We start from the raw sequence: 492,268 nt of genomic DNA, 5'->3' as shown, positions 1-492,268 counted from the left end.
AGAATTCTCTTGAGTACTTCCCCCAGTGCTGATGTGGTGGTCATGAATTTCTTTAGATTCTCTTCATCATGAAAAGTTTGATTTTTCAATTAATTTTTAAGGATAATTTTGCAGTATATAGTAATCTGATTTGGCAATTGTTTTCTTTTTTTTTTTTTTTGGTTCTTTTATTGGTACATTTTAGTTACACAATACGTTTACATTTATCGTTGGGTGTTTGTACCTGTACATGATATATCTTGGTTCTTATTATTTTCCCCATTACCTGTCTGCCCTTCACCCCCTCCACCCTTCCCTAGTTACATAGATTTCATTTCCATTTTTTTTCTTTTCTCATAGTTTTTCCTTTCCCTCTTTTCCTTTCCCCTTCCCCTCCCTTCACTCCTTCGTCTTTGGACCTTTTTTCCTATTTCAGATTATCAATTATTCATTTTAATTGTTTTAACCCTTGTTTACACTATCAGTTTCTCACACTAGAGAAACTATTCAGTATTTATACATGTGTGTCCTATTTATTTCACTTAAGAGTATGGCCTCGATATGCATCCATTTAGCTATTATAAATGACTCTAGTTTTTTGTTCTTTATGGCTGAGTAGTACTCCATTTTATAAAAAAAACCCACATTTTCTTTATCCAGCTTCCAGTTGATGGGCACTTGGGCTGCTTCCAAGCTTTAGCTATTACAAACTGTGCCACTATGAACATGGGTGCACATATATCACTGTGGTATGATTCTTTTAATTCTTTGGGGAAGATACCCAGCAGGGGAATACCTGGGTCAAATGAGACCTCTAGTCCTAGTTCTTTGAGATACCTCCATACTGACTTCCACAGTGGTTGCACCAGTCTGCACTCCCACCAACAATGGAGAAGGGTTCCTTTCTCTCCACAACCCCACCAGCATTTGTTATTTGTTGATTTCTTGATAGCAGCCATTCTTTGTGGGGTGAGGTGGAATCTCAGTGTTGTTTTCATCTGCATCTCTCAAATGACCAGTGATGTTGAACATTTTTTCATATATTTATTTGCTGCTTTTACTTCTTTGTCTGAGAAATGTCTGTTCATTTCAGATGCCCGTTTTTGAATTGGGTCTTTGAATTTGGGGGGTCTAATTTTTTTCAATTCTTTATATATTCTAGGTAGTAGACCTTTGTCTGAGGTACAGCTGCTAAATTTTTTTTCCCATATTGTAGGTTGTCTGTTAGCTCTGTTGGTGGTTTCTTTTGCAGTGCAGAAGCTTTTTAATAAGATGAGATCCCAGTTGTTGATTCTTTCTGCTAGTTCCTGTGCTGCTGAGGTTTTGTTCATGAAGTCTTTTCCTATGCGAATCTCTTCAAGAGTTCTACCTAATTTATCTTCCAGCAAGTTTAGTGTTTCTGTCTTAATATCTATATCTTTAATCCACTTCGATCTTAGTTTAGTGTATGGTGATAGGTATGGGTCTAGTTTTAATCTTTGGCAGGTTGAAATCCAGTTTTTCCAACACCATTTATTAAATAGGCTATCTTTCCTCCAATGATGGTGGTTGCCTCCTTCGTCAAAGATGAGGTGGGTGAGCATGTCTGGAGTTGTTTCTGCATCTTCTAATCTATTCCACTGATCCTCAGGTCTGTTCTGTTGCTAGTACCATGCTGATTTTATCACAGTAGCTTTGTAGTATAGTTGCAGGTTGGGGATTGTGATACCCCTAGCCATATCTCTGTTGCTTAGAATTGCTTTAGCTATTCTAGGTTTTTTATGGTTTCAAATGAATTTTTGGATTGTTTTCTCTAGTTCTGTGAAGTATATTGTTGGAGTTTCACTGGGCATTGCATTGACTCTATATAGTAGTTTTGGAACTATGGCCATTTTCACTATATTGGTTCTTCCTACCCAGGAGCAAGGGACATCTTTCCATTTTCTTGTATCTTCTTTGATCTCTTTTTTCATAGTGCTGTTGTTTTCAGTGTAGAGGTCTTTTGCTTCCTTTGTTAGATTGATTCCTAGATATTTCATTTTTTTGGATGCTATTGTAAAAGGAATTGTTTCCCTAATTTCTCTCTCAGTGAGTCTGTTATTTGTGTACAAGAAGGCTATTGTTTCTTTGGGTTTTTTTGGTACCGGTGATCAAACTCAGGTCCTTGCACCTGCTCAGCAGGTAGTGAAACCACGAAGCTAAATCCCCGGCCTGGCTATTGTTTTTTGAGTGTTGACCTTGTATCCAGCTACTCTACTGAATCTGTCAGTTAAGTCTAGAAGTCTTCTGGCAGAGTTTTTTGGGTCTTCTATGTAAAGTATCATATCATCAGCAAATAATGACAGTTTAACTTCTTCCTTTCCTATCTTTATTCCTTTTATTTCTTTCTCTTTTCTAATTGCTGTGGCTAATGTTTCCAGAACTATATTGAACAGGAATGGTGATAGTGGGCATCCTTGTCTTGTTCCTGATTTTAGAGTGAAAGTTTTCAGTTTTTGACCATTTAGTATGATGTTGGCTGTTGGTTTTTCATAGATAGCCTTAATCAGGTTAAGATAGAGACCTTCTATTCCAATTTTCTGTAGCGTTTTTATCATGAATAGGTGCTGGATTTTGTCAAATGCTTTTTCTGCATCTAATGAGATGATCATATGGTTATTGTCCTTGACTCTGTTAATATGGTGTATTACATTTATTGATTTACAAATGTTGAACCATCCTTGCATCCCTGGGATAAATCCAACTTGGTCAGGGTGTATGATCTTCTTGATGACCCTCTGTATTCTGTTTGCCAGTATCTTGTTGAGGATTTTTGCATCTATGTTCATTAGGGAGATTGGCCTGTAGTTCTCTTTTTGGGTGGGGTCTTTCCCTGGTTTTGGAATCAAAGTAACACTTGCTTCCAGGAATGAATTTGGAAGTATTGCTTCCCTTTCAATTTCCTTGATGAGTTTGAAGAGTAATGGCGTTAGTTCTTCTTTAAATGTCTTGTAAAATTCAGCAGTGAAGCCATCTGAACCTGGGCTTTTCTTTGTTGGTAAATATTTTATTACATTTTCAATTTCACTCATTGTAATTGGGGTGTTTAGAATTTCTATATCTTCTTCATTTAACTTTGGCAATTCGTGTGTATCTAGGAATCTGCCCATTTCTTCTGTGTTTTCCATTTTATTAGAGTAGAGGTTCTCAAAGTAGGTATTGATGATCCTCTGGATTTCTGTTGGATGTGTTGTGACTTCACCTTTTTCATTCTTAATTGCATGTATTTGTGCTTTTTCTTTCCTTTTTTTGATAAGGTTGGATAAAGGTTTATCGATTTTATTTATTCTTTCAAAAAACCAACTCTTTGATTCATTGATTTTTTGTATTGTTCTCTTAGTCTCCATTGCATCGATTTCTGCCCTGATCTTTATAATTTCCTCTCTTGTATGACTTTTGGATTCATTATGCTCTTCTTTTTCTAGGAGCTTGAGGTTCTGCATTAGGTTATTTATCTGAGTTTTCTCTGTTTTCCTAATATGGGCATTCACTGCTATGAATTTCCTGCGTAGAACTGCTTTCATTGTGTCCCATAGATTCCTGTATGTTGTACTGGCATTTTCATTTACTTGTAGAAACTGTTTAATTTCTTCTTTAATTACTTCTGTGACCCATTGGTTGTTCAAGAGGGTGTTATTCAGTTTCCATGTGTTTGTTGGGGTTTTGTGGTTTCTTATGTTATTGATCTCCAATTTTATTGCACTATGGTCTGATAATATACAGGGGGTAACTTCAATTCTTTTACATTTACTTAGACATGTCCTATGAGCTAGCATGTGGTCTATTCTGGAGAATGACCCATGTGCAGCCGAAAAGAATGTGTATTCCAATTTTGTGGGAACACTCTATAAACATCTCTTAAGTCCATTTGTTCAATAGCTTGGTTCAGTTCTAGAATTTCCTTGTTAACTTTTTGTCTAGATGATCTGTCTATTTGTGATAGTGGGGTATTGAGGTCCCCCACTACAATTGTGTTAGTGTTTATTTGGTTTTTCATGTCCATAAATATTTTTTGTATAGATGGGGGCATTCGTTTTTGGTGCATAAATATTTAGGATTGTCATCTCTTCCTCTTGGATTGTTCCCTTCACAAGGATGTAGTGACTATCTTTGTCTCTCTTAATTAGTTTTGGTTTGAAATCTACTTTGTCTGCAAATAAGATTGCTACCCCTGCTTTCTTCTGGGTTCCTGTGGCATGGAGAACTGTTTTCCATCCTTTTACTTTCAGTCTATTAGTTTCTTTTTGAGTTAGGTGTGTTTCTTGTATATAGCATATTGTTGCATTTTCCTTTTTAATCCATTCTGTCAGTCTATTTCTTTTGATTGGTGAATTGAGGCCATTAACATTGATGGTTATAATTGATAGATATTGATTTATCCTTGTCATGATGTTTTACTTTTGTTGGCTCTTTTATTTCTCATTTTTTTCCCCCTTTCCCTTTAGTGTGTTACCTTGCCTGGTGGCTTCCCTCTGTTGGGCCTCATGGAGTTGTGGCCTTCATTGCTTTTAATAGGATATTGTTTGGTATTGCTTGTAGTGCTGGTTTGGTGTTCATGAAATTTCTCAGGTGTTTTTTGTTGTGAAAGTATCTAATTTCCCCATTGATTTTGAAAGATAATTTTGCAGGATACAACAGTCTAGGTTGGAAGTTATTTTCTTTTAGGGCTTGAAATACTTCACTCCAGGCTCTCCTTGATTTGAAGGTTTGTGTTGAGAAGTCTGCTGTGATTCTGATGGACTTTCCTTTGTAGGTGATTTGTTTCTTTTCTCTAACTGCTTGTAGGATTTTGTTTTTCTGTTGAGTTTCTGGGATCTTGACTATTATATGTCTAGATGTAGATTTTTTTTGATCATGACTAGTTGGAGTTCTATATGCCTCACTTATCTGTATGTCCATTTCTCTACCTCTGTCTGGGAAGTTTTCCACTATTACTTCTGTGAGCAGTTTTTTTATGTCAATTGTGCTTTCTCCTGTTTTTTCATGGACTCCTATCAGTCTTATGTTATTCTTCTTTGCATCATCTAGCAGTTGTTGGATTGATTTCTCATGGTCCCTTACTATTTTTAAGAAATCTCTATATTCATGCTCTCTAACCGTGATCCTGTCTTCTATATCTGATATTCTATCTTCAGATTCCCTTAATCTGCTGTGGATACTGTCAATGGAGTTTTTGATCTCCTGAATATCTGTTTGAATCTGTTCCATGGATTCCATTTCTTTCTTATGTTGGGCGATCATGGTTTCCACTTCTTTCTTATGCTGGGTATTCATGGCTTCCAGCATATTTCTGAGTTCATCTATTTTTTTTATCTGTTTCTGTTCTAGATCCTCTAATCATGTCTTTCACTCTGCTCACCATCTCTGTAGATATCTGGGAGATTATTTCTTTTTTTTTTTTTTCATACCAGGGATGGAACTCGGGTCCTTGCGATTGTGCAGCAGGCGGTGAAACCACTGAGCTAAATCCCCAGCCCTCTGGGAAATTATTTCTGCTTTGAATTTTTCTAGAGCCTCATTCATCTGTTTTGTTACTTCCTGTGCTATCAGTTCAGGGTATCCAGGTGGTCGGTTATGGGAATTTTCCATCTCATTTCCCCCAGGATTTACCCTTGGTGAGATGGAAGTCTGAGTTTGTGCTTTGTTTAAATGTCTTCTCATTTTTGTTTTTGGTACTGTTCTTGGTTTAACTCCTGGGTTGACAGTTTGAAATTGCTTATTGTAGGTATCTTTGTTGCTTGTAATTAGAACCCTTATGGAATGATTGCTTCTCAGAGATGTCTTCCAGATATAGCTGGTCTTTAAGTTTTGAGTCTCTAATGACTCTAAGGCTATCTCATTTTCCTTATACTAGGAAGGTTCATTGACTAGATCAATAACAACACCTTAGCCCAAGTGATACAATCAGCAAAACCATTGCATAAAGTACATCTTTGAAAATGACATTTTGTGGTAGTTATTAATCTATCACCTTTAGCTGTGTGAATTAAATCAAGATTGAGGACCAACCCAACATATAGTGAATAAACTCTTCAAAATAACAACTTTACCCTTTGGGATGGGGAGTTAGAAGGGCTTGGGGAGGGAGGGACAGATGGGAAGAAGGATAGGGGAGGGTTAGCAGTGTGGCCAAAGGACACAGGTGAGAAGGAAAAAGAGAATAATAGGAAAATAAAGAAGAACTCTGAATGAGGACCAAAATGGAGAAAAAGGGAAGATGAACAATGGAGGAGAGCAAGAGAGTGAGTGTAAGAGAGAAAAGAAATAAGAAAAGAATAGAAAAAAAAAAGGAGAGAAAAACAAATATTTGCAAAGAGTAGGAAAAACATAAAGATAAGAGGAGCAAAGGAAAAGAAAAGAGAAAAAAAAACAAACTAATAATACTAATTTTGGGAATAAAAAATAATGAAGATGAAGGGCCTCTTTCAGGGTATGTCTCTGCTGTCACAATAGACAATGTGGGTAGCAGTGTGGAGATATATGTCAATGAGTCTCAGCAAGCTAGTCACAGACCCATGAGATTCAGGCAGATTTCTGGCTGCAAGTCCCAAGTTGAGCTCCCTGTCCTCCTGTAGGGTTGAACTCTGCAGAGTTGTATTGCAGGTCCCAGCTGCCCTTCCTCTGAAGATAGTCCCGGTCCTGATGGGAGGTGAAGATGACTCCAACGTACCCAGTACAGTGGTCTGGTGGTCCAGTGTCCTCTGTGTCTTTGTAGTGTGGAATCAAGTGGCAGTACAGAGAAGAGGCCAGAGGAGCAGGGCGGTGCGGGGGGGTGTCCAGTGGATTGCTGCCGGGGCACAGGCTGATTCAGCGTGCTCCTTGTGACTCATGACCCCGCCACAGAGTCCGAAGACCTGCCTGTCTGCATCCGGCTGATCAGCAATTGTTTTCTTTTAGAACATGAGAAATTTTGTTTCAAGATTTCCTGGCCTTTTAGATTTGTGTTGAGAAATCTGCTATTATTCTGTGATGTTTGCCTTTATAAGTTACTTGAACATTATTTAGGGTAGACAACTGTCACTATTGTGGAGCTCTCTTTAGTTTTGTGGAGCTCTCTTTAGTTTCTTTATGTCTCCCTGTGATGTCCTCTTGGTTTTGGTGTTTCTGTATGTATTCAACCTATTCAATGTATTAACATCAGTCCTGATACTTCACTGCAAGGAGAAAACTACCAGTTGTACCAGCACCTACAGAACCAGCCTTATACACATCATATAATTTAAAATTTTTAAAAATATTTCACTTTTTTCAGTAACCCAAGGAAACAAAAAAATAGTACTGGTGATGAGTAGCCTGGGATGTAGAGGAGGAGGAAAGAAAAAAAGAATTTTTAAAAAAGTTTAGAATAGAAAGAAAAAGCAACAATAGCAAATGAAAGAAAGGAAATATACTTTTGATGATTTTACTTTTATACTTGGAATGGAAGTAATAGGAGAGATGGTTTGAGAGGTTATTTGTGGGGATAGATAAAGGAAGAAGAGGGAGAGAAGTATAACTGATGATCGAGGGAAGTTGTAAGAAAGTTAGAACCAATTAATATGCTGGTTGAAAGCTTGTATTTGAATTCTCTTTTTTTTTTTTTTTTTCTGGTACTGGGGGATCGAACTTGGAACCTTGTGCTTGCCAGGCAGGCACCAGAACCCCTGAGCTAAATCCCCAGCCCCGTATTTGAATTCTGTATACACAAGTTTTGGTGAGGGTTATCCTAATGTGACAATGCATGATACTAAGTAAACTAAAGCAAAATTAACTCTTATTGAGTTAATCTTTTTATTGAGTTAATTTTCACATATATAAGCACCTCACATATATTTTCTAAGTCAGGAAGAAAGGAAAGTTAAAAATAGAAAAGAATAAAATAATATTTAAAAATTTTTAAATATATTGTGTAGATAGTATTTGTGTCGTGCAAATGCAGGGAAGAGAAAAGGAGTACTTTAGAGGTTATGAGAGGGTAAGTAAATTTTTAAAAAGGGAGTTTAAATGGAATGTTTAGGGCATCCTGGAAGAGTGACACAAATTTATGATATAACCAGATAGCTAATTTAGTTGACCTTATGAAACAGTCTTCAGGATGAGAATATCTAGCACAGTTTGATAAGAGCAGTAGCTCAACATCCTGTGCTCTTACACAAAACACAAAGCACAGAACAGCACACCCCCCACCCCCATTCCAGCTCTTTCTAAAAATAGAGCTATGCTGCTTTGCTGGGCTCATTGGGTAACCTGGCAGATTCCCTCCAGGAGTTTCACCTCTTTTCCAAATGGCATGTTTGTTTGAGGGATAAGCAGTGGCAGGACTGAGATTCGATCTTGCTCCTATTCCTAACCACTCTGTCTTAGTTTCTTTCCTTGTCATTGAGACATAATACCCAACACCCACAACCTAAAGGAGGAAAAGTTTACTTTGGCTCACATTTTTAGCCCACAGTCAGCTGGCTCCAAGGCAGGAAGTCATGGTGGAAGGGCCTGGTGGAGGAAGTCACTTGTGGCTTGGGGATTAGGAAGCAGAAAGAACAAAGGAGGACCCAGGGAGGGATGTGAACCCTTCTAGGCTACACTCCTAGTGACCCACTACTTCTGAGCAGACCTTGCCTCCCAATGGCAAGTTAGCTATAAGCCCCCATAATCCTAATGTCCTCCAATACCCCACCCTTGAGCACATGAAGCTTTTGTGAGACATCTGCATATATATCATAACATTTCCACCTCTGGCTCCCAAAATACTCATGCATCCCTTTATGCAAAATGCATTTAGTCCATCTCTGAGAGTCACCAAAGTACTACCAGTTTCATCACTGCTAAAAGTCTAAGTTCAATATCTCTTGAGATTTAAGGCAAACTCAAAAAGAAAGGGAAACACTGCTGACATACAATGGCACAGGATAAACATTTCCATTTCAAATTCTCATTTTAAAAGGGAGGAATAGAGGGATAGAAATCAATGGGGCCAAAGCAAGCCAAAATCCATCAGGGCAAACATTAAATCCCATAGTTTCACATAGAGCACCCAGGGCAAGTTTTGGCACTGAGATGTGAACTCCAAAAGGCTTAGGTGGCCCAGCTTATAAGGCATTGTCAGTAATTACAGCCCTCTTGGCATCTCTCTTCAGCTGGCTTTGCTCACTCTCTGTGGTTTTCCTCAGATATTCCATGTTTCTGGCTCCTCTAAATTTCTCAGGCCTCCACTGCACTTTTGGCTTCACTCACAGCTTCTTGCAGGGTACACTATCTGGCTTCTTAGGTTTTCTTCTGAAATCAGGGTGGAAGTCTTCCTGATGCCACAACTCTTGCATTATTCATGCTTGTAAAATCAGCACCTTGTGGACAACACCATGGTCTGGTGCTATTGTAGACATCTAAGTTAGAAAATATAAGGCAGTTAATCAGATCTGGGCCCTCAGCACAGAAGACAAGTGTGGTTGGAGGCTCATTCATTGAAGGCCAGGCTTCAAGAAAAAGAGGAATGACTACACCCACCCATGTATTTCCCCTTGAGATGAACAGCAGTGATTGATATTCTAAATAGGCATCAATCACCTTGGGGAGGGGACCAAAACCTCCCTAGCCCATTCCTTCCCAGAAAATCCTTATTCATTTTATGTGCACTTGCTATGGGACTTGGTTCCCTATTTGATCCTCATTTAATCAATATTACCTAAGCGACTATACTTGCTATAATCTTATTGGTTGATCATAGTTTTTTCCCACCTCATACCCACCTTGGATCAATATTACCTAATCAACTATATTTATAATCTTATTAGTTCACTATAGTTTTGTCCCACCATGAACCTGCGTCACTTAGTGGCTTTGGTCAATAAAGCACCTTTGAGAAGTGGGGTTGGTGGGCAACCCACTTTCTGGGCCCCTCTCTTAGACAGAAGCTATCTTTCTCTTAATAAATCCTTCCTACTCTTAACCTCTATTGTTCCTAGAATTCATTCTTCAGTGTTAGAGAACACAAACTCAGCATTTCAGGCATCTAGCAGGTTGGGAGTTAATGATATTTCCCTTCTATTTTTTGGAGGTCCATATATTTTACACCCTATATCATTTGGAGGTCCCACCAAGATAACTGGATGGAGGTAAGAGTTTGCTTTTGTTTCATAGATTCTGGACTGTAGCCTGTGTGGCTCACTTAGGTAATCCAATTATCTTAAATTTTTATGCCTTATGTCTTGAAGTTTTGTCAATTGCATATGCATTGAAGTTTTTATGCTTTATTTTTCCTTTATGCATTGTCTATGGTTAAAATTACATTTTATTCCTGTTTTATATATGTTGCATTTGGACCTAGTTGCTGAATTTACTAACATTACTTATTTGATCTGTTTTGATTTGGTAGACAACAGTGTGAGGGGAAAGGTAGTGTTAGCGTGGAGGCAATCTTAGCTCTTAAGATTTGCCATTCTCGCTTCCCCAGCCTGAGATTGATGACTGAGGAGCAAGTTGTCTCAATAACTCACGGTGAGCATGAGAAGACCTCCTCTCCTCGTCTTATTTCTGATCTTTCCCTGCCACTCTACACTTTCCTTACAGAGGCATGTAAAATTAGAGAACAGAAGCATCTCTAAAACTGCCCCAACCCTTTCCAACTAAGGACCTTTGAGTTGAGCCCACAGAAAATGAGTATTTGTTAATGCTGAAGACAGGGAAGTCACCCTAGATGAGGAACACATTAAGTTTAAGGGAGAACCACAACAGTCATATGCTTTCTCTCTCTCTCTCTCTCTCCCTCTCTCTCTCTCCTCACCTAAGTGTGGTTTTCATTATTTATGTGTGCAGGGAAGGAAAAATACTTCTGCTAATAAGTTGTGGTCTTTAAAACTTACTGTAAATTTGTAAAATGCTATGTAATGATTTGGGGGGCGGTTAGATGGCTTAGGATTTTATTTGGACTTTTTTTCTCTGCGAGTTAGAATCTCCCCCCCTAAGCTTTGGGAGTTAACTTTAGAACCACCTTGTAGTAAGACCACTTCTCCCTCCAGGAAGTCAGGCTTTGGCAACTTAGAATAACTGTTTGCCTTTCACGGAGAATAGTAATCAATAGCAACCTACACTTGTGCTTAAGTGTACAAAGAAATCTTAGTCAGCCTCTCTCTTCTTTCCTGTGTGCATAAGAACCTGATAGATGTGCTTTTACTAACACATGACTTGTGGTTGCTAGGTGTTGAGTATAAGTTTCACCTGTGAAGCTTCAGAGACACAGAAATTTTAGATTAAACCTTGAATAAAGCTTAGCCTTGTCTTACTGCTAGGGAGGGTTGCCTAGGTGATTAGGTAAATAACACAGGTCCTTGGAGTCTTCTTCCTGAGTGCAATTCCTCTGAGCCATTTGTTTGCTTCTAGAGGTGATCTCCTTTGCAGGATAGAAAGTGCTGCCCTTTGATCTATCTGCCACAATCTCTCTCAAAGAATTAGAAAACAGTGGTTTAGATCTCTTGATTATTTGTTTTGGTAATGCTTCCTTCTTTATACATGATCCTTATAGCTGAAATCAGTTGTAACTTGTGCTTTTAGAAACACCTATAGGAGTAAGCTCATGAGTTTCCTGGGAAGATAAGATCACACTGGTAAATGCGTGGATAGTCCAGTTCAATTTATCTTCTTGGTCTCTATCCAGATGGCAGCCACCTGCCCTGGAGTAGAATCTACTCAAGGGATCCCTTGAGGATAAGAAATAAATTAGAATTTAAAGGGACACCAGTTCTTTCTTTTTGCATTTCATCATGGGAGACTCAGGATCAAAACCTCTTACTCCTTTGGAACACATTCTTAAACACTGTCAAAGGTTTGACCCTCACATACTGAGGAGAAGCAGCTTAATCATGGCCTTCCTATCCTCTAGAGCCAAAATGGAATACAGAGGAAAGTACTGGTTATGATGCTATTTCACAATTAAAATTGTACTGTAAGAGAAAAAAATGGTGTACAGATCTTTTCTGCATTGAGAGCTAATCCTTATCTGTGTTCCAAATGTAAGTGTAAGCCACAGGAAAACCAGACACCTGCCCCTTAAGTCATTCACTACCACTGAGCCTGAGGCTATTCTTCCTCTGGAATCTGAGGAAGAGTTTTCCAAGGCAACCCTAATCAAATCCTGGCCCACTATTTGAGTCTGAGGCTTCCCTTACTCTACCCATTGCAAACTGAGGGTGGAGATTCTAGGCCAGGTGTAATTGAAGCCTCTCTGGAACTATATCCATCCTTAGCTAATTTTATTCAAGCCCCTCAAGGACAATATCCATTACAGGAAGTAAATGGCAAATATGGAAATCCTTGTGTTCATGTATCTCTTTTTCTCAGTGACCTAAAACAGGTGAAACACAACCTAGGAAAGTTTTCAGAGAACCCTACAAGTACAGTGAGGTCTTTAGAAGACTATTTAGACCTATGAACTGGATTGGAAAGATGTAATGTTAAACATTGGCTTCTAAGGAGAGACAATAGGTACAAGCCTTAATCTGTAGATACATATTTTCCAAGTGGGTTTAAGTAGAGCCTAGCCAGCACTGCTATGGAGAGAAGTTACTAGGTAACTAGATAGAAAACCCAGAGTCCCAAAGACCTCTTTGTCCTAGGGCCAAGATTTCTTCTGGACTATCATCTGTCTCTGTCTGTCCCTAGGGGTGACAGATCTCTTTTACAGGCTGGAATTTTAGAACCTTTTGATTCAGTCATTTAGTAGAAAGTAAGCCCTAAACAATATAGCTAGAACATTTTCATTTTCTCTCACTCTTTCAAGAGGCACCCCCCCCCCCGCCAAAAAAAAAAACCTCCAGCCATTCAGGTTCTTTGATTATTAGTTTAATTTTCTGCTTGGTAACATAGCTTTTCTATCATAGCTTTTGTCTATGGAGACAAGTTTTGCTAAGGATTAAAGATTCACTCTGAGGAAGCTCTTGATACTGTCTTTTGGCACCTGAGATGGTTAGGATTTAGTTTTTGTGCCATACTTAGAGTCACTCTTCTGTCCATTCTCCACTCCCCTGACCCTGAGAAACAACAGTTTTCAACAGTGTTTGGTTCAAGGCAATTCTCTCTTTTGTGGCTGCTGGATTTCAGGACCAAGTTTCTAGAATGGTGAGTTACCTGTCCTTGGGACTGAGCCTTCCAGAGTAAAGCTACCTTCACTTATCTCTTGGCCATATTCAAAACTGGTCTAGATTTAATCCTGAAACTCTCAAGGAATAAATGCAAAAATTTTAGTCCAAATTTATCTGCCTTTGATTCTTAGGCAGAACTGGAGATTAACTCCTCTTCCTCCTCCCCTCAAGAATGATGCTGATTGGTTTTTATAGCACAGGATAGACTGATTTTTATAACACAGATAAGTTCATTGATAGAACAAAATATTTCTAGAAAACTTTGAGTTTAGTAAGTTTTAAACAAAAATAGCTGTCTTCAGAGTACTACCTCTTATTATTTCTCTCCAGGACATCTTACCAGGCCAGCCACTATTCTCAGAGATATGCTGAGGCTCTGAAAAAGATAGTCTATAGCTAGATATGAGCCAAGGGTAACAGGCAAAATGGGAAAAACTGTCATAGGTAGATATCAACAGCAGGACAGATTAGAGCCTTAGCAGGCATTCTTTCCCCACTGTTTAGAATACTTATCTTTAAAGAGTGTCACCTATTCTATTTCTACACCAAGACCTAAGCTATGCACTCACCTCTGGAAAAAGTTAAAATTATGTTTTGACAGTCTGCTCCTCTACAGAAAACAACAGTTGTGGCTCTCAGCTGTGATTATCCAACATCTATGGCTATCAAAGCAACAAGGAGCTTATATATTCCAATTAGATAAAACAAACTAGGGCCAATCTTTTAAACTGTCTTTGCTTTCACAGGTGTAGGTTTTTATTCCTTCACACAGTTTTTCTAACAGGCTAAAATCTTTTCAAATGTTTACGTGCATTTCCTACTCCTTAAATTGATTTTTGGCATCTCTTAATCATATCTTTGTTGACAATTTTTCCTGTTAACCTATGAGTGCTTTCTGTATTAAAAATGTCATATTTTTTTCTAACGTGAAAGTTGTCTTTTTCTATATAAATTTTATGTCAAAGACTACCTTTTGTGATTTAGTTTCTTGACTGAGATGATGTCCTTTATGTTTTCAAAAACATTAATATTTCTTCTTTGTCAGGATTTAAAAATTCCATAATTTATTTTTACATAAAATGTGATGAAAGGGCCAGTTTTCTTACATAATTATAGCCAATTAAACATTTCAATTATTATATTTAATAATTTTAAATCACTAAATTTATTTCTGCATTTGCTGGAATACACTTGCTATACTGCTTGTTATTGTGGCAGAGTGCATGCTTTGCACACGGAAAGTCCTGCATTCAATTCCAAGCACTGCCCTCCCAAAGTATTCAATCTAATTGTAATACTGTACTGCTTTAATATCTATACTTTTAATTACATTAATAATAGCATAGTTCAAGTACTACCCTCACACTTCATCAAAAATGGCTTCGTCTTTTTTCAGAAATATTGCTCCATATGAGCTTCAAAATCATTTGTTAATTTCAAAAAAATGGAATGGGTGCTTTAAAAATATTAATTTTTACCATTCTAGAAGATGGACCTTCTATTTAAGCCAGATTTTAGGTCCTTCCATAAGATACTGAATTTCTCTTCAGTTAGGTCCTATAACTTTCTTGAAATATTTATTCTTACACATTTTGTACAATTTTTTTTGCTTTCACAAATTGCACTGTCCTTCACTTATAATAGATTATGGTCAGTAAAGAAAAATACATTTTAGCCGGGGATTTAGCTCAGTGGTTTCACCGCCTGCTGGGCAAGCGCAAGGACCCGAGTTCAGTCCCCAGTACCAAAAAAACAACAACAACAACAACAAAATTTTAATTAAACATTTAATTTTAGAATTGTTTTAATTTATAGAAAAAGCACAATGATAGTAGAGTTCTCATATACTCCACAATCTTTACCTTTATTATTACTTAGTATTTACATTAATTAATAATGCACCTTTGTCATAATCCATTTATGCCAAAGATTGCAATTTTTTGAATTTCTGCATTAAATTCATGTATGTTACCTAGAAAAATTCAAGGAACAAGAATTTGAAGAGAAAAAATTTATTATGTTCTGTTGTTATGGGTGTTCCAAAAATGGAATGCTACACATAAGATTAATACACTATACATTTTTATGGGTCTTACCTTTTCTTTTCCCACTACATGTGTATTCAAGGAAGATATCTTTTCTTAGAGGATATTCCATCTTTTCCACCCATACTGGGAATTGAATCTAGAGCCTTGTGCATACCTGGCAAGTGCTTTGTCATTGAACTACATCCTCAGCCCCTATATCTTTTCCAGACAGACTTTTCAAGACCAAGCACATGGGAAGTTGCCCTCCCTTCATATGTACAAAATGGGTAGTCAGAGCCTAGGGTTCTGATGAAACATGTTGATGTGGCCTTCAGTTCCCTAATCAATACAATCAGTTTGGGGGAAGCTGGCCATTTCCAAATCTTGCTTGGAAAAGCCTAATGTTCCACAGGGATGCCACAGAGGCCATGGGTCTGGATAAGGGAAAAGAAGGCAAACTCTAACACACATGTAGGTACACACATATGTACTAGCAGATTGGCTTAGACTTAATATATTGGATGCCAAATAACATTTATTTGAGGAAATGATTCTGCTCCAGTTGCTTCAAAAATATGTTTGAAAGATACTTGAACTGGATAATTGATAAGCCAATTTATGACTCATTTATATATTTTTAAAAATCTGCTATTTATATATAGGTGATTTTCAAAATAGCAAAACATATTATGATGATTGGGAGATATATGTTATGATGTTTCTCACCCTAGCGCAGCCTGACCCAAAGAATTTTTTTCAGTAGACTTGCTCCTGGCAATCTGGAAAGGTGGAATATTTCAGGTAACATTTCTGTCAATAAATAAACTGTTAGCTGCCATACTTGGCTCATTTACCCAAAACATTCAGAAATGACATTTGCAAGCATGTCAACCCAGTGTTTGGGGGATTTGTGTTCCCAATGGTATCCTATTCAAAAAGGTTTCAAATGTTCTCTTTCTTTTTTCGCCCTGAATAGCAGTAACTGTTGTGTTAGAAACCTGGAAAGGATTATGAGTTCTCACTTTTTGGCTGTACAAAGCAACACAAGCTGTTTGACTCAAGAAGTTCAACTTTAACATTGCTTAACTTCTCAAATTCGTAATTATTCTGTGCTTACAAAATTGAGCTCTTGAACATTACCCCAACTCATCCAGTGCAATCAACCTAGGTCTAGCAGTGGTAAAAGCAAATCGACATCTAACTTTTGCACTTAATAACATTCATATGTACAAATACATTTGCTCCATCAGTATGAAAATAACTTGAGTAGAACTGTCCATTCATGGGATAGTACAGAGTGATTTCTACTATTCTTGTTCAAGGTGACAGAGACAAAGATAACACAAGCCCATAGACACAATCTCTAAAGTCTAAAATTGCTTACAGTGTTAATGAATTCATTGATTTAATAAAAGGGGCTTTCCCTACTGTATACTCAGTTCTGTCTTAGTGCCTGGGACAGAGTGATAAACAGGAGCCACACCTTGCACACATAGATTACAATTTAATGAGGAAACAAGTGAAAGTATTTAAGTCTTGAATAAGCCAAAGTATTCGCTTTGAATTTAAAAAACTATATAAGAACACCCAATGAATTACTAAACATTAGGCTTTACTTGAACATCATCAGTTTTCCCATTGTCTTTTTTCTCTTCCGGAAGCAAATTCAGTGTTCCACATTGTCTTCAGATGTCCTGTTTCCTGTAGCTCCTCTGATTTGTGACAACTTCTCAGTATTTCCTTATTTTGCATAACCTTAATAAACTTGAGGAGTACTGGGCTCACAAATATCCTGTAGAATGTCTTCCATCTGGGTGTGTCTGATGTTTTCCTCATGACTATGTTGGAGTTATGGGTTTGCAGAAGCACCAGTGCTCTTTATATATCAGGATGCAAGTTAATGACAGAGTGATAAGGTGGTAACTTTCATCACAGGGTTACAACAGGCCATTACCTTTCTTAGCTGTAGAGTTATGACAGTTTTCCATACTCAATTATTTCCATACTCAATTATATTTAGTGTAGCCCATCCATAAGCAGTGCAAGTTTAAACTCTACCTCCTGGAGGTAAGAAGAACTAACATTTCTAATTATTATCTGGAATATTTATCTAAAAAAAATTTTCTTTTGTACCCCATTTATTTTACCTAAGTGAAATTTATTATTATTAATATAAATGAGTGGGAATTCATGTGTATATCTTACACTTAGTATTATAATTTACATATCCAATACTACATTTCTTATTTTGTTGCTCAAGTTATTTCAGATTTGACCATTATGACCTAGTTTATTATTTTACAAGAGGTACTTTTTGTTTGTTTGTTTGTTTTTTTGGTACCGGGGATTGAACTCGGGTCCTTGCACTTGCGCAGCAGGTGGCAAAACCACTGAGCTAAATCCTTGGCCCTTATAAGAGGTTCTATCGGGTCAATTTCTTCTAACGTAATAGTTTTAAACAATAGCTCAACCACAATGATCTTTAATACCTAAACTAAGCCACTTCTCCTTTAATCATACTGGAGTTAATTAAACATTTTAACTTGTTTTGTGCATGAATTTATTGCCTCTCTTTTGAGATTGATGAAAAATGTGATCCATTGGGTCAAACCAGGTTGAATGCCCAGTGGTCAACCTGTCAGCCTTAGTCTTGGCAAGGTCATTTGGTGTACTCTAATAATCACATTTTCAACATAAAATACACAATTCTCTTTCTTGTATATGAGGAAAGCAAAATTTCAGCTGGATGTCAAATAGTAACCAGGAGGGTCATACAACTAATAGGACTCTGAGGGAATATTTATGTACTGATACTCTTCCTATTGCACATTTTAAACTTGCAAACATTTCAGATAAGCCTACATAATATCAACAGTATAGCTGATATTATTTACACCCCATTTACTGTTCTCCTCTTTAGGACTTGCATTGCTAATACCATCATTAATATTTTCCTAATCTCTCATAATACCAACTTGTCATAAAAAGGTCATCAAATTATGCTATGATTTTCTTCTTAGCCAAACCCCAAATGATCATTCACATTACCACAAACCTTGATTTTTCTAAAAATGAAGCCAAGACAGCACCCTTCCAAGACATTGGGTCTTCAAGTACAAAGACCAAATTAAACCATGTTTATATAGTTTATTTTTAAAGTAACTTATAACAATGTAAATACACATTAAAGATATTTTAAATTTAGATTAGGAAAAATATGAAGTTATTTACATGTTGGCATATGCATGTGTGTATACACACATGCACATAAAGTGCAGATAAATACAAAACACTACAATATAAACAAAAAATTCAATATAATTTACTGACAATTTTTATCATATTTATTAATTTGCCATGTTAATAGTTGCTAAGAAGCTCGTACTACTGAAATATAATATGTAAATATTCAACTTTTATATAAACTATAATACCTCATATTTTAACAGAGTGTAAATAGGACTCTGAATTAAAAACTAAGGCATCCATGGAGGGTGAGGATTTAGCTCAGTGGTTCCACCGCCTGCCTTGCAAGCACAAGGTCCCGAGTTCAATCCCCTGTACCAAACAAACAAACAAACAAACAAAAAACTAAGGCATCTTCCCTGCCAAGCTATTTGTAAAGATTTTGGCTCAAAGTTCACAAAAGACTCTTGAAGTTCCAGCCTTTAATAATGTGGAGACACCTTGGATTTTAAGTATAAATCATGTACAGGCAGTATTCTTAGATCAGTTCTAGCAGGTGTCATTCTTTGCAGAAAAGGTGGTTGAGGATACATTGGTGGGTATAAAACCTCTAATATGCTTCCACATAGAGAAGTATGCACACTTTTTATCTTAAAGATGGAAAAGCTTTAAGGCACAGTAGGGTTCCTCTCAACCCTTGAAGGATACAGACCCTGGAAACAATGATGAGAGATGGCTGATGATAAAAACAACTGGAGAGAGTGATCATCTAATTGAGGTGGTCTTGGCACCTTCAGCCTCACAAGAGCATATTGAATAGTGGAAAATTTCTATGTTGGTATAGCTGAAAATGGCCTCTATTTTGGCTCCTCAGTAAGCACATGAACTCCATATGGCAACAAGAAATATTCACCCTTGACCTTGGCCTCTCTCTAATGCATGTCAAGAGGTGAAGGGATGACCTTATAGGCTCCCTAACCCATAAAAACATTTCTCCAGACAGTATTCTAGGTCATACAGTATTCTAGGTCTAGATAAGTTTTCTGCCAATGACGTCTTGTGAGTGCTGTTAAAACTGTGAATCTGATTCAATCCCTGGTACCAAAACACAAAAAACAAAAAAAACTGCTAATCTGAGATTATTTAAAATAATGGATGTGACTGCCCTAAAATTACCTAAAATCTTATTCATAGATTAGATCATATAAAAAGTCCACATCATGCATAAGCCTCAGTTTCTTCAAAATTATTACCCATAGAACCAGCACCTGAAACAAGAAGGCAACGGTAACAATGAATGGATACAGTCAGTGTGTTCAGGAAATTGAGACTAGCTGATTAATACTTGTTATTAAGTCTGAATCAATAAGAGATAGTTTGGACATAGACTGTCCAGAAAGGCAGAACCATTTAAAATTTGTTTTGATTTTAGAAGGTAACAAAAGCAAAGGATACAAAATTACATAGAAATTTCTACCATAAGGGACTATCCTTTGCTCAAAAGGAAAATAACTTCTGGACAAGAGTCAGACTTCTGCTTTCTATCTTTACCAGGAGATAGGACTGCAGAGTGCTCTTCAGTAATGTGAGGTCATGGTAAGAAGAGCAAGTTTCACATGTACTGTAGAACCAAAGAAGAAAGTCTGCTCCTAAGTCGGTCTGCCTTTGACTTCTGTGAAAAAGTGTTAAGTCAGACTTGCGTTTTAAACACTAACTGATACACCCTCAATATAGCCTGAGCACCCTCAATCCCAAAAATCCAAAATTGAAAACTTTTTGACATGTATATGACGCCACAATTGGAAAGTTTCATACCATGTCTTCAGGCTTTGTGTATAAGGTGTATATGAAACAAATGAATTTCATATTTCATAATAGTCCCCATAATATTTGCAAATTTTGGAATTATGGCATATACATGGAGAAATGGCATATACAATAATGGGATGTCTTATGTATATGCTGTTATTCCAAAATATGAAAAAAATTCCCAAATTCAAAACTTCTAGTCTTAAATATTTCAGGAAAAGGATGTGTTACTAGTGGAAGATGTCTGGCATAAGCTTTGAGGAACATTCCAAACTAATGTTAATGTGAATGACAGCCATTTTGACATAGACACAGATCTGAAAAACGAGGCTGGGGGTGAGGTTAGTAAGGTGTCATCTTCACAGGATTGCAGCAATTATGAGACTGTTTTCACAATACAATGGATTTTTAGAAGGCATATGTAAAGCTAATTACAGAATAAGACCCAGGTATCTTTATTTTTCCTATTTTGGAACCTGGACATTTTGGTAATATGGAAAATGTAAAGTATGTTTTCTGTTTTCTCCACCATACCTCACAAAGCCAGCAAAGGAGCCATTGTTGAAAATCTGTTATATTCATATACATTACAAAGCACAGAGAACCAATGCAAGGAGCAAAACCATTCACATCAGACAAGGAAAAACGACACCTCTTCACACTTCATGGACAGTATAGGAAATAAAGATTATTTTACTTTTCAGATATTCACACATTACAAAACAGAAAAATCCTTCAGTTGAATGACTAGTTTCTATAACTAACCTTGGTGAAGTAATGACATAATAGAAAAGTCACCCGTGAAAAACATAAATGTTTTGTACTCAGGGATATTTTCACATAACACACAGATAATTAACTTAAGATCCTTAATCTCATCCTCATATTGATTATACTGTAAGCAGTGATTTAGGTGCTCACGTACATTTCAAATGTGTCAATGTGGCAATTCTAACATATCTTTACATGGTCTCTGAAAAGGGAAAGTTCCCGTTACTGCAATGCTATTAAATTTCTGAATGTGATTGTCTTCTAATGACTGACTGGCATTCCCTCCTTTGTGTAATTAATATTCTACCTGTTTTGGAGAACATGTGTTGATTATCTTGGTGCTCATAAATGTCTTGGAGTAGGAAATGTACTTGAAGGGAAAAATAGCTTTAGCCTGTCTCCAGTATTAGGCCATGACTTGCTTACACATGTAATCAATATAAAGATAAACCATCTTCACAAATCTATAAGGTTAAAACTTCTAACAAAAGTACAACATGAAGGTTAGGGATACAGATCAGTGGTACAGCACTTGCCAAACATGCAAGAGGCCCTGGGTTCAATCCTCAGACCCACAAATAAAACAAAAACTTCAAACAAAATTACAACATGAACCAGCATGTTTGTAGCTTGTATCTAGGGAGAGACAACAAGAAGTAATGCCACAAAATATGCCTCACCATTAGAAAGGAGAGGTGGACTTCATATCCATGTTCTACACAGTGAAAGAGTTACTTCCTCACTGACCATCAGTGGAATTAGCTCACAGACAGTTGAGAATCAGAGACACTCTTGTCTGTGTTAAAATCAAATGAAAGTTGAGATTTCTTTATGCAGCAAGTGAAGTAAGATTATAAATCTCTTTTTGAAATCAAGTTGCCCTTTGTAAGAAAACCAAATTTGCTTTAAGTGATTATAATCTATCAGAATTCTGGGTGACAACCAGGGTGCTTAAACTGAGGGTGGCATGTAGATGAGGGGCTGGTGATTTGGAAGGACTACTTTCTGTTCCAGCAGAGGGAAATCAGAGTGCTAGCAATGTTCTTATTACTACTGAGGCCTGCCAAGCACCCTGACCAAGAAGCTCCAACAGTACCTCACTGGAATGTATGGAGACCAACAGCAAGAAAAGAAAGTAAAAGAAACTTACCAGATTTTACCACTCATTCAGGATATTTTCAGAGCCAGAATATTTTTTTAAAATTTATTTCAATTCACTGACATTCATTTCTTGTTGTGACTGTCTACTATTACTCTCTTTACTTGGTAAGTCTAATCCATTAATTTTATATTTAAAAGCATAAATGTTCTGAGGCATAGTTTTGTGTGTATATTGAACATACTATTGCTAGAAATATTAATTTAAAGTAGAAGTAGAGATCGTAGATTTTTAATATGTAAAAAGTTTTGCACAGTAAATACCTGAGTGTCTATAAAGTGGGCAAAGACTCTGAAGTAACCATTAAGACATCAAGGCCAAGTAGGGAAGGGCTGTGATAGTCAACTGGCAGTCAACCAGCTTTTTGGAATCTTGAGAAGAAAGACTCTTTACCAAATATAGATATTATAGAAATAATATATTAGAATTATTGAAATAGAAATAATAGAAAAATGCTTAACCAGTTGATGATATATATAGATATATAAATGGGTAGTAAATATCTATTTCTATGAACTATAAATTCAGTGAAATTCTGAATAAATGTCATAAACCAAATGGCTTAAAGGAAATCAGATTCTACTCCAGTTAAAGATGATGACACAATTTCAAACTTTGTGGTTCAATGTGGTTTAAGATTCCTGTACTTTTGGGTTCATTTTCTGTTTTAAATAAGCACAGACTTTAGAAGGCATAGCTTTTATCATTTTTAGAAGAATATCTCAGTAGCCAAAATTGGATACTATTAAAATATTTTGACACATCACAGTGTTTTGAGTAGAATTTAAGTTGTATGCCTTTATACTGCACTTTTATAATCTCATTAGAGTAATTATACTCTTGTGATGCCACTATCATTCTACTAGAAGATAATAGCATATGATTTGTAAGTGCTTACATTTTTTATTCCAAAGTTAAGAAAATAGTTTATAAATCCTCTAAAGTCAAGGTCAGTAAACCTTGAACCCACAGGTGAAATCTAGCCTGCCACAAAATATTTACCATTAGTCCTTGATAGGAATAGTTTGCTGATCCCTGCTCTAAACCTATGGAAGTTGTCTGGAAGTCTGGGGAGAGTGTTTACAATGGAATCAGTGTATGACTTAATTTGACTTTCTTTACAGACATCATATACAATTATTGCTTCCGAATAGTATCATCTACTTGGAAAACAAAAAAAAATAAAATTATGTTAAAGACTTATTTCCTTGAAATGTTTAGAACCAACAAAACAATCATATAAAAGCAGAATATTTTAAAGAAAAAACAATAAATGAACAATTTACATTGTAGTTGTAAGTAATGATTTCAAAGTTCCTCAGAGAATGCAAGGCAGTAAGATAGATCTCAAAATCCATATAGCAGATTTCTGGTTTTCAAACCTTTGAATTATAGTATTTAGCACAGTATTTAAGATTTTGCTGTTTCTATGGAAGAGATATTATAGAGAATCACAGTACTTAATACCAAAAGAAAAAAATTAAAAAAACAGTAAAAAAAGAATGAATACAATTTAAACATGTTTTTCCTTTTTCCATTACTAGGGAACTATGTAGTCTGCTGGTGAAGAACTTGGTAGAAATTGATTGTTTTCATTTAGTGGGCTGATTGACATATCTGTGTCAGATAAAATCATTGCACTTATCATTTGTTACCATGGATACCATGAAGATACTGCCATCCGCTAAACAGTATTAGAGGAAGACAACATAATTTTCTGGAACTAGTCCTGTTTTGCCTTCATAAGTTGCCTTTAACCATCCTGGTTCCACTGATGGGTACACTGGGAAATAAAGAAATAAAAGTCAATCAACATTTGCTTCAAATAACTATATAACCTAAATAAATGGGTAAAAATTCATCTCAAATTCTATGCATACATTCACACTATCAAAACCAAAACAATATAACAGCCTCTTTCCCTTTAAAGATAAAATATTCTCTGCATTCACATAATCGATTTGTGTGTGTATGCGTGTTTATGTTGTAAGTTTGTGTGTGTTTCCCCTTCAAATAGAAATAAGCACAGAAACCAGTGCACACATACGTGCTCCTACAAGGGAAGAACCTAGGATCTAAGGAGATCTGATGTGTTCACTTATATAGGTTATGTGACACGGGGTCTGGATTAGAATCTGAGGCTCATGGTTTCTATTTTAGAACTCTTACTATCATACCATTCCTTCATTCCTCCCTGTAATACACTTATGTGAAGTACATGGATGTACTTACCATTAGAAAATACTGCCCCCTGGGGGAAGGACAGCTCATGGCTGTGCTCTGCTTTACAGGAATACATGGCTTTGGCTTGTCTAAACGATAAAGACAATTTGTAAAAATCAGAACACTCAACTTAAGTATATCTATACTCAAAGCTTTTCTTAAAGAATGCTATTGATTGTTAATAACTGGAATACAATATACATAAAGTGCACTTATAAGTTGACATCAGTGTATTTTTCACACATTGAACCAGACTAGGAAGCTGAACATTACTGGTACACAAAAAGCACTTATGTTTGTATCCAAGCAATGTTTCTAAGGGAAGCACCTAGTTTATAACCAACAGCATAGACTGGTATTAAAGATTGCTATTATTTAATTGTTAGAAAGCTGCTAAACAGGTTGTTTTAAAAGCAATATAGGAACCAAGGTTCATAATTACCCCAAAGCTTGTTTGTTTTTCCCATTTTAATTTTTATACTACCTGATATGAGATCTAAAAATTAAAAGGTCTACAAGATAGGGTACATATGTTGGTTAGTCATCAAGTAAGAAAAACAGTAGGATGAGATAAATGGCAGCCAGCCTCATATCAGGGAGACAAACAGGGACACATGGAGGCTCTGTAAGCCAGAGAGATGCCCACCTGCTAAAAAAGAAAGGCAGCATTTGGTTCCCAACAGTTGTTGCCATTTGTGAATTCATGCACAATGCAGCCAGATTGTCTGGTTTTTAAGAAAATGCCAGGATTTTTAGAGTTTTCTGTGAGACCTGATTTTAAAATATTTGAGGTAATAGTAAAAAGCTGTCATCAGAGGTTGCTAATCAAGTCACAGGCAAATTCCTTTCACTCTGCAACATTCAGTTACCCTGGTAAGACTTGCAGCTTTCCTACTCTACCCATTTATTTCTTCCACAACCAGACTCCAAGCCAAGTCATTTAGAGGCTCTCCTAACGTCCTAAAATTTCTAGACTTCCTCTTCTGTTCATTTACAATCCATTATCTACAGAGTAACCACAGAGCAGTTTTGAAAACAGTCCATCAGGTGATTTTACTTCCTGGTACCAACCCTTCAATGGTTTCCTCATCTAGTTACAAATCATATACCACCAGGTGTCTGTCTCTCCTGCTTGTTTTTATACCTGCCTCTGATCCCTTACTATTCTCCAGTCACACTGGCCCTTTTCCTCTTCCTCTCTAAGGCCAAACACACTCAGGGCAGCCCTGTCATCTCTGTAAGATGTTTTCCTCTTAATCTTTACTTAGATAAGCACTTAAATTCATCAGAAATTTCATGAGTTTTGCTAGAGGGTCAAGCCTTCCCTGGCCATGGACTCTAAAATACCTGCCCAGAGTACTATTATCTTCTCCTGGTTCAAATCTATGTGATGTTAACATTTGGTAATTTGTTGTTATTAATGATGTTTTTGTTGTTTTTTTTGTTGTTATTTTTTACTAGAATGTAGCCTCTGTCTTAGTTACTTTTCTCTCATTACTGAGAAATACCCACCAACACCCAAAGTTAGAGGGGAAAGGGGTTTATTTGGCTTACAGTTCATAGAGGTTTCAGTCAATAATCAGCTGGCTACAAGGCAGGGTGGCAGAGGTGCAACATTTCATGGCAGCAAAAGACAGCAAAAGCAGCAAAGGACCTTAACAGTGTCTTTCTGCTGCTCTTGTCCCACCTAGACAACCAGGATTAGGGTGGTGCCACACCAATCACTTATGTGCAGTGCTTTAGTAATCACATGCCCTTAATTCCAGCATCACACATTCCAGATTCAGCAACCTCTGAAAAAGCCCCATCTCATCTACATGAGGCTTTGGTTGGGGGACATCTAAACACAAGCCCGAACAACCTCCGAGGAAGAGGCCTGATGCTTAGTAGTAACTAAATATTTGGAGTAACACAGTAAATATTTGGTAAATGATTAAGTGAAAAAAGGAAAGATGCTCTGGACTCTTTTTCTGTATGACAGGCCCACTTACAGACTCAACATGCTTTGTTTGTACTCCCTAATATCCCAGTACTGCACCTGCAAAGAAGCATCAGCAATGCTTGTCATCTCCTCCAAAGATACAGTATTCCCTCATGAATTCATTTCCCTATTAGAATTAGATCTTAGGTCTTGACAATTTTAGAATGAGGGTTGGTCAATTAAATTGGGGTTTCCAAACATCTGAAGCTTACAGAAGAGAGTTCTGTCTATGTCCTAAGAGGGGAGTCTTACACTCTCAGAGAGCTTACTAAGGGAACAGGTTTAGGAACAACCAGCAGCCCAGACTGTACAGCCTCACAGTGAAGCATGCTCTAAGGCAGAAGTGAAGAAGTGGAGGTCCCCTGGGAAGAACAGCTCTTTACATTAAAGAAAGAAAAACAAATCTGCAGTGTGTGTGTCATATGAACACATATGCATGGGTGTTGAGTATACAGATAGGTGAGGGGTGGGGATAGAGGAAAAGGATGCTACCAAATTCTGAAAACCTTTAAGAATCAGACTATGGTAACCTTGAATATTAGTTTCTCATATGAACTAGCCAAGTATAACCACTTGATATGATAAGGATATAATTGAGATTCTGAGTGCCACTACTTTAATAATACATAATTATTTTTCAAAAAAATCAAGTTTTCTTATAGCAACTATGTCATATTTCTTTGAGTTATGAAGAAGCAACTTATCAAATCTACAGGGAAACAATTTCCAAAACTATAGAAATCATTGTGCTTTAATATTCTTTGCAATGATGCAATTTTTTAAAGTATACTTTGAAATTCAATCAAATTCTGATTAATATTTCAGGCATGAATGCTCTCCTTTTAGTATTTTATGGCCTGGGTGAGGTTGGGAAGAAGAAAACAGAACAAGTGTACCATTAAAAAACATTAAATGTGTCAAAAACACAAAGCATAAAATACTGTCATGACTTTTCAATTATTTGTGCAGTGACTAGACAGACTTTCCTTCTGCTGAGCTCTGTATCTACAGACTGTTAACTCAAAAGTGAGCTTTGATTATTTAATGTAGACTGTGACAGTGAAGTTTCCTCTCCAGGTGCTAATGCTTCCTCTTTTACTGTCTTGTGTATTGAAGAGGATGTGAAAATAACACTGTCACCTATTGTATCTCTCTCTTCAGAAGATTCTAATAGCCCTTTGAAAAGGATTTTGAAAAACCTGCTTTTTACTACAAGGAAGAATAAGTTCATGACATTCACAGTCCTAAAAGCCATTTCTTGCCTTATCAGTGGGAAAATGATCTGCTCACAGCCTCCTTCCTAATTCTCAATGCCTTATAATGTTGATGAGTAAATTTACAAATGTATTATAAGGTAATTGTGCACAATTTCCCAATCTCATCTTAAATATAAGAGAAATAAAAAACTCACCAAAATCAAAACAATGTTTCCTAGAGATGTTTAACAATCTCTCTCTCTTTCTGTGTATTATTGAGAGTTTCACTTCTGAAGGGAATAGTAGTGCATACTGATAGAAAGATGCCTAAGCAGTACTACATACAAAATTTTAAAAACTCATAACAATCTAAGTGTTCATCAGCAAAGTACTTAATAAATTAGAGTATACCATTCAATTAGGTATTACATGGCAACTGCAAATAATACTGTGAAAGAATGAACACCTGCCATGAAACAATGTTAGCATGAAAGGCAAAAATTGAACACATTTGTTCTTGGTACACTGTACACTGCACATGCTTAAAGTTAGTTACATGTCCTTTCTGTAAGTTTTTTTTCCCAACAAATACTAGCTTCATCAGGCTTAGATATCTGGGCAAGTGTTGGATGTCTCAATGCTAAAAAACTTCCATGTGAGAGTGCAGAGGTAAAGGTGCTATCATCTAACATAAGTAAATGATTCTTCTGATGAAAATGAAGCAAAAAAGTGAGTAAAACATTATTTTTAGGTTAAAAATGGGTAATTTATAACTTTATGGAGCATCTATTCTGTGTTGAGTACTTTGGTAGGAGCGACACAGTAACCAACACCTTCATGGATCTTTTTCTGTACGTTTATCACTGAGTAGTTCTCAAAGTATGGTCGGGGGAATCTGAGGCAGGAAGAGAGGCAGGTGGGAGCCTAAGACATCACTGTTCTGAGAACAATGGAAGGCATGAGGATTTATTTATTTTGGATTGTATCAGATATTAAAAACATCTGTAAAATGTAAAATAATGCAACTTTTAATCTTGAAAATATCATAAAAATTACAGTATTTATGTTAATATATACTGGGTTGGTTATTTTAAAGATTTTTACATTTTCCTCAGTTTAAATATTTTTAAAATGTCAGCTTAAATTTGTAAGACAGTAATCAAAGACCTCTTCTCTGAAAACTATAGCACTCTGAAAAGAGAGACTGAAGATATCAGAAAATGGAAAGACAGCCCATGCTCCTAGGTAGGAAGGATCAATATAGTGAAAATGGCCATATTTCCAAAACTGCTATATAGATTCAGTGCAATTCCAATTGAGATCCCAGCAGCATACTTCTTGGACCTTGAGAAAACAATCCAAAAATTCATTTGGAACAAGAAGAGTCCCAGAATATCAAAAGCAATTCTAGGTAACAGAGACATGGCAGGGGGTATCACAATCCCCAACCTGCAACTATGATACAAAGCTACTGTGATAAAAACTGCATGGTACTGGCAAAGAAATACACCTGAGGACCAGGGGAACAGACTAGAAGATGCAGAAACAACGCCAAACACACTCAGCCATCTCATCTTCGACAAAGGAGCCAAACACCCTCACTGGAGGAAAGACAGCCTCTTTAATCAATGGTGCTGGAAAAATTGGGCTTGAACTTGCCAAAGATTAAAACTAGACCTATACCTCTCGCCATGCACTAAACTAAAATCGAAATGGATTAAAAATCTACGTATTAAAATAGAAATGCTGAACCGGCTGGAACAGAGGTTAGGTAGAACTCTTGAAGACATTGGTGGAGGAAAAGATTTTATGAATAAAACCTCAGTTGCCCGTAAACTAGCACAAACAATCAACAAGTGAGATCTCTTCTTATTAAAAAGCTTCCGCACAGCAAGAGAAACCACCAGCAGTGTGAAGAAACAACCCACAATGTGGGAAAAAAATCTTCACCTGATCTTCCTCAGACAAAGGTCTACTATCTCGAATCTAGAAAGAACTTAAAAAGATCAGGACCTCCCAAATTTAAAGACCCAATCCGAAAATGGGCATCTGAAATGAACAGATACTTCTCAGACAAGGAAGTAGAAAGAGCAAATAAATACATGAAAAAATGTTCAACATCACCGGTCATTCGAGAGATGCAAATGAAAACAATACTGAGATTCCACCTCACTCCAGAAAGAATGGCTGCTATCATGAAATCAACCAATAACAAATGCTGGTGGGGCTGTGGGGAAAGAGGAACCCTGCTCCACTGCTGGTGGGAGTGTAGACTGTTGCAAGCACTGTGGAAATCAGTATGGAGATACCTCAAAGAACTAGGACTGGAAGTCCCATTTGACCCTGCTATTCCACTGCTGGGGATCTTCCCCAAAGAATTAAAACAATCCTACCACAGTGATATATGTGCACCCATGTTCATAGCAGCACAATTTGTAATAGCTAAAACTTGGAAACAGCCCAAATGCCCATCAAATGGAGACCGGATAAAGAAAATGTGGTTTTTTTAATAAAATGGAGTACTGCTCAGCCATAAAAAATGAGAAATTAGAGACATTTATAGCTAAGTGGATGCACATTGAGGCGATACTCTTAAGTGAAATAAATAGGACACACATGTATAAATACCGAATAGTTTCTCTAGTGTGAGAAACTGAAAGTGTAAATAAGGACTAAAATGTATAATAGGTACTGTGAAATAGGAAGAAAAGGGGCAAAGGGGAAGGAAGTGGGAGGGGTAGGGGAAAGGAAAGAAGGGAATGGAATTAATATGATAAAATGAAAAAATGGAAACGAAGTCTTTGTAAATAGGGAGGGATGGAGGGGTTGAAGGGAGGGCCAGGAATGGGGAAAAAAAATTTGTAAGACAGTAAATAGAAATAGATACGACCCACATAAATAAAAGCTCTTTGGGGATCCTTAATGATTTAGGTTTATGAAGTGGTTCTGAGACCAAAAAGTTTAAAAAGCATTGTCATAGATGAGATTGACCTTGTACCAAAATTTAATAGTAATTAGCTTCATGAAGGTGATGAAATTAGAAGTAGCTTTTATTGACTTCTTTAGTCTATTAGTATTCTCCATATTTTCTATAAGAAAACAAAATTAAATCACTTTTAAAAATCATGATTTATTTTGTTTTCACATGTACTATGGCGTTTTCTATATCTTATGTGTGTCTTACATGTGTTATCGTGATCTACAATGACTTACATGCTTCTTAAAATTCAAACTCACTGGACAAGACTTTGTTGAACTTCTGTTTTTCTTTATAAATGTATTCAAAATACTGGTCTTTTAGATTATGGCAACTAAAACTTTTGATGGTTTATAAGATGCCAGACACTTGAATCTCTTAACTCTCAAGTGCTTTATCTTTAGTTAGAAGATATTTGGACAGACTTCCTACATGATAGGACCTTAAGAAGGATCTTCCCTCTAATTGAGCATAACAGATTGAAATGGGGTTCGAGAGCTTTGGGGGGTTTTCTCTACACTGGTTGTAATGGTGATCCTAGAGATATTTGGCTGTTGAAGGTATTTTATAGGTTAAAGAAAGAACAACTGTAAATAACCAGTGCCTGCTTGCTTAATACTAGGTGTAGAAGGGCACTTTTCTCCATTCCACTGGTTCTCATGTGTTTGCATACATGTAAGAATCATTTGAGGTGGTTAGCCAAAATGCAGATTATCCAGGCCTCAGTCTCAGACATTCTGGGTCTGTGGCAAAATCTTCATTTTAACCAAACTTGTAGGATGGCCCCTCCAGTTCTGCTGAACTTATTCTCTTGATGATTTCCAATAATGGGACTAACACTAGCATCCTCTCCTGATTGCCTTGACTTGTTTTGCGGCTTCTATTACTCTTAGCCATGCCTTCTCCTGATCAATCTTATCATTCTTCTTTGCTAGATCCTTAAATAAAAACATTTCCCAAATACCATTCTTGTCTCTTACTTACAACATCAAAGGAGTTGCCCACAAAAAATCCCTTAGAGCTTTTTATGTTTGCTACTTTTCTAATTAAGTCCTTCTAAATTTCACCAATTTCACTGAAAATAGTTGACTATTCTTTCTCTTCTAGAAGCTCCTAAAAAAGTCACCTGAATGATCTGTTCAGGGGCTTCCCTGACTAGGTCACCTGTCTGGTCAATGTCACACAGAGCCTACAGTGGCTCCCAGAGGTGTCGCATTTCTGTTGCTCACGCCATCCACTAAAATCACCACACAGCTCTCTCCCAAATACTACTTATGCTGGTTCTGTCATTCTTCAAGGTCCAATGAGTCACTAGACTGAACACAAGGTAGGTATTAGAAGACATTAATCAGGACATGTACTCAACTAGTATGTGTTACTTGTTATTTAAGAGCACAGTATCCGGTGACTCTCATGGATTTTCATTTAAATACCATTAATGCATTAATCAAGAGGTTTGAATGTCTTCCGGAAGCAGTTTCAAAACAATGACGATGACAACAATAATATTCATTAATATAGCAACCACACACACAACACCTATCATGTATTTCAAATACATTATTTGTGCATGTTCATAACCATTTGGCAAGCTCAGAATAACCCTAAAGGAATGGGTGAGTACCAACTTTATGCTAACATTTATTATAAGCTGATTTAGAATATTTACAATGTACAAGCATATTAAAATGAATAAGTTGACTGCTGAACATCTGAATATATTTATTATATGACAGGTTTCTAATTTACTTTCTTAATAGCTTACTTTCCTAAGGATCTGCCTGATGAACTTTCTGATTACAGCACATTTGGCACTCTATCTGTTGATGCCCCATCTAGACTCAATCAACCAGACTGAAATAGTCAGGGAAAATATACATCTGTACTGAAAATGTACAAATTTTTCTCTTATCATTACTCCCTAAAGAAAACAGCTACAACTATTTACATAGTATTTATATTGGGTGTTAGACATAATCTATAGATGATTAAATACAAAGGAGGATATAAACAGGTTATATGCCATTTTATAGAAGTGACTTCAGAGTGTGGATTTTTTTTTTTTGTACCAGGGATCGAACTCGGGTCCTTACTCTTGCAAAGCAGGTGGCGGAACCACTGAGCTAAATCTCCCGCTGATGTGTGGATTTTTTTATCTTGGTGATAGGTGGTCTTGGAACCACTTTCCCACAAATACCAAGAGAGGACTGTTCTTGAGTTTTTACTTGTAGATTCTAGCAGTGGTGGGGAACCTATGGCACGCATGCCACAGATGAGTGTTTGTTATCACTGAAAGCTCTAAAAGGTTCGCAGTCACTGGTCTAGAGCTTCCTAATAAAAGGGCTCCATCTAGTGGAATAATTTACCACATAACAGGACAGTGCAGCAAAGTTAAACCCCTTACAGTAAGGCCTAACAGCAATGACAATCTCAGAAGAATGAAGTTTGCTCTGATATACAAGGGCCTCGTTTTCATCATGCCTTGATAAAAAGAAAGAGGATGAAAATGCTGTGGACAGAGGTAAGGACGGGGATGAAGGTGTTTTAGGATTGATTATAGAAATGCAAGGTAATCACCATTGTCCTAGTGATACTATCGTGATTCTACTCTGTGGAATTAAACAAACAAACAAACAAACAAACAAAATCAGAACAACCACTGACAACAATAAACCAAAATTTAAAGGACCTCATCAGGCTTTGAACTAAGCTAAAAAAGAGTTTGAAGGTCACTGTTACCCCTAATAACTAGCATATGTCCAGTATTACTTAAGAAATGCTTACTAGGAAAGTGTAAATATTTTTATAAGGTTGATAGAAATTTGTTGGATGAATAATTTCAGAAGGAATATGCAGCAAAAACTCAATTATCCATGATTTCTTTATTTCCTAGTCTTAATTATCCAGACATAGGAAACAAGTACAGCCAAAGGAAAAATCAAGGTTTGTATTCCCAGTTCTTTCACTTATATGCTCCTTCAACAAGCATCTATTTTATTTTTATTTTTTTGGTACTAGGGATCGAACTTGGGTCCTTGCGCTTGCGCAGCAGGCGGCAAAACCACTGAGCTAAATTCCCGGCCCCAAGCATCTATTGAGTGCCTTCTCTAAAAGAAAATATTAAAAAAGTATCACCCTTATGACATCCCATTATTCAAACTAAAAACAAAAGCCCACTGTAGATTAGAAGAATCAATTAGAAAGGAAGAAGAGCGCAGTAAGATGTAGCAACTCATATCCTTTTAAGGATGAATGTAAAGTCTGAAACCCTGAGTGAAGTTCTGTACTCAAAAACAGGAACCTGGGTCAATTAGCTCTATCATACCTCAGAGGTCCTTCAGAATAACCACATTTTTCAATGGATGTCCATGAAAATTCTTCCAGAGAAACTTAATGTAACTTTTAGAAGTCAAGAATATTCTTTTGATAATTGTTCCCAAACAATGACCATCATTAAAGATGTACAAAGAGTTATGGCAACTTCTGTCTTTTTAAAAATCTGTTTAGAATTGTCCTTTTGCAAAAGATTTTAGCAAAGCAGGATCACTGTAACAATCTGAGGTGCTAAATGCTGTTACAGATATGACCATCTGCAAAGCTGAGGGCACAGCTGTCACAAATATTGTTATTTCAACACAAGACACTGTCACCATTGTTATTTTTTTTTAATACTTCTGAAGCTTTTGAGGACTTACCGCCCAGAAGAAACTGGCTTAAGTGAACCAACATTTTCAAATAGTTGGGCCTTTGCTGCCACTCTGAAAAATAATTTTAAAAGATATGTTTCATGAAGTCAATCAGAAAATCATTCTGTTCAATGTGAAATTCAAGATTATCATTTCAACAAAACAAAAAGATTAGTTAAAGGGTCACACCAAAATTGGAGCCAAATTTTAATTGTTTCAAGCTTTAATGTGAGGAGGTTTTTAACTCTAGCCTCTAGCTCAATGGTTATTAGACTGTAATCACCTTAGAGCTACCTCTTGTGGGAACTGTTAACTATCCTCATCCTTTTTACTTCAGAAAATTGAGGGAACAGTAAAAAGAACATTTTCTACCCACTCTGCTCCCAGCAGGCAGCATGTTATTGACTCCTGTGGATCCACAAGGCAAGAATCAAGGAATAAAATCAACATGACACAAGAGGAACCACTGTTCATTCCAATGGCTTAAAAACCCCGAATATTAGCATGATTTCACATGGTTTTTGTTTGTTTGTTTTTTGGGGTTTTTTTGGTACTGGAGATCGAACTCAGGACCTTGCACTTGCAAAGGAGGCAGCTGAACAACTGAGCTAAATCCCCGGCCTGATTTCACGTGGTTTTTAAATGTGAACATATTTTCTGTAACACGAAAAGTATAAACCCTAAAAATATGTCCAATAAATTAACTTCTGGATTCAATTTTTATTTAAAATCATGGAGTACATGTGTGGGGTGAGGAAATGTTTCATTGGAAAAGGTAAGGCTATTGAATAGAATATGATAACCACAAAGGATAGGCACCTTCAGTGATTAGACGGATTTCAATGTTTACCAGAAGAGAAAATCAAGTTGAATGCCATTCAACTTAAACTCAACTTTAAAATAACCTGTTATTCTTTAATTCACAAACTCTTCTCACAGGGACAAGCCACTTGATAATGATAATATCAAATTATATTTTATACCTAATATAGAACATACTCCCCCATTTTAATTTCTACTTTAACTGTCAGTACAACCACAAGATAGAAGCTCTTCTCTGTCCACCACAAATGGAGTTTATATTGTCACATCTTCCCTAACATACCGGCTTAAAATTTAATTTCCTGTAATGGCTAAAACTATGCCTCCTGGGGAGTAGATAGTTTATAAATATATCTATCTATACCACTGTAACTGGTTTTCTGACCTAGAGAGATAATGGATGTTGAACTCTATAACTAAAAGGGTTTTTTTTATAGAAGAGGATGGATAAATGTATTTAAGACTTTGTTCCTATGAAAATAGGCTTAGTAAAATGTTGTACCTGACTTTTCATAAATAATAAAAATGTCAGGAACACTACTGTATTAAAAATGGGTATGACATACAGGACTGAAATTAGAGAACCCTGGGTTGGAATTCCAGCTCTGCCACTGAGAGTGTGTGGATTAATAGGTGAGAGTACGTGAATTAATTTGTTAGCTTTTTTTAAAGATCACTTATCAGAAAAGGGATTTAAATTCTCACTTATGCAGAAAGGGATTTAAATTCTCTATTTCAGGATACTGTGGACCTTTGAAGGGATAATATATGTAAAGACACCCGATGATAGCTCATATAGCATTAGGAAATGTTTGGCAATTGTCAGGAACACAACCTGAAAGGGAGAGAAACGTTTCCTTTCCGTATTTGCCTGACTTATTTATCCTGGTTCCTATTTGTTCCTCTTTATGTCTTTCTGATCATGTCTATGTGCCCATGACCTATCAGTCTTTAAACCTGCGGTCATTTCTTTGATCAGAAGTACTCTTTCTTCTTTGCTTTTCATGTTCCTTGTACTCTATGAGCTTATTTAAATCATGGAACACTAAGGGAGGGCAGAAACAGGATAGAGAAAAGAAAAAAAAACACCTCTCATGGGCTGGGGATTTAGCTCAGGGGTTCCACCGCCTGCCTCTCAAGTGCAAGATCCTGAGTTCGATCCCCAGTTCCAAAAATGGAGAGCAGCTGTATTGATAACAGAGAGGAGGGAACTGAGAAATGGAAGTGTAGCTTCTACAGGAAAGCCTCTAGTTCCCAAGCCTGCAGCTACTGTATTACACATCTGTTCTCTTGGCCATCGTTCTGTTCTAGGGAAAGTGCTTGAAGTACTGCCTGATGAGATTGTTTACATATCATAAGCCTACAATAACTTACATATCTTTTCTAGAAGAGGAAAGAGTCCTACAGAAGTTGACTTTACCCACTCTACAGAGGAAGCATTTAAGTATGAAATTCCCGAGGTGCTGTTCAACACTCAACTCCTGTGCATCCCTGGGAGACACAACAAATACAAACTCATTTTTACTTACACTGAACCAGGTCGCTGATAGCCATTGCTTGAGGCAATGTCCAGCCTTAACCTCCTACACATTTTTGGAGGAAGTTCTGGGTTTGGTGTGGCTTTGGATGTCTCCTTGGAACCTACAGAAGTTAAGCTTTGAATAGATCCACTATAGCTCTTGTTTCCTAAAAAGCAAGCCCAAGAAAATAGATAAGGTGCTATTAGATAAAATAATAGCAGTAACACAGTACATGTGCCTAACAAAAGGAGTATTTTTCTCTGAGACTAAATGGGAAGGTACAGAATGTTCTTTGGGCACAGCAGCCCTCACTCAGGGAGATAAAAATCTGCAGTAATTACAAAGACATCACCTTACAGAGATGGAAAGATTTAGGAAATGTCATGGTGCACAAAAATTTTAAAATTCAAGCTCAGGAACAAAGTAGATAAGCATCCTTAGTTTCTCCCATTAACTTTATCCCTGCCTAATCATGCTGAAAAATTCAGCAAATGACATTAAGACAATGACATCTTCTATAAGCTTCATTCTGGTTTACCTTCAGATGCAGAGATGGATTTGAGGGAGGAAGCAGAGGTTCTTTTCAGTCCTGAAAGCCCATAGGGCCCTTTCTTGACCAGATCTATAGGAGGGGAAACATCCCCTGGGCTGGTGACTGAGGCAACACTCTGGCAATCAGACTCTGCATCTGTTTTGGTTGCATCTTCTCGAGAACTTGATTCAGGACTAGTTGTCCAGAGACCAAGGCTTTTCTGTCCATTAGAAGATGATGGGGTTGCAATCCAAGGAATCCCTCCAGATTTCTCCCTGGGCTGGCAGGAAGCTGACTTTGTAGTGCTATTTTGTTCAGAGGAGTGAGAGGAGAGTGACTCAATACTACCCATGGGAGTGCTGTCTGGGCTGCTGCTATAGGAGTCACCTGAGGAGAAACAAAAGGGAGAGAGAAAAAAGCAACAGTAGCTATCTGTTGGTAACAGTATCACACACACCCCTTTTCTCAGCTCTCTATGTGCTCCCTGGCCACTTGAGCACACTTACAAGGTGGTGGGGTGGTGGGTGGTCTTTACCTGCTGTGGAGAGCTGTCCTCAGAGCTCAAGAAGGGCTTTAAACTATGCATTTCCACTTGGTGAATGCTATTTCAATACTATTCTAGCAGGGTGTTACACACGCCTATGAATTAACTGTCCTTATGTAACAATTTTACTCCTTGAAGCACTGGTGGGCTGATTTGAGTTCAGACAAAACCTGTCTCGTGAAACAAGAATCAAAAGAGAAAAAAGATTCCCTCATGATGTTACAAGAAATCAGTGGAAGAGGGTATATTAAAACCTGTTTTTGCTTTGTTTTACTTTTCTGATCATAGCTAATTTTGAGTTATAATGTACTTAAGTCCTTCTTCATTCAAACGCACCATCAAATGTTAGCCACAAATTATAAGCTGTCCACAATTTTAAAGACAGTTTTTTCTTTTCCTGCTAAGAGTATGGTACCTAAGAAATTGGCTGCTTTTATTAGGTTTACTTTTTAATGTTCCTCAAAGAAAAATGTAAAGGAAACAATCACAGAAACCATATTAAAGCATTCAGACATACCTGAATTAAAAATTACTAGATGGTTTTATAGTCAATGTTGTTGTATTAATGTTGTGTTGTATTAAATGTTTTGTATTAAATGTAAAAGAATTGAGTGTATACAATGAGAATGACCACAGTTTAATGTATGCTATGGGCCCAAGCTACACCAGGCTGGGGCTTGGCTAAGGATAAGTGGCTAATGATACTATATGGTATTGATTTTCTTTTTTATTTCTTTTCTCTCTTTCAGACACTTTGACATCAAGAGCTGATGCTTTAAAAACATAAAGTGAAAGAAAGAGACTATTTCAGTCTGACTTATCTCTTGTTTTCTCATCTACCACTTTGACAACAGGATAAAACCTGCTACTAAGTAGCACCCAATGTACTTAATCATAGCTTCAGAAGAAAGAGTAATGAATAAACATGTATTTCTTTGTGGCAATAATGAATTTGCTTGCCCAGGGAACCTCACAACTATACTGAAACAATACATCAATTTTGGGAGAAGGGTCCTGGGGAAATAGCATCAGTGAGAACATTTTCTATTTCTACCTAATTACTAATGACATGAGGTCAGGCTCAATTGAAGAATGAAGAAAGCATCTCCCTAAGACCAGGCACACTTACTATCCGGCTCTGCCAGGCATGGAGTGTACCGCCCTCTGGGTTTCCGGGAGCCTGTTGAGAGGCAGATTGCTCGGGTCCTTCGGGATCCAGATCGAGACTGAGGTTGAGGGAGGGGAATGTTTGGGTCTGGTGCAGTATGAAAAATCTACATTGAAGAAAAATAGACCAAGATCAATAAAAGGGTGAAATTGTCATATGCGTCATAAAATGTTTTCAGAGTTCTTAAAATATTTTAGAACTGCAAGGGATGCTTGATACAAACAAATAGAAGTCCTGCAGCCATTATAACTTTCTTTTCCGTTTACTGGGTAATGTCTTATCATAAGCTTTTCTTTATTTTCTCTCATCCCCATCGATGAAATCCAGAAGATCTTCCAGTAACTTCAAGAAACCTTTCACATAAGCACAAATGTCTATGCCAAGATACACTGACTTTTTTTATTGCAATATTCTCATTCTGCTTTTATCTTGAAAGAACATAAGTATATCTGTATCATTTCTCTAGTGACACGGTTCCATGTTTCCAGGAGAAGGTACAATAATAATGTTGGCTCTGAACTGTCATGAAATGTGACCAGCTGCAGGCAGAGGAATGAGAACAACCACTGGATGCAGCCAGGTGACTGTGAGGAAGCTTGCAACATTTGTCATGAAAGACATCTTCTGTGGGCACAAGGAAGGGACTCTGGGAAGGCCAGAGGTATAGTCATTCTCTCACAAAGAGTAAATCACACATAAGTGGGATTTTGTATAGTTAGGTCCCAAATGGCTGAATTTATAATCAAAATAATGTGGCTTTCAATTAATTTCCCATTTCCATAGTTACTCCAAGGTCTCACTCTTTTAAGGAAAACTTCCTTAGGGGTTAGAGAGGACTTCAAGACTCTGATCTCTTAATTTTTTTCATTAATTAGAAATATTAGTTTTACTATATAAATCAAGTGTAATTCCAGAGGAATACAGAGAGGATAAAAAAGAGTTAACCATAAAGTGATTTTAAAGTGCTTTCTGAATGAGTAATAACTGTACAAATGCTAAAGAAAATAAATGATATAAAAAGTAAATGATATAGAAGGAAAGGAAACAAGCTATCTGAAGAATTTTGAGAAGCACTTAACTAAATTGTAACAAAAATATATCAGTCTTCAGGAAGAAGTAATTTTTACAAAACTGATAGACATTTTATAGGAATCTGATATAACAATGTAAAGCTCACTAACAATAAATGTAAAATTCCTTTTTAAAAGGCAAGATACAAAATGTGATGTTTGCACATGAAAATCCAGCCTACCTTTTCATAATGCTCTATGAGAATTTCAACCACTATATTCTGAAATTTAATATTCATCATGGCAGCCACAGTTTCTTCCTGTGCTCGCATCAGAGTTGGGCCAAATATGACACCAAGATTTGAGACAGTCATGAGGTTTTGTTGGCTGTGCAGTGATACTCTGTAAATAAAGAACAAAAAAATTTCTTAAATTAAATATTTAATAATTATGAAATATGCTTTTATATCAAACTTATACCATAAAAATGTAAAATACATATGTCACTATTGGCTAATTTTCTCAATCAGTTTCAGTTATTCCTGTTGTCATGAGGGGTAAAAGTCCAAAAGATGTAACATGTTCTTTGAAAAAAAAATAATAAATTGCTATAAAATATACTCAGTTCATTATGTTATAGAGCACTATCTAATTGTATCCTTTTACTCCTTATTTATCCTCCCACTATCCCCTCTTCCACCCTAGGTTCCTAACACAAAGAAATGAAAAAGGTTTAAGGAGGTGGAAATGCTAGTTACAAGACATGCACCTAACCACAGGGCACTCAAATATATGAAGCAAAATCATGTGCTTCTGAGAAGGCTTTCCAAACACGGAACCAAGAATTTTGTTTAGTTTATGCTTGGACTGAGTTAAAGATCTTTGGTCAACTAAATATTATGGAATTTAAAACATCTGAAGCATAATTATAAGTTTAACATCATTAGAAAACATTCATGTATAAAATGTGAAGTTTTCATTCAGGAGAAAACTACTTTCAGTTTTACTTGGAATTAGAAAGAAATTCCCTAACAATTTTTTTAGAAAACATCAGAGTGTTAGTTTGACCTAGGGGAACTTGTTGCCTTTAGCAGTATATTATTCTAGTCTTCAAACTCACTGCTTAGAACACACCAAAAAGAACTGAGGAAAAACTACATGCTCCACATATTTTTAAGTTGATATGGAAGCATTTTGTTTTTAGTTTAACAGGAAAGGATATACTTATTTGCACACTGAAAACACAGGTACACACAAATATATACAGATATACTCTAAAAATAGATCATTTTTAAAGTTCTCGCAATAAATTGATTATAATAGCAATGATAGTTTCAACATATACTTTAAAAAGATATGAACAAGTTTTAACTTAACAGATAAATATATAGTTAAATGAATAAGTTAAGAGAATTACTTGACCAGATGCTTTATTAAGATGTCCAGCATCTCTCTGTTTTTCTCTGGCAATTTGTGCACCAATGCATGTACAGCCTCCACCCTGTAGTTCTGATCATCTGATTCTATTATGTAAAAAAAGTTGTAAATGCTCAAGTTTTAACTGTATTCAAATGAGTATGTAAGTATTAGTACATATAAACATCTTAGCCACTTCTATCTTTCATGCCTTACAAGCACTGCTTCATGTAACACAATTATCATAATCCCTAAGGCATAGAGAGCTTAAGTAACCTGTCCATACACATGAAGTTAGGAAGTAGAAAAGCCAAACACAGGCTGGGGATTTAGCTCAGTGGCACCACACTATGCATGCCTGGCAAGCACAAGGTCCTAAGTTCGAATCCTGATACCAAAATAAAAAAAAAAGAAAGAAAGAAAAGCCAAACATATTCAGTTCTATGGATTCTACACATGTGCTTTTTTTTTTTTTTTTTTTTTTTTCGGTACTGAGGATTGAACTCGGGTCCTTGCGGTTGCACAGCAGGCGGCGAAACCACTGAGCTAAATCCCTGGCCCCACATGTGCTTTTAAGCACTGAACTATATGCTTCCATACAACCATAACTCATTACCTGCTTGGATTTTGAAGCCAAGGATAGAATAGAACCAACAGAAACGTGAATTTTAGCAAATGGTGCAGGCTGTCCAATGAGTTGGGCACTGTATCAAATACAGTGATATTCACATTGTCATACAGAAACTTCCTTGAGATCCAACCCAGGCAGCCAGAGTAAGCCAGTATTCCTCTCCCTAATTTATAGGCTTTTCTAAGGTAAACATGGGCCCAGTAGATTGTAAATCCATAATGACAATGGTAAATCTGAAATGTGAGAAATCACCTAGGCAAATCCTGGCAGCCAAAAGCTAAGGTGCTGACATATATGCTAGAGAAACATCTAACACTGCAGAAGAAGAAATCTAACATTCTCTTATTGTGGGTGTCCACTTTGCCAAGCCCTTTCTCCAGAAACAACCCCAACTGAGAGATCTATACTATGAGGACACCATCTCTTCTGGGTCCAGCTGTTTAGACATACAGTGAGGAAAGATTTGGTTCAGGCTAAATAAAAAGTCGAAGAGTTAGAATGGAGCTCTCCGAAGAGCAGGAATGGAGACATCAAAACTCTGACCTATCTGCTCAGTAAGTGGAAAGGCAGATCATGTAAAAACAGGGTGGGGGTGACCAAATGTATCCCAAGAAACTTTGACTGGAAAAGGAGATGAGAATGAGAAAGAAATACAACAAAGAACAGAGATGAGAGATCCTCCAGAAAGTGTAAGAAGCATGTTGTGCATATCCTGGCTACAGGCTCATAGAGGATCTGGCCCCTTCTCTGCACAAGAATTCTGTGAGACACTTCTTGGTCTTGGAATAACTTGTCCTTTTTTACTGAGATGATTTCTCTTGCTAGATACCAAATAACCTAATTTTATTAAATAACTTAATTTAGGCTTTAACAAGACCATCCTTGACTCAGATAAAAGGTAAATTCTCATATATAAGAACATATTTTAAATATCATAGTCCTGAATAACATGATCACCATTTGTCACAGAAACAAATGGAGAAATAAACCTGTGCCAAAAGCTTGTAGCAAAATAACCAGTTAATTTTAGCTATTTAATTCAGGTGATTCAAATGCCACTTATATAACAAAATCTCAGTATGAAAAGTTCTGTATTAAGAGTGAGAAAATAAAATCAAACAAACCAAACTACTAGCAATGTAGCCCTGTTTGCCGTAAATTTACTAGTGCCCTTAAATGAGTTCCTTGTCTATTCTGGGTCCTAATTTCTTAGTCAATAATCCGAGGGGTTAGATTATGTATTTTCCCAGGTCCTGTTCACCTTACCATGATAGGTTTCTATGAAGAGAATATAGAAAGAAAAGCTTTTAGAGGCAGCTAACTAATATAGGTGTTTAACAGATCATGTGATTGGCCATGAACACTGAATTGAAAAGCAAGGTCACTCAACTTTATCAGATATGTTCATCAGCAGACATTTCCTGTGATATTACAATGTGTGGAAGTAAAACTAATGCAACTGATTTCTTTCTTGGACTGTGAAAATACTCTTAATTACAGTCACACCCCATACAACTTAACAATGAAACGCACCTCCTAATTGTTACATGTTGTAGAGATGTGCTCTGATGGCAGTCTGGCATTTGAGTCTCAATGCTTGAAAACTGCATATTACTAATTTCTCATGTTACATGTTTCTCATTGTATCCCCCTTGATTTTCAATTAAATCTATCTAATTATATAATACCAATGCAGTCATAGACCTACACATAAATATATGATTAGCACAAGTAAATAAAATATAAGGTAAAGGGATTGATGGAAGTATCTGGTCAAAAATATTTTACTCATCTTTCTAGCTTTAGGAACACAACATGTGAGCATGAGCAGCAGCATAACTATCTGTATGCATTCGTAACTGTTTGGTATTAATTGGTCAGGTAAAATGAAGTCAGAATTTCTCATACCTCTTTCTAATCACACAGGACTGCCATCCCAATAAGGTCATATTAAGTGACAAGATATTTAGCTCAATTTATAATTTGTATTGGCTTAAAAACCACAGTGTAAACTATTAAATAGCATATTATATATAAATGGCAATATATAAAAAAGAAACTATATTAAAACTTATATGCCTACATCTTATAGCATAAAACCATATCAAATACATGCATCAGGTGGAAGTGTACTTACTAACAGCAACAATAAAATCTTTGTGCAACTTGTAAGTCATCAGTGGTTCTGCAAGGCACCTACGATAGAGAAGTGAAGGGCATTTAGAATGGCAGTATTCTCCCCCCCACCTACACAAACTGTCACTGGTTCTTAAAGAACTTGGTGATTACTTTTTATCATTAAAAATTAAAAAATAAGTAAAATAATTGAATGATTATACAGTATAAGGCCCTGTAGAGGAGCTCCAGGTAATCCTAAAATGCAGACTTCTAAGATACAAATGCACTTTAGCACTTGTTGCCACGACTACATTAGGGAGTTTGAGACAACAACAAAACCAATGTCAGATAAAGGGACAATAGTTTCTTAAAAAAAAAAAAACCAACAAAACTTACTTCAATTTATTTTCAAAGATATGCAATAACCTAACATACAAATTTAATATGAAACAAAAAATACTAATTCTTACTCATAAAAAGTTGCAGTCTTTTATGTTATTATTGCAAGAGCAAGTTCCAGAATGCTCAATGTAAAACTTAGCACCTTGTGCACTGTCACCTTACGTGAAGGCCGGGAGTTAAGGAGTTTGTGTATGGGCTCTATGTAATCAAATAGTTAGTGCCCACAGAGGGCAAGTAAGAGATCACATCCAGATACCAGGAGTTAAACCCGCCTCACCTGAGGTAGTTTTTCAGCCCACTTGTTATCGTCTTATTGTCCCACAGTTCAATATCAATGTCAATATCAGGAGGGGATTTGGCGGCTGGAAAGAATAAAAGCAAGATGTACAAACTACAATTCAAAATATTCCCTGTGCCATTATGAAAATGGATACCAACATAAGTAGGTCAAAGAGAGACGCATTCATTTTTTCAGATGCCAGTAAAGTTAACTTTTGGACTGTTTTTCGGATGAGCTGATAAGAAGGTCATTTTAACAGTGAACTTCAAAGATATCTGATGGAATAATAGTCTCCCAAATCAACTTACCACTATTTATTAACATGATAGAGATTAACATGTACCTGGCATGCTTTTAAGGCTTTTGCATAGATTAACAGATGTTATTATTACCTCTCTACAGAAAGGTTGAGCAAATTACTAAAGGTCATAAAACTTTTAAGTAGACAAACTGGGATTCCAAGCTAGGCCGTCTCTAACATTCATGTATCTTATTCTATCTTAAGCTAACTGAAGGACATTTGAGGAAAAAACTCCAAAATTATAAAAATTGTTTATCTAGTACAGTTGAACATTCATAATTGAATAGAGGATGAGTGTGTGGTTCTGTGGTAGAGCTCATGCTTGGCATGTGCAAGGACCAGGGTTCAATCCCAGCAGTAACCCCTTACCATACCATCTAAAAACCTGAATGCAAACATTATTGTTAAACATTATTTGAAAATACTCAAAGACAAGCAATTATTTATATTTCAAATAAATCTACAGTTTGGATTACCAATAACAATATAAAAATTAAATTATTTCATGTAAAACTTACAAAATGTGGTGGTCATGAGTTTCTGAACCTTGGAGTTCACTCCCCCTATTCGGTAGAGCCCTAAAATGGTGATACCTAATGGGAAAGAAAAAAATCACAGGAAAATGGCTTGAGACACAGCTTTCCAAGTATTGAATGTTAAAAACTCAGACATATGCGTATGCGGAATTTGAGAGCTACTTATCCAATTTTACAGTCTAACCTTAGCAAACCTGTCCTGGAAAATACCTATCAGACACATTTCTCAGAGCAGACACTGAATAGTCATTTGAAAGTCTTTGAAGATCTTCAAAGTAGCAAAATATACCTGCCCTATCCACCATTTTTGAATATAAAAAAGCATCAATAGCAGAAAGAGATTTTCAGTGGTCTTCATTTGCTTCCGAGCCACTGAGTCCTGCATGTTGAACAGTCCTATGGCATTTATATTTTCATTTTGAATGCAAGGAAATAGATTCAGAGAATTCAAGGAACCTACTTAACCCCTCAAAACTTCTAAATGGCAACACCAGAATTTGAGTATGTTCACAGAACTCCAAAGCCCAATATGAATTTTGTTTTAGATAGGTTTTAGTAGAAGTGAATGTGTCTAACATCTCACTGGGGTGAGCTTCCAGAGAGGTCATTATTAGAGCAAAAAATAAGCAGTGACTGAAATCACTAAGCGAGAGAAAATAGGGCAGGAAGGTGGCTGAAGATAAGCTCCTTAAGTCTCATCTTCAATGCTTGACAAATTAGAGAAAAACTGATGAAAAAGATAGTATAATTTTTAGTAAACTGAAGTTAAAACATAGCTATTGGTATATTTATATAATTTATACATTTATATCATTCTTAAAATTAATCTCATGTCAATGACAAAAAATACATTTTCTTTTTTTTTAAAATCATTTTTTTTTTTGACACAGGGTCTCATTATGTTGTTCAGGCTGGGCTTGAACTCACTATGTAGCCCAGGCTGGCCCTGAACTCATGGTGATCCTCCTGCATCAGCCTCCCGAGTGCTGGGATTACAGGCGTGTGCCACCACACACAGCTGCATCTTCATTTTCTACTTTGAGAGGTTTCCATGTAAGAATGGGACACACCACAGGAACAGTGGACCTGTTAGGCAACACTCACCTCTTGTTTCCACAGCTTGAATACATTTTCTCACAAAGTTGAATCCTGCTTCATTTAAGTACACTGAAAATAAAAGAAAGTCAAATTAAGTGTTGATGTGAAACATAAATTTCCCCTTCAGTTGGTTCCGTTCACTGTGCCTTTACCACGTAACAGCACAGTGCTTATTACTGAATTTATCAAATACTTTGCCTAGAATCTGACTTTTTAATTGTGGGGTAAAATTAGAAGAGGAGGTTCATACTCCTATTATTATACCTATTAACAAAGGTGTAACAACACAATTATTACGCTTATTATCAAACAGATTCTTCAAATAAAGTATGTTCTTTTGATCCTATCTATTTCCCTAAAACTAGCATTACCCTTTACTGAGTATTTTTGAAGGTGACTAAAGTCAATGCTAGAAAAATAAATATGTTGTATGGAAAGTTGTATTAAAACTTTCAACTTAGGGCCGGGGATTTGGCTCAGTGATTTTGCCACCTGCTGCACAAGCACAAGGACCCAAGTTCGATCCCCAGTACAAAAAAAAAAACAACAAAAAAGCTTTCAACTTATTCTTTCCTATGGGATTCTAAAAACAACATTGTAAGGGTCTTTAGTTGCTAAAAGTCCACTTTTCTCTGTTCTAAACTCTAGAGTTAGACTTTAATCCAGGTCTCCTGTTCTAAGCCCAATGCTCTTTGTATGACATTCTGTTTCACATTCAGAGGAACCTAAAACACGCTTATTCAGTGTACTAAGAACCCCCCCAAAATTCTACATTATAAAATAGCAAATTATTTTCAGTTTTTTCTGTTTCTTTAAATCCATTTTCACTTTTTAAGGTTGTAGGGCCAGAACCAAATTAGATTACTTATACAGAGAAAAAGCATTTAAGAATACAAAGTGACACCTAGAGGAAAAACTTGAACTATACAGAAAATTGTACTATACAGAAAATTTGTACTATATAGCAAATTTTCATCACATGTTGTGGTGACATTGTTAATATTCTTAAATAACAATAAATGAAGATAATTCAAATTTACAAAAATTTAAAACTGGCTTCCCCTGAAAAATTGTGAATTAGGCTCACTCATGCAGCTCAATACAGATCCACAGAGAAAAAGTACACACCAAAACACAATAAAAATGAAGGAAAAGTACTAGCAACAGACTAAAAACTTTGAAGCAATCTTAGACATAGGACACCAATAAAGGTGAACTAATTAACAAAAAAGAAGAGTTAGTAACACAGAAGGATATTTGTTATGTGTTGTTAGGTAAAATAAGTAATCAACAAGACCATAAGGTCTATATTCTTAAAATGTAGAAATTTGAGGGTATGACTATTTCACTCATTCTAGGAAAACATCCATAAAGATAAATGCAAACTGTTGATAAGATGAAGGCTGAAGGTAGAAGCTATCATTTTTATTCACTTGACTCTGGAATCATTAGATATTTTAAAATATATATTACATACTTTAAATGTAACATTAGTACTCTAGACATAAAAATGTCCAAATTAAAATATGTATGGCTATCAATATGAGGTAGCTGATGTATTTCTTAGCCTCCAGTGTCCTACATCAAGAGAACAGAGCTCAGTAGAGTGTGTTCACTCCAAGTGAACACAATGCACATGAGGAAATAAATAGAGAAGGTGCTGTGCTGGCATGTGCTTAGGATCTGCATGGGAATGGAACTCCTTTGACACCAAGAAGGGATAGCTCATTTCCAATAATTCAAAATATCAAGCATAATACACATTCAGATATTTAGAAATATCTATTAAATACAGGAAACAGGTATGATGGAAAGGCAAAAAATCATTAATTTTTTTGTTTTTACCAATGAAAAAAAATTGAGACAGGAAGTGCAACCCTAGATAAAAACACTAGCATTTTTATATCAATTAGCACTGCAAGTTCCTGCCATTTGAAATGTTTGGTACTGAAGGTCATAATGTTCAGCTTTCAATAAAAAAAGATTAAGAGGAAGAGAAGACCATTTAAAAAAATTTTAATGAAAGTAGACTTTGGGAAAATGAAGATACTATGATACACAAAAATGGAATTTTTTCAATATTCATTTTTAGAAAAATAGGCAATAACCAGACTATATCTCAAGGGTATACTGAGATATTGGCAGCAATACCCCAGTTTATGCTAATAAATCGATAGCACAGGCTCATTCCGCGGAATAAAACCTTACAGGATGTCAGTCTGGCTGCAGGGTCATTATAAGGGTGCTGTCGTCCTGATGGATTCCATGGATACTGCTGACAGCTCTCTTCACAGGAGCAAATGTAATGTTATCAATCAATTCAGAGATGTGGGAAATACGTGTTAGCAAAAATATCCATGTTTTTTGTTGCCTTCAACCATCCTTTGCTTTGTGAGAAAGACCACGGCTGTGTGGTTCAGAGAGAGGTCCACCTTTGTCTAGAGCCAGGCAAACCTGGAGTTAGGTCCTAGCTCCAATAAGATTGCTGGATGAAGGACAGTGTGCCTGTTCACTTTTTAGGAAATGAGAGAACTGGCAGGAACATATGTTAAAGAGTCAGAGTAAGGTGGAAATAAAATCGTACGAAGCACCAATGTGTGCCTAACTACTGGAAAAAAAAAAGAAAAATGGTAAGTTGTCTTCGTCCTCTGCTCCTGTCTGTACCTCATGGCTACAGAAAAGAAAACAGAAAAAATGATAAATGAAACCGGCCATCAGTTCTAATCAGATGAGAGAGACAATAGTCACTCTCCCAGTCAAAAGCTGTATTTTGAGCATAATTTTAATCTGTGTGCCTCACTGCTACAAAATAAGGGTAATAGTAGTTTCTTCCTTATAGGGCTATTTGAAGATGAAATAACATTTGCAAGACTCCAAGAATGGTACTTCACACACAGTAAGGGCTATAGTGTTGACTATCAGCAATTACCACCATGGTTAATAACTAAGGTGAACATAAACATCTGCATAATGAACATTTCATGTCAAAGGATTCTTTTTCCTTTGGGTGTGGCTGAAATAATGAGATCTCAAGGGATAGTAAATAAACATGAGCACTATTTTTCAAAGAAAGATATTACGTTCTTTTTTTTAAAATTTGAGGACATAGCACAATGATTTGTTTCTTTCATCAGACATAGATAAAACATTTAATGGGGAGGCCTTGTACACCAAGCTGGCCACTGAAAAGGTAAGCTGTATATTAAGAAATGTTCTTATGTGTTCATTACATGTCCATAAAACACAATGCACAAACACATCCTCTCACTAGAACCAGACAGACTGTAGCAGGCTAGCAGTACTGTTCTCCCATATTTGTTGCCTATTTCTGCAAGAAAATTATTCTTCTCAGCATCTGTGAAGATAGGGTCAGTTACGTGGTATGTATTATGCAATGAAATAAGAAGGGAAGTGACATATGTTACTATCCAGGGGAAATGAGAGCCAGTACTAAGTAGCTTTTATTTGCTTTTTTCTCTGGTACAAGATAAGCAAAGATAAAGAGGAAGTTTCTCTACCAACTTGAGTTTCAGCATGAAAAGTATAAGAGAGTCACTGTGGACCTACAGACATGTATTATGAACAAGAAATGAACCTCTACTGTGCCAAGCCACTGAGAGCTTAGGCCTCATCTGGCCAGTTCTAATTTAATTATGCATAACTTAAACAGTTTGCTGTGGCAATGAGGATTCATGAAAATAAAGCCAATCCTACACACTGAGTTCTTCCTTTCCTTCTTAAACTGGAAAATATCCTTTTAACTACTTTCTTGTTGATTCACATAACAAAGGCAGCACAGAGTTACAGGGGGAGCACCCAATCATAGTTGCTTTGAAAAGTGCATGTCAACAGGACCTCCACTTGAGCACCCAGCATTTTCTGCTGAGGTCTAAGAAGAAGACAAAGTGGCTCAGTTTGTCTCCCAATGATTTGATATAAGATATAGCCACAGGAATGTTATTTCTTAGGGCAAACACATTTTGCAATGGAAAACTAGCAATTTTCAAAAGCCATGAAGGGGTTGCTACACTTATTATATCAGTCTAATGAAGATTCAACTAAAATAGGTTTACTGTAGCCTAAAAGAAAGAAATTGGTCACTCCTTATGTTCAGATGAGATGTCAGTAGAAAAGGTTATTACTACATCAAACTGTACCATTAAAAATGTGACATTTTATAATAATTCTCCTTCAGTGGAAGACAAACTGCTCCTGTTACGGCAGTGGAGAGAAGGGGAGGTATGTATGGGTACAAAGCAGAAATACTGATTGCTGAGTCAGGGTTCAATACCTTGTGGAGAACAGTCAATGAAAAAATGCTTACAGATTGATAGTTTGCTAGCTATTGGTCTGTACCAAGCTTGCTCAGATACATTCTCTGATGGCTACTACAAGGGTTAGGTTCTCCCAGCTAACAACTTTTATGAATACCTCCCTAGGTCTAGTGTGTCTCTCAGTTCTGTATTTCCCTGTTTGAGAGAAGGATACCCAGAATCCAAAAATTACCAAATTCCCAAGAACAAACATTCTATAATATTAGTGGGTTTTGGCTTTCATGGGTAGAAGCAGAAGACAGACTAACTTAATGAATTCAATTTATTCATTCAAAAGTTAAATTTAAACATTTACCCCCTACTCTGGAAACTGTTCAAGGCTAAAGCTTTTATTAAAACCCAAATAAAGTTTAAGGCAGTTTAGCAGCACAAAAGCTATTAATTTCAAGAGAATTCAAGCAGCCAAGAGGACAATAAAAGGAGCTAGCAAAGCAAAAGACCTTGTATCTTCATCAATTTCCTGCTAATGCAAAACTTAGCATGCCCTCACAGACGTAATATATGTGGCCTTACAGTACATTCTCAGGGTTAACAACACAAAGCAACACTTGTCTTTAATTTAAATTTCACTTTATAATCTGCCATTTCAAATCTAATATCATATTATACATGGTTTGAAAGAAACAGAAAAAAAGAAATGAATAATTTATTAGTGTTCATGATACTCATTGGTCCTTTTCTTCCTAAAGGATGAATAGTTAACACTCCACAGTGTTGGCCTAAATTGTCCTTTCATCCTGCTCTGCACATAAAAAGTGCTTGAGCTATGTCCCTCCTTGATGACAACAAAACTGTATTTGATCAAAGGTCTGGGGTAGAATGAGGTAAAGGGTGGTGTTACAGAGGATGTCTGAGAGCTCCCAGAATGAAACTATCTAAACAGCAGTATGAAGCTCAAGAAGAGGCATGACAAATGGCAACTGCCTGCCTAGAACAAGAAAAATAAGCTTAATTTTTCTGTTTACATTGGGAAGAATATATCTGCTAGTCACTTACAGGAAAGGTCACTGAAACAGTGGCCAAAATTGAAAATTGATTGGAAACTTTATAGTTATTTTCTCCAATCCCTTTGATTTTGTATGAGGTCCTTTAGGTCATTTTGTCTTTACCTGATGAAATAGTGGCTTTTATGAGTAAAAATGTCATTGAAAAAGACTTCTTTTATTCATAAAGCCTGGAATAAAGTGGATGCACAATGGAATACTGTTGACTTAATTGCATACAAGAATAAGATCTAAATATCTTTTCTTTCACAATTTTCACTTTGTCCAAATCCAAGGTGAAGGACTAGTTCAAACACCATCACACACAAGTTGTATTTGAGTGGACAAGACCCAAGGCATCAACAGAGAATGCCAAAGAAAGAAAATCTAGAAGAAATATTAATTGCATTCACTCTTGTGAAAGTTCAGTCCCAAAATGGAGATCTTGGGACAGGAAATGTATGTCAAAAAAGATAGTAATTTGTGTCCCTTGATAAATGAATTCAAATAGTAGAATTATGGAGAACTATTAATAAGCTACTTTTAAATAAAATATTAGCAATGGGACAGCTTGAGGACCAGTTTAGTTCTAGTCTTAATCAGATAGCATCTGTTTAATACTGAAGATAGATATTACTAACCTCAAAATGAATTAATGACCCCAAAGCTTACAATTTCAGGGAAAGGACATTATGCCATATCTTATAACCCAAAGGTATTTTGGGATTCAATACTCTGTAACTGATCAATACTTTAGATTTTTTTTTACTTGACACTTTATCATAAAGAAGACGCAAGCTTTCTTTTTTATTGAATTATTCAAATTACATTCACAAGATTTGTATACTGAAAAATGGTAAATTCAGAGTAATCGCAAAGTAAGGGTTTTTTTTAATGTGAGGTTTGTAAAGAGACACATTACTGTACAGTTATAGCATAGTTTTAGTTTTCATTTCATGCCACATGCTCTCTGTATACTCATGGCATGGCACTAATGTAGATAGTTCTAGGATTTCTTAGTGAAAAGCACAGGCATTAAGACTACTTCTAGTGGCTGTCATTTGAAACAAGTTTTAACCTGAGCTTTATATTTTAGTGTCTTAAATTTTATTATCCTTAGCAGTTCAAAAACACACGCACATATGAAAAATTGAGTTTTGAAAAGATAAGAATATTTAATATGAACAGAATCCATTTGAATTACAGAGGCTATAAACAAGCACTCTCAAGCTGGCATATGAATTGAGACAAGTATTTCCTTCAAATATCAATTATGAGAGAAATTACATACTGAAATTGACATAATGACACTTTCGGGGGAGCCAAGGGCCAAATAAAAAGAGACATGAGATCTTAAAAACAAGATGATGCATAGAAACATGATAGCAGGGTTGTAAAAAGAGAGAAATTTCTCTAAATCTAAATGTAAAGAACTCAAATGACTTTTAAGAAGTCAAAGAGACATGCCAAATCAGCCTGCTGCAGACAGGCAGGTCAGCCCATGCCCTACCAAGGTCCCCAGTCACGCGGAAGACACTGAATCACCCCACTGCAGACAGGCAGCCACCTGGTTCCACACTACAGACGCAGAGGACACCAGACCACCAGACCAAGGCACTGAGTCCTGCTGTTCCCAGCCCAGAGGTAGGGGCTTCTGAGCCATCGTCCCACTGCTCCTGGTCCAGAGGAAGGGGCTTCCCAGTCACCATCCCACCTGCTGCTCTCAGCCCAGAGGAAAGGACATTTGGGCCACCTTCTGTCCCGCTGCTCCAGGCCCAGAGGAAGGGGCTTCCAGGCCAACATCCCTCCAGCTGCTCCCAGCACCCAGGAAAGGGCTTTTGGGTCACCATCCCTACCACTGCCCCCAGCCCCTGTCCCACCTCACCCAGCTCAGAGCAGGTAATCCGCATGGGCTCTAACAGCCCCCTCCCCACCCCAGTCAAAATGAGAAGACACATAAATAAGTCTCAAAACCACACTTCCAGATCACCTACAGCAACCCCAAAGGGAAAAGAGATGGAACACTCTGATACTCAACCACCTGGACCCACTGAACTGGCAACAAAAGGGGACCTGGAAAAAGTGAAATCAGAAATAATTTCTAAGATAACAGGAGAAATTGTGCCCCTAGTGCAAAACATGATTAATAAATCTAGAGAGGAGCTGAGGAACATGATGGAATCTCAACATAAGAAACAAATGGAATCCATAAAACAGATGCAAATAGATTTCCAGGAGATTAAAAACTCCATGGAAAGTCTACACAGCAGAATGAGCCAATGTGAGGACAGAATTTCAGATATAAAAGATAAGATTGCAATTAGTGACCAGGAAAAGAAAAATTGCTTCAAAATTATAAGGGAACATGAGAAATCAATCCAGCAGCTGCTAGATGATGCAAAGAAGAATAACATAAGACTGATTGGGCTCAATGAAGAAATAGTAGAGAGGGAAGATGACATAAAAAAATCTCTTCACAGAAATAATGGCAGAAAACTTCCCAAGCAGGGCAAAAGAGCTTGACATACAGATAAGTGAGGCATATAGGACTCCAAATACCCTTGATCAAAAAAAATCTACACATAGGCATATAATTGTTAACATTCCAGAAACACAACAGAAGAACAAAGTTCTCCAAGCAGTCAGAGAAAAGAAACAAATCACATACAAAGGAAAGCCCATCAGAATCACAGCAGACTTCTCAGCACAAATCATCAAGGCAAGAAGAGCTTGGAGTGACATATTCCAAGCCCTAAAAGAAAACAGCCTCCAACCCAGATTGATGTACCCTGCAAAGCTATCTTTCAAAATGGATGGAGAAATAAGATACTTTCATGACAAAGAGCACCTTAGGAACTTCGTGAATACCAAACCAGCACTCCAAAGAATTTTACACAATAGCCTAGGAACAGACACTGAGGATCACAACCCCAAGAAGCAAAGTAGAATGAACCCATCTGGCATGACAAGAAATTAAATGGAAAGGGGGAGAACCCAACATAAAGAAAAAGTCATGGCAATGACAAGTCAATACGTTTCAGTTATAACCATCAACGTTAATGGTCTCAATTCACCAATCAAAAGAAATAGATTGGCAGAATGGGTCAAGAAGCAAAATCCAACAATATGCTGCATACAAGAAACACACTTAATTCAAAAGGAAACTTATAGACTGAATGTTAAAGGGTGGGAAACAATACTCCATGCAACAGGAACCCAAAAAACAGCAGGAGTAGCTATCCTCTTGGCAGATCAAGTAGATTTCAAACCAACATTGATTAAGAGAGATAAAGAAGGACACTACATCCTTGTAAAGGGAAGAATCCAAGAGGAAGAGATGACAATCATAAATATCTATGCACCAAACACTAGTGCACCCAACTATATAAAACAAATACTAATGGACATGAAAAGTCATATATGCACTAATACAATTGTAGTGGGGGCACTCAATACCCCACTGTCACAAATAGATAAATCAACTAGACTAAAAATAAGTAATGAAATACTAGAACTCAATTGAACTCTTGAACAAATGAACTTAACAGATGTTTACAGAGTCGCCCACCCCATAAAATCAGAATACACATTCTTCTCAGCTGCACATGGGTCATTCTCCAAAATAGACCACATAATCACACATAGAACATGTTTAAGTAAGTGCAAAGGAATTGAAGTTATCCTCTGTATATTATCAGACCATAGTGAGATGAAATTGGAGATCCATAGCAAAAGAAGCTCAAAAAATTTCATAAACACGTGGAAATTGAACAACATACTTCTGAATAACCAATGGGTCACAGAGGAAATTAAAGAAGAAATCAGACATTTCCTTCAATTAAATGACAATGACAATACAACATATCGGAATCTATGGGACACAATGAAAGCAGTCTTATGAGGGAAATTCATAGCAGTGAATATGCATATTAGGAAAACAGAATGAGCCCAATTAAACAACCTGATGCTGAACCTCAAGCTTCTAGAAAAAGAAGAGCAGGACAACCCCAAAACTCACACAAGGGAGGAAATTATAAAGATCAGAGGAGAAATCAATGCAATGGAGACTAAGAGAATGATACAAAAAAATCAATGAAGCCGAGAGTTGGTTCTTTGAAAGAATCAATAAAATTGACAAACCTTTAGCCAACCTTGTCAGAAAAAGGAAAGAAATGGCCCAAATCCATGCAATTAGGCATGAAAAGGGTGAAATGACAACAGACCCAGCAGAAATCCAGAGGATCATCAATACCTACTTCCAGAACCTATATGCCAATAAGATGGACAACACAGAAGAAATGGACAGATTCCTAGATACATATGAATTACCAAAGTTGAACGAAGAAGACCTAAAAATTCTGAACAACCCAATATCAACTAATGAAATTGAAAACGTAATTAAAAACTTATCAACTAAGAAAAGCCCGGGCCGAGATGGCTTCACTGCTGAATTCTACAAGACATTTAGAGAGGAACTGCTGCCTCTACTGTTTAAACTCTTCAATGAAATTGAAAGGGAAGCAATATTCCCAAATTCATTCCTGGAAGCAAGCATCACCTTGATCCCCAAAGCAGAGAAAGACCCAACTGAAAAAGACAACTATAGGACAATCTCACTAATGAACATAGATGCAAAAATCCTTAATAAGATAATGGCAAACAGAATGCAGAAGATCATCAAGAAGATCATACACCCTGATCAAGTGGGATTCATCCCAGGGATGCAGGGATGGTTCAATATACGCAAATCAATCAATGTAATACACTATATCAATAGAGCCAAGGACAAAAACCATATGATTATCTCCATAGACCCAGAAAAAGCATTTGACAAAATCCAACATGCATTTATGATAAAAACCCTACAAAGAATTGGAATAGATGGTCTCTACCTCAATCTGATAAAAGCCATCTATGAAAAACCAACAGCCAATATCATACTAAATGGTCAAAAACTGAAATCCTTCACACTAAAATCAGGAACAAGACAAGGATGTCCACTATCACCACTCTTGTTCAATATAGTTCTGGAAACATTAGCCACGGCAATTAGACAAGAGAAAGAAATAAAAGGAATAAAGATAGGAAATGAAGAAGTCAAACTGTCATTATTTGAAGATGACATGATTCTCTATATAGAAGACCCCAAGAACTCCACCAAAAGTCTTCTAGACTTAATAACCAAATTGAGTCAAGTAGCTGGTTACAAGGTCAACACACAAAAATCAATAGCTTTCCTCTACACAAATGACAGACTCACTGAGAGAGAAATAGTGCAAATAATTCCTTTCACAATAGCATCCAAAACACTGAAATACCTAGGAATCATCCTAACAAAAGAAATCAAAGACCTCTTCTCTGAAAACTATGGCATTATGAAAAGAGAGATTGAAGATGATATCAGAAAATGGACAGACATCCCCTGCTCCTGGGTAGGAAGGATTAATATAGTGAAAATGGCCATACTTCCAAAACTGCTATATAGATTTAATGCAATTCCAATTGAGATCCCAGCAGCATACTTCTTAGACCTCGAGAAAACAATCCAAAAATTCATTTGGAACAAGAAGAGACCCAGAATAACAAAAGCAATTCTAGGTAACAGAGACATGGCAGGGGGCATCACAATCCCCAATCTGCAACTCCACTACAAAGCTACTGAGATAAAAACAGCATGGTACTGGCAAAGAAACAGACTTGAGGACTAGTGGAACAGACTAGAAGATGCAGAAACAATGCCAGACACACTCAGCCATCTCATCTTCGACAAAGGAGCCAAACACCCTCACTGGAGGAAAGATAGCCTCTTTAATAAATGGTGCTGGAAAAATTGGGCTTCAACTTGCCAAAGATTAAAACTAGACCTGTATCTCTCACCATGCACTAAACTAAAATCAAAATGGATTAAAGATCTAAATATTAAAATAGAAACTCTGAACCAGTTGGAACAGAGGTTAGGTAGAACCCTTGAAGACATCGGTGTAGGAAAAGATTTTATGAACGAAACCTCAGTTGCCTGTGAACTAGCACAAACAATCAACAAATGGGATCTCTTCTTATTAAAAGGCTTCTGCCCAGCAAGATAAACCACCAGTAGTGTGAAGAGACAACCCACAATGTGGGAAAAAATCTTCTCCTGCTCTTCCTCAGACAAAGGTCTACTACCTCGAATCTATAAAGAACTTAAAAATTTAAAGACCCAATCCAAAAATGGGCATCTGAAATGAACAGACATTTCTCACACAAAGAAGTAGAAATAGCAAATAAATACATGAAAAAATGTTCAACATCACTGGTCATTCAAGAGATGCAAATGAAAACAACGCTGAGATTCCACTTCACTCCAGAAAGAATGGCTGCTATCATGAAATCAACCAATAACAAATGCTGGCAGGGCTGTAAGAAAAGAGGAACCCTGCTCCACTGCTGATGGGAGTGTAGACTGGTGCAAGCACTGTGGAAATCAGTATGGAGATACCTCAAAGAACTAGGACTGGAAGTCCCATTTGACCCCGCTATTCCACTGCTGGGGATCTTCCTCAAAGAATTAAAAGAATCCTACCACAGTGATATATGTCCGCCCATGTTCATAGCAGCGCAGTTTGTAATAGCTAAAACTTGGAAACAGCCCAAATGCCCATCAACTGGAGACTGGATAAAGAAAATGTGTTTTTTTTATAAAATGGAGTACTACTCAGACATAAAAAATGAGAAATTAGAGACATTTATAGCTAAGTGGATGCACATTGAGGTGATACTCTTAAGTGAAATAAATAGGACACACATGTATAAATACCGAATAGTTTCTCTGGTGTGAGAAACTGAAAGTGTAAATAAGGACTAAAATATATAATAGGTAATGTGAAATAGGAAGAAAAGGGGCAAAGGGGAAGGAACTGGGAGGGATAGGGGAAAGGATAGAAGGGAATGGGATTAATATGAGAAAATGGAAAAATAGGAACAAAATCTTTGTAAATAGGGAGGAATGGAGGGGTTGAAGCGAGGGCTGGGCAAGGGTGAAAAATAAGAACCAAGAGAGACTATGTAAAGGTGCAAATTTCCAATGATGAATGTCATTATATTGTATACCTGAAATGTACCAATGATTAGAATGAATAATCGATAATGCAAAATAGGAAGAAAAGGTCCAAAGGGGTAGGGGTAGTGGGAGGGGTGGGGAAAGGAAAGAAGGGAAAGAAAAAATGCTGAGAAATGGAAAAAATGGAAATAAAGTCTTTGTAAATAGGGAAGGGTGGAGGGTGTGAAGGGAGGGCTAGGAATGGGGAAGAAATAAGAACCAAGATGCATTATGTAAAGGTACAATTCCCAATGAGGAATGTAATTGTGTTGTATACCTACAATGTACCAATAAAAGAATTTAACACACAAAAAAAGAAGTCAAAGAATATCAGAATCAATGGAATATACTTTTGAAATGAAACAAAACTTTTGAAAATGCATATGGTGTAAAATACTCTAAACCAATCAAGGATAAAAGGTAGCAAATGGTGGTAGATGATTACAGGGGACTTAGAAGATGACGAAAAACACATGAACTATGTTTATAAAGAATGATTTTATAATAATGATTCAGGAATGATACGGCAAGACCTTTTCCTACATATACTAAAACCCCCAGAATGATCTTGTACTTCGGAGAATTTTGGGGCAAGGAAATTAAGATAAATAAGCCCTCTATCGCCATAAAAAAATCAAACAGTGTATGAACTGCTTCAAATCTCTATCAAGGATGAGACAACACTGTACACATACAAAAGGTGAACAAAAGCCAAAGAAGTAAAAAGTACTTTGTTGATTGTTATTGGGAGTAGTTTGTGGTTTTACCATGAAAACCTTCATCAATTCAAGATTTCAAGTTAGCTGTACCATCTGATCAATGCTATAGTGCTATTTCCCTAGAGTGAATACTTAATATCACATACTTCTGTGGTACAAATAACTATATGTAGGGGGTAGGGATTTAGCTCAGTGGTGCTGCCCCCTGCCTCACAAGCACAAGGTCCTGAGTTTGGTCCCCTGTACCCTCCCCCAAAAAACCAAACCAAACCAAACAAAAAAATCCTATATGTAGGGCTGGGGATTTAGCTCAGTGGTTTTGCCGCCTGCTGCACAAGCGTAAGGACCCAAGTTCAATCCCTGGTACCAAAACAAAACAAAACCAAACTCTGTATGTAATACAATTTCAAATAATTTTAAAATAACTTGCTTGGGCACAAAATAGAAAGGCAGAACCTCAGCCATTCCCAATACCCTAAGGAGTTTGAGGCTTTAAGCTTAGAGCACTGGTGGTTGAACTAGAGGTGGCCAGCTCATTCTCTGCCAGCTCTGGTGATCTGATGCCTACTATAGATTGCGTAGTAAAAGCAGGTTATTAATGGAGACCCAGCCTTGTCTCAGATCTTAGGAATAGCAGCCCCTCTGCATCTAATCAACGTTAAAAAGAATTTTCCCTAATAAAGATGCAGAAGGAAACATGCCCAATCCTACTTTTTTTCTACAGCCTGCAAAGTGCTCACTGAGAATTAGGTGTTAGCGTTCATTCAGCTTTATTTAGGAGAAGCTGAAGGTATACTTCACTGGTAAGAGTTAATTCTAGAATTCAGCATGTTCCTTCTATTGTTTTATCATTTATCTGTCAGGAAATGTAACTTTAGTTTTACTTTTGGCTTGCTCCAAGAGGTAAACCAAAAAGTAGAAAGACTATTGACGGTATTTCCTACTCAAATATATAAGGTCTTAAATTCAAGAGTCAGGAACTGTTCACACAAATAAGAGTTTTTAAAGGGAAAATAAATGACTTACTTTCTTCCTTCTTGCTAATAATGGCAGGCAGCGTGTAAATCTAAAAAACAAAGGATGTCTATCAGTTATTTTCAGTTAATGACCTAGCACATAAAACTGGCAAGGTGCTGTTTGTACAGTAAACACAAAGGGACTGCTTTGATTTCAAGTTCTCACAACCACTGTGTCTAAAGTGCCATCTGTCTACCCTGCCTGACAACTTTTTGTGGTGAAGCCCACCTTGCCTCCCACTCCTTCCAATCCCTGGCAGTCCTCCCCTGGGCAATTTTTCCCCTGCCCATTTGATTTATGCATCTTATTCTATTCCCCAACATGAAACATAATATACCTTCTTTAGGAAGTGTTCCACAATGGATTTTACATGATCGTTCCTTCCTCAAATTATCTACTTCATGCTTTGTTTTCAACATGCATAATCCTAACTTGTACATCGCTGAGCTAAAAAATTGTCCTTAAAATTTGCTCTAGGTCAAGACTTCTCAATTATTTGTAGTGAAGAGCCAAGGGTTTGTTTCATTTTTGAAAAATCTGTCATTAATTGGCATTTTGTAAAATATAGTAAGATTGAAATAGAAAATGATAAAAAGATGCAGAGCTCCGATGTTTTATTCCTAAATCTATCAGACTTAACTCCTTCATATGTTCAGAAAATGTTCTAAAGGCTTAATCATAATTGGTGTACATGACTTATTGTGGGCTGATGCTGAAGTATGAGGGAGGGCCTCAAAGTCTGATGGCTATGGGTCACACTGCTGTCACATGGGTGTTGTGCTTGAGGTTGTTCACAGGTTATTGTGATCTAAGACAGATTCTAAGCAAGAAGCATCACATTCTGTTCACTATGTGTGCTCCGCCCTCTCTGATCTAGTAATAGTGCTAAGAAAATAAAGTGATGAACTATTTCTCCTTGGTATTAGTAAGTAAATTACCATTCCAACATCAAAATAACTATAAGCAAACGAGGGGGGAAAAATGTCACTCCAGAGAATTTTATCAAATTAGGCTGGCTTACAAATGGCCCAGACTGGTCGGTTCATACCTTGAACTGTGTTCATTACTCTTCACAATCTCTAGCACCGGTCTTGCAGAAATTGGACATGTACTAATCATTAACTGAACAAAATTACATAAACAGTGTAATCAGATAATGATTATAAGATTTTAAAAAATAATTTTAGAGATTTAAATTAGTCCTAGAAAACCAAATTAGATGGGCTGGGGATTTAGCTCAGTGGTTCCACCGCCTGCCTCAAAAGCGCAAGGGCCCAAGTTCGATCCCCGATACCAAAAAAAAAAAAAAAACCAAATCAGAAAATTGAAATCATGTGGCAGGGACGAAGACAACACTAGGAAAACAGTACATATCTCTACTCCTCTGATTCAGTATTTTAGTATTTTCAATTATACTACAGACACAAGACAGAAATTTCAGATGTACTTTGGAATTTTTAGAATAATAAGATGTACATTGTAGAATGTGTCACATGCTTACCGGCTCCTTTCCATCCATGGCTTCAAGCCAGAGTTTCCTATTAGCTTCAGAGAAGGCTTGTAATGTGATGATTCCATGTCTACCAAAACCAAACATTTTACATATTAAATGTATTCCTGTTCTGTCTTCAAACATTTACTAATTTTTAAATTAACTACTTTTGTTAACTACAAAGATAAAATTTGAAGAAAAAAGTGGAAATTTGGAAAACTGATCTATAAGTACCTTTCAGAAAAATCGCTGTGACACACACATAAATGTTTATAATTCTAATGATCATGGATAATAAGATCATTATGTGCTTTAGGTGCAAGATTATTTGAAGGGGCTAGCTTCAAACTATGTCTTCTGAAATGACCAAAAAGGATGACAAAAATACATTCACCAAATTCAAAGCTTCCTAAATATTCCACAGTATAAGAATGATTGTTTTGATTCTGATTTGGTACAATCTAGTCAACTAAATACAATAATGATGAGTACATAGCAATGTGGGAAGCCTCATACCACAAGTAATAATTAAATACAAAGCAAATAATAAACAACAGTTCACAATAAAAATGGCACTAAACCCAAAGCATTTCTTTATATCATCACAATGTCAAAATTAATTTATTTAAAATAATTTTCTTCCATGAGGCCACTGTGAAATAGTTACTTAAGAATATACTTTGAAAAAAAATAAATAAAAATTTAAAAAAGAATATACTTTGAAAGAGAAAGTGCACAGGGAAGGAAGGAATCAATATAAGAAAGAAAAAGATTTGAAATCTTAGAAAGGAATTAATCTCATTAAATAGGAAAGTAGAGGAAACTGTGAAGGGAATGTCGAGAGGAAAATTTTGTTATAAAGGTTGTATGATTAAAAACTTGGAGTGATTTAAAGACAATAATCTACCTCTCTTCTGTAAATAAGGAAATAATTGGGATGTGTTATGTACAAGTATCAATTCTATATAAAAAACTAAACATTATATACTGCAAACATATACCAGAAAAGGGGGAGTCAAGTGATGGAGGAAGGGAGAGGAAGGGAAGGCAAAGGAGATAAAAATGGAATTAAGGTATGCTATATAAATGTACCAACTTTCCACAAGGAATGTAAACATTTGTATTACACACATGTACCAATAAACCAAAATAAAAATTAAAAAATAAAATATTTCCTTAGAATGATAGGAAAACAAAAATGTATATAAACAAGAAGATAATTTGATGTTGGAGAATTTAAGCCAGTCTAATAGCATCCATAATATAATTATAATGACAGACAGTATTTGCTGGTTGTTTACATTTTTTTGTGCGTGTCTCAGGCACAGGTTAATTACTAATGTTTCCTTTACTATCTCATTTAATCCTCATGATAAGTCTTGGAGGTGGGTATTGTCTTTGTAGATGATATAACTAAAGCACAGAATTTATCAATGTGTCCTAAGGATATAATTACAATATGCTAAAATAAAACAAGAGAAAGTATCCTGTTTTTATATATATATATATATATATATATATATATACACACACACAAAGTTTAGAGTTTCTACCATAAAACTATTAAAACTAGTAAGAATTCCGGAAAGTATGTTGGATATGAAATTGAGGTATAAAATAAACTAACTGCCTTTCTATACTTCAGTCTCAACTATTTAAGGAAAAAATGTAATTATGATGAGAATCTGATTCAAAACTGCAGTAAAAAGAAGGAAACCAAGAATATATAAAAAACAGATATGTGAAATCTTTAAGAAGTCAACTCATCAATTCATTAATAACTTTAATGTCATACCAGCCAAATCCTAAAGGGTTTATTTTTTTTTAAACAAAAGAGGGGAAACTTACTATGTGGCTCTCCAAAAGTATAAAAAAGAAAGGTCAAAATAGCTAACATAATTTTAAGGAAACATAAGAATGGAATCCTTACCTTATAGTTATAAGCTATGCATATTACATATAATGCCATAGTATAGATAGTGCACACACACATATACACACACAATATGCTAGAGCATTCAGAACAGTATGATAACACAATAGAAGAAGAATAGATTGGAGTTCACAAAGCAGAGAGCAAGAAGTAGTACCCCTGGTATTTTCAGTTCTACTTGTATGGTACAATAAAGGAGTAGAGCTAAATAGTTCCACTAGATTATGAACTCAGATGCTGTCATTTATCAGTCTTCTAATAACCTATGACTCAGAATCTCCTGCAGGCACTGAACTTAGCTGGCTGAGGGAAGCTTACGGCATTCCCTCCTATGCCTTCTTATTCCTGGGAAGCAAGGCTGTTAACAGACTCCAAAAGCCTACAAAATCTTGGCCCTAGAACCAAAAAAAGCTTCAGATTCCTTCCTTATAATAATTTTACCTAATATACTCATTTATATGGATTTTTCTGATTCTTCTTCGAGCTTATGTTTGCTAGCTTTCCGTGTCACATTTTTTAAAAAAGACCATACAATAAAATATGTGAAATGAAGTACACATATATAGTATTTTCAGAAAGTGTAAAAATACTTGTGTTATGTTATACTTATATCTAGATATAGAAACAGAAACAATTTAACTTGTAAAAATATAAAGTGAGAAGAAAAGCTCAAACCTTTCAACTACTTCTATGTCAAAGCAGAATCGTTTGTCGATTGAATCTGTCTTTCGCCGGATACAAGATTTTAACTTAAACATTTCCGGTGAGCTAGTAACAAGGCCATTCTGTATGTAACAAGGGGGAATCATATTATTAACATGACAAGGTGAACTGAAATATACTAAGTAAATGATTTAAAGCTGCCAAATTAAAAGGTTAAAAATGTAAATTATACACAAAGATCGTAATCACATTCTTTTAAAATTTCCTTAACATTAGCTGTTCCATTATAATACATCAAATCATTAATTAATAAAATATACATGTTTTATTTAAAAGAATTCTGTGACATGCCTAATACTTTTCAACACATTTACTTATAATGTTAAGTTACAATACACAAGGCCTTACAACTTAAGATTTTGAGAAGGTATGAAATTATAGAATTGCTGTAACATCACAATTAGATACAGAATACTTGTTAGGACACAACACTGTTGCTGTTAATCAAAATTTCATAGATTGCTAAGAGATTATTATCATGTTAGTGTGTCTTTGTATTAGTACTTTATAGTATCAAATGATAGTTACCTCAAAGTCACAAAAGAGCTACCAAAATAATAAGTTCTAGTACATACCTACTATACTGCTATGCTTAACACACCATGAGACTGTTTCGGTGCTAACCAACTGCTACTATACAATTAAAACTAAATCTCTTTGGACAAAATGGAACCTAGGTTCAATTTACAGGACTTCTGTTCTATATCTGAAATGCTAGTCTATTTTAAGGGGAAATTTACCCAATGTCTGGTTAATTTTTTGTTTGGTTACAAATCTCATAGATTTATTTATTTATTTATTTATTTATTTGGTACCGGGGATCGAACTCAGGTCCTTGTGCTTGAGCAGCAGGCGGTGAAACCACTGAGCTAAATCCCCGGCCCTCTCATAGATTTATTAACAGAACTTTGGCTCGATCTATTTATATGATTAATTCCCTGTCATGTAAGTTGGCTTTCTGACAGTTACTACTCTAAAAAAGTGAAACTAGCTGTGTTGACAGCACTTACTAACTTCTCACAATGGTAACAATCTGTGGTTTCACTATTTTCTTGTATGTTCTCCTTTATTTTATGTCTTTTGGTTTGAATTATTAGACTCTGATGAATGCCCAAGCACAATAAGTTTCATCTGGCATGTTTGAGTAGGTGTCTAACTTCGATCAACCTTTACATCTGCCATCATCTATACTAGTTATTAGTTGTGTGAGTCACTTACTATTAGAAACTTGCTTCTGGACCTGTTAAAATTAGGTTAGAATAATTATCTCTAAGATAACTCCTAGCTCCAGGATTCTTAGATCAAGCTCTAACAATCTAATTCACAAGTACAACTATTTGCCATACTCGTATCTTGACTTGAAAAAAAGGTACATTGCATTCACTAAAGCTCTCAGTAGTTTTCCTCAAATAGTGTACACTATGTCCTATACTGTTGACTAGCCATGCAAAACACTCGGCGTCCAATTTACTTTTGGGGCAAGTGAGCATTGATTCGTTTCTTATGAAGAACTTGCTGGCCAGCATTTTGATAAACAATACAGTGCAGAAGAGGCAAAGGCATGCAAGGGCAACTGCAGTATCGACAGAAGCCACTGGGGAAGGATACAGAATCCCTGAGCCCCATCCAGCCACTGACAGTCCACCCTGGCTGCTAGTCAAACCCCAGTGAAGACCAGTAACTCTGTGGCCAGGGCTGGGGGATGACATGTCAGTAATGTTTTGAAGGACCCTACATTTAACTCAACTGCTTAAAACATGGCCAGTTTAAAAAAAAACCCTGACCAGTCTTTTTAAGTTAGTGAGGTCACTAAAATGAGAAAACTTTTTGACATTTCAATTTTTAATAACTCATTCATGTTATTAGAAAACAAAGTACATGTGATAGTCTGTTTTACTTCTATTACTTATTAACAACCTTAATATTTGTTTTAAAAATGAACAATCAGAACTAACTTACCATTTTCCCACTGGATTTCATTTCCGAAACACTCATTGTAAATGTTTTACTTCCCTTATCATATGTACAGTAATGTTTAATCCATGTGAAACCAAGTGGTCCTAATAAGGAAACAAAACTATTTCAGATGTCAATAAATGATTCGTATCTAAGATTGTACATCGTCACCCAAATGAGTACTCCCATATATCATTTAGCTTGGAACATTTACTGTGAAAAAGGCCAGATGAGGGACAGTAGCAGATGATACAATATCTTAGACTCAAAAAACTTGACTTTATTTGTGAGTACCCACTGACTCTGTAAGCTCATGGAGTGGTTAGATCTGAACTCCAGCTGTTCACTGGAAAAGTGGTATATAGTTGGTCTTCCACATCTGGAGGTTCTGGATCCACATACTCAACTAACCATGGACTGATAGTATTTGAAAGATAACTTGTACCCGTACTGACTTTTTTTTTCATTATTTCCTATGCAATACAATATAATCATTATTTATATCACATTTACACTGTATCAGGTATTATAAGCAATTGAGAAATGATTTAAAGTATATCAGAGGATGCTCAAAGGTTATATCAAATATTGTGATATTTATTTGAAACTTCAGCACTACAGACTTTGGTATCCACAGGGGACCCCGGAACTGGTGCCCTGTAGATGCTGAGACAAGTATTTGTACTCCACAGAGGTAGGATGAAAAAGAGTATCAGTTATTAAAAATGGTACCCTTACACCTATTATTGTTCCTCACTTTCAAAACTACTGAAATATCCTGCTGAAAATCTACCAGTGTATTTCACTCCTTTGTTCAAAACCCTACAGTGGCTTCCTACTTTAGCCCAGTAAAAACCAAAGCGCTTTGTAGATGATCATTTCATCTACATATAAAGATTTTGTTTCTACCTTGCCAACCCTATCCTAATTGTTTCTTTTTATTGCCAGACTATTTTGGTTTGGGCCTATGTTTCAAAGTTTGATGGACAGATGAAGAGTAGGCATATCTGCCCTTGTTCTCCACCTTAGGGAGAAAGCATTGTATCTTTTCCATTCACATAAGGCGTTTTTGCTGGAAGTAGGGAGTACATGGCTTATCTGTTGAGAAGATTCTGTTCTACTTCTAGTCTCCTGATAGCTTTTACCACGAACAGCTGTAGAATTTAGTCCAATACTTTTTCTCCAACTAGTGACTTGATCATATGGCTTTTTCCTTTCCTCTGTTAAAATGATGACTTATGGGGGTGGATCTTCCAATGCTGAACCAACATTGCCATCCCTATAATAAAACTGCTTTCCACATACTGCCAGATCTGACTTCTAACAGTTTGTTTTGTTAAACAAATTTTTATCTATGGTCATACATTTTTCTTCTATTATCTTTATCCAGTTTTAGGATTAGCACAATGTTGAGTTCTTAAAATGAGGAGAGAAGTGTTCCTTCTTTTTTCTGCTTTAAATGTTTGGTATAATTTATCAGTTAAAATGTATGCAAGCCTGTTGTTGTCATATAGGTAGGTTTTCAAGCTAGGAATATACTTTCTTTAATAGGTGCTATTCAAATTTTATATTTCCTCCAGAGTCAATTTCATTGATTTGTCTTCCAAGGTACTTCTTAGAAGTTGTCAAATTTATTTCAAAAAAGTTTTTGTAATATGCTTTCTATATCCTTTTAAATTCTGTAAAATCTGTGGTAATGTCTTCTAAATTTTGATATTGTAATTTTTAAAATGTATAATTGATACTGTGTAATAGGAAGAATAGGTCTAAAGGAGCAGGGGAAGTGGGAAGGGTAGGGGGAAAGGAAAGAAGGGAAAAATGTGAGAAAAGGAAAAAAAAATGGAAACAAAGTCTTTGCAAATAGGGAAGGGTGGAGGGGGTAAAGAGAGGGCAGGGGAAGGGAAAAAAAAAAAAAGAACTAAGATACTCATGTAATGGTAGAAGATCCCAAAGATGAATGTAACTGTATTGTTTACCTAAAATGGACCAATAAACTTAATGGGAAAACAACAACAGCAACAACAACAACAACAAAAGAAACCCAAAGCACAAGCTGGGCATGGGGTGCACGCCTATAATCCCAGCACTTACTTAGTGAGATTAAAGCAAAAGGACCTCAAGTTCGAGCCCAGCCTGGGTAACTTAGTGACTTAGTGAGACTCTGTTTGAAAATACTCCTACCATTACTAACAACAACAACAACAATAAAGTGAAGGGCTGGAGATGCAGCTCAGTGTGAAGTCCCTGGGTTCAATCCCCAGTACTATTAGAAAAGTGTATTATTCACTAGGCACTGCATGAGCAGATCTTTGCTGTCTTTCTCTTGCCTCACATCCCATCACCTTTTGCATTATACATTCTGCTCCAACCACATTGACACCTTTGCTGGTCCCTGACCACAGTGACTGCATTTCTATCCTAGGAGCCTTGTACTCACTGTTCCTTCAGTCAGAACTACTTTTGTTTCAGATATCTGTATAACTTGCACCATCACCTCTTTCCGGTCTTTTACTGTATGCCACCTTCATAATACAGCCTTTCCTGGGGAGACGTCTAGCATCCCAACACCCTCACCTTGATATTTTTTATTTGTTTCTTCGGAGCAGTTATAACTGTCTAAACATGATAAATTTTATTAATTTATCTTATGTATTATCTGTCTTTGCCATTAGGCTCTATGGCTCTATGACAATAGTATTGCAGATAGGTAATTTAATTAGATATCTTGTGTGCAGTTAGATGGAACCAGCCCTCCAGGAGCCAACACAGCAAGGAGCCAACATGGAGAACAATTGAGGCACATTCACTGGATAGCATTATAAAAAGGAAAAGAAGTACTGCTTCCCCTAGAGATAGATAGCAGTGATTGATATTCTAAATGGGAAATTCCTTGTATGTGATTTGTCTTCTCATTTGATCCCCACTTAATTAATATTACCTGGGTGACTGTACTTGTAATCTTACTGGTTGGTCATGGTTCTGTCCTACCTCATGCCCACCTTGTAAATTTCCATGGGGTCATATAGTTTTGTTCCACTTTGTATCCGCCTCACCACATGGCTTTGCTGTATAAAACATCTTTGAAAAGTGGGGTGAGTGGGCAACCTGCTTTCCGGTCCCCCTTCTGTTTCTCTTAGGCAGAAGCTTTCTTTCTCCCAATAAATTTTTCCTACTCTGAACCTCTGTTTTTCCTAGAATTCATTCTTCAATTTTAGAGAACACTAACTAGTGTTTTAGATATCTAGCAAGTTTGGGAATTACATCTTTCCCCTCTATATCAGTAGGAACATAGGCTACTTAGCTGACTAGAATATTCTTAATCCTTAGAATATGGTCAGCCATACAGCTCATTCTCAATAAATATTTGACAAATATATGAAGGAATGAATCATTCAACTTGCTCTATGACTTTACTGACCTTGCAATTATATCCTTTTACCACTAATCTGAAAGAAACAAATTCAAATTATTCCTTAAAGATGAAAATAAGATTGGCTATTTTTTTTTAAAAAAAACCTTGCATACATCTACTTTCTTCTTCCGCAGAAATACTGTTTAACCTTCCATAGCATGCCATGCTATCACCTAGTATTCTCTTTAAGGAACTGGACGCTGCTGCTTTACTAGTAGTCTGCGCCCTTAGTTCAGTTTTTCCATGACCAAACTACAAGACCTGCAGTTTTCCCACAGGAAAGCGAAGTGTCCTGAGCTCAACTGCCAGAGTGGGCTGAGTCAGCCAAAATTTGAGCTCGTTTTCTATAAAGCTTCTTCACCTAGGGACCCATCCTGCTTAACACCTGGGTTTCTCTAGCATGTACTGTGCACAATGTTATTGCTGGCTTGATTTCAAAACCATATATTTAAAAGCAAGAAACTGAAATATAAAGAAGCACCTCTTGAGAAAAGCGTTTCATGAGCCATTTGAATTATTTTTCTTTAATAATGGTGCCCTTGGTGTCAAATTTAACTTTAGTACTAAGCCATTCCAGATTTTAAAATTACGAGGTATAGCCATATACTTTATAATCACAAAGGATTATTGTAATTAACTTCAGTTCTGTTTGGGGACCATTTCACACTATAATACTTAACAATACTTGTTGATAATTCTGTTACATGCGATGTAAAAATACTTAACGGTTTAGAGCTGAGTAGTGGAAAACAGCAGGATGGAAATCACAGTGACCTTAGGACTTAGCTAACGATTTATGAAACATTATTAGTTATAGTTTTAAAATAAAGCTACTGCAATGTCTGGAATATATATTAGACCTAAGATGTGCTTTCCTGCCTCCGCCTCAAGTTCAAAACAACCTGCACTGAATAACCAAGTTTACTGAACACACATGCTGCTTCTTTAAAGTTGCCCAGCAGTAGGCCAGGGCAGATGTTCTTAGACAAGTAATTCCGAAGTTCCTAAAGGTGTCTAAGAAAATAAAAATTTATTACAACTTTCAAGTTGCAAAATAAAAAAGAAGTTTAATTATCTTACCTAGTAATCATCTAAGGCTGCTGAGATGACTATTCGAGGAGTGGGAGGGGAATTAACATTTACTGAATACTTATTAAGGGCCTACATTTTATGTAAGAACCTTCTAAGTCAGGTATGAGACTATTTTACATATAAGGAAACTGAGCCTAGCAGCTGTAGATGGCAGTACTTTTTTCAACAGGACATATGGATTATATTCCTTTTTTGGAGGACTAATGCTCTTAAGTTGTTTTAAGAACTGAATTAAATATACAATGTACAGAACAGTAAGGGATCATGGTAAACACAGTACTATGATTTTTAATACCACCACTAAAAATAGAGACATTGTGTACACAATTTTCTAATTCTTGCAACATCTTTAGGAGATAAATATAAATATCTATCTTTTATAGGGCCGAGGATTTAGCTCAGTGGTTTCGCCGCCTGCTGTGCAAGCGCAAGAACCTGAGTTCGATTCCTGGTACCAAAAAAAAAAAAATCTATCTTTTATAAATGAAGAGACTGAACTCTGAAAATGGCAAGAATGACACAGTTAATAAGTGACAGACATGGAATTTCAACACAGTTGACTCTGGAACTCCCACCCTTCCTGGTTAAAGTCTTCTAGTATGTGACTTTATGCTTGCCTTGAGGTGGGTGATGTGAACGCCACATATCCAGATAAAATGAAGCTGTGTGTCTAAGCCGCAGTGCTCTGTTTCTACCCCATCACATCCATCACTATTTATCACTCAATTCACAGCCCTGAGATTTAGTATTGATCACTGGTTACTAACTGAGTTGATATTGTGCTTTCAACTACCAAAGATGCCCTGAAACCAAATTCTTTATCTCATTTTCTGGCCCTCACAGAACTTACTCAGTGAAAGCAAGCACACAATTAATATATATTTTAGTAAATTTAGTGGTCAAATTTTCTTATATAAATGCTTTCAAAGATTACAAATTGGAAGAGGCTTTGAATATTTGCCCCTCATATAAAAATAATTCTCAAGGATGTAAATACAATCATTTTCTTTTTAAATCCCTAGGCAAGGGGAATGGGGAAGAATAGACGGTGGGAAAAGACAGAAGGGTGGGATTTTAAGGGGCAAGAGAGAAGTTTTGAAAGTGATGACTTCAACATCATTGCGGTGATGCTTGCAGAGGTGCACACATATGGTAAAAGGATTAAACCGTAAATTTTAAGCCAGTGTAATTTACTGTATGCTGATTACATATCAATAAAGCCATAAAAATAATGCAGATAGATACAGAGAAAGTCAGGATGGAAATTGTGTTGGGAGAGGAAGGCATGAGAGAGAGAGAGGCGTTAGTAAAAAGAGAGTCCAACTGTGAGAGGTCCAGTGTCAGGCTCTACCAAGGGGCATTGCCACGCCACACCAGCTCTGCAGAAGGATCTGCAGGAAGCTCCACAGGGGATGGGTTAGAGGCAGGAAACCCTGGGGGCACTCAGGGAAACTGCTGCAGAGCTCTGGCCTGGGCTAAATTGCTGGAGATGAAGTAGAGTTAAAGGATAGCCAGGAGGCAAAATAGATTTTGCATTAGGCTCCAGAGAGAGAGATTTGAGCTAAGGATTACCTTCAGCTATGTGGCTTTAGGAGAGTAGAGATGTCATTAACACATACAAAAATCCTCACAGGTAATGTCAGTACTACAAAAGGTTTAATGATCAGAATAATCCAGAGGAAACATCAAGTATCTTGCAACAAAAGATACTAACATTAGCTAAGCCCCTAAAGACTGTAATTAGTCCACCCAAATGAGCCACATGGTATTAAAGGGCCTATACTTATAGACTATTTGACCTGAATGTCCAATAGCTTAGGACCAGGTAAGCAACTTATGGTACTATCCAGTGGATGAGCTACCAGTTAGTGACAGAATGTGATATACTTGAAAATTACATTCAAAATCAATTTGTTAGGTAATCCTAAACTTTGTTTTAAGTAAAAAATATTAGCCAGGTATCGTGGCACATGCCTATTATACCAGTTACTCAGGAGGCTGAGGCAGAAGAATCTCAGGTTTGAGTCTAACATGGGCAACTTAGCAAGACTGTATCAAAAAGGCAAACAAAACAAAATAAAAATGTGTATACATAAGCAACTGTTTAATACCTGTGAAGAATTCAAGAAATAAAACATTATTAGGCTAGAAGGAATAAAAAATTTATTTATAGACATGAAGATGGCACCTCTTCTACCTCCACTGCATGTCTGAAGAAACTGCCAAGAAACTTTTCTATTCTGCCAAATCCATTTATTAATGCAAATGTCAGCACCTCTCAATGTACCCTCACATGGAGGCTCTCAAACCTGACTTAAAATTAAGTATCAAAATTTTCTTTAAAGTCCCAAGCCAAAGCTACAGTATATACCAAATCTCTATGTGAATCTATGCCTTGGTCGTTCTTCACAAATTGAGGGGGTGGAGTGAAAGCTGGCTATCAAGGTCTAATTGGAGATTGCTAGGAAGATCACTGAGATTTATCATTTTAAGAACTCCAAAGAACAAACTGGCCAAAGTTGATAATAAAGACAGAGAAAATTCTAGAACCCAAATCTCCCTGGCCAGTGTCCTTCTGCTATTTGGATCATAGGGTAATAAATGTTGGCAGAGTCTGATGATCAAATTGTTACTTGGTGGCACAACGCTCTCCAACAACTGAGCATTACCTAGGCATCTCAAATGCAAAATTTATTGATGTTTTGGTGACTGTGTTGCATATATGTAAAAAAACCTTTCACAGCCAAGTCTGTGTCTGTGGGCTTCCCTATCATAAACCATTAGACTACATTGTTTTACCAAATAAAACAATTTCATTACTCTTTTGCCTACTGACATGGAGGCTTCATAGCAGTGCTATCCTATATGTTTATTAAGTCCCAGTGTGAGAACAGTATAGAAAGTGAGAACAAGCATTTCAAAACTTTTGTAGCAATTCAACATAGCCATAAAATCTAAGCATATGATTTCATATTTTACAAAGGCACTCTTTCATGATGGATTGAAATAACAACAGTACCTCCACCATAAAACAGTATAAGAACAGTTTTTATGGCATACTTGATTGAAATAAAGTTTATTTAGTCAAAATCTTCAAACTGCTTGTACTTAATGATAACTAACAGGCAGAAAAAACCCTAGTTTTATGAGCCTGAATCACTTTTTATTAATTTTTGTGAGAAAAATTTTCTTAACATGAGGCAATTATAATAGTGTTCTATTGGGTCTGGTACTTATTTTCTAAACCCAGGAAGTAAAGAGTGCCAATGTGACATAACATAATTGCCGATTTTAGTCCTGAAAATTGGCAGAGCACAGAATTAAATGAAATAATTCTGATGGAAGGAAAGAACTGTTATTACAGTTGCCAGGATGGTTCATCTTGATAAAGACTCTGATTTTCAATTTTCTATGAAACTCTAAATTGAGTTATCACAATTAAATTCTAAAACTGAACTTAGGTTATGTATGGTCGGTGAAGACGGCAAGTTCCAAGTTCAACAATATGCTAGCTTAGAGTACCTGATGCCAGTCTATGGCCATAACGCCCTAACGTATCTGATCTTGTCTGACTTTGGAAGCTAAGCAGGGTTGGGCCTGGTTAGTTCTTGGATGGGAGAGTACCTGGAAAAATTCCTTACTTTGGAAGTGGTGGTAATAGTAGTGGTGGAAAAGCAGACTGTTTTAAATATGACAAAACTGTAGGGAATTTCAGTCTTCCTAGGTGAAGAAAACAATAACAACCAAAATAGCACATTATGATTATCACAAAGACATGAATTATGCCTTTTGACTCACGTTTCTCCTGGACATAAAGGTAGCCTTCCATTGTCCACTGGCTGGGTGGTCTATAATCTTGGTTGGCAGATTTCATCCTTTGCATCAACCGCTCTACCTCTTGTCGCGTACTTTCAAAATTATTCCTTGTCTTCGTAAATAGAAACAAGAATTTCATTCACTATTTCCTACCAGGTTTAAAGGCCTTCCCACTGAAGTTTCAAAACCACAAATGGTACAAAAGGTAGCTCTGATTCTTTTGGCACTATTAAACATATTCATGATGCTGTGATGTTCAGTCTTTGATATGATTTTGAATTATTTCAGTGAAAATTTCCTTGAATGAACTTCCACACTTTTTCTCCTTTGAATACCTTTGTGATGTGTTTATGTGTGAATGCACGAAGCAAAGACTTTCTTCTTACTTTCACACTCTAATTTTACTACTTAGAATTAAAAATATGTAAGATCCATTAAATACAGTTTTAAATCCTCTAACCTCTAAATGTAAAAAGGAGATACATTTGACTTAATGTGAGGGAAAAAATTTGATATCTTTGATATAAATGGTAATGAGTAAATCAAGAAAACAATTTGTCACCCTTGTTTCAAAAGTTTTTTGAAGAAATATATAATTTGATTTTTAGAAATAAGTTATTAAAAGATTGGTATAAAAATTAATTCATAAAAATGAATACATGTCCAAGTTCTAACTTCTTTTGCAAGAAATGGTTTACTCACGTTAGAGTAAAGTTACTTAAGCTAGAGAAAACATCAGGTTTTTCCCTATGAAAATCTCTTTTGTGTTCACATCATATTACCTTACATAATAGTGTATGTGTCTGAAAACAAAAATCATAACCACCTAAGATCTTATTATATCCATAACACAAGAACGGAATCTTAAAATAGATTAGAAAATTTTTCCTGTGACTTTTTTCTATTTTTCTCTTTCAAACACAAGGATTAAAGTTTTTTTTCCATTTCCTTCTTCTTTTCCCATTCCTGAATTCCAAGAATCTAAACATAATTGTATTTAATATGGAAATAAATCCTAAAAATAGTTTGTCTTTTATAATTTTCCTATTTAATATTCCTTTTAATATTTAATTCTAAGTGTATTTCATGTTGAAAAGCAATAGAAATGAATTAAAGGTGAAAAGTGATTTTGCTAGAAAATCTAAGTTAAATAAAAACTAAAACTAAACACACAAATAGAATAAATCCAAATGCGTATCTCTTATGGGAAACTCCAACCTTACAGTTTTATTTACTGAACATCTCTTCAATGACAAGAATCAGATAAGCAGAGAAACATGTCATTTAAGAAAATTAAGTGAAAGCTTCTTACATTATTTTGGTTAGAGTATTAGATACTCAGGGTTTCAGTTACAGAAAATAATGTAGGAATTAAAATCTATTCTTGTTAGGTTTGACAATGTAGAAATGGCAAAAGACCTTTTCCCTTATAATGGAAATGTGGCTCATTAACTGAAAATCAGAAATTGTTAAACCATTAAATCAGTAATTAAAATGACTGATTGACAACTTCACAAAATAAACCTGATAAAATAGATACGCTGTTTGGAAATAATTCCCACTTATGCTTTAAAGCAGTTATTTTGAATGTTTCAAAATAACATTATTATTATTTATTATTTGACAATAATAAAAAACACATATTTTACAAAATATTTCAGAAAGAGATGGTATGTCTGAGTATTAAAATACACTACCTTCATTTCACCAATGTAGAAATGTTGCTCTCTTAACAAATAAGACTTACGTTGGGCAAATCAATGTTTTTTTCCAGCTTCAAGGTATGTTTAACAAATAAAAATTGTATATAGTTAGCGTTTGCAAAATGATGTTTTGCTATATACTGTGAAGAGATTCTAAGAATCAAGATAACCAATATATCCATTACCACATTTGTGTGTGTTATGATTTATCTTATATGTGCCTCCAGAACCTCATGTGTTTAGAAAGTGATTGAATCATGGGGACACTGTGCTTATCAGATTCATGCATTGTCCAGTTCAGTAGCTGACTGCTGTAGAGAGTTGGGGCCTGGTCAGAGGAGGCAGTCACTGGGATACTGACCTGGAAGGGTGTATTTTTACTCCTGGATGCTCCTGTGTCTGTCTGTCTGTCTCTCTCTCTCTCAGCTTTCTGTGAGAAGGTGTCTTCTACTAGGTCCTTCTACCAAGCCCTATTTCTCTTGGATGCGGGTGACTTTGGGATGAATCCACTGGAAACTATGAGCCAAATAAACTTCTCCTCCTTTAAGTTATGGGAGTCAGGTATTTTGTCCTAGCAACAGAAGTGTAACTAATACGTAGTGTGTGGGGTGTGTGTGTGTGTGTGTGTAGCATATTTAAGTTCAACACTCAGTGAATTTCCAATTTCAAAGTATATAATGTAGAGCTATTATTAACTATCATCATCTGTACAGTAGATGTCTGGAGTTCATCCTTGCATCACTCAGTAAATTAATGAAAAAACTAGATAAAGGCAAACATTTTCAAATTTCTAGGTGTTTACACCTAGGCAATATAAAATTTGCTGGTATAAATTGTTCTAACATAAGCTTAGCTTCTTTTTTTAAAATTTACTTATAGGCAGAATCTGGAAAAAATATATTTATAAAGTGACTTTTCTAAATTATAAGGTTTAGCATACTTTGACAAGTTGTTGAAAGATTCTAAGGTTTGACTTGTTTGTGACTGAGCTGTCCTGTGGTCATTAGCTTCACTAAGGAAAGACAGTAGAAAAAGGCATAGTCTTACATTCTGCAAATTGAACTGCAGCTGTTGCTTATATGGTGCAAATTCCTGGGCAAGTTCATATCCCTCATGGTAAAAAGTAAATAAACCTTGAAGGAACGATAAAAGCTGCAAAGATAAAGAGGTAAAAAAGAAGCCATGAGAACTTATTTTTTTTTAAGAGATCATCCCTAAATGTAAAATACTGAAAAATTATATTTCATTCTATTTCCTCAAACTAAAAAATTTCAAACTTTTTGTTTGGCAAGCCAGGCAACAGAATTATGCATAGGAAATAAACTATATCATTAACTTTTATTTCCATTTTAGTAGACAGTGATTTAGTTTTTAAGTATATCATAAGCAGTTGCCATATTCAACTATTCAAATACATTGAAGAAATATCTGTAGGAGACCACAAAGGGGATAAAGACCAAAGTGACATAGGTCCTAGTGTGGAAGAGCTTCTAACCACAATAGGGTGATGAAGCAAGTGCAGGTATATGCAAGACTAAACCACTAAATTACAGGTAGAAAACACCCAAGGAAAGGAATGAAAAAAATCTGGCCAGAGGAAAATAAGAAAAGTACCACAAGGTGGCAGTACTGACTTTGGTATTAAATAGAGAACCTTTTAGCAAGAATGCAAAAAAAAAGGGGGTTGAAGCAAACAAAAAACATACCATATAGCATAGATCTCCAACACAGGTCTTTGCTATCAGAATTACAGTAAAATTTTCTTCAGAAAAAAAATTACCCATGACAGCCTTCTAACATCAAATTCATTTATGCTTATATTTTTATCTGTAAAGTAAAACTGACTGTGGCATTATACAGCACATGACTATTTATGGAATGCTTATAGAATAGGTTATATATATGTCAAAGATTTTAAATTTTTTATTTAATTTACTTAGGTTTTACTCCATAGACTCATCCACTAACTTAATCTCTCCTACAATCTTTTTGCAATATTAGAAAATATTTCTGAAAAGTGGCTCATAATATGTCTACAACTAATTATTTTAAAATAAGGAAGAAACAGAATATGAAATCATTTTTGTATATAAATATTGTCCTGCCACTTCCTGTATCTGAGGAGGCAGGGAGGATTGGGCTAAGCATTGACTGGTATGTGTGTTATGATTTTCAACAGGTAAGTACTGGTTGTATTGAGAAATAATGAGCTAATGCTTCTCTTCCTATCAAAAAGTCAGTCAGTCAACTTCATACAAAGTTATGTTCATTTTGAATAGCAAATACTTTCAAATCATTATGTTTCTGTATTTTAAGGATTTTTCTTCTTGTTCAACAGTTCCTGATATCATGATAAAATGTACTAGTTACCAATTTTAGAAAACTTTTATACCCTCAATTTTACATCAACTGATAATTACTCTCAAAACTATTCAAGAGATCATGCTAAAACACATTTGACAGATCATCCAAAAGCATACAGTTTACCTTAATGGAGCCTGTATAAACCAAACTGGAGCTTAAAACTGGATTAAAAATATCTTTAAATAGATTTTGAGTGTACATATGTAGAGCTTTTCCAAGATGAAATAAGGAAATACTTTTGAAACAGATAGTATTTGTTCTCTGAATATCCACATAATAGTTTATGAAGTTGTTCGTGGAGTAGTTTCATGACTTAGCATTTAGAATTATTGTACAATCAAACTGTCTTGTTATAAACTGGACATCATATGAAGCAGATGCTAGTTTAAAGTCTAGATAAGCACAAAAGTTAATACAATTTATAGAGAAAATAATTTCAGAGTATCTGTGACAAATTTTTCTACAAACCAACTAATCTCCTATTCTGAGTGTCCAGACATTTGAAAAGAAGAAGCACCTTGACGTTTTAGAAATAGGAAGTAAACAATTCAGAATTTAACCAAAACATTACTAAAAAGTCTGACAAGTTTCTAGTTGATATCTCTAGGCCATGAAGGTTTATGATGTGTTTGAACTGCTCTATCCTAGCTTGATGCTCCAGTCTGAGAGCGATATAAAACTTCAGAAGATAAGACATATGGAGAAGATTGCGGGGTCCTCTCTGCTGAACCCCGACTACCTGTGAGGCAGCCCTCATCACACCAAGCGCCTCCTCGTGATGCAGTCGTGCTGAAGTGTGTGAGCCGCCTAACTGAAACTCTTTTCCAAAAGTATTTTGGCACAGGCTGTTGGAAAGCAGTATTCTCCACTGAGCTTTGCTGTTAAATTCTTAATCATGTTTTTAGAAGTATGATTCTGGGACCTCCATTTTTATTCAGATTACTCTACGTCCTTAGCATTTTAGGATGCAGCAACTTCAATCATGATGAAAATAAACCCACTGGCATCTTTCAGCAGGATTCAGATTCACTTAGTAGCACACAAATGTTTTAAACTCACAACACATATTGAGCAACCACTAGGGAATGTATAACTCTATAGAAAATATATAAACATTATATACAAAGAACACTCACCTTTTCTTTTTGTCCCATATCATCTTTGGAAGCAGCTTTTGGGAAAGTTTAATAAAGAGCATGCACATGAAACAACTGTCTCTAGATGGCAGCAGAGTTTAGATTTTTTTTAGGTTAGGATAAATACTCCTTTATTTAATTCTTGACAAATTCCATGATGCTAAACCAACAGGATTTAATAGGACAGCCTGAAAACTTTTAAAAAATGTATTTTGCATATGTCATTTTCTTCAGTCAATGTGTCTGAGTAGTCAGGGTGTTGTGGAAAAGACTTACCTTAAAGCAAATCTGACCTTTAGAACAATAACAGCAAAAATAATTATAACAACAGACTACTACATAGATTAGGTTTTGATTAAGGAAGTCCTTTTCATTATTGGGAAAAATGTCAAATAGCACTTTATTATCCCCAAGGATTTTAGAATTAAATTACTGTCCCTTTATTAACCTGACCGAGAGTAAAAATTTATATAGCACTTACAATCTTTAAGATGAGCCCATTAAAATTCATCAAAGGAACAAATACTCATATTTTCTCATCTTCTTAATCACCAGATAATTAACAAAATGCAGTATAGATGTGGCATTTTCAAAAGGTTCAAGCTTTAAGGGCCCACAGTCACCAGCAATTTCGTACATGGCAGAGAAAAAGCAAGAGCTGAGAAAAGGGGTGGAAGCTGATGTGAGGGTGAGGAGAGAACTCTGCAGCAGTACACACAGCAGCTCCAGATAACTGCTGCCCACACAGGCACAAGAACCGGGATGCAATCACTCAGAAGACAATGTAATTCATTCCTATATCCTCACTGTCTTTTCTGACTAATGACTATCAATGAATGATTTTCTTTAGCTTATTAAAATGCCAAGGTGGCAGAGATGTTCCAAACACAGGGCAACACTACTCATCACACTCCAAATGTGCTCTTAGATTTCAGAGACTGCGCAATCAACTCCTAGGGAGCATTTGTGGGAGCCTTACCAAAGGAGTAAGGAAAGCTGCCAAATGTAATTTAGTGATAATGCTGAAGCTCTACAGCATACATTTTATCTACCAAAAAAAATCAAATCATTCACTGGTTAAAATTCTCTTTGTAGTTAACATCATACTTAAAGATGAAAAGCTGCATGCTCTTTAACATCAGGTGTAAGACAAGGATGTTCACTCTTGACACTTCTGATTAATATTATACTCTAGGTGCTAGTCATGGCAATTAGACAGGAAAAAGAAATACAAAGCATCCAGATGGGAAAGAAAACAGCAATATCATTTTTATTTGCAAACAGCACAATTTTATATTTATAACATTCAAAGGAATCTAACATAAAACTACTAGAACTAATAAGTTCAGAGAGACTGCAAGAGACAAAGATCAGTAATATATTTTGTAATAGAAAATTTGAAATGAAATTTAAGACATTCCATTTACAGTAAGTTTAAAAGTAATAAAATATTTAGAAATTACTTTAACAAAAAAGTATAAAATCATCTATTTTGAAAACTATAAAACATTGCCTGAAGAAAGTGAAGAAGGTCCAAGTAAATGGAAAATACCTCAAATTTGTGGGCTGGAGAAATTAATAGTAATAGTTTTCAAATTGATGCAGAGATTCAATATAATCCCTGTCAGAATCCCAGCTAACCTTTTTGAAGTAACTCACATGCTGACTCTAAAATTCATGTGAAGTTACAAAGGACACCAAGTAGCCAAAACAATTTTAACAAAACAAAACAAAAAGTAAAGTAGGAAGATTCCTATTTGTGGTCTCAGAACTTGATACTAGGTAATAGAAGTCGTCCCAGTGTGACATTGATATATAACAGGACGGACATATAAATCAATGAGATGGAATTGAAATTTTTACAAATTCTCATTCATCTATGGTCAACTGATTTTTGACAAGACTTTGAAAAGCATACAATAGAGAAATTATGGTCTTCACAGAAAAATATGCTAGGAATAGTTAATTACATGTAAAAGAATGAAGTTGAACTCACATCACAGACAAATATTAACTAAAAATGGATCACAGACTTAAATTTTTTAAACTATAACATACTTAAAAACATTAGAGGGCCAGGAACATAGCTCAGTGGCACAGAGCCTGCCTGGCAAGCACAAGGCCCTGAGTTCCATTCCCGGTACCAAACAAAACAGAACAAAAATTAGAATCTTGTATTCAAAATATTCTTATATATGACATCAAAAGCACAAACAAGAGCAACAAAATAGACAAACCTTACTTCATCGAAATTAAAACCTCTTGTGCTTCAATGTAAGCTATCAATAAAATTGAAGGAAACTAAGAGAATGGTATAAAAATATCTGCAAATCATTTATCTGATAAGGGACTTATATCTAGAATATAATAACTTTTATACCACAATAATACAAAAACAAATAACTCTGATTGAAAATAAAGAATCTGAATAGACATTTCTCTAAAAAGGACATATAAATGGTCAGTAGGCACTTGAAAAAAATTCCTGACTTACTAGGCATCAAAGAAATACAAATCAAAATCAGAGTAATTTCACACGCTCTAGGATGGTGTCTTCAGTCATTTCTATGTACTTAATGAATTTGCTGAGACACAATCAATACTCAATGCCTACAACTTAAAAGGAGGAGTTGTTTTAGTTTTTGCTTTTTGGCCCTCAGTTTCAGTGTTCAGTCCATGTTTGGCGCACTCCAAGGCAGAAATGACACAGAAAAACAGCACGGTAGAGGAAAGCTGCTCACGACATGGCTGCCAAGAAACAGAGAGAGAAGGGGATGGTGGAAGGGCTTGGGCAGCCAGGGGATGTGCCCTTGAGAGGGCAGAGCTTGAAACTGTGAGAGTGAAATCAAAAGTGCAGTGAAGACCCCAGGAAGCTGGAGAAGCCAGGAATTTAAAACATCTGCTGAGCGAAGCCACAGGTGATGAGTGAAGCCACCAATAGAGAGGCTGTGAGGTCTACACCTGGGTAATGCCCTAGGGGTGGGGCTGCCTACACCCTTTGTAGCTCATGTCTTGTCACAATTTGCTCTGAGTGCTAAACATGGAGCTACAGGATTTCATGTTTGCCCTGCTGGGTTTCAGTTTTACTTCGGTCTGATTCTTTTCTATCCCCTATTCCTCCCTCTTAGAATGGGAATTTTTACCCTGTGCCATTTTAAGTTGAAAGTGTTTAACTTTCTTTTTGATTTTTACAGGGACTGAAAAGAGCTTGCCTTGAGTCTCAGAGGAGATTTTGGATTTGGACTTTTCAGCAATGCTAGAACTGTAAGACTGCTGATTCTTAGACATGAACTAAATGCATTTACATAGAGTTGTGCATGAGTCTTTTGAGGGCCAGGGGTGCACTATTATGGTTTATATCTAGTTGTTCTCCAAAGGCCTCATGTGCTTCTAGGTAGAACCTTTGGAATGTGACTGGATTTGGGTGCACTATATCTGACTTGCTGCTAGAAGGTGGGGTGTATTTGGAGGTGGGTTGGGGGGGCATGATCATGTAGAGTACATCTGTGTCCCCAGCTCTTTTTCTCTTTCTCTCCTTCCTGGCTGCTATGGGTTGAGTATCTTTTCCTCTGCCATGCCTTAGAGTTAGCTGACCATGGAATGAATTGTGAGCCAATAATAATTCACTCCTCCTTTAAGCTGTGGTTGTTGAGTATTTTGTCCTAGGGATGAGCAGGTGATGAAGACAGATGGCTAGACTCAAAAAATGAATTAATAGTAAGTTTTGGTAAAGATAAAGAAAAACTAGACACATCATACAGTAATAGTAGGAATGTAAAATGAAAAGCATGAAACTAGTAGTTCCTCAAATGATGAAACATAGAATTATTATATAATTCAGTAATTCCATTTCAAGAGAGATGAAAACGTGTACCTACACAAGAACATGAACAACATTATTCACACTATTAAAAAGAACCTATCAACTGATACATGAAACAATATAAAATTTTGCCAAATGTATCATTATAAAATAATATTACTTAATATGAATCACCACCTTCTATTTGTATTTTCTATTCTATATCTTACAATCTGTAAGAGACAGGTTTCACTCCTAGGACATTTGCTTCACTTTAATGCTCATTTGTTAATTTAATCTGAGCTAAAATTAGAAGAGACGGTTAAATTTCTGCAATATGCAAAAGGAAAGCAAACAGGAATTGGATTTGTTCGGGATAAAAACTGCAAAAATATTAAAATGTCCTCAAGTGTTTATAAGTTTATAGCTCCTGTGAGCTTTGTTTTATGAATTTTAAAAAATTGTTCCTTCCAAATTATTTTGGAAATGTGCAAGATCGACATGCATATTAAGATTTCATTGATCCCATTTATAGTCTTCTCATTATTGAAATGAAAATTAAGTGAAACTGTATCAATGAGCCTTTGAGAAGCTAGAAATGAGGGTGAGACTAAACTGACAGTATTATTTTGACTGGCCAGACATTCTAATAGGAAAAAACATAGCAGCCAAGAAAATACCGTGGAAGAACAAATTTAACATCAATTTTGATCATGGTGTCATAAGACAGGCATGTGTTACAGAAAATTTATCAGAATACCACGGTCAGAAATATGGTAGACAGAATGGAAGAAGACATATTTCAACTGAAAGATAGTTTCCATTTCTCTATGCCTTTTCATAGGAATCCATGAATTCTTCTCATTCTTTCTATCACCTGTCGACAAATGTTTTTATAAACTTCTCTTTATATATCTGATGTCACCTTATAGAATGGTCTAGTTCACTGTTCCCAGACAGAATGGGCTATAAAGAGACTTAGACAATGAAATAGGCTATGCCTATGTCACTCTCCAGGAACGAGAGAGGCATACAGATGTGAAAAGATCATTCCAGGTGTGAGAAGGAACAGTGGCACAGCAAATGAGCAGTGTCTAAAGGAAATGAGAACACATAAGGAAGAAATATGCAGGAAAATATCAGAATGAATGGGGTCTGACAGCTGGTAGCAAAAAGAGTTCAAATTCAGAAGTACCTAGAGGCAGGCAATTGGGCAGAAGTCTGCCAGCAAGGAGTGTGGTTTCAAAAACCGTGGTGAGATTCTGGGGCAGGACTTAAAGAGAAAGGGACCAGGAATCATAATGGTTTTAGTCCCACAAGAAAGGGTGTTAGGCTAACTCACTGTCCATGAACCCCTAGTGAGCTTCAGAAGTCACATCGAGTTCAATCAGATCCTCGAGGTTCTACTACTTGTTACCAATTTATTCTAAGGAATTTAAGGACTTAGTTGTTTGGCAAACAGAATTTGGATTAAGTCTTTTACTCCAAATAAAAAGTAAAAGTTAAATCCCCCAGCTTGATTTATGGCCTTTAGTTCCTTAATCTTTCTAGCTCAGGTACTGGTGTTACAAACTTGTTAAGTACTCGGTTTACAGGAAGGAGGCAGGTGGCTCTAGCAAAGAAGTCCTGCGAGGCAGGAAGGGACCAACATATTCCACAGGCTTTGCTCTTTAACTTCTCATTATCTTTAGGGCATCAAGTAGAGTTTCCATTAGAAAATGAATCATGTCAAATATATTTTTAAATGTTGTCATCCTGTCTCTTCTCACTACTACCCTACTAAAGTAGCAACAAGGTATTTCATTCTATTATAAATGGATATTTTAAAGACTGACAGAGGAAGAATAGCTTAAATTACATATTTATTAATTATGCATTTATTAATCCTGTCTCCTCTCATGGAAACTGAGACATATTTTTATATCTATATTAGAAGATTACCTTGACTCTAGCTTACTTTTTATTTTATTTTATTTATTTATTTATTTATTTTTGGTACCAAGGATGGAACTCGGGTACTTGTGCTTGCGCAGCAGGTGGCGAAATCACTGAGCTAAATCCCTGGCCCCTTATTCTAGCTTACTTCTAATTATCATAGATGCCACCTTATAAAGATGCTTATCTATGTAATACTATACATCGAATTAGGGGATCGTTTGAAAAAATGTTATGAAAATGAAGTATGCTTATAAAGACCAGCCAACCCTTCTTCTCTGTAATGCATTTTACACTGAGAAAATCCGTAAGTTTTTACTCAGGAAAAGAAATGATTTCATAGGAATAGTCAGGCACGTCTTGCTTTGAAAGGACAGGGACATGGAACAAAGGGAGAAAGAGGGCTTAGATCTTCCCCATTCACCTAAAGGTTTGGTAAATGGATCACATTACTGGTGAGGTGTATTCATTCTTGTATAGGTAATACACATCATTTTTTAGTTTCAAAATTAACCCATTTATTCTTAGAGCAGTTTAAGCTTACCAAAAAAACTGAGCAGAAAATAAAGAGGGTTCACTGTGTAACCTCTCATCTTCCCCATTTCCTGAGCCCCTTACTTTTCCCCACAAACACAGCGTCCTCTACTATTAATATCTTGCATTTTTGTGGTAGATTTCTTACAGGTGATGAGTCAATACCAATACAAAATTATTAACTGAATTCATAGTTTATAGTAAGGCTTTTTTGTACTGTATATTCTATGGGTTTTGAGAAATTTATGACATTGACACTCTATTAAAGTATCATACAGAAGAAATCACTGTCCTAAAAATGACCTGTGCTCCAGCTACTCATCCCTGCACTCTGTTTTTATTTTTACAGATCATACTTTTCAACAGAAAATCACTGTTCAGTTTTTTTCATAGACTGTTTAGAGCCTACCTACTATTTTATAGGGAATTGAAAACTTACTGGCTCAACAAATTCAAACTTCTTTTTTTCTTGAACCTCTTGAATTTTAAAGACATATTCCAATGATGCTTCATAGAAGTTTTGATGTTCTCGGTCAATCTGTGTATCTGCCTAAGGAACGAGAAACAGGCAAAGCATGGAACAGGGAGTAATCACCAATGGTTCTATATAGAGACAGATTCAATTAACATATTAATTTAAAATTTTTATTGAAATGAATTCTGCAGGAAGATTTAATAAAGCAGTCATTACAGCCCTTATTCACAAGAGCTTACAGCACATGGAGTCAAGAAACATATAGACACAGAAGAAATGACAGGAGTCATTCTTATGAAAAAGTAAGGCTAAATATAGAGAAGAAAGCAGGGAAAGTGAAATTTGCATCACACTATGAGAGAGCTTGGACCCTGAACAAATCTGGTATCAAGTAAAGGAGAAGCATCTGGGAATATTAAGCAGAAGGGCTGCATCAATAAGTAAAATTTTGGAAAAATAATATGGTAGCAGAACAAAAAAAATTCAATAGCTCTAACCTAATGAATCATGTTCCATCAATGTCAGGCACATTCATTCTTTCTGATTGCAATAAGGTTCTATTGATAAAGTGTGGGAGAGCATTACTGAGAAAATTTCATTTTTTTTCTGACTTTACTTCTCATCCCTCTTTTGTGCCCACTGCCACTCTCAGATACACTCTTGAAATGTGACTTTAGTTCAGCAGAGAGACACAGTTTACTTATCCAGTTTCACACTTCTAGCTGACAGCTGAGATTACTAAAAGTAGATGAAAAAAACAGGCTGTCTGGAGTATCAAAGTGTCCATTCACAATTAGAGAACAGAAAATTGAGTTGCAGACATTTAAAATAGTTATACCACAAAAGAAAAGCTTGACAAAATTAAGTTTCTTGGCATGGACATTGTCACACCATAAGATTTTATTTCAAGGGCCAGGGATTTAGCTCAGTGGTTCCGCCGCCTGCCTTGCAAGTGCAAGGATCCAAGTTCAATCCCCGGTACCAAAAAAAAAAAAAAAGATTTTATTTCAAACTCCTTTAAAAATAATTATAGTATTATGCATTTATGCACATAGCGGTAATAATGAAAACCTTAATATTATCAGCAACTCACTTGGATTTTTAAAGTTGGTAATTCCAAGTTTTTAAACTAATCTATGTGAAAAATATATAAACCATATGGAAGATTTGAATAAAAGATTTCTGAGTTCTCAAAGATTGTTTAGAAAAGATCCAGGCACCAACTATAAAAATCAAAAGAAAATCCATATTCTAAATAAACCATATCCCTTTTTTATCATCACTTATGGGGGAAACACATTATATATAAGAAAAAAGTTAGCAATGAGAGATACATGGTGGTATAAATGTTTAACAATTGATTTTCTAGGGAGAAAAACCTGATTTGCAATTTTAGCTGGTTTCTGTGGTATAAATAGTCCCCAAATGACCACTTTCAAATCACAAACTCATTATCACTGAATGTAGGAGTTAGAAAGAGAAACAAAAATGGGCACTCCAGAGCAAGCTTCAGTACACTACAGATGAAAGAGATGCAAGAATATCTTTAGTTTCTAAGGCAACATTCTACTCCACAAGCTACTGTAAAGATTTTATTTACTTTAAAATGTGATGACATTAATTGTGCTGCCTAGTCTACTGGAAGTAGAACACTGCAACCCTTTTAAAGCCCACACTGGTTATTTCTAATCAACAGGTTATATAGAAAACAGTTAAATACAGCAGACCTGGACTGCTATCTTTTGAAAGGTCTCCTCACAAAGCTGGTCCTTGGCTGCTGTCCGGAAATGTGAATTGGGGAGCATTAGCTGATAAGAATGGCTCATGTGTCTAAACTGCACAAACAGTATGGTTTATGCCAAACACTTCCTGTCCTTTCAAGAGCGTGAAAGAGAGAGGTATCTTTGTGATAATCCTGCAATAAAACCCTGAGCAGTGCATTTCTCATGAACTTTCTTGGTAAAACAACATTTTACATGTGCTATCACTACTCACTGCTGGGGGAAGAAAGCATGTCCTATGTGTCTCCACTAAGAGAGGATTAAGAAGGTTTCCCCCAGACTCTGCTCCAAGCACCTTTACTTTTGCCTGTTTTTCTTTCCATCCCATCACTGTAATAAAATCATAGCCATGGATATGACTGTATCCTGCATCCTATGCGTTCTCCTAGATAATCATCGACCAGAGTGAGAATCTTGAGAACCATGACACGAATATGAAGTCACTTCTTCAGAAATGTATTTGCTATGAACATTACTATTCCACTGGCCCCCCAAAAAAGGGGCACAATGCAAAGAAAGAAGAGAAATGATGATTCTTGTCAATTGCCAGTTATAGATATTTTCGAGCACCTTCAACCTAGACAACTGAAATCTGATACAACAAAGCTGCTCTGATAGGTCATCCAGAGTGTACAGTGCTTAAGGAATAGGACAGCTTAGTTATTTTCAGTACTAGATCTATAAAGGTATTTTTATACTTGGAATGAATTGCTTAAGTATATAAGCAGACTGTGTGGTTCACTAGCGAACACTTGCTTATGAATCTAGTAACTACTGGTGCTATATATTTGGTACTGGATAAGTAGGTTAGCGATATGGTTTATCATTCAAACTGAGACAATTTTAAAACTAAAAGGGAACATTAGTAATAACTATGTCAGAACAACATGTATACACTGTTGTTCACGTGGCAAAAGTGACTGTAGATAAAAAAACCAAATTAATTTCACAGGAAAACCATATGGTTTTATAGCTACCTAAATTCCTCTAAGAAGGTACAATAAGCTACATTGACTCAAAATAGGGGGAAGCCACAGGTGATATGTGTTTAATCATTCCCAGAGGATAAAAAGTTCAAGATAGCCTGTAAAGGATAAGCCTGTAAAGAATTAGAATAGGTAGAGAGAAAAACGAGAAGAGTTTGAGTAAAAGAACAGAATCAGAAGTCAGAAGTTTTCTTTGGGTTGATCAAAAGATATGTGATTCAATGTTCAGTTTGGACCAATCAGACATGACAGTTCAGATAGAAAAGCTGACATAGGCTGCATCCTATAAATAGTGCAAACACTTGAGGGTGATGTTTACAGGGAGCCAAGCTGAAAGAAGATTAACACGAGGACAGTGGTGTATTCATTGATTAAATATGTGCATAGGAACATAAGATCTTTTATTTGGTAATGGTGAAGTGTCCAGTACACCCCCACAAGGTAGATTAAGATGTGAGTGTGAAAAGCAAGGAAAAAAGATAAAGAGAAATTTGACAAAAGAAATAATATTAGCATTAACAGACAGTAAAGGAAATGAGAAATAGGAGAAATAGTGATGTGTAAGATTTTACATGTGTCACCAAGAAATGAGAATCTAAAGCCTTGGTAACTGGGCATTGCAGAGTGGCCAGACATGACAAGATCATGCTCTGGGATCCACCTCAGACAATAAGGAAGGAGATTCTTCAGGAATATAAATGGCAGGGTAAGAACACAGGTCCCAAAACTGAGTCGAAGAGCAACACTTCATTAAAGTGGTGGAGATAAGAGGAACCTGTCAAAAGAGTATTTAGTGGCAGGTGGAACCTACGACACAGATTTCTAAAAGGAATCTATCTTCTATTTTACTTTTTCTTCTAACTATAAAAGCAATAAACATTCATTATGGTAAGTTTATTATTCATTACTATTGCACAAAAATGTGAAGATAAAAATTACCACACCATTGTTAATATTTTGATGTGCAACACACACAAAAATCTACTGTAAAACAAATCTGGGACATTATTGTATATTCTGGCTTAAAATTTATTTTATTTTTCCTTGCTTAATCTAACAATATTTCCCAATGTCTTTCAATGATTGCACAATCTTATGCATTTCTTTGGGGTAAATTTCTATCAATAGAAATAATCTCAACTAACCACTACAATTCCAGTTTGCTGAAATATGATGTCAAATTTACCTTGGGATGAAAGAATGGGTAAGGGAGAGTAGTTAAATGACTGAAACTGATCAAGATATGTTATGTGCATGTTCCAACTGGCCAAAATTAACATCACTATTCTATACTGCAAGCATTAGTAAAAAAATAAAAATTAAAAGTAAATATTTTTATGTTTTAATGAAGAGAACAAAAGTATACCTCATTTCTGATGCTTCCACTAATGATTATCTTTTAATGAATTAAAAATGACATCTTATTATTAGTTTACATTATTTCAAATGTGACATTGCGATATTTATTACAGTTTATAGTTTCTCTTTCATCAATTCTCTCTTGTATCCTTAGCCTATTTTTTTTACTGATTTGCAAATGTGTCTTATATATAAAAGATGGTAATCCTGTGTCATGTTGTGTAAATTCCCTAATGCTTTGGCATTTAATTTTGTTTAATATTTTTGAAATAGATAATTTTAATACATTCAGGTCTTCCTACATTTCTTTTGATTTCTTCAATTTATCCTAGAAAGGAATTATTCATTCATATGTCAAATATGATTTCTTTTCATCTACTATAAATCCTGCAATCTTGACAAGTTTGTTTCCAATTCTTCAACTGTTTACTCCAATGACCTGTCTAATTGATGGCTTTGAAACTTTGTCAACACAAGCTGACCTTTCAAGTCAGTTCTGAAAATGGCCAGCTGCTTATTTTCTACAAGCAAAATGAACAGGAAGTCACAGTGCAGGTTAAGAACACACAGAGGGATCTTTCTGAGAACAAGTTAATAAGCGTGGTGCTGACAGAAGAGCCAAAGTTGCTCTGGAAAGGAACAGATGACATTTAATGCCATGTTACAGAATTAAATGCTTTTGCGGCAGCATCTCCCTATGACAGGTTTAATTCTTGGAGAGAAAAGGGGGGAAAATCACCAAGTTATACTTTTCCCTGTCTACATTATGCCTCCCTAAGGAGCTGCTTTAACACAGCTTAGGTTGTGTTAAGGGCTGAACCTCCTGGCAAAGAAATGTGTACATGCTTGTACATTTGTGGAGTGAGATGGGGAAGAAGATATTACTAACTACGTTAGAGTCTTTTCTAGCCTCCAACTAAATACAGAACCAGAACAAATATTCTATTATACCATAGCCTAAGGAAGTTAAATACTGAGCTAAGATGTCAGGAAAAACTGTAACATATCCTCCAAAAGGCTTTAAAATTACAATAAAGTTACCCTTTCCTTGAGAGGGTAGAAGCATTGTCTTGTTTAAGGGTAGCCTCTCATATTTACCAAGAATCTAAAATTCTTTAGTGACTCTAAAAACAAGCCTTGATTTTGAGGCAATCAATTTTTTAAACGGCACCTGGCCATAGTCCTCAGCACGGCAGATGACTGTGTGCTGATGACAATTACGGCAGTCTCCTTCAACTTTCTCTCTAAAGTTTACTCTAGTACAACATGAGAAGTATGAGCATTTAAAACATTTTGAAGACATAACAGAATATTAAATTACAACAAGCAATACCATCTCCTCATGAAAGTAAATATGTCTAAGAAATTTAAAATAGAATCTAGTTTTTCTTAATGGCAGAATTGTCTTCCTTTTCACTTCAGTCACATGAGCTCTGCATAAGCATAGAATTGTACACAAAGCATTCATTGATAATGGAAGACATAGAGTACAATGAAGTCATGTATAAATATCCAGCAAAACCAATTTTCCCAGTATGAATCAGTTTTTTAAGTGAAGCAATAATGTCTTCAAAAACATGAGTATGCTGGAAAAAAAAGGAACCAAATGCCAAAATGATATTCCCAGTCCTTTTGACTATGGAAATTTTAACACTTTTGTTAAGCAGGAGTTGTGGCTAACCTGGAAGTATGGGAATTAAGAAAAGGAATAAGAACAGAAGACTAAGATGAATTTAAAAAGCACTTCAGAAAGGGAGGAAGCTTTGCTAGGATGAGGATCAGGATGATATATCTGATAGTGGTTCTTTGCTGTGATACCTAGAAGTAGAGCGAGAGGCCAACAGAGACACTCAAAAAGACTGGGAATGTTTCTAGATTCCCTATGAGGTTTGGATAGTGCACTGAGCTGTGGGTGAACTACCAAAATAACTCCCACACCCTACTCACTGTACTGCATGCTGGAAGAATTTCCTTTTGGTACTTTGTAGTTTTACTGCTTCTAAGATATCAATGGCAAGGGAGTCTTATTTTTTTGACTCACTCTATCCTTAAAACTGGAACTGCATTGTTCCTTTGTGGAAGGACATCTGTTGATTTACAAATTATACTTACAATGCTACCAATGGAAGGAATATAATATGTTTGAGACAAAGGGAAGTAAACTGCAAGATATATATTAGTAAAATATTCCTGCTCCTTTGTTCTTAAAGAAAATTGAAAGTAATTGAGATTTTTAAAATCAAATACTTGTACATCTTTTTCTGTCCATCTGAAGCAAAACTTTAAAAGCAACGGCAGAGATTTTTAAAATTTTAACATAAAATGAACATGATAGGACTCCCTCTTTCAAATATGAAGAAGGGGGGGAGAAAAAAAATCTTGTTTCAACTCTTCTAATTGTTGAAGGAAACACTAATCTTTCACTTAGAATCACTAACATTAAGTGGAATAATGTATCCAATGCCCTGTCCATAGTAGGCTCAACCAAATTGGTTACTATTATTGTCATTTTATTAAAAAATAGGAAATTTTGACATTGTATGAGTTAATATTAATGCCTTCTCTACATTTCAATGAGAAAAGCTTACCTCTTGCAAATGAGATTCCTTTTTCTTTGCAGACAAATTCAAATGCTTGTCAAGAATAGAATAGTATTTTTCACTTTCCTTGTCAAATTTCTTCTTTCCATCCTAGGGGATAGCAATTACAATTAGAAAGATTCAAATCAGAGCATCGAGGAAGGCTTCATTTTCTCAATACTCTCCAAGAGCCCAATATAGTTATTTAATATAAAGTTGGTAAATTTCAAGTATGTGTAAAAGCTTAATTCAGTAAAGTGTTGTAGGTTGATTCAGATGGGTTAACATACAACCAGTTCAGAGAACCACTCGCATACACTATTTTCATGGAATCACATATTTCCCAGCCATGTTTTCAAATGACTAATTTTTGACAGAGAAAAACTGACTTTTAAATGCTAGCAGCCTCAAATAAATAAAAAAATTCAAAGTCAAATCAAAAGGTTTAACATCCGCATCATATATTGTGACTTTTGTTTATTTCTAAAACATCAAAGTTTTCTCTTTTAGGGGGTGGGAGGATGCCTATAAACAGGATGGCCTTTGTATGGAGTAAGAAAATAACTACTTTTTAGCTTAAGGTATACTTGCACAGAAGTGCAGATGTAAGGGAATAGGACATATGCCTGGGCATATAATCTTCAGAAGCTATAAATACTGTCCCACCAGGTCTTTTCTATTTATGCATCCATTTAAAATTACTAAGTAATTTGCATGCACAAATGTCACTGGTCAAAGAAATACTGGTCCCTCTTTTTATTTCAGTGTTTCTGAAATCGCAATCTCTGGATCACCTGAATCAGAGTCAAGTGTTTACGGCTTGTTAAAAAATGCACAGTCCTACTTCCCTTCACGCAAAGATTCTAGAACTATTTTTTAAGCTTCTAGGATTATTACTGATAATGCTTTTTCCATTACTTGCATAAATACCTAGAAAAGGTTACTTAAAAATAATAGATGGGTGGATGGATAGATGAAAGAAAGGAAGGAAGGGAAGGAGAGAGGAAGAAAGGAAGAAAAAAAGGAAGGAAAAATAGAGAGAAAGAGGAAAAGAGACAGGGAAAAGAGGATGAAATGAAAGGAGGTCAGATAAGGAAGGAGTAGAAGTAGAAGACCTCTAACTTAGGGAGTCTTTCCCACTACTGTAAGGCTGTCAGATCCAAGTTAATGCACCCAGGTAATGCTATTTTAATCCACTGGCATTCTGAACTTTCTTCTCAAATATACTTTCAGGATCACACAATGATCTATTTCCATATATGGAATTTTAGAAAGTGAGCTGATAAAATTGAGTTGAACAGGAGGGTTCTGCTTTACAAGTTCAAGTGAGTTTTAGACCATTTAAGAAGTACTGACAGGTTTGTACATTAAAATATTACATCTTAAAATAAATGGGGAAATATTACGTCTTAAAATAAATGAGGAAGGTACTTAAAAAGTACCTTCAAGGTACTGTTATTACCTATGGAGAAAGTATTGCCTTATTAAGAGAAACAAAACTGGAAAATAAAAATATCATTTCCATCCAAAAATGATTTTTTGAGGAATTTACAAAACAAAATATGGAAGAGCAGACTTAAAGCAGGCAGACCCACAGTTCAGAATGGTATGAGAATGATCTCCATGTTGTTAGAACAGACACTTAGGTGAACATTTCATCTTTTCCTCAGCTGCTCTTACTCTTTAATGTGACATTTCATGCCTATGACTAACGTGTCCAATCTACCTTTCCAAACACTACTTACTAGCTCCTTTTCAGCTCCCTATTCATGTTCCCTTCTGTTCTTCTTTTACTCCAGACTGTCCTGTCATAAATGCTCATTTCTTCCAATTTACACATATTTAAGTTATATCTACTTTTACCATCCAGCTCAAATAAGCCTCATTCATAAGTCCCATCTACCAGCACTCTCTCCTTTTTTTGGGGGGGGGGTACCAGGGATCGAACTCCAGTCCTTGTGCTTGCGCAGCAGGCGAAGAAACCACTGAGCTAAATCCCCGGCCCAGCACTCTCTCGTTTTAATGTTAACATGCCCATATAAATGAGTGTCTCTTTGTGTCACTGGTCTATGCTGTAACAGAGAGTTTATGTACATGCCCCATCCACCTTAAAACTGAACATCCAGTGAGTGACCAACAGATACTTAAGGAGTAGCAAAATTCTCTCTTATTTACACTTCTGGATACCATAGTCCCTCACAGAAATTCTATTTGTTCAATAAACTGTTACCCATGATGCAAGGGACAATTCTGCACAAATAGCCCAAACTTAGACCCAAAGACCTCAGTATAAGTGAGAAACCAGCTACATTTGAGTATAATACATAAAACTGACTCACTTCCATTTTACAATAGGGGCTTACAATTTTGCACTGGGCATAGAAGAGGAAGAGACTGGTTTCAAGAGACTAAAGCACAGCTGTGGTGATGACACTGTGTTTTTGTTTTCAGCTAGTGTTTGGTGACATTTTTGAAAATGGTAATTCAATGCCAACACATCAGCATTTCTGGCAATACAAGAATCATTCCTAGAACCACTTCCTGGATTCTTATTCAAATTTTGGCCCTTCACAGGCTAGAAAAAAAAATTTACTCAAAGGTTCCAGTGATGTAGACAACAAAAACACACTCAGTCCAAGCATAAAATAAAGAGCTGAGATTAAAAGACTAGACCACATAAAGGACAACTATAATCTAGGGAAGTATGTTCCAGAAAACAAAAAGGACTTTTCCCTGAAACTCACATCAGCCCTAAAAGCAATGATTTACTGCTCACATAAGCCAAGTCTTACGTGGATTTAGTAACACAACCTCACACAGCCCCCTCTTGTCTCTTGTGTACTTGTTATGGACAAGGAACCAAAATTTTCTCTAAAAGTAACGCTGGGGAAGGAAGGGAAAATAATCCATGGATGAATCTTTACTATATGCTGTGCATAATCACTGTCTTCTTATTACTATAGCAAGATTTTAATAAAAGCAAGACTACATGTTATCATGGTACGTTTTCCTGAGATTCACAGGAAGTATATTCAAATTACACAATCATTTAAAATAACATCCAAAAAAAATAATTTGAGAGAAAAAGAAAATAAACAAATGTAAGGGATAGCCTACAAGATAGATATATAAACATTCATAAGTATTGTATTAGCTAGTACTGCTTTTAGTATATTAGTTGCTGCCATTACATATATATACAGAGCTTCAAAGACAGAGACACAGAGGACAACTGCTGGGTAAAACAGATCAAAAGCACATAGTAAATTAGTTCCTAAGCTCAATTAGTCCCTAAGCCTGTACCAGCCAGAATAAGGTATGTTACACCTGAGTCTGTGATCAGTTGTTTTCCCCAAGTACAGCGCATTTGCCATGAGCACAGTGATGATGTGATCACTTAGCCATTGTGACTGTTCCCCATCTCCATTTTACACACTGAGTGAGGGGTGTGAGGAAACCATTGCAGAATAAACTCCAAGTGTCAATGTCACTAGTAGCATTGCTACTTAAAGCAGAAAATTTGTGTGAAATATTTTTAAAATTTTAGATGTTTATCACACACATCTATATATTAAAATGAACAATATTATTAAAGACAAGGCTACCCATGCTTTCTACTAACCACAAGAGGGTACTAAAGACGAAGAACAGACTCTACCACAACATTTAGATAATTCAAATAGAAATTCTCAAAATGTAAAATCATTTTTGTATAAAAGGCTATTACAAAGTTTTAAGTACTAGTACTAGCAACCTTTATTTTAATGTTATGTTTTTTTCTTTTGGTACCGGGGATCGAACTTGGGACCTTGTGTTTGCAAGGCAGGTGGCAGAACCACTGAGCTTAATCCCCAGCCTTAATGTTACGTTTTAAACAAATAAGTGAATAAATATTTTCTGTATTTCTTCATAGGATTGATTCATCATATATTTAATGTTTCAATGATATAAATGTCACTTGGGATACTGTGAAATTTCCCACGTAACTAATGGTGTCATCATGTTGGTATGAACATTAAATAAGCACTATTTATATATTTTAAAACTTCGATTTAATACACAACACTAGAAATAGTGATATGAAAAGTAATATATAACAATAGGTAAATTCCTATCTCAAAAACATGAGAATTCTTAATTGATCCTGTGCTGGGCACTAAAATACAGGAGCGAATAGGAAGTGATTCCAGTAACCATTTCTAAATGTACTTTTTTTTGTTTTGATGGTGGAATCCATTTGCTGCTTAAAATAGAAGCCCAGAGTGGCAGCAATACTTCTGATTCCCAGAAGGACCATCTCCTAAGATAGAGCAAACACACAATACAAGTTTACAAAGGCCCAAAGGATGATGCCACCCAAAGTCCAGCTGTGTAGTAGGCATAGCAATGTCTTTCATGGGGGCAATTCCACCCAACAATTAATTTCCAGTTTTTCCATCCCATCTGGCACCAATTCCCCTATCCATCATCTGCTGCAAAGCAGACATTCCAAAAGGGCTTTTTCCCCATGGTCATGCCATCAGAATTAACTACATCTCCCTCTTTCCTGATTACACCATCACAACCAGGTGATTAGATTCAGAGGTATCAAAGGACTGTATATATAGGGTAAGCCTACAAACCAGACAAAAGAACAAGCAAACAACATGTGTCAAAGATATGAAGAGACAACACACAGAACAGGAAACCTAAAGTGTAACACTCATATGAAGAGTTGCTCAAAACCATGAGTAATCAGGAAAAAGCAAACTAAATCAATGAGATATTCATATTATATCTAGTTGATGCTGACAAGAGTTAGAAAGTTGAGCGATGTCATGTGCTGTGTTCACATTAAAATAAAGAAACCTTGTGTTCTACTGGTGGGATTGTAGAAGGATGCAGCCCTTCTAGTAAGAAATGTTGCACTGCCATGCAGAAGATAGTGTGTCCTCATAACCAACTGCTGGGTGTACACGCTGAAAAGAATAGCAGAATGTTTTCTAAGGTTATGCTGAGATTTTGCTCACAAGTAAGTTCTTGTTAATTTACTCATGAATTTAAGCCTTTTAAAATGCCCATTTTATGACTGGTCCCAATGCTGTGGGCAGATCAAGAGCAGAAGAAGAGTAAAAAGAGAAACAAAACTTCTTTAAAGTAGATACAAAGTAGTTTGCTTATGGGACATTCAGAAGCCCTCATCGGGGAGTGTGACAGGCTTAACTGGCAATTTGATCTTGGGCGCCATCTAGGGGATTAGCAAAGCACACTTCTGAGTGCCTCGGGATGGGTCATGGAGGTGTGACCTTGGGCATTCTATCTGGACCCAGGCCCTTTCTTCTTTGGTGTTGCTCACCCCACTGCTTTCCCAGTGCCATGAATTAAGCAGCTCTGTTACACTACACCCTTCTGCCATGATGTTCCCAAGATGGACCAGTAGAACATCAGGCCCATGGACCAAGGCCTGAGTCCTTGAGACCATGAGCCAAATAAGGCTCTTCTCTTTTAAGTTTTGAATGTTGGGTAATTTATCCCAGTGACAGAAAAGCTAATACAGTGAATATACTTAATCTAAATTTTATGAGCACAAAAATATTATTGGAGAAGTAATCTGAACAAGATCACAAAAGTTACAAGGGGCAGAGTAACAAATGTCAAGACTGAATCCAAAGCCCATGCTCTTTACACAGTAAAATGTACCCCAAAGAAGCAGCAAATAAACTATAGGACTTCATTTCGTCTAAAAAGTGAGGTGAATATGGGGTAGGAGAAGAATGAGAGTGATGGGAGAAGAAGAGGAGAGGAAAGAGAGAAAAGCAAACAAAAGGAAAAGAGGAGACAGAAAGACTCCGAAGGAGAAGAAAAATATGAAGCAAAGGAGATATGACACTTGTACTGCTATTTTGGGTCTTGAGAGAGAATGCTGTTGATGTCGATGGCATACCACTGTCAACGTCCTCTTGAAATGTGTGCATCTGGAATCAGGACAGTGGAGAGTATTTGGAGTAGCTGATGGGATCTGACATGACAATATGGAGAAAACCAAGGTGCTATACTTGTTAAGATTTAGATGGAAAGTGTTCCCCCAAAGGCCCATGTGCTCAGATGCGGTGCTTTTGAAAAGTGAATGGCTGGGGCAGGGGGCACGTTACTTATTGATGAAGCAATCCACTGTTGAGTTCAGCAGCTGAGTGTGCTATTGGGAGGTCAGAAGAATCAGGTCACTGGGGGCGTGACCTGGAAGGGTGTATCTCCTTCCCCAGCTCCTCCCTTCTCTGCTTCCTGGATACCATGATGTGAGCTAGGTCCCTCTGGCTTGCTGTTTCTCCCTGGGAACTAGCCCACCATGAACTGTAACTGTGAGTTAAAATAAACCTCTCTTCTTTAAGCTGTGGGTGCTGGGTATCGTGTCTCAGCAACAAAAAATGACTATGATAACAACTCTGCATTCCAGAAAGGATATTTGGAAAATTACCCAGGGTGAATTTAATTAAAAGATTTCCTAATTAAAGTTACCGAAATTTTTCTCCATGCCTAACATTCAAATTATTTCCTTTTTTTTTTTTCAGATGACACGGGATGAATAAACATGGAGCAATAAAATGCTATGGCAAAAAGCTAGTTATTCTATTTAGGGTAAGTACTATTTATGATTTAAACTAAGGGAGTTTTTTTTTCCTAGTTCACAATTTAAAAGTAATAGCAAGTAGAAATTGTTCTATTAAATATAATTCTATTTTAGTTAATACTTCCTAGGAAATAATGCCTGAGGCAAAGCTTGCCTGCTAAACTCAGGTGTTTGTGTGTGCATATTTGCAATCCTTGGATAGCAAAACAAAAGGAAAAGGGGTGGAAGGCAAATACCAGGGTTCTTTATTAAACTGGCAACATGAGAAAACAGCCAGGTGCTGTTCTCCATTCATGTATTACAGAACCAGAACATCTCAGGATAGTTCACTGGGTAAGAAACAAGGAGTCAAGACTGCATTGCCAGTATCCTCCTACATTTGTTCAAAATTTGTCAGTGGTTTAAGAACTCTCCTGCACTTTGGATTGGGCCCTCCAGAAGTTATGGGATAGCGGAGAACTCACAGTGTGGTATTTCGTCAAGAGTCTATGGGATAGGAGGAGTCAATGAGTTGGTAAGGCTCTGTAACAGAGCTGATCCAATTTCCACCATATGAGCAGCAACAGAGGCTGGATCAGGCCACAAATATGTGGGAGGCAGAAGAGCAGAGTCCCAGGCCAGGGTTCGCCACTGAGCAGGACGTTGGGGACTGAGAAGGGCATATAGGAGGCTATCAATATACATATTCCTAAAATGTATTTAAAGGATAATCCGCTTATTTAATGTTTTATTATGACAAAGAAATGAAACATTTTCAAATATTTTGCAGGTTCATTCACAACTTTAAGTCAATTTTATGTATTTTCCTATTAAACATTAAACATTAAAATTTCAGAAATATCATGTGTATAGATAGAAAAGAAATAATGTGTTATCATGACGCCCATCCTAAAAAGTGGGAAAAAACAAAGTTCATGAAAATTGATTATTATATTCAGTCAGCAAGACAGTGGAATCCAGATTAAAATAAAAACTCAGCAAAAGTAGTGCGAGCTTAGTTTTAGCATTTAAAAGAAAATGACACATACAACCTTACTCTCCAAAAGGTTGAAGTGAACTTTGTTACTGACACTGAGTAAGCTACTTGAGCCATTTCTACAAATAGCTTCCTCCTAAGTATTAGCTCTTGGAATCCTTTTTTTTTTTTTTTTAAAAAAAAAAAAAGCTGATTCTATCACAAATCCCTTTTTGACACAGTTCCATTCTTTTTTAACAGTATCAGAACCTCAGACCTATAGCAAAATGCACAGCTGCCAAGAATAAAAAGTACAATTCTGGGGCCGGGGATTTAGCTCAGCGGTTCTGTCACCTGCCTTGCAAACACAAGAACTCGAGTTCGATCCCTGGTACCAAAAGAAAAAAAAAAAAAAAAGTACAATTCCCAGCCTCTTAGCAGTAAGATGTGATTCAGCTCTATCAGTGACTATGAGAAGCATAAGGAACAGCTTCCAAAAGACTCCCTAAATATCCAATGCTGCTCTTCCTTCAACCTCTCCTCCCACCTTGGGAAGAACGGAGTCTCAGTCCGAACTGTAGAATGCCGTCTTATGGCTTAACATTCTCCCCTTTCTTGACTTCTGACCTTAGGACAGACAGGCTTTTAAAAAAGAGTCAGATTAAAATAAATTGAAGACTTAAATGTAAGATCCAAAAGTACTAGAAGAAAACAGAGGGAACATTTTAGACCATCGGAATGGGCAAGCATTTTTTGGACAGGATCCCAAAACAGAAGCAAAGAGATAAATAGGATTATATAAAAGTAAAATGCTTCAGCACAGCAAACAAAACCACTGACAGGGTAAAGAGACAACATATGAGATGTGCAAAAAATATCTGCAAACTATAAATCTTACAAAGGGTTGACATCTAGAATATATAAAGAATCCCAGAAAGTCATTAGAAAATAAAACAAATAACCTAACTTAAAAATGTTCACAGGACTGAAGAGACCTTTGTCAAAAGAAGAGATACTAATGACCAACAGACATATGAGACAAAAAGCTTATTTCATTAACAATCAGAATCACAATGAGACATCACCTCACTCCAGAAAGACAAAAGACAACAAGTACTGGTGAATACGTGCAGAAAAGGAAACCCTTCACTGTTGGTAAGAATGTTAACTGGAACAGCCAATAATGGAAAGCAGTATGGAAATTTCTTAGAAAATAAAAGTAGAACTATCGTATGATATAGCAATCCCACTATATATATATATATATATATATATATATATATATATTTCACTATGTGGAAGAGACATGTGGACTCCCACATTTATTGAAGCACTCTTCACAACAGCTAAAAAATGGAAGCAACCTAATTGTCCATTGATTGATGGATAAAGAAAATGAGATACATATATTCATTAGAATATATCTAGTCACGAAAAAGGATGAAATCCCATATACTTTGTGACAATGTAGCCAGAACTATAGATCATTATGCCAGTGAACTAAGTCAGGCACAGAAAGACAAGTAATGAATGAACTCACTCACATGTGGAATCTACAAAAGTTGATCTCACAGAAATGGAGAATGGAATGGTGGTTACCGGAGGTGACAAGAGGGATGAATGAAAAGAGGATGATAAATGTGTACAGGAGTACATTTAGATAGGAAGAATAACTTCTAATGTTCTATAGTGCAGTCATAAAACTATGGTTGACAATAATTGAATATTTCAACTATTGTGTCTCAATAAAAAAATTGACAAAATGTCTGAGATGACAGATATGCTAATTACCTTGATCTTATTGTTACACATTATATATATATATAGTCACACTGTACCCCATTAATATGTACAATTAGTATGTGTTAATTGAAAATCAAAACTTAATAAATACAAGACATAGTAACATGCCAAAAAAAAAACCTGAAAAAAAGTTGTACCCTTTTATGTTTTAAGGAAATGTTGTTATTGCAGGTATTTCTATCCAGGGCCTAACTTCTACAACCAGATTTTAAGGAAGCTGAGAATAAAGATATGAGAATGAAATTACACACAGAAAGAGACAAGGACACTGATTCTGATTTACACAGCCTGAAACGTTAATAGTGCTGAGGCTGAGAAATCTTGTGAGCTAACAGTGTTTTCCACATAAAAAAGGCTCAGTGTGTAACTACTGTTTAATGAATTAATGAGTGAATTATGGTCAGCCAAGTCTAACACTACGAAACAGTCATAGCTATCTTTTGGGTTTCATCAGTACAGTAGTTATATTACCCTAGATGTTTTACCACTCTGGAGTCTTGTTGTACAAGAGAGGAAGATTACTTATGCTTAAACATTCTGCAGTGGAATACTGTACAAATAAGAAACTGATTACTTAAAACATCCACAAGGTTGTGTCTCTTCCTGAGCTTTTCCTAGGGATATCTACTATGGGAAACATTTCTGAAGGACAGCCACTGTCCATGTGGCCCTGCAAGCTGGAAAAACAAACCCTGACACAGTGAGATAATCTTCAATATCAAGTAAGAAAGTGGCAGTTCTAAGAACTGTACTTTTAACTGTTACTACCTTCTTTGTCCTGTTTGGTTTGGAGTTGCGGAGACCCATGACAAAATCCCATTCTCAGGATTTCACATTAACTGATGAGGACAATGAAAAACTTCAGAGGAGGAGAGAAAAAGCAAAGCCACAGGTTGTAACTATTGAAAATTGTCAGCTTGTTAGTTAAAATCAAGGCTGAATGGTGCTATTACTTAATTCCTTCAAGGCATATGGCTTAATCCACAAAATAAAGAACAATACTTCTTTTCATTTTACTATATAGTTTCAGCATTCAGTGATCTCCAATGTTACATGATTCACTGTTGCTTTGTAAACAGAGGTCCTTCTATCACATATAAGGACACTTGTGAAATGTATATGTAATGGCCCTTTACTCCTCCTATAAAAGAGTACCAATATCATCACTCCTACAATTCATGAAAGTTTAGGCTATATTTACAATCATGTCAACTAAGTGAGGTCTGGTTACATCTTATACTACTAAATGAAAATACCCTGAGGAACTATTAGGCAGAGCACATCTAGGTACTTCTGCAGAATGTGCAAGTGTGGATGACTAAAAATATTCCTTTACTAGTAATTTTCAGTGTAACACAATCATTCTAAAAAACTAAATCTTCATTCTCAAGCTATGGTTGCTCCTTGTACATTTGCAAAGAACACCACAGAAAAAATAAAATACTCATTGGTTAGCAAATGTAGGCTTTAATTCCTAGGCATGGAGTGATCTGTCATTTCTCAAGAACTAGTTAACAAGCATTTTTTTTTGGTACCGGGGATTGAACTCGGGTCCTTGTGCTTGCGCAGCAGGCAGCGAAACCTCTGAGCTAAATCCCTGGCCCAACAAGTATTTTTAATAATAATCTTAATGTAGGCTTGAGACTTAAAACAACTAAATTGTAAAAATAAACAATAATAAAAAAGGTTTTCTTGAATTGTGTATACTGGTTGACTACAGTAATAGCATTATGCATTATTAGGGAATTTAGCAATTAGAATTACCAAAAGTAGTTCCAAAAAGCTTAGTTATTTGGTCATAGAAATTCAAAATTAATTATTACTAATTTTCTTTCTCTTCCAGTTATTAACATACCAATAAATACTTTTTGAGCTTTAGGTATGATCATTTTCAGAGATTAAATATCTGAACATGTAATGTTTCCATAAGGGAAATTCAATGTTATTCGAAGAGTTAAAGTTGAAAATTTCTTTCCAGTTAACTGGAATTAATTACATGGAACAAGGTGACTATTTTTCCTTTTTGTTGATTATTTGTGATTCTAAGTTCCTCTTCACCTTAATTCTTATCTATAGCTTTTTGTGTTATCCTGTGTGGATAAAGGGACATTTTAACTGAATTTAATCCATTCTGATTAACAGTTCTTTAAAATTAATTTGAAAGTTTATTTTAATGGAAAGGTTTGGAACACGGATTATCTCTGTATTTCCTCTGTTCTTAATACAGGGGACCCTTGACTTATAAACTTGATCAGTTCCCAAGGGCGGGTTGAGTCAATACAGCTGAGACCTGGTTGTTTACCTGGGTACACGCTATAGATAAAAAGAGGCAGATGAGTCTTCCATTAACCTAATTAACCCAAGTCATTCATATGTCAGGCCAGGCATAACTTAAGGGTCTCCTATATCTTCTCTCTGTATCACGAAGTTCAACTTCAACCACAGATTAGGAACATCTGATTTAAATCCAAAATTTAAAAAAAATTAACACTAAAAAGCCCTAACTCAGTCTCCAAAAGAAACACACACACCCTTAAATGTTTCTCTAAAGGGCAGACCTGTTAAGGATTCTGTTGTGTCTCCCAAAATGAGCCTCGGTTCTACATGGAAATCATGTTTCTCCAATACTCTTGGCATTCTGATGAACCGATGAGGGAGTCAGAAAGGGAAACTCAGGAAAAGGACACAATTTACAAGTTCACTTAGTTGCTTGTAAAACTGAAGCACATCATATGGTGTCCACCTATTTTCCATCCTCAGTAACAAAGCAACAGAAGGAAATAGATTGAATGTGAGATGTTTACATTTGCCATAGGAAAAGAGTTTTAAACTACTTAGTAGACCAGATTATGCTGGCAGACATGAGGTAATAACAATTAACAGATGTGACCAAATGAGCCTCTGCTCTTCTTCCGAAGAGCTCAGTCACACTACAATACAGAAAGCCAAAACAAAAACATGCTTCTATTTTAATGGGGAGATAGCACCCAACAGCTAATGTATTCGGAAAGTATTTACTGTTTAGAAACCTGACATTTTCTTTTAAGCTTTTTCTAGAAGCATCTATAAGGTTTTATCAGTGAATACTTCATTTAGTTCTAGGCAGACATACACAGCTCCATTTGTGTTTTAAGGATCGCTCTTTCATTGTACTTTTATAAACACAGGCCTAAAACACCAGATTTTCAGCATGAATTAGAGATAAGAATAGAGCACCACTTTTTAGAATATGAATTACTACAGTACAACTGATTAATTAGGAACCATAACATTAAATAAGCAGGCTGCAACTGATTATATTTGGATCCATGTCAGAAGCTACCAAAGTATCTTGATTTTCAGAACAAGGCTTTTCCCGTGACAGTTACCCTTCTCCTGACCCATGAATAGAGCCAATTCCAGATTAGAAAGTATAAAGTGAAAAGGTTGTCTTTTAGGCAGTGGAATTATTGCAACTTGTGCAACGTCTGTCCAAACACATGAGACTTTTTTTCTCCCCTGTACTGGGGATCGAACTTGACCTTGCACTTGCAAGGAAGGTGCAGGGACACTGAGCTAAATCCCTGGCTCCACATGAGGCTTTTGATTCAGAGAATTTCTCCAAGTGTGCATACATGTGCACGTATATGAGTGTATGTTCTTCTCTAGGGCTGGTCCAAAAAAGGCTACTCTACCTCTCCATCCTCTCAGAAACAATCCAAACCAGCAACTTGATTTATTCATTCTGAGAATATTGAGAACTCAGGACACTAAGGACCTTGACATGAACAAGCCTTTACTTAAGGCTGTCAAACTAGTGGGAGAATGAGATATAGCACAACGTACACACAATAAAATGTATCCGTCAGTTATTAGTGACCAGTTTGAGATGAATGTAAATCAGGATATGTGTTATACCCAAAAATTATGAGATTAGCTTGAAGTGCAAAAGTTAAATTGGAAGATAAATTTTGGTCACCAAATTATCACATTTCTGTGTATCCTGAAATTTTTTAGATCCAACATTCTGTACCTAGGGGATTCAGAAATTTTAACTGGGAGGCAGACTGGGGACAGAACAAGATCAGATCTATTTTAAGGCTGATTCCTCTAGTAGTAATATAAAGAAAGGCTTTGAGAAACAAGATTTGGGTAAGAGGTCACTGGAGCCTGAATTAAAACACTACAAAAATAGTTCCAAAGGCACTGATTAAGGAAATCTCTTATGAATTGATGACGTAGAGATGCAAGGGATAAGATGCATGAAAGATGTATAAGGTTTCTGCCTAGAAAAAAAAAAGGCATTTTTATGGTTTATTACAAAGTAAGATGGAGAAACCTGTCATTTATTTTGTCTTCTCCCTTTCCCTAATCACCCATATTTATGAACAAGCCTGTAGTTTTGGCTTCCAAAATGTATCTCAAAACTTTCTTCTGTTTTGAAATGACTGCAATTACTTCAGACATTGTTGTCCCTCAGCTAAACTATTCTTATTAATGTATATTGCATCTCCCTGCAGGTCTTGTTTTTTTCCCTGTTCATTATCTGCATTTTTACCACAATAATTAATCTAAGAATGCAGTTCATCTAATCATATTCCCCTGTGTAATGGTTCCCTAAAGCAACTGAACCAAGTCCAAGTCTCTTAGCAAAGCAAATAAGGCCTTCTGTATAACAGTACTCCTATGTTGTGGTGGTCTCATCACCAACACTTCACTCTCATGTTTCATGCTGTAGTACTGACAACTTGCTTGAAGTTCTTCCCACCTCCTACTGGAATCTCCTTTGCTCTTCTTGAAAAACCCTTCTTGCTCTGGCTAACTCTAATACATTAAGACTTGCTTCAGGTATCACCTTTTCAGAGACTGGAATTTCACATTTGATCAAGTGCTGTTTTGTGTCCTCATAACACTTTGTATCTAAATATACTTATAATGTTATTGTTATGGTTTGGGTCTACATGTCCCCCCAAAGCCTTATGTGGTAATAGGCCTGATCTAGAGTGTGTGAAACTGGAATTGATTCATGATGCAATGCTAGGCTCAAGGGCACTAGGATTAAGGGTGTGAGTGCTACCCATCCTAAGTAGTCTAAACAAGATAAAAGGGGCAGGGAGACACTATTAACTCTCTTGTTACCATTGCCACCTTGTGTGTGCCATGTTGTTTCTGCTCTGCCATGCCTGTTTGTCACCCCTGCCTTGGAGTTGGCTGATTATGGACTGAAACCTCTACGAACTGTAAGCCAAATAAACCCCTTCCCCTTTAACTTTGGGTGTCTGGTATTTTGTCTCAGCAATGAGAGAAAAGTAACTAACACAGTTTATACATACATACGTGTGTGTGTATATATATATATATTCTTCTTTATTTCATTAATAGTTGAAGATTTTTGAGTTATTTCCTGTACTTGCTGATCTCAGAACTTCCAAAATCTAAAGTCTACTGGCTTCTTAATAAGTGTTTCTGACAACAGAAGAACAAAGTTCTCCAAGCAGTCAGAGAAAAGAAACAAATTACATACAAAGGAAAGCCCATCAGAATCACAGCAGACTTCTCAACACAAACCATCAAGGCAAGAGGAGCTTGGAGTGACATATTCCAAGCCCTAAAAGAAAACAGCCTCCAACCCAGATTGATGTACCTTGCAAAACTATCTTTCAAAATGGATGGAGAAATAAGATACTTTCATGACAAAGAGCACCTTAGGAACTTCGTGAATACCAAACCAGCACTCCAAAGAATTTTACACAATATCCTAGGAACAGACATTGAGGATCACAACCCCAGGAAGCAAAGCAGAATGAACCCATCTGGCATGACAAGAAATTAAATGGAAAGGGGGAGAACCCAACAAAAAGAAAAAGTCATGGCAATGACAAGTCAATACGTTTCAGTTATAACCATCAATGTTAATGGTCACAATTCACCAATCAAAAGAAATAGACTGGTAGAATGGGTCAAGAAGCAAAATCCAACAATATGCTGCATACAAAAAACACACTTAATTCAAAAGGAAACTCATAGACTGAAAGTTAAAGGGTGAAAAACAATACTCAATGTGACAGGAACCTGAAAAAAGCAGGAGTAGCTATCCTCTTGGCAGAACAAGTAGATTTCAAACCAACACTGATTAAGAGAGACAAAGAATGACACTACATCCTTGTAAAGGGAAGAATCCAAGAGGAAGAGATGACAATCATAAATATCTATGCACCAAACACTAGTGCACCCAACTATATAAAACAAATACTAATGGACATGAAAAGTCATATATGCACTAATACAATTGTAGTGGGAGACCTCAACAGCCCACTGTCACAAATAGATAGATCAACTAGACTAAAAAAAAGTAATGAAATACTAGAATTCAATCAAACTCTTGAACAAATGAATTTAACAGATGTTTACAGAATGTTCCATCCCACAAAATCAGAATACACATTCTTCTCAGCTGCACATGGGTCATTCTCCAAAATAGACCACATACTCACACATAGAACATGTTTAAGTAAGTACAAAGGAATTGAAGTTATCCCCTGTATATTATCAGATCATAGTGCAATGAAATTGGAGATCCATAGCAAAAGAAACTAAAAAAATTTCACAAACACATGGAAACTGAACAACACAATTCTTAATAACCAATGGGTCACAGAGGAAATTAAAGAAGAAATCAGACAGTTCCTTCAATTAAATGACAATGACAATACAACATATCAGAATCTATGGGACACAATGAAAGTAGTCTTATGAGGGAAATTCATAGCAGTGAATATGCATATTAGGAAAACAGAATGAGCCCAATTAAACAACCTGATGCTGAACCTCAAGCTTCTAGAAAAAGAAGAGCAGGACAACCCCAAAGCTCACACAAGGGAGGAAATTATAAAGATCAGAGAAGAAATCAATGCAATGGAGACTAAGAGAACAATACAAAAAATCAATGAAGCCAAGAGTTGGTTCTTTGAAAGAATCAACAAAATTGACAAACCCTTAGCCAACCTTATCAGAAAAAGGAAAGAAAAGGCCCAAATCCATGTAATTAGGAATGAAAAGGGTGAAATTACAACAGACCCAGCAGAAATCCAGAGGATCATCAATACCTACTTCCAGAACCTATACGCCAATAAGATGGACAACACAGAAGAAATGAACAGATTCCTAGATACATATAAATTACCAAAGTTGAACGAAGAAGACCTAAAAATTCTGAACAACTCAATATCAACCAATGAAATTGAAAACGTAATTAAAAACTTATCAACTAAGAAAAGCCCGGGCCGAGATGGTTTCACTGCTGAATTCTACAAGACATTTAGAGAGGAACTGCTGCCTCTACTGTTTAAACTCTTCAATGAAATTGAAAGAGAAGCAATACTCCTAAATTCATTCCTGGAAGCAAGCATTACCTTGATCCCCAAAGCAGAGAAAGACCCAACTGAAGAGGAAAATGAACTATAGGCCAATCTCACTAATGAACATAGATGCAAAAATCCTTAATAAGATAATGGCAAACAGAATGCAGAAGATCTTCAAGAAGATCATACACTCTGATCAAGTGGGATTCATCCCAGGGATGCAGGGATGGTTCAATACACAAAAATCAATTAATGTAATATACTATATCAATAGAGCCAAGGACAAAAACCATATGATTATCTCCATAGACCCAGAAAAAGCATTTGACAAAATCCAACATGCATTTATGATAAAAACCCTACAAAGAATTGGAATAGATGGTCTCTAACTAAAACTGATAGAAGCCATCTATGAAAAACCAACAGCCAATATCATACTAAATGGTCAAAAACTGAAATCCTTCACACGAAAATCAGGAACAAGACAAAGATGTCCACTATCACCACTCTTGTTCAATATAGTTCTGGAAACATTAGCCACGACAATTAGACAAGAGAAAGAAATAAAAGGAATAAAGATAGGAAATGAAGAAGTCAAATTGTCATTATTTGCAGATGACATGATACTCCATATAGAAGACCCCAAGAACTCCACCAAAAGTCTTCTAGACTTAATAATAACCAAATTCAGTCAAGTAGCTGGTTACAAGGTCAACACACAAAAATCAATAGCTTTCCTGTCCACCAATGACAGACTCACTGAGAGAGAAATAGGGCAAATAATTCCTTTCACAATAGCATCCAAAAAAGTGAAATACCTAGGAATCATCCTAACCAAAGAAATCAAAGACCTCTTCTCTGAAAACTATGGCATTATGAAAAGAGAGATTGAAGATGATATCAGAAAATGGACAGACATCCCCTGCTCCTGGGTAGGAAGGATTAATAGAGTGAAAATGGCCACACTTCCAAAACTTCTATATAGATTTAATGCAATTCCAATTGAGATCCCAGCACCATACTTCATGGACCTTGAGAAAACAATCCAAAAATTCATTTGGAACAAGAAGAGACCCAGAATAATAAAAGCAATTCTAGGTAACAGACACATGGCAGGGGGTATCACAATCCCCAACCTGCAACTATACTACAAAGCTACTGCGATAAAAACAGCATGGTACTGGCAAAGAAACAGACTTGAGGACCAGTGGAACAGATTAGAAGATGCAGAAACAACGCCAGACACACTCAGCCATCTCATCTTCGATAAAGGAGCCAAACACCCTCACTGGAGGAAAGATAGCCTCTTTAATAAATGGTGCTGTAAAAATTGGGTTTCAACTTGTCAAAGATTAAAACTAGATCTGTATCTCTCATGATGCACTAAACTAAAATCAAAATGGATTAAAAATCTAAATATTAAAATAGAAACTCTGAACCAGTTGGACCAGAGGCTAGGTAGAACCCTTGAAGACATTGGTATAGGAAAAGTTTTTATGAACAAAACCTCAGTTGCCCGTGAACTAGCACAAACAATCAACAAGTGGGATCTCTTCTTATTAAAAGGCTTCTGCACAGCAAGAGAAACCACCAGCAGTGTGAAGAGACAACCCACAATGTGGGAAAAAATCTTCACCTGCTCTTCCTCAGACAAAGGTCTACTATCTCGAATCTAGAAAGAACTTAAAAAGATCAGGACCTCCCAAATTTAAAGACCCAATCCGAAAATGGGCATCTGAAATGAACAGACATTTCTCACACAAAGAAGTAAAAATAGAAAATAAATACATGAAAAAATGTTCAACATCACTGGTCATTCGAGAGATGCAAATGAAAACTGTGATTCTACTTCACTCTAGAAAGAATGGCTGCTATCATGAAATCAACCAATAACAAATGCTGGCGGGGCTGTGGGGAAAGAGGAACCCTGTTCCACTGCTGGTGGGAGTGTAGACTGGTGCAAGCACTGTGGAAATCAGTATGGAGATACCTCAAAGAACTAGGACTGGAAGTCCCATTTGACCCTGCTATTCCACTGCTGGGGATCTTCCTCAAAGAATTAAAAGAATCCTACCACAGTGATATATGTGCACCCATGTTCATAGCAGCACAGTTTGTAATAGCTAAAACTTGGAAACAGCCCAAATGCCCATCAACTGGAGACTGGATAAAAAGAATGTGGATTTTTTATAAAATGGAGGACTACTCAGCCATAAAAAATGAGAAATTAGAGACATTTATAGCTAAGTGGATGCACATTGTGGCAATACTCTTAAGTGAAATAAATAGGACACACATGAATAAATACCGAATAGTTTCTCTGGTGTGAGAAACTGAAAGTGTAAATAAGGACTAAAAGGTATAATAGGTCATGTTAAATAGGAAGAAAAGGGGCAAAGGGGAAGGAAGTGGGAGGGCTAGGGGAAAGGATAGAAGGGAGTGGGATAATATGAGAAAATGGAAAAATAGGAACAAAATCTTTGTAAATAGGGAGGACTGGAGGGGTTGAAGGGAGGGCTGGGCAAGGGTGAAAAATAAGAACCAAGAGAGACTATGTAAAGGTGTAAATTTCCAATGATGAATGTCATTATATTGTATAAAAAATGTACCAATGATTAGAATGAATAATCAATAATGTAAAATAGGAAGAAAAGGTCCAAAGGGGTAGGGGTAGTGGGAGGGGCAGGGGAAAGTAAAGAATGGAAAGGAAAAATCATGAGAAATGGAAAAAATGGAAATAAAGTCTTTGTAAATATTGAAGGGTGGAGGGGGTGAAGGGAGAGCTAAGAATGGGGAAAAAATAAGAACCAAGATATTTATATAAGGGTAGAGTTCCTAATGAGAAATGTAATTGTGTTGTATACCTACAATGTACCAATAAAGAAGTTAATAAAAAAAAAAATAAGTGTTTCTGACCCGAAAGCTACACAAAAACAGGCATATCTGGGAGTTCGGAGAGACGAGAGAAAAGAACATAAATATATAAGGCACTTGGTATGGGCCATACAGACTTTTGATCATGATCATTTTATGAGTAAAAGCCCTATGAAATATTTGGAACTTAGACAAAACCAGCCTTTTGGTGATGCTTCTTCTTTAGATGTATCTGCTTTCATCTGTCTCACACACCTCAGAAAATCAGCTACCGCGTTCATCCAGAAAATAACAGAAAAGCAATTACAGGAGGATAATGGAGAGAATCCATGACTCATCCACCCCACCCACCTGGAGATGCTGAGCACACAGCGTCCCCAGAGAGGACCTTGGAGATGCTGTGACATGCCTGTGACACTGGTGGCTCCTAAGTCTTGAAGTTCTTCCCAGAAAACACAGTGCCCTTCCCTCTCTCCCAGGGCACTTATGAGTATTAGATCACTTCAGCAAGTACCCTTGGTAAAACAATGAAATGCACCATTCTTCAACCATGAAGTCTATGTGAGAATAAAACCACTATAAAATCAATAAGTTAGTAGATCCAGCTACAGATCCATAGCAGATGTTAGCTCAGGCATCATTTTAATCAATTTTTTATTTTTAAATACTATTTTAGCTCATTGATTTAATACAATATTGCTTAAAATAGTAAGTTATAATTAATTCTATAATGTAACAGATTATGAACATCTACAGGTTAACAGAAAAAGAGCACTAGACTAAATTAAAAAAAATAAATAAATAGGATGTAGACCAGACCACTTAAGAAATGTGTTAAGATGGGAAATGTCATTTAACCTCTATGATGTTCATTTTTCTCATCTCCAAGAACAGGAATAATTACAACTATTTCGTTCAACACATAAAACCACCTCAGTGAGTCCTTAAATGCTTCCTGAACATTTACTCTATCCTCTAATATATGATTTAAGATACAGTTTTTGTTTCAAAGATCTTATCTAAGTAGAAGAGAGAATGTAGTACAGAAAGATCCACAACATTGAGTAGAATATTGTACAGAAGGTGTCATAAGGCAAGTTTAACTAAGAACTTTGGAACTCAGAGGATGAGATTAGATTCTGCTGTAGGGAGGCTGAAATCTCACTAGCAAATAAATGAGAAAATATACACAAAAGTACCATACTCAGCAGATGCTATTGATCTCTAACAGTAGGAACCCATTTCACATCATCACCATCCCACACCTCCCTCCACCATTAATTCACCAGCCTATTAGGTAATTAATTCACTCCACCCATTAGGTAGAAGGTGTTCTTTCTTCTTCAGCAGTGAAATGGGTTCCTTATGAACTGTATTAAATCTCACGTCCTCTATAAAGAAAATTAAAATCAATTATTTTTATTATTCTGAAAGCTAAATTATCTGGAATGAATTATTTTTAACTTATTTCATGATTAAAATGGGAAACTGGTTTCCTTTGAACAACAGTATCATTTTTAATGCTATAACATGAATATTCATTTTTTTCATATGTAACCAAAGAATTTTAGAACTAGAAAAGACTACATACATATATTCAAGTGGTGTATATGCACATCCTATGCCCCTTTCCTAGTTTTAAGTGAACTATTCTATTCTTTCCCCCATGTAACACTTTGTAAATCCCACTTTTTTTTTAAATAGAAGTCTGAATTCTCATTTCTGAAGGTACTTAATAAAGAATGAAATTATTTACTAACAAGCAGTAGTGGTAGTTTATTCAAGGCCTGGGGATATATGTCAAGCTAAATTATGAAAAAGCATTTTCTCAAAAAAGTGAGGGAAAGGCTATTTTTTGTGGCAAAGATCCTTAAACTGTAAATGATGCATAGGGCAGTAAGCTTCCTGATCAAAGTACTACACTTTCTTAACTGAAAGGCTAGCCTATCTCAGTGTATCTGTCCTTATTGCTATTATGAGGAAAGTTCCATTACACTACAAAACAGCTGTTCAAAAGGAGATGACTTTTAAATAAAATATAGGGATTGAGGGGTTACAGAGAGAATTCTTGTAAACCTCTTATAGTGCTGGATGAGTTCTCCAGAAGCAGACTGGACAGAGGCTGGGATGGAACTATGGTAGGGAAGCAGTGCCTAGGCTGGGGGAGCAGGCAGCTCTGCACATTCACCAGCCCTCTCAAAGGCAGGAAGCTCAAGTGGCTTGGCCTTTTGACCTCTGTCCCACCAACCAGGGGATGCAGGCCACTGACCTGTGGCCTTGCCCAAGAGAGATGTGCCATGAAGAGGGGCCAGCCCAGAAGGAGCTGACAGTGACAGGCCGCATGCTGGCTACAGCACTCCCAGTAAGCAGCAAGTCTCTGAAGGATGGTCTGGGTGGGACAGCTCCATGCCTATCACCTAATTTCACACAGTTATATTGCATGATATTTCACATCTAGGTCAGATGAATACTTTAGTAATTAAAATTATTAATTAACACATGGATTTTTAAGCTAGACAGGATTGGGGAAACTAAGCTCATTTCAAAAAGCAGAAAATGAAGATGAAAAGGGTCAAGCAGGTTTAGATGAAAATTATGGAAGCAATTTACAAATATCTGATGGGATATCATGAGAAACAACATTAGATATCATCAGTTAGTTCCACGGGATCCATCTGGGACAGGGAAAGCTACAGAGAACCAGAGTTGAACTTTGTATGAGCCTAGACTGAACAATTCACGAGCAATGATAACGATGGTTTCTTACTCATCAGTGCATCTCTGGTGCTCAGCACAGTGCTGGGTGCACAGTTCATACAAAGCTATCAACAGATGAAACAAACAGCCTAAGCAGTGGACAAGGTGAATATTAAATGAAGTGATTGTGAAGAGTTTCAAGTGGCAGGCAAGTATTTGGACTACATGTGAGTTAATGACTCCCCACTGAGACATTCTGTGACTCAACATTCCAGGTCTCCTAATTTCTAGTTAATATTTTTCTTTTAAACTATCCAACTTGAAAAAGCAGAGAAAGAGACAACTTTCATTTTAAATCAAGGATGTCTAACCCTAATTTTATTATATTTGATTTTTTTCAAAGAACTTAAATGATTATTAGCAATCTTGCAAATGTTTTAGTCTTGTTACATTGTCTTCAAGTCAGTGAGCTAGTAAATGTAAATAAGAATGCACTGAAGCTTATTCAATTCTTAAGAAATTAATTTTCATATTCAATATATAAATTACTGGAATAATAGTAGCTCCCAAATAGTAAAAGCTATTTATTATAATAAAACTACATGAAATAAAGAGCTACTTCCAAGCCTTGTGATAATTACCAAACCAAGAGATAGCAAAAAGGGAGATAGTTCTTAATAACTAATAATTTACAAAATTAAGCAATCCCAGAACCATAGAATTTGAAGAAACCTAAGAGGAGGTCATTTGTTTCAACCCTACAAAGCAATGTTTTGTTCTGCATTCCCCACAGAGGGTTCATCAGCCCCTCCAGGAACTGTTTTTCCCACATATTTTCAAGGAAGTCTCTTTCCCGTATGGTAGCTATTTTTTGGATTCAAAGAAATACTTGTTTTGAAAAAAAGGAAGCTGGAAAAAATCATAATGCATAATACTTTAGATTTCACAAAACATTTCATATTAGAAATTGGATTTAATTTCCACAAAATCCAAAGAGATGCCCATGAACTATATCTAAGGTTACTTAATTAAAAGTCTTAGAGTAAAAAACAGATCTTGGGTTTCTAAGGGTCTGAGCACATGTGAGATGTGGTATCCATTGAAGAGATGTAAACAAAGCTCAACTTGTGCTCTTGGTTTCAAACTATCTCCTTTAGAACTGAATTGCTCAGGACATGATGCTGTTAGGGAGGAACAGTACACTTATTTTTCCAAAGCATCTACTTAGTTCTTTTGTAGAAATTTAGAAAAAATTTATATTTGCCATTTAAACTCTGTCAGTTATACATTTATAATTTCACTTTGGTTCCAGTCATCTTATCCTGTTTTAAAGTATTTTATTATTAGCTTTTGCAGTTGTAATGAGACATGCAACAAAACTAAAATTTCAATCTGAAGTTAACCTGGCAATTGTAGTTTTTAGACAGTGACCCTTCATATTTTCTTAAAATTAGTCATAGTGTTTACATATGTTAGATCAACAACAAAACATGATAAAGTTTTTAGAAATATAATTTTTCAGAAACTGTTTTTATGAACTTCAAATTTACACAGATGCATACTCCAAATCAAATAAATGGTATTTTGAAATGGTAGGTGGAACATTAGCATCTGATACCCAGGGAAAATAGTGAAATTGATTTAAATTGATTCTGTAAGTGGGCCTTGATTCTTCACTTTGTAAAATTTTGAAGGCAAATATATATAAATAACCTAAGCAAAGTGTCAACATGAAAGATATCATAGAAAATCAACTCACTATAACAGTAACTAATACACTGAGCGCTGTGACCTTTCCAGATTCAATTGTAATATCCAGTGAGGGCCCAAGATTTTGATGTTTAATCTGACTTGCCCCATTCCTTACACAGCACAAAGAGGAAGCTGACACTAACCTGTCTCCTTCCCTCAAGCTCATGCCACAGCGCACACAGAAGAGCCAGGGCTTTGAAGTCAGCTAAGAATCCACCTGCCAATTCCATTCCTGAATAAATACTGCTTCACTCACCTGTGGCCAAACCAGCCCATTTTTGAACACTGCCAGATATAATTTGGCAATGGTGTGTGTGCCACATAATCAGTGAGGAAGCACAAGTATTGAGTTAAACAACTTCACATCTCTGGCATATGGTTAGGGACATGCAGGCAGGAAGAGATAGCTGGATTTTAATCTCCAAGTACATCACCCAAATAATATTAAATGTTTAAATTTCCAGTTTTTAGTGTGATGTGACTATCCAAACTCCGTATCTGTTTTGGCATTTTTAATATTCATTGCTTTTTACATTCTGTCTGGGGTGGGACCTGCAGTACAACTCAGCCCCCTTTGTATCCAAAAAGAAAATAGTTCACGTTTCTTCTGAATCCAAGAGTTGCTTTGTTTCCTTTTTAGTTCTCTGAAGGACAGTGTCCTAGAAGGATTTGGAAAGACTCTAAAATATGAACAATAAATTTCACTACAGTAAAGTCATAATGGAATGAAAAAATTGGGTGGGGGGTAGAACCTGAAATAAACTACAGGCAAAGTGCTGTAGCTCTGCTTTGTTTTACCAATGACATTTTCATTTTTGTGACTTCATCATCAAGTGATTCCATTTTGGCTTCTATATAACATTTTTGTAACAATTTGCTAGCTAGCATTAAATGATTCTTTTCAACATCTTTTAAATTTATTAGGTTTATACATTGTTTATAAAAACAAATTCTTTGCTACCAAACATTGGCCCCCAGAAAATAAATGAGAGACCAAAAAAACAAAAAAGCTATACCAAAGCCTTGGATTAGATTTTGGGACAGTTGGGGTGAAAGGACATACGTGGCTTATTCTAAACTAAGAGCAAGGAACAACCAAAAAAATTACTGCTTTTAAAATAAGGCTTACATCTTAATTACTGTTGTTATGAATTTTGCTAAGACAGTACCTTGAACAACTTATTAATAATTACAAAACACTAACTGATACTAATCCCAGAGTGGCAGCTTTATGTTATGATCATGAGGCTCAGCAACTACACAGGGAAATAATGAGGCTACCAGGGAAGACCACATATAACAGCAATGGCCACACAAGACACATGAACAAAATGAAAGCGGGTGGAGAAGTTGAAATATCTATTCTCTGAAACCTCATTCTAATTATGCTTAAGTGACATTATTCCTACAGTGAATTTTAAGGATGAACCCCATGCACAAACTGTTGTCACAAGTGTTAAATGACAAGCAATAACTTGTTCAGTATTGTCCAGACATAATAAACTGCCTTGGATACCATATTTTAAAAATATACTGCAGTCTGAGAACATATTCACATTTAGGGTTATTCAAACATCTCAGAAAAAGCTAAATTTTCCTTTCGTTCAACCCCTAAAGACTAAAACTTGTCACTTTTGCTAAGCTTTTTCAGTATTTTTCATTTGCAGTCTTCTCCAGCCAGTTCCCTAAATGAGGCACTCAAATCTTTCTGTCTTCAGAATTTCACAAATAAGAAAAACTGATATGCTGTACACCAACACTACCATCTATACTGTACTGGGCTCTGCTAAGCACTGGGGATAGCAAATGAATCTGTCCTTCAGGAGTTCAGCTGAGAGATTAAGATGGACATACAAAAAGATAAATTATAGGGCCGAGGATTTAGCTCAGTGGTGCCACCGCCTGCCTCACAAGTGCAAGGTCCTGAGTTCAATCCCCGGTAGGTACCAAGAAGACCCAACAAACAAACAAACAAACAAACAAAGATAAAATTATAACCCAGAATGGACATAGTGGTTTCAGAAGAGATGAGAGTTCTATGGCTGCAAAAGCCCCCAGATCTCGGGTTAAGAAATGGACTAGCAATTTGAGTCCAAAACTTATTTAATATCATATTAAATATTTAATATGACAGGATTAAATAGGATTATTTCATATCCTATTGCATGAGAGGGGTAAATGCAAAGGGTAAATAAGAGGCATAACAAAGGACAGATATTGGGAAGTAGGAAGAACATATTCAAATGGGAGGAGGAACTCTATAGTACAGGCAAGGCAGAAGGAGAAAAATTAAGACAACCCAACAGTCAGCAGCTCAAGGTTTGATATAAGTGGTCAAATAGATGATGTAAATAATGGATGTGGGTGGTGGGAGAAGGAAAACCATGCAAACAGAAATCGCAATACAGGGCCCAGAATTTAGATCAGTGGTGCCACTACCTGCCTTGCAAGCACAAGGTCCCGAGTTCGATCATTGGTACAAAAAAAAAAAAAAAGAAAGAAAGAAAGAAAAGAAATGGCATACAAAATTTTGCCCCAGGAGGAAATCCATAGTGACACTGATGAGAAAAAAAATAAAAATTAAAACAAAGCCCAAAAGAGAAAAATATCCTTCTCTGAAGGAGTTTCTAAGAAATTCTTTTAACAATTCTGTCACAGTCTTTGATGCCATTTAAGTACTTAAAAATCCAGGGATAACTCCCAACATAGAGAGGACCACACTGCTCATGAGAGCTTTGGAAATAATACAGAACAGTGCTTCTCAAACTTTATTGTACCTTTGAATCAACTAGGAATCTTGTTAAAATGTGGACACTGACTATTTTGAGGTAGAGCCAAGGATTCTGCATTTCTATAAAATCCTATGTGTTGTGGGGCTGCAGGACCACACCGTCAATGCTAAGGATACAGAAGATTCTTTTCCTCTAGGTACCACATGGAAAATGGCTGACAGTGCTGAGAGCACAAGCCAGAGTATACAAACATAACCCAAAAGGAGACAGCTAAACATGAGGCCAAGAAAACACTAGACTTGGTCAACTGCTGGAAAAGAAGGAATGAGAAACTGACACTGATTATCAACTTTAGACCAGGCATATTTACACGTTCATACTAAGTGTCATAATCCTAGGGAATGATAGATACTACTTTGTACTGTTATGACATTCAAGAAACTGTCCTGAAGTCACCAAGTTCATATTTGATAGAGCCAGGATTCAAACCGAGGCCTAGTTGGATCAAAGCTTGTGTTTTCCTCTTAAATAATTTAATCTCTAAAAAGCAGACCCAAAAGACAGCCAAACCAGAGGCATAAATTTTAAAGAGAAGACAGAGGAGGCTGTAGTCTTTCATTTCTTCACATGAAATGCCACTTGATAATGACAGGAAATGTAATGAACAGGTTCTCTCATAAAATTCTAATGTACAAAGAAAACATCTATGAGCAAAGAAGTATAGCAAAGCACACATAAGCTTGCTCCCTAAAGAAGTATTGTTCTTCAAGGTATAAATTAAATCCTAAATTTCCAAGAGGTTTAAGTGAACATGAGACCAGAAAAGATACACAGGAAGCTTTTAAATTGTCAATCCACTTGACCTTTAATTTTCAAAATGGAAGTCTATTATTTCTAATTTCATTCAGCCCATGAAATAGCAAAAAAACAAACAAACAAACAAAAAAAACTGAACAAAGACAATCAAACATTCTATTTCTAATGGATTAAAAAAAACACACAAGAATTTGGCTTAAAGAGACAATACATTCTCACAATGAGCTCACCAGCATCACCAGCTGGGACCAGTTAACCACATTTACCAAATAAGGCCAATATTTCAATGCTTGGAATTTTCTACAGTGAGCTCACTTTGCTTTTCAGTGGGTTTCTACAGTAATTGTAGAGGTCATCATTCCAACTAAGAGTCAGTAAATCACCAGGCTCTCCATGCAAACGTGGACTGCATGGTCCCTGGAGAGCACTCTTAGGGCTTCAGATCAATGCTGACTGTACACAGAAGAGAAAGACACAAAACTGATTCAAAATGTAGAACACTAAGAAGCTATATTAAACTAAACCTATGAATAGAATTAGCGAGAGCTATTTACTACTATGAATATAAATGATAGACCTTATTTCTCTCAATATATTTGTACAGTTGGAAACATACCGTTCGTTCTCTATGACTGAGTCTACACAAACAAACAGAAATTTCAAAACTTTTGAATAACTAATGGGTCCAAATTTTTCCATTTTTAATTGATTGTTTCTTCATAGTAAAGTTTCTTCATAGTGAAGAAAGGGTGCACACAAACAAAATAAAGTTAAATCTAAACTCAGCATGATGGTGCACAACTATAATCTCAACACTTTGGGAGGTTGAGGCAGGAAGATCACAAATCCAAGCCCAGCCTGGGGAATTTACAACTTAGTGAGACCTTGTCTTAAAAGGGAAAAAATATTTTAAAAGGTCTGGGGTGTAGCTCAGTGAAAAGGTGGATTCAATCCCCAGTATTGATATTTAAATTTTGCCTTAAAAATTTTAAATTTTCCCTTAAAGCTAAAAGATTTCTATGAAAATACATACAATTGAAATTAAAAATTTTTGTGTTCATGTAACAAATATAACTTGCAATGTTAAAATTCATACCTGAGTTTATCTCACTATAAATTCTGTGCTTTTACAAAATAAAACTGCTATGCTTTGGATATGACTTTAATCTGTTACCCGAAGATTCATGTGCTGAAAACTTGGTCCCTAGTGTGGTGGTATTGAGAGGTGACTGAACCTTTAAGAGGTGGGGACTGGTGAGAAGTGATTAGGTTTTAGGAGGATTAACATTTTTCTCTCAAGAGTCCCTTTTCACTGCCCCAGGAAGCTCAAGAGAGCAGGTTGCTGTAAGCAAGCCTGACACCTTCCCTGAATCTCTAGCTTTTCATCAGCATGCAACCAATTCCCTTTCCTTTACTCCACCATCTTGTGACACAACTGAGGCCAAAACCAGGTCACCAGCAGAATGCAGTTTGGATCCCTCAGTCACTAGAATGATGAGCCAAGAAAACAACTTTGTAAGTCAACTTCATGTATTTTGTTATAGCAACACAAAAACAGACTAAAACAGAAGCCAAACCCTCAAAACAATATTAAGTCAGAGATATCAAAAAAGTTACACTGCAGAGGTAAAATCTGAAATTCATTTCAGACCTTAGCCAACTTTTTCTGTAAGGGGGCAGACAGTAAATATTTTATACTTGATGAGCCACATGGTTACCTACACAACCATTTGACTGCGCTGAAATGGGAAAGCAACTTCTGAAAACATGTAAACAAATGGGTGGCACTGGGTTCCAATAAAACTTTATAGACATTGAAGTATAATTTCAAATAATTTGCACATGACACAAATTATGTTTTTAGTTATAAAAAAACTTTAAAAAGTATAATGCTCATTTGTAGCTCCTGGGCAACACAGAAAAAGACAATGGGCTAGATTTGGCTTGCAACGTGCCAACCCCTGTCTTAAACATAAAATTAACACTTTTTATATCATCAGAGGAAACAAATGTCATTTTTAACTCTAGCACAAAAAACTCATCTTGAGGTAGAAAAGAGCCCAGTAGGACCTGGGTGTTTTACTGGGCTGATTGCTCGGGGGGAGGGGGGGCCAAGGAAGAACTGTAATAATATTAGAGGACAAGGATTCATCCTCCTGTCTGACATGCTTCCTTAGAAAGTGTGACAACAGTAGAATTTAAGGATGGGGCAATAAACCCATTCTACTCATGGTTATACAATGCTTAGTCACTAGAACATCTTAACAGCAGAAGAACAAGTGGGTGAGCTCAGGCCCATGTCAGATCACAAAGGTCTTTGCTCTAAGCTCACAATGGGTGCCATCAAGTGAATTACAGATCCTGGGAATATCCTGTCTTTTCCATGGAGTTCACAGAAGAGCCTAATGTTGGCCCTCCAGCTTCCTCATGGTAGGCAAAATTTACCATCAATACCAATATAAAGACTGATGAATCAATGGCGGGTAGCTAATTCGTTAATGCTAGCATTTCACACTGCTCATAAACTGTCTTCTTGAGATGCCCATCCAAGACTCCATTGGCCAGATGAATACTTAGGAACATGGTCCTATCTGGGCTCAATCCTTGCTCTGCTACTTACTAGCTACTTAATCCTAGGCAATTTATATTACTTTCTCTGTGGCTCAGTTTACTCATTTAAAGAAAAGAATGAAAATAATAGGCACTATATCATGGTATTATCATAGTGATTAAATAAATAAGTATATATGAGCTGCCTAGGATACTGTCTGCCCCAAGGGAACAATATCTACTATATATTGATCATTACTAGTATGATTATTATTAAATAAAAACTCATTGATTCAGCACAAAATCCTCCATTATTCTATCCCAATTGGCTATTTCCTACCTCATTTCTAATTCCACCTTTGCCTTCCATATATAAATAGATGCACATATTAAGCTCTAGCCTGTTTATTCAGACCATGTGTTATAATATATGGCACACTGATGGGTTATACAGTCAGTTTCTTGAGTTACAACAAGTACTTGTTTTAATGAAATAGATTAGAATACAACAGAAAATACCAGAATATATCTCATGGAGTAACAGAAGTATGTTACTAGTACGTATGCTCACTAAACTGTGATGTAAAATACATTTCTCAATGTGGCTCATCTTCAAACAATTTTAAAAATTAAAAAATTTATAAAAGTAGCAGCTACAATCACAGCAGTGCCTATCAAGCCTCTAAGCCACATCACAATTGTTGACACATCTCTTTCTTTTCCAGTCTTCTCTTTTGCCTGGGATGCCACATTCCCTTAAACTACCTAGAAAATGTATACAGTAAGTCCCGGACTTATAAACATTTGAGTTGTAAACTTTCACAATGTAAAGCATTAAAAAAAACCAAATCCAAGGTCCATTCGTATCTGTGGAAGTTCACAACTCAAATGTTTATAGGTCTGGGACTTACTGTACCAGTCTTCCAAATGCTCCTGTTGGATCCCCAAACTTCCCAGGTGTAAGAGCTCTAGAAAATTCACTCCACTGGATATACTATAAATAACTGGACTTGTTATAGAAAAGACTTTTTTACAAGGAAACTAGCGTGATTCTCACCCAAGAGGGCTGACTATTGAAGAATTTAAAATTTTTATCACATGAAAAGATTTCACTCTGCATCTCTCAGCAGATTCTAATAATGGTTTTAGCAAGGTTTCAATGTATTCCAGTCAGTGATAATTGATATATACCACTTATAAATAGTAATATTTTTAAAATTACATACTTGACCTAAAAATATAGCATAAGGATCTTTTGTAAAAATAAAATTTTTACAAATAAAATAAATTTTTACAATAAAATTAAATTTGTGGGGCCAGTATGGTGGCACACAACTATAATCCCTAGTGGGATCACGAGTTCATCTCATTCTGAGCAACTTAGCAAGACCCTATGTCAAAATAAAAATGGGCTGGGGATATAGCAAAGTGTGAAGGCCCTGGATTCAGTCCCCAGTAATGAAAAAAAATATTATGGAAAGCTTAAATGTCTCTTAGGTATTGGAATTCAGCCACCAACATGACAAATCATTAGAAGGAAAAATAGTGATAATCTTATCTATAATTTAAGTATACCCAAATTATGACACAAATGCTTTTCTTTGTGAACATATATATATATATATATCTGCCACTTACAGCTTTAAGCCACTTTAAAGCTCAAAGCCTATTAAAAATCCTAACTTCATGTGCAGTTCAAATTTTGCAATGACTGTTATAAAACCTTAATACTTTAACATAAAGAGACACTGTATGGTACCACCTGTCAAAAATGGAAATGAATACTGACTTCTGGTTTCCAGAGAATGTCATCCAGCTTGTGTTTCCAATGTCAGCAATGGGGTCCATGTGGCTGATACTTCATAAGACTGTTGTAAGGATATACGAACACACCATGAACTACAAAAAAACCTTTACATTCCATGAAAGAAGCAGGTATGGTATAGTGTCAAGTCTACTAGATAAAGTACCAAAACACTGGGACTCAGGTCCCAGCTAGAGCACATGTTCATCTCTGAGCTGCTGACACTGCCTCTCCATCTTTCTCAGTCATTCAAGAAATGATGATTCCTTCTACATTCTAAGAATGTTAATATGTAATAGTGCTGCATGATTTGTTTAATGCTCTTAATTATAAGTAATTTTCATGAAAGGCCTTGCTAGGTACCCCTGTATGCCAGACTTATTGTACAATATCTATAATCAACACAAGTTTGCCTCTTCCATGGAACAAAACAAGATAAACTAACCTAGATGCATGAGGACCTTATCGATTTTGCAGTGGTATTTCCTTATGATGGCAGAAAGCACCTAATAATAATAATTATCAATTGCAAAATAAAGGCAATTAACATCTTACTACTTAGTATGTGGAAGAAATTGTGCTAAGCAAATTATATGAATGTCTAAATTAAACTATTACATCAGTCCTATGAAGATGGTTTTATTACTTTCTCCATTTTTCATATAGGGAAGCTAAGGTTCACGAAAGGTAATTAGATTTAGTTAATCTTTTTGGGGGAACATTTATTTATTCAACATGTATTAAGCACTCACTGTGTACCAGACTATCCTTTCTTTTTTTTAGGGTTCAACATTTTTACTTTTATTTTATTGGAGATATATAGATATATATATATAGATACATATATTCATCATAAGGAATTTGTATATATATTTTAGGATTAAACATTTTTACCTTTTATTTTACTGGACATATATTGGGTTATATATATTCATCATAGGGAATTTGTATATATATTTTAGGGTCAAACATTTTTATTTTTATACTTTTATATATATAAAATATATACTTTATATATACTTAATATAATATACTTTTATATATAAAATATATAAAATATATACTTTATATATACTTATATAAAATATACTTTTATATATAAATATATACTTTATATATTTTATATTTACTTTTATACTTATATATATGTGTGTGTATAGGAGATATATATATATATATATATTCATCGTAGGGAATTTGTACCTGTTCATGACATATCTTGCTTTTTCTTTTTTTCCCATTCCCCTCCAGCTTTAGTTAATCTTTAGTTAAGTGTCAAGTTTTAATTTCAAAATTGGTGTACCGACAACATAGAATTTGCTATTTATTATAAAACACTACAATCTCACTCCTCAAGTGAGCTCTCATTTTTGTCTTTAAGAAAAAAACCCAACAAGCTAATATTTTTTGTGCACAAAACACATACTGGTATTATTAAAGGTCTATACGCTTTAAATTATCTTTGCTTAAAATCTGACTCTGGCCAACTGTGGTGGTGCAACTCTGTAATTCCAGCACTCAGAGGCTGAGGCAGGAGAATCACCTTGAGTTTGAGGTCAGGCTGGGCTAAATAGTGAGTTCAAGGCCATCCTCAACAATGTAGTGAGACCCTGTCTCATAACTAAATAATTAAAATCTGACTCATTTCTTATTAGTTAAGTTACCTCAACTTGTTTGATAACTTCTCTGTGCTTCACCTTCTTTATCTATATAATTGTCCAATGGTTTCATTTAATATACTAGTTAAGAGAATTAAATGATTTTGCATGTAATGTGCTTAGGGCAATACTTGATTTGCTGTTATAAAGGGTAAATGTTATTGTTTAAAAAGATAATTAAATAATAAATATCAAAGGTTTTCTTTCGTTTCTTATTATCTTTTATTTTGCTCTTTAAATTCTGGGTTTCTCATAAAGGGAAACCATGTAATATTTAAACAAAAATTTAATTTAAAAAATCTTTTAAAATAAAAATCAATAATCCTGCAACTCTTACAGGTTCTACTAACAGATACTTTCAAAACAAAGGGAATCACAGATATTTTCAAAATAACTATCAAATGGCTTACAGTTTACTGAGAGAATTCAGCCCCCAATAGAGTCCTTGCCAGAGAATATCTTTGCAGAGGACAGAGATGCAGCAAAATGATTCCTGACCATTCCTTATGGGGCCTGTTGACAACAGAAGCAAAAGCAAGGTGTGATCTACTAAATGCACACTCTGACTCCATGTTCCATATTCTTCTGGATTATCCTCATCATGAGTCTAAAGTCTCATTCATTAAATTGGACGAATAATTCAGCTGAGGAGCAAAAAATTTATAATTTCATAATTTATAATTTGTAATCTTCTAAGTCATTTCTTGAGACAATATATTTTTGACATAGGAAATCTAAGGTTATGACAAGATTTATGACAATTTCTTTCTAAACAAGTAATATGTGCAAGACATGTCTAAAAAACAATAAACAAATATTCGGAGACAAAACTAATCCTACTATGGACAGAACAAAAGGAAAAGATTTATTGGGTTCTATTATAGTCTTCAACATGAAACCTATGTAAAAAAATCAAGTTCTATTTTAAAATGACTAATATTATGTTTATTGCTGTATTAAAACCATGCAGGAATGTCATATGATTTCTATTAAAAGTCTTATTACAAATGAAAAACACTGTTTTAAAAAACATTTCTAATAGAAATGAAAACATATCTTTCAAGTATTTCTCAAGTCTCTTTTATCTGTAATGAAATAAGTCAATGTTAAGTACCTACTACATGATGAGAATCCCAGAACCCAGGAGAATTTCAAAATCAAGGAAAACATGTTAACTGGGTTTCATTTGAAATGGGCATGTTTGGGCACTTCTGAAACATTTTTATAATTAGGATATATTTTATATAATTATTTTTTAAGGGTAAAGAAAATGAAATATTTTACAAAAGAATCTTCTAAAGAGCTACATGAAAGAGTGCAGACTGCTGGACAGAGGAATTGAGTTCTGGTCCTCATTGTGCCATCAACTAGCTGTGCAGTCTATGGAGAATGAGCCCTAACCTCATTAAAGTCAGTTCATTTCCAAAAATATGTAACAGTCTGGTATATTTTTATATATACATATGTTGCCATAATGCCTTGTCTTTTATTAAGATTTCAGATATGAAGCTCTACCTATGTTTTGGAATGAGAATTTATATAGGAGCAAGTGTGAAAAGAGCTGATAGGACTTATAATCAATTTCCTCAGGGAGCAAACAGATTTTCAATACAGTCATGTAAACCTAGCAGTCAATTTATTCTAAAAGTACCCATAAAAAATAGATGAAGGGGTGGCCAGGGATTTAGCTCAGTGGCAGTGCTTCCTGAGTTTGATCCTTGGTACAAAAAGAAAAAGAAAAATAAAAAGAAGGGAAGGGAGGGGAAGAAGATGAAAAAGAATTAAGATGTATTATGTTCATTTATGGCAACTCCCCATGATTAATGTAATCATGCACTGCTAACATGTACTAATAAAAATTAAAAAATTTAAAAAGTATCCATAAACAGGCTACAATTTATTTTGCTTTATAATAACATTATTCTGTATAAATTAATATAGGGGAAATTTTTGTTGGCATTAATTGCTCTGCATACCTGCTTTCATTCACTTATTGGAATTTAAACTAGCAATATGAGATAATTTAAAGAAACCAAGCGCTAGGTCCAATCCTCTGACACACATAATACGTCTGCCCTGCCGGACAGTTCCATCTTCATGTTCTGTCAGACTAACAACCTTCAAATAAATACACCATGGAACTGTTTATAAACGATTCTTCTTATCTAAAAAGCAAGACCCAACCCCTTCTGACCTGTAACTCGATAAGCCTATCATTAATTTCTTCCAGGCCAATCCGAGATGCACATACCATGTCCCCTTCCCTCAATGGGAACTCAGTACGTGCCTCAGTTTCCACAGCAGAGGATCATGTACCTCAAAGCTCCACACAGCACATGACACAAGAAACATTTGTGGCCATGGAGTTTTATCCACTTCAGTTAAAGCAGCATCTGATTGTGAAGCAAGGGCCACTTGACTCAGCGTTTTCCATTTCTGTGTGTCGTGTAGAGAAGCTGGAGAGGTTTCTGACTGCAATGAAACATTCTACACTTGACTGACATCCCTGCCTTCTCCCAGCTGGCTGATCTCCCCAGAAATGCTTATGGAAAATCTCCACTAAACAGTCTGTGAAAAGCAGCAGAGCATCGTTTGTAGGACTAACTTTATGTACCAAGTGAGAAAATGTCTAAGTATAATAGATAATGTGAAATGGAAGAAAAGGGGCAAAGGGCAAGGGGTAGGGGATAGGAAAGAAGGGAATGGAATTAATATGAGAAAATGAAAAAAGGAAACAAAGTCTCTGTAAATAGGGAGGGATGGAGGTGTAGAAGGAAGGGCAAGGGAAGGAGAAAAAATAAGAACCAAGAGAGTATGTAAAGGTGCAAATTTCCAATGATGAATGTCATTATATTGTATACCTAAAATATACCAATAAAAGGATATACAATAAAAAAAGAAAATACCTAAGTAAGCAGAGAGTAAAGCAATAAGAAATAAACAAAACACCTTCGAGTATTTTTGTTTCACAGTACCAAAAGAAAGCTGACATAAACATATAATTTAGAAGAGAATGACTGTTTTAAATCTACTTTTCACCTTACTAAACAAAGATTACTTAGCAGTTTAGAAACAATTGGTATTAGGAGCTTCAGACAGATAAAATATACAAAATCACCAGAGAAAGGAATAATCTTTATGTTCAAGACTTCATTGGTTTCACTTAACCACAAGTTAAACTGTCAGTGAGAAGGCAAAGGCATAACATTCTGTTGGTCTGTCCAGTAAACTGAGATGTTTACGAAACAAAATAAAATGGTGTTACTGCCCCTGCCTGCCTTGCAATGGTAGCTCACCTAAACTTCCTGATAAGAAAGCAGCAATCCACACACAAACATAATTCACTTTTTTAAGATGGGCCAGAAAATTTGGAATATCCTGGACTTGGAAAGCTCTTTAATTCAATTTTATAGAAATAACATTAAGCAAATGAAATGTTATATAACATGGCTTCATCTCAGGTGTGTGCTTCCTGATTGCCTAGCTTTGTTCTGAGAAGGGACAGTTCATTATTTTCCTCATTTGTAAGCAGGTGGAACACTAAGGGTCACCTCAGATTGTGAACATTTAATTAGGTCACAGATTATATAATAGTTCAGTGAAAGTAGTGCCTATAGTTTTCCCAATAAAAATCAGCTACTATTATTTTTGAAAAGACTTTTTCAAAAAGAGACACACCACATTCTTGTAATTGTCTTTTCTTTGTCCCTTCCTTCTCAGTTTGCTCTCCTGTCTTGTTTTTCATTCCTGAAACATCAAAATTTGAGAGAATTCTCAAGTTATAAAGGTCTTACTCTTCTCACTCTGTACTTTCCCAGGGGAATCTGATCTTCTCACATTTTAATGAGCATCTAGAGAACTGAATTCCCAAATGTATACTAGATTTGCATACAGGCTGGCTTGCTCAATGTTTCCACTTAGATGACTTGGAGGAACCTCAAATTCATTCATGCTTTTGCTTTGCAAATCCTTTATTTCTGGGTGTACATGTGATTTTTAATAAATATTTTTGAAGAGAAAAATTAACAATATTACTAAAGTACAATTGACAGCCATCTATGAAAAACCAACAGCCAATATCATACTAAATGGTCAAAAACTGAAATCCTTCACACAGAAATCAGGAACAAGACAAAGACGTCCACTATCACCACTCTTGTTCAATATAGTTCTGGAAACATTAGCCACGACAATTAGACAAGAGAAAGAAATAAAAGGAAGAAAGATAGGAAATGAAGAAGTCAAACTGTCATTATTTGCAGATGACATGATACTCTATATAGAAGACCCCAAGAACTCCATCAAAAGTCATCTACACTTAATAACCAAATTCAGTCAAGTAGCTGGTTACAAGGTCAACACACAAAAATCAATAGCTTTCCTCTACACAAATGACAGACTCACTGAGAGAGAAATAGGGCAAATAATTCCTTTCACAATAGCATCCAAAAAAGTGAAATACCTAGGAATCAACCTAATGAAAGAAATCAAAGACCTCTTCTCTGAAAATTATAGCACTCTAAAAAGAGAGATTGAAGATGATATCAGAAAATGGACAGACATCCCCTGCTCCTGGGTAGGAAGGATTAATAGAGTGAAAATGGCCACACTTCCAAAACTGCTATATAGATTTAATGCAATTCCAATTGAGATCCCAGCAGCATACTTCATGGACCTTGAGAAACAATCCAAAAATTCATTTGGAGCAAGAAGAGACCCAGAATAGCAAAAGCAATTCTAGGTAACAGAGACATGGCAGGGGGTATCACAATCCCCAGCCTGCAACTATACTACAAAACTACTGTGATAAAAACAGCATGGTACTGACAAAGAAACAGACCTCAGTACCAGTGGAACAGATTAGAAGATGCAGAAACAACTCCAGACACACTCAGCCATCTCATCTTCAACAAAGGAGCCAAACACCCTCACTGGAGGAAAGATAGCCTCTTTAATAAATGGTGCTGGAAACACTGGGCTTCAACTTGCCAAAGATTAAAACTAGACCTGTATCTCTCGCCATCCACTCAACTAAAATCAGAATGGATTAAAGATCTAAACATTAAAATAGAAACTGAACCAGTTGGAACAGAGGTTAGGTAGAACTCTTGAAGACATCTGTGTAGGAAAAGATTTTATGAACAAAACCTCAGTTGCCTGTGAACTAGCACAAACAATCAACAAGTGGGATCTCCTCTTATTAAAAAGCTTCTGCACAGCAAGAGAAACCACCAGCAGTGTGAAGAGACAACCCACAATGTGGGAAAAAATCTTCACCTGCTCTTCCTCAGACAAAGGTCTACTATCTCGAATCTAGAAAGAACTTAAAAAGATCAGGACCTCCCAAATTTAAAGACCCAATCCGAAAATGGGCATCTGAAATGAACAGATACTTCTCAGACAAGGAAGTAGAAAGAGCAAATAAATACATGAAAAAATGTTCAACATCACCAGTCATTCGAGAGATGCAAATGAAAACAATACTGAGATTCCACCTCACTCCAGAAAGAATGGCTGCTATCATGAAATCAACCAATAACAAATGCTGGCGGGGCTGTGGGGAAAGAGGAACCCTGCTCCACTGCTGGTGGGAGTGTAGACTGTTGCAAGCACTGTGGAAATCAGTATGGAGATACCTCAAAGAACTAGGACTGGAAGTCCCATTTGACCCTGCTATTCCACTGCTGGGGATCCTCCCCAAAGAATTAAAAGAATCCTACCACAGTGATATATGTATGCCCATGTTCATAGCAGCACAGTTTGTGATAGCTAAAACTTGGAAACAGCCCCAATGCCCATCAACTGGAGACTGGATAAAGAAAATGTGGGTTTTTAATAAAATGGAGTACTACTCAGCCATAAAAAATGAGAAATTAGAGACATTTATAGCTAAGTGGATGCACATTGAGCCGATACTCTTAAGTGAAATAAATAGGACACACATATGTAAATACCGAATAGTTTCTCTGGTGTGAGAAACTGAAAGTGTAAATAAGGAGTAAAATGTGTAATGGGTAATATGAAATAGGAAGAAAAGGGGCAAAGGGGAAGGAAGTGAGAGGGCTAGGGGAAAGGATAGAAGGGAATGGGATTAATATGAGAAAATGGAAAAATAGGAACAAAATCTTTGTAAATAGGGAGGAATGGAGGGGTTGAAGGGAGGGCTGGGCAAGGGTGAAAAATAAGAACCAAGAGAGACTATGTAAAGGTGCAAATTTCCAATGATGAATGTCATTATATTGTATACCTAAAAATGTACCAACGGTTAGAATGAATAATCGATAATGCAAAATAGGAAGAAAAGGTCCAAAGGGGTAGGGGTAGTGGGAGGGGCAGGGGAAAGGAAAGAAGGGAAAGGAAAAATGCTGAGAAATGGAAAAAATGGAAATAAAGTCTTTGTAAATAGGGAAGGGTGGAGGGCGTGAAGGGAGGGCTAGGAATGGGGAAAAAATAAGAACCAAGATGCATTATGTAAAGGTACAATTCCCAATGAGAAATGTAATTGTGTTGTATACCTAAAACGTACCAATAAAAGAATTTAACAACAACAAAAAAAGTACAATTGACAGTGTAAGATAAGGTGTCCAAGTATCTAAATAACAATATACTGGATAAAACACTGGGAGAAACAACTGCATTACATTTTAAAGATTCAATAGCACCAAGCATAGTCCTCTCTATTTATTCTTCAAGCGTGCAAAATTTAGAATTTAAAAAATTTAAAGAATACTTTCTGTGCCACTAGAGGCAAAATTGTCAAGATTTATCTTTGTTTAAAAGTCTAGGAATTGGGTTCGGGTAATTTTTATGAAAACTACTCAGGTGACCAAGCACTTTTTGCTTCAGACACAGAAAGTAGACAGTTTTCTGAAAAAGAATCAAGTCCAAAAACTGACTCTGGAAATCTGGCCTGAACTTTTACAGTTATTATTTAGTTTTCTGTTTTGCACCTATTGCTGTAAACACATTTTTAGACTTCTTAATGAAACATACATCATTTCTTTGTTTGATATGTTTCAGTTTCTTTCTTGGTACCTCTTTTTGGCCAGGGGAATTATGGGCAGCAAGGCATTTCCTTAAACCCATGACTTGGAATCTAAGCATATCTGAACGAAACACTTTTGTTGTGGTAGGGGGAACCCATTCATAAGCATCAGTTTCAAAGCACTCAGCAATAATACAGTGGTTGAAAAATCTCTCGTTGTGTAATACCAGATATAACAGGGCTTCTAAATTTCTGGTTAGGTATTTTTATATTTTGTGGACAACTTGGAGTGGCTTGCTCTTTGTCATTTTCAGGAGAAATTTGTGTTTATTTATAGTTACCATTAAGATTTGCATAAAATGCAGGTAATTTTTTGAAAGTTCCATGTTTTCCATGAGTTCTTGTGCAGTGGAATCCTGCAACTGGAGTTGACTATGAACATGGAACAAAGTCTTGGCTATCTTCAAGATCATATTCCAAATCTGACTGAAGATGAAGCAGAGGAGAACATGTTCTTGGATACCTAAAGGCAGGCATGCTTTGCAAGGGTGAAGAGTGAACTTTTCAGAAAGTGATTTTAGTGAAAAACCAGACTCTTCAAGATGATTTCCTGCCAAAGATGCTTCCCATTGTAACAGAATATCTTCTGATTTTTTTGTAATTTCTGTTGTAATGTCTGTATCTTTAGCAATATCATCAAACAGATCAGCAGAAGCATTGTAGCTACCTTCATAACCAGGAGAGCTTTGTGTTAAATTATTATCTGTATGCCCATATGATGTTTCTTTTGATGTATTTGTACTTTATCTGGACTACTGCAAAGAGTTTCTAAAGGATATATAAGTTTCCTACAAATTGTAAAACTGTCACGTTGGTTCTTTGGCCACATATAATGTTTGTTTTCTAATTTGCAAAGACCAGAAACATTGTTGTATGTCTTAGAACACAAAGTTGTTAACCTCTTGTTCACTTCTGTAAGTGGCTGTTTTCCATGACCATCAAAATATTTGATACTAAAAATGGTCATTCTCTGAAGTACTGGGGGTACGTGAAATTTTATCTCTATGTTGTAGAATTTTGATAAGTCTGCTTTATAGTAACAGTTGTTTCTAAATCTTTGGAAGATGGAAACAGAGCTGACAGACAAGTGTTTCGGAGAGAATATTCTGAAACACCACTTCCATTACTGTTTGCAGAGACAGCCTCTGTTCTATTACTGCATATGGACACAGCATCTGCTGTGTTATCTGGTTGTGACTCCTGAATACTAGGACTTTGATTTGCTTCACAGTTGGAAAAGAAGTTACTTTTGCTAGAGTTTGCTTTGTCTGTGGCTTGTGATTATGTTAAAGTTACAGGTGGTGTATATAGTGTTCCACTTCTCCAGGGGGACACAGATAACCTGGTGTAGTAGTCTGCATGGAATTTATCAATGTCATTATCTATATTATGTTTCTTATTCCTGGTATTTCTTGGGGTTTTAGCAATCTCACTTTCAACAATTGCCAGAAACTTGTCCAGGCTTACAGATAATGGAAGATCATCCCAAACCACAGGGTCAAAATCCTGGTAACTGTTGGTTACCTCTTCAGGTCTGAGTGATGTAGGTAAACAACAGGTAAATGTCTCTTGATGGCTAGTGGTGTTGTCTACATCACAATGCTGGTAACATAGTAGCTTATCCTGGGAATGCTCATTTTTAATTCCTACTGCATTGTGGAAGCATTCTACACTACTTGACTCAAGGGGCTCTTGCATTTTCAAAGGGAATAAATTAGATGTAGTAATTCTAGTTTCATGATGACTGCTGTGAATTACACTCAGTTGATTAGCTTGTAAGCCAAGTCCTTCACCCAAGTTTTTTGTTGTACTTTTTTTGTCCATATACGAAACAAGGCTCCACAAACCCTGAATGGAATCATGGCAATCACTGGAACCAGTGGCCTTTGCAAAGGACATACACTTTCTGTTTTGGTGAAAAGTAGCAATGGCCATGCTTTTTTCTGAAGCTGAAACATCATTGTTATCTGTTAGTTGTGAAACAGTAGAGGTGAGTTCAAGTGGTAGGTGCCAGAATCTTGAAATATTATCTGTACTATGAGACTCCAAAAAATAGGAAGTTCTATCAGAACCATGTATGCTGGTGAGATCACCATTTGAGTGAACTAAAGAAAATAACTGGCTGTTAGGTTCCTGGGAGTTACAGTCTAGTTTCCTCAAATTGGAAGTCTGCAAAAGCTGATGGAAATAGCCAATGACAGTGAAGCCTGCAACACCTGGGTCTGGCAGAATAATCTGGCAAGCTACTAGTGCTATGATTTCTGTTCTTATGTCACGACACCTTTGTAAGAAGTTACTGGAATCTGAACCATGTCCATATTGGTTTTCAAAATTTGTCACTCCAAAAATAAAGCTTTTCCCAACAAAGCAAATTTCAACTGCTTTGGTTAACAGGTCCTGTGTCGTATCACTGTCCAGTGTTTCTGGAATTTTATTAGGATCCTGAATGTACCTGTGCAAATCAGTGGCAGTAAGACAAAAAAAATGCATCTAAGCAGCTTCCAAATACTGTAATGACAAATAATTTGTTTGATTCTGCAACTTTTAAGGAAAGTTTATATCTGTAACTTGTATTTTCTGCTTCGCCAGTAGAGCCACATTTTGGACAATTAGATCTTTTGAAGCCAAGGATTACCGGAGAGAAGCACTTTTGACATGACGGGTATATAAAACTCAAATTCTGGAAAGCAAGTACTGAGGCAAGAAAAAATTTTCTTTTTCTAGTCATGTGTTTACACTGGGACCAAACTTGTCCCAAGAAGAGCCTCCACGGAAAACTACAGCACGGGTGAATGAGGCAGCACTGCAGAAGATCTGTGTACTTGAAAATGAACTTGCTGCTCTCAGAGCTCAGATTGCTAAAATTGTGACCTATTCAGTGATGGAACAGCTGGTATAACTGAAGTTGTTGAAATGAAAAATTTGAGATTGAATCTTCTTGCCTTGAATAGAACTTACATATTGGATTTCTTCCCATGTTTTGGAGGTGGATTTTGCAAAGGAACTGGATGATGTTCACTGCTAAGATTCTATAATGCTTTCCATTAGAGCAAAATTGAGGACAAGGAAGGCTTGCATGCACATCACTGCCATCCAGTGCTGTAATCCCAGCACTCAGCAGGCTGAGGCAGGAGGACTGCTAAAAGTTTAGGACCAGCCTGGGGTACATAGTAAGTGCAAGGACAGGCCAGCTTGAACTATATAATGAGACTGTGTCTTTGGCAAAGGCGTAGGGGTCTCCTCAGGTAATGCTCAAGTGAGTCCTCATTAATTATTAATAAAACCTCAAATCACTACCATTGCCATCCAAACACAAACACTGCCTATCTCAGTAGTAGATCCACAACCACTCAGACATGTACCCTGGAACCTTGAGGTCATCCCTGAAACCTCCCATTCCTCAGTTTCCATTATATAGCCCACCTGTTACTGGTTCCCCTGTGAGAATTCTCATATACCCTGTCTCCACAGCTACTGTCACCTGCCTAGTTGTAAAGCTATTACCGAACAGCCTCCAAACTGATTTGCCCACAAGTAGTCTTGTCTCTCTCAATCTGTGCATGACATGGCAGCACAGATATCATAGAGTAATATTTATACATATAAATGTACCATCACTCTCCTTCTTACAGTTGTTCCATCCTTAGGATTGGAGTAAAATATTATGGACCACTTATAAAGCTGTATGAATGGGCTCTGCCTGCATGGTCCTCTGTTCTCTAAATATATGAGATCTTTCTTCTTATATAACTGAATTTTTCTCTCCCTTGAGGCCTTTATTCATACCCCTTCTGTTCCCTCTTCTGGAATATTTGGAAGATTTCTTCCTTCCTAACATATTCCTACTACCTACTACTTATTTCTTTTTCATCATTAACGTCTCAGCTTATCCAAGGCTTCTGCAGAAGGCATCTCTGGATCCTCTGGACAAAGACCATTAATCACACTCTTGCAGAGCGTCCTGCACTTTTGGATCACAATCCTAAGTGCATTTGTAATTACTTTAGTGTCCGTTTCTACAAAAGATAATAAGGGACATTAAGTGCAAAGATCCTTTTCTCTTTTGTTTACAATTGCAATTTCTCAATGTTACTCAATACCATTCTTATCATATGTGGGCCAATCACAAGAGTGATAAATATTTGCTGAGTTAATGAACACAAATGGCTCTGATTTAATTCTTCACATGAAAATTATTCACAATTAGTGGAAAAATCAAATAAAACTCTAATTCACAACAGTGTGTGACTACTTATTATAGGAAATAAGTATAAGGACTACTGGATCCTATGAGAGAGAAAGAAAATCAGTTTTGGAAGGCCTATATGAAGAAGGCTTCTTTTTGATGCTGCAACATGAAATAAACCATGGAGAGCAGGCAAGATTTTTAAAAGTGAAGGATGAGAAATGTTCCAGGGAATGTTTGGAAAAAGACATGGATAGAGTAAGGTATAAACAGAGACTGATAAACAGATAACTATGCCTAGTGGTAGGTAATACTGACATGTATGTCCAACTTGTGTTTCACTATTAAACTATTTGTCAATAACCATTGAAAGTTTTATCACTGGAAGAATGGCATGATTAGAGATGGTAAAATTTTACTAAGAGACTACAATGAGGATGTCGGGACCAACTAGTAAGCTATTGTAGTATTCCAGCCAGAAGGAGGAAAGGAACAGAAATAATTTTGCCGCATAATGAACAGCATTGCTAGAATGGGAGAAAGGATAATTGAAATTGAAAACAGAGAAAACATAGGACATAATGAATTCTGGTACTAAACCTTAAATTTCCTATGCTTACATGATTTTGAACAAGTGGACAAAAAGCATAAGAAAGAGGTTGGAAATAATCTAATTATTAGGCTCAGGGAAAATTTAATTCGTTCATAAATAGTTGAACAATAATGCAAAGGCTTTGTGACAGTTTTAAAAATTTTCCAACAAAACATTTTTATTTATAACAAAAAAGAACAATAAATGTTCTCTCATAATTACTGACTGGATTTTCAATATACCTTGTGCCTAGTTTTTATTTTACTTAGATATTAGGAACAAACTTTCTCACAATATCATCATAATATAACCCTGTCTTCAAAAGGATATCCTACAGTTGTTGGGATTGAAGGAATTTTAAGATGTATACTTTTTCCCTACTCAGTAGAAGAATAAGATCGTCTATGGTTAAAAGAATTCCAGTCTTCCAATAGGCACTGTGTAAAAACATTAAAATGACATACAGGGTATTTTCAAAGGTCATTCTCATTTCAAAAATGTTAATATCTGAAATTACATCATCTTTAATTATCAGGAAAATATCTGAAAAGTAATAAAAAGTAACACTTACTTTTGCTGCACCTATCTGTTCTTTTCGAAATTTCTCAAGTGGTGCAATTAATACATCATTAGCATTTTGAATCTGAAATTAAAATGCACATATATTAAGTTCTGTATAATTTCATGCCAACAAAATGGCTATTTTATTCAAGTTACTGAATACAATTTTTGGTTTTTTTGTCTGTTTCTATAAAAAAAATCTTACATGTTGTGTAGCAATTTTCTACTTTACAATTAAGCTATTTTCACATGCTATTTCACTTGATCCTAACAATAATGTGAATAATTTGAACATAAGTACTTATTCTGGCGAAACTGTAATGAAAATGTTTAAAGTTCTCCTCCTCAGATTTAACTAAGAAACAGTAAATTGGGTATGAAGTTTAAAAATACCTTTAATTACACTGGTTTAATGTAACCAGTTTGAGCATCATGTTGCAATTGAACCACTCTTTCATTTTGCCACTAAAATGCTAGAGCTCCACAGCTGCAAAATAAAATAGGCTCATTTTTTCCTAATTAGATTTCTTACACTTAGGATTTGCGTGAATATTCTCATATTTCCAGCCTGAATAAAAAAGTATCTGATTTCATTTCAATGAAAAACACTCTAGCCCACATTTCAAATTGTATTGCTTAAACTTTAAAACTGATACATCTTTAAATATTAACCTATAAGAATGCTCTCATTGTTTTGTGGTTTTTTTTGGTACCGGGGATCGAACTCGGGTCCTTGCGCAGCAGGCGGCGAAACCACTGAGCTAAATCCCTGGCCCTATAAGAATACTCTCAAAGGGTGCAAGATGTGAGTACCGGGAACTAGATACAAGGACATACATATTTTAAAGAATTATATTTTGCTAACAGCAAATCTTGATTTTAAAAAAAGCACCATATTTAGACAGAAAAAGTGAATTTGTTCCAATACAGTGATAATTGAATATTAACTATTATATAATGAGCAAATCCTAAGTTGAAAAGAAAAACTATTTTAATAACATTATCCTATTTAAAACAGGTTAAAATATATATATAGAAGTTTTTGGAATATTCTTACAACTTTTCTGCAAGTTTGAGATCAAGTAACCTCTATAGGCTTGAAATCATACCACGTAAAAAAGTCTTCACTTTTACTTATTTTTACTACTGTTGTTTGTCTCTAATCAAACTTTATTTCTTAAATTCCATAATGTAAATGTACAGATACAACATACACAAAAACAAAAACTAAAATGTTGATGCCACCTCCTATGAGCCTGGCATTCTCATAGTTGCAGAAAAAAGGTTATTACAGACTTGCAAAAAGTGAAGGTATGTAGAGTAAATCAACAAATTCTTCTCAAAAACACTGAGGACCAACTGTAGGTACTTTTAATGCCCATCATTTAATTCGCACTTGCAAGCTGATCCAGGCATGCCTTCAGATACACTGTGCAAAAATGTAGAGAATTACAAAGGAGCTCAGTTTTAATTCTCAGTTTCTAAAACTTCTTGTTCTCATAAGGCCCAAATACACACACACAGGTACACACACACACGCACACACACACACACATGTACACATGCAAGCAAACATGCACACACGCGCGCACACAGATTTTACAGAGGTAAGGAATAGCTGACTCAGTCTTTAAAGATAAGATGGCATTGGGGCAAGATAGTATCATGAACACTTTAGTGTAATTTGGAGGAATACCAATAACAAACGCTACCATTTATTCAGGCACTTGATGCCTGAAACTGCAATAGGGACTTCACAAGCATGATCCAATGTATTTAAAATTAGTGACCTTAAATGGAGGTATTTTGCAAGTGGTGAAAACTCAACAGTAATGAGACCAAACAAGACAGGCAGAACAGTGCTTAAGTACAGTTATATAAAATTGAGAAGACCTGGGTTTAAATTGGTTCCGTTGCTTAGAAGATGTCATTAAACCATTAAGGACATCAGCTACACCATTTGCCTAACTAGGTTTTCAGGATTTAAAAAATAATGAATGTAAAACACTTAGTTCAGTGGCTTCCATACTAACTACGCAAAAATGGCAGCTTTTTAAATTTCCAAATATGTAGATTATACATTCCATGTGGTATTTACCTACTTAAATTACATCTATACCAGGGTCTACTGTATTGCCCTTTTGGGTTAGGTATATCTGTCTTAGTTACTTTTCTCGTTGCTGAGACAAAATCTCCAAGTTAAATGGGAAAGAGTTTGTCTGGCTCACAGTTTGTAGAGGTTTCAGTCCATAATCTGCTGGCTTCAAGGACAGGTGGCAGAGGGGCTACAGTTCATGGAGGCAGAAGACAGCAGAAGCAACAAAGGACCTTAACATCTTCTCTGCCTCTTTTACCTTATTCAGAGCACTTAGTGCAGGTACCACTCACACCCTTAGTCCTAGTGCTCTTGGGCCTAGCGTTGCACCACAAATCACACACTCTAGATTCAGCCACCTCCAGTAGAGCCCCACCTCCTTTGCATGAGGCTTTGGGGGACATCTGAACACAAGTTATAACAGTATCTATATGCACAGCATTGGGAAAATATTTTCTCATTAAAAACCTGAAAGACAGATGGCCTGGGATCTCCCACATCCTAGCACTAGGGGTGTTTATATATGTGTCAACCACAGTGCTGAGATCTGTGGGAGACAGGTAAATAAAAGTGAGAGCTAAACTTTCCAGAAGGTTAAAGTCTACTTGAAGTGGGAAAAATAAATGTATTCACTCAACAATATTGGATGGTTGTAAAATATTGCTGAACAATTGTGTGGAAAAACTGAAAGATGAATCACACACTAATGAGAATAATTACATGATAAGCTATGCAGATACTTTAGAATACATTAGGATTTTGACAACAAGAAAGATCCATGAGAATTAAATGAGTCAAGCTAGTATTTGGTTAATATTAACTGTATTCACTGAAGAAAATAGAAATAGGGAACATCATAAATAAAGGCAAGGAGGTAGAAGCATGGCATATTAGAAGACAGAGCACAGTGTAGAACACTACAGTCTTAACATACTCAGTAAGAGTCAATCGTGAAGCTGAGTGTGCTGGCACATGCCTGTAATCCCAGCTCTCCCGGATTCTGAAACAGGAGGACTATTAAATAGGAGACCAGCCTGGGTGAGTTGGTGACTTAGTAATACCCTGTCTCAAAATAAAAACTCAAAAAAGGCTGATATTGTAACTCAGTGCAAATGCCTTGGGTTCAATCCACAACACCACAAAAAATAAAAAATAATGATAATCATGACTGTGAATTCACTCAGCAAATTAAATGCCTTCAATTTTATAAGACAGAAACAGTGAAATGAATGGTGAATGCCATCAAACAGTGCCTGGCCCATAGCAGATTCAATAGAAGTACTGTATGTTCTTGTTATTAACTAGTAGGAACATCATCTAACTGGAAAAGATTATACATTGTCATTAGCAGGAATCTCAGTTGAACTAAATTTTTTTAAAAAGGACAGATTACAGTGAATCCTCAAGTTATAAATGGCCTGACATAGGACCAACTTGGGTTAATTAGGTTAATGGAAGATTCATCTGCCTCTTGTTATCTATAGTGTGTACCCAGGTAAACATCCAGGTCTCAGCTGTACTGACTTAATTACAAACAGCCTTCAGGAACCCATCGAGTTTGTAAGTCAATGGTCCAGTGTATACCTATAATCCAGGCAAAGAACTGTATATATGGAATCACTGCTGGTTAAACAAAGATAATTTAAAAACTTTTCCTAGACATAACTGTAATCCCAGCTACTTGGGAGGCTGAGGCAGGAAGACAAAGTACAAGGCCAGTGTGAAAAATTCAGCAAAACTTCGTTGCAAACAAAAAAAAAGAAACTCTAGAGAAACTTTAGTCTTAATAAGGGATAAGAGATTAGGTATCTGGAACACTGACAGAGGGTAGCAGGGTTTTAAGAGACAGTTCTATGGGATATACAACAGGGCCTATGGACAGATTAAATAGTGGAGAAAAAGGAATCAAAGGTGATACTAAGGTTTCTGCTTCAGACACTGAAACTTGCTTGCCACATACACAACTAGGATAATGACAGTGTATTTTGTAGAGAAGAGAAACAATAATAATAAAAAGAATTTCATTTCAGATCTATTATTATCTGATATCCTAGCAAAACTCAAAGAAATATTGTGCCAGAAAATCCCATTCCACAATAGTAGAACTAATCAATATGAATGAAAGTTCTTTTTCGCTTTATTTTGTTTGCAGTACTAGGAATTGAACCCAGGTTCTCACAATTGCTAAGCCAGTCCTCAGACTCTTTTTTTTTCTCTTAAATTTTATTTTGAGAAAGGGCCTCACTAAGCTACACAGGCTAGCCTTGAGCCTGCAATTCTTTTGCCTCAGACTCGACAGTAGGTCAGATTACAGATGTGTCACCACTGTGACTAGTTTAAATATGAGTTTTTAAATTGGGAAGTCAGGGATTACAAAATACAGTAGATGGGAGAAGGACCCATATACTAAATCCTTGGCATTCACATTCATATTTCTGCTAGCCACTCTTGTATGGTTGTCATATAAATATGACTTTAAAATAAGGCAAAAATTGGAGGACATAAGAAAATGGAATAATTAAACACTCTATGGGAACAAGGACTAATTCCTACCTCTATTGCTTCCATATTTTCTGGGTATTTTGTTTTTGGATTTGCCCCTCAACCCCATTCACATTCTGCTAATATGAAACTGAAAGAATAAAAAATAAAATATGGCAAAAGTATTAAACAGAAAAAAAAACTGAGGAAAGGAGAAAAAACATCTAATAGGGTGATAAGGATAATAACACAAAGGAGTCATTGCATGTTACTTATGTGACAAATACTTTACTAAGCTCTTCAGAATACAGATACTAAAATTGATTTTATATGAGTAATGAAATAAAGAACATAAAAATCATCTGTAAAATATGAAGAACTGGAATGGTAAAGTTAGACAGACTCAGCCTCATTTGAATCTCAACACCAAAATTGATAATACTCAGAGTCTTCATTCCTAAATTTATTAAGGTGTTTATAGAAATTAAAGGAGAAACAAATATATTTTTTGAAATCACTAGCATACATTTGCCATATGCAGGCTCTCCATAAATGTTAGTGTCTTCAAAGAATTGACTGAAAGTCTACTCTGTTCATAACCATCCTCCACAGTATTTTAATTTCACCAAATGATTTTAAAATTTAATTATTCATAGTTAGATAATGAAATCCCAATTAACTCAACTGAACAGTGCTTATTCAGAGGACTAATTGTAGGTCATTGTGAACTTAACTTTTTGTATAAACCATAATATTTGCATGGTTTTATGTCAGAAATTGATGCTCTTTTCATGTACTGTCAATGGCTGCTGTTCACAATTTGTGGATTTAAATTTGAGAGCTCAAGATAAAAATACTAACATCCATAGGGCATGAAGTAGATTTACAGCTAGATTCAGCTGCTTCTGACCCTCATCACTGTATATCCTCCAGGGAAGGTTATGCAGTTCACCCCTATGAAGTGGTCAATCAGCTAAATGAAATTCTTCAATTCTGAAAAAATTTAAGTAAAAAAAGTATCAACACTTTCGTAGGATTAAAACAGACCTTGTTATTCCTGCATAAAAAAGGAAAATGACAGTCTAACCAATAGAAATCTCTTTAAAATGTGAACTAGAAGACTGTAACCCCAGGTATTTGGAGGGTAAGGCAGGAGGATGGCAAGTTTGAGGCCAGCCAGGGCAACTTAGCAACATCTTGTCTCAAAATAAGTAAATAAACATATTAAAAGGGCTGGAGATGTGGTTCAGTGCTCCCTAGGCTCAATTCTCAATACCACCACCCTCCCCCAGCTACCACACACACATACAAAAAAAAAAAGAACAGACCAACCAACCAAACAAACATACAAAAAAAAAAAAAAAAAAAAAAGGAAGCAGAAAAAAGAACTAGTACTAGAGTGCAGCTTTGGTGACAAAAGCTTGCATAAATTAAGAAAAGTCCAGAGAAACAGAATTTTGGCTCATATGGAACTCTTTCTCTGTAGATCTACCAAAAAGGCTTGGTGAAATTCTTCCCAGAAGGGTAATACTTGGGAAGGAAAATCAAGCCACAGAGTTCAGGAGCTTCTAGATACCATAATATCTGTGGAATGTGTGACTTTCAATGACCTTACTAAGATGCTTCAAGAAAAATGTAAAAGCAATTTTAATTCTCTTGCTAAATACTGCCCTCAACAAAGCTTTGAAAATGACTTATTTTGTTAATTTAGACACAATTAACTTGTAATTCTTAGTTATTACCTAAACATTGGATTTAAAGAAATCATCTCTAAGTGAAACAACTTATCTCTAGATTGACTAATGTTTAAAGTTAAAGAAAATTTACCAGTAATTTCATCTCTTTTCAAAAGAAGAAAATCAAATCAGATACAGTATTGGGGAGTGCCTTATAGTCCTAAATTTACCCAGCAAGACACTTTAACTGTGGGGTATGTTACATTTAGCCAAGCAATTAAGTTTCCTGTTGCTATTCTTTTGCTGTTTCAAGTGGTTCTAATAAACAGCCACAAGGGAGTGCTCATAAATCACTCAAAAGTAATGGTAGAAATGCTTTTATGTGGTTAATAGGTTTCTCCAACTATGTTTGGTTTGTTTTTCTACACATATACATGATAAAATTTCCTTATAGACCATGGATTTTCAAGTGCTGTCCTGTAGAATTTTAGTGCTTTTCACTGCTGAGAACCTTACCACAATTTGTTCATCAAACAAAGTAGCAATGGAATAAAGAGCTATTCCCCTTACACATTTTTTTCTTCCCTTACTAAGATTTGGCTAAAATCCAGCACTGTTGGTGCCACTCAGAGCTCATCATTAATGAATCCTGCAACTTCCTTCACAACACTAGGATAGAACTAACTGTAATTCTCTACCTCAAGTTATAAAGCAAATATATAATGTTACTTTGCAGTACCATCTAAAGTAGTTGCTTCAGGGCTTGAGCTGTAAATTGGTGTTTGAACATTTGCCTAAATTAGTTGCTTTAGAAGGCTACAATAGACTATGCTATTTACCAAAAGAAAACATGGGTAGTATATCTCCTTGCAAAAATAATTTCCTGTCAAGATGTCAACATAGACAATACAAACAAAGGAAAAAGACCACAAAAGTATGTACTAAAGAGAGGACTGAGTATAATCAATGCAGAAGACATGTATACAAAGCCTCCTGTAGGGGCCGGGGATTTAGCTCAGTGGTTCCGCTGCCTGCCTTGCAAGTGGAAGGACTGGAGTTCGATCCCCAGTACCAAAAAAAAAAAAAAAAAAAGCCTCCTATATACGCTTGGATTATTTTCCCATTAGTATTCCCAATTGGGAAAAATGACATCAGAATCTAATTTGAGATTACAAGCAAGCATCTCTCTTCTGCTTTTTCTCAAATCTTCCTCCTTAATAACTTCTCAGGAAGAGCCTCTACCAAGGCATGGCAGTTAGGGGGTAAAACTGGGGCCCATTGCTAGGCACTGATCCATTTAACTTTCCACAGCTATGTAACAGTACGTTTGTAGGAAAACCACACTTACAGCACTTCTAAACTAGAACTCAAAGACCAAAACTCACATGAAGTGTGGAAGAGGGTTAGGGTTATATAATAAATAACTAGCAGTCAAAGATTACATTTTACTTTATATTCTTTAGTGTAAGAAATTTACTATGAAAAACTCTACCTTCACCTTAAAAACAACCAAAAAGTGCCATGTGCAGCTGTCTGGAAACCAGTTTTTCATTTAGCTCCTACTCTGTAACTCAGTGCTTCAGTATTTGATTGTTTGCACTGTACACTTTAAGGGTTTGTTCCACTACCAACCATACCCTACTGGATCTCACCTGTTCAGATTCAAGTCTGACTTGCGTTTAATACTACTTTTTTTTTTTTCTATTTTTATCAGTAATATTTTTTTCATAGGAATATACTGGGAAAAAAAATTAAGATTCTGGAGAATCCTGCTATGTGAATCCACTTCTTCAGAAGATAGTGAAATAGCATACTCTCCAAGAGAAAGTCCTAGTTTGAATTTAAGCAATTTTCAGCTTATACTCTAATATCTATGCAATCTTGGTCAATTTAGTCAAACTAAGTCTCAGTATCCTTTTTGATAATGAAGATGATAATGGGCCTTCATCTCATAGTCTGCTTATCAAGATCACATTTTAAAATTTATATCTAATGATCATAAGAGTTTATTACCAAATACAAAACATTAATTGGTTCCTATAAAGTTCATTCCATTAAGCAGGCCAATTACAATGCATCTACATATTATTTTTTAAAATGACTTCTGAAGTTGCTACTTTTTTTTTTGTTTGTTTGGTACTGGGGATTGAACTCATGACCTTGTGCTTGTAAGGCAGGTGCAGTGTCACTGAGCTAAATCCCTGGGCCTGAAGTTGCTACATAAGAGCATAAGAGTATGAAGTTTCACCAGGGCAAACTTACTAGGAACAAAATAGCAAACAATCCTCTCCACTTCTAGAGCATAGGATTATCCTAAACATAAGTCAAATTAGTTTGCATTTTCTTAATAAGAGCCATCTATTCTCATAAGGTGAAGAAATGTAAAACCACTCAACCAAGGAGGAATTGACCATTTTGGCAGTATTAGGTGGAGACAGAGAGGGAAGCAGAAATATTTCATATAATATGATCTAATAATGTCACAACTCTAGGTTGTACTAAACAAAATTCTCTAAGTGCTGAGTTATCTGAACCAAAAAGCTAAGTTATTTATTTTAGCTTTTTTGTTGTTCTTAAGCTACTTTTGCTTTGTTCCTTCGTACCTAACAATCTCTAGTGGGAGGTTAAACTAAGAGTATTTGTAAAGCATGTAAATATTCTCAGAATACCTTTAAATGTCAGATATAATCATAGCATACTGTCTCCTCCCAAGCTTGTCTGCTTATTGCTAACACAATTATTACTTATTTATAACTCTAAATTAATGGAAACTAAAAAAAATCAGGAATAAGAATCAAACTACTTTTCAATCTCAAATAACAAAGATATGTGAAGGGTCAAATTAGAACTGACATCTTAAAAGCTAGTGAAAATAATTAGTCCAAATTCCCCACAAGCACATTCACTTTAATACTTTTTCTTTCAATTTTGACCAAAAGATATCCATTTAGCAATGCACATTTACAGGCCTTTAAAAAAAAAAAACTGTATTAATTCAAAGGAAAGATGCTTAATTTATAACATTCAGAGCCTTTGTTCTCAAGGGTACATTTAAGAAATACCGCACTCTCCCAGTTGTTTCTCCTCAATGGGCCAAATAATTACTCCTGTATTTGCCTAGATAAAAACATTTTTAGACACTGGTAAGGTGACTTTAGCCAGTCCTCTTCCTCTGGACCTTCTAGGATGTGCTGGACTTGTCTGCTTCTGGTGGCAGACTATTAGATACCAGTGATGCTTCTGTTTATTAATGTTATAGAAGGTGCCCAAAGAGATACCTCAGAACACATCAACAGCCTCATGCTCATAACGCACTCCCAAACTCAAAGATCTGAGACACCATATATCCTGGGATGGTCTAAGTATAGCTTCAAGAATATTTCTTCCACATTTTATCCCCTAAGAGGAGGGTATAAGTGACTTTGTATGTTAAGACAAAAGGGGAAATTTTCAGCAAATTGATTTATATAATTTTATTTCTCACCTTAACTCCCCCAATACTGTTTCTTATTGGAAATATTGTTTTAACCTTTGCTATACATCACAAAGAGTATTGGAGAGAGAAATTAAAACTACTTGTCTGGGGCCGGGGATTTAGCTCAGTGGTTTTGTAGATCCCCGGTACCAAAAAAAAAAAAGAAAAAAGAAAGAAATTCATCTGTTTTAAATTGTCCATTATGAATTTAAGTAAAACTGATAGCCTTTGCAAGTTTAAAAAGAAAAAAAAATGTTAAGTAAATTCTCAGTCATAGTTACTTTATAGTAATTACATTTGAATAGTTAGATGTTTATATATTTTACTCATAACTGCCCAATATATAGATAATGGCAGATTGCTAAAACCTTAATAAAGTTTGAAGATATCCCAATGTATATGCAATTTCTTGAACTGTGGATTTCAGTTTTAGATTAACAAGGTGAGGATGGAGGAGAAGAGAAAAGAGAAGAGAAGAGAAGGAAAAAGAAATTAGGCAGGGCAGAAATACATAGAAAGAAATCAAAGACTGGCCTAATACAAAGAGTAATTAAGGAAGATCAGGCATATAGGTTGGGAGCTAGTAATGCGCTGAAGCAGGATCATGGTGGATCAAAGAACCTTTGGGCATGCCTTCACACCAAGTCATCAATAAATACTACAAATCAGGTTTCTTACAAATGCAGTCACACTCATGCCTAAGTGTCACTGGCTAACTTCTTATCATCCTAGAGCCAAACATGTAGTTATTTGGAAAATACCAGTATTAATCCACAAAAAATGCTTTAAAAATGCGAACTTTCTCTTTCATCTAGTTATTAAAGCACTGCTCTTAAACATGTCACTGTTGGCCTATAAATTTCCAACTTAACATCTTTCCAATACACAAAAGAATAAATACATTTGTACTTCTTCTTTACACTTAATTTTATACAAAACAAGGTTTTCAGGCTTCTGAACTTCCACAGCAACACTAAACAAGCCTCTACTCTAGGATTGATATCAAATAGCTTCAATTTCACAAATCTGAGTGATAGCGGCTTTCTGTGATCCCGGGTAAGATTAGGAAGAGATCTCTACAGCTATTCACTTAAAATGGGACCATTTGCTTCACATAAATCTATCAATTAAAATTTGGGAAATCAGGGGGGAAAGGATATTCATTCAAAAACATCACCACAGTACTATGGCCTTTTCACAGTTCACTTTCCCTGGAAGAACAATTACATGGGATGTTTATGTCACATACTATCTTGATATAAATAAACACAGGAAACTTTGTAATTGGAACTTGTACAGTTAAGAAAAAACAGTACCAGAAGCTAATACACACACAGTATATCTTTACTATAAACTACCCCTGTAGTGTCTGCTTGGATGTGAACATTTTAAGGATCTCCAGGGGCTAAAGGGAAGAGAAAATAATCTTTTTAAATAAATAATGCCTTAACTGAATAAGCCAGCAAATTGAATCACTGTGTTGTTAAAAATAAAACCAGGAAAAAGTAATTAAAAGAGAAAACTTCAGAGCTTTAATAGAGAATTACAGAAGTTCATGAATAGCCAAAAGTTATCTAAGTCCTACAATTCTGCAAACAAGAGATATGATTTATTTTGCAAAGATTTTCTTTTAAACTTTCCCAGGCATTTGAGTACAGGCTCTTAGTCATGACTAAGAATTACTTCCCAAATAAGTTCCATATGTTAAAACTCTCTTTCCTGGTCTTTTCAAAATCCAGATCTAGTCATAAACTATCAGCCAGTTTTCCATACTGTTCAGCTGTCAAAATCCTTTCTTATGCAATGAGGTAAAGAACTTCTTTCAGCCCTTTCCGTGAAGTCTTATGTAAAGTAGGACTATGTCAATATGAGAGAGAAACATTATCTTTACAACACATGACAAACAACATAAAAATACAGCTCTCTAAACCCAACAGAGATGCCCCAACAGAAAATACAATCATTCTAAAATATTAACATCTGACCTCTTTTGGTCTTGTCCTCAAGCCATGGCTTGAATCACTTCAAGTTCACAGAACCACCTTAAGAATGTTTAAGATTCTTCTCCAGAAAAGGAAGCTTGCAAACTACTTTTCTTCCACACAGCCTGAAATATTCAGACTCTCTTGCATCCATAATAATGCCCACACCTGATATGCAAAGTGCAAAGTGTTAACACCATGGAACACCTCAATCATCTCACATAATTATGAAAAGATGTGGGAGCAACAAAAGCACTCAGTTCTCTACTTTTTTACCTCCTGCTGAAAAATTAAGAGATACTTATTATGATTAGTGGAAAAGTTGGCCCCTCAGAAGCCTAGTTCACATGATCAGGAATTATCTCATTATTACCCAAGTCCCCAAACACAATCCTGACAACAAAACAATGACCTGCACTCTGACTGTCAACAATCACATCCTGTGTGTAACTTTCTGTTTTCAGTAATGTCCTAAGACATTCCAGCATATGTGAAGTTGTTTAATTAATGCAAAAATGTATTAATAGAACTAAATTCATTAAATATTGAATAAAAAAATCAATCTTTTCAGACAATTCAGGAACATAATAAAACTGAGCATGACAACCATCAAAAGAAAAAAAACATAAAGACACATAATGAAATCAGTACACCTTACTCTGAATCCTCTATCCAATCCCTGCTTTATAAGTTGTGAGAGCATCCAGGTTCTCTTAATGGCCTTTGACCTAAGTGAGCTTTCAAGTATTCTTTAATTTCAGAGTAAAAGAGGCAAAGACATTTATCTTACATTTCAAAATAAGAAAAACTCTACCCTCTATTCATGAGTCAACTAGCGCATTTTCATGCCTCAAGTATCAGGTTAAGTGAAGGCTTACAAATCTTGTGCACAAACCATTTTTGCTAAGCTCCTTAGCTATGAATTAATGGTCCTATTTCTACCATACCTCAAAAAATACTCTGAAAATAGGTCCTAGCCCTCTCCCCTATGCTGATTTGTCTCTTCAAGAGAATGGCACCAAATTCATTCAACCACCAACCATCCTGGACTACAGCCTCATCATCTTCCATATCCAATCTAGGATCTCCCTACTACTACATCATATATTCCATTGTATTTCTCTGGAATTACAGCAAAGTCACCTCTACACATGTCCCACCACCCAGGTTCACAACTCACCCAAATTTTAACTTTCAACAGAACGGCCAGAATGGTCTCTTAAATATGAGTCTATGTTACTTCCTAGCTTTGATCATCTGCCTACAACCTTTAATATAAAAGGCTTTCTCTTGCATAGTATCCAAAATACTTAATAAAGGAGCCTCTCCTTACTAATAACCTTTCTGCAGCCTCTCACATAAAATACATCTTTGCCTCTACCCTGTTAACATAACTAGCAAGCCTTAGTTCACACTGTGAGCTTTTCCATTGTTCTTCACTCCTTTACTTTTTTCAGTTCCTATCCCAACACCTCTTACTTACCCTTTAAGCCTCAGCCCAAGTGCATGTCAGTATATCCTCCCTAGCAGGTGGTATTTTTGAGGAAGTGTCTATCAGCACATGTGGGAATATCTTAGGCTTATAATTATCAGCCAAAAATGCCTATCTTAACACAAGCCTACTGGCTGGACATAGAGGAAGAGGTGAAGGAAGAAGCTGGAAAACAGGAAGGTGGAAAATAGGAAACACCAATATTAAGCTTAAATGATAAGAATCATTTAATGATCCAATGGTGGATTTTTTTATTGGTACAAACTAAATGTAATTTCCTATACAAATATCAGTTTCAGTCTCAAACAACAGTTTATTCATTCATATACTAATTGGCTTATGAGGTGTTCTGAGGAACTACTAAACAAGGAAAGACTCTGAAGTACATGTATTCTCTTCCTCTTGTGTCTTTTGGGCAAAGAGAGGATTTTAACCTACAATGAATATACTCTATCTTCTTTGGCATGCCACATTAATACAGTTATGGTACATACACAAACAAAAGGCTAATGATTTCAGATTTTTACTGCTATTTTTAAAAGGTGAATGGGTAACATTAACTTCTGCAACTTACTTTGATAATCAACTCTAGTTACCATTTTAGAAATACATTTTGAATGAGTAGTGAGGATAGGGTAGGAAGATGGGGATAGTAAATGCTCTTTGGCAAAATAATCTATCTGTACAAATTTATTAGGAATGAATAATTAATGCCTGCTATCTTATAATTAGAAGATGCCTTGCTACCCTGTGCCAAAACTCCAATTCGGCTTGTAAATGACCTTGCAAGAATGAAGAATCAAAGACACAACTTATAGTCACCTTTGAGCTTACCAGTCAGGTAACATACTATCTACATTACTGGGGTATAGCACTACATTACTGTGTTACAATTAGCACTTGGGGACAAGGTGAAAACAAAGGCAAGTCTAGGTCAAATTGTAAAGGAGATAAAATTTGTATTCAGAAACTACTACCTTCTGAGCTATCCCTAAGCAGCTTTGCTTGGCCTTTAACGTATTCATGCGGCCTATATACCACCAACAGTCACCCTCTTTCTCTTCCACTGTAGCCCCTCACCGAGGACTATGATTGCAGGAAACCTATGCCCTATGCATTTTCACCTATTACCACCTCTAGCTCACCAATACAATTGTGTTAATCCTATGGCATCTTTCATGAAGGCCTTGCTCCATGGTTTTGAGTATCCAGTAAATCTGGTAATTCATGCTGATTTGCCAGTAGGGTTCAGTATGCTTCGGGTGCCCTGAACATTAATTGGCTTTGGGACATGTAAGACAGCAAGATAATACAAGGTCAGTCAAGTTAGAGAGAAAGCTGGGTTGATTAAAAAAAAATAGTTGCCGGCTCTTATCTACTATGTATGGGAAAACTTCAATAGGTTCTTCTCTGAAATAACTGCAACTGTAAATTAATATCAAGCTAACATGCCATTAATGCTTCCTTCCTCAATTTAAATATAGAGATGATGGTGAATTTAAGACCAACAGGTATGCATTTAGTGATAGTTACTGTCCAACAAGAACCAAAACACAGACTATTCTTCCCAATCTTTCAGGTGAGAACTTAAAATCAACCAGGAAGTGATATAAACCAAAGTTAAATGTTTTGGGTTTCATTTGTGTTATTGTTTAGATCTAAAATATCCCCCAAAATTCTCATGAGGCTTTTAGGAGGTATTTGGATCACGGGGGCATAGCAGAATGTGCTGTTGTCAGATAAACCTGATTTGAAGAGGTGGGCACTGGGCGTATAACCTGGAAAGGTGTATTCTTGGTTCCCAACTTCTCCTTTTTTTCTTCTCTATGCTGCCTGGTTGCCATTGGGCGAGCAAGTTTCCTCAGCTATGTCGAGAGCCAAACAATCATGGAATGAATCTTCTGAAAACTGTGAGTCAAAAAAACCCTTTTCTCCTTTAAATTGTCATTGTTGAGTATTTTGTCCCAGAAAAGAGAAAGTGTCTAACACAGAAAACTGGTACTAATAATGAGTTCTTTGCTATGAATGGACCTGACCATGTAATTTAGAAGCTTTTGTAGCAAGTTTGTGGGAAGAGTATGCAAAAGTTTGGACAATGAGCAGTGCTTGAGGTGTAACACTGGTTAGAGTTCAAAAACCATAATGCTGACATAAATGCAGACAAAAACCCTCGGATTCATGAGATTTTAGATGGGAACAAGGACTATATTGGAAACTGAACTAGATGCCATACATGTTTTATTCTGGCAAAGAATTTGTCCATGTTTTGTTCATGTGCTAAGACTTTGTGTAAGGCTAAATTTAAATGCAGTAGGCTAACTGATCAGATGGAAGAAATTCAAAGGTAGCCCAACATTTAGGCTGTGACAGGGGTACTACTCCTACTTTTAGCCAGATCTATAGAGAAAATCAGGAGAAAATATCAGAACCGAGTAATCCAAAAAGTTTGCTATTTCACCAAAAGGGAAGTGCCTGAAAAGTTGGGGCCAAGAAGAGTATGATGCTTGAAAAGATTAGCATTAAAAACAAGTCAAGTACTTTGCTTCAAGGTAATAGGAAAGATGGCCTGAAATCATCTCAGTAATTATCTACATCTCACCCTTTGGCAGGATCAAGGGTGTAATAGGGCAAACTCCTCTGAAACATTTTGCTTTGAGGAAATAGTTTCAGGGCCCTCTGCTTATTAAGGGCCACCTAGGGCAGTGATTTCCAAGTTCAATCATCCAGGCACAAAGAAGCAGCTAAAGCCATGATCCAAGGGGGTCAGGCCTTTTGTTGGAGGCAAATCTAGGTATCTTCCACATGGTACTGGTTTTTTTAAGTATGCAGAATATAAGAGTTATGTGGTCATGGAGGCTTCCACCTACATTTCAGAGGGCCAGAGAAATCATGCAAAACTGTAAGACAGGATCATAATTCCTGCTAACGGCTCTCAAAGGCTGATGCATAAAGCTGTGAGATAAAACCAAAGGTACTGACCCCAAGAAAGTGATGAGGCCAGAAAGGGGGAACATCTGCTGAGGAAAGCTACAGGAAATAAGTGGAATCAGCCCAAGAGAGAGGCCATGTGGGATGCAACCTGCAAGCTCATAGGAGTAGGACTGCCCAAGTCCTTTGGAGCTCACAATTCATCAAAACTTGCCATGGGTATTTAGACATGGAGATATAAGATTTTATTATTTGCTCTGGTGAGTTTTGCTCTAGCTTTCATCTGATTCCTTCACATTTCCCTATTCCTCCCATTTATAATGAGAATGTTTATCCTGTGCCATTGTATGTTGGAAGTATTTAACTTTCCTTTTGATTTGTGCAGGGGCTCACAGATAAACTGTTTGCCTTGGGTCTCAGAGGACAGTTTAGACCTGGACTTTTCAGTGATGCTGAATCTGTTAAGACTTTGCTGACTCTTAAAGATGGACTAAACGCATTTTGCATAATGAGATGAACACTGAGTCTTTTGGGGCCCAAGAGTGGAATATTATGATTTAGGTCTAAAAGGTCTCCCAAAAGTCTCAGGATGAGTTCATAGGTGAATGTGCTGTTGGGAGGTGGGGACTAAACAGAAGAAGCAGGTCACTGGGTGTATGAACTTAAAAGGTGTATTCACTGATAACCTTTAGAGGAATGTACCACAAAAATAATAGAAACCTAAAAGATGAATGCATCAGCTACACTTTTTAACTCCTATTCTTTCTCTCTCTCTCTCTCTTTCCCTTTCTCTCTCTCTCTCTCTCTCTCTCTCTTCTTGTAAGTGGCAGCACATTGGTGGATGGTGGTGATCTAAGTCACAGTTTCCCTTACTGACACATGCTAAAATCAACTTACATAGTCAAAGAAGTTAGACAATTAGAATACTAGATGTGTATTATTATCATTATAAAGTTATATAATTCAGACTTACATAAAGGACCTTACATTTGTGCTCAAAATGCAAAATCTTGTGCGATACTGTGAGCTACACATGGGAGGAAATGTTTAAGGTATGTAGGAACATCATCGAAAATCTTAAAATTTCTTCTTTGAAAAATCCCTGCAATAGAAACCACTGGTATTGATCGTAACATGGCAGACATTTTAGGCACACTGAGACAAAGAAGGGAGAACTGCCTTGTGATTTTGGGTTTTTTTTAGTAAAGGTCATATCATCATTTTGTAGTAAATGTCAGAATTATTTAGGTATTTTAAAAGATTACAGAAGGCATTTGATATACTAATATATTCTTCCAAAAGTTGCTTCCTCTTTTCCAGCATTGTTTTTCTAGTCAGAAGGGCTAGATAATTGTAATCTGCATGGTGGTACATGCCTATAATTCCAGCATTCATAGTCTCAGCACTAAAGAAGCTGAGGCAAGAGGATGGTGAGTTCCCAGGCCAGTCTCAGCTACATAGCAAGTTCCAGGCCAGCCTGGAACAAAGCACCCTGTCTCAAAAACAAACAACAACAAAAAACCCTCAAGAAACCCTACAAAGAAACAGACAAGGACTCAGCACTTAATATTTGTTATCACCTTGCTAAATAGTAAGAGATATGCATCCTGTATAATACAGTTGTGTCTGGAAGATGATATTTTATACACACATACTACACACACACACACACACACACACACACGCCCCAGAAGACATACCAGAAGATTTAGTACCTGGAAGTATTATATATAATACATGATGGTGGCCTTTGTCCTTGGGACATAAGAAAACTGAAAAGTATTTCAAATTTAAATAATAAAAACAAGATAGAAAGCAAGAAAGCTTACTAAAAATTGAGCTGTGCTGTCTACTAACACACTAGAATCTTGTGTCATTTACATTGTGAGAAATGTATGGTTAAGTAATTTCACTGTTGTATGAACATCATAAAGTGTATTTACACAAACTAGATTTCACAACTCTTTTAGACAGGGCGTCTAAGTGATCAAGAGATGTGATAAACATAAGATGTATGAAATTGCTGTCTGTGTAAGATAGCACACTGTTATTCATATGTATAACATATATGTGTTTATAACTATGCTCTAAAATGATTAAAAGTATAACAAAATAATGTGGCATCATTATCAAGCACTTCATACGGTACATGAGTGTACATGCTATATTTAATACAATTGGTGGCACAGTAGGTGTGGTTAAAAAAGCATCACTATGAACATGCTAGTACTGTGTCATGCTAGAACTATATGATGGCTATGGCATTACTGTAAACAGCTAAGTTAATTACAGTTCATTATGTATCTCCTAGGTAGTTAAGACAGGGCAGGCCTTCAAGGAGTCAATAGGAAAAATAATCCAGACACATTCACCGAAGGTCAGCATCATAAAAAGAGAAAAAGTACTACACCTACCTACTTCCCCTAGAGATGAATAGCAGTGATTGATAGTCTAAATAGGCATCAATCACCTTAAATGGACACTAAAGTCTCCCTAGTCCATTCCTTTCCAGAAACTCCTTGTTCATTCTATGCATACATGACTTGTTTTCCCATTTGATCTCCGTTTAATCAATATTACCTGGGCAACTGTACTTACAATCTTATTGGTTGATTATGGTTTTGTCCTACCTCATTGCTCACCTTGTGAATTTCCACTGGATCTTACTCATTGGCTACAGTTCTGTCCCATTTTGTACTCTCTCAACTCATGGTTTTGCTCCATAAAAACACCCTGGGAAATGGGGTCCTGGGAAATGGGGTCCTGGGCAACCCACTTTCCAGTGTTCCCTCCTGTTCCTCTCAGGCAGGAGCTGTCTTTCCCTCAATAAATATTCCTTACTCTTAACCTCCGTTGTTCCTAGAATTCATTCTTCAATTTTAGAGAACACAAACTCGCATTTCGAATATCTAGCAGGTTGGGAGTAATAATATTTTGCTTATTTGGATTACTTGATACCCTGTATCATTTGGAGGTCTTCCACCAAGATAACTGGATGGAGCAAAGAGTTCACTTTTGTTTCATAAATTCTAACTTTCTGGTTTTCACACTTCATGGAGTCTAACTTTTTGATGCATAAATTCTGGTTTTGTCTTTTTAGATTCTTTTGTTTCATAAATCAGACCTTTGTTTATTTTAAAGATTCTGGTTTTTGTTTGAAAATTGTCTTTAATTTTAGGTTGTATATCTTAAATTTTTGTGAACTGCTGGTTTCTGATGAATTATCCTTTGTTAAAATTACATTTTATTCCTATTTTGTATATGTTGCATTTGGACTTAGTTGCTGAAGTTAGAGCCCTTGTTTCGTTAGACAACAGCGATAGGGGAAAAGGTAGTGTTATAGGGCCACCTAATGGACTTTAACAGTAACTACAAGTAAACTTAGAAAATGCTGTAGAATGGGTATTTTTATGAAATCTTGTTTGTATTTAAGAAACGTATGGGCCTATTAATAAATAATGGGACCCCCATTCACCAGTTAAAAGATGTAAGGTCAATGGCCATTCTTAAGACTTGGGGTACAGGTTTCACTGAGAAGTTCTAGTTCCATCCTTCTCTATACTCTAGAGAAAATGTTGGGCCTGTTCTGCCTCAGTTTCCTTTCTGGTCTGATCTTCTGCTGGTGAGGAGGCAATCTTAGCTCTTGAGATTCCCCATTCTCGCCTTTCCAGGCTGAGATTGATGACTCAGGAGGTAGTTGTCTCAGTAACTCACTCTGAGCACGAGAAGAAAAGACTTCCTTTTCCTGGTCTCACTTTTGATCTTTCCCTGCCACTTTATATTTTCCTTATAGATGCATATAAAATTATAGAAAGGAAGGATCTCTAAATCTACCCCAACTTTCTCTCTCTCCACTTCTAGTTCTGGTCTTCATCATTTATGTGTGTAAGGGAAGAAAATATCTTTGCTAATAGGTTGTAGACTTTAAAATTTTGACTGTAGACTTGTACAATGCTATGTGGTAACTTTGGGGGGATGTTTAAATGTCTTAAACTTTTACTTAGACATCTTCTCTCTGCTAGTGAGTTAGAAACTCCCCTTAAACTTCTCTCCAACTTGTTTGGGAGTTGACTTTAGAATTCCTTGTAATCAGATTGCCCCTCCATACAGGAAATCAGGCTAATGCAACTTGCATCTGTTTTGTTTTACACGGGGAAAACAGCAATCAGATAGCAACTTACATTTGTGTTTTTATATGCTAACTAGAATGAAAAGGGGATCTTAGCCTTTCTCTTTTCATGTAGGTGTAGAGAACTGAGAGATATACCTTTACTAACATGTGAATTGTGGTTGCTGGGCGATGAACATAAGTTAAACCTGTAAGTTTCAACTACTTAGTAATTTAAAAATGGACCTTGAACGATGCATAGACTTGTCTTGCTGGTAAGGAAGGTTGCCTAGGTAACTAGACAGACAACAGAAATGTCTCAGAGGCTTCTCTGCCCTAGGACTCAGGGCAGAATCTCTCCAAGCCATATACTTGACTCTATCTATTTCTAGAGATGATCTCTTTTGCAGGCTAAAAGTGCTCTAATTTGACCATTGACCTATTTTCCTCAGTTTCTTTCAAAAAACTGGAAAGTAGTAGTTTAGATCTCTTGGTTATTGGTTTTGCTAGCGATGTTACCTTCTCTAAACATGACTGTTATGGCTAATCAATTGTAATTTGAATTCTAGGGTTACCTACGGGAGCAAGAATATGAGTTTCCTGGGAAGATAAGATCAAATGCTGGTAAAAGGGTAGATAACCCAGTCTGGTTTATCTCAGAATCTCTCTCCAGATGGCATCTACCTGCTGTTTATAGCAACACAGTTTGTACGGTTTGTAATAGCTAGCTAAATCTTGGAAACAACCTAAATGCCCATCAAATGATGAATGAATAAATAAGATGTTTTTTTCATACAATAGAGTACTACTCAGCTATAAAACCCATTTTCAACCAGCTGTGATGCCTAGTCTCATACGTCTCTCCTGGTCTCCATCCCACTTAAAAAAGGAATCCAGCTTGTTGCTTTACACATCTATACAAAATCCTTCTATATCATATTATACAGCCAATTACTGAGACCAGGTCCAGCCTTTTTCTTAGATAAGAAAGGAATTTATTTTCCATGTCAGCTTCCTTCAAATCCATGCCGCGTCCCTGCAGAGTTCAGGAAGGTACCACATCTGGTCGAGCTAAATATTTCAAAATAGCAATGGCTAGGAGGGGAGCTTCACCAATAAGAGAATATAACCACAGACCTACAAGAAATCATAAGATGTACATTAGCTGCAACATTCAAGAAAGCTTTGTCAGAAAGTCAAATAAATACACTCTTCACAGTATTTTATAGTCAAAGGTGGGCTCATGATCTTCACAAACATGTGAATCACATGTGGTCACACAAGATCCTAAAAGATTTTAGCCACACAATGGGTTAGGAGGATTTTATGCAGATTTCTGTATCAGCTAAGATTTCAATGGTAAAAAATAGAAAACTCAACAAAAAGAAGTAAACACATTGGTTAATATAACTGGAGAAATAGGTGTAGGAAATCCTTCAGGATTTGGGTAATTAAAAAATTCAGAGATCTCGAAGATCTGAGCTCTTTTCAGTCTCTCTGCTCTGCTGCCTACAATGTCACCTTCATCATATGACTTGCTAAAGGAGGGCAGTGAGAAGACTATTTCTTTCCTTGTTCAGTCTTTCAGAGTAAAGAAAATGCCTCTGCACACAGTATCAGACTCAAATCCTCTTATTTGCTCCACTATACTAGCTAAAGTTGTGTGCTTAACGGCGGCTGCCATGTGTCAGGCGGCCTAGGCAGGTTTCACAAGGCCATTTGTGGCAAGAGGACCCAGATACCCATGATGGGTGCAGAATCAGGTGGTCAACCCTTCAGAACACAGGTGTGACACAAGGAAAAATGAACCCAACCAACCCTGAAAAGAGACCAACATCCAACTCTACTAAAATGCAAATTATCTTTTAAATAGCCTATTTGATCAAGTAGAAACAGAAATTCCTCAATTCCCAAGTGGATTTTGTTCTCAAAGTTCACCCCCATGTCACTTTTTATCTTGAGGTATGATTAAGGCAATTGAAGCACAAACTACATTTTCCCACTGAAGTAATATATTTGCCATGTGCTCAAATTAGCTCTTGGTATATTTAAACCACTTATAATGAAATATTTAAGCTGGGAATGCATCTTTCCCTCCTTTCCCAGTGGATCAGAAAAAGGAGAAACCCATCTATAGGCCATCATGCCCTGGCACCAAGAGGGCAGAGACAAGGAACTCCTCACAACCAATCCCAGCAAGAACAGCAGAAATAAAAAGAACAAAATCTTCCACAAAAGCAGCATCTCACATGGCTGGAATATGAGCTTCCAAAGCTCACAAAGGCATCATCTGATATTTACTTGTCCAAAAAAGAATACCATCCTATTATCTAACGCTATAAGGTCCTAAAGATATGGATGGTTCCTTTTAAGTCAAATCTGTTTTTATTACTAAAATTTTATGATTTTTATGGATTCTTCTTGAACAGTTTTGTTACAGGACCTGATAAATACACAGTGTAATGGAGATCTTGCTTAATAACTTAATGATGATGTTCACTAGAACACTGAGGATGGTAAACTTAGCTAACCTAGTAAAATATACAGTATTCCTCTGTTTAATCTTCACAATACTCATGTGGGGTAGGTGTAACTGGCCTTCATTCTCACACATGGAAATTCAGGCTTTGGGCACTTTGGTAATGTGCCAAATTCACATGATTAGAACACAGTGGAAAAAGAATTCCTGTATGGTAGCTATGAATCCAAAATTCTAGGACAGAAAGTTCCAACTAATATAATTTGCAAACACTTTATTAAGTTGGATTGAAACTTCTTTTAAAGTATGGTCCACCTTGCCTATTTCCCATGCCCCATATATCACTCATGGTATTTTGAGAAGGGAGAAAACACTATGATCCAAGAAAAAATGTTTCCCTCTGCTTTTTTTCCTATTTCTGAATTAACAACTCGTGGCAGCCACATTTTCTTTAAACAGGAAATTGACCTACCAGGAGCTGACAATCTTCTGCCTGCATACCATTCCCTAATAATGCTAGAGGACAGTTCATCATACAACATCATCATTATAGTTACCACTAAATCAGGTAGATAATTGGATCTTTATCTGTTCACCTAAAGCTGAAATATTATCCAAGCAACAAATCAGGCAAGACAGTTGGTGTCAGAGGTGATTTGAGATGTAAATCTCTAGGTCTGGGCCTCTTAGTCTTTAATGGGCACAAAGGACACCTGAGAATCTTGATATATGTGGATTCTCATTCAGTAAGAACTGGAATAAACCTATGATTCTAATTTTCTAAGGAGCACTCAGTACAGACCAATGCTCCGAGTCTACACCCAGGAGTAATCATTCAGTTCAAGGCAGTACTTACTAGGAACAAGAAGAAAAGCATAAGCTCTCCAAATTCTAACAGCAACATACTCAAATTACATCCACTAGTTTCTAATATTAATCTTAAATGGTGTGATATCATTTTTTCAATTGCTACTACCAACTCGTATTTTCACTGTGTGCCTTATGCCAAATTTGTCACTGCTTAATAATACTATTTTTGCAAAGAGCATCCAGAATAATGCTGGCCAAGCCTGGGAAATGTTGCATGCAACACATGCATATCTGAAACTGAGATGTACTCCAAAACAAAAACATAACCTATATAACCCAGGGTTCTCACAGTAATTTGGCTATAGAACCTTTATCTTGATAATATTGACAATGTGGTCATTGCTCTGTTGTCCACAGATTTTAAAGAAACAAACATAATTTTGGAGAATCATAAGGATGTAGATTTGATAAGAATTTTGCCCTTAATAGGGCTGCCAAAGAATGAATTCCAGGGTTTAGCTCTTAGTACTATCATGAAGATCTTCTAAATGTGAACTGGATGAATTTTTGTTGAAAATAAACTTCAGCATAAGTAAATAGATAATTTTGTTAATCTGATTTGTAATCAAGGCATACTTAGTAATTTGGATATTTTAGAAACATTTTATAATCAACAGTCAGACAAGGGAGACAACAGCATACAAATGTCAACAGCTAAAGAAATAATCATTGAAAGATGCCAAAATCAAAGCTTATTATGTGCAAGTACAATATAGAAAAGGGTAAATTATATTACCAGACAATCTGGGAGTCAGTGGCCAAACTCACAAAGGTCAACAGGGAGCTATTAGGGATGAATTGGCTATCACACTTGAATGAGCAATAGCCTTGAAGCTAAGAAAATTCCTTACAAACCCTGGTCATCACTACCAGAGCAGCCAACGTGCTCTGTTCACAACTATGGCTGACCCTGTCATGGCAGAATTTACTTGTGGTTTCTCTGAAAGTTTTTTAAGAAGGATAAACTCAAACTGGATTTTTCTATTCCCAAACCACCTTTTTTCTTGCCTGAAACACTGACCTAATGCCAGGAAGTGCAATTGTCATAAAGCAACCCACTGCATTATGACAAGCACGAGGATAAAGAGAGACTACAGACCTGGACTCCTGCAGGTATTGCCCCAGGCTGCCTACTTCCAGATTTCTTTTTTCTCTTCTGTCTTCTCTATTCTCACTTCGTCTTTGCCTCTGTCTCTGTCTGTCACTGTCTGGATCCTGAGGACTGAACCTAGGACCTTCACACTGATGTACATCCTGATCCCTTTTTCATTGTTTTATTTTTTGAGACAGTACCTCATTAAATTGCCCAGACTGGGCTCAAACTTGGAATCCCTGCCTCAGGGTTCTAGAGTGCTTCGATTATAGATTTGCATCACCATGCCTGGCTTCAGGTTTCTCTCTGCAAGAGGCCAGTAAACCCATTCTGATTTAAGCTACCATTGAATTTCCTGTTACTGACAGCCAAACACATGCAAAATTACTTCACTTGCTATAATTTTACTAGCTGTTCATCAGGGGAAAGTAATAATTATCAAGTATTGTATCTCTCTTTGTATCTATGAACTGAAGAGAAATATGCCCACAAAGCCAAATAAATGATGTTAAATTAAATAATACAGAAAGCACTGTTTAATGATAAAGCAGTATCTTTCAACAATTAATGGCAGATAGATGCCATCCCCCCTTCAAAATTATGCAGCTTGAATCTGAGAGTTTAGCAGGCATATCTAGGCAGCTCCAGCACCCTATTTGAGCAGGCCTTCCCAAACCAACTTGTAATGGGTTCTAATACATCCCTCAGGTTGAGATCACTATTGGGGTTCAATGCACATCTGAGCAAATCTGGTTAACCATATAGTTTTTCCATTAAAGCATAGTCAGAGACAATGAGACAGTCTCCAAACAAACAATAATCAGTCATCAGAAGTCAGGAACATTCTTTGAGATCCTTTTAGAGGATATAACACAAAGAATATAAAACTATGACTCTCGGGATTTGGCTAAGTGAGTAAAGGAGGTTGTAGAGGTGGGAGTAAACAGACCCCAAAACAGTAACAGAAGCAACAAGTCCCTGGAACGGTAAGAGCCATTTGATTTTTACTTCAGTGACCCTCTAGATCTGCTTAGTGAATCATCCTCAACCTGCTCTCAAGACAAGGCTATAAGCAGTCTCTGTGACTTTTCTAGGCAAACAAGAAATGAAAGAGCTCTGACTCACCTCAGCTGGTATAGGGGACAATGTATTTTATAAAGGGAATGTTCCAGTTGGGGGTATGGCTCAGTGGCAGAGCACTTGCCAAGCATGTGCAAGACTCTGAAGTTCAATTCCAAGCATGGAAAAGAGGGTATAGATTCTACTTGGCTTATTTTTCTTTTCTATATACTCATTTTCCCATTTACTTCTTCCACTTATTAACCATTTCCAACATAACTATGGGTCATGGGTAAAATTCTCCTCGTTTTATACTTCGTAAAGAAAGAATCTTGTTTTCCAACCCTCCATGGAGGTGTTTATGTTAGCAGCTAAGTGAGGCTACATGAGAGAGACACCTTTAGGGACAAACTCTGCCACTTTTTTGGGGGGTGAGGGGAACTGTTATATCCTTAGAAGACTGCTAACACACTTTCAAATTTGCTGTTCTTGTTTCAACTAAAACTCTTTGGCAAGAACTATGAAGAACCAGCCAAGATCAGTGAGCCATTCTAAGTCATTCTTTTAGGTGACCTAGAGTAAACATGACTCATATATGGAACTGATCATGCCCAAAAGTGTTCGTGTCAGCCACCTTTCCTTTTTAAACATGTAATCTATGACCTTAAACTAAGCATGCTTAGAACTGTGTCCAATATCTTTTCTTCTGAACATATAAACTATGACCTTAAACTGAGCATGCTGGAAAATGTGTCTGCCATCTTTCCTTTCTGAACATGTGAGCTACAATCCTAAATAGAGCATGCTCAGAAATGCACATCTTACATTTATCATTGCTCAGGAATGTACTGTGAGTAATAAATCTTTTTCCATTCTTTTATCTCCAGGTTGTGCTTTATGGCTTTGAACTCACTAAGACGTGAATTTGATTAAGGTTAAAGTCAACTTTCTGTACAAGGATTTTCACAGGCTCTTTAGAGACTCACATCCCTAGTGGGCCCCTCAACTACAGCTAATGGGGTTACTCTTTTTCCTGTGGCTAACCACTCCTCTATCCTCAGTTTCCATCCAAGTGGTATACCACAAAGCCTCTTCTTGGTGAAGTTCCCTACCCTTAGAAAAAGAAAAGGACCCCAGGTGAACATTTCCATTCTATGCTTCCTAGAGTCATGGGGATTCATGTAGGAACCTTTGCCACATCATCAGGAATGCATCCACTCCCTAGTAACTCTGTTTCTGCTCCACATGTCACAGGACATATCAGCTTCCTAATGCAGAGTTGGGTACTAGGCTACTATGCCCACATAACTATAGGAAAATCATACTGTACTGTCTAAGTGGCTCCACTGAAGGATCTACCAGTCTACATAAAGATGTTAAGACTCAGCAAAGGATTTTCTTCCCAAGTCCCTTCCCTATAGCTATCCTTTTTAAATCTGTGTGAGATACAAGAATTATATAAGTAGTTTTTGCAAAAGTCCTTTGATAATCTGTAGCTTGGTCTGGTAATCTGTAGCCTGGTATGATAATGCACTTTTGCAAAGGCACCAATGGCAAAACATTTTTCCCAGCTGAGTCACAGAAAGAACTGCATACCTCAGACAGACAGAGGTAACATCAGCAAGAGAGATTTTTCTGAGATGGTGAAATACTGCCAGAGGAGTCCCCAAAACTAATAAGTGAGAACAGGGACTCTGAGGGCCTGGAAATCTTGCAATGTGAAGACTGGAGCATATATAAGCCAATAAAACATTAGTTGTTATTGCTAATGCCTTTATTAATATTCAATGGTTGGTACAGTCTAGATAAATTCAGTTTAACCAAATGTAATGATAATTTTTAATTTTGTTCATCAGTGAATGACTTAAATTATCTAAAGCTATACATACGTGGTCTTTCAATGTACAAAGTGATTTAGTATATCATTACCAATGGGATAATATTAGGGTTAATTTATATACCTCAAATTGATAGGTAGATAAGTAAGGAGGTAGGAAATATATTCAGAGGTATCCTGAGTTGCAGGGGTAGTCAGTCTAGCATTTAAAGACCAAACTACAAAAAGGGCACAGGATGGACACATTCAATCACCATCTGATTCATACGTTTCCTCAATTATAGCATATATTTCCACACCAAGCCAAAATTTTCTTAACATGATTTATTCTTAACATGCTTATTTTCTTTCTTTCTTTTTTTTTTTTTGGTACTGGGGATCAAACTCAGGCCCTTGTGCTTGCAGGGCAGGTGGCGGAACCACTGAGGCAAATCCCCGGCCCAACATGCTTATTTTCTTAACGTGCTTTAAACAAAAATCATAAAAATAAATATTCAGCGTCTTGTTCAATGTAAACTCTTTTAAGAGGAGTGAAGGGGAAGGGAAGGTCAAAGAAAAAATAGCATTTTGTAGGCTACAATAAAAAATTTATCCAGGATGTAGATTCATGAATCCTGGATATAAGCTTCTAAAGTACAGATCACAAACTTCAGTGAAGTAAAACATATGACAGCACCAGTCTCTCAGCCACCTCATGGCTTTTCTTCTTCCCACTATGTGCAGAGCTCTCTAGCAATGCTGAGCACTTCAAAATAAATAAACACAAAAGACTGTGTTTTCAAAAATAGCTGCCTATCTTGGAGACCCAAAACACATGCATACTCATTGTGGGTACATGCCCACACAAGCTGGACCTATAAAGACTGCAGCAAAAGAACGAAAAACAGAAGCAATCTAGGAAGGGCACTTGCAAACAGATTTAAGGAGCAGGCTGCATCATAGAGATACCACATCCTTATTTTAACCACACAGAAAGGGCTATTCAAGCAGCCAACACAGCATCAGAGGAGAGAAAGCATCTATTCATATTTTCTCTAACCTAAGATAACACAAGCCAGGTGCCCAGGATCCAGATAGTCTTTAGATACAGATTAGGCATTAAAGGCACAATAAAAGCACTTATTTCTACTGTAATAAAAATGTTGTTGTTTTTGTTTGGATGACTATATTGAAGTAAACTAAGTATTTTGTTGTTTCATTTAAATATTTTCCAAACAGTAAATGAGAAATTTTCAATTGTTCTATGAAGTTAAATTATCATTACATTAACTCTTTATTCTGTTAAATGGATATGTACTCTTCTAAAAAAACTTTTTTTAACAGAAACAACATCTAGCTGGATTAGAAACAGGTAGAGCATGAGTAATTCAGAACATAAGGTGGCATAATAGGATTATTTAAAGCCTGAAAGAGTTTAAACTTAATTACTAAATGAGAATGGGTAGTAAGATAATTAAAAGCACATATAATTTTCCAGGACTTATTCTCAATTTTGTCAATAACAATGATGCTCTAAAATCTTTGCAGCATTTTCATTACTATTAGAGTTACAATGTCATTTCTAGTGACCAAAATGTGATATGCCCAAATGTACTGAGCACATTTCTTTGTTACCCTATTAGTTTATTTACACAAACATTCACTCTAATAATTATTGAGCTCAGCTGCATTAAGGCTTCTGAGACAAATAATACAGCTTTGAGTAGCCTATAGCTTTGATGAGAAATAAACAAGGAAGCTGTAACTGCAGAGAAGGAAAAACGGAAGGGGAAGGGAAGGGAAGGGAAGAGAAGGGAAGGGGAGGGAAAGGGAGGGGAGGGGAAGGGGAGAGGAAGGGGAGGGAGGAGGGGAAGGAGAAGGGGAAAGAGGGAGGGAGGGAAGGAAGGAAGAAAGGAAGGAAGGAAGAAAGAAAAAGAAAGAAAGAATGAATGAAAGAAAGAAAGAAGGAAAAAAAGAAAGAAAGAAAAAGAAGGAGGGAGAAAAGAAAATGTGCAGTAATTAAGTAAAAAGTTATTCAAAATTTCTCACTTGTCAAATTGTTCATAAACATAAATTTTTATATAATTCATGGAGTAGGAAGGGAAATTATTAAATCTCCAATAGAGTATGGACTTAAGAGTATGGATTCCAAGATTAAATCTCTACACCCTGGTGATATATAGTTGATTAGTGACAAACTCTTAGCTACAAGAATATAAGCCCGGGCCAGGGATTTAGCTCAGTGGTTCCGGCGCCTGCCTTGCAAGTGCAAGGTCCCTAGTTCGATCCCCGGTAACCCCCCCCCCCGCCCCGCCCGCCAAAAAAAGAATATAAGCCCTATACTGTATTCTCTTTTGCTACACTAAGCTAAATTTCTCCATTCAAGAAGATTGTAACAAAAGTCACCATCATATGTGCAATTTCTTAGATCCACATTCAGGATTCCAGTAGAGAGCTGCAGCAATATTCTCTATTCATTGATCCTCTGAAATTTTAATGATTTTTCTGTCCTTTCTTCCCCACTTCTAAACTGTGTCTCTTAAACTTTCCTGTCATCCCCTTCTAGAGGAAAGGACTTAAGTCATTAGTAGTCTGTGAGTAAAAAACAATGAGGGCAACCTCAAAGGAAGCATCATTAAACTTTAACTGGAAAAAGAGGCCAAGGGCAAACCACACAATCTATTTAAGCATGTGCAAGAAAGATGTGGTCCCTTAACTACTGAATACTAACTCTAAGCTACCCTGGGAAATTTCTCACAGACAGACATTCCTGCAGCTCCACTTCCAAAGGCTTAGTGCTCAACCACCCTGGCTGTGGGTGGGGAATATACATATGTATCCATTCTACTTAGTCTACAAAAGCACAAACACTTTCTTAATTATAACATACCAGCTCTATTAAACTTGTAGTTAAATTCATGGCTGAATGACAGTCATATATTTTGCAATGCTTTACTTGATTAAATGTTTTTGTTTCTGAGAACCTGTCAAAACAGCATATTTTGTTCAAATATCCTCAATAATGATATAGCTTTTCAATTTAGGTATGGCTGCAGAACTAATTCCTGGTTTTGAACAATGATCTCATTATAGAGCCAAAGCTAGAGCTTCTCTAAAGAGGACCGCATATACAAGGACAAAAATAAATAAAAATGAAAAAGAGGTCATATCTGGTGATCTAACAACCTTGACATTTTATATTATCAGTCTGCAATACTGAGGAGTAAAGGGTTAATAAAACAGAGGCTTTTTCCAGTCAGAAAACTATCTCAGACTTCACTGGTTATTGCTTAGCTCAAGAGCTCGCAGAACACTCCAAAGAAAATATTCCCTCTAGTAATACTGCTAGATGATGAAAGTGGTGATTTGGATGTTTTGGCCAATTAAGACACTAGGGAATTACAAGGCTCAACCAGACACAGCCTCTGTAATATAAAGCTGAACCATATGTGGTGTCAGTTTCTCAATCACATAAATTTGGCAGAAGGAAGCCAAGTAAGAAGAAAATCTATTGTCATACTAATTTCTGCACTAACTGTAGTTACTGAGACAGCTCTGAAACAGTGCTTTCCAGGAGGCTCAGCATCATTATCAGAAAAGAAGGTAGACTGAAAGAGGCAACTCTGCAAGCTGTCTTTCACGGCAAAAGAGCAGATGAAGTTTTATAATAAAACAAACCAAATTAAGGCCCACTGTGCTCCTAGATCTAAAAGGAATGTCAGTTCCTAGTTCTTTCTTCATGAAAAGGACTTCAGTGTGAACCCATCTACAGTCTGGAATTCCAACATTTCATTTCTTAATTTTATCTGACATAGTAATGTTTTCTGAGCAAAAAACCAGAACTTTGAGAGAGTGACGTAAAGAGGGAAGATTAAGCCGACAAATCAACTGGAAAACTCGTGCTTCTTTTGATGCTATTACTCTTACAGCTGGGTAACTGTCACCTTTCAGGTTGCCAGGCACCTTTATCATGTGAGAGCACTAGCAACCACTCCACTTCTAAAGTCACACTTACTCTCTGTCTTTTGGCTGACCAAGCAAAGTTTTTGTACCACAGGCTGTTATACAAGAATAAATGTGTTCATTCATTTTTAGGTTAGGTTCTGCTGCTACTCAATTATGTAAAGATTTCCCACCCTTTGTTCATAAGTCATTACTTGTATGAACTATAAAACTTTCCACTCTGTTAGAAGAAAGGGTAAGAAGCAAACCATGCACACAGTGAAACAAGACCACACAGTCCATATGGGCACAGAACAAAGCTCTGTATAATGACAGAAGATCACACCCCTCTAAACATCTGGAAGTCTTTCAGATTAAATCACCAAAGTTTACAAACATTGTAGAAATAATTCACTCATCCCTACCATGGCTGAGGAAATAGAAGGATTATAGAGTTTTCTGAAGAAACTTGGTAGTAAGGTCCAATTTACTAATGTTTTCTACAAGAAAAGCAGTGGTGCTGTAGAAAATGACACTAAACTAAGCAATTATCTTACGTGTTATTATTATTGTAAAAACCCAAACTTGATGCATCCACCTACCACTTGCCCTCAAAGAAAACTCTCACTAGGACACCAGTGATAAAGCAGCAATATTTTAAAATGTTGAAAAATAGTCACCATCAAAAAATTCTTCTTTTAAAGACGTGCCCCAAAATTGGCAAGTCAGAGTCAATTAAAACTATGCTCTGAGGAAATTAAAATTATTTTCTGGAGCCAAAATAGTAAAAATATCTGTGTCCCGAGCAAGTAGTAAAAGATCTACCCTCAATTGAAAGAGTATCAAATGCCACCCAAGAGAGTTCTTGATCCTACCCAGTGGTCCTGTGGGAGGATCCCCTGCAGGAGTCTGGTGAGACACCACCACATGGATTCACATTTTACTCATATGTTTATCTGTACTTCAAGGACAGGGTCATTGGGTACTCCTTATCAGTATATTTAATCTAGATAAAAGAAACGGGTAATTCCTGCACTGGATAGTACTTAAATCTACAGTGATTAAGAATCAGGCCATCATTTACCAGGAAGAAATGTGGTTTTAATTAAAGTGAAATAATAATGAATGTACAAAGACACTGCTCAAGATGTTTCAGCTGTCACAATAAAGTACTGCTTCAAACTGCACTAGAATGAAAAGAAATGTAAATATATAGAAGAGACTATATAGGAAAGGAATATAGAAAAGTAGGAAAGTAAGATGGTAAAAAAGTTAATTGAGTTAACACGAGAACAGAGGAAGATTTCTGTTGCTCTTTTCATTTTCTTTCTCTTGCGGGGGGCGGGGGCAGGTCTTGAGGGGATAAAAAGCTTGAAAGCACTGTTTTACAGCCATGTTTTACCCTTGTCATAGGACAATGGGATAATTCATTTGAAGAGCTGTCAAATCAACAAGCTCTGCCTCAACCCTCCCCATTTATCTCTCCTCCCCTCAGCAGCTTGCCAGCATTCAAAACTGATGACCTGGACTTTTAACTCTCTTCTTTCCAAGAAGCAGAGAAAGTCCATTTCCAAATCACGTAATAGTGCATCCTATCTCTAGCCACACTTTGCTACCCCCAACCTCCTTCCCCATATTGCTTTTGGAGGTACATCTCTTTCTTAGGTCTTTGGCTTATATTGCACCTCCCATCTGAAAGGACTGAAAATCTACCTGCTTCAAATTTTACCCATTCCTGGTTATCATAAGGTCTAGTTACTCCATCCATATCTATCTCTCTCCACCTCCCTTCATAATAACAGGAGGTTAGTTTATCACAGTCGAACAAATCACTATTTTCTAAATGCTTCAGATTTAAATCGGGCTTTTCTACATAACTAGACCATAAGCCTTATTGCAAAGTCAGACCCTCTTCTCACATCTCCCAACAGTGCAGGAAAAGGAAGTACTTAAAAACAGCAACAAATAATTAAAATAAAAACAAACCTTAATGAAACCTAATAAAACAATAGTTTTCCCCCAAACCATAGCCAGTCCTTGTATTTGTCTCAATTTGTCTCATAGCCAGTCCTTGAGATTTTTTCCCGGGAATGCTAAAGTAGATTTTATTTTTGCAATGGATCAATATTGAAATAAATAGTTACATTCACATTACAAAGGTAATAAATTAATCACTCTAAGACTCTATATTATGGAAGTCATACTGTGTTCTAAATTCCAATCATTTGTATGAAGTATGTGTATGTATATGGGTAAATGTGCAGATACATCCAGTATACTATTATGGAGCACATATGGATTAAAATCATATCAAAATAGTCCACAAAATCATAAATTTGAGCAAAAACTGGTAATTATTTAATAATGTTCTCCATCTTTTTAAAGGATCACTTGAATTAAAGTTCCTTTAATCTTTTTAAAGCCTCTTTAAAATTTTCCACAGAAAACCATCTGTCAGTAACTTTCCAAATGACAACAAAACCCATTCAAAAATCTCTCTTCTAGGACTAGGGATTTAGTTCAGTGGTACCTCCACCTGCCTGGAAAGTGCAAGGTTCTGAGTTTGATCCCCAGTACCCACCCCCATCCCTCTATTGATGAGAACAAGGTTCTTCAACTGACATCTAGCAAAGGGTATGATACGCTATTTCAGTATTCATTTATTTTTTGGCTAACTCTATCCTAACTTGCCCCCTGGAAACTATCCTGAGGGGTAGCCCTGAAACAGTGTGAAAGTGGAGAGGGAAGGAGAGAGGGGGAGAGGGAGAGGGAGGGAAGGAGAGGGAGGGAGGGAGAGAGAGGGAGAGAGAGAGGAAGAGAGAGAGAGAGAGATCTTTGAAATTAAGGAAAAGTATAGTCACACTTCTTGATGATTCACAGGAGTTGCCTGAAGACCATTGGTGTAAATATGAAACTCAACACTTTATTATGACTTTTAGTATCTTTTCATATTTATTGGAACCAAGAATTATGGCAGTACTAGGAGGTTGGGAATCTTACTCCCAAAACTATCAATCAAATGAAAATCTGAGGAAATTATATAGGAACTTCCAAAAAAGAGGGGAAGGCCAAGAATAGTACTGTACTATCAAACTCAAATGAATATTCTTTAATTGAGAATTCCTGAATATCAGGGAAAATGTACTTTGCTGGTTTAAAAATCTAAGCCACTCATGTTCTATTCTGGATCCTCCTCATTATTCTGCATTCAGATGCAGAATTTAAAAGCTCCCTAGTAATTTAATTTTAGTTAACAAACAATTATGTAGCTCTTATGTGGCAGGCACTATTCTAAGAGCTTTATAAATATCCCATTCAGTTAAACCCTACATTAGTACTCTTACAATCCTCATATTACTAATGGAAAAAAATGAAGCATAAGAAAGTTAAATGATGTGCCTAATGCCACACAGTTAATGAGAGACAGATATAGTAACCACTATTTCATATTCTATGCTCTAATCACTTTGTATTGTTACCTCTTCTAAAACATCCTAAGCTAAGCTTGACACATGCACTGATATCCTCATTCACACAGTCATCTACAGACTACATCTACCTTTTTAACCCTTTACCTCACCTTATTCCTCATCCTCACCAATCCTTTACCTTCATACAATCATGTGTTGCCCTTGCCAATTTTATTTCAACTCATCACATGTACATCCCTTCTTCTCCATCTCCATTAGTAAATTGACCACTTGAGGACCCCTTATTTCTTCTCAGCTTTAACACAATAGCCTTATAACTAAAATGACCTGCGTCTGACCATCTATGAGCTGTTCTAAATACTACCAATAAAACTGAGTCATTGAGTATATATTTATCCATGAAGTTACCTTGCTGAGTTTTGTGAATATAAATATGAATCCAAATCCTGATGTTGAGGTAATGACAAAACAGTTCCCTAACTCTGATAACAGTTCCAGAAAATACTCATTAAAGCTTGAACGCTTGGTGAACTATGTCCAAAGTCTTTACCTTGGCATCAATATTTTCCACAATATGGATCTCCTCCCTGAGTCCTCTACATTAACCATTTCTTACCTACTAAAGCCACCCATGTTTTCATATCTTCTTATGTTTATTCAAGTCTTCTTTCCTATCAGAATGCCATCTCCACCACCTCCACCTGGGCTGGCTCAATTCTGCCAATCTTGCTTTCTTAGACATCTCCAAATATACAACAGTGTCTCACAGACAAAAAAAAAAGTAGCACTTTGAACCAGAGAGAATCAATCAGTATGCCTTCTTGTATTTCCTGTCTACAAACAAGTTCTGTCTTGTATAAGCACAAGTACCTTTGTCCTTTAGGATAAATACTTTCTCTCATACCCCCCAAACAGTTAGCTCAGCTAAATAATCCTTTTCCCCCATACTTTCCTTCCTGCCCTTGGTATTTTCTTCCCTCCTCTCCCTTTCTCCTCTGTCAATTGCTGCTGGTATTCATCATTTAAGACCTGATGCAATGCTGTCTTCTCCACAAAGCTTTTCCAAATCTCTGAACTAGAAGAAATTCTCCCTCCCCTGAACACCTGTAACATGCCTGCACATTGCTTCCAGCATTCATTCATCATGTCCCATAGTACTGTTGCTATTTATATATATCTCCACCAATAATTCAACATGCTAAGAGCAGATACTTGTCTTACTCATTTCCTATGATACCTATCATAGCACAGTGGTCATCAAATGGTAATAATACATCCAAGCAAAGAAGCAAACAAAAGTAAAGGTGAACAAGAGAACCTCAGAAGAAGTAGGATATCAGGGCCAGGCAAAAACACATTAAGGGTTAGATCAGTAGGCCCTCCTATCCCCTATTAAGAATATAATTTCCGTCCTCTATGGTCTCACTATGATAGATTTGTCCCAAGACTACTGGAGCCAATATGAATAGCTGGTAATGTATGAAATTATTGCTTCATGAAAGCTATAATTGGGAAAAAAATGAAAGGTCTTGACCTGTCAGCTTGGATGCTGATAACATTCTTACAAAAAGACTGTCATTATATTTGTTTGGTTCCATAAACTGTCCGTATCCTATTTACCAAAAATCTTCAGGCAATGCCCTGTCAATTAATTAGGGTAGAGAAAACTGAAAAAGCAGTCTACTGTGAGATTTGTAGCTCCCTTTCTGGATTCTCAGTTCTGCTAGGTATAAACATTAAAAACAAGTAGCCCTTAAACTTTTATCTGCAAACTCAGTATCTACAGAATTTACCTTATTACAATGACTCTGGAGATTAAATGAGCATATATATGTCAGGCATTTACAGTCAGATTTATTGTCAGATGCAAAAGGATTAAAAATATTCATTATCATAGAAAATATTAAAAATTATGTTAGTTGACTTTAAGAAACTTATCAAGTTGCCGAGGATTATATTTGAACAAATATTTCATCTGAATTCAACTCAGCAACAATTTCCTGAGCTCCAATTTATTATAGAGAAAAGATTAGCCCTAAAATAGAATAAAGATGAGACGTTGCCCTTATCTTTTGAGAATTTAAGTCTAGTTGGCAAGACTAATAATTACCACCAATTAACTGTAAGTCAGATAATGCTAAGGAATACCCAATATATACACTAGAAATAGTTCCCCAGTGAATGCATTGCACCAGTGGTTCCCAACTTGGGCCATGTGGCAATGTCTGGAGACATTTTTGGTTGTGCCAACTGCAAAAGGGAGTAGAAGTCTGCTACTGGCATTTAATGGGCAGAGTACAAGCATGCTGTTAAATATTCTACAATGCATGACAGCCCTCTGGAATATGGAATCACTCTCGTGAAAATGTCAAAAAATCCCTGTTCTCCTCAACTGTAAGTAGACTTTACTCTGGAGTGTCAGCCCCATAACTCCATTCACTGCCTGATTCGCCTCTAATGATATGGAGCCTGGAACTCCTCCAGGAGTGTTTAATGGCTGTTTCTCTTACAGACACATCTTGCATTTGCTCCAGGCCTGCCTTTCCACTTGTTACTACAAGCCTACTCAGGCCATAGTCAGATCCTACGAAGCTGTGTCAATTCCCAGTTTTACCACCCAAGCTCCAGTTACAACAAGAAATTTATTATGGAAATATCAAGCTATTCTAATTTTTATAGCTGCCTTTTTGAGGCTGGTAGTAAACCTTTTAAACATTTGACTGAAAAGAACAAAAGGCAAAGGAAATTACTGTTACCTAACTGTTGCCAATTAAAATAATGAAGCTTCAAATGACTAAATTATACAAAGTATAAACATATTTTAGATTAGACTCTTGTTTCTAAAATGATCATCATTCTTCATCACTTAACATCTGAAAATTCAAAGTAAAACATGTTTTTTGATGTTTTGACAATATCTTCCCTAAAACAAAGCATGCTCTTGCATCATTGCCTTCTGAAATAGCATCTCCTGATGCTTGAAAATACTCACTGATAACTATAAATTTGTGGATATAAAACACACCTTTTACCCACCCCAACTATGTCTAAAAGTAAAATTAATCTCCTATTGGCCACATCCAATGAATGTGGTGGCTACTATGCAGAAGAAAAGAAAAGAAAACAAAACAAAACAAGCGTTAACAAGATTATGGAGAAACTGGAACACTGGTGCTTGTTACAAATGTGAAATGATATTGCATCTATTGAAAATAGTATGGCGGTGTCTCAAAAAATTAAACATAGACAGATACCAGCAACTTGCATGCACAGGCCCCAGCCAAAGACCCGCCTGGAAAACACCCACACAGGCTTACAGGGCCCAACTAGAGGCCCACCCAGATACTATCAGTAAGTACATGCAGACCCCAGCCAGAAGCCTGTCTGGACAATAGCAGCCCAGGTGTGTAGGCCCCAGCCAAGGCCCAGCCCCAACACCAGCTGTTTGGGCACTCAGGCCCCAGTCAAAGGCCCAGCCAAATACCATTGGTAAGTACGCTCAGACCCTAGCCAGAAGCCTGCCTAACAACAGCGGCACTAGTGCACAGGCCCCAGGCAGAGCCGCACCCAGACACCAGTGGCTTGGATGAGCAGACCCCAGCCAAAGGACTCCTTTGAAAAACAGCTATGCAGACCCACAGGCCCTAGCCAAATGGCCTGCCCAGAAACCACTGGTAAATGCATGAAGGCCAGAAGCCCGCTCACACTCAAGTAACTCCAGTGCACAGCCCCGGTGCAGAGGCCCTCACAGATACCATCCTTACGTGTACACAGGGCCAGGCTGGAACCACCCCCACCCCAGAAAACAGCACAGCACAGGGATCAAAAGGCCATCATTCTGAACCCAGGAATTGGCACAGTGGTGAACAGGAGAGAGAAGGCCTCTCTGAGGCTTGCTGAGAATTGAAGCCCACTGGGCAAGTAAAGAGTCACCTCAAAAAAGGCTCAGCAGACTGCATCTGTTGAAATGAGAAGACATGTCAACAAGGCTCAAAACCAGACTTCTAGATCATCAAAGGCAAACCCAAGGGGCAAGGAAATGGGACAATTTGACACTCAACTACCCGGACTCCCTGAACTGGAAATGGAAGAGAATCTGGAAAATATGAAATCAGAAATAATTTCTCAGATAACAATGGAGATTTTGCCCATAGTGCAAGACATGATTAATAACTCTAGAGCAGACACAGATAAAAAAAAAAAAAATAGAGGAGCTGAGGAACATGATGAAATCCCAGCATAGGAAACAAATGCAATCCAGAAAGCAGATGCAAACAGATATTCAGGAGATAAAAACTCCACTGAAAGTTTACACAGCAGAATGAGCCAATGTGAGAACAGAATATCAGATGTAGAAGACTGGATTGCAATTAGTGACTGGGAAAAGAAAGATTTCTTAAAAATAGTACGGGAACATGAGAAATCTATCCAGCAGCTGCTAGACGACGCAAAGAAGAATAACAAAAGACTGATCAGAGTCAATGAAGAAACAGGAGAGAATGCAAATGACAATAAAACTGTTCACAGAAGTAATGGCAGAAAACTTCCCAAACAGGGCAAAAGAATTTGACATATAGATAAGTGAGGCATACAGGACTCCAATTAGCCATGATAAAAAAAAAAATTTAAAGAAAAAAAATCAGACCTTCCAAATTTAAAGACCCAACCCAAAAATGACAATTTGAAATGAGTACATATTTCTCAGACAAAAAAGTAGAAATAGCAACTAAACATATGAAAAGATGTTCAACATCACTGGTCACTTGAGGGATGTAAATGAAAACAATGCTGAGATTCCACCTCACCCTAGAAAAAATGGCTTCGAGCAAGAAATCAACCAATAACAAATGCTGGTAGGGTTGTGGGAAAAAAGGAACCCTTCTCCATTGTTGGTGGAAGTGTAGACTGGTGCAATCACTATGAAAATCAGTATGGAGATACTTCAAAAAACTAGGATTTGAGGTCCCATTTGACCCAGTTATTCCCCTTCTGAGTATCTCCCCAAAAGAATTAAAAGAATCATACCATAGCGATATACGTGCACCCATGTTCATACCAGCACAATTTGTAATAGCTAAAACTTAGAAACAGCCCAATTGCCCATCAACTGGAGACTGGATAAAGAAGATGTGTTTTGTTTTGTTTTTTATAAAATGGAGTACTACTACTCAGCCATAAAGAATGAAAAATTAGACTTTTATAGCTAAATGGATGCACATTGAGGTCAAACTCTTAAGTGAAATAAATAGGACACACATGTGTAAACACCAAATAGTTTCTCTGGTTTGAGAAAATGAAAGTATAAACAAGGATCAAAATGTAGAATAGATAATGTGAAAGAGGAAGAAAAGGTCCAAAGGAGAAGTGGGAGGGGTAGGGGAAAGAAACGAAGGGAAAGGAATAAATATGAGAAAAGGGAAAAATGGAAACAAAGTCTTTGTAAATAGAAAGGGATGGAGTGGTTCAAGGGAGGGTAGGTGAATGGGGAAAAAAATTAAGAATCAAGATATATCATGTAAGAGTATCACCTCAATGTGCATCCACTTAGCTATAAATGTCTCTAATTTCTCATTTTTTATGGCTGAGTAGTACTCCATTTTATTAAAAAACCACATTTTCTTTATCCAGTCTCCAGTTGATGGGCATTTGGGCTGTTTCCAAGTTTTAGCTATTACAAACTGTGCTGCTATGAACATGGGCACACATATATCACTGTGGTATGATTCAATACTCTTAAGTGAAATAAATAGGACACACATATGTAAATACCGAATAGTTTCTCTGGTGTGAGAAACTGAAAGTGTAAATAAGGACTAAATGTATAATAGGTCATGTGAAATAGGAAGAAAAGGGGCAAAGGGGAAGGAAGTGGGAGGGCTAGGGGAAAGGATAGAAGGGAATGGGATTAATAGGAGAAAATGGAAAAATAGGAACAAAATCTTTGTAAATAGGGAGTGCTGGAGGGGTTGAAGTGAGGGCTGGGCAAGGGTGAAAAATAAGAACCAAGAGAGACTATGTAAAGGTGCAAATTTCCAATGATGAATGTCATTATATTGTATACCTAAAAATGTACCAACGGTTAGAATGAATAATCGATAATGCAAAATAGGAAGAAAAGTTCCAAAGGGGTAGGGGTAGTGGGAGGGGCAGGGGAAAGGAAAGAAGGGAAAGGAAAAATGCTGAGAAATGGAAAAAATGGAAATAAAGTCTTTGTAAACAGGGAAGGGTGGAGGGGGTGAAGGGAGGGATAGGAATGGGGAAAAAATAAGAACCAAGATGCATTATGTAAAGGTACAATTCCCAATGAGACATGTAATTGTGTTGTATACCTACAATGTACCAATAAAAAAATTTAATAAAAAAAAAGATATATCATGTAAAGGTTCAAATTCCCAATGATGAATGCCATCATACTGTATGAAATGTAAATGTACCAATAAAATTAATGAATACAAAAAATTAAACAGAATTACCTTATGAATGAACAATATCATTTCTGTGTATGTATCCAAAAGAATGGAAAGCAAGGTCTCAAAGGTAATTTGTACACCCTTATTCACAGCAGTAGCATTACTCACAATAGCTAAACAGTGGAAGCAACCCAAGCAACTATCAGTGGATGAATGGATAAGCAAATTGTAATAAATACATACAATACTGTGTTATTCAGCCTTAAAAAGGAAATTCTGATGTTACACATGCTACACATAGATAAATCTTGAGGACAGTATACTCTGTGAAGAAAGCCAGTCACAAAAAAAGACAAATACTGTATAAAGTTTTATGAAGTTTTTAGAGTAGTCAAACTCAAAAAACAGAAAGTAGAATGGTGGTTGGCAAGAGTTGGAGGATAGGAATCAGTAGAAAATTGTTGTTTAATGGGTACAGAGTTTCAGTTTGGAAAGATAATAAAGTTCAGAAGGTTGACAGCACAATAATGTGAATAAATACTAATGAATCATTCACTTTAAAATGGCAAATCATGTTACATGAGTTTTACTTTAGAGAAAAACAAAGTTGTAATGTTTAGTACCATTTTTGCATAGTCTCTTTTTATAATCATTAATTCAAAATTTTCTGCACATCTACACATCTATCTGGGAACTAAGCTCAGAACAATACATTCAGCTTTTCAAAGAAAAAGAAAAGTCTTTCAAGTTATGAAGAATACTGTTTAAATAATACACATAGCAAAAATGGCACACCTGTGGAATATTTCTCTTCACAGGATTCACCAGTAAGCACTTGAGACCAGCAGTATAAAACAGTTTTCCATTCTAAAAACAGAGTATACAATATAAAGGAGATTAAAGCAAAACACAAACAAATATATGATTGCAAATAATAAGCTGCATGAAGGAAACATACTGGGTACTAAATGAGAAACAATTCACTCCAGAGTGATGCAAGGAATGTGTCCACCATGGGGCAGATTCGCAACTTATATAAGTTGAAGTCTGAAGAATGAACAAGAGTAAGCCTGGTAATAAACGGAAAGAGGAACTCCATGTGTATCATATGTGAAGGCCCATGTGAAGCAGGAGATACACATTCAGCCACTATAAAAATGGGCCTGGTAGTAGACTCAAATAATGATTGTACCCAAAGTGTCGACTTAAAAACCGACCATTTCGCCTACTGCTATTTTTCTTCAACTATTTTCAATCCTCCTAACTACTGAAAGATGAAGTGGCTTACGCTTTGCCTATGACAATCTTTATTTTTTATTTTTCTTTTAAGTGTGCAATACAGTAAAGTCTACTTACTAAAGGAATTTAAAGAAAGCAATTCAATTGTTTTGGGTGTAACATTCTTTAGTTTTATTACCCATCCTTATAAAAGAAAACCATCCCTAGGTCTGTCCCAGAGGTAAGTACTACTAAATACATGGTAGACCCTGCAGAGCACTCGGATCTTATTATTTATTTACTTCCTGCATAATCTCATCTGGCCTCAAAAATGATTTTAAATACCACCTGTATACTGATGATTTCCAAATTTCTTTTCCCAGCCCAAACTTCTCCCCGAATTCCTATTTAAAATTTCAACTTGCTAATACCTAACAGTTCCAAAATAAAATTCTTCTATTTTTGTTTTGTTGTTTTTATAGTGCTGGGGATGGAACTCAGGGACTTGAACATGTTAGCCAAGTATTCTACCACTGAGGTATAACACCAAACCCCCAAAGCAAAGCAAGCTGCTTGAGAATAGTTATAGTCCATCCAATTCTGGATCCCACTGGGCCAAAAACCTTAGATAAGTCTTTTCATTTGGTCAATTTCCCCACCCACCTGTCTGGGCACAAAGTGTCTTGAGCCGTTTTTGGTTGTCGTAACTCGGGAAGGAGGGGTCCTCAAAGTGTACAGAAGCCTGGGATGTTGCTCGACATTTTACAATGCATGAGACAGACTTCCACAGCAAAAATTTACCTGCCCAAAATGTCAAAACCACCAAGGTTCAGAAAGTCCGCCAGTGACACACTACTGCTTCCACACTTTTTCTCAGGATCGATATCTGATTAATCTGCAAATATTTTTGGTACTGCCTATAAAATAAGCCCAGAATCTGATCACTTCAATTACTTCCACCACTTTCTTGCTGGTGCAGATCATCTCTTAATTAATATAATAACTAAAACATCCTCCTAACTGGCATCCCCAGTTAGGGTACAGAGCCTAGCCTTGCCTCTTACCTGCACTGTATACCATAACAGTCAGGGCAATCCTTTAAATTCGGAATCAGGTTATGCCGAAGTCCAACTCTTTATAGGCCTCAACTGATTTACACACTCTTCATGTTCCTCTACCTCACTCACTACACTTCCTCTCTACACATTCCATTTGCTCCTATGCTTCAAGCACATCACTCTCTTTGCTACTCCCCAAACACTTTTTTCCCAATCTTTATCTGAAAAGCATTTCTACCACAAATCTGAAAGTTGGGCAGCTCTCTCTGACTTTTGTCAGATCCCAGCTTAAATGACATTGACTAAAGAAGATCTTCTGACTATCCATCCCGCATTAAACTTAACTATGCCAATTTTATCTTCCCTTTACCAAAGCACATATCACCATCTGATAATATATTTTGAGTTTCCTATTTGTGACATCAGTCTTTGCTAACTAGAAGACAGACACTCTTTTTTTCCAGATCTTTATCTGCAGTGGCTGCAGCAATATGCAGCCCAAAGAAAGATATTAACAAATATTTGATGAACAAATGATTTGCTAACCTTTCTAATTACTGTATTGCAATGTCACAACTCCATAATTTTTGTTTTGCAAATGAAAATGGAAACTATGTTATACATATTGTTCCACCACTCGCTTTGTAACAAAGTTTCCCAAATACTGTAATACAGTTGACAGCTTGTATCTTTCAGCATAAGAAATAAACAGAACCAGGCTGGGGATTTAGCTCAGTGGTTCCGCTGCCTGCCTCACAAGCTCAAGGACCCGAGTTTGATCCCTGGTATCAAAGGAAAAAAAAAAAGAAATAAACAGAACCTGGCTTAACCTATCACCAATGTGGTAACTATATTGTGTCTTGTTCATTCATAAAAAACCAAAGAGAAATTAAAGAGTTTCTGAGAGTGGTTACTTTTTAAATATAAGATTCATAAATGATGTGGTAAACCTCAAGCTAGTCATGGACAATACCCAGCAGAGTATAGTTACAGAAGGATCCAGTTTCAGAATCAAAATATTAAGAAAATGAAAGCATGTATATGACCTACTCCATAAATTCTCAAGTCCTACTCATTCACATATAATTTCCATGATTTGGAGCATATTCTTGTCCTGCATTTTTCCTTATAAATTGATTCACTTCTTTTAATAAGCTTCTTGTAAGGCAATGATTTCCACTAAATCTGGAGTTGTTTTGTAGCCAACACACATTCAAAATAAATATGGTGTTAATAAAATTTAAAATGCTCACTCATATAGTAACACATAACACATTGCTGGTGGTTTTCATTTTACACTTTGGGAAACACTGTACGCTCCTCATATATAAAAAAGGAAACAAAGTACCAAGTAGCTTAATGTTTTACTGAATGTCAACAATTAATTGGAATCTAGACTTTCCCAATTTTGAGTTCTACTTTCATGCTATTTTATCTTACTTGTATCATGTAAATAGCACTCTTTTATGTATGGTGAATGGAAATAACATTGTAAGTGAAAGGTACAGTGAATACAATTAAAAATCTCAGGCAGTGTGAATATTTTATTTCTGCTGTAAGAAATCATGATAGAAATCAAGTAACTCATATATTGAGTATTTTTCTGACACCAAGGTAGTTACATGTGATTGTAAAGAGTGTTATCATTTTTCCAATCAGCAACGCTTTTGTTGAAAAGAATCTGAAAACTTAAGGTAAAAGTCTAGAATACAGCAAAGGTAAAGTCTTCAAAGGATGATCATATTTCAAACTTTTTTTAAAAATTGAAGTATATTATCTTCAGTGCCAACCTGAGGTTTATCACAACATTAGTAAAAATTTAAATACACTGCTATTAGTTAAATTTCTACAATGAATCACCTCATCTACTACAGCTGGGGAAAAAAGAATGGCTACAGTCATTCTTTTTTTTTTTTTTGTATTAAATTCTTTTATTGGTACATTGTAGGTATACAACACAATTACATTTCTCATTCGGAATTGTACCTTTATATAATGCATCTTGGTTCTTATTTTTTCCCCATTCCTAGCCCTCCCTTCACGCCCTCCACCCTTCCCTATTTACAAAGACTTTATTTCCATTTTTTCTATTTCTCAGCATTTTTTCCTTTTCCTTCTTTCCTTTCCCCTGTGCGTCCCACTACTCTACCCCTTTGGACCTTTTCTTCCTATTTTACATTATTGATTATTGATTCTAATCATTGGTACATTTTAGGTATACAGTATAATGACATTCATCATTGGAAATTTGCACCTTTACATAGTCTCTCTTGGATCTTGTTTTTCACCTTTGCCCAGCACTCCCTTGAACCCCTCCAGCACTCCCTTTTTACAAAGATTTTGTTCCTGTTTTTCCATTTTCTCGTATTAATCCCATTCCCTTCTATCCTTTCCCTTAGCCCTCCCACTACCTTCCCCTTTGTCCCTTTTCTTCCTATTTCACATGACCTATTATACATTTAGACCTTATTTACACTTTCAGTTTCTCACACCACAGAAACTATTCGGTATTTACACATCTGTGTCCTATTTATTTCACTTAAGAGTATTGCCTCAATGTCCATCCACTTAGCTATAAATGTCTCTAATTTCTCATTTTTTATGGCTGAGTAGTACTCCATTTTATAAAAACACCACATTTTCTTTATCCAGTCTCCAGTTGATGGGCATTTGGGCTGTTTCCAAGTTTTAGCTATCACAAACTGCGCTGCTATGAACATGGGTGCACATACATCACTGTGGTATGATTCTTTTAATTCTTTGGGGAAGATCCCCAGCAGTGGAATAGTGGGGTCAAACGGGACTTACAGTCCTAGTTCTTTGAGGTATCTACACACTGATTTCCACAGTCCTTTCACCAGTCTACACTCCCACTAGCAGTGGAACAGGGTTCCTCTTTCCCCACAGCCCCACCAGCATTTGTTATTGGTTGATTTCATGATAGCAGCCATTCTTTCTGGAGTGAAGTGGAATCTCAGCGTTGTTTTCATTTGCATCTCTCGAATGACTGGTGATGTTGAACATTTTTTCATGTATTTATTTGCTATTTCTACTTCTTTGTCTGAGAAATGTCTGTTCATTTCAGATGCCCATTTTTGGATTGGGTTTTTAACTTTGGGAGGTCTGATCTTTTTAAGTTCTTTATAGATTCGAGAGAGTAGGCCTTTGTCTGAGGAAGAGCAGGAGAAGATTTTTTCCCACATTGTGGGTTGTCTCTTCACACTGCTGGTGGTTTCTCTTGCTGTGCAGAAGCCTTGTAATAAGAAGAGATTCCATTTGCTGATTGTTTGCGCTAATTCACAGGCAACTGAGGTTTTGTTCATAAAATCTTTTCCTACACCGATGTCTTCAAGGGTTCTACCTAACCTCTGTTCCAACTGGTTCACAGTTTCTATTTTAATATTTAGATCTTTAATCCATTTTGATTTTAGTTTAGTGCATGGTGAGAGATATAGGTCTAGTTTTAATCTTTGGCAAGTTGAAGCCCAATGTTTCCAGCACCATTTATTAAAGAGGCTATCTTTCCTCCAGTGAGGGTGTTTGGCTCCTTTGTCGAAGATGAGATGGCTGAGTGTGTCTGGAGTTGCTTCTGCATCTTCTAATCTGTTCCACTGGTCCTCAAGCCTGTTTCTTTGCCAATACCATGCTGTTTTTATCACAGTAGCTTTGTAGTACAGTTGCAGGTTGGGGATTGTGATACCCCCTGCCATGTCTCTGTTACCTAGAATTGCTTTTGTTATTTTGGGTCTCTTCTTGTTCCAAATGAATTTTTGGATTGTTTTCTCAAGGTCCATGAAGTATGCTGCTGGGATCTCAATGGGAATTGCATTAAATCTACATAGCAGTTTAGGAAGTGTGGCCATTTTCACTCTATTAATCCTTCCTACCCAGGAGCAGGGGATGTCTGTCCATTTTCTGATATCATCTTCAATCTCTCTTTTCATAATGCCATAGTTTTCAGAGAAGAGGTTTTTGATTTCTTTGGTTAGGATGATTCCTAGGTATTTCAGGTTTTTGGATGCTATTGTGAAAGGAATTGTTTCCCCTATTTCTCTCTCAGTGAGTCTGTCATTGGTGTAGAGGAAAGGTATTGATTTTTGTGTATTGACCTTGTAACCAGCTACTTGACTGAATTTGGTTATTAAGTCTAGAAGACTTTTGGTGGAGTTCTTGGGGTCTTCTATATAGAGTATCATGTCATCTGCAAATAATGACAATTTGACTTCTTCATTTCCTATCTTTATTCCTTTTATTTCTTTCTCTTGTCTAATTGCCGTGGCTAATGTTTCCAGAACTATATTGAACAAGAGTGGTGATAGTGGACATCCTTGTCTTGTTCCGGATTTTCGTGTGAAGGATTTCAGTTTTTGACCATTTAGTATGATATTGGCTGTTGGTTTTTCACAGATGGCTTCTATCAGTTTGAGGTAGAGACCATCTATTCCAATTTTTTGTAGGGTTTTTATCATAAGTGCATGTTGGATTTTGTCAAATGCTTTTTCTGCATCTATGGAGATAATCATATGGTTTTTGTCCTTGGCTCTATTGATATAGTGTATTACATTGATTGATTTTCGTATATTGAACCATCCCTGCATACCTGGGATGAATCCCACTTGATCAGGGTGTATGATCTTCTTGATGATCTTCTGCATTCTGTTTGCCAGTATCTTATTAAGGATTTTTGCATCTATGTTCATTAGTGAGATTGGCCTATAATTCTCTTTTTCAGTTGGGTCTTTCTCTGCTTTGGGGATCAAGGGGATGCTTGCTTCCAGGAATGAATTTGGGAGTATTGCTTCCCTTTCAATTTCACTGAAGAGTTTAAACAGTAGAGGCAGCAGTTCCTCTCTAAATGTCTTGTAGAATTCAGCAGTGAAGCCATCTCGGCCCGGGCTTTTCTTAGTTGATAAGTTTTTAATTACATTTTCAATTTCATTGGTTGATATTGGGTTGTTCAGAATTTTTAGGTCTTCTTCCTTCAACTTTGGTAAATCATATGTATCTAGGAATCTGTCCATTTCTTCTGTGTTGTCCATCTTATTGGCGTATAGGTTCTGGAAGTAGGTATTGATGACCCTCTGGATTTCTGCTATGTCTGTTGTTTCACCCTTTTCATTCCTAATTGCATGGATTTGGGCCTTTTCTTTCCTTTTTCTGACAAGGTTGACTAAAGGTTTGTCAATTTTGCTGATTCTTTCAAAGAACCGACTCTTGGCTTCATTGATTTTTTGTATCGTTCTCTTAGTCTCCATTGTATTGATTTCTCCTCTGATCTTTATAATTTCTTCCCTTGTATGAGCTTTGGGGTTGTCTTGCTCTTCTTTTTCTAGAAGCTTGAAGTTCAGCATCAGGTTGTTTAATTGGGCTTGTTCTGTTTTCTTAATATGCGTATTCACTGCTATGAATTTCCCTCGTAAGACTCCTTTCATTGTGTCCCATAGATTCCGATATGTTGTATTGTCGTTGTCATTTAATTGAAGGAACTGTCTGATTTCTTCTTTAATTTCCTCTGTGACCCATTGGTTATTCAGAAGTGTGTTGTTCAATTTCCACATGTTTATGAAATTTTTTGAGTTTCTTTTGCTATGGATCTCCAATTTCATCACACTATGGTCTGATAATATACAGGGGATAACTTCAATTCCTTTGCACTTACTGAAACATGTTCTATGTGTGAGTATGTGGTCTATTTTGGAGAATGACCCATGTGCAGCTGAGAAGAATGTGTATTCTGATTTTGTGGGGTGGAAGACTCTGTAAACATATGTTAAGTTCATTTGTTCAAGAGGTCAATTGAGTTCTAGTATTTCAGTACTTATTTTTAGTCTAGTTGATCTATCTATTTGTGACAGTGGGGTGTTGAGGTCCCCCACTACAATTGTATTAGTGCATATATGGCTTTTCATGTCCGTTAGTATTTTTTTTATATACTTGGGTGCACTAGTGTTTGGTGCATAGATATCTATGATTGTCATCTCTTCCTCTTGGATTCTTCCCTTTACAAGGATGTAGTGTCCTTCTTCATCTCTCTTCATCAGTGTTGGTTGGAAATCTAGTTGATCTGCCAAGAGGATAGCTACTCCTGCTTTTTTTTGGGTTCCTATCACATGCAGTATTGTTTTCCACCCTTTAACTTTCAGTCTATGAGTTTCCTTTTGAATTAAGTGTGTGTCTTGTATGCAGCATTTTGTTGGATTTTACTTCTTGACCCATTCTGCCAGTCTATTTCTTTTGATTGGTGAATTGAGACCATTAACATTGATGGTTATAACTGAAACGTATTGACTTGTCATTGCCATGACTTTTTCTTTTTGTTGGGTTCTCCCCCTTTACATTTAATTTCTTGTCATGCCAGATGGGTTCATTCTGCTTTGCTTCCTGGGATTGTGATCCTCAATGTCTGTTCCTAGGATATTGTGTAAAATTCTTTGGAGTGCTGGTTTGGTATTCACGAAGTTCCTAAGGTGCTCTTTGTCATGAAAGTATCTTATTTCTCCATCCATTTTGAAAGATAGTTTTGCAGGGTACATCAATCTGGGTTGGAGGCTGTTTTCTTTTAGGGCTTGGAATATGTCACTCCAAGCTCTTCTTGCCTTGATGGTTTGTGTTGAGAAGTCTGCTGTGATTCTCATGGGCTTTCCTTTGTATGTGATTTGTTTCTTTTCTCTGACTGCTTGGAGAACTTTGTTCTTCTGTTGTGTGTCTGGAATCTTAACAATTATATGCCTATGTGTAGATTTTTTTTGATCAAGGCTATTTGGAGTCCTATATGCCTCACTTATCTGTATGTCAAGCTCTTTTGCCCTGCTTGGGAAGTGTTCTGCCATTATTTCTGTGAAGAGATTTTTTATGTCATGTGCACTCTCTCCTGTTTCTTCATTGAGCCCAATCAGTCTTATGTTATTCTTTTTTGCATCATCTAGCAGCTGCTGGATTGATTTCTCATGTTCCCTTATAATTTTGAAGCAATTTTTCTTTTCCTAGTCACTAATTGCAATCTTATCTTCTATATCTGAAATTCTGTCCTCACACTGGCTCATTCTGCTGTGTAGACTTTCAGTGGAGATTTTCATCTCCTGGAAATCTATTTGCATCTGTTTTATGGATTCCATTTGTTTCTTATGTTGGGATTCCATCACGTTCCTCAGCTCCTCTCTAGATTTATTAATCATGTCTTGCACTAGGGGCACAATTTCTCCTGTTATCTGAGAAATTATTTCTGATTTCATTTTTTCCAGATCCCCTTTTGTTGCCAGTTCAGTGGGTCCAGGTGGTTGAGTATCAGAGTGTTCCATCTCATTTCCCTTTGGGGTTGCTGTAGGTGATCTGGAAGTCTGGTTTTGAGACTTATTTATGTGTTTTCTCATTTCGACTGGGGCAGGGGGCTGTTAGTGCCTGCACGGATTACCTCCTCTGAGCTGGGTGAGGTTGGACAGGGGCCGGGCGCAGCGGTAGGGATGGTGACCCAAAAGCCCTTTCCTGTGGGCTGGGAGCAGCCGGAGGGATGGTGGCCAGGAAACCCCTTCCTCTGGGCCAGGAGCAGCAGGACAGAAGGTGGCCCAAAAGCCCTTTCCTCTGGGCTGGGATCAGCGGGAGGGATGGTGACCGGCAAGCCCCTTCCTCTGGACCAGGAGCAGTGGGACGACGGCTCAGAAGCCCCTACCTCCGGGCCGGGATCAGTACCTTGGTCTGGTGGTCTGGTGTCCTCTGTGCCTTGGTAATGTGGAATCAGTTGGCTGTCTGTCTGCAGTGGGGTGATTCGGCGTCTTCCGCGTGACTCAGGACCTCGGTAGGGCGTGCACAGACCTGCCTGTCTGCAGCGGGCTGATTCAGCGTGTGTTCTCCGCGACTGGGGACCTCGGCAGGGTGTGGGCAGACCTGTCTGTCTGCAGTGGGGTGATTCGGCGTCTTCCGCGTCAGTCATTCTTTTTTTAACTGACTGTATACTGGTTTTCTATTCATTTAGTTCTACTTATATATCTTTCAAAAAATCATAATGTCACACATGAAAGTGCTGCACATCCTTTGCTAAATTCATAGTATCTTATTTCTGTTGCATTTTTGAGGCTACACAGAAATATAATTAATGTATAACCAATAACCCAGCTAACCTTTCATCTGTAACAATTTGTAGATACTTAAGAGATTTTCTATATTGAAAATAACATTTAAAAGACAGTTTTGTTCCTTTCATTCTGTCTCAGATCTTTTATATTTTCATTTTTATTTTGCTATGTAAACTAGAGGGCTTCCAAAACAATACTGAATTTAAATAGTAATTGTACATGTACATTTTTGGCTAATTTCTAGTTTTTAAAAGTGAAGGTTTCTATATTTGACTGAATGATTTAAAATCCCTCAAAATTTCAGATACAACTTGCTATTGTATTCTGTTCAATGAAAACGCTAACTAGAAATTTCTTAAGGTCAGTATGATAACTATAACAGACAAGAGTTAAAATGATTGCCTTATTGAAAATAATTCTTTTGTTTCTGAAAATAACCCCTATATTGAGAGGGAAGTCTGCCACATATACTCTGTCACTTCTGCTTGATTGGTCAACAGCTTTAAGTGGTCTTAGCTGGGCCAATCAGAACCCTCTTCATGATGTTTTTCTTTAAAAAAAAAATATACCATAGGACTAGACAAGCCTGTACAGAAACAACTTTTGAAAGGTATAGTTGCAATATTTCTAACTCATTATGTGAGAGAAGCCAATTAAGAGAATGAAACTGACCACAAATAAGCAATAGACAGAAAAAGCTTGTAAGAGGCCTCAATTCGAGATTCTAGCTGTCCCTGAGTCTCACATACAACATAATCCCTCCCATAGATAACCAGATACCCACCCTTGTGTCTTCCTAATCAACTTCCTATTCGCCCTACAAATGCATATCCTGAATGATGCACAAATAAGTCACAGCATGAAAAAAGGCATCTTGATAACCCAGTAAGAGTCAGACTGAAGTTATAAATTCTGATTCTAAAACAAAGGGAAAGTGTATAAATAATTTGTTACTTTTAAGTATTATAACAGTGAAATGTAATAAACTACTTCTTATTATTTTATTACCACTAGGATAAGTAGGATATAGAATACACAAACTTTCTGTTTAGTGTTTCTTATAATTAATTCAAAATTAATGTTTTATTTTTAAAAAAACTTTTATCTTTATCTCGATTGTTAAATTAAATTTGAAATATCATCCATGGTACATGAACATTATGACTGGATGTTTTAATGAAGTAAAAGCAGAAAGCATTTTGCTCAGCGACCAACACTTCAATCCCTAATTTCTGAATATCTGCTTTGTCAGCTGATACTTTTCAGTTATCCATAGCTTTGGTACATTATTTAAAACTTCCCTTGATGTCATCTTTTATAGGTATTTTTCTAGTCTACTTCATCCCTACTTACATTTATTTTTTCTGCTCTTTAAAATTAAGTCCCCTGTCCAGGTGTTAAACAACTTTTGCATCATGGTTACACAGTGATTTTATAAACATTTACCTTTTATCATATCAAAGTATCTTGGTGCTTCCCAAGTATCAAAGGAGAAATTAAAAAATGGCTTACGAGTGTCATAAAGACTAACATATCACCATCATTACTAATTAAAAGTGATGGCCAGCACCACAGAGTAAATGTATTTTTGAAGTGCAAAGGTAACAATGGAAAGACTTTAATATGGTGTACAGTTTAAAGATGCCAAAATGAGGCTAGAGGTATAACTCAGTGGCAGCATCTGCAAGGCCCTGGGTTTGATCCCTACCTCTGGAAAAAAAGCCAAAATCTCAAAAACAGGCAAACAAAAAAAACGAGAACACCATATTAAAACCTATAGAACTAGGATAAATAGTAAAGTTAGGAAAATGAAGGAACTAGATAGAGGTGGAAAAGAGACTAGAAGCCCAAGTGCCACGTACAATTGTTAAGTTATTATAGCACACATATGGCATATTCACAGCCATGACAACAATAACTTTACCAAAAGGTTCAAAACTGAAAAAGTAGTAAAAAAAACAAATTTTCAACACAGTTTTTATTTCGGCAGAAAAATTTAAAAGATGCTAAAGCACATTATTTATAATATTTTATCTTAAATTGATTGCTTTTTAATTGCAGTCTGTTAGAAAAGTTCTCTAATGAACCTTCCTTATAATCTCCTGGAAAATTTCCCCTATGATCTTCATTTTTTTTAAAAAAGTCTTGGCAAATAAGAAAATATAAAGATTAGACGCCTTTTTTTACCTGTCTAATTAAAAATCTTTAAATTTAGCAATTTTATATTTAACCATTAAATATCAGCTATTTGATATCGACTGTAAGGAAAAAAATCATGTACAAGTGTTAGTGAACCTGGCATACTAGAAACATATTGTAAAACTAGTGCCAACTCAGTTCTCTCAGTCGGCTGCCAGCCACGAAGAGCAGAATTCCTAATACCATGCAACCTGAGTTTTATTAAGGAAAAACACAACCTTCCTTTCACATGTTCTTTTGCAGGATCAGGCAAGTAAAGAGCACCACAGTGGAGTACAGGTTTTATCTTGGATATCCCCTTCCCGGCACGGTGGGGGAGAAGTGCTAAGGAGCAGTGAAATGGTTAAAAGGCAGCCTGCCGGGATAGTCTTCACTGTCTGACCACTGTGCTATTTCTAATCTGAGACATTTTTATAATTCTGACAGTCATCTTTAGTTCTCATTAAGAGTTCTAAGTCTTTTTCAGTTACAGACTCAAAAGACAAAATTCCCAAATATGAACACTCTGATCTAGTTTTTGAAATCCTGGCAATACTACCATTCAAGTCCTTCACTCTAAATTAATAGCTTCTACTAAAAGAAAGTTTATTTCTTCTTTTTTTTTTTTAAGCTTTTTTGAGACAGGGGTCTCACTATGTAACCCAGGCTGGCCTCGAACTCGTGGCAATCCTCCTGGCTCAGCCTCCCTGAGTGCTAGGATTACAGGCAAGAAAGTTTATTTCTATGCTAGACTTAAACATAATGAATTAATTCAAGCAATCTGAGAAATAGTAAATAGAAGGTTTATATGTGATAACTCTCAACCACCACCTTTGTTTTCTCCTATCAAGAAGTTTGTGCTACTAAGACTTTACAAAATGTTGAACAACCCAGATGGTTTTCAGAACACATAGTATATACAAGGAAAAAAAATTCCCAAAAAGATAAGTTTTCTGAACTTGAGGTACTTAAAACTGAATAAAAAAGAGAAGACACAGGACAGGAAAGAACAGTGAGCTGGAAGTTCAAAGATTTGGAACTGAGACCCATATTGTCAGTTCTGTCATTCACTAGTGGATTGCATCACACTGAATAAATAACTCATTTATTTAGAGGTAACTTCAGTTTCAGATTGCATATGAAAGCACCCTGTACATATAAAAATGCAAATGAGTACTATAATTATTTGCAATAAAAAGTAAATGCCACTACTATTGCACTTGTGATGAATTATGTGGGCTCTACCACCTTTCAATCCTATTATACACTTTTTACCAGGTAACTGGAAATCAAGGGACAAGAAGCCTCCACAGTGCAATAAAGGTGAAAGCCAGACATTTATACATACAGAACATTGAGATATTTATGTTTTACTTTTTAAATTTCAGGTGAAGTCATTGTATAAAAATGTCAATACAAAAGCCAGCATGCCTTGGTTTCTAATAGAAGTTAATCTAAGATATACCAGAAATATCCTTATGCATGCATACAGAATATTGGCATATGCTTCATTTATCAGAGACAATAAAAGAAACTGGATTGCTTCACAGATAATTGGACCTAAGTATATGACAGCAGCCATGTTAATATTTTAGAGAATAATCAGTATCATCTACTGATTTTTTTAATTTTAAAAGTAAAATTTTTGGCAAAAGATTAAACATTTACAATATTCTATTTCACGAATTCAAAGATAGGGGAAATACTCAAATAGGTTAATCAGATTTACTGAACATTTTTAGCTCGTATGTATCAAAAATTTGATGTGGGAACTATCAGTGGATGGATGGATAGATGAAGTTTTTAAATAAATGCTTGTTTAAATATTATAAGGTATTTGAAAATTAATCTAAGATAACTTCAAATCTTAAATGCCTGTGTACTTCCTAATTTTTGTAAAATACTGAATACATTTAAAGCACTTGTTAGTGTACCTCACACACTATATGAACAATATATATTAGCTGTTGTTATTAATGCTGCTCAAATTAAAGTCTTAGTTTATAACATTATGAATTAAGAGTCCAATAGCCTGGGTTCAACTTTTTGCAGTACCATCTACCAATTACATGTCTTTGAGTTTTCTCTTTAAAATAGGTGTTCAGGTTGAGTATCCATTGTCTGAAATGCTTGAAATCAGCAGAGTTTCAGACTTGAGAGTTTTCAGACTTTGGAATATTTACAGATTGTTACTATTGCGTATCATGTCAACACTCAAAAAGTGTTTGATTTTTTATTTTGACCTGGGCAGGGTGAAGCATGCCACTACTCCAAAGGCTAAGTCAGGAAGATCTAAGTTCTAGGCGAGGGTGGGCAATTATGTGAGACTTCCATCTCAAAATAAAATTTTTTTAAAAGGGAAGGGGAAAGTACAGATGAAAGTCAGTGAATGATCACTTGCCTAACAAACGCAAGGTCCTAGGTTCAACCACCAATACTAAAGAATTAAGTGTTCCAGCTGTATTTAAAATGTATAACTTAGAGGGTTGATGTATGGATTCAATCAGCTCAAACATTATTACAGCAGTGCCTGGCACTTTGGAACTGTTCAATATCAGCTGATGTTGCTATCTACAGCAGTGCTACTTAACAGAAATATAATGCAAGCCACGTAATATTAAACACATTTCAGATACTGAAAAATCATATGGGCTCACCTCTAAGGTACTGGGCACCACAGATACATACTTTAAATCTCTTGAGGCTCACAAAAGAGCTCAGAGTGTTCTATCAATGATGAAATAATGCAAGTTTCTGACACATTATTTCCTTTAATAAACATCTAAAATTATTCTTATTTTACCATTAATCTTTAGGTAATATTTCTTATGTTTTTTAAAAAAGCAAAGGAAAGGAAATTAGAAGATTAAGATTATACATTTCTTCTTTTAGTCCCCCTATAATTTTTTATTCCAAAATAATATCCATGTACCTAGCCCATTTCAGGAAAATATTTTCATTAAAGAAGGATAAAAACACTAATCTGAGCATTGAATACACAGAACATAACTTGTGTGAAACCTAAAGCAAAATTTGTAATTTATATATGTCAAGGATTGATATGTTCTGAGCAGTGATAGTTAAAAAATAAAATCTCATATTAATTAACATGAGAAATAAAAGAAGTCCAACTGTATAAATTCTCGAAGATATATATTAGCTAAAATATTCTGAAGTTGAAGCCTTCTTTGTTGATGATAAAGATATAGTCAAGTAAAATATATATATGCATTATTTATGTATATATGCATTATTTTACACCCACATACAAACATTTGTCCAGGTCAGGGGCTGAAACTACTTAGAACATGAGGGGCCCACAGGAAGGCAGGTGGGTGGAATAGAGGAGGGAATAAAGCAAAGGAGGTAATTTAGACTCTCTACCCTGAAGAATGGACCACACTCCATATACTTCCCATTATTAAGGTCCTGAATCATTACTATTTACAAGTGAAGAAATAGAGCTACAAAAAGGCTGTCCAAGCAGCTTTCTGAAAGTTTTCCTACTGATCTAATCTCCTTTGTTGATTCTACCTTATCTGACCAAACACTGCACTCCTTGCACTTAGCGTTCTCTCCACCCATCTTTTTTCTTCAGTCTCCACACTGACAGACAGAAATCTCATCCATTCTCATAACTTTAAATACCCTTTAGATGTGGACAACTTCTGAATTTGTATTTCCAACCCCAGCTGCTTCTCTGAACTCCAGCATATATGTAATATCTCCAGCTGCTCTCCAGACAAGGGTACTTAGATAACCAGCAGGCAGCTAAATAGACTCAAAATTTAACTGTGTCCCTCCTCCTTTTCCTTCTTCATCTCAATTAACCTTACCACTGTATATGTTTTAATGCTCACCACCAAATATATTTTATGTCCCTTTTTCTGATGTGAGGTGTATGAAAGCAGGTATTTCTGTCACAATGTACAAGGACAAATGGGACTAGTTTAGACTGTATGGAAATTACAGGGTTCTAGGAAAGGTATCTGGGATGAAGCTGAAATGATAACAAGGAGCAAATCTGGACAGAATATGGATCAGAATGTACAAGGCAGATGAAGTGAAAATGCAAAGATCTACAATCAAAATAAGCTTGTAGTGAAACTAGGAGGAACAGAAAGAAAGTCTGTGGGACAAGAGAGTATGGAGCAAGAGGGAGAGCACTGAGAAGTGGGAAAAGGGAACAGCGGCAGGCATGGTTCTAGGGAGACAGGGAAAGAATCTATCAAGCAAAAAGACCTGGAGAAAAGAGTCAAATTCATTATTTTAATATAAATGAAGAAGAGTTTACCAGGATTTATTCCAGAAGATCACAACTGAGCACTTCATTATTTCCTATAGAGTTCTCCTGGTATGTTAGCATTGATTCAAAATTTGAACAACCTAGATAAAATGGGAATATTTGCACAGCCAAATTAGCCTGATTTAAAGAAAAAGGGAGTGATGTAACCATGAAGCTCATACTGAGGGCAGTCTGAATCTTTCTGTAAAGATATCTGATCTTTGATACTTATTTAAAATTAATTTTATTGGTACATTTTAGGTATACAGTATAATGAGATACAGCATTGGGAATTTGTACCTTTACATGATATATCTTGATTCTTAATCTTTTTCCCCATTCACCTACCCTCTCTTGAACCCCTCCACCAGCCCTATTTACAAAGACTTTGTTTCCATATTTTGCTTTTCTCATATTTATTCCTTTCCCTTCTTTCCTTTCCTTACCCTTCTCACTTCCCCTTCCCCTTTGGACCTATTCTTCCTATTTCACATTATCTATTCTACATTTTGATCCTTATTTACACTTTCAGTTTCTCAAACCAGAGAAACCATTCGGTATTTACACGTGTGTCCTATTTATTTCACTGTAGAGTATCACCTCAATGTGCACCTATTTAGCAATAAAATGTCTCTGATTTCTAATATTTTATGGCTGAGTCATACTCCATTTTATAGAAAAGAAAAACCATATGCTCTACAGACGTCATGAGTCGCGCAGAACACGCCCAATGAGCCCACTGCAGACAGGCAGGACTGCACAAGCCCTACCATAGTCTTGAGTCGCGTGGGACACGCAGAACAATCCACTGGACACCCCCCTGCCCCGCTCCTCTGTACAGCCACCTGGTTCCACACTACAAAGACACAGAGGACACAAGACCACCAGACCACGGTACAGAGTCCCACTGTTCCCGGCCCATAGGTAGGGACTTCTGAGCTGCCGTCCCACTGCTCATGGTCCAGAGGAAGGGGCTTCCCAGCCACCATTCCTCCCGCTGTTCCAAGCCCAGAGGAAAGGGCTTTTGGGTCACTATTCCTGATGCTGCTCCCGGGCCCTGTCCCACTTATCCCAGCTCAGAGGAGGTAATCCATGCAGGAGCCAACAGCCCCCTGCTCCCCTCCAGTTGAAATGAGAAAACAAGTAAATAAGTCTCAAAACCAGACTTCCAGATCCCCTATAGCAACCCCACAGGGAAATGAGATGGAACACTCTGATACTCAACCACCTGGACCCACTGAACTGGCAACAAAAGGGGATCTGGAAAAAATGAAATCAGAAATAATTTCTCAGATAACAGGAGAAATTGTGCCCCTAGTGCAAGACATGATTAATAAATCTAGAGAGGAGCTCAGGAACATGATGGAATTCCAAGACAGGAAACAAATGGAATCCATAAAACAGATGCAAATAGATTTCCAGGAGATGAAAAACTCCACTGAAAGTCTACACAGCAGAATGAGCCAGTGTGAGGACAGAATTTCAGATATAGAAGATAAGATTGCAATTAGTGACCAGGAAAAGAAAAACTGCTTCAAAATTCTAAGGGAACATGAGATCAATCCAGCAGCTGCTAGATGATGCAAAGAAGAATAACATAAGACTGATTGGGCTCAATGAAGAAACAGGAGAGAGTGCACATGACATAAAAAAACTCTTCACAGAAATAATGGCAGAAAACTTCCCAAACACGGGAAGAGCTCCACATACAGATAAGTGAGGCACATAGGACTCCAACTAGCCTTGATCAAAAAAAGTCTACACATAGGCATATAATAGTTAGGATCAGAAACCCAACAGAAGAACAAAATTCTACAAGCTGTTGGAGAAAAGAAGCAAATCACATACAAAGGAAAGCCCATGAGAATCATAGCAGGCTTCTCAATGCAAACCCTCAAGGCAAGAAGAGCTTGAAGTGATGTATTTCAAGTCCTAAAGGAAAACAGCCTCCAACGCAGATGGATGAACCCTGCAAAACCTTCTTTCAAAATTGATGGAGGAATAAGATACTTTCATGACAAAGAGCACCTTAGGAACTTCATGAATACCAAACCAGCACTCCAAAAAATTTTAGAAAATATCCTAGGAGAAGGCAGTAAGGATCACAACCCCAGGAAGCCCAGGAGAATGAATCCATTGTGCATGACAAGAAACTGAATGCAAAGGGGGAGAATCCAACATAAAGAAAAAGTCATGGCAATGACAAGTCAATATATTTCAGTTATAACCATCATCGTTAACAGTCTCAATTCACCAATCAAAAGAAATAGACTGGCAGAATGGGTCAAGAAGCAAAATCCAACAATATGCTGCATACAAGAAACACACTTAATTCAAAAGGAAACTCATAGACTAAACGTTGAAGGGTGGAAAACAATACTGCATGTGACAGGGAACCCGAAAAAAAGCAGGAGTAGCTATCCTCTTGGCAGATCAAGTAGATTTCAAACCAACACTGATTAAGAGAGATGAAGAAGGACATTACATCCTTGTAAAGGGAACAATCCAAGAGGAAGAGATGACAATCATAAATATCTATGCACTAAACACTTGTGCGCCCAACTACATAAAACAAATACTAACGGACATGAAAAGCCGTATGTGCACTAATACAATTGTAGTGGGGGCAACTCAATACCCCACTGTCACAAATAGATAGATCAACTAGACAAAAAATAAGTAATGAAATACTAGAACTCAATCAAACTCTTGAACAAATGAACTTAACAGATGTTTACAGAGTCTTCCACCCCACAAAATCAGAATACACATTCTTCTCAGCTGCACATGGGTCATTCTCCAAAACAGACCACATACTCACACATAGAACATGTTTAAGTGCAAAGGAATTGAAGTTATCCTCTGTATATTATCAGACCATAGTGTGATGAAATTGGAGATCCATAGCAAAAGAAACTCAAAAAATTTCATAAACACGTGGAAATTGAACAACACACTTCTGAATAAACAATGGGTCACAGAGGAAATTAAAGAAGAAATCAGACAGTTCCTTCGATTAAATGACAACGACAATACAACATATCGGAATCTATGGGACACAATGAAAACAGTCTTATGAGGGAAATTCACAGCGGTGAATACGCATATTAGGAAAACAGAACGAGCCCAATTAAACAACCTGATGCTGAACCTCAGGCTTCTAGAAAAAGAAGACCAGGACAATCCCAGAGCTCATACAAGGGAAGAAATTATAAAGATCAGAGGAGAAATCAATCCAATCGAGACTAAGAGAACAATAAAAAAATCAATGAAGCCAAGAGTTGGTTCTTTGAAAGAATCAACAAAATTGATAAACCTTTAGTCAACCTTGTCAGAAAAAGGAAAGAAAAGGCCCAAATCCATGCAATTAGGAATGAAAAGGGTGAAACTACAACAGACCCAGCAGAAATCCAGAGGATCATCAATACCTACTTCCAGAACGTATACGTCAATAAGATGGACAACACAGAAGAAATGGACAGATTCCTAGATACATATGAATTACCAAAGTTGAATGAAGAAGACCTAAAAATTCTGAACAACCCAATATCAACCAATGAAATTGAAAACGTAATTAAAAACTTAACAACAAAGAAAAGCCCAGGCCCTGATTACCAATGTACCAATGATTGGAATTTATAATCAATAATGTAAAATAGGAAGAAAAGGTCCAAAGCATTAGGGGTAGTGGGAGGGGCAGGGGAAAGGAAAGAAGGGAAAGGAAAAATGATGAGAAATGGAAAAAATGGAAATAAAGTCTTTGTAAATAGGGAAAGGTGGAGGGGGTGAAGGGAGGGCTAGGAATGGGGAAAAAATAAGAACCAAGATGCATTATGTAAAGGTACAATTCCCAATGAGAAATGTAATTGTGATGTGTACCTAAAATGTACCAATAAAAGAATTTAATAATTAAAAAAAAGAATAAAAATCTAGTCTCCTGGGTGATATGCGTATTGATGAGGTCAATGAACTCATTTTTTCTCATTATAATTACTTGTTTTATTGCTTGTTTTTAAGGCTTGTATCTAGATATCCCTCAAAGCCTCATGTGCTCATGGGTGGGGCTTTTGGGAGATGGCTAGATCATGAATGGGTGTGTGGTACTGGGGTTAAGGGTGTGTGATAACTAAATTGGACCAATAATTGGCTTAGCATAGTTCTAGGTGTAGATAATGGAAAGGCTCACCCTGAGTATGGGAGGCTCTAACCAATAGGCTAATAATCTGAATGGAATAAAAGAAATGAAATGCTCACTGCTTCTGTTTTGCTCCTTCTGCTTGCCATGCCATGAACTATTTCTCCTCTGCCACGGACTTCTTCTTGTTGCCCTGCCTTGGAGCCAGCTGACAATGAACTGAAAGCTTTACAAACTCTGAGTTACAATAAACCTTTCCTCCTTTAAAAAAAAAAAAAAAAGAAAGAAAGAAAGAAAGAAAGAAAAGAAAAACCACATCGTCTTTACCCAGTCTTCAGTTGATGGGCAACTGGGCTATTTCCAAGTTTTAGCTATTACAAACTGTACTGCTACAAACATGGGTGTACATATATCACTGTGGTATGATTCTTTTAATTCTTTTGGGGAGATACCCAGAAGGGGAATAGCTGGGTCAAATGGGACATCCAATTCTAGATTTTTGAGGCATCTCCATACTGATTTCCGTAGTGATTGCACCGGTCTACACTTCCAACAACAGTAGAGAAGGGTTCCTTCCCCCTCACAACCCCATAACCTTTTGTTATTGGTTGATTTTGTGCTAGAAGCCATTTTTTCTGGGATAACGTAGAATCGCAGCATTGTTTTCATTTACAACTCTCAAGTGACAAGTGATGTTGAACATCTTTTCACATGTTTAGTTGCTATTTCTACTTCTTTGTCTGAGAAATGTCTACTCATTTCAGATGCCCATTTGTGGATTAGGTCTTTAAATTTGGGAGGTCTGATTTTTTTAAGTTCTTTATATATTTAAAATAGTAGACCCTTGTCTGAGGAACATTCTGAAACGTGGGGTAAAACTTTTTCCCCACATTGTGAATTGCCTCTTCATGGTGTTGGTGGTTTCTTTTGCTGTGGAGAAGCTTTTTAATATTATGAGATTCCAGCTGTTGATTCTCTGTGCTAGTTCAGGTGCAACTGAGGTTTTGTTCATGAAATCTTTACCTACACCAATGTCATCAAGAGTTCTGCCTAACCTTTCTTCCAGCCATAGTTTCATGTTTCTGTTTTAATATTTAGATCTTTGATCCATTTTGATTTTAGTTCAGTGCATGGTGAGAGATATAGGTCTAGTTCTAATCTTTGGTAAGTTGCAACCCAATATTTCCTGCACCATTTATTAAAGAGGCTGTCTTTCCTCCAGTGAGGGTGTTTGGCTCCTTTACTGAATATGAGGTGGCTGAGTGTGTCTAGAGTTGTTTCTACATCTTCTAGTGTGCTCCACTGGTCCTCAGGTCTGTTTCTTTGCCAGAACCATGCTATTTTTATCACAGTAGCATCATAGTATAGTTTTAAGTTGGGAATTGAGATATGCCCTACCTTGTCTTTGTTGCCTAGAATTGCTTTTGCTATTCTAGGTCTCTTCTGGTTTCAAATGAATTTTTGGATTGTTTTCTCAAGGTCTGAGAAGTATGCTGCTGGAATTTCAATTGGGATTTCACTGAATCTATATAGCAGTTTTGGAAGTAAGGCCATTTTTACTATATTGGTTCTTCCTTCCAAGGAGCAGGGTATGTCTTTCCATTTTCTGATATCATCTTCAATCTCTTTTTTTCAGAGTGCTATATAGTTTTCAGAGTAGAGGTCTTTGATTTCTCTTGTTAGGTTGATTCCTCGGTATTTCAGTCTTTTGGATGCTATTGTGAAAGGAATTGTTTGTCCCATTTCTCTCTCAGTGAGTCTGTTGTTCATGTAGAGGAAAGCCATTGATTTTTGCGTGTTGACCTTGTATCCAGCTACTCTACTGAATTTGGTTATTAAGTCTAGAAGACTTTTAGTGGAGTTCTTGGGGTTTTCTACATAGAATATCATGTCATCTGCAAATAATGACAATTTGACTTCTTTCCTATCTTTCTTCCTTTTATTTATTTCTCTTGTCTAATTGCTGTGGCTAATCTTTCCAAAACTATATTGAAGAGGTATGGTGATAGTGGACATCCCTGTCTTGTTCATGATTTTAGCATGAAGGATTCTAGGTTTTGACCATTTAGTATGATATTGGCTGTTGGTTTTTTATAGATGGCTTTTATCAGGTTGAGATAGAGAATGTCTATTCCAATTTTGGGAGGGTTTTTTTTTACCATGAATATGTGTTGGATTTTGTCAAATGCTTTTTCTGCAGATCGACTGAGATGATCACATGGTTTTTGTCCTTGGCTCTAATGATATAGTGTATACATTTATTGATTTGCATATGTTGAACCATGCCTGCCTCCCTGGGATGAATGCCACTTGGTCAGGATGTATAATCTTCTTGATGATCTTCTGCATTCTGTTGTGAGCATCTTATTGAGGATTTTTGCATCTATGTTCATTAGGGAGATTGCTCTATAGCTCTAGTTCTCTTTTTTGGTTGAGTCTTTCTCTGCTTTGGTGATGCCTACTTCCAGAAATGAATTTGGGAGTATTGCTTCCCTTTCAATTTCACTGAAGAGTTTAAACAGTAGTGGAAGCAGTTCCTCTCTAAATGTCTTGTAGAATTCAGCAGTGAGGCCATCGGGACCCAGCATTTTCTTCATTGGTAAGCTCTTAATCATATTTTTAATTTCACTGATTGATATTGGGTTGTATAGAATATTTAGGTCTTCTTCGTTCAACTTTGTTAATTCACATGTATCTAGAAATCTGTCCATTTCTTCTGTTTTCCATCTTATTGGCATATACATTCTCAAAGTAGGTATTGATGATCCTCTGGATTTCTGCTGGGTCCATTGTAATTTCGCCCTTTTCATTACTAATTGCATGGATTTGGGCCTTTTCTTTCCTTTTTTGATAAGGCTGGCTAAGGGTTTGTCAATTTTGTTTATTCTTTTGAAGAATCAACTTTTGGCTTCATTGATTTTTTGTATCATTCTCTTAGTCACCATTACATTAATTTCTGCTGTGATCTTTATAATTTCTGCCCTTGTATGAGCTTTGGGGTTGTCCTGCTCTTCTTTTTATAAAAGCTTGAGGTTCAGCATTAGGTTGTTTATTTGAGCTCGCTATGTTTTCCTAATATGAGTATTCACTGCTATGAATTTCCCTTGTAAAACTGCTTTCATTGTGTCCCACAGATTCTGATATGTTGTACTGTCATTGTCATTGAATTTCAGAAACTGTCTGATTTCTTCTTTAATTTCCTCTGTGAACCATTGGTCATTCAGAAGTGTGTTGTTCAAATTCCATGTGTTTTTTAAATTCTTGTGGTTTCTTTTGCTATTCATTTCCAATTTCATTGCACTATGTTCTGATAATATTCAGGGGATAACTTCAATTCCTTTGCACTTACTTAAACATATTCTATGAGCGAGTATGTGGTCTATTTTGGGGAATGCCCTGTGTGCAGCCAAAACGAATGTGTATTCTGATTTTGTGGGATGGAACACTCTGTAAACATCTGTTATGTTCATTTGTTCAAGAGTTTGATTGAGTTCTAGTATTTTATTGTTTATTTTCTGTCTAGTGCATCTATCTATTTGTGACAGTGGGGTATTGAGGTTCCTACACTACTATTGTATTTGTGCTTATGTGACTTTTCATGTCCATTAATATTTGTTTTATATAGCTGGGTACACTAGCATTTGGTGCATATATATTTATGATTGTCATTTCTTCCCATTGGATTTTTCCCTTTATAAGAATGTAGCATCCTCTCTTCATAAGTGTTAGTCTGAAATCCATTTGATCTGCCAATAGGATAGCTACTTTTGCTTTTCTTTGGGTTTGTGTTACATGGAGTATTGTTTTCTCCCCTTTGACTTTCAGTCTATGAGTTTCTTTTTGAATTAAGTGTGTTCCTTGTATGCAGGATATTGTTGGATCTTGCTTCTTGATCCATTCTTCCAGTCTGTTTCTTTTGACTGGTGAATTGAGACCATTAACATTGATGATTATAACTAATATGTATTGACTTACCATTGTCATGACTTTTCTTTTTGTTGGGTTCTCCCCTTTTGCATTTAATTTCTTGTCTTGCCTGATGGATTCATTCTGCTGGAGTTCCTGGGATTGTGATCCTCATTGTCTTTTCCTAAGATATTGTTTAAAATTTTTTGGAGTGTTGGTTTGGTATTCATGAAGTTCCTTAGGTGCTCTTTGTCATGAAAGTGTCTTATTTCTCCATCAATTTTGAAAGATAGTTTTTCAGGGTACATCAATCTGGTTTGGAGGTTATTTCTTTTTAGGGCTTGAAATGCTTTGCTCTAGGCTCTTCTTGCCTTGATGGTTTGTGTTGAGAAGTCTTCTGCGATCTGATGGGCTTTCCTTTGTATGTGATTTGTTTCTTTGTTCTACCTGCTTGTAGAAATTTGTTCTTCTGTTGCTTTTCTAGAATCCTAATTATTATATGCATAGGCATAGATTTGTTTTGGTCATGGCTAGATGGAGTCCTATATGCCTGATTTACCTGTAGGTCAAGTTCTTTTATCCTGCTTCGGAATTTTCAGCCATTACCTCTTTGAACATTTATGTCATTTGTACTCTCTCCTGTTTCTTCATTGACTCCAATCAGTCTTATGCTATTCTTCGCATCATCTAGCAGCTGCTGGATTGATTTCTCATGGTCCCTTACTATTTTTAAGAAATCTTTCTTTTCCTGGTCATTAACTGCAAACCTGTCTTCTATATCTGAAATTCTGTCCTCATATTGGCTCATTTTGCTATGTAAACATTCAACAGAGTTTTTAATCTCCTGGAAATCTGTTTGCATCTGTTTTATGGATTCTATTTGTTTTCTATGTTCGGATTTCATCATGTTCCTCAGCTCCTCTATTTTTTTATCTGTGTCTGCTCTAGAGTAATTAATCATGTCTTGCACTATGGGCACAATCTCTGCTGTTATCTGAGAAATTATTTGATTTCATTTTTTCCAGATACTCTTTTGTTGCCAGTTCAGGGAGTCCAGGTGGTTGAGTATCAATTGTTCTATCTCATTGCCGTTTGAGGTCGCCTTATGTGATCTGGCAGTCTTGTTTTGAGACTCAATTACATGTCTTGTCAATTTGAACAGATGCAGTCTGCTGAGCCTTTGTTGGGTGACTCTTTGCTTGCCCAGTGGGCTTCAATTCTCAGCAAGCCTCAGAGAGGCCTTTATTCTGTTGCTTACCACTGTACCAATTCCAGGGTTCAGAGTGATGGCCTTCTGGATCCCTGTGCTGTCCTGTTGTCTTGGCAGGGTTATGCCTGGGGCCTGGGTATACTTGGGATGGTATCTAGGCATGCCTCTGGCTAGGGCCTGCCCCACTATGCAGCTGTTGTCTGGGAGGTCCTTTGGCTAGGGGCTGTGCACCCCAGTTGCTAGTGTCTGAGCAGGCTTCAGGCTAAGGTCTGTGCTCACTCATGGATGGAATCTGGGCAGGACTCTGGCTGCTGCTTGTGTTCCTGTGCAACTCTTTTCCAGGTGGGCCTTTGGCTGGGGCCTATGGGCCCAAGCCACTGTGGTTGGGGTGGGCCCCTGGCTGGACCTGCCTGCAGCTGTGCTGCTCTGGTCCATACCAGCTTGTCACTAGGATCTGCACACACTTCGGTACTTCTAATTAAAATGATTTTAAGTGCTGTATTTTGTGAGGTAAAAGTCTAATTTTCCAACAAAGATGTACTTTTTCAAAAAGTCTACCTGAACAATTAAAAAAAGATGGTGAACTTTTATATAGTAAGTATTACAGCTGGTACAAAGGACTATTAAATAAGTTCTTATATATGTGTCATTAAAAGGCCATTCTTAATATGACCATGAGATGGCAGGTGTCATTCAACATTTTGGAAAATGCTGCATTATGGAAGATGATTTTTCTACTAAAAAGCCTGAGACAGAAAATGCTACCATCAAAAATGCACTTTCTATTCCTTTCCTTAATTTTTTGTTCCATTAAAAATGCATTTTCTACAAAATCTTTGTAAATAGGGAGGACTGGAGGTGTTGAAGGGAGGGCTGGGCAAGGGTGAAAAATAAGAACCAAGAGAGACTATGTAAAGGTGCAAATTTCCAATGATGAATGTCATTATATTGTATACCTAAAATGTATCAATGATTAGAATGAATAATCGATAATGTAAAATAGGAAGAAAAGGTCCAAAGAGTTGGGGTAGTGGGAGGGGCAGGGGAAAGGAAAAAAGGGAAAGGAAAAAATGATGAGAAATGGAAATAAAGTCTTTGTAAATAGGGAAGGGTGGAGGGTGTGAAGGGAGGGCTAGGAATGGGGAAAAAATAAGAACCAAGATGCATTATATAAAGGTACAATTCCGAATGAGAAATGTAATTGTGTTGTATACCTACAATGTACCAATAAAAGAATTTAATACAAAAAAAAAGTGCATTTTCTTTTGATTTTAGCAGAAATTAGGGGGAAAAAACCCTTGAATTCTAAGAAGAGATTCCATTTCTACAGTCAGTGTTTCTGGGGGCTCTTTTTCTGCAAATAGTCATTAAGTTACCAATATGACATAATTATTCATCTTACTAAGTATGGTAAATCACTAGCAACAAAAAAATTTATTTAAACTATAAAGTGCTAAGTACCCTCTTTCATCTATCATGAGATTTAATTTTTTTGCTTAGTGTTCTGACCTTCTTAAGATGTTGGTCAAACCTAATTAATATATACTTATGGCTTATCAATTAAAAACAATAATTAAATGGCTTTATAATTATAGAGTTCTTTTCTATTTTCCCAGTACATTTAAAATATTCTTCTTTCCAAATAAAACACTAATTTTTAAAACACAAATTTACTGACTCATCTTTGCATTCAAAGTGTTATCATACCATAAGACTGGAAGTGTTGATTATCACTCCAGTATTTAGATTAGTGGGTTTAATGATTGTTTTGTATATAATCTTTGTGGAAATACATTGTATTAGGCGTTTATCTATAGAGATTATTTCATTACTGTGCATATTATAGTAGATCTCTGAAACAACAGGTAAAGCAGTTTATACCCATGATACGACTTCACCTGCAAAAGCAAAATTTCCTCTTTCCCAAACATTAGAACATGCCCAGAGGCAGAAATGAAGATCTTTCAAGCACTAAGATCTGGCATTTCAAACTTCATCTCCATGGTTTATACAATTCTCTACTATATTCCTCAGCCATTTCCTCTCCTTAATCTCTGTCCTTTACCCTGTCATCATACTGGAAGACCTCAAGATCTTGCTGAGATGGGCTTTCTCGATTCCTGGGGCCTCTTTCCCAGGTCAGCTACATCTCAACCTCACAGCTCCATAGCCAGTTAGTACTCCAACTTCCACTCTTTACCAACCATTCCTAAAGTGCCGCACTCACTGGCCTTTGTTCCCAGTGAACCCCCTGATAAATAGTCACACTCCCCTGTCTGCTTTCTAAGGCTGTTGGTACCATTCTGCTTCAATTTTCATATAAGCAACCAAGACCAACTTTCATATTATACAAATCCATATCCCCTTAATACATCCCCTTAATACATCCCCTTAATACCTTGTCTTCTGTGCCACTCTTTTAACCTGAATCTGACCTCCCAACTGTACTTACTGCTCATAGGCCAATATTGAATTTTACTAGGAAATCAAGAAAACATGGCAGCTGGTCTTTCTTGATACATTTATGTCTAACCTCAATGGCTCTTTATCACTTATCAGCAGTCCCTTTATTCTTTTCTTGAATAACCTGTCTCTGGCTGTTTTAAACTATCTTCTGCTCACAGACAGGGAACCACTCATTCCTTACAGTATTCATCACCTCTCCACTCAGCTAATTTACTGTTCCAAATTTTACTATGTTTTCATCAATTCTTTCTTCCTCTTCTCCTCTTCCAAGGAACAGCTTTTCTACTCTGGTGAGCACAAACTCTCCTTGGTGCTGTGTACATTCTCTTGGGTTTCTTTCCTCCCACACACTACAACAAACTGTTTGATATCCATTAACACATTTGTTAAATTATAACCCCCACCAATGGGTTTATTGCTCTTCTGAACTACTTGCACAGGATCTGAATCATAGCTACACCCACCCAGAACTGTATATTCCCTTAGTTTCCATGTCACTTTCAACTTAATTTCCACATCTCTAATCACTTTTTCCCATTTTCATCATCATTGCTTCCTAATGGCAGTTTGTTCAGCATTTCTAATCTCAGACCAATTAAATTGGTAACCAAAATAAAGGTAATTTACATCTGTTGAATAAATGAAATAAATAGAATGGTGTATCATATTAGTAATATTTGATGATTATACTCCCAAACCTTTTAATAAAATGTAGCATTTAGTACATATATTAAATAATAAAGTCTTGTAGGCTAATTCAGGAGATCTAGTCTTTTTTTAAATATGCTCAGAGAAATATTATTTTAAAATAGGGAACAGACTTACCAGTCTCCGTCTTTCTTCTTCTACTGTAATAAGTAGCCTTGCAAATTCTTTCAGTGATTGAGCTATTTTTAAAAAAGAAAGAAAAGCATTACTCTTTATTCATAGCTAATATTTAATTAGCAAAGAACAGATTTCATTAAAGCTAGTTTCTAACTTGTTTAAATTATTTGCTGTGGTTTTATGTTTGTATAACCATAAAATGGTACATATAGTAAGATCCTAATGACTCAAAGCTATAAAGAGATCTATATTTTGCCATGCTTTGCAAATTGAAGTTTAGAAGGTATCAAGTATAATATTTTTTTCTTCAAAGACATTATGAGAAATACAGTTTATATCTTTAATACATGAAACATATTAACAAATGAAAATATAATACTGGAATTACTTCTAAGCAGTAACCTACAAATATTAAATATTTCAAATACGAAACTTTGTATGTATGTGTATGTAGTCCCAAGTACTGAACCCAGAGCTCTGCACATCCAAGTAAGTGCTATACCACTGAGCTACCCTCCAGCCCCAAATGTAAAACATTTTTTAAAAATCCATAAGAAGCAAAATATCAAGTACTATTTAGATGTACTTGGTAGAAAACAATAATGCAAAGTCCCCCACTGAATTCTAGAAACTCAAGGGCCTTAGATATTTCAAAATAGATTCTGTATGTTGAAGGGGTCAATTTATTCCCACACCCTAGGTAATCTAGATCTTTGCTATTTAATTAAGTGTTGTTAGAAGGACCAGCAACATCAGCATCTGGGAAGTTTATTAAATAGAAATACAGTCTCTTAAGCCCCATCCCCAGAATCTGCCTTTTCACATGATCTGTTTTCGTACTGAAGTTAGGAAATTCTGTTAGAAAGCTATGCACCTATACTGTCTTGCTTTTAACAGAAATTAGATAAGAAAAAAATCATCTAAATTATGGGAAAAAATAAAGAATTTGAAAACACTTGAAGGACAAATAAAAAATTATAAATTAATGGGGAGTTATAGTAGCATATTAAGAATATACAGTTCTAAATGGCAGTTGTGAAATCAATTCATCTACATCGATTTTCATATCTAATACATAATATAATTAACTAAAATAAGAATGTTTGGGTTAAAAATAACACAAATAAAATAAAAGCAAAGTTTATTTTTATTTAGGCTTTAAAGTATTACTTCTATGTCCTTACTCATTAAGCACAGTTTCTCTTCATTTTCTTATACTCACAGTGAAAACACTGTGAGAGACCAGAAGTCTGATAAGTCTGGCATAAAACATACAATAATGGCAGGTTAAGTGAAAAAGTGAAGCAAAGAGTCTTATCAACAGAAGTCTTCAAGGAAGAGAAGGAATATTTTCCATTTGAGATTTTAAAATTCCGGGGCTGAGGTGTTGCTTAGTCGCAAAGCCCTTGCGTAGCATGGTGTAAGGATTTGGGTTTGATGGCTAGTATCACAAAATTAGTTAATTAATTCTCATCTAGGGTTTTTTTTTTTTTTTTTTGGTCTCTTCAGAACTAGTAGGCTTTATCCTAATCAAGCTGGTGTAAAATGCTATCTCTTTGATTATTTCATATTGGGTTTTCTTCAGTTACCATAACAGAAATTAAAGGATTACTTGGGATTCTGGATGATCTAATAAACACATTAATGGCCTAAGAATAAGTTTAATTCTTTTTTGAAGTTTAGAAATATGAAACTTTAATTTCTTCAAAAATATTAAAATTAATCCTATATCCCAGGTCTGACAACAGTAAGTTGAAAAGAAAAATATTTTATAAAGAGGATTTGTAACTACAGTGTATAATAGCAGAGTACATGTTTGTTCTTTCTTTGGGTAAAGAAAGCTGCCAGAATAATGTTGGAAAGCCATCTACTTCGAATGAAGCTCTGTTGATGAGCTTGAAGAGGTCAGAAAAACACTGAGTGTTGGGAACCAATGTTAGAATGCTTATAGAGAAAGCACCCATGGGACCAGTCAGTTTGGCTTACATGAACTGGAGGCAGCAGCTCTTTGGATGATGAGGTAATAAGAAGAGATAGATTAGGTACAAGTCTTTGTAAGCACATGAAGATGGGGGTAGTGGCTCATGCCACTTGTAATCCCAGGAGGAACATCGTGAGTTCAGGCTACATAGTGAATTCAAGGCCAGCCTGAACTACATAGTGAGACCCTGCCTCAAAAAGCCAAAAAGAAAAGGAAAGGAAAAAAGAAGTACATGAACCCCAGATTTTAACTCAATGTTTTCTAACATTTTTAATAAAGGACAAAAAAATTTCCTCGGATGTTTCCTTTCACCAGAAGCTACTAGATGATGTACTTTAGCAAGACATGGGAATAAACCAAAAGAAAAGAGGAGACAAAATCAAGGAAATAAGAGATCCCGTGTGGCATGGAAGCCAGTAGAACTCCCAGGATGACAGAGATACTCCCGGACAGCAGCTGTGTAACTGTTCAGAGGGAATCTTACTGAGACTGGAACAGGAGCTAAGGGCTTTCAGAAACACATCTCCAGAAAAAGGAGAAGACAATAATGTCCTAATGCATTTGAGGGTAGTGGAAAAAAAAAAAAAAGCAGGAAAAATGACAAAGTTCAAAGTGGTCTTTTTTTAAGGACTTAAAATAAGTAGAAAAATTTGCAGGTTGATAAACTGCTAGTTTTTGTTAAATAAAATGTGTGATTTTCTTACACAAATAACAAAAAAATAAATAGGACATGCTGCAAATGCTTTATTTTCCTTGTTAGTAGCCTAAAATTCAGTAGGGCATAGATCATATATGATGGAATTTCCCAAAGGATTAAATAAATACCTAGGGCAAGAAGCTTGTCAGCAGCTTATTGGAATACATAAAAATATAACTTGATTTCCAATTGGCAGGACATATTTGAATCTCCTACTTGGTTAATCAAGAATATGAGTGCTAGACTGTGCAGTCCCAGGCAGAATTGGGCTGGTTCTTAAAGTTGTGCCTGTGAGGACCACTGGAGTCCCAGGCTTCCCCAGGGAATCTCCTACTCCAAAAGCAAATTGTGGAGTGGCCATAAATCAGGTTTTGGTTCCAAGCAAGGAAATTCAGGTCCTCATTTTGCTCTTTTACTCCTTGTCCAAAAGCGAATTATGCTGTTTTCTATTTTACTTGAATGGTTTTCTGGTCTGTTTCCCATATAAATGATATTTATACACTCAGTAAGATAATAGTTGATTATAATAGAAATGTCTGAGAAGAAAATTTTTAACATGCAAAAGCAATTGAATGTCTGGTTCCCCACAACAAAAACTACTCTCCCTCTAGCAGTTTTTGGGGACTGGATTCAATTTGACAATAAATTTTGTTTCTTCTTTTTCTTCTGCTCTAAAAAAACTAAATTCATTCTTAGATTATAGCCTTTGTTTCATAAAAATATACATTTCTTGGTTCAAATAAAAATATTTGTATTTATCATTTATTTAAAAAATTCAGAAACACTAAATATGCATCTGATGAATCAGTAACAGTGGCCTACTAAGTTACTGATGCCATATCTAAGGTTTCCTCTAAATATTTTTATGTTTAAAGATCTCAAAGTACAGCATTCATACAGTTTACTAATTAACAGTTTACCAAGAATAATACAACAGAAAGAAACCAGGAATTAACAGTTCTATAAAGCAGGCATAAAAGAATTGAGACATTATCCTGTAAAGTCTGGTCACAACCCTGCCTCCACCAACCTCACAGTCTAACTGAAAATTCTGAGGGAATTCAGGCAGATTCAAACTATGTAATGTATGCCAGCATCTCATTAGAGATGAGAGCCAGTTTTTCTAATGTACAGAACCCCCCACTGTCTTAAAAAAACCACGAGAATTGTGGAAAGTTTATTCTGCAGCAGACCTTGGGCATGAAACATGAAGTAATTTCTCTAGCACCCATTACATGCTATATACAGAACAGTTACTGATTTTGTGTGAATGCTTAAGACATGTATTCTAAGACTTAAGCAAAAATCTGAAAACATTTTTATTACCTTCAAATTTCTAACATTCAAGTATAAGCAATTATTTGTGATGTTTCGATTCATTCATATTAATCTTTATATGACTAACAACCACTTTTATCTGTGATTTTGGAGGTCCAGACTAACATCGAATTTAACAGCTGGTCCTTCCATTATAGATTTTGACCATACCTACATTTCATGACAGGAGCTTGATCTAGTGCAAGCTATATTTCAAACACAATACTTAACACACAGTAGATTTTCAATACATGGTCATTAAATAAATTAGCAAGTTTAACAATACATTTCCACAATCTATTTGCTGTACAAGGAGAAACATCAATTTTTACTCTAGGATTCATGAAATATTTTGGAAAAAAAATAGGCTAGATGCTCTGGAAAATTATGTTAGCTATCTAAAATTCCTACCACCTGCACAAAACTTTCCTGGCTGCACTCATCCATAATAATCTCTCCCCTTCCTGTCCACCTGGAGCATGCTACTATTGGAGTATAATCCAAGTAGTTTCATAAATTAATTTAAATTTTCTAACAAACTATTGAGGTTAAGAATGTTGTTATCACTTTCTGTTTTATCTCCATAACATAATATTGGAAAAACACTTTTGGAACAAAAGAAATCTACTATTCAAGTGTATTTATGACAGGGCCTGTGAGTATAAACACTCACAAAGACAACAGCTGAATTGTACCGTAGACGGTGATGAAGTATGATGATAGCTTCTATATTTGCCAATAATGTAATGTCTGAAACATTCCAGAACTGTAAATTTATCCTACTGTTTTTGATTGGAAAGCTTGTTCAGTTTCAAAAAAAAAAGAATGAAAGAGAATAAAGAAAATTACTCCCAGTTCATCGTTGATTTAACTCTATAATCTTACAAAACTAAGCATTATATGACCACATGTTTCAAATTGATCAGCTTGGGCTTTACATATTTTAAAACCCCAATGAGAATTGACAAAGTGTTCCTTTCTCACTTTCCAGCTAACATATCATAATCAGAAAATGCTATTGAATTCTTCTTCCAGAAGTTGTTCCTTAAACCTAAACAGCATACATACTCAATAAATCACCAATTTAGTAAAACTATAGTAACTAAATCACTTACAACATTCAAATATGCTAAACCAAAGAACTGGGTGAACCACCTTGTTAAAACTCAAGGAAAACATGAAAATTTGTCAAAGTCCATACAAGCCAGATTAAAGCAGTATGATTAAATTTTATTAGTCCAGGTGATAGTCCTACAACCTGACTTTTCTATTTAGAAAACAGACATGGGCTTTGCTGGGCCTTATCTTGTGGGGTTTTTTGGGGGGCGGGTACTGGGGATCGAACTTGGGTCCTTGCGCTTGTGCAGCAGGTGACAAAACCACTGAGCTAAATCCCCGGCCCTATGCTGGGCCTTATCTTAATATCCTTCTAGGCCAACATTTTATAAATGTTAGGCAATAGTAAGATATCAATACAATTTAGATATGAGCCAGAGTATATGAGTTGATCCTATCCTTCTAGAATGAGTCATGCTGAGAAAAATAAAAGTAGCATCAACTTAGATAGCTAAGTGGCAAGTGACACACAGCATTACACTATAAAAGCATAGTGATTTAAGGGACATCACATCATGAGCAATTCATGCCTGGAACTTCCACTAAGAGAATTTTAATTCTTTAAACACTTTTAAAATAACCAAAGGTAGCATACAGACTGCAGTTAACAACAGAAAGTATTAATTGACAAACAATTTAACCCATCCCCAGAGCAAGAAGCACAATGAGGTTGTGGTACACCTAAATAATAAATATCACGTCAGTAAAACAGATGGGTTGGTATAAAATGGACACTGACTTCCCACCAAATAGTGGGTATTCTTGGTAGCAATTAACACTCCCAACAATAAGCCATCCACTTTATCTCCCATAATGCCATTATTTGCAACCACAAGTTCTAGTTGTTATTTTCTGGGAGCCACAATATTAAGACTTTTCTACTCCATTTGTGCCTTCAAGCTCCATGGACACCTAGTTGTAAAGCCAATAAACTCCCTCCTAAACCAATAGGAAAAATAAGTATTCATGGGTCCACTGATGAATGCTGGCAGATCACTGCACACAGTTCAGGACTCAAGGATACTAGTCTTTCTTTTAATACTCCACAGCCTCTTGGAATCCAAGGTCTTACATGAAAACCACATGGAAATGTCTTTATCTTCCAGGTTAACTAATTCTAGTTCTCTACAATGTCTGCTTTGTGCTCAGATGTTTTAATTGCCAAACACAAATCAAAATCAGAAACCTATCTTGAAAATAGTACCTGAAAACATGCATTTAAATTCCAGTCTTACGTCCTAACAATGCATCCCAGTCTAGCCCTGCATTTTGGTGAATTAGGTTTAGGTAAATGTGACATATACTGTACCAAGCCCGAAGAGATTACTAGTCATTGTTTTTGTTGTTAAAAAGTAGTTTAATATTGTAGCGTAGTCTTCTAAATTAAGAAATACACAGGATATAAATGAAAAGGGTAATGACATTTAAACATTTTTAAAACCAAGCTGAGTAGATACTCTGAATAATTAGCATCAGCCTGGTCTTCACCTCAGGACTTGTCTATGACAATCACATGTGCCACATCTGGTCCTAATAGCATTCAGATCCCAATCCAGACTCTGACAGGACATACATAAGGCATCCCTATTTTGGAAGCCAATGGTTCAGTATCAAGGGATTTCTTTATATTTTAATTCCTTTTTATTCTCTAATTATACTATCCAGGTCCTTTACAGGAGTAAAGGTATAACTTGTCATCTGGTAAGTATAACTTGTCATCTGATGTTCTTTTAAATTCCCAGCTTCTGTTCTTCCTACTTCCCTTTGTTCCTGGGTTCTGCTATTCCATGGGTTCTCAGGCACGAATGGCATCCTTAACTAGGTTTATCAACATGGGTCCCAACATTACCTGCCACTGCACATTCAGGCTGAGATTTGGAAACTGTGACCAAATCTTCCATGTCATTCTCTTTCTGTCTAACTAGTAACTCAGTCTGGTTTCTCTTACCCTCATTGATACAAGAGCTACAGTCAAGAGAAGAAAAGAAATCTGAACACCAGGTACCTGACCTATAAAAGAGAGCTACCACTACTGCTTCAGATTGTTAGAATTACCTATGAAAATTGAGGAGAATTACCAGGCTTCCAGGGTGAAAGTCACAATGGATGTATGGAAAAGCAGGGTATGATAAAAAAAATAGAATGTTTAAATTTTAAAATTGTATTGCAGTAAAAGGCACATTGATATTAATCCTCCTCAGAATACTCACAGTACTTCCTCTTGCTTCAAACACACTTATCTCATCATTCTTGGCAATATATTTTTACTTTAATAAGTTTTTCTTTATTTAAGCATTCACCATATTTTTCAATAACCCAATACTGTTTCCTTAGTATATTATTGATATCTGCTTTGAACTGCCCAAATAGAATATAGGTTGAAAGTTCAGGTATAGATATTCATATATATACTGTTGTATCTGTATTACACAAAAGGTCAAATTTTGACAAATGAACGCATACAAATATATAAAGAATAATCTTTCAATGTTACCCAATTACAAAATGATTGGAGCTGGTTTCTCCCTAGACCTAGTCACACTATCTTATTACTTCAAATGAATTTCATCTGAATTCTTAAGAACTTTTACTGAGATGTTAACCATGCAACAAGAATTATTGTACACATCATCGTCTATAAGCCACATATTTTGTATTCTTTCCAAGCACATACTAATGTGCTAATGAAAATCAAGAATGGTGCAATTCTCATATTGCCTTGCTTTATTTTTTGTTTTCTGTTTGCTTGTTTGGTCTTAGTGATATTAATCTGTCTCCTAAAGCCAAAACAACCACCAATTTGGGAACCACTTTCCCAAGTGTGAGTGTACTCACATGTTGGAGCTTCTATACTAAGAAGTAGTGGTCTTTATATAAGCTATCTAATTTAATAGTCACACAATGACATGCATACTAAAATAAGCATATCTTCATTTCACAAAGGTAAAAGGAGTATCAGCTTAATAGCTTGCTCCTGGATCCCAGAGCAAGTAAGTAGAAAAGCAGGTCTTTATTTTGGACTGTTTGACTCCAAAGTCTATTCTCTTTTGGCAAACCATTATTGCCAGTGTGTGTGTGGGGGGAAGTTAGTGCTAGCCTGTTGCCCTGCCTGCTACATTACAGGAGGAAAGAAGAGAGGTTATCATCTTTAAAGGCAAACAATCCCAGGGCTGTTAATGCTCAAAGGGTAATCAGGCGCCAAGTCTCCTGCCTTAACTGGAACAATCAGTAATTTGTTGCTAAGAAACAACCATTTACACCCCCTGCTCCCCCAGACTTACTGCCAACAGGAACTGACCTCCCTCCTGCATTCCTTCACATTCCCCAGTCTCAAGCAACCCATCCATACTTCTCTGCACCCAGTCCTCCTGCCACCCCCAGTGAAGAGTCAACATCCGCATCCTTGCCCAGCTTCTCTTTTCCACAGCCTTTTAACCCCTGTGACCTTTCTGCTACAATTCACACACCCCCCAAGGACACTAAAAGTTCAAGCTATCTAACCCCTTTGGTTTTGCTTTTGGCAATCCTTTTATTCAACTCTAGTTTACTCCTAATCTTATTTCCCACAGTGGCTATCTGAAAAGAATGTTCTTCTTTCTCAAAAACCCAACCCCAAATTCCCCTCACTCTCACCAGATGTCCTGGCCTGCTGCTTCTCTGAGAGAAGTTCAAGACCTTCTGATCAACACTGTCTATTCATTCTCTCCAGCTTGCCTCCTGTACACAAAAGGGGCCCTCCTCCTCTTCAAAGCTAACAACTTAAGCTCCCCCTGTTATTTTCACCCATCACTTCTCCCTCCTTACAGAGCTATCCTTTCCCTTTGGTCTACAAGCTAACACCCTCTATATCAATGAAGTAGGAGGAACAGGAAAACATGGGCATGGGAGGAAGAAGAGTAAAAGTTTTATTTGATTCAAGCTAGAACATTGTGCAAAAATGCTCACAGTATCACAAGAGAAACCTATCACCATTCTATACATTTTTTTCACATAGGAAACTGAAGTATACAAATTTAATAACCTGCACAGTCATAGAGCTAATGATCCTCAAAGTTAAACTTTAAACTCAAGTTAACTGACCTGGAAGGTATACTTTCTCACTACTCCTGGCTTAGCGCTACAACCCCAACTCAGCATCCTAAATTTAGCAAATCCTAGGAATTTCTCCCTGGGAGAAATTATCTCCTGGGAATTTCTTCTAGGGATTTGTCTAATTTCAAATTTAACATGTATCAAAATTTATTTCACATGGGCCAGGGATTTAGCTCAGTGGTTTCGCCACCTGCTGTGCAAGCGGAAGGATCCGAGTTTGATCCCTGGTACCAAAAAAAGAAAAAAATTTATTTCACAATTCTGCTCCACTCCCAGATTTCCTGGCCACATGTAAATATGTAAATGTGCTTACAGCCCCATTGTCCTAGTAACTCCAGTGATGAATTGCCTTCAGTTCTTCCTTTCACATATCCAATCACCAAATGTTGATTTCTCTCCTTTATCCTTCATACATATTCATATAAGGACCTCATTTCATCTCTGCTGTAATACTATTTAGTTTCCCAGCATCTGTCATTCTAAGTCATTGTATGCTAGAATTCAATGCCACAATAAAATTCCTAGAGGGTACCTTTGATTACATCATTTTCCAACTCGAAATCCAAGCTCCAATTGCAAGTGAGCTGGGGCCTCCATGATGTGTCGATAAGATACCTTTTCAAGTGTCTTAATCTAAGATGCTATTATTTCTAATCTTGTACTTTGTACTTTGAAACTTTCAGACATTACTGTAACTTCCCACTTTCATGTTTTTCTTTTACCTATGTTTCCCAGCTGCATCTTACCTAACCTTTGGGACACAGTTTAAATAAACTGGACATCTACTTGGACATCTTGTGTCTTCAGCCAGGAGTTCCCCTCTGGCTTTGGTGCCCTGAAAGAATTTTTGTTTGTGCTATACCTTAAGCACTCAGCACTGTTTCACTATATAGTGACTGCATCATAAAGTTATTTTGACCCTTCTATTTTATAGGCCTGTAGACAATAAGAGAAATTCTTATTCAGGTTTGGGTATACTCTTTGTATGCAGACAACTCATTATTGGTAGGGAATTCTAGAGAATCCAAAGTTCACATCAGTACAGATCAGACCTTGTATCATTTTAATTTGAAAGGCTGATGTTTTTTCTTCCCTGGGAAATCTGAACAGCATGTACACTGTACCATGAAGATCATCACTTACTCTAAAAGTGGATCCTTAAATAATTTTTCTCAGTCCATGAGATCAGGTTTCCCTAAAAATATGTGGCATCTACAGCTTTGGTAACTCCACTAGAACAATACTAGATATCTGGTGGAAAAAAATGCCCATATGTGGAACAGACCAAAATATTAGCCTCCACTCTCAAACCCTCAACCCCTAAGCAAACAATGCCTCTGCATAAACCACAGTGTATTTTTTTTTTTTGGTACCAGGGATTGAACTCAGGACCTTGCGCTTGTGAGGCAGGTGGTAGCACCGCTGAGCTAATTTCCCGGCCCCACGGTGTATTTTTTTAAAGAAGTAGTTCCACAGACTGCATCTGACACCAAGGATTTCCATAAAATTAGAGGCTCTTGAGTTCCCAACCCAAGGGAGCCCATTGCAGTTCAGGTCTTGGGGGGAGCTCAGGAACCAGATTTTTACAACTCCTCACAGGTGATTTTAATAAGTGGTCTGGCAATTTCTGTCTTTGGTAATAAAATGAAGTTCACATTTTGTAAGAGGAATTAAAGGTTCAAACTACATTCAAGTAGAAAGCAATGTGCACTGTAATAAGATCTGTAAGGACCATTTCTATTTCCTTTTTCAGAGCTCATTGGTGCTTCAATGTCAGAAATGATACTCTCAGCCCTCAGACACATTATCTCTAAGTCCTAGAATCAAGCAGGACCCCAAAGCTCTTCTCTGCATAGCTCCCTCAATCAGGACTCAGTAACTGTCCAGAATTCTATCCTTGACAGAGAAATTACTCCAAATTAGCCCATTTTTGCCACATATTTTTATGTAACTTTCTTTTTTAGGCCTATTATTCTATACTATGCATCCCCCCCCCACACACACACACCTGTTTTCATCTCCTCTCCCAACTCATTCCAAAATGTCTTTATTGCTCCTATGTTTGTCCTTGTTTTTGCCCATAAATTCCATCAATTTTTGGGAGTCCTGTCTCCCAATACACTTCTTTCAAACATTATATGCCTGCCTATTGCCTTTCTGGTCCAAGATTTTATGTCAAAAGTGAGTCTATATTATTATTTCATTTAAATTTAGAAAAGTCCTCTTCTGGTGCAGAAGTTATTTGGTGCTGAAGGTAATCTGCAGGCAGTCTCTGACTTACTTTAACCGTCCAAGACTTCTATGCTGTAATTCTTCACCTATATAGATGCCAAGATAAACCTCCTAAAGAATAACTTCAAACAAATGGCTTGAGTGTCTCTTGAGAACCTGCAAATTAAACTCTAGACTACAGAGCAAAGCCCTCTATGATATTCTCAGGCTCTCAATTCCTATTCTCCAGGTAAGATGATATTACATCCTAATTTTTTTTCAACAATGCAAATATCAAAACAATGAAAATTGAAGTGCATAGTCAGACTCACTATGCCAGAGCAAGGGAAGAGACACAATGACAGAGCAGGAGGTAGAACTAGAGAAATGCTCCAACATTAAAATCTGGCCTGGCATAGCCAGCATGCCTTGGAAGCATTTACCATTTTTGTACCAAATGGTTTCAAGTCCTGAATTAGGTTGGTGTCTGTGGGGTCATATAAATTTGATTATAAAGGGAATGAAGAACAAAATGGGTTTGTTTTATGGACAGTTTGCTGTTACATCACTATCTTGAAATTGTAGGTATCTATATATTAAAAATATATAATATTCACAGATTTTGTAGCTCCATAACACATGTTACAGTCTAAGTTAATATATAATGAATTTACATGTTTTTTTATCTAATGCCTCTGACAGAAATGCAAATGGTATTCGGCCAGGGATAATTTTTCTTCCTGTTTTGCATCCAGCCAAGTATCTGACAAATCACAGGTTCTTGCTAAATATTTATTGAGTGAATAAACAAGTAAATTCAGAATTAAAAGTTCATCACCTAGGAGCCAGGTGGTCACAGTTAGCTATGCGACTTTCAAAAATCATGTCACCTCTTAGGTCTAAAGTAAAACAACACTGTTAGCTCTCATGTTCACCAAGTTCTCTTTATACTCTGAAAAACTAAATTTGGGATTCTATGAAATTGGGATAGTACTTCTAAGTCACCATGTTTTGAACATTTATAAAAAACAGTTCACATAACTCCCTACCTTCTCACTTCTACATATTGATAAAGATGGAAAGAGAATGATCTTTGAACTAGAGAAATGCAGCTCCCAGATAGACAGATAGCAGCTACTTCATACCAAGCAAACAACTGTGGCATAATACTATCTTTGAAAGTTGTTTTCAAAGCTCATGCAGAATTTTCTTTCTACTCAACGGGGGTGGAGTAAACTACACAAAGCAAACTAGGAAAATGCCAATAAAACAGGGCTAGTAAGTTGAATTTGGGACATATCCGTTGCCATGGACCTTAATCCAATTAACCAAACTTCAAACTATGCACATAATAGCTACACAATCGACTGTTTATTGTTCTACTGCCTGATATTTGCCAATAGGCAAAAAAAAATGCCTATGTTATTAGAAAATAAAGTACAATTATGAAATTATAAGCCAATAATATGATTTCAGTTTACTAAAACCATTCTAACCATATGTACAATAAATGAGAAGTTCTACCTACAGCTCTGTGGGATAATGCAAGTGTATAAAAAGTACACAGGTACCCACAGCTTTTATTTAGTCGGACTGACCATAACCAATTTTCTCCTGGACACACACCAAGAGAAATGGCCAAGAAAAACATTTTAAGAAAAGCTTGTGCACAGCAGTGTCAATTCTTCCATAAAGCTGACAAATTAAGCTTCTCTTGATTAATGCTTTCAATAGCTTCTCGGTGACTTCAGGTTAAAATTTCCTTTGTCTATCTGCCCAGATCCATCACATGACATTTTCCCCTTAGCTGTCTCCTTTCCACCCCTCAGCCTTCATTCATCCCTTCCTGAGATTTGAACCCCACCCCCAAACACACACAAACTTCTTGATGCCTCATTTAAATATCATTTCACCAAAGGCCTTTCCTCAATTTCCCACCAACTCCACTAGGCCTGGTCTGTCTTGAATAGGTTCTCCCCATAGTATATATTTTCTTTTGTAGCATTTAATACACGCAACACAATGGTGACTCGATTGTAACTGGCTGTTTAATGTTGGTCTCCTCAGTGAAAATACAAATAAATATAAATTACCTAAGCCACTGATAGTACTTTAGACCTGGCTGGCACTTGAGTATTGTACTTATCAAATAAATGAGTTTTACAGACAGGAAAACAAGCACAGGCAGGTTTAAAAGAGTGGCAGGTGAAAGCTACAAAGCAGGTTTCTGACTGTTAACAGTAGTCCTTTCATTTTAGAATACAGCTTTTGTAGAAGAGCCAACCACAATTCCATTACTAGTCTTCAGTAAGTCATGGCTGCTTCACTACACCATGCTTTATATGGTCAAGTCAGGGGAGATCAGGCCATTCAACTTTTCTATCCCTCTGCACACATGAAGAACCAGGAGTACTGATTTTGAAGTTATCAATAAATTTGAGTGATGAGTTCATAAACAGCAGAATTTGCAAATGAGGATTGTTATTGTATCCCCACTTATATTGAGCCATCATATTTCTTTCACTGCCTAACTTTTTTAGTTGAAATTACTTTTGACCTATTGTGAAATCACTAACCATACATAAAATTTCTTTCACTCTTTATCTACCTATCCTGAAATAAGCCCTTTTTTAAAAGTTATGTTATCCCAAAAGAGAGGTATTACTACCATCTTACCTTATGGTCTGTATACTTCATGAGAGCTAAAAATTTGACAACCCTTTCACTGTGCACCAGGGAGATGCACAGTCCATAAACATAAAATACAGCCAATAAATATTAAATAAAGGAACAGAAAAAAATTAATTCTAGCTTGAAATTTGGTTTATTGTTTTAAAATGTTAGGAAACTCAAATATTTCTATGCACTTTTACACTCATACATGCAAAAATTATACATATGTGTATGTTTGTATGCATATGTAAAAATGTGAGCTATTTTTCAAAATTTAGTTTATTATCAGACTGAAAAGAATCATCCTAGGCATATCAAATGAATACACATTTTATCATATTTTTAATGTCTCTAAAATTCTATTTATTTATCTTAAAGTGATTTCCTTAGGGTTAACAGGCTTTGCAGGAGTGTATTCACTTAAATATTTATTAAACCTCAGTTACAAGGAAAGCTCTAAAGTACAATGCAAGAATAGGAATATGAGTAAAACTTACTTTCTGACTCAAAAAGCATATACTTCACAAGAGGAGACAGACGGAGCCCTATGTGGAAAAAGACTGAACTACGTTTTACTTGGTAGAACAAAATCATAAAAGAAAAGAGGATACTCATGTACTATCAGTAAGGTAGAGGACAGTTTTTTTCAGGCTTGTGATCTAATGAGTTTTCATATTACTGATTTTTTTGTCAGAGCCTGAAAATTTTTTAAAACTTTCTGAATTTCAAATTAAATTAAATGATCTTTAAAATACAGGTGACACAATGAACACATCTTTCAACTATCACAATTTTATTAAGAGAGGAACAACACCTAAAACGTTCAACCTTCCCAGCTGTTTCAATGCTCAATTGTGGGTGGTTTCTGTGCGTGTGCAAAAATAAGAGTGGTTTAAAAAAAAAGGAAAACAATAATTCAATCGTCCAACTGAGAGCTATTACAGAGTAAAATATGCTTCCTCTGTACAGTTCAAAGGAAAATGTTATTTATATAAACAATTCAGGCATTTGGAAATGTTCCACTTTAACAGAGGACTTCCTGATTTATATAGCCACATTTAAGTGGGTTTTAATGATGGTTTGTAAAACTGATTAATTTTTTTTGATTCAGCAAATGAGTAGGTAATTTGTTTCCTTAAATTAATAAAATATCACAGGTCTCTTTTAGAAAAGTTCAGTTGTGGTTGAAAATACTGTACTATTGTCTTTGGTTTACAAATCTTTTCCCAAAAAATGTCCAAGAACAGTTTCATGGCCACAAATAGCTTCATTATATGCATCATAATGTCATTAAACAAATATGAAGAGCAAACTAATACAGGAGAAAATCTTCACAGAAGCATTTTCAATAATTTAACAGTTTAATTGTATTAATTTCAGTTGAAGAAAATAGATTTTTTAGCTAAAATTACTAATGATCTTTTAAATGCCTTTTATGAGCTTATACCAGTTATTTTTAATCTGAAAACCACTTTACTATCGCTCAGTATTTGAAGGAATCCCTTCAAAACACATAAAGCAAACTTGGCCATGTCTTGCACTGTGGATTATATCCTTATCATTTGGAAAACAGGATCAAATACTTTTCCATATGTCCTAATAGATGCATTTTCAAAGTGAGTAGATTTATTTGGCTATGCATTTCCCCACTGTAATTCCTTTAACAAGGAAACTGGAGCATTCCCAACCATTCCACCGAAAAGCTTCGCTTGACACCCTAAAAGCAAGCATCAAAGATTGCTTCAAGCTTCTGTGTGTGCCAACATGATGTCACTCACAGTAGAGTCACTTTTACAACTGTATCACACTGATGCATATCCAGCTTCAAAGAGGTAGTGAAATGACAAATATTTGCACCTAGACAACGTATTCCTGCTTCAGAAAGACACAATAAAGTGCCTGAGCTTTAACTGTTTAATAAATCAATTCCTATAGCCTCACCTTTCAACATAGGCTCTAAAGACAGAACAGGAGAGAATCAAAATATAGATAGTACTCTAGTCAATGCTAGATATAAAACTTGGTCCAGGTTCAAGCTGATTCATTCATCAAACTGTACATATGTAATATGAACATACATTTCCATACAAAAGTTTATTTTATAAAATCCAACATGCTCTTCATTCTACATATCAAGCATAACCATCCTTGTTGCTATGTCTGCATATGTGCATTCAAAAGTAAACACAGGAAGAGGAGTATACTAGTTAGGTCAGAAATAGCTGGGTGAATATTGCAAAATATATTTTGATCTGAATTACCTAATTGATTGCCTCATTTATTCACTAACAGTTTGGAACTATAACTTTAGTTGCCAAGTGGTAGTTTACTGTCTTTCTCCACCACAAGAATGTTCTGTTCAGGTATGTCTAAAGCAATGAAGTCCCTAACTCTCCTTCTTGGTAAATGTTTAATCTCTTAAGTGCAAAGCTCATAGAGTCCGAGACATTCCTAAGAGTTACTCCAGCCATCACACAGCATCACTGACCAAGCTGTTTATGCATAACTGCAAATGGACTTTCCAGTGGTTTCCATGATTACACAGAATGAATAAACTTTGCCCCATATTAATGACTAATATTTTTATTGGCAATAGTTCAGCTTGACTAACAATATCTGAATTTTTAAAAAATCTAGACTTCTGTTAAAACAGGGTTTTTAAATGTGGTTTCAAATTATAGGCACTTCGTGAGAAACAATATGGAGTAAGCTTTATTCTCCAGCTTTGGTATAGACATAAATTCTGAAGAAATGTACTAAGATGTACAGCCTTCATTATTTTATACTCTAAAGTATTTAATTAACCTAGCCAAAAGTCTTGTCTCGTAACAGATTTGCAGTAATATGTCTGAAATTTCTGATATTTAAACTGAACTACTATAAATAGTGCTTTCAACAGAATAGAATTTTATTTTTTAAACAGATAGCCTTTTCTTACCTTCTAGTAAGGCTTAAGGCTGTGTACATGATTCATGTTGGAACATTATCAATTCCCATGCATGAATGTATTCCAGTGCTGATGCAATAGTATCCGTATTTTTGCACTGACATGCATATTGCCATGTAATTATAGTTAAATAATCAAACATTTTGTATCTAGTCTACTCCTATAAATACATTATTGAGAGAATGGTTGAAGCTTACATCATTTTATAATTACTCCCCTTCCCTTCCATCACCAATTTCCAAGGCCCAAGTGTCTAGCACTGTGCTCCTAACCCTGTTCAAAACTCAAAGCAGTATAAAAACAGGCAGTGAGATGCTTCAGGAAACTAGATGGACTCAACAGGCTGTTTGCCACTCATTCAGTGCTATAGTGGACCGAAGAAAACGAGCAAGCAAAAGCTCACCTGAAGTTCCACTGTCCTTAGAGAAAGAAGAAGAAATGGTCCCTTGTTGATTGGGGTGAAAATGAGGGTTCTAAAGCCAGAGGGGGAAGAGGGCTGCCTGGCTTTGGACCTCACTTCTGGAAATAGCAGGCCTGCCCTCAGGCCTCAGGAATCCTCCACTGTTCCTGGACAACTAATTCCATTTTGCTTCCTTCCCAGTCTGCAATGGCTCACTGGCATATAAATCAAAACAAGCCAAAACCAAAAAACAAACAAAAAACACCAAGCACAAGGCCAAAAGGGTGCAGGCAAAAGGGGACTGCAGAACACCAGGGAAGATTTACAAAACAGGCACCAGTTTGTACATCTAACAAACTCCCAGGACAGCTACCACAAATTAGAGAATTATATTGATATGCTACCACCTTCTTTTTCTTTACTCAAAATCTGCATTTCACCCTTTCTCTTGGAAAGCAGACATAGCACTCCAATTGCGCTCCCATTCATTCCCACCAGGATACCTTACAAGTGGAAATCTTGACAATGCTTTTATTTCACAAATCATTTTGCACTGACAGGGCTTACTTGTAAGAGATGAGTGGCTAGGCTTGGTGGCACACAGCTAAAATCTTATCACTTTGGGAAGCTGAGAAAGAGAATTGAAAATCTGAGTTCCACTTGGGCAACTTAGCAAGACACTGTGTCAAACTAAAAATAAAAAGGGCTGGGAATGCAGCTCAGTGTGAAGGCCCTGGATTCAATATGACAGGCAGAAGGAGGGAAGGAGGGAGGGAGGGAGGGAGGAGGAAGGAGGAGAAGGGAGGGGAGGGGAGAGAACAAATGAGCGTTTTCATTAAGTCATTTAATTTCGCAGTTATATCATTGTTAAGTCTCAAGACTATTCTGGCTGAAGTGTTTTGGATATTATTCAGTGCTAAGAGTCACAGCTGTTCTTACTTCATTTCTCTTTCATTAAATCAGAGGAATAAAGAAGAACCTGAAACTGGGACTTCAAAAAGCTAAGGCAAAGATAACTGAAACTTTGTACTTTTCTATGCAGAACTAAAGATGCCCGAGGTAGGTAAGAGTGATCCTATACTCCCTGTCCATACCATCCTCACATGAGTCTCAGGGTTACATTTCTCTCAGTTCACTGTCCTTGGAATAGTAGGTTGGGATAGCCTCAAACATAATTCTCTATGTTTGGAATAATTATTCAATGTTCATTCTATTTCTTAATTGCTTACATAATTTTAAGCTTTTACCATATATTTGCAGGATGAGTTAAAGGATAAATATGCTGTATAATTAGGACATGGGGATGTACCTGTGTTTTTACAGTTGTTCCAGAAATATTTTTGCTTATAAATCATTTTGCTCAGGAATTGGGTTGTTGCTCAGTGGTAGAGAACTTGCCTAGCACACACAAGGTCCTACACGGAATCCCCAGGACTACAAATAAAATAAATCATTTGTTCTAAGGTTTTACAAAGTATTGATACTTAAGTCAGATTCACAGTACATCATACTTAAGTCTCCTGATCTAAAATTAAGAAGTATAGGCCGGGGATTTAGCTCAGTGGTTTCACCGCCTGCTGCGCAAGCGCAAGGACCCGAGTTCGATCCCCGGTACCAAAAAATAAATAAATAAATTTTTAAAAAATTAAGAAGTTAAATTAATATTGTTCTATATTATTTATTATCCCATCTCCAATCGCTATCATCTAACTTCTCAATGCTTTTAACCATTACAATTTGATATTCCTTGGCTATAATAAGTCTTCACCACTGAGCAATTCACACCTTTCAAATCTAATCTGTAAGAGTCACACAACAATATTCATTTAGCCTATGTGGAAAGAGTCAAACAGATCACCTTTTATTTTTTAATTAATTTTATTGGTGCAATTTAAATATACATAGTGATCACATTCATCACAGGGAATTTGTGCCTATACATGATTCTTTTTTCTGCCAATATACTCCCCTCCCTTCAACTGCCTCCCTCCTTATTTATAAAAGCTTTGTTTCCATTTTTTTCCCTTCTTTTCTCATTTTTTTCTTTTCCCTTCCATCTTGCCCCCTCCCCCTTCCCCTTTCCTTTTGAACAATTTCTTCCTATTTCACATTATCCTACATTTTGGTCCTTATTCACCCTTTCAGTTTATCACACCAGAGAGACAATGCAGTATTTACACATGTATGTCTGATTTATTTTACTTAAGAGTATAGTCTCAAGGTGCATCCATTTACCTAGAAATGTCTCATTTATTTTTCTTTATGGTGAATAGTATGCCATTATATTAAAAAAAAAAACCCACATCTTTTTTATTCATTCATCGGTTGGTGGGCATTTGGGTTGTTTCCAAGCTTTAGCTATTACAAACTGTGTTGCTATAAACATGAGTGAGCATATATCGCTGTAGTGTGATACTTTTAATTCTTTCAGGAAGATACCTAGAAGGGGAATAGCTTGGGTCAAATGGGACCTCTAATCCTAGTTTTCTGAGGAATCTCCACACTGATTTCCACAGTGACTACACCAGTCTGCCCTCCCACCAACAGTGGAGCAGTGTTCCTTTTCCCCACATCCTTTCTAGCACTTGTTGGTTGATTTCTTATTAGCCATTCTTTCTGGGATGAGATGGAATCTCAGTGTTGTTTTAATTTGCATCTCTTGGATTAGTAGTGATGTTGAAAATTTTTTCACTTATTTATTTGCCATTTGTACTCCTTCATTTGCGAAGTGTTTATTCATTTCAGATGGGCATTTCTGGATTGGGTCTTTAAATTTAGCGGTGGGGGGGTGTCTTGATTTTTTTCAATTCTTAGTATGTACTAGATATTAGTCCTTTGTCTAAGAGATGTTTGGTTAAAGCTTTTTCCTCACTCTGTAGGTTGTCTCTTCACTCTGTTGGTGATTTCTTTTGCAGTGTAAAACACTAAACTAAAGTCAAAATGGATCAAAGACCTAAATATTAAAACAGAAACACTAATTCTGCTGGAAGAGAGAATAGGTAGAACTCTTGAGGACACAAGAGTAAGCAAAGATTTCATAAACAAAACGCAGACTGCACAAGAAATAATACAGATCACCTTTTAGATATTAAATCCACCATAATCTGGGGAAATTACATAACATCTGTTCAGAAGGCTGCATAGCAGAGTGATTAAAAACCCTATGTCTGCAGTTCCTACATGCATCTTTGACTTCAAGAGAGATTTTTCAGTAAAAAGCTTAATAAAGGAACATGCATAAAGATAGTTATATTACTCTTAATATGAGGTAAGAAATAAACCAGAAACAACCTTAATGTACTCTAGAGATAATTTTATAAATTCATATGTATGAACCTGATAGAATAGTCATGAAACCATTAAAGATAATATCTGTGAAACCCAGAAGTATTTACTATAATCTCCTTTTCAAAGGAAAAATACTAAATTCTATCACTCTATTAGAATTAGTCTATTAGAATAAAATGAAATTTATTTTTTTAAAAATCATTCTATTAGAAAAAGATGCATGTGTAAAAAATTAAAGTTTATAAAGAAATACTGCTTTTCATTCAACAAATTAATTGAGGGTTTATCATGAGTTAGGCCCTAAGTCAAGTGTAAAGGCTAAACTGATGAAAAATTAAAAGTAGTTCTGACCTCTGTCTTCATGGAATTTAGTGAAAATGGAACTAAGTAAAAATAATATATTTGAATATTCTTTTTCCAAATAATATAGCATATTACTATCTTAGTATATAATCTAGGCTTTTATCTGGTTATGTCAGGTGACAGATATAACACGAATGTCAAGAAGTAAAAAGCATGGCTGGGGTAGAGCTCAGTGGCTGAATGTATAAGCAGCATACATGAGGCCCTGGGTTAGATTCCCGGCACCACAAAGAAAAAAAAAAGACAACAAAATTCCAGATGTTGATGGTGCACGACCACTAATGCTTGTCTTCCCCATTCATCCTATAAAGGGGAAAGAAGAAGGAGTCATGCTGCTTGAGGTCCATGTGGCAGGGCTCTGCCCACTTCCTAGAGACCCCTAACTGGTACTGGGCTACTTTTCATCCCAAACTGAGGCAGAAGGAGCCACTCATGTGAGAGGCTGGCCTCTGCTACATTCCCCACAGAGTAACTCATGCTCCTAGTACAGCTGGCAGATAACATGACCATTGGCCTACCTCCTGCCAACATGTCCATAATTATGCAAGACTGCTGTAAATTCCATGTGCAGAAATAGCTTGTCCCAGGACTGTGCACTCTGCTCAGTACTTTCTCCAGAGCAGCTCTTGTGAATTGAAACAAGCTAATGCCTCAAGAGTAAATGAGAAACCCAAGGGGCTTGTCATCTCTTAAGAGTTTTCCTTTCCCAGGGAAAATACTGCCCATTCTTTTCTTTTCTTATATGTATTTATTTTGTTTTGTTTTTTGAGACAGGGTTCAGGACAACCTTGAACTCGTTATGTAGCCCAGGCTATCCGGGAACTCACTGTTATCCTCCTGCCTCAACCCTCCAGTGCTGAGATTACATCACATTCAGCTTTCTTTTCACAAGTTTTGGACTTGCTACTAAGGCATTCAAAACAAATAAAACATAGTTTACAAAATAAAATCCTAACTGGCAAAACTATAGAAAATAATAGCAGAGGAAGGAGAGGAATATGACTGTGGAGAGGTGTGAAGAAGATGGTAAATCCTTGCTACTCAAGTGTGGTCCATAGACCAGCACTACTATTACCACCTTCAAGTCTATTAGAAAGGCAGAACTGATGGAATTAATATGAGAACATGAAAAAAAATGGAAACAAAGTCTTTGTAAATAGGGAGGAGTGGAGAGGTTGAAGGGAGGGGAGGAGAAAGGGGAAAAATAAGAACCAAGAGAGATTATGTAAAGGTGCAAATTTCCAATGATGAATGTCATCATATTGTATACCTAAAATGTACCAATAAAATAATATTTAAAAACTATTTTTAAAAAAGAAAGGCAGAACTGTAACTCTCACCTGAGACTTACTGAATCAAAATCTGCATTATTGTTACATCTTGAGGTTTTGGGGGGTTTTTTTTGGTACCGGGGATTGAACTTGTGTAGTAGGTGGCTAAACCACTGGGTTAAATCTCTGGCCCTCGAGGTATGTGACATTTACATTAAAGGTAGGGAATCAATATTCTAAGCCAGTACTTTTAATATTGTATTTTTATATCTGGAAAGTGGGTACACTTAATGTTTTTCTCTAAAATACCTACACATGTTTTCTTTTGATTATATGACACATCCAGCCTACAAATGAATCTCACACCCATAAAATGGTAAGTAGGGATCTTTAAAGGTGGGGGATAGAATGCCTCATGAATCTGATGTTCAAATAATAAAAACTCAGATACAGATAAAACTCACATAACTCAACTTCTCCATTTTACTGTAAATGAAATCATGTGGTTGGGGAAGAGATGAGCCTTCTGCAGGTCAGACTGCTAGATGGCAAAGTCAGATTAGGGCTCAAGCCTCCTGATCCCCAATAACGCCCTGCATCCTTCCAGAATGCTAGTTTTATACTTCATGACTAATAGGATTTGTTTTCTTTATAAAGAAATGCTCAAGTTAAAAAAGAAATCAGTATTAAGAAAAAAAAGTAAGATAATTCCTAATACCTGTACCAAGTATATTTAATAGTAGATGCCCAATGCATGTTTGTTTGAATGAACAATTTACTTTGATGCGCACAAACAATGTAACCAGTATTTTCTCAGAAGGCTGATCTGGGTTTAAAACTGTGATTAAATAATTTCCTTGTGGAAGAAAACAATAGTTTCAAATTAAAAACAATTCATAATATTATTTTCCATATAAATCCAAAATCACACTCAATTTTATTAAAATCAGAGAATAATTTAGATGTTTATTTTTAAGGTATGGGAATCTGATTTCAATAAAATACATATCTGAAGTCAGACACTGAAGATTATAACTTAGAATAGTGAAGTACAGAGTACTTACCAATACTAATTTCATCATCCGTTTCGGCATCACCAATACATTCAAATTGGAAGTCTTGTAGGGACTGGGAAAATTTCTGTACTGCTATAGATAGATCTGCAATTAAAAAATAGGAAAAAACATTAAAAAGAGGGATACCATGGAATAGTGAAGTTTCCATGTGATATATGACTTTGATTACTGTGTCATATTAACCAGCAGCTCTTAAAATATCAGTAAGGCAAATTAAAACAAAATTTAAGGAGACTACTAAATAAATATTTTAGTAACTTGATCTGTTCTGCTCAAAGGGGATTTGCTCCTTTAAAAAAGAGTTTTGAGTAGAAAGTGATGGCATACACCTGTAGTCCCAGCATTAGGCTGAGGGGTACCAAGGCAGAATTGCAAGGCTGAAACCAGCCTGGGCTACACAGCAAGTTTAAGGCCAGCCTAAAGTGACCCCAACTCAAAACAGAAAGAAAGGAGGGAGACAGAGAGAGAGAGAGAGAGAGAGAGAGAGAGAGAGAGAAGTTGTTGCCAGGATATATTATCTAGAAGTCAATTTATCAAACCTTTTATCAAGAAATTACCAAGCACTAATCACAAATGGAGCATTATTTTTAAAAAGTAATGCCATGGAGGTTGTTAGTAGGGAAAAGGAAAATCCAACTGTTGATGAGAAAGGGTTACCAATGATACTCCGTAAGGACTGTGGGAAGATAGGAAGGGTGTTTTTACTAATAAACTACTGACTTAGATCTAGAAGGTAAAATATGACCTGAAAGGTTATTTACAAACAGCTTTGTGATTTATATGAGATTCGAGCTACACATAGTCTCTAATTCTGACTTCAGTTCAAACAAGGCCCGAAGTCCAACTAAACCCAGATAAAGAATTCTTTTTTATTTGGGAGTAGAAAAAAGAAAAGCAACCCTCGCCCAAAGAAAAAGTCATAAATCCCTGGGAAGCAACAGACTGGGCAGCAACATGGCAGTGATTAAGAATGGATAGTCCGGAGCCTACCTGGGGTTGCTGAAATCCAAGCCCCACCACTTGCTTCACACAGAACACTAGGCAAATAATTTAACTCCTCTGGACCATTGTTCTACATAAACACAGAATAACAACGGCATAACCAACTCATAGGACTGTTTTCAGGATCGAATGGTTTAATATTTGCAAAGGATTTGAACAGTGTCTGGCATTGTTTAATCAAAGTACAGCCATCAGGAAGACTAAAGGTCCCAGCTCTCAGAACTGCTACAATGTTTTGTGCTCACCCTGCCTCAGATGTTACACCAGTAATAAAACATATTTTCTGGAATTCACTGTGCACTGCATTTAAGAGTATACTCTTAGAATGGATTCACTTTCAATACCTACATGCTTCTATCTAATACAGCAATAGGAATTGGCAAACACTGTCACTGACCAAAGCTTAGTCAGACTCCTCTAAGCTTTCTTCTCAAGTCAGCCTCCACCCTGCTCCCATCCTTGCTAGGTCTGCATGGCCTAGTTTTAGCAAGGATCTTGCTAAGCAAGGATCCTTTTTAGACTATCCCTCACCCTCAATATCTGTTCAAATTTCTCAGCCCTCATCTTTTATATATAATTTCTTGGCTTGCCTTCAGCAACAATCTCCCTACCCTTGATATTTCCTCTTAGCCGGTTATTTTTCCTTTAGTCGTTTTTTTTTTTTTTTTTTAATACACTAACTCAAATTAAAACTGCTCTACATGCGCTAGCTATAAATCCCTACTTATTCTTGTTATATTGGGATTTGAGCCTGTCTCTCTTGCCTACTGCAATAATCTTGACATGTCACAATAGTGCTGAATAAGGTCTTTCTTACTATTTTAACAAGTGTCAGAAAAATTTTTTCCCTTTTTTTTTTGTACTGGCCTTCATACTGACCTACATCCCCAGCACTTTAAAAAAAATTTTTTTTAGACAGGTTCTCATTAAGTCACTAAGTTGGCCAGACGATCCTTGCACTTATGATCCTCCTATACTGTATTAGCCTTCCAGAGTGCCGGGATTGCAAGTACACATCATCATACCTGGCTTAATTTTTTCCTTAACAGGACATTTGTGGCTTCATGCCACAATCGCTGCTCAGGGACTTACTTCAGCAGCACAAATGTAAATGAAATCCCAAGCCCAAGTAACTGTCAAAGTCATCATTGACAAAAAGTAGATCTCCAACCACCAAGGTCACCTTCTATACCACTGTGATCCAAAAACCTATTAATATACTCACCAAGGGCAATTTTAAAGACCACAGCCTCAGGTTTCAGAGGCTGCATTTTTGTTGTTTTCATTTTTTTTTTAAATATACACTGGAGAGATTTTTTTTTAAACTTTGGTTTAAAGAACACATCATTCTCTGGTAAGAGGCTGCTTGCTACTGGCAGATTAACATGGCTTCAGACAAAAGAGGTAAAACTCTAAGATCAGCTATAAATTGTACCTGAGAGGTATTTTCAAATCAAGAGAGCTGTTTTACTTTAGATTTTCAGGAAGAGAGATGAAGACAACCTCCTTAGGGAATTATTAATCAATGAGAAAAACAAGGGCTTTGTCAGAACTATGTTTCACCAATTAGGTTACAAGGTCTTGGAAATCAGTCATCCTTCCTAAGGCTCATTTTTCTTATCTATACAACAGAGAATTAATAATTATTTTGCAGGGTTGTTAGGAAGATTAAATGAGGTAAGCGCCTTGTATATAACAGACAGCTCAATATATGGCATCAGTTATTATCATGTGGTCCAGCTCATACAGCTGGAAAAGTTGACCAGCTTTCAAAGAAAGGCACTATGTAAAAGTATGCATTTATCTAACAGTGTAGAGCTGTGGCTAAGGGTAGAACAATAATATCTATATCAAATATTATGAGAACACAAAGCTAAGCTATATGTGTGTATTCTTGCTGAAGTTGAGGAAAACTATTCCATTTAACATTACTTTAATTTTACAAGTAGAACATAAATAGTATATGTTCTACTGGATTTGAGGCTGAAGATGTAATTCCTACAGCAGAGTTGAGATAGGGTACACAAGCAGATCAAGATGCTTAGAAATCCTGCAATAAATATCTTTCCTTCTCTCCTTCCTCATAACCACCAAGATTCCTTCTCAGCTGCTCTCAAACCCAAATGAGCTTCATTACTTGGAAGTTCTGTCCTAGGAAACTCTTCCTGTAAATTCCTATTTCCTTCTAGTCTATCCTTTACTTCCTATGGCCTCCCCGACTGAGAAGGATAAGCAGCTTTGTCCTTTGAGAGAGATCTCTGTGAATGTACGATAATAATTTCCATCCCAACAAGAACAGAATGGCCTACTTGTAAGCCATCTGGTCAGTACAGCCAAGCAGTTAGAAGTACAAGCTCCAAAGCCAGGTGCGGTGGCGTACACCTGTAATACCAGCACTCAGACTGCTCTGAGTTTGAGGCCAGACTAGGCTTCATAGTGAGACCTTGCCTGAAAAGACCAAAATAAAACAAAACAAAACAAAAACAGTACAAGCTCCAGAGGTGATTACCTGGGTTAGAATCCTTCTTCTATCAGTAACTTGTCGTGTAATTATAGGTAAATTCTATAACCTCCTCTATATCTCAGTACCTTGGTTAAGTTCCATAGCTGCTCTATAACTCAGTACACTCATCTGTTAAGGGAAACAGAATCCATCTCTCAGAGTCATTGTGGAGAGTAAGTTAATACAGATGAAGCACTTAAAATAGTGTCCAATACACAGTAAGCACTCAAAACACATTGGTTATTTCTATGTCAAGCATCTCAGAAAAGAAAGGAAAAAGCAAAAGTTCAACCATGAAGGTGGCACAGTTAACCATAGACAGTTTGGGAATGTGCTTAAAAAAAAAATTAGGCTGTTGACAGCAGTTTCAAATTTTCAATTGGTGCACTGCAAGGCAATCAAGCCACAACAGTATTATTCTTCAGTATTTCTGTGTTAAGAGTATCTATTTCAACACTGGATGGAAATGAGAATACATGAATGACCCCTTCACAAGCCTTTTGGAAACATGAGGAGAGACAAGATTATAAAAGAAATATGGTTCTTAACCAGTCACACAATAATTCTAAGAGTAAAGAGGGAGTTTGAAACATGACATGCTGTCAACCTCAAGTGTTTTCTGAGTTCTTGAGCTTCTATTTTTCTCATTTTCCAAATGCTTAGGTACTGAGGGGGTCAAAATCATCAAGTTAGAGAACATATATTTTCTGGCAGTAACACTGTTAAGTCATATAAACTGAGAAATCTACCCTATTTTTAAATCTTGGCTCCATTTTGTACTGAGTGTGCAAATCTGAGCCGAAAGCTCAACATCTTTCATTGATTTAAAAATCACATAAGCTAAAGGTATAAGTTCAGTGTAAGAGGACATTTCTTTTGCTTAATTTATTAAGAAAAAAGCATGGAATATACATATATGTATGTCAGAACATTAGCAGTGATACTTTGAAGTACTGAAATTATGAGTGATTTTTTCGTATTATTTATATATTTTTCTGGAGTTGCATCAGGGGCAATATATTTATTTATTTTAAAAATTAATTTTGTTGGTACATGTTAGGTAAATAATATCATGACATTCATCATTGCAAATTTGCACCTTTACATAATCTCTCTTGGTTCTTATTGTTTCCTTATTCCCCTGCCCTCCCTTAAACCCCTCCATCCCTATTTACAAAGACTTTGTTTGCATTTTTTCACTTTCTCATATTAATTCCATTCCCTACTTTCCTTTCCCCTAACCCTCCCACTTCCCTTTCCCCTTTGCCCCTTTTCTTCCTATTGCACATTATCTATTATACCTTTTATTCCTTATTTGCACTTTCAGTTTCTCACACTAGAGAAACTATTCGGTATTTATTATACATGCGTGTCCTATTTATTTCACTTAAGAGTATCACCTCAATGTGCATCCATTTACCTATAAATGTCTCTAATTTTTCATTTTTTAAGGCTGAGTAGTACTCCGTTTTATCTAAAAACCCATTTTCTTTATCCAGTCTCCAGTTGATGGGCATTTGGGCTGTTTCCAAATTTTAGCTATTACAAACTGGGCTGCTATGAATATGGGTGCACATATATCACTGTGGTATGATGCTTTTAATTCTTTGGGGGAAGATCCCCAGCAGGGAAATAGCTGGGTCAAATGGGACTTCCAGTCCTAGTTCTTTGAGGTATCTCCATACTGATTTCCACAGTGCTTGCACCAGTCTACACTACCACCAGCAGTGGAGCAGGGTTCCTCTTTCCCCACAGCCCCGCCAGCAATTGTTATTGGTTGATTTCATGATAGCAGCCATTCTTTCTGGAGTGAGGTGGAATCTCAGCATTGTTTTCATTTGCATCTCTTGAATGACCAGTGATGTTGAACATTTTTTCATGTATTTATTTGCTATTTCTACTTCTTTGTCTGAGAAATGTCTGTTCATTTCAGATGCCCATTTTTGGATTGGGTCTTTAAATTTGGGAGGTCTGATTTTTCTTCAGTTCTTTATAGATTCGAGATAGGAGATAGTAGAACTTTGTCTGAGGAACAGCTGGTGAAAATTTTTTCCCACACTGTGGTTTGTCTCTTCATACTGTTGGTGGTTTCTCTTGCTGTGCAGAAGCTTTTTAATGAGAAAAGATCCCACTTGTGGATTGTTTGTGCTAGTTTACAGGCAACTGAGATTTTGTTCATAAAATCTTTTCCTACACCAATGTCTTCAAGAGTTCTACCTAACCTCTATTCCACCCGGTTCAGGTTTGTTTTAATATGTAGATCTTTCATTGATTTTGATTTTAATTTAGTGCATGGTGAGAGATACAGGTCTAGGTTTAATCTTTGGCAAGTTAAAACCCAATTTTTCCAGTCTCATTTATTAAAGAGGCTATCTTTCCTCCAGTGAGGGTGTTTGGCTTCTTTATTGAAGATGAGGTGGCTGAGTGTGTCTGGAATTGTTTCTGCATCTTCTAATCTGTTCCACTGGTCCTCAGGTCTGTTTCTTTGCCAGTACTATGCTGTTTTTATCACAGTAGCTTGGTAGTATAGTTTCAAGTTGGGGGTTGTGATACTCTCTGCCATGTCTCTGTTATCTAGCATTGCTTTAGCTATTCTGGGTCTCTTCTGGTTCCAAATTAATTTTTGGATTGTTTTCTCAAGGTCCATGAAGTATGCTGCTGGAATTTCAATTGGGATTGCATTGAATCCATATAGCAGTTTTGTAAGTATGGCTATTTTCACTATGTTGATTCTTCCTACCCAGGAGCAAGGGATGTCTTTCCATTTTCTGATATCATCTTCAATTTCTCTTTTCAAGTGCTATAGTTTTCAGAGAAGAGGTCTTTGATTTTTTTTTTGTTAGGTTGGTTCCTAGGTATTGTAGTTTCTTGGATGCTATTGTGAGAGGAATTGTTTGCCCTATTTCTCTCTCAGTGAGTCTATTGTTTGTGTAGAGGAAAGCTATTGATTTTTGTATGTTGACCTTATATCCAGCTACTTTTCTGAATTTGGTTATTAAGTCTAGCAGACTTTTGGTGTAGTTCTTGGGGTCTTCTATATAGAGTATCATATCATCTGCAAATAATGAAAATCTGACTTCCTCATTTCCTACCACTATTCCTTTTATTTACTTCTCTTATCTCATTGCAGTGGCTAATGTTTCCAAGACTATATTGAATAGGAATGGTAAGAGTGGACATCTATGTCTTGTTCCTGATTTTAGTGTGAAGGATTTCAGTTTTTGACCATTTAGTATGATATTGGCTGTTGATTTTTCATAGATGGCTTTTATCAGATTGAGGTAGAGACCATGTATTCCAATTTTTTGTAGGGTTTTTATCATAAATGTTTGCTGGATTATGTCAAATGCTTTTTCTGCATCTATGGAGATAATCATATGGTTTTTGTCCTTGGCTCTATTGATATAATGTATTACACTGATTGATTTGCATATGTTGAACCATCCCTGCATCCCTGGGATGAGTCCCACTTGGTCAGGGTGTACAATCTTCTTGATGATCTTCTGCATTCTATTTGCCAGTATCTTACTAAGGATTTTTGCATCTATGTTCATTAGTGAGATTAGCCTATAGTTCTCTTTTTCGGTTGGGTTTTTCTCTGCTTTGGGGATCAAGGTGATGCTTGCTTCCAGGAATGAATTTAGGAGTATTGCTTCCCTTTCAATTTCATTGAAGAGTTTAAACAGTAGTGGCAGTAGTTCCTCTCTAAATGTCTTGTAGAATTCAGCAGTGAAGCCATCAGGACCTGGGCTTTTCTTAGTTGCTCAGTTTTTAATTCCATTTTCAATTTCATTGATATTGGATCATTTAGAATTTTTTAGGTCTTCTTCATTCAATGTTGGTAATTCCTATGTATCTAGGAATCTGTCTGTTTCTTCTGTGTTTTCCATCTTGTTGGCGAATAGGTTCTTGAAGTAGGTATTGATGATCCTCTGGATTTCTGCTGGGTCTGTTGTAATTTCACCTTTTTCATTCCTAATTGCATGGATTTGGGCCTTTTCTTACCTTTTTCTGATAAGGTTGGCTAATAGTTTGTCAATTCTGTTTATTCTTTCGATGAACCAACTCTTGGCTTCATTGATTTTTTTTTTTTTTTTTTTGTACCGGGGATCGAACTCAGGTCCTTGTGCTTGCGCAGCAGGTGGTGAAACCACTGAGCTAAATCCCCGGCCGCCTCATTGATTTTTTGTATCATTGTCTTAGTCTCCATTGCATTAATTTCTGCTGTGATCTTTATAATTTCCTCCCTTGTATGAGCTTCAGGGTTGTCCTGCTCTTCTTTTTCTAGAAGCTTGAATTTCAACGTCAGGTTGTTTAATTGGGCTTGCTCTGTTTTCCTAACATGAGTATTCACTGTTATGAATTTCCTTCATAAGACTGCTTTTATTGCATCCCATACATTTTGGTATGTTGTCTTGTCATTGTCATTTAATTGTAGGAACTTTCTGATTTCTTCTTTAATTTCCTCAGTTACCCATTGGTTATTCAGAAGTGTGTTGTTCAATTTCCATGTGTTTATGAAATTCTTGGAGTTTCTTTTGCTATTGATTTCCAATTTCATCGCACTATGGTCTGATAATATACAGGGGATAACTTCAATTCCTTTGCACTTAAACATGTTCTATGAGCGAGTACGTGGTCTCTTTTGGGGAAAGACTTGTGTGCAGCTGAAAAGAATGTGTATTCTGATTTTGTGGGGTGGAACACTCTGCAAACATCTGTTAAGTTCATTTGTTCAAGGGTTTGAGTTCTAGTATTACGCTGCTTATTTTTTATCTCGTTGATCTATTTGTGACAGTGCAGTATGGAGGTCCCCTACTACTACTGTGTTAGTGCTTATTTCATTTTTCATGTCCGTTAATATTTGTTTTATATAGGTGGGCACACTAGTGTTTGGTGCATAGATATTTATGATTGTCATGTCTTCCTCTTGGATTGTTCTCTTTACAAGGATTTAGTGTCCTTGTCTTTCTTAATCTTAATCTTGAAATCCACTTGATCTGCAAAGAGGATAGCTACTCCTGCTTTCCTGCTTTTTTGGGGGTACCTGTCGCATCAAGTATTGTTTTCCCCCTTTAAGTCTATGAGTTTCTTTTTGAATTAAGTGTGTTTCTTGTATGCAGCATATTGTTGGATCTTGCTTCTTGACCCATTCTGCCAGTCTATTGCTTTTAATTGGTGAATTGAGACCATTAACGATGATGGTTATAACTGATACGTATTGACATGACTTTTTCTTTTTGTTGGATTCTCCACCTTTGCATTCAATTTCTTGTCATGCACAATGGATTCATTCTCCTGGGCTTCCTGGGGTTGTGATCCTTATTGTCTTTTCCTAGGATATTTTCTCAAATTTTTTGGAGTGCTGGTTTGGTATTCATGAAGTTCCTAAGGTGCTCTTTGTCATGAAAGTATCTTATTCCTCCATCAATTTTGAAAGAAGGTTTTGCAGGGTTCATCAATCTGCGTTGGAGGCTGTTTTCCTTTAGGGCTTGAAATACATCACTTCAAGCTCTTCTTGCCTTGAGGGTTTGCATTGAGAAGTCTGCTGTGATTCTGATGGGCTTTCCTTTGTATGTGATTTGCTTCTTTTCTCCAACAGCTTGTAGAATTTTGTTCTTCTGTTGGGTTTCTGATCCTATTATATGCCTATGTGTAGATTTTTTTTGATCAAGGCTAGTTGGAGTCCTATATGCCTCACTTATCTGTATGTCAAGTTCTTTTCTCCTGCTTGGGAAGTTTTTTGCCATCACTTCTGTGAACAGTTTTTTTATGTCATCTGCACTCTCTCCTGTTTCTTCATTGACTCTAATCAGTCGTGTTACTCTTCTTTGCATCATCTAGCAGCTGTTGGATTGATTTTTCATGGTCCCTTACTATCTTAAAGAAATTTTTCTTTTCCTCGTCACTAATTGTAATCTTATCTTCTATATCTGAAATTCTGTTCTCACATTGGGTCATTTTGCTGTGTAGACTTTCAATCCAGTTTTTAATCTCCTGAAAATCTGTTTGCATCTGTTTTATGGATTCCATTTGATTCCTATGTTGGGATTCCATCATGTTCCTCAGCTCCTCTATATTTTTTATCCATGTCCTCTCTGGATTTTTTAATCATGTCTTGTACTATGGATACAATCTCTGCTGATACCTAAGAAATTATTTCTGATTTCATTTTTTCCAAATCCTCTTTCGTTGCCAGTTCATGGAGTCCAAGTGGTTGAGTATCAGATTGTTCCATTTCGTTTCCCTTTGGGGTTGCTTTAGGTGATCTGGAAGTCTGGTTTTGAGACTTTTTTATGTATCTTCTCATTTCAGTGTGTGTGGGGGGGGGGGCTGTGCTGCTGGCACCCACGCAGCTCATCTCCTCAGTGCTTGGGGCGGTGGTATGGTGGCCCGGAAGGTTCACCTCCTCTGGGCTGGGGGCAGCTCTGCTCCTTGATGCTTGGGGCAGTGGTAAGGCAGCCCGGAAGGTTCAAGAGTACATTCTTATCATGTACAAAGCCCTGGGTTCAATCCCCTGCACTGAAAATAAAACAATTCAATCTCATGAAGTATACTATTCCCTAATTGTGTAGCTAAAGTTTCTAAATAATAATTACATGCATAAAACAGCAAGTACTGTTTCTAATTCACTTAAAAGTTGAGTCTTATCATAATAGCAAGACAGACTTTAAAACTTAAAATTTTTAAATGTATTAAGATTTACAGCATCACAATGAACAGAAAAATAATTTTTTCCTAAATAAAAAAAAAATGCCAAATTTAGACAGTGTTCTCTATTTTTTCCAAATACAAAGTCAAATAAGAAAAATAATCTTAGTTGGAGCCACCACGGTCACATTCTAGGGTGAAGATATAGAAATAACATTAACTAGTGCCATGTTACTCACACAAAGATCCCACAAGTGTCACAAACACCACACATCTTTCCTATCTTTCTAACCTGCAAGTGAAACATAGATTATCCTCACATGTTTTCATATTACAACTTGGAAGAAACTATATTGGGCTTTAATTAGTCAACAATATGTTTACATCAAAGAGTTAACCTGTAGCACCCATGATTAGATGATGTTAATCAAACAATAAAATTTCACTGCATAAGAGGAATACAAAACACTCGATAAATGTTTAATTATAACTTTTCTTGAACACAGACTTAAAAGCTGTTGTACACCTGCTATTTTAGAAGTGTTGATGGATCTGCTTTTACAGTGTTAGCTATGGAAATGAGCTACATTTATGTAAGAACAAGTACAACCTGTCAGTCCATTGGTGTAAGGCAATCCTTCTTGAAATTCAGTTTCTCTGGATTGGATTTAAGCAAGACTCACAGGAGCAGTATGTCCAGATATACATGTTGTAGAATTATCATCTTTACACTGCCATGTGAAAGGCAGATAGTATGAAGTAATGGGACTACACAGTTAAAACAGGATAGATCCTTCTCTCTAAAAGGCCATGATCCAGTAGTGATATGAGCCATGTTATTAATTACATCAAAAGGCAACTGATAAATTATCCTACAGAAGTTACAGAAAGCACTTAGGACCTGCCAGTTTCCCTAGCATTTCATCTAAATTAACCCTTCTTCACAACAGCTAAAAGAACTAGATATCACCCCTCTCATTTTACAGAAGAAAAAGTTGAGTTACAGAAAGGGTAATTTCCTGAAGGTGACAAAATCCAATGTCACCGAAGGACCAGGATTCCAACCCAGGAAGCTAGATCCAAAATCCTACTTCACCACACTGCCATACTGCCCTGCACACAGCACTTGAGTAGAAGTAGCCACAGTCAGTTCTGCTTGACCATGGAGGAAGACTTCCTGGAGGAATCAATAAGAACAGGTATGTGAAAAATGTAACCATGTACCAGCAAGGATACAGTAATAATATGTCCAGAATATTTCAAACAGCAGCTATTACCTACATGCCAAACACATCTATCAAGACTCATACAGAGCTAAGGCACTGATATTATCTGAAACAAATTGTCTACTATCTCATACCTATGCTTTTATTGTTATGACACCTGCTTGGAAGGTACTGCTTTTCATGCTCCAAAGTTAAAGTGATCTTTTCTTCATGAACTCTCCTGAGCCCCAATTTCTTCCAAAAAGCCCTTACTGACCCCTTCCAACCTGATATTACCTTCTTCTATCCTTCTCACTATGTGTTATTACTGTTCTGATACTTTCTCTGTTTTAGCTTACATCTTAGTCACATGCAAATCTAATCCATCCACATTATTTTAAATAATATATTAAAGGTGGAAAACTGCATTTATGAGTACTCACCAGCACAACATCTACTAGGCATTAGGAGTTCAACTGTTAAAACCATCAATTCTGAAAGATAGGTAAATACTTGTACCTCCCAGATGCTTTTCATCTACCCTTCTTTCTTTTCACACTTCCAATCCCTAATGTAGCTTTTCAAACCACTTGTAAAAGATGGGTTATCCCCTTTCCAAAATAATAATGATAAGCTTGGCATGGTGGTGCAGGCCTGTAATCCCAGCACTCAGGAGGCTAAGGCAGGTGGATCACCTCGAGTTTGAGGACAGCCTGGGCTACACAGAATGTTCAGGGTCAGCCTGAACTACAAAGGGAGACCCTGTCTCAAAAAATAATAATAATGATAAGAATGATGTTTTACTACTTATGAGAAGCTTTAAATATGCACAGTAGAGATAGCAATCATATTTGTAAGGTGTTTTATTATATCAAAATTCTTATATATTTAATTCTTGTACAAAGGTGTGAGTGCTAAAGTTCTGAAAAATTAAGTGATATATTGCCCATGGTCAAAGAGCTCACTCCAACCTGCACAAGTCTTCTGCTTTCTAAATTGGATGCTCTTTTATGACCTATCATAAACAAATCGCAAAGGCTGACAAGCATTAAGACTGAGGAGGGTGTTAGCCTCTAGACAACATTTAACTCTTCCTTCCCCTGCCATATAAATTTTTTTTCAGTGTAGTGAATTTCATGTTTTACATTTCTTTTTCTTTTCTTTTCTTTTATTGGTACATTTTAGGTATACAATATAATGACATTCACCATTGGAAATTAGCACCTTTACATAATCTCTCTTGGTTCTTACTTTTCTCCCTTCCCCTACCCTCCCTTCAACCCCTCCATCCCTCCCTATTTACAAAGACTTTGTTTCCATTTTTTCATTTTCTCATATTAATTCCATTCCCTTCTTTCCTTTCCCCTGTCCCTTCCCCTTTGCCCCTTTACTTCCTATTTCACATGAAGATACCTCAAAGGACCAGGACTGAAGTCCCATTTTGACCCAGCTATTCCCCTGCTGAGTATCTTCCCCAAAGAATTAAAAGAATCATATCACAGTGATATATGTGCACCTGTGTTCATAGCAGCATAGTTTGTAATAGCTAAAACTTGGAAACAGCCCAAATGCCCATCAACTGGAGACTGGATAAAGAAAATGCATTTTTTAATAAAATGGAGTACTACTCAGCCATAAAAAATGAAAAATTAGAGACATTTATATCTAAATGGATGCACATTGAGGTAATACTCTTAAGTGAAATAAATAGGACACACATGTATAAATAACGAATAGTTAAACTAGAGAAGTGTGAGAAACTGAAAGTGTAAATAAGGACTGAAAGGTATAATAGATCATGTGAAATAGGAAGAAAGCCTGCAGTATAAATTTTAAGATAGCAAGACTCCATGTAAACTGGACTATTATGAGAAAATATTAGCTATGCTTAGGATGGAAGAATCTAGCAGGAAATGTACATAGACTTACGGAATACAATACTAAAAGTCAAAGGAATGCACACTCATTGTGTATTTTCTAATGCTATAAAATAACTGAATAACATTCTAGGGTTCTTAAACCCGAATAAAAATATATTCATCTGTATTTGTCTTAGTGCACAAGACATTCAGGGGGGAGGAAGACAGAGAGATATATAAACCAACACTGAAGTATTCATAAGTTTATATAAATCCACTATAGGTACATTACTGAAAAGTGTATACTACTGGAAAACACCTGAGTACAACTGCAAGCCTTAATTTAATAAAAAAAAAATACACAGTACATTACATAGCAGGATATGTCACAGAGCCACCAAAAAAGGCTTGGTTTATCATAACTGCAGTTATGATTTTGGTGTTCTCTCAAAACTAAAAATGTCAGCTTATTAGACGGAGAAAAGTCAGAAGAAAAGAATGCTGGGTGTGGCACAATACAAGGAAAACACAATGAGAACTTGTCAATTTAAAAACTTCTATGGCTTTTACTTCAACGAAGTTTTTAAATACCAACTTTTCTACATTCTATTTTATCTGTCTAGAAAAATAATGGTTGTTTGACATTAACAATTAAAGAACACTTATAAAACAAGTTATCCTAGTTTGAGATGGTCTTCTCATTTTCTACACCAGATATATACTTAGGATCTTATTTCTACATTTCCCCTTTTGCAGTGGATACATCCATCTTTCTGATACAATATAAGTAAGAATATGTTTTCAGTGATAAAGTCTCATGTGATCAAGGCTCTCAGATGTGGAAAGAAGCTCTTCAGGTAGAATTAACCATTCCTTTATGTCATAGATTAAGAGTACAGGAAAGTCAGAGAGATGTGGATGTCAATCTAGGGTCTCCAACTTACTGCACTGTGATTCAGAGCCAGCACACTGCGTCCTGGAATCTCAGGTTTCTTGTATACATTGGGAAGAAGCTAACCCCTTGTAAGGCTGTCATGAATATTACACAAAATTGGTTTAGCATAGTATCTAGCATAGCACGGAAGTCTGAAATATTGTTTCCCAACAAACGTTGACTATTAAACCATTATTTATTATGATGGCAAATACAGAACAAGAAATAGTTTCATCGTAAACATATTTGTGTATTAAATTACTATTTTCAGGAGAGCTTCAGTGAAAATAAATAGTGATTCTGGCCTCTAATGAAGACCTAACAATTTGTAATCCCATAAATGATATGTGTTTGGCAAATAGTTTCAGAAGATTCTGGCCTAAAAGTAACAAATAGGAACCAACACTTGGCCAAATTTTATCCACAATTTCTATAAAACTACAAATTCCATAAAAATTAAAAATGAAAAACCACAAAGATTTGCTATTACTATAACCCAAGTTAAAAATAGAAAGTTCAAAGGATAAAATAAACCACCCATCTTCCTACCCTGGGGAAAAACTTGAAAACAAAGAGTAAAGAAATACTGGCATACAGCAGTTTCTCAAGATTCTCTTCCTGCTTAAATAACCACGACTCTGCTGCCTCCCTTGAAATTTCTCTCCCTCAGACTCTATTACAGAAGGATTTGTCTTCAGCCACCTTGCTGTACATATCAAGACTAGTTCTGTTTATTAAGTCCTATCTGTGTATCTATTCACAGATAACCCCTAAGTGGAGACTGAAGTTTAGAAGCTCGAACCCCAGGCAAACTTTTCCAAAACATCTCCTTGCCATTTTTTGTTGTTTTTAACTACAAAATGCTGAGCTACCCAACATAGATCAGAGTTCAGTTCTCAGCCCTCCATCCTGTTCATGCTTTCATGCTTTGCCTTGGATTCATGATTTATCTTCCTGTCCATGACCTCTTTCCCAGTACAATCATTCATTTCCCATTAGAGTGGACCCTCAAGTTATGACCAGCCTGACATACGAATAACTTGGGTGAATTAGGTTAATGGAAGATTCATCTATCTCTTGTCATCCATAACATGTACCCAGGTAAACATCTAGATCTCAGCTGTACTGACCTACAACCAACGTGAGTTACAACCAGCCCTAGGGAACCGATCAAGTTCGTAAGTCGGGGGCCCACTGTATTTGCTGAGTTTTTATAACTTACTCTCACAGCCAGAAATTCAAAAAGCTATGGATCCTCTTAATGTATTTTCCTGGTACTACAACTTTTACTCACTGGTACAAAGCGTCAGTATTCTAGCCTTAGTTGCAGCCCATTTTTCTCGATTACCTAACATATCTACCCAAGATGAAGACTTTGGAAGGGATTTGGTGTTACCTTATGTTTTTAATTCACATATCTGCCTATTGCCAAATCTTACATCTCACTTCCTTTTTCCATCTTGCTCTCCTTGGTTTCATATGCCAGATATATTTCCTGAAATCATGATTTGACTAGTTTAATTTTCTTTTAAAGCACCACACTAAGTTGTTATACTGAGCTACTGAAGCACATCATTTTGGCTCTATTTCTTTTAACTTATCCTTTCTCTCAAATTATTTGCATACTCAAATTTCCAGCCAAAGAAACTAATTTAAACTAGAAAGGAACAGCTCCAGGTTTAGGTGCATCATATTTTGCAAAAGATGCAATATCGTTAGGATATTAAGATCTAGTCTTGACGGACTAGTATTTTCCTTTAGTCTTTTTAAAGAATGTTTAAACTTGCCTCTTCAAAGATTAAACCAAAAGTCACCCTAAATTTTCTAATCAAAGCAATGTATCTGCTGACTTATGGATATCAAAATATGACATTCCTTATAAAGCTGGGAATTCTGAAAGCTATGGATCCTCTCTAAGTGTATCTTCCTAGTGCTACAACTTCTATTTGAAAATTGGGGAGAAAGAAGCCAAGTTATTTTATCCTGTTTTACCTTTTTTTCTGATACACATTGCACTGGTCAGCTTTCCACTGTTGACATAAAACACCTGGCATAAATAAAAGAGGAAGAGTTTCTTTTGGCTCTTCAAAATAACTTTCAGAAGTTTCCATCCGTGGTCGGCTGGATCCAAGACAAAAACATCAGATGGAAGGGCATGGTGGAGGAAAGCTGCTAACACCGAACCAGGGAAACAGGGAGCAGGGAAAGAGCACAGATGAAGTGGCCAGGGACCAGTACAGTCCCCAAGGTCATGCCCTCCATGACCACTTCCTCCAACTAGGACCCACCTCCTCATAGCCCATTAAACTATGAACTCATCAAGAGACTGTCTCTTTGATGAAGTTAGTTCCCTTACAATCCAATCACCTCTCCAGGAATCTCTTAATCCAGTTAAATTAATGATCAAGATTAACCTGCAAATACATATTGCAGATAAATTAGAATTTACCGAAATTAACTCGTATCTGATATTTCTATTGAGGCAGCCAGCTTGGGATATGTCCCCAGAATACTGTAGAAGGTACATTTTTTCCCACTGTGACATTAGGTGTACTTCAAGAAAAATTGCACTACTCTAATCTACATCTTCTTGAACATTTATTAAAATACACTAACTTATTTGTATCTACATCCTTTGACCCTTCCTAGCCAATATGTCTGTGGAGGGAGACAATATCTCCAGACTTTACTACATCTAGCACAGGACCCTGACAATAGGATGCTATCAATAAATAGAAGAGAATTCAAGAATTCAGAGTATTTAGTAGAGGTAAACTAAGGCCTTTCCAAGACTGCTAAAGAGCAGTCAGAGATAAGAAGCCAGGTGTGGGCTGGGGATTTAGCCCAGTGGTTCTGTCACCTGCCTCGCAAGCGCAAGGACCCGAGTTCGATCCCCAGTACCAAAAAAAAAAAAAAAAAAAAAAAAAGGAAGCCAGGTGACTAGATACAAACTTGTCCTTAGCTATAAAAGTTATTGTGGGGAACAGAGGAAAACCAGACCCCCAGCAAAAAAACACATTCAATGATCTGGATATTAAATCAAATAGATGAGATCTGAGGAGCCAGAAAGAATGGTAAAAGGTTCTTTCATTTAAGATCTTAAAGTTGGACAAAAAATAGCAGTGGCTGCTAACAAAAATTATTCTGGTGGTCTAATCAAGCCTGGTGGACTGACCATTTCATTAAAAATTTGTTTTCAGTTTCATGACCATCAATCATTACAGAAAGATCTAGAATAGGTTTCCATTTCCCCATAACACATTGTACTTAAAATTAGGTCTCATTTTTTAAACAATGATGAGATATTTTGTTGTCAGTTAGGCTACTGGTTAAACTGTTTAGCTATGTGGATAAGGTAGGTTGCTTAAGCACTCCAAGTTTCAATTTACTTATCTATAAAATGAAGATAACATTAATACACCATTCATTTGTGCAACTATTTTAGTTCATAGAATAGTTATGAAGACCACGAGAAATCATGCCTGCAAAGATACAGCACTTCGCATAGTAAGAGTAAATATGCCATCATTATTCCTACTATTTAATTTTTAAGGAGGATTACCTTCCAAGACTACAAACATGTGTTGGTTCCTGGCTTTTGGTTAGTAGTCCTACAGCCTACTCTGTGGACCCCAAAACATAACAATACACTATTACATGATGGCAGTTACCTTTAATGCAGCCAAAGTCCTTATAAACCAAAGTGTTAACAGCACCAGTAAAGTCAAATTGTCTCTATTCCAAGACATAGATATACCATTTTAAGTGCATTTTCCTATCAGTTGTAAGCACCACATGCCATTAATAAGTTACACAGCATCTATACTGCCTTTAATGATTGAGTTTAATATTATCACTGCAAAGAAAGTATCATTTCAGTACTGACAGATACATTCCATCTTTCCTTAATAAAAACACTCCCATAACCCAATGAAATCTATTTAATTAAGTAAAGAAACAGGCTCACATACACAAACCTTTAAACAATTTTTCAAACATATTTTCATGAGCTTAGTGATAAATTTAGAACATGAGTATAGCTTAAGTTGTTATGTTTATTGTGACATCATATTTGGGTTTTCACTATTGTATTATTGGATTTTATTTGAACAAAAGAAAGTGCATTATATCATGTAATAACATGGCTATATATGAAGACCATGGTTATGGCAAAAAGAAGATTCTCAAAGCAATATAAGTAATACTCTCTTAAAGTGTGACAATATTTCATCATGAATGGCAACTGAAAGGAGAAGACATAAACCGCTGCCTTGGACAACACATGGAAGTGTGCTGGCATCATGCCTCACTCTTCTCAAAAGAAACAAAAAAGGACACTGTATAACTGGGCAGAGCCTGCATTGCCAGCAAAGAAAGAGCACAAAGATCATTATTCTCAATTTAAAGTGGGGGTTTCATGTGCACTGTTTTCAATAAACTCATTATTCTACATATTTACAGACTTCATTTTTCTGGTATCTTACCCCATTCTGAAACATTAAAGCAATTCTGGAGATGATTTTGGAAAAACTGCATCTTAAAATTGCAGATTTCATTCTGTACCCTTAGAGCTTTTAAAGTGGGATATACTACCTTACTATTTTTATGTGCTATTTTAAATTATAAGTGCCTCACATTTAATAAATACTTACTATAGCCATCCTACTATCTTATATACACATGATTTCTCAAATCACAGGTGTATCCCTTATCTCACTGGAACCTTACTGGAGAAATTTTATAGGTAAGGAAATGAAAGTCCAGGATTCAATGACTTGGCAACAGACTCAGGACTGAATCTTAGTCTCTCATTTCTAGGTCAAACCTATGTTTCTAACACATTAAATAACTTTAGGGTATTTCTTTTAAATTAACAATTCTACAAAAACTGGAATTAGCTGAGTAGTAATCAAAAATCTCACTTTCACCATATCCTTTATATTTTTTCTTTTGCTTGTCATAGTCTTTCTTTTTTTTTTTTTTTTGGTACCGGGGATCGAACTCCAGTCCTTGTGCTTGCGCAGCAGGCGGCGAAACCACTGAGCTAAATCCCCAGCCCTTTATAGTCTTTCTTAGCACTCATTTTTATAGATCTAACTACATCCTCATTATGTAATTATTTTAACTGCATATGTAATATATATTTGCATAGAATAGTTAGTATAAAATCTGTGAGTGGTGTTGAAGGTATGCATCATATATATATATATATATATGGTATTTTTATCATGGAATGATTATACTCATCAGAAAACATAAGAAATCTCAACCTTTTATTCAGAACTGAAATACAAATTTAAACCCACTCACATAAGATGCTTTGCCATTTGAGTTACTAACATGCATATACTTCAATGATCTGCACACAATTAGCAACTGCTTGCTGAGCCTGAAAAATGAAGACTTTTGTTTAGCAAACAGAACTGAGGAATTCCAACTGTGTCAACTTGTGCAACTGTGTCTGGCTGCAGAGCTTCCCATATTCTGGAAAGCATGTTGTCCCTATTTTATTACTGCAAATAATAGACTTTTCATATAAATGGTGCACACAATTTATGCCAATTAATTAGAAAGCATATAGCCAATGAGTACTTCACCATTAAATTTTAAAACTCACTAAAGATATATGTATGTGGCTTTCAGCTCCTCTTACATTTTTGGCTGACTTCAGAACTACTCAACTGATTCCTGAATTACCAGAAACCTTATGTGCTATAATGTTTAGCTACTATATTTCATGCATTCGCAATTTTAAGAACTGATGTTAAAATACAAGAACTATGCAACTGAGACTCAGTAAATCATCATGTGGCTTTATATTTTACACACTGACAGTCATACAGGATGATGGCATCATATGGAGCACCTGACATTGTTAATTAAAGGAAAGCACTAGAGCCAACCTAATCTCAGAGAGCTAAAAATCTAATAAAACAAACAGCATATTCTGCACCACCTTAACTGTTTTTTTCTATCTCTGAGTGTCAAAAAATCCTAACACTGTGAAAAGCTTACTTGGAAATAGATCTCTGGTATCTCTTCTGTTAGGAGAGTAGGAAGTAAGAAATATATTCTCTCTAGCTTAGCTTCTCATTCCCTTGGGACAGACAGGGTCTGAAAATACCCAATTGTTTGGGTATGTATCAAGCAAAGGCTCCAGGCCTAAAAAAGAGAGCTGCAAGTGGCTATCAGCAGCCATCTATTCCAAGACGAGAACCCTAGAATACGGAATTGTGGGCAAGAGTTTACCAAGAGCTCTCTTCATGCTGAAAACCCATGAGAAAGCAACAAACAACTGAGGGAAGAAATTGTATAGACCATTAATTTTTTCTACATGTTCTCTGGCTGTAACTTTTTAAATACAGAAAATTCTCTGTAAGACTCACATTCAGTGCAGGTGCTCTGCAGTGTAGGGAGCCAGCCCACTGTGTCTCAAAGACAACGACTTGCAAGGTAAATGAAGGTGTTTGTACACTAGTTGGCACCAAGTCTGTGGCACGGGTGGGGCAGTGGTAGGCACTGTCTTCAGCTAATTATTCAACAACTTCATTACAAACTAGGTTACAATGAATATTAGAATTAGACTAGTGATACGTCTAATTGGGGTTTTTTTGGTACTGGGGATCAAACTCAGGTACTTGTGCTTGCTCAGCAGGCGGCGACACCACTGAGCTAAATCCCCTGGCCCACTAGTGATATGTCTAATGTTTGTTTGTTTGAGATAGGGACTTACTTAAGGCTGGCCTTGAATTAACTCACTATGTATCCTAGGTTGGCTTCAAATTCATAGTGATCTACCTGCCTCAGTCTAGTGAGTGTTGGGATTATAAGCATGTGCCACGACACCCAGCTAACATCTCAATTATTATCTATTATCTCTGTGAAGTTCATTGGAGTATTTCTTTAATCACAGCTTCCAGAACCAAAGAAGTAAACATGTACTGTACTATCCAAACAGAAATTCTTGGGTTTAGCTAGGTGTAGTGGCATATGCCAGCAACCCCAGTACTTGGGAAGTTGAGGCAGGAGGATCACTGCAAGATTGAGGCCATTCTGGAATAAACAGTGAGTTCAAGGCCAGTCTGGACTACATAGCCAAGACCTTGTCTCAAAACACCAATGAGAAAAAACAAAAAATGAAATTCTTGAGTTTCTGCTTGTTTTTAGCAAAGAATGCACAGCAAACTTGATATATGATGTGCATAGTAATTAATAAAGAGCTTGATGCCAAGCATGGAGGCAGAAGCTTGTAATACCAGTGCTCCTGAAGGCTGAGGCAAAATTGCAAGATTGAGCCCAGCCTGGCCACTTAGTGACTTAGCAAGGCCCTATCTCAAAATGAAAAAGGGCCAGGATGTAGCTCAGTGCGAGGGCCTTGAGTTCAATTCCTGGTACCACCATAGATAGATAGATAGAGAGATAGATAGATAGATAGATAGATAGATAGATAGATAGTAAATAGAGATAGGATAGCATATAAAATCTTGAGACTTTCTTCGTAAGTATCTTTACACCATGAACAATTTTTTGTGCTATAAACTTTCACTATGTGAAGAAATCATTTCCTTAAACAAGGGTAAATTTTAAACCTGCACCCACTGCAACTACAATAAATTCTAAAAAATAAGTACAAATTAATGACTTTTTATTGAAAATATTCTTGTGATATAAGAGACCAAAAGTGTTACAAAGTAGGCCATTCATTTCATCAAAATTTTCCTACACAAGTCTTATTTAGTCTTAAAAAGGCATGTTTCAACCTCTCTTTTACCAGTTTCTACCTCCATCATCAGGGCCTATGAAGACCCTGGTTCCCATCATCTGAACACTCTGGCAAGTGAGGAGCAAAATACATTTGGAACATCATTTGGTCCAATGACAGCTAGACAAGAGAAGAGAATGAATTCTGCAGAATCAAAGACACTAAAAATAGTATTTTCTCTAACCCCAATTAAGCAAAGCCGAGAAGAAAGTTCATCATCCTGTCAAACCACTTCTGAGCTTAGAATCACTTCTCTAGATCCATCAAAGGTCCTGGACAATGGGCAACAGGAGTAATAACTGGCTAGTTAAAAAGTGCTAAAATAGGTGTGAATTTACTCCAAATGAAATGCTTTCTCTCTCAAGTTAAGAAGAAACTGGTTTCTTGAATTATAAAATAGAGCCTCCCTCCTCTACTTTCTTTAGGTCTTCATGCATCTCCAGCAACTCTACCTGGCAGCAGCCTTGTGTCCACACCTAACACAGTCTTGAACTTTCCCCTAATTAATGTCTGAGTAGCATTTATCACCCCCTGACCCACACGGTTTATTCATTAATGTGTCATGGCTCCCCTTAATTTGAATATAGGTTCTATGAAAACATAAATATTAGCCTATTTTGATCGCTGTTAAATGGAGTGCAGTTTTGCATAAAGATATGAATGAGACCAAAAGCATCCAATCAGCTCCTCCAAGAGTGGCCTTATTAATATAGGATATGTGTATCCTGTGGTAAATAACAAAGGATAATAAAGCTCTATAACTTTTATATAAAAATGAATTAAAAAGATACTACAGATACTATATACTTTTAAAGAAATCCTGGCTTGTGATGGATAGAATACAATTACACAAGGTTTAGTCTAATAGTGAAAGGGGTAGGTATAGAACAGGGTGTGTTTCCTCTGTTCTCTCTTTAGAAGTAACTTTATAAAAACACCTGCAAAGTGCTATATTAAAACTAAATAATCATATGAATGTCATTATATTGTATACCTAAAATGTACCAATTATTAGAATGAATAATTGATAATGTAAAATAGGAAGAAAAGGTCCAAAGGGGTAGGGGTAGTGGGAGGGGCAGGGGAAAGGAAAGAAGGGAAAGGAAAAAATGATGAGAAATGGAAAAAATGGAAATAAAGTCTTTGTAAATAGGGAAGGGTGGAGGGGGTGAAGGGAGGGCTAGGAATGGGGAAAAAATAAGAACCAAGATGCATTATATAAAGGTACAATTCCCAATGAGAAATGTAATTGTGTTGTATACCTACAATGTACCAATAAAAGAATTTAATACAAAAAACCCCCCTAAATAATAATAAACAGAAACAATAACGTTCTTCCTTTTATATATACACCTAAAAAGACATGTTTTCCATTATGCATTCCAAGCTAAAGCAATTTTTCCTTAAAGCAAATCTGGATCATTCCACCAACAACTAAAATTAAGATTTGCCAGAGTTCATTTCCTACATGTTTGCAATGGAGCTCAGACGGAGGGAAAAGGAATTAACAGAGTGGGCAGAATGCAAAGTTCTTAAAGTACCAGTTGGTTCCTGAGAATCCTAAAGTTAGCATTGTTACACGAAAGATATTTAATTTAGCTCTAATTTCTCCACTAAAGATTTTTTGTTTTCGACACTGAGGAATGACTCCAGGGCCTTCACAATGAGCTATAACACCAGCCCTTTTTTATTTTTTATTTTTATTTTGAGATAGGGTCTCACTAAGTTGCTAAGCTTCCCTGGCCGAGCTCAAACTTGTGATCCTTCTGCCTGAGCCTCCTAGAGTTCTGGAATTATAGGCGTGCACTGCCATACCTGGCTAAATATCTTAAACACATGTGATTTCCAGATCATTGCTTCAACTCCAAACTGAAGAAAATTTCTTTATTGTTTCTCCACAATCTAGTATTCATGTTTTAAGCGACTGGTAAAAACCTGTATTTATATTTATATGTTAAATTATGATTAAATGGACATTTACTAACCTAGCAAGAAAGATGATGTGAACATCGTCCAAACTGACCAGTCTAAAATTTTATTTATATCAATTTTATCATATGGTTATAAGTAATTCTAAAGGAACTATCTCAAAGTTAGTTTTTGAGCTCAAACATTCATTTAACAAATATCTGTACTTTATAAAAGCATTAAAAATACTTACATTTTGGTTTATTGTTAACACAAAACTAAACAGAAAGTCAAAAGTTATGAGTTGTATTCCCAGTTCTGCTGGTACTCATTTACTACGTGACCTTATATAAAAAAATGGTCAAAACTTCCCTGCGCCTAAGGAGACTGGACCATAGATGATATGTACACACCTTTCAAAGACAGCATCGCCGGCCGAGTGCCCAGCATGTAACAAGCACAATAATTCAGCCAAGAGAGCTCTGTAATTAATAGGATCTATTGCTTTCAATTAGAAAACTCTTCAATTCTAAGGGGACCTCAAAGCACTGCAAACAGATTACTACCACCCCCTAGGTGTCACATAACTAAGACCCAGGCTACTCAGACAATGGTACTCCCTGCCCCTGCACTATGCTCCTCCAGGACAATCACTTATGAGCAACAGTCGCTGAAGGAGACTTGCGACTTGATTCTATTTCCATCTCAGAGTCACATCCCCTCCCCCTTTTGAAGTTTGAAAGGAAATGAAGGAAGACACTGAAGCCAGTTCAACAATGATAATCAGTTACATTACAACACAAGAGTGTGTATTAGTTGTACAAAAAATATGACCTTGTCAATCATCTGTGAGTTAATAGCCTGCTGGAGCATAAACAAGCTCTTTTCATCAATAGGACTAAGTGTGATGATAGAATTTGACTCTCACTGAAAAAGCAGAAAGATGGTTTTAAGTCTGAGTAGGAATTGCTTAGAGAAAGGATAGAAATGTAGTTATACTTTTATTTATATCATCTGCCCTTGGCTTTTTACTTCCTGAAGAGATCAATGAGATTTCCTCTGAAGTTTATTTATTTAAAATCCCACAAAACTAAATTAGAAAGTCCGCGAGGGTCTGGATGAGAGACAACCTTATGGCTTTCCTTCAAAACCTAAGCATGCCAGAACCACACACAGTGGCCACTACAACAGCACAAAGTGATGCTTGCTCTTAATGTTAACGGAGGACAAAATAACAATTTTCAGATTAAAATAAATGCTTCTCAAACTAGGTTATTTTATTTCACCAAAATTGCTCTCTACCTTCACAATGGTAATCATAGGAATAAAAAGACTTGCACAGAGAAATCAGCTTTATAAGCACTATCTCAGAAACAGGTGTTCTCAACCTGTCACACAACTATTGTGCCCATAATTTAATTTCTAGTAACACAGAGCACTAGGAAGCTAGGTCTTCAGGGTTCTTCATTCTAGGATAGTGGACACAGAGAGAAGGTAAGGGATGTGCAAAGGTCAGTATCATGGCAGACATGTCCCAGCCGGAAGGACTCCACAATGCAGCTTCCTTTGCCCCACACTTGTTGAACACATATATAGTCAACCTTCATGACTTTTCAGACTGGCTTCTCAGGAGGCACCAGCCTCACTGACCACAAGATTCCCTCTTCCTTTTCTTTTAGAACATCACTTTGAAAAGTGGACTTATAGTTCATCAAATAAACCTGTCTGCCCACCAATGGACTGGAATGAATCCAATGTCCTTGCTTCAGGAATAACTACACTTCACACATAACCCTGTCAAATTCTGTCTCCTCAGGTCAGGAAAAATAAAGCACAAGTACTCCCTTTACAGGCACCCTCTCTCTTTCCTCCTACACAAACATGCACACACACATACACACAGAAACATGTGTCACTTAATGGCAGGGACACATTCAGAGACATACACCATTAAGCAATTTCATCAGTGTATAAAAATCATAGAACATACTTACACAAACTTAGACCCTGCAACACACCTAGGCTCCAAGGGACCATTGTCATATATGCAGTCTCTCATTGCCTGAAACACTGGAAACATAGCGAGCACATGACTCTGTGTGTTTATGTGCATAGATATTATTTTTAAATAATCTAGTAAGTAAAGTCACAAAGCTTCATCAACTCTGTGTCAAACCGTTAACAGTGGCTAAATCTCTAGGGTAGCAAAGTTCCACACTACCACAGCAAGCTGCAGAAGGTGCAGCTCCCAGGAGCAGCATGTCTCCTCCACGGCCCCACCCACCCATAGTTCACTCTTCTGACGTCCTCCTCCTTCTCTTTCAGGAACCATTTCATATCAACCTTTTGGGCATTCTTTCTCCCCGCCGTCTATTCTCTTCCTCCAGAACATAAAGCTCCAGATAATCTTCAAGGCTTCATGAGCATTGCCATCAAATAGCAAAGAATGCTTTGGTATCAGACAGTTTTAAATCCTATTTCCACAACCAACTAGTAAGTCAATAACTACCTTAAGTATATAACTTCTTCCTCATAGTTTCAATTTTCTGTCTATAAGAAAAGAATGCCTATGTACATTTCAGTGTTGTTTGAAAGACTTGAGAAATAAATTCAGTGCCCTACAGTGTACTCAGAAAATATTTCCTCCTCATCTATACAAAAAGAAGAAAATCAAGTATATCATATAAGAATTGGTGGGAGAGCCTGGCACAGCAGTACATGCCTGTAATCCCAGTATTCTGGGAAACTAAGGCAGGATGATCACAAGTTTGAGCCCAACCTGGACAAATTACTGACACTCTGTCTCAAAATAAAAAATACAATAGGGTTGAGAATGTAGCTCAATGTAGAGGACCTGGGGGCAATTCCCAACACTACAAAACATAAAAATAATACATAAAAAATGAAGAATGGGGGGTAGGGCAACAATCTGTGGTAGCCAGCATAACCAGGTCTGTTTGAGATTTCTTTATTCATGATGAAAGTCATGGGACAGCAGAATGCAAAATGCTTTAGTATTTTAGAGTTCATCATAAACAGGAAAAGTTCCAGAAACCATGTGGAAAGAATGAGTATGCACATAAAGCTCTAGTGATTCCAAATTTTTTTTTAAATCCCATTAATAAACCTGACTTTTCAGGTTGACACCAAGTAATTGAATTTGTTTAAAAAAATAATATTCTAACATACACACAACACATCACAAATATTTTCCCAGATATGCACTGTGCTAGGTAAGAGCCTTCGGCACTGGTGTTTTTCAAAGCTGCAGCTGGATGCGGGTCAGATGGCACTGGGCAGTTGTGTGCTGGGGGCGGGGTATGTCAGGAATGAATGTTATCGGCATTTCTAAGTAGGATCCCTTGGAACGACATGAGAGTGAGGGTCATGGGAAAGAAGTCCTGCTCACCCTGCTTCCTGACAGCCTTCTTTCTGCACAAGCCATAAGCAATCTTGTTTACAAAATGGAACTAAAAAAGAGGGGCTTCTCACAGGAAGGAGGGAGGGAGAATAAAGTATACATGCAGATGGTGTCTTAGATACATTTTTTTTCTTAAAAAACTCTAAAATTAGTTTAAAAGACAGCATACCTTACTTTCAAAATAGTTAATTCTTGGTGATTTAATAAATCAAATTATATTTTTATCAAAATTAATCACAAGTAAAACTCAATTAGGGAGAAAAAGGTAATTTAGGATAACTATGCTTTTCAGAGAAATATGCAATCTGAAGTTATTTTTCAATCATAAAAATATATTTCTCAGGATTTCAAATTTTCAGATTACAAGTTCCTCATGTTAAAAGAAACTTGTTTAACAAAGGATCCTGAACTCAATACAAAAACAAAGAGCATTTTATTTACCAAAAGTCAAGAATTCCTTATTTTTAAATCACTGGTAAATTTACAATCTAAAGATAACTAGTTAACAAATCTGAAATCATACAAGTAATATAAGTATCTCATTTTTTTAAAAAAGATCTAGAATAATTCAAATTATTTAAAAAGCCATTGTTAAGTCTATGTATTTCTATTATATGTTTCTTTGTCTTAATCCTGGAATTCTGGAAAATTATATATAGTCTTTTCAAAAAGATTCCCAACTAAATCTGGTCTTAAAAACACTTTTTTTTTTTCAAAAAACAAATATGAAAAAAATCAACTTTTTTCTTAAATTCTTGAGTACATGCTTTCTTTATAGCTATGGATTTACCAAAGGGAGTGGCCTCCCGATGGCTTTTGCTTGAATGTTATTAAACTAAACAGTCAGACAAAACATGAAGCATTGACCTTGGCATGGAATGCAACAGGCATAGTGTTTCCCCCCTGCTTCTTCTTAAAAAGAGAACAAAATATTTAAAATGAAATGTAATAATAAACAGATAGCCACATGTTCATTTTATCTGCAATATAACACTTGTACTCCTACTCTTTAGTAGTAACTGTAGTTTCCTTATAACATACATTTCCACTTCATATTTAGGGAAATAAATCATGAAACACTTCAAAAATATTAAGCTCACTGATAAAAATCTTAACTTTTCCTTAAAAATAAGTAAGATACCAATGCTCAATGACTTCACTGACCCAGAAAATGAGAAAAAACATACATCAGAATTACTGAGTCATGTCTGTTTTAGTTTTTAAGCTAATGTCAGATCTTTTACAAGATGCTCTTTTAAGCCTAGAACATAGATGGTACTCAGTTGTCAGGCTCAGATTTAAGTATTTACCTCACTAACCGGAGATTCCAAATTGACTGCAGCTCTAAAATACCAGCTTCTACTGGAAAGTGCATCCTGGTTGTTCCAGTGAACCTGAGCCCGTTCCATATCTGAAGGCCCACTCTACATTAAAGAAATGCCTCGTACCACTCTCAAGTGCCATGTAATTAGTATGGAAGATGAAGAGAGTGAGTATATGTAAACAACTGTCTCTAAAGTATAAATATAACCAAATCAACACTTGACAGCCACTGAAGCTAAAACAGTGTCTATAGACCACTGTCTCTGATCACTGAAAAAAATTACTCCTTACACTGATCATTCTCCTAGCTCTCCCACTTCACATCAAAGAAGCTAATAATCATTTGGGGTAGAGAAATAAAGTCTGACATCTAGCAACTGTCTACGCTCTGCAAAACATTTTAAATGACTCTGATATTTCTTTCTCACCTTATAAAAAGTTTACAATCTTTTGAGAAAAAGAAATGCCCATATATTTACTTTATGAGGAAAAGAAGGAAGAGACTTAATTATGAGCAACAAATGAGGAACTGAAATACCAGCATGAGAAATCCAGACAACAGCATCCAACTTGGTTAGGCTGTGAGGCCCTTTGAAATCCTCTCCCAGCAGGATGCAATGTAAATCTGTTACCAGTTAGTACCAGTGAGAAGTTTCACTAAGAATTAATTTTTGCTATTTTAAGTTTTTAAAGAAAGTAGAGTTCATCCATTCACAAATACTTAGGCATCTACTCAGGGCCAGCTGGCCCTCCCTAGGCCTGGCATAGCTCTCAGAGAGAGTATATGGGCCAAGCTGCCTAAGCCACATGGAGCAGGCTATCTAGAATAACTGCATTTGCTGAACGTCAGGATATCCATATAATCACCGTCAAAAAAACAAATGGAAACAGAAGTTGTGAATGACAAGCTAGGGTCAGAGCTAAAATGATGCATGTACTTCATACAGTAATCATTAGGAAAAAATACAATAAAACATACCAATCTCTGTCTAGACTCGATGGTTTTACTATCACACTCATAGCTAGTTCAACTCTCCAAAATAAGCACCTTCATTTCATAGCTGGTGTGTCAGTGAGCTTTTCATTTCTGTGATAAAATACTTGGGATAAACAATGTATAAAAAGAAGTGATTTATTCTGGCTCATGGTTTCAGAGGTTTTAGTCTTCTAGGCTGTGGTGCACAGTCCATAATAGCAAGAACAAGTAGCAAAGGAGAGATGCTCACCTAATGGAAGCAAAAGGCGAGACAAAGGCTGAGGTCGCAATATCCTTTCAAGGGTATATCTTCAATGACCCCACTTCCTTCTTAGACCCCCTCATCCTAAAGGTTCTTCTATGTTCCAATACCACCACAAGCTGCCAACCATGTCTTCAACTCATGGAATGCAGGGGATACTATAAATCCAAACTATAACAGATGTAATACCTAATCCATCCAGAGACATGTTGCCTCATTTGCTGCACGGCGTGGGGCATTCTTATGTAACCACAAAGCTATTATCTCTATTCTTTTCCCAAACTGCTGATTCACTGATTGGACAGGCTCAGTTGTCCTGCTCAGCTGGCCCAGTGCTTGAGTGCTCTTTCAAAGTACTGCTGAGCTTCTTCCTCTGTCCCTCAGTTTCTTGGAGTCAGGAAGTTTTGTATAAATGCTTGGTGAAAGGTAGAGGAAAAACCAGAATAATGCTTCTCCTGTCCTTTTTTTCTTTTCTTCCCTTTTTTTTTTTAATTGAACACATTGTTGTTTATGCAGTCTGGAAATAACATTTTTAACTGAAAAATGACAAACTGCTTAGCTTATTATAACAATAAAACAGTGAGATAGTCTTGAAGAAATTAAACTGTACCCTCCAGGTTTAAGTATGTAAAGTCATTCCATTTCCTTCAAAAGCTGCTAAAAGGACTTTGGGAATTCAATGGAGAGATAGAGAAAACTGTTCAGAAAAGGCTATGTGAGATGGGGGTGGGGGGTTCAGACACTTCTAGGGCTATGACACTGTCTCTCCAATCCAGTCCGCATTTGTCATGTTGGATAAGAAACTGGTAACAGCACCATGATTTGTCTACTAGGCTTTTTTAATGTCTCAGAGCCCCCAAGATTTCTCAGCTTAAATTTTTTTCAATAAGGCAGCTGAAGGGAATTTCCACCAAATTCTCCTCTTACCAGAGCCATCCTCCAGCTCTTACTGAGAAGCCCCCAGCAACGATCCGCAGAAAGGAAATGCTGAGGCTACTGTGGAAAATGGAGACATGAAAGAATGAAAAAAAAAAAAAAAAGCTCATAAACTCCATATAATTGTTAGAAATATCTACCCATTCTCTATCATAGACCTTGTTCAAGTCCACTGAGGCAGAATGCATTGTGGGTGGGCAGAGAGAGAGAGAGAGAGAGAGAGAATCCAACGTTGGTCTAACAGCATTATGTCACCTCCTGCTGCCTTGCTCTAGGTGGTTCCCAGCAGAAACAGCTAGGTCATGATTTTCTAGAAAAATATGTCCCAGCTCTGAAAATGATCCTTTCCTTTCTGTTGCTTTCCCTTTGCTCTTGACTCCTGAACACTGTACACATGGCCTTTCCACATTACCTGTGTAAACAAAGCGACTCCAGTAGTGTAGCAAATACTTAAATACGTAGTACAAGTGAAATATTGTCCTTTCCCTGACCTTTACCTAGTTCTTTCATATGTCTCACATTTTAAAGCCCCTAAAAGACTGGAAATCATGTAAACTGCTCCCCAGATAAGTAAGAATAAAGAATATGACATAAGGTAACTTTGCTATTGCAGTCACTTTGGGCATTTCTTTTTACAGAGTTTAACAAGCCTCTTAATAAAAAGAAAAAAAAGGGGGATTCCACTCATCAGGAGAAACTAAAGCCAAAGTGGGAGGAACTTAGCAGGCCTGGTATGGGCTTATTATTAAACTCCAAACACATAAAGTGAAAATAATCAGAAGACTATTCACAGGAGAAAATAAAACAAGATGGAAAATGAGAAACGGCTGTATCAGATCTACTTCTTTACCCACTATGAGGATACAGAAACTGAAGAGGTCAAGCAGTTTCACAATCAGTTAGCAGCCTAGCCGAGTAGACCCAGGATCTTTCAAATCCTACACACACATGGCTTTTTTTTTTTTTTAAGCTGTTTCATACTGCTCTTAATGTGTATTTCAATTTCATTTCTGTATCCATTATCAATATAATCTAAAAGCATCTTTATCCTGATGAACTCAAGATATTAAATGAAAGGTGTCACTCATGTGTCTTACTCTTAGAAAGCTGAAAATCTCAGGTTAGAAAACTGAAAACCTTGGGGCCAGGGATTTAGCTCAGTGGTTCCGGAGCCTGCCGCGCAAGCGTTTAAGGTCCCAACTTCAATCCCCGGTACCAAAAAAACAAAACAAAACTGAAAACCTCAGTCTGTTCTGCAATGATGTTTGTTCTTGTAATGTGAATTAAGTCATCATGATTAACAGACAGAAAATAACAAAAAATCGCATCGGTTCTAGTGTGATCCTTCCCCCTTTCAACACACTGACATTTTGAAGCCAACAGGGGCAAGCCTTTTCACACCTGAAAAAAGAAAAAGTTTTGGTTATATATGAAGACTTAAAGAAAAATACCAGAAATCCTGCCAAAGCCTTTTCTTTTAGCCAAAGAAGTGGCTGATGCAGCAGATTCAATATTCACTACACTGCACAGCATAGAGCTGCACATACAGATTCTATTTGTTTATATTAAAAACAAAACAACGAAGAAGTCAACACCATGTGGCACATTTTTTTTAAAGAAAAAAAGAGCTGCAGAGTTGATGGCTGGGATCAAGAGATACTAGGTACAGATGTCAATGGAGTTTGAACTCTGTTATGTGCTTTTCTTGATGTTCTAGTTAAAGGTGTAGAGGTCTTTAGTAATCTGCCTTAACCATATGTATTCCCTGTTAAGTCCTGGGGGTTTTGTTGTTATTGCTGTTTTTGTGCAATACTGAAAGAAAGTAAGCTTTTTGAGGAAAATGTTACAGTAGGAATTCCTGTGTGTGAGAAAAAGCAAGAAATTATAGGACACATGTGTTTCACACACCCATTAAAAGTGTGCATAGTCACCATGCTGTACTGCACACCTTCCCTGATGGAGCTCTCTCATATATAGTTAACATGTATCCAACCTTATGGCTTGGCTGGGCTACACTGAGTGAAGAGGAACTGACTTGAGCTCAGTATGAAATACATAGTTAATGCATTTAAGGGACAAAACTTCCTTTTTGAAATTTTTTTTATTATAACAATTTTTTAAAGGGCAAGTGGCCTTCAGGCTACAGGTTTTATTGGGGTTGTTTTTGGTACCTGGGATTGAACTCAGGACTTTGAGCTTGCGAGGCAGGCATAGCGCCACTGAGCTAAATCCCCAGTCCCTGGGCTACAGGTTTGACACACTGTAGGTACTTTTCAAATGTCAAGGTACATTTGAGCCACCTAGAAAACACTGCTCACAGCAGACCCCGATGAGCCCAATACAGCAAATGAAAGCCACAGGTAAAGCCAGTGCTGCTGGTCTATGGACCACATCAGGAGTAGAATGGCTATGAAACCCATTACCTTTCACTCGGACCAACTAACCTCAGGCAGTATGATCTACTTCTTTGATAAAGACAGTTGGGGCAACCACTTTCAGAACACTTCTTTTGCTAAGCACCATCACCCTCAAGAGAGAAGATAAAAGGGCTGTGAGAACAGGCAAGCATTGTGTATTACGAAAATAAGAGTACATTCTTCATTGAGCAATAGCAGCAGTATAGCCAAAAAAATTTTGTGGGATCAATGAAACATTAAAATAAGTGAAGAAGCAAGATATATCATGTACAGGTACAAATTCCCTATGATGAATGTCATCAATATATATGTATCTAAAATGTACCAGTAAAATAAAAAGTAAAAAAAAAAAAAGCTATGCAATTAGGAATCTATTTTACCCTATGAACAAGTCATACCTAAAAGTTTTACGATAGAATAGTAACAAAATTCTGTGGAACAGTCTTATTGTAGTCAAAACTCTTGTCAAATTGGACAGATTGTAAGAATTACTATTGTGTTTTCTACAAAAGACTTTAGTTGAAGACTAATGGTCAACTCTTAGGATAACTTGAGGCCCCACTCCTCTCTGTGAATTCACTGTTCACGAAATTGGCCTCGGTGATGATTTTTATTATTGACAATGGAAGTTTTTCTTATAATTTCTTTGTTCTCATACATTATCCTTTTGAATGATAATTTTACTGCACAAAACAGCTAATATCTACAAAACATTATTTGAAGTTGTACGTTAGAGCTATAAACTAATGGAATTTGATTTTTTTTGGAATTTGATATATTTTAAAGCTAATGCTGGAGAGATAAATATTGATTGATTGATTGATTGATTATCCCCACATCTTTCAAGATCTTCAAATGAATGTAGACCTGTTATTTTAAAACCAAAAGCTGTGGCTCTACATTTTATCTTTTCACCTTCCTCCTAGTTTCAAAAGAGATTAGAAATAAGATAGTTAAATAAAGCACTCCAAATAGCATTAGATCTTATAATCTAATGATGATTGCTCATTTAAAGAAAGACTAACCCTATAATCTTTATTTGTAAGCCATTGTATGTATCTAATTTATGAGTACATTTTTTTTTTGGTACCGGGCATTGAACTCAGGACCTTGCACTTTCAAGGCAGGCAGAAGCACCACTGAGGTAAATCCCCAGCCCTATGAGTACATTTTAAATATACAAATACAGCTTGATCTCTTAAAGAATTTCATTCTTAATGTCAATTTTTTGTTATTTCACTTAGTAATCCTTTCATAAACCAAGTATGCACTTAGAATTAAACTCTAAGTCTTTTTCCTCTTAACCTTTCAGTGTTATAGAAACTAAAAAAAAATCTGTTAATTTTTAAACTAATATTTATTGATACTTTACTATGTGCTAAGCATTTTGCCAAGGGCTTTTCAAATAATCTTACCTATCTTCATGACAATTGTATGAGTTGAGTACTTTTATCTTCATTACATTGATGAAAAAACTGAGGCTTGGACATATTAAGTCACTCAGCTAGAATTTGCACCTAACTTTGAATCCAACAGTAAAACTACTGAATCAAAGGCTTTAACCATGATTTTTACACTTAGTTTGCATATGCTGAAAGTGCATGCTAAGTCTTAGATTTTACCCCCAAGAATTACACTGGATTTGTGGTGATTTACTCTGTAATACTTCATTGAGTAATATGAAGTGTGAACAAGTTAATCTGACTCAGTATTCTGAGGCTGGCAAATTAACATAACACAAGTCCTAAATGAATCAACATCGTGATGTTAGATAATTAGTACATGAAGTGTCTCTCAAGATTTTAGGACTGGCTAAGTAGCACAGAAGGATAAGAGATAATTAAAACTGATGCTTACAGTAAATGTCTCACTAGAAGAGGAGAAGCAGCTAGCGGCCTTTCCATGAATAAGACTGGAGATACTCACTCACTATGTCAGGGTCACAGTGCTCCACATCTACAGCCTGTATCCCTGGCCTTCAGATGTTCTTGTTGCCTGAAATGACCACAGATCTACCTATCTTGTCCAACAGTGGCCTACAGTCTGCTTTAGAGTTAGAATCTCACTGAAGAAGTTATTCAATATATTGAAAACCTAGTGAAGAACTTCCCCTCAGCCAGACAACCATGGTTGCTTATGTCTACCTGCAATTCCCGATCCATGGTGTTGGCTAATTTGGTCTGAGGTGATATACCTCTGAGGTGGTACATGTACAAAGCACATGTCAATTCTTTTTATTTCCCTCTCCCTCCTTTGCCTCCCCCTGCCTCTATCTCTTTTTCCCCTTCCCATTTATAAAACATTTATCTCCCTATTTCCTATTATCTCTTTTTATTTTGCTCTTTATTTATATTTTGGGATTCTCACATAAGAGAAACCATGTGATATTTAAGCATGTGAGTCTGATTTATTTCACTTAACATTTTGGTCTGAAGATCCATCCATTTTCCTAGAAATAACACAAGTTTATCATTCTTTAGGTACTCCATTGTGTATAAATATATTTATTTATTCATCCATTGATGGGCAAAGAGGCAGCTCCCAAGACTTAGCTATTATGCATTGTGCTGCTATAATCATGGGTATGCATGTATCACTATAATATGATGTCTTTAACTCTTTCCAGAAGATAACTACTAGGGGAACAGCTGGGTCAAACAGAATTTCTAGTTTTAGTTTTTTGAGAAATTCCCACAGATTTCCATAGTGGCTGTACCAGTTCACTCTCCCACCAACAATATAAAAGGGTTCCTTTTCCTTCCACAGCCTTGCCAGTATTTGTTATTATTTTATTTCTTGATGATGGTCACTATTTCTAGAGTAAGATGAAATCTCAGTATTGTTTTAATTTACATTTCTCTAATGGCCAGAGATGTTGAACATTTTTTTCATGTATTTTCTGGCCATGCATCTTTCTTCTGAAAAGTGTCTATTCAGTTTCAGTTGCCTTTTTTTTTTTTTTTTTGAGCCACGGTCTTGCTATAGAGTCCAAGCTGGCCTCAAATTCTCAGCAGTCCTTCTGTTTCAGCCTCTGGAGTGTTGAGACTATAAGCATGTGCCACTATGCCTAGCTGCCCATTTTTTTTAATTGGGTCTTTTCTTTGGGGGAGGTCTAAATTTTTTAGTTTTTTTATATATTCTAGATATTAGTCCTCTGATTAGGAGCTGGCAATCTTTTTTTCATATTGTAGGTTGTCTGTTCACTCCGCTGGTTGTTTCCTTTGCTGTGCAGAAGCTTTTTAATTTGATATGATTCCATTTGTTGATTCATGTTATTTCTTGTGCAACTGGGGTTAATTTTCAACTTTTGATGCACAGATTTTTTTCCACATAAAATTTATGAATATATATATATATATATATAGGTACCAGGATCGAACTCGGGACCTTGGGCTTGTGAGGCAGGCGCCAGAACCACTGAGCTAAATCCCTGGCCGACTATACTATATACGGGTAATTACTAAACTTAATAATTTATTGAATGTCAAGGTGCAGGGTTTATACTGTACCTATTCAGTAAGTTCACTGTCATCCAAAAGGAAACAATGGTATCCTTTAGCTATTGTAGCATCAAAAGCAAATAACATGAAAAGCAAAAGCATGTAGATCTCTATTTCTATTAAGGTTAGCCTAAAATTCAGTGGTTTGACTAATCTGGTGAGAGCTCATCACTTTACTTTTTGACTCTGTTAGTAATAAGAAAAAAGAAAGTTGTTCATATAACCTCAATTATTCAACATTTATTTAGACCTAACAAGTGTCAAACACACTGCTTTGTGCTAAAAATAGTTTTCTACCCCTATGGAGCTTACAAGGAGAAAACAATAATAAACAACTACAACTCCCTGTGTGTTACAATGCACAACTACTTTCTCAGAGAGAAAAGAAAGAGCAATTATCCTTAAGGGGGCAAAACAGAAGGCCCTCACATCCTGAACTTGAGGTGGCAACTTTATATTCATCAATGTCACTACCCTTTCTCCAAGACATCTTTATCCCCCAAGGGAAACCTTTCTAGTCAATGCACATGAGGCTAAACTGGAGAAGACCGAAACTTATTTAGAAGACTCAGCTTCTCTGTGTCCAACCATCACATATAGCTTCACCCCACTCCTTTTACCAAGGGGAGAGCAAGTGTGGCCTTTTCAACAGCCAACTCCATGATTAAGGAGCTTCAATTCTAGCAAGTTTCAGAACATGCCCTGTCCTTCTTAGAAGCAAACAAAATATATCAAATGAACTAAATATAGGAAAAACAAACTGTTTTTCTCTTCTATACATTCACACTCAACACTTACATGAACTGATATGCGGGAGATTTCCACAGTAACCAATTCTCCACCCACTGGGTGTGCTACGATTCAATTCAACCCTCACATCAGAGTTAACACAGACCTATAGATTAAGGGACATGAAGACCATGCATTTCAGTGGCCAATTGCAAAGGGGGGTGGGGATGTCCCAAGGTCAACCTCAACTTCCTTTCAGCCTGGCTTCAAATCAGATTCTTACAATTCCTTCCTCGGGTACAACTATGGGTGACAATAACTCGTAGAGCCCAAGAAGGCAGTTCACTTGCTCCTGTAGATATAGTGAAGGACAAAAATGAACAGCCAGAGGAAGAGATGCATTGGGTAATGTCCAGAATGGTCTGGAACACAGCAGCTTCTGGCCCTGTGGGCTTGTGGTGTGCCACCCTCCCAGCACTTGCACATGTTCACGCACCAGTAAGCTCTCCAAACTGCACAGTTCAAGGCATTTTATGGAGGTTCAAGCATTAATCACTAATCTCCAGCCCACTTCCATTCCCAATGAGGAGTACAGCTGAAAGCTCCAAGATTCTAATCATAGAAGATGATTGCTCTTTTTGCTCTTTTTGGTGGTCAGCAACTATCCAGGAACCCACCAAAGTATTTCCACATTAGACAACTCCTGTCACCCAAAAAGTCAGGAGTTAGGAGCTCTGTGTCAGAAACCAAATATTAGAACAAAAGATGTACTTAAAACCCCTATCTGGAAATTACAAGGGTTTCAAGGACCCTGTGCCGGGAAGTAGGAGACCATATTGTGTTATATGAGCAAATTTTATATTTTAGCAATTACTGGCACATTATCAACATGTACCATAAATTTTATTTTTCCTGGTACCAGGGATCATACTCAGGACCTTGCGTTTGCGAGGCAGGCGGCGGAACCACTGAGCTAAATCCCCGGCCTAATTTGAAAAGGTTTTATTAGGACAGTTTTGGAAAATTGTCATTAACATTTATGGTACAACTGGGGATTTATCAGAGGTTCTAATATTACTGCGTTACAGTGTACTCTGCTGAAGCTGAGCATGATCTCAAACGCCTGTAATCCAAGCACTGAAACACTTGAGAGCTGAAGAGGAAGATCACTGCGAGTTCGAGAGACCAGCCTCAGCTACCTGCATAGTGAGTTTAAGGCCAGCTGGAACTCTGAGTGAGACTCTGTCTTAAAAAAAGACTGCAGAAAAGATGAAGTTATAGAGAATGAACAGACTTTCTGATTCTACCCATTTGAGAAAATATCCAAGTGGAATGGTTAAAGTAAAGGAATTAGAACACAATCAATTTAAATTTGAACCCTGTTCTTTATTAAATGTGGAGATCCTGAGGATACTGTTGGGCCAGGATGATTGAGATAACGGAAGTAATTAGGTCAATGTTTGTCACACAGTAAATACTAATTAAAGGGTTGCCCTTATCCAGTAATAGCAGTAATGCTCAGATTCAGCTATGTGGCATATATAATGCTTTAGGAAAAAAGATATCTTTTTGTGTGTATTTTAGTGCCATAAGCTAGTAAGTGCCATGACAGCTGCTGTTTTGTTTAGAACTGTTATGTAATCCAAATAAAGAAAAGGGACCAACATTTATTTTATTTATTTGCAAAAGGAAGTAATATTGCTGGGCGTGGTGGTGCATGCCTGTAATCCCAGCACTCAGAAGGCTGGGGCAGGAGGATTGCTGTGAATTTGAGGCCAGCCTGGGCTGCATAATGAGTACAAGAGTAGCCTGAACTACATACCCAGACCCTGTCTTAAAAAAAAAAGGAAGTAATATTATTTGAGGAGCTGTATTTCCATATTTTTGATTTATATGCAGCGGTACCACAAGTCATTATAGAGCCTCACCAGGGATGCCTTGTGTAATTTCAGCTGCTTCAGTGGATGACTGAGCTGCTGCCATCTGTGTTGTGGGGATGATTGGAAGGCATCATCGTCTGATTGTCACTCCTTAACTTAGCCAGCAGACAACTGTCATTCTAGTAACTCTCTAATAAATAATAATCATTGACTGGATAAGTTGTCTGCAATATATAGAGAAGTCAGTCATCTTTTAGGAGTTTGGGCTGTAATTTTAACCCCGGGATACCGAGGTGAGTTTCCCTGACTTAGGGCCTCTCTTGCTTGGTTTACTGACATCTCTGCTGCCTTCTTTCTCTACCCATCATAGGTAAAGCTGGCTGGGGAAGTAGGTGTGACCTGTTAATTACAAATTCCCAGGACACTTGCACAGAGCAGTTCCCAAACCCTGCATGAGGACTTTTCTCAAGACCCCCAGCAGGTTTTCTGTAGGATGGCCTGGACCTGATGCCAGCCTGAAGAGTAGGTGAGACAAAGGACAGTTCACACAGAGTTTTTGCCATTGTGCTCTCTCTACCATGGTGGCCCACTCTCACCCCATAGGGTCTATCTCTTTTCCTACATTTACTTGGTCCAAACTCACTTTGCAGAGATTGTTTCTTTTCCTATCTTTGATAAAACTGCTGTCTTTTGTGCTTGTCTTGATCAATTCTTTTGCTCAGAACAGAAAGAACCCAGGAACCACCTCCAGAAAGAGCCTCCAGCACCTCATAATCTGCTAACACAGCCAACCCCTGCCAAGTGATCCACTCATCTCCTGAACTCAGGACACCCACTACTTTTTTAATTCAGTGATTGAAGCTGGAAGAAGACACCCCTTATTTTGCTATTTATGGTTGCTCAATTTGTCTACTGTGCCTAACTTCTTATTTCTTTAGTCACTAATCTCACAACACAAGAAGCAACTGCCTTTCAGTTATTTGATTTGATATCTTATTCATTTATATATTAGGATTCTGCTACACTTTATAAAGGAGGACTTACTGATATGCTTTTTTGATAGCAAAATATGCATATATAATAACTTAAAAAGAAATGCAAATCTCTATATTTCCATTGGAATGTACACTAAATGAGCAGCACATATGCATTTGCATGCATAACACATACAGAAGTAAAACACTAGCAAAACAATTTCAAAGTAGCAAATATTTTAGCATTCTGGAAGGCTACATTTCACATTTGGTCCCTCTCAGAAACTCAGGGGAAGTAAAGTAATGGTCAAGAAAAGGTCCTATCTTTACTGTATTTGCATTATTTCTATTTGGATACTATATTGTTACATGGAAAATGTCAGCATAAATAAACAGACAATATTTCATCTATAAATAAAAGGAAGTGCGAAGTCAAGCACTCATTATTTCATGCTCATAAAAATGTAGCACTTTCTACTCAATTAAGTACTATTTATTTAAAACTCCATGAAGTTTTCTATTGCCTGTAGTCTTTTGATGTTATCTACAAAATGAAAGGAATTAAAAAACATAATTTAATATTCCTATCACTCTATACATCATGTCCAGTTTTCAACAAAAAAAATCACTAGACATGCTAAGAGGCAAGAAAAAAGCACAGTCTGAAGAGACAAACCAAGAATCAGACCTAGACTAAGACACAGATTTCTGAATCATCGTGTAGGCGATTAAATTGATATTAATTTAACTAATTTAATTGATAATTGTGATATTAATTTTGTTTCCTGCAGGTTGAATATTTAACCTTAAATGCTTACCTAAATGCTTACCTAAAACGCTTAGAGCCAGACCTGTTTGAGATTTTCCCAGATTGAAGAATATACATAATAAGATATCTTGAGGTTAGGACCTAATTCTAAATACAAAATTCAATTTTTTTTTTATATACCCCGTATAAACATAGCATGAAGGCAATTTCATACATTATTTTTAGTACACCGGTGTATGGACTGAGACCCATAACATGAGATCAAGACAATTTTTCACTTGTGGCATCATGTTTAGAATTCAATTAGTTTTGGATTTTGGAGTATTTCAGATTTTGGAGTATTTTGCATTTTGGATTTTCAGATCAGAGATGTTCAACCTGTATCAGAAATAAAAAAACATTGAAATTTGAGCTTAAAAGTACAGTATTATTTACATTTCAACAAAAAAAATGAAATACTTAAGCTTAAATGTAACAAAATATATACAAGATCTTGGTATGGAAAACTAAAAATCTCTGATGAAAGAAATCAAAGATCTAAATAAATGGACAGATATTCTATATTCATGGAGAGGAAGACTCAATATTGTCAAGATGTCAGCTCTTCTCAACTTGATCTTTAGATTCAATGCAATCCCAATCAAGTTCCAGAAAGTAATTTTGAACTCTAGAAAATTATTCTAGAGTTTATACTGAAAGCCAAAAGGCAAAATAGCCAACACAAAATTGAAAGAGAAGAATAAAGTAAGGGCTGGCATTACCCAATTTCAAGACTCACTTTGAAGCTAAAGCAATCAAGATGGTATAGTGTTAGTGAAAGAATTAAAATTATTTTTAGACCTATTGAACACAGTAGAGCACAGAAACAGACTTATATAAATACAGTCAGCTGATTTTGAAAATGAAGCAAAGGAAATACAATACAACCAACATAGTTACAACAGTACAATACAACCAAGATAGTTATCTCAATAAATAATGTTGCAAACTGGGCATTCACATGCAAAAAATGAATGTAGACATGGACCTTACACCCTTCACAAAAATTAACTCAAAATTCACAAACCTAAATGCAAAGCACAAAACTATAGTACTTCTAGAAGTTAGCACAGTAAAAAAAAATCTAGACAATCTTTGTTTTGGTGGTGACTTTTTATATAACATTGAAAGCATGCTCCATCAAAGAAAAGAAATGGCAAGGTAGTCTTTATTAAAATTAAAAATGTCTGCTCTATGAAAGAAACTGTTATATCAATAAAGATAAGTCATAGAATTACTGGAAGTAAATCTTTGCAAAACACATAGGTGATAAAGGACTTAGCTATCAAATACACAAAGAATGCTTCATGTCCTACAGTTAGAAAAACAATACAAGTAAAAATAGGTAAAAAATTTGAATAGAGGGCTAGAGATTTAGCTCTGTGGTGCCACACCTGCCTCACAAGCTCAAGGTCCTGAGTTCGATCCCAGTACCTAAAAAAATATATATTTAAAGACATCACACCAATAATGTATACAAAATGGCAAACCATAAAACATTCTCAATATCATATGAACTTACAAAAATGAAAATGAGATACTAGTATAATCTACTGGAATATCTAATGTTCAAAATACTGACAACACAATATATTATACAAATGTGAAAAAAAACGAACTCTTATTGCAGGATGCAAAATGATACACTCACAGTTTGGCATTATTTACAAAGCAAAATATGCTCTTATACCATGATCAATAATCACATTTCTCAGTAAATGAACTGAAATCTTATATTCAAATAAGAACATGCATGCAAATCTTTATTGAAACTTCATTCATAACTGCCAAAATTTAGTAACCAAGATGTCTTTCAGGTGAACAGAGATACACAAATAGATTATTATTCAACAATAAAAATGAATGAGCTGTCAAGTCATGAAAAGACCTTAAGTGAATATCACTAAGTAAAAAAATCCAATCTGAAAAGGATACATATTATATGACTTCCACTATAAGACATTCTGGGAAGGGCAAAATTACAGAGACAGGGAAAAAAAACAGTGTTTGTCCAGGATTAGAGGGACTATTAGGTGAATCACATGTGAATTTTAGAGCTATGAAACTGTTCTCTATGGTACTATAATGTTACCTACATACCATTTGCATTTGTCAACAACCATACAATTATACAACACAAAGTAAACCTAAATGTAATATATGAAACTTTAGTTAATAACAATATATCAATATTGATTAATTCATTCTAAAAATGTACCATATCTATGCAACATGTTAACAGGGGAAACTTTGTAAGTATATGGAAGTTGGAGGTAGGGGGCAAGTGGATAATACTGAAACTCTAGCATCTACTTGATTTAAAAAAAATTAAATCTGTATAATTAAAGAACATGAATAAGTATATGGGGATTCATTAAAATTTTCTATTTTTAAAGGCTAAATGACAGATATAGGTTAGTTTATGGAAACATTCTATTTCTGAATATGTTTGAAAATATTCATGGTAAAAATAGTAAAACTTTTTGGGAATATAAAAACATAATTAATTTAAGGACCATATATATTTTAAATTGTTAAAAGTAAGATGTGTTCAATGAACATTACATATCAATATTAGGCATTTAAAAAAAAACATTACCTGGAGCACTACAGTCAAATAATATTTTTTTTTTTTTGGTACCGGGGATCAAACTCGGGTCCTCAGCTTGTGAGGCAGGCGCCAGTAATATTTAAGACTCTCATTTTAAATTTTTTGGGTTTTTGTTTTGCTTTGTTTTCTGTTTATTTTGTTCCAAAGCATTCTTCAAGATCTTAAATTTAGCCATGTTTTTGGTTTTATAGACTTGGAATTTTCACTGTGGAGGTCTTCCCCCATGAAAAAAAAAGTTTTGTTATTACTAAAAATTATTTTTATTGCACAAACTGTTCTGAAACATTAGAGAAAGTTTGGAAAACAGAAGAAAAATAACTATACTCCCATTCATCCAAACAGTTATTTGCATGCATTCTCTCCCCATTTTTAACATTATTAACAATTAATATATGAGAACAATTTAAACATGGAATCTCTTAAGGGCCACCTTAACTTTGTATTTGCTTTAGGTTTGAAAGAAAAGTATGCCTTTAATTTTGTCAGATCATAAAGTTTTTAACCACTCAGTCAAAATCTAATGGGCAGAATTATGGAGTGATTGTTGCACTTTTCCATCTCTTATACCCCAAGCCACCTTATTATGTGGACAATATCCATGGTGTTATATCAGAAGTAGGTTTCAGTAACAGTGAATGCCCAATTAAGAAAAACCAGGCTATACAATCTGTCACAGGCAGAGCACAGAGACCACTGCCCCCCAATTTGTCATTTTGCCCCTTGTGGCTGCTACCTTCTAGAACAGACAGATAAAACAAGAACAATGATCTTGGTCAGAAGCAATAATAGTTAAGGTTTCAAACGTTGGCAATAAGCAGTACCAGGCCAACTGGTGGTGATGACTCAGCCAACAGCAGGAATTTGGCACTGGCCAAGTTCAGCAGGGAGGCAAAGCTGAGGATGAAACTACAGTCTGGAATAATGCTTTCACTTCAGAAGTAAGAAACAGCTTTGCTGATGTGCCTTCTCTCTTTTCAAGCACCCTTCTCTATATTAGGTGGTTTCATTTTTTAAAAATGTAAAATAACAGATTCAAGATGTTCACTATGTGAATGCCAAGGAGAGCTTACATAGCCAAGGGTATGCCTTTGCCAACAGTTTCACCACTTGTCATTCTGAGCCTGTACACGACACACACGAAGGAGAAACAGAGGGGAGGGGAGGGGAGGGGAGGGGAGGGAAGGGAAGGAAGAGATATGAGAGAGGTAACCTGTGAGGACATACCAGAACCTGGAAGCAAACGACTATGTTTGTAGCTCAGATCAGATGTCCAGCTTGCTGCAGAAAACAGGCAGACATAAAAGCTAAGAAAAATGCTAGTATGTGCCCCAGAGAAGGCCAGCTATTGGCTCCTACTAGACTTGGTCACTTAAATTCTGAATCCATCTCTTTGTTTGCCTAGCATTTTTCTCCTTGTTGTCAGGGAGACTGATGTTAAATAATTATCAAGCCAAAAATTTCCAACTGATCTCAAATTGGATTCATCCTGTAGTCATAGCCTTAATCTGGGTAAAATCCATGCATAGCTTGAAAATTATCAATTAATATTCAGTTTTCTGATAATATTCCATATGGCTTGTATTTCAGCTAAAAGGATAATATCTAATGGTGAATATACAACTAGGAAGCAAGAAATCTGAATTTATTTCATTGTGTCCTCACATTTTTTAGTTCACCCAGGACCAAATGCTGTTATTTTAATATTTAAATTACTCCAAGGATCTCTCCAGTATCTTTTCAACAATATCTGTTTTCTTTGAAGGATGACTGGTTCCTGCAATCTGTAAAGGAATCATATTCAATACTCACATAAATCATGAGGTATTGTGAAGCACCACATCCGCCCCCTATCCTCTCCATCACAAACATCAGTCACTGAATGACTTAAAGCTTTAATAAAATATAGTATCTTCAAATGTACTACATGTAGTACACACGTAAATAACCCTTGTTACATAAAGTATCAGACCACTACCTTGATACAAAACTAGTTTACATAACATAGGATACACTATGAATTCACACTTTTTGATAATCTGTTCATTCAATATGTAGGCATATCCCTAAATGAGAAGTTACTATGGACAGCATGGTAGATGATAGTACTCTAATCAAATTCTTGTTTTTCACAGACTCATTATTATTTTCCTATTTTCCATTTTTAAATTCCATACCTTTACATAACTTTATTTTTTCCACTCCTGATGTGCTGGAAATTTTGTCCAATTTATTTATCATCTTCAAACTTTAGAAGATGATCTTTGCTCTCTCTTTCAAACTTCAACAGCTGAGAAAAATCTTCCTTTTTTCTAACAACCAAACTGCTCCTCCAAACTCTGAAATATTCTCACAGAATGAAATAAAAAGATATAGCCTATTTCAGAGGTATACATTTAAATAGAAAATAGCTGCTTTCAAAAACAGATAAATCCTCTTTCTTGACCTTCATGTCAATTCCTAGATTAAGTGGCTCCGACTCCCTTCCAGAGCTGCTGACAGCCGGATTAACCAGGCTGTGTTGTGAAGCACCTCACAGGACCCATGAGATAGATGCACCACTGCTAAGAGCGCTATGACCTCCAAACCATCTCTGAAGCGCCAGAGCACTTCCCTTCCCCAATGAGGCTGCTCCACTCATCTGCCCAAGAAAAAGTCAATCAGGCTTCACCATATATATGCTAGAGAGACACACTGGACTCATGGAACGGTGTGGTTCAGTGCGTATTTTTGTTGTTGCTTGGTTCTTTTTCATTTGTGGCCATGATTCACACTAAGAAATGTATTTCCGCCTGCCTTGCAAGCACAAGGTCCCAAGTTCAATCCCCGGTACCAAAAAAAAAAAAAAAGTGTATTTTACAATCCAACACTACATAGTCAGTCATTCAAGGATGCTCATAAAAGAGAAAACGTTTCATTAAACAATATTTGCTCTCAATACATTTGGGACACTGTATCATCTTGTTTCTTCCATTTTTTTCCTAACATTAATTTAACTCAATAAATCAATTTCAATAACACTCTAGGATCACAATCCACAGGCTGGAAATCACTGGAACTTTTCAATATATAATATTGTTACCAAGGGAACTTTGCCCTTAAGAACACTTAGGACAGTTCAAGCAATGAGTGAATATTAAATCCACATCAACTCTGAATTATTTTCTTTCTTTACCTGCATGAAACAAAGCCAGGACTTCTTCTCCACGCCTTCTTTTTAGAACTTGTCCTCCACATAACCAAGAACCATCCTCAGATGATTATTTAGTGATAATCTGTTATTCAACAGATCTAAACTCTTGGAAAATCCCATGAACTGGTGATTCTGCAGCTTGTACCTCAAGAGTTCATCCTGTAATTTCCCTTCCTGTCCCTCCTTCAGCTCAGGGGCTCTGAACCAAGATCCACTGTCTTTGCTTATTTAATATTTCTTTTTCTCCACTCAACACATTAATTCTCAAAATAACCTTGAGAAAGTTTTTCAAAAATTAAAAATAAAAATATGGCTTTCCTAGCCTTCCTGAAATTTCTCACAAGCCTTATCTAAGCCCTCCCCAAAGAAGAAAAAAAAATTAAAGTAACTTCTCTCTTGCAGACCTAACTACCAACAAAATAAAATTGTTTGCTATTTTTTTTGCATTTTTATGGTAAAATTCAGTTTGCTTTCTAATAATATTATCCTCTCTAAGAGAACAGTTTTTACTCCAAAAGACATAAAACCACAATTCCATTTTATATAATGTATGGGTTTAAAAAAAACCCTGATGCTTCAGAAATCAATAATCTCTAAATTTACTAACCTCTCAGAATACTATCAGTGCTGGGAGATGGTGCCACATGCCTGTAATTCCAGCCTTCCGGAAGGCTGAAGCAACAGGACCACAAGTTTGTGCCCAGCCCAGGCAACTTAGTTACTGAAGGAAACTATCTCAAAATTTAAAAATGTTTAAAAATGGCTGGAGATGTAGCTCAATGTGAAGGTCCTCTTCTTAAATTCTTGGTACCAAACAAAAACAAACAAACAAAAAACACTTCTATCAGTTAATTTTCTTAGCCACTGAATTTTATTATCATCATCAATTTTCAATCTGATTTAAATAAGAATTCTTCAGGTCTGATGTCATTTAACTTGGCCCAGTAAAAGAATCTAAAAAGCCTAGTTATCTCTTCAATTCATGTCTACTACCTCTTTGTCAGGTGCAAGAACCATTCCCACGTTAAGAGGGCTGACTTTCAACATTTGCTCAACAAAATGCCTTTCACATTGGGATTTTAGAATTCCCTTTTCAAATAGTGGTAGAAGAAAGATGAAGCACTCATCAACTTTGGAAGCTGGGGCTAGTGAGAATGGGTATCTCAAATCTCCCACACACACATACACATTCACATATGTGTATGAACTTAAAATTCAATTCATTGTTGATCCTGTGAAGTCTTTCTATAAAGTTTAGGAGAACTGAGAATATAAAATGTGATCGACAATAACCATTTCACTTTGTAGCATTCAAAAACAGACTTTACAGGTAAATTCATTTTAGTTCTCTTTAACACATCATTTCAGTCTCTAGATCATTTAAAGCTCTGCTAAAAAGATTCTGGCTATTTCACAAAAACAAAATTTGAGAAATGTTTGCACCATTCTGCCCACTACAATTTTTCATGATCTAAATAACAGAAAGTTCAGGATACTGATACCATATTACAAAACCATATCTGTTCGGATTGGCCAGATAGAGCTCAGCAGCCAAAATTCATGCCTTAAATTATTTGTTCTTCATTAAGAAAATGTCCAGGTGGGAGACAATTATGCCATAACAATTTGGTTAGGAAGGCTAAGTGATAAATAAAATAAAAATCAAACTACAACAAAAATACAAACACATGTATTACCAAAGTAAATGGAATTCAATAAATTTGCTCAAATATAAGCTTGGCGTGGAAAGGCAGTGAACTCAGTACACTATTTCTGACAGTACTTGCCAGGAAACAAATCTCTGCAGATCTCATCGAGAAATCCCTCAATATACCCAATAAGTAACTAATGTTTTATCATAAAAATTCCTCTTGACTAAACACTTTAAATTTTTCATGTATTTTATCAGAAACTGAAGAAAAACCAAATTATCTTTTTATTGACTCACTTATTTTACATGAAACTATGTCCCTAGCACAGTGCTTAATCCACAGCAGGTGATAATAACTATTGATAAATGAATGGACTTAGTTATAAGAAATATGCAGAGAGAAGGTGGCTCTCCTAAAGATAAAGAAGTAAATAGACTGAAGGAGTGCTAAGTACTTGCCAGGTTGTATGGAGGTTCAACCACACAAGTTAAGATCAAAAACCAGTTTGTCTCACTCATGGCAAATCTTACCCAACAGTGGAACTTAATTCCCTGGTCTCTAAGTCTCTAACATTCTTGTCTGAACTGTGTGTGATCAATTTGCCTCAGTATGTGTTTTCTCAAAAATACTAATATCATGTTATCCTATGAGGGATTGACACAAAGACTGGATTTGTTTCCAGTAGTTTATAAAATATTTCAGAAGAAATTAAGCACCCAAAAGGCTTATGCTTAAACTCTTGTCAGAAATGTATTCTCAACATCCTGAAAACCTAAATCTGTATTCCAGAAGAACCCTTTTTGTTTATTAATGCTAGGGATATCATAATGGAATGCCTGGTATAATTAATTTGTCTATGAAGCTATATGTATACCACAACCAAATAAAACATCCAGGACTCGGATATATACATTTTATTATTACCTTGATAGGTTATTTCAAAAGGAATAAAAAGCACTGCTCAAACACAATTAGATTAAAAAATGAAAGAGAAAGCAAATTACAGCCAGAAATTGGAGGTGGGAAGGCAGGTTGGGAAAGGCTTGGAATACCACAAATAAAAACACTGTTAGCAAATTATTTATGGAAAATAGTTCATAGATTAGAAAGAAATGTAGTTAAAATGAGTAATGAGTAAATGAATAAATGAGTGAAGATTACAAAGACTGTATTTATCCCAGCTTCTTCCTCAGTAATATGCTCGAGCTTCAAAACTTTTGACTTTCTCCTCTACAACCTCCCCCACCCCCGCCAAGACACACACACACACTGGAAAGCAATGTGCACAGCAGGCAACTGTACCAGCAAAGCTCTGACAGAAGGGCAACCAGCAGGCCTCTCTCTCTTGATACCTCCCAGCAGGTTCCCACTAACTTAGCCTCCTGCTAAGTTTCACTGAACTTCACATTGGGGGGTGGGAGGTGTCTCTAATATCACCACCTTGGTACATTTACACAGAACATTGCTTTTCAGTATATTTTAACGAGTTTCTTCACAGGTATATTTTTCCTCATATGACAACAGCACATACACAATTCTGAATCCTGCTTTTCCCTAACCTAGATTTTTATTGTAAGATTTATGTGTGACTAGCAAGCTATTTATTAAACTTCAAGAGCAATTATTTAAGCCATTTCTATTTTCTGTTCTAAGTAAATTTTAGTTACATAGGTTAGGACTATTTTCTGAACTGCATCCAATCCCACAAGGGCACAGTGAGCTATTTAAACTTAAGAGAAACAGCTGATGTCACTTATACTTCCTGGGCTGAACTGGGTCACTAGCAAGGGGAAATGCATTACCATGAGCAACTCCCTAACCTGGGTAGAAGCGTGCTGCCAAAAAAAAAAAAAGTTTCTATTGAAAGGATGAGATGGCAAGGTTGCCAATGGCAACCTCCTGTAGAAAGAGTATCATAATTGGGACCACTAAATCATTGTGCACAAACCCTTTAAGGCTCTTGAACAATGACATCTATAATGTCTGATTTATGATGCCATTAGCAGCATGATGAAAATAATAGTGCTGTGTGGATGTGGGGGACAGGATAACTCTGTACAGTGGGCCCTGAAGTTATGACTGGCCTAACATAAGAACAACTTGGGTTAATTAGGTTAACGGAAGATTCATCAGCCTCTTGTTATCTACAGAGTGTACCCAGGTAGACACCCAGATTTCAGCTGTATTGGCTTACAACAACCTTCCTTCGGGAACCGACTGAGTTCATAAGTCAAGTGTCCACTGTACCTTCTTCAATTTTGCTGCAAACCTAAAATTGTTCTGAAAGGTAAAGTTAATCATCTTGCTCAAAAGTAAAGAAAAATAAAATAAGAATCTTAGTACACAATTAGCAAAAACCATGAGATAGATGTAGGGAGATGGGAGAAGAGGGGAAAAGGAATTAAGAAGAATTAAGATGTGGGGCTGGGGATTTAGCTTAGTGGTTTCACCACCTGCTGCACAAGCACAAGGACCCAAGTTCGAGCCCCGGTACCAAAAAAAAAAAGAATTAAGATGTGTTATGTACATGTACCAACTCTCCATGATGAATGTAACCGTTGTGTACCAAAAACTTGTACTAATAAAAAATTTAAGAAAAAGAAATATTTTAGCTTATTTAATAAATAAAATGGATACTATACTCATAATATTTATTTGACTCCTGGTAAAGGTGATTTTCATCTTATTAAGTTAATAGCTGTTTTTATCCTTTGGCTAATCAACATAGTCTAGTGCCCAGTTATCTACTGACTTCCCATCTTCTTCTCATTTATCTCATAGATAATAACCATTTGGTTGTGGGTAACACTTCTTCAAAAACTTAAATCCATTGTGAAAAGGTTCTCATGGGAAAATATGAACACTTACATTAAAAGGAAGAAGTAAAAAAAATGGAAAGATAAGAAGGAAAAAGTCAGAAAGTTAATGAAAATGTTGTATGAGAATAGGGCTCCACAGAAGGGAAGAGAAGCTGTAGAAAGCAAGGAGTGGTCACAAAGGGTCAGTCCAACAAGATGATGGCCACAGTATTTCCTTGACCATTGGGATCCTAAGCTTTAAAATATTTTTACCATTTATTCGACAGTTACCTGGAAGTAAATATGTACCTGGCAAAGTTCTAAATATAGAGAAAGAGGAAAAGACCATAGCTTAGAGGACTCCGGGAAGTTAACACATACACACCTATGCACACAAATGTACTCTGAGGGCGTGTGGAGCAGTAGAAGCAAACAAAACAAAGGGTCAGAAGTCTAACACTAAAAGGGAAAGAAAGAACTCAAAGGAAGTGAAAGGAAGAAAACAAGAGGGAAAGAAAAGAGAGAGAGGAAAGGAGAGAGGGAGCCAGGGGTCCTAAGGGACTAATTCCTCCCTTTAATAAGTAACTTCTTTAAAAAACATAATTTGTATAATATATAAAAGATGACACGACACATAATTCCAAAAAATCTAGTAACTTAGGACCCAAAGAGAAATCCTGAAGAATTGAAATAAACTGATCAAATGAAGGAGAACCAATCTAATGGTGTGAAGCCGAATAGACTTTGAAAAGAGCTGTTTCTGATTTCACATTCAGCAGATAATACAGCTGCACTCCACGCCCAATGCCAAAAATATGTTGGGGCTCCCTAAACTCTACATCATAACATGTATACCAGTACCACAGGCTTCCTTTCAGAAAAACAGATGAATGTAGAATTTAAGCAGGAAAAATTCTTTAAAAGATGAAAGTCTCATTCAATCACATAGCTAATACATGATCCAATTTCCTTTTGGTGAACTGTAGCACACTGCTGATGTTTCTTTACTCAAAATGTAACCCACTCCGGTTTCATTTACATTTCATATGTAGACTGTTTTACATTACTTACATATTAGTATTACCTTCAATCTGAGGACTTCCAGCTATAAATATGCTAACAATAAAAATATGCAGAAGCAAGAAAAATATTTTGTATAATAGTATAAATAGCATATCTATTATTTTTGCATTTATATCTTTAAAGTATGTTCATGTGGGCATGGAAGGTTAAATTAAAAACAAAATAAAGTTCATTGTCATAGGCATAGAAAAGGCTTCCCTTTGGAATATCTTCAATGATGGTATTACTTTATTTGTTCTGTTTTTTAAACTATCATTATAACATCTACCATTTGCTGATTTTTATGTACCAGGTACTATGCTAGGTAAGGCTCACAAAAAAGGAACTTATTTTTCATGAAAAAGGAAGGCATTACTATATCCATTGTAAAAGTAAGAAAATCAAAGTTTAATAAGAATGACTTACTAGGCCCCTCAATGTGCATACAGGCGTGTACACACACACATAAACTCAGGTTCTGTAACAGTAGAAGGTGATCCCAAGTATTTCCTGAATGATCTGTATGAATGAAGAATGGATATTCACATTCCCATGTGAGATGCCCATGCTACATTGCCTGCTATCATAAAGATATGTACAAACACAGAACACAGAAGAGAAGGTTATCTACAGGAAATAAAGGGTATGCATGGAGCCTATTACCTTCCAACACCAAGCAACAACAATGCACATACTATACAGTATTGGCAGCAGGCATTCAGTAAACATAAGCCAAGGACAGAGCCTCCAGTCTGTATTGCTGAGATTTAGGATAGTGTCTGAACTAAAACAAGTGCACATACGCTGAATGTTTACGTAAGTAAATATTCCATTTTCTTTTGGCCCCACTTCTTGCTGTGGTCTAAAATTTATCCTTTTAAAAATTCAGTAGTTTTTCATATATTTAGAGTTGTACAACCATTACCATTATCTAATTTTAGATTGCCCCAAAGAGAACCTAACCCCATTTTACTGTCAATCCCCATCGCACTCTGTTGTTTGCATTTCCTCCTGTTTTCTCCTATCCAATCCTCCTGCCACTTTATGGACATATATAAAGATTGTTCATCCTATGTATACATTATATGAGATTTTTTAAAAATACCTATCCATCTATGATAAAAATTAGAAGAGGGGATGTTTCCTCTTTACCCACTAGTTAATTCTGTTTTCTCCAACAGATATAAAGGCCATATCTGAATTTACTATGGGCAGTAATAACTTTACTATAAATATGCATGCCTCTCAAATGCTTTCCATCATAAAGAATGCAGTATAAGTGCTTATAAACTTATTAAGTCTCTATAAAAGTGAGCTGCAATACACAGCTACCATATCAATTCCATTCCTAGGTATATACTCAAGATTAAGAAAGTCCATGTCCACACAAAAATTGGTTACATAAATGTTCATGGAAGCATTATTCATAATAGCTCCAAAAAAGAAAAGGAAATAACTAAAATGTCCATCAACAGATAAATCAATAAACAAAATGTGGTATATATATCCACATAATTGGAAAACATTTGGCAATAAAAAAGAGTGAAGTACTTACATATGCTTAAATATGGATGAACCTTGAAAACATGCTGTGTGCAAAAACACTATCACACAAACCTACATATTACATAAATCCATTCATATGAAAAGTCCAGAATTTACAAACCTACATAAACAGGCAGTGTATTAGCAACAATCTCCAGTGGCTAGAGAAGAGGGGAAGTGACAGCTAATGAAGTTAAGGTCTCTTTAGGGATAATGAAAAGTATTCTAAAATTAGATAATTATAATGGTAGAACAACTCTGTAAATACATGAAAAACCATTAAATTTTTAAAAGGGTAAATTTAGTAGCAGTGAATTATGTCTCAATAAAGCTTTAAAAATGAATGGCATTTTAAAAGAAGGCATTCTCACATAATTAAAATCAACTCTGAAATGGTATCTGGAGAGTAAGACATGCAGTGCTTTGCTACAAATAGGAAACAATATAAATCATTTGAACCATTTTATTTTCATGGCAGTATCCCTTAAATCTTAATTTTTATGTATTGCTAATATACTAATAAAAAAGAAATTAAAGCGAAATAAACAATACACAAGTGGTTAAATATCAGTAATTTAAAGAGCAACAGAAAGCAGAGAAGGTAGAAAACAAAAGGCAAACAAAAGGAGATGGGCAAGAGGAACTGGGAAAAAGAAGGGAAGGGCAGGGTGGAAAGGAAGAGGATCAAAAATGGTCAAGATATGAGATATACAGATATACAAATTTCCCAAAACAAATTTTAACTATTATGTATCACAAACATATGCTAATTTAAAAAATTAAAATATAAAACTGTCATTGCTGAATAGAAAATCCTTAATGCAACTATCAAGTCCTTGAATAAACTAGCTATAATCAATCTTATTCTTGTAAATTTACATAATATGCGAGAAGCTTCTTTGCAATGATATTTGTCTTCACACCTGAAGACTTCAACATCTCCAAACATGAGCTGGACACAACTTGTTGCACCAAAGATGTTGTGCCCACTCTAATAGAGCTAATTTTAGAAGAAGAAACAGGTAAATCATTAAATCATTAAAATAAAATGTTCCAGGTATAGTGGTACATACTTGTAATCCCAACTCTTGGGAAACTGAGGAAGGAAGATTGCAAGTTCAAGCCCAGCATGAGCAACTTAATGAGACTGTCTTAAATTCTAAAAAATTAAAAGGATTGGGGACATAGCTCAATGGTAAAGTACTTGCCTAGCATGCATGAGGCCTTGGTTTCAATCTCCAGTACTACATAAAATTTTTTTTAAAAGTAATGAAAAAATTTTTTTTACAAAACAGTAAAATCCCAGATGAGGAAAGGTCCTTAAAAAGCCAGTTTCACTGTTCCCTAGAAGCACTAGTAAACTCTTATTACAGGTCACATTCATGCCACCAAGCAATGATACATGGGCTATACTCTTACACCAACATTAAGTATGATGCTTTTGCCCAGGTAAAGTGAAGATTTTGCTCAGAAAAAGCCACCTTATGTTCTATTTTGAATAAACATCAGTTGGGCTGAGGGTTTAGGTCAGTGGTGCTGCCACCTGCCTCGCATGCGCAAGATCCCAAATTCAATCCCTGGTACAATAAATCAATAAATAAATACATAAACAAACAAACAAACATCAGTCATTCTGGTGTTTATAACTCTGGTTCAATTTGGCCCCCTAGTCTCAACATTAGTTAGAGATGAAAAACAAAATTAACATTTAACATCAATCACCACACTTTTACATAGGTAAAATATTTAGCACAATGAAAATATTGCTCCTATATTATATAGTGAAGAAACACAAAAGAATCCAGGTGATGTGCCTACACTCATGTAGCCATAAGAGGGAGAACTAGGATTGAAAAACATTCTCTGGCTAATTCTACTAAATTAAGCTGACTACTATTTAATGCTAAACCTTCAAGGATCCTCCTTAACTTTAAAGTATTCTAATGACTAAAGATGAAATGTTATTAGCTTTGCACATTGTGAGAGATAACGCTACACTCAGCTAAGGAGCAACCCCTCTCCATTTCTTTTCGCTAGATTTAATGTTCAGATTATTTGAATGAACCAGGATTAGTTGGAGCTAACATACGTCTTGAAAGAAGTGGAAAATACAATCTCAAACAAGAAACAAGACAGACCCATCACCTAAGAACTCAAAATATTCAGTATCTTTTAACTAATATCTTGGTTCTACATTCTTTTTCCATCCTCTCTCATTCCCTCTCACCAATGGGTGCCACAAATCATCACACTCAGACAGCCATGAATATTCACAGAATTATAATTTCTATTACAGCAATCTGGGAAATCAAGACAGAACTGGAAAGAAAAGCATGTGCACCCAGCAGTTTCAACTTGACTTGGATACCAATGGTCATTACTGGTTTTCCTTGTTCGGGGTTAATCAGGATATATATTCTCTTTCTTTATCCTCTGAAGATCATCTTTTTCAGCTCCTGTTTCACTCTGCATGCTAAGCCTAAAGTCCACATTTCCTGTCCATTGTTCCCTACTTCCCCAAGAGCTAGGCCAGAGCCCCTGCTAAAGTCACAGATCCACTAAGAAATATCTTTTAAATAATAGTGATGATTATGATAATGATTTATCTTTAGGTACCATCCAAATATCCTCTACTACTGAGTCTGACACCAAGTCAACTGCATTCCACTCCCAGGATCAATCTGCTAAGAGGCTCAATTCAGTTCAATTCAGTTTTCTTATTAAGTCAAATGAATTTTCTTCAACTCTTAAAGCACCTTCCTATTCCCCATAATTCTCTGCCCTCAAGCCCTCCAGCAATCCCCTAGCAAACTCATTCTCTTTTCTAACCAATAATCACCTGGATGATCTCACATTCAACATACAACAATTATGTTTACAAAACATTTGTCCCATGTAAGAGGCCCCTAGGAAAGCATTCTAGGGCAGCACCTGCCTTCAAAATGCAGAAACCTATGTGGAAGAAATTCTCCTATCTGCAGAGTTTGGCTTGTTAAATTTTGTGGAATCAATTTCCCTTATGAAAACTGTACACTGTGACTGTCATTCTCAGTAATCTGTACAGATCTCAGATTTGAGGCAACAGAACTAAACCATTAGTTAGAGATGTCCATAAAGTCTCAAAATCTACATGGTCTGTTCATTAGTCCTTAAATGCCAATTTAATGTTTCCCTTGGTTCCCAAATCAAGATATAAAACTAGTTTGGTTTTTTTTTTTTAAAGGTAAAGCCACAAAACAACCTACATTTTTTCCTACTAAGTAGATACAATTTTGGTGACAAGCCATGTTTTAACATTTGATTCATTTCCACTTCGATATTTTCTAGGGAAAATACTGCCCAAAGTAAATGAAAATAAGGCCATATTTTAATAATATGTTATTATAAATTCCTTTCATTGGCTCATACAAAAATCCTAGAAGGAATACAGAGCAAATGTTATTCCTATTATTAATGAAAAGAGAGTCTGGGGCCGGTGACTTGTATCTGTGCCACTAATTAGTGGTCATGCCATGACTGGAGGAAATTCTAAATCCTGGTGCTGTCTGCTGGCCCCAGCCCAAAAAGTCAGTACAGCAAGTTCAATGCAGCAGCACATAAAGCTTGCTGAAAGCAATTGTAAAACACCTATTTGTAGTCACCATTCACTCCACATTTACTCCACAGACATTCAAAACCTTCTCTGTATCATATTCTTCTTAGTAAAATGTAAACTGGTTCGTGTTCAGCAGGTTACTGAGCATCCACAATGTGCTAAGAAGTGAACAGAATACAAATATTCTTCAGATCTAGAAGCTTATATTCAAAAGACTAGGTCAATTTTTAACAAGCAAAGACATACTCAGCATTAAGAGTGATATTTCAGTACACCAACCAGTGTCTTGAATAGCATGCAACCACCAGAAGCTAGAAGACACATAGCAGGATCCTCCCCTAGGAGCCCCAGGGTGATTATGGTCCTGCTGACACCTTTATTTGGATTTCTAACCCCAAGAATTTTGAAAGAATAAATTTCTGTTGTTTTAAGCTAAGAAAAAATGATTATATATGTTTAGGTGTATATGTTGGTGTGTGTATAAATGCATTAATGTAAGTAAAATTAAATTTAAGCTGTTTAGAAGATGGAATTGCATGGCTAACCAAATGTAAGGATCTTGGTCGAGTGAAGAAAAGAGAAAAGTTAGTCTGGCCTGGTGAAGCACACTTTTAATCAGACTCTGGAGGCTGAAGGACAACTGTTGAGTTCAAGACCAACCTGAATAACTTAGTGAGACCCTGTCTCAAAATAAAAAGGACTGGGGATGTAGTTCAGTGTTAGAGCACTTGCCTAGCATATAAGAAGTTCCCTTCCCAACACTGAAAAAAAAAGATCTCAAATATTTCTCACTAAAAGCCCAGGTGGATAACCATATAACTGAACAAAAGAGAATAAACTGGAGGGGAAAGAAGAGGTTCGTTTTTGACAAATTGAATTTGAGGTTGCCTAAAGAACAACCAGGTAGTTATACTTCTCTTGGTGAAAATCCCACCCAGACCTCAGGAAAATGAGGTCAGGGCTAGAACCATGGGAACAGATGTTATCATGTAAGGAAAGCAAACAGTGAAAGAACTAAGAAAGAATCCTTGCACATCACCAACACTGATGAGAAGGACAGAAGAAATAAAAGGATAAAGGAGAGGAGCTCAGCAACATCACATGCAGAGAAAACGCTGCAGTGTTGGAGCTGAGACTAGATGAAGTAATGACTTCAGAAAGTGTCACATGGAGAGTCAAGATTGCCTTTAAAAATCCTTTCTTCTTACTTCACATGTTGACACCATTTTCTCAAACCTTCTCCAAACAGTAGGCCCCTTTTAAAAAAATCATCTCTAATAGAGTCAGGATACAGGTCAGTGTCAGAGCACTTGCCTAGCATGTATGAGGTGGCTCAATTCTATTCCCAGCACCACAAAAAAAAAAAGTGAAGTCACTCATTATCTATTTAATTGACCATTTTTAACAGAAACTATAGTCCTCAAGTTTCCTACAACCAGCTTTAAAACAGCTGGAAGGTTAATTTCATAGTTCTTTGATGCTTGAGTGTCATACAGTAACTTTTTCATAGAAGCACACAAACCCTAAGTCTGCAAACCATATAGGCATGTCTAGGTTGTGGCCCACAGGCTAAACACGCCTGTGCTATAATAAAAAGATATATTTAAATGGGAAGTTTTGTTATTTATATGCATTAACTGTATCATATGTTGTATATGCAGCCCAGGACAGTTCTTCACTCAATGGCCCAGGCAAGCTAGGCATGTCCTTTCTGGCCACTCTCACTTTTTTATGGCCATCTTTTTCATTCAGATATTTTAAAGAATAAGAAAATTAAACAAAGAAGAGAAAATTCTCACAACAGCAAAGTAAAATCAATCTAGTATAGTACACAGCTCCCATCTGGAAAGCGTTAGTACAATAGACACTATACAGAATACTCATTTCTATTAGTGGCTTATTGGTCTCATCCACACACAAACACATCCCAATTTTCAAAATTAAATCATCATTTTTCCTGTGTACTACAGAAAAGTGAAGCTGGGTCTTTGATTTGGATAAGCTCAAGGAAACGCTATTGGGTTGGTCTTTCACAAACTAGCAAGCAGTATGGCTTTTTAGAATTGAGAAATATCATAGACATTCTACTACTGAGGAATGTGTCTAATTTTCAAATGAAAGGATGTCATTTTATGTCTACCCACTTTTCCCCAGAGTCAAGCCAAGGTTCAGGAAGAGTACTATTAATGTACCAAGGTTATGTCCAGGCAGCATTTTTTCCTTTTTTTTCCCCCATATCACCTGACATTGAGAACCATCCCAGGATACTTTGCTGGCCTTCATAAAACACAAGTCACACTCTGTCATACCAGATAATCAGCCAAATCAGATAAGCAACAACATTAAAAAATGTCACATTTTAGCATTTTAAAAATACCATTAGGCAGCCAGGCAAGGTAGTGCACGCCTGTAATCCCAGCACTCATGGTGATATGGCAGGAGGATCACCGTGAATTCGAAGCAAACCTGGGTTACGTAGTGAGTTCAAGACCAGACTAAACTACATAGCAAAGCCTGTCTTAAAACTTTTACCACAGAGTTTTAAATTTTGCAACTGAAAAAACTATAATCATTAATATACTTAGAAGTATTATTAGTCTTATTATTTTACATGTTTCATGTTAAAACTATAATCCGAAAATCTATCTCAAATAAAAATTCAAGATTCTAGAAAATTAAGGCTTACATTTCTTCTTCTATGTATTCACACCTCTGTAAAAAGAAAAGGGTTGGAAAAAATCGCGGATTATTAGCACTATTGGTGCTATGAGATACTTTAGGATTCCACATATTACTTTCTCTGAAGCAAATCATATTTCCTACACACTGTGCTGTATATGTCTGCATCTCTTTCTTCAGTATTACAACTGAATTCTTGGTAATGAAATCAGGATATTACGGATATTAATATTAGACCACTGTGATTAACCAAATATTTCAATTTGAAGTTAGCCTGAGAGAAAGATCCCCATTACCAGAAATATTCAGACTAATGTTTAAATTCACGTGGCAAAAAACAAAACTGTTAAAATTATTACATTTCCATTTGCTCTTCTATTATCATCCTGCCTACACCTTTGCCTTTCTCCAAGGGCCATTAAGATGAGCAAATATTATGTAAGGTGTTACGCATGTACAGAATCAGCCATTATAACTCAAAATATGGCAGCTGCAAAAGATACGACATAGGTTCCATGACCCAAATAGCCAGGTGCTCAGCAAGACTGAGGACACTGGCAGAGTTGCAAGCTGATGCTAGTGGGTGGCGGATGGGGAGACAAGGACACTGGCACCAGTCTAAAAGGCTAAAATGAGCAGAAATCTCCATCCAGACAGCAGGGATGGCTGGGGTCAGAAGAGGTGGAAATCATGGGTCTGGCAAGGAACAACATTCATGCAAGAGATTCTACATTACATAACCCCCTTTCCTTCATTCATTCTGATCTGCTTATTTTAAGCATTTTGTTATTGCATATTGTTTATTCAATTCCAATTAATACTGTATTTTTAAACCTAATATTTGTTTATAAATCTAGAAAGATTTACCACTCCCCACATATATAGTGTGCATATTACTTTAATAGTGTGTGTGTGTGTATATATAACTTTAGTAGGCTTTCACTTGACACCAAATACTAAATATGTTATTTTCTCATATAATCTTAAGCATCATCAATACAATTAAAAATACATTGTAAGAAATGTTAATAATTGAAAAGGTGTTTGTTAAAGTAGCTGTTCAGTCACTTAAAGTCTAGTGGTTATGGGAGTATTCTGCACTCAAGTTGCCTTGATGATAACTGTAATGGGAGGCAGTTTACAAGGCAGTTATCACTAAGCTGTGTCCTCCACTAGATAAGAAACATTTTCTATTCCCACAGAGACCCATTTTTGACCTTCTAACCCCAAAGAGCCCTCCAATTACTACTTACTAAAAAGGAAATCAGAAGAAATAAAGATACCATTAGAGGGGACCCATTAAGCTCATGTGGAGGATGAAAAGAGGTAGTTTGAAGTAATCAGCCAGCCCAATTTAATTCCACTATGATGAGCACCCAAGGCTCCCATTAAAATTAACACAAGTATAACTGCTTTTACTCTTGTAACATGTCACCAACACAGAATCCTAAAGCACCACACTCCCAATCTACCAGTTTCTACAATTAATTACAGTTCATCTAAAAGATGCAGTTACTTCTGCTCATTTAACTCAAATTCTAATGACTATAAGAACCAAATGAATGGTTGAAGTAATTACACTTACACACCTTTGATTACGCTGCCCAAACAAACAACTTCTGTGGAATAAGGAACAGTGAAGTAACTCTCATAGAATAAACAAGAACCCACACAGGGATCCACTTAAACTAAATGAAACCTAGGTGCAAATTTAAATACCAGAAATAGCAGAAAATAATAGTGCACACTAGACACTGAAAGACAACCAAGAAAATAGTAGAAAACTCTGGAAGGTCTTCCATACATCTTAAATTTTTCTCTTTTCTCCCTTTTTTATCTAATTTTTTCCTCATGCCACTAAAAAATTCTCATAGTCAAGTGGGCCCTGAACACAGAGACTGGCTTAAAGTAAAAAGTCAAGTTGAACAGGTGAAGGAGAGGCTGTAAAACACATAAGATGGAAGACCTAGGCACTTCACCCCTTCTAAGACACTTCAATGTGGTTATTTGCACTGTGGGGTGTTCTCTTACTAGGAACACTTACCTACTCCCCAGATAGCAATGCACTACAGTAGCCAACTTTAACCTGAGTTCTTGTGGCCCCTGAGGGTAGACACCTTTAGGAAACTGTGCTTGTCTCTTGCTAACTTCTCACTAACTGCATATTCCACATCAACTTAGGAACAACTGGCCATTCAAACAAATGCCCTCCTCTTTCATGCCATGGGTCACTAATGCCAGAAACTTCTGTCTCATGAAGGGAAGCAATATGAACAAAAGTAAAGCCTGTAACGCTCTCATCGGAGCAAAGAGATTTGGAAGAAATAGTTTTCCTTGGGAAAAGAAGTGAGAAAATGAACTCGACACACAGGGTATTATCAGTAATCTCTATGTGAGAGGAAAATGAGCTTCAACAAAATATCATCCATTAGACTAATTAAAGGCATTAATAAGTTTTCTACTACTTTTTCAATATTGTTTACATTTAATTAGCAAACTGATTTGTTTTTACAATAGTATGAATGCTAAACACAACTATAGTTTCATGGTAATATATGATCACAATAAATAATTAAATCTATATTACAGCCCTTTAACTTTTTTCCCTTTAAAAGCATCATAAATATATAGGCATGAGAAACTCTTCTTTGGATGGGGTTGAGGGGGGAGTTATGGCGACTGAATTGAAGGGTTTCACACTGAGCTATATCCCCAGTCCTCTTGTATTTATTTTGAGACAGGATGTCATTAAGTTGGTAAGGCTGAGCTGGAGCTTCCTACCCTCCTGCCTCAGCTTCCCAGAGTGCTGGGACTACCAGCATGCAGAGCCACTATGCCTACTTGAGAAACTGTTTCTTTTGTTTCTTTTACTTTTTTTTGTTAAATTCTTTTATTGGTACATTTTAGGTATACAACACAATTACATTTCTCATTGGGAATTGTACCTTTACATAATGCATCTTTGTTCTTATTTTTTCCCCATTCCGAGCCCACCCTTCCCTATTTACAAAGATTTTATTTCCATTTTTTCCATTTCTCAGCATTTTCTCTTTCCCTTCTTTCCTTTCCCCTGCCCTTCCCACTACCCCTAGACCTTTGGGCCTTTTCTTCCTATTTTGCATTATCGATTATTCATTCTAATCATTGGTACATTTTAGGTATACAATATAATGAGATTCATCATTGGAAATTTGCACCTTTACATAATCTCTCTTGGTTCTTATTTTTCATCCTTGCCCAGCCTTCCCTTCAACCCCTCCATTCCTCCCTATTTGCAAAGATTTTGTTCCTATTTTTCCATTTTCTCATATTAATCCCATTCCCTACACTCAGCCATCTCATCTTCGATAAAGGAGCCAAACACCCTCACTGGAGGAAAGATAGCCTCTTTAATAAATGGTGCTGGAAACATTGGGCTTCAACTTGCCAAAGATTAAAACTAGACCTATATCTCTTGCCATGCACTAAACTAAAATCAAAATGGATTAAAGATCTAAATATTAAAATAGAAACTCTGAACCAGTTGGAACAGAGGTTAGGTAGAACTCTTGAAGACATTGGCGTAGGAAAAGATTTTATGAACGAAACCTCAGTTGCCCATGAACTAGCACAAACAATCAACAAGTGGGATCTCTTCTTATTAAAAAGCTTCTGCACAGCAAGAGAAACCACCAGCGGTGTGAAGAGACAACCCACAATGTGGGAAAAAATCTTCTCCTGCTCTTCCTCAGACAAAGGTCTACTATCTCGAATCTATAAAGAACTTAAAAAGATCAGACCTCCCAAATTTAAAGACCCAACCTGAAAATGGGCATCTGAAATGAACAGACATTTCTCAGACAAAGAAGTAGAAATAGCAAATAAATACATGAAAAAATGTTCAGCATCCCTGTCATTCGAGAGATGCAAATGAAAACAATGCTGAGATTCCACCTCACTCCAGAAAGAATGGCTGCTATCATGAAATCAACCAATAACAAATGCTGGCAGGGCTGTGGAGAAAGAGGAACCCTGCTCCACTGCTGGTGGGAGTGTAGACTGGTGCAAGCACTGTGGAAATCAGTATGGAGGTAGTTCAAAAAACTAGGACTGGAAGTCCCATTTGACCCTGCTATTCCACTGCTGGGGATCTTCCCCAAAGAATTAAAAGAATCATACCACAGTGATGTATGTGTGCCCATGTTCATAGCAGCACAGTTTGTGATAGCTAAAACTTGGAAACAGCCCAAATGCCCATCAACTGGAGACTGGATAAAGAAAATGTGGTTTTTTTATAAAATGGAGCACTACTCAGCCATAAAAAATGAGAAATTAGAGACATTTATAGCTAAGTGGATGCACATTGTGGCAATACTCTTAAGTGAAATAAATAGGATACACATGTGTAAATACCGAATAGTTTCTCTGGTGTGAGAAACTGAAAGTATAAATAAGGACAAAAATGTAATAGGTAATGCGAAATAGGAAGAAAAGAGGCAAAGGGGAAGGAAGTGGGAGGACTAGGGGAAAGGATAGAAGGGAATGGGATTAATATGAGAAAATGGAAAAATAGGAACAAAATCATTTATTAATCGATGTTTAAAGTATATAATGTTTACATTCATCTTAGGGTGTTGGTAAGCGTATTTAACATATCTTAATTCTTTCTATTCTCCTTCCCTCTTCCCTCCCTTCCTGGTCTCTATATTTCCTTTCTGCATTTTCATTTCAATTTTTTATTAGTTCATGTTTGTGACATATAATAATTATGTTCATTGTGTGTAGTTGTTAGATGTACACAACACATCTGAGAAGCTATTTTAAATGCAGACCAAAACTTGGCCAGCTCCAGCTTCCGGCAATGAGAGGAAAATCATGATAAGGAATGACAGCCAAGATGCAGCAGGGCAGGATAGAGAAAAGAATGTTGATAATGCACTCCTCAGCCAGTCCATTCTGTCCACATGCCTCCCAAATCCAAAGATTCTTATATAAAGATCCTAATATTTGCATATAATATCCTCCACTCTAAATCATCTCTAGATTAATTACAATACCGAGTACAATGGAAATGATATGTAAATAGGTGTTATGCCGTATCACTTAGGGGAAATGACAAGAAAAAAGTCTACATATATAGTCAATATTTTTTGTCACGTTTTCTGAATATTTTCAATAATGTATAAGGTTGGTTGAGTCCACAGATACAGAAGCTGAATATTTTTAACTGATTCAGTTTAATTTATACATAAACACTGTACATATTTATGATGTACAACATTATGTTTTGATTTATGCATATATCATGGACTGGTTAAATCATGCCAATATATATGCATAATCCATGTATTTATCTAATTTATAATTAGAACACTTAAAATCTTTTAGAAATTTTCAATTCTATTCTTTTTTCTTTCTTTCCTTTTTCTTAGAGCGGAGCTGTGCACATTTACAAGAATAAACTCTGTTCTTACAAATGATTCTTTAATCTCAAAAGTATAAGGAAAAATGAAGACAGTTATTTCTAAATACTTCTTTGGATATGATCCTTAAAAAGTGAAAGTTAATAAAAAAAAAATAACATGATTCCATAGTTCAAATTTTAAGGCTAAAACCTGATAAAGAAATAATGTTCACAGAATAACATTTGAAGATGAAGGTGGAGATTTTGAGTCATATAGTATAAACTAAACTTGATTTACTGGTATCGAGAACATTTCTCAAATTATCACCACTTGCCAAATATCACATGTCATTTAACAAAATGAACAAATAATCTCAGTGGTAAAGTTTTTGCACATGTTTTCCTCATTTTATGTGAAAGGTGGTACTCAGATTAATTTACTTCCAACCAACACACAGCACTTGGACAGCACCAGAATTTAAGCTGAAGTCTAGGTTAATACACTAAACAACTATCCTTTGTCTCAGAGCAGATGCAAACATGGAATGTAAAATAACTCAGTTTTAAAATGTTAAGTATCTTACATACTTTATTTAAAAATGAAATCCTGTAGTTTAATTCAAATCATCTAGATCAATTTATAAGACCCCTGCCAAATAGTCAACTAAAGAAACTTAAATTCTTAATCATAGACCAAGGTGCATGTGGTTCTATTGGAACAGTCATGTATGTACTGATCGAGAGAAGGCATGCCAAAACTCTCACCAGAAAAAGTAATTAACAAGGATATAAATAATACAGGATGCCAGCTAAATGAGGTTATATTAGGAAATCATTAATTATTAAACATCAACTATTATTATTAAACAACAAGCTGCTAAAAAAAAACCCTGAAATCGATAATGGATACACCTATGGAAATAGCTGTACAAAGTTAGACAAGGCAAAGTCCTCTTCAGGCCTCTTCAGTCAGAAAGGAGGGACAGGACGAGGAGAAAGAGGGCTGCCTTGGACCAGACTGGGACGAAAACTAAGCAGGCCTCAAATTCTTAGACACACCCTATGCTAGCATCTTCGGAGAGCATGCATTTAGCAGCAGCAGTACGGCCTCTGAGCATCCTCCCCAAGAGACAGAGGTGGTTTGGTGGGAGAAAAAAAGCAGTGCTAGCAATGTGACTTTAAGAGTTTCTTTCCTCTAGAATCTCACATTTGGCAGCTGATGCTAGAAATTATTTTAACAAGGAATAAGGCATTTTCTTTCCACAATGAAAAAAATAATAATCAAATGTTTGTTAAAGTAATACAGTTTGATCACAAAACTGAGACTCTTAGAAAGACAGCAAGTTGTATATTTAAGATAAGACCAAATTAATGAGGCAAGGTCTACATCTTCAAAGAGCTTATACTCTCAAGATGTCTTTCTTCACATAGCAGTGGAAGAAAACACTTATTAAGGATGGGAACCACTTGATTTTTTACAAGGCTAGACCCAAGAATCACAAGGAAGTTTACAATATCATAAAATAATGCATATGTCAGATTTTCAACTTCTGAAACACCAAAGTTCATTTCATGCAGAGTGGAGGGGAAAATGTAGAACATCTGGCAGCTCCAGTAAGAGTGAGGTTGGCATTCAGCACTCCAAGATAGGGAAGTATTTCTCTCGAAGAGGCACTGTGCTCACCAAAGAGGTTAGCCCTTAGACCTCAACCAGGATTTTCAAGACAGAAGGGTGGAGAATTCCTATCTTCGTATAGGCAGGGTAGAAAATACTGTACTGCAGGTAAACTTTATTCCTCACCAATTACAGTAAATACTATTATCATAGTAGCCTCAAATTCAGAAATTAATACAGTATGGGCATAAAACATTTACTTTTGTTAAGTAACACCAGTGACACATAAATATTTTAGCATTGGGTTGATTAAAACAAAACAGGATTTTGGAAATCATTAACCTCAAGACATCTAAGTTCCAGCTTCAAAATACAGATGAGATGCTAAACTGTCTCAGCTTCATATTCCCACACACACACACACACACACACACACACACACACACATCTAAATCACGTGGCTGACTTCGAACTTGACCTACACAAAGATGCTGCCCATGTACATGTCATAGGGCTTACTGGATCACCTAAAGGCCTATCTATCCACTTTGTGAAAATATCTCATCCATCCAACAGGCGGAGGCCTGAGATTCCATGGTTTCACTTCAGAAACTAAAGCACGAAGAAGCTTTTATTAAAATGCAAATCTGTCCTGGGAAAGGTAACAAGTTAGGCGTTATCATTCAGTCATTCAATTCTCTGTAGGAGAACTGAGTTTCAGATACTGTACTCTCTTAAGCCTTAGTAATTGAAATTAAAGTTCCAGAGGATGAAAGAAGGAAAGAAAATCTCGTCTGGGGGTGGGGGGTGGGGGTGGGAGTGGAAGGCAGTGTCATTTATCAGAAATTCCAGCTGGCCTTTAGCCACTGAGCTCTCACTCTCAGTAACTCGAAGAACACTATACATAATGAAAACCAGAAATTAAGATGAACAGAAAATTTGTAAAGAGTTAAAGTCCACCGATGTTATACTGTCTTCGATCATCTTACTAAATGGCAAAACTGCAAATGTAGTTTTTAAAAAGTCTACTCTCTGACTGCCCAATAAGAGTCACTGATGTACGTAGAAAATTAGTAATATCTTTCAGCTATCATTACATGAACTAGTTTAAATTTATTCTTAAATTCTTGATTCCATCCCCACCCACTTTCTTTAAGGACGGCTTTTAGTTCACACTAGGCACGAAAAGAATTTACAGAAAGAAAGGGGAGGGGGTCTCCAACATCTTTCCAGCGGCGTTACACAAAAGATGACTTAAGGACCCTCCCCGGGATATACTCCAGGAACAGCAGAAAACTTATCCTTTTCTCGACTCAGAAAGTAAGAACACCTAAGAACAAACTTTGTTGGCCACCAGCAGGGGAGCTCTTCAGCTTTTGTCCCCAAATCCATTCAAACAAAAGAAGCTTGGTCTCCTCCATCCCACCCCTCGTACGGAGCCGGGACTCTCCGGACCGGGGCGCGCCGTTCCCCTCCCCTCCCTGCCAGCGCCTCTTACTCTTCAGAGCCCCAATGAGCAGGGAGCCGTCCTTAATGAGCTCTTTGATGAACTTGTTGGTTCGCTCCAACTCAATCTCGTGACACTGCAGTCGCTCCCTGAAATCCGGGCTGTCCAAGTAGGAATCGCTGAACTCCAGAGTGGGCAGCCCCATGGCACAGGCGCTGACAGGCGCGGCCGGGCGAGTAGGGCAGGCGTCGGGGCGGGGGTGCAGAGCACGGGGCGCGGAGAGAGGAGCAGCCGCAGCGAGGGCGCACGGGGACGGGGCGGAGGAAACGGGCCCCGTGCCGCGCCGCCTGCTCCGGCTCAGGCTTCGTCCCCGGCGGCGAGGCGAGCGAGGGCAAGGGCGGCCGGCCGGGGCGCGGGTCTGCTCAGGTCGTTGTCATGGGTGCGCATCGTCACTCCGAGCGCCGAAGGGACTAGCTGCGGGCCCCGGCCCGAGGTGCGGAGGGGCTCTCGCAGTGCACGGCCACTTCCGGCAGCTGCGCCTCCAGCCCTCCTGACAGTCGGCGGCGCAGTGCGTCCGCAGCGCCCGGCGGCAGCTTGGGCAGCTCGGGCAGCTCTGGAGCCCTTCCCCTGCGCGGACGCAGCCCGAGCGCCGAGACCCTCCTCCGGCCGCGCGGACTCCCACCCCGTCTTCCGCCCACCTCCGCCCTCCGCCCCCCGCCCCCCGCCCCGCCCACTCGCCGCACTCTCCCGCGCCCGGCTGTGGCCCGGCTGCTCTACCTTCGCCCGCGGCGTTAACCCTGTCCGCTCCTGGGCGTCCGTCCCAGATGGGCAACAGGCATACTTCAGGGTCCCCCTCCCCGGAAAAGAGCCCAAACGCCTAGCCTACGTTCCCGACCGCCTTTCTCCTCCACGCACGCCCTGGAATCGCCTCAGAGAGAAACCTACGTTAACTTTCCCTATTTTGAAGCCTGTTTGGAAAATACTACTTTCTAGCATTGGTTTTGGATTTTACTTCACATTTCCCCGGTGAATGTAAATTCAAGGTTGGAAAGCTGTTTTGTCTCTTTCCCACCTCTCGATTTCATTGACCGACCCTGGGGATGTACTGGTATTTTTCCTCAGTTACTTGGAAGATGGGAAGATGTTGTCATTCCTGACTCCCCAACTAAACACCTTGGACTTTGGTGCTTCCACTTCTCAGAATAACTATCTGCATTACAGTATTATTTTCTCCAATTGGCACCTAAATGGGATTGTGCTATGAGCCTAGAGATTTTCAAATTGTTGAAATGGGCAAGAATTTCAAATGAATAGTTCATTTCTACCAAGAGACAGTTACCCCTCCAGTAGAGGATTGATTACCTGATAAATTTGGTTTCTCTTGAAACCTTGACAGCATGAGAGAATGTTGCTTTACATTTTGTTCAGCCCTCATATGTGGGATTTCTGAGAAGTTAGTTACTTTTCTTCATGATCTGCTTTTAATTTTTGCGTTTTCATTGCTTTATCCATTTGAACCATCTGCTTAAAAACTCATACAGATCATGGGAAAAAATCCATTAAAGTGCTTTACATTTTTCCCAATTAAGTTTCAGGGACTATCAAGACTTTTAGTTTCAATTTTTAAAGTATACATAAACCCTGAAAATAACACATAAGCCTTAAACTAAAACAGATAAGATCTTGTAAACTGTATGATGGCTTGATTTAAATTCTTCTGGGACAGAAAAAAAAAGATTTTCAAAACTTAGATCATTAATCCTCAACATATTTGTAAAATGGCCAATTGCAATTTTAGTTATTGTAACTCAAAGTGTGGAACTAGTGTCTTATCAATTAAATATGCCTCATTTAGGGGGAAAGGGGGAGGCAGTAATGTAATCTGTCAGCAAATGGAATGATGCAAACAACAGTGGACTGTTTTTCACTTCAGGTGGTTTTGTATCTATTCATTATACAGACTGAAAGACAAAAATCCAGTCAAGCCAAACAAATAGTTTTTCCTTTCAACTTTTGCCATGTTGTTGTTCCAAGTGACTAAATTGAGTACCAGATGCAGAGCTATGAAACAGGATAAATATAACAATCCTTTGTTGTTTTTTATTAAATCGAAATCTTGTGATTAAGTCTTTAAAAATGCATCAACAGTCTTTAATTAGTGGCATTTCATGCATCGAGCGTCATTTTTCAGTAAAAGTTTTACAGGCTAGGGCAGATTTATTTTAGATTCTAAGATATGGGTTATTATTTACTCATCCATATATGTAATTCCATGCTTTATGCCTGCTGTATAGGATCTGGGTGGAGTAGTGGCTTATATAGAGCAAAGCAAAGTATCTGACCTTAAAATGTTCTCTGAAAAAAAATATAAAGAATGAGTTCTCTTGCATAACCTGAGGCAGAATATGCTATATTCCTGAGCCTCACACAGATGCTTGTACCAATAATGCATTCGTGCTCTTATCAGTATGTTTCCATTCAGGCCCATCCTTGCATTTACATAGAATTGGGATTTTTCCCTCCTACCCTTCACCCTTAGTGTGGAAAGCTTGGTATATTATAAATGGACTTTTTTTTTTTTTAGGTGTTTTCAGAGTTACCCATGACTTATTCCATGATTCATACTTTAATTATACCTGCTAGTCAAGCTTTCTTTTATGCTACCTTAACCCAGCTACAAGAGACACCAGAAATGATTTTGCTTTGAGGTAGATTTACTGTCAGTTTTGAACTGTGGTTTTCATGTGTTAGTCTTTCACCACAGTAAATGAACCAGATTCCAAGAGAAAAGGGTTTGTAAATAAAAGATTGACTATACCTGCAAGTTTGTTCTCATAGGACATTTTAATGCACTGAAACGCAGCCTTTCCATAAATTTCCAATTGTCAATACGTGGCACTGTCAGTGGCATAATGGCTTCAGCGATATTATTGGCTGACACATTCCCTGGCATGGCTATTGGCACAGAGAGATGTCTCTGTTTGTTTTCTTAATTCTGAGTTGGGATGTGTGAAGCTTTGTTTATATTGAAGAGCAAAGAGGTAGAACAGGATAATAAACTAATTTATGGTATTTGTAAATCTACCCAAGGCATTTTTCGTGACCCAGATCAAATCTGCCACTTAATATGTACTAAATGAGTGTTACTGTCATGTAATATGTACTCAAAAAGGGTTATTTTTATTTTTCAGTTAGATAGACTTAGATTTCCAGACTTGGACATTCTGAGGCTAAATTCAGCTTGGTAAGAGATGACTAAGCAGAGAGAAATTATATGTGTAGACTCTGCCGCCTTCCTAGACTGAAAAGACAGGGTCACCGTCACTGTTTGCATTTCTCCCTCTGCATTATTGTTCTCAAAAAGTGTTCCTTAACAGTAGGCTTTACCTCATTCTAGTTCAATCTTACATCATGTCTAGGAAAACAATATTGTTTTTAAAACATTTGTATTGTGGTTAAATATATGTAACATAAAATTTACCTTCTTAACCATATTGAAGTAAATAATTAATTGCCTTTAAGTACATTCACATTGCTGTGCACCCATCCCCACCATTCATTTCCAGAACGTTGTTATCTTCCCTGGTTGGAACTCTGTACCCATTCTACAGCGACTCCCCATTGCCTCCTCTTCCCAACTCCTAGTAACACCATTCTACTTTCTGTCTCTATAAATTTGACAGTTAAGGCACCTCAAATAAATGAAGCCATGTGATACTTTTTTTTACTTAGATCATCCAGTCATTTATGAGTGAAACAAAGAAGACAAAAGAATCACACACACACACACACACACACACACACAGACACACTGGGACAAGATCTTCATATATAGTCCAGACTGGTCTCAAACTCGTTATCCTCTTGCCTCAACCTCCTGAGTGTTGGGATTATAGGTGCATGTCACCATGCCTGGATAAGAATGAGATATATTTTTAAGACCACTTAAACCTGTATAAATTTTTGAATCTATAAAGTTTTAAAGATACGTTTCTATCAGCAGAAAAAGGAAGTTCAAATTAAGCTCTTAGATGGTAGGTATTGCTTAATCTGTCTTGTTAAAAGCAATGTCATTATTATTTTCTCCCTTCATGGCTCTCCTAACACCACTATTTCTCCTAAGATTGGTTGCTGTACACCATGGACAAGTATGCATGTCACTAATGACAGCAGCCTATATGACTTAGTAATGTTGTCTTTTTCAGATAAAAATTGCTATCACAAAGAGCAAAGCCCCTCTCTAACTCTTCCTCCTTCTTTTGGACAGCTGTCATGAAACACAGACAAATGCTAAATGTAGCCTGGATTGAAGAAAACTTTAGGGGTAAGAAATGGTAGTCTTTCATAGGAAAAGCACACAACATAGACTACATTGTATGAATCTAAGAATTTCAAGTGCTCATTGTTCAATAAATGGACTGAAAAGCATTGTTTAAAGCTCCCAGTGAGTGGTTGGGAGCTGAGAAAAGGGAGCTTCACTGAGGTAGGTACAAATGAAAATGGGGAAGAGATGAACACAAGGCAGATTAAAGAAAGGAAGAAAATATACTGTGTGATTTCATGGATGAAGAATTGAATGAATCTCATAAGATTTGAGCCTATATAGAAATGTTATCCTTTTTAGAAGCAATATAGAGAGCTTTAGTTCTGCCTGCTGAAATTAAGGCTCATTAGTGTAAGGAAAAGGGGCTGTTCATGGGAAAAGTGCAGCATGACCCTTGGGGTGTGGGTGGGTTTACAGAGGGGCCATGGCCCAGCTAGCCTAGCAGGAGGAACTGCTGAAGGTGAGTGTGTTCTGAGAGACAGCACAATTTCCAAAGTCCTTCCCAAATCTGAGATTTGTTTTATCATGACTAATTTCTGAAGAATCAGATCAAGGAAAAGAAGAACAGAAATTTAAGCATGAAAACATAACCAACTAAGTACAATTATAAAGAGAGGATAGAAAAAGGGGTAGGGTGGGGAGAACAGTATTAAGTGATCTAATATTTTTATTTTTCTTTTTGGTACCAGGGGTTGAACTCAGAACCTTGGGTTTGTGAGGCAGGTGGCAGAACCACTGAGCTAAATCTCCAGCCCCTAAATGGTCTAATTTTGGAAAGACTTTTTTTCTAAGCATTGCTTTTGATGTCCATATAGTGTTGCCCCCTTGTGGCAAATCATAATGCTTGCTATCTGCCAGGAAAAACAGAATAAAAGACTAAAAAGCAAAGGATCCTCTCTATGTACTGGGCCTGATACTCAGAGTTCTTACATATATCACTTGATTAATTCCCCCACCTTTCTTCTTTCATGCTGGGGATGGAACCAGGGCCTCGGGCATACTAGGCATGTGCTATACCACTGAGCTATACCCTCAAGCCCAACCCTGTTTTGAACATATGGGAAGTTAGACTCAAAATGGCCTACTCACCTAAGTATACATAGCTGCCGGTCCTGGAGATGGGATTTTAGTGCAGGTCTATCTAGCTAAAAAACTTATTGTAAAAAACAAATGTGTTTAATGCTTATTTGTAGATATCTACTATAGGCCTATGCTGCTGTAGACACTAGAAATATAAAGATAAGCAAAAGCTTATCTCAATCCTGCCCTAATTAAAGCTTCAATCTCATGAGTTATAGTAGCAACATTAATCAAAAGTCACTAGTTACCTTTGTATTTAGGGTGATATACCTTTTAGGCTTTAGGCTTCAATGATTAGAGATCAGAATAATAAAGACTATCGTGTTTTTTTGTTTGTTTGGTTTTTCTTTTTTTTTTTTTGGCAGTAATGGGCCTTTGCACTGAGTTATATCCTTGGCCCTTTTTTACTTTTTAATTTGAGATAAGGTCTCACTAACTCACTCACTTTCCAAGGTTAGGTTCCAATTTGAGACCCTCAGATCTGCCTCCTAAAGTTGTGAGTGCTGGGATTACAAGCATTTGCCTCCACCCCTGCTGACTATCATATATTAGGTGCTTGCAGAGTGTCAGGCACTGTTCTAAACTAACGACAAAATAATGTTCATTATTTCTCATGGTCATTTTTAACTCCAGACCTGAGATATTTCTGTACCTGTAAGATTTAAAGACAGGGTAAGGAATCTCCATACTAATAGAATCAATCATGATACTTTACCCATGTATACCTAAAGCCTTTCAGCTACATTTCAAAAGAAAGTATTACATCCTTATCTATCCCTGAAACCCTCTTGGGCATGGCCTCTGCCAGATTCCAAAGCACGCAGAATGGAGGCAAGCATTTGCTGAACATCTATACAACACTGTCTATGATTTCAAGAGGCCTACTAATCCTGCTACTAACTCTGGAGGCAGGAATTTTATAATGAGGATGAGATACTATGGCACCAAAGGTCAGACAAACAAATCAAAAACACCCAAGCAACTTGCCCCAGGATAAATAGAACTACTTAACTCCAATATCACACCACAGGGAATATCTCTGTTAGGACACTTAATTGTACAAATTTATAATTTTTTTCAGTACTTGAAATTGAACTCAGTGCCTTTGTACTGCGCTACATCTGCAGCCTTTTTTCTGTTTTAGTTTTAGATAAGGTCTCACTAATTGCTAAATTGCTCAAACTGGACTGAAATTTGAAATTCTGCCTCCTCCTCTAAGAGTTCTGGGATTACTGGCATGTATCACCATGCCAGGCTTGAATGCATTTGTGTTTTCTATTTTCAAAAAAAAAAAAAAAGTTCCTTTGCTTCTGTGGTAGAGGTGCTGGGGAAGATTTAAGGAAGCAGTGGAAGGCTTCTTCCCTTTGGTGTGGAGGTCTTCGGTACTTTTTGCTTGAGCTCAGCAGAATGTGAAAGGAGTGGAGCTCATTACAGATATTCCAGGGCCTGAGTACAGCCGAACTAGACCTGCTGCCATCCAATGCACTGCAACAGTCCCCGGCAAAGGCAGTGAAAGATGTGATGAGGAAAGTAACAAGACCAGATGGAGCTTGGGAAACTAACTCAGATAAATGGCTCCACACCCAGCAAAGAGAAGTCATAAGTCAGTCACAGTAAGGATACTACTGAATGTGATAAGGATAATTGAAAAAGAACAGACTCACAGTTTTGGTGGTTTGAGCATTTCAGATGAAAAAAAAGAATAAATCTGAAAGAGCATCTGCAACCAGTAGTCACAATGGCAACTTCCTTTATGAGAAACAAAATGTATATTAGCCTTTTAAGTGTACATTAAATTACATTCTCTCCATGTGGATTTTATCTGATAATAGCATTAGAAAATTTTACAAAATCGTGTATATAATGATAAAATTATTTTTCCAGAAAGGGTGCAATTCTTATTTTTACACTTCCTCTTTTTTTCTCTAGCTGCTAGTTTATTAAACTTTAAAATATGTATGTATTACTAAGTTTAAACTTTAGTTTACTAGGTAAATAAAAGTAGTGGTCTCAGTTTCTCCTAATGCTGCAATATACTTCACCTTTTGAGTTCTTCATAATCTTTCAAAGAAAGCTTCAAAGGTCTGGAAAGCTCTCTGAACTGGTATATTATGTTGTCAAGTAGAACATTTATGGTATTGTGAAAATCTTACTGGTACAGACGAATATTTGATGAATTACTGTGAGTTTTTCTAGACCTACTTTTTTCCCAAACTTTTTTATTGTGAAAATTTTGATACATACAAGAAAAGTTAAAAAAAGGTAACACAATGTATTTTGCAAGGCAGTCACCGGAACCACTGAGCTAAATCCCCGGCCCTACACAATGTATTTTGAAAGCTCTATCTGGATTTACCAAATGTTAGCATTTTGTCATATTTGTTGTTTTCTCTCTCTTCAGTATATATATATTCTATATGTGTGTATGTATATATGTGTTATTTCTAAAAGTTTTATAGTAAATTTTAAGTATCTTGACACATTATCCATAAACGTTTCAAGATTTATCACTGATAAAGAAATTTTCTAACACAACTAAAACTTTAAAAAATAAAAATATGATTTAAAAAGTTATCAAATGTCCAGTTATTCCCAAAGTGCCTTGTATAGCTTAAGAAAAATGTAAAACAGGATATAACAAACGTTCCAAAGTCAGGCTTAATCAGTTTCCTGTACAGCTACAAGAATCTATTTTAGAGAGCAATAAAAGAAAATAAAATTAAGATGTGATATGTGTATGTACTAAGATGAATATAATTATTATATATCAAAAATACATATACTAATAGAAAAGAAAAGCTCATTAATCATCACTCCACTAATTTAGATTTTGGAATAATTAAACCTGGATTGGTAAAAGATTTCTCTTGGTACTGTCATGAAGAAAGTGCTGATCAAATTAATAGAAGAAGAATATATTGTATGGAGCCATTCCAGTGTTTAAGCACCTAAATTTGTCACTGGCAGTTCCTAGGAGACTACTCTATGGACAGAGAATGCTATAAAAAATGCACTGTCAGGCATAACAGTGCATAGTCAATAAATATTTTTTGACTAAATTAATGAATGAAATACAGGGGATCTAAAGAAAAACACCATTAGTATCACCTGGGAAGAGTTAGCGTCTTAAATTCTTGGACTCCACCTCCACCTACAGAATCAAAACCTCTGCAGGTGTGGCCCAGCATCTGTGCTTTACACATGCCTTCCATATGATTGATGATCTACAGTGTGAGAACAAGTGATCTAGAATAGTTCCTGGTGGACATCCAGATGGAGGGGCAGCCTTAGAAAAGGAAGTAGAGGACACAGCTTTGAGACGGCGAGGAAGGCAGAAGCTTAGCTAGATGGCAATGCCAGGAGGAGCTAGCCTACTGTCAGGGCCTGTGTTGAGGAGATGAAAAGAAAAACACCACCCATTAATTCCATTGCTTACATATCTAACGTCCTTGCTTTCCCTCTCATTGAAATGGTAGGCTTCTTGGTGCGCTTGAGGACAGTCTTTATCTGAAGAAAGAATGTCTGTTTTTGAAAGTGTAATAACTGACACTATTAAAATTATAAATTTTTAGGGCCAGGGATTTAGCTCAGTGGTTCCACCGCCTGCCTCACAAACACAAGGTCCCGAGTTCGATCCCTGGTACCAAAAAAAATTATAAATTTTTAAAATCTGATTTTATGATAGACTTCTGGGTTCAACTCATGCAGAGATTAGGGGACTGACTGTGATGATCAAGAATGGCAAATGGAGATGAGTGACAGGATGGATTTTTTTCCCCTCATCTACCCCTTCCCTTTTGAGGGAAACAGGTAAGACAGGGAAGGACAACTTCTGTTACCACCCTGACTCCTGGTGTTAGGGTTTAAGGTCAGTATAACCCTGAAATAGGTATATTGGGAGCTTGGCTTAAGGTGCCTCACTCAGAATGCTGAAGGATGACTTGTGACCTGAATAACCTGACTTTTCCTTTAATACTACTGATGGGGAAAATTGAAGATGGGGGAAAACAAGGATAAAAATAGGAAAGAGCTTGTTTTACGGGGAAAAGGAGCAGAGAGGAGGCGGTTTTGAGTTCTTCATCTACGACTTGTGGTCTCCATAGTACTGAGGATGAACCAGAAGACAGGGGATATTTGTTCCATTCTTGAAAACCATGCATATGACCAGAGATCTAATATGGAGATTTTCTTTCTGATAATAGTTTCTTTCTGCCATTCCAGACAGGAAGAAACAGCTGAGGAATTACATGTATAAAAAAGATTGCTACTGATGAGTCTCCTCTAAAGCAGGATAAAGTGTTAACATTAACATATTTTCTTCTCAAATAAGCAAAAGGCAATCATAATTCTCTTCCAAGCTGTTTCAGGAGATTTTTCAAAAATAAGAAAACAATCAGTAACAAAATCACTTCTAAAACAATGTGAATACTCTTAGAAACGTAAAAGGACAAGATTGGAAATACCATATGATTTTGACCCAGAATATAAATCTGCAGTAGACAATTGATAAACAGCAGGAATTCATTTAAATGTGCAGGCTAAGTGGCAGTAATTTAAAATTCCACATTTTCTTCTTAAGTGTAGTCCTTGACAATTGTTCTTGGAGTTGCTTTCACTACTCCCAAATCCACATCTTCAGGTAGCTGCTTAAAAAGCAGCTGCCCACTGGATAACTCCCAATAAATATTGCAAAGGTACTACAAGCCCAACATGAATATTCTGTTACACTTTATTCTTTTTCTTAAACCCCACCCTTCAAATTGCCCTTCCTATCTTTGTTGGTTGAGAAAGAAATTTGACATGCAATCAGTGAACAAACTGTTTTGATATCTCTAGTGTCTGCCTCCTCTGCAGACCCTGCTTCAGAGCGAGGTCAGCCCTCCCTGCCTGCGCTATTAAAATAAGCCCTCAGCTCACCTCCACGTCTCCAGTCAGTCACTCACTAATCCGAGATGGCAGCCAGAGTGATCCTTCTAAAAAAGCGAATCTCATCATTCTTCCCAGGGCTTAAAATCCTTCAGTGGCTCCTCATTGATTAATGGATAGAGTCCAAACTTCTTAGTGTGCCAGACTAACCTCTGCTATTTCTACAACCTTATTGATTGCCTTATCTTTTGCCTCTGGATAAGAGATGCTTCGTTTAAGCTGAATTTCTTCAAATTCCCTTTATAGGCTACTGAAAGGGATCAAGAGTTCAAGAGGAATTTTCTATGAGAAGTTTTCTATTTTATGTTTTAATTTTGATGATTATCTTTAAAAATAATATAAGCATATTTTGAACAATCTATGTAAGTACTTTTCAAAATTTAATGTACATAGGAATCAACAGGAGATTTTATGGGGCAAACTCTGATTCAGTAAGTCCTGTATGGCCCAAGATAGTTCAAAAAAGATTCCAGGTAATGCCAATACTGCCATGTTGTGGACCACATTTTGAGGAGTAAAGTTCTAGAATGAGGATCACTTAATAACTGACTCTACCACAAAATTGTGTCATTGTCATAGACTGAGAAAGAAAAGAAGCAGGCAAATTTTCAGTGACCCATCATTACAAATGAAGACCAAATGACATTGTCACAGCTTGTTGTATAAATAAAGACCTGGCAATAGTTCTAAAATTTTTTTAAATGGATAAAAGAATTAAATCACCATTAAGAGCAAAGTAGCAATCCCGCCAAGTAGTGCCCCCCCTGCCCCATCAGCTTGAAAAGATTCATAGCAATCAGGATAATAGTGCTTCAACAAAAAACTCACTTACACCATTAAATTGATACTATTTAAATGATACTGATTTTGTATTTTTCTTTATAATTAATTTTCTTCACTTGTTTGTTTTTATAATCATAAAATAGCTATAAGCATTAGTGTTATGTCCCCATATGGTTGAAAAAAACCAATTTAAATTGACTACAAAGCACATGAGAAATTTACTCCTTTATAGGAGAGCTGGACACTATGCTAGTCAGAGAGATACTGGACTGAGCCTAATGGTACTTTTTGCCTTTGCTTCTGATATGACTTCTGCCTGTGGAGGGATTGCCCTTCTGTAATCCCTTGCCAGCAGCACGGCTGTGTTTACTTAGCAAATATCTACTTCATCCTGTTGCTCCTTTTCTGAGACCAAACATCAACTTTCTACACAATGGTGTCCTATCCTAATTTCTTTCATAGCATTTGCTATTCACTCATATTGCTTATTTTATTGACTATCACTTCTAGCCAAAGGAAGACTATCTTGTCTTCTTGTCTTATCTGTAATTGTTCATCACATCATACCTGCTCAAAAAATATTTTCTGAAAGAATAAAAAGAGGTAAACTTGATTTGTTTTTTTATGACAGTGTAATCAATCTGCCATGTGTTGTTTCTAAGTGAAAAAATTAAAAGTATAAAATAATTGTACTATTCTTCTACATGTAACTTGATTCTAATATTGTAATTCAGAGGCCTCACTTGTCTTCCAAAGAATCTGCTGAAAAGTCTGTGTTTACCCTAATTTTCCAGAGATCTGTTTATTGAGGTCGAAGCTTAGAGAATTTTCAAATAATGCAAAAAGAACATTGTGATTACATTTTGGTTGATGTGTCATCAAAACTAAAAATAGAATGGAAAGACTGAAAATCTTTATTTGAATCTCCAGCCAAACTATGGTTAAACATTATGGATGAGCTGGAATTGTGGCTAACGTTCAACTTTCAACTTTCATTTAAGGAGGATAAATTCTGGCCGCACTGAAGTCTTCCTACTTCCCAGCAGATCATTTTTGCCATTCAATTTTGCTTAGCACCTTCTCTGGGGCTAGAAGAGAGAGTGAAGTTCATTTGTCTTTGAGAACAAGACGAAAACCTGAAGTACAACATTTAGCTTTATTTGTTGAGCTTTTTTTGACCTAGATATAGAAAGATGCCTATTTTGGAATATGGAAGACCAGGGTGCTGGACTAGTGTAAAGTTGAGTTAGAATTGGGTTTGGGAGAAAGTGGGAGATAGGAAATGGGTTCCATCCACTCTTTCTTTAATGCAAAAATATGACTGTACCAACATGCAAATGCCATTTGAGAAAATGGTTTAATGAAACAAAATCATGTTGGCAAAATGCAGGGGTTTTTTGTTTTTTTTGGTACCAGGGATGGAACTTGGGTCCTTATGCTTTCTCAGCAGGTGGCGAAACCACTGTGCTAAATCCCTGGCCCTCAGGTTTATTTTTTGTTAACTGCTTATACTTCATCATGAGAACACTATTCTCTTGATCCTAGAAGCCATAGAAACTTGTACACCTTAGTAGCTTTTGAGGATAGTTCTTGTATGGCTTTAAGGAAGCAGTTCTCCACTTGGAATAAACAGTCTAGGAAGGAGATTTCTCCTGCAACTCCTTCAGAAGTCCTTTTTTACTCTCCAGTAGCATCGAATTGTCTCCAAGCTCATGATTGTCTTACCTCTGGGCCTCTCTTCCTGGAATATCCCTTCTCATCCAAGGAAAAAACTCATTTTTAAAAGAAAATTTATGTAGACATTCACTCCTTCAGAAAGCTTTCCAGCTATTCAGTCTGTCCTTCAGGTTAGCATTATGTCTCCTCCAAGTGTCACAGAGGACTTAATATACATTCATTTGTTGGTCCAATTCCAATAGGGGAAAATCAGATAAATGTTAGACATGTGGAATCTTAAGCCTGTGGTACAGTGGAAAGAATACTTGATCAGAAATCCATACATGTGGTTTCAAATCCTCTGTCTCTATACAGCAAATAGAGATGTTTTCTCTTTTGTATGTTTTATAGATTGTCTACATTTCACTATTCTATTTAGAGATAGAGTATTCATCAGTTTGCCTGACCACTGTCACCCAATCTCAACACTGCATATGCTCAAATAATCATTATATTGAACTAAATTAAAAGTGCCATTCTTGTTACTGCTCAAATATGGCCTTCTGCTTTCATAGAACCTTGGTGCAAAAATCACAGGGCCTTTTTCCTTTAGCAAAGAGAAAAACATGCAGACTAAAAACAGATTTGTCCTATTTATTTTCTGATGTGTCAGAAAACTGTCCACCCATATGTCAGAGAGTAAGTGTTATTTAACATTGTTGTTTTGCTAACATTGTGCTTATAAAGGAACTGAACTCGGCTTCCAGACTGGACTTATCCCTGATACCCTTGCTCTACCTGTAAACTGTGTTCTACGTGGATCCCTATCCTGGGAATCTCATTTTTGAGACATATCTAAACAATCTGCATTCTGAACATCTTAAGTGCCTACGCACTAACCACAGCTGTTTGTTTATTTCCTGTTCCAACAGGGACAAATATAACCACTACTTTTTGCCTTTTAAGGTAACAATCCAATTTAATACTTGGTGGGGGAGGAGTGGTGGACAGGGGAGAAGCCATCTTAGTCACAGAAGAAACAAAAATACAAAATATCATAACATTTCTGTTCTTTGAATATTTCCTTTGAAGATGGCAGCAAAATTTATTGATGTTTTTGGAGATAACATCTTTCTATGTAGTCCAGGCTGGCCCTGAATTCTCAATCCTCATGCTTCAGCCTCCTGACTGCTGGAATTAGAGCAATGCATCATCAAATTCAACTTAAAAGACTGACTTTTATAGACAGCTTTCAAAACTATCATATATTATGGTTCGTTAGAGCTCAGTTTTTATTGTCTTTATATGTTATTACACAGAAATTCTTCAGAATAGTTCAGGATAGAAGCTCCCCCCTTATTTTGTTAATGAACTATAAGATTTTTAATTAAAGATTATGCCATGATTAGTCATATTTATCACCGACTCCACATGGTGCATTCCTGACAGCATTTCTCCGAGAAATTTCTATTCATTATATTTATCAGTAATTTTGTGGAGAGGGGTATTCTTTAAAGATCATATTTATCTCTTAAGTTTCTAAAGACCTTTGTATTTCACATCTTTCAATTGTAAGTGACAAAAAATCAACTTGACTATTTTGTGAGAATAAGGGCTTAATTGAACATTTCAGGAGCATAACTTTCAACATGGCATAATTTAGATCTTTTCTATGTCTATCATTTTTTAATGTCTATTTTCAATTCTATCCCTAACCCTCAGCTCAGGTTTTTGGTGATAACTGGCCTGAGAGTAAAATCTAAAGCTACTTACTTACAGCTTTATATATTTCCTAGTGCTTGCTGTTCTAGAAAATGAAAGACTCTATGTTCATATAACAAAGCTCAAAGAGGAACCAGGTGTCCATATCTGGGACCAGTCTCAGCAGAATGAGGCTTGGGGCATTTTGACTTGTCAATTTTGTGTCACTCGCTAAACCAGGAGACTGGTGGGCCTTTCAGAATTAATCTTTGTATCAGAAGTAGGAAGGTGCAGTTCCTGGAAAGAAAAGAGATTGCTGAAGATTAGACAGTAGTAGGTGTCCACTAGTGTTATCCCTTTTGCTGATATTCAGGTTGGAGAACACATTAACTACTTTAAAATTTTTCTTTATTCTCTATGGAAATGACATAGAGACATACAAATTTATCTCTCAAAGTAAGAGTAATTTCATGTACTTTATGACCTGGGAAAACTCTGGAGTATTTTTCAAGTATTTGAAAACAACCAAAAGAAAGTAATTTTCAATATAGTACACTATTATAAGAAAGAAACACCAATAGGTACAAAAAATCCTGTTGTAACTTTTTTACTTTTTAGATACAATATTCTTTTAAAAATTTCAAGTTTTACTGTTGGAATCACTGACGAATAAGTTGGAAAAATAAAACTACTAGAAATAAAGAAAAGCTCATACTTAATAAAGTAATATAGTACAACGTGATTTTTAAAATGCTATGGTATTGCTCTGATTTCCCTTAAATATTCTTCTACAGTGTCCGGGTAGGGTAAAAGAGAGAATTGGGCCAGAATTGCAGCAGAGAAAGAGTAAAACCATGTAAAGAAGGCTCCTCCTCCTCTCCCCTTCCCCCTCCCCTCCCCCTCCCCCTCCCCCTCCTCCTCCTCCTTTGTTAAAGGGTAGGTAGCTTCATGCAGGCTGGTGGCAAAGCCTGAGAGAACAAAGGCAGGAAATAATAGAGGTCAGCAAGTACCTGGACTGAAAGCTAAGTGTGGACATCTAACTTGTATTGTCTGTTCCTAAAAACAAGAAGGAACCCAGCAGAGTTCTTTAATTCCTAGAATCTCGAAAGCCCAATCATTAACAAATATTTAATTATTCAGGTTTAATACCTTCACTTTTATATAATTTCATGATTAGATATCACCTTGAGAAAGTAGAAAGTTAAAAATAAAATCTGAAAAAATTCATCAATGTGAATTTTGTAAATAAAATAACAAACAAGAACACCAGCATTAGCTGGGCACGGTGGACGATGCCTGTTATCTCAGCACTCAGGAGGCTGAAGCATGAAGAAAACTGCAAGTTTGAGGCCAGGCTGGGCTGCATAGTAGTTACAAGGCCAACCTGAACTACACAGAGAGACTCTCTCAAAAACAAAATGAAACAAAACAAATAAACAAAAACTAAACAAAACCAAAAAAGTGCCATTGCTAGATTGGACTAAAAATTACAATGCACAAAGTGGGCTGATAAAGTTAATTGTAAAGACAAAGGAGTTAGACTTCATGGAAAACTATATTAAAATAAACCAAAAGAAATGGTAAGCATAGAGTTTTAAGGAAACTAATTCATATCATGTAACTTGAGGTCTGACTGAAAAAAATGACCATAACTTAGAAATAGTCCATAAGCAATAAAAGCATCTTAACCACATAATTAAGAGGCTTCTCAAAAGATAGCTAAGTGCTTAAAATAGTCTTGTGGCTTTTTATTGGGAAGATGGGACAATGTTTTTGGTGTTACAGAAAATGGGTATGTGAGAATTTAAAAATGCTGACTGTGTTTAAAGTAAATAAACACTATTTTCAAAATTATGTAAGAAAGGGCTGGGATTGTAGCTCAGTGGTGCCATGCCTGCCTGGCAAGAGCAAGGCCCTGCGTTCAATCCCCAGGACTGGCAAAGAAATTATGTAGGAAAAATTCACTGACCTTGTACCAACTATACAGATTTGACAATGTCTATAATTTTATAGTCAAGAATGTATAGCAGATATAGATGTGCTGATTTAAATATTTTCAAAATATCTGTGAATATAACTTAACTTTAAATGAGCAGTAGACATTTTATACTAATCTTGGTTATTTTATCCTTTTGTTTATCAGTCTTTCCAAAATATTTATGAAATGTCTTATTGTTTAGTAGCTTATGATAATCTATGCAAACTCCTCTTGTGTAAATCATATTAGTATTTGTTTTTAAGTTCCAAAGGGAGAAATAACAACAGTGACAGGGTTTTAAAAAAGCTTTTCATTTCATTCTTACATTCTCACATGCACTCCATGATAGCCAGTTATTTGTTGCCTGTGTTAATCAGCTTCTGTAGTGTGATAACATACCTGAGAAAATCAGTGTAAAGTAGGAAAGATTTATATTGGCTCATAGTTTCAGAGGATGCAGCCCATGGTAATTTGGTCCCGTTACTTTGAGCCTGAGGTGAGGGCAAACATCAAGGTAGAAAGCATGTGGTGAAGCAAAGTTGATCACCTCCTAGAAGACAGGACACACAGAGAGATATAAAGAGCCAGAGAGGAAAGATTTGAGGACAAGGTATGGTCTCTAAGGTCATAAACTCATAATCCACTACCATCAGTTCAGCACTGTCTCCTCAGTTTCCATTACCTCCCAATAATAAGATCAAATTATCAATTGCTCAGTGGATTAATTCACTGGTGAAGTTAGAGCCTTCATGATCCAATCATCTTCCAAAAGCCCTACCTTTAAACATTGCTGAATTGACCAAGCTTTCCACACATGAGTCTTTGGGGAACATATCATATCCAAACCATACCATTGTCTAAAGCCACACTATTTAGTTGTGCTGCTACTAACAAATACTAAAGAAAGGTGTGCCTGAACAGAGCCTCTGGTGAAAACACTGGCAGAGAGATCTTGACAAATATGTTTACCTGTTACACAGTGTTTCATCTTTATAAACTTTCAACAGACTGATTTTCATAGATATAAAAAGATCTCTGACCTCTGCTTCTTTGTGTTCATTTGTACAAGTAATTGAGAACTAATTTAATAGATTCACACAATATTTCATCTGTTTGAAAATAAGGGAGCTTCCCTATTTTCCCAGGGATATGGGGAGAAGTTATTAAAAAAGAATATCGAGGAACTGTTCTGTTTTTCAACAAACATGCCATCTCTATTCATTTCATAGTGCGACATAGAGTTAAGTAAGATTTAATTTTATAAAATTGGAAAATCTTTCAAGTGTATAGTTCATAAGTGAGCATGCTGACATTGGTTTCCAACATAGGTGGAAATTTAAGGAAAAACTCAGTAATTCTGATTCCTTTAGCAGTACAAGCAGTTATTTGAAGAACAAAGCCCTGATAGTTTTTGCAAGAAAACTCAGGCATGTTGATATCAATGAGATCTTACAACAGTTACAGACTTGTTTCTTTATTGCCTTGTTTGGCAGGTAAGTCTTGCCTCAATTATGACTCTGTAGTCTTTATACCAGATTGACATAAAGACTGGGATCAAGGAAAAGAATGCTTTGTTTATAGTTTTGTGTGCTCTATATCTCATTGCACTCCATTTCACTATCCATAAAAACATTTCAACTTTAATGGCAGTTAACCAATTTCAAACCTGTTTCGGGGTTCAGACTAAAGGGGTGATACACATTTCTTAAAATCACTTTTATAGGCTGTGCCATATGGCAGCTTTTAATTTTAACAATTTTCATGAGGGTTTAAATGTAATAATGCATTTCATGTAATAATAACACTTAATTATTATTATCTACTGTTTATCCAGTGATCTCATGGTAGGTTATAAACACTAATTAATTGAGATCTACAAAACCCTGAGAAGTTCCAAGTACAATGGCCATGTGACATTTACCAACTTATTTTTCTAAATGTTACTTTGAAGTCATTGAATACTTAATTAGTGATTATAACTCCAGTTGCTATTTGAGAAACTTGAACTAGAATAATTTTCATCTTTTTTTCCATGCTTTTCAAATACAGTTTTTATTCATGATTTCTGAAAAGAACCAGAGAGTGATTTAACTAGTTAATTTTGACCAAGGGTTGGGACTACATTCTTAGGAATATTCAGATGAATGAGAAAACTCTGTTGATATTTTCAATCTGTTGGATATTTTAATAGGGGAGCACCTTGTTAACTGCTATAATATATAGAAAAATAAACTGTGACCGAGGTGTGCACTGATTTCACAAAGATTTTATCATGAGCCTAGCTCATCCTTTTCACACTTCTTCTGGTACCCTTTTGACATTCTACTTTCAATTCGAAGTATGAACTCTGTAGTAATGGGAAAGAGCTGTGCTATAACGGGAGAGAACTTGTAATACATTAGTAATCCAGACGTCTAGGCTCTCCTAGGTACATGATTTAGGAATTTATTTCACCATTTTAAGTTTTCTATAGAAAATGCAGACAAAATAATATATACTCTATTATTCCTCAACATTGTGGCCATTACAAAGTGAAAAAATATTTAGGGTCTCTGCTTGGTTCACATCCACTCAACAAATACCTAATGCCTATTATGTGTCAGTCTCTGTTCACAAGGCTTGAAATATAAATAAATAAACACATGTAAGAAATATAAATAAACAAACATAAATAAACACAGGTAAGAAAGAAAAACAGAGAATAAATAATTACTATTTTCATGAAGGTTATTATCAAATGAGCAGGGTGCTTTGGCTTGAATGTCCCCTCTAAAACTCATGTTGAAATGTGACTGCCATAGTGACAATATTAAGAGGTGGGATTAATACTTTTATAAAAGGATGAGTTTAGACATTTTCTATCTCTTTGCTGTCTGACTTCTGCCATGTGGGAATGAGGCATTCAAGGCACTATATTGAAGTCAGAATCATTTGACCTATAGGTGTTTTGATGTCAGACTTCCCAGCTTTGAGAATTTTGAGCCAACAAATTTCTGTTTATTGCATTACCCAATCTGTGGCATTCTTTGATAGCAACCTAAGTGGACTAAGACATAAGAATCCTAGCTCAATACATTTTCTACCACTTCTACGTGATCTTAGGAAAACTATCTGACCTTACTATAATCAGTTTTTTAAGCACTGCAATGAAGAGTGGGAAAAATAGTAATACTTACATGTCAACATTATTTTGAGAATTTTTGCCTTTCCCATCACAAAGAGATCGATCAGTTTGCGATTCTAGTAATATTTAGTGAATTCCAATCGATTTATAGTCACTGTGTTGCTTTTCTCTTTGCTGAGACAAAATACCCAACACCGAAAGTTAAAGGGGGAAAGGTTTATTTAGCTCACAGTTTGTAGAGGTTTCAGTTCATAATCAGCTGATTCCAAGGCAGGGTGGCTTGGCATAGGGGCTTCACAGAGGAGAAACAGTTCATGGAGCCCTCAGGGTAGCAAAAGCAACAAGGGAACCTTAGGGAATAAAGGCAACAACTTTCTGCCCTTTTTATCTTATCTAGACTACAAGGATTAGGGTGGTGCCAAACCAATCAGTGCACTGGTTTAGTAATCACATGCCCTTAACCCCAGTGTCATACACTCTAGATTCAGCCACCTCTGAAAAAGCCACCCATGACCACAGGAGGCTTTATAGCGAAATCTAGACCCAAACCATAACATTCTGCCCCTGGCCCCTCAAAGATTCATATGCATTCCTTTACACAAAAGGCATTTAGTCCATCTCTAAGAGTTGCCAAAGTCCTAACAGTTTCAGCATTGCTGAAAAGTCCAAGTCCAAAGTCTACTCTGAGATTTAAGACAAATTCTTAGCTGCAATCCTCTGTATAAATGAAAAGAAAGTTAAATACTTTCAACATTCAGTGGGACAAGATACACATTTCCATTCCAAAGGTTACAAACGGGGATAGCAAGGAATGGGAAAAAAGCAAGAACAAAATCCAGTAGGGCAGACATTAAATCCCACAGTCATTAAATCCACTTCCAGCATCCCCAGCAATCTGTGGCAAGGTGTGAACTCCAAAGGGCTTGGATGGCTCTGCCCCTACTGCAATTCTGGTGGTTGTAGCTTCCATGGCTTCTCCCTTTGGTCGGCTCTGCACTCTCCTTGTAGTTTTCCTCAGATGATCCATGTTCCTGGCTTTTCCAAACTTCTTGGGTCTCCACCACACTTTTGGCTTCACTTCTACAACTTCACACACTGATCTTTCTGGGGTAGCATACTGCCTGACCTCCCAGGCCGTCCTGTGAAATCTGGCTGGAATCTTCAATGATCCCCAACTCTTGCATTCTTCATGACTGTAAAGCCAGCACCTGGTGGATGATTCCAAGATCTGCTGCCAGCTTGAGCAGTAGCCAGGTCCCCTTGAATCATGGCTGCAGAAGCCTGGAAAGCCTGGATAGCTGAGCACAATAAAATGAACCTTAAGGAAACATTTCTGTAAGTGGTCATCTGGAGCAAGTGTCCCAGGGACTCTTTCTTTAAGGAAAGCTTTACAGTTTTGCAACCTTTAGTCTATCAAGTGTGGGGTCTTGATAATTCCTGAGATGCCTTCAAGTCATCTTTCTGATTATCCTAATGCAAAGTACTTGGCTTTCTTTTAGTGCTAATCTTTTCAGCCACAATGCTCTCCTTTGTCCCAACTTTGTAGGTGCTTCCTTTCTGATGAGACTACAGACTTCTCATGTCTGCTCTTTGCTCTTGATTCTCACCTTAGACCTGGCTAAAAGCAGTCAACAATATCCATGCCACAGTCTGAACACTGGGTTGCTTTGAAATTTTCTCCACCAGATTAATTAGTCCACTGCCCTTATCTCAGTCTTCTGAAGAGACTCAGGACACGGGAAAAATGAAGAAAAATTTTCTACTGGAGCATAACAAATATGGCCTCTATTCCACCTGCCAATAGAATCTTTGTTCCCCATTGAAATTCTCTGATCCTGGTTTTTAGGGTTTATATTCCTCTCAGGATTCTGGTCTCCTGAGCTCTGACCAGAATTTCCCATCAAGTTTGGTTTACAGTGTTCTAGGTCTTTTCTAGCTAGCATTTTCAAACCTTTCCAAACTCCTCCTGCAATTCAGTTCCAAAGGCTTCTATCCTACATGGTCAGGTACAGTCACAGTAACAACCCCACTTCTCTGGTACTAAAGTCTGTATTAGTGATTTTCTCAATATCCAACATACACAAATCAAAGAGGAGAGGTTTATTTGACTCACAATTTCCAGTGGCTTCAGTCCAAAGTTGGTCTGCTATGAGGCAGGAATGCATGGTGCAAGGACATGACAGAAGAAAGCTACTTAGCCCACAGAAGCTAGAAAGCAGAAAAGGGAAAATCCAAGGATAAGAATACACCCTTCCAGGTTATACTTCTACTGACCACCTCTAACCAAGGCCTACCTCCTAACAGCGCAATTAGCTATGAAATTCATCAATAAATGAATCCTCTGATGAGTATCACACCCCCAAGATCCAAACATAGGAGACTCTTGAGGGACATATCAGATCTAAACCATAACACCATATGTATTCTGTCTTTTAGCCTCTTATCAGAAATATGATATGGAAATATTTTATCCCATAGTTTAGGTTGACCTTTTACTCCTTGATTATTTCCTTTGATATGCAGAAGCTTTTAAGTTTGGTCTCATGTGTCTATTTTAGCTTATTTTTTCTTTTTTATCTGTGCTTCTGGTATAGCTAAGAAAGCACAGCCAAATCTCATATCCTGAAGCTTTTCTTTATATAGTTCTTTCTTCTAGGAGTTTTGCAATTTCAGCTCTTAATCCATTTTAGTTGCTTTTTTTTGGTACGGGGAATTGAACTCGGGACCTTGCGCTTGTGAGGCAGGCAGCAGAACCACTGAGCTAAATCCCTGGGACCTTAGTTGCTTTTTATACTTGGTGCACAATAATGATTTAATTTCATTTATATATATATATGTGGAGATCTAGTTTTCCCAACATTACTTGTTAAATAGATTGCACTTTCTTCCTATGTAGTCTTGACATCTTTGTAAAAAATTAGTTAACCAGATGCCCAGGGTTACTTCTGACCTTTCTTTTCTTTTCCATTCATCTATATATATGTCATGCTAGTACAACATTATCATTTTTATTGTTGCTTTATTGTACACCTAAAAAACAGAAAATGTGTGCCTTCTCATTTTGTTATTTTTCAAGAATATTTTGACTGTAAAAACAGATTGCATTTTTTATAATGGATTCTCTTTTAGTTAGGGTTTTTCTGACATTTCCTGATACGATTAGATTTTGGTTTTACACTTTCAGGAGGAAAGCCACAGAAGTAATATTGGGCTCTTCTCAGTTCGTCATGCACTCTCAATTAGTTCATTTTTGATGAGATTAGCTTTGGTTAAGTGATATCTTAGAGTTTTAGGAGTCATCATTTGACAATTTGTTTCTTTTTCCCTCCTTATCCAATCTATGACTTGTTCTTCTAGATTTCATCATCTAAATATTTCTCAAATCCATCTCCTTTTCCTCTGTGTCTTTGATCCAATCACACTAACTTTATTTTCTCAAACATGATATTTTTGTTGCTGTTGTTAGGAATACAATCACTATCTTAATTTTCTGACTCCTGGTTTTTCAGTTCAAACATTATCTCCTCCAGGAAGCCTCCCTGACTTTTACGGACAGCTCAAGTCCCTGTTTTTATACTCTTGGAGCACTGTGTGATTTTTATTCTTAAGATTTACTTCTGTGGTAAATTTATATATATATATATTTTTTTTTTATATTAATATTTACCTCCTCAATAAATGGCAAACTGTATGGCAGCAGAAACTATTCCCTGCTTTTGTGCCAGAACAAGGTGTTTGGCTTATAACATTGATAAATGATAGTCGAATAGTAACAGCAAAGGTTCCGAATGCTTACTATTTTCCAGCAACTCTGCCAAATTCTTGTCATCTATGTATTATGTCAGCAAAAGCACATGTGAATGAAATACTGTTCATGAAAACATTTGTTTTGGGCCGGGGATTTAGCTCAGTGGTTCCGCTGCCTGCCTTGCAAGCGAAGAGTCTCAAGTTCGATCCCCGGTACCAAAAAAAAAAAAAAAAAAAAAAAAAATTTGTTTTAATTTTCATTGAATTTTCCATTTGTACAAACATTTGTAAATTATTTAAGGGTGTATCTGCATTAGGTAACTTACTACCTACAATACTGTGAACTACAATAAGGAATCTACAATAAAAATAGACATAATTTCACAAAGCAGACTTTATAAATACTGGCCAGTGTCTTTTAAAAATAACTTTTGTACAGTTGAGACATGTACTTTCTTTCTGCATTTGTAAACTTACAAAACTCAAACTGCATGGAAAATTCTTTTAAAATTACTAACAGAGTACACAAGCAGTGAGGATTATATAAATTCACAATGGACATAGATCAGGCTCTGTAATTTTTAATGAATGAAGTTAGAGGAAGACAATTATTGCTAAGATAATGACACTATGGTTCATATACCATTATTGTCTTTCAAAAATTACCTATCAGCATCAATTAGCTAAACCCTCTTTGGAGGTCTTTGACTTCTGTCATCAAGGGCAAACATCATCTGATTTTAGCTTTTTTTTATCTGCTAAAGGTCAACAGTAGAACTTTTGCTTTGGATCAGCTTTAAAAGAGTGAAAAGTCTAGATTGACCTTATCTATTCTTTTTTTTTTTTTTTTTCTGGTGCTGGAGAACAAACTCAGGGCCTTGAACATTCTAGACAAGTGGCCTTCTATTAAAGTATATCCCCTATTTTATTTGTTCTTTAATTATATATTATATACATGTAATTTTAAAGATAGAATCTTTGTTGCTTTAGAAATTGTTTGCTGTAGTTGTCATTAACTTGCAATTTAATTAATGCTATGTTTTTCATGGGTGAGAAAGTAAAGAGTTAATTCTTTAGTACATGTTTTACTATGAAGATTAATAGAAAAAAACTTGCATGAAGAGATTAGTCTGGCCACTGACATATTAGAAAGCTGCCTGAATTTTCATTGTCTCAAAGTAAGGATTATTTGGAATCTTATTTAACCTCTTATCCTCTTAGAGAGACTAGACTTTGGCAATATCAAGTCACAGCCCTAGGTTCGGGGCACCAAAGTTCCCTTTAGGATGTGTGTATAAACTAACTTATGACACCAGGGTAAATATTCTTTTATTTATGAGCCGTACTGAGTAAAATTTTATGATCAGCCTAAGCATGAAGGAGAATGCTGAAGTACAGCCAGTTGGTTCAAAATAGAAGTGATGATGTAGCTCAGTTTCTGAGAATGGGAAAATATCTAAGCTTCTTTAAGGTAGACAAAAGAAAAGATTTGTTTTAAAAGAAGCATTATATGCTATATATTTGAACTACAGAGTTAAGAGAACTTTGGAGGATAGATTTTTTTTTTATCATAAAAGTAGTCATAAATATAGAGAACATAGAAAAACAAAATATAACTACATAGACGTCTTATATCTTCCCAATTTCTTTACATGCATTTTTTTAAAAAAAACTAAAAATGGGGTCCAACTGTACATAGTATATACTAAATTGCTTTTGTTACTGAACATTATATCATGACATCTCTTTGCACATTTTTAATATTTATCTGTAGATTTGTTTTAAAAAGTAATTATTTTAAAAGCACCATAGCCCATTTATCTATTAGTTAGGTTTTACATTAAATTTTGAAAAAAGGATAACTGATCTGATTTAGAAAATAGACTGTATCTCTCAAGAGTGCAACCTTGTAGCTCTGAGTCACTGATACAAGCTCCTACAGCACATTCCCCTGTAGATGTCAGCAGCTGCAGACAATTCCACAATGTGATCACATTGCAATTTATCTAACATGCCCACCACTGTTGAGCACCATATTGCTCCCCGTATTTCCTCATCAAGAACAGTCTTGTGAACAACACCTTTGCAGGCCAATTTATGAGCATATCAGTGATTGTTTCTTTGAGGTAATTAATTGAAAATGGAATTCTTAGGTGAAAAGTTATATGTTTTAAAAAGCATTTTAATATGGATTGCCAAATTATCTCCCAGAAAGAATTTAGAAAATCAATATAGTGTCTATTTCAGGAAAAAGTTTGGAGAGTTCAATTTGGTTAGAACATTGTCAAAACTTCATTGAAGATATAAAAAGGACAAAAGTACTGATAATATGGTGTACCATATTATGTGTGTACCATATCAAGGTGTACCATATTATAGTGTACCATAGGCAAACGTTGAAAACACTACACTTAGTGCATGACATTGGTCACAGAAGACTCTATGTGATATACTTTCATTTATATGAATTTTCCAAAATAGGCAAGTTAATAGACAGAAAACTGCCTAATGATTGCTAGGTCCTGGGTCAAGGGGAATGGGGAATGAGGAGTAACTGACAGTAGACATGGAGTTTCTTTTGAGGGCAGTAAAAATGTACCAACGTTGAGATAAGGGGATTGTTACACAATCTCTGAATATACTAATGCCACTGAAGTTTTTTCTTTAAAAGGGAAATTTAAAACTCTTGTAAATTATTCTTATTGGGAAACCAGCAATGGAAGGGAAAACATGATAGCTCTAGTAATTTCCCCTTAGTTAATAGTGATGTTGCACTGTTCTTTTTCCATATGTAGTGGTTATTCATATTTCCTTAGTGAATTAAGTATATCTCTCTTTTCCCACTTCGAGGATTCGTTTTTGTAATGATTTGTATTTTTCCCTATCAAATAGGATAATACCTACTTTTCAGTGTACGCCTTTCTAAATAGAAAGGAAAAAAATCTTTAAAATGTACTTATGGTCATTTTAATTTAATATTCTAGACACTATAACAGCTATTTCATATCAATGAGAGGCTAGATCAGAGTCTTAATACCTACATTTAATTTGATAATACCAGTAATTCTGATAATTCTCTGGGAGAAGAAAAGTAGGAGATATTGATTCCAGCTAAATGAGTTTCAATGTTATAGGTAGTTTCAGTTTGCAGCTGCAGGAATTTGCTCAACCTCTAAATAAGATGTTAAATGTAGCTCTGGAAGGAATTCAACCTGGAAAGTGCCCTGCAACATATAATAATTTATGCATATTTTAGAAACAAAATACAGGAAACAACTGGTGGGATTGAAAAGAAAATGGTTATGTGATGATGCAGTAACGCTTAGCTCAACATATTAGTGAAATTTATTTAATGACTAAAATTTATGATTTTTCTTATTGCTGAGATAAATATTCATTAGGTAGAGAGAAAAATGAAAAAAACAACATCCTCTCAAAAATACCATTCAATGCACAGAAATCTAAATTTTATTCTATTTTTGTTGATTCTAAAACTTCTTTGATTGTGAGGAACACTTCTATTGTTGGAGGAGAAAAATCAACACCATCACATTAAATGTATCAATTTAAAAAATTAATCGCAATTTTTGAAATGCTAAACCATAAAAGGCACATCTTAGTATCATGACTATGTGGTGATTCCATACTTTTTATTTTTATTTTTTGGTACCAGGGATAGAACTCAGCACCTTGCGCTTGCGAGGCAGCAGGCAAAACCACTGAGCTAAATCTCCGGCCCCCATACTTTTTAATATGAAGGGAATTGTGAGCATCCAACTTCTAGGACACATTGGCTCCCTGAGGGAACTTCAAATCCTTTCTTCTTGTTGTGTATAAAACTCTGTTTGCAATAATGGAACGCAGAAAGTGGCTCATCACAAGCAAACATTGGTTTGACTAAGGACAGAGCAGAACTATAAAGATCAGATTATAATCTGTGTTGTGTTATTTATTGTGAACTTCATTATCTGGCCAAATCAATGCCTCTGAGTTCAATCCAAGAGCTAATTAAACCAAAGTTACTACTTGCAAGTAACAGTAAAGATCTTCTAGAAGTAAAGTTGAATTTATCCATTTTTTTCTGCCTGTAAAGAATTCAATAAAGTCATTTGTTTTTCTTGTTTGGTAAATTGGGAAAGATTGACAGTCCTTCATTTTTGTTCATTTTGACAGAGAAAAGTACTGGTCTTTTAATACCATTATTAAAATTAGAGGTCTAATGTTCTACATGAGAACTTTAATTAAAACACTGTATTTTATACTGGAAATTTTCTTTTTTCCTCTTTTATTATTAGCCCCTATTAATTTTTTAAAATATTGACTATCAATGCATATATTTAGATCATACTCATCCCCAGACCTTTGAAATTTTCTGACAGTAGATTTTATGCCCTTATCAGTATTATTTTATGCCCTTATTTTCTGCCCTGACAGTAGATTTTATGTCCTTAAAGGGTTAACTGTGAGAGACAATGGGTATGTTAATTTGCTTAACTATAGTAACCATATCACATGTTTAAGAATAACAAAACATTATGTTTTACATCTTAAATATACACAATAAAATAATAACGTTGAATAAAGCAGAGAGGAAAGTTTGGTACTAAAGCAAGAGGACACAAGAGGAGGTAAGACAGGAAGTGAAAGAAATCAAGAGCAAATGCTCTGGTGAGGAAATGTAGGGGACAATATGTAGACTTTTGGGTCAGGGGCAGTTCAACAATCTCTGCTTCAGATGAGAGCAGAGGCAGCCCTTTCAGTGGGAAAATTGATGATGCATCACAGCATAAACAAACAAGCTTCTTAAGGAATGGGTCACATGTCAGAGTGCTGAAAAACAAGAGCAGGCAGGCTCTGAAGAAAGCATAGTGATGAAGGGAGCATACTTCCTGGAAAGCAGTCAGGATTGTATAGAAAGCTTGTAAGTAAACACATTTTTCAGTCTCAGCTAAAAACGTGTTTACTTAACACCTCTCGTCTAAGGACCTAAGAATGTTTTATAGACATTTACATTCTTAGCTTGCTTGTATTCCAATAGACAGGAATAAAATTGAAATGTTTTTGATCGGTTTCTTGTCTTATAGTGTGTATACATTTACTTCTCTCAAGAGAGAGAAAATAGGGACTTAAAGGTTATGTTAACAGTAGACAACAGTTAAGGCAATAAAATTTTAGATTCTTCCTAATTCTGAGTTGCCTAAAAGGATAGGTCAGAAACAGGGTAGGTAACATCTAAAATGGAACAAAACATGTATGTTGGGGATTTTATCAGGTTATACGGAAGGCTGATGAGATTGTAACTGTACTGCACTTTTCATTTCTTAGAATCAGTACACAGTATTCATGCGTAATTACCATGTAGTTTTGTTTTTTACAGAACTAAAATGAATATAGAAGAAATTGAGGCAGGGTTTCCCATGGCCAAATTTGATTGCTTCTTTCTGGAAACAATTTTATCCAAGCTTTCTTGCATTTATAACTGCTTGTTTGCTTTTTAAAAAGCCCTTATTTTTCAAAAGCAACTTTTCTCACAGTTATTATAGCAGTTTTGACAAATTTCTTAAAAATTGGGGTTTGACTATAAAAGATAAAAAAATTAACAACATTTGAATCTGGAAAGATATACACAAAGGTTTTTTTGCTTGGATATAATTTTAAACTCTCTATAATATATACATACATATATATTTATTTAGAATTGTAAATACTTCAAAGAAGAAAAATTGAGATTGTCGGGCAGAAAATGCCATGATGGAAGAATATATCCACATTTTTTCATTAACGAAGTATCTTTCCTATGAGCCTAATCTCATAACTGGAGAAACTTCCCAAGTAAAAACACATTCTTGTGCTATCAGGACATCTGAGAACAACAGATGGTGCCAGAACAGTGTGAGATGGCAGATGGGATAAAGCAGAGAAGAGGAGAAGGAGAAGAATACAAACATGGGAAGCTCAGCTGGCAGCAGGCAAGCAGAGAGGTCCAAATGCATATCCATCAGAAGCTTTGAGGATGTGGACCTTCAGATTTCTGAGGCAATGAGTTCAAACCCTTACATTTTTGTGAGGAAATTGGAGGCCAGAGAGTTATGAGATTTGCCCAAAGTTACAGGGCTTGCTCTGTGTCTCAATGTCGAGTCTAACCATTTCCAGTCCAGCTATCATTCTCATGCATTGATTGGCTTCTGCTTTACTTCCTCATTTTTGTATTAAGTAACAATCCTGAGCAAGGCTGTTTTCTTGTTTCAAAAACAATGAACAGTAATCACAGGAAAAGTCTAAGAAGCCCATAAATGACAAAAATCTCCAAAATGGAAGACAGATCTTCTAAATAGCTTCATCTCCTTGATTTTTCTTGTGCTTGATGCTCAAACCCCCTGGTAATCTCTTACTTTTTAATCTCATCTTGTTCTTTCAGTAGGAGAAAACATGGCATTGTAACTCAGTCTGTGGACTCTCATCATCCGGATTTGAATACTGCACTCTAGAAATCACATATATTAGTTGAGCTGGTTATTTATACCTTTGTGCCTCAATTTCCCATCTGCACAATGAGATGGTAAAATATTACTGACCTTCTGTCTTACTTTGGACTGCTACAAGAAACTATAACAAACCAGATGGAATTGTTTTCTCACAGTTCTGGAGGCTGGAAGTCTGTAGTCTGGTTACCAGCACAAAGGGCTGTCCTTTGGGTTACAGACTGCCATCTTTAAAGAGAGTAGGAGCTCTCTGGGGTCCCTTTTATAATGGCACTCCCTTGTAGTCATTCTCTTGAGTGGCTAAACTTGAATCTGTGTGTTCCCAACTAGTGAGTCTGGCAGGGGTCCTGCATCTAACAGATTGATCTCTTAACACTGACCCTTGGCCTGTACAACTTCAGTTGTCCCACTGCCTAGAGATGTTTGCTGCTGTGATCTACATGCCAGAATGAGTCTCCTTAGATATGGACAGTAGATAGAATCAAGAACAAGTTCATCATAATTCTTTGTGCCCTGTAATTTCATTTATTGCTTATGCAGTTCTTAGGTCCCTAGTACTTTCTGTCTTCTTTACTGACTGTGACACTAAAATAGCTCATTCCAGACTTCCTACATTTATGACAGGAGAAACTTGGAAACAAAGCCAAAATAAAGCAAAACAAAACGGACCTTTTCCAGAGATCCAGTGGGTAAAACTGTGCCCTGAAATTTGGTCTCTTGGAGGAAGTAGTTGACTACAAAAGGGCAAAAACAAGAAATGTCTAGAAGGGAAAATTGGGCAGAAATTCTGGATTTAAATCCTCATCCTAACTCCCTTGAGCGTCAATATTTTTCCTCTCAAATATAGTGATAATAATAACATCTGCAATACTTCCCTCACAGGGTTGCTAAAGCAAATAAAATAATATATGCAAAAGCATCATAGTAGGTGCAACTCTCAACCCCAAATGTCAGGGGGCAAGGAATGCAACTTTATTCTTTTTCTTGCAAACCCTAATTCTCTCTAGTGGCAAAAACTTCATATTGATCAGTCGGAGGGTCTCCTTCCTTCTTACCCTTGATCACAATAGATTTCCTTGGGATTTGTATAATTAAATGCATTAGATACCTGATTTGTTTTATTTATTTAACAAATATCTGAAGATCCATCACAAGTAAGTCACTTAAGTACATATAAAAAGATTTGTTATTTCTTACAAAGAAGTGTAGAGTGCAGTGCTTTGATCTCTTGTTTTACTTTATCTTTATTCTTTTATGTTTCATCAAGACATACGACTTCCTCTTACCAAAAATTTCCCAGGTTGTGCACTTTATAACACAATCATATTGTACTTTATGTGAATGGGGCTGTGCAGACATGTACTGTGAGTAGTTTTATCACTGTGTACAGTCAAGCTACTTGAGACCCATTTTATTTTCTAATGTTCATTATATTCTGTATGCATCCCAAAAGAGAGGTAATCTTTTGAAATATATGAGAGAACCTCACAAATATGTTTATGATTTATTAAGTTTTCCATTACAGAAAAAGGAATATTCTTTTATAAATAAAGTCATATAGGAATACTATTTCTAGGCAGTTCTCTAATTTTAGTCATTCCCAATCACCAGTGAGTGACATATGTTCTAGGGGTGACATTTAATATTCAATAATACACTAAATACATATTTGAATAAAAGAATTAGGATAGGAAAGGAGATGATATGAAATTCATATGGCTTAATTGTCATTCGTTGGTAAATACTGCTTTGAAATGACTTATCCTATGTCTGCCATACTCCTTCTACACACTGCACACTCTCACCCACCACTAATGGAAACTGGCTGAGTATCTGCTCATAGTTTATTGTCTGGGATGCAGTAATATCTCCAACTTTTTTTGATCTGTTTTGCAGGCTAGACCACCTGCTTGGAACACCTGCCTGCCTGCTGCTCCCCAGACTGCCTGTCTTATTCTTCAGAGAGCACTTAAAATTGCACAGCTCCAGATGGGTGAAAAGGCCCGTGGTGGTATTCCAGAAAAGGAGGGTCTTGGAGGGTGGCCAGGAGACATTAATTCAGTGCCTGAGGTGAGTAAAGAGAGGCACCCTGGGGATCTGAAGGAATTGGAGAGCATGGGGGTGGGGGTCATCAGTGATATCCCTAAGCAGAATAAGAGGCTGTGTAACTTAACCCAAAGGTGACTGAGAATTTCCTTTAAGTTCATCCTGAAAATGCTTTAATTGTGTGCATCAATGTCGATTTCACCTCTCATGTATGCGAAATAGGAGCCTGGCTACCACTGTTTCTCTCTCTCTCTCTCTGTCTCTCCCCCTCCCTCCCTCCTGCTTCTCTCTATTAGACACTGAAAGCCCAAGATTGGAGGCCCCATTAACGCAGCCTCTGGTGAGGGTTCCCTTTGCTGCATCCCATTACAACAGATGGTATCATAGTGGGAGCACATGCAGCAGTAAGAGATCACATGGCAGACTGGAAGCCATAGAATGATTCTGGGATCAGACTTGCTCTTTTATAACAACTCATTCTTACAGCTCTTTTATAACTTCTGCACTCTTGTAGGAACTAACTGGAGTTCTCTCTTTTTCTTGTTTATTATCTAAGTGACCTAATTTGTACATATAATATGTTAATCTGGATAAAAGCATCTCTAGTGGTCCTCCACTCCCTGAAGGCCATGTTTGAGGTGCATTCAAGGAGATCTTGAGCCTGACCATTTCTAAGCAGTGTGCCTTCATCTCCCCAAAGGAAGATATGTATATTGCCAATTTCCACAATGTAAAGGAACCTCACATCCATACCTTTGTCCATGCTGAATGCTTAATCTACTGAAAACACTCTCTTCTCACTTCTCCAGTTACTAAGATTTTTCCCTCTCTTAAAAATTCCTTTCAAGTTTTGCCTTTCCCCATATCTTGTGATGTTTTTCAGGCTGAACCATCTGCTTGGAACATGTTCAAACCAGTCATCCTTGACCCTAACATGCTTCATTATCTACATTTTGACACCTGCTGAAACTGACTCCCAAGATTTTTTTGAGTAAAAAGTTATTATTTTCCTTACAGTAAGAATATATGTTTATTTTAGAAAAAATTAGAAAATGAAGGCAACTGAAAAGAAGAAAACTCTAATCATCTTTAATTCCATCATTTTATAAGATCTCTTCTCTCTCATGTAAAATCACTTCATGGATACTCTGCAAAAGAGTTCCACTCCTTAGTAATTGGATTAAAAATTATATAATGAACACAAAGCTATTATGATATCAGTAATGCTTTTGCGTAAATTTGACCTTTATTGCCATGATACTAAAATGCTTTTGACAAATAGTAGTTCGTATTTAAGAGGGTATTTTGAGTATTCCTTTTGAGTTTGTTGACACTTATTAGTAATGTTCTCTATGTATTCTGAATAGACAAGTTTTCTTTTTTATGTAATGTTATGTAATTAAGCCTTAAATTTGTAGACATTTCTTTTCTTTTTCAATTTGTATACCTTCCAAGTTTTAGCTATTGTTAATTGAGCTGGTATAAACATGGGTATGCATGTATCACTGTATGTCTTTTAACACTTTCAGGAAAATACCTAAAAGGGTAACATCTTGAAAGCAGCCTATATGTCCATTAACAGACAAATGGATAAAGAAAATGAAATATTTACATACAATGGAGTACTGCCTTGCCATAAAGATAAATTTGAGTCGTTTGTAGGAAAATGGATGCACCTTGAGATCATAGTGTTAAGTGAAGTAAATCAGATGCACAAGCTTAAATATCACATGGTTTCTCTTATATAAGATACCCAAAGTATAAATAAAGAATAATATATATAATAAATAATAGGAAGTGAGGAAGTAGATCTTTCTCCTGCGAACAGGATCAAGAGATAGGGGACGGAATGAAGACAGGAATTAAGATATGTTATGTACATGTACCAATTCCACACAAGGAATGTAAACATTATGTACTGCAAACATTTATCAATAAAAATAAACAAATTTAAAAGAAGAAAAAATAAATTTGTAGACCTTCCAAAATTAGGCAAGCATTTAAATAGATATACCCATAGAACATTTGCACAATCAAGAATATGTTTACCTTTTTGTGTATGATACTGGGAATTGAACTCAGGGAGTGTGTTAAAATCCTACCTCTTTTTTTTTTAAATTTTGGGTCAGGGTCCTGCTGAGTTGTCCAGGTAGGCATGAAACTTACAAACCTTCTACTTCAACCTCCCAAGTAGCTGAGATTATAGGCATATGTTGCTATGCCTGGCTGAAAATTTTTATGATATAAAATAGTATATATAATGGGTATTGCATATGTTTGTCAGTCAGGTTTTTGCTGTTAGAGTGAAATATCTGAGACAGGCTAACTTTATTAAGAAAATAAATTTTTAGTTTTGGAAGTTCAATGGTCTGCCTGCTAATAGCCATGGAGGATGTCTTCAGTTGGTAAAGGCATTTGCTGAGTTCTGGTGAGGTCTTTCTTGGCTGCATTAGATCAGGGTGGATGGTAATGGTGGGAGCATGTGAAAGAGAAAAGGATTACATGTCAATACACAGAGTCAAAGAACTGCTTAGCAGGGTCAGGCTCAGGCTTGTATAGCAGTCTTCTCTTGAGAACTATCTGAGTGTCACATGATAAATACCATAATCATTTCTGAACACAAGTACCCTGAATGACCTTGGACTGGACCCCAATTGTTAAAGGTTTCATAGTGCCTTATAATTCCACTGTCCTGGGGACTGGACTAAGTTCCCAATACATGGACCCTGAGAGGACAAAACACATCTGACTCTTAACAATGTGTTGTGTGTATGTAATCTTTGTAAAAATCATTTGGCTGAACTACCACAGAAGGCCAGTATGTCCTATCTGGCTAATGGATGTGTTAGAAATACAGTTACTGAAACAGTTGGCTTTTTAAGATATGTAGCAATAGCATACCAGCAGACTTTTTAAAAGTTTAATACTTTTTTCCAAGGAATGTCTTTCACACTAGAAGATGTTTATTCTGCTTTCCTCTGTCTCTGACAAACTGAACAACACTAAACTGTCACTTTTTTGGTGGTGTCAGGCCTATAGCCAGCCAGCATCATCTCTCTTTGGCAAAGCTCTGGTGACAAATCTGGCAAAAGGCAGGTGTTCCCATGCATCAGGACCATCTGTGGCATTCAAGGGAGCTGAAGTTCCAGGAAAACTGGCTCTATGACTCGAACACTGCAATTTCCTAGGTGTAAATAGTGGAATAGCAAGGGTGGGGCTTCAGTGAAAATGCAACCCAGACTTTGAATTTGAGGACATTATGTCCATATTACCAAAAGTGAACCTATATTTTTTTTGTTTCACCATGTTTAGATACTTTTTGTAGTGATAATAGATTAATTTGAATGCCACCAGGATAATAGAATAGTTCCAGTTATTAAAATAAAAGTCTGCCATAACAGCAACCTAAACTATTCCTTATGGTGCCTGCTTTGTAGTTGATAACAGTAAGAATAAGCATATGAGAAATTCAGTGAAAATGAATGAAAATAATGATCTTGGCTGAGGGGAGGAAATCTGTCAAGCAGATAATAAAGAATTTAACCTAATCCTTTATAGAGTTGACTTGTTCTAGATTTTTTTCATTGCATAAATATCTCAACAGTATTAAAATAATCACATTTAAAGTTCCATTGAATATATTCAATCTGTAAAGTTACAATTAATATAAGGGATAACCTACTAAACAGTTAAATGATTATGGCAGAAAAAGCAATAATGAAGTTACTAAAAACCATTGACATCTTAATAAGTAACATTTATATTTGCTCAGAAGATCTGTTTAATCAATTCCAGTTTACTTAATAATTCAGGGCTTTTGAGCCAAAGAAAGAGACAAATGGAAATCACCAAGAGCAAGCTACTCTTCCTTTCTAAAAGATTCTCCCCTCCTTTCTCTAGACACAATATTATTTGTTTCTCTTGAGTAACTCAGTAGATCCAAAAGTTTGTTCCATAGGAAATAATCTTTAAAAATTTTCCTTAATCGAATACATTTAGGAAATACTGTGTTACATCTCTGTCTGGGAAATGTACAATGCACACAAAGATATTAACCTTCATAAAAAATTCCTATGTTAAAAAAATCTGTTTAACTTTGTTTAGTAATTTATTTTCCAAACTTACATAATGGGATACTATTTAATTCGTTTTTGGTTATTTTTCCATACCTGTAAATATTATTGCTCTAGGGTCCCCAGCCTTCAAAGCAATACATTTCTACACTTTAGGGAAAGTGTAGACTGATATCAGCAGACTGATAAAGGTGTTACTAAGATTTACTGGAAGGTAACATTTGCTTTTACCTGGGAGGAGCCCAGTAGTTTTGAGCATCAGGCTTTGCTCAGACTGGGCCAACTGGAGGGGTGGCCTGAGAGTGTAAATGTCAGTGTGGAGGTTTGAATAGAGCAAGAGACTAACCTACCCATTATGAACTTCTTATGGCTCCCGAATGGTGTAAAAAGGTCACAGGAAGTTTTACAAGACTTGTGGAGAGGAAGAAAGAAGCTGAATAGAGAGCCAGCAACCCACTGCAGAAGGTGAGTGAATGCGGCCACTACAGAAAGTGACTCACTCGGAAGCCAGGGAGGGAGATGCTCCATTAAGAAGTCCTGCTGTCGGGGATTTAGCTCAGTGGTTTAACCCCCTGCTGCGCAAGCACAAGGACGTGAGTTCAATCCCCGATACAAAAAAACCCAAAAAAACCCAAGCAGTTCTGCTGAGGGCGGGGATTTAGCTCAGTGGCTCCGCCTCCTGCCTTGCAGGCACAAGGTCTCGAGTTCGATCCCTGGTACAAAACAAAACAAGAAGTCCTGCTGAAGACATCGTGAGACTCACAGAATTTCCTTTACCACTAATGAGAGTGAGGTGGGGCAGAACCAGTAAGGGATGACTCCTGAGTGCTGCCTAATCCAAGCGACCCAGACTTGCATTTATTAACTGAAGACATCCTCTGTGGCTATTAGCAGGCAGACAAGAACAACTTCTGAGAAGACCAGATGTTTAGAGGTCATTTGGAGAACTTCCTATATTTCCAGGCATATAAAAAGTGGAGTGCTGCTGAATATTTAATCAGTTATTAAGAAAAAAACCCTAATTTAAAATATGATAACTTCTGGGTGTAAATATTCACATCATGTGTGACCTCAAGCTATCAACATGACGTCACTGAACACAGAATGGGAGCAGATGTGTATAATTGTCTTATACTTCATGTAAATCACAATCTTTCATACAGTGTACAGCTGGATGCCAAGTTAAGAAGAGACAGGGTGGGCGGGTAAAATCGTGTAAGTCTCAGATGTGTAATGGTAATAGACTACTGTTACTACTCTGTCTATCCCTATTCCTCCCAAGGAACTGAGGTGAGTGGAAGTGTATGAAAAAATTATACTGCACATTCACTTGTTGGGCACTGACCTTTTTTTCTCTGTCTGGGTTACCATTTAATTAACTGCTACTCTACTCTTTATACTGCAATTAATTTTCTTCTAAAAATCTTCTAAATCATCTACAATTTGGGCACTCCTCAAGGTCCTAGTTTTATTTCCCTTTTCTGTTTTCCTTTGGGTCTCTATTATTGATCTTCAATGATGTATTACATTTTACATAGATTTGTGAGCAGAATCTCCAGTCTGACATACAGCTTCTAATATCCAGCCAGATCATGTCTTACACGTTTCCTCTTGACTTTCCATTATGTAACTCAAACAACCAAACCAAACCAAAATCAATGGATTCAGAACTACATCTACTATTTTAATTGCTCTCAAGTCAATCCCCTCTTTTCCAACTTAATTTTTCCACTATTTGTGGAATAATCCATGTTTCTTCCTTTCAAACTCATTTCTAAGCAATGTGTCTGTCACACTTTACCCTTATTTTCCATTCCCATTGCCACAGACTGGTTTAAACATTCACAAACTCACATCTAAATAATTGCAATAGAGTGTGTGAAATGACTTTTATTTTATTTAAAAATGTGTCTTTTGTAAATAATTAAAATAGTTTATCATAAAAAGTAGAAAATACAGTCATCCTTAGAATCTGTGGGGAATGGTTTCAGGACTTTCCTCTACCAATGAGGTTACCCGCCAAAATCCATGAGTGCTAAAGTCTCCTATATAAAATGGCATAATATTTACATATAACCTATATACATTCTCCTATACAGTGGACCCTGTATATGGGCCAGTATGACTGGCCTGACATATGAACAACTTGGGTTACCAGCAGAATTTTAGTTTTAACTTATGAACAAAGTCTTGAGTTATGACCTGAATACTGGCTGCTTGTGCTTCTAGATGGTGTCAGATACAGATTTAACCCTTAACAAGTTCTGGAAGGAACATTACAACATCCTTTCCTGTCTGGGGTTAACTGAGAAATGCTGGGCCAATGTCTCTCTAAGGACACTGAGATCTGCCTGTATACTGGAGAGAGACTTTGAAGGCTGTGGAGAGGAGCCTGAGCCTTCAGTTGACCAAGTTGAGTTACAACCAGGCTTTGAAAACAAATTGAGTTTGTAAATCAAGGGTCACCTGTATTTTAATAATCACTTCTAGATTCCACATAATATCTAATACAATGCAAACACTATATAAATAGTTTTATACTCTATTTCCTAGAGAGTAATGACAAAAAAGTCTTTCCATGTTTAGTATAGATGCAGTTTGTTTGTTTTCAAATACTTTCGTTGTATTGTTGGTTGATTGAATATATGGATGTGAACCATATACTTGTGGAGGGAAAACCAATCAGACAAAAATGGCTACAACTAAACTGTGAAATACCACTTCCCAGATATAACACTTATTGTTAACCTTAGTCAATCTTAGTCCAGGTATTATATGTGAGTGTGTGTGTGTGTGTGTGTGTGTGTGTGTGAGAGAGAGAGAGAGAGAGAGAGGGAGAGAAAGAGAGAGAGAAATATAAATCATATATAAAGTATATGACATACAACCATGGATCATGTTGCATATATTATAGTTAAGTAGATTTTAAATTTAATAATATGATGTAACTATTTTCATGTTAAACATTTTGCAAGCATGAAATTATAATATGCACATTTTATTTTAACAGCTTTTAAATTAACAATATTGTGGGGATATTTTAATATAAAAATTATACAATGAGCTATAGGGCTATAGTGTCTTTTTATTTATCTAACTCTCCATTAATGGATATTTAACTGTTTCTAATTTTTAAACTATGAAAAACAAACTTAAAAATTGTGTATGGACATCTTTGATGGGGATGGGATTACAAGTGTTTTTGTCAATAATGAACCCATTTATATAAGGTACCTCCTGTTGTGGTATGGAGTCAAGGGTTAAAAGGGATGGAGGGAAAACCCTGAGCTGCAGATCTGGTTATGAGAGGCAGGGACCAGGTCTTATGTTGCTATGTTCCAGCATGGAACACAGAGGAGAATAAGAATTCAAAATTCAAACTTGGTCTTACAGGGTCTCATGACCCTAAAATTATATTTTGAAATTTTCATTATATTCATGAAATTATATTTTGAAATGTCAAAAAGCAAGGAAGAAAGAAGAGAAAGAACAAGAAATAAAGAGAAAGAGAGAGAGAGAGAGAAAGAAAGAAAGAAAGAAAGAAAGAAAGAAAGAAAGAAAGAAAGAAAAAAAGAAAGAAAGAAAGAAAGAAAAAAGGAAAGAAGAGAATTTTATCCTGGAGCTCACCTAACCTGTACTTCAACACTTGTACTACCAGAGTTCATAATTTTTCCAAACTCCCAATTCTGTTTGTGTCCATTTTACGTTTTCAGGGCCCAGCATAAGAGGTCTGTGTATCATGCACATGTGCATACATGGACATCTGGGGCCACAAGTCCAAGCTCTGTGCATTCTCCTTTTGGGGGCCCCAGGTCCAGATGTACACCTTGGAATGTTAAAAGGAGGCTGTGAAAAATTATTTGAGGATACATATAAGAATGAGACTATTTTGAACAGGTGGAGTTATATGAAATAGAACATTTTAAACCATGGACCTGCACAGGTGAAAATGGCAAGGAAGGGGAAAAGTACATGTGAGGGATAAATAGAAGCAAAGAAGTGAGTGAATGCTGGCATGAGTGAGAATCTTAAGCGTGATGAGGAAACAGGTAGAGATTTTGTGGGAAAAGAACCTGAAGTAGACCAGGAGGACTTAAAACATATGCAAAGAGGTAGAACTTTATCCTTATAAAGTTCTTTGTATCTGGAACATATTGTATAAATAACAGATAGTTATTGAAAGTTTTTCAGCATGAAAATCATGATTAATTACGTCTATATTGCAAGCAGCCAAATTTGGTTACTAAAATTAAAGGTGAAATATTGGTGGTTGTTGATTAGTGAAGGAGACTGACTATGCCTTCAAATTTCCTGGCTCTGAACTTTGTGTTGTTCACAGTGCTGGAATGGAAATTATTAGTTCTCAGGCAATCTGTAATGAACTGTGGAAAGACAAATGATGAATTTGATGCTGACTTCTAGATCTACCATCTTCCAGCACATGCAGTGAAGGACTAGTGGGAGTGTCACCAAAGGCACTTGCTTTTCCAAAGAGGTCCAGGCTTTGTTCGTGTAGAACTCAGTATCTTAAAAAAGTCCAGTTTTAGGTAGTCTCAGCAATTGGTTTATTGGCAAGTGTTTGTGTGTGTGTGTGTGTGTGTGTGTGTGTGAGTGTATGTGTGTGAGAGAGATATTGAACATACAGATTTTGAAAATCTGAATACTGTTTGCCATGTACACTATTTGGAGAGGGGCAGGGAGCAACAGTCTCTTGTACATCTCTGTGTTCTGAAGGGGCTGATAGAAAGCAGAGGGAAAAAAGATGAAAATAGTTGCCTTTGGGCTCTGATTTAGGACTCTAAAGGACATTATAAAATAAAATCTGTATACACATAGAGGAAATAAAATATCTAGCAATTATATTGTGTTATTCATAGTGGATATTAAAAAATATATATTATAAGGAATACTGTAATTATAATCTTTCCATGAAATACATTATTTCCTTGATTACTTATAGTAGTCCCTTTGAAATCATCTGTGGAAAGTCAAAGTTTTGACCTAATTTTAATCTCTTGGTCACAGCACAGAGCTGAGGGCTGATAACAGTCATTGCTGCCTGCCAAATATGCATAGTAACTTGCAGCAAAAAACATAGAAGCATTTTTAGGGTGAAGATCAGGTATTGCATACAAAACTCTTCAGGTTAAAAAAGGACATGTTATTTGGGTTTGTGGTCTTAACTTCTTTATTGCGAGAAATTGAATACAGAGCTGTTGAATATTTGGGTATTGTCCTCTCTCAATTCTATTCTTACATTTGATAGGAAAGTAATGCCATTTTCTTTCTTCTTGAATGCAATTGTTTAATCTTGCACTTTGTCTCTCAGATTTTCTTGCTGGTCTCTCCAATAAGACCCTCTGTACTTCATGGCTTGGGGTGCATCCCACTTACTTACATAAAAAGACCAGTAAAGCAGAAGTTCATGGTCAAAAGACTTGAGTTTCTGTCACCAACTAGCTGCCTACCTTTGGGCGAGTCTTTGTTGTCTTTCTTAGTCTCAGTTTTTCTCATTAATATAAAGTGAAGTAAGGAATAACTGACCTCTAAGGTACTCTTCAATGCTAACATTTGTGACTCTAACTACATGGAATGCAATTAAAGAGAGATAATTAAAGAAAAGCTGTCCAAAAATATGAAGTGTTTTTGTGGTAATGCTACAATGACATCATGAATGCTGAAAACACTCCACATGAAAGTTTTCTTACATTTTTATGCGGCTCTTTTCTGCCTGTCATCCCCAAATGTGTTAGTGGAATGATTTGCTGTGTTTCTCTTTAATTGCTGTGCACTACTATATTCAGATTTGAGGTTGCTCTGGCCACTAACAATATGTGCTGACGTTCCTCATATTCTGAGATCTAATTGGTATTGCAGTTAGTCCACATGGATGGGGTCCAGAACAGATTTTTTTATACTAGATTCTGATCTGCATCAAATAATAAAAGAGTCAAGAACAGTTACCCTAAAATTAAACATGTAGAAGGGCATGGCTTACTACACAGAAACTGGGATTTGGAATCAGAGACCTGGGCTGCAATCCTGATTCAACAATTAAGTTTGTATTCAAGTCCAAATGACTCATGCCTCAAAATCTCAGCATTATATTTATTGTTTTTCTCTCAAAAAAAAATCTAAGAAACCATAATGTAATTTCTAGCCAAGAAATAGAGCAAGAGCTGGATTCACGAGGAGCAAAAGGCATTTTGGAAAATGTATTAAGCAAAAATCAATAGGACCAATTGTAGTTGTAATCAGTGAAGTTAGATTTGACAAAGACAACTCTTGGTTAATGAGGCTCAGTTCTGAATGATTGTGAGCAGAAATTAGAAAGTCAGAAGCTATTGTTATGAGGGGAGAGAGGAATAATAGGCATAGGAGGAGTGCAGTATTTGAGGTAGAAGCAAAATATTTTGTGGACATGTCTAATAGGCTATTGAAAATAAGGCTTGAAGGTAAAGGTTTAGGGGTCATTTGTTGAGAAATTACAACTGAAGCCTCATTAGTAGATCTCCAAGAGATAGGGTAGAGAGCACAGATTTTGTGACTTCAATGTGAATGAGAATATCTTGTTGCAGTTGCTGATCCAGGCCTCAGAAACTCAGATTCAGTGAGTTTAAAATGGGGGCAGTGTCTAAGAATTCATATATTCCACTACCACCCAGTGGTTTGGAGACAGGTGGTCTATGCTCCATACTTTTGAATAGTGGCTCACAAACAGTGACATGCATACTAAGATCACTGAGGGGTGGGTTGGGGGCCTGTTAAAACACAGACTGCTGTGCTGTACTTCCAGGGTTTCTGATGCAGTAGCTTTGATGTTGGGTCAGATAATTGTTTCTAGTAAAGCAAATGTGGCTGGTCAGGGGACCCCATTTTGAGGGTTTCTGCTTTAGGGTACACTAGGAGAGATTCAAGAACAGAATTCTGGAAAAAAATCACGTTCAGTGGCAGCAGAAGGAAGAAAATGCAGTGAAAGAGACAGAGAAGCAATAATATATGTGAAAGAAGAATCAGTATGGTGATATGCTTGAAAGGGCTTAAATATGGGTAAATAAAAATTTTTCTTATTCTAAAAGGCAAAAAGAAGCCACCTATTATCACACTACCACCTGAGTGACATGAGTAATAATACTATTATTATACGAATATTAAATAATTCAAGCAGATAGTGTCTGAGCTATTTTTTGAAATCTTTAAAAAGGATTTAATACACAGAATTAATATTTGTATTTTATTCACAAAAATCACAAAATATCAGAGAAAGAGCTTTTTCTACCATGTCAAGTTTCTAAGGGAGAGAAGACTTAAAAGAGAAAAATACATCAAGAGTATTGAGTGTTGTTCTCTCACTACAACTCAAAGTAAGATTAAGAGAAGAAGCCTTTAGGTTTCAGGATCATGTTGGATAATTAGGGTGGAATCAGAGTGCAAGATAATTTGGCAATTAGGTGGAAGCAGAAGGGCTGCAGATTCATCTGAGAAACTTTGAAATAAATGAAAGATGGAGAATACAGTGGTAAATAGAGAAGGCAGTAGAGTAGATCCTTTTTGTTTTCCCTGAGCTAGGAAAAACCTATATACACTTATAAACAGCACAGGACTTGGCTGGTTAGAAATATAAGGGAGCAAGGGTGTACTAAACGGGCCAGTGGCTAGGAGAAGGTAAAATGATGGGACAAAATCACAAAATGAACAGATCTTTGAAATGAGGGGCATACCTACTTGATAGGATGTAGTAAAAGAGGATAATCAAGACAAGAGGTTTGTCTTCTCTAGCCAGCATCTCCAAACCTTGGCAAAGTCCTCCCACAATCCAGTTCCAGTGGCTTCTAAACCACATGGTCAGGTAAGTCACAGGAAGGACCTCACTTCTCCAGTATCAAAATCCATATTAGTCTCTTTCCTCATCGCTGGGACACAATACCTGACATCCAAAAACTCTTTTAGTTCATATTTCAGACATTTCAGTCCTTGCATGGTCAGTGGCATGGTAGAAGTGCCTGGGTGGAGGAAAGCTGCTCACATCATGGTGGCCAGGGAGCAGAGAGGGAAGGGAAGAGCGAGGAAGAGAGATGCACCCTGCTAGGTCATGCTAGAGTGACTTACCTCATCTGATTATATCCTACCTCCTAATGACAAGTCAGCAATAGTGCTGTCATAATCCAGTCACACTATCTACAAACCCCACCTCTGAGCACTGAGACTTTGGAGAACATTGCAGATCCAAGCCACAATGTCATCAATAGCTTTTGTGCTTTCCACAGTGACAAAACTTTCCAGGTCAATACCAGGTCCTGTCTGAGATCTGAATTCAGCCATTTACCCAAGAAGCTTTTGTGTAGTTTTAGTTTTAGTTTTAGTTTTCTTTTCTTTTTTTGTAGCTTACAATCTTGGAATTAAAGGGTGTCCAAAATTATAGGATGCATTTCAATTCTGCTCTTGAGGCACTCTCCTTTGTTTTCTATCATATCTCTTCTGATTTTTCTCTAACTTGTCTGGATATTTTCCCTATATTTGTAAATTTTTACTACCCCTCCAATCTTAATTTATATAGTCTCTTGGTGATCATATCCATGTCTCTAGCATAAACTATACCCATAAGCCAGTTTTACCCAATTTTAGCCACCAATAGAGACAATAGAGGTCATTTTTACAAGCTATATCTCTCTCTCTCTTTCTCTCTCTCTCTCTCTCTCTCTGTCTCCCTTCTTTCATTTTACTGGAATATGGTCTCACTATGCTGCCTAGGCTGATCTCAAGCTGATGGCTCAAGAGATCCTTCCACTCCAGCCTCTTTTGTACCTGGGACTATAGACGTGTGCCACCATATCTGGTGGATATTGAATTTTTCATTTTAGATTTCCATTTGGTTTTATTTTGTGATTTCTATTTCTCTGGTTATAGCTTCTTATTTATTGTATTAGTTACTTATGAGTCACGTAAGTGCAACACCAACACACATGACTTAAAAGAGGAGAGGTATATTTGGGCTCACAGTTTCAGTCCATATTTGGCTCCAATGAAGAAACAGCATGGTGGTAGGGGATGGTAGAGGAAAGCTGTTCAACAGAATGCATCCAGGCAGCAAAGAGAGAAGGGAAGAACTGGAGGCAAAAACACACCCTTCCAGGTCACACCCCCAGTGACTCAACTCCAACCAGGCTCCACTTCTTAACAATACATTTAGCTACTGAACTCTTTGATGGATGAACATACTAATAGTTATAGTGCCCCATAATCCAATCATCTCCCAAATATATAAAATGTTTGCGGGACATTTTTAGGTCTAAACCACGACATTTACCATAAACGTATTTTTTCTTAAAGTCATTGAGCACAGTTATGACAGTGGCTATAATACCTTTGTCCATTAATTCCAAAATCAATGTTAATTTGCCGTTGGTCTCTGTTGATGGTCTTTTCTCTTGGTACTGGGTCATAACATTCTGATTTCATATGATAAGTAATGTTGTACCATATGCCAGACATCTTGAATATTTTGCCGTGGGTACTCCAGATTTTGCTATACTCCAGATTTTGCTTTCTAAAGCATGTTAATTTTTTGTTGTTGTTTTAGAAGACAGCTAACTTGCTGGCATTCAAACTGAAACTTTCTTGGGTGGCAGCTGAAATTTCAGTTGTATTCTCTTCTCCTTGCCAGTGTTATTTTCAGTTGGATGGCTCAGGAGTCAGGTATTTGAGCACAGTTTACATAGAAAAGCTGAGTATCTTCTCTGTAAGTCTCTATTTCTAGAATTCTTCCTTACTTTCCAGTTGCTGTAGTTTTTCAAACTGTTTCTCAGATTCTTCAGTCTGGAAAGGTCACATATAAGTTTTTTTTTAATTAAAGTTTTATCACCCCATTAGGCACTGACTACTTGTAGCCTCAAGCAAAGCAATAAAAACAGGAAACATTACTTCATTCAAATTTTGACTTCCACCTTTCCTTTTCATCACTGTCTAATAACTTCAAATAGTTTCTTTTCTCTCTTTTTTTTTGTCATTGTTATCTTTCTGTTTTGTAGTTTACGTAGAGTTTATCATTTGTGTATGCAGCAGATTTGGTATGATAGAGACTATGTAACTATATTGGAAATAGAACTCCATGGAATATTCTTTTAGCAATAAAGTTCTTTTAGAATTTTGGTGTCCTTGACATTTAAGTACTTAAAATATTTTAATGAGAGACTATAGGTAATTTGCAACCAGTTCAGAGATTTTGCATATCCTTCACTTATCTTTTCCCAGAGGTCATATTTTACATAGTTGAGGTATAATATCTAAAGCAGGATTTAATATCAGTGTAGAATGTCAGCTCTGTGCCATTTAGTCACATGTTTGGATTTGTATACCAACCACAACATCAAGATGCAGAACTACTCTGTCACCACAAAAATGTTCTTGATGCTGCTGCTTTATGATCACATGACTCCTCTGCAGCAAACCCCACCCTCCTCTTCCTGCCCTGCCCTGGCCCACCCATTGTCCTTAACTTATGACAACCACTTTTCCATATCTGTGATTTTTTTCATTTTGAGAATATTATATAAGTAGAATCGTGTTGTCTGTAATCTTAAGAGATTACCTTTTTTTCACTCAGTATAATAACCTTGAAGTCTATCCAAGTTGTTGCACATATCTTTACATAGTTAGTGCTATAAATTTCTCTTTCACTACTGATTATAGCTGGATTCCACAAATTTTGATATACAGTATTTTCATTTTCTTTCAGTTTATTGTATATTTTAATTTCCCTTTAGATTTCTTCCTTGACCTATGGATTATTTTAAGGTACTCCTTTGGCGATTTTCCTGTGGGCTTTATAATTTGTTTTGATTTAATTCTTTTTAGGTAGAGACCACACTCTATATGATTTCAATTTTAAAAAATTTGTTGACATTTGTTCTTTTTTTTTTGTTTTACACATGTGTTGACATTTGTTTTATGGAAAATGATATGGTATTCTTTGGCAAATGTTCTATGAGTGCTACTGTTAGGTGTGTTGCTCAATAATGATCTATTAGATTGTGTTAGTTGATGGTGTTGTTGAGTTCTATATTGTTGATTTCTGTCCAGTTGTTCTATCAGTTATTGAAAGAGGCATGTTGAAGTCTCCATAATTGTGATCTCTCTATTTCTATTTTCAGTTCTATCAGGTTTTGCATCACATGTTTTATAGCTCTGCCATTGTCATATGTATCTTTAGGATTGCCATGTCTCATTGTTTATTGATTCTTTCATCATCATAGAATGTCCATCTCTGACTCTGGTAATTTTCTTTACTGTAAAATTTATTTTACTTTATCTGATATTAATATAGCCACTTTTTTTAACTTTTGATTAATGTTGGCATAGTATGTCATCCTTTTCTTTTAACCTATGTATATCATTATATATGAGGTAAATTTCTTGTATACAGCATATAAATAGATTGTCATTTTTATGCACTCTCGTTCTTTTTCTTAATTGTTGTATTTGGACTACTTATGTTTCTTGTCATTTGGATATGTTTCATGTTAAGTCTGCTGTTTTACATAAGTTTTCTCTGTTTTTGTTTTTCTGCTTATTTTTCCTGTCTTCTTGTGGGCTTCTTGAACATTTTTCAAAATCCCATTATGATATATTGATAGTGTTTTGAATGTATCATATTGTAGAGCTTTTTGTAGTTCTTAGTCTAAGTATGATATTATATACACAAAATTTAGCCACATCTACTGTTGGCATTTTACTAATTTGAGTGACATGCAGAGCACTTATCTTCTTTTATGTTCATCCCTTCCCCCTTCTAACATAATTGTCTTAAATACAATTGTGTGTCTAAACACATCAAGAATCCTATTAGATAAGAATGTAACTTTTGTATTAAATTTCAAATGTAATTTCAAAAACTCAAGAAGAGAATGAAAGTTAGTTGTATTTATCCCCATTTTTGCCCTTTACATGTTCTTTCTTTCTTTTTGATTTTTGTTTTTATGGTGATGGGGCATTGAATCCAAAGTCTTGTGCATTCTAGGTAAGTGTTCTACCACAGAGCTACATTCCCAATCTCAAGATTCTTTTATAATTTTCTTTCTGTTCAGAGGATTTCTTTAGGATAATCATTTAGGGTAGTTCTGCTGTTGTCAAATTCTTGCTTTTCTTTCATCTGAAACTATCTTGGCTTCTCTTTAATGTTTACTTTTTTTTAAATATAGTTCTAGGGAGCAAACTCCAGGCCTCATACAGCTTGCCAAGTGTGCTACTGGTACACACCCAGCACTTCTTGTTCATTCTTAAAAGACAGTTGCATTATATATAGAATTCTAGGCTGATAGTACTTTAATTTCAGAATTTTTAAAAAAAGGCTGTTCTATAGAATTAGACAGTCATGGTTCCAGAAGAGAAATCTGCTGTCAGAGTATGTTTTTCTCTTTTAGATAATGTATTAGGTCTAGCTCTCTGCTTTCAAGATTTTGGACTTTAGTTTTAGGAGTTTGATCCTGATGTATCTCATAGATTCCTTTATATTTATTCAACAGTGTTAGGGATTTGTTCAGCTTCTGAAATCTGTAGGGTTCTGTCTGTTGCCAAATTTGGGGAAATTTCTCATTATTCCTTTGAATATTTTATCATCCTCATCCTTTTTCTCTTCTTCTTAAAGTCAGTGACAGCAATGTTGAATCTTTTGTTGTGGTCACATCTATTCCTAAGATTCTTTTTGTTTTTTTCCAGCTTATTTTATGTTTTTTTCTTTGGGTATTTTCATTTTGTTCTATTATCACTGTCATTGCTCTTTGTTTCCTCTTCATTCTGCTGTTGAGCCCATTCACTATGTATGCATGTGTTTCTCTTCACTACTGTGTTTGTTAGCTTTAAATTTTCCATTTTGTTCCTTTGAAATGTATTTCCTATAACTTTCGATTTTTTTGTTGAGATCTATTTTCTCTCGTTTCAAGCATATTCATTCTTGCTTCTGGAAGCATTTTAATGATAACTGCTTTGTCTTTGTCAGATAATTCTAACATTCATGTCATTGTGGTGTTAGTGTCTTTTCTTGTTTGTGATCTTTCTTGTTATTGATGTTATGAGTAATTTTCAATGAAACAAGGACATTTTGGGGTATTATGTTTTACAATCTGTACTCTATTTTATGTCTTGTGTTTAGCGGGCCTTTTTTTTTTTTTTTTTTTTGACAGGGTCTTATTAGTTCAAGCTGGCTTTGAACTCACTATGTAGTTCAGCCTGGCCTCGAGCTTATGCGTGATTCTCCTGCCTCAGCCTCCTAAGTGCTGGGATTATAGACATGTATCACCACAACTAGCTAGCAGGCCTTTTTGACAGCCTTCTGGTGGGAGAAGTGTGATACCACCTCCTTATGGCTGGTGGGGATAGGAATTTAGAACTTGCTGAAACCTAGGCTGGAAGAGCTTCTTGTTACTGCTTGGTGGTAGTGCAGACTTTCTTCTAGGTAACTCTGGTTCCATCTGGGCTTGGAGAAATGAGGGACCTCACTATTACTCTACAAAGTCCTCCACTGACATGATGCATATGTGCGAGATATGATTGGGGAGAAGAGGAGGAATTTGGCCTTCTTACTTCTGATGGATGGTGGAAATCTTGACTCTCTACTATGCCTCCATGGGCACCATCCTAGTAAGGATCAGGAGATGTGTCATGTTCCTACCTGGTGGGTGTAGAATCCAGGCTCCTCAGAATGGTCTCCACTCTGAATGCTCTGTTTTCTTTCTGTCTCCCAGGGCCTCCTCTTATTTATTTTACATATAATTGCCAGACTTTTTAGTTCCTCTTAATGGAAAGAATAAGGAAATATACATTTACTCCGTGTGTGTGTGAAAACTTTTAAATTATTTTTTTGAATAAGTAGTGCATTTACATGCTGCAAACCCTAATAAAGTATAGCAAGTTATATGGTAAAATGTTGGTCTTTCTTGTTCATTTTCTGCCCTTTTTCTATTGTGTCTTTTACCCATAGCTTCTTTTTATTCTTTAGAATTACTTTGTGCATATATGAGGGAATAATAAATACAGAATGTCTTTAACCTTTCCTTTTCAAAATAAAAGTGAATTAATGTATACATTGTATATAACCACATATTTAGAGACATTCCCATATCAAAGACATACTGAACTTGTTTGCCCTTTTTGTTTTATGTTGTTGTTTTTTTTGCCCTTTTAAATAGTTTCATAGATTTCCATTGTATGAAGAGAAGGCAGCATTTTAGTAGAATTTGGTTAAATCATGCTGCTGAATTATGAATTTCCTCAGAATTACTAGTATCTTTTCATAATAATATATAATCTATCAGTGTTTAACCTCAGTGAGATGCTGGGGAATACTTGGAGGTAGCATATCTGTTTTTCCACTTAGAATGGTTTCCATGCAATATGTTTATTTTGAAGATAAAGAACATTTATCATGTTATTTTTGTGTATTGTGTTTCCCCGATGATCTCAGGAATTCCATGATTTTGACATTTTAGGAAAAAAGAAGCCTGCCAACTCTAATTATGAGAGTTACAGAAGTGTTTGGTATTTTTAATTGCAAGAAAGAGCTATATGAAAATTCTTGGGATGTTTTCTTTGCATTTCCAGAAGAGTGCCAATAAACCTAGGCTTAGATTCCTGCTTTCATATTTCTGCTCTCTCTCCCCTGTTGTGAGGGCATGCCTCATGGAGCCCGCTGTCCAGTGGGGCACATCGATACCAATGTTATGATTTGAGTGAGGTTTTGGTAAAACATCTTTTAAAGATTAGCCAGTTTACATAAATTAGCCCAACCAGACAAACAACCTGATGGTAAGAAAGTGAAAACTTTTGGTTGAAACATAGAAAAGCAGATCATTTCTCATAGATCAAAAAGCCTGAAAAAAAAGAAATGAAAGTTTTTGCAGAGGGGAAGAGCCCTTTTTCTAACTTCCCTAACATAATTTTTGTGGAAGTCACTGTGATTTCTGCATGTAAGTCTTACTACCCAGTATGAGAAAGGGAGGAATCAATATTATAAGTTTTCTTCCTATTTCTATATGTGACTGTAGTAACTTATGGTATAATTGGAGGTATTTGAATGAAAGTCTAAGGATTTGGCTCATTTTAACATAGCCATAATGTTAGGCAAAATGATTAGTAGAGAGTGTGGCACAAAGTATTCAATAAACATTAGTAAATACAGCAGTTCCCCCCTTATCCCTGGTCAACTGTAGTCTGAAAGTACTACATACAAAATTCAAAGAATAAACAATTCATAAGTTAGAAATTTTGTGCCATTTTATTAGCATGGATTCTCACATTGTCCTACTCAGTTTCACCCAGGACATGAATCATCCCTTCATCCACCCCTGCTGTATATGCTACCTGCCTGTTAGTCACTTAATAGTTGTCTTGTTTATCAAATTTATTGTCATGGTATCACAGTGCTTGTTTTCAAGTAGCTCTTATTTGACTTTATATTGGCCACAAACCACAGTATCAATGGTGTTGGCAATTCAGATATACCAAAGAGAAGTCATGCTTAGTTTGTATGACAAAAAGGTCTTAATAAGGAGAGAAAAAAAAGATCAAGTGCTGAAGAACAAATCTCCTGTTTGTGAAATTGTGAGAAAGAAAAGAAATTTATGTAGATGAGTGCTAATGTGGAAAAGACATTATTCTGCTTGTGTATATTTCTATAGGAAAAGACATGCAGTTGCTCCTTGGTTTAGAAGGGAGTTATAGCCTCGTAAACTTATTGAATATCATAGTTTATGTTATGGCTTATATCTAGATGCCCCCAAGAGCCTCACATACTTAGTCGGGGCTTTTGGAATTTGATTGGATTATGGGTCAGCAGAGGCATGGCCTGGAATGCTATATTTTTGTTCTTGGCTCCTCCCCTGACTCTCTCTGCTTCCTGAATGCCATGATATGAATAGCTTTCCTCTGCCAGCCCCTTCCACCATGTTGCTTCTGCCTGGAGCCTGTTGACTGTGCAAGGACTGAAGTTTCAAAAACATGCACCAAAATAATCCTCTCCTTTAAATTGTGGGTGTGGGATATTTTGTGTAGCAATGAGGAAAGTGACTAAGAAGGTATAGCATCATGTACACTATAGAATGACCCTCATTTGGTGATGGTTTTGACTTCTCACGATTGCATGGCTGACTGGAAGCTGAGGCTCACTGTTGCTGCCTTGCATCACAGGAGACTATTGTACCACATGGTGCTATACTGGAAAAAGATCAAAGTTCAAAATTTAGATCTTCAGTTTCAATCCCTGAGTTTTTAATAGAGTTGTAATTTTTCATTAAGCACAAACCATTGTGCTATTATTATTCCTCTTGATAGTACTTGCTTTAGGAATTAGGCACGTGACTCATTTTTGATAGTGACATATAAAAGGGAATTTTTTTCTCTCACAGATTTCTTCACATAAAAGTAACCCCTGATGGGCTGGGGATTTAGCTCAGTGGTTCTGGCGCCTGCCTTGCAAGCACAAGGTCCCAAGTTTGATCCCCAGTACCAAGAAAAAAAAAAAGAAACTCTGAGGAAGAAATTGGCTTTTCTTCTCCTAGAAATGTGTTGGCCATCTTGCCTCTTCTTGACTGAGGATAAAGAGAATGCTCTGAAAATGGCAGAGTGGAGAAAAGAGAGGATTCAACAATTTACCAACTCTGGACCCTTGGTGAAACCCAAAGGTGCGATCTTTTGACCCAGCAACAATAGTAAGGAGACCAGGCCAAACATCGCCAGCACACACATTCTTGTGGAGGCAGAGCTCTACTGTGAGTCAGGTGGATGGATAGGGGCCTTTGCTAAAGTGGGTGTTTGGCTGAAGAGAGTTAGCAATTGGCCAAGAGAATGACCAAGCTGGTTCCACAAGATGTTTCTTCTTGTGATGGACTTGGGCTGCCTGCCGTTTGTGGCCAACTTGTCCAACAAGTTGTTGAATGTTCATGTATCTGCTACCATCATCCTGCATAAAACACCCTGGCCTTGTAGATCTGGTCCTACGATAAGGCCAAAGGACTTCAGGTGCTTGGGTATTTGCACCTTCTGAAGAAGTATGAGACTGGGGACAGAAAAGAGGGAAAAGATAAAGAAAATGAAAACCTATACCAGCTCCAGTGGGTCAAATTAACTCTGTATTATAGTCTTGGATGAAAAAAATTTAAATGATCAGCGTGTGTATGTACACAGCTGAGTAGAATCTGGCCCAAGGGTTAAAAGAGCAAAGGAGAGAGACACAATATGAAGACAGAGATGCCAAGCCTTTTATCTCATGTTAATCATCTACTAGAATTCTGCAGGCTCAAGTAAAAAGTCAGTGTTTTCAACAAAAGCAGCTTTCAGGTCTTCAAGAAGTAACCTAGACAACTGTTATAATCCATACATCAGAAGTATTATCTACAGCAAAGCTAGTAGGAAACTGATAATGTATTTTCCAGTTGCACAACTCTTAAAAGTAGTGATTTTAAAGTTGACTAACAACAAGTAAAGTTAGTGGGCTTATTTAGGTCTTTCTTTGGCAACAATTTCTCATTTAATGACAACGTTCTGCTTTTGTACTTTTGTTAGGTTTTTCATAGCAGATTTGCTGAGCAGTGCCATGCTACAAAGAATAATAGATTGCTGAGCTGGGGGATTAATTTTATTGTCCCAGTCTTTGGTGCCTCCATTGTTTCACCATAGTTATCTTCAACTGTCTCATTGATGTGTATCATTTATGTAACATGTTAAAATTCATGACATCATATTACAGTGATACATTCATACTCATGTTTATAGCAGCACAACTCATGTTAGCTAAATCTTGGAAGCAGCCTGTCTGTCCATTGACAAATGAACTGTTAAAGAAAATGTGATGTTTATACAAAATGGAATGCTACTCTGCTATAAAGAAGACTCCATTTGAGTCATTTGTAGGGAAATGGATGCATTTTGAGACCATAATATTATGTGAAATAAATCAGATGCATAAGCTTAAGTATTTCATGATTTCTCTTACATGAGAAACCCAAAGTATAAATAATTTATGGAGCAAAATAAAAGATAATAGAAAAGAAGGAGCTAGATCTTTTGCAAATGGGAAGGGGACAAAGAGATGGAGGGAGGGGAGTAAAAAGAATTAAGATTCATTATGCACATGTAACAACTCCCCATGATGAGTGAGATTAAGTACTGCAAACACATACTAATAAAAATTAAAAAAAACAAACTCCTGAGACCAACATGTCTCTGAAATACAGAGTTTGTTGTGTTATCCAGAAAGGACCAAGTCTTGGGATGAGTTTCTGCAACTCCCATTAATAAAACAAGGAAGCAGCTGGAAAAGTACACACAAAACCTAGAGCTAAGAGTATGATATAACAAAAATCAAGGGAAGCTTAGGTACATTTGCATTGTACCTAAGTCGGCTATAGATAGAGAGAGGGAAAGTTAAAGCCAGAAAGTTTTGGGATAGAAGGGTAGTCCAGAAGAAGTAATTGTTGATGTTGGATTGGTTGGGTTTAATAGACCAAAAAGTTTATGTGTAAACAGGTGCAGTAGTACTGAGTGCTTGACCATAGGAGGAGTTAAGTAAATGTAAAAAATCTTTTGTTGATTTCACACACAACGGTAAACTAACTTATTTCTTTTATTTTTTTGTATTAAATTCTTTTATTGTTACATTGTAGGTATACAACACAATTACATTTCTCATTGGGAATTGTACTTTTACATAATGCATATTGGTTCTTATTTTTTCCCCATTCCTAGCCCTCCCTTCACGCCCTCCACACTTCCCTGTTTACCAAGACTTTATTTCCATTTTTTCCATTTCTCAGCATTTTTTCCTTTCCCTTCTTTGCTTTCCCCTGCCCCTCCCACTACTCCTACCCCTTTGGACCTTTCCTTCCTATTTTACATTATCGATTATGCATTCTAATAATTGGTACATTTCAGGTATACAATATAATGACATTCATCATTGGAAATTTGCACCTTTACATAGTCTCTCTTGGTTCTTATTTTTCACCCTTGCCCAGCCCTCCCTTCAACCCCTCCATTCCTCCCTATTTACAAACATTTTGTTCCTATTTTTCCATTTTCTCATATTAATCCTATTCCCTTCTATCCGATCAACTAGCCCTCCCACTTCCTTCCCCTTTGCCCCTTTTCTTCCTATTTCACAATATCTATTATACATTTAGTCCTTATTTACACTTTCAGTTTCTCACACTAGAGAAACTATTCAGTATTTACACATCTGTGTCCTATTTATTTCACTTAAGAGTATTGCCTCAATATGCATCCACTTAGCTATAAATGTCTCTAATTTCTCATTTTTTATGGCTGAGTAGCACTCCATTTTATAAAAAAAACACATTTTCTTTATCCAGTCTCCAACTCATGGGCATTTGGGCTGTTTCCAAGTTTTAGCTATTGCAAACTGTGCTGCTATGAACATGGGTGCACATATATCACTGTGGTATGATTCTTTTAATTCTTTGGGGAAGATCCCCAGCAGTGGAATAGCGGGTCAAATGGGACTTCCAGTCCTAGTTCTTTGAGGTATCTCCATAATGATTTCCATAGTGGTTGCACCAGTCTACACTCCCACCAGCAATGGAGCAGGGTTCCTCTTTCCCCACAGCCCCACCAGCATTTGTTATGGGTTGATTTCATGATAGCAGCCATTATTTCTGGAGTGAAGTGGAATCACAGCATTGTTTTCATTTGCATCTCTCGAATGACCAGTGATGTTGAACATTTTTTCATGTATTTATTTGCTATTTCTACTTCTTTGTCTGAGAAATGTCTGTTCATTTCAGACACACATTTTTGGATTGGGTCTTTAAATTTGGGAGGTCTGATCTTTTTAAGTTCTTTATAGATTCGAGATAGTAGACCTTTGTCTGAGGAAGACCAGGTGAAGGTTTTTTCCCACATTGTGTGTTGTCTCTTCACACTGCTGGTGGTTTCTCTTGCTGGGCAGAAGCCTTTTAATAAGAAGAGATCCCATTTGTTGATTGTTTGTGCTAGTTCACAGGCAACTGAGGTTTTGTTCATAAAATCTTTTCCTACACCGATGTCTTCAAGGGTTCTACCTAACCTCTGTTCCAACTGCTTCACAGTTTCTATTTTAATATTTAGATCTTTAATCCATTTTGATTTTAGTTTAGTGCATGGTGAGAGATACAGGTCTAGTTTTAATCTTTGGCAAGTTGAAGCCCAATGTTTCCAGCACCATTTATTAAAGAGGTTATCTTTCCTCCAGTGAGGGTGTTTGGCTCCTTTGTCGAAGATGAGATGGCTGAGTGTGTCTGGAGTTGTTTCTGCATCTTCTAATCTGTTCCACTGATCCTCAAGTCTGTTTCTTTGCCAGTACCGTGCTGTTTTTGTCACAGTAGCTTTGTAGTAGAGTTGCAGGTTGGGGATTGTGATACCCCCTGCCATGTCTCTGTTACCTAGAATTGCTTTTGCTATTCTGGGTCTCTTCTTGTTCCAAGTGAATTTTTGGATTGTTTTCTCGAGGTCTAAGAAGTATGCTGCTGGGATCTCAATTGGAATTGCATTAAATCTATATAGCAGTTTTGGAAGTGTGGCCATTTTCACTCTATTAATCCTTCCTACCCAGGAGCAGGGGATGTCTGTCCATTTTCTGATACCATCTTCAATCTCTCTTTTCAGAGTGCCATAGTTTTCAGAGAAGAGGTCTTTGATTTCTTTCATTAGGATGATTCCTAGGTATTTCAGTTTTTTGGATGCTATTGTGAAAGGAATTATTTGCCCTATTTCTCTCTCAGTGAGTCTGTCATTTGTGTAGAGGAAAGCTATTGATTTTTGTGTGTTGATCTTGTAAGCAGCTACTTGACTGAATTTGGTTATTAAGTCTAGAAGACTTTTGGTGGAGTTCTTGGGGTCTTCTATATAGAGAATCATGTCATCTGCAAATAATGACAATTTGACTTCTTCATTTCCTATCTTTATTCCTTTTATTTCTTTCTCTTGTCTAATTGCCGTGGTTAATGTTTCCAGAACTATATTGAACAAGAGTGGTGATAGTGGACATCCTTGTCTTGTTCCTGATTTTAGTGTGAAGGATTTTGGTTTTTGACCATTTAGTATGATATTGACTGTTGGTTTTTCATAGATGGTTTCTATCAGTTTGAGGTAGAGACCATCTATTCCAATTTTTTGTAGGGTTTTTATCATAAATGCATGTTGGATTTTGCCAAATGCTTTTTCTGCATCTATGGAAATAATCATATGGTTTTTGTCCTTGGCTCTATTGATATAGTGTATTACATTAATTGATTTTCGTATATTGAACCAACCCTCCATCCCTGGGATGAATCCCACTTGATCAGGGTGTATGATCTTCTTGATGATCTTCTGCATTCTGTTTGCCATTATCTTATTAAGGATTTTTGCATCTATGTTCATTAGAGAGATTGGCCTATAGTTCTCTTTTTTGGTTTGGTTTTTCTCTGCTTTGGGGATCAAGGTGATGCTTGCTTCCAAGAATGAATTTGGGAGTATTGCTTCCCTTTCAATTTCATTGAAGAGTTTAAACAGGAGTGGCAGCAGTTCCTCTCTAAATGTCTTGTAGAATTCAGCAGTGAAGCCATCTCGGCCTGGGCTTTTCTTAGTTGATAAGTTTTTAATTACATTTTCAATTTCATTGGTTGATATTGGGTTGTTCAGAATTTTTAGGTCTTCTTCATTCACCTTTGGTAATTCATATGTATCTAGGAATCTGTGCATTTCTTCTGTGTTGTCCATCTTATTGGCGTATAGGTTCTGGAAGTAGGTATTGATGATCCTCTGGATTTCTGCTGGGTCTGTTGTAATTTCACCTTTTTCATTCCTAATTGCATGGATTTGGACCTTTTCTTTCTTTTTTCTGACAAGGTTGGCTAAAGGTTTGTCAATTTTGCTGATTCATTTGAAGAACCAACTCTTGGCTTCATTGATTTTTTTTGTATCGTTCTCTTAGTCTCCATTGCATTGATTTCTCCTCTGATCTTTACAATTTCCTCCCTTGTATGAGCTTTGGGGTTGTCCTGCTCTTCTTTTTCTAGGAGCTTGAGGTTCTGCATTATGTTGTTTAAATCAGCTTTCTCTGTTTTCCTAATATGGGCATTCACTGCTATGAATTGTGTCCCATAGATTCCTGTATGTTATACTGGCATTATCATTTACTTGTAGAAACTGTCTAATTTCTTCTTTAATTTCCTCTGTGACCCATTGGTTTTTCAGGAGGGTGTTATTCAGTTTCCATGTGTTTGTGGGGGTTTTGCAGTTTCTTATGTTATTGATCTCCAATTTTATTGCAGTATGGTCTGATAATATACAGGGGGTAACTTCAATTCTTTTACATTTACTTAGACATGTCCTATGAGCTAGCATGTGGTCTATATTGGAAAATGACCCAAAAGAATGTGTGTTCTGATTTTGTGGGGTGGAACACTCTGTAAACATCTATAAAGTCCATTTGTTCAATAGCTTGGTTCAGTTCTAGAATTTCATTGTTGATTTTTTGTCTAGATGATCTGTCTATCTGTGATAGTGGGATATTGAGGTCCCCCACTACAATTGTATTAGTGCTTAACTTGTTTTTCATGTCCATTAATGTTTGTTTTGCATAGTTGGGGACATTCATATTTGGTGCATATATATTTATGATTGTCATATCTTCATCTTGGATTGTTCCCTTCACAAGGATATAGTGACCATCTTTGTCTCTCTCTTAAGTAGTTTTGGATGAAATCTACTTTGCAAATAAGACTGCTACCCCTGATTTTTTCTGGGTTCCTGTGGCATGGAGAACTGTTTTCCATCCTTTTACTTTCAGTCTATGAATGTTTTTTGAATTAGGTGTGTTTCTTGTATACAGCATATTGTTGGATTTTGCTTCTTAATCCATTCTGCCAGTCTATTTCTTTTGATTGGTGAATTGAGGCCATTAACATTGATGGTTATAATTGATAGATATTGATCCATCCTTGTCATGATGTTTTACTTTTGTTGACTCTTTTATTTCTTATTTTTCCTCCTTTCCTTTAGTTTCTTACATTGCCTGATGGCTTCCCTCTGTTAGGTCTCATGGAGTTGTAACCTTTTTGTTTTTTTTCTAGGATATTGTTTAGAGCTGCTTGTAGTGCTGGTTTGGTGTTCATAAAATTTCTCAGGTGTTCTTTGTTGTGGAAGTATCTAATTTCCCCATCAATTTTAAAAGATAATTTTGCAGGATGCAACAGTCTAGGTTGGAAGTTATTTTCTTTTAAGATTTGAAGTACTTCACTCCAGGCTCTCCTTGACTTGAGGGTTTGTGTTGAGAAGTCTGCTGATTCTGATGGGCTTTCCTTTGTAGGTGATTTGTTTCTTTTCTCTAACTGCTTGTAGGATTTTGTTCTTCTGTTGGGTTTCTGGGATCTCGACTATTATATATCTAGGTGTAGAATTTTTTTTGATCATGGCTAGTTGGAGTTCTATACACCTCACTTACCTGTATGTCTAATCCTCTACCTCTGTCTGAAACATTTTCTAATATTCCTTCAGTGAATAGTTTTTTAATGTCAGTTGTACTTTCTTCTGCTTTTTCGTGGACTCCTATCAGTCTTCTGTTATTCTTCTTTGCATCATCTAGCAGCTGCTGGATTGATTTCTTGTGGTCCCTTACTATTTTGAAGAAATCTCTGTTTTCATGGTCACTAACTGCAATCCTGTCTTCTATATTTAATATTCTATCTTCAAGTTCCCTCAATCTGCTGTGAATACTTTCAATGGAGTTTTAATCTCCTGGATATCTATTTGAATCTGTTTCATGGTTTCCATTTCTTTCTTATGCTGGGTATTCATGGCTTCCAGCATGGTTCTGAGCACATCTATTTTTTTATCTGTTTCTGTGCTAGAGCCTCTAATCATGTCTTTCACTCTGCTCATTATCTCTGTACTTATCTGGGAGATTATTTCTGCTTTGAATTTTTCTAGACCCTCATTTATCTGTTTTGTTACTTCCTGTGCTATCAGTTCAGGGTGTCCAGGTGGTTGATTATCAGACTTTTCTACTTCATTTCCGCTTGAATTTACCTTTGGTGGGGTGGAAGTCTGGGTTTGTACCTTGCTTAAATGTCTTCTCCATTTTGATTTTGGTACTGTCCTTGGTTTAATTCCTGGGTTCATACTTTGAAATAGCTTATTGTAAGTATCTTTGTTGCTTATAATTAGAATCCTTATGGAATGAATGCTTCTCAGAGGTGTCTTCCAGATATAGCTGGTCTTTAGGTTTTGAGTCTCTAATGACTCTGAGGCTATCTCATTTTCATTAAACCAGGAAGGACACTGATTAGATCAATCACAACACCTTAGCCCAAGTGATACACTCAGCAACACTATAGCATCAAGCACAGCTTAGAAAATGACAATTTGTCATAGTTATTAAGCTATCACCTTTAACTGTGTGAATTAAATCAAAATCAAGGACCAGCACAACATATGTTTATAGTGAATAAACTCTTCGATATAGCAACTTTACCCTTTGGGATTGGGTGTTAGAAAGAGTTGGGGAGGGAGGGATAGGTAGAAAGGATAGGGAAAGGTTAGCAGTAAGGCTAGAGGACGCAGGAAGATCATGCAAACTCTGAGAAACTGTTGAAGACAAGAGGAAAAGACGGAATGGAAGAACAAAGTCAAGAACAGCACAACCTAACAACAATAGGGAGGCTAGAAACTGTATTTACTTTTCTTTAAAGCTAATGACCACAAGAGAAGGAAAAAGAGAAGAAAAGAAATATAAAGAAGAAATCTGAATTAGGGTCAGAGCAGGAACAAAAAGGGAGATGAAGAACCATGTGGAACAGTGAGAGAATGAGAGAGAGAGAGAGAGAGAGAGAGAGAGAGAGAGAGAGAAGAGAAATGAAAAAAGAACCAAAAAAAATTGGAAAAGAGTAGAAAAAAATTAAAAATTAGAAGTAAGAGCAAGAAAAATAATTCTGAAAATAACAATTAAAACATAAAAATGAAGGGCCTCCTTCAGGGTATGTCTCTGCTGTCACAATAGACAACATGGGTAGCAGTGTGCAGATAAGTCAATGAGTCACAGCAAGCCAGTAGCAGACCTGTGAGAATCAGGCAAATTTGTGGCTGCAAGTCCCAAGCTGAGCTCCCTGTCCTCCTGAAGGGCTGAACTCTGCAAGATTCTACTGCAGGTTTCCAGCTGCCCTTCCCCTGAAGATAGTCCAGGTTCCAATGGGAGGTGAGGATCCCTCCAACTTACCAAGTATGGTGGTCTGGTGTACCTTTATTGCAAAGATTCTCTTTACTTTTCCAGTGGGCTTCAGTTTTTATCAAGGAGCCTGAGAGAGGTCCTGTTTCTGTTGTTCACTTCTGCTCTATCTTCTGGAGCTCAGGACAATGGGCTTTATGACCCCCTGTGCCTCTGCAGTGTATAACCAGGTACCAGCACAGGCAGGAGGCCAGAGGTGACGGGGGGTGAAGGGGGGCTGCAGGCACCCATGGGGCTAACCTGGGGGGGGCACACATGTATTCAAGCCCCTCTCCATGCAGCCAATGTCCTACATATCATCTCTTAACAAATACTACCTAAATAATAAATATGTCTGATATCTTCACCAACACATCTTAATGACATCACAAATATATATATATTTGGTACCGGGCATCGAACTCGGGCCCTTGCGCTTGTAGAGCAGGCAGTGAAACCACTGAGCTAAATCCCCGGCTGACATCACAAATATTATATTTCTGCAGTCAAAGCTTATTCTTGAAATCTATTCCTCCAATATTTCTGTTTGTTCCCACATCCTTCTCATGATGATCCAGGTTTGAAAGTTTAAAGTCATTTTCAAATTTCATCTTCTTATTGCCTCCAGTACTCAATATGCTGAGAAAATGCATTTTGGGGGGGTTCAAGTTCTACTTGAAATCAAGCACACACTAAGCGTTTGTTGTCCTCTTCTATTTACTCATTATTATGCCAGCAATCGTGAAGACACACAAGAAACATTTAATTTGGTACAATAAAAGCATAGAAGATCACTTCCAGGTGGTGTCTCTAAATTCTTGTATACCAGAAGAAAAAGTTTCAACATGAGCTTGTTCAGCAAGTAGTCGTCATATGCCTATATATGATACTGCTTTCATTCAGAATAGTCTATGAATCAGTTGCCTATTTTGAGGAAACATCTATTGCAAGAATCTCAGTACTTTGTAAATTTGGATAAAGTATAATAATACAAAATCCCTGATTGAAGTCATTCACACAGAATGATACATTACTATAGGAATATGTACCCAGTTCACAGTAGAGCCTAGATTTTTAGATTAAATGCACTAGTCCTTTTTGCTTCCCTTAAGAAGATAGTTACAGAGATGAGTCTGAGTAATTTCTCTCTTTCTTTTCTTCTTGAAAGAGCTTGGCTTTCATAGATGGAACTCTGAATTTTGCTTCTAGTGCCAATTACAGACCATGATTTCAAAACTATCATTCTCTTTAAATCTCTTTTAAAATTACTTTTTGTAAATGTTACCAACTAATCATGCTGTTGACTGTTAGCCTGTACAATGGTCAGAATTCAGGAGGTCATTACCAAGATGGAGGTATCCAGGGAGATCCATGGGCATAGGTAGGGTTGATACCTTCACTTCTAGACTTTGGGATTGAGGAGTGGGAGTCAAATTTGATGCAACACCTGAAGTGACTCTTATAGGCAGATGTGAACCATTGAGTTGAAAGATTGTGGAGAGTAGTTCACGCAGAGAAAACAGAGTGTGTAAAGGGTTGGAGATTTAAGTGAGTATGGCCTTTTCAGAGAATTGCAAAAAGTGGGCAAGAGAGAATATAAATGTGCTGAACTAGGTGTCATAGACCTGAACATAAAGTTCCTGATGTGCCATGTTCAAGAGTTTCCAAAGGCTATGGCCTATCTATAAAGGACTTAATGGGGAAATATGAGAGAATGATATACATAATCCAATGATCATTACTGTAGCCTTTAAGGTAATAAATTACTTGAAACCAAGATAAGAAGCAGCAGTGCAATTAGGAAGCTATAGCAACAATCTAGGTGAGCACTGATGAGAATGAATAACTGTAGTGTCCTTATGAATGAAAGATTTCAAGAGTTGCAGTGACCATGGGATAAACAGATGTTGGTGATTCAAGGACTACAGGAATAGGGATAACCAGATTTCTGGCTTAGAAAGCTGAAAAAACAAGTGTTGCAACTCAGAGTACAAATGACTGACCAGAGGAACTTGACTGATTAGCATTTTTAGAAGCAGTCAAGGAAAATGATGAGGCCCTGGATTTGGTGACCACTATACAATTTCAAGAGTGATTCTCAGTGAAGTATAAGGGACATAGGTCAATTTATAAGGGCTTAAAGGCATAATTAGGAGTGAGTAACCAGAAACATTAAGTTTAGACTAGTTTTATTTTTAAACTTTTGGCAAAGAGAGGAAGGTAAACCTGATGGTTGTTGAAGGAAATAACAGGGTAATTAGAATTTATAAGTTTCTTATGTAAATATAAAAAATATATATATTTAATTTTATGCAAAATAAAAATTATGATGAATTGTAAAAATTATAAATGAAATATGTTTGTAGATTAAAAAGTAAAGAGGATGAGATTGGAGACTAAGGAGGAGTAAAAATAGTTAATAAGAAAAGAAAATAAGGAAGAAAGGAAGGGATGGGAATACATTAATAATAAAAATGGTGACTGAGAAACCTGACAAGATATGAGCACCTTTATCTGAGACAAGAGGGAAGGAAAAGAGCATGTGAAAAGAATGAGAGGTTTTTTTGGTGATGTTATTCTGAGACAGGGTCTTGCTATGTAGCACAGGCTAGCCTTGAATTTGCCACATTCTCCTGAGTGTTGAGATTATATTGCAGATAGCAAAGTTAGTCAGAAAATATTTTAAGGCAGTTAGACAAAGCTGGGCCCTCAGCATAGAAAAACAACTGAGGCACATCACTGGCCGGGGATTTAGCTCAGTGGTTTCACCACCTGCTGCGCAAGCGCAAGGACCCAAGTTCGATCCCCGGTACCAAAAAAAAAAAAAAAAAGAAAAAAAGAAAAGAGGCACTACTTCCCCTGGAGATGAATAGCAGCAATTGGTATTCTAAATAGACATCAACTTCCCTAGCCCATTCCCTTTCCAGAAATTCTTTATACGTGACTTGTTTTCCCATTTGATCCCCATTTAATCAATATTACCTGGGTGACTGTACTTGTAATCTTATTGGTTGATCATGGTTTTGTCCCATCTCATGCTCACCTTGTAATTTTCCACTGGGTCTTATAGTTTTGTCCCACTTTGTACCTACCTCACCGCATGGCTTTGGCATATAAAACACTTTTGAAAAGTGGGCTGAGCTGGCTACCCACTTTCTGGTCCCCCTTCTGTCTCTCTTAGACAGAAGCTATCTTTCTCTCAATAAATTTTGCCTACTCTTAACCTCCATTGTTTCTAGAATTCTTTTTTTGATTTTAGAGAACACAAACTCACATTTCGGCTATCTAGCAGGTTTGGGAGTTACATCTCTTCCCTTAGTATTAATTACAGGCACGAACCACCATGCATGGCTCTAAAAGAGATTTTATATGGAAAGGAGGATGTGACTGCAGAAGAGTTTTGAGGTGGAGAGACAAAAAGTTAAAGTAGTTCAGCTAATGGTGTTCGTCTCCATGGGACACTGATTGCACACTCACAGAAATGGCTTAGATTGGTAGTTGAGGGATATGTGACAGGAAGTCAGAGACGCCTGACAGTATTGTTGTATGTCAGCAGGGCTCTTTGGGGATCAGTTATTATGAATCCATAGATGATCTCTTAGTACTATTTTTAAAAACCTTTTAGGGTACAGCTACTCTTAGGTACTCTAGAGAAAGACAAAGGAACAAGGAGAGAATGGTCTGACTCTGGCCTCCTTACCACCTCCCATGTCTTTTGTTCTTCATCTATGCTGCATAAATGTTTGATCTTCAAGTCATTCATGTTTTATAAGTTTATCACAGCTGTGTCTCAATAGCCAGTCCCAGTGCATACCAGTGGAACACATTCATGAAAGAAAATAGAGAAGCATAGTGGTAGTAGCTGAACCGGGATAGTGTGAATGAGGAATCTTCTAAGTCTCATCTGCACCAATGTCTTGTTGCTTCTTGAATGAGAAAGTGCTTTTTCCTGTCATGACCTTCTGCCTCTACCAGAATTTCCTTCTTTTATCCAGGCACAGACAACATGCAAGACAGCTCAAACGCTATGAACGTCTTTGGTACTATGCACAACTTTTGCAGACATCATTATATTCTATTTTATCTCAGAATAGATCCTTACATTCTCTGAGTTTCCATTTCCTTACTATAAAATGAGGAAAATAACTATCATGAGAACTTAGGAAGATCATAAATAAATATAATCTGGGAGAAAGCCTGGCATGTAGTAAATAATAAGCAATAGCTATTATTATTATTATTAGCTTTAACTCCTTTTGTGCTTAAAATATAAGTAACAGAGTTGCAAAGACTGGAATATGCACCATATAGCTTAGACAGTAAAAAGAAAAGGCCAAAAACAGATGAATGATATGCTTTAGCTGGAACTGGAAGAAACTCAAACATTTTGTATATCATCTGGCCAGGGATCCAGTAAACTGCTAGATGGACACACCATGAGGACATCGGGAGCTGTGAATTCCACTACTTGATGCAGGTTTTTATCCAGGGGTCTGTTCTAACTGCTTAAAAGTGGCTCCATGCACAGATGGTCTGGGTTTCACTTCATTCAGTTTGTACAGTTGAATATAGCCAGTCTGTCCCAGGGAATAATCTTACTCAAACCAGATGGAGGTATCTGTTCACCAAGTACTGTCTCATTCCCATTTCTAATGACTCTAATTACATGAAGTAATTTTTCTGTCAAGCAAACATCTTTTACACTAAAAATAAAGTTCATGGTTAATCTGGAGGAATTCTTTGCCCAGGAGTTCTGGAATTGGATGAGCAACAAGGAATTGAGCTCAAGCCTGCCACCCAAAGTGAAAGCAGCCACAGTGGAATAGCAACCCCTTGGGAAATTGGATGTATGTATTCAGGGAACCACAGAGTTGCCAAGGAGAAATGCACTATGATGGGCTGTTTAGAATAGAGCAAGTATTTTAGGAAGAGTAAATATATCCAATTCTATTTTGCCTGACATCATTTGTAAATATCTTTCTATCCAGGGATGAAAGATTATATGCAAGCAAGTATGCCAGTAACTCTTTTCAAAAAAGACTTGTCTAAACTTGGCTAAGAAAGTTAATATTGTCAAGGAAGTTGTTGCAAATGATGTGCTTCTCTTTGCTAATATCAAACAGTCCTGGAGCAGCTAGATGATACTTTTTTTAGAGTCATTTTCCTGGAAGGTATGTGAGTAGCGGTATGTGTGCAGTGAGTTCTCTGACTAGATTCCCAGGGCCTGGAAGACACAGGTGTAACAAGTCCTGGTGGCACTCAGCACCTCCAAAATTCATCTCTGGATCTCCCTTCTCCCAAGCTCATCTCGTGCCCTTCCCTTGGCTTGCTTTTGCTTCAGTTATTCTCGGCTATTTGCAGTATCTATAGTAGGCCATGTTCCTTCTTTTTCCTCCAGCTCCCTTCTACGTACTGTTTCTCTGCATGAAAATACCTGTGAACTTTCCTTCTGAGTAATTCTTAGTGTTCTTTCAGATCTCAGCTTTGACACCACTTCTTTTAGAAAGTTGTCCTGAACACATCCTAAGATGGATCTCCTTTGTTCTTTCATACCACTTGGCATTTTCCAAGATAAGCACTTGTCATATTATATATTATCTGTTTATCAGTCTCTCCCTGGTAGTCTCAGAGGCAAGTGCTGGATCTTGTTCACAGTTAGATCTTCAGTGTTCAGCAAGTTACTGGAGGCCTAATGGGTGATCAATATTTGTTTATTCAGTAGATGAATAAATAAGTGTACTTTCCCATTGCTCAAGGATACTTGATATTGACATGATTTTCAGCATGATAGTAAAGAAATCAGACAAAATAGAAGTCAAATAAAAAGACTAGATGAAGTTTCACTTTAAAAATCATTTCATTTTAAAAGAATCTTAATTTATGATGTTTCAAGGAAAATATAAAGATCTTTTATTTTCTGAGCCATTTGAAACTACCTTTATGACAAGATGTCTTATCTCCTCCACATACTTTATTCTGTGTTTCCAAAGAACAAAGGCATTTCTCAACATAACAATACTGAGAGTTAAAAGTTAACTTAGATTATTGTCTAATCCTTGAACTCCATTACAGTTTTAGCAATTACACTAAAAGAGTCTTTTATGTGAAAAGGACCAGCCCAGAATCAGGGGTTGCATTCAGTTATTGTGTTTCCTCGAACTCTTTCATCATGGAACAGCTCTTCAGTCTTACCTTGGCTTCTATGACCTTGACATTTTTGACAGGCCAGGTTTTGATTTTTGGTTTTAGTTTTTTGGCAAAATATCCATAGGTTTATCAGATATTTTCCATAATTCAGGTAAGATTAGACAAAATTAGGTCATCACAGAAATGATACTGAGTTCTTATCTTGGCATCCTATCAAATGGCACACGATTTTGATTTGTCCTATTATTCATTATTATTGGTATTAGCGTTCATTACTTTAGTAAGGTGGTATCTATCACCCCTGGCTACTACAAGGCTACTCTCTTTCCCCCTGTATTAGTCATTTCCTGATGAAATGCCTTAGACTGGGTAATATAATTTATAAATGACAAAATTTTATTGCTCATAGTTTTAAAGGAGGAAAGCCCAACATCAAGGTGCCAGCAGATTCTGTGCCTGGTGGGGGCCCGTTCTTCACAGTGTGACTTCCTTGCATTCCTGAATGGTAGAAGGGACAAAAGGGATCACTCCAGTTCCTGTAATAAGGGCACTAATCTCATTCATGAGGGGCACATTTACCATACATTCTCCTTATAAGTAATATGAATATTTGAGAGGTATTTTGAGATAATGTAATATCTTGTTTCTTAACAATTTTTCTGTGGATGTACATGTATCCATACATATGAGTTTCTATTTTCTTAAAAATAGTAGGTTAAAATTCATTACTAAATTTATTTATTTTGATATAAACTTAGCCCTTATTTAGCTGGTGAGAGTTTCTTTCATCTGATTTTTATGTCCTTTGGACATGTCTCTATTATGTTTTGAGCATTTCTTAATTGTTGATGTGAGAAAATATTCCAAGGTCATATTATACTTTGTCTGTTGTGATCTTAAAAATCAGTTATTTCTACACACAGACTTTTTCCTTTTAGTAGGGAATAGTATTTATGGTCTTTACACTAGTTATTATTTATGCTCAGTATGTTCTTTCTCTCTCACCATGAGTTTATAATTATGTCTCCAATTTAAATCTGAAACCATAGGATACAATCTCATTTTGTTAGTTCCATATTTATAACTTCCTTTCATGATACTGAGCATCCTTGCTCCCATTAACCTAAATATGTTTATTTATTTAATCCATTTATCATACATACAACCAATCTTTCATCCCTGATGCCACATCCCTCCAATGAAGACACCTTTCTTATTTTTCTTGGATTCTGGGTTTATTTTTTGGGTCACTGTTGTTGCTGTCCTTTTGTACATTGCACCAGGGGTATCAGTGTGAACAATGGAAGAGAGGACAAGTGATGCCACTCCTATTGTTAGACAAGGAAAAGCATTTCTGTGTCTACTTCCATTTTGGATTATTTGTTCTGGAGAAAAGCTGGAGCCATCTCATGAAAAGAGGTTTGTGTAACGAAGAACAGAGGTCTTTGGCCAACAATCATACTATTGATCCATCTTTGCAATGAATCTTTCATTTGTAGTCAAGCCTTCAGTTGTCAGTAGCCCTAACCAACACTCGACTGACTGCAACATCACAAGAAATCCTGAGGCTGAACTAGTCATCTGTTCCTTAATTCTACAATTGTGAACTGAGAAATAAATATATGTATTCACTGTTTCAATCCACTAAGTTTTGGGGGGTAATTTGCCATGGAGCAATTGATAACTAATGTAACATGTTATTGAGTGATCATCACTTTGCTTCTGACTTCCCTGATTTTAGCAGTGAAAGTCCCATGTCTTGGGAAAAACTCTATCCCAGACAAACTAGGACAGTCAACTGGCTAATATGTGAAACAAAATGTAAAGGATAACATTATGCAGTTATAAGTTCAGGTTCAAGACCACTAGCAACATCTTGATCACCAGTAGAATTATTATTTTCTCTGAAATGAAATAACTGAAGTAGATGATTCCCAAATTATTTCCCAGACTCAAATCAATTTTGAGTTAAGATTTTTTTCTTATGGTCACTTTGAAAATGATTCCCAAAGCAGATAAACTGAGGCTGGCAAATAAATTTCAACACAAGTATAAAAGCTACATCCTTGCAATGAGAAAGTCTTATAACAATTCATGTCTCACAAAGTATTTCTGAAAACACAGAGTTTTAAATCTAACTCCTGCTGGCTGAAAAAGATTTAGGTGCTAATCTTTGAGTTTGATTCTCTTCTTTCACTCTAGACTATGTGGGATTTTCCAAAGACACAAATTAACAATCCCAGCCACCTATCATTTAAACAAAAGAAGATTTGCTACTTTTATTCAAGAACAAAATGTTACCTAGCTCAGTATAAGTTTTTTGTGAAACTGCTTTTATTTATTTCTTTATTTTTGGTCCTGACATGTGTTGCTGTGTGTCACTCCCCGTAGACTTTAGTTATAAACATGTAAGGAGTTTATATTTTGTTGTGATTATTGTCAGGCAGAATGTTTTCTTATTTATGACTACTACTGTCCAGAGCCCTAATGGAAAAATGTTTCCCTTCTTTTCCCTTCTTCCTTCCCTTCCCTGCTCCTCTGCCCTCTTCTCCTCTTTCTTCCCCTCTCTCTTTCTCTCTGTCTCTGTCTCTGTTTCTCTCAATCAACACAAAATGAGGCAAGATCTTCCACAAAGTCAGTGGAATGAGACCCGCCACACTTCTGAGATTGTGAAGAAATCTCACTTCCTTCTAGAAATCTCTAGAACTGCTATGATAAACAATAGCTGAGGGTTCCATGGGGGACCAGAGGACAAAGGGATTCTTGGAGTTAAAAGTGTTTTTGAGGGATTAAGAGGAAGCAGAACTTCATGAAACTAAGTACAGCAATTAAGTACAGTAGTGAAGGTTGAAGGAGTAGAGTTGTGGACACACAGAGACATGAGGCAATAAGATGAGCCTGAGCTGTGTGGTTCAGTGGTTCCAAGGCTAACATTCAACAGTGCTTCTGCAAAGCCTTGGGGAGTATAAATAGCCATAGCAGTAGCTTTTTGTGCCCAGAATTCTTACAACTTTGGAACTACATCTTTACAGGACCTTCTGTTTTATGTCCTTTTGGAGTTGGTGATATGTAGAGAGTTTGCATATAATGGATCTTCTGAAGTGGTGGTATTAAAATATGTCAAAAGTCCTCAAGACTATTCCATTCAAAAGGTGGAATCTGATTCTATTTACTTTCATCACGAGCCAGGCATAGTGACTTGCTTCTTGTGAATAAAATATGGTAGAAGAGATAATGTGTGATGTTTGAGACTAGATCATCATGGCTTCCTCTTTACCCCCTCACTCTCTTAGGCCACTATTCTTGAGTCATGAAGGCAGCCTTATGGAGAGGTCCATATGACAAGGAATTCTGCTTACCTCCCAATAGCCAGCAAGCAACTGAGGCCTCCTGTCAACAGTCATGTGATTGATACACCTCACAGGCAGATCTTCCAGTTTATCACATTGTTGTAGTCACTTTCTCATTGCTGAGACACAATACCTAAACTGTAGTTTAGAGAAGGAGAAGTTTGTTTTGGTTCATGGTTATCAGAGGATTCAGTCCATAGTCAACTGGCTGCAAGGCAGGAAGTACTGTGGGAAGGGTCTGGTGGAGGAAAGCTACTCATGTCATGGCAACCAGAAAGCAGAAAGAGAAGGGAGGAGCAGGGAAGGGAAAGATACTCTTCCAGGTCATGCCTTTAGTAACCTGCCTGCAGTCAGACTCCCACCTTCTAAGAGCAAGTCAGCTATAGCATGCCCATGATCCAATTATCTTCCAGAAGCCTCTCCCACAAATTCATGAGAGTTTTGGGGGTCATTCTTGCTCTTAAGTTTAACACAAGTTTTTAGTCTACAACTCTGACTGACATTTTGATTGCAATATCATGACAGACTCTGAAGTAGAATTCCAGAGGGAAACTGTGAAGTTAAAAGAATATATAGTTTTAAAAGATTACATTTTGGAGTAATTAAATGATAACTAATACCCATATCCATCTAAAGATGGAATATCTGATTTGATAAAATTTGGTAAAATGAAAGAATATGACTATACTTACCCTTTACACACTGTTTCAAATCATGCGGATCTAGCACAATTGAGACACTCTGTATAATCCAGGATAATAGCATTCATTCCAGCCTAAGGGCTGGGTAGGCCACAGTTATTATTAGTTTTGTTCTCTGAGGATTGGCATTTTGATGACTAAGTCCTGGTACTATCATGTCCTTCTAGGACCCATGACTATATTCAGTTATGACAAGTAAACATCAAAAAGCTAGTCTGTGGTGACAGGGAGGGAAAATGGGGAAGTCAGAGCAAATGAGAAAAGAGGTTTTTTTGCCTTTTTAGGGAAAAAAACTATGTATATGGAAACCTTAGTTTTTAGGAAGACCAATCACATTTTCTGCATATGGGTTCTGTGAAATTGAATTGTATTCTACCAATTGCTCCTTGTGTATTTGAGGTAATGTGAAATTTCCCCTTCTTTGCAGCCAAATGATCCCTGTCAAGTTAGCATCCAAGATCTTGTTGCTGATCTCTTATTTCTACTCACTGGAAGCAATTGTACTGGGACGGGGGCAGGGAGTTATCACATTTCCAGGAAGGCTAGCTTTTGCAGCACAAGATTGGATAACATTCATGGAACTATTCTTTTAGGAAGCTAACCTCTAACAAACAAGTCAGAATCAGTCATTTCATAGCTGAATTTAAAGAAAATGAAAATATATTCCTTTATTGAGTAAAATGTTTCTTAAACAAACTTAAATTCTGAGTGAAATAAAATTTTCAACTAAAAATGATTAAAAATCAATGTAATATATTTCTGATGATTTAGGATTTCTGGGGTTTCTCGTAAAAATTTCAATAAATGACAAATACTTTGGACATGATAATATGAACTACCTTGAAACATATTAGGTACTTAATCTCCAATTAAAAATAAAAGAATTCCACCACCTGCCTCTCAAGAGCAAGGTCCTGAGTTCAATCTCTGGCACAAAAAAAAAAAAAAGAGAGAGAGAGAATTGTAAGAATATAAAACAGAAAGCCAACTGCTTTACTCCAGAATAAAGAGTTTCTGTGTTTAGTTTCCTGGGAAACTAGGAACTCTGCCTGCTTCAGAAGTGGTGTGCCACTTTGATTCCTGTCCATTAGGTAGGGAAATGCCATTTTGCAAATGCAAAAATGCTCCATGCAGATATTTACTGGCACTCTTCTAGAAAGAAGCACCCTTCATGTACAAGTTCAACATAGCTGAGGTTATTGTTCAAAAATAAGTCACTTTCAGGGTGAAAAGACTTTTCTGTACTACCCATGTACCAATACATTCTGCTGGTTTTTCAAAGGTTTCATTTACCAGCTCAATCTTGATCTGATTCAGGGCCCTAGGGATTTCCCCTTGGCAGCTTCATTTGAAAATTTAATTTTGGTTCAGAGATGATTTGAGTAAAGTCTGATTGTCCAGATAGACAGCACTATGAAAATATACAGAAGGAAAACATACAGAGTGGTCAAGACCTCATTAAGAAGACATCGCAACATTTTGAGTAAAGTTTATTTAAAAGTACTTTTTCTGTTCTAAATATCGTCTGCTGTAGACTCAAAATAATTTTACAGGAAATTTGTGGGACAACTTTAAAAGAAATCAGGAGGTAGACATTTAATAGATCAAAGCAGAGGTGTCAGCAGCAGATCATGCAGATAATCTACTTCTGAAAAGGTTGAGGGTTCTCTGCAGAAGCTCTAAATGAGGCAGCTTGGTTTTCTCCAGATAATCAAGGCTCATTTGGAATGCTGAGTAAATGTATTAGCTTCACACTTTTGGAGATCTGGGTGGGGTGGAAGAATACAGTGTCATGTGGGGTTTGACAAAACAGCTAAAATTATTTTTCAAACACTTTAGGTTTGGCAAAGGATGATTAGATTTTGCCAAATGGCTTTTTTCTTTCTTTGAAACTCTAGTGTACTTCAAGGAAGATTTAATCCATATGCTTTAGATTTACTTATTCTTAAGTTATCAAGTTATTGTCTTAAAACAATTGATTAATGCCCAAGAAAGTCTTTTGAATCTTTTAATGAAATTATTAGAAAGTCCTCCTTGGATCTTATTTCTTTTTTCCTTTACTGCTAATATCAAAGTCATGCAGTTCTAACACTAAATAAAACCAAAAATTTTAAAACTTTGCATATATTGTGTTAATTTTTTCTTTGCTGAGACAAAATACTTGATACCCAAAGTTAAAGAGGAAAAGGTTTGTTTAGCTCACAGTTTATAGAGGTTTCAGTCCATAATTGACTGGCTTCAAGGCAGGGTGGATGGCAGACAGGCAACACAGAGGAGGAACAGTTCATGGCGGGCAGAAAGTAGCAAAACAACCAAGGGATGACCAGAGCTCTTTTTATCTCTTATAGCTTATCCAGGTACTTAGTGCGGGTAGCACTCACACCTTTAATTCTAGTGCTCTTGAACCCAGCATTGCATCATGAATCGATCATAGCGTCACACACTCTAGATCCAGCTACCTCTGCAAAGGTCACCTCTGCAAAAGTGCCACCTATGACTGCATGAGGCTTTGGGAGGACATCTAGACACAAGCCATAACATAGTGTCTTGTACTTAGAACCCTGAAAGTATGCGGTAGTTCTAAGATTAGTCAGAAATACAGTCTAGTGTTACTATATAACATGATTATATGATTATAGGATCATAAAACATTTGTGTTGTCTTTTCTTCAGGAAAGATTCCTTTTTCCATCTTGCTGGTCAATCACTCATCCTCCACATCATACAGCAGGAAATGGTCCTCTCCTTTACTGGATAATTGGAAATAGGGTTTTTCCTAATTTATAATTAAAAATCACAGTGAGTAAAGTCATTATCCAGGGAGATAAGTACAATAGTGACCTTTCAAAGGTCTGCCTTTATCGGGGTCACCTTTTGAAGTTTATTTTATTTATTTATTTATTTTTAGTTTACCATGAATGGAAGACATGGAAAGTTTATTTAAAAAATGGGACACATTATCAGAATAGCAAAAAATAAGAGGATGGGAAGAATTAGTTTTTCTGTGTCTGTGCCAGAAGATACCTCTATTCTTCCTCCATGACCACAATGTATTTGTAGCCCATAATAACAAAAGAAGCTCTTCCCACAAGGTCATGGCCTGTGGGGCTGGCCTGCCTCATTGGCCATGTTAAGAATATAGTTAGCCATGTCATCTTCTGTGGGTGCATCTGACACTACCCAAGATTCATTTGTTCTGGTCATCTGTAGGTGACAAATAGGGCAATTCCTGTGTCGATCACTCCATTTATCAATACATTTCTGGCAAAAGCTGTGAGCACAAGGCAGGATGAGATCAGCTTGTCCATCCATGCAGATACAACACTCCTCCTCATCGATCAGCTGCTTCACTCTTCCCATCCAAAAGCTAGTCTGACAAGATGTTACAGAGGATGAGTCTTCATCAGGTTCATCAGAGGTGGAGCTCTGAGCCAATGCTCCTGCTGCTTGACTTGTGATATCTTTATAAAGCTGAATGAACTGGTACAAATTCATGATCCGTGATGCTTCTACAATGCCACTGCTTTTGTTAATCTTGGTACAGACCACTTGTACAACCACTTTCCAAAAGGCAGAGGAATCAGAACCAGGTTATATCTCAAAGAGAGGATGGTTTTTCCTGGCCAGCAGCCACTTTAGCTGTTGCATCATTGAGTTCGACTACTCTCCCAAGAGATTCTTCATAAGTAAAAGAGCTACTTTCTCGAACCAATATGACATGTTTTGCTACTTTTTCTGTTAACTTGTTAATAGCCAGCTGTGTCTGATCCAAAATTTGCTGTCCCATGATGAAATGATGTCTTTTATAATCCAGAAAAAGTGTTGCTTCACATACTTCCATAGGCTCAAGGCATGGTGTCCCCCAGCAGCGCCTCCGCTCTGCCTTGAAGTTTATTTTTAGACTCTTAGTAGTATCAGTAGGATGGACTTCATGCTGTCCACTGACCGACAGGCTCTTTGGTAAATTAAATGACAACGACTTTACCCTCAAGACAGTGCCATTTTTGAATTGGCCATATGAGTGGAAAAGCCAAGTGAAGAGTTGTGTGGGGACTGAATTGGAGTGAGGACACTAATCTAACTTAGGGACTTGTACAGGGCAGGGTGGATAGGCAACTGTGTGATAAGAACCAGGACATATGGCAGATTCTTTTCCTGGTTGAGCATAAGATATGGATTTAATGATAAAATAAATGTGAATATGATGGTTGAACTTTCAAAGCTTTCAGTGATACAAACAGCCCACTGTGGCACACATGCCATATGGTTTGGCACCATTGGTACAGACCATATTAAATGAGTCTATCCTCATGCTTGAGTAGAGATCTATCTTCCTATTGTTCTTTACAATACCCACACATCTGGATCAAACACTGTTATGGGCCTTGGTAATGAGAACTATGGGACAGGTATGTGTATCTTTATAACTTTACTTAAAACATCCTAGAAAGCAGATGTTGTAGTAAGGCCCACAAAATGAGCATGGCTAGAATATAATGGATGCTCCTGGTAGAAGCAACTGAGAATAGAATGGTGAAGACAGGTTTCCTAGAGGAGATGGTAGCTGATTTGAGTCTGGAAATATAGCAAATAGTTATTGCAGTGAGAAAATGAAGTGGCTCAGAGGGCAAGTATATTCCTGGAAGAGGTGTCCTCACAGGTCAGGGCATGGAGATAAGAGAGAAAATCTTGTTCAAAAAACCATGAGTTTGGTGAAGAATGTGAGAAAGGAATGATGAAAGATGAGACTGGAGAGATGATTGAAGGGTTACTTCAAAGTGAGTTTTGTATTTCATGCTAAAAGATGATTTGGGCTTTAGCATGTATACAGTGAAGTGGGGCACCATTTAAGCTTAGGGCTAGGGAGTTCCATTATCAGATTTGCATTTTAGAAAGATTGATGGTAGTGATCATTCTGAAAGATGGAGGGTCAGTCTGGACACAGCAAGGTCAGTTGTAGAGTTGTTTCGGCCATTCAGTAGAGACATTTTGAGGGACTCAAGGACAGGAAATATAAATTTGATAACCAAGTAGAGTTAATGACTGACTAGATAGTGAGGGACAGGCAAGGCCCAGGGATGATTCATAGGTTTCTGTAACTGAGGCAATGATTATGCCATTTACTGAGGGGAGGGGCTGTGACATAAGGGAAGATAAGTTTAACTTTAGACATTCTGGGCCTGTGGACCATTCAAATGGGAGCATCCAGATACAAGCGTATAGTTTAGATTGATAGACCTCCAGGTCTTGGAATTATCAACATAAGGAGGCTATTGCATATAAAGTAGATGTTTTCCTTCTGGAGGAATGTATGTGGTAGAAAGACAGCTAAGGATGAGAACAATGTTAGAGTTTCCTGCTTGGTGTAACATGATTTTTCAAAAGACAGCAATTGCCTCAAATTTAAGGAAGCTGGATATGAATAACACCATCCAGGTCACCTAATATGGCAGGCATTTCAAGTGTTCCTCAGTGAGATGGCAATGAGGCTAAATACAAGCATAAATACTAAGAGACGGGACTCATGGAGCACCTACAGTCAGCCTCCAACAGTCCACCTTCTGGCCCCCAATGATTCACGTTCTTCCCTTGTGCAAAATGTGCTCACCACCACCAAAGATCCCTTAGAGTCACTTCCTGTTGTAGCATCTTCACAAATTCCAGAATCTCATTATCTAACAGTTTATGTTGCAGTCCTTGAGGTTGGTTAGCATGATGAAGATCTTTTAGCCTTTGGTTTGTTATAAGACTCTGAATGTCAGAATGTCAAGGATATAATCTAACATTTGATAGTTCTACCCATTTGTGACCAGTGTGCTATCAAATTCTATGGTACAGGTTCAGCATTCCCAATTAAAAAATGTGAAATACAGAATGCTCCAAAATCCAAACATTTTTGAGTGTCAACATGATGACCCAAATAGAAAATTCTACACTGACCTCATGTGATGGGTTGCAGTCAAAACACAGGCATATTTTTGAAAATATTGTATAAAATTACTTTTATGTTGTATGTATAAGGTGCATATGAATTAGAAGGTGTAAATAAATTTTGTTCTTAGACTTGGGTCCCAAGATATTTTATTATGTAGATAAAATATTCTAAAATCTAAAATAATTCATAATCTGAAACATTTCTGATTTCAAGCATTTCAGATATTCAACCTACACTGCGAGTACTTCAAATGAAATGAAAATGATCAACCAGATTGGAAATTCATTTTCATTCATTTTGGAAATTTCAACATTACATTTCCCAGTGAAATAAAGCAGAAAGTGTATTAGTAAGCTTTCTGTTACTGTACCAAATACCTGAGATAGATAAACTTATAAAGACAGAAGGTTTATTTTGGCTCATGGTTTTGAAGGCTTCAGTCTATGACTAATTGGCTCCATTGCTTTCTGCCTGAAGTGGTACATAATGGTGGGATTATGTGGTACAGCAAAGTCATTCACTTCATGGCTGGGCAGTGAAAAAAGAGACAGGAAAAGACTGGGGCTTTATAATCCCTATCAGTCACTGTTCACTAGAGAAACAGATTTAATGCAAGATATATAAATGTAAGGATTTACAAGGTAGCTTACATGGCTGCCTGCAAAGTCAGGTGTGGAAAAAGGCAAAAGGGCTGTCTTGCACTGGAGATACAAAGGATTTAGTCAAAGGACAAAAGCTTGGAGGTCACTGTAGAGTTCCATGCATGTCCATATCAGGAGGCTGAAGGGTCTGAGCTGGAGGCTGAAGAGTCTGCACTGGAAGCCAGGAGATGGGTCCAAGGTGAAGGCGAAAACTGGAGCTGCTCAAATAAAACCAGAATCAAGTCTTCCTTCTTTATTTCCCTTTTATTCTATTCAGGCAACAAGCATATCCAGGTTGGGTCTTCTGTCTTCATTAAGTCCTCTGAGCCCCATCCAGAACTAAGCTGATCTAATTTAGTTGGATATTCCTTACTCAAGTAGACACAATCAGTTAGCTATCACATTCCCCCTTGAGGCCACACTTCCAATGACCTAAAGTATCTTATGAAAATTTTTCTACCTCTTGAAGATTTCACTGCCTCCCATTGGGCTACTCTGAGTAACAAGTTTTTAACAAAGGGAACTTTGGAGTGATTAAGGATCCAAAATATAGCAAACAGCTATTAAATTCTTGAAATATGGAATCAACTGTTGCAAATATTTTAATGTTTGTTTAAAATTTAGAAATATTTTTATCATGCATTTGTGACAACAAAGTCTCTTGCTTTTTATTGTTGATAACCAAGAAATGATCATTATCAAGTCTTGAGAAGAAACTATCAATGGACTTTTCAAGAATAAAAAGTTTACAAAATACTTCAGAATTTTTTTTTTTTTTTTTTTGTACTGGGTTTAAACTCGGGACCCTGCACTTTTGAGGGAGGCAGCAGAACTACTGAGTTAAATCCCCGTTAAATTTTCAGCAAATTCAACATTTTTATTTTTTACTATACTATATTGTTGGTGGTCTCTCTAGAGGGAGACCCGAGACCCCGGAAAGCACTGACTTTTAAGAAAGAAAAGGAGACAGCCTGGGGGACGAACAGCAGTTTAATTCCTCTGGCACTATTCGACAATCACAAAGGAAAGAAGCAAGGCTTTTATACCTGTAGGAAAGCAGCTTAGTTATTCTGGCTATGGTCTTTCTGATTTTCACCTCTGATGATAACCAGTGACTTTAAGTGACTCATAAAAGCTACAGGCGAATTCACAAGTCCCCCTTTTCCATTTACCAATCCCGTACATCAAAGAGCACACCGCAGCCCTCTTCTTATCAGGTAGTATCAAGAGAGCAGGAGGATTTCAGCCAAAATCAAGCCCACCGGCCCACCACAAACATCACAGATATACATAGTGAGTCGTATCTCTCTTACCACCCGTAGAGTCATTGGGTCGCAGTCCTCTGATCCCAGGAAATGGTAAATAAGAAAACTAGGAAAACCTGTTTTTCTCCCGTGAAACTTTCACAACGTCTCTTAAAGTTTTCTGGCATTCTTTTAACAAACAGACTTGTGGAATTTCCCAGAAATGACTTAATTTTCTCAGTTAACAAACTTCTTGTGGTCAATTCTTACAACTAGATAGCTGAATTCTACAATTTCCAACACTATATATTATATAATGTAAAGGAAAAGGTAATTTTTTTTCATCTAACGTCGTTTAGACACAGGAGAAAGGACTAGGGAGTATAAAGGGAAATGAAGGGAATATCTGGGGCAGCCAGTGAAAAGAAGAGATATCCTGGAGGCTTGCATATTGAGTGGAGTTTAGGAGTTCTAAGAAAGCAGGAACAAGAGGCATTAGTGGGGTCAACAGGCCTTGATATTTTAGGAGAAGCACAAGCTCAACACCAGCTGCTTAAGTGGTCCCATGAGGCAGGACTGTGGCCTTCCTTGGGGTTGTAAATAGAACATGGTAAAGAAATGTTCAGCATCTTCCAAGAATCAGAACTGGAGATAGAGAAGAGAATTCAGTCTTAGAGGCATTGATGCTCAGCAAGCCTCAGTTTAAACTGTGACTCCTCTAGGATGTTTCCTCTCACATGTCCAATTTATAAGCAAATATTTCATCAGGAAGACAAAGTAAAGAAATATGACGTGAAACATGCTTGACAGGGAAGTAGTTCTTCTTTGCATTGTAAGGTTGAGAGATAATGAAGCATTTCATCTTTGTGAAAGTGTTCTGGACAGGAGGCTCATGATTCATAGGCAGCAGGTGAAGCTGGAGCTTCATACAATATTGGGCGTCCTACTCTGTGCCAATCCAGTGAAACCCTAAGAATCCGGCCATTTGTCTCCATGTCTGTCCAAATGAAACAATTTTGGCTCAATATAAAAAAGGATGGTACCATTTGACTTTGCTACTTGGAATGAAATTTTTTAAAAGTTTCAAAAAAGAGGTAGTTCTCAATGTACCCCCCCTCCTTTTTTTTGCTACCAGGGATCGAACTTGGGACCTTGCTCTTGTGAGGCAGGTGGTGGCACCACTGAGCTAAATCCCTGGCCCTCAATGTACCCTTTTCTTGCCAAAAGAATTGGGGTTCTGATAGCAACACTATTACTATCTTCTAAATAGGATATAATAATCAAATTATATAATTTTAAAATTATTTAAAGATCTCATGTCTTGCATGTCATTCATTTTGCCACAGTTATCTGAGGAGTTTTTGATGAAGTGCTATCTGTTGGAGGTGTAAATTACGTCATTTTCAGAAATAGGTAAAGCTATAAATAACATTATTGTAAAACTTGTTTTTTTTTAAAACAGACACAAAGCACAAGTATGACAAAACACTGTTTTTAATTATATGTTTTAAAAATAATTTTTATATACAAATGGAATTTTGTTTTTGTCAGATGCCATTCTTGTTGTATCACTGTTCATAGCAGACAGCAATAAGAACATGTTGGGGAGAAGAGAAAAAAGAATAGTTTTAGTAATTGTCATAATCCAAGTGATAGCTCCCTCATACTCTTCACTCCATCTCCTTGGCTCATCACTATTCTGGTTTCTTTCCTTAAGCTTCATAGGCCAAGGAACATATCTTACATTTTGTATTATCTTTTTCTTGAAAACTATTGAAGATGGTGCTCCACACCACCCCTTGAAAAATGTCCATCACAGATACACACACACACACACACACACTCACATTGCACTCATATGTGCTGGATATTCATGCTTTCTGCTCCTACCTTTTCCTCTTGAATTCTATTCTCCAACTTCCAAATTGATTTACTCTACTCTATAAAACAGTCATTTAGCACAGAGTGCTGCTATCCATGCCAGGAGCTGCTGTCATTATCCCTGCATCCCTGCAAGGCTTAATGCCTGGCGTGGAGAAGGTATTCAGTCATACTTGATGAGCTCACTGCTTGGAAGAAACATGCCATTTTAATTAAGAAGTAGAGAAGAAGGTAAAAGTTTTGGGCATTGGGCTTGGGGGTGAATGGTGTAATTAAGTGAGGGCTGTTTGAATAAAGGTAGGAAAACTGTATATAGAAGGTTAGGAGTTATTTTCTCTTAGAGCTCACCCAACTAGAAATGTTAAGAAAGAAGAATTACTAAAAAAAGAAATCCTAAATTAATAAAGTTGAACTCTGTTAGTTATGGTTAATTCTACGCATTAACTTTACTAGGCTAAGGGATTGTCAGATGTTGGTAAAACGTTGTGTTGGGAATACAAATAGATTAGCATTTGAATAGATAGACTGAGGAGAGACCATCCACCCTCATCAACATGAGTGGGCAACATTTAATCTGTTGAGAGTGTAGATAAAACAAAAATGTAGAAGAGGGGTACATTTTTGTTCTCATAGTGGGAGCTGGACATTTACCTTCTCCTGTCCTCAATCATGGAAGTTATGGTTCTCAAACCTTCGGACTAGGATTTAAGCCAGTAATCCCTTCATCTCCATCCGAAATTCTCGGGCCTTTGGACTCAGATGGAAGTTACCACCAGCTTTCTTGGTTCTATAGCTTGCCCCGCCAAATTGTGGGGCTTCTTAACTCTATAATCTTGTGAGCCATTTCTCACAAGAAAGCTCTTCACATCTCTCTAAATGATTGGTAGTATTTTTCTGAAGAACCCCAACACACTGCTAATGATGGGACCAGATTGGACAATCTCAGAAACCAAGGAATGTCTCACAAGTAGTGTGGGTAAAAGAAATACAGGAGTGCTAGCTAAGACACAGAGTAAACTGGAGGTGTCAGGGCACTGATTACATTAAACATTTTCCAGGTGCAGCTTGGCATCCCCATTGTTTTATGGAGCCAGACAAGGTTCCCAAAGCCACAGATCCAGGACTCAGTCGCTGCCAGTATTGTTTTTTCCTAGGTAGCAGCTCAAGGTCACTCATTCCTTAGCCTTTTCTAGGATGCCCACTGAGAAACAGAAAGCATGCTACATGGTGTGTGGCATTTCTATTCAAAGTGGCTCAGTTTAATCACTGTCAAAATCAAGGAAAGCACTGGCCCACATTTTCATAGCCTGTCTCCAACAGGAGTTGGTGTGCTCAAATTTGCCAAAAATGAATAGTTGATGTAGATGACTAAAATGAAACTGCCTGTGAAAATCTAGTTTATACGTAGAGACAGGGACATAGTCTTAGCTGCAACTGTGGTTACAGGGAAAAATAAACTGCAGAATAAATCATCAAATAACACTAGTCTGTCTTTCTTCCCTACCCAGCTTTCCTTCTCTTTGGTGCTCAACCCATGATCCCTTTGTGAGTAGTTTATTTTACCAGGGAAGCTGTTTGGTCAATTTGGAATATATCAGCTGAGAACAAATGATTTGATCCAGGGAGGAGTGTCAAGAGCCCTTTGTCTCTACAGGGAAAAAATGGGGGCTGGGATGGTATCCACCACTGGGAACAGAAGAAAAACATCATCATTTTAAGGTACTGTATTCACTTGGCTTTCATTTAAAACAAGGTCACCTCCTCATCTTCACACCAGTTAGGGGGTAAAAATCACTCCAGATTTTTGCTGCTTCCCTAACATAGTCTAGATATGTCAACTGAGGACAAAGGAGGATTAGAATTTGCTTGTTTGTTTCCTGGTCTGAGATTCTGAAGCAGGAATATATTTTGTGACTCTTCAGGTAGGCAAAGGACACTCGATGCTGATTTACTAAAGCAGACATTTTAAAGCAAGGAAGATAATAGCTACAACTCTCCACCTCAGTTTGCATTTTTAATTCATTCCATGTCATGATACAAATATGTATGATATTAGAGAGAGGTGTTTAGTCTGAGATATTCTACTATTATCAACACATGTTCTCATTGCTATTGAATAATGGATTGATAAAATATGATCTAAATAGTTGTTAGTAATCAGGATTTAGTTGTGCATTGGCTCAGTTTTTGTTCCATCTGGTTCAGTTTTGTAGTAGCCTTTCCAGCTCTGAGCAACTGTAATAAAAAGAAACATTGAAAAAATAAAAATGAAATATGATTTGTGAATCTCATCCATCATCCAGCCTGGTCTTGTAAATAAGTTTTTTTTGGGGGGAGGTGGTAACTGGGGATTGAACTCAGGACCTTGCACTTGTGAGGCAGGTGGCGGTACCACTGAGCTAAATCCCCTGCCCAATAAGTTTTATTTTTTAAGGAAATCAAGTATGATAGAGTATGATATTATGCTGGAAACTTATGCATTAAGTTCTTAAACCAGTATGCAGATATACAATGAACATATTCATTCTTGAATGCCACGTTCAAGAGAGCAAAATGATTATTCCATCTACCCTGATACTCTGTAACAACAGAGAGAGAGAGAGGAAGAGAGAGGGAGAGAGATAGAGAGGGGAAGAAAATGAGAGAGGGAGAGAGTGAGAGAGGGGTGGGGGAAGAATGAGAGAGAGAGAGAGAGATCCTGCAATGAATTCAGCAATGAAGAAAAGCACAAACATGTATTGATTTGAATGGTCAAGTTGTTGTGGGTAACCATCAATCTTCTTATCCCAAAGATCATATTTGCCTTCATTAGATCTCATCTTCTATAACACAATGAAAACAAATGCTCTCTGCATCACCTTGGTTGCCTCCAACTTGAGGCCATGGAGCCTATTCCAGATCTATTGGTTATAATATGAAAGTAATAATAATAATAATAATAATAATAATAAGCACATATTATGTGCCAACTATTGTATTAAATACATGTATAAGCATTTCTTTGGTCTTCATTGTATCTCTATATTAGATTGTAATATTATTACGGCCTTACTGGGATTAAATCAAACCTTGAAGAGTTAAGACTTGCCTTAGTGAAACAGGATTTGAAATCATATTCACACTTCAGTACTTATTCTTTAGTCTCTACCTCTGTAGTCTGAGGCTGACATCTTCCAGGAAAAGGAAACTGCCTGGCAGGGCTGCAGGGCTCCTCCTTGCTATGATCTCCCCTGTGTGCTGTGTATGCCCTACCAGTGCATTGGTGAATACCGTCTGTCTCGTCATCTGTGTGCTTGTCTGTCTCTTCCACTGGATGAGAGCCTCTTGACTTGGAATGTAGAACTCCAATAGTGCCCAACACACAGTAGGCACTTAAGAGATCATTGGTGGGTGACGTGGTAAAATAACATGTTGGGATTTGTAGTAATTAAGACCACAGGGCTGCCCAACTGATTCCTCATTCTTTTTCAGATGTTCAATAGTTTGCTTGTAATTGCATTCCAACTTTTAAAATGTAGGCAGGTGCATCAATACAATTTGATGCATAATTGCTATTATTTTACTTGGCATTTGCAAATTTAATTGTAATTACAGAATGAGCTGTTGCATTGTATCAAAAAGAAAAGGAAATGTTTTAATGTAATGTTTTAATAGAAAGTATATGCATATTTACTAGCTTCATTATAAAACTATCATTAAGTAATTTTTGAATATCTTTGCCACAAAACACAATTAGCTTTTTTGATGGAAGATATTCTTGTTTTAAGAGGTTTGTTTTACTTACAGCATTTCTCTGTACTTAGCTCAGTCCTCACATGCCCTCTAGTGGTAATAAGTAGTAAGTAAACAAATTAATTGAAAATAAGGAGTTTATCCAGCAGTAGCTTATTCATAACTCAGTAATCACATGTTCTGACCTATTAAATTGGTCAAGTGCAATAAAAAGGTAAACTATTTTATTTGTCTTCTCAACTGAATGTAACAGCCTATAAAATGTCTCATAATATTAAAATAGCAGTAAATAAATATAATTAATATACCTCAAATATATATCAAATATTAATTACATAGAATAATAAAATAAATGTTTGTGTACACAAGATCTTGTTTAAGTAACATAAAAGAAAATAGAAAAATGAGTGTAGAAAATTAAAACACTTTTGTCTGATTTATGGGCTACTGTCTTTCTCTCCATGTTGTTATACTGCTTCCTTAGAAGTAAAAAGGAAAACTCATCTCTGTGTGGATTAAAACAACCCTCAGCCTCCTGAACAAGCATAATCTTACCAAGCCAGCATGGTTTACTGAAGAAAAAGCAAAAAATAACCTTTTGTAATGTCTTTCCCATAGTCAGTACTCAATAAGTACTTGTTATACGAGGAAACAATCAAGTCTTGATTGCTTGAGCCTTTTTAGATATATCTTGGGGGAAATATGACGTTTATCATGTAGAAAATTAGTATTACTTTTCTTCTTTCAAATTAAATTATTAAGTGATAAATTCCAGAGGAAACTGTTCCATTCTCATTCTACACAATAGAAGCAAAAATAACTATTTTAGAAATTCTCTAATTTAAATCTATTGCATTGTTGGTTGCAGGATCACTTCTAAGATTTCTATCAATGTAGAGTAAATATAACTCAGAAATATTTTATTGGAAATGTAAATGAAGCCATGTTATCTTAAATTTATGTAGAGCCAAGCTATATTTCAATGTCAAATTCAGTCTGATGATAGTTTCCACTTTGTAAATAAAAAAATATAGTTTTGAAATACTCAGACATGTACAGATGCAACTCAACATGCTTTTCCCACAAGATGTCACTATAGTACCTAAGAAATATAGTCACAGATATATTTATCTGTCTGTGACCTTATTTTTAAAAAATAATCAGAAGACATACACAGAGAGGCACATGGTCCTGAAATTGAGGACATCTATGAATTAAGTCAATTTGTAGATATACAATAGCTACCATACATATATGAAAGCTAACATTTGTTTATATATACATTGAAAATTTAATTATATGCATTTAAAGGAAATGAAAAACTGGTAATTTAAAATATATGTAAGATTATAGCTGAGATTATTTATTAGACAAATATTCTAAAGGTATGTAGCATGTCATTTACAGTGAGACCAACTCTCCAAACACATGGTATAGCCATTGGCTGTGGTTCCAGCTTGAGTCCTTATATTTAAGGGATATACATGATAGTTAAAGGGAAATACTGAGTAATTTCTGACTGATGAACAACTGGTATATTCATTTGTCCATTGTTTCTGTTTTAAATGAGTCTGAATTAACCTGAGTTAACAAAAAGTCAGGCAAACCAGAGTTCAAAATCCATCTCAGCCTTCTGTGTAACCTCTGGCAAGTTAATTAATCTCACTGAGTCTGCCTTCTGATTTATAAATGGGGATGGTAATATGTATCTCATTGCAGTTGCTGTGAGAGTACATCAAGACAACACATGTAAAACACACAGCACAGAGGAGAGACTCAATAAATAATGGCAGTTATTACTAGTTGCAAAAGAGAAATGTTAATGAGAATCACATTTAGTGCTTTGATCACAGGGCTTAGCATATGCTAAGTTTAGCATATACTGAGATGGTTCACAGCTAGGAATTCTCATGTAATAAAATTTAAACATATGTATAAAAATTTAAACACTTGCAGTAATAGATTTCCCATAATGGCCTTTAATGAAGGTTTTGTCTGCTAAACTTATGTATTTGTTTGAAGAGTAAACAGAAGTCTGGCCTTGCTTTTCACAGTGATTCTCTTCTGCTGGTGACTGTAACTAAAATTTGCCTTAAGTCTGGCAGCTGCACATAGTTAAACATCATTTGGCCAGTTGTTAGGAAAAATGGGATTTCCTCTCATCCTTTTGTGCTAATCCTGCCACGTTGCATTGTATTATTCTCCTATTTTTAAGCCTTCAATAGCTCCCCAAAGCTCTGAGGATAAAGCACAAATATGGCAGACATCTGCAGCCTGCCCAGCGAGTTGAATCAGCCTCAGATGATGCTGCCAGGATGGAGGGTGTTTGTCTTACTCTCATCGTTACCAAAAAATAGAATCTGGATGACAGGATTCTAAAATAACTTGCCCAGAGTAACACTGGTTTTAAATCTCAGAGCTAAGACTGGAACCTAAGTGTCTTTGCTTATTGACACCAGCTTGGGATGGGAGAACTCCTTAATCTCAGCAAAGCCAGGAGTGTTTTCTTTAATTTAAATGCCATAAAAGACCTAGATCAAATTGGGATGAAGAAGAACTGCAGAGAACTCCCTGATCCAAAGTGGTTAACTTCTTCCAAGGTCTAAGATGTTTTAAGGTAAAAAACTCAACTTTTTGTTTTATATTGCTCTTATTTAAATCTAAATTTTATTTTTTCTCTAAATTTTTAAATAGGACAACAGAATGAAGTAAAATAATATAATACTGGTCATCATTTCTACAGTGAATTGGCCCATGGGCTACTTTGAGGTCTGAAGTTCCATTTTGCAGGCAAGGACTCTGCCTTACACTAGAAGAAGCAGCAGGAATTTGTTGCAGGGAACTCATGTTACTCAAAATGTAGAATGCAGACTGGATACATCCATTTCACTTAGGAGACTGTTGGAAATATAGTGACCTAGGCCCATTCAGACTTCGTGGACTCTTCAGTTTTACATGACTCCCACGTGACTCTGGTGGACACTGAAGTTTGAGGAGCACCTTAAGCATTGTGGGAAAGAGCCTCATGGAAGTCACATCCTGTTTATATCTCTTCCCGAGGGGCTGGCTATGTCTGCCTAAGAAAAAATATGAAATCCTTGGCACAATTATTGACACTAATTTGGAACTCCACAAATGATAACATGCCTGCCCTTTCTTGGAAAGCTTTTGGTTAGTTTGACAAAGAATTAATTTTAAAAAGGAGGACAAAAATATTTCACTTGATTTTTTAAAAATTTAGGAGCATAGTTCCTTTGGTGAAGATTTGGATGATGCATGTTGAGCAAAGAAAAGAAACCATTTGTCAACACAGAGTGATGGCCACTTTTTACCACCCTAGTGTATTTCCTTCCAGTTACATATACATCACAAACACATCCATACAAATGCACACATATGTTTAGTATTTTGAGGAAGTGGATGGTTCAAAAATAAAGAGGTATAAAGTACTTGTTTCAAAAATAAAGAGGTATAAAGTATTTTTCTCACTTCTGTACCCCATCTGCTCAGTTCTACTCTCAACTCGATTAGATAAGTACTAATTTTTTGTTTCCTTCCAGAGATAGGTTTATACACAATCAAGTAAATATGAATATGTATACTTTCTCCATTTTTAACATGAATGGTTTTTCTTTGAACACACTTTTGCACCTTATGCATATGTTCTTACAATTACTAAAAGGTCCACAGTTATGATACACTTTGTAAATTGCTTTTCACTTTCGATTTTACCATAAGCATTTCCCGTGTTTTACAGTTTTCCTAAGTGACATTTGTAATGGCCAAACAACATTTAATGCATATTTATAATATTGCATTTAGTTAATAGAAGTTACTTTTGCACAGTTTGGCCTTTTCTTTTTAATTACAGATACCGGTGTGATAGAACCCTTTGAACATAGAATTCCTGCCACCTACTGGGTATTGGGTGGGACTTGGAAAGACCTGGCCAACAAACGCTCCTGAGAACCCAGAGTGTCCCATATTCTTTCCCTTCCTGTCTTGGTTGTTCAATCCTTTTTTCAATTCTGAGGTCTACTCTGGAACCAACTAACATAATCTCCTCCTTAAAAAAATATAGAGGCATTTATAGCTTGCAATAAATAAGGCTTAATTAATATATAAAACAATGGAATAGAAAGTGATTATGACATTTCCATCTGGTGAAGTGTAAATCCTACATATGGTAGAAAAGGAATGAGATCAACTAATGAGGAAAATAGAAGTGAAAAAACACAACAATACCTAAACTGAGAAAATGGCAAAGTGATATCTATAGGAAATGAGCACCACAGGGGACTTGGTTCTTATTACAAGAGGGAAACAACTGGAAAAAGAAAATCATGTCATTGAGAGGCTTTCTTAAAAGTACAGAGAACCCAAACAGCTTAGGAAACGCAAGTTCACGGGGAAAAGTGCATGACACCCTTTCCATCTCTGAAGGAGCAGCTTGCAGAATATCAAGCAATTTGATGGTGAATTTTGATTGTCAACTTGACTGGCTTGAGAGATAATGAAAAGATTAGTAAAGCACACTTCTGGGTGTGTGTGGGTGGGTCATAGAGTGTGACTTTGGGGACTTAATTTGGGCCCTGGTGCCTTGCCCTCCTTTCTGCTTCCCAGATGCCAGGAGTTGAGCAGCTTTTCTCTGCCATGCCCCTTTGTCATGGTACTTCTGCCTTGGAGTCAGCCCACCCTGGCCTGAACACTCTGAAATGAACCTTTCCTTCTCTAAGTTGCAGGTGTCAGGTATTTTGTTCTAGCAAGAAAAAAGATGGCCAATACAAGTAGAAATAGTGTTGGTTTTTTTTTTTTTCAGAAGGGGTTTCATAAGTTCTCCCAGCTGGCTTTGCCCTCAAAATCCTCCTGACACAGCCTTCAGAGTAGATATGACTACAGGTACATGCTACCACACTAGGCCAGAAACAGTTTTTGATCAGAAACTGATTTTTAATGGGATTGGGGATTGAACCTAAGGCCTTTTTACTGAGCTACATCCCTGACCTTTTTATTTTTTATTTTAAGGCAGGGTCTCCTTGCTAAATTGCCAAGATGCTCAGGGTGGTATCTTGCATTTGGTAAATAACTGTTGGCATCTTGAACTTAGAATTTTCCTACCTCAGCCCCTAGAGTGCTGAGATTACAGGTGTGTGCGTGCCATCATGGCTAGCTAGATCAGCACGTTTTAAAAGACAGATTAAGCAACTAAGCAAACCCATAGTGTCATAGCGTTTATGCAGGCAAATTCAAATCAGGAGATAGGCAGGCAATAAAGTATAAGATAAGAAAGGATTGAGAGATTCACAGAGACAACTATGATCCTGAAACTGTTGGGAAATGTCCATTCTTGGCATTGGAGGTGGTGAGGATAGCAAGAATGAAATAATTCTCCCCTCAAGAGAGAGGAAATCATCATTGTTCTCCAATCTGATCAAATATTAAATTAACTCCCAGAGCTAGATAACCAAGACGTCAAGGAATATTAAATCTCTGATTATGTGTGATAGGTTCTAAAGTGAAGAGGCTTCAGACAAGAGCTGGGGATTGGAGGGGTGTATGTGTGTATCTACCTAACTAGTTTGCTGAAATAGTAGAATTTGTAGGATAAAATAATAAAAACAGGCAATTATGCCCATTACATGGTCCATAGAAAATCTGCCACTTTATTTAGCATTGTGCAGAATTCTCCTAGGTTCATTAGCAGAATCCATCAAATATGCTTCCAGCTTCCTTATTTTTGCTGGATTTACAAATTTAGATAATTATGTGTAAGTGGGAGTTCACTTACCCCAAAATATTTTCAGTCTTCATTGAAATAGATAAATCTAACTAGTGCCTCACTTTTTAGATTTTTCAGTCTTTAGTAAGATACAAGTAAACCGAGTCTCCCAATGTGTAGGAGACATTAATTAGTTTCTGGGCTTTCAGGAAAGAAGGAGAACTTCAATCCTCCCAGGGGTAGGCAAAAGTTCTCTGTCTTTTCTCACCCCATACTCCCAACTCTTGGTCACTCCTAACTCTTTATAGGCTTGAAATAAATGTTAGGGAGTCTAAAACTGATTCTTGAGCTGGGCATGGTGGCATAGACCTGTAAACTTAGCAATCTGGGAGGGCAAGGCAGGAGTATCTGGTTCGAGTTCCACCTGGGCAATTTAGCAACTTAGTGAAATTCTATGTCAAAATAAAAAAATTAAGAAAGGGCTGGGGATGTTGCTCAGTGTGAAGATATTGAGTTCAATACCTAGTACTGCAACAACAACAACAACAACAAAATTGGTTCTTGTTCATTTCTTTTACACTTCAGTTTAGTGGGTCTTGAACTAACAGTTTTACTGTGGGTATGATCAAAATATAGTTACATTTAAGTCATGTTAAGTAATTGATAGACACATGGGTATATAATTACTTAGCATTCAAATTCAGACCAGTTTTGGAATTGTTGCATTTTTTTGGGGGGGGGTACTGGGGATCAAACTTGGGTCCTTGCGCTTGCACAGCAGATAGCAAAACCATTGAGCTAAATCCTCAGCCCTGGAATTGTTGCTTTTTTGAACACAAAGTACCTAGACACTTGTATGATACATCATTGCAAGAACAATACTAGCTTGGAAGGGTCTTGAATCTCATTTTTATGTCAAAAAGTTTGCATTTTTTGGAGATTTTTTGGAAAGCGTATATTTTTCCACAGGAAAAGCATCCATTATTGTTTCCTAGAGGAATAAGGAGATGAAATGTCACAAGCAAGGAAACAATTTAGGCTCGGGATTGTGTATTATGTGTACATTGCTGTATGTCTGTGAGATAAACGCATGTGGTGAAATGTCACTTTAGGATTACCATTTTCTGTTTTGAAAGAGTGGGAAGAAAACAGATAAATAATTGACCATTGCTATTTTAGTTTCTACTGCTTTCTCCTACAAGCAGATAAAGTGCATAAATACTGAATGCATACACTCATACTGCTTTCTGCAGATGTGGATTATATTCTGATGGGACACATTCAAAGAATGTCGCCCCAAATCACTCATTTATTCTGCATCCTCTGAGCCTGCCTCAGAGTGGTTCTACAATATTATCAAGTGCAGGTTTGCATAGCTCTCTGTAATTACTCTTTTGCTGTTTTTGCTCTAGGTGAACCACAGTAAAAATCCTAATCAATTTACCTTCTGCAAATTTATAAATTAGGTTTGAATTATTGTCTAACATAAAATAACTTTTCAGTTTATCATGAATGTCTTCTAATAGTAAATCTTCCACAGTGCAGTTTTAAACAGGAAGTTTACATAAAATTGGTCCAAACACATATTTTCAGTAGCCTGCAGTTTCCTCAGAGGATGCTATTGGTAGACAAAATGTTAAGCTACTCCCACTAAATTATGGACAGAGGAGGAGGCCAGAAGGACATTAGCAGACCTATTTCTGCACAAGTGTGAGACTGGCCTTACCTCTGAGGACTTGTAGAAGTAGCTAGGACATTCAGGGCTTCCATGTGAGCAGGCAGGGGGTATAAGTAAAAACTCTGCATGTATTAATGTTATTATCCTCTCACTTGCCAACATAACTGAGTGAGGAGAAAGGACTGGAGATATTTAAGATATGTGCCTTAAAGATTTTCTTTCACTTTGGGTCTTGTTTCTCTATCAGGAATGCTTACTTTTAAAATGTATGACTAGAACTTGCAGCCTAGTCCAGCCTTATGAAAAAGTTATAGAGAAGAAATGGCGTCGCCTAAGTAAATGAGCAAGAAGAGACAGGCACACGGTGCCCTCCCACCCAGCCACATCTTGCTCTAGTATGAAAAGGAAGAGAAAAATCAAATGTTCCTTTAAGCTTCCTGAAGACAGCTTCAACCTTATTTGGCTTTTCTGTCCTTATACATGGCTATTCCATGAAAGTTGCTTTTTCAACAATGACTGAAAAAGACACACAGCAGGCAGTCTGATAAGACCACAGGCCCTGACTCTGACATATAGCATCAATTGCTCAGAATGTCTCTTGCAGGGCTGAGCCCACCCTGGTGCCTTTCTAGCCCATCTCTCTCCTCCTGTCTCTGCCTCCTTCCTACTTCCAGGTATTAAGAAGGATTGTGTGCCCACTCTGAGGGTGATAAATGATTCTATAGAATGTGTAGATTAGAGTCATTTATTTGTAACCATTATAAGTGTCTGAGAAACATTGTTGGCACCATTTTAGCTTTGAGTTTAAAAAATTGCACAAGATGTATGTTGAATTTAGAAAAGAATAGAAGACAGGTAAATTAAACAGAACAAAAATCCTTCACTATGGCATTAATTGGAGGTAGCAAGATGGATATCTCTTTGTACAAAAATGGGATCATGCTGTACAGCATGTACTGTGTCCTGTCTTTTCCTTTGTGACAAACTATGAATACCTTTTTTTCTGGTGTGGTTTTAGAAGTGCTCTACAAATGTAATTTCTTTATCTTATGCTCTACTCTAACCAAGCTTAATCAGTTACAGATTTATTTAAAAAATAAAATAAATTGGGTAGGGGCCAGGGATTTAGCTCAGTGGTTCTGCTGCCTGCCTCGCAAGCACAAGGACCCGAGTTCAATCTCTGGTACCAAAAAAAAAAAAAAATAAATAAATAAATAAATTGGGTAGATCCAATGAATGACTTCATTTATTATGCTTCCAAGACCCAATACACAATGTCAGTTCTCCATATGATGTAAAAAGGAATGAGTTCACTTAAGTCTTTCTTTTTTAGGTACTGGGGATCGAACTCTGGTCCTTGTGCTTGCAGTGCAGGTGGCGGAACCACTGAGCTAAATCCCAGCCCTAGGAATGGGTTCACTTAAACAGAGAAACACTTTAAAATCCAGCTAAAAGAACAAAAAAGAGTAGCAAAGTCTCAAGGGAGAGGCGAGTGACATATCCAGGAGGACCCAGCACAGCTGCCACCTGCTTCCCATCCCTAAATCAGCTGGTACAGGTGCAGAGCAAGGCCAGGAGCTGCACTCTCTTTCCCTGGAGAAATTTCAAGAGCAGAGGAAAAGGGCTCCTTCTCACAGTGATGTTCATTCAGAGACTGTTCTGGTTCCATAAATTTTGTGGCCATGGTCCTTGTAGCACTCAAAATCAGAATCACTCCAGTATAAATTTATTAACCCAGGGAGGGGCACCCTGCTCAACTTTGAGGCCCTGTAGTGCTGGGGTGGAGGTGCCTGTAGGGACTCCTGGGCAGGGACTCTGCTTCCTCCCTCTTCCCTCAGGAAGGATGTGGCCTCATGGGTGAGACTCTGGTTCAGCTGGGAATCTGATTTTTCTAAATTGTGCAATTCAGCGGTTTTTAGCGCTGTTATTGCCAAGTTATGGTACCATCACCACTAATTTCAGAACATTTTCTTTACTCTAAAAAGAAATTTCATACTTAATGGTAATCACTTCTTATTCCCTTCCTGCCTCAGTCCTGGTAACCACTCACTAGTGATTTTACTGTTCTGAACATGTCAGATAAATGAAATGATTCAATATGTAGCCTGTTGTGACAAGCTTCTTTCACTCAGCCTGTTTACAAGGCTTATCCAGGTGTGTACTAGTACTTTATTCCTTTTCATGGCTAAGTAATGTGTAGTATATCACATTTTGTTTATCTGTTCATTAGGTGGTGGGCATTTGTGTTGATTCTGCTTTTTGGCTATTAGGAATCATGCTTCTACACACATTTGTGTACATATTTTTATGTGAAAATGTATTTTAAGTTCTCTTGGAAAAATCTCATGTGCTTGAATATTTCTTTTAAAAAATGCGTAAGTTTGAGAACTCTGCGTATTTTCATCTCAATTTTTCTGAAAAACTAAGTCTGCTCTAAAAATAATGTCTACTAATTAATTTTAAAAATGGATGAATTTTTAGTTTTTAGGCTGAGTAGTGATTTGAAAGAACTTTGCCATATCAAGAATTTGGCTTTCTCTATGGGTAAGAATAACCAGCAGCACCATGGAGAAGCTTGGCATGAGTAAAAATCCAAGTCAGGAATATTTTATTTGCCTCTGCTCTGCGTAATCACCTAATTCCCACTAAATTCACACTCCTTGGCCAGTGAAACAAACCATTCTGTGAACACAGGCAAGTGTATGGTATGGTATATGGTAAACTAGAATGCTGAAGGTGATAGTCTTCCTTTTAAAATATTAAAGTATAAAATAATAGGGACTTATGTGAGGAAATTAGGTAACACAGATAAAGGAGAAATTAAGGTATTTCCATGTAATATCAGATAACATAGTTATATATTTATTTCCTAAAACATGAATTCTACAGTATAGTTGTGTTCTGTTCTTTCTCTAAGTCAATGAACTGTGAATGTATTTTACAGGTGTCTGTTTAGAAGTACCTACTAATATGGTACTTCTCCATTTTTTATTGCAACAAAGTTTAACCATATTTTGTTTTTCTAAAAAGTAGGTGGGGAGTGAATTTTTTTCTAGTTCAGATGTGAGCACTTCCATTTATCCATTTATCCCAGGCTCAAACAATGCTAGGTTCACATATACGTGAGGCAGGGAGGCCTGGATCTATGGAAAGGGACACACTAACTCTTTGAAAAGAACAGCTGATCTGCCTGGAAGTTGCAGGGGAACTCTAGAGGAAATAGGAAACCATTTGTTACAGATTAAAAAGATAGAAAAAGGAATGCTGAGGTGAGAGATTACCTGAAGCCAGAAAATTTCACAAGCTGAAAACAGGGAAGTCTCATAGAGGGGATCATAGGGAGGAATTCCCAGGCACCAACAGCCTGAGGCCAATGGACACTAGTTAGCAATGACCTGTTCAACAGACAACAGATGTGTTTTGTTTTGGAGCTAGTGTTTTGCCACTCACATCTGAAAACCATTCATAATACATATTTATTTGAGAATAATTAAAAATATAGGTAATCAAAAAGATTATGCCATGTAAATATCATCATTTTGTCTTTGAGGAGGTGTGAAAATATCTCTTCTTATAAAAATGGGATGATGAACTCTTATTTGTGTCCTGGGTTTCTCCTATTAATAATTTATGAATATCTTGTTAGGGATGTGCATCATCAATTTGGATGTCTCTCCATGGTGTTTTCAATCCCAACTTCCAGTCATCAGATTAGAACATTGCCTGGACTTGCCCCCAGTCTGTCACTACCACTCAGGATCCAGTAGTTTTGGTTCTGTATAGTAAAAGAAAGAATGGGAACACCTAGAGGGGCAGGAGACCTAGTGCAGACAGTACTACTTATTTCCTGAGGTGCTTTCTAAAAACATTCAAGACAGCCATATGTTTAATAAAGTTATTCATAAATAACTAGGGTCTGTTGATAACAGAGCTAATATCAAGTTTACTTTCAAAATAATGACTTTAGCTTCTTCAAATGACAGAAAGCATATGTTTATTTAAGAAAAAATAGAAAACAGAGCCTGGCTAAAAAGTTAATAATTTTTTTCTATTTTCTCATGGGCTAAGAAGACAGCCAATATTTTGGCCTGTTCCCTCCCGGCAGTTAGGGGTACTTCTTCAGAGAGGGGATTATTGTAGATAGGTAAATTAATTAGATATCTTGTGAGCAGCTAGACAGGGCAGCCCTCCAGGAGCCAACATGGAAAACAATTGAGGCATATTCAGTGGTTAGCATTATAAAAAGAAAAGAAGTACTACTTCCCCTAGAAATTAATAGCAGTGATTGATATTATAAATGGGGAAATTCCTTGTAAGTGACTTGTTTTCCCATTTGATCCCCACTTAATCAATATTACCTGGGTGACGGTACTTGTAATCTTATTGGTTGGCTATGGTTTTGCCCCACCTCATGCCCACCTTGTAATTTTCCATTGGGTCTTATAGTTTTGTTCTACCTTAAACCTACCTCACCTTGTGGGTTTTTTCATAAAAAAGCCCCGAGAAATAGGGTCCCAGGCAACCCATTGGTTCCCCTTCTGTCTCTCGTAGACAGAAGCTATTTTTCTCTCAATAAATTTTTCCTACTCTTAGCCTCTGTTGTTTCTAGAATTCATTCTTTGATTTTAGAAAACACAAACTCGCATTTTGTATATTTAACAGGTTTGGGAGTTGCATCTATTCCTCCTATATCATGGCCACTAATAATTATCTTAAGACTTTCTTGGTGAATCAATCAGGCAGTCATGGTTCAGTTCTTGTCCTCAACCAATCTGTACCAGCCTCAGGTGAAAGCATAGGCTTGCCAACTGTGTGTGGGGTAGGCAGAATGGAGGATGGTAAATTCTGTAGACTTTCCAAAAGGTGAACATATACAAAAGTAAATGCAACACTAAAAAAAAAAGGCGGGTTAGAAAAAACATAGATCTAAAGAGAATCGTGAACTTTCACAATGAGTAGTGAAGATTATGCAAACCATAAAAGTCCCTAATTTCAAGGCCAGAGCAGGGTTCACGTAGGGCACATGGCACAGTCTTGTATCTTCATCCTGGTCCTTTCTAATACAGTCTTATGTACATACTCTGAGCTAATGGAATATTTAAAGTGAGACTCAGATAATGGTAGCCTCACAGATTTTATTTATATTCAAAAATGACCACAGTGAACTCTAATGAGCTGTTAGGACTCAATTTCAGTGGTACTGGGAGAACAGGATTTCTGAACTATGTCCTAGGACCAAGATAAGGATCAGAGTCACCCCAAGTATGGCGGTGGCACAGCAAGAATTTGGTTCTCTTTATTCCCCCCAGCGCTGTCAGGATTCTGTCTGGACAGAGTGTTGCAGACAGCTGCAGACGCCGTAGGGAACCCAGAGGTGAGGAAAAAGCCAGGCCAAGGTAGGCTGCATCTGTTCCTGTGCTTCGTAGCTCGCTTCCACTATTTCTGAAATGTTGGCTGGTAAAATGGGAAGATACAGCAGGGTGTCCGAGCGTATGTAGCTTCTCCCTGCCAATAGGTAACCCACCTGCAGTTATCATTTCACTTTTTTAAATGTTAAAGTAACATGAGTTTAAGGAAAAAATAAACTCAACAACTAGGAAACAGTAATCAACAAAAACAACAACAAAATTTTGGTGACTAAAGTAAAAATAGTAGTATTTTTACAAATGGAATCATCCTTAATATATGTTTATATTTGATTTTCTCTTGGTGTAGACTGAGAGTATCTTATCCTTGACATCATATCTGAATTGCACTTAAAGTATGTTGCTGCTGCTTCTTTATGCTGTCCTATAACTGATATCACCCACTGTAAAATTTTATTTTCCTGGTGAGGCAGTCATAATTCTGCTTCCTGTCCAATAAAAGGCAATAACACCCATTGTTTTTAAGAGCAACAAAACCTTGTTAAAGAAAGAATGGGATCCTCTAGAACTTCATGGAGAAGGGAGCAGAAAGTGGAAGGAAAGAGCCACAAGAGGCAGTTTTTTCCCACAGCAGGAAAGAGGCAGAGAGAAGAGACTGGGCTTCCTCCCAGGATCAGTGAAGTTTATTCAAATCCCAGACAGTGCCAAGACTGCTGAGAGAATACATTGCAGAAGAGCACTTGGAACAGGTTTTCTCTTGGTCTAGGAGAATACTGGGCCACCAGCCAGAAGTTAGTGAACAGTTACCGTGGTTATAATGAATGATGTGTTCAAAGAGCCATTTATTCCTAACTGCACAACACAAATATATTTTCCTTTAAAACTCTAAAATTACACATGTAATACACATTAATTTTGAAATAGACAAAAGTAGTGGAGGAAATAATTTTTTTAATCTGCTGTTCACTTAGGGTAACAATATATCTCATTTCTTTTTCTAAATTGGGATCATTGTATATTCTACTTATAGATAGAATTTTTTTCAGTTGCATTGTAACATTTTTGATTTGATCCCAAAAGTGATGATTGAGAAAAATTCCATAAACCCTAGCTGCTGCAATATCTCCAGCTGACCTGGCTTCTTAATTTACTTTACCCTGATTGTTCAACCCTTCCTTTATTCCCATGAGATACCCCAGGACCCCTTCAGTAAAGTTTTCCTCCAGGGAGCCACATTTTGGTATTTGATACCAAGGAAACTTTAGACTATGTATATATATATGTGTGTGTGTGTGTGTGTGTGTGTGTGTGTGTGTGTGTGTGTGTATATATATATAAATTGTAAGAAAGAATAAAAAATAGAAGATGACAATGAGATCTTGTAAAAGTTACAGTGCTCTCTATGGAAAAACTGAAGTTAAGAACAAATATACTTTTACCTGAAAATGCATGAGAAGAAAAGATAAACTTAGAGAGAAACAATACCATTCAGAAGAAAATCAGATTTTTCTGCAGCAGGGAAAAAGGTTAGAAAATGGAGAGTTTCTTAATTTCATTTACTTACTCAGTTTAACCTAAAACCTAACAGTCTGGAAAAAAACAAGGTCTCTAGGACTTACCAAGAATGTCTGTGTGAGATGCAATGAGCAACAATAATCTAACTCAGAAACCCTTGGAAGATTTTGCAGGTGGAAAAACCTTTCATCTGAGAGAATATTACTGGATGAAAACCAGGAAGAGGCAAAGCATTGTCCAAGGTAGCAAGAAAGGTAAGATGAGAATAAAAATTGTTTCATTAAAATGCCTCTTAAAATTTATCTGTAGTTTACAAATATTCTGCATTAAGCATGAAAGAGCAGAAGGATTGATTTTTTTAAAAAATGCGTGCTTTTATTAAAATTTAAATGCTCACTAAAGATAAATTTACAATTGGCACTTCAGAAGAGCTCCTATAAACCTATCAGCTCTTTTTAGATAAATTGCAGTATTTCTCACTTTATTATGTTAAAGAAATAAGGAGACATGTTGAATTTAATATTTACATGCCCATGAAATTAAATGTATTGAGTCTCTATGGTAAATCCATCTTCTTCTAAGACAAAATAAAAATTTCTAGGGGAAAATAGACCATATTTGAACTCTTATACATCATATGTATCAGGCTGGGAACCTAAATGCATTCCTTGTACTGTCCTCTAATTTGGGTCTTGTATGACATCCTATGGTTGGTCCCTGTCTTATTCTATTAAGTTTCAAACTTGCTGTTGTACTTACTGCCAATAAATGTTCAGAACTTACTAGGGTGGTAATGGATCTTGATCACTTATCCCAAATCCTCAAAATTCTCTGCCATTATATTATGTATTTTTAGGAAGAGGTATTTATTTTCCCAACTTGGTGTAGAGGACACACATTCATTGATAATAAGGAGTTAACAAGAAGTTAAAATAGACTTCTGACTCAGTCTGCTTTTTCTAAAGCAATTAGTATTATTGGGCTCAATACCACTAGTACTCTATAGTCTTCACTTATAACATGTGGTTTAAGAATAGGAATATGTTACAGTTAAACATCCATGGGGTTTGTCCTTCTGTTTTTCCTCCAAGATTGAGAATGAACAAAGATGAGAGTAATGAATCTATTGTCTTCCTTTGGACACAATAATCTTTAAATGGGAGGAAGAAAGGTGTATGGTCACTGGAGCCTCTTTGAAGCTCAGGCAAATGAATGCACATTAAGTAGGGAAAGGAGAAAGGGTGATTCATTTTATTTTCCAGGCAGTGTTACCTAGATAAATATGAGAAAAAGATACTTACATTCCCATGAGCAGTATCCCACAATATTTATAGTTCAAATTAATTAAAAACATACCTCATATCTACTATACACATATTCTTTGGTATGGTTTTGTAGATTTACTTTGTGTGGTATGTTCCATTTGAAATATTTTAGCTGGGGATAAAGGAAATAGTTATTTTTCTGTTTCTTCAAAGGTCATGATTTTAAACTGTTCAGGTCAAATCTTCCAGCAGATCCAAGGGACTAATTTAGGAATCACAGGTGAGGTGAAAAACTCAGAGACAGTTATATACAAGAACAGACTTTGAAACAAGAAGAAAGATGGAAACTAAATGAGACCAGCAATAGGATTCCAAGAACAGGTTTTTTTTTAAACCAGGTCCAATAGTCTGGGTTCCATTATACACAGAGTTACAGTACTTTGAGTCAATTTATTATTTGTTTGAGGTTGCTTCTCTGGGTTATTGCTGGAAAGAGGCAGCATGATCCTCTCTTCACATTCAAATCTTTGCTTTATTCCTCAGCTTTTATAAGAGAAGATCAGCTCCACTCTCAATATGGTCAATTAGTATTCTTTTCTCTACACTTGCATCAAAGACTAACATTACTTCAAATAATGGTCAAGTAATATAATCTTAAATACACAGTTGCCAGAGAGCTAGCAAATTCTGAGGAATATCTGTGGAGAATATCTCTCTTTGTTTCATTTACTATTCACTCTGTATACTTATAAGACTGGTAAATTACAATTTTTTTTTCTGTATACATGCAAATGTAGTCTTCCCAGTAGAAAAAAAATAGACATGTGGTGTGAGAGTGTTTTTTTATTGCCCTATATGGTATTAACCCATTTAAAAAAATCTAATTTATCAAGCCTATTTCATCACTGTTTTCCTGAATGATCATATAAGCCTTGGTTCTCCAAATGTTCTCTGGATCAGCCTTTCCATTTTAGTGGTTCCATCATTAATGAATTAAACAAATCTTTGACACATGCTCACCAAATATTTAAATAAGAACAGTCTTTCTAACATTTTGAAAAGTGTGCTTTGTCAAAGTCCATCTCTATCTGCTCTAAGAAGACTCATACTATTTCAGGGTTTCTTTTGTTTCTCTTTTAAGGTTCTGTCTTTGGGTCCCTAAAAGCCAAACACTTGCATCTGAGGACATTTATGAATGATGTAATTGTTTCATGGCAGAGAATCAAATTTTATAACCAAATAGATTTGAGCTGGAATCAAATGACTTACTAGCTTCACAACCTTGAACACCTCACTTACCCTCTCTTGGGATATATATTTTTTTGTAATGTAGAACGAATCATATTCATTGTGACAGTGGATTTCTCAGCTTGTTCATTTGTGAAGTGCAGAAGTTATATTGGTTCACCTCCAAGATCTTCTTCAATTCTAAAGTTCTCTTACTTCAACACTTAGAAGCTTTTCTCAATTAGCTTTTAAGAGCCAGAAATTTAAATGTTTAAAGTTCATTTATCTTGATTCGATGTTGGTTATAAAACAACAGAAGTCAATAGGACAGGGAAAACTTGAACACCCTCCACATGTCAAGCTCATAAATTCCCAGGATGCCTGGTGACCAGAGTGTGTCCAGTTTACTTTCAGCTCCACTTCTAAAAGCATACTCGTTGCTTTGTTATGGATTAAATTTCAGTTTTTAATAATTCATTGGTCTCTTATTCAACATTAAAATAAAGATAACTTTAAGTTAAAACTTAACTTTAAATTACAACTTGTACAAAGTCCATTGGGCTGGGGCAGGGGAACAGATGAGTTTTGTTTATTCCTGGGGCCATGATACCATCTTCAAGCATAGACCTTGGTAAAAAATTACTGTTTTCTATTTCTTTGGGCCCATAAAAATAATTTTTACATTTGTATATATAAAATCCTAAAAATAAGGGATACTTAACCATATTTGTGAGTTTAATATCTGCCTTTATTTTGATTTTTAAAATATTAACACCAAAATATATTTTAATAATATTATTTCATAGACACTGGAATGGTGCTATTCCAATAATATTTCTTACTTTGGTTACACTGGTTTCATTTCTAAGTAATTTTTAAAATTATATAGCAAAGCAGAATAATAATTAGGATAATAACCTAAATATTTCTAAAGAATTATTACATTAGTTAATGACTTTTTGTGTGAAAGTAATATGTGACTATTTCACCCATTGCTGTTTTACTAGCTTGCTTTAAATAAAGTTAGAAACTTTTTATACACATTTTTTATTGATTTATAATCAATATATTTGTGGGGCACAATGTGATAATTTGATACATATATACATTATATAGTAATAAAGTCAAGGTTATTAGCATCTTTAAACATTTATCATGTCTTTGTGTTGGAAACCTTTGAACTTTTCTAATTTTTTATAAAATATACAATAAATATTTGGGTATTATAGTCATCCAGAAGTTACAATTTCATATAATGAAATAATGAAGATTACATCCCATTATCTTTGACACATTCTATCAGAAGCAAGTCACATGTCCCACCTGCACTCCAGGGGAACAGATCACAGCCCATAAAGTGGGATCCCTGAAAGCCTTTTTGGAGTCTCTTCACCACAATTCATAAACAAAACATGTCATAAAGCTTTAGCTATGATTAAATCACAAAGAAAGTGCTCACCAAAAAAGACAAAAAACTATTTGCATGATAGCCCAAACTGCTTTACCTCTTTGGACTTGTTTCTGTATGTGTAAAAATAAATAACTGGACCAGAGAATACATAAGTTCCAAAATGTTTATGGCTCCCAAATTAGTTAACTACTGAGCCTTGGTCTTAATAGGAATAAAATTGTATTCATTATCATTACCTTTCAGGGTGAATCCAAAGACAGAACTTCTGCAAGTAGAAATAACTTAGCAACTTTGAAATATTATTCTCATTTCTAGAATATATTAAAAATATTTGCATTGTGATAAACAAATTTTTGTTTGTGACATACAGTATAGTGATTTAAAGTCCAGTTTTAGAAAGAGCTTCTCATTCTTTTAAAACACAAGCACAGGTCTCTGAGCAACTTCAAAGCGGGTGGCTGGCATCAGTCTGTGTGAATGCTTTCTAAGAGTTCTGTACCAGAGAATAGAGGGATTAATATTAGTTAAATTCTTTTCTATCTGTTTCACCTAAAAAAAACCAAACCAAAACTGAGCCACTCTTTGGGTATAGATATCCAGATATATCCAGTAAGGGTGCAAAATATGTGTTCCAGGGAGATTTAAGGGGCCATACATAGACAGACTCATAATCAAGAGATTCACTAGAAAGTAGTATAGAGCTGCAACATTTGAATTAGAAAAGCAGTGAAGACAAAATGTGTGCTTTGCATTGGCAAATCCTGAAGAGTGAAGAACATTGGATTCTATCAAAACAACAGAAGAAATTGCTCACACAATGCCTGAATTAGCAAATGGAACAAAGTCTGCCTAAAAAGGGAGCAAAATCAAGTAGAAATCATCCTAGTAGGGTATTTTAACACATTCTTTTTGGATGAATTCTTAAACTTGGAACTAGTAGGAAAAAATGTATAAAATTAATTTGTAAGAAACAAATTCCATTTTGAAATCATCACTTTCTTACAACTTGCCTACTTTTTGGCATGTCATTTTCTGGAAAGTTGTGCTGACCTTCCCGTTGTGTCAATGGAAGCAATTCCATTCTAAATTTTAGGTTTGATTACACTCTCTGTTATATTTCCTTATTCAAATTCTAGGAGAGGAAAGACTTTTTCTTAATACTTCTTGTTCAACAGCTGAATCTATAAAATAAGGAAAACAGGCTGATTAACAGGTGATATGTGATTTTATTAATTTTTAAAATATTGCATTCATGGAGATATCACAGGAAAAAAAAGTGAATGTCCCAAAATATAGTGTTGTTTGAGTGCTGTAGGACAGAAAAAACAATATATTTTCTTACCCATCTCAAACTTCATGGCTGCAGCACCTATGTTTGACAAGGGAAAAATTAATAGGAGAAAAGCATATACATTTATTTAAGTTTTACATGGCAAATGAACCTTAGATGTGAAAACCCAGAGAAATGGAAAGCTATATGTTTTTACACTAAGTATGATCAAGAAGTAGATAGCTGGGGAGAAGAGTGATCTAATGATAATAAACTGGAGGGACTTTAGCAAGGCCTTTTGTTTCAGATTCTTCGTGTCCCCGTGTTTTCAGAGATAAGAGCATTATATCTCTTTTGGGATATGAAGGGCATCTCTGGAATGAGGATCTTAGGACCCACAGCAGCAGGAGGAGGTTTTTAGGTTTATGGCCTGTTTTTGGGGGGGGAAGGGATGAAGGGAAAATGAAAGCCTTCCTACTTCTGCTTTTTCTAAAATGCTCAGATGCTTATTTGGGAGTATTATGTCCTGAGCCCTAACAGAGTTCCTATTTTGTCTTAGCAAAAGAAAGAGGAGGGATGTAGAATGATTTCTCTTAGGAGAAGGCACATATGTTTTAAAAAGATGAATGGGTCCTTAAAAGAATGGATGGGAGATATGATGGTTTGATAAAGTCGGTCCAGTTGTGGTATTTACCATAGTTTTCTCTCCTGTGTAAAGAGCATGGTTTCCCTGGTAAATGAAGCTCCTCTGGTGGGAGTAGGTAACATATGAGTTCCTGTGGAAGATCTCTTTAGGCAGATATGGGGCAGTCAGAGAAAGCCTCCACCTGAATGTGCTGTTTTTCAAGTGCCTTCAGATTAAAATAATCAATATGTTAATATTCGGGGGTAGCAGATCTTAAATTTCTTCAGTACCTCTGGATAATATATCTACAATCTCTTCCTGTCTGTAAAGTTTTGAGCTTTCTTTCCTCTTGACTTTTGCCATCTTGATTTACTGAAATGTATTTGAAATGACATCTTGAACATTTGTAGTTTAAGAATGATTCTGTGTGAGTCTTCTCTAGGTGTCAGGAGAAGCCCATTCTCCCTGGGACATAGAACTTCCTTTCCTGACTTCCAGAGTTGTGCCTGGACTGATAGAGAACAGGGACAACATTTGCCTCATGTCAGGAGTTGATGGGGACAATGACTCTGATGTCATCTTCATGTCTCCAAATTTAAGGCAGCTCTGTTGGATGGGAATCTATTTTGCAGCAGTATTTCCATGAGAAATGTTATGAATTTGATCAGCCCCAAACGTGCTCTTCCCACAGACCAGGCAGCTTTCAATCTGCTTGGGTCCACACAGGGTAATTAAAGTCAGATTTTGTCATGTATAGGTTCTCTGTGATACAAAAGAGTTGATTTTGGCAGGGGCAACAATTATCAAGGTCTTAATTTAAAAGAACAATTTTAGAATTTTAGACATATCTTTGGAATTCAGTACTTCTCAGTCTTTACTATGAATGTGAATCACCAGTGGATCTTCTCAACCTGCAGTTTCTGTTATAATTGTTTTGCTAGGGTGGGATTCTATGCTTCTAATAGGACCCAGGTGACATGTGGAGGAGCAAGCGCTTAGTGTAATTCCTCAGTTTACAGGTGTGTGGAAGCTGAAGGCAGCTGAGCTGCCTGGAGTCCAGCAAATAATTAACAACACAGATGGTACAGAAGCCATTCTCAGTGAAACACTACTTGCCAGATACTTTATTACACTTTTTCTGCCCTATAATATTTCCAATATCTAGCATCATTTAATCTCAACATATTTAGTCTTTAAAAGTATCCAGATTACTAATTATTCCTGGAAGGTGTGAGTCTTAATTATGGGGGAATTTTATCTCAATATCTATATTTATTTTCCTTAAGGAAAAAAATAGGTTTTCCTTATTCCTTCTAAGGCATAAAAAGAAAATGTAAAGTAAGTTCATGCCTGGGTGTGGAGTTTTATGTACCAAGCCCTAAAACAACAAATCTGATTTGAATTATTTAGCTTGAACAGTGGTGATTTAACCATTTATATATCAAGTACCACCAGGAAAGCAAGACTGCAAATTATTTCAGAATGGGACATCATAATTTCTCCCACACAGAGCTCAGTATAAGGCCTACAAACCTATAAATGAGTACACATTGATAAAGTATTTGAAGTAATTTTGTGGGTTAACTTCTGCATTACAACAAATATGGATTCAACCAGAAAAGTACTTACTCCTTTTTTGTTGTTGCAGTTCCTTTTGCTGTGGCCTGTATTATTACACAAGCAAATAAATTCTTTTAATTGGCCCACCCTGGGGCAAACAGCCCACCCCAGTAAGTAATTATGTGGAAGAGTGGAGGCTGCTGAGATGGGATGTATCCTGCTGAACAATTTTTGCTTTTATTTTACCAACCGATTTTAAAAGGCAGCATTGTAACTCGGCATTAAATATTTAAGAATGATATTAAGGTAAGATTGATTTATTTAACAGGCAGAATGGAGTGGGGAAGCTGCATGGAGTGACTAAAGGGCTTCACAGTGGGGACTCTATGCTAGCAGGCATCAAGCCGCACCTGGTAATGGCCATGAATAGGCTTGTCTCCTTGCTATTTAAATAAATTGATGTGCAATTCATCTGCTGTTTAGAGCCATTGGAAATGCACTGCACTAACTCTATTCCTTGGCAAGCATCCCAATTAAGTGCCTGGGCCATTTATCAGAGTGCCAAGTGTAGTTCAAGTTGGTACCAAGCTTCTACCATTTACCAAAATGGGAATTTTTTCTAAAACGGGCTATCGTGGATGGGGGCTACAGCATGTTACAGTAGAAAAGAGGCTGCCCTCAGACAACTGAGGTTCAAGTTCTGACTTCTCCACTAGAGCATATGTCACTGAATCTCCCCAAAATTGTTTCATTATTTCTATAATGAGAAGAATAATATGGCTGCTTTACTTACTTGTGAGGCACACAAGTGAAAGCACATTTCAATTTAAAAAGTGCTATTCAAATTATGAGTTATCACTAAGAGCATAATTCTTGCAAGGGCACCAAATTGGTGGCTATTTATTTCGCTTAGTGTTCTACACTGCTCTCCTCCTCATTTTTGTCTTGATCAGACAATCTTGGAGCTGGGAAGAGAATAAAAGTGTCAACCTTTAAAAGGCTCACACCTTGTGAGATACATAGATTTGTATTTCTTGGTGCTAAATGTTCAGACTAGTCTTGTGGCTTTATGAGGCACTTCTTGGTGATATATAAATCAGTAAGAGAGCACTTTTGAAGCGCTTAAAATAGGTATGATCATAAATAGAAGCTACCTAATTTGAGAATTTTATTTATTTTATGAGTTTTAATAGATTTTTGCTGGTTCCCATCACTTTAAAATGTGACATTCTCCCTTCAGTCTTCCTCAGTTGGATGTGTTTGGGGACTGGTTGTGGAATATAGAATATGATTTATGCTTTTTAATTTTAGAGGAGTATGACTCAGAACAAATTAAGTTTATACTCTGCATTGAAATGGGAGTGCAGATAAACCAAGTTCTTACTTTTCAATAATGAATTGTTCTCCACTGATAAGTTTGAAACAAGCAATAAGATGGGTTATAATCATTTGAGGTCCACATGTCTCTGCTGCATCAATAAATGAAGTTTTCTGTATCCTACTTAAAGTGCATTGACTGAGTATGTATATTAGGAATTGTGTTGACTTAAATTGTTTACCATCCTGATCCTTTTGTTGTTTGCTTTTCTAATTATCTTCTGCATATTATTAAACACAATAATTAATAAGAAGGCTGACTATAGTTTGCTGAATATTATCTAGTCATTAATGTCTAATATACTTCAATATCCTCTATGATTAAACTTGATTGCTGATTTAGTCAAATGAAGATATTTCCATTAAGGCTAAGCAATGCAATGATAATTCAACCAACCATATCCAGTAAGACCCTATGCAATGTCTCCTTTTATATAGCAAGTTGATATTTTTCAGCTCCTCTCACTACACTCTGGCAATTGCCATTATATAGGCTATAACTCATCTGTCTATTCAATTTTTCTCTATTGATTTTTTTATTTTTCCTGGTGAACTGTCACCAGAATAATGGTTCCAACAAGAACCTGGTTGGTATCAAGTTCTTTTTGCATAGGAACCAGCATGTACAGGGAAGGTTATGTTGGTAAAGATTAAAGTGGTAAAAAACATCTGGCCATTCTCTTCCTACATTTACTTAGAACAGAATTTCAAATGAACATTCTTCACAAGACATTAAGAGAGAAATAGTAGCATTTTTTTTTTGGACCAGGGATTGAACTCGGGACCTTTCACTTGCGAGGCAGGCAGCGGAACCACTGAGCTAAATCCCCAGCCCTAGTGGCAGTATTTTTATGGACTGCATATTTCTTCCCCTTTGCTCTCAATTCATAGTTAAATTCATAATTCCCAATGGGGTCATATTAGGAGGTGGGGCCTTTGGGAGTGAACTAGTGTCTTCACAGGAAGAGAAAAGGGCTAGTGCTCCCTTCGCCCCCACTCCCAACCATACAAGAACACAACCAGCAATGGGCCTCTCTAAACCAGAAAGGAGCCTTCACTAGACTCAGAAGTGGGTGGCCCTCAGTTTGGGATTTCCCAGCCTCCAGAACTGTAAGAAACAAATTCTGTTGTTTAAACCACCCCAAATTATGGTATTTTTGTTATAACAGTCCAAACTAAGACATACACAGAATACATTTTTCTTGCTAGGGAAAAATGAAACTGATAATTAAAAAAGCCAAAACTTAAAGAAAAATAAGTTGTTTTTAACAAGGTAAATGTGGAGTCTAGGAATCAGCACTGCAATCGTAGAAGGTAACTAGGAAGGAGCCACTCCTCTCCTTATTCTCTTCGCTGATCTCTCTTCCAACCCTAAAAAGTAGATTACAGAAGTCATCTCTTCTCCTGAAAAAATGTCCTACATAATTGCCTGGGCATTTTCCAAGAATAGAAGGGCAGACACTGAGGACTTATGACTGTAGCTTTTCAACTGAGACCAAGAAGAGAAATAGGGACTATTGACAGAAAATTCAGAGTGGAGGGTGATTCTCTCCAGAACTCATCACTGTTACCTCAGCCTGCGCCCCATGACAGTCATAGCATGGATTACTTAACAATAAAAATATATAGTTTCCCCAATTTTTAAAAAATCTCTCTTCATCTAAACAAAATAAGACTTAACTCTGTATCAAATGGTTTATATTAGAGGAATTATCTAATTTTTGGTGTGGGACTATTATAAGACGGTTTAGAATTAGAAAAATCTATTACTAATAACACTAAATATTGAGATTTTTTAAAAAAAAATCACCTCTCACAATTTTTGAAATAATTCATATAAACCATAAAGGGAATAATTTTTGGTGAAAGGGATTGCTTTGAAATGGCACCCAAGATTATCAAAGAAAGTTAATCTGTAGTCTGTTGAAGCTTATTGAAACAGATATTTGCAGCTTGAATAATTTTCCAGCGTGATGAAGGCTGATAAAAATATAATCTAAAAGTTACAAATCTTCATTACCATTTTCCTACAGACTGATGTAACAGACCTGGCTAAGTCACTGTTTCTTTATTAATAATTGTGTGTGTAGATTCCAAAGCAATTGAAGTCACTTATACTGCCTACATAATCCCAGTAATAGAAGTTCTTTGTGTGCTTTAGTTTTGTCATTCATAAATCAAAGGCAATAACAAATACTTGTCTCATTGGGCTGCTTTGAGGATCAAGTAAATTAATGCATACAAATGTCAGTCCCTCTTATATACCATGATCATTGAATGACTCATCTTGTTATTGTCACTCCTAGTACTGTTGGTTGGCTCCATTCAAGTTCTTTTGGACACTGGCCTTACTGAGATCATGTTTTCCCTCCCAACTTTCCTTTTCTAACCATATGAAGAGTAGCACCCTTTCAAGACTGAGCTTGAGCTCAGAAACCTCTTTTGAGTCAAGATCATCCTACACTGGCTCTATGAGCTGTTCTTATCATGGCTGCAGGGGTACCATTTACATAGTAGGCATCATGTTGGAGTTCTTGTGACAACACCAGTAGATACCTTTAAAGTGGCTCATGGAAGGGTATTTAATGCCACTTTATATAAAGTCAATTTTGGGAGGAGGGGCAATTGTTAATCACCATTGAGTTTTCATTAATTACCGAGCATAGTGGCTCTGCCAAAATGCTAGACTTCTTGAGAACAAGGAAAGTAGGTAGCCAGAAATGTTTGTTAAATGATTAAGTGATTTATAATCCAAGAACAAAATTGCATTGAGTTTTGGTGTGAACTTAATGATAAAAGATCTTAAAACCTGTTGGTTGTCTTTATTCAGAGCTGTGCTGTCAGTTTGGTCTTCAACCACAGAAGTTGAGTAGTATTAGGGCTCAGAAATTCTACTCTGGAGTACTGTGAACTGTAGAGTGGGAGGTTGCAAAAGCATGAAACTTCTGCACCTTCCTTTTTCCCCCACTCCTCTTTCTTTTCCAAGATGTGCCATATAAACCAGAGTTTGTCTCATCCAATTTTGGACATAGAAACTAAAACTTCTGTTTCTAAATTGCAAGCCATAAAATTTGGAAAAGTCACTTTCCATCCTACCTCCCCTGACTGTAGATACCAAAATCCTCATTCCAGAGGGCTCCTGCCAGGTACTAGGGGGAAGGAATGCTATATAAATAGGTGAAGAATAAACAAATGGGCTTTGATGGTTTCCCTCCTCAGCATTATCATTGGATCATACATTTATTTGTCAAATCATGTTATTCTGTAACTATTCACTCTTTCATCAGACTTGCATAAAAAACGCAGTTTTCCCTGGATCTTTGTTATTTCATTTTCAAAGGCTTCCATGTCACATAAAAAAAACTTTTCTACTTAAATTTGATGTGTTTTCTCTTGCTAATCTGTCTTTCATTATGGCAGCTTGGGACATTACATTTTTGCTTCTGCAGTGGCCTCAATGAAACAATGAAAACTTCTGCTATCCTTTGAGTGTTAGCTTTCTTATTTTAAAATTATGATAAAGGCATTTGTCTAAGTCTGAAAATCAAAAAAAAGATCGTGTCTGGGAAAGTGATTCATGAATTCAGGATTATAATTATATTATTTTTTCACATATCTTGAAAGAAATTTGCTCAATTTCCTTTTCTTACCACAACAAGTCTTGTGTCTGCCCTCTTTCTACTTCCCTCCCGGAGGTGTGTGTGAGGCATGAGCTGAGTGGGTGCTGGTTATAGCTGGCGCTTCATGGAGCCAGAGAAACTGTTACCAGAAGCTGTACTTTCGATAAAGATGTGATCTGACTTTCATTTCATTAGACCCCCTGTAAAGGAGTTTGGAGTGGATAAAACATGTGAAAAAACAAAACAGAAGACAAGAGAGGGCAGGACAGAAGAAAGCAGTGAAAGGGGGCCCTCGGGTCATTGCTGAGCCAAGGAACCACCCCTTGTTGGGCTACTTTTCAGGCTTTTTGCTTTTTCTGAAGATGTCGACTTGAATAAGCTAGGAATTCTTGGAGCACAGTTTAAACAAACATCATCCATGAGATTTAAGATCATGCACACTAAAATTCAAATCAACACTTGAATCTTAACATTTGGCTCTTGGATTAAAAAAGACAGCTTGCTCCTTTTCATAGACACATGGCATCCTCAACGAAAGACTGAGCAACCTTGAATTTAGTCAGCAAGGCCTGGGTGGAACAGAAGCTGATGCTTTAATAGAATGAGAACTTATGCTCCTGGTTCCCACAAACATTCATTTTTTCCAGCTCATGTGCACCTTTCCTGAGGATGAAATCAATCTTTTTTGAAATGAGGAAATGAACTGTGTCACTAGGCCTCAGAGTTATGAGTGAAAAATATGGTGGATGTTCGGCCTCACTGAGGTGCAGCAAATAATTCAGCATATTGAAAATGTCATGCCAACCCCTCAGATGGTTTTAGAGTACAGTTCTCAAAAACCTGACTAAATTTAAGTTTTCGACTTATGCTGTATGTTTTAAAATTCTCTTTTTTAAGTGTGGGAAGAGTGAGTCCCACTATCTATGCTTTTTTAAAAAACAAAGTAATAGATCTTTACAACCAGGAGGGATTTTAGACACTATGTAGTCAGATGCCTTCAATTTAAAGATGAGATTCTGAGGCTTTGAAAAATAAAAGGGTTGTCTAAGAGTGCAAAGTTATTGAGCTGGGACTGAAATCAAGATCTCTCCCTTTTCTTTCTTGTACACCGAATTATTAAAAGGAGAGGGAGAAGGGGAAGGGGAGGAGAGAGAGAGAGAGAGGGAGAGAGAGAGATTCTGTTCATCAATGTCAACATCAAGGTTTGGTAAAAACATTTTTGGGGAACTCAGCTACACATAGCATAATGATTAAGAGCATGGGCTTGATATCTGACTTATCTCCATTCCAGCTTTCATCTCTGTGACTCTGGGGAAAACTGTAATCTTAGAAATGATAGTACATATCTCACTTATGAAATAAGTCATGTAAAGTACACAGTACCAAGACAAAGCAAAATGTTCAATAAAAGTTAGCTATTATTTTTATTTTGGTACCTGGAAAATAAATTTTCCTTGCATCTTTTGTAGTTAAAAAAAAAGCTAAAATCAATGGTCCTTGGGCTGAAAATAATTTTGGAATCTTAATGAGCAATAAGAAAGTGTTTAAAAGTCAAAAATCTATTTACATAGTCATCAATTTCTTTTAGAAAGAACTGCCCTCCTAGGAATTTTTATATTAGCCAATCAATTTCAGTTATTTTTCCACTTGCATAGCTAGTATAAGAACTTTTCAAAGGGAAGAAAAAAGTCCAAACAGTTGCTCTGCCTTGCCTATGGTGTTCCCTCAGCTCAGAAAGCCATTCTCTTTTTCTCAAGGCCGATGTACTTACCCATCCTTGGCTCAAAATGCAGCAGAAACCTTGCACTAGATTCCTCTGCTTGCCTTTCAAAGAAAAAAAATGTGTCTGTGTGTTGGTAACAAGCCTCATGGAGGATGACATTCTTTCAGATAATCTTTGGTGGATTAGTTCTCATCTCTGTGCTCTGCAGCAGTCTGTATTTCCCCCATTGCAGAACCTGAAGCAGTGATATGGTGTTGGTCAGAGAATAGACCCTGGAAGCAGATCACCTAGGTTCACATTTTGACTCTGCTGTTTCCCCTATTCTTGAATTTGGATAGGTTATGCATTAACTCTGTGCTATTTGTTTTTTCTTTTCTAAAATAGGGCTTTAAACTGTGCCTATCTCAGACGGTCAATATAAAGATTAAATGTATTAATTTATTTAAACAAATGTTGGGTAGCCACTGTTATTGTCTTACAGAATCATGATTGCCCCTTTTTTTGATAATGTATCATTCCATATTACAAACTCCATGAAGTCTGTACTTTTGTCTGGTCATTGTATGTATTCTCTAAGGTCAAGAAAAAATATTCATTGGTAAAATGGAGTAATGATTATGAGATTTTAAAGTGCAGGAACTATATTTTATTCATTTGTATACAGTGCCTAGAGCAGGCCTGGATCATTATTTATGCTCATAAACGTTCGATGGATGATTGAAAACACATTCTCTCAAAAGCAGTCTCCAACACTCGCTAGGTAAACTCCTTCGTGCTTGTGGATTCTCACCACACTGAGCTGGTTGTTTTCCTACAGACTCATGCACAACTGTCCTATATTATTCTTGTTTGCACTTCTATTTCCTTGACCAGTTTTTGAACTCTTTTAGATGAGGTCTAGTGTTCATTCTGTATCCTTCAGATACAGTGCTTCATCCTTTAGCACTTAGCACTGTTCAAGTGCCCAATTCCTGTCTGCTGTAACATGAAACTAAAAAGCAGTGACTTGGGTCAAGGGTTATCTGAAACACATTGAGAATCTTTTCATTCTCTGAGTCTCTTGTTCCATCATAACTACTCCAAAAGTTTTTAAAAATGAGCTTCCTAAATAAATAAACAGGGGCCTTATTTTTAAAAAAGTGCCAAGTAGCCAATCTCAGAAAAAAATTCAGAGGTTGTTTTCTATTTTCTCTGAACTCCATAATCTATTATTTAAAAACTACATACTGTTTTTTTTCTCTTCTTTTTTTTACACTGCTTTGGAGCTTATTTAAAAGAGGACAAATACTTCATCTTAATTTAAGGCACTTAACTTTCTTACCATTCTCTGGAGGTACCAGGCCAGCTTGTTGTAATACGGACAATGAGATCATGTTGAATAAGCAGCGTCTCAGAAACACATGTTGTACCTGAACATAGCATCCACATGTTGCGTTTTTATTTCAACACCATTCATGTTAGGGCTAGAGCACACATTCTTTTCCTGGTTTGTTAATTCGGCCAAAATGTCATTCTTGTCAAAGTGTCTACAGAGGTCCACAGTAGATGTTAAAAATGTAGCTTTGTACTACCAAGATGACAATGCCTGGCACCTATCGAAGGGCTTTAGATAGACCCTCTGTAGAGTAACTCTGACTGCTGATCACAACTATGACCTTCTTTAGCCAGAAGTAGCCAGATTGGTCTTTGCCCTTTGCCTCCTCACAGAAGTTAGGGATACTTCTTCAGAGGGGGGAATTTTGCAGATAGGTAAGTTAATTAGATATCTTGTAGGCAGTTAGACAGGGCCAGCCCAAGAGGAGCCAACAGGGAGGACAGTCAAGGAACCTACATGGAGGACAGTGAAGACACATTCACTGAAGGCCAAAATTGTAAAAGAAGAGAAACTACCACACCCATGTAGGATGAATAGCAGTGATTGATATTCTAAACAGGTACAATCACCTGGGTGGGAGGCCAAGGTTTTAACCCAGCCTTTCCAGGAAATATCCCTGACCCACCCTTACTGAAAATCCTTGTGTGCTGGCTATATGATTTGCTTCCCCATTTGATCCCCATTTAATCAGTATTACCTGGTTGACTGAACTTATAATCTTATTGGTTGGTCATGGTTTTGCCCCACCTCATGCTCACTTTGTAAATTTCCATTGGGTCTTATAGTTTTGTCCCACTTTGTACCCACCTTACCACATGGCTTTGCTGTATAAAGCATCTCTGAACCATGGGATGGGTGGGCAACCCACTTTCTGGTTCCCCTTATGTCTCTCTTAGGCAGAAGCTTTCTTTCTCCCAATAAATTTTTCCTACTCTTAAAAAAAGAAATGTAGCCTTGTAGAAAATCTCTGTTAATAAGATTTAGCTTTTGCAGCTAAGATCCTTTCCTTATAAGCATTTTGTTTTTTGTCATACCTCAGCACAAATACTTTAATGTGTGTTTGCCTTTCATAAAGGAATTAATTTGTTGAAATATCACCACATAACTACTTATTAGGCATTAAGATTATCCCCAAATTCTGCCAGAACACCATAGGTTTATACATGCCTAGCTAATGAGTTAGACTAATTTTAAAAAATTCATTTGTCATGCTTATTAGAATGAACCTATATTCCTTTATTACCCAGTACAAATCCTTTACACATCAAGCCCAGAGGAGAAAATTAAAATTGCATGAAACTTTGATCTCCCTTTTCATTAATCACACTAGATAATTATACACAGGTATCAGCCTCTGTCTAATGGCAGATGCTTTCTGACCCTCGATGTAATGCAGAATATTTGCTGTGTACACTTAAAAGGAATTTGATATGTGTACAGCACAGACCACATCCCTTTCATTATGTCATGAGATGTAAATTCTACCTGCACTGTACTTAGGGATGATTTTAATTAGAAATATCTGACAGCTAATCCACTGATAATGAGTTTAACAGCTTCAATGAACAAAAGGATAAAAAGGGTAAAAATAGGTCAAATTAATTTTTCCAAAATTAAATATTCATTTAGGTCATGTTCTGAGACTTTAATTTAAATTTCTTTGTTTAGATTGCTTAATATGCTACTTCAAATAAATAACCAAATAGTGATGATTCTAATTGTGTAAATATGTAGTATTGCACCCAGTAAAGTATGTAGTAGGTGATGGCACTTTGAAAAATATTATGTACTCACTACTAAGAAAGTCCCGCACAATCAAGGGGAATCTGATACGAGGAGGTTTGTAATCCACTGATGTCCCTTTGGCATCACGTAGACTTCCATTCTCATTAACTTTCAATCAGTTCCCCCAAATGAGTAAGGGTCTACTCAGATATAATGCGATATATGACGTATACCCACATATGCTTTATTTATTCTGTTTTGTTTTTCCAGAATGCCAGAAAGTAGAACTTTGTTACTGATATTAAAGATGAGCTGGGTTGGGGATTTAGCTTAGTGGTTTCGCCTCCTGCTGCGCAAGCACAAGGACCCGAGTTTGATCCCCGGTACCAAAAAAAAAAAAAAAAAGTGGCAAGAGCTACGGGATAAGTGTATTTGGCTGGGGATTTAGCTTAGCTCAGTGGTTCTGGTGCCTGTCTTGAAAGCGCAAGGTCCCGAGTTCGATCCCCAGTGCCAAAAAAAAAAAAAAAAAAAAAAAAGATGAGCCAAGAACTTCAGATATTTAGGTTATTATGAGAGCAGTGGTTTTAGAATAAAAACGAAGATCAAAAAGTTAATCCTAGTTAGTAAGTTTAGAATTGATTAATAAAACTTTTTATTATTTTAATGTTCTTTTTGTATTAAATTCTTTTATTGGTACATTGTAGGTATACAACACAATTACATTTCTCATTGGGAATTGTACCTTTACATAATGCATCTTGGTTCTTATTTTTTCCCCATTCCTAGCCCTCCCTTCACGCCCTCCACACTTCCCTATTTACAAAAACTTTATTGCCATTTTTTCCATTTCTCAGCATTTTTCCTTTCCCTTCTTTCCTTTCCCCTGCCCCTCCCACTACCCCTACCCCTTTGGACCTTTTCTTCCTATTTTACATTATCGATTATTCATTCTAATCATTGGTACATTTTAGGTATACAATATAATGACATTCATCATTGGAAATGTGCACCTTTACATAGTCTCTCTTGGTTCTTATTTTTCACCCTTGCTCAGCCCTCCCTTTAACCCCTCCAGTCCTCCCTATTTACAAAGATTTTGTTCCTATTTTTCCATTTTCTCATATTAATCCCATTCCCTTCTATCCTTTCCCCTAGCCCTCCCACTTCCTTCCCCTTTCCCCCTTTTCTTCCTATTTCACATGACCTATTATACATTACTCCTTATTTACACTTTCAGTTTCTCACACCAGAGAAACTATTCGGTATTTACACATGTGTGTCCTATTTATTTAAGTGAAATATTTTAATGTTCTTAACACAGATTCTGTGTGCTCGGTATAGCATAGAACCTGGCCTTTTTAAAAAAATCGCATACGTTATATACTTACATATTATTTAAAGAATTGATTACTGACCATTAACATTAAAAAAAATTTTCTTTGAGACACAGTTTCTCGTTGTATTCCAGGCTGGCCTTGAGCTCACAGTGTAGACCAGGTTTGCCTTAAACTCAAGGAGATCCTCCTGTCTCAGCCTACTGAGTGCTGGGATTACAGGTGTACACCACCATACTGGAACCATTAACTAGATCACTGTTCGGGGTTCTGGGACTACAGAGTCAAAAGAGAATTGTGATCCCAAGAAGCTCATGGGTTCCTAGGGGAGAGAGATTGCAAAGCAATAATTGCAACAGCATGGTTTCCTTCGAGTGATGTACAAACTCATACAAGAGGCCTCCAAAGACATAAGAAGTGAGGAAAGAATTCCCAGGGACAGTGATCACAGAGGAAAATCTGGATGAACAAGTTAGTTCCATAAAAGAAAATGAAAGAGAAAAGAATTCCAGAAGGAGAGAACAGCATGGATAAAGGTGGGAAGACTCAGGCTTGCAAAGCATATTCACAGCTGGTTCTAGCTTTAGGGTGAGAAGGTGCTGAGAGGTGGAGCAAGAGATGAGGCCAGATGAGATGAGGACCGGAGTGCAAGGCACCCATGCCGTGACAGAGAGAGTTTGGTTTTATTCTTGAAAGCAGCCCAGTCTTTACACCATTCCAGGCAGGCTAGTGACATTGTTGTATTTGGTTTTTGTGTTAGAAAACCCACTCTGCCAAAGCAGTTGTTCAAGGATGCCAGGCTAGGTAGTCTTACAGTATTTTAGCTAAGAAATGATACAGTTATGAACCAAAAGAGTGGCAATGAGGTGAAAAGGAGGGAAGAGATTAGAGACATTAAGAATCAACAAATTAGTCCTATGTACCTGTATGAAGGGCATTTGACGCAAGTGAGAGTGGGCTAATTGTGTTTTTCTCCCTTTGTCTATTTTTCCTGATTTCTGGAAAAGAGAATTGCATACAAATAAGTAAAAACAGCCTAGAGGCAAAAACAGAAAAAAATAAGAAAAAATGACAAGCATATTATGGAGATCCTTAGCAAGGACTAAGAGTATTATAAGAAAATTTTACTCATCTGAGAACTTTTTTGGTGTTTCCCTAAATAATCAATGGAATCTATAGGCTCTCCAGAGATTTTGTAAATAATAGTACTTTTTGGTTTCTGTAATAGTAGCTGACTAGAACTCTTTTTTATAATTGAATAAGAAATGAATAATGTATACTAATAATTGAACATAAGTGAATAATTCATGATACAAAGAGACTCTTCCCATTTCCATCTGTCCTCCTCCTCTGTGATTCTCTCTGCTCTGGCTGGGGCTGTGTTTCAGCAGGTGTGCAATGAAGAGAGGGTGCACTTTTCATTATCATGACAGCTGGGATTTCCTGGAACTGCCGAAGCTGTATGGAGCATCATCATTACATACACCACAAGTAGTGTTTGGGGATTGTAGTTCAACTTTGCTATAAATGATAACCTCAATTTGTACAAATCCTTTACAATATGAGGGTGAATTCTCTTATTTACTACTAGCAGCCATTTCTTTCTCCCTAGTTTTCCCTCACATGTAGGTTAGTATCGTGAAAATAATTTATAAAGGTTATATTTTGACTGTGATTCTCCCAAAGACATGCTGAAGGCATCTTTTTAGTTATGCAACTACTATAACCTGGTGGCTTTGGTTGAATTCTTTACAGAAAAGGCCTGGGAGACAGCAGGGTGCTTGGAACTCACATATTTTGATCATATTATTTGAAAAAACTGAAGGTAATGACAACTTCTTCATTCATTTTAGTTGTACCTCAGTGCATGAGCTTAATTTTTTCCACAATTCTGGACAAGATGGACATGTTCGTGTTTGTGCAGGAAAAATGGCCATGGTTGTGTTTAACACTTGATGCAGAATTTGCAAACAAAAACAAAATTTTGCCAAATGCTTGTTTGTGAACCAAATTGTTCACAAACAAAAGCATTTATGAACTAAGGTACCATGGTATTAAGAAAGCTTGCATGTCTTAATATAGTTTTGCTGTTCACTGTCGTCATATTATCCTAGGTCCTCTTAGATTCTGGAATATCTTTGTTTAAAAACTCTCCTTGAACATTTATTAGATTACTCCTTTCTGGCCATGAATACAACTGAGAAGTCATCATTAAAATCTCACTTCCAACTATTGTTATGTGTAAATCACAGTCTCCTAAACACACCAAACTGCTACAAAAGCTCATCCAAGAGTTGAACTTTGAAACAACTTATGAGAGTCCCAGGAGCCATTTTGGGCCATAGGGACACTCATAGACTGGTAATGTGAGATCTGAATACCAAGGACTCCAGGAGCTTTGGGTCTGTCCCCCACACAATGTAAAGTAGACCATGCAGCAGTGGATATAAGACTTTGCCAGGAGAGTAGAAAGCATCCAAAGGGGACTGACTCAGGAGAAGATTCTCAGAGCCCAGGTGCTATGGCATTAAAGCCACCAGAGAATATCATATAAGATATTACTTTGAACAGCATGGGAAAACTGAAGTGATTGAAAACATGACTGATGGGGCAGTGGCAAAAAGAGGGGCTTTGCTTTTGTGACCTTTGGTGATGATAACTACAAGGATAAGACTACAATTCAGAAATACTAGAGTGTGACTGGCCACCACTGTGAAGTAAGAAAAGCCTGGTTAAAGCTAGAGGCTTCTATTGCTAGTCAAGGAGGTCAAAGTGGTTCTGGAAACATTGGTGGTGGTTGTGCAGGTGGTTTTGATGGCATTGATAACACTGATTGTGGGAGAAACTTCAGTGGTCATGATGGCTTTGGTGGCAGCCATGGAGGTGGTGCCTACAGTAGATTTGGTAATGATGGGAGAAAATTTTGGATGTGTTAGAAGCTTCAATGATTCTGGCAATCACAACAGTCAGTCTTCAAAGTCTGGACCTATAAGAGGAGAAAACTTTGGAGGCAGAATCTCTGGGACACAATATTTTGCCAAACCACAAAACACGAAGACTATGGCAAGTCTAACAGCAGCGGTAGCTATGACAACGGTAGAATTTCTTAGTTACTGTCAGGAAACAAAACTTAGCACAAGAGAAGGGTCAGAAAAGTGACGAGGAAGCTATAGGTTACAGCAGATCAGTGAATCCTGCCTGACACAGTGCTAGCAGGGTTTAACTGCTATAAGGAAGACATGTTTTAGAAAATAGTCATGCACATAGGCAAAAAAATCTCACAACCTGTATTTATTACTAATAGTATAACCATTTATTTTCTGGAAAGTATAAAGTATTCCACCAGAGAGGTTTTTTTTTTTTTTTTTTTGCACCAGGGATCAAACTCGGGTCCTTGCGCTTGTGCAGCAGGCGGTGAAACCACTGAGCTAAATCCCCGGCCCTCCAACAGACAGTTTTAATGTATTTTTTTCATCCATGCAATTGGTCACTACAGTCATGACACTAAGTAAGTGTCTCAAAAACTGTGGTGTGTGAAATTTTCAACTCTGAAATAATCTTGGCAAAGTTTTCCAATGGTATGAAGTTAGAATTCCTTCAGGGAGATACCAGGTTCTGTCTGAAATGTGTTTATAGCTTGTGTGGGTGGAAAAGCCATTGTCTTCCAAAACTTTGGTGTAGTTGGACTGACAATTACTGTTGTGACTTTCTGAATTTGATCATTAAAAGGGTCACCCTAGCAAAGTCACAAAATTATTTGGTTATAGAAATGATTATTGGCACATCTTATGTAATATATCTAAATTGAATAATAGTACTAGATAAAATGATAGATGAAATGAAGCTTATGTATCATCCATTATCATGTGAAATCAATAAATGATTTAATTCTTTTGAAAAACTCTCCTGTACCCACAATGAAGCATACGAGAAACACCAATGAAACATTTTCAATTAGTTTGAAGGGTAAATTCAGTATTGATTTATACCTTAAAGCTGATAAAAACTCAGACTTTTAAAAACATATTTATAATCTTGTTTTCAGCTCTTTCAGTTGTTATAAAAAATTCTCTGCGGAATTCTGGAGCTCCATCTGAAGGCCTTAAGTACCAAGTTCACAGAAGGAAGAGGTAATCATTCATTCATTCACTCATTCATTCTTTGAATGAATACTTATTGAGTGCCTCCTGTGTCCAGGTACTATTGTAGAAATCCAGGATACAGGGCTGAATAAGGTAGGTTAAGTGTCATTTTGGAATTGATAATGTAGCAAGGGAGAAGGACAATGGGATTAAGTGATATAACACATCTAAGGCATTTAGCACAGGACCTGGCACATACGAAGTGATAAAAAATTATTACTATTATTTCTTATTAATGCTTTTATCAAATGGGTGCCGTTGGCTTGTGTCTTTAGACACTTACTATAGTGCCTTTCGAGTTGGCTCTTCCTGAAGTCTTAGCACTTTCAGATAAATCACTTGTTTACTTGTTTACCAACCTCAGAAAGAAGGGCAACTAGCTGCACTGGGACAACTTGCTTTGGTGAAGTCCAGGTCTGCCTGTGTGTACTGCATCTGAACTGAAGGTGGCATTGCTGGCAATCACTTCCTGTTGCCCTGCAGCCACATTGCTGTCTTCCAGAAGGCATTGTTCCAACTTTTTTTCTTCACTCTTTCCCTGTATCATTAGTGTGATATGTCAACACAAGATACAACATATCAATCATTTCTTGGAGAAATTTAATAGTGGTTTTTGTGAGTAATGAAAATGATTACCAGGTTGATAGTGAATTTACTACTGACAATCTGATAGGACATTTGTGTCACACAGGAACAAATGTTAAATGAACCTAAAAAGAAAACTGAGATGCCAGTGTTGGCAGCATAGAGAGCTAGAGTTTGTGTATTAATCTGCATGTCTGATCAAACATTTGTCACCCTGTGGTACATAGAGACCTAGATGAAAACTATCAACTAAGGCCTTCTGGAACCCAGACTGGAGCTATAGCCTGATCTCTGACATATGCTTACTGATATTAAGGATGAGATACCCTGTAGAGTTTACCTGATTTCTGAACTCTCACCTCAGTTTCACTTTAAATTTTATTAATGTATTTGTTTATTCAAAAGATAAGGCATAATGACCTTTATTATGTCTCATGCCAGTTGTTTCTGGACTTTAGCTTTCACTGAATGTAAACCTAAAAAAGTGTGAGGATAATTATAGGATTGTCATTTTTCATACAGCTGAGAAAGGACAATTAAATTTTTTTTTACCTATTATTATAATCATTTAGCAAAAGAAAGGGCAATTTAAATACCAAAAAGTTAGGAAAGGCATAATCTCAGAATAGAGGATAGTTCTATAAATATAACTATTTTTTAAAAAACTTATACACTGTACTTATTTTTCTCATTATCTAGACATCCTGGAGCAAGCTGTCCTGAATTTTAACCGGCCAACTCTTATCACTTAGTAATTCCACATTAACATATTGCTCCGACCTGGCATGCTTTGTGAGGGTCAGTATCACAGCAAATCCTTTGCAATCTCCCTGCAGGTACTGTCCTGTGCTGTACTCAGGGGAAAGGCTCAATTAAGTTGTAGTGGATTACAGCTCACTCTTCAGAGAATCCTGCTAAAAAAAGCTGTGTGAAATTGGAGAGGACTATGTGTGTGTGTATATATATTTAAATTATGTATTATAAGCTATATATTACTAGAGGTCTTCCAACAGGGGCTGAGTGACTTATCAGGGATAAGTCTAAAGAGCACTTTTTCTTATTTTAAACTTTCTAGAAAACTGTTCCTGAGGCAAATGTTAAAGTGCTAATGTTTTCCTTGGGAGATGGCAAACCTAGGGCAGAGAGAGTGTAGAAAATCAAAGGAAGGCAAGGACAGCTGTGAGACAAAGAGAAATTACATACAACTTCACAATGAACCATGGTGAGGCACAGGAGGGCGCTTAATATGTGAGTCCCTTTTGCCTGAGAAACTTTTCAGAATGGGCTATAAAGAAAAACCCTTTGGATTTGTTTGTGTGAGCAAAAAAGCATAGGAATCACAGATCAGCATTTGCTTTATGGGTAAACTCTGTGCACTTCATAATTTTAGTGTCTGGTACTTTCAGAGGCTTCTCTATGTCAGATCCCCTGTCCTGTTCTGAGAGTGGTGCTGTGAGCCTGGAAGTGGTGGGAGAAGCCAGAAAGTTCATGGATGTGGTTGATCAGAGTAGAGATGCGGTGAGAAGAGATGCTCAGGCTGGATAGGAAGGAGGGCCCATCCAGGACTGCAAGCAAGTGGCTTATTGGCCCTCTGTGAAAAAACTATTTGGACATTAGTAGTGATGACTGAGGTAGGCAGAGCACCTGTGGACCTAAAGACAGGTGGCTCAGAGGGAACTCGAAAAGGTATATGAAATTTGAGTGTGCATGGTGCTCATGTACAGAGAGTTGGGCCAGACCAATGTTTTCCCGTGTTTGTTATAGGTACCACAGGTGGTGTTCAAGGTAGTATTATGTGAATTGTGAATGAGCAATTTTTTAAATGTTAGGTGTTTATTTTAACGTGAATTAGAAAAAAATAACTAGTACATTATAATATATTGTGATATATTATCTTCAAAACAATTTAATTTTTCCTTTGACTGTAATTTCTGAAAACAAAAATTTGAGTCAATTTAAAGAAAATATTAGGTAGATCAGAATGTGATTGCATGCAAATATGACAAAAACTGCTTTATAAATAAGTTCTAAAATAGTGGAGCAATGATTCTTCCAACTCCAATGTCTATGATTTTATGATGCCTGTATAATTCAATCCTAGGGTAGTAAGAACTATAGTGGTATTGAAAACAGAAAATCTCTGTTCTCTAGTGTGTGAATTGCTTTGTTTTGGATTAGATTTTACAACTGTATACTTTTTCTCAATAAACCTCTGCTAGCTTCCCAGTTTGGTTTTATAGTGCTTGATATTTTTCTTTCGTTAAATATTTATTTTCTCTAGTCCTTTTAAGCAAGAAAAAAGTGAACCTAATAGTCATCTGTAGGCATACTTATTCCCTCTCTCCATCCTGAAGCATTTCCCCCTAACCAAGGCGATTCATCTTCATCCTTCATTAGAGTGTGTTATTCACAGCAGTGGTTTATTGCCAAATAGAATTGCTGGCCTTGCAGATTCTGTTTGGGGTGGTGCTGAATCAAATGTGTTCTTGATGTCTAGATAAATCATGCCTGAAATTCTTTTGGTTGAATATGTGTTAATTTCCAAAACTAACTGTCAAAGAGATAAAAACCTAAGTAGCAAAGAGTGCTGGTGTGCGGTCACTTTTACGTTATACACATATGTTAATTATATAATTAAAAGAGTTTATTCTCAACAAAACTGAAAACCAAAATGCATGAAAAGGTAAGGGCATATGTTTGATGACAGCATCTAAAAATTCTTTGCAGGAGAGTGAAATGGATGCAGAGCAGTGATGCCAGGATGGGGCCATTGAAAGTCTTCAAGAACTGGGTCTAGTACATATTTAACAAACTGTATCTCTCCTGGTACATTATAGTTAGTGCCTCCTTTCTTTCTCCAGTTTTATTGAGATATAATTGGTACATAAAAATTGTGTCTATTTAAGACATAAAACATGTTGGTTTTTTATATGTATGTATGTTATGAAATGATTGATATAATCAAATGAATTAACATATCCACCACGTCAGATAGCTACTCCTTTATTATATTTTTATGGTGAGAACACTTAAGATCTACTCTTTTTTTTTCCGGTACCAGGGATCAAACTGAGGACTAGGATCAAACTTGTGAGGCATGCATGGTGCCACTGAGCTAAATCCCCAGCCCATGATCCACTCTTTTACCAAATTTCAAGTATGAAATACATTTTTGTTAACTACAGTCACTTGCTATACATTAATTCTCCAGAACTTATTCTGCATAATTCATACCCTGTCTTAGTGCATTGGGCTGCTATGTGATGTACAAATTTATATTCCCATCAGCAGTGTACTAGGATTACATTTTCTCCACATTCATGTAGCTTGTGGTTTTTCTTTTTCTTTTTTTTGAGACAGGTTCTTGCTATGTAGTTCAGGCTGGCTTTGAAATCGCTATGTAGTCCAGGCTGGCCTTGAACTACCAGCAGTTCTCCTGCCTCAGCCTCAGGTGGGATTATAGGAATGCCACACCACACCCAGCCCATATCTTTTTGATAACAACAATTTTTACAGATGTGAAATATCTCATTGTAGTTTTGCATTTCCTTAATGGTGATGTTGAGGACTTTTTCATGTACCTGTTGACTATTTGTCTGCTTTGGGAAAATGTATATGCAAGTCCTTTGCCTATTTATGAATCAAATTGTTGGTTTGCTACTGAGTTGTTTGAGTTTCTTCTAGATTTCACACATTGATGCTTTATTGGATTTATGGCTTTCAAATATTTTCTCCCATTCTGCAAGTTGTCTGTACTCTGTAATTTTTTCCTTGGCTATGTGAACACTGCAGTTTGGTGAAATCTCACTCGGGTATTGTTATTTTGGGGGATATATAAAATACTAAAATCAATGTCAAGAAGCTTTTCCACTACATTTTCTTGTAGGAGTCTTATGGTTTCAGGTCTTATATTTAAGTCTTTAGTCCATTTTGAATTGATTTTCCATGTATGGTATAAGAGAGTCTATTTCCATTCTTTTGCATGTAAATATCTGTATTTCCTCCTACCTTTCTCCATTGTGTACTTTGGCATCTTTGTCAATGATTAATTGACTGTAAGTGTCTGGGTTTATTTCTGTTTTCTCTATTATTTCCCATTGGTCTATATGTCTATTTTTATTCTAGTAGCATACTATTTTGATTATCATAGCTTTGTACCTGAAAGCCTTTGTTGGTTTTTTGGGATCCTGTAGTTGTATTCTGTAATGACTGGAGGCTATGTTCTCTTAGAATTGTTATATGTTCCACAAAAGTTGTTTCTTAAGTTCAGCTCAGCACATATCTTCTGTTTGAAACAAAGTACTTCAGCAGACATATACAAAATATATATATATACATGTGATGAAGAGTTCTCTCAAATATTTTTTTTTTTTTTTGGTACCAGAGATCAAACTCAGGACCTTGCACTTGCGAGGCAGGTGGCAGAACCACTGAGCTAAATCTCCAGCCCTCTCAAGTATTTTTTAATGCTATTGTAAGCATATTGTTATCATGCTTTTTTTTTCAAATAATTTATTGTTAGTGTATAGAAATACAATGAATTGTTGTATGTTAGTTTTGTATCATGCAAATTCAACTTTACTGAACTTATTAGTTTTAACAGTTCTTCAAGTAGTTCATGTATACAATCATGTCATTTGAAAACAGATAATTCTTCCTCTCCAATTTTGGTTCCTTTTATTTCTTTTTGTTGCTTTCACATATTATGTTCTTGATGTTAAAATTTACAACTTTAAATTTTGTATATATATTAAAATTATTGCAGCTAATTATTTTAAATATTTTTTTCTAACTACTAGATACTAGACTCTAAATACTAGAGTTAAAAGTGATTTATGTACTACCATTACTGCATTAAGACTATTCTGGATTTGACCATAGATTTACAGTTACCATTGAGTTTTATACTTCCATAGTTTTCATGTTACAAATAAGTGTTCTTTTATTGAAATTTTAGCATTTCTTGAAAGGCAGATTCAGCAGTGGTAACTTTCTTCTGTTTTTGTCATTATTTCTCCTTCATTTTTTAAGGACAACTTTGCTGGGTATGGTATTCTTCACCAGCAGTTGTGTTTTTTTTTCTTTTCAGTGCTTTGAATATAAATTTCATTTTTTCCTGGCCAGTCATGTGTCTAGTGAGAAATCCACCGGTGCTCTTGTAGCTGTTCCTTTGCACTTCACTCAGGGTTCACCAGAAAAACAGAACCAATACCATATTTGGATGTCTTCGATTGTCTCTCATGACCAGGGAGTGAATAGTCCCAAAATGGCCATCTGGAGGCTAGAGAGCCAGGGAAACTGGAAGTTGCTCAGTTCAAGAAGCTAAAAAACTCATAATGAGAAAAAGCCAAAGATGCAGCAAAAAGCTGGAAAGACTGCTGGAGAACAACCAGTGTAAGTCTGCAGTCAAAGTCTGAAGAACTCAGAGTTTGATATTCACAGGTGACACCAGCAAAAGACACCTGCTCAAGAAAAGCAGAGTCTTTTTGTCCATGTCTTTTATTTTGAGTAATTACTTTGAAGATCATGATACACAGTATATTAACCATTGCTGTTCCCTTATTATTTTTTCATAAAATTTTATTTTTTATGATTAAAAAAGAAAAATTAGAAAAATAACTGAACTTCCAGAAAATGTTCAATAAATATTTTTATTAAAAATTTAAAAAGGAAGGTAGAGGGAGTGCACACAAACGTGATCTTCTTCTTTCCTCCCTGTCTTCCTTCCATCTGGGTCCCCAGCCTGTTGGACAGTGCCTCCCACAAACAGAGAAGGTCTTTCCCACTCAACTTGCCTGCCCAAGAGCAAGTCTTGTCTGGAAACACCCTCGTGGACACACCCAGAGGTATGCTTTGTCAATTTCCTATGTATCCTTCAAATTCCTACACAATTTGACAACCAAAATTAGTAAAGACACACGGCATGTAATAAGTTGCTGTTTTCATTCTGATTTCAAAACTCTCTGCCTTTTGATAGTGTGATTATAATGTTTCTTACTGTAAACCTCATTGGGTTAATCCTGTTTGGGGACGTTTGAACTTCATGAACTGAGATTTCTATATGCTTCGAAAGATATGTGGCGCTTTTGGCCATTATTTCTTTTATTTTAAATTAAAATTTATTTTTAAATGATTCATAAAAACAAAAATTGTACAGGACATATTTAAGGAGTACCTTGTGATGTTTTGATATCTGTATATATTGTGCAATGTTGAAATCAGAGTAAACAAATGAATCTCCTCAAATATTTATCATTTTTCTATGGTGAAAATATTCAAAATCCTCTCTTTTAGCTTTTTGAAATGTATAGTATGTTATCATGATCAGTAATCACTCTGCTATTGCTTCTTGGCCTTTTGGCTAAGATCAAATGTAGTAATTGCTCTACTGTATAATAAATTCTTTCTCCCTACTATAGTTTAGTACTCGTTGATAAAACTTTCCCTATCCTTCTTACGAGTTCTTCAAATAATTTTTTGAGACTTTTATCTTTTTTATCCTAGAATTTCATAATGTGTGTATTACTTCACTTGGTTGTGTCTCGTAGATCCCATAGGCTTTCTTCATTTTTTATTCTTTTTTCTACACGAGATAATTGCTAGTGACCTATCTTCAAGTTCCATATTCTTTCTTCTGCTTTATTAAATCTGCTGTTGAAGCTGTATAGAATTGTTCATTTTATTTACTAGATTTTTGGGCTCCAGAATTTGTTTGGCCCTCTTAAAATATGTTATTTTTTATCTTTGTTAAAATTTTAATTTTGTTTATATGTTGTTTCTCTGATTTTGGTGACTTGTCTACATTCTTTTATAGCTCAGTAAGCTTCTTTAAAATAATTATTTGGAATTCTTTGTCAGGAAATTTGTAAACATCTATTTCTTTTGGCTAGAAAATTGTCTTTGGTGATGCTTTCCTTATTGTTAGCATTTCCTCAAGTTTGATTTCATTATCTTTACATTTGCAGAATCTGTTACCTTCATTCTTTCCTATCTTTAGGAGAAAAAGAATTCTCTTATTATTTTGTTAGGAAATTTTTACCTAGGGTTTGGAGATTTTCCAGGCTGTTTCTTTGGATATGCCCATTCTATTTCTCTTATTCCCTCTTGGGAAGGGGTGAAATCTTTTTTAAAAAATTAATTTAATTAATACACTTTCAATATACATAATGAGCACATTCATCATAGGGAATTTGTACCTGTACATAATATATCTCAAGTCTTCTTCCCCCCCATTCCCCTTCCTTCAACTCTTCTTCCCCTCCCCATTTACAGAATTTTTGTTTCTATTTTTTCCCTTCTATTTTCTTGTTTTCCCTTTTCCATTTGGGAAGGGGGAGAATCTTAAGAATGTGTGACTTCTCTTGATCCTGCCAAGCCAGCCTGGGCATCAAGAGTCTCTGATTTACCTTCCCTAGGAAAGTGACCCCAAAATTCAAGATTAAGAGACTTCTTTCAATCCAGCAGTTGAGCTAGCTACCAGTTTGTGCTTATGTTCAATGTATGGGTATGGAATAAGCCCTAAGGGTTCTATAAAAGGATGCCAGATACTTTATGACACCATGTTATTATTAATCCACAGACTTAAGCTTGTTGAATATAGTGTTTTTCAGAGTGTGAGCATTGGTCCAAGTGTGCCAAAATCTCCTAGGGGTGTTTATTAAAATTATACATTTCTTGATCCCATCTCAAGAAGTTTGGCCAGAAATCTGTAGGGACAAGTGTGTCTTAGGTCAGGGTCCCCAGCAAACAGACTCTGAGGCAAAGTTTTGTTTTAGGCAGTTTACTGGGGATTCTTTTCAGGTGTGGCATTTGTAAAGAACGAACTAAGCAGAACTGGTGATCATACAGATACTCCAGCCAATCTTACAGTGAATTTTGGAATTGAGGCCTTTCAGATGTGCCCTGAATTAAAACAAAGGGACTAGACCTTTGAATTCTTTTATTGAGTAGTTAAATATGGATTGAGGAGAGGATTTGAATTTTGGTGAGGCAGTTTCCTTTAGCTAAAGAAAAATTTAATCAGCCACATAAGTAGCTGATGCCCCCGATGTTGGAGAGATGATTGCTTCAGTTCACAGTAACCTTTAGAGTCTACCACTTGCACTAGTTTGCCACATTTATTTCATACAGGAAGTCATCCCATTGACAAAATTCTTCTCTAGGATTTTGGTTTGTCTATTTTCTGGGGAAACTTATAAAAGGAAGTTAGTGATATGGATTATAGTCCAGCTACTGAATCCACTCTTGAGAATTTAATGAGCACTCATTCTGTCCTCTTCTACCAGCTAGTCTAGATTCTTCTTGTCTTGGCTAACATGTAGTTCTGGGACAATTACTTGGTGGGGTGTCTAAAACTCTCTGCACTAAGGGTGTGAGTCTTTGGTAAATATGCTTTTTTCAGGCTGAAGTTGTTGTACTTACTCATTATCTAGTACCAACAGATACCTTGAGGGAAATGTGCAAGTATACTCTTCCCTGTCTCCATGGGGTAATAGCAGCCTGATCTCGTCCCGAGGATCGGAGTTGATCACACCTGCAGATATGAAGTCTCTTTTCCTTGCCATCTGTTCTCTGTGATGAGAAATTTGAAGTACAGTAATGGTATTGGCTGTTGATTAAGATTTAATGGAACTTTTACTGGATTGGAGGATTTCCTTGCCGTGTCCACCCCACCCCAGCTTACCCAGGTGGGAAACTTTGCTGCTTTTAGAGACAAACTTGGTGCCTGTGGGAGAAAGTCCATCATGTCCCAGCCCTGGATTCCAAGAAACGTCTGCACAGCTGCTGGTCAGATAGGGCTCAGACTGCCCTATCTTTGCCCCCAGACTCCTCAACGCAGAGGCAATGAATCTTCTGACTAACACCTGGCAACCGCCTAGCAACCACTTCTCTATTTCAGTCAATGCTCTCCCCCATTCTTTGCTGGTTCTGCTCAGAGCCAGTCCTCCTGTATACCTGTGGTGAATAATGCAGTTTCATTTATTCACTCAAGACAGGCCCGAGGGCTTTTCTACTCTCCAAGGAATCCATTACGTTCCTTTCTGGGAGACCAGGTCCTACAGAATTATAAACCTTAGAGCTGAATGTCAAGACATGAAAGTACTACTTCTATCCTTTAGTTCCCAGACCTCTGTATCACCTCATGGCGATATAGTATCATACAGAGGTCATTGATACATGGTGTACCTACGTTATCTGCTAGAGAAAGGTGCCCCCTCAGAGTAGCATCTGGCATCTCAGCTGTATCTTTGAAAAACTCTCCTACTGTTCTTTCAGCCTGAGAGCTATAGGTTTGTGTGGAAACTGAAAGAGCCAATAGATCTCATTATTATGTTACCACTGCTTTGTTTGCTTGGTTTGAAGTGAGTCCCTTAGTTTGAGGCAATATTTTGCAATAAAATATATTGGAGGCTTTAATACATTGGTGTTGGCTAGGGTCCTGCTGGCAGGATAGGCAAACCCAGACCTGGAGCATTTGTCATTTCCATTCAGGATAAATTACTGCTCCTTATAGGGTAGAGAGGGTCAGTGTAAATGACTTGCAATCAAGAGGTTTTTTGGTCTCCATAAAGAATGGTGCTGTGTCAGAGACTCAGTCTTGGTCTTTGTTTTTCACTTTTACTACTGGTTATAGCCAGATCAAGATTTGGTGAAAGGAAATCATATTCTTTAGCTCATGGACTTAGATCATGGTACCCTTTCTGCTTTTTCATGCCTATTCCAAATACATCATGCACTCTGAAGACATATTGCTATTACATCTACCTATAACTCTGTGACTATGCAATGCATAATTTACTGTAACCAGCATGATCTCTTAATTTTCCAAGGTCAGATACTATATATCCACTAGGATCTGTCAGATGTTTTTGAAAAGCATATTATTCAGCTTCATGTTACTATAACAAATACCTGAGATAATCAACTTATAAAAAGAAAAGTTTTTATTTTAGGTTATAGTTTTATAACTTCCAGTCCATGAATAGGCAGACCCATTGGTTTTATCCTTCTGGTAGGGTACTGGATAGCAACCATAGGAAGCACTTGGGAGAGCAAAAGCACCTATCTTGTGAGTGAGAAACAAAAGACTGCAAAAAAACAGAGTCCTCCAATCTTCTTAGAGGAAACATTTGTAGTGACTTGAAGACCTCCCATTAGGCCTCATATCTTAAAGTTTCTATCATCTCCCATAGGCACCAAGCTAGGGGCCAAAGCTTTGCCACATGAGACTTTGGAGGAAATTTCAGATCCAAACCATAGCAAAAGGTGCATCATTGTTACAAGGCAGATGACATGGCCTTGTACCAGATCCTGAAGTATCGATATCGTGTTTCTTCTATTGGCTCTTGCCATATGGCTTCTTTTACACAATACCTTTTCCCATTATAGATGCCTTAAGTGTCAAGGACACTGACAAGAATTGTGCCTCAAGTAACAAGACTGTTTTCACTGCAGCCAGGATCTGATGCAGGATCATTTATTGTTCTAAGTCCACTTCAAAAGTATATGCTTCTGTGTTACTTGGTAAATGGGTCAGACTAGTATCTCCAAGTGCGGGATGCTTCCTTACATACATGCAAGGGTTTGCTAAATAATTAAGCATTGGAGCATCACCTGCCTGTTATGAGAATTCTGAGATATAATTTTTCCTTCATTCTTGGAAAATGCCCCTGCTGAACCCAGACCACTGGATCCCTGAAAGCTTCAGGAGCATTGTGGATCCATAAATCTTCACAGAGCTTTTCTTTCTTACTCTGAAATGAATGCTTTTTTCAAAGGCTTCTATTATACTTGCTCCTTCTTGCTTGGTAATTCTGATTCAATTACCATTACCTCATGAATACAACACATCAATGAACTCTTCTGAGGAACGTTCAAATGATCTGTGTCCCTGTAAATTATGTTATGACAGAAGGTGAAAGAGTTAACATAGCCCTTGGGCAGCACCATAATTTACATTGTTATTCGTCTCATGAAAACACAAAGTGTTTCTAATCCTTTTTTATAGGAATGGAAAAGATTGTGTGTGCCAGCTCAAGGGTAACATGCAGTATTGCTAGGGCTGTGCTTATGTGCTATAGCAGAAATTCCACATTTGGCAATGTAGCTGCAATTTAGATTATTACTTGTTGAGTTTGCACTAGGTTAGTGTAATTTACTAGCATCCAAGGATGCAAACTTGAGTCAACCCTTTGTCTGAAAGAATACCTGGAAAGGGATTCAGCTGTGAGTTGTCTGCAGTTCATAGCCCTACAAGCTGGAAGAATGAATACATTGGTCCTGAAAATGGAATCTGGTGATATCCCACAGCATGCTTTACGATTGGGATCTCTTAATGATTATTACACACAATGAAGTTTGAATACACTCTTCAGGGAGAACACTCTATAGCCCTCAGCTGTGAATTTAAAATCTATTTCCTTTGAATCATAGAAAAATATCCAGTTTTGGCTTATATTCACACTTTTTCTTATTTTTGTCATTACTTTGTGTCTCCATATTTTTGAAAAGTATTAAATTGCCACTTTAGAACTATTTTATTCCTTTCAAGCACTAGTAATAATTTTTGTTCAGTGGAATTGTCCAAGGTTTAAAAAGTGAGGAAAATTGAAATAGTCAAACTTATATTTCCTATTTTTAGAAGTCATGATTCTTATCTTTAAACAGACGCACATATCTAAATAGAAATGTATTGTTTTTATAACCATGTATAATTTAGATAAAACAGAATGAGACTCTTTAAATGTGCAAGACATTTTCAGATTGCAGACAACTATCATTACGTGTCATAATGCAGAGTTAGTTCCTATCAGCCAGGCCTTGGGAAAGGGGGAACTTAGCATAGTGTAGTAGTTACCTGCATGTCTGTGAGACCCAGGTATATTGACAGAAGGGCATTAGTTCTAGCTCTACATTTTATTTTCTTTTCAGTTAAAAAGCTTTTCAGAAGCCATGCAAGCAAACAATACGAGCAGAAAAATGCATTTTGAAATTAACTTTGAGTCATCTCTAATTTAAGTATAAAAATCAGCTATTAAAAATCTCAACTATCAGCATACTTCTTATTAGTGGTAGCACATTAGTTATGACATAACATACAATTCACCATGACATACCAAAGTGGGAAAACACTGCAATTAAAATCTGCTTTAGTTAAAACTTCAAATTTGGATATGTATCAGAATCATCTGGAGTACTGAAACAATTTCATTCCATGCCTTCTCCTTTTTCAAGAAATCAAGATAGAGAATCATTCTGTCATCTTCCATATTTCCCCCCGCCCTCTATAGTCAACTCTTCCTTCAATGTTCAGATCCCGACAAACATTATTTTATTGTCTGATCCTATAGTTTCGCTTCTTCCAGAATGTCATATAATGAAATCATATACACAGATTTGTAAGCCTGATGTGTATGTCACTTAACACAATGCAATTTATATTCTTCCTATTGTTGCAACTATGAGAAATCTTCCTTTTTATTGCTGACGTGTATTACTTTGTATAGATGTACCACAAGTTTGTATAGTCACTATTTGAAGGATGCTGGCCTGATTTTAGACTTTAACGATTATGAATTAAGTTCCTATGAACATTTTTTTGCAAACATACATTTTTACTTACTTGGATAAGTATGTAGGGACAGACTTGCTGGGTAAGGGCATATTTAGTTTTATTAAAAAAATACATATAAACAAAGAGGAAAATAGAAAATAGAGAAATAGGAAATAGGGAGAAGTTCAAATAATTCCCCAAATTCTCTATTCTGTTGTTTCAAAAATATTCCAATATATATGCTATTTTTTTTCATTTATACTGCTAGTTTCTCTTAGTTCATTGAAAAGAAACTATTTATCTCTTTTTATGGTAGTCTTTTTAGTCTATCACTTGTACTCTGAGTAACATTTTGGTCATTCTTTTAAGATATGGTACACAGTGTATTAACTATTGTTATTCTCTAATAATTACATTGTGAAATTTTATTTTTCCATAGAAGAGTGTTTTTAATATTTTCTATATTAATATGTGCATGTATTACATTCAAAAAAATGTCAAATTATTTTTCAAAGTGCCCATGGCATTTTGCACTCTGTCCATGGCTCCAGTAATATGTGATAATTTAAGTTGCCTTATGTCTTTGCCATTGCTTTGTAGGGTCAAGATTTTAATTTTAGCAATTATAATAGGTATAGGAGATATCATCGTATGCTTTTAATTTGCATTTTTCTTATAGATAGTGATGTTTTAATACACAGTTAGGTTTTAGAGTCTGACTCTGACTTCCTTTTTGGCACATTCTACTTAAGTCACATTAAATTGGCTATTCAATCTCCCTGAGCTTTAGTTTCCTCAAATGGAGCAAAATACACTCTCAAAGGACCGATATGCAGTTATATGCAAGTTATATTTCAAAGACTAAGTATTTTGCATATAATAGATATTCAATACATATAGGTACTTATATATCTTCTCAATTCAGCTATACTCAAAATTCCATGTTAAAAAACACCTTCAGATATTGTAAAATATATCTGGACCCAGGTAGATACAAGATTATGTCCTGATTGCTTTTTCCTACTACTAGTTAACAGGTACATGTTCCCCAACAGGCTCTCAAAGTTTCAAGACGAAGAGAAGGCATTAGAAACCAAAATGAGTGAGTTTATGTTTTACCTGGAGCATTATATATTCTCTGCTCTTGTCTTGCTGGATAATGAAAGATGCATTAATGGTACCAATTACAAAGTGTGATTTTGATTTATAGCTCTTTGTTACTTTCTCTGGCAGTCACCATGCAATAAGAAAATCCACACACAGCAATCTAAAGACAATTTAGACTGAAATGGTTCTTTGCAATTTAGGCATTTAATTAGGGGTTTTAAAGCTTAATTAAAAAGTTAAATCATTTGTCTTTATTTCTGAAACAATGCTATCGTAGATGGTTCAATTATGTAAAATAAAACATAATATGATATGTATTTCCTTGTCTGAAGTTATAGCATCATTCATACATAACATCACAGCCCCATAAAATGTATTTGAGAAGATAGAACAAAATTGAAATATAGAGTCATTAAATATGGTATTGAAAGTAACTTCTGGTATGTGAAGTTGTTTTTCTCCCCTTTGCTTCATGATCCTTGCAACACAAGCTTTTCCTCTAAAAATGTAAATTCTGAGAAAAAGGATTTTAAGTGTATTGCCTACAATTCTATCCGAAATACATACACATGCACAAAAAACTGAAGTGAATCTTCTCATCAATCTTCAGTTATTTCACACTAGAAAACAAACTATCTTACTTGTGTTTGAGTAATCAGAATTTTTAGATAAACAAAAGAACTTTCTAATTTTAAGACATTATACCTAGGTCTCTGTGTTAGGGTTGTTTACAGAAAAATAACCAATGGAATATATTTGTATCTATGTAATGTATAATAATTATGTGGCAGTTATTCTAGACTAGTTTGGGAAACTACTGAACCCCTCCTCCCAGCTATATTGTCATCCTGTGGCCTAATCAAATTGACACAAAATTAGCCAGCATAGACTTCCACTAGCCTTGTCTCTGAACTCCATTTCTGGAAAGTTCAAGGTTCATCCAACCCCTTCCTAATGTTTCAGGGACTTAATCTGCTACTTTTTCATTTTAGAGCAGCCATGACTTTGTGTTGTACCTTTTGCCCCAAGATAGCTAAAGTAGAGCAATACCTATCTAGCTTGAAAAAACTCTTGCAATTGTATAAAATTGGGATATATTGGATCTGTGCTTACCTACATGTTCTTCAGTTTGGTGGATTACATAATAAACAATGGCCATATCATATTAGCCCTATACAAGATGAGATAGCAGATACCAGATTAAACCCTATGCCGGGAAAAGTTAGGACGTAGGATTGAGGGCAGTGTACTAAGATGAGGTAGGTTGTATATATTTGGTGAGACACTTGTGCTTCTAGGTTATCTACTCTCATTTGGTGTCAAGTGACCTAGATCAGAGATTTTTACTGCTGGTTGCTCATTAAGATTACTTGGGGGATTAAAAAACCCTAATATGCAGATTCCATGTCAGGCCAAATTAAACCAGAGTCTATAGGGGTGGAACCCAGACTTTAGCATTTTTAAGTACTACTGAGATAAGTTTAATGCACAGCCACAGTTGAAAGCTACTGGCCTATATCTTAGTACTACACCAGCAAAGCTTCCTGATGTGAGGAAGGAGAGTATGTGAGAATAAGATAAAGTTTAAAAGAAGGATAAATAAGTGGCTGGGAAAATTCAATGGAAAGTCAATAAACTATATTAAAGATCTCTTGAGGAGTCCAGGGGACCCAAGTAATATTAACTAGTTTGACACCTGGAGGATCCAACCAGTGTGGCATTGCAATGTTTTTTATCAATGGTTTCCTCTAAAGAATGGGCAAAATGAATGCCAAGGTCATTCCGAGTATCTAAGTGGCATTGTTGATAGTTCCCAAATTATTCTGAGCACCAGGATTACCCAAGAAGCATATAAAAGTACAAATTCAGCACATAGCTGGTGTGTGTGGCAGCCAGTACAGACTGGAGTTTGGGAACCATGTATTGGAATAGAGTGGGATGGATTCTGTGGTTAGGGTGAAGATATGGCTGAACTATCACATCAAGAGATTTACCATGATAGTGTAGTCGATGAATTCAGAAGGACACAGAAGAGTAAGAAGCTGAAGAGCAGAAGTAAATTACAGTGGGGTACAGAAAAGGATTATTGCAGAAGGGGAAACAAGGAGTTAGACAATGAGACATTCTAACAAAAATAGTTTGTCAAGACTGTGGTCAGTGCTTGATCTTGGATTTTACCTCTCTGACATTACACACACCCACCTCTGACCCCTCTGCTGCCTGAGATAGAAAACAGAACCCAAGAAAACAGGAGGACTGAGTTTGTTTTCTAGGGCTGCTGTAACAAATAACATAGACTAGGTGGTTTAGGCCACAGACATTTATTTCCTCACATCTCTGAAGGTAAAAGTTTAACATGAAGGTGCAGGCAGGATTGGATTTCTTCTTCAGCCTCTCTGTGGCTGTCTACCTTCTCCTTGGGTCTTCATGTGGTCTTCTCTGTGTGTATGTTTCTATGCTGACATCCTTTTCCTGTAAGGACACCAGTTTTATTGGGTCAAGACCCACCCACATGACTTCATGTTGCCTTAATTACCTCATTAAATGCTCCATCTCCAAATATAATCACATTTTGAGGTAATAGGGCTTATAAGATCAGTGTAGGAATTTGGGAAGATACAAATCAGCCTATAGTAGTTACCAAAGCTAGACATAATAAGCTGAAACTCTGTTGAAAAAAAAAACCACAAAGCAACTTTTCTTTGGCTGTTTAAATATCAAGACAAATTCCCAATTTTCTTACAGTTTAAGCCTGTTAAGTGAGGGGATGAACATGTGCTCATTAAGCCTCTCAGGTAGTTCTGTTGTAATCACTACCTTTTGCCCTAAGACACTATGCTCTTTTCTAGTGGAGACTGATTTAATCTGTGGGTAATGCCTCCTGGTTTTGTTAGGAACAATGGGCCTGGCTTGATAACCAAACCAATTTCCCTTTTGAGTCTGTGTGGGAAAATAAACTGGTGTCAGTAGGCTTAAACAGGAAAAAATCATGATATTTAGAATTCAAATGAAAATTATTAGAAATTGTAACATGGAGAGGGGTCCCTGGTCAAAGGGAACCTGCCGCATCCAGCCTGTGCCAAGCAGGAACATCCACAGATGCCACAGAGGGGTCCCTGGTTGCAGTGAACCCGCCCCATCCAGCCCATGCCCCTGGCAGTGATCCACTTAGCCACATGGGTGCCTGCAGGACACCCCACTCCGCCCCGCTCCTCTGGTCTCTTGGCTGTACTGCCACCTAGTTCCACACTACAAAGACACAGGGGACACTGGACCACCAGACCATGGTACTGGGTAAGTTGGAGGGATCATCACCTCCCATCAGAACCAGGACTATCTTCAGGGGAAGGGCAGCTGGAACCTGAGTACAAGTTCAACCCTACAGGAGGACAGGGAGCTCAACTTGGGACTTGCAGCCAGAAATCTGCTTGAATCTCACAGGTCTGAGACTGGCTTGCTGAGACTCATTGACTTATATCTGCACACTGCTACCCACATTGTCTATTGTGACAGCAGAGACATACCCTGAAGGAGGCCTTTCATTTTCATTTTTATTTTTTATTTCCAAAATTAGTATTATTGGTTTGAGTTTTTTTCTCCTCTTATCTTTAATTTTTTTCCTACTCTTTGCAAATTTTTGTTTTTCTCTCCTTTTCTTTTTTCTTTTCTCTTTCCTTTCTCTCTCTCTTACACTCAATCTCTTGCTCTCCCACATTGTTCATCTCCCTTTTTGTTCCTGCTCTGACCCTCATTTGGATTTCTTCTTTATTTTTCTATTATTCTCTTTTTCCTTCTCTCACCAGTGTCCTCTGGCCTCACTGCTAACCTTCCCCAATCCTTGTATCTATCCCTCCCTCCACAACTCCTTCTAATTCCCCATCCCAAAGGGTAAAGTTGTTATATTGAAGAGTTTATTCACTATAAACATATGTTGGGTTGGTCCTAGATTTTGATTTAATTCACACAGTTAAAGGTGATAGATTAATAACTACCACAAAATGTCATTTTCTAAGATGTACTTGATGCTATGGTGTTGCTGAGTGTATCACTTGGGCTAAGGTGTTGTGATTGATCTAGTCAGTGGTCCTTCCTGGTGTAATGAAAATGAGATAGCCTCAGAGTCATTAGAGATTCAAAACCTAAAGACCAGCTATATCTGGAAGACACCTCTGAGAAGCAATCATTCCATAAGGGTTCTAATTATAAGCAACAAAGATATTTACAATAAGCAATTTTGAAGTATCAACCCAGTAGTTAAAAAAGGACACTACCAAAAACAAAAATGAGAAGGCATTTAAACAAGGCACAAACACAGACTTCCACCCCACCAAAGGTAAATCCCGGGGGAAACAAAGTGGAAAAGTCTGATAATCAGCCATCTGGACACCCTGAACTGATAGCACAGGAAGTAGCAAAACAGATGAATGAGGGTCTAGAAAAGTTCAAAGCAGAAATAATCTCCCAGATATCTACAGAGATGGTGAGCGGAGTGAAAGACACGATTAGAGGCTCTAGAACAGAAACAGATAAAAAAATAGATGAGCTCAGAACCATGCTGGAAGCCATGAATACCCAGCATAAGAAAGAAATGGAAACCATGATCGCACAACATAGGAAAGAAATGGAACCCATGAAACAGCTTCAAACAGATATTCAGGAAATTAAAAACTCCATTGAAAGTATCCATAGGAGATTAAGGGAATCTGAAGATAGAATATCAGATATAGAAGACAGGATCATGGTTAAGGATCATGAAAATGAGATTTCTTAAAAATAGTAAGGGACCATGAGAAATCAATCCAGCAGCTGCTAGACAATGCAAAGAATAACACAAGACTGAGGAGTCCATGAAAAAACAGGAGAAAGTACAATCAACATAAAAAAAACTGTTCACAGAAGTAATAGTGGAAAACTTCCCAGACAGAGGTAGAGAAGTGGACATACAGATAAGTGAGGCATATAGAACTCCAACTAGCCATAATAAAAAAAATCTACATCTAGACATATAACGGTCAAGATCCCAGAAACCCAACAGAAGAACAAAATCCTACAAGCAGTTAGAGAAAAGAAACAAATCACCTACAAAGGAAAGCCCATCAGAACCACAGCAGACTTCTTAACACAAACCCTCAAGTCAAGGAGAGCCTGGAGTGAAGTATTTCAAAGCCCTGAAAGAAAATAACTTCCAACCTAGACTGTTGTATCCTGCAAAATTATCTTTCAAAATTGATGGGGAAATTAGATACTTCCATGACAAAGAACACCTGAGAAATTTCATGAACACCAAACCAGCACTACAAGCAATTCTAAACAATATCCTAGAAAAAAACAATGAAGTCACAACTCCATGAGGCTCAACAGAGGTAAGCCACAAGGCAAGGTAAGAAACTAAAGGGAAAAGGGAAAAAATAAATAAAAGAGCTAACAAAAGTAAAACATCATGACAAGGATGGATCAATATCTATCAATTATAACCATCAATGTTAATGGCCTCAATTCACCAATCAAAAGAAATAGACTGGCAGGAATATGCTGTATACAAGAAACACACCTATAAACACACCTAAGAAATTCATAGACTGAAAGTAAAAGGATGGAAAACAGTTCTCCATGCCACAAGAACCCAGAAAAACGCAGGGGTAGCAATCTTATTTGCAAAGTAGATTTCATACCAAAACTAATTAAGAGAGACAAAGATGGTCACTACATCCTTGTGAAGGGAACAATCCAAGAGGAACAGATGACAATCCTAAATATATATGCACCAAATACAAATGCTCCCAACTATACAAAACAAATATTAATGGACGTGAAAACCCAAATAAGCACTGACACAATTGTAGTGGGGGACCTCAATACCCCACTATCACAAATAGACAGATCATCTAGACAAAAAATTAACAATGAAATTCTAGAACTGAACCAAGTTATTGAACAAATGGACTTAATAGATGTTTACAGTGTTCCACCCCACAAAATCAGAATACACATTCTTTTTGGCTGCACATGAGTCATTCTCCAGAATAGGCCACATGCAAGCTCATAGGACATGTCTAAGTAAATGTAAAAGAATTGAAGTAATCCCCTGTATATTATCAGACCATAGAGCAATACAATTGGAGGTCAATAACATAAGAAACTGCAAAACCCCCCAAACACGTGGAGACTGAATAACACCCTCCTGAACAACCAATGGGTCACAGAGGAAGTTAAAGAAGGAATTAAACAGTTTCTACAAGTAAATAATAATGCCAGTACAACATACAGGAATCTATGGGACACAATGAAAGCAGTCCTATGTGGGAAATTCATAGCAGTGAATGCCCATATTAGGACAACAGAGAGAACTCAGATAAATAACCTAATGCAGAACCTCAAGCTCCTAGAAAAAGAAGAGCATAACAAATCCAAAGCTCATACAAGAGAGGAAATTATAAAGATCAGAGCAGAAATCAATGCAATGGAGACTAAGAGAATGACACACAAAAAAATCAATGACTCAAAGAGTTGGTTTTTTAAAAGAATAAGTAAAATTGATAAACCTTTAGCCAACCTTATGAAAAAAAGGAAAGAAAAGGCTCAAATCCATGAAATTAAGAATGAAAAAGGTGAAATGACAACAGACTCAGCAGAAATCCAGGGGATCATCAATACCTACTTGGAGAACCTGTACTCTAGTAAAATGGAAAACACAGAAGAAATGGACAGATTCCTAGATACATATGAATTGCTAAAGTTAAATGAAGAAGATATAGAAATTCTAAACATCCCAATTACAATAAGTGAAATTGAAAATGTATTTAAAAATTTAGCAACAAAGAAAAGCCCAGGTCCTGATGGCATCAGTGCGGAATTCTACAAGACATTTAAAGAAGAACTATCACCATTACTCTTTAAACTCATCAAGGAAAATGAAAGGGAAGCAATATTTCCAAATTCACTCCTGGAAGCAAGTGTTACTTTGATTCCAAAACCAGGGAAAGACCCAACCCCAAAAGAGAACTACAGGCCAATCTCCCTAATGAACATAGATGCAAAAATCCTCAACAAGATATTGACAAACAGAATACAGAGGGTCACCGAGAAGATCATACACCCTGACCAAGTCAGATTTATCCCAGGGATGCAAGGATGGTTCAACATTCATAAATCAATAAATGTAATGCACTATATTAACAGTCAAGAACAAAAACCACATGATTATCTCAATAAATGCAGAAAAGGCATTTGACAAAATCCAACACCCATTCATGAAAAAATCCTACAGAAAATTGGAACAAAAGGTCTTTATCTCAACCTGATTAAAGCTATCTATGAAAAACCAACAGCCAACATCATACTAAATAGCCAAAACCTGAAAAATTTCATGCTAAAATCAGGAACAAGACAAGGATGCCCGCCATCACCACTCCTGTTCACTATAGTTCTGGAAACATTAGCCACAGAAATTAGAAAAGTGAAAGAAATAAAAGGAATAAATATAGAACAGGAAGAAGTTGAACTGTCATTATTTGCTAACGATATGATACTTTACACAGAAGACCCAATAAACTGTGCCAAAAGACTTCTAGACTTAATTGTCAGATTCAGTAGAGTAGAAGAATACAAGGTCAACAATCAAAAAACAATAGCCTTCTTGTACACAAATAACAGACAGTCACTGAGAGAGAAATTCGGGAAAAAATTCCTTTTACAATAGCATCCAAAAAATGAAATATCTAGGAATCAATCTAACAAAGGAAGCAAAAGACCTCTACAATGAAAACTACAGCACTCTGAAAAAAGAGATCGAAGATTATATAAGAAAATGGAAAGACATCTGTTGTTCCTGGGTAGGAAGAACCAATATAGTGAAAATGGCCATACTTCCAAAACTAGTATATAGATTCAATGCAATGCCAATTGAAATTCCAACAATATACTTCACAGAACTAGAGAAAACAATCCAAAAATTCATTTGGAAGCAGAAGAGACCTAGAATAGCTAAAGCATTTCTAAGTAACAGAGACATGGCTGGGGGTATCTCAATCCCCAACTTGAAACTATACTACAAAGATAGTGTGATAAAAACACCATGGCACTGGCAAAGAACAGACCTGAGGATCAGTGGAATAGATTAGAAGATGCAGAAGCAACTCCAGACATACTCAGCTACCTCATCTTTGACAAAGGAGCCAACCACCATCATTGGAGGAAAGATAGCCTATTTAATAATGGTGTTGGAAAAACTGGATTTCAACCTGCCAAAGATTAAAACTAGACCCATACCTATCACCATGCACTAAATTAAGATCGAAGTGGATTAAAGATCTAAATGTTAAAACAGAAACACTAAACTTGCTGGAGGATAAGTTAGGTAGAACTCTTGAAGACATTGGCATAGGAAAAGATTTTATGAACAAAACCTCAGTAGCACAGGAACTAGCAGAAAGAATCAACAACTGGGATCTCATCTTATTAAAAAGCTTCTGCACTGCAAGAGAAACCACCAACAGAGCTAAGAGACAACCTACTACGTGGGAAAAATTTTTTTAGCAGCTGTACCTCAGACAAAGGACTACTATCTAGAATATATTAAGAACTCAAAAAAATCAGACCCCCAAATTCAAGCACCCAATTCAAAAATGGGTATCTGAAATGAACAGACATTTCTCAGACAAAGAAGTAGAAGCAGCAAATAAACATATAAAAAAATGTTCAACATCTCTGGTCATTTGAGAGATGCAGATGAAAACAACACTTAGATTCCACCTCACTCCAGAAAGAATGTCTGATATCAAGAAATCAACCAATAACAAATGCTGGTGGGGGTGTGGGGAGAAAGGAACCCTTCTCTATTGTTGGTGGGAGTGCAGGCTGGTGCAACCACTGTGGAAATCAGTATGCAAATACCTCAAAGAACTAGGATTAGAGGTCCCATTTGACCCAGTTTTTCCCCTGCTGGGTATCTTCCCAAAAGAATTAAAAGAATCATACCACAGCGATCTATGTCCACTCATGTTTATATTGGGACAGTTTGTAATAGCTAAAGCTTGGAAGTAGCCCAAGTGCCCATCACTTGGATAAAAACCGGATAAAGAAGGTGTGTTTTTTTTTTTATAAAATGGAGTACTACTCAGCCACAAAGAATGAGAAACTAGAGTCATTTATAGCTAAATGGATGCATATCAAGGCCATACTCTTAAGTGAAATAAATAGGACACACATGTGTAAATACTGAATAATTTCTCTAGTGCGAGAAACTGAAAGTGTAAATAAGGGTTAAAATGATTAAAATGAATAATTGATAATTTGAAATAGGAAGAAAGGTCCAAAGAAGTAGGGGTGAAGGGAGGGGAAGGGGAAAGGAAAGAAGGGAAAGGAAAAATTATGAGAAAAGAAAGAAAATGGAAATGAAGTCTATGTAAATAGGGAAGGGTGGAGGGGGTGAAGGGCACACAGGTAATGGGGAAAAAATAAAAACCAAGATATATCACGTACAGGTACAAACACCCAATGATAAATGTAAACGTATTGTATACCTAAAATGTACCAATAAAAGAACTTAATAAAAAAGAAAGAAAAGAAATTGTAACATGCATTTTTCTTTATTTTTTTCCTTTTATTACTGCCTATTAATTTTACAAAATACTGGGTTATCCATGTGCATATTTTGAACATACATTTATTGATTGCTAACTACCAATCTAAGAAAGAAGAGATTTTTGAGATCTGAGCTGTAAGTGAATATTTTAGTGCTTTGGTTTTTGATATTTCTTATTCTTCCTTGAATAGAGAGGGGAGAGGAACATTCTCATTATCACCTTGCAGACTTTATCTTAGAAGCCTCCCAGAACTATAGCTGTGTAGAAATTTGATGTAAGCCCAGAAGTGCCATGGTTTTTATCTTAAAAGCTTCTTCTCTCTAAAAACAACTCTTGAGGTATAATTTGCATGCCCTAAAATTCACCCATTTCTTTGTAAAATTAAATGATTTTTTACTAAATTTACTGAGTTGTGAAGCCATTATCAAAAGTCAGTTTTAGAATATTTCCATCACCCAGTAATCTCTCTCATGCCCTTCAAGAGTTAATACCTATTCCGCCTTTCAGCTCTTGGCAATGACTAATCTGCTTTCTATCTCTATCGGCTTACCTAATATCATTTTTTAAAATATGCTATGAGATTCAAAAATTCTACTTTCTAGTTATATGTTAGTAGAATAAAAACTAATAAATCTTTTTTCTTCAAATCATCTAAGTTAAATTCTTAGTTAATTCTAGTCATAATAGTTTTTAAAATGACTTTGGTCATCAGGTCAATATAGTAATATTTCAAAAAAGTGTAACATTCTACTTTATTCTGATGTATTCTTTCTATTGCCAAAAGTTAAATCAGGCATTTACTTAACCAATAAGCTTGTCCCTTGTTTAATATATAATTATTACTTTAGAGATCCTTGATGTAGTTAAGACTGTCAAATGATCTAAAGTGTGGCGGTCTACTTGTTAAAAGTAAATTATCATTTCTTATTTCTAAGGACTGACAACCTTTTATTATTTCTAACATTTATAAAGGGACAAATGAGTAGTCTCTAAAATTCATTTCATTACTTTGAAAATGGAAGCCTATTATTTTCATTCCAATTTTACCAAATGGTCATCACATTTAAATATTTTTTCTCTGTGAGTTCTTTCCATCTATCTCTTTATATTCTTGTGTAGTTCATTGGAAGTCTGATACATGAAAAGGCAAAGTTATTGCCGTGGTTCACAAGGATATGAGCTTTTATCTTACTGTATAATTTCAGCATAAAATAGTAAACACGAGTAATACATTTAATTGTATGCTGTCAAAACGGGACTGACAATGTTATTAACAATTTTTTAAAAAATCTATGTTCAAAGCACTTTGAAGGGATTAAAGCCAGAGTTCATAGTCTTTTTGGTTCATTTCTACTTTCTACACAGGTTAATTATATCTATGTAACTTGTCCTCATTATTTTATTAGAATTCTTCAAACTATACCAACTACATCAGCATTTATAGTTTAAAAAGTCATGATAAATACAATATTCATTGGTGATGAAAATTATCGAAAATCTTAGAACTGCATATACAAACTGAAGGACCCTAGTTAGCAAGACAGACTCCATATTGTTGCTTGACCCACCTGCCTGCCCTTTAGATGAACTCAGAAAGAAGATGCTTAAAAACCTCCTCCCCTTAGAAAGTCTCTTTAGAAATAACAATCAACTATTGTTTTACAAATGTTCTAACAGCAGGACGTTCTGCTTCTGTACCTTTTGCTTGCTTTACTAGTTCTATCCCATAGAGGGGCCTAGAAACTGTTGGCCTCAAAGGTGTATAAAACATGTTTGTCTTCCCCCAGTCGAGGCTCGAGTCCGATGCTCGCCTCGGGTCCCGGCCCGTAATAAACTCCTGTGTGGATTTAATATCGGTCTCTGGTTGGTTCTCTCTCACTGGGTGTAACACAAACATTCATCTGTGTATTGAGATTTTTTTCCCTGTGTATATAGTAAGTTAAGCATGGTTGGGCACAACTACTTCCCTTTATACCACTGATTAAAATTTAAATACCTGACTGAAACTGAACGATAAAGAAGATACCTATACCTATTCTTACTAAGACTTTGTTAGGGTCTTAGCTTTATAAATCAATGTCCTGGGAAGTGTTACCATTGTGTGAGATTTACTGGTTCAATTTCTCAATTAGGAGAGATCAGAAACTACCCAGTAATTTATGAGGAATGGTTTGACAAAATAAGGTATAAAAAAGCTTTAATCAGTTATAGAATAACTGTAGTACATTGGAAGTTTTGAGATTTGATGAGGTCCAGTCTAGCTTCTGGCATTGTAATCCCGTTTTCATAGATAAAGTAACTGAAGCCCCAAAGTAACTTTCCTAATTAATGAGGAACTCTTGATTCAATCAGTATTGGAAGAGTCTAGCCATAGTTACTGTGTATTCCATGGATCTGTGCTAACCACAATCAGAAAATTGATACAGTAAGTCCCAGATTTACAAACAAGTTCCACTGATAGAGAACCTTGCAGTTCAGATACATTCGTAAATCTGACAAAGTGAGCTTTACGCCTTTGACACAAACATAGGATGTATATTGCTTTGTGCTTCCTAGCAGTCCCCTCCACATCACCACTGCTTTTCCTCTTACTTCCAGACATCCTGGGCTTTGACTGAGCACTGTACTACTGTACATGATCACACTGTACAGTAAGCACACAACAGCACAACTGTGACAGTGTCCGGCAGACACATGAGCTACTTCCTTGATTTATTCACATCACTGAATGATCAAAATACAAGGTCTGCTCATATCTGTGAAAGTTCACAATTTGAATGTTCATTAAATCAAGGACTTACTATAATTAGAGTTGGTGCAGGTAAGGATAGAGAAGTGGTTTTCACAGAGCCATGGAGAAAAATTCAAGTTTGTGAGGAAAATGCAGCAGGAACTGCAATGTGAATAAGGTCAAGTTTAACTGGCAGAGCAGAAACTTTGTTTTGTTTTGTTTTTTCAATATTGTAAGCATTACTGTACACATTAATATTGTAGATATACATATTGTAGACATACAAGTTAGAAGACTGTGGACAAAATGTGACCCTGATTAAGGCATATGCAAGGAACCTGGGCTCCAATATAAAGTTGACTCAAATGTAAAGCTTTAAAGCAATTCTTTTCACAAATTTGTTCTTATTCATTCTCTTTAGTTCTATGCCTTGAGGGTTTGGACTCTCCCTCTTCCAATCATGGTTTAACTCAGTAAGGTGAAAGTAATTCTCCCAATGCAGGAAAATGGCTTAACTCTTAAACTAAGTTAGGTTTAAGGAGGTAGTTTCTGTTTATAAGATTGAGAGTAGTAGCTGGGTATAGTGTGCTTGCCTGTAATCCCAGGACTCTTCGAGGCTGAGACAGGAGGACTGCAAGTTCTAGTCTAGCCTGGGCAACTTGGTGACTTTGCAAGTCCCTATCTCAAAATTAAAAAGATTTTTTAAAAAAAGGCTGGGGATGTAGTTCAATGCAAAGGCCCTGGGTTCCATTTTCAGTACGAAAAAAAAAAAAAAAGGAAGGTAGTGTTTCTTTAACACATAATAATGATAGTATGCCAGAAAACTGAGAGCCATATGACCTCTAGATCTGTTGACACATTTCCATCTCCACCATATTTTTTTTCAATTTTTATTTTTTATTAGTTCATGTTTGCATTATGTGATGATTACATTCCTCGTGGGGAGTTGGTGATGTATGTGACACATCTCAATCCTTTTTTAAAAAAATCTCATTCCCTGTCCTGGACTCCCCCATTCCTCCATCTCTTGGTCCCCTTCCTATTTGCAAAAGATCTATCCTTCCATTTCCTATTATCTATCTTTTATTTTGCTCTATATTTTTGGTTTCTTATATAAGAGAAACCATGTGATATTTAAGCTTATGTGTTTATTTCACTTAACATTATGGCCTCAAGGTGCATCCATTTTCCTACAAATGACTCAAGTTTATCACTTTTTAAGGTAGAGTAGTACTCCATTCTGTATAACACCACATTTTCTTTGTTTGTTTGTTTTGTTTTTTCTGGTACCGGGGATCAAACTCGGGTCCTTGTAGTTGCGCAGCAGGCGGCGAAACCACTGAGCTAAATCCCTGGCAACACCACATTTTCTTTATCCATTCATTTGATGATGGACATACAGGCAGCTTCAATTTAACTATTATTAATTGCAATGCTATAAATATGAATATACACATATCACTGTCTGTAACTGTTTTGTAAAGATTCATAGAAGGGGAATAACTGGGTAGAATGGAATTTGTAGTTTTAGTTTTTTGAGGAATTTCTATACTGATTTCCAGAATGGTCATACTAATTTACATCTGACCAACAATGCAGAAGTGTTTCTTTACCCCCACAACCTTACTAACATTTGTTATTACTTGATTTCATGATAATAGAAATTCTTTCTGGATAAGGTAAAATCTCAGTGTTTCTTTAATTTACATTTCTTGAATGTCCACAAATGTTGAACACTTTTTCATGCATTTATTGACCATTTGTACTTCTTCAGAGAAGTGCCTATTCATTTCAGTAGCCCATTTTTATTGGCTCTTTTATTTTGGGGGAGTCTAATTTTTCTGAGTTCTTTATATATTCTAGATATTAGTCCCTCTGACTGAGGAATAGCTGGCAACATTTTTCCCATTCTGTAGGTTGTTTCTTTATTCTGTTGATTATTTCTTTTGCTCTACAGAAAGTTTTAAATTTGATATAATCTAATTTATTGATTCTTGATGTTATTTCTTATACAATTGGGATTCTGTTTAGAAAGTCCTTGCCTATGCATATGTCTTCAAGAGCTTTACTGATTGAATATTCCAGCAGATTCAGTGTTTCTATTTGAACATTTAGATCTTTAATCCATTTTGATTTTGGTTTAGTACATGGTGAGATATATGCATCTAAATTAAATATTCTGCATGTGGATAGCCAGATTTTTTTCACCATCATTTATTAAAGAAGTTATCTTTCCTCTGGTTTTTAGCCACTTTGTCAAAGATCAGATAACTGAATGTTTCCAGGGTTGTCTCTGCCTTCCTCTATTCTGCCCTATTCGTTCATGTGTCTGTTTTTGTTCCAGTATCATGGTGTTTTTAATCATTGTAACTTTGTAATATTAACTTGAAACCTGGGATTGTGATGTCTCCTGCTTTTCTCTTGTTACCAAGGATTGCTTTTGCTATTCTGGGTCCCTTCTGGTTCTGTATGAATTATAGGATTGTTTTCTATAGTTTTATGAGGAATGCTATTGGTATTTTTATTGGGATTGCAATAAATCTGTAGTTCAGTGTTGGAAGTATTGCCATTTTGACTATATTGGTTCTGCTTAGCTAGTAACAAAGGATATTTTTCCATTTTCTTATGTCCTCTTTGATCTCCTTTTACAGAGTACTGTATCTTATGTTGTAAAGGTCTTTCACTTCCTTGGCTTGGTTAATTCTTTTTTTTTTTGTTTGTTAAATTCTTTCTTGGTTCATTTTAGGTATACAACACAACTACATTTCTCATTGGGAATTGTACCTTTATATAATGCATCTTGGTTCTTATTTTTTCCCCATTCCTAGCCCTCCCTTCACCTCCTCCACCCTTCCCTATTTACAAAGACTTTATTTCCATTTATTCCATTTCTCAGCATTTTTTCTTTTCCCTTCTTTCCTTTCCCCTGCCCCTCCCACTACCCCTACCCCTTTGGACCTTTCTTCCTATTTTGCGTTACTGATTATTCATTCTAATCATTGGTACATTTTAGGTATACAATATAATGACATTCATCATTGGAAATTTGCACTTTTACATAATCTCTCTTGGTTCTTATTTTTCACCCTTGCCCAGCCCTTCCTTCAACCCCTACATCCCTCCTTATTTACAAAGATTTTGTTCCTATTTTTCCATTTGCTACTATTAATCCCATTCCCTTCTATCCTTTCCCCTAGCCCTCCCACTTCCTTCCCCTTTGCCCTTTTCCTTCCTATTTCACATTACCTACTATACATTTTAGTCCTTATTTACACTTTCAGTTTCTCACACCAGAGAAACTATTCAGTATTTATACATGTGTGTCCTATTTATTTCACTTAAGAGTATTGCCTCAATGTGCATTCATTTAGCTATAAATGTCTCTAATTTCTCATTTTTTATGGCTGAGTAGTACTCCATTTTATAAGAAAACCACATTTTCTTTATCCAGTCTCCAGTTGATGGGTATTTGGGCTGTTTCCAAGTTTTAGCTATCACAAACTGTGCTGCTATGAACAAGGGTGCACATATATCATTGTGGTAGGATTCTTTTAATTCTTTGGGGAAGATCCCCAGCAATGGAATAGCGGGGTCAAATGGGACTTCCAGTCCTAATTCTTTGAGGTATCTCCATACTGATTTCCACAGTGCTTGCACCAGTCTACACTCCCACCAGCAGTGGAGCAGGGTTCCTCTTTTCTTACAGCCCTGCCAGCATTTGTTATTGGTTGATTTCATGATAGCAGACATTCTTTCTGGGGTGAGGTGGAATCTCAGCATTGTTTTCATTTGAATCTCTCGAATGACCAGTGATGTTGAACATTTTTTCATGTATTTATTTGCTATTTCTACTTCTTTGTCTGAGAAATGTCTGTTCATTTCAGATGCCCATTTTTGGATTGGGTCTTTCAATTTGGGAGGTCTGATCTTTTTAAGTTCTTGAAGTTTTGTAAGATCTTTTTAAGTTCGAGATAGTAGACCTTTGTCTGAGGAAGAGCAGGTGAAGATTTTTTCCCACATTGTGGGTTGTCTCTTCACACCGCTGGTGGTTTCTCTTGCTGTGCAGAAGCTTTTTAATAAGAAGAGATCCAACTTGTTGATTGTTTGTGCTAGTTCATGGGCAACTGAGGTTTTGTTCATAAAATCTTTTCCTACACCAATGTCTTCAAGAGTTCTACCTAACCTCTGTTCCAACTGGTTCAGAGTTTCTATTTTAATATTTAGATCTTTAATCCACTTTGATTTTAGTTTTGTGCATGGCAAGAGATATAGGTCTAGTTTTAATCTTTGGCAAGTTGAAGCCCAAGTTTTCCAGCACCATTTATTAAAGAGGCTATTTTTCCTCCAATGTGGGTGTTTGGCTCCTTTATTGAAGATGAGATGGCTGAGTGTGTCTGGCGTTGTTTCTGCATCTTCTAATCTGTTCCACTGGTCCTCAAGTCTGTTTCTTTGCCAATACCATGCTGTTTTTATCACAGTAGCTTTGACTTATAGTTGCAGGTTGGGGATTGTGATACCCCCTGCCATGTCTCTGTTACCTAGAATTGCTTTTGCTATTCTGGGTCACTTCTTGCTCCAAATGAATTTTTGGATTGTTTTCTCAAGGTCCATGAAGTATGCTGCTGGGATCTCAATTGGAATTGCATTAAATCTACATAGCAGTTTTGGAAGTGTGGCCATTTTCACTATATTGATCCTTCCTACCCAGGAGCAGGGGATGTCTGTGCATTTTCTGATATCATCTTCAATCTCTCTTTTCAGAGTGCCATCGTTTTCAGAGAAGAGGTCTTTGATTTCTTTCGTTAGGATGATTCCTAGGTATTTCAGTGTTTTGGATGCTATTGTGAAAGGAATTGTTTGCCCTATTTCTCTCTCAGTTAGTCTGTCATTGGTGTAGAGGAAAGGTATTGATTTTTGTGTATTAACCTTGTAACCAGCTACTTGACTGAATTTGGTTATTAAATCTAGAAGACTTTTGGTGGAGTTCTTGGGGTCTTCTATATAGAGTATCATGTCATCTGCAAATAATGACAATTTGACTTCTTCATTACCTATCTTTATTCCTTTTATTTCTTTCTCTTTTCTAATTGCCATGGCTAATGTTTCCAGAACTATATTGAACAAGAGTGGTGATAGTGGACATCCTTGTCTTGTTCCTGATTTTAGTGTGAAGGATTTCAGTTTTTGACCATTTAGTATGATATTGGTTGTTGATTTTTCATAGATGGCTTTTATCAGTTTGAGGTAGAGACGATCTAGTCCAATTTTTTGTTGGGTTTTTATCATAAATGCATGTTGGATTTTGTCAAATGCTTTTTCTGCATCTATGGAGATAATCATATGGTTTTTGTCCTTGGCTCTATTGATATAGTGTATTACATTGATTGATTTGCATATATTGAACCATCCCTGCATCCCTGGGATGAATCCCACTTGATCAAGGTGTATGACCTTCTTGATGATCTTCTGCATTCTATTTGCCAGTATCTTGTTAAGGATTTTTGCATCTATGTTTATTAGTGAGACTGGCCTATAGTTCTCCTTTTTGGTTGAGTCTTTCTCTGTTTGGGAATCAAGGTGATGCTTGCTTCCAGGAATGAATTTGGGAGTATTGCTTCCCTTTCAATTTCACTGAAGAGTTTAAACAGGAGTGGCAGCAGTTCCTCTCTAAATGTCTTGTAGAATTCAGCAGTGAAGCCATCAGGGCCCTGGCTTTTCTTAGTTGATAAGTTTTGAATTATGTTTTCAATTTCATTGGTTGATATTGGGTTTTTTATAATTTTTATGTCTTCTTCATTCAACTTTGGTAATTCATATGTATCTAGGAATGTGTCAATTTCTTCTGCATTTTCCATTTTATTGGCATATAGGTTCTGGAAGTAGGTATCAATGATCCTCTGGATTTCTGCTGGGTCTGTGGTAATTTCACCCTTTTCATTCTTAATTGCATGGATTTGGGCCTTTTCTTTCCTTTTTCTGATAAGGTTGGCTAAGGGTTTGTCAATTTTGTTGATTCTTTCAAAGAGCCAACTCTTGGCTTCATTGATTTTTTGTATCATTCTCTTAGTCTCCATTGCATTGATTTCTTCTCTGATCTTTATGATTTCCTCCCTTGTTTGAGCTTTGGGTTTGCCCTGGTCTTCTTTTTCTAGAAGCTTGAGGTTCATTATCAGGTTGTTTAATTGGGCTCATTCTGTTTTCCTAATATGTGTATTCACTGCTAGTTATTTCCCTCCTAAGACTGCTTTCATTGTGTCCCATAGATTCTCATATGTTGTATTGTCATTGTCATTGAATTGCAGAAACTGTCTGATTTCTTCTTTAATTTCCTCTGTGACCCATTGGTTATTCAGAAGTGTGTTGTTCAATTTTCATGTGTTTATGAAATTTTTTGAATTTCTTTTGCTATGGATCTCCAATTTCATCGCACTATGGTCTGATAATATACAGAGGATAACTTCAATTCCTTTGCACTTACTTAAACGTGTTCTATGTGTGAGTGTGTGGTCTATTTTGGAGAATGACCCACGTGCAGCTGAGAAGAATGTGTATTCTGATTTTGTGGGGTGGAAGACTCTGTAAACATCTGTTAAGTTCATTTGTTCAAGGTTTCGATTGATTTCTAGTATTTCATTACTTATTTTTTGTCTAGTTGCTCTATCTATTTGTGACAGTGGCGTGTTGAGGTCCCCTACTACAATTGTATTAGTGCATATATGACTTTTCATGTCCGTTAGTATTTGTTTTATATAGTTGGGTGCACTAGTGTTTGGTGCATAGATATTTATGATTGTCATCTCTTCCTCTTGGATTGTTCCCTTTACAAGGATGTAATGTCCTTCTTCATCTCTCTTAAGTAGTGTTGGTTTGAAATCTACTTGATCTGCCAAGAGGATAGCTACTCCTGCTTTTTTTTGGGTTCCCATCACATGGAGTATTGTTTTCCACCCTTTAACTTTCAGTCTATGAGTTTCCTTTTGAATTAAGTGTGTTTCTTGTATGCAGCATATTGTTGGATTTTGCTTCTTGACCCATTCTGCCAGTCTGTTTCTTTTGATTGATGAATTGAGACCATTAACATTGATGGTTATAACTGAAATGTATTGACTTATCATTGCCATGACTTTTTTTTATTGGGTTCTCCCCCTTTCCATTTAATTTCTTGTCATGCCAGATGGGTTCATTCTGCTTTGCTTCCTGGGGTTGTGATCCTCAATGTCTGTTCCTGGAATATTGTGTAAACTTCTTTGGAGTGCTGGTTTGGTATTCACGAAGTTTCTAAGGTGCTTTTTGTCATGAAAGTATCTTATTTCTCCATCGATTTTGAAAGATAGTTTTGCAGGGTACATCAGTCTGGGTTGGAGGCTGTTTTCTTTTAGGGCTTGGAATATGTCACTCCAGGCTCTTCTTGTCTTGATGGTTTGTGTTGAGAAATCTGCTGTGATTCTGATGGATTTTCCTTTGTATGTGATTTGTTTCTTTTCTCTAACTGCTTGTAGAACTTTGTTCTTCTGTTGAGTTTCTGGAATCTTAACAACTATATGCCTATGGGTAGATTTTTTTTGATCAAGGCTATTTGGAGTCCTATATGCCTCACTTACCTGTATGTCAAGCTCTTTTCCCCTGTTTGGGAAGTTTTCTGCCATTATTTCTGTGAAGAGATTTTTTTTATGTCATCTGCACTCTCTCCTGTTTCTTCATTGACTCCAGTCAGTCTTATGTTATTCTTCTTTGCATCATCTAGCAGCTGCTGGATTGATTTCTCATATTCTCTTATAATTTTGAAGCAATTTTTCTTTTCCTGGTCATTAATTGCAATCTTATCTTCTATATCTGAAATTCTGTCCTCACATTGGCTCATTCTGCTGTGTAGACTTTCAGTGGAGTTTTTCATGTCCTGGAAATCTATTTGCATCTGTTTTATGGATTCCATTTGTTTCTTATGTTGGGATTCCATCATGTTCCTGAGCTCCTCTCTAGATTTATTAATCATGTCTTGCAGTAGGAGCACAATTTCTCCTGTTATCTGAGAAATTATTTCTGATTTCATTTTTCCAGATCCCCTTTTGTTGCCAGTTCAGTGGGTCCAGGTGGTTGAGTATCAGAGTGTTCCACCTCATTTCCCTTTGGGGTTGCTGTAGGTGATCTGGAAGTCTGGTTTTGAGACTTCTTTACGTGTTTTCTCATTTTGACTCGGGGGGGGGCTGTTGGCCCATGCATGGATTACCTCCTTTGAGCTGGGAGAGGTGGGACAGGGGCCAGGAGCAGTGGTAGGGATGGTGGCCCAGAAGCTCTTTCCTCTGGGCTGGGAGCAGCGAGAGGGATTGTGGCTGGGAAGCCCCTTCCTCTGGACCAGGAGCAGTGGGACGGTGGCTCAGAAGCCCCTACCTCTCAGCCAGGAGCAGGGGGGAGATGGTGGCCCAGAAGCCCCTTCCTGTGGACCAGGAGCGGTGGCACAGAAGGTGGCCCAAAAGCCCTTTCCTCTGGGCTGGGAGCAGCGGGAGTGATGGTGGCCAGCAAGCCCCTTCCTCTGGACCAGGAGCAGTGGGACAGTGGCTCAGAAGCCTCTAACCTCTGGGCTGGACTCAGTACCATGGTCTGTTGGTCTGGTGTCCTCTGCGTCTTTGTAGTGTGGAACCAGGTGGCTTCCTGTCTGCAGCAGACTGATTCAGCATGTTCCGTGTGACTCGTGACCTTGGTAGGGCATGCCTGGCTTGGTTAATTCTTAAGTATTTAATTTTTCTTGATTCTCTTCTGAATGGTATTTTTACTAATTTCTTTCACAGTGGGTTTATTATTGGTGTATCGGAAAACTATTGATTTTTTATCCTACTATATTGCTGAATTTGGTTATTAATTGTAGGAGTCTTTTGGTGGAATTCTTTTGGTTTTCTATATAAAGGATTATGTCATCTATATAGAGGATTATGTCATCATTATAAACAATAATTTGTTTTCTCCATTTCCTGTACTTATCTCTTATTTCTTTCTATTGCCTGATTGTTCTAGCTAATGTTTCAAGTACTATATCAAATAGGAATGGTGATAGTGGACCTCATTTTTTTCTTGATTGTAGAGGGGGAAGCTTTCAGTTTTCCCCTATTTAATATGATGTTGACAGTAGGTTTATCATAAATGTCTTTTACTAGATTGATATAAGGCCTTCTACACCTATTTTCTTCCAGAATGGATGTTGGATTTTGTTAAAGGATTTTGCTGCATCTGTTGAGATAATCATGTGAGTTTTGTCATTGTTTCTGTTTATGTGATGCATTATATTAATTGATTTACATATGTTCAATCATATTTGCATCCCAGGGGTGAAGTCTAATTGGTCATGATGTATGATCTTTTTGTTGCTTTGTTACATTCTTTTTGTCAGTATCTTGGTGAAGATTTTTGTCAATATTCATTAAAGAGATTTGCCTGTAGTGGGTGGGGATTTAGCTCAGTGGTTTCACTGCCTGCTGCACAAGTGCAAGGACCTGAGTTTGATCCCCAGTACCAGAGAGAGAGAGAGAGAGAGAGAGAGAGAGAGAGAGAGAGAGAGAGAGAGAGAGAGAGAGAGATTTGCTTGTAGTTCTCTTTGTTTGGATTCTTGCCAGATTTTGGAAGCAGGGTAGTGACTGTAGAAGAACTCCTTCCCTTTCAATGTTATTAAAGAGTTTGATGAGTATTGGCATTAGATTTTTTTTTTCCTGAAGTTCTTGTAGAATTCAGCAGTGAATCCATCTGGATCAGAGTTTTTCTTTGTTGTTAGGTTTATTTTTCTATTATTGTATCAATTTCATTGCCTGTTATTGGTTATTCAGGGCTTTTAAATCTTTTGATTCAGCTTTGTTAATTGATATGTAACAAGGAATCCACTCACTTCTTCTAAATTCTCCAATTTATTGGAGTAATGGTTTTCAGAGTAGTTGTTAATACTTTTCTGGATTTCAGTGGTGTCCATTCTGATTTCACCTTTTTCATTTCTAATTACATTGATTGGGGTCTTTACTCTTTTTCTTTTTTAGTAAGATTGGCTAATGGTTTGTCTATTTTCTTTATTTTTTCAAAAAAGCACTTCATTGATTCATTGCTTCTTTGTGTTGTTTCAATTATATTAATTTCTTTCTCTGTTTTTATTGTTTTAGCTAATGTTTCAAATACTATGTTGGACAAAAGTGGTGATAGTGGAGATCCTTGTCTTGTTTCTGATTTTACAGGGGAAATGTTCACTTTTTCCCATTTAATATGATGTTGGCAGTAGGTTTGTCACAAATATCTTTTTTCCCATTAAGCTTATTGGTACATTTTCAGTATGAAATACAGTTACATTCATCATTGGGATCTGGTACCTTTACATGAGTATCTTGGTTCTTATTTTTTTCCCCTTCCCTGCCCTCCCTTCACCCCTTCCACCCTTCCCTATTTGCAAAGACCTTGTTTCCATTTTTTTCCTCATCTCAAATTTTTTCCTTTCCCTTTTTTCCCTTCCCCTAACCCTCACAATTCCCCTGCTCTTGTAGATCTTTTCTTCCTGTTACACAATATCAATTATACATTTTTTAATTTACAATATCAAGATCTAGGAGACATTACCACAGATTTTACAGAATTTAGAAGGATATAGAAAGCATATTACAAAAATTGTTTTTGAAATAAATTTGACAACTTCTAAGAAGTACCTTGGAAGACAAATTAATGAAACTAACTCTGGAGGAAATATAAAATTTGAATAGCATCTATTAAAGAAAGTATATTCCTAGCTTGAAAACCTACCTAAATGACAACAGCAGGCTCATATACATTTTAACTGATAAATTATATCAAACAATTAAAGCAGAAAAAAGAAGGAACACTTCTCCCCTCATTTTAGGAACTCAACATTGTGCTAATCCTAAAACTGGATAAAGATAATAGAAGAAAATGTATGAACATAGATAGAAATTTATTTAACAAAGCAAACTATTAGAAGTCAGATCTGGCAGGATGTAGAAAGTGGTTTTGTTATAGGGATGGCAGTGTTGGTTCAGCATTGGAAGATCCACCCCCAAAAGTTATCATTTTAACAGAGGAAAGGAGAAAGCCATATGATCCTGTCACTAGTTGGAGAAAAAGTATTGGACTAAATTCTACAGCTGTTCATGGTAAAAGCTATCAGGAGACTAGAAGCAGAACAGAACCTTCTCAACAGATTGAAGACATGTACTCCATACTTCCAGCGAGATTGCCTTATATGAATGGAGAAGATATAATGCTTTCTCCTTAAGGTGGGGAACAAAGGCAGATATGCTTACTCTTTATCTGTCCATTAAACTTTGAAACCTAGTCCCCACCAAAATAGTCTGGCAATAAAATGACACAATTAGGATAGGATTGGCAAGGTAAAAGCAAAAATCTTTATATGTAGATGAAATGATCATCTACAGAGAAAATACTAACAAATGTCTAGGAGCCCCTAGAACTTGTATTTGAATTTAGCAGGATTAGAATACACAAGGTATATATAAAAATTCAGGTCTGTGTATACTTGCTATAAATGAAGACCTGGATATTGAAATTTAAAAGTTATGTAGGAGTAAAAAGGACCTAGAAAAGTTAAAACAAAAACACAGTGTTGGAAGACATTTAATACCTAATTTTAAGACTTCTTCTAAAGCTACAGTAATTAAGGGAGTGTTGGTATAAGGAAAGACATATAGATCATTTGAATAAAACAGAGAATCTAGAAATAGAACCACACATATATGGTCCACTGAGTTTTGAAAGATTATTTCACATTAGCATTTTAGAGAATATAAACTCAATTCAAGAGCCGAGGAAGAGAAAGTGTTTTCAGCAAACGGCACTAGAACACCTGGTATCTGTATATAAAAAATTAACCTCAACCCTTTATTTCCATACATGGAAATAACTTGAAGGGATCTATGAACCTAAATAAGAAAGCCTAAAAGTATAAAACTTTAAGAAGAAATTATAATGGAAAATGTTTATGAATTCAGGGTAGGCCAGAACTACCTAGGATACAAAAGACATGATGTATAAAAGAAAAAAATTGATAAATGAGAGTCCATCAAAATTTAGAACTTTAAATGACATCTTTAAAATGAAAAGTAGTCCTTAAACAGACCATATTTACAATGCATATAACCTATGACCAGAATATATAAAGAATTTTTAGAGCTCATTAATAGACAATGCAATTAAAAAGTAGACATAAGAAGATGATAAATAGCCAATATACCACAAGGAAAGGTGTGCAACTCTAGAATCAGAAAAATACTAATCAGTACAATAACAAGATTGAATTATACACTCATTAGGGAGATGAAGTTAAAAGTTTTAAAAGCCTTGTCACGACTTTTTCTTTTTGTTGGATTCTCCCCCTTTGCGTTTAATTTGTCACACCCAGTGGATTCATTCTGCTGGGTTTCCTGGGGTTGTGATCCTCATTGTCTTTTCCTAGGGTATTGTCTAAAATTTTTTGGAGTGCCGGTTTGGTATTCATGAAGTTCCTGAGGTGCTCTTTGTCATGAAAGTATCTTATTTCTCCATCAATTTTGAAAGATAGTTTTGCAGGGTACGTCAATCTGGGTTAGAGGCTGTTTTCCTTTAGGGCTTGAAATACATCACTCCAAGCTCTTCTTGCCTTGAGGGTTTGCATTGAGAAGTCTGCTGTGATTCTGATGGGCTTTCCTTTGTATGTGATTTGTTTCTTTTCTCTCACTGCTTGTAGAATTTTGTTCTTCTGTTGGATTTCTGGAATGCTCACTATTATATGCCTATGTGTAGATTTTTTTTGATCAAGGCTAGCTGGAGTTCTATATGCCTCACTTATCTGTATGTCAAGTTCTTTTCCCCTCCTTGGGAAGTTTTCTGCCATCACTTCTGTGAACAGTGTTTTTATGTCATCTGCACTCTCTCCTATTTCTTCATTGAGTCCAATCAGTCTTATGTTATTCTTCTTTGCATCGTCGAGCAGCTGCTGGATTGATTTCTCATGTTCCCTTACAATTTTAAGGCAATTTTTCTTTTCCTGGTCACTAATTGCAGTCTTATCTTCTATATATGAAATTCTATCCTCACGTTGGTTCATTCTGCTGTGCAGACTTTCGATGGAGTTTTTAATCTCTTGGAAATCTGTTTGCATCTGTTTTATGGATTCCATTTGTTTCCTATGTTGGGATTCCATCATGTTCCTCAGATTCTCTATTTTTTAATCTGTGTCCTCTCTAGATTTATTAATCATGTCTTGCACCATGAGCACAATCTTTGCTGTTATCTGAGTAATTATTTCTGATTTCATTTTTCCCAGATCCTCTTTTTTTGCAGGTTCAGACAGTCCAGGTGGTTGAGTATCAGATTGTTCCATCTCATTTCCCTTTGGGGTTGGTGTAGGTGATCCAGAAGTCTGTTTTTGAGGCTTGTTTATGTGTCTTCTCATTTCCACCGGAGGGGGTGCTTCTGGTGCCCATGCAGGTCACCTTCTCTGCCCTAGGAGCTTGGGATGGCAGCAGGGGAGCTTCCTTCTGGGTGCTGGGACCTGCTAAGCTTCTCTGCCTTAGGATGCTGGGATTGAGGTGGTGAACTTCCTTCCAGGTGCTGCGACTGGCACACCTTCTCTGCCCTAGGAGCCTGGGATGGAGGTGGGGAGCTTCCTTCTGGGTGCTGGGACTGGCTGAGCTTCTCTGCCCTTTAGCCCCGAGATGGCACAATGCCATTCAAGTGTGAAAACAGAAGTAACACATCTCTGCACACAGAAGAAAAACGAAAAATGATTGCAGATCTCTTTAGGGCAGACAGAATCTGGCAGGTGGCCTTTCATTTACAGCACTCTGTGGGGTGCCAGGAAGTGGGGGAAATTGGAGCAGCAGGATCCATGTCCTGGGCCCGGCATCATAAATATCTTTTTTGTATTAATGCAGTCTCAATTGCATTAATTTCTGTTCTAATCTTTATAATTTCCTTCCATGTATTAGCTTTGGGTTGGGATTGTTTTTGTTCTTCTAGGACCTTAAAGTCATCATTAAGTTACTTGTTTGGATTTGCTTTCTTTTTCTGATGTGAGTATTCACAGCTATCACTTCTTTCTTAGGACTGCTTTCATTGTGTCCTATAAATTCTAGTATTTTGTACTGGCATTATCATTTAATTCTAGGAACTGCCTTATTCTTCTTTAATTTCTTCTGTTATTCATTGATCATTCAAGAATGTATTGTTTACTTTCCACGCATTTGTATAGTTTCTGTATTTTCTTTTGACATTGGTTTTTAATTTCATTGTACTATGATCTGGTAATATGGACAGAGTAATTTTAATTTTTTTTGCATTTATTTAAGCATGCTTTGTTGCTAATATGTGGTCTATTTCAGAGAAAGTTTGTGCTACTGAGAATGTGTATTCTGTTGTTGGGTAGGAGACTCTGCAGATATCAATTAAGCCCATTTGTTCAAAGTTTGGTTCAACTCTGATATTCCTTTTTTGATTTTCTGTCTATTTGATCTATTTGTGCCAGTGGGGTATTGAATTTCTCAACTATAATTATGTTGATGCTTATCTGATCTTTCTTGTCTAGTAGTATTTGTTTTATGAAGTTAAGTGTGCTAGAGTTCAGTGCACAAATGTTTATAATTGTTATTGTTTTTGTTGAATTGTTTTGATAACTAATATGCAGTGAATTTCTTTGTGTCTTCTGATCAGTTTTGGCTTGAAGTCAACTTTTTCTGAAAATAGGGTAGCTACTCTTGCTTGTTTTTTGAGTTCCCATTGCATGTAATATTGTTTTATCCTTTGATTTTTTTTTTTAGTCTATGAATTTCTTTTTGGGTTAAATGACCACACTTGTATGTTAAGTTTATACCAACTTTATCTAGTTCATATGTTCTTTAGCTTCCTAATTGATGAGCAGTCAATAGTACTTCTTACAGTTATCTCTCTTAATCTAAGAGTTCTTTCTCTCTGGCTGCTTTTAATAATTTTTTTAATAACTAATTTCCACTAATTTTATTATGATATTACTTCATATAATTTCCCTTGTGTTTATTTTGCTTGTGTTTTTTAAGCTTCTTAAATCTGTGGATTGAGGGCTTTTAATCAAATTTAGAATTTCTTTTAGCCATTAGTTCTTCAGTTATTTGTCCCTCCTCTTTGCTTTCCAGTAAAATCTATGTTAGACTAGTTAACATTGTCTTACTAGTCCTTGAGGATTTGGTGGCTTGTTTTTCAGGGCTTATTCTCTGTACCTCAAAATAGATAGTGTAGATAGATTCTGTCACAGAGCTTCAAGTCCAGTGATGTTTTTTTCTGTCAAATATCTATATTGCTGTCAATCACAGTTAACAAGTTTTATATTATGTATATTATATTACTTTAGCCTTAGAAGTTCTACACTAAGTCCTTGACTTAAGAACAAGTTCCATTCCAGGAGAACATTTGTAAGTCAGATTTCATTCAAATGTCTGACAAAGTGAGTCTTATATATCTTTGACACAAATATACAAAGTAAAGCATAAAAAAAGAAAACAACTCCAAATCTCCACATCACTACTGCTTTTCCTCTTGCTTCCAGACATCCTGGGCTCTGACTGAGCACTGCACTACTGTACACTATAGTACTGTACAGTAAGCACACAGCAACACAACTGTGACTATGTCTGGCAGACACGTGAGCTATTTCCCAAATTTGTTCACATCTACTAATGTTTGTGATGTGAAGTCCATTCGTATCTGTGAAAGTTTGCAATTGGGACATTCATAAGTTGGAGACTTACTGTATTTAGTTCTTTTTGTGTCTTCCACTTTTTCTTCTCATGTTTATGGTTCCTTTGAAAACTTGAAGATATTCATTATTTAAAATTCTTATGTAATAGTTAAAACTATCCTCATTTCTACATCTTTTTCTATTGACTGTGGTTTGTTCTAGTTATGGCTGAGGCTTTCCTGCTTCTGTGCATATCTGGTAATTCATGATAGGATATTGGATACTGTGATGTGAAATATATGAGTGTACATTTTTAACTTCATTTAAGAGTCACTGAAGTTTGTTCTTATAGGAAATAAAAACTTTTTGTGACCAGCTTGATGATTTTGAGGTTTGTTTTCAGTCTACACAGGGTAGGACTAGTGTGGCAATTTTTCCTGGTACTAGTTTTGGCCTACTAGTAACATGCTACCCTTGAGTCTCTACTGAAATTACAGAAATTCAGTGTGGTCTTTCAGCTCCAGCTGATTGTATTAAATAGTTATTATGTTTTGTGAACCTTTGGAATTATTTACCTTTTATATTCTTGGCAGTACTGTTCCAGGCCTGGAATGCCACCCTATGTATGTACATCTTATTCAACAATGGACTCAAGGAGAAGCAATGAGGATTACTAGTATGCATTTTCTATGTAACATTTTTTCCTTTAATTCTCTACTTACAAATCACAGCCATGTAACATTTTCTAATATTCCTTTCTTTCCTCAAATTAGTAAAAATGCTGTTCTCTGTTTAGATACTTCTCCCTGTGCTAAAGTTCAGAGGATATCTCCTGGTTGAAAACTGGAATAATTATGGCTCACATTACTTATTTCTATTCTGGAGTGCCAGAGTAGAAATAAAGAATCTCAATCTTTGGCACTTATCATCCATTGCTTGAAATTAGGCTTTTTATCCCCTTAAATTTTGTCCAGCTTTATAGTTGGTTATAGTGGATGATGCATCTAGTACTTGCTAGTCCATATGGTTGGATGAAAAGATTCTCCAAGTATCTTTAGTGAGTTAATAAAATTTCATTTTTGTTTAAATGTTTTGGTTTTGCAAATAGGTACAAATACGTTTCTAATTACCATTTTTTAATAAAACATGTCACCAAATTAAACAGAGTAGGCATAGGTTATGTTTGAATCTAGAATGTTCCTCAGGCGTTATGTGTTGAGGGCTTACTATCCAGCTAGTGGTGCTATTAGGAGGGGTGAAACTGTTAGGAGGTGTGGCCTAGTGAAAGGAAGTGGGCCACTGGAAGTGTGTCTTTGAGGGAAATACTGAGAATCTGCTCTTTTCCCCTCTTATTTGTTTCCTGGCCACCATAATATGAATAATTTTTTTCCACTACATACTTCTGCCAAAATGGACTGCCTCACTTTAGACTCAAAATCTAGTGGTCCAAACAACCATGGATTTAAACCTCTGAAACTGTGAGCCAAGATAAATCTTTTCTCATTGAAGCTGATTTTCTGAGCTATTTTTTCACAGCAGCAGAAATCTAACACAGCATAATTTACTGAAGAGAAATTAGACTTTTGAATATAATTTGAGATTATTCCAAAAAAGTTTCAAGAAGAGACAAAAACTGTTTTTTCTAAGCTATTGAAAATAATGTGGTGACATGATGTCTCAACAATCCAGAAGGCATTAGTGCAAATTTCTACAAACAAGGAGATTTCTGTATGTAACTAAATTACAATAATCACATTAACATTGATGCATTACTACTATGTAAGCCTTACACCCCATTCAAATTTCACTAATTGTTCCAATAATTCCTTTTCTGGCAAAAGGATTCAGTGTGTTGCTTTATGCCTCCTCTTCTTTGCCTAGAAGTTCTTCAGTATCCTTGTCCTTCTTGATTTGATAATATGGACAATTACAAGGCAGTCATTTATTTTGAGCAATGCCCTGCAATTTCAGTTTATCTTATATTTCCTCATGATTAGATTTAATTGTGGACTTTGGCAGGATTATGACAAAAGGAATGCTGTGTCATTTTTATATTCTATCAAATGGCATATGATTTCAGTTTATCCCATTGCTGGAAATGGTAAATTTGATAATTTGATTAAGTTAGCATCTGATAAGTTTTTCTTTTGTAAAATTATTTGATTTGTAATAAGTATGTTATGGGTAATTACTTTGAGACTATGTAACTATCCCATTTTAATCAAATTTCTAACTGCATCAAATTTAGCTAAATTAATTTTGATTAGGCAAATGGTGATTTACTGATTCTATCATTTATTCCACATTTGTTAGTTGCTTTTATGTAATAAGGGAAATATTTTCATTTCTATACTCATTCATTTATTTATATTAGTATAGATTTGTACATGCTTTTGTCATTTAATAGGTGATATCTATTAATGTCTCCCCCCACCCAGTGTTCAAATTATTCTAGATTAGGATAGTGGTGGCTCTTTTTTTTAAATGAATTTTATTGGTACATTTTAGGTATACAATATAATGACATTCATCATTGGAAATTTGCACCTTTACATAATCTCTCTTGGTTCTTATTTGTTCCCCAGTCCCCTGCCCTCCCTTCAATCCCTCCATCCCTCCCTATATACAAAGACATTGTTTTCATTTTTTCTTTTTCTCATATTAATTCCATTCCCTTCTTTCCTTTCCCCTACCCCTCCAACTTCCCCTTCTCTTTGCCCTTTTTCTTCCTATTTCACATTATTATACCTCTTAGTCCTTATGTACACTTTCAGTTTCTCACACTAGAGAAACTATTCAATATTTACCCATGTGTGTCTTATTTATGTCACTTAAGAGTATCACCTCAATGTGCATCCATTTAGCTATAAATGTCTCTAATTTCACATTTTTTATGGCTGAGTGGTACTCTATTTTATTAAAAAAACACATTTTCTTTATCCAGTCTCCAGGTGATGGGCAATTGGGCTGCTTCCAAGTTTTAGCTATTACAAATTGTGCTGCTATGCACACAGGTGCACATATATCACTGTGGTATGATTCTTTTTTAAATTCTTTGGGGAAGATAAATAGCAGGGGAATAGCTGGGTCAAATGGGACTTCCACTTCTAGTTTTTGTGGTATCTCCATACTGATTTCCACAGTGGTTGCACCAGCATACACTCCCACCAGCAGTGGAGCAGTGTTCCTCTTCTCCCAAAGCCCCACCAGCATTTGCTATTGGTTGAGTTCATGATAGCAGCCATTCTTTTTGGGGTGAGGTAGAATCTCAGAGTTGTTTTAATCTGCATCTCTTGAACGACCAATGATGTTGAACATTTTTTCATATGTTTATTTGCTATTTCTAATTCTTTGTCTGAGAAATGTCTGTTCATTTCAGATGCTCATTTTTGGATTGGGTCTTTAAATTTGGGAAGTCTGATTTTTTAAAGTTCTTTATAGATTCTAGATAGTAGACCTTTGTCTAAGGAACAGCTGGTGAAAATTTTTTCCCACATTGCAGGTTGTCTCTTCAAACTGTTGGTGGTTTCTCTTGTTGTGCAGAAGCTTTTTAATAAGAAGAGATCCCACTGGTTGATTGTTTGTGCTAGTTCATGGGCAACTGAGGTTTTGTTCATAAAATCTTTTCCTACACCAATGTCTTCAAGAGTTCTACCTAACTCTGTTCCAGCCGGTCAGCATTTCTAGTTTTATATTTAGATCTTTAATCCATTTCAATTTTAGTTTAGTTCATGGTGAGAGATATAGGTCTAGTTTTAATCTTTGGCAAGTTGCAACCCAATTTTTCCAGCATCATTTGTTAAAGAAGCTATCTTTCCTCCAGTGAGGGTGTTTGGCTCCTTTTTTGAAGATGAGTTGGATGAGTATGTCTGGAGTTGTTTCTGCATCTTCTAATCTGTTCCATTGGTCCTCAGGTCTGTTTCTTTGCCAGTACCATGCTGTTTTTATCACAGTAGCTTTGTAATATAGTTTCAAGTTGTGGGCTGTGGTGCCCCCTGCTATATCTCTGTTGTCTAGAACTGCTTTTGCTATTTTAGCTCTCTTCTGGTTCCAAATGAATTTTTGGATTGTTTTCTCAAGGTCGGTGAAGTATGCTGCTGGAATTTCAATTTGGGATTGCATTGAATCTATATAGCAGTTTTGGAAGTATGGCCATTTTAACTAAGTTGATTCTTCCTACCCAGGAGCAAGGGATGTCTTTCCATTTTCTGATATCCTCTTCTATTTCTATTTTTAGAGTGCTATAGTTTTCAGAGAAGAGGTCTTTGATTTCTTTGGTTAGGTTGGTTCCTAAGTATTTCAGCTTTTTGGATGCTATTGTGAAAGGAATTATTTGCCTTATTTCTCTCTCAGTGAGTCTGTCATTCATGTAGAGGAAAGCTACTGATTTTTGTGTGTTGACCTTGTATCTAGCTACTCTTGTGATTTTGGTTATTAAGTCTAGAAGACTTTTGGTGGAGTTCTTGGGGTCTTCTATATAGAGTATCATGTCATCTGCAGATAATGACAATTTGACTTCTTCATTTCCTATCTTTATTCCTTTTATTTCTTTCTCTTGTCTAATTGCTGTGGCTAATTTTTCCAAAACTATATTGAACAGGTGCAGTGATAGTGGATATCCCTGTGTTGTTATTGATTTTAGCAAGAAGGATTTCAGCTTTTGCCCATTTATATGATATTGGCTGTTGGTTTTCCCTAGATGGCTTTTGTCAGATTGAGGCTGTCTATTTCAATTTTTTGTAGGTTTTTTTTTTTTATCATAAATGCGTGTTGGATTTTGTCAAATGTTTTTTCTGCATTTATTGAGATGATCATATGGTTTTTGTTCTTGGAACTATTGATATGATGTGTTACATTTATTGATTTTGCATATGTTGAACCATCCCTGCCTCCATGGGATGAATCCCACTTGGTCAGGGTGTATGATCTTCTTGATGATCTTCTGCATTCTATTTGCCAGTATCTTATTAAGGATTTTTTCATCTATGTTCATTAGTGAGATTGGCCTATAGTTCTCTTTTTTGGTTTGGTTTTCTTTGCTTTTGGGATCAAGGTGATGCTTGCTTCTAGGAATGAATTTGGGAGTATTGCTTCCCTTTCAATTTCATTGAAGTATTTAAACAGTAGTGGCAGTAGATCCTCTCTAAATGTGTTGTAGAATTCAGCAGCGAAGCTCTCCAAGTGTGACCAGCCAGGTGAGACAAGCAGCTTGAAGCTCTGTGGCAGTCCTGGGCCCCACCCATGCCACAGTGAGGTCTGCTTAGCTGCGCAGGTGCTTCCAAGGCCCAATCCCCCCTGCCCCATGCCTTTGGCCTTCTGGCTTTTCTACTACCTGGTCCCACAGTACAGAGGCACAGGAGATTATAAAGACCCTTGTCCTGAGTGCCACAAGATAGAGTGGAAGTTAGTAACAGAAAGAGGGTTTCTCAGGCTCCTGGATGAAAACTGAAGCTCAGTGGAAAAGTAAAGAAAATCTCTACAATAAAGGCACATCAGACCTCTGTACTTGGTCTGCTGCTGTCTTCCTGAGACTCATTGACTTGTATATGCACATGGATTCCTATGTTGCCTATTGTGACAGCAGAGACATACCCTGAAGGAGGCCCATAATTTTTATTGCTATTTGAAAAAAAGAAAATTTTTTTTCTTTCTTTTATTTTTAATTCTTAATTTTTACTTTTTATACTCTTCAAATATTTACTTTTCTTTTTTTATCTTTTCTTTCTCTCTCTCTCTCACTCATTCACTGTCCCACATTGCTCCTCATCTCCCCATTTGTTCCTTTCTGCCCTGAATTCGGATTTCTCCCTTATTGTTCTTTTCTTCTCTTTTTCCTTCTCTTATCATTAGGTTTAAAGGAAAGCAAATTGCTGTTAGGTGATTCAATTCACATCTTTGTTCTCTCATTCTGCCTTTCTCTCTTGCCTTTAACAACTTCTTAGAGTATGTGTGATCTTTCTGTGTCTTCTGGCCTCACCACTAATCCTACCTGTTCTTTCTACCTGTCCCCCCCCCCCGCCAATTCCTTTTAACTCCCCACCCCAAATGGGAAAGATGCTATATTGAAGAGTTTATTCATTATAAACTTATGTTGGGTTGGTCCTCAGTTTTAATTTAACTCACATAGTTAAAAGTGATAGATTAATAACTACCACAAATTGTCATTTTCTAAGCTGTGCTTGATGCTATGGTATTGCTGACTATGTCATTTGGGCTAACATGTTGTGATTGATCTAATTAGTTTTCCTTCCTGGTATAAGGAAAATAAAATAGCCTTAGAGTCATTAGAGTCTCAAAACCCAAACACAAGCTATACCTGGAAGACACCTCTGAAAAGCAAACATTCCACAAGGGTTTTAAACACAAACAATAAAGACACTTACATTAAGTAATTTTGAAATATCAACCCAGGAATTAAATCAAGGACAGTACCAAAAACAAAAATGAGAAGACACTTAAGCAAGGCACAAACTGGGTCTTCCACACTACAAAAAGGAAATTCTGGGGGAAATGAGGTGGAAAAGTCTGATAAGCAACCACTTGGACACCCTGAACTGATAGTACAGGAAGTAACAAAGCAGATGCATGAAGCTCTAGAAAAATTCAAAACAGAACTAATCTCCCAGATAAATACAGATATGGTGAGCAGAGTGAAAGACATGATTAGAAGTTCTAGAGCAGAAAGAGATAAGAAAATAGATGAGATCAGAAACATGCTGGAAGCCATGAATGCCCAGCATAAGAAAGAAATGGAAAACATGATCCCCCAACATAAGAAAGAAATGGAATCCATGAAACAGATTCAAACAGATATTCAGGAGATTAAAAACTCCATTGAAAGCATGCAGAGCAGACTAAGAGAATCTGAAGACAGAATATCAGATATAGAAGACAGGATCGCAGTTAAGGACCATGAAAACAGAGATTTCTTAAAGATAGTAAGAGACTATGAGAAATCAATCCAACAGCTGTTAGATGATGCAAAGAATAACACAAGACTCATAGGACTCTATGAAAAAACAGGAGAAAGTACAATTGACATAAAAAAAAAACTGTTCACAGAAGTAATAGTAGAAAACTTCCCAGACAGAGGTAGAGAATTGGACATAGAGAAAAGTGAAGCATATAGAACTCCAACTAGCCATGACCAAAATTCTACACCTAGACATGTAATAGTGAGGATTCCAGAAACCCAACAGAAGAACAAAATTCTACAAGCAGTTAGAGAAAAGAAACAAATCACCTACAAAGGAAAGCCCATCAAAATCACGGCAGATTTCTCAACACAAACCCTCAAATCAAGGAGGGCCTGGAGTGAAATACTTCAAGCACTAAAAGAAAATAACTTCCAACATAGACTGTTGTATCCAGCAAAATTATTTTTCAAAATCAACGGGGAAATTAGATACTTTCACAACAATGAACACCTGAGAAATTTCACGAACACCAAACCAGGACTCCAAACAATTTTAAGCAATATCCTAGAAAAAGACAATGAAGGTCACAACTCCATGAGGCCCAGCAGAGAGAAGGCACCATGCAAGGTAAGAGACTAAAGTGAAAGGGAGGAAACTAAGAAATAAAAGAGCCAACCACAGTAAAACATCATGACAAGGATGAGTCAATATCTCTCAATTATAACTATCAACATTAACAGCCTCAATTCACCAATCAAAAGAAATAGACTGACAGAATGGATTAAGAAACAAAACCCAGCAATATGCTTTATACAGGAAACACACCTAACTCAACAGTAAATCCATGGACTGAAAGTAAAAGGATGGAAAACAGTTCTCCACATGACAGGAACCCAGAAAAAAAGAGGCATAGCAATCTTATTTGCAGACAAAATAGATTTCAAACCAAAACTAATTAATAGAGACAAAGATGGTCACTACATACTTGTGAAGGGAACAATCCAAGAGGAAGAGATGACAATCATAAATATATATGCACCAAATACAAGTGCACCCAATTATACAAAAGAAATATTAATGGACATGAAAAACCAAATAAACACTAATACAATTGTAGTGGGGGACCTCAACACCCCTCTATCACAAATAGACAGATCAACTAGAAAAAAAATTAACAATGAAATTCTAGAACTGAACCAAGCTATTGAACAAATGGACTTAATAGATGTTTACAGTGTTCTACCCCACAAAATCAGAGTACACATTCTTTTCAGCTGCACATGGATCATTCTGCAAAATAGATCACATGCTAGCTCACAGGACATATTTAAGTAAATGTAAAAGAATTGAAGTTATCCCCTGTATATTATCAGACCATAGTGCAATACAATTGGAGATCAATAACATAAGAAATCGCAAAACTCCCACAAACACATGGAAATTGAACAACACTCTCCTGAATACCCAATGGATGATACAGGAAATTAAAGAAGAAATTAGACAGTTTCTACAAATAAATGATAATGCCAGTACAACATTCAGGAATCTGTTGGACAGAATGAAAGCAGTTCTATGCGGGAAATTCATAGCAGCGAATGCCCATATTAGGACAACAGAGAGAACACAGTTAAATAACCTAATGCAGAACCTCAAGCTCCTAGAGAAAGAAGAGCATAACAAACCCAAAGCTCATAAAAGAAAGGAAATTATAAAGATCGGGGCAGAAATCAATGCAATGGAGATTAAGAGAACAATGCAAAAAAACAATGAATCAAAGAGTTGGTTTTTTGAAAGAATAAATAAAATCGATAAACCTTTAGCCAACCTTATCAAAAAAAGGAAAGAAAAGGCTCAAATCCATGCAATTAAGAATGAAGAAGGTGAAGCCACAACAAATCCAGCAGAAATCCAGAGAATCATCAATACCTACTTTGAGAACCTATACTCTAATAAAATGGAAAACACAGAAGAAATGGACAGATTCTTAGATACATACGAATTGCCAAAGTTAAATGAAGAAGATATAGAAATTCTAAACACCCCAATAACAATGAGTGAAATTGAAAATGTAATAAAAAACTTAACAAAAAGAAAATCCCAGGTCCTAATGGCTTCACAGCTGAATTCTACAAGACATTTAAAGAAGAACTATCACCATTACTCTTTAAACTCATCAAGGAAATTGAAAGGGAAAGAAGGCTTCCAAATTCATTCTTGGAAGCAAGTGTTACTTTGTTCCCAAAACCAGGGAAAGACCCAACCCAAAAAGAGAACTACAGACCAATCTCCCTAAGGAACATAGATGCAAAAATCCTCAAAAAATTACTGGTAAACAGAATAGAGTGTCATCAAGATCATACATCCTGACCTAGTCATATTTATACCAGGGATGCAAGGATGATTCAACATTCATAAATCAGTAAATGTAATACACTATATTAACAGAGTCAAGGACAAAAACCACATGATCATATCAATAGATGCAGCAAAAGCATTTGACAAAATCCAACATCCATTCATGATAAAAACACTACAAAAAATTGGAATAGAAGGTCTTTATCTCAACCTGATTAAGCCTATCTATGAAAATCCGACAGCCAACATCATACTAAATGGTCAGAAACTGAAAATTTCCATGCTAAATCAGGAACAAGACAAGGATGCCCATTATCACCACTCCTGTTCAATATTGTTCTGGAAACATTAGCCATAGCAATTAGAAAAGAGAAAGAAATAAAAGGAATAAAGATAGGAAAGGAAGAAGTGAAACTCATTATTTGCTGATGATATGATGCTTTACATAGAAGATCCAAAAAACTCAGTCAAAAGTCTTCTAGACCTAATTGATGAAGGCTATTTGGAGTCCTATATGCCTCACTTATCTGTATGTCAAGTTCTTTTCCCCTGCTTGGGAAGTTTTCTGCCATTATTTCTGTGAAGAGATTTCTTATGTCATCTCCACTCTCTCCTGTTTCTTCATTGACTCCAATCAGTCTTATGTTATTCTTCTTTGCATCATCTAGCAGCTGCTGGATTGATTTCTCATGTTCCCTTATAATTTTGAAGCAAGTTTTCCTTTTCTGGTCACTAACTGCAATCTATATCTGAAATTCTGTCCTCATATTGACTCATTCTGCTGTGTAGACTTTCAATGGAATTTTTCATGTCCTGGAAATCTATTTGCATCTGTTTTATGGATTCCATTTGTTTCCTATGTTGGGATTCCATCATGTTCCTGAGCTCCTCTCTAGATTTATTAATCACGTCTTGCACTAGGAGCCCAATTTCTCCTGTTTTCTGAGAAATTATTTCTGATTTCTTTTTCCAGATCCCCTTTTGTTGCCAGTTCAGTGGGTCCAGGTGGTTGATTATCAGAGTGTTCCATCTCATTTCCCTTTGGGGTTGCTGTAGGTGATCTGGAAGTCTGGTTTTGAGACTTATTTATGTGTTTTCTCATTTCGACGGGGGGGGGCTGTTGGTGCCTGCACAGATTACCTCCTCTGAGCTGGGAGAGGTGGCACAGGGGCCAGGAGCAGTGGTAGGGATGGTGGCCAGGAAGCCCCTTCCTCTGGACCAGGAGCAGTTGGATGGTGGCTCAGAAGCCCCTACATCTGGGCTGGGAGCAGTGGGAGGGATGGTGGCTGGGAAGCCCCTTCCTCTGGGCCAGGAGCAGTAGGACAGAAGGTGGCCCAAAAGTCCTTTCCTGTGGGCTGGGAGCAGCGGGAGGGATGGTGGCTGGGAAGCCCCTTCCTCTGGACCAGGAACAGTGGGATGGTGGCTCAAATGCCCCTACCTCTGGGCCAGGAGCAGCAGGACTCAGTTCCATGGTCTGGTGGTCCAGTGTCCTCTGCATCTTTGTAGTGTGGAATCAGGTGGCTGTACAGAGGAGTGTGTGTGTGGGGTCCAGTGGATAGTTGCTGGGGTGCGGGTTGATTGGGCTTGTTCCCTGTGACTGACAACCTTGGTAGGGTGTGTGCAGACCTGCCTGTCTGCAGCAGGCTGATGCAGCATGTTCCACGTGACTCGGGACCTCAGTAGGGTGTCTTCTAGACCTAATTGACAGATTCAGTAGTGTAGCTGGATACAAGGTCAACACTCAAAAAACAATAGTCTTCTTATACACGAATAGCAGACCCATTGAGAGAGAAATTTGTTAAATAATTCCTTTTACCATAGCATCTAAAAAAATGAAATATCTAGGAATCAATCTAACAAAGGAAGCAAAAGACCTCTACAATGAAAATGACAACTTTCTGAAAAAGGAGATGGAAGGGGATATAAGAAAATGGAAATATCCCTTGTTCTTGGATAGGAAGAACCAATATTGTGAAAATGGCCATACTTCCAAAACTAGTATATAGATTTAATGCAATGCTGATTGAAATTCCAACAATATACTTCACAGAACTAGAGAAAACAATCCAAAAATTCATTTGGAAGCAGAAGAAACCTAGAATAGCAAAAGCAATTCTAGGCTACAGAGACATGGCTGGGGGTATCTCAATCCCCAACTTGAAACTATACTACAAAGCTACTGTGATAAAATCAGCATGGTACTGGGAAAGAAACAGACCTGAAGATCAGTGGAATAGATTAGAAGGTGCAGAAACAACTCCAGACATATTCAGTCCCCTCATCTTTGACAAAGGCATCAACCACCCTCATTGGAGGAAAGATAGCCTATTTAATAATGGTGTTGGAAAAACAGGATTTCAACCTGCCAAAGATTAAAACTAGGCCCATACCTATCACCATGCACTAAACTAATATCAAAGTGGATTAAGGATCCAAATATTAAGACAGAAACACTAAACTTTCTGGAAGATAAGTTAAGTAGAACTCTTGATGACATTGGCATAGGAAAAGACTTTATGAACAAATCTTCAGTAGCACGGGAGCTAGCACAAAGAATCAACAACTGAGATCTCATCATATTAAAAAGCTTCTGCACTGCAAGAGAAACTACCAACAGAGTGAAGAGACAACCTACAATGTGGGAAGAAATTTTTAGCAGCTGTACCTCAGACCAAGGTCTACTATCGAGAATATATAAAGAACTAAAAAAAATTAGACCCCCCCCCAAATTCTAAGACCCAATTCAAAAATAGGCATCCGAAATGAAAAGACATTTCTCAGACAAAGAAGTAAAGACAGCAAATAAATATATGGAAAAATGTTCAACATCACTTGTCATTCAAGAGATGTAGATGAAAACAACACTGAGATTCCACCTCATCCCACAAAGAATGGCTGCTATCAAGAAATCAACCAATAACAAATGCTGGCGGGAGTGTGGAGAGAAAGGAACCCTTGTCCATTGTTGGTGGGAATGTAGAATGGTGCAACCACTGTGGAAATCTGCATGGAGATACCTCAAAAAACTAGGACTAGAGGTCCCATTTGACCCAGCTATTCCCCTACTGGGAATCTTCCCCAAAGAACTAAAAGAATCATACCACAGCAATATATGTGCACCTATGTTTATAGCAGCACAGTTTGTAATAGCTAAAGCTTGGAAACAGCCCAAGTGCCCATTGACTGGAAACTGGATGAAGAAGATGTGGTTTTTTGTTATAAAATGGAGTACTACTCAGCCATAAAGAATGAGAAACTGGAGACATTTATAGCCAAATGGATGCATATTGAGGCCATACTCTTAAGTGAAATAAATAGGACACACATGTGTAAATACTGAATAATTTCTCTAGTGTGAGAAATTGAAAGTGTAAATAAGGATGAAAATGATTAAATGAATAATTGATAAGTTGAAATAGGAAAAGGTCCACGGGTTTATGGATGGTGGGAGGGGAAGAGGAAAAGGAAGAATGGAAAGGAAAAATTATGAGAAAGAAAAAAAATGGAATCAAAGTCTGTGTAAATAGGGAAGGGTGGAGGGGGTGAAGGGTGCACAGGTAATGGGAGAAAAAATAAGAATTAAGATACATCATGTGCTGGTACAAACACCCAATGATAAATGTAAATGCATTTTATACCTAAAATATATATATATGAAAAAGAATTCAGCAGTGAGACCATCAGGACCCTGGCTCTTCTTAGTTGGTAAGCTTTTAATTATGATTTCAATTTCATTGATTGATATTGGATTGTTTAGAATTTTTAGGTCTTCTTCATTCAACTTTGGTAATTCATACATATCTAGGAGTCTGTCCATTTCTTCTGTTTTCCCTTTTTTTTTTTGCATGTAGGTTCTCAAAGTGGGTATTGATGATCCTTTGTATTTCTGCTGGGTACATTGTAATTTCATCCTTTTCATTCCTAATTGCCTGGATTTGGGCCTTTTCTTTCCTTTTTCTGATAAGGTTGGCTAAGGGTTTGTTAATTTTGTTTATTCTTCTGAAGAACCAACTCTTGGCTTCATTGATTTTTTGTATTGTTCTCTTAGTCTCCATTTCATTGATTTCTGCTGTGATCTTTATAATTTTCATCCTTGTATGAGCTTTGGGTTTGTTCTGCTCTTCTTTTTCTAGAAGCTTGAGGTTCAACGTCAGGTTGTATAATGGAGCTCTCCCAGTTTTCCTAATATGAGCATTCTCTGCTATGAATTTCCTTCATAAGTCTACTTTCATTGTGTCCCATAGATTCTGATATGTTGCATTGTGATTGTCATTGAATTGTAGGGACTGTGTGATTTCTTCTTTAATTTCCTCTGTGACCTATTGGTTATTCAGAAGTGTGTTGTTCAATTTCCACGTATTTATAAAATTCTTGGGGTTTCTTTTGCTGTTGACCTCCAATTTTGTTGCACTATGGTCTGATAATATACAGGGGATAACTTCAATTCCTTTGCACTTACTTAAACATGTTCTATGAGCGAGTATGTGGTCTATTTTGGAGAATGACCCATGTGCAGCTGAGAAGAATGTGTATTCTGATTTTGTGGGGTGGAACACTCTGTAAACATCTGTTTAGTTCATTTGTTCAAGAGTTTGATTGAGTTCTAGCACTTCACTCCTTTTTTTTTTGTCTAGTGGATCTATTTGTGACAGTGGAGTATTGAGTTCCCCCACTACTATTGAATTAGTGCATATCTGATTTTTCATGTCCATTAGTATTTGTTTTATATAGTTGGACACACTAGTATTTGGTTCACAGATATTTATGATTGTCATCTCTTCCGCTTGGATTCTTCCCTTTACAAGGATGTAGTGTCCTTCTTTGTCTCTCTTAATCAGTGTTGGTTTGAAATCCACTTGATCTGTAAAGAGGATAGCTACTTCTGTTTTTTTTCGGGTTCCTGTCACATGGAGTATTATTTTCCACCCTTTAACTTTCAGTCTGAGTTTCTTTTTGAATTAAGTGTGTTTCTTGTATGCAGCATATTGTTGGATCTTTCTTCTTGATCCATTCTGCCAGTCTATTTCTTTTGATTGGAGAATTGAGACTGTTAACATTGATGGTTATAACTAATACATATTGACATCATTGTCATGACTTTTTCTTTTTCTTGGATTTTCCCCCTTTGCTTTAATTTCTTGTCATGTCCAATGGATTCATTCTGCCGGATTTCCTGGGGTTGTGATCCTTATTGTCTTTTCCTAGGATATTGTCTAAAATCTTTTGGAGTGCTGGTTTGGTATTCATGAAGTTCCTAAGGTGCTCTTTATCATGAAAGTATCTTATTTCTCCACCAATTTTGAAAGATAGTTTTGCAGGGTACATCAATCTGGGTTGGACCTGTTTTCCTTTAGTGCTTGAAATATGTCACTTCAAGCTCTTCTTGCCATGAGGGTTTGTGTTGAGAAGTCTGCTGTGATTCTGATGGGCTTTCCTTTGTATGTGATTTGTTTCTTTTCTCTAACTGCTTGTTGAATTTTTTTCTTCTGCTGGGTTTCTGATCTTAACTATTATATGCCTATGTATAGAGCTTTTTTGATCAAGGTTATTTGAAGTCCTATATGCCTCACTTATCTCTATGTCAAGTTCTTTTCCCTTGCTGGCAAGTTTTCTGCCATTACTTCTATGAACAGCTTTTTTATATTGTCTCCACTCTCTCCTGTTCCTTCATTGACTCCAATCAGTTTTATGTTATTCTCCTTTGCATTGCCCAGCAGCTGCTGGATTGACTTCTTGTGGTCCATTACTATGTTAAAGCAATTTTTCTTTTCCTGGTCACTAATTGCAATCATATCTTCTATATGTGAAATTCTATCCTCACATTGGCTCATTCTGCTGTGTAGACTTTCAATGGAGTTTTTGATCTCCTGGAAATCTGTTTGCATCTGTTTTATGGATTACATTTTTTTCCTATGTTGGGATTCCATCATGTTCCTCAGTTCCTCTATTTTTTTGTCCATGATCTCTCTAGATTTATTAATCATTTCTTGCACTATGGGCACAATCTCTGCTGTTATCTGAGAAATTTTTTCTGATTTCATTTTTCCAGATTGTCTTTTGTTGCCAGTTGAAGGAGTCCAGGTGTTTGAGTATCAGATTTTTCCATCTCATTTCCCTTTGGGGTTGCTTTAGGTGATCTAGAAGTCTGATTTTGAGATTTGTTTATGTGTTTTCTCATTTCAAAGGAGAGGGGTGTGTTTTGCTGGCTCCCAAATGTCTCACCTCCTTGTCGCTGGGGGTGCCAAGCAGCTCAGAAGGCTCATCCTCCATGCTGGGGGCATCTCTGCTCCTCGGCACTGGGGATGGCTCTCCTAGTGGTAGCTCGTTTATGTTGTTATTTTCTTTTAAACTATTCTAGTTTAGGGATGTAGCAAGTGAAGTAGAGAGAAATTAAGTAAATTTCTTAAGTTTACACAGCTATTATTTTAATGGTATTTCATCAGAAGCAAATTCATAGATAAGGACTCAAGAGCAAATAAGTTCCTAAAAGTAAAGGAAATACTATCTCCCTTCTAGGGAAGTGAGATGAGGAAGGCCAGGCAATCAGTATAGCCTGAATTATTAAGCAAGTACTATTGTAGGCAATTAATCTTCCTGGGGTAATTTGTGGAGTAAGTATAGAAATATACATTAGTTTTCTCACCAGAATGGCAATGGAGTTGGGTAATCTGGGTACCAACTTATGTCAGTTATATAGTAAATGATTATATCTGGGAGAATTAATTCTCTGGGACTTATGACATGCTAGATGGGTGGGAAGAGTTGAGTATGACAGCAATAGAAATCCCCCATCCAAGAAATGAAAAGGGTAGGAGGAGGGCACACAGCTTCACTACAACTAAGAAGTGATGTGTGTTATACAAAGTCTTTGCTTTGAACTATTCTGTTATTTTATTTTATTTATTTATTCATTTTTTTTTGTTTGTTTCTGGGGATCGAACTCAGGACCCTGAGCCTGCAAGGCAGGTGGCCAAACCACTGAGCCAAACACCCGGCCCTCTTCTATTATTTTAAGTGCTTATAACTATAGATACTCCTACTGAATCAACTGGCATTCTTGAGCCACTATCAGTGAAGAGCCCACATGATGTCTATAGAACATAAAGTAAAGATTCCACTATCACATGACATTGTGAGAAAACAGACTATACTCAGGCAAACAAATCAAAAGCATTTTTGTTTTTCCCTATTTTAAATTTGCTATGGGAAAAATGAAACTCATGTTGTTATAGTTTGGACTTTAAGTGTCCTCCAAAGGCTCATGTGGTTAAAGGCTTTTTCTTCAGCTGATTGTGCTATTGCGAGCAGATGAAAGTGGAGTTCTTTAAGAAGTGGAGCCTGGCAGAAGGAAATTAGTTCACTGAAGGCATTCACCTGAAGGGTATACAAGTATTTTGTCCTCAGCCCTTTCTTTTTTTTTGCTTCCTGGCTGTCATGAGGCAAGTAGATTTGGTTCACCATTTTCTTCTTGCCGTGATATTCTGCTTCACTACTGGTCCAGAAAAAATGGGTCCAAGTTACCATCAAGTGAAACTTCTTAAACTTTGAACTGAAATAAATCTTTTTAGATGATTTTCCCAGATATTTTGTCATAAATACATCTCTTGAGTTTCTCAGAAGCAAATACATCATTTATAAGAGAAAACTTTAGATCAAAGGAAATTTTTTATTTAATAACAACTTTAATACTTCTCAATCCCGAGACAAGATATTGAAAAGTAGCTTCCTGTTAGTTTGTAAAGACTCTGAGAAGGAAAAGAATGAATTATACCAGTATAAAGGCTTGAGAGTGAGGTACCATAGCTAACATATCTTTGAAAATCAAAAGAAGAAAGTATAGTATAGTTAAAATACAGAATCTGGAACCAATTGTCTGGATACCAATTCCTACCTGTTCTTTCTATGAAGGTGTTATGAGTTGAACTGTGTCCTCCTAAGAGATATAAAGTCCAAACTTTCATACATGCTATATAACCTTATTGCAGATGATCAGGTTAACATGAAGTTCTTAGGATGGGCTGTAATGCAAGACAACTCCTACCCTTATAGAAAAATGGGGATTTGGACACAGACACACATGTACAGGGAGAATGTCAAGTGAAGATGACAGCAGATGTTGGTAATGATCTATAAGCCCAGTAATGCCTAATATTGTCAGAAATTAGAGGGTAGAAGAGAAGCAAAGAACAATTTTTCCCTTATAATCCTCAGAAGAACATACCCTGCTGATAACTTGATCTTTAATTTATTAAAACTCTGAAAGAAGTTTGTGTTTAAGCCACCCATTTGTGGTACTTTGTGATAATAGCCCTAGCCAGTTAGCACACAGGCTTTCTTTCACCTCTCTATACCACAATTGTCTCATATGTAAAGTGACAACAGTAATAATATTTGCCTTCTAGGTTTTGTGAAAAGTAAATGAGTTAATACATACAAAGTACTTATAATTATGTTTGCCACTCAAAGATTATCAAAAATCACTAGTTGTTTGACTCAACTGCTATTCTCAATTCCTTCTCTTTTACTAAATACTAAGTAGTATTTTACTTGTATGTTGGGTTTTCTGCTAAGTTACAGATCTATACAATAGTTCCCTGCTGATACAAGGGGAAAGAAAACAGATATTTTGGCTTAGCACAGTGGAAGTCACAGATTGTAAGTAGATAGAATAAATGAAAATGGCTAATTATAGAAGGACAGAGAGTTTATTTTTTCCTAGGAGGTTAGGGTTTTAACTGAAAGAATAATGATTTGAAGGGCTAAGAGGCCATATATCAATATTTTTAGAAAAAAAAAGCCAAGTTGCTAGTTATCCATGTGGCTCGAACCAAAGCATGAGGTACTATATTTTTTTCCCCATTAAGTTTATTGGTACATTTTAGGTATACAATACAGTTACATTCATCATTGGGATCTTGTACCATTACATGAGTCTCTTGGTTCTTATTTTTTTTCCCCTTCCCTTGCCCTTCCTTCACCTCCTCCACCCTTTCCTATTTACAAAGACCTTGTTTCCATTTTTTTCTTTTCTCATATTTTTCTTTTCCCTTTTTCCTTTCCCCTACCCCTCCCACTTCCTCTGCTCCTTTAGACCTTTTCTTCCTGTTACACAATATCAGTTATACATTTTTAAAAATTACAATATCAAGATCTAGGAGACATTACCACAGATTTTACAGAATTTAAAAGGATATAGAAAGTATATTACAAAAATCGTTTTTGAAATAAATTTGACAACTTCTAAGAAGTACCTTGGAAGACAAATTAATGAAACTAACTCTGGAGGAAATATAAAATTTGAATAGCATCTATTAAAGAAAGTATATTCCTAGCTTGAAAACCTACCTAAATGACAACAGCAGGCTCATATACATTTTAACTGATAAATTATATCAAACAATTAAAGCAGAAAAAAGAAGGAACACTTCTCCCCTCATTTTAGGAACTCAACATTGTGCTAATCCTAAAACTGGATAAAGATAATAGAAGAAAATGTATGAACATAGATAGAAATTTATTTAACAAAACAAACTATTGGAAGTCAGATCTGGCAGGATGTAGAAAGTGGTTTTGTTATAGGGATGGCAGTGTTGGTTCAGCATTGGAAGATCCTCCCCCAAAAGTCATCATTTTAACAGAGGAAAGGAGAAAGCCATATGATCCTGTCACTAGTTGGAGAAAAAGTATTGGACTAAATTCTACAGCTGTTCATGGTAAAAGCTATCAGGAGACTAGAAGCAGAACAGAACCTTCTCAACAGATTGAAGACATGTACTCCATACTTCCAGCGAGATTGCCTTATATGAATGGAGAAGATATAATGCTTTCTCCTTAAGGTGGGGAACAAAGGCAGATATGCTTACTCTTTATCTGTCCATTAAACTTTGAAACCTAGGCCCCACCAAAATAGTCTGGCAATAAAATGACACAATTAGGATAGGATTGGCAAGGTAAAAGCAAAAATCTTTATATGTAGATGAAATGATCATCTACAGAGAAAATACTAACAAATGTCTAGGAGCCCCTAGAACTTGTATTTGAATTTAGCAGGATTAGAAAACACAAGGTATATATAAAAATTCAGGTCTGTGTATACTTGCTATAAATGAAGACCTGGATATTGAAATTTAAAAGTTATGTAGGAGTAAAAAGGACCTAGAAAAGTTAAAACAAAAACACAGTGTTGGAAGACATTTAATACCTAATTTTAAGACTTCTTCTAAAGCTACAGTAATTAAGGGAGTGTTGGTATAAGGAAAGACATATAGATCATTTGAATAAAACAGAGAATCTAGAAATAGAACCACACATATATGGTCCACTGAGTTTTGAAAGATTATTTCACATTAGCATTTTAGAGAATATAAACTCAATTCAAGAGCCGAGGAAGAGAAAGTGTTTTCAGCAAACGGCACTAGAACACCTGGTATCTGTATATAAAAAATTAACCTCAACCCTTTATTTCCATACATGGAAATAACTTGAAGGGATCTATGAACCTAAATAAGAAAGCCTAAAAGTATAAAACTTTAAGAAGAAATTATAATGGAAAATGTTTATGAATTCAGGGTAGGCCAGAACTACCTAGGATACAAAAGACATGATGTATAAAAGAAAAAAATTGATAAATGAGAGTCCATCAAAATTTAGAACTTTAAATGACATCTTTAAAATGAAAAGTAGTCCTTAAACAGACCATATTTACAATGCATATAACCTATGACCAGAATATATAAAGAATTTTTAGAGCTCATTAATAGACAATGCAATTAAAAAGTAGACATAAGAAGATGATAAATAGCCAATATACCACAAGGAAAGGTGTGCAACTCTAGAATCAGAAAAATACTAATCAGTACAATAACAAGATTGAATTATACACTCATTAGGGAGATGAAGTTAAAAGTTTTAAAAGCCTTGTCACGACTTTTTCTTTTTGTTGGATTCTCCCCCTTTGCGTTTAATTTGTCACACCCAGTGGATTCATTCTGCTGGGTTTCCTGGGGTTGTGATCCTCATTGTCTTTTCCTAGGGTATTGTCTAAAATTTTTTGGAGTGCCGGTTTGGTATTCATGAAGTTCCTGAGGTGCTCTTTGTCATGAAAGTATCTTATTTCTCCATCAATTTTGAAAGATAGTTTTGCAGGGTACGTCAATCTGGGTTAGAGGCTGTTTTCCTTTAGGGCTTGAAATACATCACTCCAAGCTCTTCTTGCCTTGAGGGTTTGCATTGAGAAGTCTGCTGTGATTCTGATGGGCTTTCCTTTGTATGTGATTTGTTTCTTTTCTCTCACTGCTTGTAGAATTTTGTTCTTCTGTTGGATTTCTGGAATGCTCACTATTATATGCCTATGTGTAGATTTTTTTTGATCAAGGCTAGCTGGAGTTCTATATGCCTCACTTATCTGTATGTCAAGTTCTTTTCCCCTCCTTGGGAAGTTTTCTGCTATCACTTCTGTGGATAGTTTTTTTATGTCATCTGCACTCTCTCCTGTTTCTTCATTGACTCCAATCAGTCTTATGTTACTCTTCTTTGCATCATCTAGCAGCTGCTGGATTGATTTCTCATGTTCCTTTACAAGTTTAAAGCAATTTTTTCTTTTCCTGGTCACTAATTGCAATCTTTTCTTCTATATCTGAAATTCTATCCTCACATTGGTTCATTCTGCTGTGCAGACTTTTGATGTTGTTTTTAATCTCCTGGAAATCTGTTTGCATCTGTTTTATGGATTCCATTTGTTTCCTATGTTGGGATTCCATCATGTTCCTCAGATCCTCTTTTTTTTTTAATCTGTGTCCTCTCTAGATTTATTAATCATGTCTTGCACCATGAGCACAATCTTTGCTGTTATCTGAGCAATTATTTCTGATTTCATTTTTCCCAGATCCTCTTTTGTTGCAAGTTCAGAGAGTCCAGGTGGCTGGTATCAGATTGTTCCATCTCATTTCCCTTTGGGGTTGGTGTAGGTGATCCAGAAGTCTGTTTTTGAGGCTTGTTTATGTGTCTTCTCATTTCTGGGGGGAGGGGGATCTGCTTCTATTGCCCGCTCGGCTCACCTTCTCTGCCCTAGGAGCTTGGGATGGCAGAGGGGGAGCTTCCTTCTGAGTGCTGCATGAAATACTTTAGATAGCCCTCCTGCTTCATTCTCTATGACCTTGGGCCTTTGGATTAAGATACTGGTCATCATAAAGTTATATTTACACGAGAATGCTATAGTAGTGTGCATTAACCCCTTCTGAATTAGTATCCCTGTTTTATCTTATTAATAGAAAGTTGAGCAAGCCCTTGGGGAATGAAATGCTACTTGGGTTCATTGTGACAGGAAGTAGTGAAGTGGTCAGGATTGCTGTTGGGAAGGATCCGGCAATCTAGGTGTGACTCTTAGCTTTAATTATATCAATTTGATGGCTTAAGAAATGCCCAAGGGATTAGTAAAGCACATTTTTGGGTGTGTTTCCGTAGGTCATAGAGACATAATTTGGGATACTATATATGGTCCCTTGCCCCTTTCTCTCTGGCACTGTTCTGTTGCTCTGCTTCCCACCTACTCAATTAAGACGCTTTGTTCCACCAAACCCTTCTGCTATGATGTTTGTGCCTTACAGCCAGATGAGCATAGACTCAATTCCTAACTATGAGTGAAATTAAACCTTTCCTTTAATTGTCCATATGTCTTAGCAAGAAGAAGGCTGATTAATACTCTGGGGAAGAGTAGATGATTGGCAGTTGGAAGTTAAGTGGTGCATGAGAGTTGAAGGAAAAGGAAAAGAGAGAAAATACTATATAACGCAGTTTATTTCCCTTACAAATTTTGTTTTCTATGACAAGTTATTTAATATTGCTTAGTCTCCTAAGGCTGCTATAACAAATTAACATAAGCAAATAAAACATGATGTTCTCTCTTTCTATATCTGTATACAAATTTACTTCTTATAAGGATGCTAATCACTAGATTAGGGCCTGCCTTAATACAATATGGCCTCATTTAAACTTGATTGTATCTGCAAAGCTCCTATTTCCCAGTAAGGTCACATTCACAGTGGATATGAGTTGGTGGGGGTGGGACTTTTCAATCTCGTACACTCATTTCCTTTACTATAAAAGTAAAGGATTATAATATAAATTTTGCTTTACTTTCTCATCTATAAAATGGGGAAGATGATAGTTTCAACCCTGAAGGTTACTACAAGAAGATGCTTATCATTCTTTGACTTCCCATTTTTCTTGCAACATGCTGTCTTTCTTTGATGGAATTATTGCTTCCTTAGTGGGTTGAATTTAATGGCTTGGTAATCATAGACCCGCCCTTCCTTGGATCATAAGCAAATAAATTCATGACTCTATGAGTAAAAATTGGATGAACACAATGGATATCTACCCTTGATAAGAGAAAAAAAGACTAAAAGTAGATGGATTATGTGCTATAGGATTTAAAGGCAAAGATTCTAGAGATAGGCTCTATGTGTTTGAATTTGACCCTAACAACTGTGAAACTTTGGGAATTACTTAGTCTCCTTTTGCCTCATTTACCTCTGTGTGAAATAGGAGTGATATTATTTACCTCATTCTGTTTGCTTGCTGATATTCTTGCCATTGGGTATGAATCAGTGAACAAAATATTCATACATGGAGCTTTCAAACTTAGAGAAAGATAGATACCAAATAGAGAACAGTGGATATTTACAATAAATTGGGATATGTGCATATGTGTTTGTAAAAATGCTTAAAACAGTACCTAGCACACAGTTGGCAATGTGTCAATATGAGAATTTACTTAATTTAGTAGTAGTATTCAGACCACATTTTATGGTTGTAATTTCTGATTTCAGTTCTTTGGCAATGTCTTAACTTTTGCTCATCATGGAGATTTTTTTTTTTTCCTCTATCCTTCCCCCTCATACGGAGAACTCACACATCCTTCCAGGAAATTTTCTTTTGCTTATTTTTTTCCTGAGTTTATTTCCACAAGATTGTTGTAAAGATTAAAGAAGAACATGAAGATTAAGCATGCAAATGCTTAATTAACATTAATTCGGAGAGGTACAAACTGGGATATTGAGAGTAGAAACAATAGAATTAGATGACAATGAGCTGATACATAGAAGTAAACAGAAAAATTATAAGCAAAGGAATTTAGTGTGAAGGAAATGCCAGAGAAATTGGTATGTTGGTAAAGGAGGACCAGCTTTCATTTATAGGAAAGTATGAGAAGATTTGACAGATCAATCTGAGGGACTCACAGAGTTGAGCCTTTAAACAATACTCAGGGTATTGCTTATTGTTGACAGTAATGCCCCAGAAGACTTAATGCAGAATATGGAGTCTTACTCAGAAACAAGAACTGCTTCTTTTTTGTATCACCTGATTAAGCATTCTATAAAAACAACATTTGAGGAAAAGTCTTTGTTGTTGGCACAAAGGAATCCAAAAGAAAAACTATTAAAGAATAGAACAGCTATTTGTTTGACACTAATCCATGTAGACTCATTATTCTAAGGTGCAAAGGTATACAATTCTAAACTTCAGATGAAAAGTAGTGTTGTGCTGATGGAAGCAATATAATAAATATGTATGTGCATATTTATATGTTGCCAATTTATTCTTTTGAAGCTGTATAAATTATGCATTTGAAATGAACGACTGAAAATATGATACATATGGAAAATCCTCCAATATCCTGAGATAAAAATGGAACAAAAGAGGATGACTGCAAAAGCTCTGTTTGTCATTTTATATATTTCATTTCTAATCACCAAACTCAGTCCTTTTAACTATCCCTATAACCCAGTTATCCTGTAGGCATCCAGAAACAGGAAGTGTTCCAACACTTATCTGCTTCTAGTGCTAAGGTCAGACTTGGTGTTTGAAGATAAGCCCTTGCTTTGAGTTAAAGGCATGAAAATACACTCAGCTCCAACAGTTTTCACCATAAAATCAGCGAATTGACATTGATTCATTCTACCAGTACTGATGAAATCTATGCTATTTTTGTCAGGTGTTGTCTCTCATGTTAACCATGATAAATAATTACTGCTACTCTCACATGAACCTCCCTAGCTAGTAAAGAAGATAGACAGTTAAAAAGGAAAGAAAGGAATATTACTTTTAATTTGTGATATATGCTATAACAAAAATAAATAGGGCGAGTAGAGATGAAGAACAAGGAGTGACATGATGCTGGGAGGTTAAACCTTTTCAGAATGAGTCTACTCAGCAATAAGGTCTTTTCAATAAGGTGAGGGATAGAAATGTAGACGGTAATTGGCCCCAGACCTAAGGAAATTCATCCTCAGGAGTTGAAAAAACAATTGTGCCTGTGGCTGCAGCATTGAGGTCAGTGTGGGACTGTGTGTGTGTGTGTGTGTGTGTGTGTGTGTGTGTGTGTGTGTGTGTGTGTTCATATGCCCACTGGAAGTTTCCTTTAAAAAAAACAGGTCGCCAGTTCTCTTGTTTTGGTGAGGAGATGGCTTGAGACCTATGAAGTCAAGAGAAGACTGGTGTTTAGTGTCTGATCCACAACAGAATTCTTTCAGGCACCCTGCTCCAGCTGGAGATCCTGTGCAAACTATCTGGGTTCTCTGAGGACTTGGACACCCTCCTCATCTGTCCTTTGAGAGTGATATGTCTTTTGACTCTGTCCTGCTCTGGGCACCAGAGATATCATGTCTTCTCTGGGCAGTTCTTCCTCTCCTTGTGATTTTTTTTTATGTTTCCCATGTAGGACCTCATTGTCCCTGAACTGTTGCTTCATTTAGCCCCTTTAGTGCTTTGTTGGTCCTACTCCTCCCCATTAAAAAAAAAAGCCAGTTGTGGTGTTTCATGACTATAATCCCGACACTCTGGAAGCTGAGGCAGGAGGATAGCTGTGAATTCAAGGCCAGCTTGGCTACATAGTGAGTTCAAGGCCAGCCTGAACTACATAGTGAGACCCTGTGTCAAAAAACCAAAAAAGCAAAAAGAAAAACAAAAGAAAGAAAGAAAGACAAAGTAAGAACAAAGTTTAAAGTTTTTTAACAGTAAAAAAGTCACTGAATTGAAGATGGTGTTAGTTATTGATTAAAAATTTATATTTATAATAGGTATAGTGTCAGCACTATACCTAACACTTCTAGTATCTGCAGACTAGGATTAGGAAGTATTTTCTCAAACTCCCTTGCCCTCCACACAGAGGGGCTCTAACTGGCAGGCTCCCTTTGCTTAATCTTAGATCTCAGGCTCTATTATCATACAATTAGCAGAGGCCTTACCTACAATAAGGAACAAATCTACAAAAAATGTTGGAGAGGTAGAAAAAAAAAGGGAAAGAAAAATTTTTATGAGCTGTTTTTGTTTATGTGTCCTAGAACTAGAACCTTAAACACCGATTCAAGTGTGAGACTTTCTATGGGAGTGTTCCGAAGGAAGGACTGGTGAAGGAGAGAACAAAGAGGAAAGGCAAGGAAAAAGAGTTAAGTAAAGATGTGGTCTCAGATAGAGACTGGTCTTGATTTGAGCCATTTGTGGAGATTGGAATTTTTGTATATAGACTTTACCCCTTGAGACGGGAGCTGGCTTTTATACCTCAGTGTAGTTCAGTCATTGGTTGTGAGCTAACCCCACATACCATGAAGTGGGA

General features: G+C 36.5%; 1 protein-coding gene, 1 long non-coding RNA gene and 3 pseudogenes across 3 annotated transcripts; 1 reads left to right on the top strand and 4 right to left on the bottom strand.

Annotated features, from left to right (window-relative positions):
- Positions 1 to 20,684: 20,684 nt before the first annotated feature.
- Arhgap42 (Rho GTPase activating protein 42) lies at positions 20,685 to 303,123 on the bottom strand. Of its 2 annotated transcripts, XM_004870807.3 has the most exons (24): positions 302,478 to 303,123; positions 233,788 to 233,883; positions 210,368 to 210,429; positions 139,691 to 139,762; positions 93,718 to 93,819; positions 86,968 to 87,078; positions 77,805 to 77,909; positions 75,037 to 75,166; positions 66,738 to 66,838; positions 64,731 to 64,840; positions 62,132 to 62,210; positions 60,640 to 60,679; positions 46,506 to 46,568; positions 45,384 to 45,458; positions 44,562 to 44,646; positions 43,902 to 43,960; positions 41,135 to 41,240; positions 39,960 to 40,119; positions 38,669 to 38,813; positions 37,002 to 37,382; positions 36,473 to 36,629; positions 34,131 to 34,193; positions 24,291 to 24,370; positions 20,685 to 23,841 (listed from the first exon to the last, which is right to left on the bottom strand). In XM_004870807.3, the coding sequence occupies exons 1-24, from the start codon at positions 302,629 to 302,631 to the stop codon at positions 23,753 to 23,755; spliced, it is 2,625 nt and encodes an 874-aa protein (XP_004870864.1). In that variant the 5' UTR covers positions 302,632 to 303,123; the 3' UTR covers positions 20,685 to 23,752. The 2 variants fall into 2 exon arrangements, with proteins under 2 accessions (XP_004870864.1, XP_087068442.1); XM_087212316.1 differs by lacking the exon at positions 139,691 to 139,762.
- Positions 133,960 to 137,214, bottom strand: LOC106008291 (DNA damage-induced apoptosis suppressor protein pseudogene; annotated as a pseudogene).
- Positions 303,124 to 314,417: 11,294 nt separating the features above from the next.
- LOC106008293 (uncharacterized) lies at positions 314,418 to 322,605 on the bottom strand. Its single transcript, XR_001182715.2, has 4 exons — positions 322,051 to 322,605; positions 319,274 to 319,424; positions 315,265 to 317,193; positions 314,418 to 314,627 (listed from the first exon to the last, which is right to left on the bottom strand). It is a non-coding gene; the product is annotated as an uncharacterized LOC106008293 (long non-coding RNA).
- Positions 322,606 to 375,143: 52,538 nt separating this feature from the next.
- Positions 375,144 to 378,114, bottom strand: LOC147827897 (RING finger protein 141 pseudogene; annotated as a pseudogene).
- A 52,948-nt stretch (positions 378,115 to 431,062) lies between these two features.
- Positions 431,063 to 431,175, top strand: LOC147827896 (U2 spliceosomal RNA; annotated as a pseudogene).
- Positions 431,176 to 492,268: the final 61,093 nt, after the last annotated feature.

Source organism: Heterocephalus glaber, unplaced genomic scaffold (assembly GCF_053883595.1).
Source record: "Heterocephalus glaber isolate CG9 unplaced genomic scaffold, H.glaber_assembly_v1.0 deba00001429, whole genome shotgun sequence".
NCBI classification, from domain to species: Eukaryota; Metazoa; Chordata; class Mammalia; order Rodentia; family Bathyergidae; genus Heterocephalus; species Heterocephalus glaber.
Note: the sequence above shows the minus strand (reverse complement) of the source record. Positions and strands in the feature narration are given on the sequence as shown.

Bases quoted from the DNA above. Each gene is read 5' to 3' on its own strand.
- Arhgap42 (XM_004870807.3), bottom strand. From the start codon at position 302,631: ATGGGGCTGCCCACTCTGGAGTTCAGCGATTCCTACTTGGACAGCCCG. The intron at 210,430-233,787 runs GTAAGTACTCTG...TTTTAAAAATAG, and splicing joins GGATGATGAAATTAGTATTG to CTCAATCACTGAAAGAATTT. The intron at 44,647-45,383 runs GTAAGTTTTACA...TATTCTTTCCAG, and splicing joins ACTCATGACCACCACATTTT to CCGCCAAATCCCCTCCTGAT.